At 41.4% G+C, this 487,418-nt stretch overlaps 4 protein-coding genes, 1 long non-coding RNA gene, 1 other non-coding gene and 8 pseudogenes across 40 annotated transcripts; 7 read left to right on the top strand and 7 right to left on the bottom strand.

The window, feature by feature from the left end:
* Window positions 1–10,229: 10,229 nt before the first annotated feature.
* LOC118650827 lies at window positions 10,230–11,458 on the top strand (annotated as a pseudogene).
* A 40,684-nt stretch (window positions 11,459–52,142) lies between these two features.
* LOC118651753 lies at window positions 52,143–53,251 on the top strand (annotated as a pseudogene).
* A 26,266-nt stretch (window positions 53,252–79,517) lies between these two features.
* On the bottom strand, window positions 79,518–81,123 carry LOC118651194 (annotated as a pseudogene).
* Window positions 81,124–83,035: 1,912 nt separating this feature from the next.
* ZMYM5 (zinc finger MYM-type containing 5) lies at window positions 83,036–143,405 on the top strand. 10 transcript variants are annotated; one of them, XM_036298731.1, is made up of 10 exons: window positions 83,041–83,146; window positions 83,988–84,282; window positions 88,987–89,485; window positions 89,726–89,819; window positions 116,943–117,228; window positions 117,996–118,161; window positions 119,818–120,030; window positions 141,239–141,616; window positions 142,693–142,731; window positions 143,273–143,405. In XM_036298731.1, the coding sequence occupies exons 3-9, from the start codon at window positions 89,078–89,080 to the stop codon at window positions 142,726–142,728; spliced, it is 1,581 nt and encodes a 526-aa protein (XP_036154624.1). In that variant the 5' UTR covers window positions 83,041–83,146; window positions 83,988–84,282; window positions 88,987–89,077; the 3' UTR covers window positions 142,729–142,731; window positions 143,273–143,405. The 10 variants fall into 10 exon arrangements, with proteins under 10 accessions (XP_036154622.1, XP_036154620.1, XP_036154618.1 ...); XM_036298727.1 differs by lacking the exons at window positions 142,693–142,731; window positions 143,273–143,405 and having other exon boundaries at window positions 83,037–83,146; window positions 83,988–84,060; window positions 84,148–84,282; window positions 141,239–142,455; XM_036298734.1 differs by lacking the exon at window positions 142,693–142,731 and having other exon boundaries at window positions 141,239–141,397.
* On the bottom strand, window positions 98,992–100,426 carry LOC118649679 (annotated as a pseudogene).
* LOC118652210 lies at window positions 121,947–122,053 on the bottom strand. Its single transcript, XR_004966478.1, has one exon. It is a non-coding gene; the product is annotated as a U6 spliceosomal RNA (small nuclear RNA).
* Window positions 132,848–133,587, top strand: LOC118649678 (annotated as a pseudogene).
* A 13,270-nt stretch (window positions 143,406–156,675) lies between the features above and the next one.
* Window positions 156,676–292,229, top strand: PSPC1 (paraspeckle component 1). Of its 13 annotated transcripts, XR_004966386.1 has the most exons (15): window positions 156,677–157,232; window positions 171,540–171,841; window positions 180,652–180,747; window positions 186,376–186,572; window positions 200,101–200,185; window positions 215,009–215,114; window positions 234,561–234,618; window positions 239,033–239,202; window positions 241,515–241,642; window positions 253,260–253,367; window positions 276,115–276,208; window positions 280,517–280,600; window positions 286,804–286,940; window positions 287,577–287,895; window positions 291,486–292,228. XR_004966386.1 is itself a non-coding variant. In XM_036301726.1 (9 exons), the coding sequence occupies exons 1-9, from the start codon at window positions 156,867–156,869 to the stop codon at window positions 241,184–241,186; spliced, it is 1,566 nt and encodes a 521-aa protein (XP_036157619.1). In that variant the 5' UTR covers window positions 156,676–156,866; the 3' UTR covers window positions 241,187–241,485. The 13 variants fall into 13 exon arrangements, 1 of the variants encoding a protein (XP_036157619.1); XR_004966375.1 differs by lacking the exons at window positions 241,515–241,642; window positions 253,260–253,367 and adding an exon at window positions 278,722–278,767; XR_004966378.1 differs by lacking the exons at window positions 241,515–241,642; window positions 253,260–253,367 and adding an exon at window positions 278,722–278,767 and having other exon boundaries at window positions 286,693–286,940.
* LOC118651971 lies at window positions 166,824–168,138 on the bottom strand (annotated as a pseudogene).
* On the bottom strand, window positions 274,496–336,830 carry MPHOSPH8 (M-phase phosphoprotein 8). Of its 6 annotated transcripts, none has more exons than XM_036301720.1 (14): window positions 336,434–336,826; window positions 317,541–317,696; window positions 305,967–306,809; window positions 304,364–304,463; window positions 300,213–300,470; window positions 295,340–295,465; window positions 295,174–295,262; window positions 291,537–291,677; window positions 290,616–290,702; window positions 288,988–289,142; window positions 285,589–285,743; window positions 283,868–283,995; window positions 282,763–282,846; window positions 274,496–275,450 (listed from the first exon to the last, which is right to left on the bottom strand). In XM_036301720.1, exons 1-14 carry the CDS (start codon window positions 336,644–336,646, stop codon window positions 275,442–275,444), a joined length of 2,544 nt encoding a protein of 847 aa, XP_036157613.1. In that variant the 5' UTR covers window positions 336,647–336,826; the 3' UTR covers window positions 274,496–275,441. The 6 variants fall into 6 exon arrangements, with proteins under 6 accessions (XP_036157613.1, XP_036157612.1, XP_036157616.1 ...); XM_036301719.1 differs by lacking the exon at window positions 274,496–275,450 and adding an exon at window positions 280,515–282,060; XM_036301723.1 differs by lacking the exons at window positions 274,496–275,450; window positions 300,213–300,470 and adding an exon at window positions 280,515–282,060 and having other exon boundaries at window positions 336,434–336,825.
* On the top strand, window positions 325,829–326,722 carry LOC118649674 (annotated as a pseudogene).
* Window positions 336,831–343,794: 6,964 nt separating the features above from the next.
* Window positions 343,795–469,897, bottom strand: PARP4 (poly(ADP-ribose) polymerase family member 4). 9 transcript variants are annotated; one of them, XM_036298619.1, is made up of 34 exons: window positions 469,749–469,897; window positions 467,451–467,583; window positions 465,609–465,810; window positions 464,409–464,475; window positions 460,392–460,467; window positions 458,583–458,696; window positions 456,784–456,933; window positions 454,570–454,707; window positions 449,777–449,950; window positions 443,820–443,980; window positions 440,392–440,529; window positions 427,117–427,212; window positions 423,252–423,435; window positions 422,914–423,061; window positions 415,655–415,779; window positions 412,845–412,976; window positions 410,690–410,776; window positions 403,356–403,520; window positions 402,433–402,479; window positions 402,197–402,275; window positions 395,427–395,564; window positions 387,868–388,063; window positions 386,608–386,675; window positions 385,829–386,016; window positions 383,910–384,009; window positions 381,886–382,056; window positions 381,309–381,389; window positions 380,536–380,616; window positions 379,219–379,314; window positions 378,069–378,191; window positions 366,151–367,218; window positions 364,345–364,444; window positions 346,969–347,101; window positions 343,795–344,168 (listed from the first exon to the last, which is right to left on the bottom strand). In XM_036298619.1, the coding sequence occupies exons 2-34, from the start codon at window positions 467,580–467,582 to the stop codon at window positions 343,991–343,993; spliced, it is 5,136 nt and encodes a 1,711-aa protein (XP_036154512.1). In that variant the 5' UTR covers window position 467,583; window positions 469,749–469,897; the 3' UTR covers window positions 343,795–343,990. The 9 variants fall into 9 exon arrangements, with proteins under 9 accessions (XP_036154512.1, XP_036154513.1, XP_036154511.1 ...); XM_036298620.1 differs by having other exon boundaries at window positions 469,777–469,897; XM_036298618.1 differs by lacking the exon at window positions 469,749–469,897 and adding an exon at window positions 469,497–469,718.
* LOC118650301 lies at window positions 411,282–412,405 on the bottom strand (annotated as a pseudogene).
* A 9-nt stretch (window positions 469,898–469,906) lies between the features above and the next one.
* Window positions 469,907–471,987, top strand: LOC118650302. Its single transcript, XR_004965985.1, has 2 exons — window positions 469,907–470,108; window positions 471,792–471,987. It is a non-coding gene; the product is annotated as an uncharacterized LOC118650302 (long non-coding RNA).
* The last annotated feature ends 15,431 nt before the right edge of the window (window positions 471,988–487,418 follow it).

The following is a 487,418-nucleotide window of genomic DNA, read 5'->3' as shown; positions in this document are numbered from 1 at the left end:
CCGGGCGTCCAGTCCGCCGCGGCGGTTCCCAGCATTTTGCCCGGGGAGGGACGCTGCCTCGATGTCCCCTACGCCCTCCTGTCCAAATCCTGGAGGCTGGAGGCCCCGTGCGGGGCAACGGGCAGGAGTAGCCCCGGGCCAACGGGTCGGGCGACGGGCGAAGGCGTCCCCGAGCGATCTGGGGCGGACGCACGTCCACCCGCGCCTCATCCCGTGAGGAGCACCGCCGCCGCCCGTCATGGCTGCGGGAGGAGACGGCGTCCTCCATCTTGTCGGGACCACTCGGAACCGGGTCTGTGGGGCTGGGCGACGTGTCCCCGGGCTGACTCCGCTGCGCCGCGCTGTGCCGTTCGGCCAAGGGACAGCCTGTTCCCAGCGTCCGTGTGGGGCCCAGAGACTGGAGACGGCAAGGAGACCCAGACACCGCTCCCTTCCCTAAGGCCAAGATGGAGGCCCTAGGGGCGCCACTGGAGCCTGGCCCGAGGGTGGACGGGCCGGGGCCGCCGCGGTGTCCTGGGCGCTGGCGCTGTTACCACGCTGCACCGTGGACTTCCCGGGTGACGGACCCACCGCCAGCCCCGTCACCGCAGGTGGCAGCCCGCCGGCCATAGCTCCTCTTTTGTTCCCAGTCCACCCGACGTCTCAGGCGCACGCCAGACCGGTTCCGTTCCAGGACTCAGGTCCCGCCCTAGCGGCGGGTAGCGGGATGACAACGACGGGGACATGGATGCTTGGATGAACTGAGACCTCAATTCCACCATTATCCACCACCGCCTACTAATAGACACGTGCTGTTACCATTGAACGTTCAACAAGATGAAGTTGAACAAGAAGTTTGTAATGAAGTCAATCATCCTCGAAGGTCTCAGTAAAGACTGACAGTGATCATAGATGCCACAGCAACAGAAATTGAGATTCATGAATTATGAATTTTTTTAAAAAGTAATTCTTTCACCTAGAGCAAAATGCAATAAATATAATTCTCCTTATTTAACTTGAAAAATATCCAACATGTATTTCAACCAGCTTTCTCAAAATAGTATCACTGGGGATGAGGGTTTTGCAAAACTGTTATTTCATAATTGTAAATGTTTCAGTTCTCAATAGAATGAAATATCCTTATAAAACTTTATAGTACACAGTTCTGTTTTGCATTGACTTTTTATTGTTGTTAATCCTCACCCTAGGATATTTTTGTCTAACCCAGACCCCCATCCAGGGGCCAGGTATCTACCCTGCAACCCAAGTACCTACCCTTGACCAGAATGGAGCCAGTGACCCTTCCATTCAAGGGGCAGAGGCTCCAACCACTGAACCACACCGCCAGGACATGCAATGACATTCTAGATGGCACTATCTTCATAGCAAATGGTCTATTACCAAATGCAGAGCAACATTGTAATGAGTCCATAAAAACTTATACCACCCCCTTATAAGTTATGTCATAGACTTAAATGATAGATTGTGTTCCCACATGAGTTCAAGGAAGCTTTGTACAACTACAAATTCCCTGGCATTATTGCTGTTTTATAATTAACAGGAATAGTAATTACAATACTCTATATTATTCACATTTGGTATTCCATCATTAAAATTCATTTGTCTATGAAGATATTAACTGGGTTGCCTGTGAAATATCAAGGACAATATTTTTTAAATATATTTTTATTGATTTCAGAGAGGAAGGGAGAGGGGAAGAGATAAAAACATCTATGATGAGATAGAATGATTGATTAGCTGCCTCCTACAAGCCCCAAACTGGGGATCAAGTCTACAAGCTTGGCATGTGCCTTGACCAGGAATTGAACCATGACCCCCTGGTTCACAGGTCAATGCTCAAGCACTGAGCAACCCCAGCTGGGCTCAAGGAGAATTTTAGTTGAGCGTTTAGAACTGGGGGGGGGGGGGGATTTGTATAATAATTTTTTTACACTACACTTCATTTACATTAAAGAACTTTACAAATATATTTTAATTTCCATAATTTCCAAAAGGTAGAAACATCACAAATATTTGTTTACTGATAAATGTATCAACAAGTGTGGTCTATCCATATAATGGAATATTATTTAGCCATACAAGGAATGAAATTCTGATACATGCTACAATATGGATGAACCTTGAAGACATAATGCTACATTAAATAATCCAGACACAAAAGACTACACATTATATGGTTCCATTTATGTGATTGTACAGACTAGGCAAACCTATAGAGACAGAAAGTAGGTTAGTAGTTGCCTAATCCTGAAGTTCCAGAGAGATATCTCAGCTATGGGGGGTTGTCACTGAGAACTCTGGGGTATAACCCCAAGCTGGGCCCCCCTGCAGAGAGCAGCAAAACTGAGAAAGGTGCCCACATAACATATGGCTGTGAAAAGCAACAGGGTGGCTGTCTGCCAGGGAGAGGTGGCTGTAATGCTGGCATCCTCTTAAAGGAACAATGCACAAAATCTTGTGTGTAGCCACTCACCTTGGGTCCTGGCAGAGAGAGGACCAAGTGGACTGAAGCTGTGTGGGCAAAAGCCAGGATTGGGGACACTAGAGTTAGAGCTTAGAAGACAGACACCCCAGTTTCCTGTGCTGAGTTAATTCCCTCACACTGCGGAGGAAATCTTTCTCAAACAGACCTTTGCTAACCAGGTGGTCTTTGCCTGGGGGAAGACAGTTGACCCACCCTATTGGAAAACCCCTTGCCCTATGCTATGGAGTTTCTGAGGCCCATTAGGAGACTGACAATTAGCCTCTAGGCCAAAGCATTTGCCTCACCATGTTGGAAAACCTCTCACCCCACCTGTGGATGATTGCCTGAGGCTACTCAAGACTGAATCAAATCAGTCTGCAGGCAGAGACAGGTCTTTGGAAGCTTTGAGACTCTGCCTGATCTAATTAGTCAGAAACAGCATTTAACACTGGCCTGCACTAGAGACTGGGAGGTGAGCAAATCTACATATTACATACAAACCCAAACAGACAGCCAAAATGGGGAGAAAGAAAAAAAACAAACCCTGAATGAAAGAACAAGACATTTCTCAAGAAGGAAAGATAAATGAAACGGAGATAAGAAATTTATTTGATATAGAGTTAAGAATAATTATGGTGCCCTAACTGGTTTGGCTCAGTGGATAGAGCGTCAAGGGTCCCAGGTTCGATTCCGGTCAGAGGCATGTACCTTGGTTGCGGGCACATCCCAGTGGGGGGTGTGCAGGAGGCAGCTGATCGATGTTTCTCTCTCATCGAGGTTTCTAACTCTCTATCCGTCTCCCTTCCTCTCTGTAAAAAATCAATAAAATATATTTTTTAAAAAAAGAATAATGATGGCAAAGATGCTCAACAGCATGAGAAAAGAGCAGAAACTATGAAAAAATAGTTGGAAATAAAGAATGGCATATCACTAATAAAGAACACATTGGAAGGAATGCAGATTGGATTATGAGAAGCTGAGGATCAGAAAAATCAATTAGAAGACAGAGTAGAAACAAATCACTCAATCAGATAAACAAAAAGAAAAAAAACAATTAAAAAAAAAAACAGGAGGATAGCATAGCTGGTGTGGGTAAAGGGTTGTGCACTGACCTCTGAACCTGAAGGTAACAGTTCAATTCCCTGTCAGGGCATATGCCCAGGTTGTGGGCTCAATCACCAGTGGGGGCATGCAGGAGGCAGCCAATCAATGATTCTCTCTCACGATTGATGTTTCTATCTATCTCTCCCTCTCCCTTCCTCACTGAAATCAATAAAAAGGTATTTTTAAAAAAGAACAGGAGGACTGCTTAAGGGAGCTGTGAGAAAACCTGAAACAACAATATTCGCATAATAGTTGTCTTCGCACTTCCTTTCATGAGGCCAGCATTACCCTAATTCTAATACCAGATCAAGACACTACAAAGAAAGAGAATTACAGGCCAATATCCCCGATGAACATAGATGCTAAAATCCTCAAAAAATATTAGCAAATCAGATCCAGCAACATATTTAAAAGATCATACATCATGACCAAGTAGGATTTATTCCAGGGATGCAAGCTGGTACAATATTCACAAATCAATAATCATGATGCATCACATAAACAAATTGAAAGATAAAAATCACATGATCATATCAATAGACAAAGAAAAAGCACTCAACAAAATACCAATACTATTTTTTAATATAGTTTTATTGATTTCAAAGAGGAAGAGAGAGGGAGAGAGAGATAGAAACATCCAATATAATAAAAGCCTAATATGCTAAGTGTCCAGTCGTCCAGTCAGCCATTCAACCAATCAAAGCATAATATGCTAATGATATGCTAAGGTCACTCAACTGCTTGCTATGATGTGCACTGACCACCAGGGGGCAGTTGACAGGTTGACCATTTGCTATGACATGCACCGTCCACCAGGGGGCAGATGCTCAGTGCTGCTCCATCAGAAGCCCTGAGCCAGGCTCATGGCTGGTGAGCACAGTGGCGGCAGTGGGAGTCTCTCCCACCTCTGTGGCAGCACAAAGGATGTATGACTGCCGGCATAGGGAAGCAGGCCTAAGCCGACAGTCGGACATCCCCCGAGGGCTCTCGGAGTGGAAAAGGACGCAGGCCAGGCTGAGGGAACAACCCCCCCACACACACACTGGAGTGCACGAATTTCATGCACTGGGCCTCTAGTCAATGATAAGAGAGCATCATTGATTGGCTGCCTCCTACACACCCCACACTGGAGATCAAGCCTGCAACCCAGGCTTGTGCCCTGACCAGGAATTGAAACATGACCTCCTGGTTTATAGGTCAATGCTCAACTACTGAGCTGCGCCAGCCAGGCTCACTCCCATTTTGATAAAAAGTCTCAGCAAAGTAGGAATAGAGGGAGCATATCTCAACATAATAAAGGCCATATATGATAAACCTATAACGAACATCATACTCATGGGCAAAAACTGAAATCATTTCACCTAAGAACAGGTACAAGACAGGGAAGTCAGCTTTCATCACTCTTATTCAACATAGTACTGGAAGTCCTAGCACAGCGATCAGACAACAAGAAGATATAAAAGGCATCCACATTGTAAAGGAGGAAGTAAAACCCTCATTATCAGATGGCATAACATTGTACATGAAAACCCTGAAGACTTCATCAAAAACTACTAGATTTAATAAATGAATTTGTCAGTGTAGCAGGATACAAAATCAACACCCAAAAATCAATGGCTTTTTTACAAACCAACTAGAAGCCTGATGCACAAAAATTCATGCAAGAGTAGGATTTCCTTCCCCTGGCTGCTGGCACTGGCTTCCCTCCAGCTGCCTGCAGGCACCCAGAACCCTGGCTGGCTTCGCCCAGGCCACCCACAGGCATCTGGGACCCAGGCTGGCTTCCCTCGGGCTGCCCCCAGGCACCCAGGACCCTGCTGTCTTCCCTCCGGCCCCAGCTTCATCAGGAAGAATGTCCAGAATGACATCCCAAAGACATCTGGTCTAATTAGCATATTATCCTTTTATTATTATAGATAGTTTCTCTTCAGAAAGAGAAACTAAACAAACAATTTCATTTGCCATTGCAACAAAAAAATTACGATACTTAGGGATAAACTTAACCACGGAGGTAAAAAAAAAACTTGTACTTGGAAAATGACATGACGTTGGAAAAAAAGAGATAAAGATATAAATAAGTGGAAAAATATACCATGTTCATGGATTGGTAGAAATAACATCATTAAAATGTCCATACTGCCCAAGGCAATCTACAGATTCAATGCAATTCCTATTAAAATACCAACAGGAAAAAAAAAATACCAACAGCATAGCCCCAGCTGGTTTAGCTCAGTGGATAGAGTGTCTGCCTGCAGACTGAAGGATCCTGGGTTAGATACCAGTTAAGGGCATATGCCCAGGTTGCAGGCTAGATCCCCCAGTAGGGGGTATACAGAAGGCAGCCAATCAATGATTCACTCTGATCACTGATGTTTTTATCTCTTTCTCCCTCTTCTTTCCTCTCTGAAATAAATAAAAATATATTTTTAAGAATACCAACAGCATATTTCACAGATCCAAAAATATATATGAAACCAAAAGAGACCCCAAATAGCCACAGTAATCCTGAGAAAGAAGAATAAAGTTGGTGGAATCATAATACCACATATCAAGTTATACTACAAGACCACCGTAATCAAAGCAGCCTGTTACTGACACAAGAACAGGCATATAGGTCAATCCAACAGAACAGAGACCCCAAAAATTGCCCAAGCCATTATATTATGGTCAATTAATATTTGACACAGGAGGCAAGAACATAAAATGGACAGAGTCTCCTCAATAAATGGTGTTGGGGAAAATTGGACAGATACATGCAAAAAAAATAAAACTAGACCACCAACTTACACCCACATACACAAGAATAAGCTCAAGATGGATAAAAGAGTTAAATGTGAGTTGGGAAACCATAAAAATCCCAGACAAAACCATAGGCAGTAAAATCTCAGACATCTCTCATAGCAATATGATTAGAGATACATCTCTTAGGGCAAAGGAAACTAAGGAGAAAATAAACAACTGGGACTGCATCCAAATAAAAAGCTTCTGCACAGCAAAAGAAACCATCAACAAAACAACAAGGAAGCCCACCGTGTAGGAGAACGTATTGGGCAGTGACACATCTGACAAAGGGTTAACATTGCCGAAACCGGTTTGGCTCAGTGGATAGAGCGTCAGCCTGCGGACTGAAAGGTCCCAGGTTCGATTCCGGTCAAGGGCATGTACCTGGGTTGCGGGCACATCCCCAGCGGGAGATGTGCAGGAGGCGGCTGATCGATGTTTCTCTCTCATCGATGTTTCTAACTCTCTCTCTCTCTCTCTCTCTCTCTCTCTCCCTTCCTCTCTGTAAAAAATCAATAAAATATATTTAAAAAAAAAAAGGGTTAACATCCAAAATATATAAGGTACTCATACAACTTAACAAAAGGAAGACAAACAATCTATTTTTTTTAAAATGGACAAAATACCTAAATAAACACTTCTCCATACTGGGCACATAAATGGCAAAGAGAGATTTGTAAAAATGCTCAAAGTCACTGATCAGAGAGATGCCAATTAAAATGACAGTGAGGTATCATCTCACACCTGTCAGAATGGCAACTATCAACAAATGACAAGTGCTGGTAAGGATGTGGAGAAAAGGGAGCCCTTGTCACTGATGGTGGGAATGCAGACTGGTGCAACCATTATAGAAACAGTATGAAGTTTCCTCAAAAAAATTAAATATGGAACTGACATTTGACCCAGTGATCCCACTTCTAAGAATATATCCTAAGAAACCAGAAACACCAATCAGAAAGAATGTATGCACCCCTATGTTCATAGCAGCACCATTTACAATAGCTAAGATCTGGAAACAGCTCAAGTGCCCATCTGTAGACTAGTGGATAAAAAAGCTGCGGTACATTTCTACCATGGAATACTACGCAGCTATAAAAAAAAATGATGGATCTCTTACCCTTTGATACAGCATGGAGGGGCCTGGAGAGTATTATGCTAAACGATATAAGTCAGCCAGAGAAAGACAGGTATTACATGATCTCACACATATGTGGAATCTAATTAACAAAATAAACTGATGAACAAAATTGATCCAGAGAAAAAGAAGCATAGAACAGACTGGGGAATCTCAGAGTGAAGGTGGCAGAGGGTGAGTAGAAAGTGATCAACCAAAGAATTTATGTGCATATATGCATAACCCATGGACACAGACAATAGGGTGGTAAAGGTCTGGGGCAAGCATGTCAAACTCCAAGGTTGACTCCCAGGTCCAAGTTGACTCCCAGGTCCCGAGGGCATACAACTCCCAGCCAGGTCAGAATGTCCTTTCTTTAACCAACACAAGGCAATCATGGTTAACAGAGCATGATCAATACTTCTCACAATGATAGCAAGTTCCCAATATTCCTTTCTTGCCCCTAACACTAGGAGACTAGAAGTCCAGATAAAAGAATTGTTGCCTCAACTGGTTTGGCTCAGTGGATAGAGCGTTGACTGAAGGGTCCCTGGTCTGATTTCGGTCAAGGGCACATGCGCAGGTTGTGGGCTCTATCCCAATAGGGGCATGCAGGAGGTAGCCAATTAATGATTCTCTCTCAAGATTGATGTTTCTCTCTCTCTCTCTCTCTCTCTCTCTCTCTCTCTCTCTCTCTCTCTCTCTCTCTCCCTTCCTCTCTGAAATCAATACAAATATATTTTTTAAACAAAAAATTATTTAGTCCTGGCCTGTGTTTGTCAGTGGTTAGAGCAGCGGTTCTCAACCTGTGGGTCGCGACCCCTTTGGGGGTCAAACGACCCTTTCACAGGGGTCGCCTAAGACCATCGGAAAACACATATATAATTACATATTTTTTGTGATTAATCACTATGCTTTAATTATGTTCAATTTGTAACAATGGAATTGGGGGTCACACAACATGAGGAACTGTATTAAAGGGTCGCGGCACTAGGAAGGTTGAGGACCACTGGGTTAGAGTGTCATCAATTGCACCACAGGATCTCGGTTCAATTCCGAGTTGAGGGCAGTTACCCTGGGTTGCAGATTCCATCCTCATTCCATTAGGGGCATGTATGGGAGGCAACCAATCAATGTGACACTCTCACAACCTCTCTCTCTCTCTCTCTCTCTCTCTCTCTCTCTCTCTCTCTCTCTCCTGCTACCTCCCTCACTTCCATTCTAAAAAGCAATAGAAAAAATATCCTTGGGTGAGGATATTAAAAAAATAAAGAATTGTTTGGGGCAGGAAATTGGAGAGCTAAGGTAGACTAACATGTTAACTTTTACCATTAAAGAGAAAAAAAGACAAACCCCGGGCAGGGAGTTCAGTTCATTAGAGCATCATCCCAGTACGCCAAGGGTTTTATCCAGGGTCAGGGCACATACAAGAATCAGCCAATGAATGCATAAATAAGTGGAACAACAAGTCAATGTTTCTCTCTATCTCTATCTCTATCTCTATCTCTTTCTCCCTTTCTCTCTCTCTCTAAAAATCAATTTTAAAAATTTACTAAATAAAGAAAAGAAAAAGGCAATATTTTAATAATTGAAGCACTGAAGAAATTTTTATGTGGAAGAAGGAAGTTGTTCTTTGTTTGATGTGAATAATAACTCCTTATCCTCTTACCAACATGTAAAGTAGTTAATATGACTGTAACACTTTTATAGATGAGGAACTGAGGCAAAGAAAGGATAAGAAACTTATCCAAGATTACATAGCCAGCAAGAGGGACTCAGGGCCCTAGAATTCTTGGCTCCAGAGTCCATATTCTAAACCACCTCACCAAGCTGCCTTTCCAAGATATGCTTCTCCTAATCCTATATAATAAAAGCCTAATATGCTAAGTGTCTGGTCATCCGTTCGTTCATTCAACCAATCAAAGCATAATATGCTAATGATATGCTAAGGCCGCTCAACTGCTCCCTATGACGTGCACTGACCACTAGGGGGCACATAGTCAAACAGTCGCCCAGTTGCTATGATGTGCACTGACCACCAGGGGGCAGACACTCCGACCGGTAGGTTAGCTTGCTGCTTGGGTCCAGCCGATTGGGACTGAGCAAGAAGGGCTGGACACGCCCTAGAGCCCTCCCGTGGTCCCTCCCCAGCTGGCCAACTTCCCGAGTCCCTCCCTGGCCCAATCATGCACCAGTGGGGTCCTTCGGCCTGGCTTGCGCCCTCTCGCAACCTGGGACCCCTAGGGGGAGTCAGAGAGCTGGTTTCGGCCCAATACCACAGGCCAAGCCGAGGGGCCCCACTGGTGCATAAATTCATGCACTGGACTTCTAGTTTATAATATTTAAGTCTAAATATATCATTTTTTAAAAAATAAATCTTTATTGTTGAAAGTATTACATATGTCCCTTTTTTTCCCATTTCCCTCTCCTCACCTCCTCTCCCCCCAAGCCTTCACCACTGTATTGTCTGTGTTTCTGGGTTGTGCATATGAACACATATGAGTTCATTGGTTGATCTCTCTGACCTTCCATCCTCCTCTGCCTTCCCTCTGAGGTTTTACAGTCTGTAAACATATCATTCTTATATACTTTAAAACACTGTATAAAGGAATACATTATAGAGAATTGTCTTATAAACTTTTTTGACCATGACAATCACTAGGATACATATTATACACAAAGACCCAGTACAGGCTCTCTGCTCCTCCTGTTGGTCAGACAGCCTTTCCTCCTGTGCTGTGCCAGCAGCCACAACCCTGAGACACGATGGTGAAGGCTGGAGTGAACGGATTTGGCCGCATTGGGTGCCTGGTCACCAGGGCTGCTTTTAACTCTGGCCAAGTGGATACTGTTGCCATCAATGACCCCTTCATTGACCTCAACTACATGGTCTACATGTTCCAGTAGGATTCTACTCATGGCAAGTTCAAAGGCACAGTCAAGGCCGAGAACGGGAAGCTTGTCATCAATGGAAAGTCCATCTCCATCTTCCAGGAGCGAGATCCCGCCAACATCAAATGGGATGATGCTGGTGCCGAGTATGTTGTGGAGTCCACCGGTGTCTTCACTACCATGGAGAAGGCTGGGGCTCACTTGAAGGGCGGAGCCAAGAGGGTCATCATCTCTTCCCCTTCTGCGGATGCCCCCATGTTTGTGATGGGTGTGAACCATGACAAGTGTGACAACTCCCTCAAGATTGTCAGCAATGCCTCCTGCACCACCAACTGCTTGGCTCCCCTTGGCCAAGGTCATCCAAACAACTTTGGCATCGTGGAGGGACTCATGACCACAGCCCATGCCATCACTGCCACCCAGAAGACCATGGATGGCCCCTCTGGGAAGCTGTGGTGTGATGGCCGAGGGGCTGCCCAGAACATCATGTCTACTTCTACTGGCACTGCCAAGGCTGTGGGCAAGGTCATCCCTGAGCTGAATGGGAAGCTCACGGGCATAGCCTTCCGTGTCCCCACCCCCAATGTGTCGGTTGTGGATCTGACCTGCTGCCCAGAAAAAGCTGCCAAATACGATGATATCAAGAAGGTAGTGAAGCCCTAGCCAGTTTGGCTCAGTGGATAGAGCATCAGCCTGTGAACTGGAGGGTCCTGGGATCAATTCTGGTCAAGGGCACATGCCCGGGTTGTGGGCTCAATCCCTGGTGGGGGACTTGCAGGAGGCAGCCAATCCATGATTCTCTCTCATCATGGATGTTTCTATTTCTCTCTCCCACTTCCTTCCTTCTGAAATGAATAAAAATATATTTTTTTTAAAAGAAGGTAGTGAAGCAGGCATCAGAGGGCCCCCTCAAGGGCATCCTGGACTATACTGAAGACCAGGTTGTCTCCTGTGACTTTAACAGTGATACCCACTCCTCCACCTTTGATGCCAGGGCTGGCATTGCCCTCAATGACCACTTTGTCAAGCTCATTTCCTGGTATGACAATGAATTTGGCTACAGCAACAGGGTGGTGGTGGTCCACATGGGCTCCAAGGAGTAAGAGTCCCCTGGACCACCAGTCCCAACAAGAGGAAGAGAGGCCCTCAGCTGCTGGGGAGTCCTTGACCTAGATTGGTCCCCCAACACACTAAGAATCTCCTCACCACCATTTCCATCCCAGACCCCCTGGAGAAAGGGAGGGGCATAGGGAGCCCTACTTTGTTGTGCACCATCAATAAAGTTCACTGTACCCAACCAAAAAAAAAAAAAAAGACCCAGTACAAACCTAACTATATACATAACTACATAATTGAAATAAAAGTTACATTAGAAAATTATTGCCTTTACTACCTTAGGTGGATTTTGTATTTTATAATATTCTACTCTATTTAAATATACTCTGTACTGTTTTCTTCCATTTTGTTGTTGCTATTGGTTTTGAGGGGGGTTGTGTGTGTGTGTGTGTGTGTGTGTGTGTGTGTGTTTATTGAATTTCAGAGAGAGAGAAGACGGGAGAGGGAGAGAGTGAAAGAAGCATCAACATGAGAGCAACACATTGATGGCTACCTCCTGCATGTTCCCGACTGGGGATCAAGCCCACAACCTGGGCACGTCCACTGACCCAGAATCAAACCAGCAATCCTTCAGTGCACAGGATGACACCCAACCAACTGAGCCACACCAGCCAGGGCTGTTGTTGTTTTTAATAAACAGTGTTTCCAAACCACCAAATTGATTTCTTAGCTTACAAACTGTGATTTGAAAAACATAATTCTAGAGAAAGTAAATTATGGATAAATTCAAGTTCTAAAACAAATAAAGACACAGAATGACATCAGAAGCTGAGAGTAACCCGGAATGAACTATAGATAGGAAAACTCAATTTAAAAAAATAGAGATTTAAGTTACCATCCTTCCTAAAATACATTAAATACTTATTCCTTCTTAATAATATGTGTTACAAGTTATGAAACTGAACTGCAGCTGATTAACAATCCCTGGAAAAGCAATGCGAGGATTGGAGGAGAAAGCAGATTTGACTTTGATCCTGATTCCAACATTTGTTAGCTTTGTGACCCTAGACTTTGTTGAGCCTCAGGTTCTTCTTCACTGAAATGAGGGAATTATACATAATACTAGTGGCCTGGTGCACAAAATTTGTGCACATTAAAAAGGGATTAATTAGAGGAAATATTTTATTATTGCTATTTGCCCTTTCTCTATAATAGAAGTGTCAAAGATGAAAGAAAATTAGTAAAATGTATATGAATATCTTCCTCCTTTCAGAGTCTGGGGCGCACCATGGGACCCAAAGTCAAGTCCCCACCCACCCATGTGTGCCTCAAAATCACGCAAGACCCAGACCTGGCTGCCCCCCCCCCCAATTGGGCTAGATCCAGACCTAGCTGGTCCCACCCTTGTCAAGCCCCGATGGGCAGGGAGCACAGCCGCAGGTCCCCTGGCCCAGTGCCAGGGTGGAGGACACGGCCTGAGGTCTCTCAGCCCTGGCTGGGGCAGGGGGTGCACCTTGAGGTCCCCTGTCAAGCCCCGCTGGTCCAGAATCATGGCATGAAGCCCCCTGGCCCGGGGCGAGGGGAGCAGCCTGAGGTCCCCTGGCCCAGCACTGGGGCAGGGGGATGCAGGTGGCAGGCAGGTGGGGGACATGGTCTGTGGTCCCTTATCAAGCCCAGTCAGGAGGGAGGAATGGCCTCAGGTCCCCTGGACTGGTGCTGGGGTGGGGGGAGCAGCCTGAGGTCCCCCAGCCCAGCACCGGGGTGGAGGGCACATCTTGAGGTCCCCCGTCAAGCCCCACCAGGCAGGGGGCACAGCCTGAGGTTCCCCGGCCTGGCGCTGGGGTTGGGGGTACAGCCTAAGGTCCCCTGTCAAGCCTTGCCGGGCAGGGGGTGTAGCCTGAGGTCCCCTGTCAAGCCCTGCAGGGAGGGGGGCACCGCCTGAGATCCCCTGTCAAGCCCTGCCAGGAGGGGGGCACAGCCTAAGGTCCCCCTGCCTGGCACCAGGGTGAGAGGCACTGCTTGAGGTCCCCTGTCAAGCCCCATCGGGTGGAGGGGTGCAGCCTCATGTCCCTGCTGATTTCTTGTTAAGGCTCATTACGAAAACTCGGCTTCTGCTGTAGGTGTTGCCATATTTGTGGTGGAGTGATGGTCAATTTGCATATTCACTCTTTATTATATAGCATGCACTTCATAGAAAATCCTTCTCTGTCCTATTGTCTTCTCATCTCTGGGATTCCAATACCTCCAAATAACCCCTTCTCACTTTTCCAGCTAATTATGAACATTCCCTTCCTCTCATTTCCTGTAAGAAATCAAAGCCCAAGGAGTTATTAAGCTGGATAAATGAAAAAGTTTTGCTTTGTTTTGTTTTCTTTTGTAAGAGAAAGTTTATTTAGAAAGTTACAGAGGTAGTAAAAGTGAACCAGCTTGGCTACATAGGCTCAGGAAACAAGTTACAGAAGCAAGAGAAGGGCCCTTGGAGCTTACGAGAGAGAAAGACAAAGGTAACGGGCCTGGGGAAAAGTTGTGTTTTGGTGTATGCTTTTTAAAATATGTTTTTATTGATTTCAGAGAGGAGAGGAGATGGACAGAGAGATAGAAACATCAATGATGAGAGAGAATCAATGATTGGCTGCCTCCTGCATGCCTTCTGCTGGGGATTGAACGCATAACCTGGGCATGTACCCTGTCTGGGAATTGAACCGTAATTTCCTGGTTTATGGATTGACACTCAACTACTGAGTCACACCAGCCAGTTTTGTTGTTTTCTGTCTGTTTGTATCTTTTTTAATCTTCACCTAAGGATATGTTTACTGATTTTAGAGAGAGAGAAAGGGAAAGAGAAAGACAGGGAGAGAGACAGAGATAGATAAATAGATAGATAGATAGATAGATAGATAGATAGAACAGAAGAGAAAGAAAGAGAAACATCAATGTGTGAGGGAAACATGGGTCAGTTGCCTCCCAGAGATCCAACCCAAAACCTAGGTATGAGCACAACATTTTTGGTACACAGGACAACACATCAACCAACTGAAACACCCGGCTGGGGAAAGATGGAAAAGTTTTACCAACTAACGCTTCATGGTGATACAAAATTAGTCATTGTTATTAGAGAGTGTGGAATTTTTATTAAGATCTTTGCTCCATCATTCCAAAGATATTTGGAATGCCAGATACTACAATGAGTGCTAGGGATATAACAGTGAAAAGGACAGATATGATCCCTACCATCATGGAAGGTGTAGTCTAGACTAGACCAGAAAGAGCCAACAAACAGGGAATCAACAAAATGCATGAAATGATTACAGTTGAGTGCAAGGAAGGAAATAAATAGATCTTCCTTATAGAAAATAATAATGTAGACCTATACTACAGATCATGGAAGACCTTTCTGAGGAAGTAACATTTAAAATGAGACCTAAGTAGAGCCCATTAGAGTAATGGACAGCAGAAAAGACAAGAATTCAACTTGTCCTGGGAATTGGAAGATGAATAAGGTAGAGCACACTACTCAAGGAAAGAGTGACACCAGATGGAGATGAAGAGCTAGGCAAGAGTAGGTTCAAGTGGGGCCTTGTAGGCCATGCTAAAGAACTTGAGTTTTATTCTAGTGCATAGAGAAACCATAAATAGGGTTTTAAGTGAAATAGTCATAAAATACGATGTAAATTTGAAACAGATAAGGCTGGCCACTTGTGGAGAATGGCTGGAAGGTAGCAAGTGTTGATCTCAAACTGCAAGCCAGGTATTTCTTCAATAAAAAAGACTTATGGAGAACCAAGATGGCGGCATAGGTAAACACCGGAGATTGCTGCCTCACACAACCACTTCAAAAATACAACTAAAAGATGGAGCGGACATCACCCAGAACCACAGGAAAGCTGGCTGAGGGGAAATTCTTCAACTAGAAGGAAAGAGCAAAGCATACCGACACTCAGAGGAGGCGCAGTGTGGAAAATACAAAGGTGCGGAGGTGCCCGCGGAGCGGGCTGGTGGCTGAGGGCGCGGTTGTCGTTTTAAATATGGAGGGAGGCTCAGGCCCTGAGTTCCAGTTCTGGGAGAGTCTCTAGGGACCCAGACTCAAACAGGAGTAGCGGGACTGTCTGCTATCGGTCGGAACGCGAGGGCAGCTTTCTCTCCGAGGTTTGCAGTGGTTGCTGGGACTCAGAGAGGCAGAGCCTCTGGGGACGGGACTGAGAGCAGCCATAACTGCTCCCTCCTCCCGCCCTGTTTGATCCCATGCGACCTGCCCCGACCAAGCCATGAACAGAGCCATTTGCCAGATAGCCTCAGGCAAAGGCTAGATTAGTACCTCCCCAGAGGACAGAAGTTTTCCCACTGCAGACACAGCTGACTCTCACAGCAGTTGGCCTGGAAGTCAAATCCCCCCAGTATTAACTATAACAATCAAGGCTTAACTACAACAAGACTGCACACAAAGGCCACTAGGGGGTGCACCAAGAAAGCATAAAAAAAAATGCGGAGACAAAGAAATAGGACAAAATTGTCAATGGAAGATATAGAGTTCAGAACCACACTTTTAAGGTCTCTCAAGAACTGTCCATAAGCCGCCGATAAGCTTAATGAGATCTACAAGAAATCTAATGAGACCCTCGATGTTATGATAAAGAACCAACTAGAAATTAAGCATACACTGACTGAAATAAAGAATACTATACAGACTCCCAACAGCAGACCAGAGGAGCGCAAGAATCAAGTCAAAGATTTGAAATGCGAAGAAGCAAAAAACACCCAACCAGAAAAGCAAAATGAAAAAAGAATTCGAAAATACAAAGATAGTGTAAGGAGCCTCTGGGACAGCTTCAAGCGTACCAACATCAGAATTATAGGGGTGCCAGAAGATGAGAGAGAGCAAGATATTGAAAACCTATTTGAAGAAATAATGACAGAAAACTTCCCCTACCTGGTGAAAAAAATAGACTTACAAGTCCAGGAAGCGCAGAGAACCCCAAACAAAAGGAATCCAAAGAGGACCACACCAAGACACATCATAATTAAAATGCCAAGAGCAAAAGACAAAGAGAGAATCTTAAAAGCAGCAAGAGAAAGAAACTCAGTTACCTACAAGGGAATACCCATATGACTGTCAGCTGATTTCTCAACAGAAACTTTGCAGGCCAGAAGGGAGTGGCAAGAAATATTCAAAGTGATGAATACCAAGAACCTACAACCAAGATTACTTTATCCAGCAAAGCTATCATTCAGAATTGAAGGTCAGATAAAGAGCTTCACAGATAAGGAAAAGCTAAAGGAGTTCATCACCACTAAACCAGTATTATATGAAATGCTGAAAGGTATCCTTTAAGAAGAGGAAGAAGAAGAAAAAGGTAAAGATACAAATTATGAACAACAAATATGCATCTATCAACAAGTGAATCTAAGAATCAAGTGAATAAATAGTCTGATGAACAGAATGAACTGTTGATTATAACAGAATCAGGGACATAGAAAGGGAATGGACTGACTATTCTTGAGGGGGAAAGGGGTGTGGGGGGTGCAGGAAGAGACTGGACAAAAATCGTGCACCTATGGATGAGGACAGTGGGTGGGGAGTGAGGGCGGAGGGTGGGATGGGAACTGGAAGGAGGGGAGTTATTGGGGGGGGAGGAACAAATAAAGATTAATTAAAAAAAAAAGATTTATTTGGGTGCTCAGCATGGCTCAGTGGGTGCGCGTCAACCTATGAACCAGGAGGTTAAGACTCAATTCCTGGTCAGGGCACATGTCCGGGTTCCAGGCTCAGTCCCCAGTGGGGGTTATGCAGGAGGCAGCTAATCAATGATAGTCTCTTATCATTGATGTTTCCCCTTCCCTCTCTCTCTCCCTTCTTCTGTGAAATCAATAAATACCTATTTTTTAAAAAAGGAGAAGTTCTTTTATACAGGAGATGAGGAAGTTGGGGGTGAGGTGGGGGAACTTCTATAAAACAGTGTTTTTCAAGTAGGGCTTTCATGACCCATAGAAGGCCAAGAGCTCCTTATGCAGGCCCTCCTAAATTACCTTGGTTAAATTCTCTGTCATTAATTTTGACACAAGAGTAGAATTAGGGAAGCTGTTGAGTAGTCTAAGACAGAATTGATGTTGGTAAACTCAGCAATGGATGTGGGAGAAGTAAATATATTGGATTTGACAATGAAAGGATGATGGTCACAAAATGCATAAGGAAAGTCTTGTCTAAGATTTAGAAGCTAGCTTAAAATTTAGACAAAAAACTTTCTGATATTAAAGTTATTGCCCTAATCGGTTTGGCTCAGTGGATAGAGCGTCTGCCTGGAGACTGAAGGGTCCCAGGTTCGATTACGGCCAAGGGCATGTACCTTGGTTACGGGCACATCCCCAGTGGGAGGCGTGCAGGAGGCAGCTGATGGATGTTTCTCTCTCATCGATGTTTCTAACTCTCTATCCCTCTCCCTTCCTCTCTGTAAAAAATCAATAAAATATGTTTAAAAAAACAAAACAAAACAAAATAAAGTAATTAACAAATCTGATGAGATTTGTTCAATAATAAATTAGAAGATTCACAGAAAATAGAGGCTATCTATCAAGAAGGCAAGCTAATAGGCAACATCCTGAATAGAACAACAAATTAATCCTAATGTGAATGGACTAGATTATTGACACACATGCAGTCTAAAAATTGGTAAGTAGCCCGGCCAGCATGGTTCAGTGGTTGAGAGTTTATCTATGAACCAGGAGGTCACAATTCGATTCCTGGCCAGGGCACATGCCTGGGTTGCAGGGCTTTATCCCCCGTGTGGGGCATGCAGGAGGCAACCAATCAATGATTTGCCGGGGTCCAACCCCAGCAGGTCCAGGGGTCCCCAAATGTGTGGATGGAGTCGGCGAAGAAGGAATGACACAGAGACAGCGTTCAGTTGATCAGCAGGCTAGCCAGGATCTCTAGCCAGGATCTCCAGCCAAGTTCTGGTCTGGATCTCCAGCGAAGTTCTGCTGTTTATTGTTTTGTTACATCCGTATTTATACCAGTTGATTTTAATCCTGTCAATTTCTATTACAAAGGTTAGGGCGTTTCTTATCTCCATTCCAGGGAGTAAAGATTATGTAGCTTAAGCATGATTGTTTGTAGTGATTAACTACCCGCCACTTAGTTAAGGAGTGGGGCACTTAGTTAAGGAGTTTCATCCCCTCCCTGACTTCAGGGAAAAATTCCTACCTGGGGAAACAACCTTTCTAGGAGAGGCATCCCCTCCCTGACTTCAGGGAAAAATTCCTACCTGGGGAAACAACCTTTCTCAGAGAAGTGACCTTGGTTAAAACACACAGCGATAAGGGGAGCAAACATATTAAGAACAGTATGCTATATATGCCAGGTCCCTTGAAACATATGCTGTGCAGATGTTTCTTTCCTGCAGCGACTGTGTCAAGCAGCAAGGATGGACCGGCTTCCGGCAATGATTCTCTCTCATCATTGCTGTTTCTATCTCTCTCTCCCTCTCCCTTCCTCTCTGAAATCAATAAAAATATTTTTTAAAAGATTAAAATTGTTAAGTAAAACATTATTTTTAATTAAATCTTTATTGTTCAGATTATTACATTTGTTCCTCTTTTTCCCCCCCATAACTCCCTCCACCCAGTTCCCACCCCATCCTCCGCCCTCACTCCCCACCCACTGTCCTCTTTCATAGGTGCAGGATTTTTGTCCAGTCTCTTCCCGCATCCCCCACACCCCTTTCCCCCCCAAGAATAGTCAGTCCATTCCCTTTCTATGCCCCTGATTCTATTATAATCAACAGTTCATTCTGTTCATCAGATTATTTATTCACTTGATTTTTAGATTTACTTGTTGATAGATGCGTATTTGTTGTTCATAATTTGTATCTTTACCTTTTTCTTCTTCTTCCCCTTCTTAAAGGATACCTTTCAGCATTTCATATAATACTGGTTTGGTGGTGATGAACTCCTTTAGCTTTTCCTTATCTGTGAAGCTCTTTATCTGACCTTCAATTCTGAATGATAGCTTTGCTGGATAAAGTAATCTTGGTTGTAGGTTCTTGGTATTCATCACTTTGAATATTTCTTGCCACTCCCTTCTGGCCTGCAAAGTTTCTGTTGAGAAATCAGCTGACAGTCACATGGGTATTCCCTTATAGGTAACTGAGTTTCTTTCTCTTGCTGCTTTTAAGATTCTCTCTTTGTCTTTTGCTCTTGGCATTTTAATTATGATGTGTCTTGGTGTGGTCCACTTTGGATTCCTTTTGTTTGGGGTTCTCTGCGCTTCCTGGACTTGTAAGTCTATTTCTTTCACCAGGTAGGGGAAGTTTCCTGTCATTATTTCTTCAAATAGGTTTTCAATATCTTGCTCTCTCTCTTCTTCTGGCACCCCTATAATTCTGATGTTGGTACGCTTGAAGCTGTCCCAGAGGCTCCTTACACTATCTTCGAATTTTTGGATTCTTTTTTCATTTTGCTTTTCCAGTTGGGTGTTTTTTGCTTCTTTGTATTTCAAACCTTTGACTTGATTCTTGTGATCCTCTGGTCTGCTGTTGGAAGTCTGTATAGTATTCTTTATTTCAGTCAGTGTATGCTTAATTTCTATTTGTTCCTTTATCACAACATCGAGGGTCTCACTAGATTTCTTGAGGATCTCACTACACTTATTGGCGGTTTCTAGAAAATTCTTGAAAAACCTTAAAAGTGTGGTTTTGAACTCTATATCCAGCAGTTTGCTTTCTTCCATTTCTGTCATTTGTGTCCTGTTTCTTTGTCTCCACATTTTTTTATGCTTCCTTGTGTTGATAAAGTGGTTTTCTGTGCTAAGTGTCCTCTGGGGCCCAGTGGTTCAACCTCCCCAATTACCTGAGGTGGACAGTCTTGGTGCTCCCCCTTATGGTCTTTGTACACAGTCTTGTTGTAGTTAAGCCTTGATTGTTGTAAGTAACACTGGGAGGGATTGGCCTCCAGGCCAATTGGCTGTGAGAATCAGCTGTATCTGCAGTGGGAGAACTTCTGTCCTGGAGCTCTAGGGAGGTGCTAATCTAGCGTCTGCCTGAGGCTATCCAGCAAACGCCTCTGTGCAAGGCTTGGGTGGGGCGGGTTCCAGGGATCAACAGGGCGGGCGGAGCGAGCAGTTATGGCTGCTCTCAGTCCTGCCTTCATAGGCCCTGCTTCTCAGTGTCCCAACAATTGCTGCAAGAGAAAGCAGCCCTCGAGTTCCGACCGATGCCAGACAGTCCCGTTTCTCCTGTATGAGTCTAGGTCCCCAGAGACTCTCCCGGAACTGGAGCTCAGAACCTGAGACTCCCTCCGGATTGAAAAAGACAACCACACCCTCAGCCACCAGCCTGCTCCGCGAGCGCCTCTGTGCCTTAGTATTTTACTTCCGCACCGCACCTCCTCTGAGTCTCGGTATGCTTTTCTCTTTCCTTCTAGTTGTAGAATTTCCACTCAGCCAAACTTCCTGTGCTTCTGGGTGATGTCCATTCCATCTTTTAGTTGTATTTTTGAAGTGGTTGTGCGAGGCAGCAAACTCCAGTGTTTACCTATGCCTCCATCTTGGTTTCTCCCAGTAAAACATTATTAAGCACTTTACTTATTAATGCTTTTTACTCCCCCGCCGCCCCCCCCCCCCCACACACACACACAAACTTAGAAAAACAGCTGGTAGGAAGACGTTAATTTTAATGTTCTAAGTACAACATAAATAATTGTTGATTGTTTGCAACAAATTTCAAAGCTAAATTCTGTTTTTTAATTTAATTATTTTCATATAATTCCATAGTAGTTTTTTATAACATTGAAAAGGAAAATGGGGGCAGGGGCTTGCAACCTAGCTCAGTATCTGGTTAAAACTGGAGTCTTACTTCTCCACTCTGACTGACAGGCAGAGCTGCAGAGCCTACCAGGGGTGGGCAAACTTTTTGACTCGAGGGCCACAATGGGTTCTTAAACTGGACTGGAGGGCCGGAACAAAAGCATGGATGGAGTATTTGTGTGAACTAATATAAATTCAAAGTAAAGGTCATTACATAAAAGGGTACAGTCTTTTTTTTTCAATAGTTTTATTCATTTCAAACGGGCCGGATCCGGCCCGCAGGCGGTAGTTTGCCCACGGCTGGTAACCCCTAGGCCCCACTAAGACTGACTTGGGCGGAGCTGCGGGGACCCTCAGGGGCCCATCACAGGAGGAGATGCATAGGTCAGAGCCTCCCCACAAGTTGAGTTCAGGCTTTGGATCTGGAATTCTCCTGGACTAGCAGATCTGCGAAATAAAGGTTAAACTTTCCCCCCTCAGAGTGCTGGCTGATGGTTCTCACGTGCATTCTGCCACAACAACATTAGTGAATAACCTCTGTGATTCTTTTATTTTGTTCTTTTTTTATGTGTTTTTCAGTTAATTTTTTTTTCAAATTGCAAGATATGTACTTGGAAGGAGAAGTGATTGCCTTGAAAAAGGAGAAAAGAGAATGACAATTCACTGTGAAAGTAAGTCTTCCTCACCACATTCCTCCAGCCTTCCAGTCAGCCTCCCAGAGGCAACCAGTTACCAGTTTCTTGTAACTCTTTACAGAAACATTATTTCATGTACAAGTATATATTTTCCTGCAACTTGATTTTGTTTTCATTCAACAGTATGTCTTAAAGCTGAGTCCACATCAATAAGCAGAGATATACCCCATTCTTTTTCAAGACTACATAATATCAACTGTACTGTGGATAAAAAAGGGGGCTACATACTAAACAAGCTTAGTTACCACAGACCAAAAGTTACCACACAAGGGTGGACTGAATGTAAACATTCCTAACTAAAAGTGAGCCATGGTGGGAAGACATGTCCTAAACCTGTAGCTTCCTTGTCAAAAGTCAGTCTTTAACTTTGAAATTATCTATTGTCTTTGTGCATCTAAGACAGTGATGGCGAACCTTTTGAGCTCGGCGTGTCAGCATTTTGAAAAATCCAAACTTAACTCTGGTGCCGTGTCACATATAGAAATTTTTTGATATTTGCAACCATAGTAAAACAAAGACATATTTTTGATATTTATTTTATATATTTAAATGCCATTTAACAAAGAAAAATCAACCAAAAAAATGAGTTCACGTGTCACCTCTGACACACGTGTCATAGGTTCGCCATCAATGATCTAAGATAACACACCTTTGAAATATCAGAGTAATTTATTTTCCAGACCCCTCCAAAAGCCAATCACGGGCACCAGAGCACAAAACCACATTGTTATGTTGTTCCCTGCATACCATCTCTATGTGCTATAAATGTTAACTATCAATGTAACCAAACTACATGTCTCTTTGTTTACTTTTTATCCAATCTCTGGGATTTCCCCACTTTGCTTTCTCCTGCCTCCCTAATCTACCAGCATTGAATTTCATGTAATCCTTCTTACATCTCCTCCTTAGGTTCTAATGCAGTGATGGCGAACCTATGACACGCGTGTCAGAGGTGACACGCGAACTCATTTTTTTGGTTGATTTTTCTTTGTTAAATGGCATTTAAATATATAAAATAAATATCAAAAATATAAGTCTTTGTTTTACTATGGTTGCAAATATCAAAAAATTTCTATATGTGACACGGCACCAGAATTAAGTTAGGGTTTTTCAAAATGCTGACACACCGAGCTCAAAAGGTTTGCCATCACTGTTCTAATGTTTAAAATAAGCTGCATCCCTGACTGGGTTTGGCTTAGTGGATAGAGCAGTTGTCAGCAAACTCATTAGTCAACAGAGCCAAATATCAACAGTACAACGATTGAAATTTCTTTTGAGGGCCAAATTTTTTAAGCTTAAACTATATAGGTAGGTTCATTGTTATTAACTTAATTAGGGTACTCCTAAGCTGGCCTTTGCTAAAAACGTCCTCAATCTGATTGAGGTACATTCGCTGAGGTCGACCCCTTCCAACTCTGCCATCCACACTCGTCTTGTATACTTGTTTCAGATAGATGAGTGTGGATGGGAGAGTTGGAAGCGGTCGACCTCAGAGAATGTACTTCAAAGCAATGTACCTCCCCCGCGCTATGTATCCCACGGGCCACCTGCGCCTCGTCTCCAGTCTCCCGACCTACCGACACCCCCCACTTCTTCTAAAGCCACTTCTTCGAAATAGACTCGCCCAGGCTGAAAACCAGCTTCTGCACATGGGCCACGAAGTTTCAATCGCACTGTACACACGCACCCGCACGTGGTATTTTGTGGAAGAGCCACACTCAAGGGACCAAAGAGCTGCATGTGGCTTGCGAGCCATGGTTTGCCAACCACTGGGATAGAGCATCAGCCTGCAGACTGAGGGGTCCTGGGTTCAATTCCAGCCAAGGGCATGTACCTTTATTGTGGGCTCGGTCCCCCACTGAGGATGTGCAGGAGGCAGCTGATTGGTATTTCTAACTCTCTATCCCTCTCTCTTCCCCTCTATCAAAATCAATAAAATCAATAAAATAAAATAAGCTGTAAAACTGACATTCTTGGAAGCATTTCTTTCAATTTGTTGAGATTTTGCTTCCCAGCAATTTTCATAAATTTGGCTCAAATAAACGCTTTTAAGACTTTTTCTTAGGCTGGATGTTCTTTCATCAAAAGTACCACAAATTATTTCAATTATGTCAATCATGGACAATATCATATTACAATCACCATCAAAGTCATTCTGTTATCTTGTCCTTAATATCTAATTCTAATAATAAGAAGTCATTTGCACATTATTACTTTTTAACCCAAAACACTTTTTTAAAAAAATATATTTTATTGATTTTTTTACAGAGAGGAAGGGAGAGGGATAGAGAGCCAGAAACATCGATGAGAGAGAAACATCGATCAGCTGCCTCCTGCACACCTCCTACCGGGGATGTGCCCGCAACCAAGGTACATGCCCTTGACCGGAATCGAACCTGGGACCCTTCAGTCCGCAGGTTGATGCTCTATCCACTGAGCCAAACCGGTCAGGGCCCCAAAACACTTTTTTTTTTTTTTTTTTTTTTATTTTATTTTTTTTTTTTAAATATATTTTATTGATTTTCTACAGAGAGGAAGGGAGAGAGATAGAGAGCCAGAAACATCGATGAGAGAGAAACATCGATCAGCTGCCTCCTGCACATCTCCCACTGGGGATGTGCCCGCAACCCAGGTACATGCCCTTGACCGGAATCGAACCCGGGACCCCTCAGTCCGCAGGCTGACGCTCCATCCACTGAGCCAAACCGGTCAGGGCCCCAAAACACTTTTTAAAAAATATTTTATTCCAAGAAAGGAGTAATGCTTTAATTGCAAAGCTACTGTTTGTGTAGTCATGAGCCACATAATGACTTTTCTTTTTCAGTAGTTGCATAAGATTATAATGAAGTTGAAAAATTCATTATCACTGGGACAATGCCTAGGCGTGCAGCAGGCTGTACCATCTAGGTTTGTGTAAGTGCACTCTGTGATGTTCCTACAAAACCCAAATTGCCTAACAGGGCATCTCTCAGAAGGTATCCATGGTTAAGTGGTGCAACACTGTAATCAATTTCCAGATCCTCAGTTGTGCTTTTGTGGTAAACTTGCCCCCCACCCCCACCCCCAGCTTTTTTTTTTTTTAGAGTGAAAGAGAGCAAGGGGGAGATAGAGAGAAAGACACATCAATGTGAGAGAAACACCGATTGGTTGCCTTGTCTATGGTGCCCCAACCAAGGATCAAACCCGCATGTGCCTGACTGGGATCAAACCGGACGCTCCAACTGAGCCATCTGGCCTGGACAAAGCTGCCCTTTTCACATGGACACTTCTCTTACTGTAAAAACAAAGTAGGCATGATGCCTATCAAAATGACAATCTGAAATACTGGTGTCAGTTTAACGTAAATGAATGACTCTATGACTGGATAGTGCTAACTTAAAAGGCCTTTCAAAGTGAGAGGCACCAAGCATTTATTTCACATCACTAACTGAGATGCACTAATTCAGGCAGAAGCCCAAATAGTGTTCCAATTAGGAGACAAAGGCAAGGTGTATTTATGAGAAGGGAAGGGGAACAATTACTTTTATAGAGCAAGGCACTTCTATTGATGAAGATATGCTAACATAGTGATGCTAATTCTTTGTATGTGAAGGAACCGCTGAGCTAAAGCCAGCCCGTGATGCTAATTCTAAAAAATGGTTTTCATTTCAATCAGATATTCTCAGTCGAGTTGTAATAACTGTCTTCTTATTATCTTTGCAAACAGTTCTTTTCAATATGATGTTGCTTTAGGCCAACTCCAAAATTTATTTTGTACTGATTATCTGTTTTAACATTCCAAACTTTGAGTCATAAAACGTGTGTGGCAGTTCCTCTGGGATGGCAGCTCCGTCTCCATTTTAAAGTGGCTCCATTTAGCCCTAGCTGGTGTGGCCCAGTTGGTTGGAGCATCGTTCTGTGCAACAAAAGGTTGCGTTTTCAATTCCCTGTCTGGGCACATACCAAGATTGTGAGTTCGATGCCCCAGGCTTGTGTACAAGAGGCAACCAAATGATGTCTCTCTCTCTCTCTCTCTCTCTCTCTCTCTCTCTCTCTCTCTCTCTCTCTTCTTTACTACCTCTCTAAAATCAATAAAAAAATAAAGTGGCTCCATTTATATTATTGCTTACAATAGCAACTTTCTTCAATCCTTTATTTTCAACAAAAACTAAAGGAAGACCCAACTAGGATGTCAACTGATAGGTCCTTAAAATAATTTTTTTTTTCAATGACAGAGAGAACGTCTTTTTTTTTTCTTTTCTTTTTCAACTTGATTTAGGACAAAAAAATGTGTGTTGTTTTAGGTCACCCAGTTTACATTACTTTCTAACAGTAGGCCTAGGAAATGAATACAGATTTCTACATAATTTTTAGCATGAAATTCCCAGAGTTCAAAATAATGGAGAGACAGCATTAAAGAAAACTTCTATTTTTATCTCAGTTTTGATGTTAACCAGTTTTCTGCCAGAAGCCGGTCCATCCTTGCTGCTTGACACAGTTGCTGCAGGGAAGAAACATCTGCACAGCATATGTTTCAAGGGACCTGGCGTATATGGCATACTGTTCTTAATATGTTTGCTCCCCCTCTTAGCGCTATGTGTTTTAAACAAGACCACCTCCCCAAGTAAGGTTGTTTCCCCAGGTGAGGATTTTTTCCCTGGAGTTAGGGATTAACAGGACTAAGGAAGAGAATAAATCAGTGAAACCCCCTAGTGTTACAAAAATACCATGTACTACTTATGAAGAACTTGGACTAAGACTGTTGGCAATAAATTTGGGACTTGTTGGGCCCACATCCCCAGGGGTCTGCCCACCAGGGAAAGCACCAAAGCCTATACCCCTAGAGACTCACCGACACAGGGCAGTCCCCGGGAAGGCAAGCAGCGAGGCTGGGAGGACATAACATTTACTGGGTACGATAATCTACTTCAGTCACTTCCTTGTATCTTATCAGTAGACCAGGGACCTTGGAATAGCTCTTATAATGGAACACAGAGATTAACCTAGACAGGATTAAACTCAACAGAACTAGATTAACAAACGCCCTAACATTTGGAATAGAATGGATAGGATTAAAATCAACTGGTATAAATACAGATGTAACAGGACAAAAAAGACTGAACCTGGCTGGAGAACCTGGCTAGAACCTGGCTAGAGAAACTGGCTAGGCTGCTGATCAACTGAAAATGTCTCAGTGTCATTCCTTCTTCGCCAACTCCGTCCACACCTTTGGGAACCCCTGGACCTGCTGGGGTTGGACCCAACCGTTTTCTCAACATTTACATCAATAAAATTGAAAAAGGAAGAAACAAAAACTGGCCTATTCTAGCCAAAAGTAATATTCATCTTGAGATTCATGAGCTGTTTTTAAAATTACTTTCTATAACATTAAATGAGATAGTTCTATAAAATTCTACTTTTCACATATTATTAATTAAAATGTGTAATACATTGTGATAATTTAATCAAAGACTTAATGATTTAATTCATTTTTCATTGATAAAAAAATATTAATACTTAGGTTTATAAGCCTAGAGATTTCAATTTAAAATTTTAATATATGTACCTATTTTTTGTTGCACAGCAATATCATTGGATGATGGCTAAAAGACTTTTAAGATAACTATAGGGAGAAACCAAGATGGCGGCATAGGTAAACACTGGTAAATGCTGCCTTGCACAACCACTTCAAAAATACAACTAAAAGACAAAACAGACATTATCCAGAACCACAGGAAAGCTGGCTGAGTGGAAATTCTACAACTAGAAGGAAAGAAAAAAGCACACTGAGACTCAGAGGAGGTGCGGAAGTAAAGTGCAGAGGTACGGATGGCCTCACAGAAAGGGCTGGCAACTGAGGACTCGGTTGTCTTTTTCAATCGGGAGGGAGTCTCAAGCTCCTGACTGCTCTGAACACCAGTTCCAGGCGAGTCTGTGGGGACCCAGACTCATATGGGGAGAAACTGAACTGTCTGGCATTGGGCAGAACTCGAGGGCGACTTTCTCTCAGAGGTGCTTACAGCGATTACTGAGGAACACTGAGAACCAGGGCCTTGTAGGGCAGGGCTGAGGATCAGCCATTGCTGTTTGCTCCACCCTGTTGATCCCCTGAGACCCCACCGCACCCAAGCTGTGCACAGAGGCTTTTGCATATGAATGACCGGCCCTTTGCAATCTAAAATTACCTAACAAACTGCAGCTGGGTCAGAGAGACCCAGAACATCCAAAAGAAGGCCAAAAGCCCCACAGCAGATTGCATTGCTTCACAGCTGGGTCTCATCTGGGCACCTCAAAACCCCAAACAAAGAAGAGGAATCTGCAGATCTCTCCATAGCTCCTGCTGGGTAGCCTCAGGCAGAGTCCAAATTAGCACCTCCTTAGGGATCCAAGAGCCAGTGTGCCCAGATGTCAGAGTGGGACCATCCAGGTTACAACTCCACAGATCCATAAGGGACACACTCAGGGAGCAGACTCAGTTAGCACCAAAGCCCCACTGAAGCAAGTCTTGCCCCAGAAGGGTGTCTCCAGCACAGAAGTTCTCCCACAGTAGACACAGCTGATTCTCACAGCCAATTGGCCTGGAGGTCAATTCCTCCCAGTGATTACAACAACAAGGCTTAACTACAACAAGACTGTGCACACAGCCCACAAAGGGGTGAACCAAGAGTGTCCACCCCAGGTAACGGGGGAGGCTGAGCCACTGGGCCCTATAGGACACCTAGCACAGAAAGCCACTCTATCAACACAGGGAAGCAGCCAAAATGAGGAGACAAAAAAAAAGGTCACAAATGACAGAAATGGAGGAAAGCAAACTACTGGATATAGAGTTCAAAGCCACGGTTACAAGGTTACTCATGAATTTTCTAGAAACCGCTGATAAATTTAGTGAGACCATCAAGAAATCTAGTGAGACCCTCGAGGATATGAACAAGGACCAACTAGAAATTAAGCATACACTGATTGAAATAAAGAATATTATACAGAGTTCCAACAGCAGACTAGAGGATCACAAGAATCAGGTCAAAGATTTGAAATACGAAGAAGCAAAAAACACCCAACCTGAAAAGCAAAAACAAAAAGAAAAAAGAATCCAAAAATATGAAGATAGTGTAAGGAGCCTCTGGGACAACTTCAAGTGTACCAACATCAGAATTATGGGCATGCCAGAAGAAGAGAGAGAGCAAGATATTGAAAACCTATTTGAAGAAATAATGACAGAAATCTTCCCCTACCTGGTGAAAGAAATAGACTTACAAGTCCAGGAAGCACAGAGAAGCCCAAACAAAAGGAATCCAAAGAGGACCACACCAAGACAGATCATAATTGAAATGCCAAGAGCAAAAGACAAAGAGAGAGTCTTGAAAGCATCACGAGAAAAAAAGTCAGTTATCTACAAGGGAATACCCATAGGACTGTCAGCTGATTTCTCAACAGAAACTATGCAGGCCATAAGGGAGTGGCAAGAAATATTCAAAGTGATGAATAGCAAGAACCTACAACCAAGATTACTTTACCCAGCAAAGCTATCATTCAGAATTGAAGGTCAGATAAAGAGCTTCACAGATAAGAAAAAGCTAAAGGAGTTCATCACCACCAAACCAGGATTAAATGAAATGCTGAAAGGTATCCTTTAAGAAGAGGAAGAAGAAGAAAAAGGTAAAGATACAAATTATGAACAACAAAAACACATATATCATTGAATCTAAAAATCAAGTGAATAAAAAATCTGATGAACAGAATAAATTGGTGAGTATAATGGAATCAGGGGCATAGAAAGGGTGTGGACTGACAATTCTCGGGGGGAAAGGTGTGTGTGGGGTACGAGGAGAGATTGGACAAAAATTGTACACCTATGGATGAGGACAGTGGGGAGGGTGTAAGGGCAGAGGGTGGGGTGGGAACTGGGTGGAGGGGAGCTATGGGGGAAAAAAGAGGAACAACTGTAAGAATCTGAACAATAAAGATTTAATTGTTTTAAAAAAAGATAACTATAGCCTGGCTGGTGTGGTTCAGTTGGTGGGGCATGAAGTCTGTGAGTTATAACAGTTCTAATAAATAGAAACAAACAAAAACTGAAAACTAAAGTGGCAGACAAAGAAGCCTCCAAAAGAAAGAAAAGGAGGAAACTCCAGGAAAAAAAAGAGGTAAATTAACTGGAGGTAATCAATTTATTACATAGAGTTCAGAGTAATGGTTATAAGGATGTTGAAGGAACTTAGTGGGAACTACACCCTCATTAAAAAGTATATTAAAACCATGAATAAGAATCAGTTGTAAATGAAGAATACTAAATCTGACATCAATTATACATTGGAAGGATTAAAGTAGGCTGGATGAAGCACAGGATCAAATCAGCAATATGGAAGATAAAGTAGAAAAAACACTCAATTACAGTAGTAAAAATAAAAAAACACTTTAAAAGCATGAAGATAGTTTAAGATAATTTTAGGACAATGTGAAAGAGAAAAACATCTGCATCATAGGGGTGCCAGAGGGTGAAGAAAGTGAGAAAGGCATAGTGGGTCAGTGGATGGAGCATTGGCCTGTGCACCGAAGGGTCGCAGTTTCCATTCACGGTCAAGGGTACATACCTGAGGTGAAGGTTCATTCTCCAGCCTCAATCAGGATGTATGTGGGGGCAATTGCTGTGTCACTCTTACATTAATGTTTCTCTCTCTCTCTCTCTCTCTCTCTCTCTCTTCCCTCCCCTCAATTTCCCCCCTCTCTCCCATTCGCTCCTTTCCATTCTATCTAAAAATCAATGCAAAACATGTCCTATGGTGAAGATTAAAAAAAAAGAAGGAGCAATGGATACAGAAACTATCCATTTGAAGAAATAAGGACAGAAATCTACCCTAATCTAATGAAGAAAAAAGTCACACCAGTTCATGAAGCACAGAGATTCCCAATCAAGTTGACCATAAAGAGACGTGTATTAAGACACGTTAACATTAAAAACAAAGAGAGAATCTTAAGGGCAGTAAGAGACAGTCAGATACCCATAAGGGAGCTCCCATAACACTGTCAGCTAATTTCTCAACAGAAACTATTCAGGCCAGAAGGGATGGTATGAACTATTCAAAGTAATTGAAAGAAAGGATCTAAACCAAGACTACTTTATCCAGCAAGGCTATCACTGAATTTGAAATAAAGAGCTTCCCAGAAAAAAAGACTAAAGGAGTGTATTACCAACAAACCAGCATTGCAAGAAATGCTAAAGAGACTGTTGTAAGAAGAAGGATAAATAGAGAGAAAGAGAGGAACATAAGCATAAAGAATAAAAAATAGCTTCATTGATACTGGATTCTTGGGGAACTCTAACTCCTGGCGCACGCTAGGGGGCGCTAATTTTCAACACGCTCCAGGGGGGTATCTGTTTCAGCACGGTGCAGGCAGGGTCCCTGATTCTAAGGCAGGGGTGGGCAAACTTTTTGACTTGAGGGCCACAATGGGTTCTTAAACTGGACCGGAGGGCCGGAACAAAAGCATGGATGGAGAGAAACCAAGATGGCAGCATAGGTTAACGCCGGAGATTGCTGCCTCGAACAACCACTTCAAAAAACAACTAAAAGACGGAACGGACATCATCCAGAACCACAGGAAGGCTGGCTGAGTAGAAACTCTACAACTAGGAGGAAAGAGAATATCATACCCAGACTCAGAGGAGGCGCAGTGCTGAAGTGAAATACTCAGGTGCGGAGTGCACGCAGAGCGGGCTGGCGGCGGAGGGCGCGGTTGTTGTTTTCAATCGGGAGGGAGTCGCAGACTCTGAGCTCCAGATCCCGGCGAGTCTCTAGGGACCCAGACTCAAACGAGAGAAGCGGGACTGTCTGGCTTCGGTCGGAAATCGAAGGCAGCTTTCTCTCCGAGGTTTGCAGTGATTGCTGGGACTCTGTGAGGCAGAGCCCCTAGGGACGGAACTGAGAGCAGCCATAACTGCTTGCTCCACCCACCCTGTAGATCCCCAGGGACCTGCCCCGCCCAAGCCATGCGCAGAGCCATTTGCCAGATAGCCTCAGGCAAACGCTAGATTAGCACTGCCCTAGAGATCCAGCACAGAAGCTCTCCCACTGCAGACACAGCTGACTCTCATAGCCAGTTAGCCTGGAGGTCAAACTACCCCTGGTATTGCCGACAACAATCAAGGCTTAACTACAACAAGACTGCCCACAAAGACCACTAGGGGGTTCACCAAGAAAGCATAAAAAATGCGGAGACAAAGAAACAGGACAAAACTGTCAATGGAGGATATTGAGTTCAGAACCACACTTTTAAGGTCTCTTAAGAACTGTCTAGAAGCCGCCGATAAATGTAGTGAGATCCTCAAGAAATCTAATGAGACCCTCGATGTTATGATAAAGAACCAACTAGAAATTAAGCATACACTGACTGAAATAAAGAATACTATACAGACTCCCAACAGCAGACCAGAGGAGCGCAATAATCAAGGCAAAGATTTGAAATGCGAAGAAGCTAAAAACACCCAACCATAAAAGCAAAATGAAAAAAGAATCTGAAAATACGAAGATAGTGTAAGGAGCCTCTGCGACAGCTTCAAGCGTACCAACATCAGAATTATAGGGGTGCCAGAAGATGAGAGAGAGCAAGATATTGAAAACTTATTTGAAGAAATAATGACAGAAAACTTCCCCCACCTGGTGAGAGAAATAGACTTACAGGTCCAGGAAGCGCAGAGAACCCCAAACAAAATGAATCCAAAGAGGACCACACCAAGACACATCATAATTAAAATGCCAAGAGCAAAAGACAAAGAGAGAATCTTAAAAGCAGCAAGAGAAAGAAACTCAGTTACCTACAAGGGAATACCCATATGACTGTCAGCTGATTTCTCAACAGAAACTTTGCAGGCCAGAAGGGAGTGGCAAGAAATATTCAAAGTGATGAATACCAAGAACCTACAACCAAGATTACTTTATCCAGCAAAGCTATCATTCAGAATTGAAGGTCAGATAAAGAGCTTCACAGATAAGGAAAAGCTAAAGGAGTTCATCACCACCAAACCAGTATTATATGAAATGCTGAAAGGCATCCTTTAAGAAGAGGAAGAAGAAGAAAAAGGTAAAGATACAAATTATGAACAACAAACATGCATCTATCAACAAGTGAATCTAAGAATCAAGTGAATAAATAATCTGGTGATCATAATAGAATCAGGGACATAGAAAGGGAATGGACTGACTATTCTTGGGGGGGAAAGGGGTGTGGGAGATGTGGGAAGAGACTGGACAAAAATCATGTACCTATGGATGAGGACAGTGGGTGGGGAGTGAGGGCGGAGGGTGGGGCGGGAACTGGGAGGAGGGGAGTTATGGGGGGAAAAAAGAGGAACAAAAGCAATAATCTGAACCTTAAGATTTAATTTAAAAAAATAAAAGAAAAAAATAAATAAAAAGAAAAAAAAAAGCATGGATGGAGTGTTTGTGTGAACTAATATAAATTCAAAGTAAACATCATTACATAAAAGGGTACGGTCTTTTTTTCTTTTAGTTTTATTCATTTCAAACGGGCCAGATCCAGCCTGCGGGCCGTAGTTTGCCCACAGCTGTTCTAAGGGCACGCACAAGGCCACATTGAGCTCTGGTAACACTGACTCTGAGCAAGCCTGGTTCCCACCAACCCACAACAACCACACATCTTAGTGTCAGAGCTCTTCAGTGACACTAGGGTGGTGTGAGGCTCCTACTGCACAGGGCCCAGGCCTACACAAGTCGACGTTTGAACCATCGGGAGATAATCAGAATGAAGAGACGACACAACACCCAGAGGAAAGACAATGAGGAGTCGCCAAGAAAGGAAATTAATGAAGTTGAAGCATGCAACATGACAGAAAAAGAATTCAGAACAATGGTTGTACAGTTCATTCACCGGATGGATGAGAAATTCAACAACCTATGCAAGAATCAGGAAGAAATGAAAAGTGATATAGCTACAATCAAAAACACCATGGAAAGTTTCAACAGCAGACTAGAAGAAGCAGAGGACCGAATTAGTGAGTTAGAAGATAAGACAGAGAAACAAGCTCAATCTGAACAGCAACTGGAGAAAAAAATTAAAAAGCAGGAGGAGAGCCTAAGGGAGCTTTGGGACAACATGAAACGAAGTAACATACGCATAATAGAGCTAAAAGAAGGACGAGAAGAGCAGCAAGGATTAGAAAATCTATTTGAAGAAATAATGACAGAAAACTTCCCAGATATGGGGAAGAAAAAAGTTACACAACTACAGAGAGTCCCAAGCAAGATGAACCCCAAAAGACCCACACCAAGACACGTCATAATAACGATGGTAAATGTACAAGACAAAGAGAGGATATTAAAGGCTGCAAGAGAGAAACAGAGAGTTACCTACAAAGGATCCCCCATCAGATTATCAAATGATTTCTCAACAGAAACACATCAAGCTAGAAGGGAATGGAAGAAGGTATACAAAGTGTTGCAAAACAAAGGACTGAATCCAAGAATACTATAGCCAGCAAGACTATTAATCAAAATTGAAGGGGAAATCAGGAGCTTTGCAGACAAAAAAAGGCTAAGGGAGTTTATCACTACCAAGCCAGCAATGCAAGAAATGTTAAAAGGAATGCTGTAAAAAGAAGAAATATAAAGGTAAGAAAGAACACAGGCACGAAAATAGAAATGAATCCAAGCACGTACCTTTCAATAATAACGTTAAATGTAAACGGACTAAACGCTCCAATCAAAAGACATCGTGTGGCTGAATGGATAAAAAAGACACGACCCAGCCGAAACTGGTTTGGCTCAGTGGATAGAGCATCGGCCTGCAGACTGAAAGGTCCCAGGTTCGATTCCGGTCAAGGGCATGTACCTGGGTTGTGGGCACATCCCCAGTAGGAGGTGTCCAGGAGGCAGCTGATCGATGTTTCTCTCTCATCGATGTTTCTAACTCTCTATCTCTCTCCCTTCCTCTCTGTAAAAAAATCAATAAAATATATTTAAAAAAAAAAAAAAGACACGACCCATATATATGCTGTCTACAAGAGACCCACCTCAGAAAAAGGGACTCACACAGACTGAAAGTGAAGGGATGGAAAAATATCTTGCAGGCAAATGGAAATGAAAAAAAAAGCTGGGGTAGCAAAGTTATATCGGACAAAATAGACCTCAAAGTGAAGGCCATAACAAGAGATAAGGAAGGCCACTTCATAATATTAAAGGGATCAATACAAGAGGATATAACCCTTATAAACATATATACACCCAATGCAGGAGCACCCAAATACATAAAAAACCTCCTGGAGAGAGGAGAACCAAGATGGCGGCATAGGTTAACGCTGGAGTTTGCTGCCTTGAACAACTACTTCAAAAGTGAAACTAAAAGACGGAACGGATATCACCCAGAACCACAGGAATGCTGGCTGAGTGGAAGTCCTACAACTAGGAGGAAAGAGAAACGCATACGGACACTCAGAGGAGGCGCAGTGCTGAAGTCAAATTCTGAGGTGCGGAGTGCGTGGAGCGGGCTGGCGGCGGAGGGCGCGGTTGGCGTTTTCAATCGGGAGGGAGTCGCAGACTCTGAGCTCCAGATACGGGCGAGTCTTTAGGGACCCAGACTCAAACGGGAGAAGCGGGACTGTCTGGCTTCAGTCAGAGCGAGTGCAGCTTTCTTTCCGAGCTTTGCAGCGGGTGCTAGGACTCAGAGAGGCAGAGCCCCTGGGGACAGGACTGAGAGCCGCCATAACTGCTCTCTCCAGCCCACCCTGATGATCCTGTGCGCCCCGCCCTGCCCAAGCCCTGCCCCGAGGCATTTGCCGGATAGCCTCAGGCAAAGGCTAGATTAGCACCTCCCTAGAGGACAGAAGTTCTCTCACTGCAGACACAGCTGATTCTCATAGCCACTTGGCCTGGAGGTCAAACCCTCCCTGGTATTAGCTACAACAATCAAGGTTTAACTATAAGACTGCGCACAAAGACCACTAGGGGGTGCACCAAGGAAGCATAACAAAATGCGGAGACAAAGAAACAGGACAAAATTGTCAATGGAAGATATAGAGTTCAGAACCACACTTTTAAGGTCTCTCAAGAACTGTTTAGAAGCCGCCGATAAACTTAATGAGATCTACAAGAAAACTAATAAGACCCTCGATCTTATATTGGGGAACCAACTAGAAATTAAGCATACACGGACTGAAATAACGAATATTATACAGACTCCCGACAGCAGACCAGAGGAGCGCAAGAATCAAGTCAATGATTTGAAATGCGAGGAAGCAAAAAACACCTATCCAGAGGGGTGGAATGAAAAAAGAATCCAAAAATGCGAGGATAGTGTAAGGAGCCTCTGGGACAGCTTCAAGCGTACCAACATCAGAATTATAGGGGTGCCAGAAGATGAGAGAGAGCAAGATATTGAAAACCTATTTGAAGAAATAATGACAGAAAACTTCCCCCACCTGGTGAAAGAAATGGACTTACAGGTCCAAGAAGCACAGAGAACCCCAAACAAAAGGAATCCAAAGAGGACCACACCAAGACACATCATAATTAAAATGCCAAGAACAAAAGATAAGGAGAGAATCTTAAAAATAGCAAGAGAAATAAACTCAGTTACCTACAAGGGAATACCCATACAACTGTCAGCTGATTTCTCAACAGAAACTTTGCAGGCCAGAAGGGAGTGGCAAGAAATATTCAAAGTGATGAATACCAAGAACCTACAACCAAGATTATTTTATCCAGCAAAGCTATCATTCAGAATTGAAGGTCAGATAAAGAGCTTCACAGATAAGGAAAAGCTAAAGGAGTTCATCACCACCAAACCAGGATTATATGAAATGCTGAAAGGTATCCTTTAAGAAGAGGAAGAGGAAGAAAAAGATAAAGATACAAATTATGAACAACAAATATGCATCTATCAACAAGTGAATCTAAGAATCAAGTGAATAAATAATCTGATGAACAGAATGAACTGGTGATTATAATAGAATCAGGGACATAGAAAGGGAATGTACTGACTATTCTTGGGGGGGGGGAAGGGGTGTGGGAGATGCGGGAAGAGACTGGACAAAAATCGTGCACCTATGGATGAGGACAGTGGGTGGGGAGTGAGGGCGGAGGGTGGGGCGGGAACTGGGAGGAGGGGAGTTATGGGGGGGAAAAAAGAGGAACAAATGTAATAATCTGAACAATAAAGATTTAATTAAAAAAAAAACATTAAAAAAAACCTCCTGGAAAATAACAAGGGAGAGATCAACAACAACACAATCATAGTAGGGGACTTAAACACACCACTGACATCACTGGATAAATCCTCTAGACAAACGATCAGCAAAGAAACAGCAATCCTAAATGACTCACTAGATCAGATGGACTTAATTGACATCTTCAGAACATTTCACCCCAAAGCCATGGAATATACGTTCGTCTAAAGTGCAAATGGGACATCTTCAAAAATAGACCACATATTGGGTCACAAGCAAAGTCTCCCCAAATACAAGAAGATTGAAATCATACCAAGCATCTACTCAGATCACAAGGGCATAATATGAGAAATAAACCACAATAAAAAACAATCCAAAATACTCAAACACTTGGAAGATGAATAGCATGTTACTAAATAATGATTGGGTTACCAGTGAGATCTAAGTAGATATTAAAAACACCCTGGAAACTAATGACAATAACAGTACAACAATCCAAAATCTATGGGACACAATGAAAGCAGTCCTGAGAGGGAAGTTTATAGCTCTACAGGCCTACCTCAAAAAACAAGAAAAAATGATAGTAAATCATTTAACTCTACTACTCAAAGAATTAGAAAGAGAACAACAATAAAAGCCCAGAGTGAGCAGAAGAAAGGAGATAATAAAGATTAGAGCAGAAATGAATGACATAGAAACCAAAAAAAACAAAAAACAAAAAAAAAAAACCCAATACAAAAGATCAATGAAAGCAAGAGCGGGTTCTTTGAAAGGATAAACAAGATTGATGAGCCTCTAGCCAGGCTCACCAAGAAGCCAAGAGAGAGGACTCAAATAAACAAAATCAGAAATGAAAGAGGCGAAATAACAGACCCCTCAGAAATTCAAAGAATTGTTAAAAAATACTATGAACAACTCTAACAAACTAGACAACCTGGAGGAAATGGACATATTCCTAGAAAAATACAATCTTCCAAAACTCAATCCAGAGGATTCTAAAAATCTCAACAGGCCAATAATGATGGAAGAAATTGAAGCAGTCATCAAAAAGCTCCCAGCAAACAGAAGCCTGGGGCCAGACAGCTTCACAGGGGAGTTTTACCAAACATTCAAGGAAGAACTAAAACATATACTCCTCAGACTATTCCAAAAAGTTCAGAAGAAGGAACACTTCCCAGCTCATTCTATGAAGCCAGCATCACCCTAATACCAAAACCAGATAGAGACAACACAATGAATGAGAATTATAGGCCAATATTCCTCATGAACATAGATGCCAAAATACTCAACAAAATTCTAGCAAATCGGATCCAGCAGTACATCAGAAAGATCATACACTATGACCAAGTAGGATGCATCCCAGGGATTCAAGGATGGTACAATATTCGCAAATCAATAAATGTGATTCATCACATAAACAAATTGAGAGATAAAAACCACATAGTCATATCAATTGATGCAGAAAAAGCTTTCGACAAAATTCAACACCCTTTCTCGATAAAAACTCTCAGCAAGGTAGGAATAGAAGGATCATACCTCAACATAATAAAAGCCATATATGACAAACCCACAGCCAACATCATAATCAATGGGCAAAAACTAAAACCATTTCCCCTGAGAACAGGAACAAGACAGAGATGCCCCCTCTCACCACTCCTGTTCAACATAGTACTGGAAGCACTAGCCATTGCGATCAGATTTCTTTACACCAATAGTGAACTTACAGAAAGGGAGACTAAAAAAGCAATCCCATTTACCATTGCACCAAAAAAATTAAGATACCTAGGAATAAACTTAACTAAGGAGGTAAAAGACTTATATGCGAAAAACTACAGGACACTGAAAAAAGAGATAGAGGAAGACATAAACAGATGGAAGAATATACCGTGTTCATGGATTGGTAGAATCAACATCATCAAAATGTCCATACTACCCAAAGCAATCTATAGATTCAATGCAATCCCCATTAAATTACCAACGGCATATTTCACAGATCTAGAATGAACATTCCAAAAATTCATCTGGAATAAAAAAAGACCTTGAATAGCTGCAGCAATCCTGAGAAAGAAGAACAAAGTAGGTGGGATCTCAATACCAGATATCAAACTGTATTACAAAGCCACTGTTCTTAAAATAGCTTGGTACTGGCACAAGAACAGACATATAGATCAATGGAATAGAATAGAGAACCCAGAAATTGACCCAAAGCACTATGCCCAATTAATATTCGACAAAGGAGGCAAGAGCATACAATGGAGTCAAGACAGTCTCTTCAATAAATGGTGTTGGGAAAATTGGACAGATACATGCAAAAAGATGAAACTAGACCACCAACTCACACCATACACAAAAATAAACTCAAAATGGATAAAAGACTTAAACGTAAGATGGGAAACCATAAAAATACTAGAGGAATCCATAGGCAGCGAAATAGCAAACATATGTCAAAGGAATTTCTTCTCTGATAATCCTCCTAGGGCAATGGAAACTAAAGAGAAAATAAACAAATGGGACTACATTAAAATAAAAAGCTTTTGCGCAGAAAGGAAACCATCAGCAAAACAACAAGAAGACCCACAGCATGGGAGAACATATTCGCCAATGATACCACCGATAAGGGTTTAATCTCCAACATTTACAAGGAACTCATGAAACTTAATAGGAAGATAAACAATCCAATCAAAAAATGGGCAATGGACCTAGATAGACACTTTTCGAAAGAGAACATACAGAGGGCCAAAAGACATATGAAAACATGCTCAAAGTCACTCATTATATGAGAGATTCAAATCAAAATGACAATGCGATATCACCTCACAACTGTCAGACTGGCTATCATCTACAAATCAACAAACAACAAGTGTTGAAGAGGATGTGGAGAAAAAGGAGCCCTTCTGCACTGCTGGTGGGAATGCAGACTGGTGTAGCCACTATGGAGAACAGTATGGAGCATCCTCAGAAAACTAAAAATGGAACTCCCATTTAACCCAGTGATCCCACTTCTAGGAATATATCCCAAGAAACCAGAAACACCAATCAGAAAGGATATATGCACCCCTATGTTCATAGCAGCACAATTCACCATCGCTAAGATTTGGAAACAGCCTAAGTGCCCATCAGCAGATGAGTGGATTAGAAAACTGTGGTACATCTACACAATGAAATACTACACTGCAGTAAAAAAAGAAGGAACTCTTGCCTTTTGCAGCAGCATGGATGGAACTGGAGAGCATTATGCTAAGTGAAATAAGCCAGTCAGAGAAAGATAAATACCACATGATCTCACTCATTTGTGGAATATAGAGAACAACATAGACTGATGGACAGGGACAGATCCAAAGACAGAAACAGCAATCAGACTATTAATCCCCAGAGGTAAAGAGGGAAAGTAGGGGAGGGTGGGGGTAAGGGGAAGAGATCAACCAAGGACTTGTATGCATGCATATAAGCCAAACCAATGGACATGGCCAACAGGGGGATGAGAGCATGAGTGGGGGGGGGGGGGGGTTAATGGGGAAGAATGTGGACACATTTGTAATTCCTTAACTAATAAAGAATTTAAAGATTAAAAAAAAGGTTTAAAAAAAAGAATAAAAGTATTTAAAGGTGAAATGTCAAAAAAAATTATTATAGTCTCAGGATTGTGATGTATTTTCCATTGTCTACTATTTTTCAACAATTTAATAATTTTTGAAAATGTAACTTTTTAATCCATTAATATATACTGTATACTATAAAAAAATAGCTTCGTGAAGAGAGAGAAGATAGTGGGTGAATAGGCAGATCTTTCTAGCACCTCCTCCCAGGGCCAGACTGGAAATAAAACTAAATTGGGGAACATTCATCCAGAATTACTGACTGAGCTCCAGCTGAGGAGGAGACATATTAAGGAAGGACAGCAAACATCTGGAGACTGGTAGGAAGGGTGAGGTTGAGACGGGGGCTGACCCAGCTTTCATGGGTGTAAAGCTGAGAGTGAGAAGGGATCTTTCAATTACAGGAGGGTTACTTCTCTAAGAAGATTGAGGGCCAGAACTCAGGCTGGTATCCACGGCCCAAGAGCAGTGGAGCCGAGACCAGCCACCGCGTAATGTCCAGCTGTGAAAGTCTGCAGGGCTTCTGGCTGCCTGTGAGACTGGAGTCAGTCAGAAAGAAAGAAACCCTCAGTTTCTGTTTTTGTTTTTAAATATATTTTTATTGATTTCAGAGAGAAAGAGGGAGGGAGAGAGATAGAAACATCAATGATGAGAGAGAATCATTATCAGCTGCCTCCTGCATGCCCCCTATGGGGACTGAATCCACAACCCAGGCATGCACCTCTGACCTGAATCAAACCCAGGACCCTCCAGTCTGGAGGCAGAGGCTCTATCCACTGAGGCAAACCAGTCAAGGCTTGTTTTGTTTTTAAATCCAGAGCACAAGAATTTTGTTAGCAGCTACTACCCCAAAGATTTGGTGTAAAGAGGTCAGTGAGGGCTTAAGGTGCCTAAGGAGAGGCTGGGGTGGAAAGCATTGGCGGGAGTGTGTGTGGGGGGGGGGGGAGGGGGGGGCGCGCAAAACAGCAGCCAGGAGTCCTACATTATGTCATACCCCCCAAATGGAAACGGCATTTTTTTTCTGAGAGGCACTAGGCCCTCCCAGAGTCACAACACAGGAAAAATAATAAAACCCTGCCCTAGGTGATACAGCCCACCACACCCTGCCTGCTACACACCTGGCATCTCCACCTTTGCAGAAGAGACAGCAGCAAAAGCCAAACTTACGGGTTTGAACAGTTTCAGGACTTGTCTTTGACTGAATTGGGGGTGGAGCCATCCACCCCACTATTCCAGGAACCAAACTGGTGCTTTCTGTGAATGGGAGAGTTGAAAGAAACTCCTAGTGTCCAGCAGATTCCTTGCATACAAGGATCTCCACCCCCTTCACCCCTCAAAAAAGGATCTCCAGCTTAGACGGTTTGGCTCAGTGGGTAGAGCGTCGGCCTGCGGACTGAAAGGTCCCTGGTTCGATTCCGGACAAAGGCATGTACCTTGGTTGCGGGCACATCCCCAGTAGGGGGTGTGCAAGAGGCAGCTGATCAATGTTTCTCTTCGATGTTTCTAACTCTCTATTCCTCTCCCTTCCTCTCTGTAAAAAAATCAATAAATATATATATTTTTAAAAGGATCTCCACCCAGCTAAGGGCAGAATAATTCTGGGACATTCTCAGAGGAGTAGCTCTGGAGTGGGTAAAGATACCCACCACTTCCTGAAATAATCTAGAACAGCATTATCTCCACATGGGAGATCCAGAGGTCTATACTCCCAATTCAGCCTAAAGCCCTTTCAAAAACAGATATTTGAATGATTAAACTTGACAGCTGGCTGGCAGGTGAAAGCAGGCAGAGGTGTGGCCCACGGAAACTGAGAAAGTTGGCTGACCCATCCCTAGGCCCCCTGCCACTAACAAACCAGCCTTAGAGTGCAACTTGCCCCCTCCGGCTCAAAGCGAAGTCGTGTGGAGAAAGACACAAACTGTAGATCACTGGAGCTTCAAACAGATTGCTGAACCCCAAAGGAGGACAATTTCTGATATTAGACAGCACCTAAGAACCTCTTAGGGAGCCCAATGTTGTCAGACAGAACAGTCAGCTGCAGTCCTTAGAAGATCAGGAGGTCAGGATCCAAATGCAGCTCCGAGGTACTCAACTCAGCTGAGAGAAATGCACCTTCATTTTTTTTTCTTCCCTTATTTTTCTTTTTAAAAATTCTTCAATTTGATCTTGTTTTTGTTTTTGTTTTTAAGTATATTTCCATTGTTTTCAGAGAGGAATGGAGAGGGAGAGAGATAGAACCATCAATGGTGAGAGAGAATCATTGATCTGCTGCCCCCTGCAGGCCCCCTACTTGGGGGTGGAGCCTGCAAGGCAGGCATGTGCCCTGACCAGGGATCAAACCTTGACCTCCTGGTACATAGGTCCCATCTCAACCACGGAGCCATGATGGCTGGGCTCTTTTTAAATTTATATTCTTTCTCTATCTGCATTATTGATTAGTTATTATTTTAGTTTCTACTGTTTCTTTCATATATCTAATTTTTCTCTCCCCTTCTATTCTATTTTTTTCTTTTTCTCCTGTTTTCTCATCTTTTTTCCTTTTCTAATTTGTGTCTACCTACTTTCTCCTCTATTTTTCTTTTCAAATTGTTTCTTCCTCTTTTCTTTTCTTTTTTTGACATTTTCAGCTACCATTATTTATATTTATTTTTTAATTTTAATTATTGTTTTAATAATCCTTTATTGCTGAAAGTATTACATATGTCCCCCTCTTTCCCCCATTGACCCTTCCAGCCCCACCCCAGACCCCTGCCCCAGGCCTTCAGCACCCTATTGTCTGTGTCCATGGGTTATGCATTTATGCCTACAAGGTCTTTGATTTATTACTTTCCACTCATGCACCCACCTCCACCTCCCCTCTGTGATTGCACACTCTGTTCCATGCTTCTTAGGGGAAATGGTTTTAGCTTTTGCCCATTGAGTATGATGTTTGCTGTAGATTTTTCATATATAGCCTTCCCTCATCATGTTGAGATATGCTCCCTCTATTCCTACTTTGCTGAGAGTTTTTATCAAAAATTTAGGTTTGAAATAGTAAGAAAAAAAAAAAAAAAAAAGCCCTAACTGGTTTGGCTCAGCGGATAGGGCGTCGGCCTGTGGACTCAAGGGTCCCAGGTTCGATTCTGGTCAAGGGCATGTACCTTGGTTGCGGGCACATCCCCAGTAGGGAGTGTGCAGGAGGCAGCTGATCGATGTTTCTCTCTCATCAATGTTTCTAACTCTCTATCCCTCTCCCTTCCTCTCTGTAAAAAATCAGTAAAATATATATTTAAAAAAAAATTTAGGTTTGATTTTGTCAAATACTTTTTCCGCATCTATTGATATGATCATGTGATTTTTGTCTTTCAATTTGTTTATGTAATGCATCATGTTTTTTGATTTGCCAATATTGTACAAGCCTTGCAATCCTGGAATAAACCCCACTTGGTCATGGTGTATGATCTTTTAAATATATTCCTGGATCTGATTTGCTAATATTTTGTTGAGAATTTTAGCATCTATGTTCATCAGGGATATTGGCCTGAAATTCTCTTTCTTTGTAGTGTCTTTATCTGGTTTTAGAGTTAGGGTAATTTTGGCCTCATAAGAAAAGCTTGGAAGTGTTCTTTCCTCATGGATTTTTTGGAATAGTTTGAGGAGGATAGGTTTTAGTTCCCGTTGAAGGTTTTGTAAAACTCCCTTGTGAAGCCATCTAGGCTTTTGTTTGTTGGGAGTTTTTTGATTACTGCTTCTTTTTCACCAGTTGTTATTGGCCTATTCAGGTTTTCTATTTCTTCTTCATTCAGTTTTGGGAGATTTTATTTTTCTAGGAATTTGTCCATTTCATCCACATTGTCCAGCTTGTTGGCATATAGCTGTTCATAGTATGTCCTTATAATCAATCCTTTGAATTTCTGCTGTGTCAGTGGTTACTTCTCTGCTTTCATTTCTGATTTTATTTATTTGTTTCCTCTCTCTTTGTTTCTTGATGAGTCTGGCTAATGGTTCATTAATTTTGTTAATCCTTTCAAAGTACCAGCTCTTGGTTTCATTGATTTTTTTTGTATATATATTTTTTAGTTTCTATGTCATTTATTTCTGCTCTAATCTTTCAGTCTGCAGGCCAATGCTCTATCCACTGAGCCAAACCAGTTAGGGCTTCTGCTCAAATCTTTATTATTTCCTTATTTCTACTTACTCTGGCCTTTTCTTATTGTTCTCTTTCTAGTTCTTTAAGTTGTAGGGTTAGTTTATTGTTGATATTTCTTATTTTTTGAGGAAGGCCTATGGAACTGTGACCTTACCTCTCAGGACTGCTTTTGTTGTGTCCCAGAGATTTGGGGTTGTTGTGTGTTCACTTTCATTGGGTTGCAGGAAATTTTTGATTTCTTTCTTGATCTCATTGGTAACCTACTCATCCTATATAATAAAGAGGTATTATGCAAATTAACCCTCATGCCCTCACAAGATGGCGGCCTACAACCAGGCCAGCAGGGGGGTTAGTGAGGGACAGCCAAATGATTGAACAAGCAGACTGCATGGGTCAACCAGGCCGGCAAGGAGGTTAGTGAGGGACGACCAAATAACTGAACAGCAGGCTATGTGGGGCGACCAGGCTGGCGGGGGGCGGGGGGCAGTTAGGGGCAATCAGGCTCGCATGCAGAGGCAGTGAGGGGTGGTCAGGCTGGCACAGGGAGCAGTTAGGGGTGACCAGGCAGGCAGGCAGGTGAGCAATTAGGAGCCAGTGGTCCAGGATTGTGAGAGGGATGTCCCAGATTGGAGAGGGTGCAGGCTGGCCTGAGGGGGACCACCCCCCCCCCACATGAATTTCATGCACTGGACCTCTAGTTGTTTAATAACATGCTATTTAGCCTTCATATACTTGAATGTTTTTGAGTGTTTTTACTGTAGTTGATTTCTAATTTCATTCCACTGTGATCTGAGAAGATGCTTGATATGATTTCAATATTCTTGAACTTGTCGAGACTTGTTTTGTGTCCTAACATGTGGTGTATCTTTGTGAATGATCCATGTGCACTTGAGAAGAATATGTATTCTGTAGCTTTGAGGTGTAATGTTCCATAAATGGCTATTAAACCCATCTGATACAGTGTGTCCTTTATAATCACTGTTTCCTTGTTAACTTTTTTGTCTGGAAGATCTATCCAGTAAAGTTAGTTGGGTGTTACAGTCCCCTACTATGGCTGTGTTGTTGTCAATCTCTCCCTTAAAATCCTCTGGAAGTTTTTTTTATATATTTAGGTGCTCATATATTGGGTGCATGTGTTTACCAGGGTTATATCCTCTTGTTGGATTAATCCCTTTTGTATTATGTAGTGAACTTTGTTGTCTCTTGTGATGGCCTTTATTTTAAAGTCTATTTTGTCAAATATGAGTATTGCTATGCCAGCTTTTTTTTTCTTTTCCATTTGCATGCAACATTTTTTTTTCTATCCCATCACTCTCATGTGAGTCTTTTGTTCTGAGGTGGGTCTCTTGTACACAGAATATAGTTTTGTCATGTCTTTATATCCACTCAGCTACTCTATGTTTTTTTATTGGAGCATTTAATCCATTTACATTTAAGGTTATTATTGATAGTTACTTATTTATTGCCATTTTAATTATATATACCTAGGTTTCTCTCTCTACTTCTTTTTCTCATTACAGCAGTCCCTTTAGCATTTCTTGTAATGCTGGCTTGGTGGTGATGTACTCCTTTAGCCTTTTTTAGTCTGGGAAGCTCTTTATTTCCAGATCACCCTCGTATCCTATTTACCATGTATATTGAATGATAGCCTTGCTGGATATAGTAATCTTGGTTTCAGATTCTTGCTTTTCATTACTTTGAGTATTTCATGCCATTCCTTTCTGGCCTGTAAGTTTCTGATCAGAAAGCAGCCGTCAGCCTATGGGAGCTCCATTGTACATAACAGTTCACATTTCTCACTGCCTTTAATATTCTCTTGTCTTTAATTTTTGGCATTTTAATTTTGATGTGTCTGGGTGTAAGCCTGTTTGGGTTCTTCTTGTTTGGGGTTCTCTGTGCCTCCTGAACTTGTGTGACATTTTCTGTTACAAAGTTAGGAAAGTTTTCTGCCATTATTTCTTCAAACATATTCTCTATCCCTTTATCACTTTCTGCCTCTTCTGGAACATCTTGTATTTAAATATTGTTGTTTCCCCATTGTCTCACAGCCCTCTAAAGCTGTTATCCTATTTTTTAATTGTTTTTTCTCTTTGGTTCTCTGATTGAATGGTTTTTTTTCAACCCTGTATTCCACTTCACTGATTCGATCCTCAGCTTCCCCTAATCTGCTGTGTATTGCTTCGAATGTGTTCTTTATTTGTGTTATGTCATTCCTTATTTCTGTTTTCATAGTTACTACATCTTTTCTGATGCATTTAGCATCTTTACCATCATTATTCTGAACTGGAGATCAGATAAATTTCTTTTCTCCATTTTATTTATCTCTTCTTCAGAGGTATTCTCTTGTTCTTGTTGAGGGGGTTGTTTCTTTGTCTCTTCATCTTCCTCTTTTTTTGTACCATTTTCCTTCCCCTATTATTAATTCTTGTTTTCTTTATTAGATCTCTTCCCCTTCATTTTCCCTTTTCTTCTCCTTTTTTTCCTCCTCATATTGTTTCTTTTCTTCTTTTATCACTTTTGCCCTCTTTTATCTTTCCCAATTCTTCCTTATTTTTGGTTGCTTTTGATAATTTGTTGGGGTCTTGTGCATGTTTTTGTTTTATTTATTTTGTTTCATATATTGTTTTGTTCTATTTTGGTCCGTTCAGTCAGCACCTCCACAATGGCTCACACAACATGGTTGTGGGTGAGCCTCACAACCTGAGAAGAGTTTCCATCCACAAAAGGGACAACAACATTCAAGAACCAATTACAACAGGAGAACCCAAATAACTCAAACAAGGGGCATTCCTAGAGCACCCAGTTTAGAAGATCTAAGAGAATGCACCACTGGGTCCCACAAAACACCTACTACATAAGACCACCCATGAAGACTGGGAGGCATAGCAGTTTGATCTAATACATAGAAATAAATACAAAGGGACAGCAAAAATAGGGAGAAAAAGAAGCAACCCCAAAATAAAAGAAAATAAGGAATCACCTGAAAAGGAACTAAATGAATTAGAGGCAAGCCATTTGTCAGATTAAGAATTCCAAGTAGTGGGTATAAGGGTGTTCAAACAACTTAGTGAGAACTACAAGTAACTTAATGAGAACTTTATGGAAGTTAATGAGAACCACACCAACATAAAAAAAAGAGGCAGAGAAGAACCAAGATGGCGGCTTAGGGTACAGACCTGTGCATGCTGTCTCCCAACAACATCGAGACTACCAACTATAAAAGAAACAGCTGTCATTCAGAACCATGTGAAAGCTGGCCCAGTGGAAGCTCTATAACTGGAAGGAAAGAAAGAAGAGCATTGAGACTGAGTAGGTTGTGCAGAGGCTCTAAGAACGGAGGTACGGAATCGCATGCCAGGCTGGCTGCAACTGGATGCACGGTTTTTTTCAACCAGAGGGGGATGCGGACTATCAAATCCACTGAGCGTGGTTGGGGCAGGATACTAAGCTCCCAAACCCCTATGGGGAGAAGCAGGACGGCCTTGCAACAACCCGGAGACCAAGAGTGGCTGTCTCGTGGAACTGCTCGCCAGCACTCAGGGAGGCGAGTTGCTGAGTTGCGAAGAGGCAAATAGACGGGGAGACGCCATTGCCCTTAGCCCCGTCCTGGTGATTCCTGGGGACCCCGCCCTACTCAAATTACATCCTCAACCAAGCTGTGTTAGTGACACAAAGAGAACCACCGACGCTTTTGCAGCCCAGCCCAGCAGAATGCAGATTTCAACTCCTCGCATACATAAGGGACACAATAAAGAAGCAGAATCAGATTCGGAGGAAGCCGGAGCTGGACAAGGCTGGGCCGGCGACATGGAACCACTGTACCAGCAAACGCACAGGCAGGCCCACCAGATCCAGTATCACATGGAACGCTGGGTGACGGCAGACAGGCAGTCTGTGCACTTGGTAGAAAACGAAATCCAAGCAAGCATACCAGATATTCAGCCACCAGGAACGCCTGGAGATATTGTCCAGAAAGGAGCCGCCCAACAAAGGACAGAATGCCAAACTTCATGTCGCTGAGACGGTCCCCGTGAGGCCGAGGTGACCACCGTAAGGCTGAGGTGGCCCCCGAGAGGCTGAGACAACCCTGGTGAGGCTGAGGCGGCACCGACGAGGCTGGGATGGCCCCGGTGGGGGACAGCCCCAGTGGGGTTGAGATGCCCCACTGTGGTTGAAACAGCTCCCATGAGGTTGAAACGGGCCCAGTGAGGCTGAAATGGCCCCAGTGAGGCAGAAATGGCCCCGGTGAGGTTGAGACAGCTCCAGTGAGGGTGAGACGGCCCCGGTGAGGTTGGATCGGCCCTGGGGAGGTTGCAGTGGCCCCGGTGAGGTTGAAACGGCCCCAGTGAGGTTGCAGCAGCCCCGGTGAGGTCGAGATGGCCCCTGTGAGGTCGAGACGGCCCCAGTGAGGTCGAGACAGCACTGGTGAGGTTGAGACGGCCCTGGTGAGGCCGAGATGGCCCCGGTGAGGTTGAATCAGCCCCAGTGAGGTTGAAACGGCCCCGGTGAGGCTGAAACGGCCCCGGTGAGGCTGAAATGGCCCCAGTGAGGCTGGGACGGCCCCAGTGAGGCTGAGACGACCCCGGTGAGGTTGAAACGTCCCCAGTGAGTTTGAAACAGCCCCTGTGAGGTCGAGATGGCCCTGATGAGGTCAAGACGGCCCCAGTGAGGCCGAGATGGCCCCGGTGAGGTTGAATCGGCCCCAGTGAGGTTGAAACGGCCCCGGTGAGGCTGAAATGACCCCAGTGAGGTTGAGACGGCCCATGTGAGGCTGAGACGGCCCATGTGAGGCTGGGACAGCCCCAGTGAGGCTGGGACGGCCCTGTTGGGGTTGAGATGGCCCGGTGGGGTCAAGACGGTCCTGGTGGGGTTGAAAATGCCCCAATGAACTACATCAAAATAAAAAGCTTCTGCACAGCAAAAGAAACCATCAACAAAACAACGAGAAAACCCACTGTGTGGGAAAACATATTTGCCAATGTCATATCTGATAAGGGCCTAATCTCCAAAATTTATAGGGAACTCATACAACTTAACAAAAGGAAGATAAACAATCCAATAAAAAAATGGGCAAAGGACCTAAATAGACACCTTTCAAAAGAGGACATTCAGAAAGCCAAGAGACATATGAAAACATGCTCAAAGTCACTAATCATCCGAGAGATGCAAATCAAAACAACAATGAGGTACCATCTCACACCTGTCAGACTGGCTATCATCAACAAATCAACAAACGACAAGTGCTGGAGAGGATGTGGAGAAAAAGGAACACTTGTGCACTGCTGGTGGGAATGCAGACTGGTGCAGCCACTATGGAAGACAGTATGGAGTTTCCTTAAGAAACTGAAAATGGAACTCCCATTTGACCCTGTGATCCCACTTCTAGGAATATATCCCAAGAAACCAGAAACACCAATCAGAAAGGATATATGCACCCCTATGTTCATAGCAGCACAATTCACCATAGCTAAGATCTGGAAACAGCCTAAGTGCCCATCAGTCGATGAATGGATTAGAAAACGGTGGTACATCTACATGATGGAATACTATGCTGCTCTAAAAAGGAAGGAACTCTTACCATTTGCAACGTCATGGATGGAACTGGAGAGCATTATGCTAAGTGAAATAAGCCAGTCAATGAAGGAAAAATACCACATGATCTCACTCATTCATGGATAATAGAGACCATTATAAACTTTTGAACAATAATAGATACAGAGGCAGAGCTGCCTCAAACAGATTGTCAAACTGCAGCAGGAAGGCCGGGGAGGGTTGGGGGGCAGTAGGTAGGGGGGTAAGAGATCAACTAAAGGACTTGTATGCATGCATATAAGCATAACCAGTGGACATAAGACATTGGGGGATAGGGGAGGCTAGGGGACTGTCTAGGGCGGGGGGATAAAATGGACACATATGTAATACCCTTTGTAATACTTTAAGCAATAAAAAATAAAATAAAATAAAAAAAAAATAAAAAATTTGGCTCTCAAAAAAAAAAAAAAAAGAAAATGCCCCAATGAGGTTGAAACAGCCCCCATGAGGCTGGGACGGCCCCTGTGAGGCGGGACGGCCCCTGTGAGGCTGAGATGGCCCCTGTGAGACTGAGACGGCCCCTGGGAAGCTGAGAAAAATACCACATGAACTCACTCATTTATGGATAATAAGAAACATTATAGACTGATGAACAAAAATGGATACAGAGGCAGAGCAGCATTAAGCAGAATGTCAGACTATAGAGGGAACCCTGGGGAGGGTTGGGGGGAGTAGGAGATCAACCGAAAGACTTATATGCTTGCATATGAGAATAACTAATGGACACAAGACACTGGGGGGAGGGGGATGCGGGGGGAATGTCAAGGGGGACAAAAAAGGAGACATGTGTAATACTCTTTGTAATACTTTAAGAAATAAAATAAAATAAATAAATAAAAGTGTTCCTACAAATCAATAAGAAAAAAAAAGGCAGAAGCCATGAATAAGGATAAAGCACAAATAAAGAATGACATAGCTGAAATAAAAAATAACTTGGAAGGAATCAACAGTAGACTAGAAGAAACTGAGGACCAAATCTGTGAATGAGAAGACAAGGTCAGAAAAAACACCCATTCAGAGCAGGAATTGAGGGAAAAAATTAAAAAGCAAGAGGAGAGTTTAAGAAAGCTTTGGTACAACATGAAAGAACAATAACTGCATAATAGGGATTCCAATATGATAAGAATCAAAGCAAGGAATAGAGAACCTGTTTGAATAAATAATGACAGAAAGTTTCCCTACCCTGGTGAAGAAAAATGTCACTCAAGTTCAGGAAACACAGAGAATCCCAATCAAGATGACCCCTAAAATACCTACATTATAATTAAAATGGAAAACATTAAAGACAAAGAAAGAATCTTAAAGATTGCAAGAGAGAGACAGAAAGTTACCTACAAGGGAGCTCCCATTAGACTGTCAACTGATTTCTCAATAGAAACACTTCAGTCTAGAAGGCAGTGGCATGAACTGTTCAATGTAATTAAATTAAGCGACTGAATCCAAGACTACTCTATCCAGCAAGGCTATCATTTAAAATTAAAGATGAAATAAAGAGCTTCACAGGGGAAAAAAAAGGCTAAAAGAGTTTATCACCACCAAACCAGCACTGTAAGAACTGCTAAAGGGACTGTTGTAAGAAGAAATATAGAAAGAGGGACACAGGTATAAAGAATTAAAATGCTGGAGTCAGGATCTTGGACAGCTGGAGGCAGCGGTGGCGACTGATATGGATGGTTTCTGCCTGCGGTAGCCCTCCAAATTCGTCGGTTTTTAGGCCACAGCTCTCGAAGTAACTTTAAGGAAGGGAAGATATTTTGTGTCTGCTCTCTCCGCCAGAAATGGCCAATGTGCTCTGTAACAGAGCCAGACTGGTTTCCTATCTCCCAGGATTTTTCTCTTTAATTAAAAGGGCTGTCAATCCCAAAGCCTTTTCAACTGCAGGATCTTCAGGTTCTGATGAGTCTCATGTGGCCACTGCACGTCTTGAACAATATGGCTGGATGAAATAATGGGACCATTTGGGCCTTAGGACCAGAGATTCCAGCTTCCTGGGAACATAGGTTTTGATTGTCATCTCAATGAGACCATGTCACAGAAGAAAAGTCAGGTTCATAAAACTTCACCTGATGTTTCAGCAGAACCTTTATCAAATGAAAGACATGAATTTGTGATGGCACAATATGTGAATGAATTTCAGGGTAATGATGCACCTGTTGAGCAAGAAATTAACAATGCAGAAACAAAGTGGAGTGTGCAATCCAAATATGCCCAGAATTGCTACAACGAGATTTTCTTTTTTTTTTTAATATATTTTATTGATTTTTACAGAGAGGAAGGGAGAGAGATAGAGAGTTAGAAACATCGATGAGAGAGAAACATCGATCAGCCGCCTCCTGCACACCTCCTACTGGGGATGTGCCCGCAACCCAGGTACATGCCCTTGACCGGAATCGAACCTGGGACCTTTCAGTCCGCAGGCCGACGCTCTATCCACTGAGCCAAACAGGTTTCGGCTACAAAGAGATTTTCAATCACTGTTTCCAGAAATGGCCACCAATAAACTGATGATTCTGACCATAACACAGAAAATTAAGAATGATGTAACTATGTGGAGTGAGGAGGAAGAAAATGAAAGAGAAATGCTCTTAGAAAAGTTTATCAGTGGTGCTAAGGAAATATGCTATGCTCTTCAAGCTGAAGGCTACCGGGCTGCCTTTACTGACCCATTATCTGGTTTCGTGTTTTTTGGACCACATACAAATAACACTCTTTTTGAAACAGATGAACACTATCGTCATTTAGGATTCTTGTTGATGACCTTGGCTGCTGCAAAGTGATTCATCATAATCTCTGGGGTACCCATGTGGTTGTAGGAAGTATCTTCGCAAATGCAACATCAGATAGCCATATTATAAAGAAATTAAGTGGAAGTTAGTAGTAATATCAATGTATTTACTGTACTATTTCTACTTAACATTTGAGTTGATCTATAAACACTGTCAAAGGCTTCAGTTTTTAAAATTTACTTATTTCTAGGTATTTATATTAACATTTATAAATTTACAGCATTGACAGGGATTTGTGATTTTTAAATCTCAAAAGTTCATATTGTCTATGAATACTGGTACATGTTAAGCACATCCACATTGTACAGAATGTGGTAAATAACATGTAACTATGGTATGATCTATTGTTACTGCTCCCCTTTAGTAGAAAAACCTTAGTTTTATTTTTTTTAATATATTTTATTGATTTTTTACAGAGAAGAAGGGAGAGGGATAGAGAGTTAGAAACATCGATGAGAGAGAAACACCGATCAGCTGCCTCCTGCACACTCCCTACTGGTATGTGCCCGCAACTAAGGTACATGCCCTCGACTGGAATCGAACCTGGGACCCTTGAGTCCGCAGACCGATGCTCTCTGTCCACTGAGCCAAACCGGCTAGGGCGAAAAACCTTAGTTTTAATTATTTTCTCTAAAAATAAATTATACATTTGCTATGGTATTTTTTTTCATTGCAATATTTTTTAAATATGGCTCTTAAGAATCCTAAGAAATTGTATTAATCTTTACAAAGTACTTTTTTTTAATGAATGTGATTGAAAAGTCTAGATTTAACTTTTCCTAATTTTCTTTTTTCTTATACCAGTCTTGAGTATTGCTTTGAAATAATGTACATATAGGAAAAGAAGAGTAAGAATAATACTACATGTTTAAAGGCATATGAATCTCATCCTTATACATACTAAAGGAATAATTCTTAACTTCTTGGTTGTAATAAATAAATGTGGATTATTTTGAGACAAAAGAAAAAGAATTAAAATGCCAATAAATAAGTACCTATCAATAATAACCTTAAGAGTAAATGGATTAAATGCTCGAATCAAAAGACATAAGGTAGCTGAATGGATAAGATAACATGGTCTATGTATATACTGTCTATTAGAGACCAACCTCAGAATAAGAGCTCACACAGTATAAAAGTAAAGATATTGAAGAAACTTTTCCATGTATAAATGGAAATGAATTTTTTAAAAAAGCAGGGGTAGAAATACTCATATCTGACAATATAGACTCCAAAATGAATCCCATTAGAAGAGACAATAAAGGCCACTTCATAATACTAAAGGGATTGATACAAAAAGTGGATATAACCATGGTAAACATATATAGACCCAATACAGGAGCATCCAAATATATAAAAAAATTTAAGGGTGAGATCAACAGCAATACAATCACAGTAGGGGACTTTGTAACCCTACTGACATCACTAGACAAGAAAATCAACAAGGAAACAGCGACCCTATACAACACACTAGATCAAATGGATATAATTGACATTTACAGAACATTGCACTCCAAAGCTGCAGAATTATATATTCTTCTCAAGTGCACATGGGTCATTCTCAAAGATAGACTACATGTTAGGACACAAAGTAAGCCTCTACAGTTCAAGAAGATTGAAATCATATCAAGCATGTTCTCAGATCACAATGGGATGAAACTAGAAATCAACTACAATAAAAACACCGAAAACATTTAAACACATGCAGCTAAATAGCATGTTATTAAACAATGAATGGGTTACCAATGAGATAAAGGAAGAAATAATGAACTTCCTGAACCAAATGAAAATGAACACACAGCAATCAAAAATCGATGTGACACAGCAGAAGCAGTCCTGAGAGGGAAATTCATTGTGTTACAGGCTTACCTCAAAAATCAAGAAAACTTTCTAATAAACTGTCTAGCTAGCCCTACACCTTAAAGAACTAGAAAGAGAAGAACAAGAAAAGCCCCGAGTAAGTGAAGGAAGGAAATAATAAAGATCAGAGCAGAATGACACAGAGACTAAAAAACACTACAAAAGATCAATGAGTCCAAGAGCTGGTTCCTTGAAAAGATAAAGACTGAAAGAAGACTGATGGCCTGGTCGGGTGTGGCTTAGCATTTGAGCATCAGCCTAGGAACCAAGAAGTCAACGGTTCAATTCCCAGTCAAGGCATATGCCCTGGTTTCGGGCTTGATCCCCAGAGTGGGGCCTGCAGGCGATAGCAAATCAATGATTCTCTCTCATCATTGATGTTTCTATCCCTCCCTCCCCCTTTCTCTCTTAAATCAATAAAAATATATGTTTAAAAAAAAGAAATGAAAGAGGCAAACTAACAATTTACACCACAGAAATACAAAGGATTGTAAAAATATACTATGAACAACTATATGCCAAGAAACTAGACAACCTGGGCAAAATGGACACATTCTAAATGAGCGGTTCTCAACCTGTGGGTTGCGATCCCTTTGGGGGTCAAACGACCTTTTCACAGGGGTCGCCTAAGACCATCGGAAAACACATATATATAATTACATATTGTTTTTGTGATTAATCACTATGCTTTAATTTGTAACAATGAAATTGGGGGTCACCACAACATGAGGAACTGTATTAAAGGGTCGCGGCATTAGGAAGGTTGAGAACCACTGTTCTAGATACATACAATCTTCCAAAACTCAATCAGAAAGAATCGGGAAACCTGAATAAACCAATAACAATTAATGAAATTGAAGCAGTACTAAAAAAAAAAGAAAAAAAAAACCTCCCAGTACACAAAAGCCCTGGACCGAATGACTTCACAGGTGAGTTTTACCAAATATTCAAAGAAGTAGTATCCATCCTTTTCAAACTACTCCAAAAAATTCAAGAGGAGAGAAGCTTTCCAAGCTTATTTTATGAGGCCAGCATTATCCTAATTCTAAAACCAGATAAAGACACTACAAATAAAGAAAGTTACAGGCTAATATCCCTGATGAACATAGATGCTAAAATCCTCAATAAAATCTTAGTAAATCAGATTCAGCAATATATTAAAAAGATCATACACAATTATCAAGTGGGATTTATTCTAAGGATGTAAGGTTGGTACAATAATTGCAATTCAATAAATGTGATACAATTTGGCCGCTGTTGCTCAGCGGTAGAGCATCCACCCATGAACCAGGAGGGAGCAGTTCAATTTCCAATCAGGGCACATGCTGGGGTTGCAGGCTCAATCCCCAGTGGCAAGTGTGCAGGAGGCAGTTTATCAATGATTCTCTCTCATCATTGATGTTTCTACCTCTCCCTCCTCCCTTCCTCTCTGAAATAAATAAAAATATATTTTAAAATAAAAATAAAAAATAAATGTGGTACATCATATAAACAAAATAAAGGATAAAAATTACATGATCATATGAATACAGACACCAAAAAGCATTGGACATAATCTAGCATCCATTTTTGATAAAAATTTTAGCACAATGGGAATAGATGGAACATACCACTTATAATAAAGGCCATATATGACAAACCTACAGCTAACATCATACTCAATGGGCAAAAATTAAAAGCATTTCCCTAAGAACAGGAAAAGCACAAGGATATCCACTTTCACCACTCTTTTTAAAGTATATATATATTTCTCCATTGATTTCAGAAAAGAAGGGAGAAGGAGAGAGAGATAGAAACATCAATGATGAGAGAGAATCATTGATCGGCTGCCTCCTGCATGCCCTCCACTGGGGATGGAGCCCGCAACCCAGGCATGTGCCCTTCCTTGGCTGGAATCAAACCTGGGACCCTTAAGTCCACAGGCTGACGCTCTATCCACTGAGCGAAGCCAGCTAGGGCTCACCACTCTTTTTGTTTGTTTGTTTTTAAACCTCACCCGAGGATATTTTTTTCTATTGATTTTTAGAGAGTGGAAGGGAGGTTGGGAGGGGATGAGAGACAGAGGAGAGAGGAAGAGGGAGACATCGCTGTGAGAGAGACACATGGATTAGCTGCCTCCAGCGCGCAGCTAGACCAGGACTGGGGATCAACCCACAACCCAGGTATGACTCCTTGACAGGAAATCAAACCCATGATTCTTTGGTGCATGGGCGGTGTGTGGGCTGAATCTCTAACCACTGAAAAACACCAGCCAGGGCAATAAAAAGTATATTTTTTAATGTTCTCACTGATTTTATTTATTTATTTTATTTTTAAGTCTTTCTTGTTGAAAGTATATGTCCCTCTTTTCCCCCCATTGACTCCTACTGCCCCTTCACCTAGCTCCCCCCCACACCCAGTCCTTCACCACCTTATTGTCTGAGTCCATGGGTTATGTGTATATTTATATATGCACACAAGTTCTTTGGTTGATCACTTCCCACCCACCCACCCTCCCGGCCTTCCCTCTGAGATTCCACACTCTGTTCCATGCTTCCATGTCTCTGGATCTAGTTTGTTCATCAGCTTATTTTGTTCATTAGATTCCACATATGAGTGAGATCATGTGATACATGTCTTTCTCTGAATGGCTTATTTTGCTTAGCATAATACTCTCCAGGTTCCTCCATGTTGCCTCAAAGTGTAAGAGGTTCTTCTTTTTTACTGCTGCATAGTATTCCATGGTATAAATGTACCACAGCTTTTTTTATCGACTCATCTACTGATGAGCACTTAAGCTGTTTCTAAATCTTAGCTATTATAAATTGTGCTATTATGAACATAGGGGTACATACATTCTTTCTGATTGGTGTTTCTGGTTTCTTAGGATATATTCCTAGAAGTGAGATCACTGGGTCAAATGTCAGTTTCATATTTAATGTCTTGAGGAAACTCCATACTGTTTTCTATAATGGCTGCACCAGTCTGTTTTCCCACCAGCAGTGTACTAGGGTTCCCTTTTTCTCCACATCCTCGGCAGCACTTGTCATTTGTTGATTTGTTTGTTTTCTTTTGTTTTGTTTTGTTTTTATTTATTTTTTTATTGCTTAAAGTATTACAAAGGGTATTACATATGTGTCCTTTTTTTCCCCCTCGCCCTTAAGAATCCCCTGGCCTCCCCTACCCCCCAGTGTCTTATGTCCATTGCTTATGCTTATATGCATGCATACAAGTCCTTCGGTTGATCTCTTACCCCCCTCCCTCCTGCCCCCCAACCCTCCCCGGCCTTCCCACTGCAGGTTGACAATCGGTTTGAGGCAGCTCTGCCTCTGTATCTATTTTTGTTCAAAAGCTTATAATGGTCTCTATTATCCAAGAAGGAGTGAGATCATGTGGTATTTTTCCTTCATTGACTGGCTTATTTCACTTAGCATAATGCTCTCCAGTTCCATCCATGCTGTTGCAAATGGTAAGAGTTCCTTCTTTTTTAGAGCAGCATAGTATTCCATCGTGTAGATGTACCACCGTTTTCTAATCCATTCATCGACTGATGGGCACTTAGGCTGTTTCCAGATCTTAGCTATGGTGAATTGTGCTGCTATGAACATATGGGTGCATATATCCTTTCTGATTGGTGTTTCTGGTTTCTTGGGATATATTCCTAGAAGTGGGATCACAGGGTCAAATAGGAGTTCCATTTTCAGTTTTTTGAGGAAACATCATACTGTCTTCCATAGTGGCTGCACCAGTCTGCATTCCCACCAGCAGTGCACGAGTGTTCCTTTTTCTCCACATCCTCTCCAGCACTTGTCGTTTGTTGATTTGTTGATGATAGCCAGTCTGACAGGTGTGGATGGTACCTCATTGTTGTTTTGATTTGCATCTCTCCGATGATTAGTGACTTTGAGCATGTTTTCATATGTCTCTTGGCTTTCTGAATGTCCTCTTTTGAAAGGTGTCTATTTAGGTCCTTTGCCCATTTTTTGATTGGATTGTTTATCGTCCTTTTGTTAAGTTGTATGAGTTCCCTATAAATTTTGGAGATTAGGCCCTTATCAGATATGACATTGGCAAATATGTTTTCCCAAGCAGTGGGTTTTCTTGTTGTTTTGTTGATGGTTTCTTTTTTTTAATTAAATCCTTATTGTTCAGATCATTATATTTGTTCCTCATTTTTCCCCCCATAACTCCCCTCCTCCCAGTTCCCACCCCACACTCCGCCCTCACTCCCCACCCACTGTCCTCATCCATAGGTGCACGATTTTTGTCCAGTCTCTTCCCGCATCTCCAACACCCCTTTCCCCCCAAGAATAGTCAGTCCATTCCCTTTCTATGTCCCTGATTCTATTATGATCACCAGATTATTTGTTCACTTGATTCTTAGATTCACTTGTTGATAGATGCATGTTTGTTGTTCATAATTTGTATCTTTACCTTTTTCTTCTTCTTCCTCTTCTTAAAGGATACCTTTCAGCATTTCATATAATACTGGTTTGGTGGTGATGAACTCCTTTAGCTTTTCCTTATCTGTGAAGCTCTTTATCTGACCTTCAGTTCTGAATGAAAGCTTTGCTGGATAAAGTAATCTTGGTTGTAGGTTCTTGGCATTCATCACTTTGAATATTTCTTGCCACTCCCTTCTGGCCTGCAAAGTTTCTGTTGAGAAATCAGCTGACAGTCATATGGGTATTCCCTTGTAGGTAACTAAGTTTCTTTCTCTTGCTGCTTTTAAGATTCTCTCTTTATCTTTTGCTCTTGGCATTTTAATTATGATGTGTCTTGGTGTAGTCCTCTTTGGATTCCTTTTGTTTGGGGTTCTCTGCGCTTCCTGGACCTGTAAGTCTATTTCTCTCACCAGGTGGGGGAAGTTTTCTGTCATTATTTCTTCAAATAGGTTTTCAATATCTTGGTCTCTCTCATCTTCTGGCACCCCTATAATTCTGATGTTGGTATGCTTGAAGCTGTCGCAGAGGCTCCTTACACTATCTTCGTATTTTCAGATTCTTTTTTCATTTTGCTTTTCCAGTTGGGTGTTTTTTGCTTCTTCGCATTTCGAATCTTTGACTTGATTATTGCGCTCCTCTGGTCTGCTGTTGGGTGTCTGTATAATAGTCTTTATTTCAGTCAGTGTATGCTTAATTTCTAGTTGGTTCTTTATCACAACATCGAGGGTCTCATTAGATTTCTTGAGGATCTCACTACATTTATCGGCGGCTTCTAGACAGTTCTTGAGAGACCTTAAAAGTGTGGTTCTGAACTCTATATCCTCCATGGACAATTTTGTCCTGTTTCTTTGTCTCCGCATTTTTTATGCTTTCTTGGTGAACCCCCTAGTGGTCTCTGTGGGCAGTCTTGTAGTTAAGCCTTGATTGTTGTCAGCAATACCGGGGGTGATTTGACCTCCAGGCTAACTGGCTATGAGAGTCAGCTGTGTCTGCAGTGGGAGAGCTTCTGTGCTGGATCTCTAGGGCGGTGCTAATCTAGCATTTGCCTGAGGCTATCCGGCAAATGGCTCTGCGCAGGGCTTGGGCGGGCCAGGTCCCTGGGGATCTACAGGGCGGGTGGAGCAAGCAGTTATGGCTGCTCTCAGTTCTGTCCCTAGGGGCTCTGCCTCACAGAGTCCCAGCAATCACTGCAAACCTCGGAGAGAAAGCTGCCTTCAATTTCCAACCGAAGCCAGACAGTCCAACTTCTCCCGTTTGAGTCTGGGTCCCTAGAGACTCGCCCGGCTCTGGAGCTCAGAGTCTGAAACTCCCTCCTGATTGAAAATAACAACCGCGCCCTCCGCCGCCAGCCCACTCCGCGCACACTACGCACCTGAGTATTTCACTTCAGCACTGCGCCTCCTCTGAGTCTGGGTATGATATTCTCTTTCCTCCTAGTTGTAGAATTTCCACTCAGCCAGCCTTCCTGTGGTTCTGGATGATGTCCGTTCCGTCTTTAGTTGTTTTTTGAAGTGGTTGTTCGAGGCAGCAATCTCCGGTGTTAACCTATGCTGCCATCTTGATTTTTCTCCCCCTGTTTTGTTGATGGTTTCTTTTGCTGTGCAGAAACTTTTTATTTTGATGTAGTCCCATTTGTTCATTTTCTCTTTAGTTTCAAGTGCCCTAGGAGCTGTATCAGTGAAGAAATTTCTTTGGCATATGTCTGAGATTTTGTTGCCTTTGGATTCTTCTAGAATTTTTATGGTTTCCCGTAGTACATTTAAGTCCTTTATCCATTTTGAGTTTATTCTTGTGTATGGTGTAAGTTGGTGGTCTAGTTTCATTTTCTTGCATATATCTGTCCAATTTTCCCAACACCATTAATTGAAGAGACTATCTTGGCTCCATTGTATGTTCTTGCCTCCTTTGTCAAATATTAATTGAGCATATTGGTTCGGGCCGATTTCTGGGCTCTCTATTCTATCCTATTGATCTACATGTCTGTTCTTGTGCCAGTACCAGGCAGTTTTGAGAACAGTGGCATTGTAATACAGCTTGATATCTGGTATTGAGGTCCCACCTACTTTGAAATTTCTCAGGATTGCTGCAGCTATTCGGGGTCTTTTTTTATTCCAGATGAATTTTTGGAAGGTTAGTTCTAGATCTGTGAAGTATGCCGTTGGGATTTTAATGGGAAGTGCATTGAATTTATAGATTGCTTCGGGTAGTATGGACATTTTAATGATGTTGATTCTACCAATCCATGAACACGGTATGTTTTTCCATCTGTTTATGTCTTCCTCTATCTCTTTTTTCAATGTCCTGTAGTTTTCTGAGTAGAGGTCTTTTACCTCTTTAGTTAAGTTTATTCCTAGGTAGCTTAATTTTTTTAGTATGATGGTAAATGGGATGGTAAATTATAATCTCTCTTCCTGAAAGTTCACTGTTGGTGTATGGAAATGCCTCAGATTTCTTGGGGTTAATTTTGTATCCTGCTACATTGCCAAATTCATGTATTAAGTCTAGTAGTTTTTTGATGGCGTCTCTACGGTTTTGTATGTATAATATCATGTTGTCTGCAAATAAGGACAGTTTTACTTCCTCTTTTCCAATTTGGATGCCTTTTATTTCTTCTTCTTGTCTAATTGCAATGGCTAATACTTCCAGTACTATGTTGAACAAGAGTGGTGAGAGTGGGCATCCCTGTCTTGTTCCTGTTCTTAGGGGAAATGGTGTTAGTTTTTGTCCATTGAGTATGATGTTGGCTGTGGGCCTGTCATATATGGCTTTATTATGTTGAGGTATGATCCTTCTACTCCCACCTTGCTGAGAGTTTTTATCAAAAATGGGTGTTGGATTTTGTCAAATGCTTTTTCTGCATCAATTGATATGACCATGTGGTTTTTTTTCTTTCAATTTGTTTATGTGATGTATCAGGTTTATTGATTTGCGGATATTGTACCCTCCTTGCATCCCTGGGATAAATCCTACTTGGTCATGGTGTATGATCTTTCTGATGTACTGCTGGATCCGATTTGCTAAGATTTTGTTGAGGATTTTGGCATCTATGTTCATGAGGGATATTGGCCTGTAATTCTCTTTCATTGTGTTGTCTTTACCTGGTTTTGGTATTAGGGTGATGCTGGCTTCATAGAATGAGCTGGGAAGTGTTCCTTCCTCTTGAATTTTTTGTAGTAGTCTGAGGAGGATAGGTTTTAGTTCTTCCTTGAATGTTTGGTAAAACTCCCCTGTGAAGCTGTCTGGCCCCAGGCTTTTGATTGCTGGGAGCTTTTTGATGACTGCTTCAATTTCTTCCATCGTTATTGGCCTGTTGAGATTTTTAGAATCCTCTGGATTGAGTTTTGGAAGATTGTATTTTTCTAGGAATATGTCCATTTCCTCCGGGTTGTCTAGTTTGTTGGAGTAGAGCTGTCCATAGTATTTTTTAACAATCATTTGTATTTCTGTGGGGTCTCTTCTTATTTCGCCTCTATCGTTTCTGATTTTGTTCATTTGGGTCCTCTCTCTTTGCTTCTTGGTGAGCCTGGCTAGAGGTTTGTCAATCTTGTTTATCCTTTCAAAGAACCAGCTCATAGTTTCATTGATTTTCTGTATTTTTTTTTTTTTTTTTTGGTCTCTACGTCATTCATTTCTGCTCTAATCTTTATTATCTCCTTCCTTCTGCTCACTCTGGGGTTTTCTTGTTGCTCTCTTTCTAATTCTTTGAGTTGTAGAGTTAGATGATTTACTACCATTTTTTCTTGTTTTTTTTTTTTGAGATAGGCCTGTAGAGCTATAAACTTCCCTCTCAGGACTGCTTTCATTGCGTCCCATAGGATTTGGGTTGTTGTGTTTTCATTGTCATTAGTTTCCAGGATGTTTTTAATTTCTTCTTTGATCTCCTTGGTAACCCAATCAATACTTAATAACATGCTATTCATCTTCCAAGTGTTTGAGTATTTTGGGTTGTTTTTATTGTAGTTTATTTCTAATATTATCCCATCGTGGTCTGAGAAGATGCTTGGTATGATTTCAGTCTTCTTGAATTTGGGGAGACTTTGTTTGTGACCCAATATGTGGTCTATTTTTGAATCTGTCCCATGAGCCTTTGAGTAGAATGTGTATTCCGTGGCATTGGGGTGAAGTGTTCTGAAGATGTCAATTAAGTCCATCTGATCTAGTGAGTCATTTAGGTTTGCTGTTTCTTTGCTGATTGTTTGTCTAGAGCAGCTGTGGGCAAACTACAGCCCACGGGCCAGATCGGGCCTGTTTCAAATGAATAAAACTAAAAAAAGCTGAGACCGGTTTGGCTCAGTGGATGGAGCGTCGGCCTGCGGACTGAAGGGTCCCAGGTTCGATTCCGGTCAGGGGCATGTACCTGGGTTGCGGGCATATCTCCAGTAGGAGATGTGCAGGAGGCGGCTGATCGATGTTTCTCTCTCATCAATGTTTCTGACTCTCTATCTCTCTCACCTTCCTCTCTGTAAAAAATCAATAAAATATATTAAAAAAAAAAAACTAAAAAAAAAAAAAGACTGTACCCTTTTATGTAATGTTGTTTACTTTGAATTTATATTAGTCCACACAAACACTCCATCCATGCTTTTGTTCCAGCCCTCTGGTCCAGTTTAAGAACCCATTGTGGCCCTCGAGTCAAAAAGTTTGCCCACCCGGTCTGGAGGATTTATCCAGTGATGTCAGTGGTGTATTAAAGTCCCCTACTATGATTGTATTGTTGTCAATCTCTCCTTTGATATCTTCCAGGAGTTTTTTTATATATTTGGGTGCTCCTGCATTGGGTGCATATATGTTTACCAGGGTTATATCTTCTTGTTGTATTGATCCCTTTAGTATTATGAAGTGGCCTTCCTTATCTCTTGTTATGGCCTTCACTTTGAGGTCTATTTTGTCCGATATAAGTATTGCTACCCCAGCTTTCTTTTCCTTTCCATTTGCCTGAAAGATATTTTTCCATCTCTTCACTTTCAGTCTGTGTGAGTCCCTTCTAATGAGGTGGGTTCCTTGTAGATAGCAAATGTATGGGTCATGGTTTTTTATCCATTCAGCCACTCGATGTCTTTTGGTTGGAGCATTTAGTCCGTTTACATTTAAAGTTATTAGTGCAAGGTACTTGTTTGTAGCCATTTCTTTTTTGTGTGTGGCTGTTTTCTTTCTGAGCTTTTCATTTCTTCTTTTTATACCAGTCCCTTTAGCATTTCTTGCATTGCTGGCTTGGTGGTGATAAACTCCCTTAACTTTTTTTGTCTGTGAAGCTTCTTATTTCCCCTTTAATTTTAAATGTTAGCTTTGCTGGATAGAGTATTCTTGGATTCAGTCCTTTGCTTTGCATCACTTTGTAAATTTCCGTCCATTCTTTCCTGGCCTGATGTGTTTCTGTTGAGAAATCATTTGATAATGTAATGGGAGATCCCTTGTATGTAACTTTCTGTCTCTCTCTTGCAGCCTGTAAGATTCTCTCTTTGTCCTGAACATTTGCCATGGTAATTATGATGTGTCTTGGTGTGGGTCTTTTCGGGTTCACCTTGTTTGGGACTCTCTGGGCTTGTGTGACTTTTTTCTTCCCCACCTCAGGGAAGTTTTCTGATATTATTTCTTCTAATAGGTTTTCTAATCCTTGTTCATCTTTCTGTTGTTCTGGCTCCCCTATTATTCGTATGCTGTTTTGTTTCATGTTGTCCCAAAGCTCCCTTAGGCTCTCCTCCTGTCTTTTAATTTTTTTCTCCAATTGCAGTACAGTTTGGGTGTGTTTTGCTTCCTTGTCTTCTAATTCACTAATTCAGTCCTCCGCTTCTCCAAGCCTACTGTTGATACTTTCAATGGTGTTTTTTATTGCAGCTATATTGCTCTTCATTTCTTCTTGGTTCTTGCATAAGTTATTGATTTTTTCATCTGTTTCTTCTTGCTTCTTGCATAGGTAGTTTATTTTTTCATCTGTTTCTTCTTGCTTCTTGCATAAGTTGTTGATTTTTTTCCTCCATCCGGTTTATGCACTCTAGGATCCTTAGTCTGAATTCTCTTTCTGTCATGTTGCATGCCTCTGTATCACTTAGCTGCTTTTCTGGCGCGTCCTCCTTTTCTTTCCTTTGGGGGTTTCTTTGTCTACCCATTTTTGATCTCACTGACATATCTAGAGGTTGAGTCGTTCAGTGGCTGCTCCCTGGATGGCAGTGGCTCCTTGGGCTGTGGTTGCTCCTTGGGCAGTTGCAGTAGCAGCTGCTCCTCAGTTGGCAGCAGCTCCTCTGGTGGGTGCAATTCACAGCTGTGGTGGCTCTTCTGGCTGGTGGGGGGAGGCTTCACGTACAGCTACTGTTCCTCAGACAGAGGGTGTGGTGCTCACGAGGCTGCTGTTGCTTGGATCTGCCCCAGAACCCCGAAGCAATCGGCCAGGCTCCATCCGCAGAGAACGTCAATCTCAAACTTGTGGTTCACAACCACAATGGCGTTTTCCTTCCCGAACGTGGGGTAGGCCCGGGGGTCCGTGTAGATGATGCACTCTGTGCCCGACCACCACTCCAACAGCATCACCAGCTCTTCCCCCAAGTGTCAGCTCCTCACAGCGAACAGGACTGCGGACCCCTCTCCCTCTGGGCCCTTCAGGCAGGAGCGCCCACGAGGAGAACCTGTTGATTTGTTGATGGTAGCCATTCTGACATGTGTGAGGTAATACCTCATTGTCGTTTTAATTGACATCTCTCGGATGATCAATGACTTCAAGCATTTTTTCATATGTCTCTTAGCCATCTGTATGTGTCTATTTAGGTCCTTTAGCCATTTTTTAATTGGGTTGTTTGTCCTCCTTTTGTTAAGTTGTATGAGTTCCTGATATACTAGTTTATTGGATATTATCCCTTTATCGGATGTATCATTGCCCAACATATTCTCCCATACAGTGGGCTCCCTTTTCATTTTTATGATTGTTTCTTTTGCTGTGCAGAAACTTTTTATTTTGATGTAATCCATTTGTTTATTTTCTCCTTAGTTTCCTTTGCCCTAGTAATTGTATCCATAAACACTGCTATGAGGATGTCTGAAATTTTATTGCCTACTAGAAGCCCGATGCATGAAATCCATGCAAGAGTAGGCCTTCTTTCCCCCGGCTACTGTCACCGGCTTCCCTTTGGCACCCGGGGCCCGGGCTCCCCTTGCAGCCCCGGCTTCCTCCAGAAGGTCATTTGAAAGGATGTCCAGTCTAATTAGCATATTATGCTTTTATTATTATAGACTAGAGGCCCAGTGCACAAAAATTTGTGCTCTCGGGGGGGAGAAGAGGTCCCTCAGCCCGGCCTGTTCCCTCTCACAGTCTGGTACCCCTCGGGAGATAAAGACCTGTTGGCTTAGGCCTGCTCCTGGGTGGCAGAGGGCAGGCCCAATCCCTAGGTGCAGCCCCTGGTCGGGCTCACAGAAGGGCCGATTGGGGAGTTGGGGCGCCGCCCCCTGTCATGCACAGAGCAGGGTGGATTGGGAGGTTGCGATGCCACCCTCAGTCATGCTCAGGGTAGGGCCAATTTGGGGGTTGGGGTACCGCCCCCTGTCACACTCAAGGCAGGGTCGATGGGGAGGTTGCGGCACCACCCCCTGTTACGCACAGAGCAGGGCCAATCAGGGGGTTGGGGAGCTCCCCCCTGTCATGCACAGAGTAGGGCCGATAGGGGAGTTGGGGCACCGCCTCCTGTCACACATAGAGCAGGGCCGATCAGGGGGTTGGGATGCTGCACCCTGTCACACTCAGGGCAGGGCCCATGGGGAGGTTATGGCTCTACCCCATCACACACAGAGCAGGGCCCGTGGCAGGGGGGTTGGGGCGCCGCACCCTGTCACACACAGAGCCTCAGGGCGATCAGGGGGTTGGGGAGCTCCCCCCTATCAAGCACAGAGCAGGGATGATCAGGGGGTTGAGGTGCCTTCCCCTGTCACAAACAGAACAGGGTGGATAGGGAGGTTGTGGCCCCATCCCCTGTCACACACAGAGCCGCAGGGCGATCAGGGGGTTTGGGCGCTGCCCCCTGTCACACTGATCCCGGTGCCGGGAGGCCTCGCAGCTCCGCTGATCCCAGTGCTGGGAGGCCTCGCGGCTCCACTGATCCCCGTGCTGGGAGGCATATTATCCTTTTACTATATAGGATAGAGGCCTGGTGCATGGGTGGGGCCGGCTGGTTTGCCCTGAAGAGTGTCCTGGATCAGGGTGGGGGTCCCCACTGGGGTGCCTGGCCAGCCTGGGTGAGGGGATGATGGCTGTTTGCAGCTGGTCACACACCCTTCAGGGTGGGGGTCCCCACTGGGATGCCTGGCCAGTCGGGGTGAGGGGCTGAGGGCTGTTTTCAGGCCTGCGGATGACTGAAGCTCCCAACTGCTCCTTTTTTTCTTTTATTCTTTTTATTCTGGGCCAGCTTTACCTCTGGCTCCAGCTCTGAGGCCTCTGCTGCTGAAAGCAGGTATCTGGTTTGTTTGGGTTCTATAATCAAAACACTGTATCAACTCCAGCTCTGAGATCCCGGCAGGCTGAAAGCAGGTTTGTGGGGTTTTGTTTAGCTTCTATATTTGTAACAATGTTTCAAACTGCAAGCTCAGAGGCCAACAAGGCAGGCGGGGAACATTGGTTTCCTCCGTCACTGGAGCAAGCAAGCCTCATGTTAACTTCAAGCTGCCTGGCTGCTTGCCGCCATCTTGGCTGGCAGTTAATTTGCATGTCTCCCTGATTAGCCAATGGGAAGGGTAGCGGATGTACGGCTAATTACCATGTTTCTCTTTTATTAGACAGGACTAGAGGCCTGGTGCACAAATTTGTGCACAGGTAGGGTCCCTGGGCCTGGCCAGCGATCAGGGCCGATCAGGGCCTGCTGGCTGGAAGGAATGGGGGGAAGGACTGCGGGAGGTTGACTGGCCAGGGGGAGGGACCACAGGAAGTTAGCCCTGGTCCCCTCTCTTCCAGCAGTTTCATTCCCACTGCCGCCGCTCCCATGTGCTGACAGTGCCAGCCCCACTTGCACCCGCTGATGGCGCGGAACGATTGGGGCCGGCACCAGTAGTGGGTGTGAGTGGGGCCAGTGCTGTCTGTGGGTTCAAGCAGCAGCTGCTGCCCCAATAACCCCTCAGGAGCAGGGGAAGGTGGAGAAGCCCTCAGGGTGGATGGCAGCGGGCGATTGGGACCAGCAGCGGGTGCAAGTGTCTGCTCCAGCACTGGCTATGTGTGTGAGCCGGACTGGCGCTGGCAGCTGGTGCGAGCTGGGCCGTCACTGGCAGCTGGTACGCAGGAGCCAAGAATTTTCAGTAACCACCAGAGTCTAGCCCAGCCGTGGGCAAACTACGGCCCGCGGGCCAGATCCGGCCCGTTTGAAATGAATAAAACTATTGAAGAAAAAGACCGTACCCTTTTATGTAATGATGTTTACTTTGAATTTATATTAGTTCACACAAACATTCCATCCATGCTTTTGTTCCGGCCCTCCGGTCCAGTTTAAGAACCCATTGTGGCCCTCAAGTCAAAAAGTTTTCCCACCCCTGGTCTAGCCCCAATGACAGTGACTGGCACCCCACCTTGGTTTGGCACCCCCCACTCACCTGCTCCACCATCCCGCTGTGGTTGACACCCACCATGCTCTACGCACGCTCCCTGGTGGTCAGCGTACGTCATAGCAACTGTTTGTTTGGTTGTTCTGATTGTTCCACCGTTTGGTCTATTTGCATATTATCCTTTTATTATATAGGATGGTTTCTTCTAGGATCTTTATGGTTTTACAACTTCCATTTAAGTCTTTTATCCATTTTGAGTTTATTCTTCTTTATGGTGTAAATTGGTGGTCTAGTTTTATTTTTTGCATGTATCTGTCCAATTTTTCCCAACACCATTTATTGAAGAGACTGTCTTGACTCCATTGTATCAACTTGCCTCCTTTGTCAAATATTAACTGAGCATAATATAATGGCTTCGGTAGATTTTTGGGGTCTCTGTTAGGTTGCATTGATCAATATGCCTGTTCTTGTGCCACTACCAGGCTGTTTTGATTATGGTGGCTTTGTAGTATAACTTGATATCTGAGATTGTGCTTTCTCTAACTTTGTTCTTCTTTCTGAAGATTATTGTGGCTATTTGGGGTCTTTTTTGGTTCCATATATGTTTTTAGAGTATTTGTTCTTAATCTGTGATAAATGCTGTTGTATTTTAATAGGGATTGCATTGTATCTGTAGATTGCCTTGGGTAGTATGGACATTTTAATTATATTAATTCTACCAAACCATGAATATGAGAGGGTGCAGGCTGACTTGAGGGATACCGCCCCCTGTGCACTATTTCTTGCACCAGGCCTCTAGTTAGTGTATAACAAATTACCCCAAAACTTGGTAGCATAAAAGAGCAAATATTTATTATCTCAGTTTCTTTGGGTCAGCAATTCAGAATCCTAGCTGGATGGAATGAACTCAGGGTCTTCCATGAGGTTTCAGTCCACAGGTCAGCCAGTGCTGTAATCTGTTTAAAGGCTTGACCAGGGTTGCTGGATCTGCTCTGAGGCCCAATCATGTGGCTGCTAGCATGTTCTTCCATAGCTGTCCGTAAAGCTGCAGTGTGCTTTCCACATAATTCAATTAAGCAGAAGCAAGTACAGTAGCTAAATGCAGGCCCTGCTCAAGGAGAGAATTAGGGATCACAAATTAAGTGGAAGAGTAGCAAGAATGTGTAGATATATGTTAACACCATCACAGGAAGGAGGAAAATACATAAGCAAAGAAAAAACTTAGTAATTAGGAAACACAAAATAACATAAAAAAAAATGAATACTGCCATGGCCAGTGTAGGTCAGTTGGTTGGAGTGTCCTCCTAGACAGGTTCAATTCCAGTTCAGGGCACACACCCAGGTTGTGGGTTCCATCTCCAGTTGGGGCCCATGCAGGAGACAGCTGATAGATGTTTCTTTCTCTCTCTGTTTCTCATTTTCTCTCCCTTTCTCTCCTTCTCCCTTCCTCCCTTCCACTCTAAAAATCAATAAAAAAAAAAATCCTTGGGTGAGGTTAAGAAATAAATAAATAAATAAATACACAGCAACAAATGAGATACTACTCATGAGATACTCCAAATATTATATCTACACTAATAAAAGACAAACATCCAAATTGACCATACCTTTGCTATGCCTTAAGCCATGCCCATCAGCCAATCAGAACAACTATATGCAAATTAACCTGACCAAGATAGTGGCCGGCATCCACGGTGCTGGAGAAAGCAGGAGGCTTGGTTGCCCAGTGATGGAGGAAGCCAAGCTTCCTGCCTGTCACGGCCAGCTCTAAGCTCTACTCAAGGCAACAAAGTTTCAATTATAGAAGATATATAAACCCCAGATACCTGCTTTCAGCTGGCTGTGGCCACAGAGGTGGAGAAAGCAGGAGGCTTGGGTTGCACCTGGCAATGGAGGAAGCCAAGCTTCCTGCCCGCCCTAGCCAGCTCTGAGCTCCACTCAAGGCTACAAAGTTTCAATTATAGAAGGTAAATAAATCCCAGAATAAGAAATAAAAATAAAAAAAGAGAGGCTGGGAGCTTCTGTCACCGGGGGGCTTGGCCATCCTGAAAATGGCCCTCAGCCCCTCACCCAGACTGGCCAGGCACCCCAGTGGGGACTCCCCACCCTAAAGGAGGTGTGGCAAGCCTGAAAACAGCCATCAGCCCCTCATCCAGGATGGCCAAAACTCCATGGAGTGAGGGTCCCCACTGGGGGCTGGGGGGCTTGACCAGCCTGCAAACAGCCATCAGCCCATCACCCAGGCTGGCCAGGCACCCTAGTGGAGACCCCCACCCTGAAGGGGGTGTGACCAGCCTACAAACACCCATCAGCCCCTCACCCAGGCTGGCCAGGCACCCCAGCGGGACCCCCACCCTGATCCGCGACACCCTTCAGGGCAAACCAGCCAGCCCCCACTTGTGCACCAGGCCTCTATCCTATATAATAAAAGGATAATATGCAAATTGACCCTAACAGCAGAATGACTGGGAATGACTGGTCACTATGACACACACTGACCACCAGGGGGCAGATGCTCAATTTAGGGACTGCCCCCTGGTGATCAGTGTGCTCCCACAGGGGGAGCTCTGCTCAGCCACAAGCCAGGCTGATGGCTGCCAGCACAGCGGTGGTGGCCAGAGCCTCTCCCACCTCCTCAGCAGCACTAAGGATATCCAACTGCAGCTTAGGTCTGCTCCCTGTTGGTAAGTGGACATACACCGAGGGCTACCGGGCTGCCAGAGGGATGTCTGACTGCCAGATTGGGTCCGATCCCCCAGGAAGCAGGCCTACACCAGCAGGTGGACATCCTCCAAGGGGTCCCAGAATGCAAGAGAGCATAGGCCAGGCTGAGGGACCCCCCAAGTGCACAAATTTTTGTGCACCAGGCCTCTATTTATAGAAGATAAAGAGATTTTAAAAAGAATACTTGACAAATAGAGGGGTGGGCAAAACTAAGTTTACAGTTGTGAGTACATGAAACCATTTATTCTTGTATTATTATTTATTAATTATTGCATCTTTTATTCGTATTAGAACAGCAAACCTACTTTTGCCAGTGCCTGTATTAAGCAAAAGAAAGTGATGAAACAGTATCTTATAGAATAGGCATCATTGCAAGAGGCATAATAGGCAAAAGTAGAATAATTTACTGATTAAAGAAACAACTAACCAGGAAAGTCTAACAGTTCTGATATTGTATGCACCTTATATGCAAAATTGAAAATTATCAGGAGAAATTTGAAAATCTACAATCATGCCACATCTTCATAAAAATCAAGCAGAAAACATATTTTAACTTATAGATCTTTTTTCAATTATAGCCTTTAAAAGCTGCTCCAGAGTCACAACAATGTGGAAAATTTCACTCACTCACATAGAGGAGCATGAAAGGAAAACGTGGAACCTTTGAAATTGCAGATTAAATAACATGTGACTTTTGTTTTCCATTTCCAGAAGAAAAGGACTGAAGGCTCCCGATGACAATCACACCCACCTGCAGGACACCCAAGTGCCACAGTTTTAGACCTACATGATATTGGGACACACACACCTTCCACTGTGATCTTCAAAGTTGCCTCAAAAGGTTTTATCCTGCCGGGAGCCGGTCCATCCTTGCTGTTTCAAGGGACCTGGCATATATGGCATACTGTTCTTAATATGTTTGCTCACCTTCTTGGAACTATGTGTTTTAACCAAGGTCACCTCTCTGAGAAAGGTTGTTTCACCAGGTAGGGATTTTCCCCTGAAGTTAGGGAGGGAATAAAACCCCTTAACTAAGTGCCAAGTGGGTAATTAATCACTTTAACTATGAACAATAATGCTTAAGCTACATAATCTTTACTCCCTGGAATGGAGATAAGAAACGCCCTAACCTTTGGAATAGAGATTGATAGGATTGGAATCAACTGGTATAAATACAGATGTAACAAGACAACAGGACACAGAACCTACACACAGAACCTACACACAGAACCTACACACAGAACCTACACAGAACCTAGAGACAGAAGAACTTCGCTGGAGAGAACATGGCAAAAGATCCTGGACAGAAACTGGAGACAGAACCTAGAGACAGAACCTAGCGAGAGAACATGGCAAATGATCCTGGACAGAAACTGGCCATAAACCTAGAGACAGAACCTAGCGAGAGAACCTGGCTGAAGAACCTAGAGACAGAACCTGGCTACAGAACCTGGATAGAACATGGCAAGAGAACCTGACTAGAACCTGGTGACTGAACCTGGCTGGAGAACCTGGACAGAACCTGGCTGGAGAACCTAGCGAGGAAACATGGCTACAGAACCTGGCTGGAGAACCTGGAGAACCTGGCTGGAGAACCTAGCAATAGAACATGGACACAGAACCTGGCTGGAGATCCTAACCAGAACTTCGCTGGAGATCCAGACCAGAACTTGGCTGGAGATCCTGGCTAGAGATCCTGGCTAGGCTGCTGATCAACTGAACGCTGTCTCCGTGTCATTCCTTCTTCGCCGACTCCGTCCACACCTTTGGGGACCCCTGGACCTGCTGGGGTTGGACCCCAGCATTATCCTTTTATTTTTTCCATGTGAAAATTAAATATAGCTTATCAAGTTCCCCCAAAATCTGAGACATGATTTGGATTGAAATTGCATTCAGTTTATAGGTGAACCAAATTGACTGACCTCCTTAAAATTAATTTTCCCCACCAATAAGCACCACTGGTCCCCTGATGCACAGCTTCTGTTCTGCCTGCAGTGGTCCTTTAGGACACTGTCCTGCAGGTCTCACACACCTTTCCTTAGATTTATTACTTATACTTTTAAAAATATGTTTCAATTACAATTGATATTCAATATTACTTTATATTAGTTTCAGGTGTACAGCATAGTGGTTAGACATTTATGTAATTTACGAAATGATTACCTTTCCCCCCTTGATAATGCAGGTACCCACCTGCCACCATACAAAGTTATTACAATATTTTCACTATATTCTCTATGATGAACTTTATATCCCCGACACTACCAATTTGTACTTCTTAATCCCTTCACCTTTGTCACCCAGTCCCCGAACTCCCCTCCCCTCTGGCAACCATCAGTTTGTTCTCTGTATCTGTTTTGTTTCTTCATTTATTTTGTTTTTTAGATTTCACATATAAGTGAAATCATATGGCAATTGTCTTTCTCTGAGTTATTTCACATAGAATAATATCTCCTAGGTTTGCCCATCCTATTGCAAATGGTAAGATTTCATTCTTTTTATGGCCAAGTAATATTCCATTGTATATATACACAATCCTTTTGTTTTTTAATCCTCATCCGAGGATATTTTTTCCATTGATCTTTAGAGAGCGGAAGGGAGGGAAGTGGGGTGGGGGAGAAAGAGAGAAAGAGAGAGAGAGAGAGAGGAGAAATATCAATGAGAGAGAGACACATGAATTGGTTGCCTCCCCCGTGTGCCCTGCCTGGTGCCGAGGACTGAACCTGCAACCAAGGTATGTGCCCTTGACCAGAATCAAACCTGGTGGTCCTCAGGCTGATGCTCTATCCACTAAGCAAAACTGGCCAGGGCTACACCCTGTATTTTTAGTGTAAAAACTGTCTATTTGCTAATTGTGTGATTCTGCATGTACATATATATCTCCTAATTTATTTTTAATCTCCTTGATCAATCAATTTCTGAGAGTGGGTATATTAAAATCTTCAACTAAAACTGTTTATTGATTTATTTAATTCTCACTTAATTTTTTTGTTTGGCTTTATGGTTATATTATAGTGGGATATTAGTTTCTTAAGGCAGCCATAACAAGTTACCAAAAACTTGATGGCTTAAAACAACAGAATTACACAGGCTATCATGAACATAAATCACAACATTTGTGGGCGTGAAGGATTAGAGAGGAAAGAAACTAAGTGAATTAATACCTTAGATAAACCAACAACAAAACAAAAAAGTGTTTTAAGAAAGAAAATCAGGAAAACTTGTTAGGGCTTGAAAAACTTAAAATGGCTGGTTGATTTTTCAAACTTCCCTCTCTTCTAGTAATGTTTAAGATGAATACAATGATTTCCTATACTACTCTCTGAGACGGTGGAAATATTAGGGATCTGCATGTCCGAGGCAGCCACTAGGAGTAAGAGTTTAAGTAACTTGCTAACTGGTGACAAAGATTCAAAAGCAGGCAATCTTCGTTCCAATGTTCCTGCTTTTCCACCAGTGGTGAGTTCTTAATTATTAAAAGATCCAGAATAAATAACATTGTTTTTTTCTTATCATTTTCACAATTTTTTTATTTGGCTCTTATAACATCCTATATTATATTACAAACTAGAGACTCAGTGCAAAAAATTCATGCACAGGTAGGGTTCCTAGTCCTGGCCAGCGATCAGGACTGGTCGGGGCCTTCTGGCTGCCAGCCGGGGCCTTCCTTCTGGCTGCTGGCTGGGGCCTTCCTTCCCCTGCTGCCTGCTGCCGGCCGGCCGGGGCCTTCCTTCATTCTGTGCCGCCCTCTTGTGGTCAGTGCACGTCATACTGAATTATCAAACTCCTGGTCAAACTCTCAAAGCAAAGGGACACTTTGCATATTAGCCTTTTATATAGAGAGACTAGAGGCCTGGTGCACAAATTCGTACATCAGTGGGGTCCCTTCGCCTGGCTGGTGATCGGGGCCAATCAGGGCCATCTTGCCCAGTCCTGATTGGGGCTGATTGGAGCCAGTGGCCGGGGAGGGACCGTGGGTCAGCTCCAGGACATGTCCGGCCCCATCTCGGCCAGTCCCGATCAGCTGGACCCCAGCAGTAAGCTAACCTACCAGTTGGAGCATCTGCCCCCTGGTGGTCAGTGCACATAATAGCAACAAGTTGGTCAACCACTTGGTTGGACATTAACATATTAAGCTTTTATATATATTGATCGTTACTCACTGCGCGGAGTTACGCACTTTCCCTCCAGCCCCTGGTCTTGGAGAGCTCATGTCCTTCCAAGGCTCTGTTCACCTCCTTCAGCTGCCACACAGAGTAAATTGCATCATGTCCATGGAAATCCTTTGCAGGCTCCACTGGTGTGTCTTTTTTTTTTTTTTAATATATTTTATTGATTTTTTTTACAGAGAGGAAGGGAGAGGGATAGAGAGTTAGAAACATCGATGAGAGAGAAACATCAATCAGCTGCCCTGCACACTCCCCACTGGGGATATGCCCACAATCAAGGTACATGCCCTTTACCCGAATCGAACCTGGGACCCTTGAGTCTTCAGGCTGATGCTCTATCCACTGAGCCAAACTGGTTAGGGCCATGGGTGTCTTTACTTCACTGCAGTTCCGATTATCCCAACATAAGGAGAGACACCCTCATTATCAGGTAACACCATCATGGTAAGACCCCTGCTTAGCCTACTATAGCGGTTTTAAATAGGCTATGGGTTGCCCTTTGGCTCAGTGGATAGAGCCATGGCCTGTGGTCCTGGGTTCGATTCTGTTCAAGGGCACATTCCTGGGTTGCAGGCTTAATCCCCAGTAGGGGTCATGCAGGAGGCAGCAGATCAATTCTCTCTCATCATTGATGTTTCTATCTCTCTCTGCCTCTGCCTTCCTCTCTGAAATCAATAAAAAATATATTAATAAAAATAAAAGTAAATAGATCATGAAACAAACGTTGATGTTCTCCATCCATCCAGTCCCCTCACACTCTCTTCACCCTCTGCCTCCACACACACTCTGCTGGGGTCTGTAAAATGGGGTCAGGATTTCTACTTCAACCAAGGCCGATGCTTCTGCAGGGCCCTCCTTCCCCGCCCATCTGTGTCCCCAGTCCTGTGGGGTCTCTCCTTCCCTCCCCTCCATCTAACTTGGTGGGCCCTGCTCCGCCTGCTCCTTCTGCGACTTCCTGTCTGCAGCCTCCTCCTTTCTCCTCCCCTCTGGTGGTGGAGCTCCCCAAAGGCTGTGTGGGGCTGTGGGGAAGGGACTGTGTGAGGCCATGCAGAGCTGTGCCAGGGCAGGCTAGCCCAGGCGGGGCCTCAGTAGAGAGCTGGGGTGACAAGTCATGGGGAGGAGGAGGGAGGGACATGGAACCTGTCCTGTGGGAGAGGCACCAGGCTCCTCAGCTGCCCCCACCCAGCAGCTTTTCTAGGCCCCTGCGCAGCTGTTGCCCTCTGCCCCTTGCTGCTTCCCACTTCCTTTCAAGTTTTGGAATCAGTTTCTCCCACCCAGCCCTGCCCCCCTCTCTGCTGAGTCCTGGGAGCCCGATGCCTGGCCGATCACCCCATAATGGTGCTACCCATTCTCCTGGAGTAGTTAGTGAAACTTAACAAAAAGAAGCAGCTCTGAAGATTATAAATTGCGCACTGAGAATGCCACAGACTGCGGAGGGCTGCGCAGTCCACAGCTCTCGGACCACGTGTAGCAACCTCCAGGGCCAACCTGTCCCTCCTGGCTCCTGCCCCTGCCTGCCTCCACCCAGGCTGGGGCCAAACCCTGGGAGCTTCCTAAGGGCTCTCACCTCACACCTCACTTTCCAGTCCAGCCCACCAGCGCCCGCAGCAAGCTAACCTACTGGTGGTCAGTGTGCATCATAGTGGCTGGTCCAGCAGCTGAACTCCCAGTCAGGGGACAATTTGCATATTAGGCTTTTATTATATAGGATTAGCAAGTGAAGCTGAGGAAGAGTAAGAGATGGTCAAGGGGCCTTGGATGGCTAGCTCAGTTGGTTAGCAAGATGTCCTGATATGTAAGAAGAAAAAAAAGATGTCCTCATATGCCAAGGTTTTGGGTTTGAGTCCCATTCAGGGCACATAGAAGAAACAACCAACCAATGCAGAAATAAGTGGAACAACAAAGCCTTGGCTGATTTTTCTCAGTGGTTAGAGCATTTGCCTATGAGCCGAAGGGTCTCAGGTACTATTCTGGTCAAGGGCACATACCTTGTACCTTAGTAGCAGGCTGGATTCCAGGCTCCAGTTGGTTGGGGTGAATGTAGGAGGCAAACAGTTGATGTTTCTCTCTCTCTCTCCCTTCCATTCTCTCTCTATAAAAATCAATGGGAAAATATCTTCGGATGAGGATTAACAACAACAACAATTTTAAAAATCGGATCAATGAAAAAAAAGCCATTGTTTATCTTTTTTTTCTTATGTACAGATTATTTTATTGTAAAAATGTAATAATTATAAATCGGTCTGTTGTAAAATCAATACTGTTAGCATAAATGTAATTCCAAGTTGTTTTTATAAATCAGATCAGTTCCAAGCAGAAATAAGCATTAATCCATGATGGTGTTGAGGTTATCTTCAAAAGACACTAAGGCATTAAAAATGTGTTTTTCCTATAAGGAACTCAGAAAAATTAAAAATTCTGAGTGGATTATCTTTTCTTCATATATAGCAACCATATTTTTATATAATAGGCCATGAGTTGATATGTAAACATACTAATTTCACCAAGATTTTTTTTCTTACCAAACGAAATTATATTTCTGCTAGAAACTTTCATTCTGATCATTTCAAGTGAAGAATCCAACCAATTGTCAAAAGCAAACACATTTCTTTTAAATGATTCTTAAGCCCTAACCTTCATTGTCCCTTTCATTTTCATTAAAAGCCATTATTATATAACTAGGGGCCCAGTGCACAAATTTGTGCACCTTGAAAGGACCTGTGGGCCATGAGGCTGTGGTGGGCACAGGCACAGGTCTTGGCCCACCCTCTGCGCCCCCGCCCGGCCCCTCCTGCTGCAGTCCCTGGTCCCCTGTCTGCTGGGAGCCCCGCTCTCATCGCTGCCACTCCCTCACACTGACTGACAGCACAGAGCGACTGGGGCCAGCGCCATCAGCAGGTGCAAGCAGTGGCTGCTGCCCCCATCGTCCCTCAGGAGCAGGGGGAGGCAGAGAAGCCCTCAGGGGTAATAGGGACCAGCAGCCACTGTTCACACCCACTGATGGCGCCCAGCCATCGGGAACAGTGCTGGGTGCTGGCAGCGGGTGTGAGCGCTGGGCGGGACCTTGGCATGTGGGAGCAAAGAATTTTTAGTAATCACCAGAGGCTCGCCCTGATGACAGCAACTGGTGCCTCGCCTTGGTCTGGCGCCCTTGCTCACCTGCTCCACCATCCTGTTGCAGCCAACACTCGCCATGTTCCACGCACGCCCCCAGGTGGTCAGCGCATGTCATAGAGACAAGTTGTTCGGTTGTTCCACTGTTCGGTCTACAGTGGGGCCTTGACTTACGAGTTTAATTCATCCCGTGACGGAGCTCATAACTCAAATTACTCATATGTCAAATCAATTATGAACGAGTGAGACACGTGATGCTGGGCTGATGTTGTGGCATTCACTGTGACGTTCGCTGCGCCAACTAACAGTGGGGTATCTGAAGCTTGCTCGTAACCCGAATTTTAGCTCGCCACTAAAAGCAAAAAGTCGACTGAGAGACGGCTCGTATCTCAAAAAACTCGTTAGTCGGGACACTCGTAAGTCAAGGCCCCACTATATTTGCATATTAGGGTTTTATATATATAGATTTGCTATGGAAACTGGATTATCATCTGAAAGACTTGCATTTGCACATCTAGCACAGCAGAATCTTCTATCCAGTGGTGAGTGCGTCAGTGGATTACGGGTATGAATTCCATGCTTTGCTTCATAGGCAGAGAGCAACTCGGCACCAGACCAGGGCTCCGACCCTCACAAGTTAGCTTTCTCCCTTGCAGCCAGGTGAGACCCATGCTGCATAAAGGTGTAAATCGCGACCTTAGGCTTCTGGGCGTTGTACTAGTCCAACAGAGCCTGGATGCGGGCCCCATAGTCAGGATGGACATCGCTTAAGTTCCTGACCGCTTTCCTCTGGATGAACAGCTGGGCATCCTTCAGGTGGCCGGCGATGTTCTCACACAGGCGTTTTCTCTGCTCCTCGTTCAGTATACTCGTATAGAACGTCTGCACCTGAGAGACGCTATCACCATTGGCAGTGTTGTAGCGCCACACGTCCCTGAGACGCAGGTGCTGCTCTCCAGGGCGAACTTCGGCTGTTGTTCTGGGGCACTGAGCTGTTGGGGTAGTAGTTGGGAGCACCACCCTGGTGGTCGACCATGCACATGGAGCCGTCATGCTGGTAGTTGGCCACTCGAGCACGGTAGGGACAGTTCACAGGGATCTGAAGGTACTTGGGTCCCAGGCGGTGGCAGTATCAGGATAGGAAAAAAAGCAGCCTGAAGCATCTTGTCAGGGCTGGGTTCAATGTCAATGCCATGCGGCATGTTGCTCGGGTCGAACCAACTGCTCAACCTCAGCAAAGTAATTGACTGGGTTCCGATTTAAGACCAGTTTACCAACTGGGATAAGAGGGTAGTCCTTGTGAGGCCAAATCTTGGTAACATTGAATGGAGTAAATGGAGAACTTTCTGCCTGACTGAAGGTCATGACCTGGATGTAAAAAGTCCAGGAGGGGTAGTTGCCTGTGGCGATGGCATTAAAGAGACCCTGGAGCCCATAGTCAGGATCTTCATGGGAGAGTCTTGCTGCATCTTCAACCAAAAGGTTTTTGATGCCCTGGTCAGTCTTATAATGGAATTTGCAATAAACGTCCTCTCCTTTCGCATTAACCAGCTTGAAAGTATGCGACCCATATCCATTCATGTGCCTGTGTCCATCTGGAATCCCCCGATCACTGAACAAGAAGAAGACAATGCAGAGGCTCGGGCCGCAGGCTCCAGAAGTCCCAGGCCATGTCTGGGTCCTTCAGGTGCGTTTGAGGGTTTCTCTTTTGGCTGTGGGTGAAGGAACAATATGGCATCCCTGATGAAGAAAATGGGGGTGTTGTTCCCAACAAGATCCCAATTACCAAGCTCTGTGTAAAATTTCACTGCAAACCCACAAGGGTCAGCTGAGCCCGATTCTCCAGCAACAGTGGAGAATTGAACTGCAATCAAACTCTTTCCAATATGCTCGAACACCTTCGCCTTGGAGTATTTGGTAATGTTGTACGTGATCTCAAAGTAGCCAAAAGCCCCTGCTCCTTTAGTATGCATGACTCTCTCAGGAATCCTCTCCCGGTCAAAGTGAGCCATTTCATCGGTGAAAACCACAGCTTGAACCAGGAGGGGCCCCTGTTGTCATAATATTAAGTTTGTCCCCTATTGGAATACCGGCCCCAGAGGTGAGGACATCAGGTTTCTGCGTGTTCCACTGCTCCTTCCAATGCTTCATCTGGTCGCTGGCTGGTCCCAGGAGTCCCTCATGACGTCAGGCTTGGGTTGCAGAACATTGCAGGAGGCCTCAGCTCATGCCACCTTCTGCAGCCAACGTGGCTACTGCCCCTGTTTATCTTAATATAAGAAAATGTATTTAGGAAATGAATTTTGTGTGACATTCAATTTATTGAAGTATATATTACCACAGATGAACACTTTCTTTTTTAAAAATCTTTATTGTTGAAAGTATTACAGATGTCCCCCTTGTTTTCCCCACTGACCCCCTCCACCTCCAACCAACCCTCCTAGGTCTTCACCACACTGTTGTCATGTCCGTGGGTTATGTATATACGCATATAGATTCTTTGGTTAATCTCTCCTCACCCACCCGCCCAGCCCTGCCTTCCCTCTGAGATTTGTCAGTCTGTTCCATGCTTCTGTCTCTGGATCTATTTTGTTCAACTGTTGTCTTAAAATTTCAACATTCTCTGATAATCACCATTATCAGGGAAAAGAAATGTTATCAATTTTTCATCTTTGAAGAGTATCAAATTCCAGAGAACAGTGAGCAAGGCAGTACTTCAGAAAATACATGACATGTGGCTACTTAACCTAACAATTTAAAGTTTCTGACAGCCCTTACTTTAAATTATCTCTACAGAGCTTTTCTCTACCAACTTAACTTACCTCTGGCTTTGCATTTACACGTGCTTAACACAAGAAGGATGACTAGAATTTAAAACAGTTATGAAAATGTTGGAATTACGTTTTGTTGCTTATTTCCAACCAATAATTGAGGGCTGGTAATAAAATATTGGTGACATTAGCAATGTCCATGAAATAAAGCACTGTGTATACAAGAAACCTAGGACTCTCATCAACCTATGAACATGCTTTTGTCTTAGATGATTTGCGTCTGTTAACTCAATAAACCTGTCTTTATCCTAAGTACTCAGAAGTAATCAACTGTGGCTCAATCTGTTTTTTACTTAAATGGTGTTATCTGTGTTTCAAGACATGATCAAATGGTGTTTGACCAACTTCCATTAAATCCCACTCCGCCGCTAGGGGGAGACGCAGGCGGGCGGCGGCGGCACCCAGAGACCCGCAGAGGGACCGGCTCCAGTGGCGCCCCCAGGGCCTCCATCTTGGCCTTAGGGAAGGGAGCGGTGTCTGGGTCTCCTTGCCGGCTCCAGTCTCTGGGCCCCACACGGACGCTGGGAGCAGGCTGTCCCTTGGCCGAACGGCACAGCGCGGCGCAGCGGAGTCAGCCCGGGGACACGTCGCCCAGCCCCACAGACCCGGTTCCGAGTGGTCCCGACAAGATGGAGGACGCCGTCTCCTCCCGCAGCCATGACGGGCGGCGGCGGTGCTCCTCACGGGATGAGGCGCGGGTGGACGTGCGTCCGCCCCAGATCGCTCGGGGACGCCTTCGCCCGTCGCCCGACCCGTTGGCCCGGGGCTACTCCTGCCCGTTGCCCCGCACGGGGCCTCCAGCCTCCAGGATTTGGACAGGAGGGCGTAGGGGACATCGAGGCAGCGTCCCTCCCCGGGCAAAATGCTGGGAACAGCCGCGGCGGACTGGACGCCCGGGCCCGAGCGAGGGCAAGCGGTCCGGCCTCTGTCTCGGAATCTCCGGACACAGCAACTTCCTGCCCATAGTCCAGGGATCGAGCTCTTGACCAGGAGGCGGCAAAACAGGGTCAGGGGACAGGCACGACCGACTAGGTTGGGGCGGGGTAGGAGGAAGGAGGTAGCCGGGCGGGCTGGCGAGGAAGCGAAGCCGAGGGTGGGACCGATGCATGATGGACAGCCTCACGGGCCATCCCTTCTAGGGATTCCTGAAGGAAGGCAGATGTAGCCAATGGACGCGCCCCGGGCCGGACCTCCACTGCAGCCATTGGGAGCCTGGGAGGCAGGGCCTGCCCCGGCCTGGCCGCGCTGTCGCCGCCTCCCGCTCACACAGCGGTAACCCCGCGACTGCCTGGAGTGGCTGGTGCGTTCGCCCTGGGGAGTGGGTCGGGGAAGGGGAGCCACAGCCAGAACCGGTGAGCCTCATCTCCGCGGTCTTTGCATTCCTGGCCCGCCGACAGCCTCCAGAGGCTGAGATGGGCGAGGAAGGCCTCCGGAGCCTCTCACCGGCCCGGGACTAACCGCTGCGGCGCGGCTGCTGTCGCCACTGGGCGTCGGGCCCAGGGGACTAGTCGGGTTCCCGTGCGGCCTAAGGGCTGCGGGCTCGCGGGCTAGGCCAGGTGGGCCGGGTGAGAACGCCGGGCAGTGACGCCTCTGGCATTTTCCTTTCTGTCGGGGGAGCGTTTGGGGAGGGGCGCCCGGTCCTCCCTCTCTCCCTGGGCTGCGCCAGAGCTTGGGGTCCCCAGTTTTGTGGGCGACGTTCCGCGTCCGCTCCAGGGCCTGCTCTGCGCTCCCCTTCAGTTCTTAATGGGGCGCATTCTCGTGGCGGACGGGACGGGGATGGGTCACAAGTCTCGGACCCAGGGCAAACGCTCGGGACTAACGTGGGAGATTTCAGCTCTGTGGCGACGTCTGCAGCCCCTACCCGGGCGCCCGGAGTGATGCGGGTGGGTCCATTGGGAGGTAATGCCATTATTCCATTTCCCTTGCTGGCGTCAAAGCAGCGTTTGCCCCGCTCGCGTCCTTTGAGCTGGCCGGGTGCCTCCGCCCCCCATTCTGTACTTTGAGGGAACAGACGCAGCTCTGTCTGGTGGTGCGATACCAGTTTTTAAATTCTGGTTTCCCTGCTTCACTGGGGGATGGGGAAGGCAAAAGAGCCCTGAACGCCTTTCTTCTATGTCCCCCTGCAGGGTAGGAATTGTACAGCGTCCAGGTTGGCTGTAACTAAACCGTTTTTCATCTTTTCTCTCCTTCTAGGACCAGGAATTACTTTCTGGCCAGTCTGGTGACGCTTTGGCAGAAATTAAGAAGGAAAATATCCCCCTTAAGAGTAATTTAACCCTGCTTTTCTGTTTCATACATTGAGTGCAATAGTACAATGTTGTTTTGTGTGATTTATCTTTCTGTTATCTTGAAGGCAAAAAGCTAATTGCTTGGATGGACCCTGTCACCAGAGCCCTGCCAGGCAAACACCTGGGCAAGTGCTGGGAGTGGGTGCCATTGATGCTTAATACCACTGATATTCTCTAAAGTTCCAAAATAGGACTTAAAGGTAGTTCTATTTTACAAGTTTTGTATTTCCTATTATTTTCTTTCCAATGAATACAAACATTTCTTTTTGTTTACTGTTGGATTAACAAAATCTGGCTCTCCTATTTTGTTTTAAAGTTCATGTAAAGACTATTTTTTGTATGTGTCTGTCTTTCATTTGAGGAAAATTTATTTTTATGTACCCTTCTGGTTCCCAATCAGCATTACATCAGGAGGTAGATAGTCTAGTTGTCACAATACATAGTTCCGAGCTTGACCACTGAATTGATAGTGACGACCAGATCCTTCCATTATGAAATGAACGTTTTTTCCTTGTTACCAGAAAGTAATCTACTTGGTGTTCATTTTTAAAAAAAATACTTTTATTGATTTCAGAAAGGAAGGGAGAGGGAGAGTGGGAAAGGAAGGGAATGGAAAGGCACAGGTGTACTCCAAGGAGGTAGAATGCCTTTTTTCAACTTTTAAAAAGCACATTTTAAAAAACTATAACACCAAGATATACATTTAAAAATGATTAAAATGGCAAGTTTTATGTTTTACATAGACATTTATATATAATTGTTATGTACATTTTTTAGACATAATGCTGTTGCATACTTAATAGACTACTATACAGTGAAAGCATAACTTTTATTTGCACTGGGAAGCCAAAAATATTGTGATATTTGCTTTATTGCAGTGGTGTGGAACTGAACCCTCAATATCTCCAAGGCATGCCTATAAAAACAACTATGAGATGAGATGTTACTATAAGTAACTAAGTATAATTGGGCAAAGTACATTATATATATATATGCTTGTGTTAGTTTTTATCTTTACCCCTAAGTAGACATCCTGTTAACTTTGCAAGGGGTTTATTCATTACTAGAGATTTGTATTTGAGTCCTGCTTCAGTTTCTTCCTTTTTGTATAGTGGTAGTAAAATTTTGTATCAACCTTCTCTGTGTAGATTTTTCTTTGATTTTACATTATTTGATTTTACATTAATTTTCATTGTATCATACAAAACTAAATTCAATTAAACATTAATTTGTAGATGAATGAGATACCACAGTTATGAAAATGTTTAAGATTAATTAGACAATTGTTGAAATCCTAGGATATAGGCCAAAGATTTGTCTAAATACTGTTTCATGCACAATGATTTAACATTGTTTGCAGTCTTTCATATGGTCCAGGCATGTTCAATTATTTCAATAAAAACCTTGGAGTCAGCCCTGACTGGTTTGGCTCAGTGGATAGAGCGTCGGCCTACGGACTGAAGGGTCCCAGGTTCGATTCCAGTCAGGGGCATGTGCCTTGTTTGCGGGCGCGTCCCCAGTAGGGGGGTTGGGGGGGGGGTGCAGGAGACAGCTGATTGATGTTTCTAGCTCTCTATCCCTCTCCCTTCCTCTCTGTAAAAAATCAATAAAACATATTAAAAAACAAACAAACAAAAAACCCTTGGAGTCATATTATCCCCATTTAGTTTACAGTTTAGAAAACCAAAACTCACTGTCACCGCTAATTATTAAATCCATAATGTTTTCTCTGTTTTTGAATAATATTTTAGAAATAGTAGAAACTTTTCTGTAGTCTTATGTTTATGGAATTAAGAAACTGTTAGATGGTTAAATTAAATACACAATGGCTTTTAGTAGTGGTTAACTTTTTTTATTATCTGGGATTTTGAAAATAGGTGAATACTTAAACTTTTTTCCTTTTTTGAAATATATTTTTATTGATTTCAGAGAGGAAAAGAGAGGGGAGAGGGAGATAGAAACATTAATGATGAAATAGAATCATTGATCGGCTGCCTCCTGCACGCCCCCTACTGGGGATCGAGCTGGCAAACCCCCCCCCCCCCACCCCCGCATGTCCCCTTGACCGGAATTGAACACAGGCTGATGCTCTATCCACTGAGCCAAACCAGCTAGGGCTTAAACTTTTTTCAGAGGTAGGTGACTGCAGTGAGCTGAACATAAAGAAAGAATGTCCTTTGTATTTTCATTGAGAAGATTGAGGTAGGTCCTAGGACATAGCAGCCACAAGAGTCTACTGTACAATTGACTATAGCTCTTTTCCAGAAATTGTTCTTTTCTGTTTTACATTTATTCAAATGAAGAAAGGACTGAGAGTTCGTATATAACAGTTCTTATATTTCATAACTCAGTTGAGGCTAAATTATTGCCTCTTGCCTTTGAAAATTAACCACATACTAAGTTTACTGAAGAAGTGTTGACCATGATCCCAATTTTTGTGTTTATTTTGTAACCCTTCTATACTGGTCTCTTAGATTCATTATTTCTGCATCTTTGAAATAGACTTATTTGAATGTTAACTTTTTTTTAAATGAACTAGTTCATTGTAATAAAAGAAATGATTTTAAAAAATTGTTTTATATATTAATTGCATATAACATAATGGTTGTGAGATAGATTCTGGAGTCAGATTTCTTGGATTTGAATCCTGACTCTATCCTTCTCAGCATTGGAGACTTGGACAGGCCATGTGGATTCCTTATCTTCTGAGTCTTAAGTTTCCTAATGGGTAAAGTGGGAAAAAAAGAATAGTTCCTACCTTATGTAAACATTAACTAAATATATTATTGACATAGCACCTATTACATAACTATAACTATTATCAACTAAATTACTTGGGAGAATTTTAGAATAGAAATGTTACTTAGCATTTCAATATGAGATGTTTAAACACCCATACAGTTCCCACCTCCTTCACTCTCGAGTTTCTAGCTAAGAAAATTGAAGCCAGCATGGATAAACTTACCTAAGTTTTCCACCTATCATTTCTACACTAATATATATTCCAGTTATGCCTACTTTTTTCTCTCTGGCCTTTGAAATAGAGGTGATTTCTATTCAAGATCAATGTCACTGCCACCTGTGCACATATCCACATCTAACTTGCAAGAGCCTCGCTTTATTGATTATTCACTTCTCCAGATTCTTTGTTTAATCCTCACCCGAGAATTGAGGGTATTTTTTATTTTCTTTTTGTTTCTAAGAGTATTTTTTCCATTGACTTTTGGAGTGAGTAGAAGGGTGGGGAGTGGAGGAGAAAGAGAGAACCATCGAGGTAAAAGAGACACATTGATTATTTGCCATCCATAGCGCCCAGACAGGACCTGGGATCGAACCTGGGACTTTTTGGTCCTCTGGTCCACTGAGCAAAACCAGCTAAGGCCAGATTCTTTCCTTTGTCATACCCAAGTGCGTAGTAGGTACAAAGAAGTGTTTGTTGAATATAACAGAGTGGTTAAGAATTTGGAGTCTGGAATTAAAGTCCTATTTGAGCTTATCAATAACAATTTAATTAGCTTATCTTTCCTGATCTGTAAAATTGATTAAATTATGTCTATACAGTGGGGCCTTGACTTACGAGTTTAATTCGTTGGAGACCGAGCTCGTTAAGGAGCTCGTTAACTCAAATTACTCTATCAACTCAATGCAAAAAATCGGCTGAGAGACAGCTGGTATCTCAAAAAACTCGTTAGTCGGGACACTCGTAAGTCAAGGCCCCACTGTATCATGGGGTTTATAGAATTATACATAGAAAACACAGCATGATGTTTGAAGATTACTGCACAAAAGGGCAAAAGTGATTCAGAAAGATTCAATCATATAGTTATATTGGAAGTAGAGAATTTGAAAAAATGACAAAAGACTAGGGAAATAGGGATTGGACAATGACAGTCATTTTAGCAGATAGTATACATAGTAGATTGATTATATTTGGAGTGTGGATTATTAGTACTTGATAAATTATTTTACTGCTGTTTTCTGTTCTTTTTTAAAAAATATATATTTTTATTGATTTCAGAGAGGAACGGAGAGGGAGAGAGAGAAACATCAATGATGAGAGAGAATCATTGATCAGCTGCCTCCTGCATGCCCTACACTGGGGATCAAGCCTGTAACCCGGTCATATGCCCTGAACAGTAATTGAACTGTGACCTCATGGTTCATAGAGCAACGCTCAATCATTGAGTCACGCTGGACAGGCGTTACTGTTTTTTATTTCAAAGGAAGACAGGTATTTTTTTCCCTATAAAGGGTGAGTAGGTAATTGAGTACAGTAGGTCCTCAAAAATGTTTCATTATGAGGTCAACAGGGGGTGAGGTGAGGGCAAGACTGGGGGGATGAGGGGATAATGGGGGGATAAAGATACACTTGTAATAGCTTAATAAAACATTTTAAAAAATGTTTCATTATAAGATTGATGAGATGCTGTAGGAACCAGCTGTTGTTTATATCCTATGGTTATATCAATCAGCCTATGGTAAAATTGGTTTCCTTACATGTTTTGCTTCAGGTAACAGAACCTATTGATGCTAAAGAAGGATTACTCTTAGTTGAGTAGATGTTCTTTTAAGATTTGACTTTGGTTGGTGGTCACACAGTACAATATACAGATCTTGTAGCATAAAACCCCACACCTGAAACCTATATGATCATGTTTACCAATGTCACCCCAGTAAATTAATTAAAAACAGCATTTTTTAGGGACTACCAAAAATTGTATAAATTTTATCGAACTGTGAAGAAGTAAGCATTAATGGAAGAGGATAAACAGAATGGTGACCAATTTTTTCCCTAAATGTTAGATTAAAATCACATAAAGAATAGAATTAAAAATTTCATTTGTGCTAGTTCTTGCAATAATAATATACTATAACTTTTTTTTTTCTTTTTCTGTCTCTTACAGGTTGTTGTTGTTGTTTTTTGTCATAGACACATGTTCAGTGGGAGAATTCGACTTGACTGAACAGACTTCTGTGTTATTAGGGAGTAAAGCCATGGCAACTAGTCTCACGGACGTAGGAAATTCATTTGGTCATCCAACTAGTACTTTAGTTAATAGATCGAGAAACTCATCGGTGCAAGACAATGATGATGATGTTGTGTTTATTGAATCTATACATCCTCCTTCAACTTCTTCAGCAATAGTTGATCAAAAAAATTTTATATTTGCTTCATCAAGAAATGAAAAACTACAAGGAAATGATTCCCTAATTCCTTCCTCAAGAGATTTGGCTTCTCAAAAGGGATATATAAGTGAGACTATTATTATTGATGATGAAGAGGACATAGAAACAAATGGAGGGGAAAAAAATTCTTTCAGTTTTATTGAATGGGGACTTCCAGGAACTAAAAACAGAACCAAAGATGTGGACTTCTCCACTTCCAGTCTTTCAAGAAGAAAGGTAAATGTAGGAATGGGTAATAGTGTTATCACTACAGAATTGACTCTGAAATTCAGATTGCTAGTGTTAACAGCCTTAGAAACAGGTATAAGCTCTCTGAATGATGGGCAAGATATGAACTTAATTATTACACTTTTAGCATCACTATAGAATACCAACTTGGGAGATGTCACTAAAGGACTTCAGCCAAGTAATTTTGGTGTTAATATACAAACATACACCCCATCTTTAACTTCACAGACCAAGACTGCAGTAGGACCTTTTAATCCTGGTAGGATGAATGTGGCAGGAAATGAATTTCAGAAAGGAGGATTTGCGACTCATCACAGTCCTGGTAAGCCATGAGTGATCTACCCCAAGTGAAAAAACTGTTGGTTGTTATTTTTACAACCCATTTCATTTATGTTCTATATGTGAAATATTTTCTTTCTCTCGACTTTCAGGTTATGATAGCGTATTTTACTTAATAAAACTGTGCAGTCTACTTGGTCTGTGAATTTTCAGAAATTTAATCTATTATACCTATTGTAGTTTACATCTAAAGTGGTTTAATTGAAAACCTCCATAACCATTACCATTGACCTTGTTTACTAGTGTCTATTTTAATGTAAAAATCATAGAATAAAAAGGTGTGTTGGCCCTAGCCAGCTTGGCTTAGTGGATAGAGCGTCAGCCCACAGACTGAAAGGTTTTGGGTTTGATTCTGGTCAAGGACATGTACATAGATTGCAGACTCCATCCCTGGCCTGTAGGCAAACAAATGATGAGTCCCTCTCACATTGATGTTTCTCTCTCCCTCCCTCCCTCGCCCTCCCTTTTACTCTCTCTAAAAATCAATGGGAAAATATCCTTGGGTGAAGATTAACCACAACAAAAAGATGTATTGAACTGAAGGGGAATATAATGTAATATAATGTAGTAATTGACTTTTATTTAAGTTATAATTATGTAACTTGAAATTTCAATTTTTGCTTAATGTGTTTATTTTGAGACTGCTTGTCTCTGATTTTTATTTTTAAATCATCATTTTATTGCTTAATTTTAAAGGTTTCTTGCTTTAATTCAGAGATCTATACTTTTGAAAGTCTTGTTCTGAAAAAATTAAGATATAATGATAGTTATTTAAAACTTAGCAAATCCTTTTTGTGGCTTTTTCATGACACGTGGGGTTTTTCTTTTTCAAATATATTTTTATTGATGTCAGAGAGGAAGTGAGAGAGAGAGACAGACACCAGTAATGAGAGAGAATCATTGATCAGCTGCCTCCTGCACTGGGAATTGAGCCCGCAATCTGGGCATGTGCACTGACCAGGAATCAAAGCATAACCTCCTTGTTCATAGGTTGAAGCTCACGCACTGATATTTGAGTGTTGATTTTGTTATCTGCTCATTGCTGAATTCATTTATTAAATCTAGTAGTTTTTTTGGTGGAGTCTTTAGGGTTTTCTATGTACAATATCCTGTAATCTGCAAATAATAATAGTTTTACTTTTCCTTTCCAATATGGATGCCTTTTATTTCTTCTTATCTGATCACTTTGGCTAGAATTTCCAGTACTATCTTGTAAAGGAGTTGTGAAAACTGACATCCCTGTTTTTAGGGGAAATGGTTTTAGTTTTTGCCCATTGAGGATGATGTTTGCTGTAGGTTTGTTATATATGGGCTTTATCATGTTGAGATATGCTCCCTCTATTTCTGCTTTGCTGAGAGATTTTATTTAAAAAGGGTGTTTGATTTTGTCAAAAGCTTTTCCTGCATCTATTGATATGATCGTGTGATTTTTTTTATTTTTATTTTTTAAAAATATATTTTTGATTTTAGAGAGGAAGAGAGAGAGAGAGAGAGAGAGAGAGAGAGAGAGACATCAATGATGAGAGAGAATCACTGATCAGTTGCCTCCTGCACTACTGGGGATCGAGCCCGCAACCCAGGCATGTGTCCTTGGCTGGAATCGAACCTGGGACCCTTCTGTCCGCAGGTCGATGCTCTATCCACTGAGCCAAACCAGCTAGGGCTGATCATGTGATTTTTGTCTTTCAATTTGTTTATGTGATGTATCACATTTATTGATTTGCGAATATTGTACCAGCCTTGCAGACCTGGAAGAAATCCCATTTGGTCATGGTTTATGATCTTTTTAATATATTACTGGATCTGTTTTGCTAATATTTTGTTGAGGATTTTAGCATCTATGTTCATTAGGGATATTGGCCTGTAAATCTCTTTATAGTCTCTTTATCTGGTTTTGGAATTAGGATAATGCTGGCCTCATAAAAAGAGCTTAGAAGTTTTCCTTCCTCATGGATTTTTTTGAATAGTTTGAGGAGGATAGGTTTTAGTTCCCTTTGAAGGTTTGGTAAAACTCCCCTGTGAAGCAATCCGGACCAGGACTTTTGTTGACTGGAATTCGTGCACCAGTGGAGTCCCTTGTCCTGGCATGCAGGATTGGGCTGAAACCCGCTCTCTGACATCCCCTGAGGGGTCACGGGTTGTGAGAGGGCATAGGCCAGGCCAAGGAACCCCACCAATGCACAGTCGGGGCTGGACGGACCACAGGAGGGCTCCAGGGTGTGTCCAGCCTGTCTCGCTCAGTCCTGATTGGCTGGCTGGACCCCAGCAGCAAGCTAACCTACTGGTCGAAGCGTCTGCCCCCTGGTGGTCAGTGCACATCATAGCGACTGGTGACAGGTTGACTGTCCCCGGTGGTCAGTGCACGTCCTAGCAAGCGGTTGAGTGGCCTTAGTGTTGTGGCGAATGACCTAGAACCATGTTCGGCAAACCGCGGCTTGCGAGCCACATGCGGCTCTTTGGCCCCTTGAGTGTGGCTCTTCCACAAAATACCACGTGCAGGCGCGCACATACAGTGCGATTGAAACTTCGTGGCCCATACGCAGAAGTCGGTATTTTGTGGAAGAGCCGGTGTTTTGTGGAAGAGCCACACTCAAGGGGCCAAAGAGCCGCATGTGGCTCACGAGCTGCGGTTTGCCGACCACTGACCTAGGAGAATGACAGCCGGCACTCAGAGGAATTAGGAAAGTAAAACCTTTCTTACACAGCACTGCTAGTCCAGGGGACTTTGATCCAAAGCCTGAACTGCCAATGTGGGGAGGTTTTTTGTTTTTTTGTTTTGTGTTTTTAAATACTTCTATTGATTTCAGAGAGGAAGGGAGAGGGAGAGAGAGATAGAAGCATTCATGATGAGAGAGAATCAGTTGATCGGCTTCCTCTTGCATGCCCCCTCCTGGGGTTCAAGCCCAAAACCTGGGCATGTGCCTTTGACCGGGATGGAACCTGGGACTCTTCAGTCTGCAGGCTGATGCTCTATCCCAGCCATGGGCAAACTACGGCCCACGGGCCAGATCCGGCCTGTTTGAAATGAATAAAACTATTGAAAAAAAAGACCGTACCCTTTTATGTAATGATGTTTACTTTGAATTTATATTAGTTCACACAAACACTCCATCCATGCTTTTGTTCCGGCCCTCCGGTCCAGTTTAAGAACCCATTGTGGCCCTCGAGTCAAAAAGTTTGCCCACCCCTGCTCTATCCACTGAGCCAAACTGGCTGGGCAAATGTGGGGAGGTTTTGATATATATCTTCTTGTGGTCCCCTCAGGGTGGGCTTTGTAGCTCCACCCAAGTCAGTTAGAATGGGGTTTGTGGCGGGCCCCTCAGGATGGGCTAAGGTCTCGAACTGCTCTAGCTATTTCCTGCTGAAGGAGGGGCGATGAAAAGGAGGGTGTAGCATGCCGAGTCTTCATCATCTTCCCCAAGGGGGTCATAATAGTAGTTCGGAGTAACAAGGGCAGAGAAGTTCTCCTCCCGGTATTAGTCTGGGGATCCGGCAACACTCGTATTCAGAAATACCAAAGTTAGGTCAGTCAGCCGGATCCTCCGCTGTCTTGAAGATGATCCGCAGGGGCTTGTTCAGGTCAGAGGTCACCTTCCACTCTGGATGCTTGATTGTCCAGCTGGTGGGCTGCTTTCACACGGGAATGGTGGATCCAGGTATTCAGTCCTGCAACTTTAAGAGCTGAGAGGGTGATTAGTACAACTAGATAAGGTTCCTTCCAGGTTGGCGTATGGGTTCCTTTTTCCAATATTTTACCCAAACCTCGTCCCCAGGCTTGTGAGGGTACACAGCTGTTCCTAGAGAGATGGGCAATCATTCAGTAACCCATCTGTGGACTTCAAGGATAGTTTTCCCAAGTCTTTGTAGCTGTTTCTGAATTTCTACGTTCCCTACTTCCCCAACTCTCCCTTTGGCTGAATTAAGGGAGGGGGTCTGCCATATAGAATTTCAAATGGAGAGAACCCTCCCTGTGCTGCCATTTTTAATCTCCTTATCTTATTTTTTTTGAGGTAAGTTTTTTTAATGGAATTGCTAAGTCAAAATGTCAGCATATTTTATAAAGCTTTAGATGGTTAATACAAAATTGCTCCCACAGGAAACTATTACTTTTCTTATAACTCTTGTTTTCATATTGTAAGCTTCCCGCAGGGGTAGGAATATTATTTAATGTTTTCTAAACTGTGCTGTCTTTTTTTTTTTTCCAAATATATTTTATTGATTTTTTACAGAGAGGAAGGGAGAGGAATAGAGAGTTAGAAACATCGATGAGAGAGAAACATCCATCGATCAGCTGCCTCCTGCATATCCCGTACTGGGGATGTGCCTGCAACCAAGGTACATGCCCTTGACCGGAATCGAACTGTAGGGACCCTTCAGTCTGTAGGCTAATGCTCTACCAACTGAGCCAAACCAGTTAGGGCTGTGCTGTCTTTGTTTTTTTTTTTCTTTTGTTTTTTTAAATTAAATCTTTATTGTTCAGATTATTACATTTGTTCCTCTTTTTTTCCCCCCCATAACTCCCCTCCTCCCAGTTTCCGCCCCACCCTCCGCCCTCACTCCCCACCCACTGTCCTCATCCATAGGTGCACGATTTTTGTCCAGTCTCTTCCCGCATCTCCCACACCCCTTTCCCCCCCAGGAATAGTCAGTCCATTCCCTTTCTATGTCCCTGATTCTATTATAATCACCAGTTCATTCTGTTCATCAGATTATTTATTCACTTGATTCTTAGATTCACTTGTTGATAGATGCATGTTTGTTGTTCATAATTTGTATCTTTACCTTTTTCTTCCTCTTCCTCTTCTTAAAGGATACCTTTCAGCATTTCATATAATCCTGGTTTGGTGGTGATGAACTCCTTTAGCTTTTCCTTATCTGTGAAGCTCTTTATCTGACCTTCAATTCTGAATGATAGCTTTGCTGGATAAAGTAATCTTGGTTGTAGGTTCTTGGTATTCATCACTTTGAATATTTCTTGCCACTCCCTTCTGGCCTGCAAAGTTTCTGTTGAGAAATCAGCTGACAGTCGTATGGGTATTCCCTTGTAGGTAACTGAGTTTCTTTCTCTTGCTGTTTTTAAGATTCTCTCTTTATCTTTTGCTCTTGGCATTTTAATTATGATGTGTCTTGGTGTGGTCCTCTTTGGATTCCTTTTGTTTGGGGTTCTCCGTGCTTCTTGGACCTGTAAGTCCATTTCTTTCACCAGGTGGGGGAAGTTTTCTGTCATTATTTCTTCAAATAGGTTTTCAATATCTTGCTCTCTCTCATCTTCTGGCACCCCTATAATTCTGATGTTGGTACGCTTGAAGCTGTCCCAGAGGCTCCTTACACTATCCTCGCATTTTTGGATTCTTTTTTCATTTTGCTTTTCCGGTTGGGTGTTTTTTGCTTCCTCGCATTTCAAATCATTGACTTGATTCTTGCGCTCCTCTGGTCTGCTGTCGGGAGTCTGTATAATATTCGTTATTTCAGTCCGTGTATGCTTAATTTCTAGTTGGTTCCCCAATATAAGATCGAGGGTCTTATTAGTTTTCTTGTAGATCTCATTAAGTTTATCGGCGGCTTCTAAATAGTTCTTGAGAGACCTTAAAAGTGTGGTTCTGAACTCTATATCTTCCATTGACAATTTTGTCCTGTTTCTTTGTCTCCGCATTTTGTTATGCTTCCTTGGTGCACCCCCTAGTGGTCTTTGTTCGCAGTCTTATAGTTAAATCTTGATTGTTGTAGCTAATTCCAGGGAGGGTTTGACCTCCAGGCCAAGTGGCTATGAGAATCAGCTGTGTCAGCAGTGAGAGAACTTCTGTCCTCTAGGGAGGTGCTAATCTGGCGTTTGCCTGAGGCTATCCGGCAAATGCCTGTGTGCAGGGCTTGGGCGAGGCGGGTCGCACAGGATCAACAGGGTGGGCTGGAGAGAGCAGTTATGGCGGCTCTCAGTCCTGTCCCCAGGGGCTCTGTCTCTCTGAGTCCCAGCACCCACTGCAAAGCTCAGAGAGAAAGCTGCACTCGCTCTGACCGAAGCCAGACAGTCCCGCTTCTCCTGTTTGAGTCTGGGTCCCTAAAGACTCGCCCGGATCTGGAGCTCAGAGTCTGCGACTCCCTCCCGATTGAAAACGCCAACCGCGCCCTCCGCCGCCAGCCGGCTCCACGCACTCCGCACCTCAGAATTTGACTTCAGCACTGCGCCTCCTCTGAGTGTCCCTATGCGTTTCTCTTTCCTCCTAGTTGTAGGACTTCCACTCAGCCAGCGTTCCTGTGGTTCTGGGTGATGTCCCTTCCGTTTTTTGGTTTCACTTTTGAAGTAGTTGTTCAAAGCAGCAAACTCCGGCGTTAACCTATGCCGCCATCTTGGTTCTCCTCTGTGCTGTCTTTTTTATTTAAATATGTTTTCATTGATTTCAGAGAAGAAGGGAGAGGGAGAGAGAGAGATAGAAACATCGATGATGAGAGAGAATCATAGATCAGCTGCCTCTTGCACATTCCACACAGGATAGAGCCTGCAATTCGGATATGTGCCCTGAACAGGAATTGAACTGTGACCTCCTGGTTCTAGGTTGATGCTCAATTATTGAGCCATGCCAGCTGGGCTAAAAATGTGGTATCTTGATTTAACTTAAATATCACTGAACTTTTGTGAAAGTATATTTGCAAACATTTTTATGAATTGTTCACTCATGTTTGTTATCCATTTACTACCATGTACACCTTTTGTTTTTTGTTTGATAGTTAAGCCTGTCAAATAATTTTATAAAAATTTGGGATTGCTATATTGAAAGATGTGTTAGCCCTAACCGGTTTGGCTCAGTGGCTAGAGCGTCGGCCTGTGAACTGAAGGGTCCCAGGTTCAATTTTGGTCAAGGGCATGTACCTTGGTTGCAGGCGCATCCCCAGTAGGGGGTGTGCAGGAGGCAGCTGATCGATGTTTCTCTCTCATTGATGTTTCTGACTCTCTATCCCTTCCTCTCTGTAAAATCAATAAAATATATTTTTTTAAAAAAGAAAGAAAGATGTGTTAAACTTGCAAGTAATTGCAGAAGATGTTGAAGATTGGAAATAATATCCAGACGTGGCCGGTGTGGCTCAGTTGGTTGAGTGTCATCCATGCACCAAAATGCCAATGGTTTGATTTCTGGTCAGGTGCAAATCTAGGTTGTGGCTTGGTTCCCATTGGGGTTTGTACGGGAGGCAAACAATTGATGTTTTTCTCTCACATTGATGTTTCTCTCCCCCTCTCTTCCTCTCTCTCTTGAAAATTAATAAAAACATTTTAAGAAACCAAAGTAGGGAAGAAATTTTATAATAAGAAAAGAAATAATATCCATTGAAAATTATTCTTTTGGTTCTGCTTATTTCTTTCATTGTTTAAAATATTTTTTGTTTTGTAATTATTCCCTAAATTTTAGATGTGTATTTATGTAAGCAAGAATTCCATCTTATGTACATACAAGCACTTATGTGGAGTTAAAACCACAAGACTTGCCATGTATTTCTTTGATATTTCAGTGTCCCCATTTTTCACCTTCTGGACTAACTTGTAGTTTTTTGTTTAATATTGAGGTGGATGAATAAGGTGCTTTTCAATGTAAAAGCATAGCATAATGGGATAATTAGCTATAAAAAAAGCAGCCTATAGTTAAATACTGTACTATCATTTCACTCAAATTGTGAGCATAATTGAGAATTGGAAACATTGTTTGAATGTAGTTCTTTGTTTTTTAAAAATATTTATTGTTGAGAGTACTACAGATGTCCCTCTTTTCACCCTCTTCGCCCATTATGCCTCTCCACCCAGTTCCTGCCCCACCCCATGTCTTCGCCACTCTGTTGTCTGTGTCTATAGTGAATGCATATAAGCATATCAGATCTTGTTTAATCTCTTCTCGTCCCTCCTGTTCCCCTTCCCTCTGAGAATCATGAGTCTGTTCCATTTCCATGCCTCTGATTCTCTTTTATTCACCAGTTTATTGTGTTCATTATGTTTCTTGTTCGTATATTCTGAATTTTAGATTCAGTTGTTGATAGATATGTATTTATTGCCTTTTATTGTTCATATTTTTGTTCATTTTCTTTTTCTTTTTCTCTTAAAGAATACCCTTCAACATTTCATGTAATACTAGTTTGATGGTGATGAAATTTGTTAGCTTTTTCTTTTCTGTGAAGCTCTTTATCTGCCCTTCAATTCTAAATGATAGCTTTGCTGGGTAGAATAATCTTGGTTGTAGGTCCTTGCTAGTATTCATTTTGAATATTTCCTGCCACTCCCTTCTGGCCTGCATAGTTTCTGTTGAGAAATCAGCTGACAGTCTTATGAGCGCTCCCTTGTAAGTAACTAATTGCTTTTCTCTTGCTGCTTTTAAGATTCTCTCTTTGTTTTTAATCCTTGGCATTGTAATTATGATATGTCTTGGTGTGGTCCTCTTTGGATTCCTCTTATTTGGTTCTCTCTGTGCTCCCCTGACTTGTAAGTAGGGGAAGTCTCCTGTCATTATTTCTTTTGTTTTTGTTAGAATTTTTTTTAAATATATTTTTTATTGATTTCAGAGAAGAAGGGAGTGGCAGAGAGAGTTAGAAACATTAATGATGAGAAAGAATCATTGATGGGCTGCCTCTTGCATGCCCCACAATGGAGATCGAGCCTGCACCCTAGGCATGTGCCCTTTACTGGAATTGAACCTGGGACCCATCAGTCCACAGGCCAACACTCTGTCCACTGAGTCCAACCAGCTAGGTCTGTCATTATTTCTTCAAATAGGTTTTGAATATCTTGCTCTCTTGCTTCTCCTTCTGTAACCTCCATAATACAAATGTTGGTATGCTTGAAATTGTCCCTCAGGCTCCTTACACTATCTTCATATTTTTGGATTCTTCCTCCTTTTTTAAGCTTTCATCTGATTTTTCACCAAGAGGTATCTTTAGTTTAAAAATAGGTTGAACACGATTATTCTTTGTGAATAATACAGATAGCCATGGGAGGGCAAAGTGTACATTGTATTACTTATATTAAGAGTGAACCAGTATCAGTATTCCTAAACTGTAAACAATGGGGAAGTGAAGTATCAAAGGAAATACATCAGGGACCATATTTAATAAAATCCCTTAAGTTTTCTTATTGCCTTTATACATCAATGTGTAATATTTTAGCTTAATTGAATTCCTTATTAAGCAAACATTTTTGCATACACTGCTTTCTCTTTATCTTCCTGTGCCTGTATCTTTTTTTGACTTTCAGCAATTCTGTCTCCATAACTTTATCTTCTAGCGCTATCTCCTGACCTTTCTTAAGATCAACCAATGGTTGGTCATATTCTTTCAATTCTTGCCATCCTTGAGCTCTGCGATACACTGCTTTGATATTTGATGGATCTATTTCAAGAGCCTCCAAACAACTGTCAGTTGCTCCTTGCTAATTTGACATCGTCAGTTTACAATCACCAATATTCGACATGCAACTTAAAGCTATGGGTTGCAGCTTCAATCTGTCTGCTTTCTCAATAACAGCTTTTGAAACCCTTGAGTGTTTCAATAATATCTTAAAAACTTTTTGTATATATATGTGTGTGTGTGTGTGTGTGTGTGTGTGTGTGTGTGTGTGTACATATATATACTTAAATATATTTTTGTCCAGAGAGGAAGGGAGAGGGAGAAAGAGAGAAACATCAGTGATGAGAGAGAATCATTGATCAGCTGTCTCCTGCACACCCTCTACTGAGGATCGAGCCCACAACTCGGGCATGTGCCCTTGACCAGAATAGAACCTAGAACCCTTCAATCTGCAGGCTGAAGCTCTATCCACTGAGCCAGATCAGCTAGGGCAAAACCTGTGTATGTTTTTTAATGGCCATCTCCCAGTTCTGGGATTTGAAAAAAGTATTTCCAGTGTTTTTTTAAGTCTTCTGTTATTAATAATTCTTTATCTATGTCTTTTAAGTCTATATCTGCATCCTCGGGGAAATCTGGATGACTGTCACCAGAACCGTCTTTTGGGAATATTCCCTAGTCATCCCCTTCCTTCAGTTCTCCACATTCTGCAGTAACATACAATTTGGCAGGTTTTTCACCATTCACTTCTACATTTTCCAGAATTCTTGCCGTACCCATTCCTTTAATTACCTAGCCAAATATTACGTTTCCCATTCAAATGAGGATTGGAACTGTTGTGATGAAGAACAGAACCATTTGTATTGCAGCTTGTATTTGCCATGCTTACCAAACCCTCTTGGTTATGCTTATGAAGAAATTTTCATCTTCAAACTTTTCACCATAAATACTTTCTCCACCTGTCCCCTTCTGATTTGAGAAGTCTCCATCCTGAATCATAAATTTCTTAATAATTCACTGGGGAGGTTTCTCAGTGGTGGATCCAATGACTTTTTCTCCTGTACACAGCGCATGCAAATTTTCTGCGGTTTTGTAAACAATTCTAAGACAATTCGACCAATGGTAGCCTCCGATGTCCCAGTCAAAGAAGACTCAGGGGTTACTGGAGTTGGAGGGCTTAGCCTGGGGGGAATGGGTTACTGGGGTTGGAGGGCTTAGCCTGGGGGGATGGGTTACTGGGGGTGGAGGTTTAGCCTGGGGGGATGGGTGGGACATTTTGACTTGCAGACACATTTGAAAGCAGATTGGAGGCACCTTGTAGCTGCAGGGTCACTGAAACCTTTGAGTGTCTCTCAATAGAGACCTGGAGGCCCTTTTTGCTCTTCTGATTGGATGTTTTTTGCTTCCTCATATTTCAAATTGTTTATTTGATTCTCGGAATCCTCTACTTACTGTTGAATCCCTGTAAATTATTCTTTATTTCAGTTAGTGTATGCCTAATTTCTGACTGGTCCTTTTCCTTGTCTTTGGCATTCTCACTAAGATTCTTGAAAGTATCACTAAGTTTCTTAAAGATCACATGAAGATCCTTGAGTAACCGTAACCATGGTTTAGAACTATGTATTCAGTAATTTGCTTTCTTCCATTTCTTTCATTTGTGACATGTTTCTTTGTCTCTGCATTTTGACTGCTTCCCTGTGTTTGTTTCTATGTATTGGGTAGAGCTGCTATGTCTCCTGGAGTTGGTAGAGTCACCTTGTGTAGTAGGTATCCTTTTGGGTCCAGTGCCTCAGCCACTCCAGTCACCTGAGCTGGGCACTCTAGGTGCATCCCTGTGTGGGCTGTGTGCACAGTCTTGTTGTAGTTAAGACTTGATTGCTGTTGGCCTCATTGAGAGGAACTGACCTCCAGGCTAATTGACTGGAGGACCAGCTTCGACCACAGTGAGAGGGCTGCTGTGCAGGAAATACTGCTATGGAGCAGGACTTGCTTTAGTAGCACTGTGGTGCTCACTGAGTCTACTACCCCTTGAGTGTTTCGCTTGTGGAAGTGTTCCTTATCAGTGATTTAAAAATGTAACACAAGATCCTTAGCCAGTTTGGCTCTATCCAAGGTTCAGTGGATAGAGTGTCAGCCTGCATACTGAAGGGTCCTGGGTTTGAGTCTGTTCAAGGGCACATGCCTGGGTTGCAGGCTCAATCCCCATTGGGGGGTGTGCAAGAGGCAGCTGATCAATGATTCTCTCTCATCATTGATGTTTCTGTCTCTCTCTACCTCTCTCTTCCTCTCTGAAATCAATAAAAATATATTTCTTAAAAAAGATTCTCTCTTTAAAAAAATGTAACAGAATAAAAAGCACTAAATGACTCAGTTGACATTCATTTTCATTAATGAAAAAGTTTTAGACTACATTTAAACTATTTTATTTATCATATGTGATACAAATTTCTATTATTGATGAAGTATGGATGAATTTACAGCGTTCCTGAGTCCATCCGAAACTCAAGTTTTATTTTGGGGGACAAAAGTTACAGAACCAGATCCTTTGAATAATAACATTTAGTTTAGAAATATAAAAAGAATGTTCACCAAGTCCTCAGGTAAAGACTGATGGCGAAGATATGTTTACAACTTTCTTAAAGATTAGGTCACTTGTCGAAAGGACTGTTGCATTTGTCATTTTTGTTGCTATTTTTCATTCTTTGTTTAACTAAAAAGCTGTCTCATTTTAGTATTATGTAGATTTTGTTTTGCTTGCTGTCAGCATTAGGAAAATGAACCAATTTTGCCAGAACACTTATAGAATAAGATGGCAGCAATTACATTATTACTATTATTATTATTATTGTTATTGTTTAGAGTCAAAGCTCCCCCACAGGGTCTTACTGTAGTTGTTATGTGCTTCCTGCTTCTATTAATTGAAAGTTTTCTAGCACAGGAAAGAAAAATAGCCCTAGCTGGTTTAGCTCAGTAGCTAGGGTATTGTCCTGTGTACTGAAGTGTCTCAGGTTGTAGGCTCAATCCCTGGCCCTGTTTAGGGCATGTGTGGGATGCATCCAATCAATTTGTCTCCTCATATTGATGTTTCTCTCTCTGTTCCCATCTATTTCTTCCACTCTCTTAAAAAAAAAAAAAAAAATCAATGGTAAAATATCCTCTGGTGAGGATTTTTAAAAAAGAGCGAGAGAAAGAAATATAATAGCAAGATATGGATCTTTGGAGTTCAATCATATTTATAGGCTGAAATTTCATATAAAATTGTGGTGATGAATAAAGTACACATAACACTAGGTGTCCATCTTATAAATATAGGCTTATGTACATTAGTGTCAACCTGTGAGTCATTTAATCCTTTCATTAGCCTTTTCTATCTTTTTAAAACATATTTTTCTTTTTTTACATTTTTTAATTAAAGATTACATTTAATATTCTCTTGTATTAGTTTCAGGTTGACAGCATAGTGGTTAGACATTTATATAATTTACAAAGTATTATCTTTCCCCCTCACCTCCCAATAATTCAGGTGTCCACCTGGCACCATACAAAATTATTACAATGTTGTAGACTATATTCCTTACACTCTACTTTATATCCCCATGACTGTTTTGTAACTACAGATTTTTACTTGTTAATCCCTTTACCTTTTCATCAGTCCCCGTCTCCCCTCCCCTCTGACAACCATCAGTCTGTTCTCTGTATTTATGAGTCTATTTCTATCTTGTTTGTTCATCTATTTTATATTTTGTTCCTTAGAGTCTACATATAAGTGAAATCATATTTGTCTTTATCAGACTTTTTTCAATTAGCATAACACCCTATAGGTTCATCTGTGCTTTCACAAATGTGTAGGTTTCATTCTTTTTTATGGCTGAATAATATTCCAGTATATATATATATATATATATATATATATATATATATATATATATATATATACCATCACTTTTTTATCTACTTGTCTATTGAATGGCACTTGGGTTGCTTCCATATCTTGGCTATTTGTAAATAATGCTACAACGAACATAGGGTGCATATATTCTTTCGAATTAGTTTTTGGGTTTTTTCCCCCGGATATATACCCAGAAATGGAATTGCTGGATATAAGGCAGTTCCATTTTTAATATTTTGAGCACCCTCCATACTATTTTCCATGGTGGGTGCACCAATCTGCATTCCTACCAACAGTGCACAAGGTTCCCTTTTCTCCACATTTGCATCTACCCTTGCTGTTTGTCAATTTATTGATGTGTTGTTTGTTGATTTATTGATGGTAGACATTTGACAGGTGTGAAGTGATATCTCATATTGGTTTCTTTGTTCTTTTTTTTAAAGGATATTTTTATTTATGTCAGAGAGGAAGGGAGAGGGAAAGAGAGATAGAAACATTAATGATGAGAGAATCGTTGATTGGCTGCCTCCTACACTCCCCCTACTTGGCAGTGAGCCCACCACCCAGGCATGTGTCCTTGACTGAAATTGAACCTGGGACCCTTCAGTTCATAGGCTGACGCTCTATCTACTGAGCCAAACCTGCTAGGGCTGTTTGTTCTTACTTTTATTAGAATTAGTTTTGTGCAGAATTAACTCCCAGACTTTAAATTTATATTTCTTCAGTTTCTTTTTTTAAAATCATTTTTTAATTTTTCAATTACAGTTCACACATAATATTATGTTAATTTCAGGTGTACACCCAGTGATTAGACATTACAAAACTTATTAGGTTATCATCCCCCAAAAATCTCATACCCACCTGACACCATGCATAGCTCTTAGAATATTATTCCCTATGCTATAATTTCCATCCCCATTACTACTAGTATACTATAACTACTAATTTCTACTTCTAAATCCCTTCACCTTTTTACACATTCCCCAACCCACCCTCCCTTCTGGCAACCATTAAAATATTCTCTGTATCTTTGAGTCTGTTTCTGTTCTGCTTGTTAGTTTATTTTGATTTTTAGATTCAGTTGATGATACGTATTTATTGCCATTTTATTCATATTTTTTAATCTTTTTTCATATATATATATATATATATATATATATATATATATATAATTGATTTCAGAGAGGAAGGGATAGGTAAAGAGAGATAGAAACATCAATGATGAGAGAGAATCATTAATTGGTTGCCTCCTGCACGCCGCTTCTGGGAATCCAGGCCGTAACCTGGGCATGTGCCCTTAACCGGAATTGAACCTAGGACACTTCACTCCACAGGCCGACATTCTATCCACTGAGCCAGACCAGCCAGTGATCGTTTTCTTAAGGAAGACCCTTTAACATGTTATGTAATTCTGGTTTGGTGGTGATAAAGTTCTTTAATTTTTTTTTTTGTCTGGAAGCTTTTTATCTGACCTTCAATTCTAAATGATAGCTTTGCTGGGTAAAGTAATCTTGGTTGTAGGTCCTTGCTTTGAATATTTCTTGCCACTCCCTCTGGCATGCAAAGTTTCTGTTGCGAAATAGACAGTCTTATAAGAGTTCCCGTGTAAGTAAGTAACTGCTTTTTTCTTGCTGCTTTTTTTAAAAAATATATATATTTTTATTGATTTCAGAGAGGAAGGCAGAGGGAGAGAGAGATATAGAAACATCAATGATGAGAGAGTATCATTGATTGGCTGCCTCCTGCACACCCTCTACTGGGGATATGCCTGCAACCAAGGTACATGCCCTTGACCGGAATCGAACCTGGGACCCTTCAGTCCGCAGGCTGACGCTCTATCCACTGAGCCAAACCGGTTAGGGCTCTTCTTCATTCTTAAAATTGCTGTGGCTATTTGGGATCTCTTGTGGTTCCATATAAATTTTTGGATTATTCTAGTTCTGGGAAATACAACATTGGTATTTTTATACAAATTGCATTGAATCTGTAGATTGCTTTGGGTAGTATAGACATTTTATTTTTATTTTTTAAGTATATTTTTATTGGTTTCAGAGAGGAAGAAAGAGGGGGAGAGAGAAACATTAATGATCGGCTGCCTCCTGCATGCCCCCTACTGGGGATTGAGTCTGCAACCCGGCCATGTGCCCTTGACAGGAATTGAACCTAGGACCCTTCTGTCCACTGAGCCAAACCAACTAGGGGAGTATAGACATTTTAATGATGTTAGATTTTCCTATCCATGAGCATTTTTAAAAAATATGTTTGTTTGTTTGTTTCTTTGTTTGTTTTTAAGAGAGAGGGAGGGAGAGGGGGAGAGACAGAGAAACATCAATGCAAGATCATCTGCCTCCTTAGTGTCCCCGACTGGGCATGTGCCTGGATGGGAATCGAACCCCAACCTCTTAGTACATGGCTCAGCCAACTGAGCCATACCAGCCAGGGTTCTAGAAGCATTTTATATGCTTCCATTTATTTGTATCTTCAGTTTCTTCAATGTTTTACAATTTTCTGAGTACAGGTCTTTTACCTCCTTGGTTAAAGTTATTTCTAGGCATTTTATTTTGTTTTGATGTAGTTATAAATGGGATTGTTTTCTGCGTTCTGCTTTCTGACTATTAATTATTGATGTATAAAAATGCAACCAATTTCTCAACATTTGTTTTGTATCCCACTTTACTGAATTCATTTATTAGTTCTAGTAGTTTTTTGGTGAAATCTTTATTTAATTAATTTATTTATTTACTTTTATTTATTTATTTATTGTTAATCTTCACCTGAAATCTTTATTTAATTAATTTATTTATTTACTTTTATTTATTTATTTATTGTTACTCTTCACCTGAAGATATTTTTCCATTGATTTTAGGGAGAGTGGAGGAGAGAGGGAAAGACAGAGAGAAACATCAATGTGAGAGAAGCACATTGATTGGTTGCCTCTTGCACATGCTCAACCAGGGGCCGGGCTGGGGAGGAGCCTGCAACCAAAGTATGTGCCCTTGTCCAGAATCGAACCCGGGACCCTTTGGTCTGCAGGCTGATGTTCTATACACTGAGCCAAATCAGCTAAGACTTGGTAGAATCTTTAGGTTCTTTTTTTTTTTTTAGGTTCTTTATATACAGTATCTTGTCATCTACAAATAATAACAGTTTTACTTCTTTCCAATTTGGATTCCTTTTATTTCGTCTTTTTTTCTAATTGCTGTAGCTTAGATATCCAATAATATATTGAATATGAGTGATGAAAGTAGTGGACATTCCTGTCTTGTTTCTGATCTTACGGAAAACTATTTTAGTTTTTTCCTGTTGAATATGATGTTAACTGTGGGTTTGTCATAAATGGCCTTTATTATGTTAAGGTATGTTTCTTCCGTTGCCACTTTGCTGAGAGTTTTTATCATAAATGGGTGCTGGATTTTGTCAAGTGCTTTTTCTGCATCTATTGATATGATCATATGATTTTTATCTTTTATTGTGTTTATAGACTATATCACATTAATTGATTTGCAGATATTGTACTAACCCTTGCATCCCAGGAATAAATCCTACTTGATGGTGGTATATGATCTTTGTAATATACTGCTGAATTCAGTTTGCTAATATTTTGTTAAAGGACTTCGGTGCAGGTCAACGTCAGGCATGCTCATGACAGGCCTTGGACTACCTGTTTGTTACAAGCTACAAAGCAATCCACCATTTGTGGCTGCCTCTGCTGGGCCTGGGTGTTGTGGGAGGGACCAAGCTTGTACCAAGGCTGGCTTCCACTGATACCTAGCCTGTGGCAAGTCAGTAAAAGGCCCAAGGCACCTGGAGATTTTCCTCCGCCTATTGGCTGCCTGCTAGGTTCAGTCATTGAAAGAAGTTCTGGGGGTACACAAATTGAATGCAGTTGGTTCTCAGTGAGTCACCAGGTGGGGTGAGTATTGTTCACCAGGCTGATGAGTTTCAAACTCAATGCTCTTGCAGGGTCTGAGGCCACTCAGCAAAAGTCTTAGTGTAGCCCTGGCCACTAAGGTTAGAGTGTCTGCCCATGGACGGAAGGGTCACAGGTTCAATTCCTGGTCAAGGACATGTACCTCGGTTGCAGGTTCCTCAGCTCCAGTTGGGGTGCGTGTGGGTGGCAAACAATTGCTGTCTCTCTCTTACATGGATGTTTCTCTCTCTCCCCCCTCCTCCCTTCTTTTCACTCTCTCTAGAAATTAATGGAAAAATATCCTGTGGTGAGGATTTAAATTAAAAAAGTTTTAGTGTATACTGAGGTCAGCTGCCCTGGGTCCTGGGGATCTTTGTGGTGGGGCAGGCAGGAAATTGTTAGGGTGAGGCCAGTAGAGTTCATCAGCTAAAAAATTAAAATTTGGCCATGTGGAGGAAGTGCTCTGCACAGGAATGGTAGCACCAAATGGAGGATTGCAGGGAGGTGGGGTGTTGGGGAGGGGTGTTGGTGGAGGGAATGACCTCCTTCAGAACCTTCCATGAAAGTCTGTTCTTCAGGGCTTCAGCTTAACAGAACAGAGCTACAGGGAGTAGGGAGGGTAGAGCGGTAGGGATAGTGCATCTTTCCAAGCTGAATCAGCATGGTGGGGTGTGATCCACCCAAGAAAGATTGTCTGTATGTATGTCTGTCATGCGTGCAAGCCCACACAGTGTGGGAGAGGGACTCAGTACAGGGACATTGGCAGCTGTCCCTCTTACTTTTTCTTAGAGGCCACACAACTCAATCCCTCCCTCTATGACTCTGGTCCACTCTGTGCCATTCTTCCTCTCCTAGAGCCCAGGGTGAGTGACCATTAACAAGATTTTGTGCATTGGCCCTTTAAGAGAGTACCTGGGTTTCTCTCAGACTCCTGTCTTCTGGCTGAGGGAATCCCCACTGATTTTCTCAGCAAATATGCAGGCTTCTGTTTCTGGTACTGGTGTTCTGGGTCAGGGAATCTGCAATGGTGTTGAGACCCCTAGCTCCTGAGGGGGTCCTTTGCAGCAGAGATATCCCTCTGGATTCTCAACTGTCTCACATGGGTATAGAGACAGTCCTTTTTGCATCTCCAACCTTCCTGCCAGCCTCAAGGTGACTGTTTCTGTAAATCCTTGGATATAAAATTTCTGTTCAGTTAGTCTTCAGTTGGTTATTCTGGTTGATTATTCTATAATTTAGTTGTAATTCAGATTTTTTTCTGGTGAGGAGGTGAGTGTGATTTTCATCTACTCTGCTACCATCTTGGATCCTTCCCTTCCCTCATCAACCTTTAGGGCAGACTATTTTTCAGTGAAAATTTTCTGCTCATCACATTTTCATATCAACCGTAAAAAACTCAACATAGAAAATACTTAACCTTAGAAATTGTTCTTGTATCTAGGTTGTATTTTTATTGCATTCTAAAAATTTCTATGGTGCTGATGCTAGCGAGTTCTTCTGATAATAATAGACTAGATAATTCCTATCCCTCCTGCAGAGAATAATCAGGGGAAAGAAAAGACAAACTATATCTATTGAAAGCATTGTAGAACTAAAAATAAAATGAAAAAAAAATAGGGTTTTAGGATCTGAGAGAAGGATTCTTAGAGAAGTAATCTGCTACTTGGGCCTGCTTTTCTCTTATGGGCATGTGTTCATTCCCAGTAAAGGCTGCTGAGACAGCTGAGAATCTAAAAGGAGCTTTTAGCAGAATCAAAGGGGCACACAAAGAAAGATACTGGTAAAAACAACAACAACAACAAAAACTTTAGATTGGGATGCTAACTAATATAAGCCAGAGTTGTTGTTGTTTTTAATCTTTATTGTTCAGATTATTACAGATGTTCCTCTTCCCCCCATAGCTCCACTCCACCCTGTCCTCCCCCCCCACCAGGCCCTCACCACCACCACCCCCCCACTATCCTCATCCATAGGTGTAAGCTCTTTGTCCAGTCTCTTCCCACATCCTTCCCCCCAAGAATTGTCAGTCCACTCCCTTTCCATTCCCCTGATTCTATTACATGTCGCAGTTTGTTCTGTTCATCAGATTTTTTATTCATTTGATTTTTAGATTCACTTGATGATAGGTATGTATTTGTTGTCACTTTGTTGTCCATAATTTTTAATCTTTACCTTTTTCTTCTTCTTCCTCTTCTTTTTTTAAAAAATATATTTTTATTGATTTTAGAGAGGAAGGGAGAGGGATGGAGAGATAGAAACATCAATGATGAGAGAGAATCATTGATGGCTGCCTCTTGCACGCCCCCTAATGGGGATCGAGCCTGCAACCCAGGCATGTGCCCTTGGCTGGAATCGAACCTGGGACCCTTCAGTCCTCAGGCTGATGCTCTATCCACTGAGCCAAACCAGCTAGGGCTTCTTCCTCTTCTTAAAGAATATCCTTCAGCATTTCATATAATACTGGTTTGGTAGTGATGAACTCCTTTAGCTTTTTCTTGTCTGTGAAGCTCTTTATCTGATCTTAATTCTAAATGATAGCTTTGCTGGGTAGAGTAATCTTGGTTGTAGGTTCTTGCTATTCATCACTTTGAATATTTCTTGCCACTCCCTTCTGGCCTGCATAGTTTCTGTTGAGAAATCAGCTGACAGTCATATGGGTACTCCCTTGTAGGTAACTGTTTTTCTCTTGCTGCTTTCAAGACTCTCTCTTTGTCTTTTGCTCTTGGCATTTTAATTATGATGTGTCTTGGTGTGGTCCTCTTTGGATTCCTTTTGTTTGGGATTCTCTGTGCTTCCTGGACTTGTAAGTCTATTTCTTTTATCAGGTAGGGGAAGTTTTCTGTCATTATTTCTTCAAATAGGTTTTCAATATCTTGCTCTCTCTTTTCTTCTGGCACCCCCATAATTCGGATGTTGGTGCGCTTGAAGTTTTCCCACAGGCTCCTTACACTGTCTTCATATTTTTGGATTCTTTTTTTTTCTTTACTGGTTGGGTGTTTTTTGCTTCCTCGTACTTCAAATCTTTGACTTGATTCTTGGGACCCTCTAGTCTACTGTTGAATCTCTGTATATTATTTTTTATTTCAGTCAGTGTATGCTTAATTTCTGACTGGTCCTTTTCCACTTTTTTGGCATTCTCACTAAGATCCTGAAGGTCTCACTAAGTTCCTTGGAGGTTTCTAGAAGATACTTGAGTAACCTTATAATTGTGGTTTTGAACTCTTTATCCAGTATTTTGCTTTAATTCATTTCTTTCATTTGTGACTTGTTTCTTTGTCTCCACATTTTGGCTGCTTCCCTGTGTTTGTTTCTATGTACTGGCTAGCTACTAAGTCTCCTTGAGTTGATATAGTGGCCTTGTGTGGTAGGTGTCCTATAGGGCCCAGTGGCTCAGCCTCCCCAGTTACCTGAGGTGGACACTCTTGGTGCACCTCTTCGTGGGCTGTGTGCACAGTCTTGTAGTTAAGCCTTGATTGCTATTGGTATCACTGGGAGGAATTGACCTCTAGACCAATTGGCTGTGGGGACCAGCTATATCTACAATGGAATAGCTGCTGTGCAGGAAACACCTTATGGGGCAGGACTTGCTTCATTGGGGCTTTGGTGCTCACTGAGTCTGCTCCTTGAATGTGTTGCTTATGGATGTGAAGAATTGTAATCTGGTATGGTCTCACACTGACCACTGGGTACACTGCCTCTTGGAATTCCAAGGAGGTGCAAGGTTAGCCACTGCCTGGGGCCACCCAGCAGGATCTGCGGAGACATCTGCAGATTCCTCCTCTTTGTACCGGGTTTGGAAGTGCCCAGATGAGGCCCAGCTGTGTAGCAAGGCAAGCTGCTGCTGCTGTTGCCTGTTTGACAGGTTTTAGGTTGAGAAAGGATAGGCCATTCATATGCAAAAGCCACTGCACACAGCTTGGGTGGGGATGTAAATTGGGGGGGCGGGGTCTCGGGGAATCTCCTGGGTGGAGCAAACAGCAATGGCTGCCAGTCAGCCCTGCACTGGAGAGGTCCCAGCGCAGGAAAAATTACAGCTGTTAGCACCACCGTCTGAAAGAAAGCCGCCCTCCCATTCCTGTCACAATGCCAGGTAGTGCAGTTTCTCCCCGTATGTTTCTGGGTCCCCCAGAGTCTTATCCAGAACTGGAGTTCAGAGCAAACAGGAGCTTGTATCTCCCACCCAATTAAAAAAGCAGTGCACCCGGGTGCCAGCCCGTTCCACGTCTCCGCACCTCCTACCAGTCTCAATGCACCTTCTTCTTTACCTCTTGTTGTAGAACTTCCATTCAGCCAGCTTTCCCATGGTTCTGGATGACAGTTGTTTTGTCTTTTAGTTGTAATTTTGATATGGTTGTGAGAGACAGAAAGTACAGGTGTTTACCTATGCCGCCATCTTGATTCCTTGGGAGTCATAAGCCAAAGTCTTGATTTTTTTTTTCCTTTACAGTTTTTCATACAAAGCTATGATAACCAATCAGGGATATCAGAAGATAAGACCAAATTACAGAATAACAAGATAAAAAAAGCAGACAATAGAGGTGAGCCCATAAGGGATCCAGATAATTTGATTATCAGGCACAGATTTTAAGAAACTGTGTTTGAACTTTATGATTGGGCACAGCTGAAGAGAGCATTAATGAACTAGAAGTCATGTCACATTATTATCCAAAATGAATCATAAAGAGCAAAAAGCTAGAAAAAATCAGAAAAGAATGTGAAAGAATGACACTTGATGAAAAGGACATGTAATTGATGTCCCAGAAAGAAGAGGAAGGAAATGAGGCAGAAGTAAAACTGAGAATTTTCTAAAATGAAGAAGAAATCTCAAGTAGGATAAATACCTAAGAAACCATTAAATGACAAGTACAGAAATCAGACAAAAATTGGAGGCATTCCAAATGTCTGTCAACAGTGGTATTAGCTACACATTGGATTACTCCAAACAATGAAAAAGAATGAACTACTCTGTGCAATTATTAGAATAAACCTAAGGGACAAGATGTTGACTTATGGAAACTAGACACAGAAGAGTACATATTATATGATTTCAAATGTGAAGATCAAAATAAGACAAAACGAATTTGTGAAGTCAGTATAGAGATGGCTTATGGAAAATTAGGGAAGTTATTGAGTGGGAAAATACATAAGGAAAGCTACTGGGGTATTGGAAATTTTCTGTATGTTTATCTGGGTGGTAGTCATACAAGTATAGTCACTGTGAAAAAAAATTTATTGAGCTCTGCAAATTTATAGGATTTATAAACTTTATATGATATTCCTTTTTTTAAATTTTTTGAAATTGATTTCAGAGAGGAAGGGAGTGGTAGAGAGATAGAAACATCAATGAGAGAATCATTGATTCTCTGCCTGCTGCATGCCCCACACTGGGGATCCAGCCTGCAACCTGGGCATGTGCCCTGACTGGAAATCAAATCATGACCTCCTGATTCAAAGGTCAACGTGCAACCACTGAGCCACGCTGGCCAGGCATACATGTTACTCTTCAACAACCAAAAAACAAACAAATAAACAAAAAACACCTAAACATTGAATGAACTTGACCAACAGCCCCAGCACTAAAGAAATATGAAAAGGTTGTTTAGGCAGAAGAATTTAGGTGCAGTAAGAAATGAAGAATACCTAAAAGTCAAATAGTGGACCTAGTACTTCCTGTACTTTTGGGAAAATCACATAACTTCTAGGTCTTACTTTTCCTTTCATGTAATGAGGGATTTGGATTAAATAATATATTAGGCCTCCTCTCTTAAAATGTATTCTGGAGATAGGACATGGAAGAATTTGAGAGTTTAAGTTTAACCCGAACATACTAATATCAAAAGTAAAACAAAGTATTTGATGAATCAAGAAATTTGAAATTAGGAGGAATTAAATAATACAGTATAAACAGAAGAAAGTTTGCTTTATTTATGTATGCACCAAAGCTAAAGTAAAAATAATTTCAGGACTGACTTACTGTCTTAAAGAGCAGTATAGTTGATGTCTCACTTTCTATCGTTATATACAAATATGCCCCTTTTAAGTATAAGTCCACAAAATTAAAAAGCCCAATGTTTTTGTGTTAAAGATTCTTATTTCTCCCATTTAAAAAACATTTTTTAAATTGATTTCAGAGAGGCCGGAAGAGGTGGGAGTAAGATAGAAACATCAATGTGAGAGAATATTATTGATTGGCTGCCTCCCTCATGCCCTCCACTGAGGATCCAGCCCCCAGCCTGGTTCAAAGCCATGCGGGTTGGGCTTTTTCTCCCATATTAATTGTGATAAAGCACGTAATGGTTGGATATCCTTTCTTTTATGGTTGGATATCTTTATTTCTGTTTATTAAATCTAGTTTGTTATTGAGATAATATTCAAGGAAGTTTGATTCTAGGATGCAACCTATGTTTATTTATTTATTATTTATTGATTTGAGAAGGAGAGAGAGAGAAACATTGATTTGTTGTTGCACTTATTTTGGACAAAAAATTTGTTTTGTCCATTCATTGGTTGCTTCTTGTATGTGCCGTGACTGGAGATCGAACCTGCAACCTTGGCGTATTAGGATAACATTCTATCCAACTAGCTACCTGGCCAGGGCAACCTATGTTTATTTTATAGATGAATATGTAATTTCTGTTTTCTTTGGAGTGGTTGAGAATAATTTGGTTTTCTAAAGGAATGACTTAGAAGTAGAAAACTTCAGCAGTAAAGAAACTTCCTTTCTGAGTACTTGGCGATAAAAACTTTATTGGCATATTCTTCATATTAACCAGATTTCAACATGTGGAATGAAATAATTCCTTTGTTACTTGTTCTATTTTGGTTTTGCCTGTGAAATAAAAGACATCTGGAAATAGGACAAAGAAAGTTAGAAGCAGCAGGTAGGAATTCAGAAATGAAAATAGAATTATTAATGTTGGTAGTATTATATGAGGCCTTTAGAGCTGTGATAGGTGGAGGGGGCAATAGGCCTTGTGCTGATCACACAAGCTATTTTATTTATTTCGTTTTACTTTATTTTATTTTTATTTTTTGTTAATCTTCACCCAGGGATATTTTTCCATTGATTTTTAGGAAGTGTGGAAGAGAGAGGGAAAGCCAGAGAGAAACATCGATGTGAGAGACATCGATTGGTTGCCTCCTGCATAAGCCCTTATCAGGGCCGGGGGAGGAACCTGCACATACCATGATATGTGCTCTTGACTGGAATCGAATCCAGGACCTTTTGGTCCGCAGGCTGACGCTCTATCCACTGAGTCAAACTGGCTAGGGTCTAACAAGCCACTTTTGAATAGAGTCTCATTTCTCAAAGTTTCACATCCAATAAATGCAGGATCTCAGGCCCCTCCTAGGACCTAATGATTTAGAATTTATGTTTGATTCAAAGATTCCCAAATAATCTCACACATGTTAAAATTTGAGAAGCACTGTTACCTGTACATCACATTGTACAATTTTGAAGCAACAATAATATATTATTGGAGTCGGGCATATATAAAGGCTTTTTATGTTAATGCATATGAAATAATATTTTAGAAGGCTCGGAAGTAATTGTGGAAGGACTTGCTTTAAAATGTTCTGCCTAGCCGAAACCGGTTTGGCTCGGTGGATAGAGCGTCAGCCTGCGGACTGGAGGGTCCCAGGTTCGATTCCGGTCAAGGGCATGTGCCTGGGTTGCGGGCATATCCCCAGTGGGGTATGTGCAGGAGGCAGCTGATCGATGTTTCTCTCTCATCGATGTTTCTAACTCTCTATCTCTCTCCCTTCCTCTCTGTAAAAAATCAATAAAATATATTAAAAAAATAAATAAATAAAAAAAAAATAAAATGTTCTGTCTAGCCTGGCTTGTGTAGCTCTGTTGGTTGAGTGATGTCGCGAGCACCTAAAGGTTGCTGATTTTATTCTCAGTCAGGGTACATGCCCTGATTTCAGGTTTGATCCCCGGCAGCTGATCAATGTTTTGCTCTCGCATTGATGTTTCTCTGTTCTCCCTTCTCTCTCTAAAAATTAATTTTTAAATGTTAAAAAATAAATGTTATTCCCAGCATGGCCAGAATGGCTCAGTTGGTTGAATGTCACCCTGTGCATCAAAAGGTTGCTGGTTCAATTCCCAGTCAGGGTACATACCTGGTTTGTGGGTTTGATTCCCAGTCAGAGCACATATGGAAGGCAACCAACCGATGTTTCTCTGTCACATTGATGTTTCTCTCTCTCTCTCTCTCTCTCTCTCTCTCTCTCTCTCTCTCTCTCTCTCTCTCAGCATGTCCTCCGAGGAGGATTAAAAAAAAAAAAAAAAAGGCCCTAGCTGGTTTGGCTCAGTGGATAGGAGCTGTGGGCCAAAGGGTCCTAGGTTCGATTCCTATCAAGGGCATGTACCTTGGCTGCAAGCTCCTCCCCAGCCTAGGCCCTGTTGGGACGCATGCAAGAAGCAACCAATCAATGTGTTTCTCTCACATTGATGTTTCTCTCTGTCTTTCCCTCTCTCTTCCACTTTCTCTAAAAATCAATAGAGAAATACCCTCAGGTGAGGATTAAAAAAAGGGGGAGTGGCCTGATTGGTGTGCCTCAGTGGTTGAGCATCGACCTGTGAACCAGGAGGTCTAGGTTTGATTCCTGGTCAGGGCACATGACTGGGTTGTGGGCTCCATCTCCATTGGGGGGCATGTTGGAGGCAGCAATCAATGATTCTCTCTCATCATTGATATTTCTATCTCTCTCTCCTTGCCTCTCTGAAATCAATAGAAGTATTTAAAAAATAAAAATAAACTATATTAAAATGTTACATCTCAATTACATGTATTTCAAAGTATTTTGAAAGGAAATGTATTGATGTCTACATATTACTTGAAATATATAATATATTTCTAAGGATGTATAGATAGAAAGACGTGTTGAAGCAAAAGTAGTAAAGTAGTAATAGTAAAGTAGTGTGGAGGGAGGACAAAGAGGGTAAAGGGGGTCAAATATGTGGTGATGAAAAGAGACTAGACTTTAGGTGATGAGCACCCAATGTAATATACATATGTATTTTAGAATTGTATACCTGAAATGTATATAATGTTATTAAACAATGTTACCCCAAAAAATTTAATTTTAAAAAATTATAAAATGCTGTGGAATCTATTTGGTGTGCATATAAGAGTTAACTGTACAATTCCTTCAACTTCTCTATATGCTTTCAATTTTTTCATAGTAAAATGTTAATGGGGAAACTGTTATGAAAATGGAAATCATATACCACACTCTGTAGTTATCTTTGTATTTTCATATTTGCTTTATTTTATTTTATTTTATTTTTTTTTTTTTTTTTAAATATTTTATTGATTTTTTACAGAGAGGAAGGGAGAGAGATAGAGAGTTAGAAACATCGATGAGAGAGAAACACCGATCAGCTGCCTCCTGCACATCTCCCAGTGGGGATGTGCCCGCAACCCAGGTACATGCCCTTGACCGGAATCGAACCTGGGACCTTTCAGTCCGCAAGCCAACGCTCCATCCACTGAGCCAAACCGGTTTCGGCCATATTTGCTTTATTTTATAATTAATTGGTATTTTGTTCCTAGGGAAGAAAAAATGGCTAATATTTTTTGCAAGTGCCTTGTACCAAACATAAGGCTTTACTATTACACGTACTATAACACTTTCATGAGTTAAATAAGATTGTCAGTTTGTCGTTGAGAAAACCAAGACATAGTTTTATATACTTGCACAATTTAGTAAGCTCAGAGCATACCTTTTGAACCTGGGGAGTCTGACTTAAGAGTTGATGGCTACCAAATTGCACAATTCCAGGGCCAGTTTTCATCATTAGCACAATAGAGTATCATTCACTTAGAATACAAAGTGGGTAGTTCCCCTGGGATTGTGTAACAAGACTGCCTGGCCTTAACCACTTGCTTATATGGCTACCTCACTATTCTTAGACTTTTAAATATTTTTCTGATGTGAATTTTGAATTGTTCCATGACTTTTTCTTGTTTTTTATTTTTAAGATTCTTGGATCTCCCAGTCAGCATCATTTCCGCGTAATCAGAAAGAGCCAGGGATGGATTCTTTATCACCAGTGGGCTCACTTCCTAAACAGATTTGCCAGTCTTCAGCCAAACAGCAACTTACTAAACCAGCTAAAATCACTTGTGCACACTGCAAAAAACCTTTACAGAAGGGACAAACAGCTTATCAACGAAAAGGATCTGCTCACCTCTTTTGTTCTACCACCTGCCTTTCCTCCTTCTCTCATAAGCATACTCCAAAGAAACACAATGTAATGTGTAAAAAGTAAGCAGTACTTTTTCCATATGGTTGATGCTGACATTGTAAATGTATGTTCTGAATGTAATTGGAGAACTGCATAAATTCATGGGTAGAACTGTTGCAGAGGTGTCCTCAAGTTTATTGAGCTTGAGTTATCTTAGAGTTTGTCAGAGTTCAGAGTTGTCAGTGGGCTTATTTGAACTGCCCTTACTCTCAGCAGGAAAATGGAGTGTGGGTATGGAAATAAATTGACCCTCTCCCTGCCACCAACTCTGCCTCATCAGCCCAACCCCCATCTTCTTCAGTTCTACCAAGTTGCTAACACCTGTTGTTGTTTTTAAATCCTCACCTGAGGATATGTTTTTATTAATTTTAAAGAGAGAGGAAGGGAAAGAAAGAAACATCAATGTGAGAGGGAAACATCGATTGCTGAGCTTTTGTAGGCACCCCTGCCAGGGATGGAATCCACAACCTTTTCGGTGTATGGGATTATGCTCCAACTAACTGGGCCTTCCAGACAGGGTTTGCTACCACCTTTTTGATTGCTTCTAAAAGTCATCAGAATCTATGGCAAGGATCTTGTGATGCAAAATATTTTTATTTATAAGTCTTTTCTTTCTATTTTGTTTAGGAACTCTTGGTGATGAAACAAAAAAGTGGATTTTTCTAGATCCCCAAGTTATAGTTGATTTGTAGTATTAAATTATGAGAAAATGAAACTGTCCATTATTTTTCATATATTTAAAAATAAAATACAGTGTTGTTAAATTGTGTTTCTCCCTGTGTTTCAGAGATGTACCTGCAAAAAGGGCTACTGTTGTTCCTCAAGTGCAGTCAAGCCAGCCCTTCCAGGAATTCTGCAGTACATACTGTGTGTCTCCCTACGAAGACAACCAGAGTCTCAGAAAAAGAATTTCAAATAAATCAAGATGTACAATCTGTAGTAAACTAACAGAGGTCTGAGTTTTTCTATCATAAGTTATTATCTATGATAACTTTAATATGTTTTTTTAAAAATTGATTTGAGAGAGAGAGAAAGGGAGAGAGAGAGGGAAAAAAACTTGAAAATGAGAGAGAAACATCAATTGACTGACTCTTGCATGCTCCCCTACTGGGGATCGTGCCTGAAACCCAGACATGTGCCCTGACTGGGACTTGAACCAGTCACTTTTTGGTGCATGGGACAACTCTCAACCAACTGAGCCACACTGGCCAGGGTTCTAGGATAATTTTAACTGTTAAGTGCTATTCTGTGCTCTGCCATCTACATAATGCACATGTCCTGAATCTGCACAGTGAAGTTACAGGAAGGACTAAGGATATGCCAGAACTATTTTATAAACAAATGTCTTATTTGCACAGTATGAAAAATATACATCTGTTTCTATAGAATTGGATGTATTCATCCATAGAGTAACAGTTGTATAGTGGATTTTGTTCTTACCAGACACGGTAAATTAAAATGTAGGTTCAGGACACAAAGGAAGCAACCAGTCCTGGTGCAAGAACATATAGAACATGTGGACTGAAAGTATGTTGATAACTTCACATTTCTTTTTTTTTTTTTTAAATATATTTTATTGATTTTTTACAGAGAGGAAGGGAGAGAGATAGAGAGTCAGAAACATCGATGAGAGAGAATCATCGATCAGCTGCCTCCTGCACATCCCCTACTGGGGATATGCCCGCAACCCAGGTACATGCCCTTGACCGGAATCGAACCTGGGACCTCTCAGTCCGTAGGCCGATGCTCTATCCACTGAGCCAAACCGGTTTCGGCCACATTTCTTAATTGGTATTGCCATCCTTCCAGTTCCTGAAAGAAGAAACATGCATGTAGGCAGTCCTGACTTAACACAGTGCTTGGTAACAGTTTGGTGTTGGTTTCTGCAGAGCCATGCAAATGCAGGACACAATTTTATCGCAGTTACCACAGAGCTGAGCAAAGCAAGAACCCCTTAGTCTTGTATATCCAGACAACATCCAAATATGGAATACTGATTCACTTAGTCCCTCCTACAAATTATCTAGATCAATGAAGCTTATATGACTAAGAATTCTCAATCCATTTCTTTTAAGTGGGTGATATCAAAATCTTTTAAATCCATTCATTTTCTGGAATGCTTAAGTTTCTCTGGGGAAGTTATTACTGATTTTATTGTTTTTTGTTCTGTGTATCTTATTTTTATAAAAATCAAAGAATGATTTTACAAAGAAATCAAAGATAAAAATGAAAGAATAATGAAATGGGCTTTTTAGTCTTTTTCCTGAATATTTTTTCCACTGAGAAGTTACAAGAGTGTCTTTGTTTCTGTTGAAATTAGTTATCTCTTGCCGTAAGTGGTTTGGCTCAGTGGATAGAGCATCGGCCTGCGGACTGAAGGGTCCCAGGTTCGATGCCGGTCAAGAGCCTGTGCCTTGGTTGCGGACACGTCCCCAGTGGGGGGTGTGCAGGAGGCAGCTGATAGATGTTTCTAACTCTCTATCCCTCTCCCTCCCTCTCTGTAAAAAATCAATAAAAACATATTTAAAAAAGAAAAAGAAACTAGTTATCTCATTGCTTACTGTGCTAATCTGGCTTATTTATGTAGTAAATCCTCATTTTTCTTTTAGATTCGCCATGAAGTCAGCGTTAATAATGTGACACACAAACTGTGCAGTAACCACTGCTTTAACAAGTACAGGTTGACTAATGGTCTGATAATGAATTGCTGTGAACATTGTGGAGAGTACCTGCCTAGCAAAGGTTCTGGAAACATTGTCCTGGTGATTGATGGCCAAGAGGTGACATTCTGCTGCCAAAGTTGTGCTAATGAATATAAACAGGTAATTCTTTTAATTAATTTTAGATGATCAGGTATAACAAAACCTGTTAGCTTATGTTAATCAGATTGATCTTAGAATTTCATTTAGTTCCACTTTTGTCAATCTGTCATTGAGGTGTTACATCTGAAGTGAGTATTGAAATCAATTGTTGTAAGTTTGTTTAAAATTTTTACTTTTTGCAGTCATTACAAGTAGTTCTTTTCTCTACTGTTTTACACTCCCACTGATAACTCGATAGTTCCAATTACTTCACATTCTCCACAAAACTTGGTGTTGTCTGTTTTTTTGTGTTGTTTTTTAAAATATTGAGAGATAAAGATAGAAACATCAGTGAGAGAGAAACATGAACTGGCTGCCTCCTACATGCTCCCTACTGAGGACTGAGCCCGAAACCTGGGCATGTGCCCTGACCATAGCATGTGCTATGACCTCTTGGTACATGGGATGATGCTCAATCACTGAGCAACACTGGCTGGGTGGTGTTATCTGGTTTGATTTAAGGTATTCTAGTGGACATAAAATTTGCATTTCCTCAATAACTAATGTCCCCCTTTCATCATTCATATATCGTCTTTTGTAAAATTTCTATTCAAGTCATGTGCTCATTTTTAAAATTAGGTTTTTGTATTATTGAGTTACAGGAATTCTTTATATATTCTGGATGCATATCTTTTATAAAATAATATATTGAGAAGATGTTCTTCTGGGCAGTGTTTTGTTTTTTCATTTTCTTAGTGTTAAAGAAAAGTCTAAGTGTTTAATTTTGTTGAAGTCCAATTTACTATTTGCATTTCTGATTAATACTTTTTGCATTTTGGTTTTTTGTTTTGTTTTGTTTTAAATATATTTTATTGATTTTTTTTACAGAGAGGAAGGGAGAGGGATAGACAGTTAGAAACATCGATGGGAGAGAAACACCGATCAGCTGCCTCCTGCACACCCCCTCCTGGGGATGTGCCCGCAACCAAGGTACATGCCCTTGACTGGAATTGAACCTGGGACCCTTCAGTCCACAGGCTGATGCTCTACCCACTGAGCCAAACTGGTTAGAGCTGCATTTTGTTTTAAGGCATCTTTGCCTACCAAAGTTATGAAGATATTTACCTTTATTTTCATCGTGGTCAAGGCACATCCCCAGGTTGTAGGTTCAATTCCCAGTTGGGGGTACATACCGAAGACAACTGATTGATGTTTCTCCTCCCTCTCCCTTCCTCTCTCTTTCTAAAATCAAAAATTAAGTCAAGATGGATGATAAATATAAAACCAGGAACATTCTTCATCCTCATTGAATAAAGGTTTAAGTGGATAGTTTTTAAAGAAAAGTAACTCAAGTGCAAGGCTATTAAATAATAGAGGAAACAATAGATACCCATAGTTGACTGTCAGTTTTTGCAAAGAAAGCTAGTTTATGTAAACTTCATTCTTAATATATACTGCACCTTGCATATAGCTAAGCTGTTGGATGTGGTTTCTAGAAAAGCACAATGAACAATTAAAAAATAGCAAAAAGACAGTATAGATTAACTTTTCAAAAGAGTACATGGCAAAAATAACCTAATGAACCTCAGATTGGTAATAAACAACTATTTTAGATCTTAATATTTTTACAAGTCTTTTTTTAGTGGATGATTTACCTGTATCTGCGTACATTATGAGTTTGTTTTTTTTAATTAAATCTTTATTGTTCAGATTATTACATTTGTTCCTCTTTTTCCCCCCATAGCTCCCCTCCACCCGGTTCCCAACCCACCCTCCACCCTCACCCCCTACTGTCCTCATCCATAGGTGCACAATTTTTGATCAGTCTCTTCCCGCATCCCCCACACCCCTTTCCCCCCCCCAAGAATAGTCAGTCCACTCCCTTTCTATGCCCCTGATTCTATTATAATCACCAGTTCATTCTGTTTATCGGAGTATTTATTCACTTGATTTTTACGAATTTGCGTGTCATCCTTGCGCAGGGGCCATGCTAATCTTCTCTGTATCGTTCCAATTTTAGTATATGTGCTGCCGAAGCGAGCACTATTCACTTGATTTTTAGATTCACTTGTTGATAGATGTGTATTTGTTGTTCATAATTTGTATCTTTACCTTCGTCTTCTTCCTCTTCTTAAAGGATACCTTTCAACATCCTATCTAATAAAAGAGAAACATGGTAATTGGCATACGACTTCTACCCTTCCCATTGGCTAATCAGGGTGATATGCAAATTAACTGCCAGCCAAGATGGCAGCCGGCAGCCAGGCAGCTTGAAACTAACATGAGGCTTGCTTGCTTCAGTGAGGGAGGACTTCAACGTTCCCCACCTGCCGCTGCAGGCCTCTGAGCTGCAACTCTAAGCAACTATGTAACAAATATAGAAGCTAAACAAAACCCCAGAAACCTGCCGGGCTTCAGCCAGCAGGATCGCAACATTGTAAGCAAAGGCCAGAAACCTACTTTCAGCAGTGGAGGCCTAAGAGCTGGAGCCAAGCCTCAAAGCTAAAGCTGGCCCAGAATAAAAAAAAAAAGAAAGAAAAAAAGGAGCGGTTGGGAGCTTCAATCACCCCCAGCCTGAAACAGCCCTCAGCCCCTCACCCAGACTAGCCAGGAACCCCAGTGGGGACCCCCACTCTGAAGGATGTGTGATCAGCTGCAAACAGCCATCAACCCCTCACCCAGGCTGGCCAGGCACCCCAGTGGGGACCCCCACCCTGATCCAGAACACCCTTCAGGGCAAACCAGCCGGCACCCACCCGTGCACCAGGCCTCTACTCTATATAGTAGTAAAAGGGTAATATGCCTCCCAGCACCAGGATCAGCGGAGCCGCGAGGCCTCCCAGCACCGGGATCAGCGTGACGGGGCAGCGCCCAAACCCCCGATCGCCATGTGCTGGGGTCCTGTCCCAGCAGGTCCAGGGGTCCCCAAAGGTGTGGACGGAGTCAGCGAAGAAGGAATGACGCGGAGACAGCGTTCAGTTGATCAGCAGCCTAGCCAGGATCTCTAGCCAGGATCTCCAGCCAAGTTCTGGTCTGGCTCTCCAGCAAAGTTCTGGTTCGGATCTTCAGCCAGGTTCTGTGTCCATGTTGTCTTGCTAGGTTCTCCAGGTTCTCCAGCCAGGTTCAGTTACCAGGTTCTAGTCAGGTTCTCTTGCCAATTTCTGTAGTCAGGTTCAGTCCAGGATCTTTTGTCATGTTCTCTCGCTAGGTTCTGTCTCTAGGTTCTGAGGCCAGTTTCTGTCCAGGATCTTTTGCCATGTTCTCTCCAGCGAAGTTCTTCTGTCTCTAGAGAACGTTCTGTGTAGGTTCTGTGCCTAGGTTCTGTCTCTCTTCGTTCTGTCTTCTTACATCTGCATTTATACCAGTTGATTCCAATCCTATCAATCTCTATTTCAAAGGTTAGGGCGTTTCTTATCTCCATTCCAGGGAGTAAAGATTATGTAGCTTAAGCATGATTGTTCGTAGTTAAAGTGATTAATTACCCACCTGGCACTTAGTTAAGAGGTTTTATTCCCTCCCTAACTTCAGGGGAAAATCCCTGCCTGGGGAAACAACCTTTCTCAGAGACCTTGGTTAAAACACATAGTGCCAAGAAGGTGAGCAAACATATTAAGAACAGTATGCCATATATGCCAGGTCCCTTGAAACAGCAAGCATGGACCGGCTCCCGGCAGCCATGCGACTCTGTGTGTAACAGGGGGCGGGGCCACAACCTCCCTATCCACCCTGCTCTGTTCGTGACAGGGGAAGGCGCCCCAACCCCCTGATCAGCCCTGCTCTGTGCCTGATAGGTGGGAGCTCCCCAACCCCCTAATCGCCCTGCAGCTCTGTGTGTGACAGGGTGCGGCACCCCAACCCCCTGATTGGCCCTGTTCTGTGTTTGACGGGGGCAGCGCTCCAACCCTCTCCCCCCCCACACGGGCCCTGCTCTGTGTGTGACGGCGTAGAGCCATAACCTCCCCATCAGCCCTGCCCTGAGTGTGACAGTGGCGGCGCCCCAACCCCCTGATCAGCCCTTCTCTGTGGGTGATAGAGGGCGGCGCCCCAACCGCCTGATGGGCCCTGCTCTGTGCGTGAGAGGGGGCAGCGCCCCAAACCCCTGATTGGCCCTGCTCTGTGCGTGACAGGGGGGAGCTCCCCAACCCCCTGATTGGCCCTGCTCTGTGTGTGACAGGGGGTGGCGCCGCAACCTCCCCTTCAACCCTGCCTCGAGTGTGACAGGGGGCGGTGCCCCAACCCCCAAATCAGCCCTACCCTGAGGGTGGCATCACAACCTCCCGATCGCCCTGCTCTGTGTATGACGGGACGACGCCCCAACTCCCCAATCGGCCCTGCTCTGAGTCCGACCAGGGGCTGCACCTAGGGATTGGGCCTGCCCTCTGCCACCCGGGAGCAGGCCTAAGCCAGCAGGTCGTTATCTCCCTAGGGGTCCCAGACTGCGAGAGGGCACAGGCCTGGCTGAGGGGACCCCCCCCCCCCCCCGAGTGCACAAATTTTTGTCCACCGGGCCTCTAGTTTCATATAATACTGGTTTGGTGATGATGAACTCCTTTAGCTTTTGCTTATCTGTGAAGCTCTTTATCTGACTTCAATTCTGAATGATAGCTTTGCTGGATAAAGTAATCGTGGTTGTAGGTTCTTGGCATTCATCACTTTGAATATTTCTTGCCACTCCCTTCTGGCCTGCAAAGTTTCTGTTGAGAAATCAGCTGACAGTCGTATGGGTATTCCCTTGTAGGTAACTGAGTTTCTTTCTCTTGCTGCTTTTAAGATTCTCTCTTTGTCTTTTGCTCTTGGCATTTTAATTATGATGTGCCTTTGTGTGGTCCTCTTTGGATTCCTTTTGTTTGGGGTTCTTTGCGCTTCCTGGACTTGTAAGTCTATTTCTTTCACCAGGTTGGGGAAGTTTTCTGTCATTATTTCTTTAAATAGGTTTTCAATATCTTGCTCTCTCTCATCTTCTGGCACCCCTATAATTCGGATGTTGGTACGCTTGAAGCTGTCGCAGAGGCTCCTTACACTATCTTCGTATTTTTGGATTCTTTTTTCATTTTGCTTTTCCAGTTGGGTGTTTTTTCCTTCTTCGTATTTCAAATCTTTGACTTGATTCTTCCAATCCTCTAGTCTGCTGTTGGCACTCTGCATAATATCCTTTATTTCAGTCAGTGTATGCTTACTTTCTAGTTGGTCCTTTTTCATAACCTCGAGGGTCTCACTAGATTTCTTGAGGATCTCACTACATTTATCGGCTGTTTCACCAGTCTTTTGAGGGTCTTATTAAATTCATCGGTGGTTTCTAGAAAGTTCTTGAAAAACCTTAAAAGTGTGGTTTTGAACTCTATATCTAGTAGTTTGCTTTCCTCCATTTCTGTCATTTGTGACCTGTTTCTTTGTCTCCGCATTTTTTATGCTTCCCTGTGTTGGTAGAGTGACTTTGTGTGCTAGGTGTCCTATAGGGCCCAGTGGCTCAGCCTCCCCAATTACCTGAGGTGGACACTCTTGGTGCACCCCTTTGTGGGCTGTGTGCACAGTCTTGTTGTAGTTAAGCCTTGATTGTTGTAGGTATCCCTGGGAGGAATTGGCCTCCAGGCCAATTGACTATGAGAGTCAGCTGTGTCTACTGTGGGAGAACTTCTGTGCTGAAGACACCCTTATGCCCCCTGAGTGTGTCCCTTATAGATCTGAGGAGTTGTAATTGGATGGTCCCACTCTGACCACTGGGTACACGGGCCCTTGGATCTAAGGAGGTGCTAATTTAGTCTCCCTGAGGCTACCCAGCAAGAGCTACGAAGAGATCTGCAGATTCCCCTTCCTTGTTTGGGGTTTGGAGGTGCCCAAATGAGGCCCAGCTGTGAAGCAATGCAAGCTGCTGTGGGGCCTTGGGCCTTTTCTTGGAAGTTCTGGGTCTGTCTGGCACAGCTGCAGTTTGTTAGGTAATTTTCAGATTGCAAAGGGCCAGGGCATTCATCTGCAAAAGGCTCTGCTGCAGCTTGGGTGGGGCGGGGTCTCAGGGAATCAACAGGGCGGAGCAAGCAACTATGGCTGATCCTCAGCCCTGCCCTAAGGGACCCCGTGTCTCAGTGTCCCGGTAATTGCTGCAAGCACCTTTGAGAGAAAAGCCGCCCTCGAGTTCCGAGTTCTGCCCGCTGCCAGACAGTCCAGTTTCTCCCTGTATGAGTCTGGGTCCCCAGAGACTCACCCGGAACTAGAGTTCAGAGCAGTCGGGGGCTTGTGACTCCCTCCTGATTCAAAAAGATAGCCATGTCCTCAGTTGCCAGCCCTTGCCGCGTGCGCCTCCGTTCCTCTGCACTTCTGCACCTCCTCTGAGTCTCAGTGTGCTTTTCTCTTTCCTTCTAGTTGTAGAATTTCCACTCAGCCGGCCTTCCTGTGGTTCTGAATGATGTCCGTTTTGTCTTTTAGTTGTATTGTTTTTGTTTTTATTATTAGTTAAGGTATTACAGATGTGTCCTCATCCCCCCCATTAACCCCCAACCTTCCTCCCCCCGTCCCCCCCTCCCCCGCTGTATTCTTGAATTTGTTGTGGGAGGCAGAAATTTCTGGTGTTTATGCCGCCATCTTGGTTTCTCTCCATTATGAGTTTTTGCAATGAGGTCATAATTTTTTTTTTTTTTTTTTTTTAGGACAAATCTATTTATCGTAATGTATGTTTTAGAAACAATGTGCCAAAGTCTTGGGGATTGATTACAGAAATCACAGTTTATACAATTATATATAATTTCTAAATAATACTTAATCACTAAAAAGTATGTTATAGAATACTTCCTGACATGAGAATATTTTATTTAGGGAAATTAGCAGGTTACAAAGCAGGATGTTTAACATGATTATATTTTAGTTTGGAGAAAAAAATAGTTTGAAAAATTATAGTTAATTTTTAAATTAAAACAGATTTGGGAGGACACAAAACAATAACTCCTTCTCAGTACTGTGATAGTGGGTGTATTTTCCTTCTTCTCCTCCTCGCCTTCCTCTTCCTCCTCCTCCCTTCCCCCTCCTCCTCCTCCTTCTCCTCCTTCTCTTCCTCCTCCCTCCTCCTTCTTCTTTTTCCCTGTTTTATAGTTTTTAAAAAATGTTCTACTATACACAGTAAATTTTAAACAGTCTCTATGCTGTCTCCACTTTTGTTTCTCGGGTGTCAGGGTTCTCTCCTGCGAGTTTTCTGTTGATTATTCAGGAAGTTTTTCTATATTTTAGTTGTAATACCAGTTTGTTCCTGGGAGCATGTCTGTGCAGCATCCACTCACTCTGCCGGCATTTTTAATCTCTGAGCTCATAATCTTCACACAGATATAAAGTTTATCCTGTGAATAGCATAAGGCTTACTTGTACACATAGATTATAAATTTTTTACTCCTGAACAAACACCAGACATGAAAGCGGGAAAACAGAGAGAGTAAAAATAAGCAGCAACTATATACCTAGACTTTCTTGAATAACTGTATTGCCAGGCACTCTGATCCTACTATGGGTGTATTAGTAGTGCACAATAGCTCATTAACAGTTTACAAATGCAGGAATGTCATTTCTATAGAATGCAGAAGTTTTATAAATGTGCTCTCACCACCACATTGGGGGTGTTTTTGTTTTTGTTAATCCTCACCCAAGGGTATGTTTTTATCGATTTTAGAGAGAGAAAGAGAGACAGAGAAACATCAGTCGGCTGCCTCCCTTACATACCCCTACCAGGGATGGAACTGGCAATCTAGGTATGTTATGTGTCCTGAATGGGAATTGAACACTCCAACTGAGCAACCCAGGCAGGGCCACTTTGGTAATTTTTGTTTGTTTGTTTTTTAATATTTTTTATTGCTTTTTTTAGAGAAAAGTAGAAGGAGAGGAGAAGCATTGTTTGGTTGCCTCCTGTATGTACCCCACCTGGGGATGGAATCTCCATCTTGGGCATGTACCCTGACAGAAATTGAATTGGCGATCTTTTGGTGCATGGGACTTCCCTCAATGAACTAAGCCACACCTGCCAGGGCTGGCCACATTGTTTTTGTTTGTTTGTTTGTTTTTTAAATATTTTTTATTGATTTCAGTGAGGAAGAGGGAGGGAAAGAGATAAAAACATCAATGATGAGAGAGAATCATTGATCAGCTGCCTCCTACATGTCCCCTACTGGGGATTGAACCCAAAACCCTGACCAGGAATCAAATCCTGACCTCCTGGTTCATGGGTTGATACTCAACCATTGAGCCACACTGGCCAGGCCCACATTGGTGTTTTTAAGTGATTAGTGGCAGGCCTTATCACATTAGAAAGCCTTTATGATCTATGAAGATCTTAAGAAAAAACTGAAGTTTTGCTGTTATAAAATGGATAATCCTAATCTTGATCTTACCCAGTGACCTAATTGGGATTGATTTTGTCTGCTTGGGGACAATTGGCAGTGTTTTAAGCAATGTTGATTACCACAACTGGATTGTTGCTGTTGGCATCTAGTGGGTAGGGGCCAGGGATGTTGTTAAATATCCTGCAGTGCACAGTACAGTCCCTACAACAGAGTGATCTGGCCTAAGACATAGTGCCAAAGTTGAGGAAATCCTGTAACCAAAGGATAAGTAGGTGCTAGAACGTGTGTGTGTGGTAAGTATAGTGAAAGGAAGATCTAAATTCCCATCCTCCTCATTGAGAATTCAATTGATGATGCCTAAAACTAGGAAGAAAAATCAATAGTCATGCAGACATGTTACTTTGATATTTCAAAATAAACACCAAAAGAAACAGCTGAATGTGTTCAAAATAACTAACTTTTGGGAACGTGGACTACAGGGTGTCCCCCAAAAATTGTATACACACTTCAAATGATTTTAAAGTCATTGTTTTTTAACATACAGTTCATTTTCAAAATTTAAAAGAATCTACAGAAATGAGTAATTATTGTTGTCATAATAATTACTGGTACAGGCACTGCTGATAACTCGGAGCAATGGAATCACAAACATCAAGAATAATTTCAATTGAGCCCTAGCCAATTTGGCCCAGTGGATACAGTGTCGGCCCTCAGACTGAAGGGTCACAGGTTCGATTCCGGTCAAGGCAACCAATCCATGTGTTTCTCTCACATTGATGTTTCTCTTTCTGTATCTCTCCCCTTCTCCACTCTAAAAATCAATGAAAAATATCCTTGGATAAGGATTAACAACAACAAAAAAGAAAATCATTTTGTTCGGTATTTATGCGCCCTCAATTCGTCAACTGTTGCCGTTTTTGTACCGTAAATTTTACCTTTTATATATCCTCATAAAAAAGTCTAGTGGCACTTTAAGATAAGTTTTATTAGTTCAAAGCTTAGTCTGGCTTTACCCATTATTTCAAATCAATTAAATCGGAAAAAGTGACAATTAAGTGAGTTATCAGCTGTTAAAGTGTGTATATATTATTGGGTACACCCTATATTTGTTGTAATTAACCAGGTTTAACTATTTGATGCTTTATACTAAATGTATATTCAGTTTTGATTAAGTAAAACCCTATAATACGTTAAAGATAATAAAGTTCAGAGAAAACAACTTAGCCAGAATCACAGCTAGATTTGACTTCACATTGGAAACCTTAATTAGTGCATGAAACAAACATTTGATTATACGTGTGCCTCATTTTCCCAAATAAGCCATAAGTTCCCTGAGGCCAGGATCTATATCTGATTCAATTCAGAAACCTCCAGAATAACTAGCATTATATGTGCGGTGACCAAGCCACTGGGACACTTCTAAGAGTGAAATGATCTATATTAATAAGCATAGTGCTCTCCATCTTGGTACCTTCCCCCCGACCCCCTCCTCTTTTTAGATGCTTTAGTTAATTGGTGTCTATTGCCTACCTTTTATTTGGCTTTAGTTTTCATCCATGTCATCAGTAAAAATATTTATGTGACAGAAGAATGTAGTATTGCACTGAAGTATTTTTATTTTTTTAATTTTTTTAATATATTTTAATTGATTTCAGAGAGGAAGGGAGAGGGAGAGAGAGATAGAAACATCAATGATGAAAGAGAATCATTGATTGGCTGCCTCTTGCACACCCCACACTGGGGATCGAGCCGGCATCCCGGGTATATGCCCTTACCGGGAATCGAACTGGTGACCTCTTGGTTCCTGGGTCAATGCTCAAACGCTGAGCCACACCCGGATGGGCACACTGAAGTATTTTTAAACGTGATTTTCAAGGAATTTCAGATGTGTTTCCCTGGAGAGAGAGCCTGAGTATCGTGGATGAGGAGAGATATTTTAACCTTCAGCGTAGCATATACAGCAGAAAATTTACTAGCCTTTACAAGGAGTGGCTGACTCAGTTACCTTTATCTTTTTTTTTTAGTTTTTTAAAATATATTTTATTGATTTTTTTACAGAGAGGAAAGGAGAGGGATAGAGAGTTAGAAACATCAATGAGAGAGAAACACCGATCAGCTGCCTCCTGCACACCCCCTACTGGGGATGTGCCCGCAACCAAGGTACATGCCCTTGACCAGAATCGAACCTGGGATCTTTCAGTCCGCAGGCTGATGCTCTATCCACTGAGCCAAATCGGTTAGGGCTGGCCTTTATCTTTATCATTAGTTCTTTGCTATCAGACCCTATTCAGTAATTGTCACATAATTATGAGTCTCCTTGTATGTGTGTATGCCAATAAGGTCAACTAACATGAGTTTACTCTGATGCCAGATACAGCTTTTCATGCATTTTCACATTTAATCATCTTAAGTCTCCCCAGTTAAGTACAATTGAGATCCTCATTTTATTGGGAGGAAACTGAAGCTTGGGTGATTAAGTGACTTGCCCAAAGTCATATGCCTTTGAAGTGTCCCACCCATTGAGAATTATAACAAGTTGACTACCTATTCATTACCAAGAACCTTAGGAAGATAAAAGATAAGATCAGAGTTTGGATTGGGTTGTGTAAAAATTAATATTGCAATCCTTGGCTTTCTGTTTTATTCTTTTTAAAAATATATTTTTACTGATTTCAGCAAGGAAGGGAAAAGGAGGGAGAGAGAGAAACATCAATGGTGAGAGAGAATCATTGATCAGTGCCTTCTGCACGCCTCCCAGTGGGAATTGAACTTGCAACCCAGGCATGTACCCTGACTGAGAATCAAAACCTGACTTTCTGGTTCATAGGTCGACGCTCAACCACTGAGCCATGCCTGCTGGGCTGTTTATTTTTCTATGTGCTCTTTTAGTATAGCCTTCTCCACTCCCATAGTTTTAATTAGTATATATTTTGGTGACTTCCAAAATATCTGAAGATCATAATACTTCAGTTTCAGACCACCTGTAATCTCCATTTAACTGTTTTATATCTCAAACTCTATCGAAAACTGAAACTCCAAACTGTTTTTTTTTTTTTATTTGTTTCCCTTGTTAGTAAATTATCCCATAATCTAGTCAGACGCCTGAGCGGAGAGGGAGTCATTATTTATGACAAATATTACACATTCATGATCCTCTCTGGCCAGAAGTTCTTTGAAACCATGTCATGGGGTCATGTTACTAACCCATCTTAGGGCCATTCTCTACACCTCCCTCTTCTCTGTCTCCAGAATCACTCAGTTACCAACTAATACAGATTTTGCTTCCTAAATCTCTCTCCACTCTATTCTACCTCTACGCCTATCATCCTAGACATAGCCTCCATCCTCTTGCCAGCATTACCACAGCTTTTTGTCTCTTTATGCTTGGCGTTCCTTACAGTTGCAAATCCATATTATAATCAGAGTGATCTCTCTAAAGTACAGATTTGATCATGATGCACTTCTGCTTTTTTTACTTTAGTGTTGTCACATTGCTTTCAGGATTATATGAGAACAAAGCTCTTCCCGTTTTTTGTTTGTTTTAACTTTTTAAAAAGATTTTAAAATTAATTTTTAGAGAAAGAGTAAGAGAGAGGGAGAGAGAAATATTGATGTGAGAGCAAAACATCTGTTAGGGAAGGGGTGTTGAGCCCACAACCCTGGCTTGTGACTTGACTTGGAATTGAACTGGCAACCTTTGGTACATGGGATGTTGCCCAACCAACTAAGCCACTCTGGCCAGGATTTGTTTTTTGAGCGAGTATGTTTATTAAAGCTGGGGATATTGGCCTGGCCTGTGTGGCCTGTTAGTGCCAACCTCTGGACCAAGTGGTCATGGATCGATTCCTGGTCAGGCACATGCCTGCGTTAGGGGCTCGATCCTCAGTGCGGGGGTTGGAGGGGTGGGGGTGAAGGAGGCAGCCAATCAATGATTCTCTCATCATTGATGTTTCTGCCTCTCACTCTCCCTTTCTCTCTCAAATCAACATAAATATATTTTAAAAAAAACAACTGGGGATGCTGGGGTCCAGCCCCAGCAGGTCCAGGGGTCCCCAAAGGTGTGGACGGAGTCGGCAAAGAAGGAATGACACGGAGACAGCGTTCAGTTGATCAGCAGCCTAGCCAGGATCTCTAGCCAGGATCTCCAGCCAAGTTCTGGTCTGGATCTCCAGCGAAGTTCTGGTGTTTATTGTCTTGTTACATCCGTATTTATACCAGTTGATTTTAATCCTGTCAATTTCTATTGCAAAGGTTAGGGCGTTTCTTACCTCCATTCCAGGGAGTAAAGATTATGTAGCTTAAGCGTGATTGTTTGTAGTTAAAGTGATTAACTACCCGCCTGGCACTTAGTTAAGGAGTTTTATCCCCTCCCTGACTTCAGGGAAAAATCCCTACCTGGGGAAACAACCTTTCTCAGAGAGGTGACCTTGGTTAAAACACACAGCGCTAAGGGGAGCAAACATATTAAGAACAGTATGCTATATACGCCAGGTCCCTTGAAACATATGCTGTGCAGATGTTTCTTTCCTGCAGCAACTGTGTCAAGCAGCAAGGATGGACCGGCTTCCGGCATGGGGACAGTGAAATAACAAAGGGCTTAGGACTGAAGAAGCAAGAGGAGAGATCCTGGCTTAAATGCGCGAGGTCCCTGAGGGAGGGCTCCCGGCTGTGAGGATGACAGTGAGAGGGTGGAGTGGTGATGCCCTGTTCCCTCGGAGGCCTTTGCGGACGAGATCGCCTCCGTGGGGCTAATGCAGGTGCTGAGACGGAAGCAGGTGATTGCCCGCAGTCAGTATCAGAAGTCCAAGAGAATTTCCATCTTCGTGAGCATGCTAGGTGAAATCAAGACAGACGAGATCATCAAGGACATTTTCCACCGTGGCAAAACCTGCTTTATCCCACAGTACGAGTTCCAGAGCAATCACATGGACATGATGAAGTTAGCATCACCCGAGGAAATTGCTTCACTTCCCAAAACATCCTGGAATATTCATCAGCCCGGTGAGGATGAGGTTCGGGAGGAGGCCTTGTCAACAGGCAACCTGGACCTCATCTTCATGCCAGGTCTCGGGTTCCATGAGCAAGGCAACCGGCTGGGGCAGGCCAGGGCTACTATGACGCCTACCTGAGGCGCTGTGAACAGCACCAGCAGGCGAAGCTCTACAACATGGCCTTAGCGTTCAAGGAGCAGATTTGCGTCCAGGTCCCAGTGGACGAACATGACGTGAAGGGAGATGAAGTCCTCTAGAAAGACAACTTCTAAGTCCCGCTGCCGCAGCCAGATGCTTGGGGTCCGTGCCTGAGAGAGATGCACACAAATGATGTGCATGTCCCTTCAGGGCTTAGTCAAAATTGCACACCAGGGGGAACATGGGCTACATTGTTATAATAATTATAAGATACATAACCAAAAACCACCATTAAAAATTAATAAAGCTGCCCTTGCCAGTTTGCCCTAGTGCAGTGGTCGGCAAACTGAGGCTCAGCAAACCGCGGCTCTCGAGCCACATGCGGCTTTTTGGCCCCTTGAGTGTGGCTCTTCCACAAAATACTGATTTCTGTGCACGGGCCACGAAGTTTCAATCGCACTGTACATGCACGCCTGCACGTGGTATTTTGTGAAAGAGCCACACTGAAGGGGCCAAAGAGCCGCACGTGGCGCGTGAGCTGCGGTTTGCCAGCCACACCCTAGTGTATAGGGCATCCGCCTGTGGACTGAAGGGTCCCAGGATCGATTCCTGCTCAGGGCACATGCCTGAGTTGCAGGCTTGATCCTCAGTGTGGGGCCTGCAGGAGGCAGCCGATCCATGATTCTCATCATTGATGTTTTTATCTCTCTCGCCCTCTCCCTTCCTCTCTGAAATCAATAAAAAATATTTTTTTAAAAATTATAAAACAAAAAATGAGAGGCTGAGAGGGGGCTGCTTTGTCCTCTAGAAATGTTATAGTAAAGAAGTGAGGGAAAACTCACATGAGAGAACCCTGATAGCCAAGGACCCAAGGTGGAGACCACATAAAGATTCGTAGGAGGGGCAGAGGCATGAAAGGGTTAGCTGGGCACCCAGATACAGCAACTGAAGTCCTGGAGAGATATCTCAGGTGGGGGTGGCGGGGGAAGGGGGAGTCACTGAGAACTCTGGGATCTAATCCCGAAGCTGGGCTCCCCAGCAGAGAGCACCAAACTGAGGATGGTACCCACATAACATCTAACTGAAGAGCAGTGGGGTGCTGTCTGCCAGGGAATGGCAGCTGAAAGTTTCGGCACCCTCGTAAAGGGCCAACCCACAAAAATTCCCAGTGGAGCCACCCACCTTGTCCTCTGGCAGAGGGAGGGTGAAGCGGACTGGAGCTGTGAGAGCAGAATCCTGGACTGGGGTTTCGGGGGATAGAACTGAGAAGGCAGACACCCCAGGTTTCCTGGGCTGAGTCATCCCCTCACACAGTGAAAGACATTTTTCCCACACAGACACTTGCCTTGCCTGGAGGGGAAAACAGTGGACATACTCTATTGAAAAATACCTTGCCCTGAGGACTCTTAAGAGATTAAAAGTAACAGTTAGCCCAAACTTCTCTGGCTCAGTGGATAGAGCATCGGCCTGCGGACTGAAGGGTACCCGGTTAGATTCCAGTCAAGGGCATGTACTTTGGTTATGGGCACATCCCCAGTAGGGAGTGTGCAGGAGGCAGCTGATCAATGTTTCTCTCTCGTCGATGTTTCTAACTCTCCCTCTCCCTTCTTCTCTGTAAAAAAAACAATAAAATATATGTATATTTTTAAAAAGTAACAGTTAGCCTCCAGGCAGAAGCAACTGCCCCACCCTGTTGAAAAAACTCTCGCCACACCTGAGGACAATTAACTGGGGACATTTCAAGTCAGAATCCTATTAGTCTGTAGACAGAGGCAGTCTCTGGAGGCTTTGAGTCTTTGCCTGATCCAATTAGTCAGAAACAGCCTTTAACACTGTCCTGCACTAGAGATTGAGAGGTGTAGAGGATCTACCTAAAACATAGTCACAAAAACAAACAGACAACCAAATGAGGAGACAAAGAAACAACCCTCATATGAAAGAACTAGGGAATTCTCCCAAAGAGAGAAATGAAGCAGAGATAAGAAATTTATCTGAAACAGAGTTCAGAGTAATGATGTTAAAAATGCTCAACAGTATAAAAAAAAGATATAACAACTATGAAAAAAGAACTGTCTGAGATAATGACATAACACAAATAAAGAACACATTGGAAGGAATACACAGCATTAGGGGCAGCTGAGGATCGAATCAGTAAATTAGAAGAAAGAGTTGAAAATATCACTCAGTTACAGAACCCTTTAGAAAAAACAATTAAAAAACAGGAGGACAGTTTCAGGGAGCTGTGGGACAATGTGAAATTTAACAATATTAGAATAGTAGGTTTGCCCGAAGAGGAAGAAAGGGAGAAAGGAATAGAGAAGGTGTTTGAAGAAATAATGGTAGAAAATTTCCCTAACCTGGTAAAGGAAAAAGTCACACAAGTTCAGGAGGCACAGAGAACACCAAACAAGAAGAACCTAAACAGACCCATGCCCAGACACATCATAATTAAAATGCCAGAAATTAAAGGAAGAATCTTAAAGGCAGCAAGAGAAAAGAAAACTGTTAACTACGAAGGAGTTCCCATAAGGCTGACACCTGATTTCTCATCAGAAACTCTATAGATCAGAAGGAAATGGCATGAACTACTCAAGGTAATGGAAAGCAAGGATCTGGGACCAAGGTTACCGTATCCAGCAAGGCTATCATTCAAAATAGACAGTCAGATAAAGAGCTTCCCAGACAAAAAAAAAAGCTAATGGAGTTCATCACCACCAAACCAGCATTACAAGAAATGCTAAAGGGACTACTGTAAGGGATTGCTGAGAAGAAGAAACAGAGAGAGAAACCTAGCCATATAGAATTAAAATGGCTACAAATAAGTACCTCTCAATAATAACCCTAAATGTAAATAGATTAAATGCTCCAATGAATGGATACAAAAACAAGGCCCAACTATATGCTGTCTACAAGAGACCCACCTCAAAACAAAAGACACACACAGGATGCAAGTGAAAGGATGGAAAAAATTTTCCATGCAAATGGAAAAGAAAAAAAACTGGAGTAGCAATACTCATATCCAAAAAAATAGACTTTAAAAGCATCATGCTAAGTGAAATAAGCCAGTCGGAGAAAGATAAATATGTGCTCTCACTCATTTGTGGAATATAATGAACAACATAAACTGATGAACAAAAATAGAGCCAGAGGGGGAAAAAATATCCTAGAATATAATAGAAGTAATCCTGTTATTTGCAGATTTTTAATATTTCCTACAACTTTTGTGATTTCATACTATGTTAGTACAGTTCTGATAATATTATTATACTTAAAATCCTTTTATTTTTGAAATATTAATGTTTATTGCATGTAATATGATATGTAAAATCATTTTTATTGAATAATTGGTGTTTATTGCAGGTAACATTGTCATATTTCAAATTGTTTTTCTTTTTTTTTTAATTGAATCTTTATTGTTCAGATTATTACATTTGTTCCTCTTTTTTCCCCCATAACTCCCCTCCCAGTTCCCACGCCACCCTCCGCCCTCACTCCCCACCCACTGTCCTCATCCATAGGTGTACGATTTTTGTCCAGTCTCTTCCTGCATCCCCCACACCCCTTTCCCCCCCAAGAATAGTCAGTCCATTCCCTTTCTATGTCCCTGATTCTATTATAATCACCAGTTCATTCTGTTCATCAGATTATTTATTCACTTGATTCTTAGATTCACTTGTTGATAGATGCATATTTGTTGTTCATAATTTGTATCTTTACCTTTTTCTTCTTCCTCTTCTTAAAGGATACCTTTCAGCATTTCATATAATACTGGTTTGATGGTGAACTCCTTTAGCTTTTTCTTTTTCTTATCTGTGAAGCTCTTTATCTGACCTTCAATTCTAAATGATAGCTTTGCTGGATAAAGTAATTTTGGTTGTAGGTTCTTGGTATTCATGACTTTGAATATTTCTTGCCGCTCTCTTCTGGCCTGCAAAGTTTCTGTTGAGAAATCACCTGACAGTCGTATGGGTAATCCCTTGTAGATTACTGACTTTTTTTCTCTTGCTGCTTTCAAGACTCTCTCTTTGTCTTTTGCTCTTGGCATTTTAATTATGATATGTCTTGGTGTGGTCCTCTTTGGATTCCTTTTGTTTGGGGTTCTCTGTGCTTCCTGGACTTGTAAGTCTATTTCTTTCACCAGGTAGGGGAAGTTTTCTGTCATTATTTCTTCAAATAGCTTTTCAATATCTTGCTCTCTCTCATCTTCTGGCACCCCTATAATTCTGATGTTGGTACGCTTAAAGCTGTCCCAGAGGCTTCTTACACTATCTTCATATTTTCAGATTCTTTTTCCATTTTGCTTTTCCGGTTGGGTATTTTTTGCTTCTTTGCATTTCAAATCTTTGACTTGATTCTTGCGCTCCTCTGGTCTGCTGTTGGGAGTCTGTATAATATTCTTTATTTCAGTCAGTGTATGCTTAATTTCTAGTTGGTCCTTTATCACAACATCGAGGGTCCCATTAGATTTCTTGTACATCTCATTAAGTTTATCGGCAGTCTCTAGAAGACTCTTGAAAGACATCAAAAGTGTGGTTTTGAATTCTATATCCAGCAGCCTGCTTTCCAGTTCTGTCATTTGTGTCCTGTTTCTTTGTTTTGGCATTTTTTATGCTTCGCTGTGTCGATAGAGTGGCTTTCTGTGCTAAGTGTCCCAATTACCTGAGGTAGACACTCTTGGTGCACCCCCTTGTGGTCTTTGTGCGCAGTCTTGTTGGAGCTAAGCCTTGATTGTTGTAGGTAACACTGGGAGGGATTTGACCTCCAGGCCAGCTGGCTGTGAGAATCAGCTGTGTCTGCAGTGGGAGAATTTCTGTCCTCTAGGGAGGTGCTAATCTAGCCTTCACCTGAGGCTATCCCGCAAATGCCTCTGTGCAAGCCTTGGGCAGGGCAGGTCCCAGGGGATCAACAGGTCAGGCGGAGCGAGCAGTTGTGGCTGCTCTCAGTCCCGTCCCCAGAGGCTCTGCCTCTCAGTGTCCCAGCAACCCCTGCAAACCTCGGAGAGAAAGCTGCCCTGGAGTTCCGACTGATGCCAGACAGTCCCGCTTCTACCGTATGAGTCTGGGTCCCTAGAGACTCTCCCGGAACTGGAGCTCAGAGCCTGAGACTCCCTCCCGATTGAAACCACACCCTCAGCCGCCAGCCTGCTCCGAGGGCACCTCCACACCTTAGTATTTCACTTCCGCACTGCGCCTCCTCTGAGTCTTGCTATGCTTTTCTCTTTCCTTGTAGTTGTGGAATTCACACTCAACCAGCCTTCCTGTGGTTCTGGGTGATGTCCGTTCCGTCTTTTAGTTGTATTTTTGAAGTGGTTGTGCGAGGCAGCAATCTCCGGTGTTTACCTATGTCGTCATGTTGGTTCCTCCTAAAATCGTATTTCTTGAGATATTAATGTTTCTTGCATGTAACATTTAAGATCATTTTCTTGAAATATTAAGGTTTATTGCATGTAACATTATTATATTTAAAATCATTTTACTGGAAATTAAAAAAAAGAACTTCATCAGCAAGCTGAAAGAAAAGGCATGTTAATATAGCAACAGGTTTAATGTCTTTTAAGTACATAAAATTAATTTTAAATAAATGGAGAGATATACCATATTCATGGCTTGGAAAATGTCAATACTGTGAAGATGTCAGTTTTCCCTAAATGAGCAGTAGACTCAATGTAATTACAATCAAAAGCCCAGGAGAGCCCAGGCCAGCCAGTTCAGTGGTTAGTGTCAGCCTGCACATGGGAGGATTGTAGGTCCAATCCCCACCCCCCCACACACACCCTCCGGAGTGCTTGTGGGAAGCAACCAATAGATGTCATATGAATGTTTCTTTCTCTCTCTCTCTCTCTCCTCCCTTCCTTTCATTCTGTCTAAAAGCAATGGAAAAAATATCCTCACCTCTTGGGTGAAGATTTTTTTTAAAAGCCCAGTCCTAACCGGTTTTCTCAGTGGATAGAGCATCGGCCTGTGGACTGAAGGGTCCCAGGTTCGATTTCCGTCAAGGACAGGTACCTTGGTTGTGGGCACATGCCCAGTAGGGGGTGTACAGGAAGCAACTGATTGATGTTTCTCTCTCATCGATGTTTCTAACTCTCTATCCGTTTCCCTTCCTGTAAAAAAAAAATCAATAAATATATTTTTTTAAAAAGTCCAGTAGGATGTTTAATTGAGAAACTGATTTTTTTTACATATATATTTTTTATTTCAAAGAGGAAGGGAGAGGGAGATAGAAATGTCAATGATAAGAGAGAATCATTGATCGGCTGCCTCCCGCTCGCCTCCGCACTGGGGATCGAGCTTGCCACCAGAGCATGTGCCCTTCACCGGAATCGAACCTGGGATGCTTCAGTCTGCAGGCTATTGCTCTATCCACTGAGAAAAACCAGTTAGAGTGATAAATTGATTTTAAAACACAGTAAGGTTATAACAAGAAAAATGATAACAAGAAAAAAATTGAAAAAGAAGAAAGTTGGGTGAAACTACCCGATTTCAAAGCTTAGGGTAAGAAAGTACAGTACAGTTCAAGGAAAGAGAAAAGAGTGCAGGTTTTCTTTTCCAGACTTTTGATAAAGGCAGAAGGTAACAAAGAAGTAGTACTCTCTCCAATTAATGATGTTGGAACAAATACATATCTTCTATATGAAAAAAAAAAAAGAAGTGAGCCAAGGTGGGGCTAATGTCAGCTCACTCGAAAAGTCAGGGAAAAGGGAGCCTTGGGGACAGGTTTAAGGGTTTAGCCCAGGACAAACTGCCACTTCCCATTGCTCCTCTTGTTGTCAGTCTCATCAGATTTCTTAAGAGTTTAGGAGATACATGCCTGTGGGGGAATAAGAGACAGAAGGGGCAGGTTTTTGGCCTGCTCTGGGGAGGGAGAACACACCAACTCTTAATTTCTTAAGCTCTATTGTATAAATTGTTCAAGTTATGACATATATAAACTATTATAGCTATCAAGCCTTTAATTCCCATTGTATACATCTTTGTTCTTTTCTTCTTTATTTTGCATTTTTATTTTATTGACTCCAAAGTAGGTAATGTGTCTTTTTATTAAATGGAATCATACAATATGTGGTACTTTGTGACTGGCTTTAACATACTTATCATCTGTTTTCAAGGTTCAGCTATGTTGTAGTACGTATCTTGGCTTCACTTTTTATTGTCAAACCAGAGGCCCGGTGCACAAATTCATGCATGGGTGGGATCCGGCTGGCCCCAATCGGCCCCATTTGGGCTGGGCTGGCCTCGAGGTTGGCTGGCTGGCCCCACCCTCTGGTCGAATTCCCAGTCAAACTCCCGGTGAAAGGGACAATTTGCATATTAGCTTTTTATTATATAGGATAATGTTCCATTGTATGGATAATACCACATTTTAATTTATCCATCAGTAATGGACATTTGAATTATTTCTACTTTTTGGCTATTATGAATAATATTGCTATGAACATTTTGTGTAAGTCTTTGTGTGGGCATATATTTTCTTTTTGGCATTGCTGGGTTATATGATAACTCTAACTTTTGAGTAATTTCCAGACTGTTTTTCCAAGCAGATACACCATTTTACATTCCCTCCATCACTATAGGAAGATTCCAGTTTTTCAACATCTTGCCAGCACCTGTCTTTTCATTGTAGTCATCCTAGTTGGTGTGAAGTAGAATGTAGTGGTTTTTATTTGTATTTCTTCTTCAATGACTAATGATGAACATCTTTTGGTTGCTTACTGGGCATTTGTATATACATTTTTTTTTTAGTGTTAATAATTCTAAGATAAAAATATAATCTGTTTCTCCTTAGATGTTGGAAGCAAAATCAAAGAAAATATCCATATCAGAAAACAGAAAAAGAAATGCTATTAGAGAAGAAAATGAAGGGAAATTATATGGATCATTGAATACACTTTTGAAAAAAATAGAGGGAATACCAAGAAAAAAGGAAAAGACTTCAGAGCCACAGGTATCAGCAGAGTGCAAGATAGATGCATCACTAACCAAACCGGATATGAATTTACCTGCTTCTGTGTCCATCATAGATGATACATTTCAAGAGCAACTGGAAGATAAAAAACCTGAAGAGTCCACTCAAGCAGTTGTGCTTTCTGCAGATCCAGGCACATGGCCCCGATTTTTAAATATTAAACAACGGGACTTTCTTATAGAAAATGATCTCCCTCAAGTAAGAAATTTTAACTTTCCAAAAGACAATACAGGGAGGAAGTTTTCAGAAACTTATTATACACGAATTCTTCCAAATGGTGAAAAAACCCCTAGATCCTGGTTGCTTTATTCAACCTCAAAAGATTCTGTGTTTTGTCTACATTGCAAAGTCTTTGAGGGAGGAAAAAATCAATTGAAGAATGAGAATGGGTGCAAAGATTGGCAGCACTTATCACACATTCTTAGTAAACACGAAGAAAGTGAAACGCACATCAACAATAGTTTTAAGTATTCAAAATTAAAATCTGATGTGAAAAAAAACAAAACTATTGAAACTGTAGAACACAGAGAACATGAGAATGAGACCAATGAGAGTGCGCTGTTGCTGTACACATGATATACCTGATAGGATCTTATGTTCACTCACAGGAGATCTGTACCTCACAGTCAATACCATTGTGTTCTAAGGCTCCTACAGAGAGTAACTCAATAGTCCATTTGCAATAAGCATAATGGCAAAGAAATAGTAAAGAATGTTTGTTTTCCAAATTCTAAAGGTATTTTGATTAAATAGGAATTAATGCAGGTTTCAGTAAACGCAGTTGTTAATTTTTTCAATCTATCCACACGTTTTTAAAATGGCATTTGATAGGTTTGGTTAATTTTCTATTCTAAGTAGAAAGCACAGAAAGAGGTAGAAAAAGGCTTATCTTTATCAATACCAGTTTGAACAAGATACTTATGTGAACAGGTGTTCTCATCATTATTATTAAAGTAAAAACATTCAGCAGCAGTCTAAAAATAGAGTCGGATTTGAAACTACAGAGTTTTGCTATTAAACCAAATACTTGTGATTTATTTCTTTTGTGTCAAACATCCTTTTATTTTAGGAAAATAGCATTATTTGTTAAATGTTTAAGGTGGTTAATTTCCTTTTTTTTGGTTTTTAAATTTGTAAATATTTTAGCTTTTATTGTTTGGTGAGAACTATAAGCATTAAATTCCTATTTTTATGTTGGTATACATATAAGAAATATGAAAATAAAAATATATTAAGTTAACCTTTAGGTAATGTGGAATTTTTTTCCTCTGAAGGTGATTTTCTGCTTGAAATCTGAGAAGTACTCATGAAAAGTAAGGATCTCATTTTCCCAGATGGTCAATCAGTGTTCCCATCACTGTATATTTAGTAATTCTCTATTGTTTCTGATACCAATTTTTATCTGATATTAAATTCTTTTTAAAAAATACATATTTTTATTGATTTCAGAGAGGAAGGAAGAGGGAGAGAGAAATAGAAACATCAAGGATGAGAGAGAATCATTGATCGGCTTCCTCCTGCACACCCCACACTGGGGATAGAGCCCACAACCCATGCATATGCCCTGACCAGGAATCGAACCGTGACCTCCTGGTTCATAGGTTGACGCTCAACCACTGAGCCATGCCAGCTGGGCTAAATTCTTATGTATACTTCAGCTTCTCTCAAGGTTTTTCCTAGGAAACAAAATGATATATGAGCAGAACAAGGTATGTTCTTATTGGCGGGGCTGACACTCAGAGTACTTGACAATAAGTGAGGCCTGTGTTGGATCTTCCAGGGAAATCATTCTCATTAATTTATAACCCTTTTTTTGCTTGTTTTTTTTGTTTGTTTCTTTGGTTTTTTTTGCAGTGATCATTTCAATCTCTTAGACTTGGATCTGAATGAGCCTTTGGGATATTTCCAAAAATCCAGTTTGCTCTCAGAGGCCTATGAGGATATTCTAGAAAATATAGCAGGTTGTTCTGAAGTTCCTTTGCAAAAGGTTAATGGCCTTGTTATTTCATTAAAGCTTAGAGTTAATTGAATGACACATTTGTTACATGATTATATTAGACTAGGGGTCCAGTGCACAAATTCATGCACTTTAAAAGGAACTGTGGGCCACAGGCTGCAGTGGGCACATGGGCAGGTCTCGGCCCATCCTCCATGCCCCTGCCCGGCCCCTTCCACCGCGTCCCCCGGTCCCCTGTCTGCCGGCAGTCCTGCTTCCACTGCCACTGCTCCCACCCACTGAAGGTGCTGGCACCCACTGACGGAGTGGAGCGATTGGGGCCAGCACCAGCAGCAGGTGCAAGCGGGGCTGGCGCTGTCAGTGGGTGCGAGCGAAGGCTGCTGGCCCGATCGCCCCTTAGGAGTAGGGGGAGGTGGAGAAGCCCTCATGGGCGATCGGGGCCGGGAGCTGCCACTTGTACCTGCTGATGGCGCTGAGCAGTCGGGACCCTCGTTGGGTGTTGGAAGTGGGTGTGAACGGCAGCTCTAGCGCCAGCTGCGGGTGCGAGCAGCACCGGCGCTGGCAGCAGGTGCAACCGCTGGGCAGGACTGTGGCGTGCAGGAGCAAAGAATTTTCAGTAACCACAGAGGCTTGCCTCGATGACAGCGACCAGTACCCCGCATTGGTCTGGCGCCCCTGCTCACCTCTACCATCCCGCTGTGGCCAACGCCCACCATGTTCTGTACTCTGCCCGACTGCTGCCAATGCCTGCCATTTTCCACGCGCATGTGTCAGCACATATCACAGTGACTGGTTGTTCGGTTGTTCCACATTTTGGTCTATTTGCATATTAGCCCTTTATTATATAGGATAGACTGTTGAGTGTCTGAGCAAAGTAATGAAGTCAACCAGTGACTACTTAAATAATTTGGTAAGACCATCAAAAATAAAATTAGATCCTCAAATTCTTTCATTTCTTCAGCATAACGCACATCTATCAGGCACCATAAACCCTTCATATAGTAATGAGTTAAATGTGGAAAATTCAAAATTTAGGTGCTTGGTTTATCGGTGTTCACTGTAAATTTCAACTTTTGGTATGTCTGAAGTTTTTGATAATGAAATGTTGAGGGGAAAAACCAACTGTAAATTCAGGAGATGATAAAAGTAAATATTTCTTGGCAGGGGAGTAACTTAGGTGTTTGTTTTTTTCTTAACTAGATCTTTTCTTTACATTGTAAAATTAGAATGTACTCGCTATAAAGAAGGAAGGCAGTACACAGAATGAGAAAGGCAAGTCCTATTTTCTGTCCCCCACTCTCCTGCTATGGGATTGGTCATTAATGATGTGAACTATACTCAGTGTTTGTTTCCCATCCTTTTAATTTCACTGAGTAAAGGCATTAGGAAAAATGAGAAAGGACAATTCAAACTAACAGTCCTCAAGAAATGGCAATTTATTGTTTTCCTCATTGAGAACAAGTGAAATTTTTTTCATAAACCTCACAATTTCAAATATTACATCTTTAAAATTCTTACATTGAGACATTTTTTTTTTTCCTTTGATCCCCTGGCTCACCTCTGCTCAGTGCTGGAAGCCAGTAAGAGTTGCTATTAGCCACTTTACATGTACAATGTACAATTTGCTACATAAGATATAAAAGTGAATAAGAGGTTGAAATAAAGAGCTCAGTCAAGTTTGGTAGAATAGTGCTATATTACTTCAGGTCTTATCTATTCTGTTTCAAAGCTTTGAAGTTCCCCACTGCTTCTAGTTTAGAACTCCCAATTTCTTAGCATAATGTAAGTTAGATAGCTATCAGTGTAAGATAATAGGGGAACCCTGTAGACAGAACACGAAATACAAAATTTTGGAAATGGAATAGTCTTCTATAGTGTTGAATTATATAGTGTGTTTATATTAGGATGAAATTAGGAATTTGAGAATTTAACTGAAGCTGAAAGGAAAATCTGAATCATGTGCCTACATCTGTTTTTAAGACAGTAAGAAGTTTGAGGAGATAGTAGCATAATATTGAGGACTAGAGATGATTTTCAAAAGCTTATAGTTATCATTACTGTGAAAATTTGCCAATGAGGCCCTGGTCAGGTGACTCTGTTGGTTGTGTTACCAGACTGCCTCCTGAATCTGGGGACAATGGGCTCTCCCCTCCTCAGCTCTTGCTAATCTTGTGAGAAGGAATACAGACAAGAAGCAGAAGCAAAGCAAGCCCATTTATTAAGAATTCACTTGGCGCTCTAGCCGACTTGGCTCAGTGAATCAGTGGATAGAGTGTCGGCCTGTGGACTGAAGGGTCATGGGTTTGATTCCGGTCAGGGGCATATGCCTGGGTTTCGGGCTCTATCTCCAGTAGGGGGCATGCAGGAGGCAGCCAATCAATGATTCTTTCTCATCATTGATGTTTCTATTTCTCTCCCTGTCTCCCTCTCTGAAATAAAAAAATATATATATTTTTTAATTAAATCTTTATTGTTCAGATTATTACATTTGTTCCTCTTTTTTCACCCCCATAACTCCCCTCCACCCAGTTCCCACCCCACCTTCCAGCCTCACTCCCCACCCACTGTCCTCATCCATAGGTGCACGATTTTTGTCCAGTCTCTTCCTGCATCCCCCTAACCCCTTCCCCCCCAAGAATAATCAGTCCACTTCCTTTCTATGCCCCTGATTCTATTATAATCACCAGTTCATTCTGTTCATCAGATTATTCACTTTGATTTTTAGATTCACTTGTTGATAGTGTTCATAATTTGTTGTTCATAATTTGTATCTTTACCTTCTTCTTCTTCCTCTTCTTAAAGGATACCTTTCAGCATTTCATATAATACTGGTTTGGTGGTGATGAACTCCTTTAGCTTTTTCTTATCTGTGAAGCTCTTTATCTGACCTTCAATTCTAAATGATAGCTTTGCTGGATAAAGTAATCTTGGTTGTAGGTTCTTGGCATTCATCACTTTGAATATTTCTTGCCACTCCCTTCTGGCCTGCATAGTTTCTGTTGAGAAATCAGCTGACAGTCGTATGGGTATTCCCTTGTAGATAACTGACTTTTTCTCTCTTGCTGCTTTCAAGACTCTCTCTTTGTCTTTTGCTCTTGGCATTTTAATTATGATGTGTCTTGGTGTGGTCCTCTTTGGATTCCTTTTGTTTGGGGTTCCCTGCGCTTCCTGGACTTGTAAGTCTATTTCTTTCACCAGGTAGGGGAAGTTTTCTGTCATTATTTCTTCAAATAGCTTTTCAATATCTTGCTCTCTCTCATCTTCTGGCACCCCTATAATTCTGATGTTGGTACGCTTAAAGTTGTCCCAGAGGCTCCTTACACTATCTTCGTATTTTCAGATTCTTTTTCCATTTTGCTTTTCCGGTTGGGTATTTTTTGCTTCTTCGTATTTCAAATCGTTGACTTGATTCTTGCGATCCTCTGGTCTGCTGTTGGGAGTCTGTATAATATCCTCCATTTCAGTCAGTGTATGCTTAATTTCCAGTTGGTCCTTTATCATAACATTGAGGGTCTGACTAGATTTCTTGAGGATCTCACTACATTTATCGGCAGTCTCACCAGTCTTTTCGAGGGTCTCACTAAATTTATCGGCGGCTTCTAGAAAGTTCTTGAAAAACCTTAAAAGTGTGGTTTTGAACTCTATATCCAGTAGTTTGCTTTCCTCCATTTCTGTCATTTGTGTCCTATTTCTTTGTCTCCGCATTTTTTATGCTTCCCTGTGTTGATGGAGTGGCTTTCTGTGCTAGGTGTCTTATAGGGCCCAGTGGTTCAGCCTCCCCAATTACCTGAGGTGGACACTCTTGGTGCACCCCTTTGTGGGCTTTGTGCACAGTCTTGTTGTAGTTAAACCTTGATTGTTGTAGGTATCACTGGGAGGAATTGACCTCCAGGCCAACTGGCTATGAGAATCAGTTGTGTCTGCAGTGGGAGAACTTCTGTGCTGGAGACACCCCTCTGGTGCAAGACTTGCTTCAGTGGGGCTTTGGTGCTCACTGAGTCTGCCCCCTGAGTGTGTCCCTTATGGGTTCGAGGGGTTGCAATCTGGATGGTCCCACTCTGACCACCGAGTATACTGTCTCCTGGATCTTTCAGGAGGTGCTAATCTAGCCTTTGCATGAGGCTACTCAGCAGGAGCTCAGCTGTGAAGGAATGCAAGTTGCCTTGGGGCCTTGGGCCAGCTGCAGGTTTGTTAGCTAATTTTCAGATTGCAAAAGCCTCTGTGCGCAGCTTGGGCGGTGCGGGGTCCCAGGGGATCAATAGGGCAGAGCAAACAGCTATGGCTGATCATCAGTCCAGCCCTAAGAGGCCCCGAGTCTCAGTGTCCGGGTAATCGCTGCAAGCACCTCTGAGAGAAAGCCGCCCTCAAGATGCGAACGATGCCAGACAGTCTGGCCTCTCCCCGTATCAGTCAGGGTTCCCAGAGACTCGCCCAGAACTGGAGTTCAGCACAGTCGGGAGTTTGAGACTCCCTCCCGATTGAAAAAGCCAACTGTGTCCTCAGCTGCCAGCCCTTTCCACGTCCGACTCCGTACCTGTGCACTTAACTCCGCACCGCAGTTCCTCTGAGTCCCAGTATGCTTTTCTCTTTCATTCTAGTTGTAGTATTTCCACTCAGCCAGCCTTCCTGTGGTTCTGGATGATGCCCGTTCTGTCTTTTAGTTGTATTCTTTTTTTTTTTTTTTAATATATTTTATTGATTTTTTACAGAGAGGAAGGGAGAGAGATAGAGAGTTAGAAACATCGATGAGAGAGAAACATCGATCAGCTGCCTCCTGCACATCTCCCACTGGGGATGTGCCCGCAACCCAGGTACATGCCCTTGACCGGAATCGAACCTGGGACCCTTCAGTCCACAGACCGACACTCTATCCACTGAGCCAAACCGGTTTTGGCATAGTTGTATTCTTTTTTTTTTTTTTTAAATATATTTTATTGATTTTGTACAGAGAGGAAGGGAGAGAGATAGAGCGTTAGAAACATCGATGAGAGAGAAACATCGATCAGCTGCCTCCTGCACATCTCCCACTGGGGATGTGCCCGCAACCCAGGCACATGCCCTTGACCGGAATCGAACCTGGGACCTTCCAGTCCGCAGGCCGACGCTCCATCCACTGAGCCAAACCGGTTTCGGCCATAGTTGTATTCTTGAAGTGGTTGTGCGAGGCAGCAATCTCCGGTGTTTACCTATGCCGCCATCTTGGTTTCTGAAATATATAAAAATATATTTTAAAAAAATACACTTGGCATAAAGCACAAGTGGGCAACTCAGCTAGTCTGAGCGTACTACCCCCTGGAGATTCAGAGGGTTTTATACCATTCCCCCTATAGGTTTCAAAGCTCCCCTGACAGATATCTTGGGTAGCAGACTAGGTTTTAAAGTCCCCTTGTTGTGGCTAATCTTGGAATGTTTGTACATACATCTGTTCATCTTGTTGGGCAAGTCCTAAAGTGGCTGATTTCTTTTTAAATATATTTTATTGATTTTTTACAGAGAGGAATGGAGAGGGATAGAGAGTTAGAAACATCGATCAGCTGCCTCCTGCACACCCCCTACTGGGGATGTGCCCACAATCAAGGTACATGCCCTTGACTGGAATTGAACCTGGGACCTTTTCAGTCCGCAGACGGACGCTCTGTCCACTGAGCCAAACTGGTTAGGGCTGATTTATTTTTTAATAGGTTGAGTTTTAAAAACTCCCCCTTTTATCCCCCTTCCCTTCCTCCTGCCCTAGCAGCTATCTTTCCTGCATAACATCCCCCAAACGGTATCAGTTCTTGGGTATAGCTGGCAGAAATTGCATTAATTTGATCTTCTCTATTTTCCCAGGCCAGGGGGATTTAAGCTATATGTTCTCTGGTTAGGGTGGAGAGGTAAATATCATTTACTCTCAATATCCTTGGTTGGGGAAGATAAGGTCTTGCAATTCACAAGCTGAGTACTTGCTGCCCAAACTGTTTCACCTTGTTTAATTTTCTCGTCTCAGTTTCCCCATTCCATTTGCCCAGGAATTTTCCTAGCTTCTTACTGTCCTACCATAGTTGGTACGTCATCCAGTATATCAAAAGGTTACAGGTTTGATTCTGGGTCAGGGTACATACTTAGGTTGCAGGTTCCATCCGTTGTTGGGGTGCATACCAGAGGCAACATCTATGTTTGTCTCTCTCTCCCTCTCTCTCTCCCTTCCCCCCTCTCTAAATTCAATAAGAACATTTTCTTTAGTGAGGATTTAAAAAAAAGAAAAAAAGAGAGAGCCTTCCATTTTATGAAAAGTTTAAGGACAAACACTCTATCATCCAGTGTAAAGAATGGTCGAGGTGGCCCTGGCCTGATAGCTCAGTTGGTTAGTGTCATCCTTATACACCAAGGTTACAGGTTTGATTCTGGTCTGGGCACATACAAGAATCAACCAATTAATGCATAAATAAGTGGAACAACAAATCAGTGTTTTTCTCTCTTCCCTCTCCCTTCTATCCCTAGAAAATCTATAATAATAAAAGGGTAATGCTAATTAGACCGGATGGCCTTCCGGAGGTCCTTCCTTCTGGACAAAGCTCTAGTGGGCAGGGTCTGCCACGGAGGCGGCAGAGGCCCCCAGCTGCATTGGCAGGCAGGTCAGGGCCAAGGACCTTTCACGAATTTCCTGCATCAGGCCTCTAGTGAGAGAGAGAGAGAGAGAGAGAGAGAGAGAGAGAGAGAGAGAGAGAGAGAGAGAGAGAAAGAAGAAGGAGAAGAAGGAGGAGGAGGAGGGAGGAGGAGGAGGGAGGAGAAGAAGAAGAGGAGGGGAGGGGGAGGGGATGAGGAGGGGAGGGAGGGAGGAAAGAAAAGGAGGGAGGGAGGGAAGGGAAGGGAGGGAGGAAGGAAGGAAGGAAGGAAGGAAGAAGGAAGGAAGGAAGGAGGAAGGAAGGAAGGAAGGAAAGGAAGGAAGAAAGGAAATGAAGGAAGGAAGGAAAGAAAGAAAGAGAAGAGGAAAGAAAGAAGAAGGAAGAGAGGAGAGGAAGGAAGAGGAAGAAGGAGGCAAGGAAGGAAGGAAATGAGGAAGGAGGGAGAAAAGCAAAGAGAAGAGAAAGAAAAAGAGAAAGAAAAAAGAAAGAAAAGAAAGAAAAAAAAAGAAAAGAAAGAAAAGGAAAGAAAAAAAAAAGAAAAGAAGAGAAAGAAATGTCGAGGTGTCTTGGAATACCCAAGTGATCAGTCGACACTGTAGTGTAAGGACCTAGCAGCATCAACCAGTCAAAATAAATGAATAAATAAACAGAGCCACTTTAAAATGGAGCTGGAGCTGCCAAGACGGAGGAACTGCCTTGCATTTCTTATGCCTCAAACCTTGGAAAGTTAAAACAGCAAAATAACTTTTGAACTGGGCCTAAAGCAACACTGTTCCAAAAAAAATGTTTGCAAAGATAACAAGAAAGCAAATTTTATTACTACTGAACTGATGGCTATAGTACTAAAACTTAAAAACATTCTTTAGAATTAACATCACTGTATTAGCTTATCTGCACCAATAGAAATGCCTTCCTTCTAGTAATACAATTGTTCCCCTTTCCCTTCTCATAAACACCCCTTACCTTCTTCCCCTACCATAAATAACATCCTGCATTTATCAGTGGGTCTTGAATAGCTATCTGCCTGAAGCAGTGGATCCTGAATAGCTATTCTTTGATCTCAAGTAAATGCATGTTGTGCTCTCTTTGGAAGGCTTTTTTATTTTTATGTTAGACATCTATGGGAGCCTGTAAGACATAGGCCATATTTGGAGGGCTGAGAACATGAAAAATACAGACATTAAGAAGCAACAGTGTGATAAGTGTTCATTATTCCCACCTTTATTCCACAATTTAGAATGGTCCTGTGAAGAAATTTACTCGATTTAGAAGAAGAATACTAGAATGAGAAATAAATTTGTTATATTTTTGGCCTCTTACATGTTTTGGTGAGAAGAAATATTTCATTCCAGGAAAGACATTTTCTTTGCTATTTAGTAACTGAATTTAAATATTTAATATTCCTTCCTTAAAGCTACAAACATTAAACTCAAAAAGGTTGCCCTGGCCAGGTGGTTCAGTTGGTTTGAGCATTATCCCATACACCAAAAGGTTGTGGGTATGATTCTTGGTCGGGTCGCATATGGGAGGCAACTGATTGATGTTCCTCACATTGATGTTTTCTTTCTTCTAAATACACACACACACACACACACACACACACACACACACACACACACACATATATTCTCAGGTGAGGATTGGAAAAAAAGGCAATTACTTTCTTAGACTCTATCATCTCAACATTCAAATACCAGTATAAATTCCTTGTGGATTTTGATCCTTATTTGCTGCTCTTACAGACAAAAATATTTCCTGTGGCTTTCTCAGAAAGTTAAATGCTGTTTTCAGAGATTTGGAGAAGTGTTCTTCTATTTAGAGAACGTAAGACAAACCTGAAAATCTTCTTTAAACTATGGATTTCTGATGTATGGCCCTGGAATCTGTACTTCTCACATACTGGAGAGGATTCTGATGCTATTACCAGGTCACACTTCGAGAAACACTGGCCCAGAGGAATGGATTCCTTACAACTGAATTCTGCATATGTGTTGGTCCTCTTTTCTATGACTACACACATATTAGAATGGCCAAAATCCAGAACACCGACAACACCAAAGTCTAGCAGGGATGTGGAGCAACAGGAATCCTCATTCATTACTGGTGGGAATACAAAATGGTGCAGCCACTTGGGAGTATATTTTGGGACTTTATCAAACACTAAACACACTCTACGATGTTATCCATCAATCTTGCTGGTAGATATTTCACCCAAACAAGTTGAAAACTTGGGTCCACCCAAAAATCTGTACCCAGATGTTTATAGCAGCTTCATTTATAATTGCCAAACTTGGAAACAACCAAGATGTCCTCCAGGTGAATGGTTAGATAAACTGTGGTCATCCAGACAATGAAAAAAAATGAACACTAAAAAGCGATGAGCCCTGGCCAGTGTTGCTCAGTGTCTTGCACGGAAGGGTTGCAGGTTCGATCCCCGGCCCTGGGCACATGTGGGAGGCAATCAATCCATCTGTCTCACATAGATAGTTTCTCTCTCTCTCTCTCTCTCTCTCTCTCTCTCTCTCTCTCTCTCTCTCTCCCTCCCTCCCTCCCTCCCTCCCTCCCTCCCTCCCTCTTCTCTTTTTCTCTAAAATAAAATATTTTTTAAAAAGGGGTGAACCAATATTTTTCAAATGACTAGTACATGATGTTACAAAATCATACATGGGTAAAAGAATCATTCAAAGTGAAGACCAATGGATTTTAATGTAACAGCATGAAAAGTACATTGATATGGATCCAAAATCCACATTGCAACTAATGTTGTTTCTTAAAAAAATATTTTTATTGCCGAAACCGGTTTGGCTCAGTGGATAGAGCGTCGGCCTGCGGACTGAAAGGTCCCAGGTTCGATTCCGGTCAAGGGCATGTACCTGGGTTGCAGGCATATCCCCAGTAGGAGATGTGCAGGAGGCAGCTGATCGATGTTTCTCTCTCATCGATGTTTCTAACTCTCTGTCTCTCTCCCTTCCTCTCTGTAAAAAATCAATAAAATATATTTTAAAAAAATAAAAATAAATATTTTTATTGATTTCAGAGAGGAAGGGAGAGGGAGAGATAGAAACATCAATGATGAGATAGAATCATTGATTGGCAGCCTCGTGCACGCCCTACACTGGGGATCAAGCCCACAATCTGGGCATGTGCCCTCTACCGGAATTGAACCTGGAACCCTTCGGTCCGCAGACCGACGCTCTATCCACTGAACCAAACCAGCTAGGGTACAACTAATCTTTTTTTTTTTTTTTAATATATTTTATTGATTTTTTACAGAGAGGAAGGGAGAGGGATAGGGAGTTAGAAACATCGATGAGAGAGAAACACCGGTCAGCTGCCTCCTGCACACTCCCCACTGGGGATGTGCCCGCAACCAAGGTACATGCCCTTGACCGGAATCGAACCTGGGACCCTTGAGTCTGCAGGCCGACGCTCTATCCACTGAGCCAAACTGGTTAGGGCTACAACTAATCTTTAAGAAACTACCACTTGTTGAATTTTGGTGACCAACCAAGAAGACTGTCCACAATTATCTGAAAAGGTTAGAATAATCCTCCCTTTTCCAACTACATATGTATATGAGCCTGCATTTTTTTTTTAACACATTTGCGGGAATGTGAAGCAATACTAGTCTTCTCACTAAATTATGTTTTGCTATAGTTCCCTTTCATAGATATTATGAGACTTATTTAAACATGTAATGAGTTTCTTATTGCAACTTTAAATAAATTATTAGGTACATTTAAATGTGTGTGTTTGGGGGGGGGCTGACCATGTAGCTCAGTTAGTTAGAACATCATCCCAATCCACCAAGGTTGTGGGTTCAATCTCTAGTCAGGGCACATACAAGAATTAACCAATTAATGCATAAATAATTGGAACAACAAATCAATCTCTCCCTCCCCACTTCCTTCATCCAAAATTCAGTAAAATTAAAAATAAATTGTAATGAGCTATTCAGCCCAGCTGGCATTGCTCAGTGATTGAGCATTGACATATGAACCAGGAGGTTATGTTCGATTCCTGGTGAGAGCACATCCTGGGTTGTGGGCTCCATCCCCAGTGTGGGGCATGCAGGAGGCAGCTGATCAATGATTCATCATTGGTGTTTCTATCCCTTTCCCTTCCTCTCTGAAATCAATAAAAATGTATTTTAAAAAAATAAGGTAGAAGGAAAATGATCAATAATAATAATTTTATGGTGCCAGAATATTTTCCAAAGACTAATGAACTCATTTAACATGCACAATAAGTTTACAAAGTAGGTATTATTCCCATATTATACATGATGAAACTCAGGTACAAATCTACCATGTAAAATGCTGTTGAATGATTTGAGGTTTGACTGTTGTATCTGGTAAAGTGGAGGCTGTTGCCCACTGTAATGAGAGAGGTTTCAAAGAAATGGAATGTGGGGATAGATATCTAATTAGTGGGGCTTAAGGAGAAATCTAGAGATGAGCAATTTGAGACAGAAAATATTGATAACTCTTTTCTTTTGTAAAGAAATAGTAGATAAAGTGCCGAAACCGGTTTGGCTCAGTGGATGTAGTGTCGGCCTGCGGACTGGAGGGTCCCGGGTTCGATTCCGGTCAGGGGCGTGTGCCTGGGTTGCGGGCACATCCCCAGTAGGAGATGTGCAGGAGGCGGCTGATCGATGTTTCTCTCTCATCGATGTTTCTAACTCTCTGTCTCTCTCCCTTCCTCTCTGTAAAAAATCAATAAAATATATTTAAAAAAAAAAAAGAAATAGTAGATAAAGTACATGTGGTCTAGGAAGGTTCCCCCCCCTTTTTTTTAAAAATATATTTTATTGATTTTTTACAGAGAGGAAGGGAGAGAGACAGAGAGTTAGAAACATCGATGAGAGAGAAACATCGATCAGCTACCTCCTGCACATCTCCCACTGGGGATGTGCCCGCAACCCAGGCACATGCCCTTGACCGGAATCGAACCTGGGACCCTTCAGTCCGCAGGCCGACGCTCCATCCACTGAGCCAAACCAGTTTAGGCGTAAACCTATAGAGAATTTTTGTGAGTTTATCTTAGCCAAACTGTCAATAATTGCCGGGCAGCAAAATCTCAACAGATTGAGATAATGTTCTGGAGCAGCAGTCACCAACCTTTCGGACCTCATGGACCACCAGTTGGTGACTGCTGCTCTGGAGAATGGCAGTTTTGTATCTTATTTTATACATTACAATCAAAAGAGGAGATCCATTTGGGTTACATGAAATCCATTGGCGATAGATTAGAGAGGTGGGAAAAAGCAAAATAGGGCAACTTCTGGGATTGGATCAAAAGTAAAACGAAGACACATACTTCTTTTTTATAGGTGGGTATAGGATAGTTAACAGTCAATGATTAACTCAATAACAATGAGAGGATTTGTGATTTTCGCAAAGTGGTGCCTGTGCTTTGAGGGGTCAGAACAAGGATAATTACTTTGACCTTCCAAAGATGCAAAAAGACAGCCCTAGCTCGTTTGGCTCAGTGGATAGAGTGTCAGACTGTAGGCTGAAGGGTCCCGGGTTTGATTCCAGTCAAGGGCACATGCCTGGTTGCGGGCTTGAACCCTGGTAGGGGGCATGCAGGAGGCAGCCCATTGATAATTCTCTCTCATCATTGATGTTTCTCTCTCTCTCTTCCTTCCTCTCTGAAATCAATAAAAATATGTATTTTTTTAAAAAGTAAAATCTACCATGATTTTACAAAAAACCCAAAGATGCAAAAAGACAATAGACAGGCTCAGTTAGGTAAGGATTGAGCTTTGTCATGGAGCTGCCAGCCTAGGACATGACCAACTATCATAAACTGCTTTTAGTTAAAAATTTTTAATTTTAGGCTATCTTTTGTGGTTATTTTTGGTCTTTAAGTTTGTAAGGGTGCCATGCAACTCTTGACATGAGCTTGTCAGGTTTAATATGTGGCCCTTTTAGTCCACAATATTTACCATTGACGTGTACAACCAAGAATCCCTGTTGCAGGGGTCCTCAAACTACAGCCCGCGGGCCACATGCAAATACAAATATTGTATTTGTTCCTGTTTTGTTTTTTTACTTCAAAATAAGATATGTGCAGTGTGCATAGGAATTTGTTCATAGTATTTTTTTAAAACTATAGTCCAGCCCTGCAACGGTCTGAGGGACAGTGAACTGGCCCCGTTTAAAAAGTTTGAGGACCCCTGCTTCAGTGGTTCTCAACCTTCCTAATGCTGCGACCCTTTAATACAGTTCCTCATGTTGTGGTGACCCCAACCATAAAATTATTTTCGTTGCTACTTCATAACTGTAATTTTGCTACTGTTATGAATCATAATGTAAATATCTATTATGCAGGATGTATTTTCATTGTTACAAATTGAACATAATTAAAGCATAGTGATTAATCACAAAAACAACAGGTAATTATATATATATTTTCCGATGGTCTTAGGCGACCCCTGTGAAAGGGTCATTCGACCCCCAAACAGTCGCGACCCACAGGTTGGCGACCCACAGGTTGAGAACCGCTGCTTTAGCGGTTTGGGCAGCTGCATTTGTCAGCCCTATCAGGAACCCTGGAACCGAGCCCTGCTGATGCCATGCGCAGGCCTATGCTAGCTCAGGTGCATTGACGCCGACCGCACAGGCGCGTTGCCTCCGTTCCGGTGATTACGTAGGGGCGGGGCTTGTGGTCGGCGTCACTTCCAACTGCGGCTGGAGGCAGCGCCATTTTGAACGTGCAGCGGTCGCGGGCATTAGGTGGGTGGGAAAGGCCTGCTGGTTGCCGGAGTGGCGACCTCCTCGTCTTCTCTGGCTTTCTCCTTCACAGTACAGTCTCCGTGGGGAGGCACGGAGCCATAGACACATCTCTAAGGTTGCTTCCCGGCCCGAGGTGAAGCCCTCTGATGATGTTAAGGGGAAATCTGAAGCAAGTTCGCATTGAGAAAAACCCGGCCCGCCTGCGTGCTCTCGAATCGGCGACGGGCGAGAGCGAGCCTGCGGCCGCCATGGCCCTCTCACTGGCTGGGGAGCCGGCGCCCCCCGCTTCCGTACCCGCGGAGGAGCGCCCGGAGGAGGAGGTGGGCTTCACCATCGACATCAAGAGCTTCCTCAAGCCGGGCGAGAAGACGTACACGCAGCGCTGCCGCCTCTTTGTGGGCAACCTGCCCACGGACATCACGGAGGAGGACTTCAAGCGGCTCTTCGAGCGCTACGGCGAGCCCAGCGAGGTCTTCATCAACCGCGACCGCGGTTTCGGCTTCATCCGCCTGGTGAGTGTCGGGCGGGCGCGGGCCGTGGTTTTCTTCCCGCCGGCGGGTCGCCCGCGGTTTGAGCCGCCAGCCTCGCTGACGGTTAGCCGAGCCCGGCTGCAGGTTGGTCACTAGTCCCGGGCACCAGGGGGCGGGAACTCGGAGTCCAGGCAGAAGGGGACGAACGCGACAGGCCTTGGGGGGGGGGGAGGCCGTTTCTCACCAGAAGTCTCCTTGGGCCCGAAGGCCCTCCCAGCGAAATTGCTCCCTATAGTTGTACCCACCTCGTTCCTTTGGCTTCCAAAGACCCGCACGCGCGGAGCGGAAAGCCTCGTGTTTCTCACGCCGCCGCCTCCCCAGTCGGCGGAGCCCGCATTGATCTTACACTCCGCAGTATTGGAACGGTGTTGAATTATTGTATCTAATAAAATGTGTCTTCCCCTCCAACACTCGGGAGGTTTCCACGTTTTGGAATTGTATTGTTTTACTTACACATTTTAATACTAGAATACTATATATCTTTACTACTTTTAAGTCTAAACCTTAGGAATTTATCCCATAGTCTGCACAATTTGTGCCTCCCTTGTATTTTTTTAAAAATATATTTTTATTTCAGAGAGGAAGGGAGAGATAGAAACATCAATGATGAGAATCATTGATTGGCAGCCTTCTGCACGACCCCCACCGGAGATGGAGCCCGCAACCCCAGGCTTGTGCCCCGGAGTAATTGAGCCCAGGACCCTTGAGTCCACAGGCCAAAGTGGCTAAGGCTCCCTTGTATTTTTTGAAAAGAATATGATTGGTGAGGATTTACATTAACAGGACATAATATCAGCTACTTGGTTTTTCTATGTGCTTTCTAGTGAATTCCATCAGTGTCAGTTATGCAGCACTGTTGTAATTCATATTTAGATGCTAGATTTTTGCTAATAAAATATCTTTCTTGGATGGAGGCTTTTTTACACAAAGTAATGTTTGCATAAAGAAGTGTGTGTTTACTTTGACTCTCAAATTTTATGTTCATGGTAATTTGTGGAAGCTTTCTTTTGGAACTTTAGCTTTTATTTTATTGAGTTTTTACAGAGAGGAAAGGAGAGAGATAGAGAGTTAGAAACATCGATGAGAGAGAAACATCGACCAGCTGCCTCCTGCATACTCCCCACTGGGGATGTGCCCGCAACCAAGGTACATGCCCTTGACCGGAATCGAACCTGGGACCTTTCAGTCCGCAGGCCGACGCTCTATCCACTGAGCCAAACCGGTTTCGGCTGGAACTTTAGCTTTTAATATTGGGTTCTCTCAGTGAGTGGTCAAGGCAGAATAGAAAATTGTAATTAAATGACAGTACCTTTTAGGGAGGACATTTGAACATCTAAATGGCCTCAAAAATCTTCATAGGGTATTAATGAGACATGGAAGTTTCCTTAAAATTCAAGTTAAATAATGCATTTCAACATAAAATCATAAATGCTCTTAATTATATTTTGGACATTAGAGAAAAAGCTTATCACTTGGTAAATTTGTTTTTAATATATCCAAAGTTTTCTTAAAGGAAGGTAGGAATACTATAATAAAGCATTATAGACAACTTTTAGTAAACTTCCCAAAAGGATGCTGCTTAACATTTTCTTGGTCTTTTCTGAAGTTGACATTCTGGAAGAATGGTAGGGCTGCATTTCCCTCTCTTTTGGAAGTCTTATGCTTACACATAAGCCAATAAACAATTTATTCACTTGGGAAAATATTTTTCCTTCCTATCTTTAAAGCTAATAATCCTTCCTTCTTTAGTGTATTAGTGCTGTGCAATAGAATTTTCTGCAGTGATGGAAATGCTATGTTTCTGTGCTGTCTAACATAATGGCCACCATATGTGATTGTTGACTAATTAAAATGTGGCTATTGTGGCTGAGGAGTTGAATTTTACGTTTTATTCTTTTTTTTTTTTAAATATACTTTATTGATTTTTTACAGAGAGGAAGGGAGAGAGATAGTCAGAAACATCGATGAGAGAGAAACATCGATCAGCCGCCTCCTGCACACCCCCCACTGGGGATGTGCCCGCATCCAAGGTACATGCCCTTTACCGGAATCGAACCTGGGACCCTTCAGTCCGCAGGCTGACGCTCTATCCACCGAGCCAAACCGGCTAGGGCACATTTTATTTATTCTTGAATAGTGGCTACTACATTGGACAGCACAGCTCATTGCTTTTCTTGCTTTAAAAAAAAATCTGTGAGATTATGAAATGGGGAACTAAGAAGGACTGCTATTACCTTGTTCCTTTGGGATATGCTCCTCCAGGCCTATCACCATAAATTTTTATGTAAGCATGTTAAAAATTTGTCAGTTGTAAATTAGAATTTGGCTTACAAAATTTGACTTCATGGATAACTTTACTATTTAATCTGGGCTCTGGGATTAATAGGTAAGTTTTAAAGCTTGAAATATTTCTGAGCTATTATGTATTTATTTCTACTTAGGGAAATCATAGAATGTATGTCTGATTTGAATGTAAGTTATGGTATAGTGGCTATAGTGTATATACAGGGATGGTGTAGTGGCTCTAAAATACTGCTGGTTTTATCTGGTTTGTGTTTTTACAAATACTGTTGTGTGGGGTTTTTTTTTGTAAATACAGTGGGGCCTTGACTTACGAGTTTAATTCGTTCCAAGACCGATCTCGTTAAGGAGCTCGTTAACTCAAATTACTCTATCAACTCAATGCAAAAAATCGGCTGAGAGACAGCTGGTATCTCAAAGAACTTGTTAGTCGGGACACTCGTAAGTCAAGGCCCCACTGTATGTTTTTATTGACTTTTTTTTAAAAGAGAGGAAGGGAGAGAGAGATTGAAACATCCTAAAGAGAAACCTCTATTGGCTGTCTCCTGCACACTCCCAACTGGGGATTGAGCCCTCAACCTTGGCATGTTCCCTGACCTGGAATCCGACAGTGACTTCCTGTTTCATAAGTCAATGCTCAACCACTGAGCGCTGGCTGGGCTATGTTTGTTAATCTTTATCCGAGAATATTTTTTCCCCCAGAGAGTGTGGAAGGAAAGTGGAGAGAATAAGAGAGAAACATGGATGTGAGACACATGGATGTGAGACACATGGATGTGTTTCTCATGTGAGAAACATGGATGTGACTCACATCCATTGGTTGCCTCTTGCACACGCTCCGACTGGGGCCTCAGGTTGAACCCCCAACCTTTTGATTCAAGGGCGTTTACTAACCACTGAAGCACACATGCCGGGCAGCAATTAATTTTTAAAATGCAAATACATTTTCTTAGACTGGTAGTTAGTTGTAGTTTTGCAGTTAATTGATGAGGTCAAACAAAATTTTTTTTAAAAAGAATCTCTTTAAAAAAATTAATTTTAGAAAGAGAAAGAGTGAACATTGATGTGAGAGAGAAACATCTGCTGCTCCTGTACTTGCCCCGACTAAGGATTGAATCCTAATCTGCCAACCTTTGATAGCTGATGCTCCAACCAAGCCACACTGACCAGGGTGAGGTAACATTTTTGAGATGGTATAGCATCAGCATTACTAATATATAATGGTAGGGAAAAGAATTAAAAAAGTTTTTATTCATTGATTTGAGAGAGATAAACATCGGTTTGTTGTTCTGCTTACTTGTGCATTCATTGGTTGCTTCTTGGGTGTGCCCTGACCAGAGATCAGTATCAGGAGGATGCTCTAACCTAGTGAGCTACCTGGCCAGGGCAGGGGAAAGAATTTTTGTGTGTGTGTGTTTTTAATTGCAGTTTTAATTTTATTTATTTTATTTTATTTTATTTTATTTTTTAAATATATTTTATTGATTTTTTACAGAGAGGAAGGGAGAGAGATAGAGAGTCAGAAACATCGATGAGAGAGAAACATCGACCAGCCGCCTCCTGCACATCCCCCACTGGGGATGTGCCCGCAACCCAGGTACATGCCCTTGACCGGAATCGAACCTGGGACCCTTCAGTCCGCAGGCTCTATCCACTGAGCCAAACCGGTTTCGGCTAATTTTATTTTTTAAAAATATATTTTAATTGATTTCAGAGAGGAAGGGAGAAGGAAAGAGATACAAACATCAATGATGAGAGAAACATTGATCTACTGCCTCCTGCACGCCCTACACTGGTGATGAAGCCCACAACTCGGGCATGTGCCCTGAAGGGGAAATCTGTGACCTCTTGGTTCTAGGATGTTCAACCACTGATCTACGCTGGCTGGGCGAAGAGAAAGATTTTAAGTAGCACTTCCTTGTAAGATCCTAGTCCATAGTGTGAGCCCCTACTACATTAGAGATGAAATAGACTGTGTATATTTTGGATACATTTTGTGGGATTTTGGACCCAAAAGCTTAGGTTTTTACTAGTTACTGCAAATTTAGATTGGATAAATTAACTCAAAAGTTGTAGTGCATTTTAAAGCTAGTTTAATGTAGTTAAAGGTCTTTATTACTTTCACCTGAACTCCGTTTTGGCTTTTTTTTTTTTAACCCCTGCCCCTACTTTTAGCTTTAGTAAACCAGATTTCTGGAGCAGTATTTCACAAAAGTGTGGTCCCTGTCCAACAGCTCCCATTCTCTTTGTAGTGTAAGATGAAGGCCACTTATTTTCCCCTACCATTCATGCTAGCAATGCTGACCTTATACCATCTCGAAAATTGTCTCACCTCAACAGTCAGTTAACTGGGTATTTGTTAGAAATAGAAATGCAAATTCTAAGGCTCCTTTATAGATCTAAGTCAGAAATTTAGGGTTTGGGGTCCAACAATCATGGGTGGTGATCTTTTTTTTTTTTCTTAAACAATATGTTTTGTTTGTTTGTTTGTTTGTTTGTTTGTTTTGAGAGAGGGAGAAAGGGAGATGGAGAGAGAGAAACATCCATCAGCTGCCTTCTGCATGGCCCCTACTGGGGATTGAACCCTGACCAGGAATTGAACCTGCCACTTCTCAGGGAATGGGACTATACTCAACTGAGCCACACCAGCCCAGGGCATCCTCACCAGAGGGATATGTTTGTTTATTTTTAGATGACAGGGGTGGGGGCAGGTTTGGGGGGTGGGAAGAGAGAAGAGGATTGAGCAAGTAGAAAGGAGAAAAGGGAAAGGATCATTGATTGGTTGCTTCTTGTACACACCCCAATCGGGACAGAATTAGGAACCTAGGTATGTGCCCTGAATGGGAATTGAATCTGCAAACTTTTGGTGTATGGGATGACACTCTAACCAACTGAGCAAACACCAGCCAGGGCTTGGGTATTATTCTGAAGCTAAAGTTTGAGAACCATTGTTCTAATTAAAGAATTAGAAATTAACTGAATTTACTTATATTTAATTATGGGGGACTAAACCCCCTTCCCTCATGCTTTTTATTTTATTTTATTATTTTAAAAATATATCTTTATTGATTTCAGAGAGGAAGGAAGAGGGAAAGAGAGAGAGAAACATCAGTGATGAGTGAAAATCATTGATTTGCTATCTTCTGCACACCCCACACTGGGGATTGAACTCGCAATCAGGGCATATGGCCTGACTAGGAATCGAACCATGACTTCTTGGTTCATAGGTTGATGCTCAACGACTGAGCCACTGCAGCTGGGCTAATGTATGATTCTTATAGAATGTTCAAATATTAATTAGACTGCAAAATGTACTTAGTGGGCCTGTTCATCATTATTTCAAGTCATCTTTTATTTCAAGGAAGTTCTCTTAATTATCATTTTACACTAGTGAAAGATCTTCCCTCCCCTAGTACACTTACTAAACATGATCACTGTTAACTTTTGTATATTTTTCCATAAAAATCAAACTATACTATACATTGTATTGTGATTTGAGTTTTCATTATATCTTTGACATCTTTTTGTGTCATTAGATTACTATTTTTTAATCCTCACCTGAGGACATGCTCAGAGAGAGGAGGAAGGATGAGAGAGAGAGGGAAACATTGATGTGAGAGAGAAACATTGATACGTTGCCTTCCATACGTGTCCCAACTGGGGATTGAACCTGCAACCCAGGTATGTGCCTGCTGGGCAATCAACCAGGAATCTTTCAGTGCAATGGACCTGCTTAACCAACTGAGTGACTCAGGCCAGGCTAGATTTTTTTTAATGACAGTATTTCACAGTATGAATGTATACTGAAAGTTTTTTATTCAACCTTCTATTGATTAGACTTGAAGGCTATTTTCATTTTCCATCAGTGGGTTTCCTTATACTTGTTAACATAGTATTCTTGCAGTGGGGGATTTTAACCACTAATAAATAATGAGAGAAAAGATCATGTGCTTCGGAAATGATTCCCTGGTAATCATTAGATTCCAGTTCAAGCAGTCTCTATCTTGGGTAGTCACTTAGTTTATTGTTATTTTTATTTATTTTTTGTAATCCTTTCAGTTAAGAACCTGTAATTTTACCTTTTGTGCAGACTGATGTAGGGACACAAGCTGGAAGGTGGTATTTGTATTGGTGGAGATTGTGAATTGTGCGTAGATTCAAATTAGCATTTGCAGTGTGTGATCTTGGGCAGGTAAATTCAATATCTTTAGGCCTGTTTCCACATATGTGAAGTGGGGATAGTAACAGAACTTACTTCATAAGACTTGGCAAGGATAATGAAAGAGAATGTGCGTGCAACACGCGTGTGTTATAATGAATGGCTAGAATATAGTAACTACTTGGTAAAGATTTTCTGATTCTGGAAGTAAAAAAAAATCTCTGGTTTCATTTCAAATATGTATTTTTAACTTATTACTAATACTTCAATACACATTTAGAGAAGTGGTTCTCAAATAGGGTAGTTTTGCTTTCCAGGGGACATTTGACAGTGTCTGGAGACATTCTGGTTTGTCAAAACTGTGGGTTGGTTCTACTGACATAAACATTCTACAATGCACTGGACAGCGCCCCGCTCCCCAAGAATTATCTTGGCCATAATGTCAATGGTGCTGAGGTTAAAAACCTCTGAAGTAGCTCTGGCCAGTGTGGGTCAGTGCATAGAGTGTTTGTCAGCCGTGGACTGAAGGGTCCCAGGTTTGATTTCGATCAAGGGCATGCACCTGGGTTGCAGGCTCAATCCCTGGCCCTGGTCAGGGTGTGTGCGGGAGTCAACCAATGGATGTGTCTTTCTCACATCAGTGTTTCTCTCTGTCTCTTCCCCCTCCCTTCCACTCTCCTTGGAAAATCAATGAAAAAATACCATTGGGTGAGTATTCATAACAATAACAAAAAAAGTTATTATTTTGCCCTGACCTGTTTGGCTCAGTGGATAGAGCGTCGGCCTGCGGACTGAAGGGTCCCGGGTTCGATTCCGGTCAAGGGCATGTACCTTGGTTGCGGGCACGCCCCCAGTGGGGGGTGTGCAGGAGGCAGCTGGTCGATGTTTCTCTCTCATCGATGTTTCTAACTCTCTGTCCCTCTCCCTTCCTCTCGGTGAAAAATCAATAAAATATATTTTTATTTTATTTTTTAATATATTTTATTGATTTTCCACAGAGAGGAGGGGAGAGGGACAGAGAGCTAGAAACATCGATGAGAGAGAAACATCTATCAGCTGCCTCCTGCACACTCCCCACTGAGGATGTGCCCGCAACCAAGGCACATGCCCCCGACTGGAATCGAACTCGGGACCCTTCAGTCCGCAGGCCGACGCTCCATCCACCGAGCCAAACCGGCCAGGGCATATTTTAAAAAAAGTTATTATTTTGAGGCAAGAAGTAAAGAAATCATTAGTTTCATTTCAGATACATATTTTTAATTGAACAACATAAACGTTTAAAAAGAGTGATGCCATTGAAAATTCTGACTGCATAAACATTTTCTTTGGGCCAAGAAGTATAAAAAATTGAACTCATTGCCAACAGTGAAGAATTACTTGATTTTTTTTTTTAAAATATATTTTATTGATTTTTTACAGAGAGGAAGGGAGAGAGATAGAGAGTTAGAAACATCGATGAGAGAGAAACATCGATCAGCTGCCTCCTGCACATCTCCTACTGGGGATATGCCCGCAACCCAGGTACATGCCTTTGACCGGAATCGAACCTGGGACCTTTCAGTCCACAGGCCGACGCTCTATCCACTGAGCCAAACCGGTTTCAGAAAGAATTACTTGATTTAACAAAAATAGAGATTCCTCACTTCCCTTAAAACAAAAACAAAAACACCCACACCAAGCCATGGCTCGACTCAGTGGTTAGAGCTTTGGCCCGAACACTGAAGGGTCTTTGGATCAATTAACAGTCAAGTGCATGAATCTGGGTTGCAGATTCGATCCCCAGCTCTAGTCAGGGTGCTTGTGAGAGGCACCCAATTGATGTGTCTCTCTCACATCCATGTTTCTCCCCCCACCTTTAAAAATCAATGGGAAAAATATCCTCAGGGAATGATTAACAGCAACAAAAGAAAGACATTATGAAATTTATCTGACTGAATCTGAAGAGGTGAGAAACACTCTTTAATTTTACAAAGGCCTCACCATGTTGTTATCCTCCTGCCCCCAAACATCTATACAGGCAGTTCTTGGGTTATTCGAACAGTGCGATGTAACTCGATTTTTGCTGTAAGTTGGAACCCACCTACATAAGCACCTACGTCACTCACATGGAGCACACACAAGGTAGTAATGAAGTGAAACAGTAAAAAAAAAAAATTTAGAGAAAGATAACAATTCCTGACCTTTACTTGTGGTAAATAAATAATAAAAAGCATAAAGCACATATGTACATACGTTGAAATGATGGAACTTTTTTTTTTTTTTATAAATACTGTAAATGGGAGATGGCGATGTAACCATGAAATGACGTCTGTTGAGTCCGAGGTAACCCGAGGACTGCCTGTATATATAAAAGCCAAGCGACCGGAACAGCAGAACGACCAGAACGACTGGTTGCTATGATTTGCACTGTGACGGCCAACCAGCTTTATGGGGGCCCTGATCAGCCTCCCCCCCCCCCATCTGCCTGCTGCCCCTCTCCCCTGGCCGGTCCAGCCCCAATCAGCACCCCCTACTCCAATTGGGGGCGGGGCTAACTGGCCAACCTTCCATCCCTCCCCACACACCCACACCCAGCCCCGATCAGCCCCCGTCGCGGTGCTGGCCAGCTGGACTCCACTCGTGCATGAATTCGTGCTCTAGTTTTATTATGAAAGATTTGAGACAGAAATGATTATGCATGCACCCATCACCTAGATCCCATACTTTAATTTAAAAATACTTTATTGCTTAAAAAAAGAAAATGCTATTGAAAAAATGGCAAACAGTTAAATGTTTTGGTATATGTTATGTTTATGTTAAATATTTTTATTTATTTTTCTACTATTGTATTTTTTTTAAATTTTAATATATTTTATTGATTTTTTACAGAGAGGGACAGAGAGCTAGAAACATTGATGAGAGAGAACCATCTATCAGCTGCCTCCTGCACACCCCCTACTGGGGATATGCCCGCAACCAAGGCACATGCCCTTAACCAGAATCGAATATGGGACCCTTGAGTCCACAGGCTGACGCTCTATCCTCTGAGCCAATCCGGTCAGGGATCTACTATTGTATTTTTATTACCTCCATGTTTTGAAGCAGTTCATGACTAGCAGAGTGCTTTGGGGACCTTTTTTTTTTTTTTTTACAATAAATGAAAGTATTTGTTTAAGAAAAAGGCATGTGTTCCTTCAAATAGGTAAGAAAAGCTTCCAACCCCCTCCCCCCCCTTTCCCCTGTGGTTGCTCTAGAAATACTCAGCAAAGCGAGCCTTAGCTTCCCTGACCCCTCCCCCAGCAGCTGGGGTGAGGCAAACATTCTCCTCACAGGTCATTTGATTTTGAGGTCCTTCAAGGCTGATTCCAAGCTCTTCACATCCCAGATGCTCATGCCACCGTCCATGCCAGTAGTGCAGAACTGCGAGCACTTGGCCTTACCCCCGCTGAGCACGGAGATCTGGCTGACGCGGTTCTTGTGCAGCGAGTCTAGACCCGCCCCGCCAGCCACTCCGCTCTCGGAGCTCGCCTTCTTGTTGAGGTTCTGGAAGCGCTCGCGGGCTGTCAAGCCGCGCTGAGAGCTTTGTTTGGGCACGTCCAGCCGCCCACCGAAGCTCAGCGCTGTCATAGGTAAAAAGCACCGGAAAGCAGTCGGCCCGCAGCCACCAGACTGTTTTCTGTGATGAAGGTCACGGCCAGCAGTGGCAGCGTTTCAGAGGCCAGAGTTGTGACTGCCATCTTCTTATCAGCATCAGCCATGCTGTCATGGCTGACCCAGCCGCAGCTACTGCTGGACTCGAACATTAGCTCCCCGAAGGGCATCTTGGAGCACCATGGGGTGGGTGCTGGTTGCTCCTCCACTTCCTTTATGTAGGCTGAGAACATCCAGCACTTGAAGTTGCAGGAGCCTGCGGCCAGGAGCACGTTGTTGGGGTGCCAGTCCATGCTGAGGATGGTGGAGCGAATGGGCTTCTTGATGTGCTTGCACACCCACCAGTCATTTTCCTGTTTGAAATAGCAGATGGAGATGACATGGGAGCCGCTGCCAACAGCGAACTTGTTCTCATTGGGGGCCCAGCGCACACAGCGAGCAGCCCGGTTGATCCGCAGGATGACAAGGGTGGGCTTCCACGTGCGGCCCTTCAGTGTCCACACATACGCATTGCGGTCTGTGCCGCAGGTCACAATGCGGTTACTCTCAGGGGCCCAGTCAGTGCCTGTCACCTGCCCGTTGTGCTCCTTGAGCTCATGCACCTTGACCCACTTGGCTCCACTCTTCTCATAGATATGCACCTCATGGTTGTTGGGGCAGATGGCAATCTGTGTGCGGTCCTTGTTCCAGGCGTGGCAGCTGATGGGCTCCATCAGGAAGCTGTGATAGGCCATGGCTTCTCAGCTCCTCTGGGCTCCCGGCTGCGGACTCTGGGCAGTCGACGTGCTGAACCAGCTCTGGGACCTGCAGCCACTTACTTCCTCGTGGGCGGCGGCTAAATATTTTTATTGATTCATTGATAGAAAGGGAGAGGAAGAAAGAGAAACATCTATGGGAGAGACACATCAGTCTGCTGCCTCCTGCATGCCCTCTACTGGGGATTGAGCTCTTAACCTGGGCATGTGCCCTGTCTGGGAATTGAACCTGGGACCTCTTGGTCCATGGGACGATGCTGAATCCACTGAGCCACACTAGTCAGGCTGTATATGTTATTTCACATACCTGGTTCATTTCTTTTTATTCATCAGTCCATGACTCTGAAATGCTAAAGTCCAGTTTTTTGTTTTAAAATATATCTTTATTGATTTCAGAGAGGAAGGGAAAAGGAGAGGGAGAGAGTGTGTCATTGATCAGCTGCCTCCTGCATCCCTCACATTGGGTATCTAGCTGCAGCCCGTACATGTGCCCTGACCGGGAATTGAACCGTGGCCTCCTAGTTCATAGGTAGACACTCAACCACTGAGCCACCATGTCTGGGCCAGTATTATTTTTTAAGGTATTGGAAATCTACATACAGTAAAATGCACAACTCTTAAGTGTATGGTTTGGTGATTTTTAAAAAATCCTTATCTGAGGATATTTTTCCATTGATTTTTAGAGAGTGTAAGAGAGAGGGAAAGACAGAAATATTGATGTGAGAAAAACACATCAGTTGGTTGCCTCTTGCAATGGAGGTACATGCTCTTGACCGGAAGTGAACCTGGGACCCCTTCATTCTGCCCCAACGCTCTATCCACTGAGACAAACGGGCTAGGGCTGATTTGGGGATTTTAGGTAATTACATTCATCTGTTTAATTCAAACTCCTATCAAAATATAGAACATTATCACCATCCTGTGACATTTCCTTATGTTCCTTCCCATTCCCAATTATACCGGACAGCATTTAAATTCAAGACTCCATTCCTAAAATGTACTTCACAGCATTGTTAGGTTATATGATATATTAAATACATAGTAACTATCCCTAGTTAGATACTCATTAAATATTTGCTAGTACTACTTCTATTAAGAGTACAAAAGAAAGTGTCCATTTTGAATATCTGTAAAAATGTTGGATTCATTTGTCTTTGTAATATTAGCTTTGTAGATAGACTTTTGCATAAGTGTAGTACTTTGAAGCTGTCAACATTTTAGGGATTGAATAAAGAGCTCTTATGACCTTCAAACTTTTTTTATAAGATAGTATATTTGTACTCTTACAAATGCATATACAGACTCTTTTACATCTCTCTGGAGAGTTCTCACAACACAAAGAAAAAGAACATACAGTGGGGCCTTGACTTACGAGTTTAATTCGTTCTGCGACGGAGCTCGTAACTCGAATTACTCGTATGTCAAATCAACAGTGAACGAGTGAGACACATGATGCTGGGCTGATGTGTTCACTGTGACGTTTGCTGCGCCAACTAGCAGTGGGGTATCTGATGCTGGCTCGTAACCCAAATTTTAGCTTGCAACTCAAAGCAAAAAATCGGCCGAGAGACGGCTTGTATCTTGAAAAACTCGTTAGTTGGGACACTCGTAAGTCAAGGCCCCACTGTACTTGCATTATTAAGTTTACCAGGTTGTTGTTTATTGTTTTATATGCCTACATTCTATACTTTCTTTTCAAGAATTATCTTTTGTGGTTTCTAGTTTATAAGTGCATGTGCACTTGCTTTTCTATGAAATGGAGAGAACTCTTATAACCCATGAATGTGTATGTGTGTGTGCTTCTTTCAGTATAATGCTGAGAAATATGTAGCCCATGAAAGTATTTCTGCAGAAGTGATTAACAATACCTGATAGTTTTCACAGATAATCTATAATAATAAAAATGTAGTATGTTAATTAGACCTGACAGCCAAATGACCTTCCGACATCATTCTGGATGAAGCTGAGGCAGCGGGGGCCGAGGCAGAGGTAGTTAGGGGTGATCAGGCAGACAGGCAGAGTTGTTAGGGGCGATCAGGCAGGCAGGGAGAGGGGTTAGGGGTGATCAGGTAGGCAGGCGAGTGATTAGGGGCGATCAGGCAGGCAGGTGAGTGGTTGGCCTCTTAGTCTATAATAATAAAAGCATAATATGCTAATTAGACCGGATGTCCTTCCAGACGAAGCCGGGGGTGCGAGGGAAGCCCAGATCCCGGGGTGCCAGAGGGAAGCCAGTGCCAGCAGTCAGGGGAAGGAAGGCCTACTCTTGCATGAATTTTGTGCATCAGGCCTCTAGTATAACAGAAAAATGGAAATAGAAAGGAAAGGCAATTTGTCTGACATTGGAGAGGTAGATGTTTTATTAAGATATTGATAAATATTGCCCTGACTGGTGTGGCTCAGTTGATTGGGCTTCGTCCTATGCATGGAAAGTTTTCCGGTTTGATTCCTGGTCTGGGCACATGACTATGTTGGGGCTGGATACCTATCTGGTAGGGGACATGCAGGAGGCAGCCCATCAGTGTGTCTCTCTCACACTGATGTTTCTCTCCTTTCCTTGCTCTCTAAAATATCAATGCAAAAAAAGATAAATATCAAAAATGCATAGACACTTCGTTGTTTTTTAAAAAAATATATATTTTATTGATTTTTTACAGAGAGGAAGGGAGAGGGATAGAGAGTTAGAAACATCGATGAGAGAGAAACATCGATCAGTTGCCTCCTGCACACTCCCCACTGGGGATGTGCCCGCAACCAAGGTACATGCCCTTGACCAGGATCGAACTTGGGACCCTTGAGTCTGCAGGCCGATGCTCTATCCACTGAGCCAAACCGATTAGGGCTGAACACTTTGTTTTTACAGTAGTTTGTAGTAAAAGTAACTGGTACTTGGTCTCGAATAGTAATTATGTACAGTATTTCTTTTAACATGTAGGAGATTTTAAAATATATTGCTTGGAATAATTAGTAGTGTGTAATTTTTTGTGAGCAGATAACCTTTAAGTGATGGCTTTTAATAGGACATTGGGCTTGGGGTTTTCTAGAACATTTAAAATTACTCACTTTTTATATGTTTTTATTGATTTCAGAGAGGAAAGGAGAGAGAGAGAGAGAGAGAGAGATAGAAACATCATGAGAATCATTGATCGACTCCCTCCTGCATGCCCCCTACAGGGGATCGAGCCAGCAACCTGGGCATGTGCCCTGAATGGGAATTGAAATGTGACCTCTTGGTTCTTAGGTCTGACACTCAGTGGTCGGGCTAAAATTAATTAACTTTGAAAATTAACTTTAATTAATTTTGTGCTACCAAAATTGAAAGACAGAAATAAAGTGGTTCTATCAGTCATTTCCTAAAGCTACCGAGCGAGCCTCCCTAGAAACAAACCACTATTTTAAATTTTTTTGTGTTGATATCATTAAAAAGTGATTTTTCCTCCTAAAAAGGAATCCAGAACACTGGCTGAAATTGCAAAAGCAGAGCTGGATGGCACCATTTTGAAGAGCAGACCTCTCCGAATTCGTTTTGCTACACATGGAGCAGCCCTGACTGTCAAGAACCTTTCTCCAGTTGTTTCCAATGAGCTTCTAGAGCAAGCATTTTCCCAGTTTGGTCCAGTAGAGAAAGCGGTTGTGGTTGTGGATGATCGCGGTAGAGCTACTGGAAAAGGTTTTGTAGAATTTGCAGCGAAACCTCCTGCACGAAAGGCTCTGGAAAGATGTGGTGATGGGGCATTCTTGCTAACAACGTAAGTTTTAAGTATCTTGTTTTACATATGGGTTTCTTTCTGTCCTGGATTTCTGTTTCCTTGTAGTTCATACTGCCTTGGCATATGGTCAGTAGGTATTGAGTAAATACTCAGTGAAGATTAATAAGAATTTTTGTGTACCTCTAGGAATTGGGGTCATATTTTCATCTAACTTAAGTATATGGATTCATACTTGAATCTTAGGAATGTTTCAGATTATGATTTTCATTTAACTTTCTGAACATCTATTATATGCACAGCAAAATTTTAGAGAAGATAATTTGGGTTGTTTCAAACCAATACAATAAAGCAGATATGGTGATAAAGCAAGTCACATGAATTTTTTGGTTTCCCAGTGCATGTAAAAGTTATGTTTATATTATATTGTAGTCTATTAAGTGTGCAATAGCATTATGTCTAAAGTACATACTTTAATTTAAAAATACTTTATTGCTTAAAAAAAGAAAATGCTATTGAAAAAATGGCAATGATGGTAGACTGCTGGACACAGGGTTGCCCCCAAACTTCAAATTATAAAAACACACAATATCTGTGAAGTGCAATAAAACAAGGTATGTCTCTATATTTAAATAATGAATGAAAGAATGACATAATCATCAACTTTATTGGGGTGTAATTTACTTACATCAAAATGCACTCAATTTTAAATCAACAAGTTTTAACAAATCATATATATTTACACAACGTACCATCACAAGATAAAAGAATACTTCCATCATCCAACAAAAGTTCCTTTGTGTCCTTTTGCATTTATTCCCCACTCCTTATTCCTGTCCTACACAACTATTGATCTTTCTGTTACTATAAATCAGTTTTGCCTTTTCTAATATTTCATAAAAATGAAGTCATATAGCATGTACTCTTTTGTGTCTGATTTATTTTTTTATTTTATTTTATTTTATTTTAATATATTTTATTTATTTTTTACAGAGAGGAAGGGAGAGAGATAGAGAGTTAGAAACATCGATGAGAGAGAAACATCGATCAGCTGCCTCCTGCACACCTCCCACTGGGGATGTGCCCGCAACCCAGGCACATGCCCCTGACCGGAATCGAACCTGGGACCCTTCAGTCCGCAGGCCGATGCTCTATCCACTGAGCCAAACCGGTTTCGGCGTGTCTGATTTATTTTGCTTAGCATAATGTTTACGAGATTGCATTCTTTTTTTTTTTTAACGAGATTGCATTCTTGTAATTGTATTCGGATTTTGTTCATTTTCATGGCTGAGTTGTATTCCATCGTATGGTTATAACCACCGTTTGTCCAGTGACCTAAGGGTGGACATTCAAATTTCTTCCAAATTTTGACTATTATCAATAAAGCTGTGATGAGCATTTGTGTATAAGACTTGTGAACATTATGTTTTCATGTGGCTTGGGTAATATTTAAGAGTTAATGGCTGTATATTCACCTTTGTAAGAAATTGCCAAACCCTTCCAAAATGGTTATACCATTTAACTCTCCCACCAGCATTGAATGGGAAAGTTCTAGTTGCTCCATATCTGTATCAACACTTCATAGTATCTCTGTTTTTTAGATATTCTGAGTGTAGGTGTGTCTCATTGTGGTTTAAATTTTATATTCCTAATGATTAATGATGAGTATCTTTCATGTCCTCTTACTCTTTTCATATCTTTGGTGAAGCTTTTTTTTTAATTGGGTGGTTTGTCTTATCACATTAACCAGTTTGGATACAGGTGTGTATCATGACTATTTCTCCCAGTCTGTGGGTTTTTAATTTTCTTCATGGTGTTCTACAAAGAGCAGAAATTTTTATATTTTTTGAAGTCTAATTTATCAAATATATTCTTTTATGGTTTGTTTGTGCTTTTTGTAATGTTGTATGAAATCATTGCCTTTCCTAAGGTAGGTAATAAAGCATCTCTCATGTTTTCTTGAGACATTTTATAGCTTTTTTAACTTATACCTGTGATCCATTTGGAGTATGATATAAGGTAACAATTCATTTTTTTTCATATAGATACCCATTTGTTCCAACACCATTAATTGTAAAGAGTATTTCTTCTTTTTTACCTTTTACCTCTATCAAAAGTCTGGAAAAGAAAACCTGCACTCTTTCTCTTTCCTTGACCTGTACTGTACTTTCTTTAGCCTAAGCTTTGAAATCGGGTAGTATCATCCAACTTTATTGTTTTTCAAATTTTTTCTGGTTATCATTTTTTCTTTTTATAACCTTACTGTGTTTTAAAATCAGTTTGTCAATTAAACATCCTACTGGGCCTTTTTTTTTTTTTTTTTTTTTATCCTTACCCAAAGAGTGAGGATATTTTTTCCATTGCTTTTAGACAGAGTGAAAGGGAATGAGGAGAGAGAAAGAGAGAGACAGAGACATTCATATGACATCTATTGGTTGCCTCACACAAGCACTCCAAAGGGTGGGGGGTGGTGGGGATTGGACCTCCAATACTCCCATATGCAGACTGACACTAACCACTGAACTGGCTGGCCTGGGCTCTCCTGGGCTTTTGATTATAATTACATTGAGTCTACAGCTCATTTGGGCAAAACTGACATTTTCACAGTATTGACATTTTCTAATCCATGAATATGGTATAACTCTCCATTTACTTAAAATTAATTTTATGTAATTAAGAAGGTCATTATACCTGTTGCTAAATTAACATGCCTTTCAGTTTGCCATTGAAGTTCTTTTTTTTTTAATTTTAGAAAAATGATCTTATATATAATAATATTACATGCAATAAACATTAATATTTCAAGAATAAAAGGATTTTAAGTATAATATCAGAACTGTACTAACATAGTATGATATCACAAAAATTGTAGGAAATATTAAAAATCTGCAAATAACAGGATTACTTCTATTATATTTTAGGATATTTTTCCCCCCTCTGGCTCTATTTTTGTTCATCAGTTTATTTGTTCATTATATTCCACAAATGAGTGAGATCATATGATATTTATCTTTCTCCAACTGGCTTATTTCACTTAGCATGATGCCTTTAAAGTCTCTTTTTTTGGATATGAGTATTGCTACTCCAGTTTGTTGTTTTTTTATATATTTTACTGATTTTTTACAGAGAGGAAGGGAGAAGGATAGAGAGTTAGAAACATCGATCAGCTGCCTCCTGCACACCCCCTACTGGGGATGTGCCCACAACCAAGGTAGATGCCCTTGACCAGAATCGAACCTGGGACCCTTGAGTTCCCAGGCTGATGCTCTATCCACTGAGCCAAACTGGTTAGGGCCCCAGTTTTTTTTTCTTTTCCATTTGCATGGAAAATTTTTCCCATCCCTTTACTTGCATCCTGTGTGTGCCTTTTGTTTTGAGGTGGGTCTCTTGTAGACAGCATATATAGTTGGGCCTTGTTTTTGTATCCATTCAGCTACTCTACATCTTTTGATTGGAGCATTTAATCCATTTACATTTAGGGTTATTATTGAGAGGTACTTTTTTGTAGCCATTTTAATTTTGTATGGCTAGGTAAATATATAGGTATATATTTATACCTATTTTAATGTATTTTATTGGTTTCAAAGAGGAAGGGGGAGAGAGAAACATCAATGATGAGAGAGAATCATTGATCTATTGTCTCCTGCACACCCCGTACTGGGGATCCAGCCCTCAACCCAGGCATGTACCCTTGACCAGAATCAAACCTGGGACCCTTCAGTCAGCAGGTTGACACTCTATCCACTGAGCCAGACAAGCTAGGGTGTAGGAATTGGTAAATATTTAACAAGTTCTTACAGGTAGCTTTTAGAATAATTGAAAAATACTTTTAATGGAATGGGCAAGGTATTGAATATTTTATTATCTGTTAGATACTTCATAATCGTGACCTCTTAGATTTCCATAACAACACTGGCTATTAATTGTCCCATGTTTCCGGTGAGAAAATTAGGCCAGAGATGTTAAGTAATTTGCTTAAGAAGATTGCTCAGCTAATAAGTGGTGAAGTTTAGTCTGATGCTATTTTTTTTTTTTTTTTTTTTTTTTTTAGTAAATTGAAAAAAATGTTTTTATTGATTTCAGAGGAGGAAGGAAGAGGGAGAGATAGAAACATCTATGAGAGAACCATTGATTGGCTGCCTCCTGCATGTCCTCTAATGTGGATTGAGCTTGCAACCCAAGCATATGTCCTCACTGGGAATCTAACCTTGACCCTCTGGTTCATAGGTCAACCACTGGGCTCAACTGGTGCAAATTCTTGCCTTTAAAAAAATTTGTTTTTATTGATTTCAGAGAGGAAGGGAGATAGAGAGATAGAAACAAAACCGATGAGAGAGAATCACTGATTGGCTGCCTCCTGCATGCCCCCCACTGTGGGGGATCGAGCCTGCAACCTGGGCACCTGCCCCTGGCCGCAATGGAACTTGGGACCCTTTAGTCCTCAGGCGGATGCTTATCCACTGAGCCAAACCGGCGAGGGCACATTCTTGCTTTTTATATTGTGCTACAAGTGGAGTTGTTTATTCTTCCTGTGACTCCATGCTCACGAACTTTGTTGTTAGTTAAACCTTCTCATGGAATTCAGGATGCTGTTTTCTCGGCTGCTAGATTAGTGGGTCTCAGTTAAAATGTCACTTCGTGGAGAGGATTTCCTGACTGCCTTATCTAAAGTGTGTTCCCTCTGTTACTCTTTCTAATAGCTCTTAAAATGATTATTTTGTTTACAATCTTTTATCTCTTAGAAGACTTTCGGGATTATTTTGTTTACCCTTATATTTCTGGCCCCAAGTACAGTCTTGGAATTTACTAGGTAATGAATTATTTATTGATGAACTGACTGAATCTCAGACATCTGAATTAAATCAAGTGATTTGGTTATTAAATGTAGACATATTGTGTAATCAAAATTTCTCTTAAATTTCTTTAAATTGTCTTAAAATGCTGTATATTACAAATGGTTTATGTATTTATACAGTATATATAATTAACATATGCAAAAGTATGTACTTAAGCTCTTTTGAAATTACAAGAGGCAGAAAAATGGGGAGGGGGAGGAAGGAAAATTAAACACCTTTATTTCTGATAATAAGGGTGTATCCACATTGTTAAACATTAGAATCGCACCTAGACCATTAGAGATGCTCATGCCTAGAATTGCACAGGGAATGATAGGTGCTCAATAGTTAAATTTTTCTCTTTCTAGCTTTTTAATTTTTTTTTCCTTTTTTTTTTTAAATATATTTTATTGATTTTTTACAGAGAGGAAGGGAGAGGGATAGAGAGTTAGAAACATCGATGATAAAGAAACATCGATCAGCTGCCTCCTGCACAACCCCTACTGGGGATGTGCCCACAATCAGGGTACATGCCCTTGACCGGAATCGAACCTGGGACCCTTGAATCCGCAGGCTGACGCTCTATCCACTGAGCCAAACCGGTTGCTTTTTAAATTTTTGAAATGATTATTGCAGGTTAAATTCAATGAAAATTCCAGAGAGGGAAACAAAAATAGGTTTACAGTTGATTGTATAGAAAATAATTAAATAATAATGCAATTGTAGACTTAATTTTGCCCCACCCTGTATAATGGTCTATTTTTACCATTTTCCAGCTGATACTTAAAAATAATGTTTGGCTCAGAGTATAGAGCATTGTTGGACTGCAGATTGAAGGGTTTCAGGTTTGATTCAGGTGAAGGGCACATGCCTGTGTAGCAGGCTTGATCCCCCGTAGGAGGCGTGCAGGAGGCGGTCGATTAATGATTCTCATCATTGATGTTTCTATCTCTCCCTCTCCTTTCCTCTCTGAAATTAATTAAAAAAAAATATATATAAAAATATAAATGATAATGTTGGTGTTGCTTCCCTAAAAAGCAGAAAAATGTGACTCTGCCCTGGTGGCTTAGCTGATTAGAGTGTCGTCTTGTATACCAAAGGGTTTTGGGTTTGATTCCCGGTCAAGGGCACAGATCTAGATTTTGGGTTCCATCACTGGTTAGAGGCATTCAATAGATGCTTCTTCCCTGCTTTCTCTCTCTTTCTCTCAAAATCAATAAAAACATACCCTTAGGTGAGGACTAAAAAGAAAAAATGCAAAAAAAATGTGTCCATTTCAGTTTTGGTTAGGAGAAGAAATTTTCTCTTTAAAACAACCCTTTAATGGTATTGGCATTGACTAATTGTTAGCATCTGCCACATTCCCCCCACCCACCCCCACACTATATATACACTCAAATCTTGCTTGCAAATTCATTTGTTAATCAGCTACAGATTTTATACTATACCCCTGAATACAGTACTTGGCATGTGTCTCCTGAGAATATTCTCTCATAAAGCTACAATATCATTATCACACTGAGGTAATTTAACATTTATTCAGTATTGTTATCTAACATATAGTCTATATTTGAAATTTCCCCACTGCATAGTAATATTCTTTGTAACTTTTTTCAGTCTAGTAATCAAATTGAATTTAGTTGTCATTTTTCTTTATCTGTAATAGTTCTCCAAATGACAAAGTGTCAGTGCCACATTGGCACTTTAAAAGAAATTTTTTTTTCTAATTTTTATTTTTATTTTTTTTTTAATTAGGCTTTTTTTTTTTTTATTGCTTAAAGTATTACAAAGGGTATTACATATGTGTCCTTTTTTCCCCCCCGCCCTTGATAATTTTTATTTCTTAAAGTGGGGCAAAAGAGAGTTTACATCAAGCTTCTTAAGGTATTCCTTTCTCTTTTTAAAATTTATTTCAGAGCAGAAGAAAGAGGGAGAGAGAGATAGAAACATCAATGATGAGAGAGAATCATTGATCAGCTGCCTTCTGCATGCCCCCACTGGGGATTGAGCCCAAAACCCAGGCATGTTCCCTGACCAGGAACCGTGACCTCTTGGTTCATAGGTCGATGGTCAACCACTGAGCCACATCAGCGGGGTACGACATTGGCATTTTTGAAGAGTTCAGGACAGTTTTTTTCAGAATGTGCTTCAGTTTGTTGTTTTCTTTTACGCTTTAAGAGTTTATACTTATTCTTTTTTTGTTTTGTTCGTTTTATAGGAAGATTTCAAGACATTTTTAGACTTTCTCCTTTATATCACTACTTATTTTATTACCTTTGGGATTTATTTATTTATTTATTTATGGTAAATCCAAGAACAGCTTTTTTAAAAACTTGCTTTTTTAAAGATTTTTAAAAATTGATTTTCAGAGGGAGAGGCGGGAGAGAGAGAAACATTAATATGAGAGAGAACCATCTATCGGCTGTCTTTGTATGCCCCCTATCAGGTATCAAGCCCATATTGATGTAGCTCAAATCCTTGTTATGTGTCTTATTAATCTATTTGCTATATATTTGTCCCTTTCATTTTTTAAATTTTTTTTGAGAAAGAATTTATTACCTCTTCCTAACATACCAGTTCTCCTTCAACCTCTAGGGCTTTCTTTTAACTCAGGAGAGACATTTATGGCTAAGTATTTTTTTTTTTTTTTTTTGTTAGTCCTCACCCGAGGATATTTTTTTCATTGTTTTTTTAGAGAGAGAAGGAGGCAGGGAGCGGGGAGAGAGAAAGAGAAACAATGTGAGAAAGACACATCTATTGGTTGCCTCCCTCAGGAGCCCCGACTGGGAACAGGGATTAAACCTGCAACCCAGGTATGTGCCCCTGACTGGGAATTGAACCCTAGACCCTTTGGTGCTGACGCTGTAACCATAGAGTCACACTGGCCAGGCAGGGTGTGCTGGATATTTAAATCACTTTTAATTAGTAATTAAAGAAAGACAAACTTAAAAAAAAATCTGTTATGTTGGTAAATATTTAAAAATACGCAGTGAATTAAAGTGATGTCACATGAGCGTTTTTATAACTCCTGGTGCTAATGGAAATTGGTTATTTTGTTCTTTGGAAGGCATTTTGCTACTGGGTATAAAAACCAGGGCCTGGGCTGGGGAGAAGACTGCAACTGAGATTGTGCCCTTGATGGAAATCAAACCTGGGACCCTTTGGTCCACAGGCTGATGCTCTATCCACTGAGTCAAACCCGCTAGGAGTCTTTTTTTTTTTTTTTTAATCACTTGAGATATGCTTCCATTGATTTTAGAGATAGAGAAAGGGAGAGGGAGAGAGAGAAACATCATTTAGTTTTCTTCTGTATGCATACCTGACCAGGGATTGAACCCACAATTTGGGTATGTGCCCTGACTGGGAATTGAACCTGTTACCCTCCATTGCATGGGACAACATTCCAACCAATTGAGTCTCACCAGCCAAGGCAAAAAATTTTTCAATTAGAGTTTACATTACTTTCTACTGTTTTTGATTTCCTCTTCCCCTTATCTGGCTCCTTGAATATGTTATATCTTCTGACTCCTCCTTCCCCTATGCCTGGCTGATACCTTTTAGGTCTCATTTTATGTTTTAGAAAGACTTTTGTGAAGACGACTGGTTAAACACAGACAGAGGCTATGAGAGGTAGGCAGAGATGGGAGTTTGAGGTTGTGGGAAATGGGAACATGATACCATATACATAAAACATGAATTTGGTACTCATTACTATTCTTATCCTTCATACTTTCTAAAGGTTAACTATATGTTCATAAAGGTTCATAGTGGGTTTACTTCTCTGTCATCTTAAATAGACTCTGTGCTCTAGAAACAAGCATTCATCTTTGACTCTGTTGTTCATCTGTGTCTGGTGCAGCAAATGGTAATTGATTTTTGAGTATATATGCTAAGTTCTGAGAAATTTATCTTGAGAGACAGTTTCCAAGTATGTATCTTGGAATTATAAAACATTGCTAAGCGAATGTTAATTTTAGACACTGTATTAATCCTTGTTAATGCTCTTTACCTGTCCAGGACCCCACGTCCTGTCATTGTGGAGCCAATGGAGCAGTTTGATGATGAAGATGGCTTGCCAGAGAAGCTAATGCAGAAAACTCAACAATATCATAAGTAAGATTGTGTAATAAAGATATTTTACATATGTGCCATCTAGGCTATTTATTACATCACATTTGTTTTCAAATATTGTTGGATTAGAAGCTATTCTCTTTAGTCATATAATCTGGTTTTTAGAGTGGCCTAATAATTCCAGGTTTACATGGAATGCTAGTTTTCTTTGTATATGGGTAAAACATTAAGTTAATACTTAGAAAAGTCCCTACTTTTATAATGGTCTGTGATGGGTCGGTAAGGATATTGGCAGTGTTTATGTTAGAGAAACAATGAATTCTAGATTAATGAGAATATTTATTTAATTAGTATACTTCTGGTATGTTATTAGTTAAAAAGGAGATTTTTTTGGGAGGTAGAGTTGGGGGCGGACCCAGATAAATAACTTGGCACATTTGATCTCTTGTTAGAGATTTAAAAGAAAATTAGCTTATTGTTAAAATATTGTATATTATTTTATCAGTTGCTTTTCACTCAGTATGAAGCAACTTTTTAAAAAAATTTAAATATATTTTTATTGACTTCAGAGAAGAAGGGAGAGGGAGAGAGAGATAGAAACATCAGTGATGAGAGAGAATCATTGATTGGCTGCTTCTTGCACTCCCCACACTGGGGATCAAGCCTGTAACCCGTGCATGTACCCTCACTGGGAACCAAATGGTGATCTCCTGATTCATAGGTCAACACTCAACCACGGAGCCACAATGGCTGGGCTGATGCATATGTAAGTTGCTGTATAAATACATTTAAAAAAAAAATATATTCTGCCGAAACCGGTTTGGCTCAGTGGATAGAGCGTCGGCCTGCGGACTGAAGGGTCCCGGGTTCGATTCCGGTCAAGGGCATGTACCTGGGTTGCGGGCACATCCCCAGTGGGGGGTGTGCAGGAGGCAGCTGATCGATGTTTCTCTCTCATCGATGTTTCTAGCTCTCTATCTCTCTCCCTTCCTCTCTATAAAAAAATCAATAAAATATATTTAAAAAAAAAATATTCTATTGATTTTTTACAGAGAGGAAAGGAGACGGATAGAGAGTTGGAAACATTCATGAGAGAGAAACATTAATCAGCTGCCTCCTGCACACCTCCCACTGGGGATGTGCCTGCAACCAAGGTACATGCCCTTGACGGGAATTGAACCCAGGACCCTTCAGTCCACAGGCCGATGCTCTATCCACTGAGCCAAACCGGTCAGGGCTGTATAAATACATTTTAACCAGTCAGTTGTTTATTATAATAAATAAAGCTGTAGTGAATTGAACAAATATTGGAATATCTTGATGCCAGGCACTGTTCTAGGTGTTACCATTGCAACTTTGCACTGTTACTGCTCTCATGCTGCTTACATTTCAGGTGGTGGAGATACATGATAAGTAATGAAGCGAAGAATAGAAAATAAGAACATGAAAACACATATAAAAACACCCTGGCCAGTGTGGCTCAGTTGGTTGAGCTTCATCCTGTGCACCGAAAGATTGCCAGTTCCATTCCCAATTAGGTGCCTATGAGAGGCAACCGATCGATGTTTCTCACATCGATATTTCTCTCTCCCTCTTTCTCTAAAATCAATTTTAAAAAACACACCAAAAAACCTGTAAAACCAAATAATGAACTGAAGATTATAAAACATCTATTAAGTAGTGAGAGATACTATTTAATTTACTTTTTTAAAGAAATCAGTATTATTATTTTAATAATTTTTTAATTTATTTTTAGACAAAGAGGAAGTGAGAGGGATAGAGACATAGAAACATCATTGATCAGCTCCCTACTGCATGCCCCCTACATGGCATTGAGCTTGCAACCATGCATGTGTCCTGACAGGAAATTGAACCATGACCTCCTGGTTTATGGGTTGATGCTCAACTATTGAGCAGCACCAGCTGGGCAGAAGTACTATTTAAAGAACTACTTAGAGCCTTGCCAGTGTGGCAGCTGATCAATGATTCTCTCTCATCACTGATGTTTCTATCTCTCTCTTCCTCTCCCTTTTTAAAATAAGTTGATTGATACTGCCAAATGGTTCACCAATAATTTTATACCAATTTATACTTATTGATGTATATTTAAAAGTATTTTTCTTCATGATAATTGGGTGTTAGGATTTTAAGATTTAATAGTCTGTTCAAAATACTATTTTTTGCCTCTTATTTTAATTGGCATTTTTTGATTTTAGTGTAGTTGAATGTTTTTCATTTCACTTGATTCAAATGATACATAGTGCTTGCTATATGCCTAGTGATGAAGATGTATCAGAGAACAAAATAGACTAGAGAGGAGAACCAAGATGGCGGCATAGGTTAACGCCGGAGTTTGCTGCTTTGAACAACTACTTCAAAAGTGAAACCAAAAAACAGAAGGGACATCACCCAGAACCACAGGAACGCTGGCTGAGTGGAAGTCCTACAACTAGGAGGAAAGAGAAACGCATAGGGACACTCAGAGGAGGCGCAGTGCTGAAGTCAAATTCTGAGGTGCGGAGTGCACTGAGCGGGCTGGCGGCGGAGGGCGTGGTTGGCGTTTTCAATCGGGAGGGAGTCGCAGACTCTGAGCTCCAGATCCGGGCGAGTCTTTAGGGACCCAGACTCAAACGGGAGAAGCGGGACTGTCTGGCTTCGGTCAGAGCGAGTGCAGCTTTCTCTCTGAGCTTTGCAGCGGGTGCTGGGACTCAGAGAGGCAGAGCCCCTGGGGACAGGACTGAGAGCCGCCATAACTGCTCTCTCCGGCCCACCCTGTTGATCCTGTTCGGCCCACCCCGCCCAAGCCCTGCACACAGGCATTTGCCGGATAGCCTCAGGCAAAGGCTAGATTAGCACCTCCCTAGAGGACAGAAGTTCTCTCACTGCTGACACAGCTGATTCTCATAGCCACTTGGCCTGGAGGTCAAACCCTCCCTGGTATTAGCTACAACAATCAAGATTTAACTATAAGACTGCGAACAAAGACCACTAGGGGGTGCACCGAGGAAGCATAACAAAATGCGGAGACAAAGAAACAGGACAAAATTGTCAATGGAAGATATAGAGTTCAGAACCACACTTTTAAGGTCTCTCAAGAACTGTTTAGAAGCCGCCGATAAACTTAATGAGATCTACAAGAAATCTAATGAGACCCTCGATGTTATATTGGGGAACCAACTAGAAATTAAGCATACACGGACTGAAATAACGAATATTATACAGACTCCCGACAGCAGACCAGAGGAGCGCAAGAATCAAGTCAATGATTTGAAATGCAAGGAAGCAAAAAACACCCAACCGGAAAAGCAAAATGAAAAAAGAATCCAAAAATGCGAGGATAGTGTAAGGAGCCTCTGGGACAGCTTCAAGTGTACCAACATCAGAATTATAGGGGTGCCAGAAGATGAGAGAGAGCAAGATATTGAAAACCTATTTGAAGAAATAATGACAGAAAACTTCCCCCACCTGGTGAAAGAAATGGACTTACAGGTCCAAGAAGCGCGGAGAACCCCAAACAAAAGGAATCCAAAGAGGACCACACCAAGACACATCATAATTAAAATGCCAAGAGCAAAAGATAAAGAGAGAATCTTAAAAACAGCAAGAGAAAGAAACTCAGTTACCTACAAGGGAATACCCATACGACTGTCAGCTGATTTCTCAACAGAAACTTTGCAGGCCAGAAGGGAGTGGCAAGAAATATTCAAAGTGATGAATGCCAAGAACCTACAACCAAGATTACTTTATCCAGCAAAGCTATCATTCAGAATTGAAGGTCAGATAAAGAGCTTCACAGATAAGGAAAAGCTAAAGGAGTTCATCACCACCAAACCAGGATTATATGAAATGCTGAAAGGTATCCTTTAAGAAGAGGAAGAGGAAGAAAAAGGTAAAGATACAAATTATGAACAACAAATATGCATCTATCAACAAGTGAATCTAAGAATCAAGTGAATAAATAATCTGATGAACAGAATGAACTGGTGATTATAATAGAATCAGGGACATAGAAAGGGAATGGACTGACTATTCCTGGGGGGGAAAGGGGTGTGGGAGATGCGGGAAGAGACTGGACAAAAATCGTGCACCTATAGATGAGGACAGTGGGTGGGGAGTGAGGGCGGAGGGTGGGGCGGGAACTGGGAGGAGGGGAGTTATGGGGGGGAAAAAAGAGGAACAAATGTAATAATCTGAACAATAAAGATTTAATTAAAAAAAAAAATAGACTAGAAATTCATGCTGTGTGGGGTGGTAAAATGGGTAACCAATAATATAAGTAAAACAAATATGGTGACAAAGACTGGGAAAAGTGGGTGCTAGGGAGCAGAGGAGTGTGGCTTTCTTTTGTTTGTTTGTTTGTTAATCCTCACCAGAGGATACTTTTTCCATTGATTTTTAGAGAGCGTGAAGTGGGGGGGGTGGGGGGGGGAGATTGAAGTGAAAGAGACACATCTTTTGGTTGCCTCCCATACGTGCCCTGTAGATTGAACCTGCAACCCACGTTTGTGCCTGGGAATCAAACCTGGGACCCTTTGATGGAATGACCAGTCGCCATGATGCACACTGACCATCAGGGGGCAGACACTCAACGTAGGAGCTGCCCCCAGCCCTCAGGCCCCAGGCCAGCCAAGGCGGATGCCAGCGGGGGTTCCCCAATCACCCCGCTGGTCGCCCTGCCTGTTGCCTCCCACAGAGGGGCGAGTGGGCGGTGCCTGGCTGGCCAAGGTGGGTGCCAGTGGGGTCCCCCGATCGCTCCGCTGGTCACTCCACAGGTTGGCCCCGATCGCTGGCCAGGCCAGGCCTAGGGACCGTACCCATGCACGAATTTCGTGCACTGGGCCTGTAGTAAATAATAAATGTATGCATTGTGGTACAGCTGTTAACAGACATTTCATGTCTTTATTGAGTTCACAGAATAGCAAGGAAAACGAGTACTGAACAAATAACTACAATTGAAGTATGTTAGGTATTTATATTTTGGCCTAGCCAATTAGCCTGGTACATAAAATTTAGTAAGCTTGCCCTGACTGGTTTGGCTCAGTGGATACAGTATGGGCCTGAGGACTGAGGGGTTCCAGGTTCGATTCCGGTCAAGAGCATGTATCTTGGTTACAGGCATGTCCCCAGTGGGGCGTGTGCAGGAGGCAGCTGATTGATGTTTCTCCCTCATCGATGTTTCTAACTCTATCCCTCTCCCTTCGTCTCTGTGAAAAATCAATAAAATATATTTTTAAAAAAATTTAGTAATCTCTTACATGCTTTTACTACTATCCCTAAAAGTTACTACTTAAAAGGGGAAAATAAATTGATTCCAGACAATTAACTTAGGACACATTGGATTCATATGTTGCAGATTCATTATGTAAAATTATTTGTTCAATGAATACTAGAAAGGCCTTAATGTAGGTGATTATTAGGGGAGTACAGGTTTAGTATCCTATTGCATAGCTTTGAATTCTGATTTCATTACTGTTGTGGCATTCTTGGGCAGTTTCTCAAAATCAGGCTTTTTAAAATTTGCATCACAGTATTGCCACGAGGCAATTCAGGTAGAATATTTTCCTGACAGTGCTGTGAATATTGTGAGTGCTCAGTAAACGATGCTCTTTTATTTTTAGCTGTTTTACCTTTTAAACATACACTTCTGTATGTTTTTAACTGTAAACGTAGGGAAAGAGAACAGCCACCACGTTTTGCTCAGCCTGGGACATTTGAATTTGAGTATGCATCTAGATGGAAGGCTCTTGACGAAATGGAGAAGCAGCAGCGTGAGCAGGTCGACAGAAACATTAGAGAAGCCAAAGAGAAGCTGGAGGCAGAAATGGAAGCAGCCAGGCATGAGCACCAGTTGATGTTGATGAGACAAGGTAAGGTGGGTTCATGTAGATGGGTTTTTGTTTTTTTTCTTAAGGCTTATTTATGGTTCCCAGTAACATCTATTACTATTTAAATTGCTACTTAGTTTAGAGACAGTTGGAACTCAACATATTAGAAGCAACATTCTCCCTTTTCTGAGAGAATGTCCTTATAAAAAAAATATATTTTTCCTACACAAGTAGTGTTGTTGGAGGTAATTAAGGCTGCTGTTAAATTTTGCTCGTAGAAAGTACATGATTCTGCTGACAAAAATCAGGAAAGTAGATAATTTTTGGTATATAGATAATGTTATAAAGATTGGGTTTTTTTTGTTTTATTTTTGTGTTAGGAATTATGCCAAATGTTGGCTATTTAAGATTATTACCACATGTGAAAAGATTACAAATGAATATTCTTTGACAGAGATAAAACAAAGATTCATGCCCTAGACATTTGGCTCAGTGGATACAGCGTCGGCCTGTGGACTGAAGGGTCCCAGGTTCAATTCTGGTCAAGAGCACATGCCCGGGTTGTGGGCTCTATTCCCAGTAGGGGTTGTGCAGGAGGTAGATGATCAGTGATATTCTCTCCTTGATGTTTCTCTGCGCCCTCAATAAAATTATTTTTTTAAAATTGAAAAGAAAAACTTCATGTGTACTGGTGGATATGATTTAGGAAGACTATTAAACACTAGAGACAGAGCTAACTAACTGAATTTCTAAGAACAGTCATAATTTACTGGTCAAATTACTGGACATTCATACACTTGCTGGGGTGGGGGGGGACACCATCCTCAGCCCGCCCTGCGCCCTCTTACAGTCCAGGACCCCTCGGGGTCCTTAGCACTGCCACAGAGGCAGGAGAGGCTTCCACTGCGCTCACCAGCTGTGAGCCCGGCTTCTGGCTGAGTGGTGCTCCTCCTGTGGGAGCGCACTGAACACTAGGGGGCAGCTCCTATATTGAGCGTCTGCCCCCTGGTGGTCATTGTGCATCATGGTGACCGGTTGTTCAGCCGTTCGGTTTATTTGCATATTAACCTTTTATTATATAGAAAGCCTAATATGCAAAATGTCCCCTCGGGAGTTCGACTCACTGGGAGTTCGATCACTCGCTATGATGTGTGCTGACCACCTGGGGGCAGTGCGGGATGAAGGAAGGCCCCGGGTGGCAGCTGGCAGCCTGGGAAGCAAGGCCACAGCCGTCAGCCGTTAGGGACCCTACCCTGCATGAATTTCGTGCACAACCTCTAGTGTAATTATATAACTCTCAGTGGAGAGAGTTAACCCTGCCATGCATTTTGCTATTACTCTCCACTCTTGTACCACTGGACTTTTTTGACTATGTTAATACTATTTTTGTATGCATTTGTACTGATAAATCAAGTAATAAAAGTACATTTCTTTCCTTTAAACGATATCTTTTTGGTTCCTGGTTACCGAAGCAAAAAGAACAGCAAAATAGGCATATTTAGCTCCTCCTCCTCTCTCTTTTCCCCTTTACTTCTATTAATTTTGTTTCCAATTTATGTAGATTTATTACATTGACTTAATTTTTAAAAATTTTAAAGGTGACTTTTTTTTATGTGAGAACCTTTAAGTTCTAATCTCTTTAATCAGTTTTTAATTATATGATACAGTGTTACCATCTCTAGTCACCATGTTATAGATTAAATCCGCAGACCTTACTCATCTTTTAGCTGAAAGTTTGTACCCTTTTACCAACTTCTCCCAACGTCCCCTTTGCCCAGTCCCTGGCAACCACTTTCGTACTCTATTGACTTATTTTAGATTCCAGACATGTTATGCCATGTAGTGTTTTTCTCTGGCTTATTTCATTGAGCATAATGCCCTCAGGTTCATCCTTATTGTTTCAAATGGCAGGATATCAGCATTTACAAAAATTTGCTAAGATTCCTCTTACCTGTCTGGCTCAGTTGAGCATCATCCCCTGCACCAGAACGTCACCTGTTCTTTTCCTGGTCAGTGTAAATGCCCAGGTTGCAGGCATGATCCCCAGTAGGGGTCATGCAGGAGGCAGCCAGTTGCTCTTTCTTTCTCCTTCTCTCTCTCAGATCAATAAAAACATATTAAAAAACATTTGTTAAGATACATGTATTTCTAGTGGCTGAATAATACTCCATTATGTGTATGTATATGCATACCTATTTTTTTATATTGTGTATATAGGTGTGTATGTGTTTGTCTATATATACAGTGGGGCCTTGACTTACGAGTGTCCCGACTAACGAGTTTTTCAAGATATGAGCCATCTCTCGGCCTATCTTTTGCTTTGAGTTGTGAGCTAAAATTCGGGTTACGAGCCAGCTTCAGATACCCCACCGCTAGTTGGCGCAGCGAACGAACATCACAGTGAACGCTACAACATCAGCCCAGTATCACATGTCTCACTCGTTCACTTTAAGTGGTTAGCCCTTAGTTGAAGCATCAGTGTTGTGCTCGCATTTGTGCTTGCAGATATTTTTCAAAACTTCGTTTTTTCAACCATGGATATGAAGAAAGTAAGTGCGAAGGACAGTGCTGAGAAGAAGAAGCGGCTGATGTACATTGAATTAAAGAAAGAAATTATCGAAAAACATGACCAAGGTGTGTGTGTGTAATTGACTTGGCAAAGCAGTATGAGCATAGCACTTCTACGATCTGCACCATACTGAAGCAGAAGGAGTTGATACAGGCTACAACTCCAGCCAAGGGCGTTAAAATAATTTCTAAACAGCGGACATCTATCCATGAAAATATGGAGAAGCTGCTAATGGTGTGGTTAACGGAGAAGCAGCTCGCAGGAGATACTGTGACGAAGGCTATAATCTGCGAGAAGGCACGAGCTTATTTATGCTGATTTGCTGCAGCAGACCCCAGGCACTTCAATGGACGAGGCATCGGGCGAGCTGTTTAAAGCCAGTTGGGGCTGGTTCGAAAATTTTAAAAAGAGGACCGGCATTCACTCCGTTGTCAGACATGATGAGGCAGCGAGCGCAGATATAAAGGAAGGTGACATCAATGAGCTCATCGAGGAGCACTCCGAGGAACTGACAACGCAGGAGCTAAAGGAGCTACAGACGCAGCAGCACATGGAGGTTTTGCAGGAAATAGATGACATGGAGGAGGAGGAGGTTATCTCTATAAGTGAGATAAAGGACATGTTGGGAATGTGGGAGAAACTTTCAGACTTTATTCAAAAGAAACACCCAGAAAAAATTGCAACTGGGCGTGCGATGGAGCTATTTAATGACACTTGCCTAACTCATTTCAGAAATATTTTGAAAGGGAGGATGAAACAGATCTCATTGGACAGGTTTTTATCGAAAACTCCTGTAGATGGAAGTGATGAAAGCGTGGCGAAAAGGGCAAAAATCAGCAAATTAGATTCAGTTATTCAGTTATTCAGTTCAGCCTTTCTCTTCCAACTCCATCAGCATCTTTAAGTTGTTTGATCTCCAAGGTAAATGCTGTACATTAAACTTAATAAAACAAGTTTATTGCACTACATTCTATTGTTTAGTATTGTGTTTTTATACAATATTCATTATTTTTAAATACATTTTCTTATTTAAAAACATTTAACAAAACAATTGCGGTGTTTTTTGGGTGTCCGGAACAGATTAATGGCATTTCAACTCATTGTAATGGTGAAAATTGATTTGACATACGAGTAATTTGAGTTACGAGTTCTATCACGGAATGAATTAAACTCGTAAGTCAAGGCCCCACTGTATATGGATCACATTGTGTCATATACACCACATCTTTTATATATATACTAGAGGCCCAGTGCACGAAATTCATGCATGGGGGTGGGAGTGTGTCCCTCAGCCCAGCCTGAATCCTCTCCAATTTGAAACCCCTCGAGGGATGTCCAGCTGCCCCTTTAGGCCCAGTGGGATCGGGCCTAAATGGGCAATCGGACATCCCTATCACAATCCAGGACTGCTGGCTCCCAACCACTCGCTTGCCTGCCTGCCTGTCTGATTGCCCCTAACCGCTTCTGCTTGCCAGTCTGATCACCCCCTAACCACTCCCCTGCCAGCACCTAACTGCCCTTCCCTGCCGGCTCGATTGCCCCCAACTGCCCTTCCCTGCAGGCCTGGTTCCCCCCAACTGCCCTCCCCTGCAGGCCTGGTCACCGCTAACTGTCCTCCCCTGCAGGCCTGGTTCCCCCCAACTGCCCTCCCCTGCAGGCCTGGTCACCACTAACTGCCCTTCCCTGCAGGCCTGGTTCCCCCCAACTGCCCTCCCCTGCAGGCCTGGTCACCGCTAACTGCCCTCCCCTGCAGGTCTGGTCACCACTAACTGCCCTTCCCTGCAGGCCTGGTTCCCCCCCAACTGCCCTCCCCTGCAGGCCTGGTCACCCTAACTGCCCTCTCATGCAGGCCATCTTGTGGCGGCCATCTTGTGTGGTCAATTTGCATATTACCTCTTTATTATATAGGATGTATTTTATTGAATTTGTTGATGTGACGGTTAATAAAATTATATAGGTTTTAGGGTATAATTCTATGATACATCAGTTCTATAATATATTGTATTGTGTGTTCACTCCAAGTTCACCACTTCATTAGCATTTATGCCCCTTATACCATGTCTTCCTGATCCAGTCATCTGATGACAGATCTTAGTTTTTTTCCATATATTGGCTAGTGTGAATAATGCTGCGATGCTAGCTCTTTAGCATTCTGTTTTAATGATCTTTAACAGTAATCCTTATATGTGTTTAAATCTTAACCTTATTTTAAGTAGGTTGAGGCATGATGTTTCTGTTCATCACTTAATTGTCTGATGTTTACCCTCAAAATTTTTTAAAGAAGGGTTTACAGAAACAGTCTTTCTGAAGTACTCTGTGTACTTTAAACTGGCACTTGAATGGTAAAAATTCATGTTTTTTCTCGCCTCCATTTCTTAAGTACTTGATAGCATGTCTCATTGTCTTCTAGTATTGAATGTTTCTGTGAGGAAGTCTGAAATAAGCCTGGATTCCCCGCTCCCCCCCATCCCCCCCCCCCATAAGTGACTTGATCCTTTCACCAGGCTTTCATGTGAATTTTTTCTTTTTAAAGTCTAGTAATTTACCCAGTACATGTTTACCCAAAATTTTTATTATGAGGAATCTTAAATGAAATACTTGAAAGAACATTAAGGTGCTCAATACTTAGATTCTGTTGTTAATATTTTACCATTATTGCTTTATTACATCTTTTCATCTATCAGTTTTTAAAAACTTTTTAAAGATATTTTCATTGACTTCAGAGAGGAAGGGAGAGGGAGAAATAGATAAAAATTTGATGACAGAGAAACATTAATCGGTTGCCTTCTGCATACCCGCCACTAGGGATGGAGCCTGCAATCTGGGCATGTGCCCTGACTGGGACTTGAATCATGACCTCCTGGTTCCTAGGTCAGTGATGGCGAACCTATGACACGCGTGTCAGAGGTGACACGTGAATTCATTTTTTTGGTTGATTTTTCTTTGTTAAATGGCATTCAAATGTATCAAATAAATATCAAAAATATAAATCTTTGTTTTACTATGGTTGCAAATATCAAAAATTTCTTTTTTTTTTTTAAATATATTTTATTGATTTTTTTTTTTTTACAGAGAGGAAAGGAGAGAGATAGAGAGTTAGAAACATCGATGAGAGAGATACATCGATCAGCTACCTCCTGCACATCTCCCACTGGGGATGTGCCCACAAGCCAGGTACATGCCCTAGACCGGAATTGAACCTGGGACCCTTCAGTCCGCAGGCCGACGCTCTATCCACTGAGCCAAACCGGTTTTGGCTATCAAAAAATTTCTATATGTGACACAGTACCAGAGTTAAGTTAGGGTTTTTCAAAATGCTGACACGCCGAGCTCAAAAGTTTTGCCATCATTGTCCTAGGTCAACCACTGAGCCACGCTAGCCAGGCAAAAGTATTTTTATTTTTATTTTTTTACTGCTCTTGACTGGGAATCAGAGCTGAGATTTTCTGGTTCATGGGCCAATGCTTTACTCAGTGAGCCAAACTGGCCAGGGAACTTTGGGTTATTTTTTTTTAAGAAAGATTCCTATAAGGGTATGATTTACTGGATCAAAGGATAAAAACATATCTAGTTATATATATTTTTGGTAATTTACCCCGAGAAGGATGTTATTGCAGTGTACAGATATATACAATTTAGTGCAACTTTAGCAACTTTGGATATATATATTTTTTTAATTAAATCTTTATTGTTCAGATTATTACATTTGTTCCTCTTTTTTCCCCCCATAACTCCCCTCCTCCCAGTTCCCGCCCCGCCCTCCGCCCTCACTCCCCACCCACTGTCCTCATCTATAGATGCACGATTTTTGTCCAGTCTCTTCCCGCATCTCCCACACCCCTTTCCCCCCCAAGAATAGTCAGTCCATTCCCTTTCTATGTCCCTGATTCTATTTAGATCACCAGATTATTTATTCACTTGATTCTTAGATTCACTTGTTGATAGATGCATGTTTGTTGTTCATAATTTGTATCTTTACCTTTTTCTTCTTCCTCTTCTTAAAGGATGCCTTTCAGCATTTCATATAATACTGGTTTGTTGGTGATGAACTCCTTTAGCTTTTCCTTATCTGTGAAGCTCTTTATCTGACCTTCAGTTCTGAATGAAAGCTTTGCTGGATAATGTAATCTTGGTTGTAGGTTCTTGGTATTCATCACTTTGAATATTTCTTGCCACTCCCTTCTGGCCTGCAAAGTTTCTGTTGAGAAATCAGCTGACAGTCGTATGGGTATTCCCTTGTAGGTAACTGAGTTTCTTTCTCTTGCTGTTTTTAAGATTCTCTCTTTGTCTTTTGCTCTTGGCATTTTAATTATGATGTGTCTTGGTGTGGTCCTCTTTGGATTCCTTTTGTTTGGGGTTCTCTGCACTTCCTGGACCTGTAAGTCTATTTCTTTCACCAGGTGGGGGAAGTTTTCTGTCATTATTTCTTCAAATAGGTTTTCAATATCTTGCTCTCTCTCATCTTCTGGCACCCTTATAATTCTGATGTTGGTACACTTGAAGCTGTCGCAGAGGCTCCTTACACTATCTTCGTATTTTCGGATTCTTTTTTCATTTTGCTTTTCTGGTTGGGTGTTTTTTGCTTCTTCGCATTTCGAATCTTTGACTTGATTCTTGCGCTCCTCTGGTCTGCTATTGGGAGTCTGTATAATATTCTTTATTTCAGTCAGTGTATGCTTAATTTCTAGTTGGTTCTTTATCACAACATCGAGGGTCTCATTAGATTTCTTGTAGATCTCATTAAGTTTATCGGCAGTTTCTAGAAACTTATTGAAAGACCTTAAAAGTGTGGTTTTGAGCTCTGTATCCTCCATTTCTGTCATGTTTCTTTGTCTCCGCATTTTTCATGCTTTCTTGGTGCACCCCCTAGTGGTCTTTGTGCGCAGTCTTGTTGTTAAGCCTTGGTTGTAGGTAATACTGGCGGGGATTTGACCTCCAGGCCAACTGCTATGAGAATCAGCTGTGTCTGCAGTGGGAGAACTTCTTTTTTTTTTTTTTTTTTTTAAATATATTTTATTGATTTTTTTACAGAGAAGAAGGGAGAGGGATAGAAAGTCAGAAACATCAATGAGAGAGATCGATCAGCTGCCTCCTGCATGCCCCCCAGTGGGGACGTGCCCGCAACCACGGTACATGCCCTTGACCGGAATCGAACCCGGGACCCTTGAGTCCGCAGGCCGATGCTCTATCCACTGAGCCAAACCGGTTCGGCAGTGGGAGAACTTCTGTGCTGGATCTCTAGGGCGGTGCTTATCTAGCGTTTGCCTGAGGCTATCCGGCAATGCCTCTGTGCAGGGCTTGGGCGGGGTAGGTCCCAGGGGATCTACAGGGCGGGCCGGAGCAAGCAGTTATGGCTGCTCTCAGTTCCGTCCCTAGGTGCTCTGCCTCACCGAGTCCCAGCAACCGCTGCAAACCTTGGAGAGAAAGCTGCCTTCGAGTTCCGACCGAAGCCAGACAGTCCCGCTTCTCCCGTTTGAGTCTGGGTCCCTAAAGACTCGCCCGGCTCTGGAACTCAGAGTCTGAAGCTCCCTCCCGATTGAAAACAACAACCGCGCCCTCCACCGCCAGCCCGCTCCACGTGTACCTCCGCACCTGAGTATTTCTTTTTTTTTTTTTTTTAAAATATATTTTATTGATTTTTTACAGAGAGGAAGGGAGAGAGACAGAGAGTTAGAAACATCGATGAGAGAGAAACATCGATCAGCTGCCTCCTGCACATCTCCCACTGGGGATGTGCCCGCAACCCAGGTACATGCCCTTGACCGGAATCGAACCTGGGACCCTTCAGTCCGCAGGCCGACGCTCTATCCACTGAGTCAAACCGGTTTTGGCCGCACCTGAGTATTTCACTTCAGCACTGCGCCCCCTCTGAGTCTGGGTATGATATTCTCTTTCCTCCTAGTCGTAGAATTTCCACTCAGCCAGCCTTCCTGTGGTTCTGGATGATGTCCGTTCCGTCTTTTAGGTGTAATTTGAATTGGTTGTTCTAGGCAGCAATCTCTGGCGTTAACCTATGCTGCCATCTTGGTTTCTCAGGAGCAATGCTGCAACTTTGGATATTAACAAAACTTAAATAATTTAGGTCCTGGACGGGTTATTTAGTTGGTTAGAATATGGTCCCAGTATGCCAGGAAGTTTGTGGGTACAATCCCTGGTCAGGCCACATAGTACAAGAATCAACCCAATGAAGGCATAAATAAGTGAAACAACAAATCAGTTTTTTTTTTTCTCTTTTTCTCTCTCTTCCTCTCTCTCTCGCTCTCTCTCCTTCTCTCTCTCTCTCTCAAATAAATTAAAGCAATTCAGTAAATGTAAAATGGTAATTTTAAGTTGATATTGTGCCTACTTAGTATCAGATAATACGCTTATCTGATAATTGCATTGTCCAGTCCTTTGAACTGATTATTATACCAAAGTTACAGGTAAGAAAATGTGAACCGAGAGGTTAAAGCAGCTTTATCAACTGGCACATCTTAAAAGGAGAAGATCCAGTTGTCAGAAAACAAACATTCATGGTCTTTTCTTATTCCTTTTCATGGACAAAAATGTAATGCATATACATATAGTCAGTGGTTCTCAACCTTCCTAATGCTGCGACCCTTTAATACAGTTCCTTATATTGTGGTGACCCCCAATGTCATTGTTACAAATTGAACATAATTAAAGCATAGTGATTTATCACAAAAACAATAATGTAATTATATATGTGTTTTCCAGTGGTCTTAGGCGACCCCTGTGAAAGGGTCGTTCGACCCCCAAAGGGGTCGCGACCCACAGGTTGAGAACCAGTGCATATAGTTAAACTTCACAAAGGATATTTTTTCCCATTGATATTTTTTAGAGAGAGTGTTACTTTTTTTTTTTTTTTTTTTAAAGAGATAGTGGAGCCCTAACGGGTTTGGCTCAGTGGATAGAGCAAAGGCCTGCGGACTCCAGGGTCCCAGGTCAATTCCAGTCAAGGGCATGTACCATGGTTGCGGGCACATCTCCAGTAGGGAGTGTGCAGGAGGCAGCTGATCGATGTTTCTAACTCTATCCCTCTCCCTTCCTCTTTGTAAAAAAAAAAAAAAGAGAGAGAGATGGTGGAAGGGAGGGAGTAGGGGAAGAGGAGGAGAAAAACACCTATGTGAGAGAGACACATCTATTGGTTGCTTCCTGTTGTCACCCCGACTGGGGTCTGGCATTTGATCCTTTGTCTGGGAATCAAACCGACGACCCTTTGGTGCTTGGACTGACGCTCTAACCATTGAGAACATGGACCAGGGTTGTAATGCATATTTTTACATTTATAATCATAATAGAGGCCCGATGCATGAAATTTGTGCAAGAGTAGGCCTTTCTTCCTTGGCTACCAGCACCTGCTTCCCTCTGGCACCCAGGACCCGGGTTTCCCTCACAGCCGTGGCTTCTTCTGGAAAGTCGTCTGCAAGGTTGTCCAGTCTAATTAGCATATTATGTTTTTACTAGAGGCCCGGTACACAAAAATTTGTGCATTCGGTGGGGAGGGAGGGATCCCTCAGCCCGGCCTGTGCTCTCTCAGTCTGGGACCCCTCGGGAGATAACGACCTGCTGGCTTAGGCCTGCTCCCAGGTGGCAGAGGGCAGGCCTAATCCCTAGGTGCAGCCCCTAGTTGGGCTCAGAGCAGGGCCGATTGGGGAATTGGGGCGCCGCCCCCTGTCATGCACAGAGCAGGGCGGATCGGGAGGTTGCGATGCCACCCTCAGTCACGCTCAGGGTAGGGCCGATTGGAGGGTTGGGGCACCGCCCCCTGTCACACTCAAGGCAGGGTCGATGGGGAGGTTGTGGCACCACCCCCTGTCACGCAAAGAGCAGGGCCAATCGGGGTTGGGGCGCTGCCCCCTGTCATGCACAGAGCAGGGCCCATCAGGGGGTTGGGGAGCTCCCCCCTGTCACACACAGAGCAGGGCGGATCAGGGGGTTGAGGTGCCGCCCTCTATCACCCACAGAGCAGGGCCGATCAGGGGGTTGGGGCACTGCCACTGTCACACTCAGGGCAGTGCCGATGGGGAGGTTATGGCCCTATCCCATCACACACAGAGCAGGGCCCGTGGAGGGGAGATTGGGGCGCTGCCTTCTATCACCCACAGAGCAGGGCCGATCAGGGGGTTGGGGCGCTGCCACTCTCACACTCGGCAGGGCCCATGGGGAGGTTATGGCTTTACGCCGTCACACACAGAGCAGGACCCGTGGTGTTGGGGGGTTGGGGCGCCGCACCCTGTCACACACCGACCCGCAGGGCAATCAGGAGGTTGGGGAGCTCCCCCCTATCAGGCACAGAGCAGGGCCGATCAGGGGGTTGGGGCCCCTTCTCCTGTCAGGAACAGAGCAGAGCCGATAGAGAGGTTGTGGCCTCGCCTCCTGTCACACACAGAGCCACAGGGCGATCAGGGGGTTTGGGCGCTGCCCCCTGTCATGCTGATCCCGGTGACGGGAGACCTCGCGGCTCCGCTGATCCCGGTGCTGGGAGGCATATTACCCTTTTACTATATAGAATAGAGGCCTGGTGCATGGGTGGGGGCTGGCTGGTTTGCCCTGAAGGGTGTCCCGGATCAAGGTGGGGGTCCCCACTGGGGTGCCTGGCCAGCCTGGATGAGGGGCTGAGGGCTGTTTTCAGGCTGGGACTGAAGCTCCCAACTGTTCCTTTTTTTCTTTTCTTTTTTTTGTTTTGTTCTGAGCCAGCTTTAGCTCTGAGGCTCCAGCTCTGAGGCCTCAGCTCCTAAAAGCAGGTATCTGGTTTGTTTAGATTCTACGATCGAAACTCTGTATCAACTCCAGGTCTGAGATCCTGGCCAGCTGAAAGCTGGTTTCTGGGGTTTTGTTTAGCTTCTATTTTTGTAACTGTTTCAAACTGCCAGCTCAGAGGCCTGCAGTGGCAGGCGGGGAACGTTCGAGTCCTCCGTCACTGAAGCAAGCAAGCTTCATGTTAGTTTCAAGCTGCCTCGCTGCCGGCCGCCATCTTGGCTGGCATTTAATTTGCATATCGCCCTGATTAGCCAATGGGAAGGGTAGCGATCGTATGCTAATTACCATGTTTCTCTTTTATTAGATAGGATTATAGAAATGGTAGGTAGTCTTAAAAAACTACAAAAATTACCAAGGTATGATAAATTTTACAGGCTATATTGGATTGACTTTCTTGGATACTTAATGATAGTAGGACTTTTTTCTTGGCTTGGAGTATTGAAGAACTAGAGGCCCGGTGCACAAGATTCATGCACGGGTAGGGTCCCCAGGCCCAGCTAGCGATTAGGTGGGATCAGGGCCTGCTTTCATTCTGCGCCACTCCCTGGTGGTCAGTGCATGGGGAAAATTTGCATATTAGGCTTTTATTATATAGGCTTTCCTCTTAGGAATATAAGTTGATTATATATTTTAGATTTTTCCCACTAAAGTAATTATGTGATAGTTGCGTAGCTCTCAATGTTTGTTGCACAATGGAGTCATCTAAAGAGGTTAAAAAAAAATACTGATGTCTGGTCCACTTGCCAAGACATTTTCATTTAATTGGTCTGTGGTTAAAAGGTATTTAAGTAATTCTAATTAGCAGTTAGTTATGGTTGACAACTAATTGTGTAACTGTTTGAAATCATTTTAGTCATATTTGATATTCTTTAAGATAACTAAGTGTTATCTCATTGGGCATGTTATTAAAATTACCTGGTCCCTATTCCTTATGCCAAAACTGACTTTTCTGAAAGAGTCCTAAAATCTATTTTTTAATGTATATTTTTTAAGTTTCCCATTGTTTCTGATTATCCAGGTTTGGGGCACTGGCATTTTGGAAAGAGCTTTGTAATTAGGATAGATTTGGCTGTGTATTCCTGCTGAACTGAGCAGTAGCTGAATGGCTAGAATACATTTATAATCTATTTGAATTATTTTTGGGGAGAGAGGGCATAATACACAATATGTTTCTAATCTATAAGATGACATGATAATATTTACCTTGTTAGGGCTGTGATTCCAGTCCTGTTATGGTTATGATGATAGGGTTATTGTCACATAGAAAGTTAACTGGAACTGTTAATATTATGTAAGTTCTGAATGTAGTGATTTATTACGAAATGTTAAAATTGAAATAATTTATGTTTATTTTAGAAATCCCGGTATCATGATGAGAGACAAGGAAAATAAAAGCAACCAATAATTGTGCCATTCAGAGTATTTCATTATTTTGATGTTTTTTAGTCTTTGCTTGTATGCACATATAATTTGGTAAGATATTACAAAGATTTTTACATTTGGAAAGTTAATCCACCACTTCTCAACACAAATACACTTTTTGTTATCTTACATTATTGTGGAACTCCTGTTCTTGACATAGCAAGTATAGTGACAGTGGGATTGGAGTGATTTGTTTATCTTGTTTAAAATGATCTTGTTCATTCAGCCTTTTTCCTCTTTCAGGAATTCTTTCCTCATTGCCCTTTTTTATAAGACACTGACTTAGTGTAGGAGGAATTTCACACTAATTGTGTTGGGAGAGATGCTTTTTGGGCTTTATGTAGTGTATAACCACTATACCTACGGTTTGTCTGTTGTGGTTCTTACATGCCCTCTGCTGATGTCTCTCAAAGCATCTTTTTGGGTTTTGCACTTGCAACGGAAAATTCTGATTTGTTTAAAAGGCGTAAGTGATATACAGCTATCATTTATTCTGTTTTTAGTATTTTTTAGTCCCTATGTTAAAAATATCTTACCTATTTTAATTTCTGAAGAAAGGATGAATTTTATGATTGTCTTAATACACATGAAGAAACAGGCCCAGGAAGTTTATTAATTTTATTAATTACACAGCTTATAATCTTTAATTATAAGGTTATATAATAAAGACATGAATGAGAATAAATTACTATGAATTTTGCATGAATATGAATAAATTATTATGTATATTGCCCATAATAGAGAGTCTATATGCTCATTGATAAAAAAAGTACAGAAGGCAAGCTAAAATATTAATGGATAATCAATATTTTATAGATTTAATGAGGCGTCAAGAAGAACTCAGACGCCTGGAAGAACTCAGAAACCAAGAGCTGCAAAAACGGAAGCAGATACAACTGAGGTAAAAAAAATACATTGTAACATAGATGTGAATACACATAGTTCTTGTGTGTTACTAATAAAACATCACCCTCCCAGTGTAAACAAATTGTACAAGTTGGAAAATACAAACAAAATTGTCCATTTTTGACTATACTTAGGGATTTATTCCACGAAGTCGCGTATTTTTTTTTGTTATTCTTAGGATTTTTTAGCTGGTTATTGACACTTTGATGGCATACACTGTGACTTTTCATATGGGGGCCTAGGCATTATTGCATACAATTTATTGTAAGAATGCACTATGATTTACTGCATTTTCTTAGTTTTAATTTTTTGCCTGTGTATGACAATGATATGAATTCCTTTATGCATCTTTGTGCTTCTGAAACACCTTTCCATGTACCTGTAATATTTAATTGTGAAATATGAGGTAAATGTTACTCTTAAAAGTTAAAAATCATAATAATTAGGAAATGTTATGAACAAAGTTATGATAGGTTAAAGCAAACTTAAAATTTGTTTCTGAAAGTACTATAAAAGTGTAGTAAGTTCTTATATAGGAAGTAAGGTGCTCATGGGAAATAAAAAATAAAGAAGAAAGTAAAAAGTCTTGAATGAGTGTAAAGTGTCTTCATAGTCTGGGAATAGGTAGTATTCAGTATATTTTAGTTTATTTTTTCCAACTTTGTACCTGGTTTGTATATATGCTTATATCTTGGAACTACTATGATTTTACTTTAACCTACTTATTCTCAAATTGTAGTACTTGACCAGGCCACACCAGTGTTCTAACTGGGGGAATCGTTAGAAAGTCTGAAACCTCTCCTCATAAACTATAGGGACAGAGCTTTAATAAATTCTGTAAGTCAGCGGTTCTCAACCTGTGGGTCGCGACCCCTTTTGGGGGTTGAACGACCCTTTCACAGGGGTCGCCTAAGACCATTGGAAAACACATATATAATTACATATTGTTTTTGTGATTAATCACTATGCTTTAATTATGTTCAATTTGTAACAATGAAATTGGGGGTCACCACAACATGAGGAACTGTATTAAAGGGTCGCGGCATTAGGAAGGTTGAGAACCACTGCTCTAAGTGATTCTGGGATTCCCTAAAGCTTCAGAGTCCTTATTGTATACAACTCACCACATGAACTCCTTACATGAGAGACCTTTTTTCTGGCTCGCTCTTGTATCTTCTTTTCTTTTTTATGTGAATGTGTTAAAGTCTCTTATACTTTTACAAAGAAAAAGAATACTCTTCTTTAACAAAAAACCTTGTCTGAATTCAGCTTTCACTTACAGTGATACAGTGGAACCTTTATTCCAGCAGGTTGTTCGAGAAGGGATATTTTCGAAAACTAAAATCATTTTTTCCCATTAGAAATAATATAAATTGTATTAACTCGTTTCATATCCCAAATTATTCTGTTTAAATGTTTCTATGTACAGTATGTCTAAAGTACTGTTTAATCTTTAAGCAAACACTTATTTTCTTAAATTTATTGAACTACCCCTTTACTAGCCTTAAATAATTTTCAACACTGGTTCCAGGGGTGTCTTTCAGGAGGTCAGTATGAGGCATCTTCACTTTTTCACATATCATTATTTCTGAAATGCTGTCACTTATTCCCAGTCAACAGTTTTTTTTACCTCTTTAATTGCTTGTGATCATTGTTTCTTTCACACCCTTAGCAACATTAGCACTCTTTTTTTTTTTTTTTTAAGATTTTTTTATTGATTTTTAGAGAGCGACACATCGATGTGATGGGAGAGTAAATCATTGATCAGTTGTCTCCTGCAAGCCCCGAGTCTACAACCTGGGCATGTGCCCTGACTGGGAATGAAACTAGCAACCTGTTGGTGCACTGGCCAGGGCAACATTAACACTTTTTTTTTTTTTTGGCTAATATTCACTGGAGGATTTTTTTTTTCATTGATTTATTAGAGAGGGAAGGGAGGAAGGAGAGAGAGACATCTATTGGTTGCCCCCCTGAATTGGGCTGGGGATTGAACCTGCAACCCAGATAAGTGCCCTTGATTTGGAATTGAACTGATGACCCTCCTCTGGTCAGGCTGATGCTCTAACCCAGGAGTGGGCAAACTTTTTGACTCGAGGGCCACAATGGGTTCTTAAACTGGACCGGAGGGCCGGAACAAAAGCATGGATGGAGTGTTTGTGTGAACTAATATAAATTCAAAGTAAACATCATTACATAAAAGGGTACGGTCTTTTTTTTTTTTTAGTTTTATTCATTTCAAGCGGGCTGTAGTTTGCTGTAGAGTGGCTGCTCTAACCACTAATCAACACTGGTCAGGGCAATATAAGCATTCTTGATAACCTCCTTATATTTTAAAATTGTGTTAATCTGTCCATTTGGCCAGTAAGAAAAGCAAAAAACAACAATACAAAACAAAAACCCCAAAAGAACAAATATAAAACCCCCCAAAATATTTATAGCACAATTTCCTGAGATGTTAACAAGGAGAGGTTTAGCTGTATATTGACTCACCTGGGCACATGCTCCTTTGTTTTTACTTTTTCATGCTGATGAATCAGCATGAAAGGGGTGTCAGTATACCAAAGTTAACAAAAGACATTTTAACAGGTCCCGTCCCCCACCCAAACAACTTGGTCTAGAACCAAATTGTTTGAGATGGGAGATGTTCAAGAACCACGGTATGTATGATTGTTTGACAGCTAGGATTTTTATTTTTTAAAAACAATTTAAACTCATTTAATATGACCATAGTAGTGGTTTTTTAAAAAAAAATTTTATTTTTCAATTACTGTTTACATTCAATATTATTAGATTAGTTTCAGGTGAACAGCAGTAGTGGTTAGACCTAACAATCATGCTTTACAAAGAGTTCCTCCTATATTTCAGTACCTACCTGGTACTATATAGTTATTGCAGTACTATTGATTATATTTATTATGCTGTATTATACATCCCTATGACTCTTTTTATTTTATTATTTTTTAATCCTCCCCCAAGTATATGCTTTTCATTGATTTTTACAGGGAGAAGGGAGAGAGAGGAACAGATTGGTTACCTCCTATATGTGCCCCAACTGGAGTTTGAACCCGAAACCTGGGTATGTGCTATGACTTGGAATCAAACCTGTGACCCTTTGGTGCATGGATGATGCTCCAACCAACTGAGCAACACTGGCCAGGGCCCCATGACTATTTTGTAACTACCAATTTGTACTTATTAACCCATTCACCTTTTTCACCCAGTCCCCCACCATCCCTCCCTTCTGGCAATTATTAGTGTTTTCTCTGAATCTATGAATCTGTTTCAATTTTGTTTGTTTGTTTTGTTCTTTAGCTTCCACATATAAGTGAACTCATATTGTGTTTGTTTTTCTCTGACTCACTTATTCACTTAGCGTAATACCCTCCAGGGCTCACCATGCTTGACAGCTAGGCTTTTAAAATTAGTACCCTACCCTTCATGTGCTGAAAAAATAAAAAATTAAAACCAAAGAGAATTTTGGAGAACCCAAAATAAAGTACAAACCTAACAAATGGCCTAACTAGTGTTGCTCAGTGGTTGAGCATTGACCTATGAAGGCCAGGGCACATGCCTGCATTTTGGATTCAATCCCCATTAGGGGGTGTGCAGGAAGCAGCCAGTCAATGATTCTCATCATTGATTTTCTATCTCTCTCACCCTTTCCCTTTCCCTCTGAAATCACAACAAAAAAGAAGACAAACATAACAAATGTACCTAACTATATTTCCACTGGAAAATATCACACTGAAAGCAGGTGGGAAAGAAAATAAGGAATCTAAATAACTTTGGAAAACAGTATCTTGATTGGATACTATAGGCCAATGACAAAAAGAACAATATAATGTAGTTGGTGTTTTTCACTGAGATGATGTGTTAGCAATTCTGAAACTGCTTTATTTGTATGTTTGTTTTATCTTTATTTAGGTCTTTAATGAGAATAAATGTATATTTATAAATTGAACACATGAGTAAATATAGATAATGAGACCCAGGTTTCTCAGTGTTGGAGAACAAAAAGAGCAGGGCTAAAATTAAAATGATCTTCTGTCATATTAGGATCAGAGGTGTCAGTTTGAATTTTGTAGTATTTAATTTAGACAAATACAGAAATATAGATGTGTGTATATGTGGGTGTCAAGGTGCATTCATTATTTTATGGTTCTATCTTGAAGCAGTGATGCCTCAGAAACGGTGGGCCCATCTAGTGCCCAGATTTTTGTTTCAAAACACCTTTCTCTATCTGTAGCCGTTTTGGCTCAGTGGATAGAGCATCAGCCCATGGACTGAAGGGTCCTGGTTTTGATTCCGGTCTAGGGCATGTACCTTGGTTGCATGTACCTCGGCTGGACATGCACTGAAGGCAACCAATTGATATTTCTCTCTCACAATGATGTTTCTCTCTTAGTATCTCCCCCTCCCTTTCACTCTCTCTGAAAATCAATGGAAAAATTACCTCAGTGAGGATTAACTTTCTTTCTTTACTTTTTTTTTTTATCTTCACCTGAGGACATATTGAGAGAAAGAGAGAGAGAAACATCGTTGTTGTGAGAAACATTGATTGGTTGCCTTCTGCACCTTCAACCCAGGTATGTTTCTTGGCTGGGAAGCAAAGGCAACCTTTCAGTATGAAGGACGAAGCTAAACCAACTGAGCCACTCTTGAGGGCTGGCTAGGACTGAAAAGCTTAAGATGAGCCTGGAACCTTTTTGCCAACTAGCAAGAATATAATAAAAAAAGGATGGGATGTGCCCCGGCTCGTGCCTCAGTTGGTTGGGCATCGTACCAAGCACCAAAAGTTTGCTGATTCCATTCCTGGTCAGGGCACATGCTCTGGTTGTGGGCTCAGTCCCTGGTAGGGGGCATATAGGAGGCAGCCAATTGATGCTCTTTCACATAAATATCTCTCCCTCCCTCCCTCCCTCCCTCCCTCCCTCCCTCCCTCCCTCCCTCCCTCCCTCCCTCCCTCCCTTTCTCTCTAAAAATCAATAAAAAGCCTTTTCTTTAAAAGAATAAAAAGGTTAGGACATGTTGAAAAGAACACGAGCCAAATTGAAGGAGACCCAAATGGCCAAAGTTAGCACAGTTTCAACAACAAAGTAAAAAATGGTAATGTTATATTAAAAAAATTTTTTTTTTTAATTTACTGATTTGAGGGAGAGTCAGGGAGGGAGGGAAAGAGAGAGAGAGAGAGAGAAAGCATCGATTTGTTTTTCTACTTATTTATGCATTCATTGGTTGATTCGTGTATGTGCCCTGACCAGAAATAGAACCTTGGCATATCCGTATGATGCTCTAAACAAATGAGGTACCCTGCCAGGTCTGATAATGTTAGATTTTTTTTTTAAAATATATTTTTATTGATTTTTCACAGAGAGGAAGGGAGAGAAATAGAGAGTTAGAAACATCGATGAGAGAGAAACATCGATCAGCTGCCTTCTGCACATCTCCCACTGGGGATGTGCCCGCAACCCAGGTACATGCCCTTGACCGGAATCGAACCTGGGACCTTTCAGTCCACAGGCCGACGCTCTATCCACTGAGCCAAACCGGTTTCGGCAATGTTAGATTTTAAGCTGTAGAATAAATACCTGTGAATTCATATGATAGGAGTAAATGAATGAATGAATGAATGAATACATGGAGGAGAATGGGTGGCACCTTTTTTCAGTAAAATTCCAATTAATAAACGCAGAAGGAATGAGAAAATCACCAGTGGACAAATACTGCTGTGATGATTGTTACTCATAAAGTCTAATGATGGGTGCTAAAGCTGTTGTGCAAAACTTGAGAAACAAGATTTGCATCATCTGAAATTTGTATTATGTACATATCGAAAAATATTAAACTTAAAGTGGAGAAACCTAGCAGAACCACCATTACCAAGTGTTAAAGTTTAAGTCATCTGTAATAAGACATTGGCACCAAGACCCCTTGATATCATGCACTTAGAAGAATAGTGTCATTTCGAGGAAAAAAGGGGACATATGTGATACTTTCAACAATAAAGAATTATTTAAAAGAAAAAAGAATAGTGTCATTTCTGTGGTTTTCTTAACAAAAATGTATAACCTCATGCTAGTCATGAGAAAACATAAGACAAACTCAAATTGAAGAACATTATACAAAATAATCAGTTTTCTTTAAAAATGCCATGTTTATGAAAGATAAAAAGTGAACTGTTTTACAGACTGGCTGAGACTAATGAGAGGAAATAATTTGCAATGTGGGCTTCTCGATAGGGTCTTGGAACAGAAGAAGGGGACATTAATGGAGAAACAGGTGAAATTTGAATAAGATCTGTAGTATAACTGTAGTAGTATACCAATGTTAATTCCTGGTTTTCACAATTGTATCATGGTTATGTAAAATATTAGCATTAGGGAATACTGTATCAGGGATATGTAGGAATTCTGTACTATTTTTGCAGCTTTTCTGTAAGTTTAAAATTAGAAATAAGAGGAGGGGGGAAGTACCCTAGGTATTGGGGGTTCTGTGGGGAACAAAAGACAAATTCTGCTACTTTGGAACTTAGATAGGAGGGAGGCACATATAAATTGGAATTATCAGATCATTAAAAAGCAAGTCAAGTACACAGATCTAGTATGGAGTACTTATTGAAATTTGTAATAGGTTACTTATTTCATAATAGGTGAAATATTGGTTGCTTGACATGAGTTTTCTATGTATATGGTTATTTTTCATTGAATGGTTTTTTCATTAATCTTATTTAATATGCAAAGATTTATCATATTCAACCTGAAATTCAGATAACTGTATACTAATAGTAAAATTATATCAGCCCTGGCCAGTTTTTGTTCAGTGGTTAGAGTGTGGTCTGTGGACTGAGGGGTCTTGGGTTAGATTCCGGTTAAGGGTACCTACTTTGGTTGCACAGCCCCTTCCACTCTCTCTAAAAAATCAATGGATCAATGAAAAAAATATCCTCAGGTGAGGGTTAACCAAAAAAAAAAAAAAAAAAAAAAATCTTTATACTGAGATGATAATTTGATGGATAATCTTGGTGCTTGGTTACATTCTACTTAGATAAGTGCAGTGACAAATGTATTAACATGCTTACCCTGTGCCTGGTGGTGGGGAGTTTCTTTTGTAATTACTGTGATAATACTGATTTAAGAATCTGAACAACTTTTCTTAAAATCATTAGTTTTGAAGCATGTGTCAAGGGAAGGGAAAAAATTACTGTGTTTGGGAAGTTAATTTCATGCTAATAATACTTGTAAGACAAAGCAAATCTAATTAATAGCAGTAAAACTGCAGAAATTTATCTGACCAGACTGCTACCATATAAGCAGTGTTATTTAGGACCTAGCTGGGTAGCTATCTGGTTAGTGTCACCCCTATATACCAAGATTGAGGGTTCAATCCCTGGTCAGGGTACATACAAGAATCAACCAGTGAATGCATAAATAAATAAGTGGAACAACAAAAATTGATGTTTCTGGGGGGGCAATGGAGGGATAAGGACACATATGTAACACCTTAATAAAAAAAAAAAAATATTGGTGTTTCTTTTTCTGTCTCTCTTTTCCCTGTTGTATATATGTTTGCTTATTTAAAAAAAATTTTTTTTTATTGCTATTTAGAAAGAGAGGAAGGGAGTGGGGAGAGAGAGAAACATTGATCTGCTGCCTCCTACATGCCTCCTACCAGAGTTAGAGCCCGCAACCCTGGCATGTGCCCTGACTGGGAATTAAACTGGCAACCTTTCAGTGCATGGGAGGATGCCCAACCAATTGAGCCACACTGACCAGAGGATATAAACTTTCTCATACCCTCTTTTCTGCTCATACAAAATGATTTTTAAAGTAGCAATAGACCCAACTGGTGTGCCTCAGTGGTTGAGCATCAACCTATGAAACGGAGGTCATGGTTTGAATCCTGGTCAGGGCATGTGTCCGGGTTGTGGGCTTCATCCCCAGTCGGGGGGAGTGCAGGAGGCAGCTAATTTTCTTTCATTGATGTTTCTGTCTTTTCCTATGCCTCCCTCTCTGAAATCAATAAAAATATATTAAAAAGAAAAAAACAGCAATAGGAGTACTATTCTAGTCCTAGCCGGTTTTCCTCAATGGATAGAGCATCAATCAACCCGAGGACTAAAGGGTCCCAGGTTTGATTCTGGTCAAGGGCACATACCTCGGTTGCAGGCTTGATCCCTGGCCCTGGTTAAGACACGTGCCAGAGGCAACCAATCGATATATCTAACTTGGATGTTTCTCTCTCTCTCTCTCTCTCTCTCTCTCTCTCTCTCTCTCTCTCTCTCTCTCTTTCCTCCCACCCCCTCCTTCCCACTGTCTCTACAAATCAATTGAAAAATATCTCAGGTGAAGATTAACAACAACAATAAATAGGAGTGTTGTTCTTGTACTTGCTCATTTTTCTGAAAATACCTTAGACATTCACTCATGTCTATAAATGCAAATTTACCTCTTTTAACAGTTGTGTTCTTGGCATTGGGGAACCATAGTTGTCCCCCATTTATAATTGACTAGTGGCCCGGTGCACAAATTCATGCACATCGAAAGGAAATTACTTAGAAGAAATATTTTAATATCACTATTCGCCCTTTCTCTATAATAGAAGTGTCAACCAAATTTCATGATAGACAATGACATTTGGAAACACACATGTGCGATTGGCGCCTGCAAGAGCTTTATCTGTATCATGCATGTGCTAGTCAACTTAGCCTTTTATAGATATAGAACAAACTTGCTAATTAATTAGGCCTGCTTTCTGATTTAGCTAAACATTTTCCAGCCAAGTGAAGCCCCTCAATTTCTCTTTCAGGTAATTGTCAGCAACACAGCAGTAAATATCAACACGAAGCAGATTATTATTGTAGATCATGCAGGGAGAACAAAGGGTGAAATATTTAATTGCAGCAGTGTTTGACTATATTCTGAAGTCATTTTCAAGGGCCACCATTTCTTACTTCTTTTCAGTTGGGTCAAGTTTCTGAGCTTTCTAAATCTCCGTTTTCCGGCTAATGAAAAGAAAATAGGATTCCATCGAGTCCCTTATCTACCTACTCCAAGTCTTCTGTGAGGATCAAATGAGATGAGGCACAGGAAAATGCTTCACAGACATTTGGTTACAGTATGAAGTGTTTTCCACCTGGCTATAAAGCAAATCGTATTCCTGGGCTGCAGAAACTGCAAGGAGGCTAGTTTCGCTAAGGAGAGGAAGCCGTTCGTTGCTATGTGACGTCATTACCCGGACAGAGGGAAGGATACTTAGCATATTGGCATTTTATGTATATAGATTGTGTTTGCAACCTTTGCCACAGTGTGTGTGTGTGTGTATATATGCATATAGACACCCTTGCATACTTGTGCAGTTATTTCTGTTTAGTTTACTGGGAATGGACTTGCACATTTAAAATTATCTTATGTATGTAATACAAACTGACCCTCAACAAGGTCATTGTTATAATTCCAAAGACCAAAAAAACTGAAAACCCAAAGCCTTTTCATCTGACATCATGTGATAGGATCTGAGTCTATTGTATGGAAAAAACCAGACCTGCACTTACGATTTTAGTAATGTCCAAGCTTTTCTTTTTTTAAATCCTCACCCAAGGATATTTTTCCATTGATTTTTTTTTTTTTTTTTTTGAGAGAATGTAAGAGAGAGGGAAAGACAGAAATACTGATGTGAGAAAAAAACATCGATTGGTTGCCTTCTGTACCAGCCCCAACCAGGTCCCACTTACATGCCCTTGACCTGAATCGAGCTGGGACCCTTTGCTCTGCAGGCCAATGCTCTGTCCACTGAGACAAGCCGGCTAGGGCCTGTCCAACCTTTTCTATGTCCACAGAATGAATTTTCATTTTCCTGCAGAAATAATGATGTGGTTGATTATTAGGTCTTGTCTCAGATTCCACTGGGGATATAATAATATTATATTAATCCTTTTCAAAATCGGAAAAACTCAGTTTAAAACACATGTGGCCTTAAGAATTTTTGAATAGGGGAAATTTTATCTGTACTTATGTACATTGTCAGCAGTATATGAATACAAAGCTATTTTCTTTTTTTAAATTTTATTTTTCAATTATAGTTTACTTTCAACAATGTTTTATATTTCTGTTGTACAGCATAATGGTTAGACAGTCATACTTTACATAATGATCTCAATATTTTTAGTACCCACCTGGCACTATACATAGTTATTACAGTATTATTTACTATATTTTCTACCTGTATTTCACATCTCCGTCACTGTTTTGTAACTACCAATTTGTAGTTCTTAATTCCTTCACTTTTTTTTACCCAGCCCTCCACCCCACTTCCCCTTTGTCTGTTGTTGTTTGTATTTATGAACCTGTTTCAATTTTGTTCTTTTTTTTTTTTAATATATTTTATTGATTTTTTACAGAGAGGGAGGGAGAGAGATAGAGAGTTAGAAACATCGATGAGAGAGAAACATCGATCAGCCGCCTCCTGCTCATCTCCCACTGGGGATGTGCCCCCAACCCAGGCACATGCCCCTGACCGGAATCAAACCCGGGACCTTTCAGTCCGCAGGCCGACGCTCTATCCACTGAGCCAAACCGGTTTCGGCTCAATTTTGTTCTTTAGATTCCACATATGAGCAAGATCATGTGGTATTTGAAAGTATTTTCTTAACAGTAAATTTTTTTTTAAATACATTTTATTTATTTTTTACAGAGAGGAAGGGAGAGGGATAGAGAGTTAGAAACATCGAAGAGAGAGAAACATCGATCAGCTGCCTCCTGCACACTCCCTAATGGGGATGTGCCCACAACCAAGGTACATGCCCTTGACCGGAATCGAACCTGGGACCGTTGAGTCCGCAGGCTGCTGCTCTATCCACTGAGCCAAACCAGTTAGGGCTTAACAGTAAAATTTATGAGTGTGTTAATGTCCAAGAAATGGATTAGCCAATTTACTTGAGTATTTAATTTACTTCAGTAGAGTTTTATATAGGGAACATTATTCTCAAAATAATTCAGATTTTGCTTGAAATCCCTTATGAACATTGTCTTGTTACTTGCATGTGGTCTGACATGAAGTCCTAACAGCCATTTTTTTCTGCCGATTATGGAAGGTTTCACCATTTCTTTTAGATCTTTGACTTGTACAACAAACAACAACTAAATTTCTTGCATTTTGAGCCGAAACCGGTTTGGCTCAGTGGATAGAGTGTCGGCCTGCGGACTGAAAGGTCCCAGGTTCGATTCCGGTAAAGGGCATGTACCTGGGTAAAATAAAATCAATTTCTTGCATTTTGAATATTACAGTCAGTGTAGAAAGATGCTTATAAGAGTAACCTCGAGCCCTGGTTGGTGTGGCTCACTTGGTTGAGTGTTGTCTAGTGCACTGAGAGGTTGCGATGTTAATTCCCGGTCAGGATGCGTGCCCAAGTTGGGGGCTCTATCCCCAGTAGGGGGTTTGCAGGATGCAGGTAGTTGATGTTTCTATTTCTCCCCATCTGTCTAAAATCAATAAAAACATTTAAAAAATAAAAGAGTAACCTGGAAAGTGAGACCTACTTAGGGGACATCAGTGTTAATATAGTCTTTACTATTTTTTTAAAAAAAGTGTTTTTTAATTATTTTTTATAGAGAGAGGAAGGGAGAGGAAGGAAGAGAGAGATATAAAAATTGATGGGCTACTTCCTGCACAACTCCCACCAGGGATCAAGCCCGCAACCCAGGCATGTGTTATGACTGGCAATCTGGTGGTGCATGGGATGACCCTCAACCTACTGACCCATACCAGCTAGACTAGTCTTTACTATTTAAATTACTTTTTTAGCTTGGCCACTGTTGCTCAGTGGTTTAGTGTCGATCTAGGAACCAGGAGATCACATTTCGATTCCCAGTGAGGGCAGATACCTGGGTTGCAGCCTATGCAGGAGGCAGTCGATCAATGATTCTCTCTCATCATTGATGTTTCTATTTCTCCTTCTTTCTTTCTCTCTGAAATTAAAAATATATATGTATTTTTTGTTTTTAGGTGGAGGGTATCTGTATTTGAGTTTGATGTAAATGTCAGTGTAATATTAGTCTATTACTTTACTGTTACTTTGTAGGATTTTATTTTAATTCTGTATAATAAAAGGCTAATGGGCTAATCAACCGAATGGCAGAACGACCGGTTGCTATGACTTGCACTGACCACCAGGGGGCAGATACTTAACGCAGGAGCTGCCCTGTGGTGGTCAGTGTGCTCCCACAGGGGCAGCGTAGTGGCGTGGCAGAAGTGCTAAGGATGTCCAGTGGGAGTGGGCCTAAGCCATCAGATATCCCCCCAAGGGCTCCCGGTCTGCGAGAGGGCCCAGGAGGGCTAAGGGGACCCCCACACCCCCCCAGTGCATAAATTTTGTGCCCTGGGCCTCTAGTCATATTATAACTAACTAGAGGCCCTGCGCACAGATTCGTGCATCAGGGGGGTCCCTCAGCCTGGCATGAAGCTACACGCGGCTGGGGAGGAGCCCAGGCTGGGCACCACACTGATCCTGCTCATCTCAGCCACACTCTACCTGCCTCCACTGCCACTTAGTAGCTCATTGCTGCAGAGACGGGAAAGGGTCGTGCCGCCGCAGCTGCACTCACAAGCCGTGAGCCCGGCATCTGGCATCCGGTAGTCAGCTGAGCAGTGATCCTGTTGTGGGAGCACACTGACCACCAGGGGGCAGCTCCTGCATTGAGCATCTTCCCCCTGGTGGTCGGTGAACGTCATAGCGACTTATTGTTCCGTTGCTTAGGCATACACACACACACACACACACACACACACACACACACACACACGAGGCCGGGTGCATGAAATTCCTGCACTGGGGTGGGGGTTCGTCCCTCAGCCTGGCCTGCGCCCTCTTGCAGTCTGGGACCCCTTGTTCCTTACTGCTTGCTGCTCCTTACTGCTCGGCTCGCTGCTCCTTAGTACTGCCGCGGAGGCAGGAGAGGCTCCCACCGCCGCCACTGCACTCACCAGCCGTGAACCCGGCTTCTGGCTGAGCAGCCCTCCCCCCTTGGGAGCACACTGACCACCAGGGGGCAGCTTCTGCATTGAGGGTCTGCCCCCTGGTGGCCAGTGCGCATCATAGCGACCAGTCGTTCTGGTCATTATGCCGTAAAGGTCGCTTAGGCTTTTATTTTGTGTGTGTGTGTGTGTGTGTGTGTGTGTGTATGTTAGGGGCACAAATTAGTGCACCTTGAAAAAACTGGGCTGCGAGGCTGCCATGGTCACAGGGGCGGGTCTTGGCCCATCTTCCGCACCCCAACCCAACCCCTCCTGCAGCGGCCCCTGTCTGCCGACAGCCCTGCTCCTGTCATTGTCGCTCCCACGAGCTGTTGGCACTAGCCCTGGTTGCAGCTGCTGATGGTGTGGAGCAATTCGGGCCTGCGCCAGCAGTGGGTGCAAGTGGGGCCGGCAGCGTCAGTGGGTGCTAGTGGCAGCTGCTTCCTCGATTGCCCCTGAGGAGCAGGGGGGAGGTGGAGAAGCCCTCGGTCATTTGGGACCGGCACCGGGCACCGGCAGCGGGTGCGAGCGGTGGCTCTGGCACTGGCAGTAGGTGCCAGCGGGACTGGTGCTGGTGGGAGTGTGGCGTATGGGAGCAAATAATTTTCAGTAACCACCAGAGAGAGGCTCACCCTGATGACAGCAAATGGCATCTTTTTTTTAAAAAATATATTTTATTGGTTTTTTACAGAGAGGAAGGGAGAGAGATAAGAGTTAGAAACATTGATGAGAGAGAAACATCGATCAGCTGCCTCCTGCACATCTCCTACTGGGGATGTGCCTGCAACCAAGGTACATGCCCTTGACCGGAATCAAACCTGGGACCTTTCAGTCCGCTGGCCGTCGCTCTATCCACTGAGCCAAACCGGTTTCAGCAGCAACTGGCATCTTGCCTTGTTCACCCACTCCACCATCCCGCCGTGGCCAATGCCTGCCATATTCCGCGCTCTGCTGCCCACGCCTGCCATGTTCCGCGTGTGCCCCCCGGTGGTCAGTGCACATCATAGGGACCAGTTTGCTCGCTCTGCCTTTTGGTCTATTTGCATAGTTGCCTTTTATTATATAGGATAGGATTACTAATTTAATAGTAATCCTGCACATATATGTGGTTTTATTTTTACTTTCCCCTTAATGCTTCATTATACTTGTAGGACAGAGGCTGACAAACATTTTTGGGAAAAGGGATAGATAGCAAGTACAGTTTTAGGCCTTGCAGGTCATATGGTCTGTCTTGCTATTTATCCTGAGGTAGCCATAGACAGTAAATTCTTGTTCTATGAAACTTAATTTACAAAACTGGTGTGGGCTGTCCCTTGCTACACTAGAATTTCTCAGTGGTTTGTTGAAATGGGGATGGGAGAGTTTAAGACCTCCTTCTATATGTAATAGAAATTTTGTCTAGGCAGTACAGTTCTTTGCACTGGCTTACATAGGGGGGATAGATTCTGAGTGTCTGTGGGAACTTTGCTATGGCAGTAATTGATCCCAGGCTTTTCTTTTTAAACAGCAATATAGTACGTATTTGAGTATTTGGGCTCTGAATTTTTTTTTTACTGTAAGCATTTAACGTTACTGGTTATATGTTGTTACCTTTTGGAATTAATCTAATTAAGTTACTTTATATTTTTGGTTTATTTGATTTATTAAAGATTTAGAGCAAAATAGAGGGAAGGTAAATCTGCTAAACCATTCATTGTTGACAAATTTGACAGTGTATTTTGCATAAATGATTTTTTTAAACCTGAAATAAAATACCTGATTATGACTTACAAAGCAAACATGCTGAAGTTTTTATTTAAATATCTTTTAGACATGAAGAAGAGCATCGTCGTCGTGAGGAAGAAATGATTCGACACAGAGAACAGGAGGAACTGAGGCGACAGCAAGAGGGCTTTAAGCCAAATTATATGGAAAATGTAAGTAAAATACTAGTTAATTAAAATTATTTTTTGTTGTCAGGTGGATTATGTATGTTGAGAATTCTTTAGGCATTGCTTTATATATTAATATATTTTCTAATTTTTCTAAATTTGTCATGCTTTTGTGTGTTAAATGATTTTTTTAAACCTCTTTCAGGTAGGAAATTAAAATTAGTTTCTGAAGGTATTCATTTTTTATGAAATATGTTAATTTTTTTTCAGTTTTACCTTATTTTTTAAAAATATATGTTACTAAATTAGAAGTCTTTATAAATCCATCTCCACTTGACTGATTTTCATTATTTAATGATAATAAAAATTCTTTACTTTGGAAGATTTTAGATATTGTAAAAGTAGATTCGCATGTGTTCATCACCCAAACATAATAGTTACCAACAGCTGGCTGATCTTTTTCTTCATCTTCAAGTATACCCACTTTCCCCCATTATTTTATATAAAATTCCCAACTTCAAATGATTTTACTCATCCGTATTTTAATATGTATTTTGAAATGATAAGGACTTGAAGGTATATTTTCATTAATTTTTAGAAAGAGAGAAAAATAAATTGGTTGTCTCCAGTATGGGCCCTGGCCGGGCATCGAACCTCGCAGATGACCACTGAGCCACACCTGGCCAGGGCAGGACTCTGTTTGAAAATATCCTTATGTCTTAATAATTGTTGATTCTTTTTTTTAATGTATGTTTTTATTGAATTTTGAGAGAGAGAGGAAGAGAGAGAGAGAGAGAGAGAGAGAGAGAGAGAGAGAGAGAGAGAAACATTGATGAAAGAGAAACATCATTGATCCGGCTGTCTCATGCACGCTCCATACTGGGGATCGAGCCCTCAAACTTGGCATGTGCCCTGACCAGGAATCAAGCCTGTGACCTCTTGTTTTATGGGTCTACTATGCTCAATCGCTGAACCACACTGGCAGGGCAAAAAATTGTCAATTCTTTAATATTAACTAATAAATGCCTAAATTTGCCCAGGCCTTTAAGGTTTTGGTTTTTTTTTTTTTAGACAATTGGTTTTTTAAATTGTCTGATAAATCACATCATTTTAGTTCATATGTTTTTCTCTTATTTTTATGTTTTTCCTTTTTATTTTTTTTAGTCCTCACTGGAGGATATATTTATTGATTTGAGAGAGAGAGAAACATTAGTCGCCTCTCTTATGTACCCCTGCGGGGGATTGAACTTGAGTTCTAGGTATGTGCCCTGTTCGAAATGAAGTCTGCGACCTTTTGGGTGTATGGGACTATGCCCCAACCAACAGAGCCATCCGGCCGAAGCATTTTTTTCCGAGTCTTATTGTATACATTATCTCCCATCGTGAATTTTGTTGAATGTTTTATTGCAGTGTGTTTAACAAGTTTCTTTTTTTCTGAATTTCTCATAAAGTGGAGTTAATTCCAAAGAGATGATCTGACTAGAGTGGTTATTTTGGGGAGGCAAAATGCTAGGGCAAACAAGGATACTTCAACTGCGTTAAAATTCACAAGTTCTTAATGATAAATAACAGAATCTCATTGTTTACATTATTTGAATGCCAGCTTACTTCATTCTGAAAAATATTTACTATTTTTTTTCTCTCTAGCTGTTTAAAAGCCATGGTTCTTTAATAAGTTTTTGAAGCTAAACGTATTCAAGTCATTGTTGCCTTTTTTTCTGACCTTTTTGTTCCTGTTTTTCTGACCCCAGAACATTTTTATTTTTTTAATGTTTTCATTTTATTTTATTGACTTGAGTGAGAGAGAGAGAATCATTGATTTGAGAAAGAATCATTGATTGCTTGCCTCCCATATTCATCCCTCCTGGCGATCAAACCAGCAGCTACCTGTGTGTGTGTGCCCTAACTGGGAATCGAACCAGTGACCTGATGCATAGGATGATGCTCAACTGAGCCATACCTGCCAGGTCTATCCCTAGAACATTTTTCAATTTTCTTATTTGAAAGAATGTTCACACTGTAAAATAAGTTCTGGCTTGTATAACATTAAGAAATGTTTATCTTCACTCCCACCAAGTCAATATTATTTGAAAATTATGCGTCATTTAAATTCAATTTAAAAAGTTTTTATAAGTTATATAAGCTCAGCTGGAGTGACTCAGTTGTTTGAGCATCATCCTGTTCACCAAATGTTTGCTGGTTCGATTCCTGCTCAGGGCACATAATTGGATTGGGAAGTTCGATCCCCAGTCACGGAATGTATGGGAAGCAACTGATCGATGTTTCTCTCTCCCTCTCCCTTCCTCTCTCTCAAACCAGTAAAATAATATCTATCCAAGGATAAAAAAAAATCTCTAAGATGTATCAAAGATTTATTTTTAAATTCATCACGAAATTAGAAGAGTAAGTTTTTTTAAGCATTGTAAATAGTTTTTGAGTAATTTCTAACACTTTGCAATTCTATTTTTCTCTTTGAGTGCATATTTTAAATTGTTTCAGATTTTTTTGATTGTTATATTTGATTATAAACCTGTTGGATTTATCAAGGTGAGGATATTTTCTGATGTTATAAAAGAATGTAGAATTTAAATTTTCAGGCCCATATTTTGAAAAGTAGTTGCTAGTGTTTTTCTTTTCAAATAGAGTCAGTGTATTAGGAATATTTTATTTCATTCCACTGAGGATTAGGAAATTCTTCCTAGTCTTTTTATGTATCTGAACATTTACTAAAGTGCTTGGTGGAATTAACATTCTTAATATTTTTCTGGCATAAATTTTACATCCTTGGAGAAAACATGTAGCTATCCTATCTAATAAAGAGGGACTATGCTATTTGACCCTCAGCTATAGCAAAGATGGCGGCATCCACAGCCAGTAAGGAGGGAATATGCTAATTGACTGCCCTGCCCTCAAAGATGGCAGCGCCCGCAGCCACAAGATGGCGACGCCCAGTCCTGCTCTTGGCGCCTGCCTCCAGAGTCCCGCCTCCAGAGTCCCCCAGTCCCCTCAGTCCCCCAGTCGCCCAGGGCCGCCCGAGGCTTGCACTGCCAGCAATGGCAGCAGCAGAGGTGTGTGGGGGTGTCGCCTTCCCCTGATTGCCAGGTCACCTCCCGCCCCTGAGGGTTCCCAGACTGTGAGAGGGGGCAGGCCAGGGATTCCCCCACCTCCTGTGCATGAATTTTCATGGACTGGGTTCTAGTTTGTGATAATGTGATATACATAAATCATTTAGGTTTGTAAAAGGAAATGATTAAAACATACTAGTATCCTGCTGTTAAACTTGATTAAGTTCACCATTACAAACCTCATTGCTGACTATTTGAACTCTTTTCACAGTTTATAAAACACCAGTGTTTTAATATGCTTATTGTCATTTACTATAAGTATGTTTAATGGACAGATCATTTTAATTTTATTTTTCTATTAAAAAACTACTTGGAAATGTTGCTAAAAATTTAACACAGAGTTATTACGTAGCCTTATTTTTAATTTAAAAACATTTTTATGTTTACTATGCATTTTATTTTATTTTTTTATTATATTTTTTAAAAAATTGGTTTTAGAGAGGGGGGAAAGGAGAGACATCATTTTGTTATACTAATTTGTTGCACTCATTGGTTGTTTCTTATATGTTCTGTGGCCAGGGATCGAACCCACAACCTAGGTATATCTGGATGATGCTTTAACCAACTGAGCTAGCTGGCCAGGGCCTAAAATGCATTTTAGTGGTGGGCAAAAGTTTATAAATATTTAATGAATTTTGTGAATAAATAAGTTAAATATAAATCCACCTCATGTAAATAATCTATTTTTCAAATGTTGGCATTTTATAAATAGATTATTTACTGATCCACCCTACTGCAGAGCTAAGAATAGTGTTTACATTTTTAAGGGATTAATGAATGGTGGGAAAAAGGAATATTAGGGAGTATGTGTGACCACAAAACCCAAAATACTTTTACTCTTTAACCCCTTAACTCCCTGGGCAGGAGTGTTGTGTTGTTGTTGTTTTTAATTAGTACTCATGTTAGGCCTCAAAGTTTACTAAGTTGTTAATTTTTTTGAAGAGGAACCATATTTAAAATAGTATGTAACAATGAATTAAATCTTTGGGTGAAGATAATCTTTGTTCTATTTTTAGATCTCTGATATTAGAAATTATGAGCAGACACAATTGTTGTCAATTTTGTTTAATTCCTAGCTTCCTGATACTTGTTAATGTACACTAATCAAGCACTAAATAAATATTAGCAAAAGCTCTATAGGTCTTGACTATTTATGTTAATGGAGAAAACATTGAGGCAATTGTTTCAGTTATTTTACATTTACTTTGAAAACTGTCTTTGGAAAAATTGTTAAATAATTTTAATGTTTGTTTTTGTTCTTAAAAGCCTTGAAAATTAGGCCTTCTTATGTCCTTTCTCTTTTTCACTGTTCAGTTTAAAGGAATGAAATGGTAAGTGTTCAGCTTGCCCACATAATAAGAGTAAAGAGTAAAGTAGATTTACTTGTTTTAAGATGCCACCTCTGATTTCTTTCTAATTTTTCTCTTAGAAGTATTCCGGAACAACTAATAGTATGGGCTTTGAAGTATAAAATAAATACTTTCGTATTTTGTGTCTTTTTAATAATACTTTTTAAAAATGGAACAAAAGATGAGAGAAAACATCTATCATGCTTGGTCATGCTTTTTTTTTGTTAGCCTTTAACTTTTTCATGATTTTATAGTGTAAATGTGAATATATTTTTCAAAGTTTTAAGGCTATGTCAGTACTTCTCACTTAGATGTTGTCATTTTTATTTCATATCTTATTTCTCCTTAAAGATAGTCAAGCTCTATGATAAAAGCTCTAGTAATTATAAATTAAACATGTTATTTTTCACTCCTGTAGCATAATGTATTTTGACTACCATAACAATGCATATATTTTTATGCTATGCCTTCATTACATTTACTTTTTATCGTTATTGTAGGGTAGAATGTATTTGAACCATATTTTAGATACTATTTATGAGGTTCCAATTTTCTACTTAGCACAGTTTTATAGCTTTTGGACACATCACAAGAGGTTATTCTATTAACAATAAGAATTTATGAGATTGTCTTATGATCGTGTTTGTGTTAGTTTGCTTCACTTACTGTTGATTAAATTAGTGTAAACATTGATATACTGCATTATCCCAGCCTTTATTTGTGGATTTAATCTGGGTTGGAGTAAAGGGGACATTTTCATTATATTTTTAAAGAATGCAGTTTCTAGAGTAAACTTTGTTTTCTTGGGAAAATGGTAATCTTATAAAAATTTCTAAATGTCATTCTAGCTATAGTAGTTTTAAAATACTTTTTTAAGGAAAATTGGGTGCTAATTTGTTAAAAGTGTCCTCTGATGAGATATTTATGTTTGGTTTTTATTGAAGAATAGGTCTTCATATTTGTTTCAAAATGTATATGTGAATTGATATTGAAGAGTTTTTATTCCTATTTGAATAAGTGGGAATATGTGCATAATATCTGAACAAATGTGCACAATAAACCTGAAAATGAATGTATATTAAATGCTATGGCAATAATTTGACCCAATCATGTTCCTTTGTCAGTGGCTATTCCATTATAGCTCCAGGGATTATTAAATAGATCCAAAGCATTGAGGAGATGTGACCAAGAGGCTAAAGGTATAACGTCTCTTCCATGGCAGTGTTTTTCAAATAATACATACACAGGGAGCTTTTTAAAAATATGGGTTCTTAGGTCTCCAACCCATAAATTTATTTTTGTTTTGGGTTCAGGCCAAATTTGAACACTGTCTGTTTATGGAACAGTTTTATTGGAACACAGCCTTGTTTATATTTTGTTTATGGCTGCTTTGCCTCAATGTGGCAGAGAATTGTCTAGTTGAGACAACCGTATGAAACTATATCAAGACTCTGACCTGCAAATCCTGAAATATTTACTATCTGGACCTTAACCAGAAAAGTTTGTGAATTGAAATGGAAATTTATTAATTTATATGTTCTTTTCCAGTGTATTTAGAAGGCTTATTGAGCAGAGCACCTTATATCTTAGACCCAAAGTTCCCGAAGAATCCAAATTAGTACCAGAAGGTTCATTGATAGTCATGGTTATATAAGTCAGAGTAAATTTATGGGAAGAACTGATAAAGCATTGCTGCACTACAGCTGATGGGGTTTTTATCCTTTTTTTTTTTTTTTTTTTTTTTTTTTTCAGTTAGTAGAGGCATAATACATTGTTTTTGTTTGTGGTGTGTTTTTTTTAATCCTCACCTGAGGATGTTTTTATTGCATAGAAAGAAACATTGATGTGAAAAGATAAACATCAATTGGTTGCCTCCTGTGCAAGCCGGACCCGGGATCTAACCTGCAATCTAGGTATGTGCCCTGACTGGGACTCAAGCCCTGCATGGGACAGCGCTCTAACAGACTGAGCAACCTGCCCAGGGTGCATTGTTCTTGATCAGATGTTATTTCCTCTTGATCAATATTGCCATATTTAACCTGTTGTTTATTCAGCCACTACTTTATGTCAGTCTCTTTTTTCTGCTTCTTGAGTGGGTATTCTGTCTCTTATTAACCCTTGATTTAATTATAACTGAAATTCCCCTGATGTGCCATGTACAAAACTCAAAACAGACATGTCAGCCAATAATAAAATTGTATTACTAAGTGCTAGCAGAGAGAGCTGATCCCTATTGAGTAGGTACAAATGAGTAGGTGCAAATACATTTTCTGAAAAGGTTTGTGAATTTTTGAGGGCGGGAGAAGAAGTTGCCATTTTGTGGTTTCCACATGGCTATCACTCCTCTTTTTTTAATGTTTAGCCCCTCAAGAGATTTGATTGTATTGCAGTAGAATATTGGTTTTTTGGAAGTCTAAACATCTTAAGCTTTCGAGTAATTGAATGTTTCACAAGAATTTTTATAGGCTCTCCATTATTCTATGGAAATCACTGAAGAACTATTTCCTGTAAGGTTTGGTATTACATTTAGATGTGACCTGCTTTGGTATAATGGCAGCCTATTTTCGATGGTTTGGACATGATGGTGAAAAGCAAATTGGATAGTAATAGTTATATTGCAGTGGTCTAAAATATAATACTCTACTTATGATCAATTTTTAAACAGTTATTCATTAAAAAATTGAATTCATTTCCTACAGTGAACTAAGAACTGCATATTTGGGATGCTACATTATTGGAACTTGACTTAAACTTTTATAGTCACAAAAACAAAGATAGATGTTTATAATGGTTACATATACTCTTGAAAGTGATCTCTAGGATTTTTACAATTTGGGGTATTTGGGTTGAAGATATATATTAATTTAAGTAAACTTGAAATCTTTGATTACTTTTCAAAAGGATTATTTAATAATTTTAATAATATTCCATCATATGTAGGAGCAACAAAAAATTTCAAACTGGGAGAAGTGAATATGGGTATTGTTATGGTTATAGTGGTGTGTGTTTTTAATATCTTTTTAAAGGTTTTCTAAATAAGTCCAGATGAAAATGATTGCTGAGTCCTTTACACCCTGCATATACACTATCAGAGGACACTTTATTGAATTAAATTATTTCTGTGTCATATTAGATGATTCAGATACTCCTTTTTGTCTTACTTTCCATTAGAGTTTCAGAGAGGCTTATGATCAGGAAAAAATTTCATGTATCTTTTTTACTCCTGGAGGAAAAGTATATACTCGGTGCATACATAACCTCCTCTGACTACTCAACCCAGCTGTGGTCCTTTATCATTTTTAATATGGTTTCTATTACCTGTCACCTTGCTTTCTAACTATTTTCTGACTTTGCTGTCCACTAATTGAACTCTAAATTTTTTCAGGTCAGGAGACTTTTTCATATTGTTGTCACATAGATGTGAGCTGGGAGAATTAAGTAGTTGTTTGATGTCTGATTTTTAAAAAATATCCTTACCCAAGGATATGTTTATTGGTTTTAGAGAGATAGGAAGGGAGAGAGACAAAGAGAAACATCAATTGGTTGCCTCTGGTACGTGCTATGATTGGGAATTGAACCTGTAACTTTATTGTTGTATGGGATGATACTCCAACCAACTGATCCACCAGCTGGGGTTGGTGTCTTGATATCAGTGTGTGATGTTTCAAATGCCAGTGCAGCTCAATCACATGGTTTTCAGTGTTTTTTATGGGCTACCATACTCACTCACTGATGTTTACATCAGTATTTTCGAAAAATAGGTGGCATTGAGCCACCACTATTTTTCTAGACTTCATAATGGAATAACATAATGAAGAGTGAATTTTAAACAGTTAAATGACCACAGTTTTTGTATACTTGGTTTTCAGCACACCTAATATTTCAATATGCTGTTTCCAATTGATTATCCCTTCAGAGCATTAGACTTACAGGAAGACTTGGAGGTTTCCATTTAGAACAGTAGAGGATACAGAGGGGATTTCAGAGTATTTTAGGTGTGGATACCTCTGTAGAGAGATATATAGTTAAGAAGTTTGGAGAATTTACAGGTTCTCTATTAGGAAATGTCTGGTGTGTTGAGCATTCTCACCACTGTTGTCAAAATTATTTTGGGTTTATTTTTTGTTTGTAAATGGCGTGATTGGTTTATTATTCCACTGTGTTGTAGGTATAGCCGATATCTTTTCATTTGAAATGGTAAGTTCTAATCTTACTTGGTTCAAAATGATAAGATCTTTTAGTGACATTACCTTTTTTGAGGGTTAGAGGAGAGTCAAGATTGTCAAATAGTAGTTTTCAACTGAATAAAACACATTTTTATAATATCTAGTATATGTAATATGAATAAGAATGTTAATTATTAAATAGTTTGAATTAATAACAAAACATTTAATTTAACCTGTTACTTCTGCTTTGTGACTTCTTGATATAATATTTAGAGCCTCTTTACATTTTTTATATAAATTTCACAAGGTGATTATATAAACAAAAATTTTGTAGGCCAATCAGTATCTAGTACTCATCTTCTGTACTTCATATAGAAGCAGTAAGCTCTGGTAGTATCACTTGAAATGGCAGAAATTTATACTGGATCTAACAAGAAAATATGAATGTCAGTGTCCATGTGTAGTTATTAACTAAATTACTAGTGATGCAGGGAGTAGGAATTTGGGTTTGTAAGCATGCTCTGCTGATGAAATGTATTTGTTTCTGCTTAAGATTTCAATTAATTAAAAGTACATGGGTAAGTTTGCCTCTTCTTCTTATGATATCCTGCATATATTGTATACTATGTTTTAAATTCTTCTTCTGGTTTTAAGTATCTCTAAAGTAACTTAACTACTGCTTAAATAATTAAAAATTACTGTACAGTAGGTCAGTGATGGCGAACCTTTTGAGTTCGGCGTGTCAGCATTTTGAAAAACCCTAACTTAACTCTGGTGCCGTGTCACATATAGAAATTTTTTTATATTTGCAACCATAGTAAAACAGATTTATATTTCTGATATTTATTTTACATATTTAAATGCCATTTAACAAAGAAAAATCAACCAAAAAAAAATGAGTTTGCGTGTCACCTCTGACACGCGTGTCACAGGTTCGCCATCACTGCAGTAGGTCCTTGGGTTACGCCGGAGATCCGTTCCTATGGCACGACATAACGCGATTTTCGCCGTAAATCGGAACCCACCTACTTAAGCACCTACGTCACTCACATGGAGCACACACACAGCAGTAATGAAGTGAAACAGTAAAAAAAATTTAAAAGGAAAGATAACAATTCCTGACCTTTACTTGTGGTAAATAAATAATAAAAAACATAAAGCACATATGTACATACGTCGAAATGACGGAACTTTTTTTTTAATAAATGGGAGATGGCGACATAACCATGAAACGATGTACATCGAGTCCGATGTAACCCGAGGACTGTCTGTATATTGAATCTGTTGCTTTGACTTACCTACTTAGGAAAAATATATATTTTGACAGAATTTCAAAGCTTCAGTAGACCAAGATAATTTGCTTACTTTCTAATATTACAAACAGAAAAAGATATTATCTGATAAGTGTGTATTTAATTTTTCACACATTGGAACACATAGGCTTTGTGTGCTTCTGCTTTCTTCTGTTTGTGGGACCAAGTTGGAATAGCTTCTCGTGCAGTTTATATTTGTTCTTTGGCTTAATCTTTCATACTTTAATCTGGTTAATCATGGTATAGTTTTGAATTTGATAAGGAAGTGTACTGGGTAAGGGGTTATGGTTAAAAAATGTAAACCAGTCTCATGTGAACTTTATGATACTATATTAAAAGTAATGTGTTTTTATAGTAGCTGTGAGATCGTTATTGCTGATTTCTTTAAGAATTTGAGATAAAATAAATTTGAAGAGTAATTAAATTCTAAAATTTCAGTTTTTAAAAGCACCCCTTCAAAGAGTTTGCCATGACAATTGAAAATTATAATCTTAAAAATATTCGTGAGTTATATAGATTAAAAATAAAATTCTCAGCTGAATATAAATTTAATTGTTTTGATGCATTCTGGATTATATGTTATATTTAATTCATGTTTAGTTATAATTCATGTTTAGTATTATAAAAAGTGGCATTTAATTTTGCTACATAGTCAGTTGAACTTGACAGTGACATCAGAATAATCCTATCTAAGAAAAGAGAAACATGGTAATTAGCGTACAACCGCTGCCCTTCCCATTGGCTAATCAGGGCGATATGCAAATTAACTGCCAGGCAAGATGGTGGCCGGCAGCCAGGAAGTTGGAAGCGAACATGAGGCTTGCTTGCTTCAGTGACGGAGGACTCCAACGTTCCCCGCCTGCCGCTGCCGGCCTCTGAGCTGCAACTCTAAGCAACTATGTTACAAATATAGAAGCTAAACAAAACCCCAGAAACCTGCTTTAGTCGGCCGTGCTTCAGCCAGCAGGATCGCAACATTGTTTCAAACACAGAAGGTAAACAAAGGCCAGAAACCTGCTTTCAGCAGCGGAGGCCTAAGAGCTGGAGCCTCAGAGCTAAAGCTGGCCCAGAATAAAAAAAGAAAAGAAAAAAAGGAGCGGTTGGGAGCTTCAGTCACCCGCCAGCCTGAAAACAGCCCTCAGCCCCTCACCCAGACTGGCCAGGCACCCCAGTGGGGACCCCCACCCTGATCCAGGACACCCTTCAGGGCAAACCAGCCAGCCCCACCCATGCACCAGGCCTCTATCCTGTATAGTAAAAGGGTAATATGCCTCCCAGCACCGAGATCAGCGTGACGGGGCAGCGCCCAAACCCCCTGATCACGCTGTGGCTCTGTGTGGGCCACAACCTCCCTATCCGCCCTGCTCTGTTCATGACGGGAAGGTGCCCCAACCCCCTGATCAGCCCTGCTCTGTGCCTGATGGGGGGGAGCTCCCCAACACCCTGATTGCCCTGCGGCTCTGTGTGTGACAGGCTGCGGTGCCCCAACCCCTTGATTGGCCCTGCTCTGTGTGACAGGGTGCAGGCCCCCCCCCCCCCCCATGGGCCCTGCTCTGTGTGTGATGGGGTAGAGCCATAACCTCCCCATCAGCCCTGCTCTGTGTGTGACAGGGGGCGGTGCCCCAACTCCCCTATCGGCCCTACTCTGAGTGACGGAGGGAGCTCCCCAACCCCCTGATCGACCCTGCTCTGTGAGTGACAGGGGGCAGCGCCCCAACCCCCTGATTGGCCCTGCTCTGTGCGTGACAGGGTGGCGCCGCAACCTCCCCCATTGACCCTGCCTTGAGTGTGACGGGGCGGTGCCCCAACCCCCCAAACAGCCCTACCCTGAGCATGACTGAGGGTGGCATCACAACCTCCCAATCCGCCCTGCTCTGTGCATGACGGGCGGCGCCCCAACTCCCCAATCGGCCCTGCTCTGAGCCCGACCAGGGGCTGCACCTAGGGATTGGGCCTGCCCTCTGCCACCGGGGAGCAGGCCTAAGCCAGCAGGCCGTTATCTCCCGAGGGGTCCCAGATTGTGAGAGGGCACAGGCCCGGCTGAGGGACCCCCCCTTACCCCCGAGTGCACAAATTTTTGTGCACCGGGCCTCTAGTCTATACTAATAAAAGCCTAGGTAGTCCTCGCGCCCTCGCGTGTGATGTCACAATATGGCCACCACAAAGATGGCTGCTACAAGATGGCAGCACGCACAGTGAAGGCGGGGCCCGGCTGCCGCTCCACGCAGTGAGGCCTGGGGGTCCCACAGCTCCGCATGGCATGGAGGAGGCCGATCCTGGTGTCTCCACTGCCTTGCTTGGAGTAGGTGGGTCCTGGAGAAGGAGGAGGTGGGTCCCGGCAGGGGAGGGCAGTTGTAGGTGATCAGGCTGGCAGGGGAGGGCAGTTGGGGGCGATTGGGCAGGTAGAGGAGGGCAATTGTGGGCGATTGGGCTGGCAGGGGTGCGGTTAGTTGTCTATCAGGCTGGCGCCAGAGGGGTTAGGGGGTGATCAGGCTGGCATCCAGAAGCGGTTAGGGGCAATCAGGCAGGCAGGCAGGTGATCGGTTAGGAGGCAGTGGTCCCGGATTGTGAGAGGGATGTCCGGCAGTCAGACATCCCCTGAGGGGTCCCATATTGGAGAGGTTTCAGTCCAGGCTAAGGGGACCCTGCGCGCCGCCCCCCGCCCCCCCTGTGCACGAATTTCGTGCACCGGGCCTCTAGACTGTTTACTAAGTTACTTGAACCAGAAAAAATACATTTTCGAGTAAAGCTAGTTTAAGAGGAGGTATGTATCTTTTGATTAATAAATACAGTGAGCTAAGAGTAGGTCCCCCTCCTTACATTTGTTGTTCCCTCTGTTTCTGGTATGAAATTTAACAAATATTATTTTGTGACTAATACTTGTGATATAAAGTAGGATAATTGTGCAAAAACATTTTTAAAGTTTTTTTTTAGATAGACTTTTTAAAAGTAGTTTTAAGTTCAAAGCAAAATTGAGCAAAAGGTATAGAACATTTTCATGTGATTCCTTTTCCCACATACAGATTCCATTATCAAATTTCCACAGTACAGAAGTGGTACATTTGTTGTAATTGACACATCCTCATCATCCAAAGTTTATCGTTTACATTAGGGTTCATGGTTGGTGTTGCACAGTCTCTGGGTTCGGATAAATGTATGATGTTATGGATACACCATTATAGTATCACACAGAGTAAGTAGTTTCACTGTCCTAAAGTTTTTGATGTTCCACCTGTTCATCTGTCCTCCTTCCCCCATCTCCCTAACCTCCGGCAACCAGTTTCTCCATAGTTTTGCCTTTTCCAGAATATCATATAGTTGGAATCATAGTAGCCTTTTGATACTGGCTTCTTAGTATTATTCATTAAAGTTCCTCTGTGTGTTTTCACGACTTAATGCCTCATTTATTTTTAGTGCTAAATAATATTCCTTTGTCTGGATGCACCACAATGTGTTTATCCATTCACCTACTGCAGGCCATTTTAGTTGCTTCCAAGTTTTGACCATTATAAATAAGGCTGCTATAAACATCTGTGCAGGTTTTTGCGTAGATACAAATTTTCAACTCCTTTGAGTAAATACCAAGGAGCATGATTGTTGGATTCTGTGGTAAGAGTACTAGTATGTTTACTTTTCTAAGAAACTGTTAAACTGTCTTCTAATGTGGATATACCATTTTGAATTTCTACTAGCAATAAATGAGAGATCCAATTGCTCCACGTCATTGCCAGCATTTTATGTTGACAGTGTTTAAGATTTTGGCCATTCTAATGGTTGTATTTTGGTGTCTCATTACTTTAATTTGCAATTCCATGATGATATATGATGTAAAGTTTCATTTTAACAGTAACAGAACTGAAAAACATTTCCCCAGTATTGATGGGTGCAGATATTTTGTCATGCATGTATTCAATTTGAGAGGAGCAAACCACCATGGATTGTATATATTACAAGATCATCTTATGTCACAGAAAGTATTTTCCCCTTTTCTGTCTAGCAAGTTTTCCAAACATTATCTTTTGGTTATGTTGGAAAGTTTGTGTGATATTATTTGAGTTGTATCAATGAGAACGTGTCTTTACCTTTTTAGTTTAAAATTTATTTACTTTTTAAAGGAAAAGATACTTTGTTGATGCACACCTTTTAATATCTTAACACCTATTAAATGAGTGAATAATTTATTGGCAAAGGGGCCTACTTTTCAGATTTTTTTCTTCATACCTATTTTAATATGTCACGTACTTGATTGCTGTCCATTCTTCAGAATATATTGTTTATTACCTAATACTTCTGGGTAGTAACGTTGTCTAATTTCTCCCATGACAATTTGACTGGCTATCTAACCGTCTTATTATTCCTTTACTTATCTAATGAAATAAAATATAAATTTTCAAGTGGTAAGTGTAATTTCTTTTTAGGAAAAAGTTTTGGAATATTTGATGATGAAAAGTTGAGTCTTGTTAACTGCCAGAACTAATACATTTCTCTGTAATCATATTTCTTTTAATAGATTTAAATGCTCTATATCAGTATTTTTATAACAGGATTTTTAGCATTTTCCTTATTAAGACAGGGAATCTAGCCCTGGCTGGTTTGGCTCAGTGGATAGAGCGTTGGCCTGTGGACCGAAGGATCCTGGATTTGATTCCGGTCAGAGGCACATGCCTGGGTCGTGGTCTCGATCCCTACTGGGGGACGTGCAGGAGGCAGCTGATCCATGATTCTCTCTCATCAATGATGTTTCTATCTCTCTCCCTTCCTCTCTGAAATCAATAAAAATATATCTTTTTAAAAAAAGACATGGAATCTAAATGGCTCATGATGATCCCTAGACAATCCATAGAATCTTTTTAGGGACATATAGAGATGTCTTTATAAATTAAAGTAGAGAAATGATTGTGGCTTATTGAATCCAAATAAGAATTTAGGTTGATCACTGTGTTAGATAAACTTTTAAAAAAAATATTCACTCTTGTTTTACAGTTCCTTTTCCTTATTATTGGTTTTTTAGAGAGAGGAATGGAGGGAGGGAGGGAGGGAAAGAGGGAGAGAGAGAGAGAGAGAGAGAGAGAGAGAGAGAGAGAGAGAGAGAGAGAGAAAGAGAGAGAGAGAAAGAAATCTCAATGTGAGAGAGTCCCCAACCTGGGTATATGCCCTGACTAGTATTCGACTGGTTGCCTCCTGTACATGCACATGCCCCAACCAGGGGACAGGTTGCAAACCCACAACACAGGCACGTGCCCTTGACCTGGAATCGAACTGCCAATGCTCCAACCACTGTGCACACCGTCAAGGGTTATACATAATTTTAGCTTTATTTTTGTACCATGTAAAACCTTTAAGTTAGGTTACCTAGAAAAATAAATATAATATGTTTAAAACCACAGATTGATATTTTTAGTATTAAAGGAAAACCTTATATTACACAAAATAACGTCAGATGCTGCACTTTTAGGGTATATTGCTTTAATTAATTTACATTAGTGCAAATTTTCTGCTATTTTTATGGTTTTCAAAGTTTTTGGTTTTGAAATCCTATTTATAGACTATTAAAAATTAGGACCCCAAAGAGCTGTTGTTTAGGTTATATCAGTGTTTACCATATTAGAAATTTAGAAGGAGAAATTTGTGTGGGGGGCAGGGGAGGGGAGGGAAGGGTTTTAGTGGGGAGAATGGCCTTATTTTATATATATATATATATATATTTTTTTTTTTTCTTCAAACTTCTTTAATGCTCAACTGTAATGTAGTAGGAAGAGCGGTATTGTTTTACTGTGTTGTAATTTATTTAATGTTTGCCTTTATGGAAAATGGCTGGCTCCCCATATTTTCTTCTGCATTCCATCGATTGCAAAATGCTCTTGGTTAAAGTACATGAAAAATATCTGACTTCACACTGGAGATGTGTTTTAACCTTTTCTGGTAATTGTGGATATGCTTGTTTGATAGTATAGTAAAACTTGATAGGCATTAATTTCCATTACAATCATATTGGTCTACTTTGAACTTTGAATGGCTCTCTTACCCAGGCACGTTTTGTAATGTCATGTACCCAACATTGGAAAAATACTGGTTTATCAAGTTACACAAATATTTCAGATTTTAATGTATTTTATTATACAAAATTAAAAACCACATCTTAATACAAAAACTGATGTCATCTTAAAATGTCTGCAAAAATTTGCCTGTCTAATGCTGTCTCAGGAAAAATTCTTGTTACAAGCCAAAAGGGTTTCATTCAGCTTCTAACTCAATCACAGTAATTGTTTTTCTTGAAACAATCACCATACTTCATAATGCAGCAGACATGCTTTAATGTATATATCCTGTGTTGTTGGATAGAATATTAAAAAGATATGTATCCAAGGATAGTGATTTAATAAACAACAATTTTTATTGCTTCATCCAGGTATCATAATTAAAAATTTAAGCTGCTATTGTATGCATGTGAAGAATACAATGATTTCTAGTAAAAATTGAATACAAATGCTTCGATTTTTGCTCAGAAAAACTGGATTTTTGCCCACAATTGCTTTTGCACTATCCACAAATGTCGATAGAGTGAAAAGCCCGAATAGATCATAACATTATAACTATGTTCTAGTGTTAATAAGTCATGAAACAGTTTTGAATCTGTGCACTTCATGAAATGGTGTGGGGACTCTGAGTACTTCAAGAATTGCTATTTGAATGAAATGTTGCTTTGATATATACTTCTGAAAATCAGTCATACTTTGCTTGATTTGTTGGTAATATGTTAATTTAAGCTTTCTTCAGTGACAAGCTTTCAGGGATACCTATGCATAACTCTTAATAGACAGCATACCTTCTTATAAACATTGTAAGAATAAACTAAGAAAATTGTGTCTTTTGTTAGTTTTTGTTGGAATTCTTTAAAAATGAAGGTGTCTTATGAAAGTGAAAAATTTCATGAACTCTGTTTTGGCAAAATTTTATAGGTCAGCTCAACCACTTACTATATGTATGTATGATCTTGATAAGTTATTTAAAGGTTCTGTGCCTCAGTTTTAAAGATCTCTAAAATAGGATAACAATAAACGTACTTACAGGGTTGCTATGAGTTTAATTGAATTAATTAAAAACAATTTTCATAGCTTTATTGCACTGTAGTAGTCGTTTGAGGTTTTCTTTACATATTGGTTGTCTCCTGTTAAACCACAACTCTTAATTTATGCTAAAGTAATGAAGCATTATTAAAATTTATATTATAAAAATGTCACACATACTGTGAGCCAGTTCTAATTTGAAATATATAAGAATAATTTATAGAAGTGAATTGCTTCTATATGTATTGCTTCTTGAGTGGATACACAGTTATAGTGAACTAATTCAAGTGATTCTCCTTATTGATATATTAAGTTATAATGAGATTTACTGTCTTAATTTCCTTTGATTACATCTCTGCCTCTTTCATTTTACTACAAGTATATAGCAGTGGATTTATAGAAAGAAACAGTAACCTTACGACATTACTAGGAACCTGAAAACTGCTCATTCTAAAATAGTTTAAAAAATGATCTGTCATCTAATTATACTGTCTCATTTATTTATTTATTTATTTATTTATTTATTTTTATTTATTTATTTTTTAAGGGAGAGGGATAGAGAGTTAGAAACATCACATCGATCAGCTGCCTCCTGCACACTCCCTACTGGGGATGTGCTCGCAACCAAGGTACATGCCCTTGACCGGAATTGAACCTGGGACCCTTGAGTCCGCAGGCTGACACTCTATCCACTGAGCCAAACCAGTTAAGGCCATACTATCTTTTTTAAAGTTATGAGTGAAGCTATATAAAAACACTAAATTATACTCTTTAAGGAAATCTCAACACTAATAAATTGAATGTATGTGTGTTTAGTGAAACATGCTATACTATACAATATAAATTGGTATTTTACCAGTGATATTGCTACGTTAACATGGATTATTGTAAGGTTTTTATTATATTATTTATAGAAATATATTTTAGAATTGGAGCATCAGGAAGGGAATGTTAATTCCACTGTTGCATAATTGACTTAAAACCATAGATCTCTTCACTGTTAATATGATTTTCACAAAATTGTGTTAACTAAGAAAATGGAATAATAGAACAATTTAAGAATATTTTTTTAAAAGTACTTTGTGAATAATAAAGCTAAACATGTTATTTCAGAAAGTGATAGCTATAGGTAAAGCTGAAGTTACAAAAAGATAATAGAAATGGTAGTCTCTACACCTTAACCCCACCAGTGAATCATAGGCATCGAATTAGGGTGTTAGGGTATATAAGGGGGATTTGAAAATTGAAGCTTCAAGCAGTGAGACTATAATAATTACCTTCTCTAAAGTGCATTTCTAATCTTCGTAGTTAAGTCAAATATAAAAGTAAAAATACAAATTGAACCCCTGTTTTTAATCCTCACCCAAGGATATATTTCCATTGATTTTTAGGGAGAGTGGAAGAGAGAGGGAAAGATAGAAACATTGATGTGAGAGACACATTGATCGGCAGCCTCCTGCATGCCCTGTACTGGGGATCGAGCCCACAACCTGGGCATATATCCTGACTGGGAATAGAACTATGATCTCCTGGTTCATAGGTTGATGCACAGGGCTAAAATTAATTTTAAAAGTAGAAAAATTATGCTTTCTTTAGATTCAGACATTGTTACTTTTGTCTGAGCATGTTTTTTAGGATCACTACATTTAACACATTTGTCTAATATTGGAAAAGATGATCAAATAATAGTGCAAATTGCAATTATATGTTGAGTTATTTCGCCAAATGTATGTTTTACATATTTTATACATTTATATGACCTTTTGTGTTCACCTCAAGAGCATTTTGTTTCATAACTTGCCAACTGTGCAATACCACTTTTATTTAGGTTTCCCAGTAAAAACACTGTTCTAATGAAGGAAGGGAGTGTTACATTGAGTATTCAATAATTGCTTGTGTTTTGTGGAGACTTTTATGGTAACCCTGTATTATATTGGTCTTGGGTAAAATAATGCTTGAATACTTGAATAAAAAGGCAAGGATGAATCCCAGTATTTCAGAAGTGAAAATAATCTATAACTGTTTTTAGCTTAGTGTCCCACAGCTGTTTGTATTGTATGTATGAATGTGTTTGAATATAAAAGTGGTAACAGCCATTTCTGTTTGAAGACTTTAGTGATCTGGGAGGAAAAAATAATTGGCCCTGGGGGTTATTATTACGAGATTTAAAAAAAAATCTAGGCATGTGTCTTTGATCTATGGAATAAAAACATTAAAAATATTCTCTGCTAAATTTCATGTAATCTGACTTATTTATAATCTAGCATTATAAACTGGGTGCTTTAAACATTGTAGTATGTTAAGCCTGGGAGACTGAAGTTTCTTTTCAGTGCTCTTATTAAGTAAGAGGTGTTGGAAAATTAACATTCTTTAATGGAAAGTGCTGTCCCAATTTATTCTTTTCTTTTTGATTTAGATGGGAAATGTGATAAGATCGATAGGTTGACTGTGATAACTATGTTTACTTACAGAGAGAACAGGAAATGAGAATGGGTGATATGGGTCCCCGTGGAGCAATAAACATGGGAGGTAGGGATTGGAAGCAAAGGCTTCTATAACTTATTTGTAATTCTTTGGGCAACGGTATATGCTATTTGTGGTATCTACATGTCAGTAACAAACTGAAGTTTGGAATCAACATTTTAATGATGAAATCTCTTAGATTTATGAAATTAAAAGCTATAAGTATATTTAAAAATATATGCCTAGGGAGAATTTTTTCATTTTGTTTATTTGAAAGCTAAAATAGGCAGTATCTTTTGTTTGTTTATTAAATATGTTTTTATATTTTTTTTAGAGAGGAAGGGAGAGGGATAGAAAGATGGAAACATTGAAAAGAGAGAAACATCAATTGGCTGCCTCCTACACACCCCTTAGTGGGGATCAAGCTGCAACTTGGGCACGTGCCCTGACCTGGAATCGAACCAGTGACCTACCTACCTCTTGGTTCATGGGTCGACGCTTAACCAGTGCGGCACACCAGTTGGGCTGTATTATCTTTTAATAGACTTAATGAAAAATACCTGTAACCAGGTTTTGATACAATATGAAACTTGTTCAGTTAATTGAATGGTATAATATTTCAAAAATCAAATTTCACGTCTTTAACCTTTTTACTTTGGAAATTTGGTAGTTTTTGAGTTGTAGAGTATCTAAACTTTTGGGGAGTATTTAAGAAATTTCTATTTTAAGGTAACCTTTTGTGTAACTTTTGTGTTGTGTAGCTATTTTTATTTATTTTACTAAGTGTTTAATATTTTGCCGTAACCTACAGTATTGTGCACAGAAACATGCTCTGTGGAGACATTTATGACTGTGAAGGAAATGAGATGTCTTACACATTTAGGTTAATAAATAACTTTAGAGTTGATATAGTTGTGTGTGTGTGTGTGTTTTAAATTATGTTTTTATTGATGTTAGAGAGAGAGGAAAAGAGAGAAACATCCATGTGAGAAACATTTACTGGCTGCCTCTTGTATGCAACCTACTGGGGATCAAGCCCTTAGCCCTGGCATGTGCCCTGACGGGAACCAAACCGGTGACCATTTGGTGCATGGGTCAACATTCAACCAACTGAGCCACACCGGCCAGGGCAAGAGTTGATGTAAAGTTTTTAAGAAAATGCCTATGTTAGTATCTTTAATATTTGTTGGCTTATAACTATGTTTTTAGGGAAATAGCACTGAGTACATAAGCTAGGGGAAAGTAAGTGTGGAAGTTTTTCATGTTAACTTGGAAGTGTTACGCATTTAAAAGTTATATAAATCTTTACATAACACGCAGGTACATATTGTTGTAAAAATTATATTACCTTAACATTTCAATATGCATAACATGCACACCCACTGAACAAATCCAAATTGTACTTAGATTACGTAGTATATGGAATAAAATCTTAAAGCCTCTAATGTGTGATATAAGTATTTTCCATTATCGGCTTCCTTTCTCCCTCTCATGGCAGTTTCTCTGCCACTGCCAATTAGATGATCTAAAATCATTTATTGCTGTTCACTTTGTTACTTTTTTTACTTACTAAAGTAGTAACTGAGAATCTCTGGCATGCAAAGTAAGCATGAAACATTGCCCTTACCCATAATGAACTTCATTGTGAGTTAATACAATCGATACACAAAATAATCAGAGTAAATTAATTGTAAATTATGAAACACAGTTATATATATATATAATAAGTACAAGTAGTTCAGTATTTATGTCTATTTCAAAGTAAATTGTGGGTTGGTCCAGGTGGTTTTAAGAATATAAGTGTGATTTTATGGATTGTAGGCAGTTTGAAATGCCATTTTAATTATTAGATTGTCAATATCATAACCAAACTTGAAGTATATCTGATGTTGCCAAGGACACAAAATCATTCTGACTGTTCGGTTAGCAACTTTATCAGAAGAAATATGAAACCGTGCCTTTAGATTCCTTATTTAGTTAGGAATTTAAGAGAATCACAAATTTTATGGCATTTTATTTACCAGAGAACCATATTTACATTTGAGCATTTACTCAACTTCCTGAAGTCTAATCCATGTAATTTTCTCCTCTTTACATTTTATTTAACATGACACTTTATCCTAATGATTTACTGGGTTATGTATCATTATATAGTTTTGTTGCTGGTGTCAATTCACATCCTGTCAAGTTACATTGATGGAATGTGTCAATAGATTTTTCTGGTGTGTTTACCAGTGTACATACTAAGTGGAAAATAGGTTATAAAACTGGTTTTCATGGGATCAGATAATTCTAACATTTCTTAGATCTTTAAATTTTTTTTAATTTTATTTTTTTGAAAGTTGAGAGAGAGAGAGAGAGAGAGAGGAAGGATGAGGAAGAGAAAGCGAGAAAGAGAAAGAGAAAGAAACTGGTTTGTTGTTCCACTTAGTTATGCATTCATTCATTCATTAATTCTTGTATGTGCCCCGACTGGGGATTGAACCCATAGCCTTGGCATATTGGGCTGATGCTCTAACCAACTGAGCTAACTGGCCAGAGTCTTAGATTTTTTATTTTTTGAATATGTACTCTATGTAGTTTTTACAAAACTGATTTGAGAGAGAGAGAGACATTTATGTTGGAAAGAAACATCCATAGGCTGCTCCCAGCATGTGCCCTGATCAGGGATCAAACCTGCAACCTGGATGTGTGCCCTGATCCGGAATCGAGCCCAAGACCCTTAAGTGCACGGGACGATACTCCAACAGAGTTTCTAGTACACTGGCCAGGGCTTAGATTTTGTTAAATTCAGTTTAATTACAGATGTGTGGTAGAAGATGTGATTGCTAAAAATAAGACAATTCAACTATTGATAGTTGGAAATATTATTTTTTAGTTATTTTACTATACCTATAGTAGCATAGTTATATTTGAATCTCATAAATTAGATGTAACAATTCTGTTCTATTAAAAAAAACCCACCCTAATCTATGACCTGTTGTTTTTGCAAAAGTTGAGGTCAGATTGATTCCTCCCAGATTCATGTCTTCACTCTTTTTCATTTCCATTGTGAGTGATGTATTGGAAGTCTAGTAAAATTTTTTGTTTATAATTGTGCTAAGGAATGTAAATTTCTTAGTTAGTTATCGATTTATCAGGAAGACCATTTATGGATTAAGGAAATAATTCCTTCCCTTTGAAGTTGGTAGATTCCTGAAGATTGGGTTCAGAAAGAGCAATAGTGTGTTGTCAGGGACAGATAAAGGAATAAGACTTTTCTCTCGCAGCTGTTCCTTGTGCTTAGCCATTTAGAGTTGTTGGTTTTAATGAAAACTTCAACTCATGTTATAATGTGTTTTTGAGAAACTGAATTCAGGATGTTATAAAATTGACCTACATAATGAAATAGTAGAAGAAAACTCAAAGTTAAAGTCAATTTTTTAAAATTAAAAAAATATATTTTTATTGATTTCAAGAGAGGGAGAGAGAGATAAATATATATAAACATCAATGAGAGAGAGACTCATTGATTGGCTGCCTCCTGGATGCCCCCTACTGGGCATTGAACCCTCCAGGACATGTGCCCTGACTGGGAAGCGAACCCTGGATTTCTTGGTCCTTGAGACGACACTTAATCCATCACAGCCAGGCTGAGACAATCTTTATTATGAATTTTTAGTGATAAACAAATATATCAGTACTTTAAAAATTTAAAAAAAATTGTGGAAGGTACCTAAAAATGCTGTGTTTGAGGCCCTTATAAATGTGGTATTATAGCTCAAACACTATTGTAGTTTTCGACTTTCTTATGAAAGAGTTTGTTCCCATTTGCAGAATTTCAGCGTGTTAAAAAATTTAAAAAGCTAATGTAATAATATTATATCTGTATTTGGTTGCAGTGGCTTTTAAAAGTAAGCTTTGTCATGTTGAGAATCATTTCAGTTTGTTTGTTTAGATCACATATTTCTACATAAAGTTAAAAAACAGTACCTCATACTTTTTGGAGATGTTCATTAACTAGTTAGTTAGTTATAGTGAACATAATATATTGAAGGGAATGAATTCTCTTACAACTTAATGCAATTTACATAACATTTTTAGTCATGACTAAAAATATTAAATGGTTTTCAAAGTGCTAATCTACTTTTCATTTGAACTGGTAGATTTTAGCTACGATGTAAAGGGAGTATTTGGTTAAAAAGCAAACCATAGAAATCATACTGACTTCATTTTAAAATTCTTAAGCTTTTACAGTTTCAAATGTCCTTAAGTAATTGATAGTTGTCTCATATGTTTTATATACTTTTGTTTTTAGAATGAAAAAATTCTATTAGTGTAGGTAACACTCTGTTACAGAGTAGTTAGCTGAGTGTCCCATTCTCAGAGAAGGAAAATGATTTTGATGATGTCATCTATATACATTGCCTAAGTGTTGTTACATTTTTAATGTTTATTGAACTAAGATAGGACAGCTCTAAGTATAGATTGTTTTGCGTAGATGGGTTTAGCCCAGCACCTGCTGGTAACCAAGGTCCTCCTCCAATGATGGGTATGAATATGAACAACAGAGGAACTATACCTGGCCCACCAATGGGTCCTGGTCCTGCCATGGGACCAGAAGGAGCTGCAAATATGGGAACTCCAATGATGCCAGATAATGGAGCAGTGGTAATGTATCAGAAACATTATTTTGATTATATTCAATAATATATACTTATGCTCCAAAGGTAACTTCACACTTAAGATAATTTAGCATTTGTTTTGGCAGTAAATATTAATATGCAATGAAGAAAAAGCAATCTTGTGAAGTTATATGTTGATTATGAGGCAATTTTTAAGTATCTTGAGAGAGTTTTGATTACCACCCATGGCATGCTTTGTACTTAGGTATGTAGCAAACACATATGTTACATTTGCTTTTACAGTGCTTTCAATTTGTATCCACCTCTTACCAGCATTCAAGTACTTTATGATTGTGTTCTTTTCCTGTGTGGACTCCTTACCTTTGGTGGGGGACAAAACTCCAATACGTGTGAAAACAGTTTTTTGTAAACATAAGTTTAAAATTTTAAACTTACATTGTAGAATTACTAATTACATGTGTTACTAAGTTAAAAATAGACAGTTTTATGTCTTGGTTTGAGAGTGTGAAGATATCTTTGTGTGCATTATTATAAAAATGTTTTTCAGTAGTAATTCTTACATTTGAATATCAGTAGCAAGACTTAATATCTGTTTCATTTCCCTCAAAGGCTATCACTGTTTAAATGAGGCTTTATATTAAACATTTTCTCATTTTTTGTTCATGGTTGTTCTAAGTACCATTTAGAAATGGAAAATTGGTTGACCGTATATTTTGAAAAGGAAATTTAGTTTTAAAACCACTACAAAAATCTTAAGTCGCCATTGCTGCTAAGAAAGAAAAAGCACTGCAAATTAAACTCAGACATGCCATCAGCTGTAACTCCTTCCTGGTCTCAGAGGTGTTAAAAGTGGTTGTGTGTCTTAGAATTGGTGGATGCAGTATTTTACCATTTTAAAATTTATTTACTTTAAATGCTATCTTTTATGAATTTGGAGAAATTAGACATGCTAACAGTGTTTTTTAAAATGAGTGTAAAGGGAGATAAAGAGGCAGTGCTGTCATATCTTCTATGAATGGATGGCGTTTAATGTAATTAGTGTATTTGTTAACTTTAGTGGAAGGCTTTATTTTAGAGTAAAATGTTTGAAAGCTAGTAAAAACTTGCAACACCTTGTTTAAATTTTTGTGTAGCAACATAATCATTAGTAGTAATTTTGAAGCACTATAAGTGGCCAATTTTTCCACCCCTTCCTCTGAAATTGCATACTTTATTTAAATATTGTCTTTGGTCTTTTTCACACTGGAGTTTTGAGTCTGTTCAACTTTTGAAATTAATATATGTGGTTATTACTGTGAAATTTTTCTAGCTATAATGATTCAGATGTCCAATAAATTGTTGATTTTAAAAAACTTTATTTTCTCAATAATAGTCTTTGCAAAAAACATCTCAAAAGATTTCATAACTTTTTACTTTCTGAATATGATGCTACTCCTCAGTTTTATCTCTGCTGGTTTTTTTTTTAAAAGTATTTTTTATGCACCACAGTTACATGCAATATAAACTTTTTTTTAAAAAATGTACCAGAATAGTACTGTAATATTGATAAGAGATTTTTAGGATGGCATTTGCTCCATTAAAATCAGTTTGTTCTTCATGAAATTGGGGCATTATATAGCAGTATGTAACTCTTCAGATGTTTTGTTTTTTTAAACATAGTAACTAATTAAATTGCTCCTTTCTTCCTTCTATGTGTGATCCTGATTCTGCTGGACTTTCTGCTGAACTTCATGACACCACTACTTGGGATTTTGCCAATTTTTCTTGTCACTTATATTTGGCGTGTTCCAAATGGACTTCATATTTATTGTGTTGTATTCTAGCACAATGATAGATTTCCCCAAGGACCACCATCACAGATGGGATCACCTATGGGTAGTAGAACAGGTTCTGAAACCTCTCAAGCACCCATGAGTGGTGTAGGTCCTGTTAGTGGTGGTCCTGGTGGTTTTGGTAGAGGAAGCCAAGCAGGCAACTTTGAAGGCCCTAATAAGCGTCGTAGATATTAAACATTCTTTCATTCCTATTTAGAGAAAAAAAAAATTCAGTGGTATGCCTTTACACTTAACCTGTTACCTTGGAAGAATGGTTTTATTGTTAATGTATGCAGATGTTGAAGTATTTCTTTGTAAAACGAGGTTTTTGTATTTTTCTTTATTCATGAGCTTTGTAGATTAGAATGGTAATGCTGATGCTCATCATTGTGAATGTTAAAATGTGTTTGTGACTTTAGCTAAATATAAATATACCATAGTACTGTTGAAATCTATGTAGTTACTTCAATAAAGAAATCATTTTGGATAATTTACAAATGTTATTACTGGTATTCTCTTACAGTTTTGCTAAACTTGGCTGTAACAGTAATACTTTGGTTGCTTTAACTAATCCCAGCCATTTAAAAATGAAAATGGATTTCCTGCTTTTTAGTTTGTGCAAGTAGCACTGAAGATAGCAGCTAGTGAAAGGTAATGTTAATAAGGGGTCTGGCCTGGGAGTTTACATTTGTGTAAACCATTCATGTTCTGTGAAACTAGAGTTGCTGTCAGATTTCATATAGAATCTGAATATTTAGATATTCCAAGAGGAATCTTAAGGATACCTTTGTCCTGTGCTGATTTTTTCAAATAAATCTTTTCAATCTTGGAAAAAAACCTGTTTGAAGGCAAATCTCTTTTGCTTATGATATAATGTTTGTGTATTTTTCATTTTTTATCTTTCCTCCCATTTGACGTCATTATCTAGATCTTACCCTTTAAATTTTCTTTAAAATTAAACAATACTGTTAGATTGTATACTAAATGAGGATTTACTGTGTGATTTATAAGAAATAAGACATTTCTTGAGAAGGTTAGTTTCTAAAAGTATTAAAGATGGTTGACTCTGCAGTGTTGTAAATATTTTCCTAGAGTTGGTAAGTCTCCATTAAAATTTGTCTGACGGGCTAGGTGTGTTTGTCTCCAAGGAATACAAGTTTAATTTTAAAAAACAGAATTAACGAGAATGGCTGGAGTCATTGGAATCATAATACATCTCTCTATTATTGGATATGTAATTTGAATTTTGATTTTCAATACTAGGGGAAAACATTTTATGACATTATAATTTTTATTCCAAAAGAAAGCCTTTGCTGTGTTTAAAATTTTGTGTTTTCGCCATGCTTGTTTTAAAATTGCATGTAAGGAACATATCTTTAAATTAAACTGCAAATCTGACACATTAGCCATTGATCACAGCATATTTTTTCCTCATAACTTTTCAGTGTTACTATATCATGCTTTAGCATTTCTTTTGGAAGAATAATGCACTAGTATAAAATGAACAGCATGTAAAGACCTTTTATTTTTGCATAGTTTCTGTTTTTGCTGGAGGGCATACTTTGGAAAGAAATAAATTTGGTTAATTTAAAATCTTGCATAAACACAGTTGGGTATGAAGTGTAACTGAGATAACTTCTTTTGTGCCAGTTAAAATGTTCTTATGTACTATTTTTTAGATACAACAGTGTGGGTGGAATTGTTTTCTAAAATTTGCACCAATACAGGCTTTTGTTTTTGGCAGTCATGGAGATTGTAAAATAATAAAGATTATTCTCATTGCTGTTTTCCATGAATATATATTAGCAGGGAGTGGGATTTGTTTTAATTTGTATATTAATTGTAGTGTGAGGAGTTTAAACATTAGCTATAATTTTAAAGTAATATATATTGCACCTCATACCTTTCCCAACATGTTTGTTTTTTTTTTTTTTATAATTCTTAAGTAATTTTTAGCTTTGTATTTTGTTTCAAAGCAGAATTGATATTGGGGAAAACTTTATCCTTTGATGTTAATACCAAGCTATCTTTGGCCAAGGCTGTGGAATTCTATAAGATTCATTCAAGAACATTTGAAAGCCAGTGCACAAAGACGTGCAAATCTGCTGAACATTCTAGTGTCCGGCTCAGCTCTGGCTCCAAGAAAAGAGTTCTGCACAGCTTTTTCCCTGCATCAAGAAAATCCTTGTTCCAGTATTTAACCAAGTTTACCCTGGGAAACAGACAGTCAAGTGGAGCATCTGTGAACTCCTAGCTATTCAGTTTTTAGTGTTCCCGTAGAGTTAACCTATGGATGGATCAGTCAATATTTTTCTTGTGAATTAGTATACCAGTGAATATATTTCAATGGTATTTGCTTAAAAGTGGTAGATATAAAAATAAATGTAAGTTTGTTCATATATGCTACCATAATTATTTCCGTAAAATGGTAATATGAAACAATTTTAGTATTATAATATCACAGTATTATGTTTTGTGCCATGATTTGAAACACTGGGTTTAAAGTCTGCAGGATTTAGATTTCATATACTGTTAATGTGTAATTAATATGCACAAAATAAAGGAACACTCATTTTTCTAATTGCTTTATTTCAGCAATGTATTTTCTCAGGATTTCCCTGTTTTTGTTTATTATGAAAATAAATGCATTAATTTTCTTGAGAGATACAGTTTTTATTTGAAGGACTCTGTTTACTTATATTTCATAAAGCTTAATTGGTTATTCTTCCTTGAGTTTTTGGATTTTTCTATTTAAATAAGTGCTGAGTGTTCAGTGGAACAGATTAAATATTTGTTTTTTTAAACTCTACAATATCAGTAATATTAGGGAAGAAATTATTGTTTAGTTGGAATTGTGATTTAATAGAAATTATCAATAAGGACAGTAGCTTAAATCTTGTTTCTCAAATACTAATTGAAACACCTTCATGTTTTAATCAGAAGCATACTTGAATATTTCAGTAACTTGGTGTTTATGTTTAAAGTCTATAATTGCTAAATGTTACTGTGAATAATCAGTAGTTAACTAATTGAAAATGAGGGTTAGGTTGATAATTACAACTTAGATTCTGAATGAGAAAAAGAACATAAATGTGTGATTGAAAGGAAATATTTTATGAAATAATGTGATCAAATGTACGCTTAAACCTTTAAAAGGTTTGAAATTTAGTGACAAATGGGACTAGTCCAAAATAAAAGGTACTAAACTTTTTTGTTTTTTTTTTAAATAACGGGAAATTTCTTGGGGAGTACTTGTGGTATTTATGTTTTTTGTGTGTGAAGAGTTTTGTTACAATAGCTAATAATATGTTAAAATACATTCCTGAAATTTGAGAGGGTAATGATGATGTAAAAAGTCACAATTTCAAGAATAAGCTAGTAAACACCCACATACCTAACTCCTAGATGTAAATGTTTTCCTGTGATTATTTCATAGACAGATATTCTTAGACGGTGGCCTTACTATTTCAAAGTAAGTTTCAAGCTTATCTCATGGTAAAGAAATAATGATTAAGTAAAATAAACAGCACTTTTATACATAACAAGAACAGTATTTTCTTTACACTATCTTTTATTGCTAAATTTAAAAAATAATTTTAATGTGCTCATTTTACATATTGTTTTTCCAGTTGTGTAAAATGAAGTATGCATACAGTTTCCCAATTGAATGTGGTCATACAATTTATGGAATGTCACTTTGGGGAAATAGTAAAGAATTCCATGATTTTTATAATATCTGATCTTTAAAATATGCATTTTATGTATTATATACTTTACTAGCCCTTTTTTTGTCAAAAGCACTGTCTTCTAAATGTGGGGAAAATACTTAATTTTTTATTTGTTTCTTTGATTACTTATAACAGTATTAATTGTTGACATTTGAATCTTAAAAGAGTAAATATTTAAAGGCCCAATCAGAGTGCTATGTTATTTTGGGAGTATTTTTTGACCACCTGTCTTTCTCTATAAAAGCATGTTTAGATTATAAATATCTAGGGCTTCCTTTTGGTTGAAACTTCTTATTCAATTATATATATATATATATTTAAAATATATTTTTATTTCAGAGAGGAAGGGAGAGAGAGAGAGATAAAAGCATCAATGATTAGAGAGAGTCATTGATCCACTGCTTCTTGCATGCCCCACACTGGGGATTGAGCCTGCAACCTTGGCCTATGCCCTGACTGGGAATTGAACCGTGATGTTCTGGTTCATAGGTCCACGCTCAGCCTCTGTGCCAAGCTGGCCGGGCATTATTCAATTATATTTTTATTCACCTGGTAGAATTAGCAGTCTCTACTTTCTTTGTTTTATGATATTTAATTTTCCTTGTCAATAAGACAAGCCTATATATTCTAGGTGGAGGATACTTCATCCCTTAAAGTAATTTAGCTGAAGATCATAATTCCCATTAAAAAAAATTTTTTTTCAAGTATATTGTTTTATTGCTCCAATTACTATATACCAGCACCTCTTTCCTCTGCAACAGATACTATATTTTGTTGACTATGTTCATTTAAAAATCTTAAGTTAACATTACTGTTTAATTTGTCTCTGAGTTAAAGCATTGAATTTTAGAAGAGATGGTATTCTGCTTATGCATGTAAATAAAATCTCAGTTCTTTTTCATAAAATACAGTCACCTAAATTTCATATAAGGCACTTCTCTCTCAAAATTAAGACTCAAAATAGTAGGCTTAGGTAAAAAAAGAAGTGTAATTAGTTTGAATATATGGCGTTTTTCTATTCAATTTTCCTTATTTTTAAAAAAATATAGTTAAATGTTTTTGTATTAAGTACAAAGGTCAATAGTAATGTAAGTGGACCATATACTTCTTAAATGCTCTGTATAAGTAAGTGTGTCATCTGTAGTGTTGAAGATTTTGAATTGATATTTATACTAAAATTAGTTTCTAGCTCTGAAGTTGTCAGTATAGATTCAAACTACACATTTTTATTATACATCTCAATTTAAGGTAGAAAATATATGTATTTAAGGTAATATCAGACTCTTAAATGAATAGCCACAGTGGTTTACTATGTTTTATGTTATATCTATGACTGGATCTCTAAGACATAGTCTTCCTTGTTTTATCTTTTATGTAAATTGTCACTCAGATGGACTTTTGTAAATCTGAGATTTTTAAGTATGTTTTTGGGTTTTAAAAGAACTGTGTAAACAGTCCTTATCACGATGAGTAACATTTTCTGTGCTTAATTAGGTTTATTTTTTTAAAAATTATCCATATTATCATATGTGAAAATAGAGAACATTTTATTTCATTGTATATTTTGCCAGAATAATTTCCACCCAGGACATATGCAGATTATTAGATAATGTCAATTGGTATATGTGAGACATTGGTTAGATTTACATATCTTTTTAAAAATATATATATTTCTTTATTGATTTCAGAGAGGAAGGCAGAAGGAGAGAGAGAGAGAAACATCAATTATGAGAGAGAATCATTGATTGGCTGCCTCCTGCACGCCCTCACTGGGGATCAAGCCCACAACCCAGGCTTGTGCCCTTGGCCAGAATTGAACCTGGGACCCTTCAATCTGCAGGCTGACGCTCTATCCACTGAGCCAAGCCGGCTAGGGCTACATATCTTTTTTAATGTAATGAGAAAAAGTACATCTCACACGAAGTGATTCTTTTAATAGTTTCTGACCTTTTTAGTTTTGGAGGCAGTAGTGACTTCCTGAGTGATTATAATGTTAATGCTTTAATTTGGTTAGAATATTTACATGTTCTTGGACTTGGTTAGAATATTTTAAACATTAGGATCACTGTGGAGCCAACAGTTGAGCAAATTGAACATAATAGTTGGAGTAATTATGTACAAAGTGATACTTTCTCAGCCATGTAGAGTTTTTTGGGGAGCCATGCCACTCAGAACGCCACTTCATGCATTTATGGATTGTACTAGCATTTACCAAGGGGTCCTATTGTGTGAATGGATCCTTTCCTAGAGCTGATATAAAAGCAGTGGGAGAACAAAATCCCTGTTCTCTAACTTGTTTGTTCTCTCAGAATTCTCTGGAGGGCTCATTACAAAATAGACTTCTGGGCTCTACCCAGGAGTTTCTCATTCAGCAGGTCCCAAAGGGGGCTAAATAATGTACATTTTTAACAAGTTCCCAGGTGATACTGATATTAGGTTTAGGGACATTACTTTGAGAACCTCTGTTCTGGTGTTACTCAAAATAGGCAGTGTTTTTGTTGGTTGATTTTTGTTGTTGCATAATGACTATCCTGATATATTGTCTGTCGTGGACAAAATGGAGCCACATGCTAATCTGAGAAGTTCAGGGAGTGCTTGCATAACGGCCTTGCAGACTCAGAGACCTAAAGAAAGCATGTCAAACTCAAAGGCTAACACGGGCCAAATGGGGTTTAAGTTTATGTAGGCTGAAAAATAAGCAAAAGCTTCAATTTTCATAGAAACGTAGGTTTATTTCGATAGAGACATGTTGAATACAAAGGACTTAAATAAATGAGTAATCATTAAAATAATAGAACATTTTAATAAAAACTAATATTTTTTCTTATACACTAACTTAGCGGACACTGAACAACTGCACAAAATAATAAGCGTAATACAAATAAACCTATTTTTCTTGTTCTCCGAAAGCGAAATATTTCCTGTTGCAAAGACCAAACAAGTCAGTCCAAGACTAATGACGTGGCATTTGGCTGCTAAAAGATTCACTGCTGGTATTAGTGGAGAGAAATGGTGCGCCTGCACATAAGGCGCGTAAGGGAAATGAATGCAAACAATTACAGTAATCAGTCATTAGCGAACGTTGTAGTTTGTTATTAATAATTAATGTATAATAGGATATTGTAAAAATTAAGTTACAAAATTTTTATTAAAACGTTTCTTACATACCATTATATTGGTTGGGCCGCAAAAATTCTCGTGGGCTGCATGCGGCCTGTGGGCCGTGAGTTTGACATGCTTGACCTAAGGTAACCACAAAAGATGGTCTGAATTTAAAACTTTTAAACTAAAAGCAGTTTATGGCAGGTTGTCATGTCCTAGGCAAAATCTTCCCAGACAAAGGTCTATCTTTACCTTAACAAAACCTGTCTATTTTGCATCCAGGATAACATTCCTTTGGAATGTCAAGGTAACTCCCCCTTTTCCAGACTCCTCAGGATACAACCAGTTCACCAGGCCAGAGACCATAAATCCTCTCATTGTTATTGTTAATTGTTGACTATTAACTATCCTGTACCTATCTGTGTAAAAGATGTGTCTATCATTTTACCTTTCATCCAATCCCCTGCTTTTTTTCTCCCACCTCCCCAATCTATCATCAGTGGATTTCATGTATTGCACTTGCATCTTTATTGTCATGTATAAAATAAGGTGCAAAACTGCCATTCTCTGGAGCATTACCCTAATCTGTTGAGATTTAGCTTCCTGGCAATTGTCGACAGTATCTCAAATAACTCGAAAAAATTCTCTAGGTTTGAATGTTCTTCCTTTGACATTGTCTAGGATTCCTGGCAAATCATAGACAGCCCCCCCACCACCCCAACTCTTCCAGCTACTGCCACCTAACAAGTATTGCACAAACTCCATGACTTTTGACTAGGTAGTATCATTGCCTTTGTGGAAATAGGATTTTCTTGTGTTCACAAGCCTAGATAATTCAAGTCAAGAGGTAATAAAAAAGTGCACTTTGAAAATTTTATAAAGGGTTTATAACTTACCATCCTGGAAAATATGATACCACTTTGATAGATTAAATGATGGCCTGACCCATTTTATCTTTGTTAATCACTTTAGAAAGGAATGCCTTCTGAGGAGTTCAATAAATGGGAATTAAGTGTGTTTTATGGCAAAAAGTTACAGGCTGCTTGTCAGACCTTATAAGGATTGTATTACATACAGATGTGAGTCAATGTCTGTTTTAAATTATGCAATATATTAAAGTACTTAGCTGCTACATTGAAAGTAGTTTCTTCCAAATTTTTTTTATATTATAGTTTTTAAGAAAGTCACCTGGTTTACAGCCTGCTAAATTATCTCAGTAGGTATTTTCTAGAACATTGTGGTAGATGTTTCTAAGAATATCTCTACATAAGAAGCAAGTATAGATACTTATTTCTAACTAGAGGCCTGGTGCACAAGATTTGTGCACTGGACGGGGGAGGGGAGGAGGAGTCCCTCAGCTCGTCCTGCGCCCTCTCATAGTCTGGGACCCCTCAGGGGATGTCTGCCTGCTGGCTTAGGCATGACCGTGCCTAAGCTGGCAGGCAGACATCCTTCTCACAGTCCGGGGCTCTTGTAGTCCAGGACCCCTTGCTCCTTACCATCCACCTGCAGCAGAGGTGGGAGAGGCTCCTGCCACCGCTGCTGTGCTCACCAGCTGTGAGCCCGGCTTCTGGCTGAGCATTGCTCCCCCTGTGGGGGCTAACTGACCAACAGGGAGCAGCTCCTGCATTGAGCGTCTGCCCCCTTGTGGTCAGTGCGCATCATAGCGACTGGTCATTCTGCCGTTCAGCCGATTTTCATATTAGCCTTTTATTATATAGGATTTTAATCCAGATGTCATCTGTGTGCCTATCCCGCTTCCCAAAGCCTACCATAGCTTAGTGTGCTTTCAATTTCCCAGAAAGTTCACTTGTCCAAGCTTTTTGTATTTTTTTTGTGTGAGGTAGAAATGTGTTTGGCTTCGGGAGGGTATATCTGTGATCAAGGAAGGCATTTTATCAATCCTTTTATCTTTTAACTTTGCACCAACTCACCTCCCTCATTTTTGAAATTAAGGAATCAATATTCCTTGCTGCTTCTAGCCCAGGACTTTGAGTTGGCTTTACCCTAAGGGGCTTCTTAACCTATTTTCCAACTGAGCAATTCTCATGAAGGCTAATCAGAGTAAAGAAGTTTTATCTACTAAAAAAATTTATGAGGCTAGGTTCTTGGTAGATTTATTTTTCTGTTCAGTTATTCCAATCAAGAAATTATTTTAACACATTGTTTGCGGGTAGTTTCTATCGCGCGCTAACAGGTGGCGCGGGCCATTTTTGCTAATTTTTTGCGCAAATGGCAACGTTCAGTAAAATTACGATAACTTTACTTTTACATATTTCTTTTCAATGAAACTTTCTGTGATTTACTATAAAATGTATACTGAATTACTTTTCTTAAATTTTAAACAAATACTGGAATTGTGTGAAGGGATGACTCTACGCAGTTGAATAGATTACTGTTATACCTGGAAGTACATACATAATTCACCATTGTATATGTTAGAGACCCACATTTTGTCCTTTGGAATTCGTATATCTGCATGTTAGCATCCCTTTAGAGCAATAAAAAAGTATAAAAATAAACGTATTTATACGTTACCTGCATTCTACCGCTAGTCTATAAAAAACGTATTAATACGTGTCCCGCGCTCTACTACCAGTCAGCGTAAGACGTATAAATACACTTCCCGCATACAATGTGTTAACTACTATTACTACAATGAGTTTGTTATATCTCTACAGAAGTTAGTGCTTAACTTTATTTTTAGGCACATGAATGCAGAAAAATATGAGTTTTGAGTTTCTCATTTTGACTGGTTTCCCTATACTCTTTGCTTTTCCTCCTCCCATACATTTTTATGTGATAATAGCCCAACTTATATCCTACTGGACATTAAAATTTTAAATTTATATGTGAACTATTGCCACTATTTATGCATGATGATTAGGAAAATTTAAAAATACCTTTTTTTTTGTTTCTTATCTGTATATATGCCTGGAGCCATTAATTCTTTTAAGAGATTAGTAAGAGGAAGATCAGAACTTTTTGGAAAATTATATACCCCAAATTTGGGGATGGGTGAGAAGTATAATATAAAAAATATGTATTCAGATGCTTCTGCCTTGAAATAAATAAATAAAATAAATAAATAAAATGTGCTTTTATTTTAGGAAGATTAAGTTTAATCTACATCCTAGTATTTTTGCTACAAGTGTTAGAGGTAAGGTAAAATTAAAGTATAGTGTGTCATATTATGATCTTTTAGACCTATGAAGTATTCCATAGGTTGATTAAAAATACAGATCTCAATCTGGATTTTTTCCCAATTGATCAATATGGAAGAAAGCTATTTGTCACAATCAGTTTCTAATCATGCTTTTTTTTTTTTTAAATCATCACTGGAGGATATTTTTTCCCATTGATTTTTAGAGAATGGAAGGGAGAAGGAAGGAGAGAGAGAGAGAGGGAATGAAAAGAGGAGAGGAAACGAGAGAAGAGAGAGAGAGGAGAGGGAAACATGAATGTGCAAGTGACACTAGCGGCGGGGAAGGAACCCAAAACCCTGGTATTTGCCCTTGACTGGGAATCCATCTGGAGACCCTTATGTGTGTGGGCTAATGCTCTAACCACTGAACTGCTGGTCAAGGCTAGTCATTCTTTTTAATAGTCCATATAAGAATCATGTATATCAAAAAAAAAAAAGAATCATGTATATCAAATACAGGGGTGGGCAAAAGTAGTTTTAGCAACATTTGAAGTGCTCAATACTGGTTTTCTACAATTGCTATATAGACAATTTCTTGCAGTCTGGACACTTGGGATATAGCTATGCATAAAGTAGACCAACCCTCAGCTCCCTGTGGCACATGTGTTCTAGATCTACAGGGACAAAGAGCGACAAACAGTTGAAATAACTTAATGTCAAAAGGGTAGAGAAAAGGAGCAGCTATTTTAGATAAGGGGACTAGAAATTGCTTTCTCAGGAGATAAATGGGCAGCATTCTCTGTTTACTTTAGTCTGCTGGCAAAACAAAGCTGTGGTGATATAAGTGGATGCAGTAAGTGCACTGTGGGAGCATTGTTATCCCGTGTGGTGGCCATGTATGGCTATTGAATCTTAGGAATAGGACCAGTGCAACTGTAATTAACTTAAATTCAGCTATCAAATGTAAGCATACTTGGAACGATGTGGGTGTGTGCATCTAAAGTTAATGAACTCTACAAGCATCGAAGAAATTTTATCACTTGAATTAGAGGTGTAAAATATACACAGTTACAAATGTTTTGGTATGAAGAAATGAATGTGAAATATCTTTTAATTTTAACATGGTTACATATTGAAGCAATACTTTGACTATATTGGTTAAATAAAATATGTATATTTAATAGAATATATATACTAATTTTATATGTTGCTTTTTACTCCCTTTAACTTAGCTTCTAAGAAATTTAAAATTTCTTTTTTTTGGTCTATCTTCTATTAAAAAATAATATCTTGAAACAATTATTAAAAATGTATATAGAGAGAACCCAGTTACATTTTTCTCACCGTTATAAAAATAACTTTATTTTCTTTAATTCATTGGAATATGCTAAGAATTTATCAGATTACAAAGAGGTACAAAACATCTTATTTAACTTGTTTCTAAGGCAATGTGTAATTATGGCCAATGTCTTTCTGGTGAAAAAAACTGTATTAAGTGTAACTTTACTGTCATGTACTAAATGTCTGGTCTTGGGATATTTACTAAATCCCTTAAACCTTGATTTCCTCATCAGTAAAATTCAGGGTTGAAGAAGGATAAAAGGAGACAAAGCAAAAGAAAAGAAAGTAAAGAAAACATCTATATCCAATTAAGTTAATTTGCTTCTTATAATTATATTAAATATTGTAATGACACTGTCACTTCTGTTTCCTTCCTTTTTAGTTGTTTGCAATAATGTCTTGTAACTTTCATTCTTAATTTAGCAAACTGACCAATGAAAACATCTTTTGGTAATAGTTATTCTTAGGACATTTTTTTCTTTGTGTTGCTTAGCGATTATCAACCTTTTTCATTTCATGGCACACATAAACTAATTACTAAAATTCTGCAGCACACCAAAAAATATATACTTTGCCAATCTGACAAAAAATAGGTATAATTTTGATTCATCCACACAAGATGGCTATTGTTGTGTTTGCTGTTGCCATTTTTTTTATTTGACAATCTAAGGAAAAAGAGGTGAGTGCCCCTGACTAAATAGTCAGGCATTACACGTTTTAAAAATTCTTGTGGCACACCAGTTGAAAATCATTGATCTAGCTTAAAAGAGCAAATAGATTCTCAACCTTCCTAATGCTGCAACCTAATACAGTTCCTCATCTTGTGGTGACCTCCAACCATAAAATTATTTTTGTTGCTACTTCATAACTGTAATTTTGCTACTGTTATGAATCGTAATGTATGTAAATATCTGATATGCTGTATGTGTTTTCCGATGGTCGCAACCCACAGGTTGAGAACCGCTGAAATAGAAAATGCGAATAGAAAATAAAGATAACTGTAAACATTTGATTGCTGCCATATAGCCACTAGGGGGAGCCTAAACTCCACAGGACCAAGGTGACTATTTTGAACAAAGGTTAATCCTTCATATAAGAAGTTATTGATTGATCATTAGATTTGTGCTAATTATTTTTTTGCTACACTGAGGATGGATCTGTCCCAGTCCATTCGTGTAATCTTACCCAAATCTGCTAGAGTTGTGTTGTAGTTTGGCCATAAATATACCTTCTTTAAAAATTATATATTAATGCATTCAAGTCTAAGGTAATATTCTTAGCAAATCTTAGAATAGTTAATAGGTAAAATTTCTTATGTTTGCACTTTTCTTTGGGTTAGTGCTGGTTTAAAATAACAATTTTTTTATCTTTTCTTTACAAGATTGTAATCCCAGAATCTCATTACGTGGTCTGTAGTGATATAATTCATTTATTTTTAATCTATATCTATTTTAAAAATATATCTAAATATTTTTTATTTCAGAGAGGACTGAAGAGGGGGAGAGAGAGAAACATCAGTGATGAGAGAGAATCATTGATCAGCTTGCCTCCTGCACGCCCCACCCTGGGGATTGAGCTCACAATCTGGGCATGTGCCCTGACCGGGAATTGAACTGTGACTCCTGGTTCATAAGTTGATGCTCAGTCATTGAGCCATGTTGGCCGGGCTATTTTTATCATTTTAAATAAATAATTTGAGGTTGAACTTTAAAGTTTGTTAAGTACATACCATTAGGTGTCAGGATGAGACCAGTTTACTTGGTGATTGTGCAGAAGTGCAAGAGAGTTATTGGAACATCCAGTTCTCAGGAGATAAATTGCTCATATTAAGCTTACATTTTCTTTCACTTTTATTTTCCTTTGTATTTATATCTACTTAGTACTGTCTTCATAAAATATTTAAGCAAATATGGTAAGTCCTGAAACATTTTTGTCATCAAGATTCTCTTAAAACCTTTGTTTAAAGTTTCCATATTTATTTATTTGTTTACTTCATTCCAGGATGTCGGCTCTAAGAGAGTAGGGATCTTATTTATCATTGAATGATTTATCCTCATTTTCTAGCAAGTCTTTATTAAACGTTTGTTCAGTGAATGAATGACACCAACTGTAGGACAGATGATGTTTACTAATGAGAAGACAAAAATAAACAAAATGTGTTCCCTGCACTCTTGGGATTTGGAGTTTATTGGGTATCTGTAGAGCTGTAAGCAAACTGACCATTTTGTTGTAATGAAGGGAATTGCAAATGCTCTGAAAACATAGACACAAATATACACCTATGTTGGGAAGACTTCACTTAGATAACTTTTGAGCATATCTTAAAGGTGAGTATGTACTTGCCAGTTACTGACTTAAAAAATAATTTTTTTTTTTTTTCTGAGGGAGAGGGTAGGGAGGGTGTAGTTAAGGGCTAATAAGAACGTGTTGGGGAGAAGACAAAAAGTTTAGATAAACTGTGATTGATCTAAGTTAAGGAGTTTTGCTGTTTATCTTTTAGGTAACTAGGAGTCAGGTCAGTTATTTTAAATACAAGAGTAACTGGAGGAAATGGAAAGCAGAGGGACCAGATAGAACATTGATCCACTGCCCCACCCCCAATGTGATATTTGAAAGAATCTTTAGTGTCAGGTTTGCTCAAATTCCAGACAGGAGTAATTCAGTAGTAAAATGAATTTAACATTCTTGTTGGTGTGTAGATGGGGGAGAGGGAAATGTAATGGTCTGGGAGTTTCTGGTTTGGTGGAGTGATGGTGATACTACTAACAGACATGAAAGGTAAGTGTATTCAAGATTGTGGCTGGGGTGTGGGTGACTGCCTGAGGGTGAGGAAAATGGATGTTGGAATCTGTTGGATTTTATATATTTTGGTTTGGAATACCTATGGTTGTTGGGATTTTAAAAACTACACAACCTGTTTACCTGGTAAAAGCGTTCTCTCAGGGCACTACCATGTATTGCTGAAGGTGACTGGTGCCCTGACTGGTCCTGCTTTTACTTCTGCTCTTGCAGTTTATTCTCCGAGTAATATCTGCTGCTTCCTTTAGAAATGTCAGTTAGATCATCATTCCTGTCCTTCAGATGCAGCCACTTTCTGTCTGTATCAAAATCCAACTACATCGTAGGGCACAGGGCTTTATTTGATCTGCTCTCAGTGGAACTTTCCAGCCTCATACACCTTTCATTCCTTGCTTCCTAAATACTCAGGTGGTTCCTCTGTCTCCCCAGGTATTTTGGTAGGTTTCCAAAGAAAGAGCTCCCTAGTAGAAGGACACATCATCTCTTCTCATTCTTGTCACTTTTTCAGTAGGTGATATTTACTTTTTGTGCCCACATTTTATTAATCTTTTATTAATGTTCTCAGTATCATAGCACAATGTTTGGCATGCAGTATTTGTTGACCCATCTGAGGGAAAATCCAGGAGAAAAATAGAGAGTAATGGCACAGATTTATAGTTTTCACTACCAGTTCGAAGTGTGTGGATAAGAATTGCAGATGGCTTATTTAGTCAATAGTTATCGAGCATTTTTATCTCAACTCTTTAGAATTGCTCCCCATCTTTGAGCTTGTACTCTGGTGGGTGGCAGTAGAAATTACGGGAAGCAGTAACGAATTCTCAGGCAACTGGATGTTTGTGACAAAGCAAGAAGAGTCAGCAGAGAATATGAGTCCAGTTTTTAGTAAAATTGGGATGTGTACTCCTACATAAGTATAAATAGAGATATGTCTAAAAAGAAAGTACCAAGAGAAGTGGAGAGAGTGAATATATAAAGGGAGTAATTTGGGATGATGGATGGAAGTCCAGATCTCTTTATCTGTGGCTGGAGAGGGGATAGGTAGAAGACAAGTTCTTATCAATTGGAACAATAATCTCAGGGTTTGTTTAAATTTTTAAACTTTAAAATCACAGTATATCTTTTGTGTATTGGCTATACCCGTGGTTGGCAAACTGCGGCTCGCGAGCCATATGTGGCTCTTTGGCCCCTTGAGTGTGGCTCTTCCTAAGCCTTAGGAGTACCCTAATTAAGTTAATAACAATGTACCTACCTATATAGTTCAAGTTTTGGCTCTCAAAAGAAATTTCAATCATTGTACTGTTGATATTTGGCTCTGTTGACTAATGAGTTAGTTTGCCAACCACTGGGCTATACTGATATAATGCTTGGTGTTGGTGGAACACCAAGCAAGGAGAAGAACAGAGGAACTGTAGTAAGTTTAAATGCTTGCTTGAAATGTCCAAATTTTACTCAGTTCTCTTTAGGAAAGTAATTTTTTTCTAATTGAGTGTAAAATGAAGACTGCTGGTTTTAAAAGTTTACATATTTATTTTCCTCTTTTATCTTACATGGCTGTACATTGAAGAGACAATTAGAAGCAGCAAAAGTGTGGGGTAGGTTAGCAGTTAAGAGCAACTCATCAGGAAATGTTCAAAACTGTCTCTTATTAAAATGCAACAATTTCTCATTGATGTGGCTATCCATATATACTTCTATGTGATCATCATATGCACTTCTACAGACATGGAAGGTCTATTGATGGTAACCCACCTAGTAATTGAACTTTAAAATGACAAAGTGGTTAAGGTATCAAAGAAATAATTCAGTAGACCTTGTGTGTTGTTATAAAGGGTACACCTAATCCTCTCAGAGGCTTTGATAAATAAGTTGAGTATTGCACCAAAAAACACTGAAAAAATCATTTGCACAAATATTGGGAGGATGAAAAGCATGTAATGCTTCGTTTGAAGAAACATTTCTCTGTTTTTTTGTGTGTGTTAATAGTTCCATTTTGAGAGTGGATAATTCCGATATTCTAATGGGTTCTTAAATGTGACTATTCCCTTCCACCTTTCCTGTTTTTTCTTGCTGCTTTTATTATGGTCTTGAAGTTTAAATTTTTCACTGTTCAATCGGATGGATTGTAGAGATTTTTAAAATTACCTATAAAATAAGCATAGTTAGTTTCTCAGGATTGCCTTTAAAATGATTTGAAATTTTTCTAAGAGGACAGGTTAAATTAAGATTTTCTTAGTGATAGGGTAGACATTACTGAAGTTCCTGTGTTTTAGTTTTTCTTTTATTATGTACTAGAGGCCTGGTGCATGAAATCATGCACCAGTGGGGTCCCTCAGCCTGGCCTGTGGGATTGGGCCAAAATAGGCTCTCTGACATCCCCCAAGGGGTCCCAGATTGTGAGACAGCTCAGGCCAGGCCGAGGGACCTCAACGGTGCATGGTCGGTGCCAGGGAGGGAATCGGGAGGTTGGTCAGCTGGGGAGGGACCGTGGGAGGGCTCCAGGGCGTGTCCGGCCCACCTCGCTCAGTCCCAATCTGCCGGAGCCCAGCAGCAAACTAACCTACCAGTCGGAGCATCTGCCCCCTGGTGGTCAGTGCACACAATAGCGACTGGTTGAACAGTTGACTCTCTGCCCTCTGGTGGTCAGTGCACATCATAGTGAGCAGTTTAGCGGCCTTAGCATATCATTAACATATTACACTTTTGACTGAACGGACCACTGGACACTTAGCATATTAGGCTTTTATTATATACGATATTTAGTATGTTTGCATAAGTATCCTGAGCTATATATGTTATAGTGAATGCAAATGAATATGAGCAGGTCAGGAAGAATGGGAGTGCCACCACGTTTTGGCTAATAACTTGTTACAGTGGTATCTAACTTCTTTTGGGGGACAAATGAAATCAAGTCAAGTTTGCCAAAGTTCTAATATAACTTGTTTCTATATAGCTAATATATAGTACATGAAATATAAATATATTTTAATACATTTATTTACTCAAGTCATGCTAAAATTTCTATCTTTATACTCAATAGGGTGGAAAGAGGATTGTTTTTTCTTTTTTAACTAGAGGCCTGGTGCACAAAATTTGTGCACTGAGGCGGGGGTGTCCCCCTCAGCTGGCCTGTGCCCTATCACAGTCCAGGGGCCCTCGGGGGTTTTCCAACTGATGGCTTAGGCCCGTTCCCTGTCTCCACCACTGCCGCTGTGCTTGCCAGCCATGAGTCCGGCTTCTGGCTGAGCAGCGGTCCCCCTGTGGGAGTGCACTGACCGCTAGGGGGAAGCTCCTGTGTTGAGTGTCTGCCCCCTGGTGGTCAGTGCATGTCATAACTGGTCATTCTGCCGTTGGGCCGAAACCAGCTCTCTGACATCCCCCGATGGGTCCCAGATTGTGAGAGGGCACAGACCAGGCTGAGGGACCTCACCGGTGCACAATCGGGGCCAGGGAGGGATGTGGGAGGTTGGCCAGCGTGGGAGGGTTCCAGGGCATGTCCGGCCTATTTTGCTCAGTCTCTATCATCGGACCCCAGCAGCAAGCTAACCTACTGGGCAGAGTATCTGCCCCCTGGTGGTCAGTGCACATCATAGTGAGCAATTCAGTAGCCTTATATCATTAGCATATTATGCTTTGATTGGTTGAATGGCCAACTGGACAACCTGACACTTAGCATATTAGGCTTTTATTACATAGGCTATTCCCCCAATGGATACTTTTCTATTGATTTTTTTAGGGAGAGTAGAAGGATTGGTTTATAAGACCATTAATTAGATGGCTGAACCCATTTGTGTAAGTTTGTCATAAAAATTTTTTTTTTTAATCTTTATTCAGATTATTACAGTTGTAATAATAAACACCTTATGGGGTGTTTTTTTCTCCCCCATAGCTCCCCTCCATCCGGTCCCCACCCCACCCTATGCCCTTTCCCCCACCGTCCTCATCCATAGGTGTACGATTTTTGTCCAGTCTCTTCCCGCATCCCCCACACTCCCTTCCCCCCAAGAATTGTCAGTCCACTCCCTTTTTATGCCCCTGATACTATTATATTCCCCAGTTTATTCTGTTCATCAGATTTTTTATTCACTTAATTTTTAGATTCACTTGTTGATAGATATGTATTTGTTGTCACTTTGTTGTTCATAATTTTTTATCTTTACCTTCTTCTTTCTCTTCTTAAAGAATACCCTTCAGCATTTCATATAATACTGGTTTGCTGGTGATGAACTCCTTTATCTTTTTCTTGTCTGTGAAGCTCTTTATCTAACCTTCAATTCAAATTATAGCTTTGCTGGGTAGAGTAATCTTGGTTGTAGGTTCTTGCTATTCATCACTTTGAATATTTCTTGCCACTCCCTTCTGGCTTTGATAGTTTCTGTTGAGAAATCCTCTGACAGTCGTATGGGTACTCATATGACTTGAAGGGAACAGTTAGTTACCTTCAAGGCCTTGAAGGTAACTAACTGTTTTTCTCTTGCTGCTTTTAAGATTCTCTCTTTGTCTTTTGCTCTTGGCATTTTAATTATGATGTGTCTTGGTGTGGTCCTCTTTGGATTCCTTTTGTTTGGGTTTCTCTGCGCTTCCTGGACTTGTAAGTCTATTTCTTTCACCAGGTAGGGGAAGTTTTCTGTCATTATTTCTTCAAATAGGTTTTCAGTATCTTGCTCGCTCTCTTCTTCTGGTTCCCCCATAATTTGGATGTTGGTTTGCTTGAGTTGTCCCAGAGACTCCTTACACTATCTTCATATTTTTGGATTCTTTTTTCTTTTTTCTTTTCTGGTTGGGTGTTTTTTGCTTCTTTGTATTTCAAATCTTTGCCTTGATTCTTGGGATCCTGTAGTCTGCTGTTGGATCTTTGTATATTATTCTTTATTTCAGTCAGTGTATGCTTAATTTCTAATTGGTCCTTTTTCATATCCTTGAGGGTGTCACTAAATTTCTCGGAGGTTTCTAGAAGATTCTTGAGTAACCTTATAACCGTGGTTTTTAACTTTATATCCAGTAGTTTGCTTTCCTCCTTTTCTTTTGTTTGTGACATGTTTTTTGTCTCCGCATTTTGGCTGCTTTCCTGTGTTGATAGAGTGGCTTTGTGTGCTAGGTGTCCTATAGGGCCCAATGGCTCAGCCTTACTAATTACCTGAGGTAAACACTCTTGGTGCACCCCTTTGTGGGCTATGTGCACAGTCTTGTTGTAGTTAAGCCTTGATTGCTATTGGTATCACTGGGAGAAATTGACCACCAGGCCAGTTGGCTGTGAGGACCAGCTGTGTCTACAAAGGAAGAACTGCTGTACTGGAGACACCCTTATGGGGCAGGACTTGCTTCAGTGGGGCTTTGGTGTTCACTGAGTCTGCCCCTTGAGTGTGTCACTTATGGATGTGAAGAGTTTTAATCTTTTATGATCTCACTCTGACCCCTGGGTACACTGCCTCTTGGGTCTTCAAGGAGGTGCAAAGTCAGCCACTGCCTGAGGCCACCCAGAAGGAGCTACAGAGAGATCTGCAGATTCCTCCTCTTTGTTTGGGGTTTAAAGGTGCCCAGATGAGGCCCAGCTGTGTAGCAATGTAGGCTGCTGTCAAGCCTCATGCCTTCTTTTGGAAGATCTGGGGTTCTTTGACCCAGCTGCAGTTTGTTAGGTTTTAAGCAGTGAGAGCACAGGCCATTCATATGCAAAAGCTGCTGAGCACACCTTTGGTGGGGTTGTAAATTGGGTTGGGCAGGGTCTCTGGGAATCACCAGCAAGGAGCAAACAGTAGTGGCTGCCAGTCAGCCTTGCACGGGAGAGGTTCCTGTGTTTCTGCGTTCTGCCCCTTGTGCGGGAACAATGATCACTGCAAACACCTCTGAGATAAAGCTGCCCTCGTGTTCGTGCCTGATGCCAGACAGTCCAGTTTCTCCCTGTACACGTCTGGGTCCCCAGAGTTCAGAGCAATCGGGAGCCTGTATCTCCCTCCGGATTGTAAAAGAGAACAGTGCACCCAGTTGCCAGCCCGATTCGCGCGCGCCCCGTACCTCCGCACTTCCACACCTCCGTACCTCCTACCAGTCTCAAATGCGCTTTTCTCTTTCCTTCTTGTTGTAGATCTTCCACTCAGCCAGCCTTCCCATGGTTCTGGATGATACCCATTTTGTCCTTTAATTGTAGTTTTGATGTGGTTGTGTGTAGCAGCAAGTACAGGTGTGTACCTTTGCCGCCATCTTGGTTCCTCCTGTCATAAAATTTTTTACCCAGCATCAGTACCTCTACCACTTCCTTAATTTTCCTTGCTCTTCATCATCCTGTCTTTATTTAGCTCCTCTCTGCATCACACACTTCCCTCTGGAGGCCTGCCTTTCTCTGCTCTAATCTGAGCTGTTGCTGTGTAGAATAACAGCAGCAAAAACAAATCCCTTAGGATTCCATTGCTCTTATAGACTCCATGTGCTCTTGTCTGGATTATCTTTAAAGACTTGGATTCATTTTGACAGTTAACTATAATTCTTTCCTGTTTATCCTTTAATAGTTATTTTGCATAGTACATAAGTATGCACACATACAGTAGCAAGGGTACCAGTACTACAATGAGTTCTGCTTTAAAAACTTTTATTACATTGTTAAAAGTAACTAAGGTGTTAAAGTGTTAATGCACATGGTTTCCTGCTGTCATGACACTTGGCTATATACTAACACTGTATTTGGTCAATAAAACAGTTTAAAAACAAAATGTAAAGGGCACATGATTTAATCGTAAAGGATTATAGCATTGTCATATTTGGAAATAGTGTAGGTTAGTGTACACCAGAAGTCGTCATCAGTTAGTTATAAATGACTAGTTCTATAGTACGTATGGGTGACCTGGAATATGAGCTCCATTCAGTAAGTATTTTCTTCATTTACAACTAAGGCAGCCAATATGAGTTGGGTACAAGTTGCTTTTCTTCTTGAGCAATTCCACACTCAGAGATAGAGGTTAGAATACAACACAGCAGTTACAGTCGAATGCAGCAAAAGCCCAAAGGGAAAACCAAAGGATACACCTTTTAATAATTTATCTTGCATCACATTTGCATGGATTAGGAAGCAAACAGAAAGGAAGGGAAAATTCAAGAAAGTACAGGGAACACAGAAGAAATCTTGGATTCCTGTTACAAAGAATGCACATTGTGTGGTTGCCTTATTAGAGCAGCATGCAATTGGCTATCTAGTACCCATGACCCATTTGAAAAAAATCATTGGCTCTGTGTACAGATCAGTAGCAGTGCCTGGTAACCTTGGTGACTTGACAAATGAAACCTGTTGTCCAAAATTGAGTGTTATAAGGAGTTCAGAGAAAAGTGGGTATAAGATAAACCAATTGGGGAGAATTTGCATAGCATGTGTAAAAATGTTCTTGGGTGGGGAGAGTTAGAAGGCTCTTTAGAACAATAGGGGTGAGTACCTTAATGTGCAAATCAACTTTAAGATGTATCTTTTTTTGTAAAATGTTTTTATTGATTTCTAGAGAGGAAGGGAAAGAGATGAAGAGGTAGAAACACCGATGAGAGAGAAACATCATCAGTTGGTTGCCTCCTGCATATCCCCTACTGGGAATCAACCCCACAACTTGGGCATGTGTCAGTAACTTCTATATTCATGGGTTGATGTTCAACCTCTGAGCCACAATGGCTGGTAGAGTTATAACTTGTTTTGGAGCCATCATGAATGACGGCTAGATGCTGATAAATGTGCATGAAGCTGTATTTTCCTGAAATGAGACTGGAAAAAGGGATCAGATCTTTTTCCATGATGAGCTACCAGGAATTTTTTTTGAAGGAGAGCAATACATTTGCGGGAAGGATGCATTTATAATAAGCCAGAACATAGAATGGGAAGCAGTTGATATGTGGTGATAGGATTGGAGAGGAAAAGTAGAAATCAAAATATGTTGATCATGAAAGTGTTAGGACATGGTGGTTAGTTGGATGTGGGAGGGTTATGTGGAGGGAATAAGGCAGGGATGATTGGTGTTAAGGAAATGGCAGGTACTTTTGGTTCCACTACCTTTTAGGAATAATTAGGGCAGCAAGATCAGGATGAAAGGCATGAATCAGGCCCTTGAGCACAGAAAGTGGTGCTTAGGAAAAGGTCTTGGCTCAAGAATTTAGAATGTCATCAACAAAGGAAGCAATAATGGATAAATGAAAGTATGACACATAAGTAGTTCACCAATACAAAATTTATATAGATTAGGGGGCTGAGATGTCCCCTAAACATCTAAAGACAAGGCTGTTTATGTAGATCTTGAAGGACTGGTTAATGGACTCAGTCTCATACTGGAATACAACTAAGCCTTTAATGCTATGTAGAGCACTGCGGTCACGTTCATTGGTTACGGAAGCAAGCATTTTAAACAGTGGCATTTATTGGAGGTTATTTTATTCATATTTGGTCAAAGAGAGCATGAGGAAATGTGGATAACAGAGATGGATTTACCGCTATTCTTATTTCTTAAACTTAAAATTACCTAAATAGGTCCTATTTTACAGCCATCATTCAAATCCTTGAGATATAGAAATAATCTTTATCACAGCATTGGACATTAACTAGACTTCAAATACTTTTGATGCATAAAATAAATATAGTTTTGAATTCTTTGAATAATATGTATCTGGTACACAAACATAGAAATACAAAATGGTACGTAATGAAAGTAAATTTCTCCATGTGTTCAACAGTTCCCCCCACACAGCTTCTCTATCCTGGGCCAACCTTTGTAATTTCTTAAAAGTTTTTAAGATGCTGCCTATTCTAACCATGGACAATGAAAACTTAACTTTGTTTGTTGCATTTCCCAACCAAATGTATAAAGTAAATAAGGTCAGATATTGATTAAAAACAGGTTGTTTCAGGTAATAGTAAAAATTAGGTATAGAAATTATATGATTTTAGTAAATAAACATTAATATCTCAGAAAGTTACGTTTGGTATACACACACAAGGCTGGCTGGCCAGGGCCTTCCTTCATTCCGCGCCGCCCCCTGGTGGTCAGCTTACATCATAGCAAGTGATCGAACTCCTGAGGGACGCTGTGCACATTAGCCTTTTATATATTAGTATATGGCTACATATAAATTGTGTGTGTGTCTGTGTGTGTGTGTATGTATGTATGTGTATATCTACATATATATTAAAGGGTAAGTGTCCGTCCCAACTGGTAGCTATGATGTGCACTGACCACCAGTGGGCAGACGCTCAATGCAGGAGCTGCCATGATGCACACTGGCCATTTAAAAATAAATGGCACCACAAACCTGGCACCAACAAACCAACACTCGGCTTCCCCCAAGTGGGACACATGCCCCACCACCATCCCGGAGTGACACCCTACCAAATCAAAGCCAATGCTGCCGAGATCCCATGGCACAAAATGCGGTTCACAGCCCACCCAGCGGTCGCTGTGGGCGCCGGGTAATGACGTCACGTAGCAACACCTGGCTTCCTCTCCCTAGCGACTAGCCTCCTTGGAGTTTCTTCTGCCCAGGAATATGACTTGCTTTATAGCCAGGTGCAAACATTTCACAGTTTAACCAAATGTTTTTGAAGCGTTTTCACGTGCCTCATCTCTTTTGATCCTCACAGAAGTCCTGGAGTAGGTAGGTAGGAGACTCAGTAGAATCCTATTTTATTTTCATCAGCCGGAAAACGGAGATTTAGAAGTCTTAGAAACTTGACCCGACTGAAAAGAAGTAAGAAATGGTGGACCTTGAAAATGACTTCAGGTTTCCTCACTGCACAGAACATAGTCAAACATTGCTGCAGTTAAATATTTCACCCTTTTTTCTCCTTGCGTGATCTGCAATAATGTGCTTCGTGTTGATATTTACTGCTGTGTTGCTGACAATTACCTGAAAGAGAATTTGGGGTGCTTCACTGGGCTGGAAAAAGTGTAGCTAAATTAGAAAGGTCTAATTAAGCAAGTTTACTTTATCTATAAAAGGCTAAGTTGACTCACACATGCGCAATACATATTAAGGTCTTGATGGTGCCAGTCGCACGTGTGTGTTAAGACCTGTCATTGTCAATTATGAATTTGGTTGACACTTCTATTATAGAGAAAGGGCGAATAGCAATATTAAAATATTCTAATTTCCTTTCAATGTGCATGAATCTGTGCACCGGACACGTTGTGTGTGTGTGTGTGTGTGTGTGTGTGTGTATTTATTTATATTTGTATATATTTATACGTCCTCAGAGAGGAAGGGAATGAGAAACATCAATGAGAGAATCATGGATCAGCTGCCTCTTGCATGTCCCCTACTGGTCATGGAGTCTGCAATCTGGGCATGTGCCCTTGACCGGAATAAAACCTAGGACCCTTCAGTCTGCAGGCCGATGCTCCATCCACTGAGCCAAACTGGCCAGGCCTATGTTTGTGTTTTTAAATAGCATGATGAACATTAACATTTTGCTTTATCAGGTATTACTAAGTTCAATAATGGCTTAATTTACTTTTGTTATTCAAAAGGAGGGCATTAGACTCAAATTTAGAAATCTTAAATTTTTTTTAAAAAAATTCTGCAATTCTCTAGTAATGGGAAATGGGAATTATTAACATTCCTGTGCCCAAATGGCCCCCAGTGGATGCTTGAAATTGTGGATAGTACTGAACCCTATATATACTATGTTTTTTCCTAAAGATATATACCTATGATAAAGTTTAATTTCTAAATTAGGCACAGTAAGAGATTAATCAAAGTCATGTGAATATGGTCTCAAAGTAATCTTATTGTACCACACTCATCTTTCACTTAAAGGAAGCACTTTATGGCTTCTCTGTGGCCTTTCTGAATTGCCAGCATCACTGATTTTGTGCCTTGGGGCCATTATTAAGTAAAATAAGGGTTACTTGAACACATGTACGAGTGTTCCTGGGATTCCTCAACAGGTGAATTGATAACCTAGGCAGCTCCCAGTGGGCGGGGAGCATATGCAACCAGGTATATGTGGGACAAAGATGAATCACGTTCCAGAGGAATGGAGTGGGATGGCATGAGATTTCATCATGCTACTTAAGAACAGTGCATTGCCCTAGCTGGTGTTGCTAAATGATTAGAGCACTGGCTGCACACCGCAGGGTCATAGTCTCGATCCCTGGTCAAGGGCACATACCGTGGTTGCAGGGTTTATTTTGTAAAATATATTTTTATTAATTTCAGAGAAGAATGGAGATGGAGAGAGATAGAAACATCAATGATGTGAGGGAATCCTTGATCGGCTGCCTCCTCCACACCCTCCACTGGAGATTGAGCCCACAGCCCATGCATGTGTTTATTTCCAAAACTTTCCATTTAGTATTTCTGGACCACTAAACACTTGTGTTCATGCCCAATGAATTGTGGTTTGTTATTTTAGTGAATTATGACATAAATTTGAAGTCTTCATAGCAAAATGAAATGATTTTTAATTTAAAAATTTGTATCTTAAGATAGTAACTTATAACAATAATGAATACATTTATACGTAAGGACTTGAAAGAGTGCAGTTGGCTATTTGAAAAACAAATCTCCATCTTGTACTTTAATGTTCGTTGTAATTGTGAAAGTTATCTCCAAGTTATGACGGAGAGTAAACATTTTTCTTCATCATATATTGTACTTACTAGTACTATGTTTACCAACAAATATTTATTGAGCATATACTGTAATAGTGCTAGGGACTGTTCTAGGCACTGGGAATATCTATTACTATGGTTTGGGAAAACAAATACATCCATTTAGGTAGGATGGTCTGGGAGGCCCCTCTGAGGAAACTTTTGAGTTGATATCTGAATGATCAAAAGGAAGGACTTGCAAAGTTGGAGGTGTTGAATTTAACCCAGTTCAATGTGAGGGGATTACCATGTAATACAAGAAAGTGGGAAATGTCTAAAGTGTCTGGAATTGAGTGAACATGGCAAGTGTTCCTCAAATCTTGTTTTCTTTCTGATTGGCCCAACTCTCATGAAATTTTAACGCCACAGACAGCTGTTTCAGTATCGTAGTTGTATCTTTTATCTATGCTTTAAACATAAGGGATTAAAGTTTAAGATTTTGCCCTCCCCTTCTCCTACCTCCAACTAATTTTCTCTTTACTGGGGGCGATGTAGAGAAACAACTTATGCCCTGACAAATAGTTGTGACTTTTCTTGATGAAATAAAAAATGGAAAGCCTTGGGCCACATAGTGATGTCATCTAATTTATGTTTTAGAAGAGAATTTTAACTACTCATGGAGACTTGGCTGAAGGAGTGCCAGAATAAAAGCTGGCAAACAAATTGGGCCAATAAAGTGAGGTATACGTGGGACAAAGATGAATCACGCTCCAGAGGGATGGAGTGGGATGGCATGAGAAAGTAATGGTGAGATGGTCTATAACAGTGATGGCGAACCTTTTGAATTCGGCGTGTCAGCATTTTGAAAAAGCCTAACTTAACTCTGGTGCTGTGTCACATATAGAAATTTTTTTTACATTTGCAACCATAGTAAAACAAAGACTTCTATTTTTGATATTTATTTTATATATTTAAATGCCATTTCACAAAGAAAAATCAACCAAAAAAAGGAGTTCATGTGTCACTTCTGACACGCGTGTCATAGGTTCGCCATCAGTGGTCTATAAAGACTATTGATAATGTAGATACAGAAGAGGAGAAAGGAAGAGAGAATCCTATATAATGAAAGGCTAATATGCAAATCCAATGAACGGTGGGATGACTGGTTGCTATGGCGTGCTCTAACCACCAGGGGGCAGATGCTCAACGCAGGAGGAGTTGAGCTCCCACAGGGGGAGTGCCGCTCAGCCAGAAGCCCTGAGCCGGGCTCACAGCTGGCTAGCGCAGTGGTGGTGGCGGGAGCCTCTCCTGCCTCTGTGGCAGCACTAAGGATGCCCAACTGCTGGCTCCCGGACTGCGAGAGGGCACAGGCCAGGCTGAGGGGACCCCTCCCCCCCTCCAGTGCACAAATTTCATTCACCGGGTCTCTAGTAATTAGATAAAGCATTAACGGTCATAAATAAGGTATGTATGCACAATATTGATGAAAGCTTAGGGAAAATGCCCTTGGAGACACAGAGTTTGCCCTATGCAACACACTTTATTGTAGGAAAGAAACATCCCTTGGGTAATGAGACTCTTGTCTGATTTTTAACCTTGTTATAATTTTCCTATTTTTCAGTCATTTGTATGTAATTAGATGATTACACACAATCCTCTCCCCCACGTCCCCCCAATAATTTAGAATGTCAAAACTCTAGGTTCATTTAAGTTTTATTTTGTCTCAGTAGGAACATGCCCTCACCCCATATTTTGTGCCTTCTATTCACTCCATGCCTTTTACTGGAGAATCTGTTTAAAAGCGTCTACTCTCTTTTTCTGCTACAGTAGTAGTGATTATAATTGTTTCTGTTAGAATTAAATAATCTTATAGTTCTTGGGCCCTCTGAAATATTGTGAATTCCACAGGGCATAGGGACTCTGTTGTACATGTTTACTACATTTTTGTTGAATCGGGAGAGTTTTTCCAAGGTCACTCTGGAGTAGAGTCCAAATGAGCCCGACTGGTGTTGCTCAGTGGTTGACCCAGGAACTAAGAGATCACAGTTCAATTCCTGGGCATGTCCCGAATTGTGGATTTGATTCCCAGAAGGGGGTGTGCAGTAGGCAGCCGACTGATGATGTTTCTCTCTCATGGGTGTTTTTATCTCTCCCTCTCTTCTCTCTAAAAATCAATAAACATTTTTAATTGGTTTTAAAATCAGATGAGATTTATTTATACTACACAGTTTGTCTCAGTTCTGTGTAATCAATTCCATGTTATTGGGAATATTTTAATAAGCCCTGATGGTGACTGAAAATGTGAAAAGTATATATGGTCTGCAGGGAGTTCAAAGGTTCACACACCGTTTAGGAGATAGTAATATGCATTGTCACGGGACACATGTCATCCTATTGGGTTTTGATGAGACATAGTGCAGGTGTCGTGTTTGGAGTTTTTCATGATGGAAGTTTCTTGAATTTACTGATGAAGTGGAGGCACAGAAGTTTGAGAAGTGAGATTTATGATTGTAGTACTTGTGTCTTGTTTTTCTTTTCTTTTTAAAAATCTTTATTATTGCAAGTATTACAAATGTCTCCCTTTTCTCCCCGTTGACCCCCTCTAACCTGCCCCGTCCCCCCACCCCAGACCTCCACCACTCTATGGTCTGTGTCTAAGGACTATACATATATGCATACAAGTTCTTTGGTTGATCTCTTCCCACCCACCCACCCCTGCCTCCCTTCTGAGATTCGACAGTCTGTTCCATGCTTCTATATTTTTGATTCTGTTTTGCTCATTAGATCCCACATTTTTTTCATTAGATCCCCCCCCCCTTCTCATCCAAGGATATGTTTTTATTGATTTGAGAGAGAGAGGAAGGGAAAGAAAGAGAGAAACATTGCATGGATAACAGTGTGGTGATTGCTGGGGGGCGAGGGGGGGGGAAGGAGGGCAAAGCGGGGATAAATGGTGATGGATGTAGACTTGACTTGAGATTGTGAACACACAATACAGTATACAGATAATGTGTTTTGAAATTGGGCAGTTGGAACACATAATTTTATTAACTAGTGTCGCTCCAGCAAATTAAATAAAAAATAAAAAGAAAGTATATTGGGGGGGAAAATAAATAGAAATGTGTTTTTTAATTCTCCCCATTAAAAAAAATATATATGTTGGCAACTTGTTCAGGATAAAGCATTAACACATTTAACAAAGTGCTCTGGTTGGTGTTGTTCAGTGGTGAGAGCATACATCTGCCTTTACACCAAAGGGTTGTGGGTTCAATTATCAATCAAGAGGATGTACCTGGATTGGAGGTTCGATCCCTGGCCCCAGTCCATGCTTGTGTGGAGGCAACCAATGGTTGTGTCTTTCTCACACTGATGTTTCTTCTCCCCCCCAACCCCACCTTCCCCTTCCACTCTAAAAATCAATGGAAAAAAAATCCTCATGAGGATTAACAAGAAAAAAACATTTAATGTTAATGTATTTTTGTATTTTCATGTAAATATAGTTTGGTGACACATTTCTAATTAGAAATAGGGTACCTCCACAAATTGAGTACCCCAGTGAGGACTTGCTAAATGAAGCACTAGATAAAGGAGGGTTATGATTGATGTTCACCATCTTGCCTCAACACTGATTTTGTTTACCACCTGCTTCTACCCTATTATTTTTATTTTTATTTTTTGCTTTTGTTAATCTTCACCCAATTACTTTGGTACAAGGGTGAACACTAACCATTTAGCACACCTATCAGAGCATGCCATCCTGTTTTTATTTTTAAAAATATTTTTGTTGATTTCAGAGAGGAAGGGAGAGGGAGAGAGAGATGGAAACATCAACGATGAGAGAGAATCATTGATAGACTGGCTCCTGCTAGCCCGATACAACCTGATTATACCCTGACTGGGAATTGAACCGTGACCTTATGGTTCATAGGTCACGGTTCAATTGAGCCATGCCGGCTGGGCCACCGTACTTTTAAATAGATTTTAATAGCCAAAACCGGTTTGGCTCAGTGGATGGAGCGTCGGCCTGCGGACTGAAGGGTCCCGGGTTCGATTCCGGTCAGGGGCATGTACCTGGGTTGCGGGCATATCCCCAGTGGGAGATGTGCAGGAGGCAGCTGATCGATGTTTCTCTCTCATCGATGTTTCTGACTCTCTATCTCTCTCCCTTCCTCTCTGTAAAAAATCAATAAAATATATTAAAAAAAAAAAGATAAATAGATTTTAATAGGTGGTCAACACTGAACAGTTCAGATTGTACTTGTTGGATATCTGAGTAATTTTTCCCACATACAAAACAACATTGATATTATTTTGTGCATACCAGTAAGTCCATTTCATGGATTCTGCAAAAAATATTTTTTCTAGTAAGTTGAGTTACATGGGATCTTCAAAATAAGTAACAGTGGATGCTATTTTTAAGTGGTTTTAAGTATATGATCAAAAATAAGCCGTTGACTGTCATTTGATAATTGTCTTCAGCGCTGCTTCATTAGATATGAACATGGTTTTACATTAAGTAACAGGGATTCTTTGATGTGGCAATAATTTTCCATAGACATACTGAACTTTTAAAGAAAATAGTGAAGGCTACATAGGTAAGTTCATAATCATCTGTTATCTTGAATTAGAAAAGTAATTTATTCTTGTAGTTCAAATTTTAAAACTTATTTTTTGTTAATCTTCACCTGAGGGTATCCTTCCCATTGAGTTTTTGGAGCTGGTGAAAGGGAGGAAGAGTGGAGAGAGAGAATGAGAGAGAGAAAATGGAGAAAGAGAAAGATTCATGAGAGAGAGACACATTGATTGGCTGCCTCCAGTAAGCACTCAAAGGATCGAAACTGCAACCCAGGCTTGCGCCCTTGATCTGGAATCAAACCTGAGATCCTTCTGTGTGTGGGCTGATGCTCCAACCACTGAACCACTGGCCAAGGCCCAACTTGTTTTTAAAACTTAACCTTGATTATGCAGTGATCAGGGATTTTTTTTTACTTTAACCTTTTGGGGAGGGGTGCTTGATAAAGTTTATCACAAGACCATGGTGCAGATTTTTAAAAATTGCAATGGCTTTAAAAGAATTTTGGGACAAAATTAAGTTTGAAAAATTTCAGTGTTACCTTTCATTCCCAAGTCTTGGTTTACCATCTCAATTGCTTTGCAAATATAGCACATAGAGGTCTGGACCCTTGACTCTGAGGTAATACTAACTTTTCTAAGAAGTTATTAGTTGAATATGTTTGATCAAGTTATCAATTTGTACTTTCCTGGATTTCATTTGAGTCTTTGCTGAACTTTACATTTCTTTGATAACCACAGTAAATGTTACTTATGACCTTTGGAGGAAAAGATTGTATGTGTGTTTGTGTGCCTGTGTGTATAATCAATAAATTATTTTCCTGAAAAATACTTGCCATCAATAAAACTGAAAAAATGTGCCTTGTGGCTTAAATAGTTACAATCTTTTTTCCTTCAATATTTTCTAGGTTTCAATGTTGATATTTACAAATGCTAATTCTTATTTCTTAAATAGAACCATATTTTATGTACTTATTTCTTACTTTTGAGTTGCTTCATGAATTTAAAATAACCTTTTCTGATTCATTAGTTTAAAACGTAAAATCCTGCTTTTCAAAAATTTAGACTTCCTTGTCACTCAGAATTTGTGAGCTTGCTTGATTTGACAGTGACCGTTTTCATACATTTCAGATTTTATGAGCTCCTTCTAAGTCAGTCCATCTCCCATATCAGAGGTAACCATTCTTCTATTCTGATCACCATAGGTCAGTGTTTCCTGTTTTTGAATATCATATGAACGGAATCTTTTTTGCCTGTGGCTTCTTTCACTCAACATAGTGTTTTTGAGATTCATTTGTATTATTTCATATGTCAGTAGTTTTTTCTATTTTAATTGCTGCCTAGTGTAACCATTAAATATACATGCCATGTTTTGTTTGTCTAGTCTGTTATTGATACATCCTTGGAGTAGCTTCCAGTTTGGGGTTATCCTATATAATAAAAGACTAATATACTAAGTGTCTGGTCGTCCAGTCGGCCGTTCAACCAATCAAAGCATAATATGGTAATGATACGCTAAGGCCACTCAACCACTCGCTATGACGTGCACTGACCACCAGGGGGCAGTCAGTTGACTGGTCAACCAGTCGCTATGATGTGCACTGACCACCAGGGGGCAGATGCTCCAACCGGCAGGTTAGCTTGCTGCTGGGGTCTAGCCAATTAGGACTGGGTGAGATGGGCCGGACACGCCCTGGAGCCCTCCTGCGGTCCCTCCCTGGCTGGCCATCCCTGGCCCCAGTCATGCATTGGTGGGGTCCCTCGGCCTGGCCTGCACCCTCTCACTATTTGGGACCCCTCAGGGGATGTCAGAGAGCCAGTTTCAGCCTGATCCCGCAGGCAAGGCCAAGGGACCCCACTAGTGCACAAATTTATGCACTGCCCTGTAGTGAGTAAAGCTGCTACAAACGTTACTGTACAAGTCATTTACACGTTTCATTTTTCTTTGGAAAAAAAGTCTAGGAGTGGAATTATTGAGTATAGGGTATAGGTATGTTTCTTATATTGTCAAACAATTTTCCAAAGTTTCCTGCTTTATACTCCCATGAGCAGTGTATGTGGATTCTGTTGCCCTGCACACTTGTCTACACTCAGCATTGTCAGTCTTGTTAGTTTTAGACATTATAGGGAGTGTGTAGAGGTATGTCATTGTGGTTTTAGTTTACATTGCTCTAGTGACTTCTCATGTGAATACCATTTCATATGCCTTTGGGCCACTCAGATACCCTTTTTTTGTGTGAAGTACTTTTGCCTTTCCCTACTCATCATACCCCCATTGCTATTTATAGTTAGGCTGTGTGGTTTCATTGTTATCTGATGCAAAACATTGGTGTATGTATAACCTATGATGTAAAAATAAAAGTGGCTTTGTTAAAATCCTGGAAAACCAGATGCTGTTGGGAATCCAGAGTTAAATGTTCATATTATGGATTTTTATTCATTTGTGGAAGTTATTCATTATATAATTGAATTTTCAATTCAGCAGTCTTGAAAATTAAAGTTTACAATTTTTTCTTTTTCATTTCTAATGATATTGTTACGTAATTTGTTCACCAGTTAAAACTATTGCTTCAAAAAGCAGAATAAACTTCGTATGTTGTCTCCTATTTTACAAATTTCTTCTTTCATGGGCATTTTCTCAAGTTCAGTACGAAATGATGGCCTTTGAGTTTTTTGCCTTAATCTTTTTGATATTATTCTCCACATACAATTTCTCTGTATTGTTGGACATTCTTTGCTGCTTAAATAGAATCTATTAGTTAACACTGTAATAAGATTACTTCACTGGAGAGTATCCTGCATATTTTTCCTGTTATGAATTGCTTGTAATAATAGCATTTGGCTTATTGATTGCCTTAATCTGAGTCTTTGTCATGAAGGCAAAGGATCATCAGGTGTGAATACTGTTACGTAGATCTTCCTGGACATGTTTGATAATGTGGAGCCCCGGCCCTGTGTTGAGCATGTAGATAACGATTCCTTCATGTTTCTCTACCATGGGGTTCCGCTTGAGAGGAAGCCTGCCTTTGAGGTTGACTTCTGGCAAGGAGTCTTTCAACAGGAGTCCTTATTGAAGTCCTGTTTCTTGGGTTCTTAAAACTTGTACGTTGTAAATTGAACAGCTTTGCAGAGCACTGTTCTTGCCTCTATGCTTGTTGAATTCTGTTATGTATATTTGAAACATTTCTTAGAATGTTTCTATTATTTATGTAATTCACATATTACAAATATAAACTATATGTAATTTATGAATAATTGTAGACTCCTGTTCTCAGTAGAAAAGGATACCGTTTGTAATTTAAAAGAGAGGGGAGAATATTAGGTGCATTATTACTATTAAGAATGGGACTTTGTGTCTTCAATGCTTATTCTTTATGAAAAGTCTTCAGAAAAGTATATGTGGTATTTGGCTTGTATACATTTCTGACTATATGAAAAACCTTAGGGTGTGGTTAGAGATGCTTTTTCACTATTAACAATTCAAATGTTTTGGCATAGGAGGGTAAAATGCAACATTAACTTGCACATGGTTCTCATTGACCCAGTTTTATCCTAAAATTAATTAAAAACACTATTTTTGTCCAAAGTGGTGTCACATAGTCTTGTTACAGTTAAGCTTTAAGATTTTAATTAAAGGAGACTTTTTCTTTTAATGCTTTCATTTTTTTCCATATTTGACAGTATCATTTTGATGAACAGCTATTCCTTAAAGTGCCTTTATCTTTGTGTATGTATTCTCACAGATTTCAAAACCAAATTACCAGTATCACTAAAAAGATGCACATGTAAAGGAACTCCACGTGATGTTTCATTAGTGTTGATTATATTGCAGTGTACAGGAAAATTGGCCACAGAACTTGACTGGCTTTGAACATTATGTTCAAATAGTAAGATAAGTCTCCTTTTTAAAGCCTAAATATTGGCAACTAGAATTTGGCTAAATTCTAGAGATTAGAGTTGTGGACTACTGTACTGTCAGTGTCAGGTACCTTATAAGACACACATTTTCTAAGGATATGAAACATAAAACTGCCCTAATTAAAAATCTGGGGCCCACACTCTTGTAGAACATTGTTCCAAGGTTTTTTAGTAGTGTAAGTAAGAGTCTTTCTGATGGATTGCAGCAGACATTTATGTGCCCTCCCTCGCTACAAGAATAAAATTTTGTAAATAGAGTAGGAATCAGGATTCTGTGTAGGATTTTGGATAATACGCCTTCAAGAGATCTATGGAAATAAAAAAAAGGGGGGGGGATTTAGCGAGAGTCAATATTTTACAATCATTAGCAGACTTGAAAATTTAGTGTTTAGAATTTAATAGTTTTTAATGCCAAAACATAAAAGTGAACTGAATTTTAAGTTAGTTGATCTTTTTTTTTTAAAAAAAATTTTTTTTTTTTTTAATATATTTTATTGATTTCTTACAGAGAGGAAGGGGGAGAGAGAGAGAGAGCTAGAAACATCGACGAGAGAGAAACATCGATCAACTGCCTCCTGCACATCCCCCACTGGGGATATGCCCGCAACCCAGGTACATGCCCCTGACCGGAACCGAACCCGGGACCCTTCAGTCCGCAGGCCGACGCTCTATCCACTGAGCCAAACCGGTTTCGGCAAGTTAGTTGATCTTTGAGGAAATGAATTAAAGAAACATTGTACTGAATGGAAATAATCAAATGTGGTATAGACTTTAAATAGCATCCTAATGAAAACATTACTCTTAAGACCTCTAAGGAATGAGGTAACATTTCTGTCTTTTAAATCAGTGGTCACTAACTGGTGTCCGTGGACCACTGATGGTCCGTGAGGTCCGAAAGGTTGGCGACTGCTGTTTTAAATGATTACTGAAACTGGCTTATAAAAGGCTAAATCTGATTTTATTGTATCCTAGGAGAATGAAATAACACATGGATGAAGCTACCTGAAATCCTACTTCCAGCATGAATCAAGTTTAGAGATGATATCCTGAAGTCATTTATTTTCAGGTGGGTCTCTTGTTATAATTGTTTATTCGTTCCTTCCTAGTTTTGTTCTTTTTATTTCCTTTATTGATTAAGGTATTACATATGTGTCCTTATTACTCCACTGCCCACACCCCCTACTCATGCCCTCACCCCCCTGGTGTCTGTGTCCGTTGGTTATGCTTATATGCATGCATACAAGTCCTTTGGTTGATCTCTCCCCCTTCCTAGTTTCTTTAGTGATTTTCCCTGGTGCTGTTGACTTGGTGAACAGTCCATTTTCTCTGAGCAGTGATGGAGGTTATTTTTTTAAGTTGTCTTTTTTTTTTTTTTAAATACTTACCCAAGGATATGTTTATTGACTTTAGAGAGGAAGGGGGTGGGAGTGAGGAGAGGGAGAGAAAGAAACATCAATTGCTTGTCTCCTGTACATGCCTGGACTAAGGATTGAACCCTCCACTTAGGTACGTGCCCTGACCAGGAATGAAACCCATAACCTTTTGGTGTAAGGAAAGACATTCCAACCAGGTGGGCCACCTGGCCACCGCTGGAGGTTATTTTTAGCTCCAAATTGCCCTTGTATTTCCTCAATAGTAGTAAGGTGCCTTGATTTGTCTTTAGGTAGAACTGGACTGAGAATAGAAATTACATATTGTCTTACTAAAGGGAAAAAAATCCCTCTTGGTATTCAGCCTAAAATTTTAGTCTTCTGCTCCCTTGGAGAGACTGTAATCTTAAAATGGTTTAATATCATAATATCCGATCAATGGTAGGGGGATAGAAGGTCCCTTTCTCCCTTGTTGCTTTCTAACCTTTGTAGAGGGGTAATACTTTTTCTATTGTTTTGTTAAGTCAGACACAAAATTTTATGTTAACATTTACAATTCTGTGATCTTTATGACAGAATTTGGATGATGTTGTAGTCATCCTGACAGATCCAGGAAGTATTAAGTGTATTATTCCTTATCTGCTGATGACAAATTCCATTCTCTTGGGACCAGAAACGCAAGCATTACCTGAGCCTCTTGAAAGTGCAGGATCTCAGGACACACAGTGGAACTACCGCCATTTCAACAAAACTCAGAAATTGTCATGCACACTGAGGAACACTGATGTAGCATACTTGACTTTTGAGAAGTTTAACCATTTAAAAATATCTGACAACTCATGCAGCCCTGAAATGTGACAGCCATTTTGCTACTATTGTATAGCTCTAGAAAATTAATGTTGGGCAGTGATTTTCAAAGCTAGTCCCTAATAGCATTATCATCTGGGAACTTAAGAATGAACATTCTCAGATCCACCCTTGCTCCACTAAAGAAAATCTTGGGGTGGGATCCAGCAACGTTTTTTGTTTTGTTTTGAAAAGCCCTACAAATAGCCCAGCTGTTGTGACTGAGTGGTTGAGTGTGGACCTATGAAGCAAGAGGTCACTGGTTCAGTACCCAGTCAGGGCACATGCCCGGGTTGCAGGTTTGATCTTCAGTATGGGCATGCAGGAGGCAGCTGACCAATGATTCTCTCTCATCATTGATGTTTCTCTCTCTCTCCTCCCCCCCCCCCCTAAAAATCAATAAATGTATTTTTTTTAAAAAGCCCTACAAATAAATCTGGTTTCTACTAGAGAACCCCTTACCTATGGGTCAAGAAAAAAATCTAATATGTGTAGGCTAAATGCACCACACACCAAAGCATTTGTTATTGGAACTTTAGGATTTTGAAGTTAATTTTGGTTAAAAAAAAAAGTGCCCGGCCAACATTGCTTAGTGGTTGAGCATTGACCTTTGAACCAGGAGGTCATGGTTCAATTCCCAGTCAGGGCACATGCCCAGGTTGTGGGCCCGATCCCCAGGGTGGGACAGCTAAAAAATGACCTCTCATCACTGATGTTTTTCTCCTCCCTCCCTCTCTGAAATATATAAATTTTACAGTAACTACTTTCCATTACAGAATTTTATTTTCTAGTCAGTGTAAAGATACTGGTTCGTTGAAGATAATTTTATTAACTTTCTGAACATTAAGTTAATAAAATATAAAATACAAATTTAATACTCATAGAAGGAAGTGACATGGCAATTTCCTCTTTCAAAAATCTTTTTTTTTTTTTTAAATATATTTTATTGATTTCTTACAGAGAGAAAGGGAGAGAGAGAGAGAGAGCTAGAAACATCGATGAGAGAGAAACATCGATCAGCTGCCTCCTGCACACCCCCCACTGGGGATGTGCGCAACCCAGGTACATGCCCTTGACCGGAATCGAACCCGGGACCCTTCAGTCCGCAGGCTGACGCTCTATCCACTGAGCCAAACCGGTTTCGGCCTCTTTCAAAAATCTTTAAAAACATTGACGTCTTCAGGTTATCCTTTCAGTGGTTCTCATGCTTGGAGGTGCAGCAGAATCCCCCGAGGACCGGTGAAAGTGACTGCTGGCCTCGCCTGCATGTGATTTGGGCCTGAGGTTCTCATTTCTACAGAGGTGGGGGACTCTGCTCTGGGAACCACGGCTTTTTAGTATTAACATATTTATATCCCCTCAGGTCCTTAATCTCTATATGACCTCACAACAAAATGCCAGTCCTAGAAGTAAGTGAATTATTGAATAATATTTTATAGTTCAAACAGACTATTTCGATGCTTGAATATTTTTAGGTCTGCTGCTCAGTGACTCAGCAAATTATTTTCTTTGTAACAGAATGCTTGTAAAGACATGGGAGGAAAAAAGCCATAAACCGATTGTATTTCACTTGTGAGTTTATTACTCCATATTAGCAATGTATACATATAGGAGCAATAACACAACATTTAAAAAATTAGGCCTCGTGGACAAATTTTCTATGATTTAAATATCGGAATAGAGCAAACTTTACATTTTTGTTCAGTTTTTGGTTTTATTTTATTTTAAAGATGTGTACCTACTCCTTGTGTGGTCTTTCTGGTTAATGTTGTAAAGTATTATGGTAGCAGCCCACAAATACAGAACAACGGACAAACCTACTTTTCAACTCTTTGTGAATGGGAACCACTGGAGGGATCTTTACCCCCGGCAATTTTGGGTCAGTCTCTAGGATAAGGAGCCATTCAAGAAGTCTGTCATTGTTGTGAGAAAAATCATGTTTTTACTAAAGCATATATCTTGGCCCAAGGAAAGTAAATGGGCGATATGAGTAAGGCAGAGATAATATGTTGTAGAATAATGGAAATTATATTCTTACAAGTTAAACTGATTAGATTCCAACTGGGAGTCCCTCTGGGAACTCGGATGACAGATAACTATTTTCCAGTTTTGTAACTGATTTAATTGTGAGCCCTCTTTCCAGCTTATTATTAGGGGTCCTGTGTACACGGAGGTAGCATCCAGGCCTAGAGATCCCAGACTGGGTTGGAAAGAAGTATTATATGTTAGCACAGGATGGAGGAAGTAAGGTGTATTCTATCAGCCATCCTCTGAACTGAGCAACATTTAGTTTGAGATGTTTATACAGTATTAACTGTATTAACTATATGAAAAATTTCAAAGTTCTCATTTTCAAAGTCAATTTTGGCTATTGTGATATATAAAGGTTTGGCAAAAGTAGATTTATACTTTTCAGTTTCTCCCAGTTTTTACTCAAAGTCTAGACTTTCACGGTAAATGGTTTGTGAGGCCCTTTCGCCGTTTATATTCTGTTAGCACTATTAAGTTATCCTGTGATTTTTATTGCTAACAGTGTAGCTAGTCTATGTGGTTCAGTGGTTAAGCCTCATCCTATGAAGCAGGAGGTCATGGTTCAATTACCAATCAGGGCACATGCCCAGATCCCTAGTGGGGGGAGTGCAGGAAGCAGCAGATCAACGATTCTCTCACATCAATGTTTTCATCTCTCCCTCTCCCTTCTCTGAAATCAATAAAAATATATTTTTAAAAATAATAAAGCTAACAGTGTAATGCTGAGGATTTAAAAAGCAGCACCTGAGTTCCAAATTGCAACCTCCTGACATCCCACTGAGTAAATCCCACAAATTTAAGAATTCAGATGGAATGACTTGAAGATACTGTATGAAATTAAATAATTTCAAATTCCTGGACTGAAACCAAACTATTTAGTGAGTGTTACTAGGTACTTTTCTTTGGTACTAAGTATTGCAGATAAAAGAATGTGTAATGTGCTGTCTATAAGCCATACTCAGAGCAGATCTGAATGGTGTAGTAAGGAAGTTAAGTTGACTGAATAACCCAATTATGTGTCCTTATGTCATTATACATTGGAAAGGAGGAATGGCTGAGGAGTGATTTTTCTTTTCTTTTTTTTAAGATAAAATTCGAGCAAAAAGCTATTACTAATTGCTTTTCAGGGAGTCTGGCCAAAGAGGAATGCATCCCATTTGTGATGACCTGCTTAGTCATGAGATCACCTGTGGTTGAAATAATAAGCTCAGGTATGTGTTCTGTGTTATTTATACACATTTTATACAAGGAGATTGATTTGTTTTGACCTGTGGTACTAAGCCTATCTGTATACGTTTTGGTAAGTTAATACTTAGAAATTGATTTGTTTCCCAGAGAAATCACTGTTCATACCATTTACATATATGAAACCAGAACTTTCAGCATTTTCCACTCAGGGACAAGTATGTTTTTAGAGAAGCTATACTTCTGAGCAACTGTATTAAATTATGTGCCTCTACATGTATTCCAGTTAGCACATCTGGCACCGACTCAAACTTTCATGTTCTCTGATCCTGGTTCAGTTGAAATAACTCACTCATTTTCCCCTTGATGACTTTTCATAGCTCATTCTTATTTCTCAGCCTAAACTCCTAAAGGAACTGTCTTATTTTCTACTCACTAGTAGTTATGACCTAATAGAAATTTTCTTAAAAAGCCCATTCCTCTTATATGTACTGGACCAAGGTACTATTGACCCCCTCCCCCTTAATGATCTTATGCACTGTTGCTAACTCAAATCTCAATTTTTTTTCAAAAGCTATGAAATCAGATACAGTACTAGTACAAAATTTAGCTAAAAACTACACATTTGGTATCCACATTTATATGGGATACAAAGAAATAAGAAAGACCAACATTGTGGTACTTTAATGAGAAAGGCAGTTTCAGTATGTAAAATAAAAATGGCTGTCTGAATTGTAAACACAATGTATAGGGGCTAATATGTGACATTCTGAAAATTTTATTAAAATTATAACTCACAATTATAAAACTAATCAGGAACTACATTTTAAACATTTCTATAATCCAGACTGAGCTTGATTTATTAGTTCGCCAAATAAGAGTTTTACCTATGGAAAAGTTCAGTAACCCCACGGTCTAGCCTCCCAGGATTCAAAGTAAGGGCACGTGTAATATTTCTTTTTAGGCCTCACAACGTTCTGGTTGATTTCTTAGGGTCTGATCTTTTCAAATAAAGGAAACATATCAGAAATAGATCAGACCTTTTTGCTCCAATTTCAAGGGGGGAAAATTCATACTTTATTTACAGAAATTCACCTGGGGTAGTAGAAAATGTCAAATTAAAAAGAAAATTTCAAGTTAACAAAAAAAGTAATTTTCTTAAATAACCCTGTACCATTCCACATTGTGGAAAACTAAGTATGCAGTTCAGACACAACATCAACTTCAAAGCACTGGCACAAATACTTACATTTCTGTATTTTATAATATATTACATAGAACACATCATGTCCCACATATAACAGATGATAGGCCTTAAACTGCATGAGGTTTGCAGATCAAACTTTAAATTTGAAAGTGTTAGCTGTGCCAGAATTCCAAACTGCTTGGAAGGGAGTATTTAAAAATAGGTCTGAAAGCCATTCCATCCCAAGTCTCTGTTTGATCATTGCAGCTGCACTCTGTACGCACCTATTAGCAATTTCACCTATAGGAAGCAAAAAAAAAAAAAAAAATGCATATGGATCAGCACAGAGGTAGTTCTCTTTTCTTAGAAGAGGGGAGAAATATACATGCCCAAGACTTGTTTCCCAAATTGGTTATCAATGTAAGTGGTTAGATTATCACTATTATAATAAAAAATCCAAGTGCTGCCCTAGCCGGTTTGGTTCAGTGGATAGAGCGTCGGCCTGTGGACTCAAGGGTCCCAGGTTCGATTCTGGTCAAGGGCATGTACCTTGGTTGTGAGCACATCCCCAGTAGGGAGTGTGCAGGAGGCAGCTGATCGATGTTTCTCTCTCATCGATGTTTCTAACTCTCTATCCCTCTCCCTTCCTCTCTGTAAAAAACCAATAAAAAAATATATATATACAAAAAATCCAAGTGCTTATTATTTGATTTTGTTATTATATTTAATACTTGTACTATTATACAGACACCAGCTTCATTTTACAGAGAGTTTAGTGACTAGCCTAGCGACATAACATATGGCAATTAAATACCAAAGCCAAGACTGCTATAGAGACACAATATATTGTATATCTGCCATGGTTTACATTCATATTGCACTGACTTCTACCCAAGGGAGCACAGGTCTCTAGGACAGGCATACCAAGAAGCCACAACGTGATAAAGTTACCTAGCATAACAATTTGAGTAGGAACAATAAATATGAGGAAAGAATTCTCACCTTAGCAGAGGGTGCTTCTGTCAACCTTATAAAGAGTTTATTGAGGCCTGCAACAGGGCTGAATGAGTAAACAAAATGACTATCCTAGGGAAAGAGACCAAAAAGGGTCAGTATTTCTTTCAACATCTACATCTAGAAACAGCTAGGCCAAATCTGAAAAGACCAGAAACCTTTAAGACTCTAAGTTTTGTATTTGAATTCATGAGGTAGTAAGCTGTGATTTCTTTAATTTCCCTTGACTTATTAAAAAGTTACAAATGAAAAAACAATATCCAGGTAAATCTTTATGATTAGAATGCATCCAGTAATATACAGCATGAGTGTTAGGAAAGAGTTCTAAATGTGACCAAGGAATCATGCATTAAGGTTCTTCAAGGGCATTTCTTATATTAATACGTTAAGCGCCCTGTCAGTCACCAGTGACTGACACTATACTTTCTGTCCAGAAGACAAAACAGGCTGGGCACTTAAACGCGTTAAAAAGGAAGGTTTACAACCACTATGTATTTTTATTTTAAAATATTTGTAATAAAAATACAAATTTTAGCATAATGAAAGCTAAAATTAAGCATAAACTAAGCCAGTGATGGCGAACCTTTTGAGCTCGGCGTGTCAGCATTTTGAAAAACCCTAACTTAACTCTGGTGCCGTGGCACATATAGAAATTTTTTGGTATTTGCAACCATAGTAAAACAAAGATTTACATTTTTGATATTTATTTTATATATTTAAATGCCATTTAACAAAGAAAAATAACCAAGAAAATGAGTTCGCGTGTCACCTCTGACACGCGTCTCATAGGTTTGCCATCACTGAACTAAGCACAAATACAACAGTAGGACATTGGTTGTATTTGATTATTTGAAGCATGAACAGGTATACTTTTCTTCTTTGTTGAATTTCCTGTAAGTGAATGTTTATAATTATAATGGTGGGAAAAGGCATAATATTTAAATTCTTATACCTGATGATTACAGGTTATTGCCTCATTTCCAACAACAGGTTTACTGAATTATAATTAACATTTTATTAAAACATAGCCATTTAAGTCATCTTTTGATTAGAAAAATGTACTTTTCAGTAATGAACTATAGAAAAATCTTACCAGAAAAACAGGAAGTTGAAATTTATCATTTAAAATTACAGCTTGTACACTACATGGTCCACAGAGTCGAGCAATAACATCTTTACCCAAAAAATTTGCGTGGAAAATGAATAGCAGGATGCCAGAGCCTGAGCAGGAGAGATGCACACACAGATTTTTAACCCAATCCTTGAACCTCCACCCTCCAGTACCTAAGGGAGGAGCTGAGGTGGGGATGGGTAGGGTAGAAGAACAGACACAACTTGTGTGTCATGCCCACTCTCTCCTCCCTAGTGAAGGACTCCTCCAATTTTCTAAACCACAACTCCTGTCATTTTTTGTCTATGTATTTCCTACTGATAGCTCATAGAATAGACTTTTTAAAATGTGCTTTTAAAATAAAATAATTTTACCGCAGAAAAGAACTGGCATTTGCTGAATGCAAATGCATAGATATCCCTGGAAGTAAACCACTGGGCATTCTATGGTAGTTGTGTTTGGGTGTGGGTTTGAGTGATTTTCTGTTTTCTTCCACATACTGTTTTGCCTTTTCTAAATTTTGTGATTAATAGAAAAAAAAATCTCATTTTGGAAAAAAAAGTTAGCATGAGATTTGAAAAAACTCAAGAACAGACAACAGTGTGGGATTGTGGAGGGTGAGGCGGTAGGAGGTGGAGGAAGATATAGATAAATGGTGATGGATGTAGACTTGGGGTGGTGAATACACAATACAGTGTACAGATGATGTGTTGTTGAATTGTGCACTTCAAACCTGTATAACCCAATAAATTCAATAAAAAGAAAAAGTTAAAAATAAAAATATTCTACAAGGTTAATTTTGAAGAAAAGCTATTCTTTTTAAAGGAACAGTTTATTTTTAGACAGAGGGGGAAGGAGAGGGAAATTGTGAGAGTGAATTATCAATGATGAGCTGCCTCCTGCACACCCCCAATGGGGATCAAGCCCACAAATAGGGCATGTGCTCTGACTGGGAATCAAACCTGCAACCTTTAGGGCATGAGACTATGGCCAACCAACAGAGCCACATTTGCCAGGGCCCCTTTGCTTTCTTTATTCTGGTCTGGGAAGGAAGGGCACACCTTGTCAAACTATTTACGGTTTGACAGTGATTTTGCTTTCCAGCTTTATAATGCAAACTGACATGAACAGTCAATGCCAAGTTCACCAAATTGTGAGTAGTTATGAATGGCTATCAATTATTGATAGGGCTATATATTCATTTTACTTAAACAAAACAGAAAAAGCCAGAACCCAGCTTGCTACGTTTAGGAAGAGACTCAGCTTTCTGTATGTATGGCATCTGTGTCCTAGAGAAGGCATGGTGGCCAGGAAGCAGAACTGAAGTTTCTATTTTCTGCTTTTAAACTTTATTAAAGGGCAGACATACATTTTTTTCTTTTTAAAAAGCCAAGACTATTACCAATAATAAAATCCAGAAGAAAAAAGAAATTGATTCTGGGCTCAGAATGTAAAAATTCAAATAAAAAGACCAAACTGCCATACTTTTTAAACAAGTTCTACAACATGCTCTGTGGACCCCTCAAAGTCACCTGGGATGGTAGATATCAGTTGGTTTCTTTTTTTCTGCCAGAGCAACTCTGTTGATAACTGTTTTACATAATTATTATACTAACAGAATTTTAAGATTTGTTTAAAGAATGAGTTCTAAATCAGTTAACAGCTATAGTGTCACATTTCAAACAGAGAAAATGTAGGCTTACCTTCTGTTATGTTCTGTGGAGGTTTATAATTGAAATCCATTGAAAAATCTGGCCCCTCACAGAGACGATGACATGCTATTGGAAAAATTGGTTCTAGAAGAGCAAGGCGTGCTTCAAAGTAATCCTTTATCGTTTCTTCTGCTACTCTTGAAAGTCTAATAATAAAGTATGTAGTAAGAGTTACTATTAATGTAAAAAAGAATCATGAGCCATATAATTATAAAACTGTTAAATCCAGATCAACCTTAAAAATAATATGCAATTCCCTCATCCCTCTACTCTGCACTGGGCACCTGACATGCCATTTGTCTTTCTTACTGTCTGTCCTCTCCCAAGGATTCCGGTTCCATGAGGGCAGTCCTTACCCCCACTGCTCTCTCCATCTCCCCAGCAGTCTGAAAAGTGCCTGGCACATAGTGTTCAATAAATATCTGTCTAATAAATGAATGATCAATTTGGAGAATCAGAAATGAGAATTCTGTTAAAAAATAAATCCAAGAATTGGCACACACACAAGCAGTCAAGTAAAATTCAGAAAACTTTTTTTCATTTAAACAGTTTTTAATGAAAGCTGTATATAAGATTACTTTATTCCTGCATTTTCTCAATTGTTTCTTATGTTTGCCCTTTTCTTTTTTTTACTTGGTGAGATTTGGCTTTACACTCAAGGATTTTTTTGTGATATTTGTTCAGATTTAGTCTAGTGCAGGGGTGGGCAAACTTTTTGACTCGAGGGCCACAATGGGTTCTTAAACTGGACCGGAGGGCCGGAACAAAAGCATGGATGGAGTGTTTGTGTGAACTAATATAAATTCAAAGTAAACATCGTTACATAAAAGGGTACGGTCTCTCTTTTTTTATTCATTTCAAAAGCGCTGGCCGTAGTTTGCCCACGGCTGGTCTAGTGATAACCACCTTGCTGGGGTGAATGACTAAGATTTCTACAGATGGCAGAAATCAAAGTATTTTCCCAATTTGCTGCCCTTTGTCATCCTTTTGGATGGGCATGAATTGAACATTGTACGTCTGCCTCAACTCTTTGAAAACAGGAGAATATGTGGAAAAATGCATTGAAATGATTTTTATGGTTTTTGCTCTGGTCAGAAGTCACAAAGGAATTAAACTTCATTTCTGGATGCTGCTGCTTCAATGATGGCTGCAAAAGGGCAGCAACTATCTCACTAAGAAGGTAACCAACTCATTTGGTTTGCCCAGCATCCCAGGAATCGCTCCATGTATCATGCAAACCAGGAAGGCTGGTCGACCTACTTGCAGGCTATCTGGATCTGTTATCCATGTGAACAAACTGAGATGAGCTGGCTTCCCAGGATTCCGTGTAGCCATAAATGCTGGTCAGTCACACGCAAATTATTGGTTGGGCCCTGGCTGGTATTGCTCGGTGGGTAGCGTGTTGGCCCACACATGGAAGGGTCTTGGGTTTAATTCCTGGTCAAGGGCGCTTACCTGGGTTGCAGGTTCAATCCCCAGGCCCGGTTGGGGTGCGTGTGGGAGGCAACCAGTCCATGTGTCACATGGACGTTTCTCTCTGTCTCTCCCCCTCCCTTCCACTCTCTCCAAAAGTCAATGGAAAAATATCCTCGCCCTAGCTGGTTTGGCTCACTGGATGGAGCGTCGGCCGGCGGACTGAAGGGTCCCAGGTTTGATTCCGGTCAAGGGCATGTACCTTGGTTGCGGGCACATACCCAGTAGGGGGTGTGCAGGAGGCAGCTGATTGATGTTTCTCTCTCATCGATGTTTCTAACTCTCTATCCTTCTCCCTTCCTCTCTGTAAAAAATCAATAAAATATAAAAAGAAAAGAAAAATATCCTCGGGTGAGGATTAACAAAAAAATAATGGGTTGGGCGAGGCTCTCATCAAAGGCTGTTAAAGGGGGCACACTCACTAAGCACATATTCCTTTATTTTGACCTTTGCCACCTTTTTTGTCTCCTGTCCAAAACTGACCTTACTTTCTGCTTAAAATATAGATCTCCTACACCTGGAAATGGAGTTACCATCTTGCAGACATGAAGACCCAAGTCAGATTCTAACTATGGTGGATGAGAGAGGCTATTCCTGCCTAAACTGCCTACCTCTATACTTGGTTATATGAATAATAAACACCTTACTTGTGTTAGCTACTGTCTGTGACGTTCCTGTTACGTGTTGCCAAAGTAAATGTCTTAGAATTCTTCTGAAAAAGAATGGGTAAACTGTGAAGCATCTATACAATGGAATGATCCAGCATTAAAAAGAAATGAGCTATAAAGCCAGGAAAAGACATGAAGGACATTTAAATGCATATCAGTAAGTAAAAGACGACCATCTGAAACGGCTACATACTAGATGATTCCAACTATGTGAAATCCTGGAAAGGCAAACATATGGAGACAAAAAGGTTTTCAGGGTTTAGTGGGGGGAGAGGGATGAATAAGTGGAGCCTGGGGGGCAGTGAAACTATTCTGTGTGATCCTATGATGGTGGGTATGTCTCATACATTTATCAAAACCCACAAAATGTCCAACACCAAGGTGAACTAACGAACATGGACGATAGGTTCATTAACTACCACGTTGGTGGAAGAGGTGGGGGAGGCTGTGCATGTGTGGGGGCAGGGGTTATATGGAAGAACTCTTGTACTTTCTGCTCAATGTCACAGTGAGCCTGAAAGTGCTCTAAAAATTGTGTCCATTAAAAAACAAGAATGAACTAAAATTTAAGAAAATGTGAGCGAAATTAAGAGCCTAGTCAAGATTTTAAGGAGATGCTTCTAGATTAAGTCTAAAAGTTTCTAAGTCCTCAATACCTGTAGAAAAGTAATTCATATGCCACTTAAATCTGTGATCTTTTTTGTCTTTAAAAAAAAAAAATCTGTGATCTTTTGAGAAGAGAAGCCCATTGGGACCTCTACTTGACAGTCTTTTCTGAGCAGTTACATATACAGACCATTCCAGTTTTTGTCTTGTGTGTGTGTGTGTGTGTGTGTATGTGTGTGCGTGCGTGAAAATAATTTAGATAGAGGGCCTGCTACCAGAGGGAGATAAAATTATAGTTTAATTTAAATTAATGTTTGACAGACGGAGGAACCTAGCAAGGCCTTTCTTTCTTAATCCTCATGAGGATATGGTTTTTTATTTTGGGGGAGGAAAATGGGGGAGGGAGAGAGAAATATCAGTGTGAGAGAGAAACATCTATTGTTTGACTCCTGTACACACCCCAATTGGAGATCAGACTCATAACCTAGGCATATGTCCTGACTGGGAATCAAACCTGCAACCTTCTGGTGTATGGGATGAATGATTCTTTAACCAACTGAGCCACGTTGCTAGAGCTAGGCCATTCCTGTTTTGATGTGTCCAGCCCTGTAACTTAACTATGGCACAGTCACAGCGCACTTACGTGTCTAAATGATTCTTCAGCAAGTCGTACACCAACACATTGTTACACTGCTTTGCAAAATACATTGCGCTAGTTTGGTGCTTTGACAGAATATTGCAGTCGGCTCCACATTCAATTACAAGTCGTACAATATCCAAATTTCCTCTTTTACAGGCCTAAGTCCCAAAAAAAAAGGAGCAATAATTAACTAAAGTTAACTACCAGTCAGTGTTTGTCCTTTTCTTCACACATGAGACAGCCTGGGAGCTCTTTGTGAAGAGAGGGAAAGAAGGTTGGAAAAAACCTGGAGTTGGGTCTCCCTAGGTATTAGAAACGTTTACATAAACAAGAGGGGTCCCGTACAGAAATCTGTGCTACATTCAAAACGATACCTCTATCCCAACCCAGAAGAAACACCAGGCCTTCTTAAGCTCCACTCTCCATCCATGTCCTGTTGTCTTATTAGGAAAGCCCTGGGAATCTAAAGTGCCTCTTAGCATCACAAAATCTCAGAATTTTCCTAGTATCTGCTCTGAGGAGAGTAACAAGCATGGATACATGTCTGAATTTAAATCCAGAATGGCCCTGAGACACACTTTAAAGACCACTCTAGAGTGTCTGTTTAGAACCCACTTGGTGATTTCTCAGTAAGATAGTTTTAATTCATTCTTTGAATGCTACCTCTGCTCTAAACATTGGACAATTTACAAACATAATGGAAAACAAATTCAAAAGTAGGGGTCCTGAACAAAATATTTCCACGAGCCACCAATGAAATGGAAACACAAACAGTGAGCCGGGTTTAAACCCTAAGTGTAAAACCCTAAGGCTGAAGCAGCAGGCGGGCCAGGCCTTTAGAATAACGAATTAGAAAGCAGATTCAGGCAGCCCACTGTGAACCTGGCTGTGGCCATGCTTGTTTACTGACTCATGAAAGAAGGCTGAAAACAGACTGCAGACAAACGCCAATAGCTCATAAACTGTGTCTAAGGACAGGGCAGCAGCACAGCCTCCACTTGGGGAACTAAAACATTACTAGGTGTTAAAAACTACTGTATCCTAATAGCATTTTACGCCAGGAACCCAGAACTGCCCTAGGAAAAGACTAGAACATGCAGAACTTGCCCCCATAGATGCAAATGCAAAACCACTAACCATGGAGGGGTAGTACAGGAGTGCACGGGGGCAGCTTTAACAACCTTCCACTTAAAACTACCTGCAAACCACAATTCCTAATACACAATGGATGAAGTGATTAATTCACCTATAAAAACTAGATTATAGCCTCCACTTCTCCACTCCTTGGGCTCTGTGCATAGCCCACTCCACAGTTCCCATTTGCACAGTTCATCCCTGTTCACAGCCACAGTGAGGCCACCTGTCACAGTAACCCTAAGGCTGCCTGGGAGCCACAGGACTGAACCTTGTCTGGACTCTGATGTAATCCCTTAGCTCCACGCTTACTCCTCTCGCATTACTCATCACACTACATGTTAAGTGCTTCTCTGATGCTACTTTTCCCATTCATCTATCATGTGCAATCCAGAGATTATCTTGTTCCCCATCAAATCCCCAGGCCCTAGCTGTCGGAGACCCCAACATACACATCTGAGGCATGGAGGGGATGAGCAATCATGTGAGGCATTTACCTTCATTAAAGCGGTCTCACCACTGCTCTGCTGGACATTTACAAAAGCTCCTGCTTCCAAAAGAATAGCCACTGTAGTTAAAAAGTTCTATTAAAGAAAAGAAAACAAATTTAATTCTTCAAATTCTTATATTCAAAAGTAAGATATTTTTGGATGTTTTGAAACTTTTAACGACCAGGAAAAAGAGAATCTATCCCAAGAAGGTAGGTGAAATTTCCTGGTTCTTTACTATGCAGGGTCTTGTGAGAACCAGAGGTGCTGGGTGGGTTAAGTCCCCTGCCCAGCCACACTCTGTTTTGCCAGCGAGTTCAATCTGAGGGTTAACCATTGCCTTCTACATAAGACCCTCTGCATAGCAATCCTTTAGATCAGTGGTTCTCAACCTTCTGGCCCTTTAAATACAGTTCCTCATGTTGTGACCCAACCATAAAATTATTTTCATTGCTACTTCAAAACTGTAATGTTGCTACTGTTTTGAATCGTAATGTAAATATCTGATATGCAAGATGGTCTTAGGCGACCCCTGTGAAAGGGTCATTCGACCGCGAAAGGGATCGCGACCCACAGGTTGAGAACTGCTGCTTTAGATAGATAATATATGGGAACATTTTAATTATTTTCAATTGGAAATGATTTTTCAATCAAGACCCTATTGATTGAAACTAATTTTAGTACCTTAATCGGAGGTCCTGTTGAATATAAATCCCTTCCAACTAGATAATCATTTTGAAAATTCAACTGCAAAGTATTATTGTTGATTTAAAAGAAAGCATCCATTCATGATAAGTCATAGATAAACTGAAATATAAAATTAAGTTGACTGTATGACTGTTATATTTCACTACAGAAACAGATTTTGTCTTATTCCAGGAGCAGGAATTCCTGTACGACTATGAAATGGCTGCACTGTGAGTGACCAACCTTTTCAGCTGCATGAATGAGTGCGGTGGTCCCATTCTTCTGTCTGCCATTCACTTTGGCTCCCTTTCTGATGAGAAGCCTCAGTAGATCGTCCTGACCTCCAGCTGCAGCAAGCATCACCAGTGTCATCCCACTTGAATCCTTCATTAGTTTTGTGTAAGGAAAAATGTCAATGTTTAATCATAAAAATTGTATAACTAAGTTCTTTTCATCTAGACTGTTTCAACGTGAAATTATTAAAGTACATTGATTTAAGCATCTACTTAATTTTTTTCACTAAAATATCTTAATAAAAAATAAAAAACTAATAACCTTTGGAATTTTATATATATAAATGTTACTATGGGAACCTTAATCAGAGTACACTGGATGTTCAAGGCCAATCTAAGCCAGGACATAGCAATCTTACTGTATGCAGTGAGCAGGTGTACCTTTCTGAGGCCCAAATATTGATGTCACTATTTGGCAAGAAGCCTCTTTTGTCTAAGTTGGTATAAAAATGTATTACTAACCAGGTGGTACAAGGCTGTTTTTATGTAAAGGCTGCTTTTATGTAGAGCTGGGCTGCTGTGTGTGCAATGGCTCCTATGTTTGCTTAGGTTGCTTTGTGCAGCTACTGCTTAGTAAGCTACTTTGAAGAACTGCTTTGTCTAATGGCTACTTGGTCTGCAATAAAGACTCTCTCTTATACGCCTTCGACTTCTCATGTCTTTTCTGTCTAATACTCGGCGTCCATGAAGGTCCAGTTCTTGGCAGAGAAGGACCTGTGCTCCCACAGTTAGCATAGTCAAGCAGGATCAAAGAGTAAGTATTCCAACAGTTATAAAATTTTACAACTTCGATGTATTATGTTCTAAAGGCACATCAATACTTTGCACAAATCTTGAAGCTATCTAGATGGCAAAGGTATTTATCTCAAATTTCAGGTCTAAAAGTTTCCTTGTGTTCTAGGCAAAACTCATACATTGATTATATTCATTTAGTTGGCCCAAAGATGTAAGGCTAGAAATGACCACTGGTCACCTAAGCCCAGTGTATTGAGGACACAATGAAATGAATGTTATCTGGGTTAAAAAACCATTGCTAACTGCTGGGAAGTAAGAGTTTAACTGCTCTAAGGATAAAAAAGATTCATAAGTAAGGAACAACACTGATATGAAAAAAGTGAGTAAAACAACTGCTTTGGATAAGATAAAATTACGTAAAGTTGGTGAATAATAAAAAGGTAAGTATTAGCTAAAATTATTTCCAATTGCTAGTTAAAACGAACACCAGATGAGAAAACCAAACCATTAATTACCATCTGATACAACCAAATTCCAAGAGTATGAATTAATTTGGTTATAATCTGAAAATTTTAGCAGAATTTGCCAGTATGAGTAATTTGAGGAAACACTAATGTAAGAAAAATTATTTCTAGCAATAGCACTTTCTCTAGATTTATAAAAATCTAACTTTAGAAAGTTCCCTGCATGCATCTCACAAAGACTGGGTGAGTTGGAGAGTAGGGGCCATAGCCAGGGTGGTGGGAGGAGGAGGAGAGGAGGAGGCAGTGGCAGCAAATAAATGGCTCTGAAGCAGGACCAGAGTCTGAATTTCAGGAGGGTTAGTGAGTGATGTGCTTTCATAGGCCTCCCTTTTTTTTTTTTTAAATCCTCACCCAAGGATATATTTAGGGAGGGAGGGAGGGAGAAAGAGGGGTGGAGGGAGAGAGCGAGAGAATGCTCGGAGTGAGGACTGAACCCACAACCTAGGTATGTGCTGTGACCAGGAATCGAACACTCCACTTTTTGGTGCAACCAACTGAACCACCCAGCCAGGGCAACAAAGCTGTTTTTGAATGCTGGCGGTTCTATTCCTTTGACACTACTCACTTTTATAATACGTTTCTGTTATATGACAAAGTGCTCTAATTCCTAATGCAAAAGGTTGAATTTAGTACCTATAACTGAAGATACTCATCCACTTATGGTTTTTTTTAAACTGGTGCTTAAAGAATCCAACCTTTGCAAATCTATATTGTTCCTTAGGCATTTTATCTTTGCTCAGATTGTTGAAAAGTGGTGGCTTGTTTTGTGACTAATGCATGTTTTACCTTGACAGATGCAATGCACTGTGTAGCTACAATTTTCTGGAAAAGTAAATCTTTTAGGAATTGTTATTCAAATCTTCAAAGAAAACATCTGCTAAAACCCAACATGCATCCCCGATACTTAAGCAGCTTAAAAAAAAAAAAAAGAGTATAGGAGGTAAACCACCAACAAGACAGAAATCAAACCTGATGCCATGACCCTGAGGGAAAATCCTACTCAGACCAAAAACAGAACAGATCACTTCTATCACCACTGTTGTTCAGATATCACCAATTTCACAAGACCAAAGAAAGAAATATTGAAAATAAGGGAAACAAAATAGTTATTTTTAGCAAGTGGTCAAACTATCTAGAAAGTAACTTTAAAATTACCACAGTAAGAGAATTTTCTAAAGTGGCTGGAGACACAAACACAAACAGAAATCAATAGCTTTATCACAGTTAGAAAACAAAATGTAGGAGAAAAAAGATCTCATAATCATAGCAAGATAATTACAAAACTATAACATATTTAGAAATTGATCTGAAATAAATAATAACTATGAAGAAAAAAATTGTTTTGCTTAAGGAATTAAAATAAAGAGCTGAATGTAGTTATGTTCCTAAATGGAAGACTGAAAATGTAATCATGTTAATTCTCAGCCAAATTGATCTATATATTTCATGCAATTTTAATCAAAACAATTTTTTGAAGTGTAACCTCAAATGATTAAAGATCCACAACTATAAGCAAGAAAATGAAAGAAGAAAATATATAAATCTTTTCTAAGCAAGACAAGACACCCAAAAGCCATAAAGGAAAAGATCAACAGATGTAACTACCTAAAAATATAAGCCCTCTACCCTGGCCTGGTGGCTAGGTTGGACCTTCGTCTTGGACACCATAAGCTGGTGGGTTCAATTCCTGATCAGGGCACATACCCAGGATGCCAGTTCAATTCCCATTCTGGGTGCGTGCTGGAGGCAACTGACCAATGTTTCTCTCTGTCTCGAAGAAAGACATTCTCAGGTGAGAAAATAAAAATAAACAGAAACCCTCCAAGCAATAAAAGATTAAAAAAACAAAAACAAAAAACCAACAAAGCTAAAAACCAGGAAAAAAGGGGTTAATATGCTTCCATATTTAAAAAAACACACAAAATATTCTCCCATTTTTTGGGGGGGGAGGCAACCAAATTTTTGGTGGCCTTGTTTCAACAAGGCTGAAAAAAAAAATTCATAAATCAGTATAAAACCCACGGCAACAATAGGAAGTCAGGCAGTTGCTGTTAATAGACAGCTCTCAATGAAACACAGTGACTTGAAACACCACCCCTAATAGCAGCAGAGGTTAAACCATTGACAAAATCAGAAGGATCATAGCTGAACCAAATGGTCACTTTAGGGGTGGGAATACAGGGACTAAAATTTTCTACATTCTGCTATTTTTGAATTTTATAAAATGAAAATGCAATACTTTTGTAGCTAAATAAAAAAGAAAACAATTATTTTAAAAGCTAATTTACATATTCCTTTCATGAGATTTTACAAAGATGTATTTACTACCTCTTGGTCCAGGTTATATTCTTCATTTGAATTAAGTGCAACCTTCACAGTAATATAATCCCCATTTTTCACAGCATCTCTCAATAAATCTAAAATGAAAGAAATGATATTAGGTTTCTGTATCTAGATTTATGAAAAGGATCCTCATAACTCCCACACTACTCACTGCTTGGAATGGCATCTGTTACAGAAAAGTTCTCATCTTCCCCATCAAGATGCTTTTGAAAATCTTCTAGTTTCATCCATTCCAGCTGCAGGTCCATGCCTAGACTCAAAATCTGCTGTCTGCCATCTGGAACACAGAAGGGCTTTAAAATACTTTTTTCTGTACTGACTTAACCAAAACTTTATATACACCTTTAACATATGTCATTATGTAACTGAGTCTTCAATGAAATTTCTGATTTTCTTTGGTGAGTAAACATAAACTACCCATATTTAGAAGTTACAGTGCTTCAAAAGCTTAAAGATAAATTGGTAAACTATTAATTATAAAATAGTAAAATATGAATTGTAAGTATAAGATTAAGTAGTTCAAAGGAAGAGAGAAACTAGAGTCAGTAAGAGGAACTGCTAACATTTCTTTCTTTGGCCATTCTTCTTGTACATTGCTTTCAATCATTGGAAATGTGTAAATCAGACATGTGTGTAAATAACAGTAAATGCCCTTTGATCCTTCCAGACTCGGATCACACTTTTCCTCCTGAAAGCCCTCTCTACTGAGTGTACTCCAGGCCCCACCACCACCATTAAGCAAATGCTGGTCTCAGTTGTCTGATCCCTGGACTCAGTGAGTCTTTTTTTTTTTTTTTTTTTTTTTTAATATATTTTATTGATTTTTTACAGAGAGGAAGGGAGAGAGATAGAGAGTTAGAAACATCGATCAGCTGCCTCCTGCACATCTCCTACTGGGGATGTGCCCACAACCCAGGTACATGCCCTAGACCGGAATCAAACCTGGGACCTTTCAGTCCGCAGGCCGACGCTCTATCCACTGAGCCAAACCGGTTTTGGTGTGAGTCTTAAGCATAACTCATTTGGGAGAAATTAAAAATGACTGAAAAGCACAAATAGTTAAAGGCTTTTACCTAAAACCAATTCCTCAAATGACACAGATATTATGCAGTTAACCTTACAAATAGTTAAAGGCTTTTACCTAAAACCAATTCCTCAAATGACACAGATATTATGCAGTTAACCTTGCCATAGAAATGGAATTTGTAAAAGCAATGCAAATACACTTCTCCCAAAGCTCTCAACTGGAACCAGCACTGAGCATGGAGACATGACAGCACAGCCTCGAGTGACACACTTAGATCTGTACACTAGCTCCCTGTTAGCTGTGTGACTTTAAGTTACAGAACTCACTATACCTCCCTCTCTGAATAGAAAAAGCAGCTAACACTCCATAAGGATTGTATAATTATTTCTGTGAATTAATGCATTTAGACTATAATGACCTGTGAGATCACCGTCGAGGAAAGCGAGCCACCTCCTCCCAAAACTCAGGGAAACCACAAACCACAGGAAGCACTGAGGAGGCCATACAAATGAAAGGCCATATAAATGGAGACAAGGCCATCTAATTTACAGGATTGTTAAGTAACAGAACACAGAGCTCCAAATCAAGAGCTCTCTTCCCCATGAATCTATCTGGTTTTTAAATCTGCAAGGACCTGATTCTGAGGTGTCTGAACATGCCCAGGTAAGTGCTGTTATCTCCTGCTATAGTTTTATACAGCGGCCTCAACAGAACATGGGGCGATTACTGCTGATGCCCGATACATGGTCTAGTTGGGCAACCTGTCCAGTGGGGTTACAGCTGTTATTCAACCCAACACAACACTGTCTGTATGGAAACAAAGAGGGCCTGCAGCAGCCAGTGGGCTGAACTCAGTAGCTTGGCTGATGATCAGTCAAGAGCCCTGGCCATTAATACTTTGCACTAATAGGTGGGCTACTCTAAAGGGGTTGACCCTACGGCTCAGGCAGTGTGAAGCCACAGGTGGATGATCATGAGTGAGCTTTTGTGGGGTCAGGACATGTGGAAAGACATTTGAGTCCACCTGCAAGAACCTAAGGCTCCTCACTTTTCCACATCCCAACACATGAGGCACTAACACCCGCTGGCAATCAGGAAAGTGAGGCCCTAACAGCTGACCCTTCAGTGGATGCAGCAGATAGGTACACAGGAGTGGCCACCACAACGCCTGGGTCGGATGGGAGTATCGCTCCAGAAATAGTGACTTGTTAATGCAGTGACAGTATTAAACAATTTATAGGGCAACTGCCACAGGAGTTGGGGGCCACACATTCATTGTATCAGCCCCTCCCTCCAAGTGGGGCAAACCAAAGCTATTCCCTGTTGCTATGCAAACCAGGCTGCCACTACTAGAGGATTAAAGAAGTTGAGAAGACAGTGATGGGGTCACGTTTTAGAGATCACAATGTGCTAGACTGGGCAGAAGAACATGACACTGACTGGAGGCCCATCCCCCTTATGACCTGCAGGCAATAGGGCTGGTAGAAAGGAATGAGTAGTAAAGCCACAGATTATGTTACTACCAGGTAAACCGCTATACCAAGGTGAGCTAAAGTACTATCCCAGGCTTTCATACAGTTGAATGATCAGCCAGTAGGGCCCATTGTCCATATGACAGACTAGAGACCCCTGTTGAGGTACCTAATGCCATAAAGCAGGGGTGGGGAACGCCTGCCTGGCCCCGGCCCACAAAATCATTTGGTCTGGCCCTGCCAAGGCATTAGGGGTGAGTTAATTAAATGTTTGACCAAATACAGCAGGCTAATTTTTCTAAGTTAATAATTTTGTATGGCTGGCAAATGATGTTATAAATATCCCAATAGCCCTTGACAGAAAAAAGGTTCCCCACTCATGCCATAAAGGAACATAAGTCACAAGAGACAGTCATTGCCCTGACTCGAATTGTGGACCAAAGTGCTGTGCTGCTAAGAACATGAAGCCCCCCTCACACCTGGGAGAAGCATCCATCATCTATAGGAATTTGCAATGAGATGTCCCACCGGGATGAGGGTGACTTGGCATCCCAGGTGAGGGGAACTACACTGGCACCCTGCTGTCCTGCCAGATGACCTGTGGAAAAGCACCTGGAAAGAAACATGCACCACAGAGAGGAGAGGAGCTGGGGGTCCCCAGTCTGGCATGTTCTACTCCCAGCAGTCCATTTCCTCACCCTGTGTGCTCCAGCTGACATGGATGGTACACATGTCCTGGTCAAGTTCCTAAAGTTGCTAACCCCCCTCTCCTCAAGGCCAGATTTGGTTTCCCATGGATGCCATCATTCAGCCACCATCTCTGTTCCCTCCATTGCCCTGGATGATGTTATGACACACAAGAAAGCCCCTACACTAAGCTCACCCAAGCCAACAAAGCCCATCTTCATTGAATACTGAAAAGTCCCTAAGAGAGAGCTGTCCTCTGAAGCAGGATGGCTTGGACATTACTACTGCGTCACAAGGAGGCAGACCTGTGCCACTGTCCAAACACATTGTGTTCACACCATTAGTCTGCTAATGTATCACATTGAGGACACAAGTGAATGCACTGAGTGATCTGACCCCTAGCCTAGCAGACTTAATAAATCAGTGGTTCTGATCTTGGGGCTTAAAGGAAAAATTATTACTTGCTTTGGGAATCATTGTCTTAACCTGTTATTGCTTGCATATGCCTGTACTGTGGCTGTGGTGTCTGTCTCCAATGCAACCAGAGAGAGGCCAAATGAGCCACTTCCATGCTGTGAAAACCCATGCTGACCCCTCAAGGGCACATTGCGGAAGAGGAGGCATGTGACATTGTAAGAGCCAGTCACAAGGGGTGGAGCGTTGGAAGAGGTCATTCAAAGGACATGACCATCGATTGAACATCATAGGCAACTGGAGGTTCCCTCAACCCTCCCATACCTAGAATGTATGTCCTCACCGCCGTTCTCCCACAGTGGGAGCCACTTCAGGGATGCAGCCTTGATAGCAGAAGGTATTGTGAGACCACCCGAACATCATTTAGGCCTCTCTATAAACTTTAAGACTTGGCAGGCAGTTTGGAGATCTACTTGCCTCACAGTCTCCCAAGATGAGCCTCGTATGTAAGTTCCCTTGCTTATTCTACTTGCCAACTACCAATATGGGGTGGCTGCCTTCCAGTTTCTCCCTGCCCTTTCTGTAAAGGGTGGTTCAGATGTCATCTGGGGATGTCCAAGGGTACAAACCAACATCTACTGTGTGTGTTCACTGCCTGGTATCCTAAATAGCAGAGCTGCTATTTGGCATCTGGCCTTGGGGCAAGCCATTTCCTCCTCTCCCTTGTCTATATATAGGTCCTAGCAATTGTCCCAATTTCCTATAAGCTAATGCATCTAAAAGCATGATTTACCTGATACCCAGGGCCTAACTGTTTTGTAGTACCAAGGCAACCCAGACTATCCACTCTGCCATATATTCTGTAACATTAATTCTCTTCAACTTTTTCAAGATTCAAATGATAGTTTTATCAGATTTATTCTGTCCTAGTTATAAGTACATATATATTGCACTCTTTCTGTTACCCTCACAGCCATGTGCCCAATATTCCACACATTGACCTCCCTCCTCAGCCAATCCCAACATCATCAGGAGAGCATTTACAAACATGCCATTTAGGAAGTGTCATTTGCTGCAGTTAAAAGGATAGAATATAAGTAAGTCTGCATTTGATAATTTTCTGAAAGAAATCTATTAGGTATACAATCAAGCTACTTAGCAAGAGTGATAAAGGCAGAATACCTGAAATTTGTACAATTTCAAAATGTGCTGGTCACATCATAGGGACGTATAAAATATTTGTGTGGTCAATTTAAAAACCACAGAATGGCCTAAGTTTTCAATATAAAAAGCTGTTTATTCAGGAAATTGAAACAAAATCGTCTATGCCTTTATTCTCTGATCTTGAGTTACAATGGGAAAAAATGAGGTGAGTGAAATCATACAGCCCTGAGAAAATATGCAAACTGACTGCAAACACTCACCAGAATTCTCGTCGGCTGGGCACATACCATCTAGAACATCCTGATCACCTTCTGCAGCTATACATGCCCATGTGTCAGTCTCATCTCTTGTATTTCTCCTTTCTTTAAGTACCTGATTGTTTTCCTTGGTTTTATGATCTTCTGCAAAATTACAATCCAGTGGTGTTTCTTCTCTTTTCTGATTATTCTCAGGAAAATCATTTTTTCCTTCTGGAGTTAATTTAAATAAATCAAATGCATTTCTGATTTCCTTAAATGCTAGTGAAAAAAATAAAAATGGTAATGAATAGGAACCACAATTTCTGTTGTAATCAAAAGAAAATCTGGGTTTGTGTTAAAGAAACAGGTATTTCCTTAATTTTTACTAATATCTACCTTGGTTCTAAAGCATCATTAGGTTTGTACTATCAAACCCATGAAGCTGTTTCAATTGGTCTTTCTATTGGCTGCTCAATGCTTAGAAAGGGTTTACATAGAAAGTGAATGGCTGTTTTCCACTGTTATGAACCATTCCCAGTTTTGACAAGACAGTCAGCCTCAAAATAACCCCAGTCATACCAGCAACTGTCCTGCTTACACATCTGCCTACAACTGTAACCTGAAGCTAACATTGTACACAATGATCTCTGGGGTGAGTGGGGAAATGGGAGGGTACCATGCCAGCACACTGACTGTGCATCTGGTAGAAATTCGCAGATGCATGTGAAACTTCCACACAACTTTTTTTAAAAACATATATTTTTATTAATTCCAGAGAGGAAGAGAGAGGGAGAGAGAGACAGAAATATCAATGATGAGAGTCATTGATCGGCTGCCTCCTGCATGCTCCACCCTGGGGATCAAGCCTGCAACCTGGGCATGTGCCTCGACTAGGAATCGAACCCTGACCTCCTGGTTCATAGGTCAATGCTCAACTATTGAGACACACCAGCTGGTTCAACTTTTAACAAAAAATAAAAGTGAAAAGAAGATTGGCAAAGCACTAGATCTGACATAATAACCAGAAAAGGGGCAGATACACGGAATAGGCTGGTCCAACACCCACCTGTGGCGGTTTAAAATCGGGAGGCATGGCCAGGGGAGGTATGGCCAGGGGAGGTATGGCCTTGACCTAGTAACTCAGTTGGTTAGAGCATTATCCCAATATGCCAAGGATGCAGGTTTGATTCCTGGTCAGGGCACATATAAGAATCAACCAATGACTGCATAAATAAGTGGGACAATAAAGCAATGTTTCTCTCTCTCTGAAAATAAATTAATAAAATAAAATTGGGCCCTGGCCAGTGTTGCTTGATGGTTAGAGTGTCAGCCTGCACATCGAAGGGTCACGGGTTTGATCCCCAGCCCTGGTCAGAACATGTGTGGGAGGCAGCCAATTTATTTGTCTCTCTCACATTGATATATGTCTCTCCCCCCACCCCCCCATCTCTGTCTCTCTCCCTTCCACTCTAAAAATCAATGGGGGGAAAAAAATCTAGGTGAGGATTAACAAAAAAATAAAAAAATAAATATAAGACAAGTCCCCATAACTTCTGGCTGGAAAAACCACCAGGGACTGTGGCTGAGGGAGATGAAGGGCTGCTAGAATCCCAGGCAATTCCTCTTAAAGGATCCATGCATGGACTTAGTCCAACTCACTCCCTTTAAGCTTCAGTGATGGGGTAGCAGCTTGAAAGGAAACAGGGACTTACGAGAAGGAACTGAATTTTCTGTCATGAGGGCAAGAGCAGGGGAGGGGGCAGCTTACTGCCCAAATGAAAAGTGCAGGCAGAAGCCTTATCTGAGTCTCCATTAACCTGGCTCACACTCTTTACCACACCCAGTTTGTGGACCCACCCAAGCCATTTCCAGTGGCTTTTCCTTACAAATGGCCTCTCTTGCCTTATGCTTCGAACTTACTGAAAACCTCTCAAACATGCAGCATCTGGCCCCTGCATATCCCACACCTCTTGCTAAGTGGCCTCAGGCCCAGCACTACCAACAGCCAACCTTGGTTCACAGCTTTGCCTCTCCTGGGTACCTCCAAGCCCAACATAAGTAGCAGCCATCTGCAGATCACTCTATAACTCCTTACCAGGCGGCTGACCTTGCACTTCCTGGGAGGTTCCACAGCCAGGGCATCCAGGGGACAGCTGCAAACCATACCAGATTGCAACCCTACCAACCCCAAAAGTGATACACTCAAGGGGCAGACTCATGGACATCAAAGCCCCACTGAAGCATGTATTGCTCCACAGGATCCACTCCTGCACAGCAGCTCCTCTGCTGTAGCTGCAGAAGGGTCTCACAGCTGATTGGCCTGGGAGTCCATCCCTCTCAGTGAGGCCAAAAGCAATCAACACTTAATACAACAGGACAGTGCACACAGCTCAGACAGGAGCACACCTGGAGTGCCCAGCTCTAGTGACTCAGGAAGGTGCGCCACAGGGCCCTACAGGACACCTACGACAAAAGGCTATTCTACCAAGTCCAGGAGACATAGCAGCTCTAATACATAGAAACAAACATATGCAGACACGAAAAAAATAAGTTCCAAATGAAAGAACAAGAGCAATCTCCAGATAAAGAACTAAATGAAATGGAAGCAAACAAACAACCAAATACAGAGTTCAAAACAATGGAACTTAGTGAGAACTTCAACAGCATGAAAAAGGACAAAGAAACCATAATAAAGAATCAGTCAGAAATGAATAGTACATTTACTAAAATGAAAAATAATTTACAAGGAATCAACAGTAGTGTAGATGATGATGAGAATCAAAGCAGCAATTTGGAATACAAGAAAGCAAACAACAACAAAACACTCAATCAGAACAGCAAAAAGAAAAAAGAATCCAAAAATATGAAGATAGTGTAAGGAGCTTCTGAGAAAACTTGGAAGCATGCAAACATTTGCATCACGGGAGTACCAGTAGGAAAAAAGAGAGAATAAGGAATTGAAAACCTATTTGAAAAAAGGACAGCCCTGGCTTGTGTGGCTAAGTGTTTAGAACTTCAGCCTATGCACCGAAGGGTTGCGGATTTGATTCCCAGTCAAGGGTAGGGGAATTAAGTTGCAGATTCAATCCCCAGCCCTGGTCAGGGCATGTGGAGGAGGCAACCAATTGATGTGTCTCTCTTGCACCAATGTTTCTCTCTCTCTCCCTCCTTCCCTGCCTCTCTCTCTCTTGCCCCCTCCCCACTTCCCTCCCTTCCACTCTCTGAATATCCTCTGGTGAGGATTAACAACAACAACAACAAAAAGATAGAAAATATCCCTAACCTGGTGAAGGAAATAGACACACAAGTTCAGGAAGTGCTGAGTCCCAAACAAGATGACCCAAGGAGGTCTAAACCAAGACACATCATAATTAAAATGTTAAAGACAAAGAAAGTGTCTTAAAAGCAGCAAGAGAAAAACTGTTGGTTATCTACAAGAGAGCTCCCATAAGACTGTCAGCTGATTTCTCAACAGAAACTTTGCAGGTCAGAAAGGAGGTTGCAAAAAATATTCAAAGGGATGAATAGCAAGGACTTACAACTAAGATTACCCAGTAAACCTCCCAGTTAGAATCGAAGGACATATAAAGAGCTTTCCAGACAAGAAAAAGTAAAAGGAGCCCACCACCAAACCAGCATTACATGACATGTTAAAGGGTTTTAAGAAGAAAAAAGATTAAAAAAATGAACAATAAAACGGCAATAAATATGTACCTATCAACAGTTGAATCCAAGAAACAAAATAAGCAAACAAGCAGAACAAAACAGACTCACAGATACAGAGAAAATTTTGAAGGTTGCCAAGATGGGAGTGGGGGGTGGAGGAATGGGTGAAAAACGTGAAGGGATTAAAAGTACAAACTGGCTTTTATGAAACAATCTTGGGGATGGAAAGTATAGCATAAGGAATATAGTCAACAGCATTCTAATAACTATGTATGGTGTCAGATGGCTATGAGATTTACTGAGATGACCACTTAGTAAGTTATATAATGTCTAATCACTGGGGTGTACACCTGAAACTAATATAATAATGTGTGTCAACTGTAACTGAAAAATAAACAAATGATTTTTTTTAGTTCTGTGACATGGAAGATTAGGAGAGTGTCTCACAGTAAATTTAATTCCTTGTATAAAATATGGAAATGGTAAATGGTAGTATTAACACTCACTGTTTAATCCCTTTGGCTCTTTGCGGCCTTTTTCTTCTTTGTCCAAATCATACCTTTTTTGATATTTTTCTTTGGATTCATTTTTTTTGGTCTCTTTCTCCTGAAAGAGAAACATGTAAGACCCAGAAGAGGAACATAGAAGAGCTCATACCACTTGACACTGACACCTCTGTGTGCCATAGAACCTGACCCTGATGATTAAATCTTGTTCATATAAACTGCTTCCCCAAGCGAGATTATCCCTCAACAATAATTCACAAAACGTCAAATTCAAAACCCAACACCAATGTCAAGTCTATGTTGAGTTTTTTTTACTATCAAAAATAAAGAAAATTAAAAAAAAATGGTACCCGCCCTAACCGGTTTGGCTCAGTGGATAGAGCATCGGCCTACAGACTCAAGGCTCCCAGGTTCAATTCCTGTCAAGGGCATGTACCTTGGTTGTGGGCACATCCCCAGTGGGGAGTTTGCAGGAGGCAGCTGATCGATGTTTCTCACTCTCTATCCCTCTCCCTTCCTCTCTGTAAAAAATCAATAAAATATATTTAAAAAAATGGTACCCTACAATCCTACTAACCAAACATGACTTTTTATTTCTGCCCATTCTTACCTTCTGGATGTTCTAATTTTGCAGATAACTTCGTTGTTTAAAATTCATTTTAAAAATTTACATTGCACAGATATTTTTACATCACTATGTTCATATGTATGTATGGTTTTCTTCACCATAAAATGTTGTACTTTTGATCTCATGATTAATATTTCTGTGGATATATAATAGCTCTCAAATTAATACAACATTTTCTTAACCATTTCTTCATAGACAGACAGACTGGTATTAGTTTTTGTGAAAATAACACTACTATATATTTGTCTACAAAACTCTTTCTCCCTTAAAAATAATTTCCTTAAGTCTACAAAACTGGGAATAATGAATGAAAAAAAATTCACCATTTTTATAGCCCTTGATATGTGAATACCTTCATAATGTGTAAAATAGTTTCATTTTGAAAACCCATAGGAAAATAACTTTTTAAATAAGGGGGCAAATTATTTAATATATTTTTGTAAGAAAAGACTTTTAATTGTTAGTGTACTCAGGGCACTATTAGGTGAGTAAAAAGTGGTATATTCTTAAGACAACAGGGGGAAATATGAAGTAGCATGCAAAAAGCTATAATGCTACTAGGCACACTAAACGCCCTAACAGGAGAAAAACTGTTCCTATAGTTCAGTGATGGCGAACCTATGACACGTGTGTCAGAGGTGACACGTGAACTCATTTTTTTTGGTTGATTTTTCTTTGTTAAATGGCATTTAAATATATAAAATAAATATCAAAAATATAAGTCTTTGTTTTACTATGGTTGCAAATATCAAAAACTTTCTATATGTGACACGGCACCAGAGTTAAGTTAGGGTTTTTCAAAATGCTGACACGCCGAGCTCAAAAGGTTCGTCATCACTGCTATAGTTCCACTGTTTCCTCATTATTAGTGAAACTTCCTGACCACTCAAAAGAGCGCTAGCTAGATGGCAATATTGCTTATCCTGTAAGATTTTAACACATAGTCCTTCAACCAAACCCTCCGGGAGTACTCACTTCTCCAGAGTCAGTGGACCGGAGGCCCCTCTCTTCCCCACCCACCCTTGAGCTCTTTTGTGTCTGGGCCAGTGAAGATGTCAGATTATCTGACTCAGTAGTACTTCTACTTTTGTCTTGATTCCTCTGCTTTTTATGTGCATTTTTCTTCTCTAAAGAAAGGTTCTTGTTTTCTAGCTTTTTGTTCTCTTTAAGTTCCTCAGCCTTTCTGGGTTTCTTTTTGTTTCTCCTTCCTCTGACATCAGCATCTTCATCAGCACTTCCGGGGCTGTCCAGGTGTTTATCTAGAACAGCATCTTGAGCTGCATCTAGCCCTGCTTTGTCTTTTCCGCTTTTAATCTTTAGTTTCTCTTCTCTGTTGTCAGACTGTAAATCTTCACTGTCCCCCTCCTGAAAGGGGAGATCATTAAGTAGATCTGATTCAGAGTCCAACTGAGATTCAACACATTTCTCTTTTCTCGTTTTTCTGTTTTCTTTGGAATCTTCTTTTATTTTAGTCTTTAAATCTCTTATTTCACCCTTTTTAACTTTCTTTAGTTCCTTAGTTTCTTTTATATCATCTTTTTTGGGCTTTTTGGATTCCTTTAATTCTTCTTTGGCTTCTGAAATTCTTTTCTTTGTCCTTAAATCAAAAAGTGAAATTTCAGAGTTCTCCAAGTCTGGTTTGGATTTCTCTTTTAGTTTCCCAGGCTTTGCTTTTTTCTTCTTCAGATCATCTGGACTTTTCTCTTCTCTCTGCTTTAATTTTTTCTTTTTCTTTTTTGGAGAAGTATCTTCTTTTGTCTCACTTTGCTGATCGCTATCAGAGTTTGCCTCAAATATGTCATTATTTAAAGATAGTCTCTATAAAATAGAAAATATTTAAATACTCATTAACATAGTAATTCAAAAGTTTTTGGAAAGTAGTACTAATTATATATGGTAGAAATGTCTTTTTTCTCCCCAGCAATTTCTCGACTCCTTATAATTATTTACCTAAACAGAAGTTGCTTAGTATTACTTATATCTCTGATTTAGCAAATAAGACTTGGTAGTGATGATGACCCTCAATTTAAGAAAATAGATAAACACAGAGGAACAAAACTGTTAGCACTGCTGAAGATCTGAAACTAAAGGTCAACCCTATGAACCAAGAGTTCAAGGTTCGATTCCCGGTCAGGCACATGCCCAGGTTGCAGGCTCGATACCCAGTGTGTGGTGTGCAGGAGGCAGCTGATCAATGATTCTCTCTCATCACTGATGTTTCTATCTCTCCCTCTCCCTTCTTCTCTGAAATCAATAAAGAAAAAATAATAATAAAACAACTTCAAAACAAAACAAAAAGTCTTATGTATGGTGATGGTACTGGTGGTGGTGGTGGTAGGGAATGGGGTTGTACATGATTTGAACCTCCAAATACTCCAAAAACACCAAGTAATTTGTACAGACTTTCTTGGTTGCTGAAAAAGTATTTACCAATCCAAACAAAATTTCGTTTTATTTTTTTAAGATTTTAGGTCCCAGAATAGTCATAAACTTGCTGTTAAACTTCACTGTTGCATATGGAATGAGCTAAGATGGCATCCAAATCTCACCTCCACAACTGATATGCTATACAGTTGATCCTTAAACAACACAGGAGTTGGGGGGGGGTGGTGGGGGGGAACAGACTCCTGCACACTCAAAAATTAGAATATAACTTTGAACCCACTAAAACTTTACAGTCATGCTTCAGTATCCATGGGACCCCCACCTCTACAGATAAAAGATATATGGATGCCTGTCCATTATATAAAACTAGGAGCCCAGTGCAAGAATTCATGCACCTTGAAAGGAACTGTGGGCCGCCAAGCTGCGGTGGGCACAAGGGCGGGTCTCGGCCCATCCTCTGTGCCCCCGCCCGGCCCCTCCCACCGCGGACGCCGGAGCCCTCTCTGCTGGCAGCCCTGCTGCCACTGCCACTGCTCCTACATGCTGATGGTGCTGATTCTGCTTGCACCTGCTGACAGCTTGGAGCAATTGGGGCTGGCACCAGCAGTGGGTGCAAGCAGGACCGGCGCTATCAGCGGCTGCTGCCCTAATCACCCCTCAGGAGCAGGGGGAGGTGGAGAAGCCTTCAGGGGCAATCAAGGTCGGCAGCTGCCGCTCACACCCATTGATGGTGCTGAGCCATTGGGGCTGGCGCCAGGCGCCGGCAGCGGGTGTGAGTGCCGGGTGGGACCGTGGTGCGCAGGAGCAAAGAATTTTCAGTAACCACCAGAGGCTCACCCCGATGACAGCAACTGGTGCCCCTGCCTTGGTCTGGCGCCCCTGCACACCTGCTCCACCATCTGGCCGCAGCCAATGCCCGCCATGTTCCACACTCTGCAGCCTGTTGCCGATGCCCACCATGTTCTGTGCGCGCCCCCTGGTGGTCAGCGCACAACATAGCAACCGGTTGTTCAGTTGTTTTGCCGTTTGGTCTATTTGCATATTAGGATTTTACACACACACACACACACACACATACACACACACACACACACACACACGTATATATGGCACATATCAATGTATACACAGTGGGACCTCACATCCACAGTTGAATCCGTAAATGAGAAAACTAAGAATAGGGAGGGTTGGGCTAAAGGTATATTTATTGAGAAAATCCGCACATAAATGGACCTGTGCAGTCAAACCCATATTGTTCAAGTATCAACTGTACTTCAAATTAGGTATGGACTGGAGACAGGGAGAAAAAGGTACTAATTAACAAATAAATGAACTTGTTTATCAAATTGATAATATAACCAAACACAATAATTAACCCAAATAACTTTAACAGTAAACACCCTCAGTGAATTTTGTATGTACAAAAAAAACCCCTGCAACTAAATTTGGAATTTTACAGTAAGATGGGTGTAACAAATCTGAAGCTAATTCCTAATCATTGTTGTACTCAGTGCAGATAATGTTGATGGGAACCAGTATTCTCAGAGTATAAAAAGGGAGCTAGACAATGACCAATGTGAATGAGAGGAGGACATTGTAGTGATGGACTGAAATTACATATATCAATACTAATTTATGATTTAAAACAAAAATGTACGTTTTCCTTAAAGGGCTTAGAAATGATGGTACCCTAGTAGCAGTGAATACATCTTGGCTTCTAAACCCTATTCCCCTCTAGAGAATTAGTGCTGAAGCAGAAAAGTTCATGGCAAAGCAAGGATTTGGTCAAAACTGACAAGGGAATATCAAAAGGACACAGGAACTGGCTTGAAGGGGCTCCCACTAGATAAATTAGGAACCATTTTAGCATTAAGATGAATAACAACAGGAATGGACATAACACACTGACTAAAAAGATTCCATGAGTGTACTGACACTGAGAGGGAAGGGCTTCCCTTTATAAGACACAGACTGAAAAACACAGAATAACAAATAGAAAAATCAATATTTTGCAACCAACACAGTAAAAGCTAATTGAGGCAAGAATCATCCAAGTATTTTAAAATCATGGGGTGATAGGTTGTTGGGGAATAAGAGATTCTCACAGTTTCAAAGATTACAGTCAAGCTTGGTTCTTGAACATCTCCCATCTTGAACAATTCAGTTCTCTACCAAATTGTTCACGGGTAAAAATGTCTCTGTTGTTGAACAAGCTTCAGTTTTTTACCTGACAACCCTTTCCTACTGTATATCAGCATGACAAAAAGCATCTCTCAGGTCACAAAGGAGAAAATGCTCTAATATGAGTCAGTTTATAGCTAACATCTCAAGATATTGTGCTGTGAATATTTTTTAAAAATATATTTTTATTGACCTCAGAGAAAGGGAGAGGGAGAGATAGAAACATCGATGATGAGAGAGAACCATTGGTCGGCTGCCTCCTGCACATCCCCCCACTGAAGATTGAGCCCACAAACTGGGCATGTGCCCCTGACCAGAATCGAACCTGGGACCCTTCAGTCCACAGGCCGGTGCCCTATCCACTGAGCCAATCCGGCTAGGGCATGCTGTGAATATTTTTGTGGGTTGTTTTTTTTTTTGCTTTTGTTGCTGGCAAATGGACAATTAGCACAATTTTAAAACAGAACGAGGCCATCAAGAGTGCTAATGTTACTAATAGTGTGAAAGAAATAATGTTCTTGCACATTATTCACGGTAGCCAAGACACGGAAACAACCAAGGTGTCCTGTGATAGAAGATTGGATAAAGAGGATGTGGTACATCTACACAATGGAATATTTTTCAGCCATAAGAAAGGATGAAATACTGCCATTTGCAACAACATGGATAGACCCTGAGAATATTATGCTAAGTGAAATAAGTAGAAAAAGCTAAGAACCATATGATTTCACTCATATGTGGGATATAAAACAAACTCATGAACACAAACAGCAGTGTGGTAGTTGTCAGAGGGAAAGGGGTGGGAGAAAAGGGGGACCTAATATATGGTCACAGATTTGACTTCTAAATTTAATTTAAAAAAAAAAAGAAAAGAAAGAAACAATGATCAATCACAGGCAATTGAAGAGGCAGAAAAACTATTGATTTGGATAAATGAAAACCACTTGGCCGGTGACAGCATTTCGGAGGCAATGACATGTGAAAAAGCTAAGACGCTGCATACTGACCTCCTGAAAGACAACCTGGAAAGGAGTGTTGACACTGACTCGTTTAAGGCTAGTAGGGAGTGGTTCGATAAATTTAAGAAAAGTGTTTATTTATAGGTTCAACAGTACTGTATTAAACATGTACTGTATTTAAGAAAGGTTTTTAGCCAAAGCCGGTTTGGCTCAGCGGATAGAGCGTCGGCCTGCGGACTGAAGGGTCCCGGGTTCGATTCCGGTCAAGGGCATGTACCTTGGTTGCGGGCATATCCCCAGTGGGAGATGTGCAGGAGGCAGCTGATCAATGTTTCTCTCTCATCGATGTTTCTGGCTCTCTATTTCTCTCCCTTCCTCTCTGTAAAAAATCAATAAAACATATTTTTTTTTAAAAAAGAAAGGTTTTTAAAACAGAATAATTTGGGGGTCTGGGACGAATTAATTCAATTTACATGATTTCTAATGGGAAAAAATGATTTGGTTTTGGAACAAACTGCTTCTCCAACAGCCTTACGGAATGAATTAAGTTCGAAAACCGAGGTTCTACTGTACTTATTAAATTATTTATTATCAGGTTACTTAATATTTTAAAAGTAAAAATGTATTTTTAAAAAGGGTGAAAAAAATAATGGGCCTGATTATCATTTAACTATAATTTATAATCAGCAATAAATTAGAAAACTGACATAATCCTTTTTTAAAAAATCCTCACCTGAGGACATTATCCTAGAGAGAAGAAGGGAGAGAGAGAGAAATATCAATGTGAAAGAGAAACATCAATTGGATGCCTTTCGTAGGTGCTCCAACTGGAGATCAAACCTGCAACCCAGGCAGCACATGCCCCGATGGGGAATCAAACCGGCAACCTTTCTGTGCAGTGGACAATGCTCAACCAATTGAGCCACTCCTGCCAGGCTGACATCCTATCTTGATGTAATTAATGTACACCACACTGAATCTAATCAAGAGAAAGCAAATCGTCTTATTCCAATTTTAGAAAATACTGTTTATTTGTGATTTAACATTAATTTTCATTTAATTCCAATTTAAATGATCTTCTATGAAACAACTGGCCTAAACTCATAAAAAACTGTCCACATCATGAAAGACAAAAGGCTATGGATGTGTTCTAGACTAGGACAGGAAACTAGGAAGACATGAAACGAAATGCCCTGCATAACAGGAAGCAATAAAGGACCTTCAACAAGGACAATGGGGAACACAATGATGTGTCAGCTAGACATCAGACAACAGTGTTACTGATGTAATGCTACTGAGAGGTACAGTAAGGAACCTGAATTTTCCTGAGGTCGTCTCTGTTGTTATGAGACACATGCTGAGGAATTAAAGATATAGGTTATCATGCCCTCATACTACAACTACCTGTTTTGTTCTTTTAAAGGATGTGTTTTTTATTTTATGTATTTTTTTATTGATCTTAGAAGGGGGGTGGGGGGCGATAGAGGAATAAACAATCAACTGAGCCACCACAGCCAGGGTAACAAATACCATTTTCTGCATCATGTGTATTTTATGGTAAACAGCATTAACAACGATTTCTGGATTATTTTAAGAAACCATTTCTAACTTCTTGTTATACTTACTAAGTCCTAAGTAGGCAGTCCTCCCAGAATTAATGAGAGAAAGTGACAAATCAAATATTCTTACAGATGCTACTTTGGTAAAACCTCTCCTTAAGACAAAAACCTTGGTGATTGGGAATATCACGACATTCATAGGCAACACATATGCTGCTTATATGAATGCACGCAAAGAGATGACTGAAGGCACTGGCCAGGCAGCGCACTTGGTTGGAGCATAGTCCTATACAACAAAAGGTTGGGGGTTTGATCCCGGTCAAACGAGTACAGGAGGCAACTGATCAGTGTCTCTCTCTCTCAAAATCAATTAAAAAAACATTCCCTTGGGTGAAGATGATAAAAAATTAATAAAAATATATTATAAAAAAAGAAAATACAACTCTTAAAAAAAAAAAAGCCCTAGCCGGTTTGGCTCAGTGGATTGAGCATCAGCCTGGGGACTGAAGGGTCCTGGGTTTGATTCCGGACAAGGGCACATGCCTTGGTTACAAGCTTGATCCCAGCCCTGGTTGGGGTGTGTGCGGGAGGCAACCAATTGATATATCACTCTCACATCGAAGTTTCTCTGTCTCTGTCTCTCCCCCGCCATTGCACTCTAAAAAATCAATGGAAAAATATCCTCAGGTGAGAATTAACAACAAAATAGAAGTCTTTTTTTAAAAAATGTTTTTACTGCTTTTTAGACAGAGAGGAAGGGAGAGGGTAAGAGAGGTAGAAACACTGATGAGAGAGAAACATCATAGATCAGCTGCCTCCTGTGTGGCCCTGATGGGGAATCAAACCACAACCCTGTGTTTGGTTAACAGGTGGAGGAAGCTCAATCACTGAGCCCACACCCATAGGCCATGAAAAAGAAGGAAATCTTACTCTTTGTGACAGCATAAATGGACCTGGAGATCATCATGCTAAGTGAAATAAGCAAGTGAGAAAAAGGCAAGTACCATATGATTTCACTCATATGTGAAATCTAATGAATAACAGATTAACAAGCAAAATAGACACTCACAGGTAGAGAGAACAAGCTGATTGCTCACTATGTGGGGTGGGAAGGGGGCTGGGTGAGGAGGGGGTGGTGGAGGGTTTGAGCCAAGAAGAGAAAAAACTCATGGACATGGACAACGGTGTGGTAATTGCTGTGGGGAGGGGAGGTGGGGGAGGGAATAAAGGGGATAAATGGTGTTGAACGGAAACTTGACTTGTGGTGGTGAACACACAATACAGTATACAAATGATGTGCTGTAGAATTATGCGCCTGAAACCTGTATAATTTTGTTAAATAATGTCACCCCAATAAATTCAATAAAGGGGGAGGAGAGTATGCCTCAAACACTGTACCAGTCATCATCAATCATTTTTAAAAAAATATATTTTACTGCCCTAGCCGGTTTGGCTCACTGGATAGAGCATCGGCCTGGGGAATGAAGAGTCCCGGGTTCGATTCCAGTCAAGGGCATGTACCTTGGTTGCAGGCACATCCCCAGTAGGGGGTATGCAGGAGGCAGCTGATTGATGCTTCTCTCTCATCGATGTTTCTAACTCTCTATCCCTCTCCCTTCCTCTCTCTGTAAAAAATCAATAAAATATATTAAAATAAAAGAGGATATATAAAATACTGTCAACAATAAAAAAATTTTTAAAAAATACATATTTTACTGATTTTTTACAGAGAGGAAGGGAGAGGGATAGAGAGTCAGAAACATCGATGAGAGAGAAACATCAATCAGCTGCCTCCTGCACACTCCCCACTCGGAATGTGCCTGCAACCAAGGTACATGCCCTTGACTGGAATTGAACCCGGGACCTTTCAGTCCTCAGGCCAACGCTCTATCCACTGAGGCAAACCTGTCAGGACACATCAATCATTTTAAATCAAAAAAGTTGCTGTTGGGTTACACTGGAAGCTTAGTAAAATGAAATAAAGGGATGAGAAAGCCAAAGTTGTATAATACAAGATTTCATGGGAGAAGTGTGAGCAAATATCTTACTAATAAAGCAGGAAGAGAAACTGAGAAATATACTTTAGGGTGACTTCAATCACAGTATCTAAATTTTGGGAGTAATATGAACCAAATCACTTATTAAAACATGTGCATTGCCCTAGCCCAGTGGTCAGCAAACTGCGGCTCGCGAGCCACATGCGGCTCTTTGGCCCCTTGAGTGTGGCTCTTCCACAAAATATCACGTGCGGGCGCGCACGTCCAGTGCAATTGAAACTTCATGGCCCATGCGCATAAGTCGGTATTTTGTGGAAGAGCCACACTCAAGGGGCCAAAGAGCCGCATGTGGCTCGCAAGCCGCAGTTTGCCGACCACTACCCTAGCTGGTTTGGCTCAGTGGACAGAGCCTCTGCCTGTGGACTGAAGGGTCCCAGGTTTGATTCCAGCCAAGGGCACATGCCTGGGTTGCAGGCTCAATCCCCAGTGGGGGTCGTGCAGGAGGCAGTTGATCAATGATTCTGATCATTGATGTTTCTATCTTTCTCTCCCTCTCCCTTCCTCTCTGAAATCAATAATATATATATTTATATATTTTAAATGCGCTTTTGTGTTTGTATGAATTTTTTTTAGGGAAAGAATTTCGAATGGAGGGAGTAGACACCCATTCTAAAAAAGTGAAATATAACTAGAGCAAAAAAGTTGGGAGGAAAAAATGTCTCTCCTTTAACCTGAACTAGTTTTGGAAATGGTTTCATTTATAAAAAATTTTAAAGTACTAAGCATTCTGCTTAGTAATTTAAAAACCATATTTATTAAAGGCCTTGCCACAGTAACATAATTTTAAAACACAGGATACTCCACTCCTCTAAGTGGATTTCAAGCTATAGCCCAAACCAAAAGGCAACCTACAGTGGTTAAGAGTGCAGTAGCCTGGCTCTGTCATTACTAATGGGTGAATTTGGGCTACTTACCTTATCAAAGCCTGAGGTTCTCATCTTAATCCACTGTTCAGTAAATAAAAGCTGCCTCTGTTGTTGCTGTTATTATTATTAACAACACTACACACAGTCAAAACTGGGTCATAATACTGTTTTGGTAATTTTAAAAAATACTAAGTATTTTTAAAAATGTGCTGAAAACTCAAATAGTAGGGAGAGAAGGGATCAATATTCAGTCCTTACACAAAGACCTCAATAAGAATCAGTTTCTTGTGAAAATTTTCTCTATATAGTTCTAAGTTTAAGAACCTTTGCCAGTATTTAAAAAAAAATTATTCCTGATGAAAATGAAACCTCAAAAGCAAGTGAGTTAAATTGGTTCAATATATAAATAGAAGCTATAAATGAAATTTTCATTATAAAGAAAAACGGGAAATTTTTCCAAGACTCATAAAAAAGCCAACTGAATTATTTGTGAAAGAAGAGAATCAAGGCTAAAACAGTGGACACATCATAAACCAAATTTATGTGTTAGGTTTTCTGTGTGTATTTTTTTAATCCTCACCAGAGGATATTTTTTCCATTGATTTTTTTAAAGGGAGTGAAAGAGAGAGGGAAAGACAGAAAGAAACATTGATGTAAAACACATCGACTAGTTGCCTCCTGCACGTGCCCTGGTCAGGGCCCGGGCCGGGGAGGAGCCTGCAACCAAGGTACGCGCCCTTGATGGGAATTGAACCCAGGACCCATTGGTCTGCAGGCTGATGCTCTATCCACTGAACCAAACTGGGCTGTGTGTTAGTTTTAACATTATTCCTCTCTAGCCCACAATCAAACATTTTTCCAAATTGCTGATGAGAAAATTTAACTTCAGTGAGTTCCTTCCATCTTTTTATTCTTCCTTACCATCAGGAAGAGCTACAAAAAGCAATAAAGTAACTAAAATTAAAGTGGGAACAGAAGAGAAAAACAAAGGACCTGGATAACCAGACCTGTGAATAATCTGAAATGGATTAAAATTGATAGTTTTATAGAAAGATCTAAAAATTATATTTTAATTAGCAGTAAAATCAGATATAAAAAATATGTTAATAATGCATATTAGCTCTGGCCTGGTGGTTTAGTTGGTTGGAGCCTCATCCTGTGCACCACAAGGCTGTGGGCTCTATTCCCAGTCAAAGGTGAATATGGGAGGCAACCAATCAATGTTTCTCTTTCACATCTATGTTTCTCTCTCTGTCTCTCTCTTTTTCAAATCAATACAGAAATATATCCTCGGGTAAGGATTCTTTAAAAATACAAATGTATGCACTATATCTGTAGTAGTAATGTGAACAGCACACAAAATATTCCTTAGGTATTCAAAAACAAGATGCTCATCTCATGGATAGTTTTGACATGTCTTTTCCCTACTCTCATCTTATTCTTAACTTAAAGGAAAATATTAACATGTCCAAACTATACCTGTTTGTCAACTGCAATTACAGGTTGGCTACAGAAAGAAGAGTTGGCAGAACTCAATCAAAGCATTCTGTGAGAACTAACTGGCTACAGAGTCTGCAATAGGAATATTATCTATTTTACTAGAGGGCAGGTGCACGAAATTCATACATGGGTGGGAGGGGGGATCCGCTCAGCCAGGCCTGTACCCTCTCTAATTCGGGACCACTCAGGGGATGTCCAACTGCCTTTTGTAATCTAGGACCACTGGCTCCTAACCGCTCACCTCCCTGCCTGCCTGATCACCCCTAACTGCTCCCCTACTGACCTAATCACCCCTAACTGCTCCCCTGCTGGCCTGATTGCCCCTAACCGCCTCTGCCTCGCCCCACACCCGGGACCTAGAATTCCCTTCTCTGGCCGGTTGCAGACACCCAGAACCCGGGCTTCCCTCCCTCTGACCTGCCGCAGGCACCCAGGACCTGGGCCGGCTTTGCCCAGGCCGGCTGCAGCCACAGGAAACCATGGGTGGGTGGCTTTGCCCGGGCAGCGGCCGCAGGCACCCAGGACCGTGGGGCGGGCAGCTTGTCCTTCTCCCGGGCCACAGGCACAGACGCTGGCACCTGGGACAGCGGGGCATGCGGCTTGTCCCTCTCCCAGGCCGCAGGCGCAGACGCAGCCGCTGGTGCCCGCAACCGCAGGGCGGGTGGCTTGTCCCTCTCCCGGGCCACAGTCCCAGCCGCTGGCGCCCGGGACCACGGGGCATGCGGCTTGTCCCTCTCCTGGGCCGCAGGCACTGGCGCCTAGGAGCGCAGGGCAGGCGGCTTGTCCCTCTCCTGGGCTGTAGCCTGGCTGGTCCCCATTCCTCTCTGGAGAGCTCATTTGTGCCTGGGTGGTCCCCATTCTTCTCTCCCCAGTGTTGAGTGTTTGAGCCTTTACGGTGTGATGGCTGATGACCATTTGCATATTAGCTCTTTATTATATAGAATTATTACTTGTAAGTTCTTTACTGCATTATCTATATCAGTAAAATTTATAAATTTATTGTACAAAAAAAAAGAGAAAGAAATGAGATAAAACATGATACCTGAATATCTTTCTTGACTGCTTTAGCTTTGTTATCCAGAACTTTCTTCCTAAATTCAAGAAGAACTTCTTTACAATCTTCAAGATGAACCTCAGGCTCCCAGGTATCATCATCTGAGGTGTATCCTTTCCACCGAACTTTGTAAAGGATTTTACCCTGTTACATAAATTAAAAATAGGCAAATAAAAGATATTACTGACTTGATTAAATTTCCAAAACAATACAATTACTGAGAATATGGAAGCAAACTTGAAATGGAGGTTAATATAATTATAAAGTATGTTCATCTCCTGAAGTGGCTTAAGAAAAAAATAGGAGCACACCAAAAGCAAAAACAAAGCTTCTGCACAGCAGAGGAAATAACAAACAAGATGAAAAGGCAGCCCACTGAATGGAAGAAAGTATTTCCAAATCATTTAAGGGGCTAATATACAAAATATATAAAGAACTCATGTAACTCAACAGCAAAAAACAAAACCCATCTGATTTAAAAATGGGCAGATCTAAACAGACATTTTTTCAAAGAAGATATACAAATGGCCAACAGCAAAATGAAAAGATGTTCAAAATCATTAATCATCAGGGAAATGCAAATAAAAACCATACAGGTATCACCTCACACGTTAGAATGGCTGTTTTCAGTAAGATAAAAAATAACTAGTATTGGTGAGGATGTGCAGAAAAGAAAACCCTATGCACCATTGGTGGGAATGTCAATTGGCGGGAATGGCAACCACTGTAAAAAATAGCATGGAGGTTCCTGAAAATATTAAAAATAGAACACGATCCAGCAATTCCACTTCTGGGTATGTAGCTTAAGAAAATGAAAACATTAACTCAAAAAGACATATGAACCCCCATGTTTACTCAGCATTATTCACAATAGCCAGATATGGAAGCAACCTTGGTGTCCATCAACAGATAAAGAAAACGTACACGTACACACACACACACACACACACACACGGCGTGGCAAAAGTAGGTTTACAGTTGTTCATATGGAAAACTAGTGGCCCAGTGCATGAATTCATGCACACTGAAAGGAAATTAGAAGAAATATTTTAATATCGCTATTCGCCCTTTCTCTAAATAGAAGGGTCAACAAAATTCACGATCATTAATGACAGATCGAAATGTGTACGATTGGTGCCAGCAAGAGCTTTATATGTATCGTGCATGCACGAGTCAACTTAACCTTTTATAGATATAGAATAAACTTGCTTAATTAGGCCTTCTTTCTGATTTAGCTAAACATTTTCCAGCCCAGTGAAGCGTCCCAACTTTTCAGGTAATTATCAGCAATACAGCAGTAAATATCAACATGAAGCACATTATTATTGTAGATCACAAAGGGAGAACAAAGGGTGAAATATTTAACTGCAGCAGTGTTTTGACTATATTCTGTGCAGAGAAAACCTGAAGTCATTTTCAAGGTTTACCATTTCTTTCTTCTTTTCAGTCAGGTCAAGTTTCTAAGCTTTCTAAATGGCCGTTTTCCGGTTAATGAAAAGAAAATAGGATTCCACCGAGTCTCCTATCTACCTACTCCAGGATTTCTGTGAGGATCAAATGAGATGAGGCACAAGAAAATGCTTCACAAACATTTGGTTAAAGTGTAAAATGTCTGCACCTGGTTATAAAGCAAGTCGTGTTCCTGGGCTGAAGAAACTCCAAGGAGGCTAGTAATTGCTAGGGAGAGGAAGCCGAGCGTTCCTACGTGACGTCATTAACCGGTGCCCACAGCAACTGTTTCCTGGCTGGGCTGGGTTGTGGGCCACATTTTGCGCCATTGGGTCTCTGCAGCATTGGCTGCGATTTGGTGGGTGTCGCTCTGGGGTGGTGCTGTGGCCTGTGTCCCACTTGGGGGAAGCCAAGTGTTGCTTTGTAGGCAACAGGTCTGCGGTGCCATTTCTCTGTAAATGGCCACTGTGCGTCACAACAGCTCCTGCGTTGAACATGTCCCCTGGTGGTAGGTGTGCATCACAGTGACCTGTCAGATGGTCAGACACTTAGCATATTAGCCTTTTATATATATAGACTAGGGGCCCGGTGCATGAAATTCGTGCGCTGGGTGTGTGTGTGGGGGGGGTGTCCCTCAGCCCAGCCTGCCCCCTCTCACATACTGGGAGCCCTCAGGGGATGTCCTAGTGACAGCTTAGGCCCGCTCCCTTGGAGATAGGGCCTAAGCCGTAGTCTGGCCTCCCTTTGTGGGAGGCGACCGGGCTGATCAGGGGAAGGCACCAGCCCCATCACCCCGCTGCTGCAGCCACTGCCAGTCACCGCAGCCAGCAAGGATTTTTCATCAACACGGACTCCAGTCCCTTCACCATGAAAAAATGACAACTTTCTTTAGGCATTTTCAAGATGTGTCTTTCATATAAAAAGAATTTCTTTCTTTATTTATTTTTTATCCTCACCTGAGGATATGTTTCCATTGATTTTTAGAGAATGTGGAAGAGAAAGGGAAAGACAGAGAGAAACATCAAAGTGAGAGGAACACTTTGATTGGTTGCCTCCTGCATGAGCCCTGACCTGGGCCCCGGCCAGGGAGGAGCCTGCAACCTAGGTACATGCCCTTGGTCAGAATTGAACTCAGACCCTGCCATCGGCAGGCCAAGGCATTATCCACTGAGCCAAACCAGCTAGGGCAGGATATGACACTTCTTAGCCCTCCAGCAGCGGACCTTCGTTTTTTTCGCCAGGAGTGTGGTGAAAAACCCTAGATCACCTTTTTGGATTCTTATTACCCAAGTTACTAAGACTATTACCAGTGGCATACAGGGAGCTTAACCAATGAGCGGTCAGAAAAGGTGTTTCCTCTGTAGTTCACACCAATCGCTGGCTTAGCCACCACCCGGCCCTACCCCCGGCGCGCCCCCCCCCCCCCCCCCCCCCCGCCGCCCCAGGCCTGACGCCTCTGGCCCAGGCTTTAGGCCTGGGCAGGGAACCCCCATCTTCTCCCCGATCACCGGCTCCTCCCACGCCCAGGCCTGACACCTTCGCCAGAGGTGTCGACCCCCATCACCCTCCGATCGCCAGATCAGCCCCTTGCCCAGGCCTGATGCCTCCGCCAGAGGCGTCAGGCCTGGGCAGGGGACCCCCCCACATCCCCAATCACCGGTTGTGCCCCCCACCCAGGCCTGATGCCTCTGGCCCAGGCGTCAGGCCTGGGCAGGGATGCCCAACCCCTCCAATTGCCAGCTCCGCCCCCCGCCCAGCCTGATGCCTCGGCCAGAGGCGTCGACCTCCATCACCCTGCGATTGTCAGATCGGCCCCTTGCCCAGGCCTGACGCCTCCTCCAGAGGTGTCAGGCCTGGGAAGGGGACCCCCATCTCCCCCCAATCACCAGCTTCTGGGGCTGGCCTGCGGCCCGGGATGGCAGCTTGCACTGGCGGCTGCGCTGTTCTGCCCTGCCTGCAGTATGCAAATTAGCCGCCATCTTTGTTGACGTTTAATTTGCATATCGTGCTGATTAACCAATGGGATGCATAACGAAGGTATGGTTAATTACCATGTTTGTCTATCAGATAGGGTAATACAATAATTAATGCCTAATAATACAAGAATAAACTGTTTTGCATACTCCCAACTATAAACCGAATTTTGCCCCACCCTATATATTATTCAGCCATAAAAGCATATGAAAATTGCCTTTTGCAACAACATGGATGGATCTAAAGCAGTGGTTCTCAACCTTTTTTTGGCCATGCCCCACCTAAGCATCTCCAAAATCCTAATGCCCACCCCTGTGCCGTGCCAGCACAGCCACAAGTTCGGTGAGCCGGGGGGGGGGGGGGGGGGGGGGCGGCAGCGAAGGATGTAGAAAAGACAAAGAGAATAAGCTGGGTCTAGGTGGATCTTCCTGTGCCTTCCTGAGGCCACAGAGAGAGACCCAGACAACAAGCTGAGCCTTTATTTTATAGCCAGAGGTAAACAAGGTAGTGGTCACCATGGTTACAATTTTCTTGTGAGTTTCACTTGTTTTAGCAGCACTTGCTGCACCTCCCACAGTCCATTAGCTACCCAGGTAAGATCTATGGAACATCATAAGATCAAGCTTAATTATGTTAAGAGGGCTGTGCCCTCTAAGCTGGCACCTGTTTGTGGCTTTGCCAACAGGTCAATCTGAGGCTTAACCCTATAGCCGCTCCCTACATACCGAGTGACATATAATTCTTATTATTCAAAAAGTGAACTCTTACTCATGTGGAGGAAGACTAAAAGGCCATTAACACATTGTATGCGGGAAACGTATTTATACGTTTTATGTATTTATACGTTCTACCAATGTAGTAGAGCGCGGGACACGTATTAATACATTTTTTAAAGACTAGCAGTAGAATGCGGGTAACGTATAAATACGTAAACTAAAGTTATCGTAATTTTTCTGAACGTTGCCATTTGTGCAAAAAATTAGCAAAAATGGCCCACGCCACCTGTTAGCGCGTGATAAAAACTACCTGCAAACATTGTGTTAAATGGGTCTAAACAAGCTTCCGAAGAACATGGCATCCATTACAAATAAAAGAACGACAGTCGAAGAACTGAGGAAGAAATCACTAAGAAACTGTTTAAAAAATAATAATATGAAGTGATATGAAAAAATAGCAAATAAAGTTCAAAAACATATAATAGAGAACAGAAATACGTCAGAATATATATTTATAGAGTGTATATGAGGCCCCTAGAATCATAAGAAATACAAAAAATTTACTATTAATAACTCATTCTCTAATTGCCCTCTTGAACCCTTTTTGGTCCAACGTGGAGGCTGACTCGACAGACCAGGCACTAGGAGCAGGTCCAACGTCGAGGCTGAGGTCGACACTGCAAACCGGTTCAACATTCAATTCCGTCAATTAATTTGGACCAGACTGTTTGAATTCCAAAAAAAAATTGGACCGCAAAGGGTTAAAAATCAAATAACCCCCACTGTGGGGCGAGTGCCCCACATTGGGAACCACTGATCTAAAGAGTATTATACTAGAGAAACCAAGATGGCGGCAGGTAAACACCTGAAATTAATGCCTCGCACAACCACTTCAAAACTACAAATTAAAGACAAAACGGACATCATCCAGAACCACAAGAAGGCTGGCTGAGTGGAAATTCTACAACTAGAAGGAAAGAGAAAAGCACACTGAGACTCAGAGGACTGAGACTCAGAGGAGGAGCGGAAGTAAAGTGCAGAGGCACGGAGGTACACGCGGAAAGGGCTGGCAACTGAGGACACGGTTGTCTTTTTCAATAGGGAGAGAAACACACACTCCTGCTCTGAACTCCAGTTCCGGGCGAGTCTCTGGGGACCCAGATTCATACAGGGAGAAACTGGACTGTCTGACAGTGGGCGGAACTCGAGGGCGGCTTTCTCTCAGAGTTGCTTCCAGCGATTACCCTGGGACACTGAGAACCGGGGCCTATTAGGGCAGGGCTAAGGATCAGCCATAGCTGTTTGCTCTGCCCTGTTGATTCCCTGAGACCCCGCCCCACCCAAGCTGCTAGCAGAGGCTTTGCATATAAATGACCTGGTCCTTTGCAATCGAAAATTACCTAACAAATTGCAGCTGGATCAGAGAGACCCAGATCATCCAAAAGAAGGCCCAAGACCCCACAGCAGCTTGCACTGCTTCACAGCTGGGCCTCATCTGGGCACCTCCAAATCCCAAAGAAGAGGAATCTGCAGATCTCCCTGTGGCTCCTGCTGAGCAGCCTCAGGCAAAGGCTAAATTAGCACTTCCTTAGAGATCCAAATGCCAGTGTACCCAGTGGTCAGAGTGGGACCATCCAGATTACAACTCCTCAGATCCATAAGGGACACTCAGGGGGCAGACTCAGTGAGCACCAAAGCCCTACTGAAGCAAGTCTTGCCCCATAAGGGTGTCTCCAGCACAGAAGTTCTCCCACCGTAGAGAAAGCTGATTCTCACAGCCAATTGGCCTGGAGGTCAATTCCACCCAGTGATACCAACTACAATCAAGGCTTAACTACAACAAGACTGTGCACACAGCCCACAAAGGGGTGCACCAAGAGTGTCCACGTCAGGTAATTGGGGAGGTTGAGCCACTGGGGCTCTATAGGACACCTAGCACGGAAAGCCACTCTATCAACACAGGGAAGCAGCCAAAATGCGGAGACAAAAAACATGTCACAAACAAAAGAAATGGAGGAAAGCAAACTACTGGATATAGAGTTCAAAACCACGGTTATAAGGTTTTTCAAGAATTTTCTAGAAACCACCGATAGATTTAGTGAGACCCTCAAGAAATCTAGTGAGACCCTCGAGGATATGAAAAAGGACCAAATGAAAATTAAGCATACACTGACTAAAATAAAGAATATTATACAGAGATCCAACAGCAGACTAGAGGATCCCAAGAATCAAGGCAAAGATTTGAAATACGAAGAAGTAAAAAATACCCAACTGGAAAAGAAAAAAGAAAAAAGAATCCAAAAATATGAAGATAGTGTAAGGAGTCTCTGGGACAACTTCAAGCGAACCAACATCCGAATTATGGGGATGCCAGAAGACGAGAGAGCAAGATATTGAAAACCTACTTGAAGAAATAATGACAGAAAACTTCCCCTACCTGGTGAAGGAAATAGACTTACAAGTCCAAGAAGCACAGAGAACCCCACACAAAAGGAATCCAAAGAGGACCACACCAAGACACATCATAATTAAAATGCCAAGGGCAAAAGACAAAGAGACAATCTTAAAAGCAGCAAGAGAAAAACAGTTAGTTACCTACAAGGGAGTACCCATACGGCTGTCAGCTGATTTCTCAACAGAAACTATGCAGGCCAGAAGGGAGTGGCAAGAAATATTCAAAGTGATGAATACAAAGAACCTACAACCAAGATTACTTTATCCAGCAAAGCTATCATTCAGAATTGAAGGTCAGATAAAGAGCTTCACAGATAACAAAAAGCTAAAGAAGTTCATCACCACCAAACCAGTATTATATGAAATGCTGAAAGGTATCCTTTAAGAAGAGGAAGAGGAAGAAAAAGGTAAAGATAAAAATTATGAACAACAAGTACATATCTATCAACAAGTGAACCTAAGAATCAAGTGAATAAAAAGCTGATGAACAGAATAAACTGGTGAATATAATAGAATCAGGGGCATAGAAAGGGAGTGGACTGGCAATTCTCGGGGCGAAAGGGGTGTGGGGGGTGCAGGAAGAGACTGTACAAGAATTGTACACCTATGGATGAGGACAGTGGGGGTGGGGGGTAAGGGTAGAGGATGGGGTAGGAACCTGGTCGAGGGGAGCTATGGGGGAACAAAAGAGGAACAACTGTAATAATCTGAACGATAAAGATTTAATTAAAAAAAACGAATTGTAATTATTTTGTGATGGTGGCTTTATAATTATAAAATGAAACATTTTTTTAGGTATGTTGAGATGGTTTGGACATAAAGAGAGGATGAACGAAAGAAGATAGATGAAACAAGTATACGAGTATGGATGGGAGAGTTGGAAGGGGTCAACCTTATCGAACCTACCTCAATCAGATTGAGGACGTTTTTAGCAAAGGCCAGCTCAGGAGTACCCTAATTAAGTTAATAACAATGTACCTACCTATATAGTTTAAGTTTAAAAAATTTGGCTCTCAAAATAAATTTCAATCATTGTACTGTTGATATTTGGCTCTGTTGACTAATGAGTTTGCTGACCACTGATCTAGACCCTGTCACATTGGAATTCCTTTGTGCCTTCTCTCACTCTTCCTGAGATCTTATCTTAAATGGCTAAGTTTCAAAATTATCCAGTCAGACCCTCCCAAATCAGAATTTATGACTATATATAGGTTGTCTCCCCAAAATGTATACACACTTTAACAGCTGATAACTCATTTAATTTTGAAAATGAACTGTATGTTAATAAACACTGACTTTATAATTATTCAAAGTATATATACAATTTTTGGGAAGATCTTGTATAACCTCTACTTACCTTTTAAAACTTGTCTCTTGCCCTGACAGATGTGGCTCAATGGTTGCAGTGTCTGCCCACGCATCAAAGGGCCTTGGGTTTGATTCTAGTCAAGGGCACATACGTGGGTTGCAGGTTCTATCAGGGTGTGGGTCTCTCTCTCCCTCCTTCCCTCTCATCCCCTCTCACTCTCCCGGCCCTCATCCCCCCCCCCCCCTAAATATCAATAGGAAAAATATCCTTGTGTGAAGACTAACAACAACAACAACAAAAAAAGGGCAAAGGAGGACAACATGAAGAGGGGAAAGTCAGGTAGCTGCTTCTGCCAGTTAGTAGCCAGAAGGAAAATGGCAGATCTGGGGGAGCAGTTGCTTGATGAGGATAAGTGGTATAGTAGCAAAACTCATCATTCATGCCCCTCCTGGGGAATTCAATGAGGTGTTTAATGATGCTTGGTTACTGCTTAATAATTAGATAATCTTCTCAGGGAAGGAGCAGCCCATGCATTTGCATATAACTTGGACCAGTTTATTCCAGCAAAAATTGAAGGTTATAATAAATAGCATTAGGTACTGATAACAAAACATGGTGACATGGGAAATGGCAAGTTTTTGGATCCAAAAAACAGAATCTGTTTCAAATTTGAAGCAACTGATCCAAGACTGTATGAAGGAGAGAAAGTAACTGAATCATGGAGAACTTCAGTAGAAACTGCTTTGGGAGCTTATGTAAAAGAACATTATCCAAATGGGGTCTACACTGTATATGGTAAAATAAATAAATAAATAAACAAACAAACAAACAAATAGCAAACCATTATTGCATGCACAGAAAGCCATTAGTTCCAAGAAAAAAAAACTTTGAAATGGTGACTGGCAGTCAGGATGGAAGTTTACAATCATTCCTTTAACCACTTTGACAAGTGGTTGGCATCTTGAAAATTCGGTTCATTATTATGAAGATGGTAATGTTCAGCTAGTGAGTTATAAAGATATACAAGATTCCCTGTCTAATGAAGTGCAAACAACAAAATAATTTATAAAGATTGTAGAAAATACAGAAAATGAATACCAGACTGCCATCAGTGAGAATTAACAAAGACAATGTCAGACACTACTTTCAAGCCTTATGTTGGCAGTTGCCGGTTACACGCACTAAGATTAATTGGAACAAGATTCTACAAGATTGGCAAAAAGATGCAGAATGCAGAAGATAAATATTGCATGATCAAATCATTTTAGTGTCTTTGCATTTAAAAACAAATTATTGCAAAATTATTAAGAACTGTCAAGCTACCTAGTCAGATGGTTGTTGCCATTTAAAGATCACTGTAATTAGTTTGGTTAGAGCACAAAGCTTAGCTAATCAACCATTATTTTTCATTTCTTTTGTTCAAAGAGGATTGAAAATCAATTTAGTTTAAATATCTTTCACTTTCGGTTATGCCTTTCTTACAAAGAGATGACTCCTCTGGTTTAATATCAAGTTTTTGAGTATTTCAAAACTTTTACTTACCATAATCCTAAAATTGTTTTCTTTTGGTTTATGAAGTAACTTTTGATATTTATCCAGTTCTTTTTTGTTGTTGCAAATCCTCACTCGAGGATATTTTTCCATTGATTTTTAGAGAGAGTAGAAGGGAGGGGGAGAGACAGAGAGAAATATCAATGTGAGAGAAACACATCAATTGGTTGCTTCCTGCACACGACCCGACCAGGGCCAGGGATAGAACCTAAAACCAAGGTACATGCCCTTAACTGGAATTGTACCCACGACTCTTCAGTCTGAGGGTTGACACTCTATCCACTAAGCCAAGCAAGCTAAGCCTCCCCAGTTCTTTTTAACGGAGTCAATAATGGACATTCTAGTTTAAAGTGATTGATGGATTTAGCCATATATGCTGCTAAAGAAACTGTCCTTCTCACCTCTTCCATTTATGTAAGATTGAGATTAGAAGAAAAGCATTTTCTATATCAATTTGTTTAAAGCTGTCAAGGTTATTTAGCTAGCTGAGTGTTTAAATAAACATTTTAAAAACAAGGGCAAGGTCTAATGCTGTTTTGAGATTCTAGAATTAAATGAAAAAACTTATTTCAGAAATGTATTTAATGTTTTCGTGTGACAGTTACACAAATTAGCTTGAATTCCATATGTTCCTGAGTTGTTTTTAATCATAATACTCTAAACTTATAACAAAGCAAATTTATAATATATATAATCCTGAACCCCTAAAAAAATGGGTAAAGGACTTTACTAGACATTTAGAAGACATACAAATGGCCGAGAAGCACATGAAACAATGTTCAACATCACTAGTCCTTAGGATAATGCACATCAAAACCATAAAATACTACCTCACACCACACCTACTAGATGACTAACAAAACAAACAAAAGCATGAAAAATAACTTGTATTGGTGAGGATGTGGAGAAATTAGAACCTTTTAACATTGCTGGTGGGAATGAAAAATGCTGCAGTTTCTGTGGAAAACAGTTTGGCAATTCCTCAAAAAGTTCAACTGAATTACCTATGACCCAGCTAATTCCACCCCTAAGTATTAAAAACAGGGACTCGCCCTGACTAGTTTGACTCAGTGGATAAGAGTGTCGGCCTGGGAAAAATACATGATCTCACTCATTTATGGATAATAAGGACCATTATAAACTTATGAACAAAAATAGATACAAAGGCAGAGCAGCCTCGAACAGACTGTCAAACTACAGCGGGAAGGCCGGGGAGGGTTGGGGGGCAGGAGGGGAGGGTAAGAGATCTACCGAAGGACTTGTATGCATGCATACCAAAGGACGTAAGACAATGGGGGGTAGGGGAGGCCAGGGGATTGTCAAGGGCGGGGGAAAAAAAGGAGACATATGTAATACTCTTTGTAATACTTTAAGCAATAAAACAATTAAAAAAAAAGTGACCTAAAAAAAAAAAAAGTGTCAGCCTGCAGACTGAAGGGTCCCAGGTTCAATTCCGGTGAGGGGCACATGCCCGATTGTGGGCTCTATCCCCAGTAGGGGGCGTGCAGGAGGCAGCTGATCAATGATTCTCTCTCATCATTGATGTTTCCATCTCTCTCTCCCTCTCCCTTCCTCTCTGAAATCAATCTATACTAATAAAAGGGTAATATGCTAATTACACTGATGTCTTCCAGAGGCCCATCCAGACAAAGCCACACCAGCTGCTAAGGTGGAGGCGGTGCCACAGGAGCAGAGCCGGCAGCGCTGCCCTTTGTGTAGAGGCGGTGCGGGAGAGGCTGTGGCGCCGGCCAGTCCAGTGCTGGGGCCCCTTCCGCAGAGGTAGTGAGTGAGGGGGCTGCACGGTCCCTTCTGCAGAGGCAGTGGCGCAGGCCCGGTCCTGGTGCCACGCCTCCACAGAGGCTGGACGGGGTGCGACCTGCTATGCCTCAACCTCCCACAGTCCCTCCCCCAGCCAGTCTAGCCCCAGATTGCCCCCACCCACCAGTGGGCGGGTGTCGGGGCCCAGCAGTGGCAGCAGCAGCAGGATGATGGGGGCAGAGCCTTCCCATGATCAGCCCCGTTGCCTCCCGCAAAGGGAGGCCAGACTGTGGCTTAGGCCCGCTGTCAGTAGGGCATCCCCTGGGGGCTCCCGGACTGTAAGAGGGGGCAGGCCAGGCTGAGGGACACCCCACCCAGTGCACGAATTTTCGTGCACCAGGCCTCTAGTAAAAGTATTTAAAAAAAACACACACACACAAAAACAAACAAACATGGACTCAAACAGATACCTGTACACTCATGCTCAGTGCAGCACTGTTCACAATGGCCAAAACGTAGAAAAAGCCAAGTGTCCACTGATGGATGATAAATGGATAAAACATGGTCTATCGATACAATGAAATATTCAGCTTTAAAAGGGGAGGAAATCCTGACATGTGCTACAACATGGATGAACCTTAATAACATTAAGCTAGAGGCCTTGCCGGTGTGGCCTAGTTGGTTGGTGCGTCGTCCTACACTGAAAGGTCATGGGTTTGATTACTGGTCAGTGCACATACCCAGGTTGTGGGTTCAATCCCCAGTCAGGGTGAGTATGGGAGGCAACTGATGGATGTTTCTCACACTGATGTTTCTCTCTCTCTCCCACTCTCCTTTCCTTTCTTTCTAAAATCAATAAAAACAGCCCTAGCCAGTGTTTCTCAATAGTTAGAGCACTGGCCTTCACACAGAGGGGTCACCAGTTTGATAACAGTCAAGGGCACATACCTGGGTTGCAGGTTCAATCCTTGACCCGGGTTGAGACATGTGTGGGAGACAACCAATGGTAGTGTCTCTTTCACATCGATGTTTCTGTCTCTTCCCCTCCCTTCCACTCTCCAAAAATCAATGGAAAAAATATCCTCGGGTGAGGATGAACAATAACAAAAAGGTTTCTGACACAGTATTTGTTGAATGAATGAATGAAACAAAACTATAAAGACTGACAACAATGATCAGTAAATTAAATCTGGAGCTAGAATTGAAATGTGATCTTTAATATTTGAAAATGGTAATACCTTCACTCATTAACTAGATCAAATTTAATTGATAACTAGCATTAAATTTATAGCTGTTCAATGTTTTGACTGCCATTTTTTACCAATGAGTCAAGTTGTAAGAATACATTGAATTCCCATTAGATCTTCATCCATATCCCCAGTTTTTAATACTGGCTTTATCTTTTTTCTATATATCCATTTTTGTTCTGACCTATTTGAAAGTAAGTAGCGTGGCTCTGGCCAGGTAGCTCAGTTGGTTAGAACTGATACACCACAGTTGTGGGTTTAACATTAAGAAGCATTCAAACCGGTGAAGAATTTGTGTGAGGTTATTTGAACCAAACTGATGACAAATGCCGGGAAAAAGAATCTCAATGGATTGCAATAATGCTCCAGAGAATGGCAGTTTTGCACTTTGTTTTACACATTACAATCAAAAGAGGAGATGTAAGTGGTTTACATGAAATCCATTGGTAATAAGTCAGGAAGGCGGAAGCAAAGGGGGGGTGGGATAATCTCTGGGATTGGATAAAAACTAAAATGAAGACAAACGTACTTCTTTTACTTAGGAGGGTCCAGGATAGTTTACAGTCAACAATTAACTCAATAACACTGAGGGGATTTGTGGGCTCTGCAGAGTGGTGCCTGTGTTTTGAGGGGTCCGGAAAAAGGAAAATTACTTTGACATTCCAAAGATATGTTAGCATACATGCAAAAAGATAATAGGCTCAGTTAAGGTAAAGATTGACCTTTGTCAGATACCAGCCTAGGACATGACTACCCACCATAAACTGCTTTCTGGTTAAAAAGTTTAATTTCAGACCATCCTTTGTGGTTACTTTAGGTCTCTGAGTTTGCAAGGCAACCTCGAAAGCCTTCCCTGAGCTAGTCAGGTTAGCATGTGGCCCCTTTTTGTTCACAGGCTCAATCTCTAGTCAGTGCACATACAGTATAAGAAGCAACCAATGAAAGCATAAATAAGTGGAACAACAAATTGATGTTTCTCTCTCTCTCCCCCCATCCCTCTCTCTAAAATTAATAAATAAACATTTAAATAAATATGTAAGTAGTGTTTTTGAAAAGCTACATTGAGTAACATTTACCGCTATTATTATGCATACACAATATGGCGGATCATTAGTTTGCATGCCGTTATTGAATAAATTAGCATATTCCAGCATTCCATCTTATAATGATGTAACTCTTCTTACGATGTTTCTATCAAGACCAAGCATACTGCTTTCAGGTGGTACTGCATACTGCTAAGATTTCTTTTTGTTTCCCTCATTCATACAAGCTTCTTAAATCTTGTTTATCTCACCTTTGTTTATCTTTGGTTTTACCTTCATCTTCATAGAAGCTCCTACAAAGTTGTATATAATAGTAGGTTTTCTTTTTCATAGTTATACTAAAAAGAATGTACATACATTCTGGGCTGACAAAATCACTGTCCCCCGCACCCAGTTATGTATCTGAACCATCAAACTGTATTGATAGAGACTCTTATTATTTTAAAATTATAAGGATTTTCGAGATTATCTTTAAAAATTAAGAGTCTAAGTCTACTCTTTTTCCATTATATCGTAGTTTCTGATCCTAGAATTTAATGCTTGGTCTTTTACCACTGGCAGAATGATTGAAGGCTATAATGGGAGGAAGTAGTGCTTGGCACTCAGCCTGAAAGTTTACTGCCTTGGTGATTGTAAGAATAAAGTCAGATAAGTGTTGAATGTGTTGATATAAGAAATGTCCAAACCTGTAAGAATCTTTATGAGTTTCAGCCAAACTAATGACAAAATCTCAGCAGTTTTGCATCTTATTTTATACATTAGAAACAAAGAGGAAGACATAAGGGGGTTACATGAAATCCACTGGTGATAGGTTAGGGAGGGGGGAGAAAGCAAAATGGGGAAATCTGTGGGACTGGATAAAAAGTAAAATTAAGAGGCACATACTTCTTTTACATTGGTGGGGATAGAATAGTTAACAGTTAATAATTAATAGATAACAATAATGAGGGGCTCTGTGGACTCCTGCTCTGATGGGAGATTGTGCTCTCAGGGGTCTGGAAAAAGAAAATTACCCTGACATTCCAAAGGTATATTATCAGTAGACTAGGGGCCCGGTGCACGAAATTCGTGCACTGGGTGGGTGGGGGGTGTGTGTCCCTCAGCCCAACCTGCCCCCTCTCACATACTGGGAGCCCTCAGGCGTTGACCCCCATCACCCTCCAATCGCAGGATCGGCCCCTTGCCCAGGCCTGATGCCTCCGCCAGAGGTGTCAGGCTTGGACAGGGGACCCTCATCTCCCCCCATCACTGGCTCTGACCCCCGCCCAGGCCTGATGCCTCTGGCCCAGGAATCATGCCTGGGCAGGGGACCCCCATCTCCCTTTGATCGCTTGCTCCACCCCCCCGCACAAGCCTGATGCCTGACCCAGGCTTCAGGCCTGGGCAAGGGGACCATCATATCCCCCCAGTCCCTGGCTCCGCCCCCCACCCAGGCCTGATGCCTCTGGCCCAGGCATCAGGCCTGGGCAGGAGACCCCCAGCCCCCTCCGATTGCTGGCTCTGCCCCCCGCCCAGGCCTGATGCCTCGGCCAGAGGAGTTGACCCTCATCACCCTCCGATCACCGATCCCCAGATCGGCCCCTTGCCCAGGCCTGAGGCCTCCGGCAGAGGTGTCAGGCTTGGGCAGGGGACCCCTAGCTCCCCGCGGTTGCAGGCTCCGCCCCTGCCCAGGCCTAATGCCTCTGGCTGAGGCATTAGGCCTGGGCAGCGGGGACCATCAGCTCCCCGCGATCTCCCGCTCTGCCCCTGCCCAGGCCTACCGCCTCTGGCCGAGGCATTAGGCCTGGGCAGGGGTCCGCCAGCTCCCCGCAGTTGCAGGCTCTGCCCCTGCCCAGGCCTAAGGCCTCTGGCCAAGGCATTAGGCCTGGGCAGGGGACCCCCAGCTCCCCGCGATCTCAAGCTCTGCCCCTGCCCAGGCCTAACGCCTCTGGCCGAGGCGTCCGGACTGGGCAGAGGGGACCCGCAGCTGCAGCGGCCCCGCAATCGCGGGCTCCGCTTTAGGCCCAGGCAAGGGACCCCTAGCTCCCGGGACTGCCAGCTTCGACCGTGCCCAGCTCCCATCGCTGGCTCCACCCCTACTTCCTGCTATCACTGGCCAGGGTGGCAAAGGCGCCCGATTCTCCAATCATGGCTGGGGGGCAGGGCCGCCTTTGCCCTGCCCCCCCGGCTCTTAGCTCCCCCCTGGGTTTCCGATCACTGTCAGTGGCAGGGGGCTTCTTCCTGCTTTCCCTTTCGCCTCCCTGCATTGTGCCTACATATGCAAATTAACCACCATCTTTGTTGGTGGTTAACTGCCATCTTAGTTGGCAGTTAATTTGCATATCGCCCTGATTAGCCAATGAAAAGGGTAGCGGTCGTACGCCAATTACCATGTTTCTCTTTTATTAGTGTAGATACAAAAAGACAATAGCCAGGCTCAGTTAAGTAAAGATTGACCTTTGTCAAGGAAGATACTAGCCTAGGACATGCCTCCCTGGCATGACTCGCTTTTAGTTAAGAAGTTTTAATTTCAGATTATCCTATGTAGTTACTTTACTAGAAGGTGTCTTGAGTTTTGTAAGGCTCACCATGCAGGCCTCCCCTGAGCTTGTCAGGTTTAGTGTGTGTATCCTTTTTTGTCCACAAGCGTATAGCCAGAATGGTTCTCCGTAGTTCATGTGGGAAACTATTTCCTGAGTTTGTTCTTGCTCCTCAGTAAGACTGGATGTTGAGCAGAAAAAGTAAACCAGAAATCTTGAGAAGCAAAACTTTGGAATACATATGACAAAGATTGAATAGCCATAAAGATTAAAAAAAAAAAAATTCTTATACAGTGGAACCTTGGTTCTTGAGCTTAATTCATTCCGGAAGGCTGTTTGAGAAGCAATTTGTTCGAAAATGGAATCATTTTTCCCCATTAGAAATTATGTAAATTTAAATATATTTTTATTAATTTCAGAGAGGAAGGAAGAGGGAGAGACAGATAGAAACATCAATGATGAGAGAGAATCATTAATTGACTGCCTCCTGCACGCTTGCCACTGGGGATTGAGCCCGAAACCCAGGCATGTGCCCTTGACCGGAATTGAACCTGGGACCCTTTAGTCTGCAGGCTGACGCTCTATCCATTGAGCCAAACCGGGTAGGGCTGAAATAATGTAAATTTAATTAATCCGTTCCAGACCCACAAATGACTCTGTTTTAACCTTTCTTATATACAGTACATTAATCTATAAACACTTCTTTTCTTAAAATTATCGAACCACCATCTACTAGGCTTAAACAAATCACTTTCAGCACTCATTCCAGGGTTGTCTTTCAGGTCACCATCTTTGCTTGTTCATATATCACTGCCTCCGAAATGCTGTCACTGGCTAACTGCTTTTCATATATCAAAATCTACAATAGTTTTTCTATCTTTTAAATTGTCCATGATAATTGTTTCTTTCACACCCTTAGCAATATTAGCACTCCATGCCGTTTTTATGTCTTAAAATTGATTTCCCCAACAACAAAAGCATTCTCTCATTTGTTTGTGGCCTGAGAGCTTTTTGTCATGCTGAGCTATCAGCACGGAAGGGTTGTCAGTTCAAAAACCAAAGTTGGAGGGAGACATTTTTTATGTTAACAACTTGGTTGAGAACTGAATTATTTGAGATGGGAGACATTCAAGAAAAAGAGGTTTGACTGTAAATGAACAAGAAAATGGGCAAAGGATACAACAGGTAACTAAAAAATTTTTACAGTTTTATATTTTTTACATATGTATCTTAAATTTGCCATTTAGCCATATTCAAGTGTACAGTTCAATGGCATTAAATACATTCACCTGATGTGCAACCATTACTACTGTCCATCTCCAGTACTGTTTTCATCTTCCTCTTGCCAGTGGAAATCGTGTTCTTTCAGAGTCCCAAGGAAAGAATTTCAAGAGACCTGCACGTGGGAGGTTTTGGTGTGGTAAGAATAGAAGGCTGCCTCTGGGTTCCCAATGTCCAGAAATTTTGCACCATTAGTTCAGTTCATGTCCTGTCCCAATCCAGCTAGTCTGTTTCTGGCTGTGCTCCAGCGGGCTGGTACTGCTACATCCAGTACCAAGTCCACGCAGTTGTTGGCCAGGGAAACTAACCAGGTGAGTGTGTGTTACTAAAGTGGGTGAGCGGGAGGGGGTCTTTAGGTATACTGCCTACAATTCTTTGGGACTGACAAAATTAGGAGTGCATAAATAGATGAATCCTCTTAATTCTAAAGATACTACCCTCCTAGCCAAATATTTTCTAAGTATTTGCTATGTGCCAAGTACTGTGTTAATTGCAGGTGATACAAAATAGTGAGATTGGCTCCATCTCTCACCTCAAGGCATTTACAATATATTTGGGAAAATTATGCCTAAAAATGTTCCTATCTTTACTGTATTGTGCAACTAACAATAGTATTAATGGCACTGGACTTCAATTATTTACTGGACAGAATTGTTCAATGTCAGCAAATGCGTAGCTATAGTTCCATCTCTATATCCGCAGGAGGCATCACAGCCCCTAGCACACAGGAACTGATTAAAAAGTTTGTTGAATGACTGAACAAAATAATTAAATCAAGGTAGTACAAGACGAATGGGAAGTTAATAGACAATGAAAAGAATCCACTATATGTGTGGGGCCTTTGGTTATCTCTCCCCTTCACCCCAGCCTCCAGCCTACAATTCTTTTCCTCATTTAATAACGGGATACACACTAAGCGCTAACTGCATGCTGGGCACTGGATTACGTAACAGTGATACCAAGATTAACAAAATCACATTCCCTGTATTCAAGGAGCAGGAGAACAATACGGAACGCTGATGCTTTAAGCGCTGAAACGGAGCCCCGAGATGGCCGCGTCTCGCTCCCGCGGAGGTCAGGATGGAACAGGCACAAAGAGGTGGACTAGGAGGGGGAGCGGGAGCGCCAGCGGTCGGACGGCCCCGGCGGCCATCAAATGATGCCCGGGAGACAGGGTGGCAGTGGGCAGTTTCGGTAGACCTTGAAATGCACCCTCTAGGGTCGAGGATGCCCAAGGCGAATGGACGTTAAAATTCTTGTTTACTTTTCAACTACAGTAGATAATCCTGAAGATTTCACACCAGAAAGTTGACTACAGGTTCGGGGAAAAAAACCTGAAACGACGGCGTGGACACGGACTCTGAGCAGCAGACTAATTTCAACGTCATGTCACCCTTTCCCAGTAACGGCCCCAACCAGGTACGTCAACACCCAGCACTGTGTGAACGGTCACCGACCCTCACACGCCGCCGCCGAGACGCTGCCGGAGACCCAACTTTCACCATTCCCCGAGACGCCCCCTTCGCTGCCGCCCCGCCCCCGCCCGGCCCGGCTGACCCGTGCCCCGCCCGCTCACGTACCCCCTCAGTCTTCATGTCCAGGATTCTCTCCACCTCGAACACATCCTCCCCGTCCTCCTCGCTGTCCCCCACGGCCTCCGCTCCTTTCTTCCCAGCGTTCTTCTCCTCGCCCGCTGCTCCCTCGCCTTCGCCGACGGGCGGCTTGCTGGGGCTGTGGGCGCCCGACACGGGAACCGCAGCCATGCTTGCGCCCTCCGCAACCGCCGCCGCCATAGCAGGAGCTGGAAACCCCCGCGCGAGCGGTCGCGACGCACGCCCAACGTCCTCCGCGTCCCGCGCTCGACCTGAGCCCGTTGGGCCCACGTGACGCCACTGGAGCGGATACGCTCACCAACCAATCACGTCAAGGCGGACGCGCCGGAGCCCAGTGCTGTCCACGGGAAGTGGTTGGGCGGGCCGAAGGGAGTGCTGGGCGGAAGATGAACCAGAAGGGCGCCGGAGCGCCCGGAGGGGAGGGGCGGGGACTACCGCGGCGGGCGGGGATAGGGGCGGGACTATGGGCTGACTGAGTCCCGGGAGGGATCGCAGGCCCTGCCAAGCCTCACTGGTGGGCGGGCCAAAGCGTTCTCCCGGAGCGGCCCGGCCACCCAGACTATCCTGAGCGACACCCAGCCTGAGTTTAGCGCCTAGGAATTCACGTGTAAGATTAGGATGTGGCTAACCCCTGTCAACAATTCAGAGTGCTGTACACTCCAGCCGTGGGCAAACTACGGCCCGTGGGCCGGACCCGGCCCGTTTGAAATGAATAAAACTATTGAAAAAAAAAGACCGTACCCTTTTATGTAATGATGTTTACTTTGAATTTATATTAGTTCACACAAACACTCCATCCATGCTTTTGTTCCGGCCCTCCGGTCCCATTTAAGAACCCATTGTGGCCCTCGAGTCAAAAAGTTTGCCCACCCCTGCGTCTAGCCAGTGTACACAATTTTTATTATCAGGCTGAAAATCATGTTTTCCAGATTCTACTTGGGTGTTTTCTATTGGACTATCTGATGGGGGTGGGGTGAGGTGGGAGCTGGGTGAAAAGATGGAAGGATTGAGTACAAATTGGTAGTTACAGAATAGTCACAGGGATGTAAAGTACAGCATAGGGTAAAGAGATTTAAAATGGTGGCAGAGTAAGTGGATGCTGCACAGACATGCTCCCAGGAACAAACTGGAATTACAACTAAAATATAGAAAAACTTCCTAAATAATCAACAGAAGACTGGCAGGAGAGAACCCTGATACCCAAGGACAGAAAGTGGAGACCCCATAGAGACTGGTAGGAGGGGCAGAGGCCTGAAAGGGCTGGCCAGGTGCCCAGAGACAGCAACTGAAGTTCCAGAAAGATATCTCAGCTGTAGGGGGTTGCCACTGAGCACTCTGGGATCTAATACCCAAGCTGGAACCCCCCAGCAGAGAGCACCACAACTGAGAAAGGTACACACATAACATCTGACTGTGAAAAGCAGTGGAGTTGCTGTCTGCCAGAAAGAGATGGCTGGAAATTCAGGCACCCTCTTAAAGGGCCAATGCACAAAATTCCCTGTGGAGCCACTCACTTTGTGCTCCGGCAGAGGGAGGGCAGAGTGGACTGGAGCTGTATGTGCAGAAGCCAGGATTGGGGACTTGGGGGTAGAGCTCAGAAGGCAGACACCCCCAGTTTCCTGGGCTGAGTCATTCCCTCACACAGCAGAGGACATCTTTCGAACACAGACATTTGCCTCTATGGGGGGGAAGACAGTTGACCCACCCTATTGGAAAACACCTTGCCCTGAGGCCACTAAGAGAGTAAAAATAACAATTAGCCTCCAGGCAGAAGCAACTGCCCCACCCTGTTGAAAAAAAACTCTCACCACACCTGAGGATGATGCCTGGGGCCATTCAAATCCGAATCCTATCAGTCTGTAGGCAGAGGTGGTCTCTTGCCGGGAGCCAGTCCATCCTCGCTGTTTCAAAGGACCTGGCATATATGGCATACTGTGCTTAATATGTTTGCTCACCTTCTTGGCACTATGTGTTTTAACCAAGGTCTCTGAGAAAGGTTGTTTCCCCAGGTAGGGATTTTCCCCTGAAGTTAGGGAGGGAATAAAACCCCTCAACTAAGTGCCAGGTGGGTAATTAATCACTTTAACAATCATGCTTAAGCTACATAATCTTTACTCCCTGGAATGGAGATAAGAAACGCCCTAACCTTTGTAATAGAGATTGATAGGATTGAATCAACTGGTATAAATACAGATGTAACAAGACAGGAAGACTCAGAACTTAGAATACAGAGCTTAGAACACAGAACTGAGAAGACAGAACCTACACAGAACCTAGAGACAGAAGAACTTCGCTGGAGAGAACATGGCAAAAGATCCTGGACTGAACCTGATTACAGAAATTGGCAAGAGAACCTGACTAGAACCTGGTGACTGAACCTGGCTGGAGAACCTGGACAGAACCTGGCTGGAGAACCTAGTGAGGGAACATGGCTACAGAACCTGGCTGGAGAACCTGGAGAACCTAGCAAGAGAACATGGACACACAACCTGGCTAGAGGTCCTAAGCAGAACCTCTCTGGAGATCCAGACCAGAACTTGGCTGAAGATCCTGGCTAGAGATCCTGGATAGGCTGCTGATCAACTGAATGCTGTCTTCGTGTCATTCCTTCTTCGCCGACTCCATCCACACCTTTGGGGACCCCTGGACCTGCTGGGGTTGGACCCCGGCAGTCTCTGGAGGTTGTGAGTCTTTGCCTGATCTAATTAGTCAGAAACAGCATTTGACACTGTCTACACTAGAGACTGAGAGATGTAGAGGATCTACTTAACAAATAGTCACAAACTCAAACAGACAGCCAAAATGAGACAAAGAAACAACCCTCAAATGAAAGAATAAGAGAATTCTCCAGAAGAAGAGATAAATGAAGCAGAGATAAGAAATTTATCTGAAACAGAGTTCAGAGTAATGATGTAAAGATGCTCAACAGTATGAAAAAAAGATATAGTAAGTAGGAAAAAAGAATAGTCGGAAATAAAGAATGGCATAACAAAGAACACATTGGAAGGAATACACAGCAGATTTGGGGAAGCTGAGGATCGAATCAGTAAATTTGAAGACAGGGTTGAAAAAATCACCTAATCAGAGAAGCAAAAAGGAAAAAACAATTAAAAAACAGGACAACTTAAGGGAACTGTGGGACAACGTGAAAAGTAACAATATTCAAATAGCAGGTGTGCCAGAAGAGGCAGAAAGAAAGAAAGGGATAGAGAACGTGTTTGAAGAAATAATGGCAGAAAACCTCCCTACCCTGGTAAAGGAAAAAGTCACACAAGGAGGCACAGAGAACCCCAAGCAAGAGAAACCAAACAGGCCCATGCCCAGACACATCATAATTAAAATGCCAAAAATTAAAGACCAACAGAGAAACTTAAAGGCAGCAAGAGAAAAGCAAACCGTTACCTACAAAGGAGTTCCCATAAGGCTGACACCTGATTTCTTATCAGAAACTCTACAGACCAGAAGGGAATGGCATGAAGTACTACTCAGGTAATGGAAAGCAAGGATCTGAAAACAGATTACTATATCAAGCAAGGCTATCATCATTCAAAATAGATGGTCAAATAAAGAGCTTCCCAGACCAAAAAAAAAAAAAAAAAAAAAAGCTAAAGGAGTACATCACCATCAAGCTAGCATTACAAGAAATGTTAAAGGGACTGCTGTAATGAGAAGAAGAAACAGAGAGAGAAACCTAGGCATACAGAATTAAAATGGCAATAAATAAGTACCTATCAAGAATAACCCTAAATGTAAATGGATTGTGTAAATATTCCAATCAAAAGGCATAGGATTGCTGAATGGATACAAAAACATCACCCAACTATATGCTGTCTACAAGAGACCCACACAGAAAGAAGAAAAGACACACACACAGGATGAGAGTGAAGGGATAGAAATTTTTTTTCCATGCAAATGAAAAAGAAAAAAAAAGCTGGAGTAGCAATACTCATATCTGACAAAATAGACTTTAAAATGAAGGCCATTACAAGAGACAACAAAGGTCACTACATAATACTAAAGGGATTGATTCAACAAGAGGCTATAACCCTGGTAAACATATATGCACCCAACATAGGAGCACCTAAATATATAAAGTACAGCACAGGGAATATAATCAATCATATTGTAATAATCATGTACGTGCCAGGTAGGTACTTGAAATATCAGGGGATCACTTTGTAAAGTATGTGATTGTCTAACCACACTAAGCTGTACACAAGTAACTAATGCAACATAATATTGAATGTAAACTATAATTAAAAATAAAATTTAAGAAAACACATCAGAGGATGTGTTAAAAGTATCTTCTCTGGGTTATAAATGACTGACAAAAGGTAGTCACCCAAAGTTGCTGGAAAAGTCCACTGAAGGGTAAGTGTTTTTCTCACTTTGAATCACAAATAGTCTTTATGACTTAATTTACAGGATTAACTTTTTAAATTTAACTCTGAGGTTAATTAAAGAGTACTCTATGATCAGCACATCCCTATGGAGAGGATCACCAGCTTTGAGTTGGTGCATTATTTGAGTTGGTGTCATTTGTTGAGCTTACTAAATGTACTATGATGTTACTAGGCATTAGGAATACAACAAGCATAGTCTGCCTTCCAGGGACTCAGTCTATAAAAGACAGACACACAACAATTCTAATAATTAGATATATTTTAAAAAGTATTAAAAAAAAATAGCCTGGCTGATATGGCTCAGTGGTTGAACATGGACCGATGAACCAGGGGGTCACAGTTCAATTCTCAGTCAGGACATGTGCACCCAAGCTTGACCCCCAGGGTAGAGCGAGCAGGAGGCAGCCAATCAATGATTCTCTCTCATCATTGATGTTTCTACTTCTCCCTCTCCTTTCCTCTCTGAAATCAATAAAAAATATTTAAAAAAATAAGTTTAAAAAAATATAACCAAATAACATTAGTTGAAGGGGGAAAGCTCATTATTTCAGAAGAATTCCAGCTAATATGTATAGAAGAAAGAATCACAATATTTCCTAAAAATGATTCAGGCAACAAAACTATTAGGTGAAAGATGGATGAGGAAATGGATGCCAAATATCTCTCCACAGATTCAGAGGAAACACACCACCACTGTGGAAACCCACTGATCAATGTAAACATTATTAAAAGTAGAACAATAACCAGACTCAATGGCTTTTGTGGGCAAAAATGTTGAACCTTAATCTACTCAGGCCTTTAGACCTAATTTCCAGTCTACAAGAAACATGGAGAAAGAGAAAAGGAAGTAATTGGAAAAGTCCAGAATGTGCAACATTTTATAGGACAACTAACCCTGTTTCTTCAACAAGTCAACAACAGAAGAAGAAACAAAAGAAGGTTCTAAATTTATAAAAACTTGGCAAAATATTTTAAATCTTGAAATATTTTTTTTTTAGAGAAAGAGAGAGAAAGGGAGAAAAAGAGCAAAACGTCTATTTGTTGTTCCACTTATTTATGCATTCATTGGCTGATTCTTGTATGTGCCCTAACCTGGGATTGAACCTGCAACCTTGATATATCAGGACAATGCTCTAACCAACTGAGCTACCTGGCCAGAGCTAAAAAATTTAAGTATATATATTCATTGAAAAAATTTTCAATTAACCCAAAATATATAAGATAGAAATAAAGTTCCTACTTCTTAAAGGTAACCAGTTTGTAATATGGCATGACAGATTTTTATGTAATACATACATAGGCACCCATTTATATCACTTTTAAAGTGAGTTTTATTGCACTTTGTTCTGTATATGTCCATATTTCTGTAAGATGAATTTCTAAAAGTTGAATTCCTTTTAGTGAAATTTATATTTCAAGGAGGGTATGATTTAAATTTTGATAAACATCTATGTTGCAAAATTTTGTTTTACTAGAATGTTTCCAGTAAATATGTAAGGAAGTCTTTGTTTACTCACATATTTTGTGTTACTGGGTATTACCAATCATTTAAATCCCTTAATCTAATAAACCATGAAAAGACTGTTTATCTTCTGTGATTATGTCATGCAGACAAGCAGGCAAAGATATGTGATATGTCAAGCCACTGTAGATTTAGGTGATTTATATAGGCAAGAAGAATGCCTAGCTGGTTTAACTCAGTGGATAGAGAGTCAGCCTGTGGACCAAAAGGTCCCAGGTTTAATTCCAGTCAAGGGTACGAACCTTGGTTGCAACCTCTTCCCTGGCCTGAGCCCTGGCCATGCAGAAGGCAACCAATCGATGTGTTTCTCTCACATCGATGTTTCTCTCTGTCTTTCCCTCTCTCTTCCACTCTCCCTAAGAATCAATGGAAAAATATCCTTGGGTGAGGATTAACAAAAAAAAATTAATAAATAAATAGCAAGAGGAAGAGTAGTCAAAGACATCACCTCTCCTTGTCCCACACTTCCAAAGGAGCTAGGTAATTGCGACATGCGTTGTGGTACACGTCATTGTTGAGGAGCCGATTCTAGATGCAGCTAAAAGGGCGGGGTTAGAGGGTAGTCTGCAGCTGTATCCTGAGCTTCATACCTCATCAGAAATAGGAGGTGATGAGAAACTATCTCATGACAGCCTCCCATGGAGACATGAAGGCAGGTGGGAGCTCCTTACAAGCCTCTCATCCTTCTGGTTACCAACCTGACCACAAGGCATTCTACCAAGATTCAATAAGCTGCAGATCAAGCCCAGGGAATTAGGATGGGTCATACAGCAGGATGTTGGAAGTTACTCAAGATAAAGGCAGGACTAGCAGTAGAAAGGGAAGTCCTGAACCATGTGAACAAGGGGAGGTATTGGGCAGTTGGTGAATGGCAGCAATGAGGACAGGTAGGAAGTAGCCAAAAGACTGTATACCAGAGAAACCAAGGTTTTATGAAAAGGTAGAGAGGAAATGGCCTAGGAGGGGTAGTGAACCTTATACCTTTCACACACACACAAATAACTGAAACTGGCATAGACCTAAATGTAAAGTGCAAAACTATAAAACTTCTAGAACATAGATGAAAATCTAGATGACCTTGGGTTTAGTGTTGAGATTTGAGATGCAACAACAAAAGCAAGAGCCATGAAAGCATTGCTTGGGATACCCAGTTTCTCTAAGTAAAATAAATGTATCAGGGGATCTGCAGACCAGGACCCACACCAAGGAGAATGCATACTGGGGGATACCTAGGACCCTGGAAATGGAATTGTGGACATTGGCCAAAGACCTTGTTTCATCCCAGCTTGCTTAGTCCAGCTGGACCAGTCTGTACCAGACTCCTGAAGGGGAGAAAGCAATGAGCTTCCAGGACCATCCAGATGTGTATTTTACCACCTTAAAATATTTGAACACAAGAAATCTTAACACTGTAATTTTTATTTTACTATTGCTTGTTCATTAAAATAATTCTGCTTCCATTTATTTTTAAGGGACATTGCTACATTTGATAAAATCATAATTAAATTTCATTATAGGTATCTATTAATATTATTTTATTGATAGAAGCATGAAAAAAAGTTTAAAATACAGCTTCATCTGATTAAGCCTTGACCATAATTAAGAAACCTGAAGAGGAAAGGTGGTATTCATGGGTTGGATTCCCAATAGTTGTTTAGTGGCACAGTCCCAGTCTTTACCCAATTCAAGCCGTTGGCAGATAGATGGATATTGTCCTTCAGTTCTTCTAACCCACTCACTTGCTTTCTTTATTTTCTCAAAAGCCCAGGGAATATTCCTAGATTTAAAAAACAATGTTTCCATCAGTTTCAGAATATAATTAAATATGAAATGTAATGTGGTATCAAATCTAGCACATTAGCTCAGACAAAATAATTCTGTCAAAAATTAAGATATTTAAGAAAAACAGTTCTCTTTAATACTTGATTAAAGTTCTTCTACCAGCCTGACATGCTTTAACTTATTAAGTATATTTTTAAGTATATTATACCCATCACTTCCCAGTTTCCACTGTGCACCACAGACTTCCTCACTGCCTCCAGAATAACTCAAGCATCTTCTAGCCTTTATACATCTGTTTATTGTCATTCTTTCCCATTCTTCTCCATTTAAATCCTATCCATTCTTCACATACAAACACAATTCTATTTTACAAACTAGGCTTCCAATTCTCTCTCCTTTCACTGAACCAGGAATTCTCAACTTGGCTAGTTATTTTTGCAAAATGACTGAGAGTCACACATGAAACTGAAACTGGCATATATTTAATCCTATCACATAAACTAACTAGTAAAATGTGCATATCAAAAGCTTCAAGTTTGTGACTATTAAATGCTATTGAATATTTAAGACTGTCAAATATTCAGGTCTATTTAAACCCAGAAAAATTCTGAATTTTTAAATTAATATTAGCTGCTTCCTCTTTTGTCATCTTCTCAAACTTATTAGTAAACAAGTGGTAATATATATTAAAGTTTTAAAGAAAATTCTGTGGGGGGGAAACTAAAAATTTGAAAGATTCTCTTCAATGATTTTTCCCCCTATAAACTGGGAAAGGGCCATCAGAATAGTGTGGTGGTTAAGACCTGGGTTCAAATCCTAATTCTGTACTTATACAGTGGTGTCTGTGTGATATTGGGCGCCTTTCATTCCACACTGGCAGTCTCAGTTTCCTCAGTTATGATAATGATATGAGATTCTGTGGGTGTGTTGTGGGGATTAACAAAATGCATGTTTAACAGTCCCTGGCACAGAGTAGGTAGTCAATAAATATTTGCTGAATATCATGATGCCATGAACATACCAAATAGCAACAGGCCTGAAGTGGTTAAAAGATCTGTTTCTCAATAATTATTAGTCTACTTATAGTTACTAACTATAGAAAGCAACAAAACTGACTTTAAATGTTCTCACTAATCAACTGGCCTTCCTTTAATCCAGATCGCCTTGAGACTTCTGACTGACCCTCCTGATAAGTGTGAAAATTTTGTTCATACACCTCCATGCAATGCTACTACATTAACATTATGTACATCATGAAGTAGGAAAAAGAGAAATAAGTTTTAAATAGGCAATAAATAGGAAATAAAAATTATTTATAAGTTTTATTTATTACAGTTCCAACAAACCATTTTGCTCTCACAGTAACAGTAATATAGTAAGAGCCATATTTTACTTTTTAAAAATCTTGCTTTAATACTTTGTGACATGCAATTCAAAAGTAGGTTCAAAGTTGTTAATACTTGATCTAGAGGCTGTCATAGCTGCAGAAGATCAAAACAGAAGTGTCTCTTTGTAAGAGGGTAAAAATAGGTCTATTCATTTATTTTAATTTCATCTGTAAATATGTACCTCTAAGGGACAAGAACTTTTTCTTAAACATGACTCTTAAAATAGTTATAAATTATTCTTAAATATCACAAAATATCCAGGTAATGTTTAAGTTTCCCTAATTGTGTCTTTTTAATACAATGGATTTTGTTCAAATCAGGATCCAAACAAGGTCTACACATTGCCTTTGAGTCATATGACCATTAATTTATAGGTTCTAATTCTCTCCTCTTTTTTGTCTTACCATTTATTTCCCGACATCCCAGACACTGCTGAGCACATTCCCATGTATAATTTAACATGTTTAAGCTCTATTCTCTGATATTTAATCTTTATTATGTAAAATATTTACAGTTTCTAAATCAAAACAATAAAACAACGTATATTAGGAGAAACTTAGCTTTCATCCTTGTGTCCTTCCTCCTCCTAGATAATATTTTTATTAGTTTCATTAGTTTTCCCTTTATCTTGCCTTTAAAAAAGATATACGCAAATTTCATACGTGTGTGTGTGTATGTATATGCACACGCGCGTGCACAAGGGTAGCCATTTGCATGGGGTATGATGGAGTTCTGATGGGTAAGGGATATTCATATGTGCGCTTGAGGCCTCTTGTGATAACAGGGGTCAGCTGAGGGCTAGCAGCCAGGGACCGAAAACTGGATCTCTTCACACTGCAACATTTTGGCATAAAACTTCAAGTCATCCCATCATTCTAAATTTGAATCTGGCCTTCTAGATGGTTTTGAGGTTAGATTTGTCAAGGTAAAACTTTAGAACATATTTTATTTAACAATTTCCTAGTTTAATTTATAACTTTTAAAGACTTAGACTTATAGCATATGGGTTTACATTTGTATTTTTGACCTAAGCCTGGTTCCAATAATCATATTATGGATTTTCCAAAAACATATAGAATCCATATACTATAGTGAAAAGAGTTCTAAGCCAGGTGCCAATGATATGGACTCCAGTGTAAGCTATACTTAAACTCTCTGCGTTTTCCTGTGCAACCAAAGAGACAAATATACTGTGTCGACCCTGCCAACAGAAGAGTGCAGGCGAGACATAACCTATGAACAAATTCTCTTTGTACTTACTACAATTCTGTGTGGCTTCATATTAGGTTTAGTTAAGAAATGGTTGAAAATATAAGTCATTTGCTTAGTAATATAGTTAAATGGAAAATACTAGTATAGTTAAATGTTAAATAATATTTAAAAATATATAGTTAAGTGGAAAAAAACCTGTAAATTGAGGCGTCATCCAATTTCATCAGGGATTTGAAGACTATTCCAGCTTGTTCCAACCTGGTACGAAGAAACTGCAATACCAGAAATGTGGCAATCAGGTCCAGAAGTCGTTCTCTTCCTTTTATACCTAAAAGTGGAAAACTCTGTTATGTTTATTGGAAACTACACCTCAAACTATGCCCATTTATAAAAGTTCTATGAAAGAATTATAATATTATAAAACCATACCATAATAGCAAATCATAAAACTCACTGTTACTTTTCAAGGTCCTTAATTTGTCTGCTATTTAAATAAAAAATGAGGATGATTTGGAACATGTGCCTGTCATATTATCCTGAAGGTTGTCAGGAAACTGAATAAGATTCAGTCCTCCCCTCTCTTGCCATCTATACATTTAAAAGCCTAAGCAACCGAGTGTTTGACTGGTAGCTATGATGTACAATGACCACCAGGAGGGCAGATGCTCTGACCAGTAGCGATGATGTGCACTGACTACCAGGGGGTAGACACTCAATGCAGGAGCTGCTGAGCTGCAAGTAACTTGGCAGCTGTGGTTCTTGGGTGATGCACCCGGAACCAGAGAGGACGGAGCCCGATTCCGGGGTGTGTCACCCGAGAACTGCCCTCTCACAATTCAGGACCCCTTGGGGGATGTTGGAGAGCCGGTTTTGGCCTGATCCCCGCAGGCCAGGCCGAGGGATCCCACCAGTGCACAAATTCGTGCACTGGGCCTCTAGTCTTTAATACCAAAGAAGCATGAACTAAGCGGAGAAAAATTCAGTTTCTAGACTTCAGCTACAAAAAGCTCAAGAGAAAACCTAAATACACAACAAATAAACAATCAATATGGCAGACCAGTGTATCAGATTATTTCAAGTTCTGACTCTATACTTTGATCTTTCTAAATAAGGTCAGATATACACCTCCAGCCAAACCAAGTACTTCTTTCTTGTGTCCTGCTTGCCTCTTTCTATAAAACCTTGCACCCTTACTTTTTTTTTTTTTTTTTTTTTTTTGCTGAAGAGCCAGTTTTATTTCACACTTGGCAGGGGTGTGGTAGCATCAGTACTTACAGTGCATAAGATCACAGAAAACATGTAAAATAAAATCAATCCCAAGCAAGGCCAAGCCCACACCTTCCCAGGGTCCCTCATGGACATAATATATATATTACTGGAGGTAAAAACAACAACACATCAGTATAAACAAAATACTCTCAGATCAAATACACATCAGGTACTTAATACTGTCCAACATAACATTTTAAAGTTATTTATTGAGTTTAGATTATTTCAGTAGTAAATAAGCATTAAAAGTAAACAAACCATTAAACATAACACTGATATTTACACCATCAAGTAATGTGAACATTCCCCAAGTTTCCTAACCCTTGGGAATAACAATAATTTTATTTGCATTACTTGTGCACATTTGTCAACTAGAATAAATAAATGAAAGGAGCTCCGTGATATCATAGGTTATGGGTCATGCTGATTATGTGAAGATATGTTGTCAAGTCCTCCCTATAATGCTGGTTAGCACAATTCAATGGCTCTCCATCCCCTAAACCCTACAAACACTTTCAACTCACCCTAAAGACCCAAAAGCCCACAGAATTTTTGACATGAACCTTTCCCCTTACTTTGTAGGTCTCTGGAGTTGAGAGGGGAGGCTGCTCTCTTCATGAAGTATGAATTAAACATTTTAATTTTTTATTTATTGATCGATTTTAGAGGAAGAGGGAGAGAGAGAGAGAGAGAGAGAGAGAGAGAGAGAGAGAGAGAGGAGAGAGAGAAGGAGGGAGAGACATGTAGGAAGCCACTCATTGTCTTTACTATCAGAGAAGTGTAAACAAGGAGCCCGGAACCCTGGTGAACCTTGAGCCCTGGCAAGGGCCAGAGCTATGCACCAATTGTTCAGCCGAGACAATGGTGGCTCAAGCAATTTCCTGACCAAATATTCTCAGAGTAAATCTTTACTAATATTTACTGACCTTTAAGATAGTCTGTCTGTTACCGGAATTGCCTGCCTAAGGGCTATATGTGTATCCAAAATTGAATAAAAGGTTGGCAAGGCCTTGGCACCAGTGGAAGTCCTTCCCCTTGTGTTGGGCTTCCCACCTGACCCCCAATATTTCCAAATTATTATTTCTTGTCTCGTCTCTGTCATTTGCATGCAGCCCTTCTCCAGATTCCGAACCCTGAACCACGCAGGACACGGCTCGCACATGACAGAGGAACATTGATTTGTTGTTCCACTTAGTTATGCGTTCATTGGTTGATTCTTATATATGCCCTGACCAGGGATCAAACCTGAAAAAAATAATGTATTGGATGATGTTCTAACCAACTGAGCTACCCAGCCAGGGCACTGAAATAAAAAATTATTATATCAACTTAATTGTTCTCTTTGATTATTTTAATAGTACCTACAGATAACCAGCGTTATCCAAATCAAGATATATTATGAAATACCAAAATTGAAAATGGAAGTTAACATATACTGGACCCAGAAATCAAACCTTTTATATATTTTTAAATGCAAGTAATGTATTTGAAATGACTTTATATAATGGGTTAGATTTTAAATGATGTTATTTTTCCAATCTTATATTTTATAAAACCAAAATTTTCACAGCTACCTTGAGGGGGTTCAGAACAAAGCCACTCCAGAATGTGCCACTTGGGCATGTGGATAATTTTGAACTGAAGGTAAGCAAGACTCAACAGACTCAGGAAAAGCTTTATATGTCCCCCTAACTGCCTAAAAGAAATTGGAAAGGGGCCTGTACCAGGAAGAGAGTTACTACCAGCGCTAACTATTTCATCTAAGACACTTGTCTGCATGTCTGGGCAAACATCTGTTTATCAGACATTGCCTCTTCTCACCTACAGATGAATTGCCTCTTCCACTTTGAAGACCCAGACCACTATTCCTTTCCTTAGTTCAGTTGCCTGGCTGCCTTTTATCTGATATCTTTGCTGGGTTTTCATTCCTATAGGTGCATATGTATGTACATAATTAAATTGTTTTTCTTTTGTTAATCTTTTATTATGGGGGTCTTAGCTAAGAACCTAGAATGGTAGAGGGCAAGTTATATTTCCTCCTCCACAATCTTCATTAATAGAATATAGTAAGTCATCTGATAATTTCCCTGGTAAATTATCTTTATTTCCATCTAAGATATTTGATATGTAGTAGCATTGTTTGCATCATTATAACACAGCCACTGAATGTTTTTTTAAAATATATTTTTATTGATTTCAGAGAGGAAAGGAGAGGGAGAGATAGATAGAAACATCAATGATGAGAAAGAATCATTGATGGGCTGCCTCCTCATGCCCCCCACTGGGAATCCAGCCTGCATGTGCCCTTGACCAGAATCGAACCTGGGACCCTTCAGTCCGCAGGCCAATGCTCTTTCCACTAAGCCAAACTGGCTAGGGCCTGAATGTTTTTTTATTACTAAATATTTTAATTATAAAGAAAAGTAAAGAGAATAATACTATTATAAATATCCCTATCACTGCATAAGAGATCAACTTAAAAAAAAAATCCTCACCCAAGGATATGTTTTTATTTATTTTTAGAGAGAAATGAAGAGGGAGAAAAAAAGATCAGTGTGAGAGAGAAACATCAATTGGTTGCCTCCCATATGCGGCCCGACCCAGGGATGGAACCTGCAACTTAGGGATGTGCCCCGACTGGGAATCAAACCCATGACCTCTTGGTATACGGGACAATGCTCCTACCAACTGATCCACACCAGCCAGGACAGCAGGTCAACTTTTAATAGTTTCCCACATTTGCTTCAAATTTCTCTCTTTTCTTTTAAGAAACAAGGTATTATCTTTGTCCTTGAACCCATGCCCCAGCTCCCCAAAGGTAAACACTATTCTGACTTGGGATTAGACATTGCTTTTCAAAGTTATCTTCAATAGGCTCCTTAAACAGTATTCAGTGCCTGCAACTTTCAATTCATTTTCCAAGATGTACTTCCCTTTTTAGGACTGTCAGATAATCTCCCTAAGAATCCAAAATCAATACTAATTAAGGCCATTTCAGGCTGAGTGCTCTCATCAATTGACACCTTGTTATTCAAAATTAAATAACTGAGAGAACATTTTACAATACAAAATATCTGTAAAGACTCATTGTTATTGTCATAATTAGCTAGTTATTAATATTAATAATAGAAAAAGAGCAAAGGGGAGGCCAGACATTACAAGCATGGTCATCTGGGCAGCTTCACCAAGAAGCTGCAACTCCACACTCCCTGGGGAACCACTGGTCCATTCCCTGCAAATCTCTGGGGGAAGGAATCAAAGGAAAAATTGGAAGCATGCACAGTGAAGTGGGTGTGACCTAGGAGCTAGCCTGTCAGTCTAACCTGGGGAACAAAGATAATTGACTGCAAGCACAAAATCCTGAAGGCTTAATTGGTTAAGCTCCTAGTTATAACTCAGACAAAAAGTCCTCATTCTCCTTATTTCTCTTGCTTCTTTGTACTAGCTTGATCCTTGACCCATGCTAGCCACTGGCCATGTGGACCCTACACACAATGGACTGAAGCTCGGAACACAAACTAAGCCAGCCAGATCCTGGACTGGACTGTGTGCTTTAATATGGAACGAAGACTCTAGACCAGTGGTTCTCAACCTGTGGGTCGCGACCCCTTTGGAGGTCAAATGACCTTTTCATAGGGGTCGTCTAAGACCATCGGAAAACACATATATAATTACATATTATTTTTGTGATTAATCACTATGCTTTAATTATGTTCAATTTGTAACAATGAAAATACATCCTGCATATCAGATATTTACATTACGATTCATAACAGTAGCAAAATTAAAGTTATGAAGTAGCAACGAAAATAATTTTATGGTTGGGGGTCACCACAACATGAGGAACTGTATTAAAGGGTCGTGGCATTAGGAAGGTTGAGAACCACTGCTCTAGACAGTGTCTTTGACTTTAGTTCTACTAAAGAAAAAATGGGACTTTTTCCATGGCAAGATGAGGGAGATGGGACCTTGGAGGGGAACTCCATTAATGTTACATCATCAATAAAGCTTTCCATGATACCTCATCCTCCTGTGGGGGTTTCAGAAAATTCTTGTTCCCATAGCACCCCAAGAATCCCACTTCCACAGCAACAGGTGGGGGCAGAGAGGGCACCCCACTAATAGCAAAATTTGTCTCCTTTTCTGGGTGATAGGTTTTAACAAAACTCTGTCTTATCCTACCTAATAATAGAGAAACATGGTAATTAACCATAACTTCGCTACCCTTCCCATTGGCTAATCAGCAAGATATGCAAATTAACTGCCAACCAAGATGGCGGCTGGCAGCCAGGCAGCTGAAGCAAACAGGAGGCTTGCTTGCTCCAGTGAAGGAGGAAGCCAAGGTTCCCTGCCTGCCGCTGCCGGCCTCTGAGCTTGCACTCTAAGCAACTATGTTGCAATTATAGAACCTAAACAAACCTCAGAAACCTGCTTTCAGCCATCAGAGCTGGAGCCAGGACTGCAACAGTGTTACAATTATAGAACCCAAACAAACCCAGATACCTGCTTTCAGCAGCCGAGGTCTCAGAGCTGGAGCCGAGCCTCAGAGCTAAAGCCGGCTCTCAGCTCCAGTGACAGCCATAGAAGGTAAATAAATCCCAGAATAAAAAAAAAAGAAAAAAAGGAGAGGCTGGGAGCTTCAGTCACCCACCAGCCTGAAAACGGCCCTCAGCCCTTCACCCAGACTGGCCAGGCACCCCAGCGGGACCCCCACCCTGAAGAGGGTGTGACCAGCTGCAAACAGCCATCATCCCCTCATCCAGGCTGGCCAGGCACCCAAGCGGGACCCCCACCCTGATCCGGGACACCCACCAGTGCACCAAGCCTCTATCCTATATAGTAACAGGGTAATATGCCTCCTGGCACTGGGATCAGCGGAGCCGCAGACCTCCAGGCCTGGGATCAGCGGAGCCTCCCAGCACCGGGATCAGTGGAGCAGGGAGGCCTCACTGCCCCAGTGTCAAGCAGAACCGCAAGGCCTCCCAGCACCAGGATCAGCTGAGCAGCGAGGCCTCACTGCCCCGGTGTCAAGTGGAGCCGCAAGGCCTCCTGGCCCCTGGAGCAGCGTGACAGGGGGCAACGCCCAAACCCCCTGATGGCCCTGCGGCTCTGTGACAGGAGGCAGGGCCACAACCTCCCTATCTGCCCTGCTCTGTTCGTGACAGGGGAAGGCGCCCCAACCCCCTGATCGGCCCTGCTCTGTGCATGACGGGGCAGCACCACAACCCCCTGATCCACCCTGCTCTGTGCATGATAGGGGGCGGCGCCCCAACTCCCCAGTTGGCCCTGCTCTGAGCCCGACCAGGGGCTGCACCTAGGGATTGGGCCTGCCCTCTGCCACCTGGGAGCGGGCCTAAGCCAGTAGGTCGTTATCTCCTGAGGGGTCCCAGGCTGTGAGAGGGCACAAGTGGGGCTGAGGGACCCTCCCTCCCCCCTAAGTGCACCGGGCCTCTAGTAATTAAGAATATGTAATTTTGGGGGTAAAGACAAATGCATAATATGTACATAACTGCACATACACCATTAATTTAAATCATTGAGAGAGCCAAAACTACTTACAAAATGATATCATTTTCTTAATACAGGAAACGGGAACTGAATACATTTTTAAAAACAACACAAAGAAAGCAATCCATTATCCCCAAAAAAGACAATCAATGGAGACCAAAGAAAAAAATAGAGACAGTTTAACTTATAGGGTCTTTTTTTTTAAGTTTTTTTTTTTTTTTATATTTCATATAAAATTTTAGACTAATTTTTATTTATTTATTTTAAATCTTCACCCGAGGATATTTTTCCATTGATTTTTAGAGAGAGTGGAAGAGAGAGGGAAAGACAGAAATATCGATGTGAGAGAAACACATCGATTGGTTGCCTCCTGCCCGGGCTCTGACCAGGGCCCAGGCAAGGGAGGAGCCTGCAACTAAGGTTCATACCCTTGACCGGAATTGAACCCGGAACTCTTTGGTCCTCAGGCTGATGCTCTATCCACTGAGGTAGGGCTTAGACTAATTTTTAAAATTGATTTTAGAGAGAGGAAGGAAGAGAGAGAGAGAGAGAGAGAGAGAGAGAGAGAGAGAGAGAGAGAGAGAGAAACATCCTTCTGTACACACCTGACTGGAGATTGAACCTATAACCTTTCAGTGTACGGGATGACACACCAGTCAATTGAGCCACACCAGCCAGGCTTAGATTAATATTTAAATGATATTAATAATAAGCAGCATATAATTCAGGAATATCATACATATGATATTCAAGAATATCATGAATAATACAATTATAAAATATCTAAATAGTATATCAGAGTCATTTAAAAATAAATTCAGAAGGAGAAGGAAAGACAAAAGAGAAGCAAGGAAGAGGATAAAAGAGAAAGGAAGTTGGATGGAGAGGTATAAAAGACAAATCAGAGAAAAAAATCAGACATCTTGAGACTACAAATAGAGGAAAAAATTCAGAAAAGCCTATACATACAGGAAAATAACACGGATAATCTAGAGCTATACAGAGCAGCACAGGGAAAACCCACATGAAAGTATATCCATAAAGAAATGTCACCTCTCTAGCTTTCTTCTTATTTCTCTGCCATTCCTTCTCAGTCTATTGTGATTGCTGTTCTGTCTGACCACTAAATAGTGGTATGCCCAAGGATGGCCTAATGTCCTCTTCTCTGTCCTAGGCTACCCTCTTTCTTTTCTTTTTTACTTTGAGGGTATGTTTATTAAAACTGTGAAACAAGGAAGAAGCAATAGGAGAGACACAGGTGGGGCTGCCCTGGCTGTGCTGTTATAAAAAAAAAAATGAGCTGAGGAGGAACTGTTTTAGCTCACTGGGAAGTCAGAGAAAAGGGGGCCTTGGAGACAGGTTCAGGGGTTAGCCCGGGATGAATACATTTTTAAAAACAACACAATGAAAGCAATCCATTATCCCAAAAAAGACAATCAATGGAGACCAAATTAAAAATAGAGACAGAAAAAATAGGCTTGTTTGTAAGTCTGGTGGGGAACCTTAGCATTTAAGAGATGTACATCTGTGGAGGGGTGGGGGTCGGGGGAGTGGGGAGGGAAAGGCTTGGACATGCTCCCAGGAGGGAGAGCATGCACTATCCTCTTTAGGTGGTCTCATACAAGCCCATGATCCATGGCTTCTAATACCATTCTGACCTCTTCCTGAGCTCTAGCCTTATATCACAACTATGTATTTCTTTCCAATATCTAGGCATCTCAAAAATTAAATGTCCCAAACCTAACTCTATTAGTGTTTTTCCAGGCTCAGTTTCCAGTGGATGTTTTGCCCTTCCCACGCTCAACACTCCTTCCTCTTCAACTCCCACATCCAAACAATCACCAAAGCTTGATGTTTCTTTCTCAAATCTACCCAAGTATACACTTAAATTTAAAAAATTAAAATATTGAGTAGATACAACTGAAAATGATATATTTGTAGGGTATCCTATCTAATAAAAGAGAAACATGGTAATTAGCGTACGACCGCTACCCTTCCCATTGGCTAATCAGGGAAATATGCAAATTAACTGCCAGCCAAGATGGCGGCCGGCAGCCAGGCAGCTTAAAGAGAACATGAGGCTTGCTTGCTTCAGTGACGGAGGACTCCAACGTTCCCTGCCTGCCGCTGCAGGCCTCTGAGCTGCAACTCTAAGCAACTATGTTACAAATATAGAAGCTAAACAAAACCCCAGAAACCTGCTTTAGTCCGTCGGGTTTCAGCCAGCAGGATCGCAACATTGTTTCAAATACAGAAGGTAAACAAAGGCCAGAAACCTGCTTTCAGCAGCGGAGGCCTAAGAGCTGGAGCCAAGCCTCAAAGCTAAAGCTGGCCCAGAATAAAAAAAAAAAGAAAAAAAGGAGAGGCTGGGAGCTTCAGTCACTCGCCAGCCTGAAAACAGCCCTCAGCCCCTCACCCAGACTGGCCAGGCACCCCAGTGGGGACCCCCACCCTGATCCAGGACACCCTTCAGGGCAAACCAGCCGGCCCCAACCCGTGCACCAGGCCTCTATCCTATATAGTAAAAGGGTAATATGCCTCCCAGCACTGGGATCAGTGGAGCCTAGAGGCCTCCCGGCACCGGGATCAGCATGACAGGGGGCAGCGCCCAAACCCCCTGATCGCCCTGCGGCTCTGTGTGTGACAGGGGGCGGGGCCACAACCTCCCTATCCGCCCTGCTCTGTTCGTGACAGGGGAAGGCGCCCCAACCCCCTGATCAGCCCTGCTCTGTGCCTGACAGGGGGAGCTCCCCAACCCCATGATCACCCTGTGGCTGTGTGACAGGGTGCGGCACCCCAACCCCCTGATCAGCCCTGCTCTGTGTGTGACGGGGTAGAGCCATAACCTCCCCATCGGCCCTGCCCTGAGTGTGAGAGTGGCAGCGCCCCAACCCCTTGATCGGCCCTGCTCTGTGGGTGATAGAAGGCGGTGCCCCAACCCCCATCCCACGGGCCCTGCTCTGTGTGTGATGGGGTAGAGCCATAACCGCCCCATCGGCCCTGCCCTGAGTGTGACAGTGGCGGCGCCCCAACCCGCTGATTGGTCCTGCTCTGTGGGTGATAGAGGGCGGTGCCCCAACCCCCTGATCCGCCCTGCTCTGTGTGTGACAGGGGGCAGTGCCCCAACTCCCCTATCGGCCCTACTCTGTGCATGACAGGGGGGAGCTCCCCAAACCCCCTAATTGGCCCTCTCCCTCTTCTGTGCGTGACAGGGGGTGATGCCGCAACCTCCCCATCGACCCTGCCTTGAGTGTGACAGGGGGCGGCGGCCCAACTCCCCAATCGGCCCTGCTCTGAGCCCGACCAGGGGCTGCACTTAGGGATTGGGCCTGCCCTCTGCCACCCGGGAGCAGGCCTAAGCCAGCAGGTCATTATCTCCCGAGGGGTCCCAGACTGCGAGAGGGCACAGGCCAGGCTGAGGGACCCCTCCCCCCCCCCCCGAGTGCACAAATTTTTGTGCACCGGGCCTCTAGTAAATAATATAACAGTGAATTATGAAATCTGTGCCCATTGAACACTAACCTCTCATCCCCTACTCTCCACATCCCATGGCAACCACCATTTTACTTTCTGTTCCTATGAATTTAACCCTTCTTGGTACTTCATATAAATGGAATCATACAGTATTTGTCCTTTTGTTACTGGCCTATTTCACTTAGCATAATGTTTCCTTCCCTTTTTAAGGCTGAATGATACTCCACTATATGTATATGTCACATTTTCTTTATCCTTTCATCAACCAATGGATACATGGGTCACTTCTACTTTTTAAATATTATGAATAATGCTGCTATGAACATATGTGTACAAATATCTCTTTGAGTCCCTGGCTTCAGTTGTTTTGGGTATAGTCCTAGAAATGGAACTGCCAAATTATATGGTAATTCCATTTTTAATTTTTTGGTGAACCGCCATATTGTTTTCTATAGTGACTGCACCATTTTACATTCCCACACAGGGAACAAGGGTTTCGATTTCTCCACATCCTCAAAAACACTTGTTATTTTCTGTTTGTTTTTTATAGTAGCCATTCTAATGGGTGTGAAGTGGTATCCTTCTACCCTTTTTAAGAAACAGAACATAATGAGTACCTTGGAAGTGTCTATGAGCTGTGTTTCTGCTCCCTCTTAGAAACAAACACTGTGCTGATATTTGTGCTTATCACTCAGTTCTACCATAGGTTTGTACATTGTTTATCTCTGTTGCAAATATTTTATCCCAGTTTGTGGCATGTCTTTTTCACATTTTAAACATTATTTATTTGTTTTTAATGAAAAGGCATTGCTGATGTTAATGCAGTCTACTTTATTAATCTTTTCCTTTGTGGCTTGTGCTTTGTTTTTGCATTATAAAATTCCTCTCTAATTGATAAATTAAGTGTTTCCAAATGTTAACATCTGAGAAATTTGGGTGAAGGATATATGGGAATTCTTTGTACTATATTTGCAACTTTTTGTCAAGATTAAAAATTATTTCAAAATAAAACCTTTTCAAAAATGTTTCCTATGTTAAATTCATAAAGATACTTCCCCAAAGTTTTATGTTTTGCCCTAGCCAGTTTGGCTCAGTGGATAGAACATTGGCCTGCGGACTGAAGGGTCCCAGGTTCGATTCCAATCAAGGGCATATGCCCAGGTTGCGGGCTTGATCCCCAGTATTGGGTGTGCAGGAGACAGCCGATCAATGATTCTCTCACCATTGATGCTTCTTTCTTTTTTTAAAAAAATTTATTATTTAGTTTTAATTATTTTTTTAAAATTTCACTTAGGTTTTTGTTTTCTTTTGTTCTACTTTTTTAAATTTCAAGAAAAACAATTTTAAATATACTAATGTTACATGCAGTAAACTAATTTTTTAAGAAAAACAATCTTTAATATAATAATGTTACATGCAATAAACATGCAATATATATTCTCAAGAATAAAAGGATTTTAAGTATAATAATATTAACAAAACTGTACTAACATAGTATGATATCACAAAAGTTGTAGGAAATACTAACAATCTGCAAATAACAGGACTACTTCTATTATATTCTAGAATATTTTTTCCCCTCTGGCTCTATTTTTGTTCATCAGTTTATATTCTACAAATGAGTGAGATCATATGATATTTAGCTTTCTCCAACTGGCTTATATCACTTAGCATAATGCTCTCCAGATCCTGTTGCAAATGGTAAGAATTCCTTCTTTTTTACAGTAGCATAGTATTCCATTGTGTAGATGTACAACAGTTTTCTAATTCACTCATCTGCTGATGGGCATTTAGGATGTTTCCAAAACTTAGCTATTGTAAATTGTGCTGCTATGAACATAGGGGTGCATATATCCTTTCTGATTAGTGCTTCTGATTTCTTGGGATATATTCCTAGAAGTGGGATTATTGGGTCAAATGGGAGTTCCGTTTTTAATTTTTTGAGGAAATTCCATTCCATACTGTTTTTCACAGTGGCTGCACCAGTCTGCATTCCCATCAGCAGTGCATGAGGGTTCCTTTTTCTCCGAGTCCTCCCAGCACTTGTTGATTTGTTGATGATAGCCATTCTGACAGGTGTGAGATGGTACCTCTTTGTCATTTTGATTTGCATCTCTCAGATGATTAGTGACTTTGAGCATGTTTTCATATATCTCTTGGCCTTCTTTATGTCCTCTTTTAAAAAGTGTCTATTTAGGTCCTTTGCCCATTTTTTGATTGGGGGTTGTTTATCTTCTTTTTGTTAAGTAGTATGAGTTCCCTGTAAATGTTGGAGATTAAACCCTTATTGGAGATAACATTGGCAAATATGTTCTCCCATGCAGTGGACTTTCTTGTTGTTTTGTGGATGGTTTCTTTTGCTGTGGAGAAGCTTTTTATTTTGATGTAGTCCCATTTGCTTATTTTCTCTTTAATTTCCATTGCCCTAAGAGCTGTATCAGTAAAGATATTGCTATGACATGTCTGCTATTTTGCTGCCTGTAGATTCTTCTGAGATTTTTATGGTTTCCTATCTTATGTTTAAGTCTTTTATCCATTTTGAGTTTATTTTTGTGTATGGTGTAAGTTGCTGGTCTAGTTCATTTTTTTGCATGTATCTGTCTAATTTTCCCAACACCTTTTATTGAAGAGACTGTCCTGACTCCATTGTATGTTCTTGCCTCCTTTTTCAAATATTAATTGAGCATAATGGCTTGGGTCAATTTTTGGGGTCTCTTTTCTATTGCAAAAAGGGAGCCCACTGCATGGGAAAACATATTTGGCAATGATACATCTGATAAAGGGTTAATATCCAAAATATATAAGGAACTGATACAACTTAATAAGAGGAAGACAAAAAATTCAATTAAAAAATGGGCACCTGTCAGAATGGCCATCATCAACAAATCAACAAATGACAAGTGCTGACAAGGATGTGAGCAAAGGGAACCCCTTTCACTGCTGGTGGGAATGCAGACTGGTGCAGCCATTATGGAAAACAGTATGGAGTTTCCTCAAGGAATATATCCTAAGATTCCCAAAACACCAAACAACGTCAGAAAGAACATATGCACCCCTATGTTTATAGCATCACAATTTACAATAGCTAAGACCTGGAAACAGCCCAAGTGGCCATCAGTAGATGAGTGGATAAAAAGGTTGTGGTATATTTATTCCATAGAACATTATACAGCAGTATCTCTTACCCTTTGAGACAGCATGGAAGGACCTGGAGAGTATCATGATAAGTGAAATAAGTCAGTGAGAGAAATCAAGTATCGCATGATCTCACTCATATGTGGAACCTAATTAACAAAATAAACTGATGAAGGGAGTGTATTCAGAGACATGGAAGCATGGAACAGAATGCAGAATCTCGAAGGGATTGTGGGGGAGGGTGGGTGGGTGGGAGGTTATCAACCAAAGACCTTATATATATACGCATTACCCATGAACACAGACAATAGGGTGGTGAAGGCCTGGGGCTGAGGGCGGGGATAGGGTCAATGGGGAAAAAAAGGAAACATGTGTAATACTTTCAACAATAAAATTTAAAATACATGAAGAAAGAAATAAAACAGAAAAACAAAAACAAAATTGCAACTAAAATACAGAACAGTCATCATTTAGAACCACCTGAAAGCTCAATGAATGGAAGTCCTACAACTAGAGAAGTAAAGAAGAAGGCACATTGAGACTGGTAGAAGGGGCGGAGGGCCAGGCGGTGTTGGACTAGCACCTACATGTGCTGCTTTTTAAATCAGGAGGGAAATCATCTTTGTGGAGGCTGCCTGTGAAGAGCAAGGGGTCCCAGCCCTACACCAGACCCCCAGCCCAGGCTCTGAGAGCTTGGGAAGAGAAGTCCCTATAACTACAGGTTGTAAAAACCAATAGGGATTGGAGCTCAGTGGCACGTAGGCTGACGGAGACCCAAATGTTCCTTTTAAAGGGCCAGCACACGAACTGAATTTACAAAGTCCCACTTCCTCTGAGCTCCAGCACCAGGGCGAGGCTCTGGGGGACCCAGACACGTATGAGAAGGAACTGCACTGCATGGCACTGGAGCAGTAACTGGGGGGCAGTTTTCTCCCAGATGGAGGTGCTCATTAAAGGTCATTGTTCCTGTGCTGGGACCTCCCTGGTTGCAGGGCTGACTAACAGCCGTATCTGTTTGCTCTGCCCTGGTGATTCCCTGAGACCCCTCCCCATCCAATTTGAAGCCCCACCTAACCTGTTTGCAGTGACTTTTGCATATGAATGGCCTGTCCTAGCTCAAGCTTCAGACTTCCCTAAAATCTCTCAAACAAGCTACAGCTGGGTCAGCACGTGCCAAACCTATCAATAAAGGGTCCAAGACCCTGCACTAACACAAGCCTGCCTTGCTTCACAGCTGGGCCTTGCCTGGTCACCTCTAATCCCAATACAAATAGCCCCTGAAGAGTGAACCCAGTCAGTGGCTGACTTTGCACCTCCCTGGAGGCCCCAGAGCCAGCACACCCAGTGGACAGCTTCTGACCAAAGCAGATTACAACTTTACACATCCATAAGCAACACACTCAAGGAGCAGACTCAGAGAGTTCCAAAGCCCCACTGAAGCAAGTCCAGCTCCATAGGGGTGTTTCCTGCACAGCAGCTCTCCCACTTTAGCCACAGCTGGTCCTCACAGCCAGTTGGCCTGGAGATTAACTCCTCCTAGAGGCACCAACAGCAACTAAGGATCAACTACAAGACTGTGTACACAGCCCACACATGGATGTACCTAGAGTATCCAGCTCAGGTGACTGGGGAGGCTGAGCCACTGGGCCCTACAGGACACCTACTACACAAGGCCACTTCACCAATTCCAGGAGACACTGCAGCTCTACCTAAAACATAGAAACAAACACAAGGAAAACACAAGGAAACAGACAAAACAGACAAGGAATCATGTCACAAATGAAAGAAATGGAAGGAAGCAAACTTTTGGATAGAGTTCAAAACCATGGTTATAAGGTTACTCAGGATCTTCATGGGACTTTCAAGGATCTTAGTGAGAAAGTCAAAGACATGAAAAAGGACTAGTCCAGTGGTTCTCAACCTTCTGGTCCTTTAAATACAGTTCCTCATGTTGTGACCCAACCATAAAATTATTTTTGTTGCTACTTCATAACTATAATGTTGCTACTGTTATGAATCGTAATGTAAAAATCTGATATGCAGGATGGTCTTAGGCAACCCTTGTGAAAGGGTCATTCGACCGCTGAAGGGGTTGCGACCCATAGGTTGAGAATTGCTGGACTAATCAGAAATTAAGCATACACTAACTGAAATAAAAAAAATTTACAGAGATTCAACAGTAGAGTAGAGGAGTCCAAAAATCAAATCAACAATGTAGAATATGAGGAACCAAAAAAACACCCAATTAGAAGAGAAAAAAGAAAAAAGAATCCAAAAATATGAAGATAGTGTAAACAGCCTCTGAGATAACTTCAAGTGTACCAACATTCGCATTATGGGGGTGCCAGAAGAAGATGATAAAGAGCAAGATTGAAAACATATTTGAAGAAATAATGACAGAAAACTTCCCCTACCTGGTGAAGGAAATAGACTTACATGCCCAGAAAGAACAGAGCGTTTCAAACAAGAGGAACCCGAAGAGGCCTACAGCAAGACACATCATAATTAAAATGCCAAGGGCTAAAGACAAAGAGAGAATCTTAAAAGCAGCAAGAGAAAAGCAGTTAGTTATGACTGTCAGATGATTTCTCAACAGAAACTTTGTAGGCCAAAAGGGAGTGGCAAGAAATATTCAAAGTGATGAATAGCAAGGACCTACAACCAAGATTACTCTACCCAGCAAAGCTCTCATTAGGGTCAGATAAAGAGCTTCACAAAGAAGAAAAAGCTAAAAGAGTTCATCACTACCAAATCAGTATTATGAACTTTTAAAGGGTATTGAAGAAGAAGAAAAGAAGAAGGAAGAGAAGGAGGAGGAGGAGGAGGAGGAGGAGGAGGAGGAGGAGGAGGAGGAGGAGGAGGAGGAGGAGGAGGAGGAGGAGAAGGAGGAGAAGGAGGAGGAGGAGGAGGAGGAGGAGGAGGAGGAGGAGGAGGAGGAGAACAACAAGAAGAAAATATAAACAATAAAATGGCAACAAGTATATAACTATCAACAATTGAATCTAAAAATCAAAATAAAGAAACAAGAAATCTAATGAACAAAATAAACTGGTCAAATAAAATAGAATCAGAGGTATGGAAGCATGGCACAGACTGATGAATCTCAGAGGGAGGAGGGGAGGGAGAGCTGGAAGAGATTAACCAAAGATCTTACCTATGGACACAGACAGGAGGGTGGTGAGGGCCTGGGGCCCATTGGGAATCAGGTGGAAAGGGACAATGGGGGGGGGGGGGAGAAGGGGACATCTGTAATATTCTCAACAATAAAGATTAAAAATCATAATAATAAATCTCTTAGCCCAGCTGGTGTGGTTGAGTGTTGATCCATGAACCAGGAGGTTACGGTTCAATTCCTGGTCAGGGCATTTGCTGGAGTTGTGGGCTCGATCCCCAGTAGGGGTCATGCAGGAAGCAGGCAATTGATGATTCTCTCTCATCATTAATGTTTCTACCAACCTCTCCCTTCCTCTCTCTGAAATCAATTATAACATAGAAAAAATTAATTAAAAAATCTCTTAACCTAGGGCTAGCATTTGGCCTTCAAACTACTTTTGGGTTTGAGGATGTCTCTAGGATCTTTTCATCCATCCAATTCATTTTCATAAAAAGAATCAGGTCCAGCTGAACAACCTGCTCTGGCAGAAACTGACAGGCTGCTTACTAAAACTGTCTTCTCTTCCCGGGCACAAAGCCATGTATCTGGGTGGGGCTCTGTGACTAGTTCTTGCCACATTTTCACTCTCTCCCTGATGTCTACCTGGTAAATGATGCCAGAGTCATCTTTTTTCTTCTTTTCTTCCACCAGAGTAATTTTTAAAGACACATGTAATAGAGCCACAATATGGAAAGGGCCTGGGACTCTGAATGACTATGTGGAGTGAAACTTCCCTGCTTACTGATATTTGACTGTGATATGGGCAAGAAAGTAATCTTTGTGTTAAGCGACTTAAGATTTGAATTTTTTAAAATAGCAGTTATTGCTACTTATGCTAATAAACTTGCATAGGTGATATCCTAATTGGTGGTAAAGATATTACTAGAAACTAATCCCCTATTTCCTTTGATGATTAACAAATATAATTCCATTCATATGTAACTTACATAATTATTATATTAATACACTAGCTTACAAAAGTTATAACAATTAGAGCATGTGATTTAATGAATAGAAAAATAGTGACTTACCTAGAGATCGAATGCCTTTTTGTACAAGAAAACTGTTCAAAATAGTTGTATTCAGATTTAATATAAGTCCCAGTGCTGGTGTAAGTTTCCAGAAGCCATCCTATGAAGTCAGAAAACAAATTTAACTAACATTCTTGAAATTTCATCACATAAGAAGTTATGGGATGAGTAAGTTTCCAATTATTTCAATTCAGTTTATTAAGACATGTCTAAAATTTTTATTACTGTAAAATCAAAGTTCTTCATATACTAGAGACACAGTACATACTATAGACACTAAATATCTAGTGGCATTTATAAAACGTCTGAAAAAAGGCACATGTGTAGAGATATTTTAAAAATGGTACTATATATTTTTTCTTCTAACAATGCATTGTTTCTCAAAGCAATGTTCCTCAAACTTTTAAATAGCATGATTCCTTTGTTAAACATTAAAAATGTGCCCTTATGATGTCTGAATCATGAACCTGACAAATTTTTACTAAATATAAAATTTTTATGTTGAATATGCTCTTTCAAGTTACTTCCTTGTGTTCACTGTCCCCCACCCACCCCAGCAAAGAACCACTGCTTTTCAGGCTAACCTTTGTCACATGCTTGTGGGAGTGAGGTAAGCTTCCATGTGAGGATTAGACAGACTCTAGGTCTCAGGGGAACCCATACAGGGAGCAGAAAGGAGGGTGATATCACAGGCAGATGCACATGTTAAAGAATCTATGGCCATAATTTGAAAAATACCAGCAGTGATAATATGTCCCAACCAGTATTGAACAGGTGCTAGGTGGTATTTTATCTTTTCAGCCATTCTTTGTGGAGGTATTATTATTATAGCTACTTTGCAGATTGAGGACACTGGAGTACAGAAAGGTTAAGGTACTTGTTCAAAGTTACACAGCTAAGAAGTGGCACAGCCAGGATTTAAGCCCTAACAGTTTGGCTCCAGGGTCCACAGATAGCAGTGGCTGCTATACTGCTACCTATACTGCGTTTATGTACATCTTTCCAGGTTAGGGCAGCTGGGCAACTGTTATTATCTTGTTTAAACCTGAAACCACAATACAATGTAGATACTATTATTATTCCCATTATATGGGTAAGGAAACTGAGGCTGAAAAAGGTTATCTGACTTGCCCCAAATCGCCAAGTAGCAGCATTGGGACTCAAACTTAGTCTTATACAAAATCCAGTTGTTTCTGTTACTCAACAACATCAAAAGAAAAACTACAGATGTGAGAGAGGGCCTTAGTACCTGTGCAGGAGGTAAATTTATTTAATCATTCTGTTTGAGAAGCTAATAAGCACAATCCTAGATCCTGACACATGCTCTAACACAATCTTACATACTGAGTAACATTCCCAGGACCTTCTGCAGAAATATTTAGAGTATGCTTACTAGTATAGTGTTTGTGCTTAACATCACAATGGGAAATTCATGTGACTTGTAGATCATCAGTCCTAGAACCTAGGAAATTAAGGTCTTACCCTTGGCCCATTCAGGGATGCTCATTTTCAGCTGAGAAATATTATCATTCATTAGCATGATATTCTGGCTGAAGGGTTATAAGTAGAGAGACAAACAACAGTCATCATAGAGTACACTGTTTTGTGCAATTGCCTTTTTTAAAAAAATTTCTCAGCAAGATTTTCTCAATGAAGGAAGCAGTGTGTTGATATACTCTGTCACAAGATCCTTCTTAACTCACTGTGGATTGGTCATATACAGTTCAATGACCAGCTACTTTGAGCAGTACTGTTCTCAACTATGAAGCAAATCAACAATAGATGTAGGTGAAATAAGACTAATACCTCGGTTTGCAGACTGAAGAGTTCAGTCCCAGGCACAAAATTCATCCAGCTTTCTTTGCAGTCTATGTCATCCCCGTCGTTTAGTACCGGAAAGCTTGCAGGAAAGTCTCTTCTTGTTATATCAGATTTTTCTACCTTTTTAAAAAGCCTACTTGCAAAAAATCCTGGTGTTTCATCACTTTCTGTTTCAAAAGAACTTAAGCCAGTCAAATATGTATGTGGGAGAGAATCTGATGATGCAGTTCTTGCAGAAATATTTAATGGAGAAGCCCAACATGTTGGAGGAGCCCCATAGGGAGCAAAGCCAATTTGATGCATTGGCTGCTTGTAACTGGTGCTCAAGGGAGCTGAGGAATTTGGAAAATAAAGAGGAGAGGAACCAGGAAGATGATGAAAGCTAGACCCTCCGGTAGGACCAGGGGGAGGAAGTCTAGGAAAAGAGAACAAAGGATTCTGCTGAGGGGGAGAGTCCAACTCAAGGGAACTGTCAGTAAAAGGACAGAGCTTAGGGCCTTCATTCAGTGTAGGGAGATCAGACTGTCTGCAGCTAAATAGGACACCTGAGAAAGCAGAACCAGTAAAAGATCCGAAAGGCGGGTTGTGGGAAGGCAGGCTGGGAGGAGAACCCCACTCAAGGGAAACGCCAGGGCAGCAGTCTGTCTTAAGGCCTTGTTCATTATTAGGTGGATCAAACTGTTTGGGACTAGCAAGAGAACCAAAAAGAGAGCTCCGAGGATAGAGGAAAGCAGAATCAACAGAGGAAGCAGCTAGGGAACTGGTTGAACCAGGGGCAGCAAAGGATTTGGAAAGAGCCACTTTAGGTGAACTGGCGTTTGTAAAATGTGGTTTAATTTCTGTGTGTTTAAATGAATCTACCTGACTTAAGTCCAATGGCCTTTCTACATCTCTACATTCAAAATTCTGTGTTAAAGGTTTTTCTGGTATGTGGAAACCTAAGCTACACTCTCCAAAACCTTTAAAAACTTCCAGCTTAGATGATCTACATTTTATTTTAGTCAAACATTCAAGTTGCAGTTCTTCGTCCCATCCAGAGGATGCTAAAAGAGTCTGCCCAGAAGAAAAAATTATGATGTCAGGGAAAACAGAATAAAATGACCAATCAAGCAAATGCCATTCTTAGTAGCTGACTTCCCTGTAGTCAAGCAATTGCTTATCCCAGAGCATTGAAAAAAAAAAAAAAAAAAAAAAAAGCTATTCAAGATCATTTAAATGAAACACCCTCATTTTATAGGTATGGAATATGAGATTTGGAGAGGATACCAGCAATAAATATATTACAGACCTTAATCTCTCTTAGTTCTCAGAATCACAGAATTTTGAACACCCCTTATTTTACACCAGAGAAAACTAAAGACCATAGAAGTGATTTACCCAAGATTTTACAATTAGCAGTGTCATAGTGTGTAAACTAGCCCTAAAATAAGCTGGTAATTTGAAATAAAATTTTCTAGGCCTTTATACTGTTTTACAGCAATATTTAGAAAATGAGAAAACTGGAAAAAAATTCAAAAGCTTTAAAGTAACTAAGGGAATATACCTTTATACCAGAATATAAACAAAATATATAACAAAAGGGATTGAAAGGTGCTATGTTACTATTATTGTTTGAATACAATTTAAAGAGAATTCCTTAAAAAGTTCATGTAAATAAAATGCAGTTTTATATGAATTACAAGCCCTTGAGGCATTTTGGAATTGGGTAGCCTCTAATTTTACCAATGTAAATGAGCTATTTAGAATTTTCAAGAATCAAGATGGTGGTGCCTCCCACAACCACATCAAAATTACAACTAATATACAGAACAACCATCATTCAGAATCACCTGAAAGGCGGCTGAATGGAAGTCCTACAACTAGAGAAGTAAAGAAGAAAGCACATTGAAATTGGTAGAAGACACATAACGGGCTGGTCCCACACTCATGTGTGCCGTTTTTTTAATTGGGAATTTAAAAAGAGTAGTTCTTTCCCAGCTCAATCAAGTTTTAAGTATAAATTTAAGTAATTAATATTGAAGAACATATTATAAGACATACATTCCAAAATAATAGTTAAAAATAGAAGAAAAGAACCAAGACGGCAGCATAGGTAAACAACTGAACTTGCTACCGCGCACAATCACATTAAAACTACAACTAAAAGACAAAACGAATATCATCCAGAACCATGGGAAGGCTGGCTGAGTGAAAATTCGTAAACCTATGGACAAGGACAGTGGGGGGGGCTAAGGGCAGAGGGTGGGGTGGGAACTGGGTGGAGGGGAGCTATGAGGGGAAAAAGAGAAACTACTGTAATAATATGAACAATAAAGATTTATTTTAAAAAATCATGTTTATCTGTTAAAAAAATGTTCTTAATGAGATAACTGAAAAAGAACAATTACATTAGTGATGGGCTTGACTTATTAAAGTATTTTGTTAAATTACAATAATTAGACAAATCAATAGGACAGAACACCTGGTCCAGAAACAGATCTTAAAACATGTGGGAATCTAGTAGATGATAAAGATGGCATTTCAAGTCAAATAGGAGGAAAAGAAGAATTATGCAATAGATAGTGTTAGAAAAAGTTGGCAGCTACCTGAAAAAGAATAATGTTGGTTGTAGACTTCCTATCTTATACCAGAATAGATTCCAATTGGGTGAAAAATTCAAACATGAAACCATAAAATGACTTAAAGATATAATTAAGGGGAAATTTTTTAAAAAAGCATAATCTCTGAACAGGAAAGGTATTTCTAAGCATGACAAAAAACAAAAATGATACAAGACAAAACCACCAAAAGTGAATTTTAAAATTTACATATAAACTGTTTGCTCTACATAAAACCACAGCACATTTACTAGTAAATAGCTATCCATTTTGCCTGGCTGGTGTGGCTCAATTGGTTGGGCTTCGTCCTGTGCACTGAAAGGATTTGGTTCAATTCCAAAAATAGCTAACTGGTTTGGTTTTTTTTTAATGTTTGAAAAGCTTCCTTTGGAACAGTGGTTCTCAACCTTCCTAATGCCTCGACCCTTTAATACAGTTCTTCATGTTGTGGTGACCCCCAATTTCACTGTTACAAATTGAACATAATTAAAGCATAGTGATTAATCACAAAACAATATGTAATTATATATGTGTTTTCCGATGGTCTTAGGCGACCCCTGTGAAAGGGTCGTTCAACCCTCAAAGGGGTCGCGACCCACAGGTTGAGAACCGCTGCTTTGGAATCTGAAAGGAATGATTCAAAACCTGGCAAAGATAACACACACACACACACACACACAAACTACAGACCAATGTTTCTGATGAATACATATGCAAAAATCCTAAAGAAAATACTACCAAATCAAATTCAACAATACATTTAAAAAAAATGATACTTCACAATCAAGTGGCATTCATTCCAGGGTCATAAGGATGGTTCAGCATACACAAATCAATCAATGTAATACACCACATTAACAAAACAACAGATAAAATTCCTCTGATCTTATCAATAGATGGAGAAAAAAACATTTAATAAATACAACATTCACTTATTATTAAAACACTCAATAAAATAGGAATAAAGGAAAGTACTTCAACATAATAAAGGCCATGTATTACAAACCCTCAGCCAATATTATACTCAATGGCGAAAAACTGTAAGTTTTTCCTCTAAAATCAGGAACAAGACAAGGGTACTCACTCTCACCACTCTTAGTCAACATAGTTCTGGAAGTCCTAGGCAGAGTAATAAGCAAGAGAAAGAAATAAAATGCATCCAAATCAGGAAGGAAGAAGTAAAAGTGTCACTTTTTGCAGATGACATGATTCTGTATATAGAATATCCTAAAGACTCCACCAAAAAACTATTAGAAATAGACAAATACAGTAAAGTTGCAGGATACAAAATCAATGTACAAAAATCCAATGCCTTCATGAATACTAACAACAAAACGTCAGAAAAAGAAATGAAAAAAACCAATACCTTTTGCAATTGCAACCAAAAGAATAAAATATCCAGGAATAAACAAAGGATGTGAAAGACCTATATACCGAACACTACAAAGCATTATTAAAAGAGATAAAAAAGACACAATAAAATGGAAAGATATTCTGTGTTCATGGATTGAAAGAATCAACATAGTTGAAATGGCCATATTACCCAAAGCAAGATACAGATTTAATGCAATCCCCATCAAAATCCCAGTGTCATTCTTTAAAGGAATAGAACAAAAACTCATCAGATTTGTATGGAACACAAAAGACCTTGAATAGCCAAAGCAACGAAGCCAGAGGTATCACACTACCTGACTTCAAATTATACTGTAGAGCTATGATAATTAAAAACAGCATGATATTGGCAGAAAAACAGACACACAGATCAATGAAACAGAATTGAGAGCCCAGATATAAAATCACATATATATGAGCAGGTAATTTTCAACAAAGGAGACAGAAACATATAATGGAGTAAAGAAAGCCTCTTTAATAAATGGTGCTGGGAAAGCCACATGCAAAATAATGAAACTAGATTACAGTTTGTCCCCATATAAAAAAATTAATTCAAAATCTATCAAAGACCTAAATATAAGATCTGAAACAATAAATTACATAGAAAAAAACATAGGTACTAAACTTATGGACCATGGTCGTAAAGAACATTTTATGAACTTGACCCCAAAGCAAGGAAAGTAAAGGTAAAAATAAATGAATGGTACTATATGAAACTAAAAAGCTTCTGCACAGCAAAAGAAACCGACAACAAAACAAAGAGGCAGCTGACAGAATGGAAGATGGTATTTGCAAACAAAAGCTCCGATAAAGGTTTAATATCCAGAATATGTAAAGAACTCATAAAATTCAACATTAAAGAATCCAATTAAAAGATGGGCAGAGAACCTGAATGGACACCTCTCCCAAGAAGACATGCAGATGGCCAATAGACATATGAAAAGATGTTCAACCTCACTAGCAATTAGGGAAATGCAAATCAAAACTACAATGAGATACCACCTCATACCTATTAGAATGGCTATTATCAACAAGAAAAGTAATAGCAAGTGTTGGAGAGGTGGTACAGAATGTAGACTGCTGGTGGGAATGTAGACTTGTACAGCCACTATGGAAAACAGTGTGGCAGTTCCTCAAAAAAATTAAGAACAAAATTACAATATGACCCAGCAATCTCTCTCCTGGGTATATACCCAAAAAACTTGAAAACTTGTATTCACAAAGATATATGCACCTTTATGTTCATTGCAGCATTATTCATGGTGCCAAGACATGGAGACAACCAAAGTGTCCTTCAATAAAGGACTGGGTAAAGAAGATGTGGTACATATATTACTTAGCCATAAGAGAGAATGAAATACTGCCATTTGCAACAACATGGATGGACCTTGAGAATATTATGCTCAGTTACATCAGTCAGTCAGAAAAAACTAAGAACAATATGATTTTACTCACATGTGGGATACAAAACTGATACTTGTGGAAACAAACAGCAGTGTGATGATTGTCAGAGAGAAAGGGGTGAAGGGATTGGGAGTGAAGAAGCCCTAATATATGGTGACAGAAGATTATTTGACTTTGGGTGGTGGGCACATAGTGAATGTACACAACTTGCATAATAGAAGTGTACACTTGAAACCTATCTCATTAACCAATGTCACCCCAATAAATTTAAAAATTAATTAAAAATTTAAAAATAATATGTTTATAATAGCTAATTTAATATCTTTGTTTACTACCTTTATTATACCTTAATTTCTGGTTTTGTTTTTATTGATTGACTAGAGGCCCAGTGCACAAAATTTGTGCACTGGGGGGTGGTGTCCCACAGCCCAGCCTGAACCCTCTCCAATCTGGGACCCCTGGGGGAATGTTCAACTGCTGGTTTAGGCCCAGAGGTCGGACATCCCTCTCACAATCCGGGACTGCTGGCTCCCAACCACTCGCCTGCCTGCCTGCCTGATTGCCCTAACTGCTTCTGCCTGCCAGCCTGATCACCCCTAACCACTCCCCTGCCAGCTGGATCACCCCTAACCACTCCCCTGCCAGCCAGATCACCTCTAACCACTTCCCTGCCAGCCTGATCACCCCTAACCACTCCCCTGCCAGCCTGATCAATGCCTAACTGCTCCCCTGCAGGCCCAGTACTCCCCAACTGCCCTCCCCTGCTGGCCTGGTCGCCCACAACTGCTCTCCCCTGTCGGCTATCTTCTGGTGGCCATCTTGTGACCACATGGGTGCGGCAATCGTGTGTGAGGGTGTGACAGTCAATTTGCATATTACCTCTTTATTATATAGGCTTTTAAAAAATATATTTTATTGATTTCTTACAGAGAGGAAGGGAGAGGGATAGAGAGTTAGAAATATCGATGAGAGAGAAACATCGATCAGCTGCCTCTTGCACACTCCCTACTGGGTATGTGCCTGCAACCAAGGTACATGCCCTTGACCGGAATCGAACCTGGGACCCTTGAGTCCGCAGGCCGACGCTCTATCCATTGAGCCAAACCAGTTAGGGCTATTATATAGGGTTTTGCTCCTCATTATAGGTCATCTTTTCACTTCTCCGACTGCGTGGTAATTTTTAAATGGACAATAGACATGTGAATTTCTCACTGTTGAGGTACTGAAAAAGTTTTAAAATCCCTTTACATTGTTTTAGGCTTGGTTATGGTACATAGTTCAGTTATTTGGAAATAATTTTATTCTTTTGAGTCTAAAGGTGGGATGAGAATAGCTTTAGTCTAGATCAGCCGTGGGCAAACTACGGCCTGCAGGCCGGATCCGGCCCGTTTGAAATGAATAAAACTAAAAAAAAGACCGTACCCTTTTATGTAATGATGTTTACTTTGAATTTATATTAGTTCACACAAACACTCCATCCATGCTTTTGTTCCGGCCCTCCGGTCCAGTTTAAGAACCCATTGTGGCCCTCGAGTCAAAAAGTTTGCCCACCCCTGGTCTAGATCCTTTGGTAAAGCACTTTGACTAGGTCAATAGCCTTCTGGGAGCTCTGTATGGAAATCTTTCCACATAGGCTGTGGGAATGCAAGCCATTTCTGACCCTGTGTGAGCTTCATAATGATTGCTCTACCAGCTTCTCCTTTCTTATGGTTCTTTCTCTAGCCTCGATTTTTACTTCCCACATACTCTAATCAGGCCTCAGCCAAGGACTAGAAAGGAACCCTCCACAGGTCCCTGGAGCCCATTCTATGCCAGTAATTTACCTCTTAACCTTAGCCACTTTGGTCTCCCTGATCCCCACTTACTCTGTCCCCCTCACTCAGAGGCACTATCAGGCTGTTTTGGGATCTAACATCCTTGGGCTATTGGCTGGGGACTCTTTCCAGGTAGTGAGCTAACAATATAGGACTCAATTCATTTGTTTTCTTCTCTAAGGGATCACTGTTCTGCTCTATCCAAAAGCCACCAGTTCATATATTTTGTCCAATCAAATATATATATGTTGTTTAAGGTGGGAGAATACATCCACTTCCTAACTGCATCCTGTTACTCCTTCATGGTCAGTTGCAGAGTTTTCCTCACTATTTAAAATTTAAAATGCACATATTCTCTGTCCTTTGAAGTCTGCTTTTAGAAATATCTCCTACAAATACACTACAACACATGGGAAATAACACACATAAAGGTTATTCCTGTAGCACAGTTTGTTACAGGCATGAAATAAACTTAAAGTCCATTGACAAAGGACTTGGCTAAATAAATTCTAGCACATCCATATGATATAATGCTATTCAGCCATAAAAATAAGGAAGTTGTTCTTCAATATATTTCCAAGGCATAGAGCAATGTGCATAGTATATACACTGTATATAGTACACACATATGGGAAAATTCACATTTAGCTCATATATGTATGTGCTATCCTGGAGAGATTTCACAAGGATCCAGTAACCATGGGTACTCTGGGGAGGGGAACTGGGAGAATGAGGACGTTTAGAAGGATTCACTTTCTCCCCTTCTATACAGTTTGGATTTGAACCATGTGATTATGAGAGAAACAATTTTACTAAATTAACAAAAATAAGGTCATACTTTCCAGCATGATTCTCGATTGACCAAAATTAGTCACTTTGCTCCTCTCTCCCTTCAAGTTCCCAATCTTTAATTATGTTTAATCACCTTCATCTACAAGGGACAAGGAAGGCCCTCAAGAGAGAGAATGCTGAAATATAGGACTGGAAGGGCTCTAATTTTATTTGTAATACTCTATTTGTTGCTAACAACAGTTGAAGTATTGAATTTTAAAAATAACTTACTTTATGTGCTATCATGTGATCTCACTCAGTTGTGGAATATAATGAACAACATGAACTGATGAACAAAAATAGACCCAGAGATAGAGAAGCATGGGACAGACCATCAAACTTCAGAGGGAAGGAAGGGGAGGGTAGTGGGTAAGAGATCAACCAAAGGACTTGTATGCATGCATATAAGCATAACCAATGGACACAGACACTAGGGGGGGTGAGGGCATGTGCTGGGGGGGAGGGGTAGCTGGGAAGAGGTCAATGGAGGAAAATGGAGAGATATGTAATACTTTTAAACAAAGAATTTTTTTTTTTTAAAAAAACTTACTTTAAAACTTAGATCAGAAGTTATTTTTATAAAACCTCTATCTTTCACTTTGCCAGGAATATTCCAGGGCCTGTTCTCTGACTGCCTGTTATTGATCTAACTTGAAATCATTCGAAATGGAATTCTTTTCGTGTCACATTTTGGTAAGTAAAATAAACCATGAGGGACAGTCACAAAGGCTTGAATATTTTTGCTAAATTTGATGGTTCATTCAGAAAAAATTATTGTAGCTAAAATAAACTATCAAGTCATCAATTTAATTTGTAACATAAATTTTCATCCTAAAGGTTTGGATCTGGAAGTATTAATATCCAAAGCATTTAGCACAGAGAATACTGTCAATAATATTGTAATAACTATGTATGGTGTCAAATGGGTACTGGACTTATGGGGTGATCACTTTGTAAATTATATAAATGACTAATCACTATTTGTACACATAATATTGTATGTCAATTGTAGTTGAAAAATTTTTTCACTGTCTTAAAAAATCCAAAACATTTGCAAAATTAGTATGGAATAATTCATTATCACACTATAGTAAAACCCAAATAAAGTTAGAACCAATTTCGAAAATAAATTAAAAAATTTTAAAAATAACACGCACTATGAGAAAACAGGTAGACACAAAGAAGGAAATAAACATCACAGATACTCTCATATCCAATGTCCATTTGGCATATATCTCTCCAGACTGATTTTGTGTGTTTGACCCATATTTAAAATAAATATACACTTTCAATGTCCCATTTTGACAATAGGCTGTCTTGTTCAAGAAATGCAGTTGATTATGAGTTGTGCATCATGAGTTTTGCAAAACATGGCACTCAAATGGCTCCTTGTGGGAGTAACAAAGAGAGTACAGGATCAGAGTCCCTCAGCATGGTCCCTTTCCTGTTCTTTGACAATCCCTGAGCTACATTCCCTGAAATGGAATATGGAAGTTCCAGAATGACCATTGCAGCCTCATGCTGATGCTGTCAACACATATAGTGCCTATGGGTGAGGCTGTGTCTGGCTCAACTTACCATTGTGATCAGCATAAACACACCTCCTTCCTTACTACACTCTCCCAACAATTTGTGTGCTGTTTTTAAATTTATTTATCTTTTGAGTTGGCAATCCATGCCTATGGTATAAGATTCAAAATATCCAAAAGGGTGCATTGGAGCAATCAAGTCCCTGCAAAACTTCCTGGTCACCCCGTGATCTGCTCTAGAAATGAGTTCTGTCACCAGCTCTGAGTGTCTCTCCCCAGAGGGGGTAAATGTTCAAAAAATTTAAAATAAGGACATGAACAAATAAGCAAAAAAATGTCCATTCTTTAATTTTTGTTTTTCCATATGGAGTAATATGTTATTCATACTGTTTTCCACCTTGCTTTTCCTACTTAATGTATCTTAGGGAATTTTCCCATAACAGCACATGAGGACACCTCACTTTTTTAATGTGTATTGATTTAATTTTTTAAAATATGTTTTTATTGATTTCAGAGAGAGGAAGGGAGGGAGAGAGAGATAGAAACATCAATTTTGAAAGAGAATCGTCGATCAGCTGCCTCCTGCACACCCTGTACTGGGGCTGGATGGAGCCCGCAACCCAGGCATGTTTCCTGTCCAGGAATTCAACTGTGACCTCCTAGTTCATAGGTCGATGCTCAACCACTGAGCCACACCAGCTGGGCAACACCTCACTCTTTTTATGGGCTGTGTAGACATTGTACTACACTGCACAGAGTTTGTACTGATCTCCTGTGCCCTCAGCTTGTGGTTGGGTGCCTGTTTTAACACCCTTTCTAATGATGACGACAGCTCACGTTTACTGAATACCAACCAAGAGATAGGCCTGCTCTACTGGCCTATGTGCATTAATTCCTGCACCCTGCATAACAACCCTGTGTGGCAGGTTTTCTACTTTCAATAATCTCCCTTTTTTTTTATCTTGTAAACCCAACGGATAAAAGACTAGATCTCATTACAGTTTTAATTTGCATTTCTCTTAGCCACAGTGAGGCTGAGCATCTTCTCTTATGTTTAAGAACCACATTATTTTCTTATTCATGATCAAACCCTTTGCCTGTTTTTCCCTGGAATGATTGATCTTGTTCTTAATTCATAGTTCTTTATATATTAAGGAAATCAATCTGTCTTTGGTGAAAATGTTTTTTCTCAGTTTATCACTGTCTTAGGATTTTTGTCAATTTTATTTCTCTAACCTGGATACCTGAAAGCACTGTCTTGTTCCTTTGCTTTTGAATATGCCTTTCAATTTTTAGTTAAGTCACATTTGTCAATTTCTATTATATCTCTGGCTGTAAAAGCCACAGTATAAAGCACTATAAACTTTAAGACACATTGGTGGTGAACAGTTTATTTCTGTGTGACAGTTTATTTGTCTGTGAATGAAGCAGAACCATATTTGTTCCCTTTTTTGTACTTTATAGCTTTATTTATATACTAGAGGCCCAGTGCACGAATTCATGCATGGGTGGGGTCCCTCTGGGTGGCCTGAAGGGATTGGGCCAAAACCTGAAGTCCAACGCTGCCTGCAGCTCCTACCTGCTGCTCCCGCTCATCCCAGCCCCACTGTGCCTGCTATGGGCTCGTGCCCAATCAGTCCTGATCAGGAGAGGCTCACACTGCAGCAGCAGCACTCGCCAGCCATGAGCCCTGCGTCTGGCGCCCTCCCAAGGGGTGGGGCCTATGGGATTGGGCTGAAACCGGCTCTCTGACATCTCCTGAGAGGTCCCAGATTGTGAGAGGGCACAGGCCAAGCTGAAGGACCCCACCGGTGCATGATTGGGCTGGGGAGGGACCACAGGAGGGCTCCAGGGCATGTCCGGCCCATCTCACTCAGTCCCAATTGGCCAGACCCCAGCAGCAAGCTAAACTATCAGTCAGAGCATCTGCCTCCTGGTGGTCAGTGCACATCATAGCAACTGATCAACTGGTCGACTGTCTTCCCCTTGGTGGTCAGTGCATGTCATAACGACTGGTTGACCATTTGACTGTCTGCCCCCTGGTGGTCAGTGCACGTCATAGTGAGCAGTTGAGCAGGCTTAGCATATCATTAGCATATTATGCTTTGATTGGTTGTTCAGTCGTTCTGCTGTTTGGTCTATTTGCATATTACCCTTTTACTTTATAGGATGGTGACTTCCTCAGTTATTAACAGCATTTTTATAAATGTACAAATGTTTGTATATATATATTCTGCACATACAAGTAATAAAATTACTATTTTAGCAAAGGGCTCCCCTCACTACCATAAAAATATGAAAACATAATACCAATCTATGTGGTAATTAATATTTACCTGTGATATGCTGGCGTTTGGGTGCTCTTCCTGCCAACTCATGTACGGCAGAAAATCTACATCTTCTTTGGCAATAAGTTCCAAAATATTTGGGGTATTAGGAAAAGGTGACTCATTACCATCCTATATTGAATCACAATTAGATAAAATAAAACAGCTATTATCAAATGAAATGATTATTATACATCCTAAAGTCCTGTGAATGTTTGGTTTGGAATATGTGTGGTTGTCAGATTGGATCCTGTGTCCTGGGCCACAAGTGAGAGAGAAAGAGGCAGAGAAGACAGACGTTTTTAGTTGAATGGCTTTCCTCTTTTATTTATTTATTTATTTTTTTGTAATTCTTGCCCAAGGATATTTTTCCATTGGTTGCTATTTTTTATTTCTTTAGAGAGAGTGGAAGGGAGGGGGAGAGACACAGAGAGAGAAACATCGATGTGAGAGAAACACATCGATTGGTCGTTGGGGATTGAGCCCGTAACCGAGGTATGTGCCCTTGACCAGAATCGAACCTGGGACTGTTCAGTCCACAGGTCGATGCTCTATCCACTGAGCCAAACCGGCCAGGGTGAGTGGCTTTCCCCTTACTAAACCCTTCCTAGGCTCAGGTGCTGCACTAAGTGCCTTATATTTATGGAGGAGAAAGGGCTTTTCAGAGAGAGGGTAGGGGAAGCCTAGGCCTTTTCTATTTTTTGAAGGTCTTGAATTAATAAAATATGAGAAATGCCAAAAAAGTAACAAAATTGTAGTAAATCTTAAAAGTACATGTGTAACTAATTAATAATTATATCATCTATAATAATAACAGTGTAACATGCTAATTAGACCGGACAGCCAAACGACCCTCTGGACATCCTTCTGGACGAAGCCAGGGTTGTGAGGGCCAAGGCAAGCTGCCATGCTGTCAGGGTCGAGCCCCTTGCACAAATTTCGTGCATCAGACCTCTAGTTAAAAATAATAAAATATGTATCTCGTTTAGAGAGGTCACCATGTGCCCTCACACTGAGGTCCTGGCTTGATGACCCTCGACCCCTCTTCTCCCTGTTTGTCACAGGCCCAGGACATGGATATTGTCAGTGACAGACTAAGAGTAATTTTGTTAATATGTAAACACAAAGAAAATAACCATGAATTAACAACAATACATACCCTTTTCTCAATTGCCACAAAGCTTGTAAACTCTGTTATGATAGAGTTTTCTTTACTGAGTTGAATAATTAGAGATTTTAAGATTTGCTTCTTCATCTAGGATAGAATAAATGCAAACATGTCCTGTTTTATTTTTCATTAAATGAATATTAATTAATCTAAAAGACTTTTTCTATAAAAAGCAAATCATCCCCTAACTAGAATTTCAAACTAAATATTGAGTCAATACCCTATCTAAATATCTCAAGTTGGTAACAATGTTCTCTACTCCACTGAGCAGCCAAGTCATAGAAGGAATAATTCTATTTATAGAGCCCTTTGTAGATTACAAAGAACTCTCACTCTGGAGTGTGCTGAGCTTCTGAAATCTTTTATAGACTGTCTGTGTCTCCCGTTTTCCAGATGAGACTCTCCAGCGTGGACTGGTGGAGTGACTTGCTCAGGACTGTCTGTGGCAGAGCTGGTCAGTCACCCCGGAGATAAGAGGGATGTAAGCAAAACAAAACTCAAGGCTGCTAATGGAAGGGCAATAAAGGAGAGCAATGAAGGCACAGGCCACTTATCACAAGCTGTAATTGCTTGCAAGGGAATCTGGGCCATGTGTGGCATACTGGTACTTTCTTTTGGGGATGGCACTGAGCCCTAATGCTCCTAACCTCATTTAAGATCAGAGCTTAGAGCAGTGGTTCTCAACCTGTGGGTCGCGACCCCTTTGGCAGTCTAATGACCCTTTCACAGGGGTCACCTAAGACCATCCTGCATATCAGATATTTACATTATGATTCATAACAGTAACAACATTTACAGTTATGAAGTAGCAACGAAAATAATTTTATGGTTGGGTCACAACATGAGAAACTGTATTTAAAGGGCCAGAAGGTTGAGAACCACTGGCTTAGAGGGACCAGCAGGGCCATGATGGTAGGCTGGCTGAGAGGGATCCCCAACCAGGGGCTTCATCAGCTCAGCCAGGAGGGAGCAAGGTGGCTTTGTCTTTGCTGTGTGTCCTTAGGCAGGTCGCCCACCTATCCTGCACCTGGCTTTTCATCAGGAAGAGAGGAATACGACCATCACACTTGAGAGTTCTGGTGATAGACGCCCTTGAAGCCCTCCTCTGGCTTCTCTGATGGGTACAATTACCACAGAGTTCTCAGGAAGTTACAGAGCACCCTGCACCCGAGACCTGACAATACATGCCCTCGATACTGTATGCACCTCCATCCAGCTAGCCTCACTCTCCACGTCCATGGATCAGTCAATTTCTAAAGAGCCAGCCATGAACAAAACATAATGGTTTTTGCTATGAAAAGAGCAAACCTCATGATTCGTTTCATTTTCGTGGAGAATGCCATCTTCATAATCTCTGATCAGAGCTCGTGCTGTCAGCTTGTGAATCATCTGTTTAAGCAGCAAAGGAAAAAAGAATTCAAATGTCATATATATATTTTTTAAATCCTCACTCAAGGATATGTTCACCAACTTGGGAGAAAGAGAAAGAAAGAGGGAGAGTGGCATCGATGTAAGAGAGAAACATCGATTGGTTTCCTCCCGTACATATCCCAACCAGGGATAGAACCCAAAACCAAGGTATGTGCCCTGACCCACAACTGAACCACACACAACCTTTTTGATGTACGGACTAACACTCCAACCAACCAACCAATGAGCACCTGGCCATGGCTCATTTGCTTTTAATCCAAAAGTAGAAAAAACAAACATAGCCTCAATAAATATGTTTTATTTAGGCTACTACTGTTATTTACTATTTTAAAATAACATAGGTAGTCCAGTGGTACTTAACTTTTTTTGAGTCATGGACATCTATGAGAAGCTCCCTAAAAAATTTTCATGCATAAAATACTAAATTTAATTGTAGTTATTCATGTCCATATGGACACATCTAAAATCAAGAACCCCAGATGAAGAACTGCTACATTAGAAACTGACAGGAAGTGTGTCCTCTTTGTACTGAAATGTCAACATAGAAAAACAGCAACAACAAAGGAAACACACTGAGCATTCTATATGAAAATGTAAAATTATTATTAGCTTTCAAGCACTGGGTCTACAGTTTAAGTTTGGAATCTTACAGTTCCAGTTGTCTTCTGTAGTTCAGTGGTTGATACCATTGCAGAAAATTCTTTCTCTTGAATTAATGCACATAGAGTTGCCTGAAACAGAAAAAGAAAATTCCTTATTAGCTTTTTTGGAGTTTTGTTTTATTAATCCTCACCAGGGATATTTTTTCCATTGATTTTTAGAGAGATTGGAAGGGAGGGAGAGAGAGAGAAACATGGATGTGAGAGACATGTGGATTGGTTGCCTCCCACACGTGCCCCGACCAGGGCCAAGGATAGAGCCTGCAACCCAGGTACATGCCCTTGACCAAAATCAACCCAAGACCCTTCAGTCTGCAGGCTGACACTCTAACCACTGAGAAAACTGGCTTGGGCTCTACTGCACAGTATTTTGGTCAGTGATTTCCTCTCTTTTCAACGGAAATTAAAAGGCTCTCCAGGGCCCTGGTTAACCACCTGTTTTATTCCTGGAAAGAGAAAATTTGTCAGCATATTATGATTTAGGGAAGAAAGAGAGGGGTAAAACAGAAAAATTACTAGCAAAATACATTGCTCTTCCCACAGTAAAACAAATTGTGTGCCTCTTTACCTGAGTACAATGAGGAATAAAGCTATAGACCAGGAGCCGGTCATTGTGGAACAAGGCTTGCACCTGGGCCGGACCCTGCAGGGGCTCAGGTGCATCTGGACTGAGCTGCTGCCACTTCACGGAGATCGAGTGGCAGCTCGGGGATCGTGACCGAGTCATTTGGTCTTCTATCTATTTGTAAAAGAAGAATTATTTCTCTTTCAATGCTGTATCCAGAAAACAGTTACTGAACACTTAAACTTTACATTCTATCCTTTGAGACCTATAGCTCTTTCTTCCTTCCTCCTTCCTGCTAGAGGATACTTTCCAAAAAGATTTTAAGTAGAATTTTTAATAACAGCACTAACACATAATTTAAATCTACATAACATCCTAAAATTATTGCATTAGTTAATTACTAATATACAGCTCTGGCATGGAGTAGATTCCAGTTATAAAAATTAATCTTACAAAGACTTGAGCAGACAATCCTCCAAAGAAGAGACATGAATGGCTAATAAGCACATGAAAAGATATTCAACATCATGAGTCATAGGGAAATACATGTCAAAACCCCAGTGAGATACAACTGCACACCCATTAGCATGGTTATTATAAAAACAAAAAATGGAAAAAAAGCATTGACCAGAATATAGAAAAATTGGAACCCTGGTACATTGCTGAGGATGTAAAATGGTGTAGCCACTGTGTGCAAATGGTGTGGCAATTCCTTAAAAAACGAAATATAAAATTACCATATGATTCAGCAATTCCACTTCTGGGTATATACCTAAAAAATTGAAATCAAGGTCTCAAACCATACTTGTATACCAATACTCATAGCAGCATGGTTCACAATAGCCAAAGGTGAAAATAATCCAAATGTTTACTGACAAACAAATAGATAAACAGAATGTGGTAGATATAGGCAATGAATGTTATTCAGGCATTAAAAAGGAAGAAAATTTTGACACATCCTAGAACATGGATGAATATTGAGGACATTATGCCCAATGAAATAAGCCAGGCATGAAAGGCCAAATACAGTATGATTTCAAATATATGAAGTATCTAAAATAGTCAACTTTGTAGAGACAGATAGTATAAGGGTAGCTGTCAGGGGCTGGGGGAGGAAGAATCAGAATTTATTGTTTTTTGTTTGTTTGTTTGTTTTTTAATGTTTTTATTGATTTGAGAGAGAGAAGAAGGAAGAGAGGTGGAGAGATAGAAACATCGATCGGTTGCCTCCTGCACACCCACTGTTGGGGATTGAGCCCACAACCCAGGCATGTGCCCTGACTGGGAAGCCAACTGGTGACCTCTTGATTCATGGATCGATGCACAACCACTGAGCCACACCGACTGGGCAGCAGCTGTTTTATGGGGACAGAGTTCTATTTGGGAAGATGAAAAAGTTCTGGAGATGGATAGTGGTGACGGTTGCATAACATTGTGAATATACTTAACGTCACAGAGCTGTATACTTAAATATGGTTAAAATGGTAAATTTTATGTATCTTTTACCACAATAAAAATTAATTTTAGGTACTCTCCCTTCCGGGAGCATGCCCACACCTCTCCCCTCTGTTCCACTTCTCCCCTAAAGGCAAGTTTCCTTGACTCTTTCTCCTAAGCTCCGTGGGCCCTTCTTTTGCCTCTGTGGCTTGTTTCCTAAGCCCAGTTCTCCTGCCACTCACTTCTACCTCTGTGACTTTCTAAATAAACATTCTCTTACAGTTTGAAAAAATTTTAACTTTATCAAAACATATTTAATGCTTCACTTTTAAAAATTAATCCATGACACTTTGTAGAGCAGAAATCAAACTATTAGCTAGGGGAATAACCCAATTTTGCTCCCACTGTGCTCCTGCCAGGTGGAAGATCAGTGGTCACCAAGGGTGGGATGCACACCTTGATGTCTTTGCCTCTTTCTAGCTCCCATTTCCATTAATGAAAACACAGAGTTTACTGTCAATAGGTCTGTACAAAGATAACATTTCCACAAGTAAACATAAGACTAGAAATAAGATGTTTGAGAAACGTACCTGTTTTTTCCAACTATGTTTGGATTTTGAGTTAAAATATTCAAACAGTCCAGCACCACACTGGGACAGAGTCCTTAAGATATGACGATTTGCTGTGGAACTGATCACATTTCACAGGTATTATTTTAAAAGAAATTGTAGAAACATTTTAGAAGTCCATGTAGTTAAAAAGGTTGACACAGTTCAAAACTCAAAAGAAGACATTACATGCAGAAGAATTTACTCTTCTTTAGCTAAGGTTCAGGAGATAAAATAGATGGCAGACAGTATGAAGTATCACAAGATTTGGGAAACTTAAGCTCCCACACATCAGAGGGCTTATTTCTCTCTCACAACAGAATAAAATCAGAAATTCTTAACTTTGATTTACCAAAGGGAGGGAGCAGATGATTTTGAAAACCCCCCAAAAGGTACCAGAATACGGACAAAGATCAACCTCCTTTCAAGGAGTGTCAAAGCTACCTGAATTGGTTCCAAAGGCCAAGAACTGGCAAAAGTATTAAAAAAGTCTAATCTTGAAATCTGATCAACATCTAGATAGCAAAAGTTATAAAGAAGTGACTCTCATTCTAGCAAAGATAATCTGACATTTACATGACAATGTCCTATTAAATTTCTCTCAATAATTCTACACCTATGAAGAATGACTTTAAATAGTTTCCTCTTGAAATATTAAAGAAATGATCAATAACTTTTCAGAAAAAGAGCTTAAGAAAGTTATCTCTGAAACATTTTTTAGCCTATCAACAGACCCTCAACAAAGACACAGTGCTTTCTGCACTGCGGCGTCTGAACCCGATCACAGCACAGGGGGCCCAGCATAGTGCGGGGAGCAGGCAGGTATTGCTGGGACCAGGAAGATGAAATAGAGTGCTGACTAAGGCAGGAAGAAGACCCCTCCCTGTGACAGGCTTATGGCTGGCCACCCAGTGTCCACAGGTGCAAGTTATTCAGGTAAAGTCCTGTTAGGAAGAATTCCTAGAGGAGTTCGTTATGGGTTGCACACATTTCCTAGTTGGAATGTGATGCCCTGTTAGGCCTCAGATGACAGAGAACAGGACTAGGAGCTGGGACTGAGGAGGGGCAGAGAGAAGAGCCCTCTGTGCAGGTAAGAAGGGCCATCCAGGGGCATTGAGGACCCCAGATCACTGCAGAAGCCCAGGGGCCTAGGACAGCACAGTGTGGGAAAGGATAGACCTGGTGACCACTTGCCAGGATGGTGACGATAGGGGGAGACCACAGGGAGGTGCAGGACAGGCATGTTCCGTGCAAACACCAGTCCAGCTCCTTTAGTTTGGTGTTTTCCTTATATTTACACCATATACCTCAGTTCAACCAGGAAAGGTAACTGTAATTGGGAGGGGGTTAATTCCAACAATCAGGTTAGCCTCCCCAGAGAAAGATTCTCTGTACATCTCAGGGTTTTACAATGCAAAACCTCACAGAAAGGTGTTGTGAGGAGCAGGGCAGCTAGATGGGGCCTCTGAGGCAGCAGACTCTCTCAGCCCCCCCATCAGAAACTACCGTGGGCTTCTCAATATGTTGGAAATTTGGATCTTAATGCAAAATAACACTAACATTGATTTGGGACTTGCGATGAGCCAGTGTAGTCTAAGTGCTTTCTATACGTGAGTTCATTTACCTTAATCAATAAAGAAAAAAAAGTAGTGTTTGCATCAACACCTTCATTGTATAGAGATTAAACAAGTTGTACAAGGTCACAGCTGATAAGTGGCCAGCTTGGGGGGGTGAGACCTAGGCAGTCTGGCTCACAGCCCAGAGCTCCACAGCTGTACCCTAAACACCTCTATACACAAATGTCAACGTCACACCTGCCAAGAACCTTGTGCGGGCCAACAAGATGCCTGTTCACAGGCTGCCTCTCACTGTGGCCTTCACGGTGACAACCTCCCACTCACCCGACACCGCAGGAGAACAGCCGGGTGTGCTGCACATGCCTCTTCACAAGCCGCAGAGTCAGGCTCGCCTCCTGGAGGTGGCCATCAGAAATGAGGAGGATGTTCCGTACCCCTCGAGAAGGGGGCAGTAAACTTAAATATCGGAGTGTTTTCCAGAAGTCAGTGTTTCCCATGGTAGGTGAGGCAGACTGCAAGAAATGAGAAACATTATTTACCCCTTTTGGGGGATATTCACTATTTACTCTAGTCATTTACAGAACAAGTCTTTCAATGAGAGTTTAGAAGTATCGTCAGTGAAAAGGTATTTTTCCCTAATTACACATTTGTAGAACAACTACATTTACATCTTTTGAGTTTATTTCATGTCACACAGTAACTACAATATTATTAATTGGCAATTATCTGCTTTTTTAATGGTTTTCAAAGAACTATTACATCAAACACCCGTGGGCCTGTCATCCTAGACTAAAGTGGTGACTGGTTATTCTGAGCTTGCTCCACTTAAAACAAAGAAAAAAAGGGACAGAAGAAAACACTGCAAAACTGTTAATGCTGGTTGTACCTGGGTGGTGGGGCTATGAGTGATTTTTTTCTTTTTACCCTTTTTAATTTCCAAATTTTCTTCAATGACTTCATATTGATTTTACCAGTCAAATAAAAGAGCCCACCAACATACAAAATGGAAGGACTGGGGGTGTTCTGACAGTGACCTCCAGGGCAATACCACTAGAACTGGATAGAAACAGGATCAGGAGACAAAGGAAAATGCCTTTACTCACCATAATGAACTCAGCTGGCATACTATTGCTTGTGATGTACTTTGGAAATGAAAATAACTCCTTGTAACCTGTATAATAAGATCGGTGTGAGGTGCTACCATTAAATATTCACTTTATTGACCACTAACAAAGAATAATATTTGATAATTTTTAACATATAAAAACTCACTACAATATTTCTTTAAATAATAAATTCTAGTGCGAACTATGCACTTTACTGTGCAAAAGGTTCTGAGTCAAATTATGTGTGCAGACTGTCTTGTAGAAATTGCTTATGTAAAGTCTGATGCAGGTATCATTATAGCACTGGCAGTGTGGCCACCAGAGGTACACATTCTCCTTCCATGACCTATGCCTCCAGCAGTGGCAAACCCTGGCTCCTTCATGTAGCAGGGGCTGGGCCTTCAGCTACATAACAGAGAAGAACCAATAGGACATGATATCATCTCACTCCACTCTGTGGTCCTTCTCTCATCTCTAAAGTGCTTTCTTCTGGCGGTTAAGATGGCCCTGGACACCCCCCACCTGCAAATGGCATTACCTGTCTTCTAATAGGCTGATCTGCTGCTTGCCGAGATTATTCCTTATAAATTTTCTACTACTCTGCTAATTTCAAATGTTCTGTCCATATCCTTGGGACCCTCATACTCATCACAACAACGGTGTTGTGTTTGGTTCAGCTGATAATGACTGTTATGTTTATATAGCACTGACTATGAATGAGGCCCTGTTTCAAATCCTTTACATACATTAGTTTACTCCTTATAACAACACTGTGAGGTAGAGACTATTACCCTCAAAATACAGATGAGGAAACAGAGGCATGAAAAGTTCAAGTAACTTGCCCAAAGTGACACCTAGAGCTAGTAAGTGGCAGAACTGGGATATGAACCCAGGGGCCTGGGTCAGAGTTCTTAAAATATATATATTTTATTGATTTTTTACAGAGAGGAAGGGAGAGGGATAGAGAGTTAGAAACATCAATCAGCTGCCTCCTGCACACCCCCTACTGGGGATGTGCCCGAAACCAAGGTACATGCCCTTGACCAGAATCGAACCTGGGACCCTTCAGTCCGCAGGCCGACGCTCTATCCACTGAGCCAAACCGGTTAGGGCCAGGTCGGAGTTCTTGAACACTGTGTTATGCTATGTGTGAACACTCCAAAGGTGAAGTCAGGGATGCTGACAGATGTCACTTCTACCCGTGAATATGCTGATATTGAGGAAACATACTGTGGACTCCAGTCAAAGGGCACTCACCTGAGCCAAACTTGACAACATTTATCTTCTGTTTCTCACCCACCAAGGACAGTGCATATAAGGCAATTTGCTTGGCTTGCAAGAATGTCACACCCTCCATGGAACTGGAGCAGTCGAGACAAATAATCACTTCATTCTCCTCAGCTATGTCGGGGTGGGCGATGCCAAGATCTGGATGGAAAACAAGCATGCAGGCCTAAAAGGAGAAAAAGGTACTGGATTGACACTTCTCATAACTTAAACTGGTCTGGCTTGTTAAAATTGGGAAGCATTTTTGAGTCAAAAGACCACAACATTTTGATCCAAAAACCCACCCACACAATCTCTCTAAATAATGGGCATGTGACTGGGATATAGTAACAGAGGGTAAAGAATGGCCCCCTATAAACCAGTGAAGACCCCCTGGGCTAAGGCACAGTGCTTCTCCCCAGATCTCTGACTCTAGTGGGAAGGTGCCACTTGCCATGGAACAGCTGGCACAGAAATCTTACAAGCCTCATAGGGTGAGACATAAACACACTAATGTAGACGTGTGTGTGTGTGTGTTTAATTTAAAACCCATGTACAAAAACCCATGTTTACAGAAAAGATGAATTAAATTGTGCTTATTTCTGTGACTAACGGGGTTATTGGTTTACCATGCTCAGCTGTGACATTTGGAAGAGAATTTAGTTATGTGCTACCAATATTTCAGGCACCTCTCTAACGTACAAAGCAAGATATACATAAAGCTAGGGTTTGCAGAATTTGGCATAAACATGTGTCATTTTTATTGGAAAAGTTCTTCTTGTAAAATTTGAAAACATTTTTAGTCAGGTAAGATGATACTATACAAACAAAAAGAGTAAGATTTATTCAACAATAGGAGTTCAAATAAAAAGTAGAATGTGAGAACTGGAGTTTCTAACATAAAGTCCATAAACCCCTGAGAGGTAAAAAATAAATATATAATTAATATCTAGAAATTTATATGGTATGAACACTGTCTGCAGAATGAATAAGAAATACATGTTTTCTCACATATATAATGTACTATTCTAAAAGGAATATAGATACTACTGTGATTACTAAAATATACATAATTATATTTTATTTTATTAATCAACCAATACTTAAAGTACAACCACTATCATGGAAATTTCAATTTTTAAAAATTTTCTCTTAGCCCTGGCCGGGTTTCCCAGTTGATTAAAGTGTCGTGACAATAAGCCAAGGTTGCAGGTTCCATCCCCGGTCAGGTGGGGCACATACAAGAATCAACCAATGAATGAATAAATAAGTGGGACAACAAATCAATATTTCTCTCGCTCTCTCTTTCTCTCTCTTCTCCACCTCTCTTTCTCTCTCAAATCAATTTTAAAAATTAAAATAAATTTCCCTTAGCTTTATTGAGATACAATTGATATATATAATACTGTGCAAAATGAAGATGTATAATGTGATGATTTCATACATATATATATATTGTGAAATGATCACCAAAATAAGGTAAGTTAGCATGTCCATTACCTCATATAACTATATATATTTTTTGTAATGAAAACATTTAAGATCTATTCTCTTGGCAACTTTCAAGTATATAATTCAGTATTGTTAACTATAGTTATCATGCTGTATATTAGATGCCCAGAACTTATCCTATATAATAAAAGGGTAATATGCAAATTGACCCCAACAGCAGAACAACTGGGAATCACTGGTCACTATGACACACACTGACCACCAGGGTTGCAGACGCTCAATGCAGGAGCTGCCCCCTGGTGGTCAGTGCGCTCCCACAGGGGGAGCTCTGCTCAGCCACAAGCCAGGCTGACAGCTGCCAGCACAGCAGTGGTGGCGGGAGCCTCTCCTGCCTCCTCAGCAGCACTAAGGATGTCCGACTGCAGCTTAGGCCTGCTCCCCACTGGCAAGTAGACATCCCCCGAGGACTCCTGGGCTGCCAGAGGGATGTCTGACTGCCAGCTTAGGCCCGATCCTCTGGGGACCGAGCCTAAGCCAGCAGGTGGACAGCCCCTGAGGGATCCCAGACTGTGAGAGGGCACAGGCTGGGCTGAGGGACCCCCAAATTTTTGTGCACTAGGCCTCTAGTTCATCTTATAACTAGAAGTTAGTACCGTTTGGCTAACATCTCCCCATTTCTACCCCCAGCCCCTGGCAACCACCATTCAACTGTTTCCATGAGCTCAACTTTTTTTAAATTCCATATATAAGTGAGATCATATAGTATTTGTCTTTCTCTATTTGACTTATTTCATTTAGCATAATACCCCCAAGGTCCATCCATGTTTTTGCAAATGGCAGGATTTCCTTCTCTTTAATGGTTGAATAATTCCTATCTAACTATCTACCTCATTTTTTTCTTTATCCATTCATCTGTCAAGGGACACTTAGACTGTTTTCATGTCTTGGTTATTGTGAATAATGCTGCATGAATACTGAGGTGCAGATATCTCCTTGAGGTAGTGATTTTATTTTCTCTGGATCTATGTCCCGAAGTGTGATTGCTTCATACAGTAGTACTATTTTAAAATTTTTTAGGAACCTCTCAACTGTTTTTCATAGTAGCTGCACCAATTTGCCTTCCCACCAATAATGCACAAGAATTCCCTTTTCTTCCACTTGTCTTTCCAACACTTGTTGTCTTTTGTCTCTTTGATGATAGCCATTCAAACAGGTGTGAGGTGATATCTCTTTGTGGTTTTGATTTGCATTTCCCTTTTGAATGGTAATATTGTACATTTTTTTTTCACGTACCTATTAGCGATCTGTATGTCCTCTTTGGGAAAATGTCTATTCAAGTCCTTCGCCTATTTTTTTAAAAAACATATTTTATTGAAGACAGAGGGCTAGAGAGTCAGAAACATCGATGAGGGAGAAACATCACTCAGCCGACTCCTGCACAACCCCCACTGGGAATGTGCTCGCAACCAAGGTACATGCCCCTGACTGGAATCGAACCTGGGACCTTTCAGTCCGCAGGCCGACGCTCTATCCACTGAGCCAAACTGGTCAGGGACCTTTGCCTATTTTTAAATCAGATTATTAGTGTTTTTGCTGTTGAGTTGTATGAGTTTCTTACATATTTTAGATATTAACCCCTCATATGATATATATAGAGTGAAACCTTGGCTCTTTTTTTTTTTTTTTTTTTGAAACCTCGGTTCTTGAACTTAATTCATTCTGGAAATCTGTTCAAGAAGCGGATTCATTCAAAAACCAAATCATTGTCCCCCATTAGAAATAATGTAAATGGAATTAATCTGTTCCAGGACCCAAAGTGATTCTTTGTTTTAATCTTTCTTGTTTTTTTCACACATCACTGCTTCTGAAATGCTGTCACCAGCTAACTGCTTTCCATTTATCCAAATCAACAACAGTTTTTCTACCTCTTCAATTGCTTGTGATTGTTGTTTTGTGAGCACTTTCACACCCTTAGCTACATTAGCGCACTTGATGGCCGCTTTCTGTTTTAAAATTGTGCTAATGAGTTCACCAGCAACAAAAGCATTCTCTCCTTTGTTTGTTGCCTGAGAGATACTTTTTGCCATCCTGAGGTATCAGGCATGAAAGGGTTGTCAGGTCCAAAACTGAAATTTTGGTCAACAACTGAGACATTTTTTTCCATGAAACAGAATTGTTTGAGATGAGAGACATTGGAGAACTGAGGTTTGACTGTAGTTTGCCAATATTTTATTCCATTGCATAGGCTGCCTCTTCATTTTGATGATGGTTTCTTTTGTTGTGTAGAAGAAACTTTTTTGTAGTTCCACTTGTTTATTTTTGCTTTTGTTGCTTGTGTTTTTGGTGTCATCCAAAAACTTGTTAGTAAGACCAATGTCAAGGAGCTTCCCCCTATGTTTCCTTCTAGAAGTTACACAGTTTCAGAACTTATATTTAAGCCTTCAATCCATTTTGAGTTACTTCTATGAATGGTGTGATAGGGGTCCAATTTCAAAAGGTATGTAGATACCTAGTTTTCCCAAAAGCCATTTATTGAAAAGACTATCCTTTCTTCATTGAGTATTCTTGACTCCCTTGTCAAATATTCATTGACTGTATATGCATGGGTTTACTTCTGGGCTCTCAATTCTGTTCCAATGGTCTATGTGTCTTTATAATTATTGTAGCTTTGTAGTATAATGTGAAATCAGAAAGTGTGATAGTTCCAGCTTTGTTCTTCTTTCTCATGATTTCTCTGGCTATTCATGGTGTTTTGTGGTTCCATCATGGGATATCTTTTTATTTATCTGTGTCTTCTTCAATTTATTTTATCAATGTCTATAGTTCTTAGTGTACGGATCTTCCATCTCCTTGATTAAATTTATTTCTAAGTATTTTATTGTTTTTGATGCTGCTATAGATTGTTTTATTTCTTTTTCAGAAAGTTCAATGTTAGTGTACAGAAGTATGACTAATTTTTATATGTTGACCAATTATATGAATGATTTTTATATGTTTGGCGGGCCTTATCTTCAGGGGGTCCCATAGCTGATAGTGCTTAGAGCCAGTTCATTGGCCACATTAGGGTCCACAGCTGGGACCAAGTCTTATATGCCTATTACCTGATGCACAGATGGACCTGACTTCCCCTGGGTCCCATGGCAGAGGGTGCTGATGACAGGTCCAAGCCAAACCAGGCCATAGCTAGTTTCTCAGGGATATGGAGCTTCTTCTATTTCATCAACTAGGACCAAGGTCAGTGAGTCAGCTGCCTGGGTGGGGCCATCTGGGTGCATAATGACTCTTCTCAGGTCTGGGACAGCACTGGGATTTCACAATCTCCTACCTGGATCTCAAGCCTTTCACACAGGCAGGATGGGTGGGTGGATAGATGCCAAATTATTTTTGATGGGGAAATACATGCAAGGGACGTCTTATTCAACCATCTTGCTGACGTCACTTTCAAATTTTATTTTAATAAGGAGAGATCCTTCATCTCAGCCATACAAAATGATTGTATGACCATAAATAATTTTGTATTTGTTTTTACAGTATCAATGTTTAAAAGCTATAAAAACTATACAGGCAAGAGCAACTAAGATGGCGGCATAGGTAAACACCGGGAAATTGTCGCCTCACACAACAATTGAAAATTACCGCAAAGGACTGAGCAAACATCATCCAGAACAACAGGAAGGCTGGCTGAGTGTAAATTCTACAACTAGAAGGAAAGAAAAGCACGCTGAGAGCCAGAGGCGCTGCGGAGGTGAAGTGCAGAGGTACGGCGGCGCGCGCGCGAGGAAAGGGGGTAGCACCTGAGGACGCGGCTGACTTTTTGAGTCACAAGCTCCTGACTGCTCTGAACTCCGGTTCCGGGAAGTCTCTGGGGACCCAGGACTCATACGGGGAGAGGCTGGTCTGTCCGGCAGCGAGCGAACTTGAGGGCGGCTTTCCCTCAGAGGTGCTTGCAGCCGTTACCGAGACACTGAGACGCGCGACTCCGGGCGGAGAATCGGCCATGGCTGCTTTCTCCGCCCTTTGACTCCCTGAGACCCCGCCCCACCCAGGCTGCGGCAGAGGCTTTTGCATGTGAATGTACCTAACTGCAGCCGAACCAGGCAGACCCTGAACTTCCAAGAGAAGGCCCAAGTCCCCACAGTGGCTTGCATTGCTTCACAGCTGAGCCTCTTCGTGGCTCCTGCTGTGTGGCCTCAGGCAGAGGCTGAATTAGCACCTCCTTAGATCCAGGAGCCACTGTACCCAGTGGTCAGAGGGGGTCCATCCAGACTGCAACTCCTCAGATCCATAAGGGACACACTCAGGGAGCAGACTCAGTGAGCACCAAAGCCCCACTGAAGCAAGTCTTGCCCCAGAAGGGTGTCTTCAGCACAGAAGTTCTCCCACCTTAGACACAGCTGATTCTCACAGCCAATTGGCCTGGAGGTCAATTCCTCCCAGTGATTCTACAACAACCAAGGCACCAAGAGTGCACCAAGAGTGTCCACCCCAGGTAACTGGGGAGGCTGAGCTACTGGGCCCTACAGGACACCTGGCGCACAGGGCCACTCTATCAACACAGGGAAGCTGCCAAAATGCGGAGACAAAGAAACAGGTCACAAATGGCAGAAATGGAGGAAAGCAAACGATTGGATATAGAGTTCAAGGCCACGTTTATAAGGTTTTTCAAGAATTTTATGGAAACCGCCGATAAATTTAATGAATCCCTCAATAAGTATAGTGAGACCATGGAGGACATGAAAAAGGAGCAACTAGAAATTAAGCATACACTGACTGAAATAAAGAATAATTTACAGAGATCCAGCAGCAGAAAAGAGGATCCCAAGAATCAAGTCAAAGATTTGAAATACAAAGAAACAAAAAATACCCAACCGAAAAAGAAAAAAGAAAAGAGATTCCAAAAATATGAAGATAGTGTAAGGAACCTCTGGGACAACTTCAAGCGAACCAACATCAGAATTATAGGGGTACCAGAAGGAGAGAGAGGGCAAGATATTGAAAACCTTTTTGAAGAAATAATGACAGAAAACTTCCCCTACCTGGTGAAAGAAATGGACTTACAAGTCCAGGAAGCGCAGAGAACCCCAAACAAAAGGAATCCAAGGAGGACCACACCAAGACACATCATAATTAAAATGCCAAGAGCAAAAGATAAAGAGAGAATCTTAAAAGCAGCAAGAGAAAGACAGTCAGTTACCTACAAGGGAGTACCCATACGACTGTCAGCTGATTTCTCAACAGAAACCATGCAGGCCAGAAGAGACTGGCAAGAAATATTCAAAGTGATGAATAGCAAGAACCTGCAACCAAGATTACTTTATCCAGCAAAGCTATCATTCAGAATAGAAGGTCAGATAAAGAGCTTCACGGATAAGAAAAAGCTAAAGGAGTTCATCACCACCAAACCAGCATTATATGAAATGCTGAAAGGTATTCTTTAAGAAGAGGAAGAAGAAAAAGGAACTCTTACCATTTGCCACAGCATGGATGGAACTGGAGAGCGGATAAATACCACATGATCTCACTCATTTGTGGAATATAATGAACAACATAAGCTGATGAACAAGGACTGATCCAGAGATGGAGAGGCATTGATTGGACTGTCGGGACTTGGAGGGAAGGTAGGGGAGGGTGGGGGTAAGGGGGAAAGATCAACCAAAGGACTTATATGCAAGCATATAGGCCTAATCAATGGACATGGACAACGGGGGGGGTGAGGGCATGAGCGGGGGTGGGGGGGGGTAGAGGGTAACGTGGGGACAGGACACATATGTAATATCTTAATCAATAAAAAATATATTAAAAAAAAAAACTATACAGGCAAATCAGTGTAATGTGTGAAGGCAGATTTTCCTTTTGTTGGGGACTAAGGTAAAAATTACAATCTGTACAAGGAACTAAGCCCCATGGGGGTTTTGGTCGAAACCTCAGATGTTTGTCATGCTTGATATCATCAGGGTTTTTAGTTGCAGAATCTTGGGGTAGGGAGAGCTCATTTAGTAATGCTAGTTTTCAAGACTAGCAATGATTTACAAGTTTAAATAATTTATTCTGAAATATTTTTTCAATAATTTCCTAGTTTTAAGTAAAAAGGACTATACCTCGCTTTCTTTTTCTGGATGTTTTTCAACCCACATTCTTGGGAGATATGCATCAGACAAACCGACGTGGAGAGAAAATCCACTGCTGTCTAAGGAGCTCCCGTCCACAGTGCTAATCACAGCTTTGCAGTCTGTAACCTGCAAACAGCCATGACAACAAAGTGAGTAATGGAATAATACTATAGTATCAATATGCACTTATCTGTCAAGTAGCAAAGCCTTGCACAAAGTTATACAACTCCACTAAGAATCAACAATATAATAACAAATTCTAAAATTATGAACTGTAGGTTTTAGAAGTGTGACCATTATTTTATCATTTATCCTCCTGATATTCTAAGGTTTATATAGTCAAATTTAGGTAAGCTTGAAACAATCTCAAACCCTGGATCCAAAGATGATAGATTTGTGAATTCAGTTAGACTTCTCTGGAGAGAACAGAAAGTATATCAGACGGTCATAACTTAGAATAGCAAAATGGAAAATTCAACAGAAATCTTAGAATTATATCTTCTTTTAAAAATATATTTTTATAAATAAAATCCCTTTAAACTTTTAAAAATATTTTTATTGATTGATTTGAGAGAGAGGGAAATGGGGGCAGTAAGAGAGAGAGAGGAAGAGAGAGAGAGAGAGAGAGAGAGAGAGAGAGAGAGAGAGAGAGAGAGAGAGAGAGAGAAAGAGAGAGAGAGAGAGAGAGAGAGAGAGAGAGAGAGAGAGAGAAACATCTATTTGTTGTTCCACTTATTTATGCATTCATTAGTTGCTTCTTATACTGTATGTGCCCTGAACGGAGATCAAATCCACAACCTTAGCATATCAGGATGATGCTCTAACCAACTGAGCTACCCAGCCAGGGCCAATATAAAATTACTTTAAGCCTTGGCCAGTGTGGCTCAGTTGATTGGGTGTCATCCTATGCACCAGGAGGTTGCAGGCTTGATTCCTGGTCAAGGGTACATGCCCAGGTTTCAGACTTGATCCCTTGTAGGGAGTGTGCAGGAGGCAAACAATTGATATTGTGTCCTCACATCAATGTTTCTCTTTCTCTTTCCTTTCCTCTCTTCCTAAACATTAATAAACAATTTTAAAAATCACTTTAAAAATGTAGATGTTAAGATTTAAAGTCATAAAAACAATGTGGTAACTTATAAAATGGTCACAAAGTCTTTCCATTGTGGTGTGCTTGCCCCTTTGCAATGTGATTTGCAGCTCCTCCTGTCAGAAGCTCTTCCTCTGCCCTAGAGTCTAGAGCTTGCCATGTGACTTGCTTTGGCCAGTGGGATATCAGCATACATGAGGCAGACAGAGGCTTGAAAAGTGTTGTTTGTGCTACGGAGCCTGCCCTCTTTTGTTGCTACTGTGAAATCTTCTGTTACTATATAAACGAACCTGAGCTCACCTGCTGGATGACAAGAGACACATGGCTATCACGCCAGCTGACATCAGGCCAGGTATGTGTGTGTGAGACCATTCTAGACCATCTTGTTCCAGGGAAGCCAGCCCAGCAGAGAACTGCCCAGCCATCCCACAAACTATGAGAAATAACACATGCTTGTGGTGTTAAAACACAAAGTTTATTTGTGTGTGTTGTACAGCAAAAGCTATCTGATGCCAAGGACTTCTTCAGGATGGATTATATCTATGTGGTTACCTCCATTCCTAATGCAAAATCCTAAAATTCCCTACAATAAAAGGGATATTGAGAACAAGAGCAAAGATAATAGCAGACAAGCGATGTCAATACATTTAAGAGGATGGAAAATCGATAGTGGCATAGTAAGTGACCTAGCCAAAGTGGAGGAAGCGACCACTGCGTAAGAGTGATGGGCAGCAATATCTGAAAATATACTTATTCTACATGCTGCTCTTGATCCCTTGGTGAGGTACTTAATCCTGGGTTGGAAATCATCTTCATGACATGGAAGGGCATGGCCTCAGCAGTGGACTCAGTGGTCCTGCAGCAACCTGGGGCAGCTTACACACAGGTGAGGGACTGCAGGAACCAGCGGTCATGAACACACTATGTACTAAACTGTTGAACCTACAGGCCCTCTCCCTACCATAAGAAATCGAGTAGCTGGCATCAAGAAGTAGCACCCTATTCTCTCACTAAAGAAAATTAGAGATTTATTACTCAGAGAAATTCAACCAAATGGAATCCAGACTTGGGTATCCTAGACATAATGGAGCATAGGAATACAGGGCTGCAAATGGCACTGAAGTGAGAGGCAGCATCCCAAAACATAGGACCCTTAGTTGCCCTCCCTGTCATACTTTATAAACATCCTAGAGGTGTTCTGAATAACCACAGAAATGGCTAAAACACCATCACAAATACTCACCACTAAACACCTGCCAGTGGCCTTTGGTGCAGGCCTTTGGTACACTCACCCCACTCACCTCAGAGCATCTAACTGGCTTTCTCATGTCTCAATTAAAGATGAAGTCAGACAAGTCATCCAGACATTTGAGGAAAAGCCTCTAACCCAGGGGTGGAGAATGTCCAGCCCTTGGGCCATATGAGGCCTGAGAACTCATTTGGTCTGGCCCTGCCAAGGCATCAGGAGTGAGTTAATTAAATATTTGACCAAATATAGCAGGCTAATTTTTAAGTGGATAATTTTGTACGGTCTGCGAATGATGTTGTAAACATCCAAATGGCCCTTGGCAGAAAAAAGGTTCCCCACCCCTGCTCTAACCTGACATATGTAGACCAAACAAACAAAAAGCCAGAAGGAACTAAAAGCAAGGAGACACAACACAGAAAATAGAAGGGGAAAAAAGTTATAAATGCTTTCAGAGAGATGAAAGAGATGATAATGCATCTGTGAAACACAAAAAAATTCTATAAAAGAGAAATAAATACAGAGGAGCTCCTACAAACAAAAATTTTTGAGAACTAAAATAAACATTTCATCTAGAAGAATCCAAAGGCAACAAAATCTCAGACATATGCCGAAGCAAATTCTTCACTGATACAGCTCCTAGGGCACTTGAAACTAAAGAGAAAATGAACAAATGGGACTACATCAAAATAAAAAGCTTCTGCACAGCAAAAGAAACCATCAACAAAACAACGAGAAAACCCACTGTGTGGGAAAACATATTTGCCAATGTCATATCCGATAAGGGCCTAATCTCCAAAATTTATAGGGAACTCATACAACTTAACAAAAGGAAGATAAACAATCCAATCAAAAAATGGGCAAAGGGCCTAAATAGACACCTTTCAAAAGAGGACATTCAGAAAGCCAAGAGACATATGAAAACATGCTCAAAGTCACTAATCATCCGAGAGATGCAAATCAAAACAACAATGAGGTACCATCTCACACCTGTCAGACTGGCTATCATCAACAAATCAACAAACGACAAGTGCTGGAGAGGATGTGGAGAAAAAGGAACACTTGTGCACTGCTGGTGGGAATGCAGACTGGTGCAGCCACTATGGAAGACAGTATGGAGTTTCCTTAAAAAACTGAAAATGGAACTCCCATTTGACCCTGTGATCCCACTTCTAGGAATATATCCCAAGAAACCAGAAACACCAATCAGAAAGGATATATGCACCCCTATGTTCATAGCAGCACAATTCACCATAGCTAAGATCTGGAAACAGCCTAAGTGCCCATCAGTAGATGAATGGATTAGAAAACTGTGGTACATCTACACGATGGAATACTATGCTGCTCTAAAAAGGAAGGAACTCTTACCATTTGCAACGTCATGGATGGAACTGGAGAGCATTATGCTAAGTGAAATAAGCCAGTCAATGAAGGAAAAATACCACATGATCTCACTCATTCATGGATAATAGAGACCATTATAAACTTTTGAACAATAATAGATACAGAGGCAGAGCTGCCTCAAACAGATTGTCAAACTGCAGCAGGAAGGCCGGGGAGGGTTGCGGGGCAGGAGGTAGGGGGGTAAGAGATCAACTAAAGGACTTGTATGCATGCATAGAAGCATAACCAGTGGACATAAGACATTGGGGGATAGGGGAGGCTAGGGGACTATCTAGGGCGGGGGGATAAAATGGACACATATGTAATACCCTTTGTAATACTTTAAGCAATAAAAAAAAAATAAAATAAAATAAAATAAACATTTCAGTTGAATTTAGAAAAATCATCCAGAAAAAAACCCAAAAAGACAATAAAATGGGCAATAGGAGATAAAACATAAGAAAATAAGGGTCTCAATCCAGGGGACATCTGACTGAATGGTGAAAGAGAGAGGACCAACTTACTTTTTAAAACTATAAAAAAATTCCCAGAACTCAAGTCCATGAGTTACATACAATGAATGAATATCACATTATTGTGGAATTTCAGAATACCAGAGATAAAAAGATCGGAAATTCTTGCAGAATTAAAAACAAAAACAAAACCCAACGTAACAGACTACAGGCAAAGAATGGGAGATAAAAATATAATTTAACTTCTCAAAAGTAACATTAGAAGCTAGAAGACAATGTTTTCAATATTCTAAGAGAAGATGATTTCCAACCAGGATTAAGCACCTCACCAAGAGCAGCACATGGAGTAAGGATATCTTCTGACATTGCTGCCCATCCTTCTCTCTCTCTCTCTCTCTCTCTCTCTCTCTCTCTCTCTCTCTCTCTCTCTCTTTTATAGCAAAGGTGAAGATTTATTAAAGAACAAGTACCTCCTCCCCACGTGGGGAGGGGGAAAGGGTCCCCCATTCTTCTCTTTTAAAAAAAAATATTTTTATTGATTTCAGAGAGGAAGGGAGAAGGAGAGAAAGATAGTAACTGCTGCCCATCCCTCTTACTCAGGAAGGAAATGAGGTTGCGCTCTGCCAAATAGAGAGAACAGAACAAGAAAGGGGATAAAGATAAAACCCCTACAAAAATGAAGAGTCAAGGGAGGCCCTCTGATAACAGCTGCCCCACAGTAGCCAAGCTGGGTGGAGTGAAGAGAAGAGGCAGGATGTCTGTTAGAGGAGACATAAATTAATGGTTTCTCTGAAGCATTCAAGAGGAGTTTTAATCTATGTGTTAGCATATGTGAAGAATTGTTTTCCCCAGGAAAACACTACATAAAAAGGTAAAAACAGCCGAACCGGTTTGGCTCAATGGATAGAGTGTTGGCCTGCGGACTGAAGGGTCCCAGGTTTGATTCTGGTCAAGGGCATGTACCTTGGTTGTGGGCACATCCCCAGTAGGGGGCGTGCAGGAGGCAGCTGATCGGTGTTTCTCTCTCATCGATGTTTCTAACTCTCTATCCCTTTCCCTTCTTCTCTGTAAAAAATCAATAAAATATATATATTTTTTAAAAAGGTAAAAACAAAAGAATATATAATCATAATACATTTCTTGGTTCAATAGTAAACATCATTTAACAGTCATAATAATGTAACATTGATTTGATTTCACCAAACATTGTAATATAACTTTAGGAATGAAGGGGAGAGAAAAAGTGGGGTGTGAGGGGAGTGCAGAGGTAAGGGACTTAAATTTTCATATACCATAACAAGAAGTCAAAAAAAAAATTTCTGAAACAGATGAATCAAGAACAAGCAGCAAAAACATTTTATTTAAAACTTTGGAGGCCACCAGGAAAGAGCTAAAATATGAAAGTAGTTCACTGTCTTAGGACTGCTGCTGCTTTTAAGAAGCTGTCTTTAGTATCATTTCACTTTTTAGACCTTGTGCATGTCTTCTTTTATAACATAAAATTAATCCTATCTAATAAAAGACAAAAAGGGTAATTAACTGTACCTCTGCTACGCTTCCCATTGGCTAATCAGGGTGATATGCAAATTAACCACCAACAAAGATGGCAGTTAATTTGCATATGCAGGCTCCAAGCGGTGGAGCGAAGCCAAACAGCCCCGAAGCTGCTGAGCTGCGAGGCCTCACTGCCCGGGATCAGCAGAGCCGCAAGACCTCCCGGCACTGGATTCAGCGGAGCCGCAAGGCCTCCTGGCCCCTGGAGCAGTGTGACAGGGGGCGGCTCCACAACCCATAGATCGGCCCTGCCCTGAGTGTGTCAGGGGGCAGTGCCCCAACTCCCGGATCGGCTCTACTCTGTGCGTGACAGGGGGGAGCTCCCCAACCCCCAGATCGGCCCTGCTCTGTGCATGACAGGAGGCGGCACCCCAACCCCCCCAACCCCCATCGGCCCTGCTCTGTTCCTGACAGGGGGAAGCGCCCCAACCCCCTGATCTGCAGCTCTGTGTGTGACAGGGGGCGGCGCCACAACCCCCTCCCCTCATCAGCCCTGCCCTGAGCGTGACAGGGGGCGGCACCGCAACCTCCCAATCCGCCCTGCTCTGTTTGTGACAGGGGAAGGCGCCCCAACCCCCTGATCCGCCCTGCTCTGTGTGTGACAGGGGGTGGTGCCACAACCTCCCCATCAGCCCTGCCTTGAGTGTGACAGGGGGCAGTGCCCCAACCCCCCAATCGGCCCGACCCTGAGCGTGACTGGGGGTGGCATCACAACCTCCCAATCCGCCCTGCTCTGTGCATGACAGGGGGCGGCGCCCCAACTCCCCAATCGGCCCTGCTTTGAGCCTGACCAGGGGCTGCGGGGCAGGCACCCAGGGATTGGGCCTGCCCTCTGCCACCTGGAAGTGGGCCTAAGCCAGCAGGTCGTTATCCCCCGAGGGGTCCCAGACTGTGAGAGGGCACAAGTGGGGCTGAGGGACATCCCCCACCCTGCCAGTGCACAAATTTTTGTGCACCGGGCCTCTAGTGTTAAAATAAGAGCCCTTAAGAAATAAAGCAAAGATTTACTAACCTTTTTTTTCAGTTCATGTGTATCACTAGAAATGAATTCAATCACATATGGCATCTCAATAGACATACTCAGAGAGAAGCTACCAAAAACAAAGAGAAAGTTGTCTTAGTCTAATATCTTAATATTAAACAGCTACTTGTGCTTGTTTTACATAATTTTAAATGAAAATTTAAGCCATAAAAAAACTAATGCCCATTGTATGATTAATTGTCAGGTTTTATATTTTAGGTACTAACCTTTGCTGTGTTCCTATTTCCTTTATACAAATCTTCTCCACTGTATCCTGTTAAAAACACACACACACACACACACACACACATATGTATAAGTATCAAGTTTTACAGTAAGACTCAACTGAATGTAATGTCACCAAGGCCACAACCTACAGCAGCAATGAGACCTGGTCTCACTTTGCAGTAGGGAGACATTGACCATTTGTTCATGGAATGACAGTGAGCTCTAAAAGGTAACTGATAATCAGGAAAATTTATGACCTTTCCAACTATATACACACACAAATAGGCATGTACATATACACACAATTTATAAATACACACAGAGTAGGAAGTCTGAATAGATATAAACCAAAGTGTTAACCAGTAGCTTTGGGCTACTATGTCTGGCGATGGAATTAAGGATGGTTTGAATTTTCCTCTTTGCGAACCAAGGGGTCCCAGGTTCAATTCCAGTCAAGGGCACATACTTGGTTGCAGGCTCCTCCCTGGCCCGGGTCCTGGTCAGGGCTCCTACAGGAGGCAACCAATCAATGTGTTTTTCTCACCATCGATGTTTCTGTCTGTCTTTCCCTCTCCTACACTCTCTAAAAATCAATGGAAAAATATCCTTGGGTGAGGATTAACCAAAAAAATAAAAACACTTTTCCTCTTTGGCTTATTTGTATACTGTGGGCTTCTCTGAATTCTTAACGATGAACATATAACATAGACACAAACTTTTTAAAGTGACTAAACAATAAAAATATGCCCATTACACATATTTGTCTTTATTCTTTTTGTTTTACAAACATTATATGGATACTTTGCATTATATGCATGTTTTTTATTCCTTATGCATAAATCACACACACACACACACACACACACACACACACACACACACACACAAAGGGTTCTTTAAATCTTATCTTAAGCACACGAACCTGGGTGTTTTCGTTCAAAGCTTTGTCCTGTTGCCAGGGTGCGACGGTGGCGGGCATGAAGAAGACGGCCACAGTACCTTGGATGCTGAGTTCCGTGATGTAGGTTATTTTGATAAGAACCTTAGCCTTGGGGGGTAAGTTTCCAACACTTACAGTAAAGACATCCTGAGACAGAAATACATTACTTAGCTTGTGACTCAAATGCATATCCACTCTATGCTAGTTAACCCTATTACACGAACTACTAGAATTTCAACCTGCCAGGGTCTTCCACAGAAAACAAGAATAGAGCCTACAAGCCAAGCACTGGTGATGTAAAGGGGGACTCTTTTTTTAAAATATATATTTATTGATTTCAGAGAGGAAGGGAGAGGGAGAGAGAGATAGAAACATCAGTGATGAGAGAGAGTCATTGATCGGCTGCCTCCTGCATGCCCCCAACCAGGGATCGAGCCACAAGACAGACACGTGCCCTTGACTGAAATCAAACCCAGGACCTTTCAGTCCACAGGCTGATGCTCTATCCACTGAGCCAAACCATCCAGGGCTAAATGGGGACTCTTAAAGCCACTGCCCAGGGGTGGGACAGGGTGACGTCTAAAAGGAGCCTTGGGAGAGGAGGCCCCTTGGCAGCAGGACCTGTCTGGACTAAGGAACATCACCCAGTGGCCTCTCCACCCCAGAGGCCCCACATGCAGGGCTCTGAGCAGGGACCCCCTCCATGCTGCCCTTCCTGAAAGAACTATGGATGTCTCTCTGACCTCCACAGTCTCCAATACCAGTTCCACCAGTGGCTGTAGAACCAGAGCAGTTTTCACTGAGTTTGGCCTTCACATAATTCTTTTCCCCTATAGTAAATTTATCACTTTATTTTTTAGAGAGAGGTATTTCACTTTCTTTCAATGGAATATCGATAATCACTGCATGAAGACAACCTCATGACTATTTATGGCTAGATGTATTTTTTCTGATACACAGAGAACCTCTTAACCTCCCAACTATATCCTCCATTCTACTTGACCATGTTGCCATGAAAATGTAACATGTTTAGATGAGGAGTGTATAACATTAATAATTAGACAGATTTAAGGGATGGATTATTAATTTTGGCATCAAGGATACCTACTATACCTACTTGCAGGATGGGGATAAACAATGAAGAGATGATTATTATTCAATAGTGCTCATTTTTTAAAAATTTTACTAAATTCATTGGGGTGACACAGGTTAATAGAGTACATAGGTTTCAGGTGTACAATTCTGTAATGCATCATCTGAATACTGCATTGTATGTTCATCACACAAACTCAAGTCTCCTTCCATCACCATATATTTGACCTCTTTTACCTTTTTCTACCCACACTCATTCCCTTCCCTCTATTAATCACCATACTGTTTGCTTTTTTTTTAAAAAAAAATCTCTATTGTTGAAAGTATTCATACTATTTGCTCTTAAAGGAAGTGTATAAAAGCCTGAGTTTCATTTGAGAGACTGACACTTAATCATGTGGGGTTGCAATGCTGCTTCTGCGCAGGATATAAAAGGATGAAAGATGTCACTTCTATTATAACAAGTTAGATAGTCTATAAAATCATATAGACACATAAAATAATATCCTTCTGATACTTGGAAACACTGTATATATAATATATAATGTGTATTTCTATATTATATTGTCCATATAATATTATATACAATATTCCATATAATATTATATATTTATAACAAGTATACATTATATATTTGTTATTGTACTTATTATATTCTAACAAATAAATAATATATACAGAGTGGGGCAGAAGTAGATTTACAGTTGTTTATATAAAAATTAAAGCAATAAATAATACAAGAATAAACTGTTTCATGTACTCACAACTGTAAACCTACTTTTTCCCCACCCTGTATTTATATAACATACTAGAGGCCTGATGCACGAAAATTTGTGCAAGAGTAGGCCTTCCTTCCCTCCGGATGCTGGCACCAGCTTCCCTCCAGCACCCGGGACTGGGTTTCCCTCCTCTGGCGGCTGGCAGGCACCCAGGACCAAGGCTGGCTTGCATTGGGCTGCCTGCAGGCACCTGGGACCCGGGCTGGCTTCTCTCTGGCCCGGCTTTGTCAGGAAGGACATCCAGAATGATGTCTAGAAGACATCGGTCTAATTAGCATATTACCGCCGAACCGGTTTGGCTCAGTGGATAGAGCGTCGGCTTGCCGACTGAAAGGTCCCAGGTTCGATTCCGGTCAAGGGCATGTACCTGGGTTGCGGGCACATCCCCAGTAGGAGATGTGCAGGAGGCAGCTGATCGATGTTTCTCTCTCATCAATGTTTCTAACTCTCTATCTCTCTCCCTTCCTCTCTGTAAAAAAAATCAATAAAATATATATTTAAAAAAAAATAAAATAAAAAATAATTAGCATATTACCCTTTTATTATTATAGATTTAACACATAATAATACACATACAGTTGACCCTTAAACAATGTTGAGATTAGAGGCACTGAACTCACATGCAGTAAAATAAATCCATATATAACTTTTGACTCCCACAAAACTTAACTACTGTTCTAATAATCTATATAAATAAAACCCTAATATGCAAATAGACTGAGCAGCAAAACAACTGAACAACCGGTTGCTATGATGTGTGCTGACCACCAGGGGGCACGCACAGAACATGGCAGGCATTGGCCACGGCGGGATGGTGGAGCAGGTGAGCAGGGGTGCCAGACCAAGGTGGGGCGCCAGTCGCTGTCATCAGGCGAGCCTCTAGTGGTTACTGAAAATACTTTGCTCCCAGGGGCGCTGTGGGAGCGGCCCCCCTGCTGCTGGCACCGGACCCACTTGCACCTGCTGCTGGTGCCGGAGCTGCTGCTCACACCTGCTGCTGGCACTGGTCCTGCTTGCACCCACAACTGGCACTGGAGCTGCCATTCGCACCCGCTGCCATTGCCCGGTGCCTGTCCCGATCGCTTGGCGCCATCAGCTGGTGTGAGCAGCACTGCCAGTCCCGATCGTCCCTGAGGGCTTCTCCACCTACCCCTGCTCCTGAGGGGTGATTGGGGCAGCAGCTGCCACTCTCACCCACTGATAGCACTGGCCCTGCTCGCGCCTGCTGCTGGTGCCGGCCCCAATCGCTCCGCACCATCACCGGGTGCAAGTGGGGCCGGCGCCTTCAGCATGTGGGAGAAGCGGCGGGAGCGAGGCTGTCAGCAGACAGGGGACTGGGGGCCTTGGCAGGAGGGGCCAGGTGAGGGTGCAGAGGATGGGCTGAGACCCATACCTGTGCCCACCACAGCCTGGCAGCCCACAGTTCCTTTCAAGTTGCACGAATTCGTGCACTGGGCCCCTAGTGATAACATAAGCAGTTATTTTGCATGTTATACCTATTCTTACAATAAAGTAAGCTATAGAAAAGAAAATGTTAAGAAAATCATAAGAAGAAATTATATAATATAGTACTATATAGTATTTATTGATATTGTAAGTTTATGTCATCTGTTTTTTTTTTTTATTTCACTAAAATTGTTTCCATAGAGTACCAATCCTTCTACTGTTGCTTTAGTTTCAGTGCCTGTATCATAGAAGGATCTATGTCATAAAAGAAGTCAAAAGCACTCATGATGTCCTATGTCCTAACCGGTTTGGCTCAGTGGATAGAGTGTCAGCCTGCGGACTGAAGGGTCCCAGGTCCGATTCCCGTCGAGGGCATGTATCTTGGTTACAGGCATATCCCCAGCAGGGGGTGTGCAGGAGTCAGCTGATTGATGTTTCTCTCTCATTGATGTTTCTAACTCTCTATCCTTTTCCCTTCCTCGCTGTAAAAAATCAATAAAACATATTAAAAAAAAAAAAAGCACTCATGAATAATTGGAACCCTTCTGCCAGACTGTCTAATTTCACTTTGTTTTTTGGCAATGCTTCTTCTACGTCTTCTTCCTCATCATCTGGCTCTGGTTCCGAAGCACTCATCTCCATCAAGTCATCTGTTAATTCCTCTGGTGTGGTGTCTATTAGCTATTCAACTCTTCCAGATCCATATCTTGAGACCCTTCACCACCCACTTTTTTTGATAATCCTTCTTCTACTGTGGCTTTAGTTTCAGTGCCTGTATCATAGAAGGATCCATGTCATAAAGAAGTAAAAAATACTCAACGAATAACTGGAACCCTACTTAGAGAGAGGAAGTGGAAGAGAGAAACATCGATATGAGAGAGAAACATCTATCGGCTGCCTTCCGTACACTCCCTAACTGGGGATCAAACCGGCAACCTTTCGGTGCATAGGACAACACTCAACCAACTGAGTCCATCTGGCTGGGCACCACCCACCTTATTTTGCCATGCCCACAATCTTCCATGATTTCCTTGAATGGCTCTGTTGTACATCCTGTGAAGTCCCACACAGCATATGGACACAGTTTTCTCCAGCAGGAATTTATTGTTTCTGGCTTGATGGCTTTCACTGCATTTTCCATAACAATGATGCATTTTCAGTGGTGTAATCCTTCCAGATTTCTGTGATGTTGTGGTTATTAGGGTTCTCTTCCATAACATTGGCAATCCTTTCCATAGAGACCATGTGTAATGAGCCTTAAAGGTACTGTGTCTCCTGATGACTTAGAGACTTGTGTTTGGGGAAAGTAGACCACTTTGACACCTGTTGAACACATGGGGTTCTGGGTGGCCAAGGGCAATATCCAATGTCAAAAGGACTTTAAAAGGTAGCCCCTTTGTCACTGAAGCAAGGTACTTCCCCGACTTCAGGGACAAAGTGATGAAACTAATCCAGAAAAAGCATCCTCATTATCCAGGCTTTTTTTTCCTGTTGTAAAACCAAAAACTGGCAGTTGGTTTTTATCTTTTCCCTTCAAGGTTCAGGGGTAAGCAACTTTATAGCTAAGGGCAGTCCTCATCATAAACCCGAAGGCATTTGCACAAAACAGTAGAGTTAGCCTGCTGTCACTTCTTCCGTAAGTCCTGGTGTTCACGCACTTCTCTTCCTTACCTACATATATTTTATACATTCACTAGAGGCCTGGTGCACGAATTCATGCATGGGTGGGGTCCCTCTGGGTGTCCTGCAGGGATTGGGCCAAAACCCGCAGTCCAATGCCATCTGCACCTCCTAACTGCCGCTCCCGCTCATCCCGGCCCCCCTGTGCCTGCCACGGGCTCGCAGCCAATCAGTCCCAATCGGGAGAGGCTCACGCTGTTGCAGCAACACTCGCCAGCCATAAGCCCTGCATCTGGTGCCCTCCCAAGGGGAGTTGCCTGTGGGACTGGGCTGAAACCAGCTCTCTGGCATCCTCCAAAGGGTCCTGGATTGTGAGAGGACACAGGCCAGGCTGAGGGACCCCACCAGTGCACGATCAGGCTGGGGAGGGACAGCAGGAGAGGGCTCCAGAGTGTGTCCAGCCCATCTTGCTCAGTCCCAATCAGCCAGACCCCAGCAGCAAGCTAACCTACCGGTCAGAGCATCTGCCCCCTGGTGGTCAGTGCATGTCATGGCGACTGGTCGACCAGTTTACTATCTGCCCCCTGGTGGTCAGTGCACATCATAGCAAGCGGCTGAGCAGCCTTAGCATATCATTAGCATATTACGCTTTGATTGGTTGTTGGGTTTTTCTGCCATTTGGTCTATTTGCATATTACCCCTTTATTATATAGGATGATATACCTAACTTTTTCTTTTCTTTTTTCTATGATTCTAGGCTACATGGTTCACCTGTGAGTTTTTTCAAATTGTCACAAGCCTCCCAAATTTTTTCGATATATTTACTAAAAAAATCCATGTATAAGTGGACCTGTGCAGTTCAAACCCATGTTGTTGAAGGGTAAACTGTATAATAACTTATAATATTTATATGTTATATATTATTATGTTATTAATGTAATATAGTATGAGAACATTATAGTCACTGGATGGCAAAATACATTCTAGGGTACCCAAAGGCTTGGGTTAGCAATGGTTCTCTCTAGACTTTACCCATAAGTAATATCCTTTGTGAAAACTTTTTGTTTTGTGGGTCATATTCCTGGGGAAATGTCAAGGAGGAAACATGCAGACCAATCCATTTGTGACAATAACCCCACACTGTTCAGTGGCAGTCTGTCAAAAGAAGCCAGGCTTTTTTTTTATACATGCATTTCAGCAAGGGGACTGTAACTGGTTAACAATTACCTCTTCCTTGCTTACTCCCCATTCTGCAAATGGAAATCTTAGATGTCAAAAGTAATCATTTATTCCTTAAATCTATTTTAATCTTAATAACTAAACATCAAATTTTCACAATACTATGGCAATCTGCAATACTCAGAAGTGATACCTGAAACCTATGGCCTATCTTTAAAAACAACTAAATATCTACTCAAGAGACACTAGTTAGAAGCTGACTGCTTGAAATCTAGTATCTACAGAGACACGTAGAAAACATTTTATATATAGGAAAAGAAACCCAGTGGACATGATAGCTGTTCCTTCTTCCAGATTCTCCATATTTAATTCCTATGAAAGCAAATAATCAGAAAGAACAGAACCTGGACATATCTCAGGATCCTGCAGAAATGCCTCCCTGGGTTATGATTTGATGAAAATAGAATAAATTGCTAGGTGAGCTTAGTTCTAGGAAACACGTAAACATATTACACACTTTTAAAATTATTATTTTTAAAAATATATATTTAATTGATTTCAGAGAGGAAGGGAGAGGGAGAGACAGAAACATCATTGATGAGAGAGAATCATCAACTGGCTGCCCCCTACAAGCCCCTCCTGGGGATCAAAACCCCAACCTGGGCATGTGCCCTCCTGGCCAACCACTGAGCTATGCCAACCAGGATTTATTATTAATTTTAGAAAGAGAGGAAGGGAGAGAGATAAAGAGAGAGAGAAACATCGATTTGTTGTTCCACTTATTTATGCATTCATTAGCTGATTTGTGAATGTGCCCTCACTAGGGATCAAACCCACAACCTTACAGTACACAGGATGCCACCCAACCAACTGACCTGCACTGGCCAGAGCTATATTACACTCTTTTATCAGAAGGTGAAAATTATGTATCTCACAAATGTTTTCTTTTTGTTGTCATTTCTGGGAAACTCAGTTCCCAATGACAGAGGTGGCTCTTATTTGTTTGGTTACATTATTTAGATAAGCCCAATGGGTATGATCAGCTTGACCTCCCCTTGCTAATAGTATCTGAAAGTGTAGAGCCAAAATAATTTAAGTTATCCTAGTTTCTAGTATGAATTTTATATTTCAAATAATTTTTCAACTCCTTTTCCCTTTCTAGTAAATGTGCTAGACTAATGGATGAATGTCCAGCCTTACAGGTGCATCCTGGTCCATCAGGTAAGCGCCATGGCCTTGACTGATGGCTTCTCGGTATTCTCGGTGGGCAGCCTCCTTCTCTTTGATCTGGAAAAGATTATTTTTATACCAGTCATAATATGAACAGTGATTTCAGACTTTACTAAGGAAAACTTCATCATTAAAACCTATGCAAAAAGAGAAAACTAAGTGTCTAAGATTAAGGGAAATATATAAAATGATCATCAATGATCATTCTTTTTTGTTTGTTTTGTTAATCCTCACCCAAGGATATTTTTCATTGATTTTTAGAGAGAGTAGAAGGGAGGGAGAGAGGGAGAAAAGAAGAAAGGGAAAGAGGAGGGAGGAGGAGGAAGGGGAGGAGGAGAAGGAGGAGGAGGAGGAGGAGGAGGAGGAGGAGGAGGAGGAGGAGGTGGTGGAGGAGGAGGAGGAGGAGAGAGAGAGAGAAAAATATAGACGTGAGGGAGACACATCAATTGGTTGCATCCCACATGTGCCCTGACTGGGGCCAGGGATCGAACATGCAACCCAGGCAAGTGCCTTTGACTGGGAACCAAACCTCTGACCCTTCGGTGGATGGACCAATGCTCGAACCACTGACCAGGGCAATGATCATCTTTATCTAATAAGAGTTTGAATCAGAAAAGGCCAACTAATGAGAATTCTCTTTAAGTTGAGATAAAAATATGTAAGTCAATGGTGAAAAAAAAGAGTTTAGGACTTAATTTTGAACAAAAAGATAATAATTGAACTTATCTTAAATTTAATGAAATGTTTGTTACTACTGCAACTGTGAGCTAATCCTTACAATAAAAAAAGAATGAATCAACTGTTACTTCTTTTGTTACAATTTTTCTTTACAGTTAGAATAGCCTTCACTTGAGTTTGACTTTTTTTTTCCTGCAAAAAACTTTATTATTTCCATTTAGTCCAAGGCATGGGAGAGGGCTCCAGGGTGGTTATAGGGATTTTAGTGGTTTCATGGAGACACTCAGGCAGAAGCCAGACACCAGGAAGATGCAGAGTGGCCCCTCAAAGTTCTCTGGGCTGCAAGGGCTCCTAATCATGTTTGAGGGTGAGCCTTTAGAAGAGATATATGTCCAGCCCAGCCTGGGGGTCAGCCAGCCTACAGAGATTGGTCAGATGGTTGCCCATCTTTTTGATGAGTTTCACCTCCTCATCCAGGTTCTCCAGGATGAGGGTCTGTGCAGACAGAACCTAGAACCCAGGGCATGGCAAAGGGCCTGGTTCTGGTTCTTCTCCATGGCCATGCTTTCACGGCATCCTGAATTTTATTCCCCTCATCTTGGGAAGGCGGCTGCATGTCCTGGAAGAGGCGAAGTAGAGGCACTGGTTACGGATCTTAAAGAGACGCTTGGTGTGCTCAGGTTTCTCCTCAGCCAACTCCTGGAGGAAGTGGCCCATGCCCTCCAGAGCCACATCGTTGGAGTCGAACTAGAAGCCCAGAGACAGGTAGGTGTAAGAGACCCACAAATGCAGGTTGACCAGGCAGTTGACAGCAGCTTCCACCTCAGTAGACTAATTCTGATGAATTTGGGAGCTCATGGTTGCTTGGCAATAAGAAGTTAAATTCAAAACATGGTGTAGGCTGGTTTCAGAGGCCGAGAATGGCTGAAATGTTTCCAAAGGTGGTGACTGGAAAAGAGGTTGGAGGGTGCTTGGAGGCTGGAAGAAGGGTGTCCCTGGGTCTGTCCTGTCCAAACACTAATGGAGCAAGAGACACTGCCCAGTTTGACTCTTTATTTATTTGTTTGTTTGTTTTCCCAATTTGAGTTTTATAGCAGGATGCAGAGGATCGGTTTTTGCAAAAATCTATAAGGCCTTCGCCAATTTTCTAATGTGCTTCTCTCAAATTTTTGATAATAAAATCACACTTTTTAAAAAGTGCCCAAGCAAACAATTTGCAAGGCACTGACCAATAAAGAGTGGACAGGTAGGAGCGAAATGAGGTAATCAAGGAGGGATTTGTGAGTGGAGGCTAACTGCATAAGTACTTAATTCTTCAAAGAATACTTTTGTTTTATAAGACTGCTACTCAGCCCCACACTATAGGGATGCAAATAAAGAAGATTTGGGTAAATGGAAAACTGATGTTAGAACCAAAGAGCAGCCACAATGCATTTTCTCCCCTTACCTCTCCCACTATGTGCTTCTCATTGATGAACGCTTGGAAACCACATACGGCTGCCTTATCATCCAAAGGAAAAATATACTTTGCCTCAATGGATACAGGGCTCTGATTTGTGTACGTCTGAAAAACAATGACCTAAAGAAGAAAAAACATCCATAAACTTGATGAAACCATATGGAACCATTTGCAGAACAACTATCATGAAATCTATTATGCATATCTTCTTTGTATGATCAGGCATTCAAAAAGTAATTTTAGATAACATTGACAAAAGTATTTTTACTAAGACTGTGAACTAGTATACTGTACAAATTTTTGACATCTTAATTTTTCTCCTTCAGATGAAACCATTACATAACTAAACCAAAAACACTGAACTCATTCCAAAAAGAGTCAAATATGTGAGCCATTGAGTACACAAGGTCTGGGCTGCTAGGCTTCTGCCTGGAGATTCAAGGTCATCCTATAGCCCAGCTGTCTCATCACAAACTAGTGAAAAAGCCACTACTACATAATGAGTTTATGTTTGGGCAAACTTCCCTAAGAAAAAAGCCTTATGAGGTTGAAATGTCAGATGGTACAAGTTGTCTAATCCACAGTAACAAATGGAGGACACACACCTCTCCTTGTAAAATAGCCACTGTTTGTTTTGCTTCTACTACATATGGAAAAAAATGCCCTGGGTACCTGTATCTAATAGTCACTGACAGATATTATTATTTCCATTTTATATATGAGGAAACTGAGGCACAAAGAAGTTAAGTAACTTCCCCCAGGTTACAGTGCTAGAAAGGAATGAGCAAGGATTCACAGCTAAGCCTTTCAAACTCCAAATTCTTTGCTTTTTACAGTCCATACCAAGCTGCATTACAGCACAGTGGTTAAGAACCTGGACTCCACAAGGAATTCAGGTTGGTGACAGGGTTCTATCTTAGGGAAGGGATGGGGCACCAGGTTTCTACCATCTCAAATTCACCATTAACATCTTTTCACTCTTTCCCACCCAATCTCTTTCAAACAACTGCCCAAAGTTAGAAGTCAATCTTTCCATGTAAAGCTTTGACTCTTGTTAAAATGTAAAATACTTGCACCAAAGTCTAAACAATGATCAGTTGTTTACATCTTAGGAAAAAATATAACCCTAGGATCAGTTCAAATTTGTGCTTTATCATATCATGAGCATCAGCATCCTCAGTATGGATCAGAGTGGGGCCAGTGTAGAGGTCAGATAGATGCAAACTGGTATACATATGGGTAGCATGCTCTGCCTACCCCACTACATCCCATTTTCACAGGTTAAAGCAATCATTAAATTTAACTTGATTCCCTTCTGAAATGACAGCAATACCACAACACTGGACTTAGATGTTCTTATTCTCCTAAGAGGTCTTTAGTGTTATTCAATGTAATCTTCTGTGTTAGGAGCCAATGGTTAGATCAACTCTTAGAAAATAAATTATTTTAGAAAATTAAGCACTTTCAGAGCTTCACCATGACATCTGGCCAAACTATGTCCATGTAATGTCATGTTCAACTTCTGTCTTTCTCTCATGTTCCATATCCATCAGCAAATCTTATTGGTTCTACCTTTAATCCTTTGCCAGACCCAATCATTTCTTACCAACCCCACTACTAACATTTTGACCCAAATCACCATCATCCTTGACTGAATTACTCAATAGTCACCTACATTTGACACTGTGATATGCCCCCAGACGTCCCCTTCAGGACCAATGCTGCAGGGAGTGTTACTTGCTGTGTCCCTCCCCAGTCAATGTCCTGTTCCAAAGATGAACTGCCTCACTCAAGAGAATGACCCCTCCACAAGGGGCAGCCACATCCAATGACTGGTCCCTGTAGGCCGGTATAAGGCCTGAGTCCCTTGCCTCATTTCAGAACATCTCAGAGCTCCCCCTGAAACTGTCTGAGGACTCTGGTATGCCTGTGTCACAGTCCACATCTCCTTCTGCCAGGTTCTGCCTCCCATGTTCTCTTACAGATGTCACTCCAGAGAGCACTTCCCAACAAGCTTCCTGAAAACAAATCTCCATCAAGCGTCTGTTTTCCAGAGAATCTGACCTAAGATGTCTCTAACTGGTCCTCTTCAGACAATTGTCAACAAGGTGGCCAGTGTGATCTCAATCATATCCTCTGCCAAACATCTTTGAAAGGTTTCCATTTTACTCAGAGTTGAAGATAGTATGTCCTGTGTCCTGATGTGAGCTGCCTTCCCCCAACTCAACTCTCTGACCCAATTTCCTACCATGCTTCCTACTATGCTCCAGCCACAGTGGAAATCTTTGGTGTCCCTTGATTACATTAGATCCACTCCTACCTCAGGACCTTTGCACGTGCTGCTTCCTCTGCCTGGAATGAGCACCCCTCAGAAGTCCATAGGCTTTAGTCCCTCATTTCCTACAGATCTGTGCTTAGATGTCATCTCAGTGAGGCCTTCCTTGGCCATGCAACTTCTAAGTTGAAATCCTTCTAACCTCTACAGCTCCCATCCCTACCTGCTTTGATTTTTGTCTCTAGCACTTAACACCATCTAACATGGCATGCATTTTATTTATTGATCACATTTGTTGCCTGGTCCCCCAATGCAATGTATGCTCTGTGAGGGCAGAGTTTTCATACTGTTTATTGCTGTATGCACAGAGCCTAGAACAGTCCCCGGCATGTAGTAGGTGCTCAGTAAATAAACGAATTTGAAAAATGTACATGTTTTGTTGAGTTCATGCAACTGTAATCCAATGCTCATTTATGATTGACATCCATTTGGCTTAAGTATCGTAAAACCACGAAGCGCTTACCTGGGCTACAAAGTCTATTATTTTCCCCTTGATGTGCAGGTCCTCAAGAGGAACTGAATTCCCAGAGGTGTCCTGGAGACCAGCCTTGATGCTGCTGAAAGGTTTGGTGTCTGGTAACTGGTAATCTACACATTAAAAATATTAATGTTACCTTTTAAAACCATTCTTGAACTCTCTATTTTTATTATCTTGATTTTTAATCCTTCTCATCCCCTTCATACATAATACTTCAGGAGAAATGGACAAACAGCATTTTATGATTTTCAGTAGCCAATGAAAAGAATGAGTGTCAACAGACACTCTGTCTTTTAAATCTACAGATGTTGAGAGGTCGTCTTGAAAACCTAGTCATGCCGCTACTTGAAAGGCATATGTTTAAGCATACACACAAGTACATCAAGGTCTTAAGAAACTCTGAATAAGAGTAGCTTAGGCTAACTCTAGACAGCTGCACTCCCTGGCTTGTACTTTAGAACTAGTCACTCACTACTACTTTTGTTCTATAACAGTGTGAGAAATATGAGATTCCCTAGACTTTTGATACAAGGAAGACTAAATCAAACTCCTAATACAGTATATTGAAAAAATGTTCATGTACTATATCAGGTAGTACAAAAATACAAATATGGTTAGAGGTATATACTCTTCCCAGACTCATTATTTTTTCTGTTTGTTTTTAACCCTCACCCAAGGATATTTTTCCATTGATTTTTAGAGAGAGTGAAAGGGAGGGGGAGAGACACACAGAGAGAAACATCTATGTGAGAGAGACACAATCGATAGGTTGCCTCCTGCATGCACCCCGACCATGCTGGGGATTAAGCCTGCAATCAAGGTAAGTGCCCCTGACTGGGAATCAAACCCACAACCCTTCAGTTGGCGGGCCAACACTCTAACCACTGAGCAAACTGGCCAGGGCATTAAAATGCATTTTAAGTGGCTAATTCTGAATCATTCACAAGCACATTCTATTCTGGTCCTTTTTAGTAAACTGTTTCCTATAATGCACTTTTTTTCTATTTCCAAACAAAAGACATTTTCCTTAACCTACAATATGCATCAGCTGTTAACTTTCCAAAAGGAGGGAGAACATTATTCACCTTCCATTTTTGCTATCATTTATACCATCCCTAGTAACCCATCATTCTAACATGAAAAACTCGTTCTTTCAGTGTCCTGGCCTACTCTATTTCCTAATAACCTGGTAGAGTAATCCTTTCCTATGATCATCAATGGAGACCCTCAGTCATATCAACAAATTTAGAGAAGAGGCTGTGAACACAAAATGCACTATAATTTAGATAACAGTTTTACATTTATGCTTTGCCAATCCCCAGACTCTCAAATTTATATCATATTGTATCTTAACATTAGTGTTATAATTTTACCCAGTTATGTGGATCTAAATAACCCCACCTGATGAAGTAGGTTCTTTCATACCTAACCCTGAGGCCATCCTAGTGAAAATTGAAAAGCATGTAATAAAAGCATAACATCAACAGATTTTAAACTTCATGCTGTAAGTCATCAATAACAATGTAACCCTTCCAAGAAACCTCAAATAATTGAATAAAAACATTGTGTAAACTCAAAATAATTATACCTTTCCACAAATTTTCTTGCTCTATTGACAGACAACATTCTAATGAGTTTGAGTTTTAAATAATTTTAACTTTTAATTCTCTCAGGAATTTAACATCTGATATTGGTTAATCTTCAATAGTAATAGAATATGAATTTTCTTATGTAATTCATTGAGAAAACGGATTTAAATGTATCACTTTCGTTATATTTGTAATGTTTCTGTCCAGTAGGAATTCTTTGGTGTATCCAGTTCATTGCTAAAGGTCTTGAAATATTTGTATAGTTTCAAACTTATGTGAATTCTGTCCTGACCACAGGCTGTACATTTTTTATAAAGCTGATCACACTCAATACATTTGTAAGTTTTCTCCCAAGTAAGAATTCTGTTATATTCTATGAGGCTTAAAGTTTGATAAACATTGTCATAGATTTATGTGCTTTCTCTCAAAGATGTATATTCATCAAGTGAGGTTATAGGCTTTGATTATAGCCCTGGTTATAGGCTTTGTCTCATACATGAGTTTTACATGTTTTCTCTCCACAATGGAGTCTCTGGCTTTCAATAAGGCTTGAACACTTGCATATGTTTTACCTCAATAATATGTATAAAGGTTTCCTTTTACTTTTTTAAAATATATTTTTATTGATTTCAGAGAGGAAGGGAGAGGGAGACAGATATAAATATCAATGATGAGAGAGAATTATCGATCAGCTGCCTCCTGCACACCTCAAGCCCACAACCCAGGCATGTGTCCTGACCAGGAGTCAAACCATGACCTCCTGGTTCATAGGTCGATACTCAACCACTGAGCCATGCAGGCTGGGCTCCTTTTACTTTTATTCAAAGCTTGAGCTTTGAATAAAAGCACTGTCACATAAATTAGGCCTATAATGTTACTATTTAGTATGTATTTTCTGGTGCTCAGTAAGGCTTGCAAATCATGAAAAAGCCCTGACACATACACTACATTTGTGAGGTATCTCTCCAGTATGGCTTTTCTTATGTTGAGTAAGATTTGACCTCTGTGTAAAGGTTTTACTACTCTCACCACATTTTTAAGTTTTCTGTCCTATATAGATTCTCTTATGACTCCAAAGTTGTGAATGTCTGGAAAAACCCTTATTACATTTTTTACATTTATGAGAAATAAATGTATGAGTTCTCCGATGATCTGTAAGGCCTTAAGTTCAACAAAAGTCTCACCACACAATTACATTTATGTGGTTTCTCTCCGGTATGTATTTTCTGATGCCTAGTAAGGCTTACAAATTGAGTAAAGGTTTCTCTCCAGCATGGAATTCTCTTATGTCTAGTAAGGATGGAACTAACAGCAAAGGCTTTTATGCATTCATTACTATGTAAGGATTCTCACCAGTATGGATCTCTCACAAGTCTAAATTAAAAAAAAACAAAAACACCTTACAACACTCATTACATTTGTAAGGTTTCACTCCATCATGAATTCTCTGGTGAATTGCAAGACTTAAATGTCGATTACACAATTTGCCACATGCTACATTTATATGGTATCTCTCCAATGTGGATTTTCTGATGTGTAAAACGTGAGCACTGATTAAAATCTTTGCCACTCATGATGTTTGTAAGGTCTCTGTCCAGAATGAACTGTCTCATGATTCCTGATGTTTGAGCTTTGCTGAAAGTCTTCCTACAGTCCTTATATTGATAAGACTTTCCCCTAATGTGTATTCTCCTGTGCCATTTTAAAATCCTCCTACATTAATTGGACATTTTTTTGATACTGAGAAAACCTTTTGTGGTGAAGCTGAGGAACATTGTTGATAGATTTCTCAACTTTATTGCAGTCACAAATTTTCTCCTCATTTTGAAACATCTGCAATTCAGCGAGGTGTACCTGCATACGTAACCCGATTCTATTTTCCAAATACTTTATATACTTGTTTCCTGCATCACTGATGTTATTTTTCAGTTTTAACCAATTCCTTGTAAATGGCTCGTCATGCATAGAATATTGGTATGTATTATTTCTTACAAAAAACACTGTGCTTTTGAGGAAAATTAATTGAGAGTTTATTATATTCATCTTTTGTACAACTGAAATTTTTGCTATAGGTAAAAGGCACCCCTTTTGCAATTTCCTGCATCACATTGCCACTAACTCTCAAACTCATGTATATTTTCCCAGTTTTTCTTGAGGTCAAAACCTTGGTGCCATGGCTTTCATTTTTTTCTAATATCAATGGATTGTATAATTCTCCTTTATTAATTTCCAATCTGGGTAATAGTTACTTTACTTCAAATCCAGCAGGAAGTCTCTAGTAAGAGTCATTCCTTCCGCTTCTTTCCTCTTCTTCTGGGATTTTTTTTCAGGTAAGATTATTCTCACTAGGCCCACTCTGAAGTTTCTCCCCACTCTGAAGTCATACATTTCTGATTTAAAAAATACTTTGATCACAGTTAAAAATGTTTGTGTGTTTTTACAATGCTACTAATTAATGTTATAGTAGTTTGGGCTTATGATTTCCTAAGAAGCTTTCATCCCCTCTATTATTTGTACTACTAATAGGTAAGCTGGATGTTACAATTTTGGGGGGTGCCTTCACTTATCCCATGCAATCCTCACAGCAGCACTGTGGTGTGGATATTGGTCTCATTCCCCTTAGAGAGAAGCTGATGCCTGGAAATGTTATATGGTTTGTCGCAGATCACACAGTCTAGTACAGCTGTGGGCAAACTACGGCCCGCGGGCCGGATTCGGCCTGTTTGAAATGAATAAAACTAAAAAAAAAAAAAAAAAAGACCGTACCCTTTTATGTAATGATGTTTACTTTGAATTTATATTAGTTCACACAAACACTCCATCCATGCTTTTGTTCTGGCCCTCCGGTCCAGTTTAAGAACCCATTGTGGCCCTCGAGTCAAAAAGTTTGCCCACCCCTGGTCTAGTACGTGACACTTGAACCCAAGCTTCCTGATTTTAAAGTTGAACCTTCTGTCTATCCTATCAGCCTCCATTACACTTTTTGCACATTGACATCTTAAATGTATCAGTGGGTTTGCGGCTATCTGGAGGTGGATGAGCTCAGCTTTGGTGTGTCAGTAAGTAGCATAATTTTGAGATCACTTTAAACTCTCTCAAGCATCCTGGTTTTCATTTTTAAAAATAGAAAAGGAAATGAACATTAATGTCTGAGGTTATAAGTAGTTACCAAACATGAATATTAATTCCATTGAAAATATAATATTGAGTTCTATAATATTACATGAAACAGCATTCAAGAACAGTGTCTTGGACAAAAACCAAGATGGCGGCATAGGTATAAACACCTGAAATTGCTGCCTTGCACAACCACTTCAAAACAACAAATAAAAGACAAAACGGATATCATCCAGAACCACAGGAAGGCTGGCTGAGTGGAAATTCTACAACTAGAAGGGAAGAGAAAAGCATAGAGACTCAGAGGAGGTGCGGAAGTAAAGTGCAGAGGTACGGAGGTGCATGTGGAAAGGGCTGGCAACTGAGGACACGGTTGTCTTTTTCAATCGGGAGGGAGTCTCAAGCTCCTGACTGCTCTGAACTCCAGTTCCCAGGGAGTCTCTGGGGACCCAGACTCATACGGGGAGAAACTGGACTGTCTGGCAGCGGACGGAACTCGAGGGCAGCTTTCTCTCAGAGGTGCTTGCAGGGATTACCGGGACACTGAGACACGGGACCTCTTAGGGTAGGACTGAGGATCTGCCATAGCTGTTTGCTCCGCCCTGCTGATTCCCTGAGACCCCACCCCACCCAAGCTGTGCATAGAGGCTTTTGCATATGAATTACCTGGCCCTTTGCAATCTACAATTACCTAACAAACTGCAGCTGGGTCAGAGAGACCCAGAACATCCAAAAGAAGGCCCAAGGCCCCACAGCAGCTTTCATTGCTTCACAGCTGGGCCTCATCTGGGCACCTCCAAATCCCAAACAAAGAAGAGGAATCTGCAGATGTCTCCATAGCTCCTGCTGGGTAGCCTCAGGCAGAGGCTAAATTAGCACCTCCTTAGAGATTCAAGTGCCATTGTACCCAGTGGTCAGAGTGGGACCATCCAGATTACAACTCCTCAGATCCATAAGGGACACTCAGGGGGCAGACTCAGGGAGCACCAAAGCCCCACTGAAGCAAGTCTTGTCCCATAAGGGTGTCTTCAACACAGAAGTTCTCCCACTGTAGACACAGCTGATTCTCACAGCCAATTGGTCTGGAGGTCAATTCCTCCCAGTGATACCAACTAAATCAAGGCTTAACTACAACAAGACTGTGCACACAGCCCACAAAAGGGTGCACCAAGAGTGTCCACCTCAGGTAATTGGGGAGGCTCTGCCACTGGGCCCTATAGGACACCTAGCACAGAAAGCCACTCTATCAACACAGGGGAGCAGCCAAAATGCGGAGACAAAGAAACAGGTCACAAATGACAGAAATGGAGGAAAGCAAACTACTGGATATAGAGTTCAAAACCACACTTTTAAGGTTTTTCAAGAATTTTCTAGAAACCGCCGATAAATTTAGTGAGACCCTTAATAAATCTAGTGAGACCCTCGAGGATATGAAAAAGGACCAAATGGAAATTAAGCATACACTGACTGAAATAAAGAATATTATACAGAGATCCAACAGCAGACTAGAGGATTGCAAGAATTAAGTCAAAGATTTGAAATACGAAGAAGTAAAAAATACCCAACCAGAAAAGCAAAAAGAAAAAAGAATCCAAAAATATGAAGATAGTGTAAGGAGCCTCTGGGACAAATTCAAGTGAACCAACATCCGAATTATGGGGGTGCCAGAAGAAGAGAGAGAGAGCAAGATATTGAAAACCTATTTGAAGAAATAATGACAGAAAACTTCCCCTACCTGGTGAAAGTAATAGACTTACAAGTCCAGGAAGCTCAGAGAACCCCAAACAAAAGGAATCCAAAGAGGACCACACCAAGACACATCATAATTAAAATGCCAAGAGCAAAAGACAAAGAGAGAATCTTAAAAGCAGCAAGAGAAAAACAGTTAGTTATCTACAAGGGAGTACCCATACGGCTGTCAGCTGGTTTCTCAACAGAAACTATGCAGGCCAGAAGGGAGTGGCAAGAATATTCAAAGTGATGAATAGCAAGAACCTACAACCAAGATTACTCTAACCAGCAAAGCTATCATTTAGAATTTGAAGGTCAGAAAAAGAGTTTCACAGGTAACAAAAAGCTAAAAGAAGTTCATCACCATCAAACCCGTATTATATGAAATGCTGAAAGGTATTCTTTAAGAAGAGGAAGAAGAAGAAAAAGGTAAAGATAAAAATTATGAACAACAAGTACATATCTATCAACAAGTGAACCTAAAAATCAAGTGAATAAAAAGCTGATGAACAGAATAAACTGGTGAATATAATAGAATCAGGGGCATAGAAAGGGAGTGGACTGACAATTCTCGGGGGGAAAGGGGTGTGGGGGGTGCAGGAAGAGACTGGACAAAAATCGTACACCTATGGATGAGGACAGTGGGGGAGGTAAGGGCAAAGGGTGGGGTGGGAACAGGGTGGAGGGGAGCTATGGGGGGAAAAAAGAGGAACAACTGTAATAATCTGAACAATAAAGATTTAATTAAAAAAAATAAAAATAAAATGTGATCGTCACACACACACAAAAAAAAGAACAGTGTCTTACCTTCAACCTTTGAAACCTCAGGTGTGTGTTCCTCTAATTCAATATTATTACAAGGATGAAAGTCCTTTACTTCATCTCCAGGTATGCAAAATTTAATAATATATTTCATTTTAACCTGACTGGTTTTATATACAACAAATTCATCATCCTAGAGCAAACATAAATAGGTGGGGAAATAACTTTTATTGGTACATGTTTTCATAAAAGCAGAGTTTCATGTTTGCTAATTACTGAATATGAAAATATTGAAGCCAGACACTAGATATACAATAATTATTTAAACTTAAGCATATTTAGTAAATACAGGAGCCGCTCTGCTTGTTTCTTGATACAAATACCTCGAAGTCTGTGGGGACAGTGGCTGTTTCAGGAACCCCATGGACACTGTCATAACCTGGTGGTGCTTCTGTTAAGGAGAAATCTTTCTTGTGTAAGTCCATGCACTTCCCGAGGGCGACATCACAAATGACCAGGAGCCTAGTGCCATCCGTCTCTCCTGGGCGTGAGTACTTAATGCTTGTACTGCAGGTGAGAGGAAGTAAGTACAAATTTACAGTTTGTAGTAACATCGCTACAACATTTTATTACATATGTAGGAGATTTTTCAGAAAGACTTTGCTGGTAGAACGTTCCAAATTTTACTGTTATTGAAATATCTCTGAAAGTTCATTTAGAATTGTATTATTCATTTATTTATTTAAAAATTGGATGCAAAGTCAACTACATGTGGTTAGAGCGTCAACCCGCACACCAAAGGGTCGCAGGTTCGATTCCCAGTCAAGACCACATACCTGGGTTGCAGGTTCAATCCCCGGCCCCAGTTGGGATGCGTGTGGGAGGCAACCAATCGATGTGTCTCACATCGATATTTCTCTCTCTGTCTCTCCCCCTCCCTTCCACTCTCTCTAGAAATCAATGGAAAAAATATCCTCGGGTGAGGATTAACAAAAAAATAGACTATTAAAAAAATAAAAAATAGGTTCTCTGCACTAAAGCTCAGAAAGGACATTAAATACCAAGTATTACTAAGAACTGATCAAAAGGAAAGACAGGTGCTATATTCTCACGAGCCTTCTGAATCCAAAAGGAAAAGCAAAAATTTCCAATGACACCCAAATGAGGGATTTTGTAACTTTCTTTAGGAATCGGCAGCTTTAATAAAGCAATTTTTGCTATGAGGAACATAGGTTGGGACATTTGGGGACATAACTCTATTTTTTCAAAGATCAAGACCAAAATGTAAAAGCATTGCTTAATGACCATTTGTTCTCTCCTCTCTAAGCCTTGCACTTAAAAAAAAAATTTCCCCCATTCCTCTTACACACCTCTCCTTTCTGTGGGCTCTTTTCTTGTAACCACAAACATGCTAGCTCCTTCCCATGGAACCTGGACTTAGACTTTGTCTTCTAGACCCTCTCCACATCTGCCCCCTCTCTCTCTCCTCCCTTTCTCTCCATCCTATAGTCAGTGACCATCTCTACTGGCTTGTTTGCTGACCATTTCTCAGTCCAATGTAGTTTGGCTCTGTTCATACGTCTACACCAAAACCACTCTGTCAAAAGTCATGAAAGACTTCATTAAATTCAACTGAATGTCAATTAATTTTTGAATCAAATTTATTTTATTATTTTTTTAATTTTTAAAACTCAATTTAAAAATGGGCAGAGGAGCCCTAGCTGGTGTGGCTCCATTGGTTGAGCGCTGTCCCGTGCACTGAGAGGCTGCTGGTTAGCTTTGGGCTCAATCCCCAGAAGGGGGTGTGCAGGAGGCAATTGATCAATAGTTTCTCTCTCTCTCTCTCTAAAAATCAATTAAAAAACATCTTTTAAAAATGGGCAGAGGACCTGAATAACACTTCTCCAAAGAGGACATAAGGGAATTACATTTTTAATTTTTTTTTTAATCTTTAAATTCTTTATTAGTTAAGGAATTACTGGGTTGTTTATCTTTTTCTTATTGATTTGTAGAAACTCTTTACATATCCTAGATAATTAAATATCCTGGATAATTATTCTTTATCCCAGCTTCCATCTTTAACTAGCACTGTGACCTTAGACAAGTTACTCAATCTCCATGAATCTGTTTCCTTTCCATAAAATGATATGATAATACCAATTGTGAGGTTTATAACAATATATATGAAGCACTTAGCCTGGTGCCTCACACAGGGCAGGCACAAAACACATTGTGGCTATTATGAGGACAGATTTAACTATTAACAGGGATATTCAAGATGAAATGTTATTCCAGGTATATAGAGCTCATATAAAATAAATTTTTTAGGAGAGAGATCATGTACTGTAGAAGTTAAGATTCCTGGCTCTGGAGACAGACAAAATGCTGTGTGACCCTGGGCAAGATGTTCTCACTGGCCCTGAGTGTTCTCACCTGTGATAAGATGATAACAATGGGACAATCAAGAGGCTTTTTAAGGATTAAGTGGGTACATATACCTTAGGGTAGTAAAATCACTAAGATGATTTCAAATGTAATTTTCCTGCCTATCCACCGCAAAAGACATGCTTCTACAGTATACTGAGAAAACTGGTTGCTTTTAGTGACCTGCTTCTTTCTTATTTTTTTAAGTTTTCATGAATTTTTAAAATTGAATTTAGCAGTTAATAAAATTATACAGGTTTCAGGTGTGCAATTCTATGATACATCATCTGTATAGTGTGTTTACCACCCCAAGTCAAGTCTCCTTCCACCACCATTTATCCTCCCTTTACCCTCTCCTACTTCCTCCCATCCCACCCTGCTTTCCCTCTGGTAACCACTATACTATTGTCTGAGTCTATGAGTTTTTGTTGTTTGTCATGTTTGTTCATTTGTTGTTTTCAGTTTTATAGCCCACATATGAGTGAAGTCATATGGTTCTTGACTTTTTCTATCTGACCAATTTCACTTACTATGATATTCTCAAGATCACCCATGTTGTTGCAAATGGGACATGTTGCAACAGGATCACCCATGTTGTTCATCCCTTATAATGGCTGAGTAGTATTCAATTGTATATATGTACCACATCTTCTTTATCCAATCATCTATCTAAGGCAGCGGTCATCAACCAGTGGTCCATGAGGTCCCAAAGGTTGGCAACCACTGATCTAAGGACACTTCAGTTGTTTCCACATCTTGGCCACCATGAATAATGCTGCCATGGTGGTGCATATATGTTTGCGAATAAATGTTTTCAAATTTTTCAGGTAGATACCCAGAAGAGTGGTGAGGGTCATATGGTAACTATTCTTAATTTGTTGAAGAACCTCCATACTGTTTTCCATAGTGGCTGTACCAGTTTACATTCCCACCAGCAGTGAATAAGGGTGCCCTTTTATCCACAACCTCTCCAACACTTGTTATTAATTGTCTTGCTAATAATAGTTATTTTAACAGGTGTGAGGTGGTATCTCATTGTAGTTTTGATTTGCATTTCCCTAATATCTAGTGAGATTGAGCATCTTTTCATATACTTTTTGGCTATCTGTATGTCTTTTTGGGAGAAATGTCTGTTCGGGTCCTCTGCCCAATTTCTAATTGGACTGTTTTGTTTTTTGGGGGGGTTGTTGAGTTGTATGTGTTCTTTCTATATATTAAATACTAGAGGCCCAGTGCACGAGATTTGTGCACTCAGGGGGTCCCTCAGCCCAGCCTGTGCCCTTTCACAGGCCGGGAGCCCTCAGGGGATGTCCAACTGATGGCTTAGGCCCGCTCCCCGCAGCAGTTGGACATCCTTAGTGCTGCCGTAGAGGTGGGAAAGGCTTCCACTGCCGCCGCTGTGCTCGCCAGCCATGAGCCCTGCTTCTGGGCTTCTGGCTGAGCAGTGCTCCCCCTGTGGGAGTGCACTGACCACCAGGGGGCAGCTCCTGCATTAAGCGTCTGCCCACTGGTGGTCAGTGTGCGTCATTGCGACTGGTCGTTCCACCGTTTGGTTGATTTGTATGTTACTCTTATTATATAGGATTAACCTCTTGTCAGAACTGTTTGCAAATATCTTCTACCATTTGGTTGGTTGACTTTTTGTTTTGTTGGCAGTTTCTCTTGCTAGACAGAAGCTTTTTAGTTTGATAAATAAATGAGTTACCCATTTCTGGGTGAGAAATCCCTCACTAGGGAAAGACAGAGGAAAACAGAGCAAGCATTCAGCAATGATTCCTTAGTAATGGGTATGAGTAACATGATTAAGGATACAATAATACTAACCTGAGTGAACTGCTGAAATATATTCCACTCCCAAGATTTCCAATGTCTGTTCTTTTCACACCACGATCTTCAACTACTTTGGGCAAAAGCAACCCCCTAAAAACAAAAGGGCACTATAATGTTTACTAGAAAAAAGGAACTTTTTTATAGATATATATATATTTTTTTTTTGTTGTTGATTTTTTACAGAGAGGAAGGGAGAGGGATAGAGAGTTAGAAACATCGATGAGAGAGAAACATCGATCAGCTGCCTCCTGCACACTCCCCACTGGGTATTTGCCTGCAACCAAGGTACATGCCCTTGACCGGAATCGAACCTGGGACCCTTGAGTCTGCAGGCCGACGCTCTATCCACTGAGCCAAACCAGTCAGGGCAAAAGGAACTTTTTATTATAGCCTCATAATTCTAGCAGAAACAGGTACTATTTAAAGGGTATTATGCTGAGTGAAGCAATCTAGACACAGAAAAACAGTATATCCTCCTTACTAGTATATGTGGAATCTTAAAAAGTCTTATTCATAGAACCAACAACTAGAATGGCTGGGAGAAATGGGAAGATTTCGGTCAAAGGGTACAAACTGCTCTGGCAAATGTTCTCAGTGGTTAGAGCATCAGCTCCAGCACTGAAGGGTCATGGGTTCAATTCCTGGGTTGCAGATTCCATCCTCAGCCAGGTTGGAGTGTGTGCAAAGGCAACCAAGTGATGTGTCTCTCTCACATGGATGTTCTCTCTCTCTCCCCTCCTGCCCTCCCTTCCACACTCTCTAAAAAATAAAAAACAATGCAAAGGATACAAACTTTCAGTTATAAGATGAATAAATTTTATATTTGTAATGTACAGTATGGTATTATCTATATATATGAAAGGCTAATATGATAAGTGTCCCTCTCACCATCCTACTGGTCACTATGACACGCACTGACCACCCAGGGGCAGACGCTCAATGTAGAAGCTGCCATGATGCACACTGGCCATTTACAGAGAAACGGCAGTGTGGACCTGGCACCGACAAAGCAATATTCGGCTTCCCCCAAGTGGGACACAGGCCCCGCCATCACCTCAGAGTGACACCCCACCAAATTGCAGCTGACGTTGCAATGGCACAAAATGCAGCCCACAGCCAAGCCCAGCCCAGCCCAGTCAGGAAACGGTCTCTGTGGGCACCTGGTAATGACGTCATGTAGCAACACCTGGCTTCCTCTCCCTAACAACGACTAGCCTCCTTGGAGTTTCTTCAGCCCAGGAACATGACTTGCTTTATAGTCAAGTGCAAACATTTTACACTTTAACCAAATGTTTGTGAAGCGTTTTCACATGCCTCATCTCATTTGATCCTCATAGAAATCCTTGAGTAGGTAGATAGGGAACTCGATGGAATCCTATTTTCTTTTCACTACCCAGAAAATGAAGATTTAGAAAGTTTAGAAACTTGACCCAACTGAAAAGAAGAAAGAAATGGTGGACCTTGAAAATGACTTCAGGTTTTCTCACTGCGCAGAATATAGTCAAACACTGCTGCAGTTAAATATTTCACCCTCTGTTCTCCCTGTGAGATTTACAATAATAATCTGCTTCGTGTTGATATTTACTGCTGTGTTGCTAACAATTACCTGAAAGAGAAGTTGGGGCTCTTCACTGGGCTGGAAAAAGTTTAGCTAAATCAGAAAGCAGGTTTAATTAAGCAAGTTTATTCTATATCTATAAAAGGCTAAGTTGACTCGCACATGCACAATACATATAAAGCTCTCGCTGGCACCAATCGCAAGCATGTGTTTCGTTCTGTCATTGTCAATCGTGAATTTGGCTGACACTTCTATTATAGAGAAAGGGTGAATAGCAATATTAACACATTGTAGGCGGGAAACGTATTTATACGTTTTATGTATTTATACGTTCTACCAGTGTAGTAGAGCGCGGGACACGTATTAATACGTTTTTTATAGACTAGCGGTAGAATGCAGGTAATGTATAAATATGTAAACTAAAGTTATCGTAATTTTACTGAACGTTGCCATTTGCACAAAAAATTAGCAAAAATGGCCCACGCCACCTGTTAGCGCGTGATAAAAACTACCCGCAAACAATGTGTTAAAATATTTCTTCTAATTAATTTCCTTTCAATGTGCACAAATCCATGCACTGGGCCACTAGTAATTAATAATATGGTACTGTATACTTGAATTGGCTAAGATGGTAGATCTTGTGTTCTCAACATAAGAAAAGAAAAGGTAAGCTATGGAAGTTTTTTTTAAAAAAATATATTTCCTTATTGATTTCTGAGAGGAAGGGAGAAGGAGAGAGATAGAAACATCAATGGTGAGAATCATTGATCGTCTGCCTCCTGTACACCTCCTTCTGGGGATCGTGCCCACAACCCGGGCATGTGTCCTTGGCTGGACTCGAACCTGAGACCCTTCAGTCCGCAGGCTTTATCCACTGAGCCAAGCTGGCTAGGGCAAGCTATGGAAGTTTTAACTAAGTTGATTGTGGTAATCATTTTATACTGCATACCTATATTATATAATCATGATTTATACCTTTAAAAAATCATATTGTAGCCCTGGCTGGTTTGGCTCAGTGAAAAGAGCATCGGCCTGCCGAATGAACAGTCCCAAGTTTGATTCCAGCCATGGGCATATGCCTGGGTTACAGGCTCGATCCCCAGTAGGGGGTGTGCAGGAAGCAGCCAGTCAATGATTCTCTCTCATCATTCATGTTTCTATCTCTCTCTCCCTCTCCCTTCTTCTGTGAAATTAATAAAAAAAAAAAATGTTTTAAAAGCACATTGTACAACCTAAATACATACAGTGTTTGTTAATCATACCTCAATAAAGCTGGAAAATAATAAAAACATCGAGGAATTCATCAGCACCACCACCCAGATTGGCTTTGGAAACTGCCGATGACCTTACAGCCACTCCAGCCCAAATCCTGCTGCCCCGCCCGCAGACCTGCAGACCCTAGGACATCCACCTCTAAGGCTGCATGGCTCCTGCAGCAGTAAGTGCGACTTCCCCTTCCCTGGCTGCTGAACTCCGGACACCTCAATTGCACCTTCCCAGCATGCAGCTTCCTGAGCTTACCACCCCACAAGGTACTCTTGGGTGCCGCTGTGAGCCCCCCCCCCCCCCCCCCCCCGCTGGGTGCGCTCTTATCAGTGCGTGAGTGTGCTGCCCTGGCAAAGGGCCCCCAGTGCCTCTGTGGGCCACCACTGGGCACGCGCGAATCCAACCAAGGATGCAAGGCCCCAGCAGCAAAAACTGAGTCTGCTCAATCCACAGCTGCTGACCTCCAGACACAGCGTGCAGGCCTCCTGAGCCCATTGCCCCAAAGGTGGCTCCTGAGTGCCTCTGTGAGCCCCTGCTGGGTGCGCTCATATCCAAACAAGAGTGCACGGCCCCAGCAGTAGAAATTCAGACTTCCCACCCTCCCAACTGCCTGCCTACAGACACCTCAGTCATGTGGCTTCAGCACAAGGGACCCTCTAAGTGCACCGCCCTGGCAAATGGCCCCTGGATGCCTCTGTGAGCCGCAGCTGGGTGTGTGCGAATCCAACCAAAGATGCAAGGCCCCGGCAGCAAAAACTGAGTCTTCCTATATAACAGCCACTGACCTCCGGACACCACAGTTGTGCCTTTCCAGTGTGCAAGCCTCCAGAGCCCACCACCCCAATGGCAGCTCTTGGGTGCCTCTCTGAGCCCCCACTGGGCGTGCTCGTATCCAAGGGTGCACAGGCCCAGCAACATAAATTTGGTCTTCCACTTTCCTGCCTGCCTGTACACAGACACCGCAGTCATGCGGCTTCAGCGCAAGGGCCCCTCTGAGTATGCCACCCTGGCAAATGGCTCCCGGGTGCCTCTGTGACCAACTGCTGGGCATGCAAAAATCCAACCAAGGGCGCAAGGCCCCGGCAGCAAAAACTGAGTCTTCCTTCTCCACAGCTGCCAACTGCTGGACACCGCAGTCACACCTTTCCAGTACGCAGGCCTCCTGAGCCCCACCACCCCAACAGGCGGCTCCTGGGTGCCTTGTGAGCCCCCGCTGGGCACACACAATTTCAACCAAGGATATAAGGCAGCAAAAATTGGGACTTCCCTGGCTGCTGACCTCCAGACACCACAGTTGTGCCTTTCCAGCACACAAGCCTACTGAGCCTAATGCCCCTATAGGCGGCTCCTGAGTGCCTCCTTGAGTCCTCGCTGGGCGCGCTTGTATCCAAACAAGAGCACACGGACCCGGCAGTAGAAATTCGGGTTTCCCCCTTCCTGGCTGCCTACCCAAAGACACCGCGATCATGTGGTTTCAGCACGCAGGCCCCCTGAGGCAACTGCCCCAGCAGGCGACTCCCGGGTGCCTCTGTGAGCTTCTGCTAGGTGCACTCATATCCAACCAAGGGCGCAAGGCTCCAGGAGCAGAAACACAGACTTCCCCCTCCCCAGCTGCTGACCTCCAGTCACTGCAGTTGCAATGATCCACTGCACAAGCCCCCTGAGTCCGCTGCCCCAGCAGGCGGCCCCTAGGTGCTTCTCTGAACCACTGCAAGGCACAACCCTGGCCACTGGCATCCAGTCCCCACTGTAGCGCCGCTCCAGCACATGAACCCCCTGAACCCACTGCTCCAGCAGACAGCTCCTGGGCGCCTTTGTAAGCAGCAGCTGGACATGTGTATTCAACCAAAGGCGCACATTCCCCAAAGCAGAACCTGGGACTTCTCCCTCCATGGGGCCGGTGGCACACCACAATGGCTCCAATCCAGTGTGTGGCCCCACGAGCATACATCCCTTGCAGATGGCTCCTGGACCCTCTATGAGATGCCCATAGGTGTGTGCCTCTCCAACCAAGGGCACACAGCTCCCTCAGCAGGATCCACGACATCCCCCTCCCAGCTACCTACCTCTGAACATCTTGGTGAGTTACTGAGGACTTGCCTCCCTGGACAAGGTCACATTGTTTCAATCATAGTCTCCGAGATCCCCACATCCTCAGCTGCTGGATCCTGAACCCCCTCATGATTCAGAGAGGGAAATCACTATGGCCAGAGTCTCACTACCTCAACCACAGACTATAAGAAACCCACCCCCCCACACCCCCAATATCATGGGCTCCAGGACCCTCATAGTGAGTTGCAGAGTGACACTAATCCAGCAAGAGTCACACCACACCAGCCAAAGTCACAGTACCTGAGTCTCAGGCCCCGAGACTCCTTCCCGGGCCATGGACTCTGGGAACCCACAGTGAGCACATACCAGTGAGACCTCAACAACCTTTTCCACAAGAGCCAGAACCACAATCACATCCAAAACAGCTTGCACAACAAAGCCAGGGTGAGTCACATTGCCAATCCATGATGAGATTTCATCCACGAATAAGAAAGTAACATTCAAGATCCAACTACATCAAGAGAACCCAAATAGCTCAAGTAGGGACCTCCACTAGATCACCAAGCCCAGGAGTCCTGAGGGACCGCACCAGTAGCACCACTCCCAAAAGCAGTTGGATCTAAGACATAGAAACAATTAAAACATTAGAGCAAAAAATGGGGAGACAAAAAAAACAATCCCCAAAGGAAAGAAAAAGAAATCACCAGAAAGGGAGTTAAATGAGATGGAGGCAAGTAACATGTCAGAGAAAGGATTCAGAGTAATGGTTATAAGGATGCTCAAAGGCTGGATGAAAAATACACACAACTCAATGAGAATTACAAGAAGCTGAATGAGAATGTCACCAACATGAAAAGGAACCAAGAGAAAATGAAGAATAACATAGCTGCAATAAAGAACACAATGGAATGGTTAAACAGCAGACTAGAAGAGGCTGAGGACCGCATCAATGAATTAGAAGACAAGGTAGGAAAAAATACACAAACACAGCAGCAATTGGAAAGAAAACTTAAAAAGCAAGAGGAGGAGAGCCTAAGGGAGCTTTGGGATACCATGAAACAAAACAACATCCACATAATAGGAGTGCCAAAAGGAGAGGAAGTGGAGCAAGGAATAGAAAACCTGTTTGAAGAAATAATGACAGAAAACTTCCCTGATTTTGGCAAGAAAAATCCATGCAAATCCAAAAAGCACATAGAGTTCCAAAGAAGATGAACCCAAAAAGACCAACACCAAGAACCATCATAATTAAATTGGCAAACATCAACAACAAAGTAAGAATCTTAAAGGCTGCCAGAGAGAGACAGAAAGTTACCTATAATGGATCTCCCATTAGAATATCAACTGATTTCTCACCAGAAACACAACAAGCCAGAAGGGAATGGAATGAAACAAAGTGATGCAAAGCAAAGGACTGAAACCAAGAATACTATACCCAGCAAGGCTATCATTCCAAATTGAAGGTGGAATCAGGAGCTTCACAGACAAAAAAGAGCTAAGAGAGTTTATTACCACTAAGCCAGCAATGCAAGAAATGCTAAAGGGACTGCTGTAAAAAGAAGAAACAGAAGGCAAGAAGGAACACAAACATAACAAATAAAAATGGTGACAAACAGGTACTTATCAATAATAACATTAAATGTAAATGGATTAAATGCTCCAATCGAAAGACATAGGGTAAGAACCAAGATGGCATAGGTAAAAACATGTACTTGCTGCCTCCCACAACCTCATCAAAACTACAAGTAAAAGACAAAACATCGATCATCCAAAACCACAGGAAAGCTGGCTGAGTGGAAGTTCCACAATTAGAAGGAAAGAAAAAAGCACATTGAGACAGGTAAGAGGTGTGGAGGTGCAAAGTTGAAGAGGTGCGGTGTTGAGGAGGTGTGGAAGTGTGGAGGCACACGTGAAACAGGCTGGCAACTGAGTGCGCTGTTGTTTATTTTCAATCGTGAGGGAGATACAAGCTCCCGATTGCTCTGAACTCCAGTACCGGGCAACACTCTGGGGACCCAGACTCATACAGGGAGAAACTGGACTGTCTGGTAATGGGCTGGAACATGAGGGCAGCTTTCTCTCAGAGGTGCTTGCAGCGGTCATTGTTCCTGTGCGGGGGCACAGATCGTGGAGATGTGGGGACCTCTCCAATGCAGGGCTGACTGGCAGCCACTGAGGTTTGCTCCGCCCTGGTGATTCCCAGAGACCCAGCCCCACCCAATTTACAACCCCATCCAAGCTGTGCACAGTGGCTTTTGCATATGAATGGCCCGTCCTTTCACAGCATAAAACCTAACAAACTGCAGCTGGTCAGAGAGCTCCAAAACTTCCAAAAGAAGACCCAAGGCTGAGCAGCAGCAACTGGCATTGCTTCCTCTTAAATTTTTTGGAATAGTCTGAGAAGGATTGGTTTTAGTTCTTCTTTGAATGTTTGGTAAAACTCCCCTGTGAAGCCATCCGGTCCAAGGCTTTTGTTTGCTAGAAGCTTTTTGATTACTGTTTTAATTTCATCAGTAGTTATCGGCCTATTCAGGTTTTTTGATTCTTCCTGATTGAGTTTTGGAAGAACAAAGTAGGAGGGACCTCAATACCAGATATCAAGCTGTATTACGAAGCCACTGTTCTCAAAACTGCCTGGTACTGGCAAAAGAACAAACATATAGACCAATGGAATAGAATAGAGAACACAGAAATCGATCCAAACCACTATGCTCAATTAATATTTGACAAAGGAGGCAAGATCATACAATGGAGTCAAGACAGTCTCTTCAAAAATTGGACAGATACATTCAAAAAAATGAAACTAGACCACCAACTTACACCATACACAAAAATAAACTCAAAATGGATAAAGGAGTTAAACGGAAAACGGAAAACCATAAAGATATTAGAGGAATCCACAGGCAGCAAAATCTCAGACATATGCCAAAGCAATATCTTCACCAATACCACTCCTAGGGCAATGGAAACTAACGAGAAAATAAACAAATAGAACTACATCAAAATAAAAAGCTTCTGCACAGCAAAAGAAACCATTAACAAAACAACAGAAAACCCACTGAATGGGAGAACATATTTGCCAATGTTATCTCCGATAAGAGTTTAATCTCCAACATTTACAGGGAACTCATACAACTTAACAAAAGGAAGGTAAACAAACCCAATTGAAAAATGGACAATGGTCCTATATTGATACTTTTTGAAAGAAGACAGAAGGAAGGCCAAGAGACATATGAAAACAGGCTCAAAGTCACTAATCATCAGAGAGATGAAAATCAAAACAACAATGAGGTACCATCTCACACCTGTCAGAATGGCTATCATCAACAAATCAGCGAATGACAAGTACTGGTGAGGATTTGAAGAAAAAGGAACCCTCATGCATGGCTGATGGGAATGCAGATTGGTGCAGCCACTGTGGAGAACAGTATGGAGTTTCCTCAAAAAACTAAAAATGGCACTCCCATTTGACCTAGTAATACCACTTCTAGGAATATATTCAAAGAAACCAGAAACACCAATCAGAAAGGATATATGCATCCCTATGTTCATAGCAGCACAATTTACTATAGCTAAGATTTGAAAACAGCCTAAGTGCCCATCAGGAGATGAGTGGATTAAAAAACTGTGGTACATCTACACAATGGAATACTACACTACTATAAAAAGGAAGGAACTCCTACCATTTGCAACAGCATGGATGGAGCTGGAGAGCATCATGCTAAGTGAAATAAGCCAGTCAGAGAAAGACAAGTACCACATGATCTCACTCATATGGGGAATCCTATCTAATAAAAGAGAAACATGGTAATTAGCATACGTCCGCTACCCTTCCCATTGGCTAATCAGCGAGATATGCAAATTAACTGCCAGCCAAGATGGCGGCAGGCAGCCTGGCAGCTTGAAGCGAACATGAGGCTTGCTTGCTTCAGTGACAGAGGAAACCAACGTTCCCTGCCTGCTTTGCCGGCCTCTGAGCTTGCAGTTTGAAACATAGTTACAAATATAGAAGCTAAACAAAACCCCAGAAACCTGCTTTCAGCCCGCTGGGATCTCAGAGCTGGAGTTGATACAGTGTTTCAACTATAGAACCCAAACAAACCAGATACCTGCTTTCAGCAGCAGAGGCCTCAGAGCTGGAGCCAGAGCTAAAGCTGGCCCAGAATAAAAGAAAAAAAGGAGCAGTTGGGAGCTTCAGTCACCCGCCAGCCTGAAAACAGCCCTCAGCCCCTCACCCAGACTGGCCAGGCACCCCAGTGGGGACCCCCACCCTGAAGGGTGTGTGACCAGCTGCAACAGCCATCATCCCCTCACCCAGGCTGGCCAGGCACCCCAGTGGGGACCCCTACCCTGATCCAGGACACCCTTCAGGGCAAACCAGCTGGCCCCCACCCGTGCACCAAGCCTCTATCCTATATAGTAAAAGGGTAATATGCCTCCCAGCACTGGGATCAGTGTGACAGCGAGCAGCGCCCAAACCCCCTGATTGCCCTGCAGCTCTGTGTGTGACAGGGGGCGGGACCACAACCTCCCTATCCGCCCTGCTCTGTTCGTGACAGGGGAAGGCGCCCCAACCACCTGATCAGCTCTGCTCTGTGCCTGATAGGGGGGACCTCCCCAACCCCCTGATCGGCCCTGCTCTGTGTGTGACAGGGTGCGGCACCCCAACCCCTCCCCACGGGCCCTGCTCTGTGTGTGACAGGGTAGAGCCAAAACCTCCCCATCGGCCCTGCCCTGAGTGTGAGAGTGGCAGCGCCCCAACCCCCTGATCGGCCCTGCTCTGTGGATGATAGAGGATGGCGTCCCAACCCCCTGATCCGCCCTGCTCTGTGCGTGACAGGGGGGAGCTCCCCAACCCCCTGATGGGCCCTGCTCTGTGCGTGACAGGGTACGGAGCCCCAACCCCTCTGATGGGCCCTGCTCTGTGAGTGACAGGGGGCAGAGCCCCAACCCCCTGATTGGCCCTGCTCTGTGCATGACAGGGGGCGGCGCCCCAACTCCCCAATCGGCCCTGCTCTGAGCCCGACCAGGGGCTGCACTTAGGGATTGGGCCTGCCCTCTGCCAGCAGGTCGTTATCTCCCGAGGGGTCCCAGACTGCGAGAGGGCACAGGCCGGGCTGAGGGACCCCCCCCTCCCCCCCAGTGCACAAATTTTTGTGCACCAGGCCTCTAGTCTAAGGAATAAAATCAATGGAGAAACAAAATAGATCCAGAGACATAGAAGCATGAAACAGACTGTGGAATCTCAGAGGGAAGGTGGGGGAGGGAGGGTGGGTTGGAAGAGATCAACTAAAGACCTTGTATGCATATATGCATAACCCATGGACACAGACAATAGAGGGGTGAAGGCCTGGGGGGGGGGTTGGGGGTGGATGTGGGCTAGAAGAGGTCAATTGGGGGGGTGGGGACATGTGTAATACTTTCAAAAATAAAGATTAAAAAAAATAAAATACAAAAAAATTTCAAAAAAACATTTCATAACTTAATTTTTACAATATCCTGTTATACATAATTATTAATAACAAACTACAACGTTTGCTAATGATTGATTACTATAATTGTGTTGCATTCATTTCCCTTACATGTCTTATGGGCAGGTACACCATTTCTCTCCACTAATACTAGCAGTGAATATTTTAGCAGCCGGTTGCCACATCATTAGTCTTGGACTGACTTGTTTGGTGTGCGCAATAGGAAATATTTCACTTTCGGAGAACAAGAAAAATAGGTTTATTTGCATTACGCTTATTAATTTGTGCAGTTATTCAGTGTCTGGTAAGTTAATGTTCAAGAAAAAATATTAATTTTTATTAAAATATTATTTTTTTAAATAAAAAATACAATAAAAATAAAAAACACCAATTAAAAGACAACAAATAAATAGCATGAAATGAAAAAAATACATTTTCAAAGTAACCCCATAGAAGGAGTTCCAGGTGCCATGAAAATGACCCAGGCGATGGCCTGTTCACTGGTGAATAGTTCTCATCACTGTCTTGAGCAGCCCTGATTTGCTGGCCATTTTCCCTATCCCTAGGCTCAGCATCCTTCAGGCCCAACCCCCTCAGTGCTCAGCCAGACAATGTTTAAGCCCAACACCAACTGCACTTTTCCCCTGCTCAAGATCATTGTAGTTACTATTGGACATGTGGGCATTCAGATTGTTCACGTTTATCTCTGGGAACGTGGGAAAAGGAGATGTCTGCTTTTTAGTATACAAATACCTTCTGTTTGAATTTTGTATTATGAGGGGGAATTAATTTTGTAAAATGGCTTTGGGTTTTAGTCCTCCTTAGAAAAGCCATTCCCACTCTAAGATTATTATTTTTTTTATATTCTCCTGTTTTTCATTTAGTACCTTTACAGTTTTATTTTTAATATTTAAATCTTTACTCTATGTGGAGTTTATTTAAGTGAGAAATGAGATAAGGGTCCAATTTTCTATTTTTTTCTAGGTGGTTATCCATTTATCCCAATATATAGCATTGAAGAAATGATTTTCTTCCACACAAATAAAACCTACTTTTATCATACACTAAATACTCTGCTTTTGTGTATTTGTGGACTCTTTATTCTGTTCATTCATCTATTTAGGCACCACCTCACATTTTAATTAATATAGCTTTATAATGTATTTTTAATGTGTAGACTAGTTAATCCTCCCTCATTACTTGTTTTCAACCCTGGCAATGTCAAATTTTTAGAAAAATGTGTGCTGTAGAATCAGCTTTTTATTTCTTTTAAGAAAATCTTGTTAGTACTTTTACTGTGATACCATTAATTTTACAGGTTAATTCAAGAAAAATTGGCATCCTTCTGATAAGTGCAAGTGTCTTCTGGATCCCTCAACAGTTGTGGAAAGTTTTTTCCTCATGGATCTTGTATGTTTCTTTTTAAGTTTCTTATTACGTATTTAATTAAGGATCCAGATTAAATTATATTTTCCTCTGCTTCCTATGACTTCATTTAAGCTTCAATATTAAGTATTTATTCAAACAAACAGAAAACCATAGTGGTGTTAAATAGTATCTGGACACTCTAATTAAATCTTTCTCTTTAAATTTTGGACCATCATTAGATACACATGGAAAACTCATAAAATAGATAATCACCTTTATCTTTTAAATTTTTATTTATTGAACTTTAGAGAGAGAGGGGGAAAGGGAGAGGGGAGGGGAGGGGAGGGGAGGGGAGGGGAGGGGAGGGGAGGGGAGGGGAGGAGAGGAGAGGAGAGGAGAGGAGAGGAGAGGAGAGGAGAGGAGAGGAGAGGAGAGGAGAGGAGAGGAGAGGAGAGGAGAGGAGAGGAGAAGAGAAGGATTTGTTGTTCCAGTTATTCATGGGTTGATTCTAGTATGTGCCCTATGGGGATCAAACCCACAACATGGGCATATATTAGGACGACACTGTAACCAACTGAGCTACCCAGCCAGGGCTGATAATCACCTTTCTTTAATGATACTGTCTTCAAGAAGCAATTCATATCCATACATTGCACTTAAAGTATATATAATAATAAACACATTATTTAAATTATATGCCAGGTACTTATAACTTAAAGTGTTCAGTTTCCTCTGGAATAGTTAGCTGGCTGATATTAACTGACAAGACCCATGTCATATATAAAAAAATTGAGACCGACCACTGTGGCTTAGTTCATCGACCTATGAACCAGGAGATCACAGTTCCATTCTTGGTCAGGGCACATGCAGGGGTTCAATCCACAGTAGGGGGCATGTAGGAGGCAACCGATCAATAATTCTCTCTTGCCCTGACTGGTTTGGCTCAGTGGATAGAGTATCAGCTTGCGAACTCAAGGGTCCCAGGTTCGATTCCAGCCAAGGGCATGTACCTTGGTTGCGGGCACATCCCCAGTAGGGAGTGTGCAGGAGGAAGCTGATCGATGTTTCTCTCTCATCGATGTTTCTAACTCTCTATCCCTCTCCCTTCCTCTCTGTAAAAAATCAATAAAATATATTTTTTAAAAAATTCTCTCTTATTATTAACTAGAGGCCGATGCACAAATCTGTGCATGGTTGGGGTCCGGCCAACCCGCTACGATTGGAGCAAATTGGGCCGGGCCGGCCAGGGGGAGGGTATATGGGAGGTTGGCCCACCGGCCCTGTCCCTGATTGGGGGGGAGGCGATTGGGGGCGGAGCCAGTCAGAGGGAGGGGCCACAGGTGGTTGGCGGGCTGGCCCCACCCCCTGGTCAAACTTCCAGTTTAGGGGCAATTTGCATATTAGGCTTTTATTATATAGGATGTTTCTACCTCTCTCTCCCTCTCTAAAATCAATAAAAATATATTTTAAAAAATTTTGCTTGTAAAAAAAATGTAAGACACTTCACATTTGTGAGGCTGAAAAGCTTGGTAAGTGAAGATGGTGTACTCTTACCGGGACAGGATTCCCACAAAACTTCTCACAGGAGAGCCATGCAACAAGGGCTTCACATTGCCAAGCTGGCTCAAAAACTCTGTGGTTTCATTCACTCTGCCAACTCTAAATATCTGCAGGATGTCCACTGGGCTTTTACTGTAAGAATTAGAAGAAAAACAAAGTGAAAAATCATTATCAGCAGAAACCACAAAACAGCCCCAATGTCGGATGCAATGAATCATAACACATTTTATTTTCAAAATATTATGGAGCCATTCCAGCCATTAAAAAAAAAAATCACACTCAAAAATAAATAAAGCTATGAAGTAAAACTTATAGTAAAATATAAATTTTAATAGATTATAAAACTATATGCATAGTATGATCCAAAATATTATCATATATATGCTCATTCATTCACTCATGCATTCAATGATTAGACTCTGTGCCAAGTATCCTGCCAGGCACTGGAAATAAGATAACATGGTCTCTAGGGCTTCATGGAGATTACATTCTAATGAAAGATAAAAATCAACAAGTTAACAAATGCCTGATTTTAAGTGCTACTAAAGAAATAACCAGGGCCCTAGCCGGTTTGGCTCAGTGGATAGAGCGTCAGCCCGCGAACCGAAAGGTCCCAGGTTCGATTCTGGTCAAGGGCACATGCCCTGGTTGCGGGCTGGATCCCCTGTGGGAGGCGTGCAGGAGGCAGCCGATCGATGATGCTCTCTCATCATTGATGTTTCTAACTCTCTCTCTCCCTTCCTCTCTGAAATCAATAAAAATATATTAAAAAAAAAAAAGAAATAACCAGGCCCTGGCCAGTTGTTCACTGGTTAGAGTGTCGGTCTGAGGACAGAAGGGTTGAGGGTTCAATTCCCAGTCAAGGGCACCAACCTTGGTTGCATGTTCATCTCCGCCCCAGTTGGGGCAAGTGTGGGAGGCAATCAATCGATGTGTCTCTCTCACATTGATATTTCTCTCTCTCTCCCCCCTCCTACTCTCTCTAAAAGAAAATCAATGGAATAAATATCTCCAGATGAGGATTAAAAAACAACAAACCAACCAGGTTCAGAGAGAGGTGGTCAAGAAAGGCCTCTCTTTGGAAGTGACATGTATTGGAAGATGGTGTAGTACAGCGTTTCTCAACCTGTGGGTCGCGACCCCTTTGGGGATCGAACGACCCTTTCACAGGGGTCGCCTAAGACCATCGGAAAACACATATATAATTACATATTGTTTACAGTAGCAAAATTACAGCTATGAAGTAGCAGCAAAAATAATTTTATGGTTGGGGGTCACCACAACATGAGGAACTATATTAAAGGGTCGCGGCATTAGGAAGGTTGAGAACCACTGGTGTAGTACATATTTTAAAGATCTAACTGCTCATTGTAGGAAAACATATTGGATAGAGCAGGAGTGGCAAGAACATCAGGAAGGGTGTTGGTATAAACGAGATAACAGTGTTCTGCACTAAAGATGGCAGCATTGTAAAAGAAAACCAGTGGATTTTAACCAGATATTTGGAAGCAGAACAGACAGAACATGTGATGTGGGGATGAGCCAGAGAGAATCATCAGTGGCTCAGGGTGGGTGGCTAAAGTGGGGAAACAAGAGGAAAGACTGGGGGTACTACTGAGGGAAAGAGTTGTAGGTACCAAGGGGTTATGAAAGCTTATTGAGCACGTCTTCCCAGCTCCACACTCAGTGGTGTCAGGTCAGTAGCTTGATATGCGCTATGGTAGGAGTATTTACACCACAGAAATCAGCAAATATTATAAATCAGGACTTTTATTCGGAGAGCTGGCCTACTAGTACACTACTGGGTGAAGAGAAGAATCAATAATTCAACTTGGAATATGTTCTACAACACCAAAGTATTTACAGTGGTTATATAATCTCTGGGTTATCTCTGGGTGGGAAGATTTGGAGTGATCTTTCATTCTCTTCATGTTTATTGTTGTTAATCCTCATCCGATGACATTTTTTTCATTGATTTTTAGAGAATGAAAGGGAGGGAAGGAGAGAGAGAGAGAGAGAGAGAGAGAGAGAGAGAGAGAGAGAGAGAGAGAGAGAGATCAGTTTGAGAGAGACACATCAATTGGTTATCTCCAGCACATGCCCTGACTGGGGTGGGGATAACCTGCAACCCAGGTAGGTGCCCTTGACTGGGAATGGAACCTGCGACCCTTTGGTGTGCAGGCAACACTCTACCACTGAGCCACACCAGCCAGAGCTCTTCATATTTTTATATAGTCTCTAAATTTTCAACAAAGAATATAAATTTTAGAACAAAAATTTATTTAAAAAATCATTATTAGTGAAATGAAATGGAGAAATCTAATTTTTCCCAGCAGCAAAATCTTTCCCTAGGAAGAGGCTCACCTTTGTTGTATAAATACTTGGGGGCAGCAGGTGAGATCTCTAAGGGCTTGTTTGACTCACATTAGATGACTGAACTACACCCCCCTCCTCAGCTCCTAAGAACGTAGCTCTTCCTTCCCTTTGACTCCATGTTTGGCTTCTTTCACTCAACAAAATGTTTTCAAGGTCCGTCTGTGTTGCAGCATGTGCAAGCGCTTCATTCCTTTTCATGGCTGAATAATATTCCATTATATGTATATACCATAATTTTGAAAATAACCTTTGGACTTTTGAATAGTGCTGCTATGAACATTCATGCACAGTATCTGTTTGAGTACTTGTTTTCAGTTCTTTTGGGTCTATAAGGAGGAGTGAACTTACTGAGGCAAACGATCATTCTGTGTTTAATTTTTTGAGAATCACCAAATTGCAGCTGCACCACTTTACATTCCACAAGCAATGTGTGAGGGCTCCGATTTCTCCACATCCTCACCAACACGTATAATTTTCCACTTTTAAAAATATAACCATCTTAGTGGGTGGGAAGTGGTCTTGGGAATGGAATTTGAAGATGATCACCCAAGGAAGACAGAACATATTTTGAGATAGGTTTGAATCCATCCACAGGGAGGCATGGCTAGGTCTGGTTCTAGTGGAGTGCTGGAAAACCAACTCCTAACAACAGCAAAACCTACACGAGATCTAATTTGTAGCATTTATGATTCATGTGCTGCTATGAACATACACATATTTTTTTGTATTTTAAAATCTTAATTTAGGTGCATTTTCTTATGTAACACCCTTCAAACACAAACTTAAATACCCTTTTGATTTAAATTTTTAAAATTTAATTCTCATCAAGATTGGGTAACTTTGAAATCCGAGCAGAATAGTAGGGAGTGTTTCCAAGCATAGCATACTGCCTATTATAAACACATACAAAAGCAATTGGTCATCACAACACAGTTATCTTATTACTGAGAATTAATGTATCTAGGTAATTGTGGCAATCGGCTTTGTATCCATATCTGAAAAAGCATTACAGAAGAACAGATCTACACACGTTTCCTTATGCTTACCTGCAATTATTTTGCAATACCTCTTCTCTAACTCTTAAAAATTCCTCCGAGTTCTGTTCCACATGTTCAATCTTGCATCTCAAAGCTCGGTATTTGGCCAGAAATGGCGGGTTGGGTTTGGACAGATTAGTTTCACAGACATTAACCATGTCTCTTATTAGCTGTGGATAAAAATGATACACAGATGTTAGAATTACCACATATACAAATATTTATATCACATTACATTTTCTCAAAAAGATTGGAAAATAACCTTTATTCTCCAAACCTTTTTGTTTGTTAATCCTCACCTGAAGATATTTTTTTCCATTTATTTATTTATTTATTTATTTATTTATTTATTTATTTATTATTTTTTAGAGAGAGTGGAAGGAAAGGAGAGGAGAGAGAGGATGAGGGAGGGAGGGGGGGAGAGAGAGAGGATGGGGGGAGAGAGAGAGAGAGAGAGAGAGAGAGAGAGAGAGAGAGAGAGAGAGAAACATCAATGTGAGAGAGACACATCAATTGGTTGCCGCCCACACATGCCCTGACTGGGGCAGGGATGAACATACAACCAAGGTATGTGTCCTCGATTGGGAATCGAACCTGAGACCCTTTAGTGTGTGAGCCAATGCTCTTACCACTGAGCCACAGCAGCCAGGACTATTATCCAAAGCTATTTATTTATTTATTTTTGTTAATCCTCACCGAGACCCAAGGATATTTTTCCATTGATTTTCAGAGAGTGGAAGGGACGGGGAGAGACAGAGAGAAACATCTATGTGAGAGAGACATATTGATCGGTTGCCTCCTGCAAATGCCCCAACTAGGGCCGGGAGCGAGCTTGCAACAGAGGTAATGTGCCATTGACCAGAACTGAACCCAAGACCCTTTAGTCTGCAGGCCAATGCTCTATCTATTGAGCCAAACCGATTAGGACCAAAGCTCTTGATTAAAATCTGCCTGTACAATAGGTGGCATATTTTTTTAAGGGTTTTTTTTCTTTATTGATTAAAGTATTACATATGTGTTCTTATTCCCCCATTGCCTCCCCACCCCAGTCCCGTTCATGCCCTCACCCTCACTCCCTGGTGTCTGTGTGCATTGATTATGCTTATATGCATGCATACAGGTCCTTTGGGTGATCTCTCTCCTTTACCTCCACCCTCCCCTACCTTCCCTCTGAGGTTTGAGCATCTGATCAATGCTTCACTGTCTCTGGATCTGTTTTTGTTCATCAGTTTATGTTGTTCATTATAATCCCCAAATGAGTGAGATCATGTGATATTTATCTTTCTCTGACTGGCTTATTTCACTTAGCATGATGCTCTCCAGCTCCATCCATGCTGTTGCAAATGGTAGGAGTTCCTTCCTTTTTATAGTAGTGTAGTATTCCATTGTGTAGATGTACCACAGTTTTTTAATCCACTCATCTGCTGATGGGCACTTAGGCTGTTTCCAAATCTTAGCTATGGTAAATTGTGCTGCTATAAACATAGGGGTGCATATATCCTTTCTGATTGCTGTTTCTAGTTTCTTGGGATATATTCCTGGAAGTGGCATCACTGGGTCAAATGGGAGTTCCATTTTTATTTTTTTGAGGAAACTCGATACTGTTCTCCACAGTGGCTGCATCAGTCTGCATTCCCACCAGCAATGCATGAGGGTTCCCTTTTCTCTGCATCCTCTCCAGCACTTGTCATTTCTTGATTTGTTGATGATAGCCATTCTGACAGGTGTTAGATGGTACCTCATTGCCGTTTTGATTTGCATCTCTCGGATGATTAGTGACTTTGAGCCTGTTTTCATGTCTCTTGGCTTTCCTTCTGTCTTCTTTCGAAAAGTATCTATTTAGGTCCATTGCCCTTTTGATTGGGTTGTTTAATCTTCCTTTCGTTAAGTTGTGTGAGTTCCCTGTAAATGTTGGAGATTAAGCCCCTATTGGAGATAACATTTGCAAATATGTTCTCCCCTGCAGTGGGCTTTCTTGTTGCTTTGTGGATGGTTTCTTTTGCTTTTTATTTTAATGTAGTCCCATTTGTTTATTTTCTCTTTAGTTTCCATTGCCCTAGGAGCTATATCAGTGAAGATATTGCTTTGGCATATGTCTGAGATTTTGCTGCCTGTGGATTCCTCTAATCTGTATATATAAAAGGCTAATTTGCAAAGTGTCCCCTCGAGAGTTCGACCGGGAGTTCCATCGCTTGCTATGATGTGCGCTGACCACCAGGGGGCAGTGTGGAATAAAGGAAGGCCCTGGCGGGCAGCCAAAAGGCTCTGATCGGCCCTGATCGCCAGCCAGGCCTAGAAACCCTATCCATGCACAAATTTCATGCACCAGGCCTCTAGTATTTTTATTGTTTCCCATCTTTCATTTAAGTCCTTTATCCACTTTGAGTTTATTTTTGCGTATGGTGTAACTTTGAAGTGAACTGGACCAGCAGCCTCCCTACATCTGGACCCCTTGTTATACGGGATGATAAATGTCCTCATTTTTTCAAGTCAGTTTCAACTTTGTTTTTTTGCAGAAAGAATCCTAACTCATCTCCTTATGTGAAAAACTATTTTACAGGGTAGCAATTCTAAACATATTTACAACTGTACTACTATTCCAATACATTACAGTTTGGAAATGTGGTTCACAAAAACTCCCCCAAGGACCCAATGCATTCTAAAATGGCTCAGCAATTTATTTTTGAGCAAACTCTATAGATAACTTCTATGATTCAGTGTTAACTTATTCATCAGATTTGAAAACACCTATCCCAATGTATTTTATTTTTTTATTCATTTTTATTTTATTATTATTTTTTAAATCTTTATTGTTCAGTTCAGATTATTACAGATTTCCTCTTTTCCCCCCCATAGCTCCCCTCCACCTGGTTCCCACTTCACCCCAGGCCCTCGTCCGCTCTCCAATGTCCTCGTCCATAGGTGTAAGATCTTTGTCCAATCTCTTCCCGCACCCCCATATGCCTTTCCCCCCAAAAATTTGCAGTCCGCTCCCTTTTCATGCCCCTGATTCTATTACAGTCACCAGTTTATTCTATTCATCAGATTTTTTATTCATTTGATATTTAGATTCACTTGTTGATAGACATGTATTTGTTGTCATTTTGTTGTTCATAACTTTTTATCTTTACCTTTTTCTTCTTCCTATTCTTAAAGAATACCCTTCAGCATCCTATCTAATAAAGAGGGAATATGAAAATTGACCGTCATGCCATCACAAAGATGGAGGCACCCACAGCCACAAGATGGCAACGCCTAGTCCCCTCAGCCCTGCCGGAGTCCCACAGTCCTTTCAGCCCAGCCAGGTGGGCAGCAGGTGCACAGTGCAGCCAGACCTTCCCTTAGCCCCCCAGCCACCCAGGGCCAGCCTGAGGCAAAGGAAAGCCTCAATGTCGGTTGCCCAGCTGCCTAGGGCTGGCCCGAGGCCCCAGCAAGTCTTGGATGTTGGTTGCCCAGCAACCCAGGATGGGCCCAAGGTGCAGGCAAGCCTCAGATGGCAGCTGTCCAGCTGCCCAAGGCCACCCGAGGCTCAGGTAACCAGGTCGGCTGAGGCTTGCGCTGCTGGCAATGGCAGCAGCAGAGGTGTGATGGGGGCATCGCCTTCTCCTGATTGCCGGGTTGCCTCCCGCCCCTGAGGGCTTGTGGACTGTGAGACGGGGCAGGCTGGGCTGAGGGACCCACCATCCAGTGCATGAATTTTCATGCACTGGGCCTCTAGTTTCATATAATACTGGTTTGGTGGTGATGAACTCCTTTAGCTTTTTCTTGTCTGTGAAGCTCTTTATCTGACCTTCAATTCTAAATGATAGCTTAGCTGGGTAGTGTAATCTTGGTTGTAGGTTCTTGCTATTCATCACTTTGAATATTTCTTGCCACTCCATTCTGGCCTGCATAGTTTCTGTTGAGAAATCCTCTGACAGTCATATGGGTATTCCCTTGTATGTAACTGTTTTTCTCTTGCTGCTCTTAAGATTCTCTCTTTGTCTATTGCCCTTGGCATTTTAATTATGATGTGTCTTGGTGTGGTCCTCTTTGGATTCCTCTTGTTTGGCGTTCTCTGTACTTCCTGGACTTGTAAGTCTATTGCTTTCACCAGGTAGGGGAAGTTTTCTGTCATTATTTCTTCAAATAGGTTTTAAGTATCTTGCTCTCTCTCTTCTTCTGGCACCCCCATAATTTGGATGTTGGTACGCTTGAAGTTGTCCCAGAGGCTCCTTACACTGTCTTCATGTTTTTGGATTATTTTTTCTTTTTGCTTTTCTGGTGGGTGTTTTTTGCTTCTTCATATTTCAAATCTTTGACTTGATTCTTGGGATCCACTAGTCTATTGTTGAATCTCTGTATATTATTCTTTATTTCAGTCAGTGTATACTTAATTTCTGACTGGTCCTTTTCCATTTTTTTGGTATACTCACTAAGATCCTTGAAGGTCTCACTAAGTTCCTCAGAAGTTTCTAGAAGATTCTTGAATAACCTTACAACTGTGGTTTTGAATTCTATATCCAGTATTTTGTTTTCTTCCATTTCTTTCCTTTGTGACATCTTTCTTTGTCTCTGCATTTTGGCTGCTTCCCTGTGTTTGTTTCTATGTATTGGGTAGCTGCTAAGTCTCCTTGAGTTGATAGAGTGGCCTTGTGTGGTAGGTGTCCTATAGAGCCCAGTGGCTCAACCTCCCCAATCACCTGAGGTGGACACTCTTATTGCACACCTTTGTGGACTGTGTGCACAGACTTGTTGTAGTTGAGCCTTGATTGCTATTGGTATCACTGGGAGGAATTGACCTCCAGACCAATTGGCTGTGAGGACCAGCTGTGTCTACAATGGAAGAGCTGCTGTGCAGGAGACCCCTTATGGGACAGGACTTGCTTCAGTGGGGCTTTGGTGCTCACTGAGTCTGCCCCTTGAGTGTGTCTCTTATGGATGTGAAGAGTTGTAATCTGGTATGGTCTCACACTGACCACTGGGTACACTGCCTCTTGGATCTCCAAGGAGGTGCAAAGTCATCTATTTCCTGGGACCACCCAGCAGGAGCTACAGAGCTGAAGATTCCTCCTCTTTGTATCAGGTTTGGAAGTGCCAGATGAGGCACAGCTATGAAGCAAGGCAGGCTGCTTCCTGTTTGACAGGTTTTAGGCTGAGAAAGGACAGGCCATTCATATGCAAAAGCCACTGCACACAGCTTGGTTGGGGTTGTAAATTGGGTGGGGAGGGGTCTCAGGGAATCACCAGGGCAGAGCAAACAGCAATGGCTGCCAGTCAGCCTTGCACTGGAGAGGTCCCAACGCAGGAACAATGACCACTGTGAGCACCTCTGAGAGAAAGCCGCCCTTGCGTTCCTTCCCCAATGCCAGACAGTCCAGTTTCTCCCTGTATGTGTCTGTGTCCCCCACAGTCTCACCCAGAACTGAAGTTCAGAGCAAGCTGGAGCCTGTATCTCCCTCCCGATAAAAAAAGCAGTGTACCAGGGTGCCAGCCCATTCTGGGCCTCTACACCTCCTACCAGTCTCAATGCACTTTCTTCTTTACTTCTCTAGTTGTAGAACTTCCACTCAGCCAGCTTTCCTGTGGTTCTGGATGATAGTTGTTCTGTCTTTTAGTTGTAATTTTGATGTGGTTGTGGGAGGCAGCAAGTACAGGTATTTACCTATGCCGCCATCTTGGTTCTCTCTATTTATTTTTTTAATCCTCACCCGAGGACATGTTCAGAGACATTAAGAGAGAGAGAGAGAGAGAGAGAGAGAGAGAGAGAGAGAGAGAGAGAGAGAGAGAACACATTGATGTGAGAGAGAAACATCAATCAGTTGCCTTCTCTATGTGCCCCAACCGGGGATTGACCTTGCAACCCAGGTGCATGTCCTGACCCAGAATTGAACCGGCAACACTTCAGTGCCCTCCAATCAACTGAGCTGCTCCACCTGAGCTCCCCCAATATATTTTAAATGGAATTCTATATTCCAGAGATTTACCTGGCAGAGGTCCTCTTTCTTGGCTAATAGTCTCAGGCTAACTTTTTCAGTAGCTATACCTCTGTGAGGTATTAATCTGTAGAAGTCACTCATCATCTTTTGCAATTGTTCTTCAGTCTCTCCACTTTTCAGTGCTGCCTTTATTAGGAGGAGAATTCCCTCTGCCTTGCTTACCTTTAAAAGGAAGATGACATATGCTTATTAAAATTAGATCTTGATAATCACAGAGAAAGTGAAGAAATGTATAAAAATAGCTAAAACCATTGTTAGATATGTTGCAATGGTTAGTTTTCTGGGCATGGGTCATAAAACAAATGAAAAGTTTACTAGAGATGTATCTTGGTTACGATGATAATGCCACAAGGAGTTTTCCAAAACTGGGCTCAGCTTAACTAAAGGAAAGAACCAGAGTCTTCAATATCTAATATATATATATATATATATATATATATATATATATATCCTATCTAATAAAAGAGAAACATGGTAATTGGCGTACGACTGCTACCCTTCCCATTGGCTAATCAGGGCGATATGCAAATTAACTGCCAGCCAAGATGGCGGCCGGCAGCCAGGCAGCTTGAAACTAACATGAGGCTTGCTTGCTTCAGTGACGGAGGACTCCAACGTTCCCCGCCTGCCACTGCAGGCCTCTGAGCTGGCAGTTTGAAACATAGTTACAAAAATAGAAGCTAAACAAAACCCCAGAAACCATCTTTCAGCGAGCCGGATCTCACACCTGGAGTTGATACAGAGTTTCGATTGTAGAACCTAAACAAACCAGATACCTGCTTTCAGGAGCGGAGGCCTAAAAGCTGGAGCCTCAAAGCTAAAGCTGGCTCAGAATAAAAAAAAAGAAAAAGAAAAAAAGGAGCAGTTGGGAGCTTCAGTCCCAGCCTGAAAACAGCCCTCAGCCCCTCACCCAGACTGGCCAGGCACCCCAGTGGGGACCCCTACCGTGAAGAGTGTGTGACCAGCTGCAAACAGCCATCATCCCCTCATCCAGGCTGGCCAGGCACCCCAATGGGGACCCCCACCCTGATCCGGGACACCCTTCAGGGCAAACCAGCCAGCCTCCACCCATGCACCAGGCCTCTATTCTATATAGTAAAAGGGTAATATGCCTCCCAGCACCGGGATCAGCGGAGCCGCGAGGGCTCCCGGCACTGGGATCAGCATGACAGGGGGAAGCGCCCAAACCCCCTGATCGCCCTGTGGCTCTGTGTGTGACAGGGGGCGGGGCCACATCCCTATCGGCCCTGCTCTGTTCCTGACAGGGGAAGTGGCCCAACCCCCTGATTGGCCCTGCTCTGTGCCTGATAGGGGGGAGCTCCCCAACCTCCTGATCACCCTGAGGCTCTGTGTGTGACAGGGTGCAGCGCCCCAACCCCCCACCCCACGGGCCCTGCTCTGTGTGTGACGGGGTAGAGCCATAACCTCCCCATTGGCCCTGCCCTGAGTGTGAGAGTGGCGGCGCCCCAACCCCCTGATAGGCCCTGCTCTGTGGGTGATAGAGGGCGGTGCCCCAACCCCCCCACCCCACGGGCCCAGCTCTGTGTGTGATGGGGTAGAGCCATAACCTCCCCATCGGCCCTGCCCTGAGTGTGAGAGTGGCAGCGCCCCAACCCCCTGATCAGCCCTGCTCTATGGGTGATAGAGGGCGGCGCCCCAACCCCCTGATCCGCTCTGCTCTGTGTGTGACAGGGGGGAGCTCCCCAACCCCCTGATGGGCCCTGCTCTGTACATGACAGGGGGGAGCTCCCCAACCCTCTGATGGGCCCTGCTCTGTGCGTGACAGGGGGGAGCTCCTCAACCCCCTGATGGGCCTTGCTCTGTGCATGACAGGGGGGAGCTCCCCAACCCCCTGATTGACCCTTCTCTGTGCGTGACAGGGGGGAGCTCCCCTACCCCCTGATCGGCCCTGCTCTGTGCGTGACAGGGGGCAGCGCCCCAACCCCCTGATTGGTCCTGCTCTGTGCGTGACAGGGGGCGGCGCCCCAACTCCCCAATCGGCCCTGCTCTGAGCCCGACCAGGGGCTGCACCTAGGGATTGGGCCTGCCCTCTGCCACCCGGGAGCAGGCCTAAGCCAGCAGGTCGTTATCTCCCGAGGGGTCCCAGACTGCGAGAGGGCACAGGCCGGGCTAAGGAACCCCCCATCCCCTCTGAGTGCACAAATTTTTGTGCACCTGGCCTCTAGTCCTATTTAATAAAAGAGAAACATGGTAACTAGTGGCCCGGTGCACAAAAGTTTGTGCACTCGGGGGGAAGGGGGCGTCCCTCAGCCTGGCCTGTGCCCTCTCGCAGTCTGGGACCCCTCGGGAGATAATGCCCTGCTGGCTTAGGCCTGCTCCCGGGTGGCAGAGGGCAGGCCCAATCCCTAGGTGCAGCCCCTGGTCGGGCTCAGAGCAGGGCCGATTGGGGAGTTGGGGTGCCGCCCCTGTCAAGCACAGAGCAGGGCCGATCGGGAGGTTGCAATGCCACCCTCAGTCACACTCAGGGTAGGGCCGATTGGGGGGTTGGGGAACTGCCCCCTGTCACACTCAAGGCAGGGTCGATGGGGAGGTTGCGGCGCTACCCTGTCACGCACAGAGCAGGGTCAATCAGGGGGTTGAGGAGCTCCCCCCTGACTCACAGAGTAGGGCCGATAGGGGAGTTGGGGCACCGCCCCCTGTCACACTCAGGGCAGGGCGGATCAGGGGGTTGGGGCGCCGCCCTCTATCACCCACAGAGCAGGGCCAATCAGGGGGTTGGGGCGCCTTCCCCTGTCACGAACAGAGCAGGGCGGATAGGGAAGTTGTGGCCCTGCCCCCTGTCACACACAGAGCCGCAGGGCGATCAGGGGGTTTGGGCGCTGCGCGCTGCCCCCTGTCACGCTGATTCCGGTGCCGGGAGGCTTCTCGGCTCCACTGATCCCGGTGCTGGGAGGCATATTATCCTTTTACTATATAGGATAGAGGCCTGGTGCATGGGTGGGGCTTGCTGGTTTGCCCTGATGGGTGTCCTGGATCAGGGTGGGGGTCCCCACTGGGGTGCCTGGCCAGCCTGGATGAGGGGATGATGGCTGTTTGCAGCTGGTCACACACCCTTCAGGGTTGGGGTCCCCACTGGGGTGCCTGGCCAGTCTGGGTGAGGGACTGAGGGCTGTTTTCAGGCCGACTGAAGCTCCCAACTGCTCCTTTTTTTCTTTTCTTTTTAATTCTGGGCCAGCTTTAGCTCTGGCTCCTGCTATGAGGCCTCTGCTGCTGAAAGAAGGTATCTGGTTTGTTTTGGTCCTATAATCGAAACAATGTATAACTCCAGCTCTGAGATCCCGGGCCTGCTGAAAGCAGGTTTCTGGGGTTTTGTTTAGCTTCTATATTTGTCACAATGTTTTTTAAACTGGAAGCTCAGAGGCCGGCAAGGCAGGTGGGGAACGTTGGAGTCCTCCGTCACTGAGGCAAGCAAGCCTCATGTTAGTTTCAAGCTGCCTGGCTGCCGGCCGCCATCTTGGCTGGCAGTTAATTTGCATATCTCGCTGATTAGCCAATGGGAAGGGTAGCAGTCATACGCCAATTACCATGTTTCTCTTTTATTAGATAGGAGATATATATATATCTATGTCCACAGAGAGAAGAATACTCATGTAATAGTAGGAAACTTGCTTTTAACATAAGACATTTAGAAAGATGTCAGAATCAAACCAGGAGCAAAACCCACCAAAACATGTGTCAAATTACACAAGTACTTTTTGGAATTTATCCCAAGAGACCTTTTTATTGTTTTTTTGCCCTCAAATAAATCCATTTAATTCCACAGAGGAATTGTCTGTATTATTTAAATATGACAATGTAGTTGCACAAGTTGGACCATTGGGAACATTTTCTTTCATTTGCTTTTCAATAGCATATAATTAAGAAGAGCAAGTTCTGAAGGGCTAGGAACCTGCCTGCCTTTCCCTCGGATGGTCAGAGGCACAAGGTTCTGAAGCAGGTACTACAGAGGATATTAGAGACTGAGTATCTAAGGAAGGACCACGAGCACCACGTCTCTCAGGCCTGCTCTAAGTCTCTTGACCCAGAGGAACAGGCTTCCTAATGAGCCAATCTTTGATCAGCTCTCATGTCTGACATTTTACATGTGGAAATGCCTGGTTTTCCTTTCTTTTTTCTTTTTTTTTTTTTTTTTTAAGATATATTTTATTCATTTTTTACAGAGAGGAAGGGAGAGGGATAGAGAGTTAGAAACATCCATGAGAGAGAAACATCCATCAGCTGCCTCCTGCACACCCCCTACTGGGGATGTGCCTGCAACCAAGGTACATGCCCTTGACTGGAAACAAACCTGTGACTCTTCAGTCCACAGGCCGACGCTCTAGCCACTGAGCAAAACTGGTTAGGACTCCTTTATTTTTTAAATATTTTTTTATTGATTTCAGAGATGAAAGGAGAGGGAAAAACAGAAACATTAATGATGAGAAAGAATCATTGATTGGCTGCCTCCTACATGCCCCCACTGGGGATAGAGCCTGCAACCCGGGCGTGTGCCCTGACGGGGAATCGAACCATGACCTCCTGGTTCATAGGTCGACGCTCAACCACTGAGTCACATCGGTGGGGCTGTTTGGTTTTCTTAAAAGCTCATCTCCCCTCAGTATTCTCCTTGTCCTCTACTCCAGCATAAGAAAAAAGAAGAGGAATGCATCAAAAAACAACTGAACCAGTGCTCAAACAGAAGTGGTACCATTAAAGCAAAGAAACCAGGAAAGCAGGTTTGTCAGGTTAGAGGCTCTGTTTCAAGGATATGCATGACTTACATCGTTAAGACTGATCCTGCTCATGGACTCCAGGAGTGTGTGCTCCAGGTGGCCGAGAGCCTCTGCCCAAATCATCTCCACTAAATCGCTCACCTCTTGGCTCAGAGTGCTTGAATGTATTACCTCCTCCAAAAGCAACTGCAACAAACAGCAAAACAATACCAACAGAAAGTTTTCATGGGTAGGTTTATTTTTAATGGAGATGATTAGAGTCATGAGAAGAAATAATTATAGCCAAGAAGAGCCACCTGCACTCAAGTAACTGTTAATACTCAGGCCTCATTTTTCTGCTCAGCTCTCCCTCCATCTCCTCTCTATACCCTTTCTCTGTCCCCCTTCTCTCTTTTAGTCCCATATTATTTTTCCTTTTGCCTTTTTCTTCACCCTACCAACTATAGGCCTGCCAGTGGAATTAGAAGTTAAGTGGTATTAAGGGTTAAGGCCCCTGACTCTTGGCCTAGGTCAGTGGTTGGCACACCGCGGCTCGCGAGCCACATGCGGCTCTTTGGCCCCTTCGGTGTGGCTCTTCCACAAAATACCACATGCGGGCTCGCACGTACAGTGTGATTGAAACTTCGTGGCCCATGTTCCAAGCCTGTTGAAACATCGCCAAGAAAATAATTCTGATATTGACATTTGCTATTTCAAAATAGCACTTTTAAATATGAGGGAAGCTTTTCTCAACAGGTTTCAGGAATTCAGAAACAGCAAAGCGACGTTAGCCTTTGTTAAAAAACCTCTCAATGCTACTGTAACAGAATTAAATTTTTCTCCCTTTAATATTGACATTGGCAACTTTGAAATGCAATTGCTGGATTTAAAAAACAAAGAACTGTGGAGCTCGAAATTTGAACGTCTTTGTGCTGATATAGAAATATTGGAGAAAAACAAATGTGAACTTAGTTCATAGCACAAGTGGTCTGCTTTGAAAGACCTGGAGAAGGAAGATATGTTGATTTTTAACACCTGGAATAGTATTCCTGACTCACATAATCAACTGAAACAACTAGCGTTTGCTGTTCTTTCCTTATTTGGGTCTACATATTTATGTGAACAATCATTTTCAAGCATGAACCTTATCAAGAGTAAATTGAGAAGTCGTCTTATTGATGAGAACCTGGAATCGTGACTAAAATTAAAAACAACATACAAACCTGACTTTCCCAAACTTTTCAAGGAGATGCAAGGCCATTGTTCACATTAGTGTTTGTCAGTCATTGTCATGATTTAATTTTATGGATATTGTAAGGAATTTAATTTTATCAATAAATAATATCGTTATTAAGTATGATATCAAGTTTTATTCAACGTACCTATAGTTTAACTAAGACTTAAAACTTTAAGTAAAGTTTATTAAGTTACTTTAAGTAAAGTTTATTAAGTTAATTTTAGGGAATGTTGTGGAGTGAAAGAAGAAGTAGTGTTGAGGATTGAGAAAGGTACGTTGAGATGGTCTGGACATACAGAGGATGAACGAAAGGAGATAGACCAGCGATGGCGAACCTTTTGAGCTCGGCGTGTCAGCATTTTGAAAAACCCTAACTTAACTCTGGTGCCGTGTCACATATAGAAATTTTTTGATATTTGCAACCATAGTAAAACAAAGACTTATATTTTTTATATTTATTTTACATATTTAAATGCCATTTAACAAAGAAAAATCAACCAAAAAAATGAGTCCGCATGTCATCTCTGACACGCGTGTCATAGGTTCACCATCACTGAGATAGACGAAACAAGTATACAAGACGAGTGTGGATGGGAGAGTTGGAAGGGGTTGACCTCAGCGAACGTACCTCAATCAGATTGAGGACGTTTTTAGCAAAGGCCAGCTTAGGAGTACCCTAATTAAGTTAATAACAATGTACCTACCTATATAGTTTAAGTTTAAAAAATTTGGCTCTCAAAAGAAATTTCAATCGTTGTACTGTTGATATTTGGCTCTGTTGACTAAAGAGTTTGCCGACCACTGGCCTAGGTTATAATGAAATCTTTTGAAATCTGTGATGATTTATTGCTGAAATAAGCCATAAGTTTTGGGGCTTATCCTGGAACTCACTTCTATCTCAGCTTCCATGCCTTTCTGTGGGTTCACTGTTCCTTTTCCTAACTCTCACTCTTCTCTCCTGCCAGTTTTTTATTTGCCATAAAGAAACATTTTTCTTAAAAATTATTAATCAATAACACAAAATAACATGGATAAACCAATCTTACTGCTTGTAGTTTTTCAGATGCTAATTGGGTGGCTTCAGGGGTAAACAATTCCCTTAGTAGGAATCCTTGTTTCTTCAGTTCTTCAAGGTAATTTTCATAGTACTCACTTGCATCTTCAGAGGTTTGCTTTACAGAGAACTGCTTTCTAGGCTGTGAATAGAGTATGTGGCAAAGTGTTAGGATATGAGGATACAGTAACTCAGTATCAATCTTTATTGGATACAGACTATGCACCAGGAACATAAACAAGGCATTAGATCCCTGCTACTGTCAAGGGAGTCATGGCATGTATAAACCTCCTCTTGGACTGGTGGCTATAGGACGCCTCTCAAACATGGCAAAAAGAAGCATGTCATGTTTAAGCTACTTCATTTAAGAAGGTAGAGGTTAAGTTATTTTCCATCAAAAGGGTTTGATAAAGGAAAAGAGTGAGCTACAAGAGTCTCTTCTGGAACAGCTCCTTCTCTGCTGGTTAAGTGAGGCTCATTTCTGTCAAGGTGAACAGACTTGCCAAGTAGACTCAGAAGGGAGGAAGGCACCCAGCAACAGCTCTCCGTATAGAGAGCAGGAAGGGCAGGCTGGCCTAGGCAGCAGCCTCATTTGCTTTCTCAGTAAAAAAAAAAAAAAGTAACATATCTATCATGGTTTTCAAACTTGATTTTTACTTAGTTTTTACCCACACAACTAAATCCTCCACCAAATATAGTCCACATTTTGGGGTAAAAGGTTAACGAAAACTTTTCCTCTTCTTGAACACATCTGCCCTTGGATTAAAGTTTCTAGCTATTCCCATGGAAACCTGAAAAGGGTGGTGTGTAATATTAGGCAAAATTGCTTTGGGTAATAGTAGCCTGTCATTAATCAATTGCATTGGAACTGGGAGGTCAATGAATGAACCATAAACAGAAGGTGGGAAACCTGCACCTTGGGCTTCCCTGGGAGCAGGGACTCCAACAACAGTCACCTCCCTTAAGGGCATCTTGACCCCAGCCCCTTATAAGAGGTCTGGACTCCTGTGGGTGGGCTTCTAAGTTCTGTGGACCTGCACCCACCTGATGTGAGCCTCCTTCCTTGCCTAGAACTGACCCTGGCATGGGAACAAAGTGAGTGTGTCCATAGCCTGAGTGAACTGCTCCTGGGACCACTCCCCTACTGAGCCGCACCTGTGCACCCTGCTGTTTCTTGTCTATAAGCAGAATGTCTAGATAGAAGATGGCTTGATGGTTTTATAGCACTTTCTTTGAACTTTAGGTATTAGTTCTGATTTCATTTTTGTTTCATACTGTTTTGGGTTGGTCTCTGCAAAGCCTTCCTTGCCCCTCAGAGCCCACAACAGTTCATAGACATTTCACCATCACAGTGGATTAAAGTCATGAATGTGATATTTCCTCCCAGGTGGTGATTTCTGAGGACAGGTATGAGTATTTTTTATCTTTGGGTTCCAGCCTCTAGCAGACTGCTTGGTACAAAGTAGGCGCATAATGAGGTGTGTGAATGAGTTGCTTTGAGAGGTATATACACTAGTGAAGTTTCTGTAAGTGACTCAGAACAGGAGCAAGAACCCCACACAGGGTCTTCCTCTGATGAGCCCCCTGTGCTGCTCTGGTCAAGGGGCACTGGGTTCATCTTGCTCTCCTCACCTGACACTTTCCAAAAGGGAACACGTTTCCACTTTTCAAACCTATTTATAGGCAAAATGAAAAATATGAACAGGTCGGCTGGCTCAATGGCCAATGTTAAGGGAGCTAGTTATGAACAAGGGTGGATAAACACATGGGAATCAATATAAAGATCATTACCTCAGTGCCACCGTCTGGGAGGAAGTGTGCGACTATGAGGAAGGCTGGGTATCCGGGGTCCTGGGAGCACTGCAATTCCACCACTGCAATTTCTCGACCTCCCTCTGTCCCCATCTGGAAAAAGAGCTTGGTCTTTCATAAGTTGTATTCATTAAACAACAAACTGCACACGCTGTTTTAAAAGGTTGATTAGCCCTGGCTGGCTGGTTCAGTTGGTTGGAGCATCCCTTCCCACCCCCCCATCCCCACCCCCTCGTGCACCAAAAGATTGCAGGTTTGATTCCTGGTCAAGGCACATGCCTGAGTTGCAGGCTAGATACCCGGTTGGGGTGTGTATGATGGACAACCCATAGATGTTTCTCTCTCTCTTTATCTCATTTTCTTTCTCTCTCTAAAATCAATAAAATGTATCCTCAGATGAGGATTTTTTAAAAAATAGGTTGATTATAAAAGTAATATATGCTCATTTGGAAATGTAATGTAGAAAATACAGAAAGTACTAAGTAAAAACAAAAATCACCTGACATCATACTACAGATATATAATCACTATTAATATTTCAGTATTTTTCCCTCTCATATTTTTACTATAGATATATCTGTATATGTTTAAATGGTACCACTTTTCAGATCATCTTTATTACAGAGGGAATGTTATTTTCAACTTATGTTGTATTATAATACCTAAAAATACAAATGGAGCATCATTTTGAATGCCAAAGTTAATTTGCATTTGTGTGATGTTGGAAAAAAGTATTTTGTTTTTCTTTTATTTACTTATATTTTTTAATCCTCATCCAAGGATATTTTTCCATTGATTTTTGAGAGACAGTGGAAGGGTGGGGGAGAAAGAGAGAAACATTGATGTGAGAGAGACACATCGGTTGCTTGCCTCCTGCATGCACCTGAACCAGGCCGGGGTTTAAGCCTTCAACCGAGGTATGTGCCCTTGATCAGAAACAAACCCAGGGCCCTTCAGTTCAAGGGCCGACCCTGCAGTCTATCCACTGAGCCAAACTGGCCAGGGTATGTTTTTCTTTTAAATGAAAAGTAATGGAAATTCAAGATGGTGTAAATACTTGTATCAAATCTACTCTTAAAATATAAGAAACTATTAAAAACAAGAAGGACTTTTATTTCTTTTAATTGATCTTAAAAAGAGGAAGGGAGGGAGGGAGAGTGAGAGAGAGAAGGAAAAAAAAACATTGATGTAAGAGAGAAACATGATCGGTTGCCTCCTATACACACCCTGGGTATGTGCCCTGATCAGGAATTGAAGCTACCACCACTTGGTGTACAGGACGACACTCCAACTGAGCCATATCAGCCTGGGCAGGACCTTTATTTTTAATATCATATTAACATTTCATACTGTTTACATTTTTATTATGAGCATGAGTTACTTAATCAGTAATTATGAGCAATTACTTTTACACTAAAAATTAAACATTACATTTTTTAAATTAATTTTTAGAGAGAGTGGAAGGGAGAGAGAGTGAGAGCAAGTGTGAAACATCGATTTGTTGTTCCATCCGTTTATGCATTCACTGGTTGTTTCTTGCATGACCAGGAGGGATCAAACTCCCAAAGCTGGCATACAGAGATGACATTCTAACCCACTGAGATACTCAGCCAGGGCCATTACACTTTAAATGTAAAAATTTTCTTGATTATTAAAAAGCAACTCATATATTAAGAAATATTATTCAGGATATGCACAATTTTTCAAAACAAGAAAATTATCAAACAGAAAGAATAATCACATGACATTCAGATAGCTTTTTTTCCAAAACAGAAATCAAACTCTTACTTTTTCCAAGATATTATATTTTGCAACTTCAAAATCTTGAGGAAAATGAGGAATTTCAACATTCTTTGTATAAAACCTGAAATGTGTATAAGTAAAATTTTAATATTAAAATCTACTTTTAGACTACATAGGATTTTCCTAGAATTTTTCTTGTACCTCCCCTAACTACATTCAAAATGCATTATAAGTAAGTCCCTAATGCCTCCTTACAAATTCTAAAAATGGTCAAAAGGTCTTGTGGAATCAAAAGGTCCTTTACATAATTCTAGAGCTCTGATGCCAAAATTGTGTGTCTATATTGGATAGCAGGGAGTGGTATAAAGCATAGGTATAAAAGAAACAGGCCAACGTGTTGGAGAAAGCACATCCCCTCACAGACAGGCAGCCTGCGTTCACTCTGCAATGTACCCTGAGACACCATATCACTGCAGACAGGCACTCACCTTCTGCACTACAGTCAAGTCCCCTTTCTTTTATTAATCTGTACTTTTTATTTTGATACTTGTTCTCTCTTTTAGACCTACTATTAATAAGTAAAATAAGGTAAAATGTGATGCTTAATTGATACGGTAGTCTTGGGTACGCTTTAAGAAGCCATGTAGAGCTTCAGACTCACATACTCCATTTGGGAAGGTTGTTATTATATTTTAAATGAACAAATGGGACTACATCAAAATAAAAAGCTTCTGCACAGCAAAAGAAACCATCAACAAAACAACGAGAAAACCCACTGTGTGGGAAAACATATTTGCCAATGTCATATCTGATAAGGGCCTAATCTCCAAAATTTATAGGGAACTCATACAACTTAACAAAAGGAAGATAAACAATCCAATCAAAAAATGGGCAAAGGACCTAAATAGACACCTTTCAAAAGAGGACATTCAGAAAGCCAAGAGACATATGAAAACATGCTCAAAGTCACTAATCATCCGAGAGATGCAAATCAAAACAACAATGAGGTACCATCTCACACCTGTCAGACTGGCTATCATCAACAAATCAACAAACAACAAGTGCTGGAGAGGATGTGGAGAAAAAGGAACACTTGTGCACTGCTGGTGGGAATGCAGACTGGCGCAGCCACTATGGAAGACAGTATGGAGTTCCCTTAAAAAACTGAAAATGGAACTCCCATTTGACCCTGTGATCCCACTTCTAGGAATATATCCCAAGAAACCAGAAACACCAATCAGAAAGGATATATGCACCCCTATGTTCATAGCAGCACAATTCACCATAGCTAAGATCTGGAAACAGCCTAAGTGCCCATCAGTAGATGAATGGATTAGAAAACTGTGGTACATCTACACGATGGAATACTATGCTGCTCTAAAAAGGAAGGAACTCTTACCATTTGCAACGTCATGGATGGAACTGGAGAGCATTATGCTAAGTGAAATAAGCCAGTCAATGAAGGAAAAATACCACATGATCTCACTCATTCATGGATAATAGAGACCATTATAAACTTTTGAACAATAATAGATACAGAGGCAGAGCTGCCTCAAACAGATTGTCAAACTGCAGCTGGAAGGCCGGGGAGGGTTGGGGGGCAGGAGGTAGGGGGGTAAGAGATCAACTAAAGGACTTGTATGCATGCATATAAGCATAACCAATGGACATAAGACACTGGGGGATAGGGGAGGCTAGGGGACTGTCTAGGGCGGGGGGATAAAATGGACACATATGTAATACCCTTTGTAATACTTTAAGCAATAAATTAAAAAAAAAATAACTAAGACAAAAAAAAAATATCAGGTAGAGATTAACAAAGTGTTTCTAGAGAGGGAAACCAAGATGGCGGCATAGGTAAACACTGGAGTTAGCTGCCTCGAACAACCACTTCAAAAATACAACTAAAAGATGGAACGGACATCACCCAGAACCACAGGAAGACTGGCTGAGGGGAAATTTTTCAGCTAGAAGGAAAGAGAACAGCATACGAGACTCAGAGGAGGCGCAGTGCAGAAAATACAAAGGTGTGGAGGTGCATGCGGAGCGGGCTGGTAGCTGAGGGCGCGGTTGTCGTTTTCAATCGGGAGGGAGTCTCAGATTCTGAGCTCCAGTTCTAGGCGAGTCTCTAGGGACCCAGACTCAAATGGGAGAAGCGGGACTGTCTGGCTTTGGTCGGAACGCGAGGGCAGCTTTCTCTCCGAGGTTTGCAGCGGTTGCTGGGACTCTGAGAGGCAGAGCCTCTGGGGACAGGACTGAGAGCAGCCATAACTGCTCCCCCCACCCGCTCTGTTGATCCTGTGCGACCCACCCCGCCCAAGCCCTGCACAGAGCCATTTGCCAGATAGCCTCAGGGAAAGGCTAGATTAGCACCTCCCTAGAGGACATAAGTTTTCCCACTGCAGACACAGCTGATTCTCACAGCCAGTTGGCCTGGAGGTCAAATCCCCCTAGTATCAACTACAACAATCAAGGCTTAACTACAACAAGACTGCGCACAAAGACCACTAGGGGGTGCACCAAGAAAGCATAAAAATGCGGAGACAAAGAAACAGGACAAAACTGTCAAAGGAGGATATTGAGTTCAGAACCACACTTTTAAGGTCTCTCAAGAACTGTCTAGAAGCCGCCGATAAAGTTATTGAGATCTACAAGAAATCTAATGAGACCCTCAATGTTATGATAAAGAACCAACTAGAAATTAAGCATACACGGACTGAAATAACGAATATTATACAGCCTCCCAACAGCAGACCAGAGGAGCGCAAGAATCAAGGCAAAGATTTGAAATGCGAAGAAGCAAAAAACACCCAACCGGAAAAGCAAAATGAAAAAAGAATCCGAAAATACAAAGATAGTGTAAGGAGCCTCTGGGACAGCTTCAAGCGTACCAACATCAGAATTATAGGGGTTCCAGAAGATGAGAGAGAGCAAGATATTGAAAACCTATTTGAAGAAATAATGACAGAAAACTTCCCCTACCTGGTGAAAGAAATAGACTTACAAGAACCCCAAACAAAAGGAATCCAAAGAGGACCACACCAAGACACATCATAATTAAAATGCCAAGAGCAAAAGACAAAGAGAGAATCTTAAAAGCAGCAAGAGAAAGACAGCCAGTTACCTACAAGGGAATACCCATACGACTGTCAGCTGATTTCTCAACAGAAATTTTGCAGGCCAGAAGGGAGTGGCAAGAAATATTCAAAGTGATGAATACCAGGAACCTACAACCAAGATTACTTTATCCAGCAAAGCTATCATTCAGAATTGAAGGTCAGATAAAGAGCTTCACAGATAAGAAAAAGAAAAAGCTAAAGGAGTTCATCACCACCAAACCAGTATTATATGAAATGCTGAAAGGTATCCTTTAAGAAGAGGAAGAAGAAGAAAAAGGTAAAGATACTAATTATGAACAACAAATATGCATCTATCAACAAGTGAATCTAAGAATCAAGTGAATAAATAATCTGATGAACAGAATGAACTGGTGATTATAATAGAATCAGGGACATAGAAAGGGAATGGACTCACTATTCTTGGGGGGGGAAGGCGTGTGGGAGATGCAGGAAGAGACTGGACAAAAATTGTGCACCTATGGATGAGGACAGTGGGGGGGGGGGTAAGGGCAGAGGATGGGGTGGGAACTGGGTGGAGGGGAGCTATGGGGGAAAAAAAGAGGAGCAAATGTAATAATCTGAACAATAAAGATTTAATAAAATAAAATTTAAAAAAACAAACAAACAAAAAAACCCACAAAGTGTTTCTAAAGGCTATTCAGTAAGGTAACAGAGTGAGCAGACTGCCCAAATCTTATCTCTAGTGATTTTTCTTTTTACAAATCAATGTCACAATTACATCCAATCTCATATAATACTGAGAAGATAAAATAATTATCACTATACCAACTGAAGTAAAAAATATTAAATAAAAACTTAATAGAGAGTTAAATAAGCAACATAAATTAAAATACTACCAAAAATACTGATATAATAGCATTTTAATACCGTGCTTGAGGTTTATAAAAACTCTGTCTAGTCTTAATGACCAAAAGTAGATTACTTAGTAAGTTTCACGATGTTTTCTGTCTCTGTGGCATTGTCCAGGCTTAGCTTGTCTGCTTTCACTTCTAGAATTAAAACAAACAAAACACTTGTTAACTACTCAAAGACTTATTAAAATGAGCTAATAAGCCCACAGCGTGGCTCAGTGGTTGAGTGTCGACCTGTGAACCTGAAGGTCATAGTTCAATTCTTGGTCAAGGCACATGCCCCAATTGCAGGCTCAATCCCCAGTGTGAGGCATACAGGAGGCAGCTGATCAATGATTCTCTCTCATCATTGATGTATCTCTCTCTCTTTCTCTGAAATCAATAAAAATATTTTTAAAACAATAAAGGAGATATGCTACTTTTGTTTTTTGGGTTTTTTTAAAGGGGATAATGATGATTTTTTTAAAATTTTTTAAAAATATATTTTATTGATTTTTTACAGAGAGGAAGGGAGAGGGATAGAGAGTTAGAAACATCGATGAGAGAGAAACATCCATCAGCTGCCTCCTGCACACTCCCTTCTGGGGATGTGCCCGCAACCAAGGTACATGCTCTTGACCAGAATCAAACCTGGGACCCATGAGTCCGCAGGCTGACGCTCTATCCACTGAGCCAAACCGGTTAGGGCAGAGATATGCTACTTTTGGAGAAATTACCTTTTGAAAAAATCTTCTTTAGCCAAATGCTGGTCATAAAATGTCCAGTCGTTAAGCTGTGATGATAACTTTTTAACACAAAGATTCCTCCTCCTCCCAGTTAAAATTACACATCAAGTTTTCTTAGACTATCTGTGTGTTTTTTAAATTTTTTATTTTATTAATTTCTATAGAAAGAGAGGAGGGGAAATGGTGGGAGGAGTCAAGGGAGAGAGAGAGATTTGTTGCTCCACTTAGTTATGCATTCATTAGTTGATTCTTGTATGCGTCCTGACTGGAATCAAACCCACAACCTTGGCATATCAGGATGACACTCTAACCAACTGAGCTACCCGGCCAGGGTGAAACTACCAGTGTTTTTTGTAGTCATTCTGATTCTGACAACACCAGACTGAATATTGACAAATCTACTTTGCTAAAGTAATCTTTGTCCTTTGCTATGTTGCTGCCCATTTTCTGAGATAACAACAAGCCTAATTTTTAGGTAGTATTTCTGGACCATACTTTGTCTGTAATATCTTTGACAAACCAAAATGTTTGATATGAAATACTTACCAGAACTGCTTGTCTCTTGATAAGGAGGTAGTGTGGTGTCCAGTGACTTGTTAGGATTGTAATTCTTTACGTCCAAGAGTCTCCCTTCTTTGATAGATTCCCATATAAAATCCAGGTTTGCAATCTGGATATGGTTCTTTTGGATAGACTTCAGTTGGTACTGACTGAGAACATCAGCATTGTCTAAGATTATATGTGTACACTAAGAAAAAATAATCAATACATTATGCATTAGTAGAAACAAAACTTAAATTATTTTGTATCTGTAATTTTCACCCTTGCAAAGTCTTGTTTGAAGGTAATTTGCAACAATTTTCCTCAGATTTCTAAAACTCTTATAAGTAATAAAATTTCTTGTTACATTAAAATTTTTTTACATCAACAATTATTAAAGATTATGGATATGGATATACCATAATTGATTAACCAATCCCAGCGTTTTTTCCAAATTTTCACTCCTCTAAAAAAATGCTGTGCTGAATATCTTCATGTACACTTCTTGTACAACTTTGTTTTTTCCTTAAGGGTGGAATAAGAGGTTTAAAGGGTTTTCATTATTATTTTGTTAATTTGTAATTTTATTCACTTATTTTAAAATAAGTAGTATATGCACATTGTAGAATATCTAAAAAGTAAAATTATAATATTAAGTTAATTTATTCCTCACCATTTCTCCAGGTTCCTGTCCAGAGGAACCTGAGCTAATCTATGTAGACAACATGCATACAAGTACACAGCCCTCTTTGTAGCCACAGATGGCACTATACTAAACATACTGCTTTTCCACTTGACAATTTATTTTGGAGATCATTCCTCGTCATTACATATTGTGCGATCTCCTTCATTATAATAGCTGGTATGCACATTTCAAATGTTTATAGACACTGGCAAAACAACTGCTGAAAAGGTTGCAGTCCTGTATGTGAGAAATTCTAAAAGTGAGAACCTGTGTTGGTATTCTCTGAACTGAAAGAATATAAAAGGCATGCATTAATTCATCATCCACAGAAATCCTAAGACAGGTCAGTGGCTAACCTGGAGGAAAAGAGGGCCATTCTGTATCTGACATTCACAGATAAACTACCAAATGCCAGAGAAGTACCCAGCATCCAGCTAGAGTTGCCTGTGCTTCACAAAACAAACCCAGCTCCTTCCACTGGCAAGCCCAGGGCTGTGGTCCAGGAAGCGGCAGTCCCATCAGCCCACCGAGAGGGAAGAGCCTGCACCGGGCAGGGCCTGTACTTGTAGGCCTGGCACCTAACAACTTTGAATTTCAATGTTTAGTTCTTATGATGAGGTGGTTAAAACAGAGCAGGGTAACCTTAGTTATTTTCAAGATTTCATCTAGCTGTGAAATTCTGTATCTAAACTGTCAGTCCAACAGTTCATTTCAAGAGAAAAGGTAGCTTCCTTCCACCTTTAAATAAGCAGTACAAAGATGGGTTTTTTTCTGTCCTATAAGAACCACCCTTACAGGTGTCACTCCAGTGCTGACATACTGGTGAGTGACTAGAGTGCTTTTGGCAAATGCTGCACATTCTCCTTTGAGAACAGATTTGGCTGGTCTGATGTTACTTTTTTGGTGTCCTCAGCTGTGCTCTAATGATATTAGATTCACATGGCATAGAGGATTGTCCTATACAGCTCACAGGAGTAGGAGAAGATGGAATGGGGTGGTCTTCCCTCCTCTGCCTCTCTCCAGCCCATTCCCTGTGGGAGCTGTCACTTCCCCTGCCTCCACTGACTTCCCTGGTGCCAGTTTCTCTACCTACTTTTCTCACCATGACCTGCACCCCCTCAGGCACAATGGTCTATCACAGAAGAATTCTTAGGATATTTTACCTGCGGATTTAATAAGAAGGAAACATTTCCACCATTCTCCTTAATGTCAGTTTGTAGCTTTTTCTTCTGTTGACCAGGTAAGTGTTTTACTTTCAAACAGAAAGTACAATTTGCAAAGACTCCCACAGTCATCCTGTAGGGAAAAGAAGTTTCAAGTCATAACTTTTAAGGATTTGCTTTTCAGTGAATATGATAGTGACTTTAGAATTGTTCTACATGCAAACTGTGGGAAAGTGGGCATTATTTTTTTTAAAAAAGATATTGCAATCATATTATAATCACAAAAGTTGGATATTACTTCAGTTTTCAGTATGTATATTGGTTTTAGAATAATTTCTAGCCTTTATGGCTGATATTATGACACCCCAAAATCCTTTGGTATAGATTCGTAATATACATTTTTTTAAGACATGTGATTTTTAAAAATATATATTTTTATTGATTTCAGAGAGGAAGGGAGAGGGAGAGAGAACATCAATGATGAGAGAGAATTATTGATCCATCATGAACCCCCCCTCCCCTTTATCCCCCCTTCCCGCCCCCCTTACAGGATCAAGCCCTCAACCCCGGCATGTGACCTGACCGGGAACTGAACTACGACTCCCTGGTTCATAGGTCGATGCTCAACCACTGAGCCACACGGGCCAGGCATAATATACATTTTAAGGAAAACATGACAGATTTTAGTCACAGATCAAATATAGAAGCATTGCCCTGGCTGGGTAGCTCAGCTGGTTACAGCATCTTCCTGGTCCACCTAGGTTACAGGTTTGATCCCAGGTCAAGGCACATACAAGAATCAACCCGTGAATACATGAATAGGTGAAACAACAAATTGATATCTCTCTCTCTCTCCCTTAAATCAATCAATAAATAAAGAATATATAGAAGTGCCCTGGCCAGTGTGGTTTGGCTCAGTGGCTGGAGAGTCAGCCCACGCATGGAAGGATTGAGGGTTCAGTTCCCAGTCAAGAGCACATACCTGGGTTGCAGGTTCAATCCCCGCCCCAGTTGGGGCTCCTGTGGGAGGCAACCAGTTGATGTGTCTCTCTCACATTGATGTTTCTCTCTCTCCCTCTCTTCCTCCCTCCCTCCCTTCCACTCTTTCTAAAACAAAACAAAACAAAAATCAATAGAAAGAATACCTTCGGGTGAGGATTAATATCCTTGGTTGAGGATATATATATATATGTGTGTATATATATATATATATATGCATTAATTTCTAATTAAAAATTAACATTATGTGATAGTGAAACCATGGACTTTTATATTTAAGTCCTGGGAAACTTTCAGCCTCTCTCTCACAAATTCTGGCCACTTTATCCAGAAACTGTGGGTGCAGTTGGGAGCCTCCCTGGAACCCTTAGCTCTGATCCAGGACAGGCTGTAGCCTCCCCATGGCCCCCGGGAGCAGCTGTAGTCACACACATCCTCATAACCACTCTTAACACTTTTAGTTTCTCCAGTAGAACAGATCCCATGCGAGGGCTGTGCTTTGTTGATTTTTACCTAGACTCTAGGGCACACAGTAGGCATTCAATAAACGCTTGCTTACTAAAAACTCCCTCATCCATTAAAACCAAGGATTACGAATATCCTCTGACACTATTTGCATATTTGGACTCAAATGGCATCAACTCTGCACCTTCCTAATGGGACTATTGAGGCCCTGAGAAGAGAGGCCCCCCACTCTGGTGCTGCTCCACCTCCAGAAGCCTGTCACAGCTCTGAGCACATAGACCCGAACTAACGGGTGCTCACTGAATACAAGATCAAGTCAGCGCACGGAAAGGATCTGCAACACGCACACATTCGGAGTGAACTTCTCCTTTATTCTAGCGCCACATTTTACAGATCTTCATGTTTACTGTCATTTTGCAACCCAGAGCGTAAGGCTGAACACTGGGCCGCGCCCCGCTTTTCTAGAGACAGATTTAACATTCAGCCCCGGAAGGAATCATTAAACTCAATTCCAGGTTTTCGACTTTGAACTTCAACTGACAGTAAATGTTCCTATCACGCACGGTTTTCCCAATTACTCACGGTGTTCCTTGATTATCCATCAAAATCCTGGACTTTTTGCAAAAGCTTGCTTTGTAACCCAACTTTCAGAAGACAGACAAGCCCTTTGGCACGTCGGAAACAAGAAACGCAGGGCCCCGGCGCGACCGGCTCCTTCCGGGAGACCCGGGCCTGAGCGCCCGGGCGGCCCCCGCGTCCTGTCCCCGCCGGCGGCCCCCGCGAGCGCACCGGGCTGACGCCCAGGACTAAGACTACCCCGCGGCGCCCACGCACCTGCCAGAGGACCCGGCCGCCCCTGTACCTCCGGATTCTGGGCTTTCTGACTCCGGGCGATTCCGAGCTCCAGACTCCCCTGGGCGTTGACGAGGGCGGACGGGGCCGCCGGAGCCCCGCCCGCGCCGCCACCGGCCGCGCCCGCACCCGGACCGTGGGCTCCGCGGCCAGGTCGCGCCTGCGCAGGCGGGCTTTCCTTCCCGAACCAGCCCAGGGTTAGGATTTTTTGTTTCTGGCGGGATTTAGCAAATAAGTGGTGACTCCAAGTTGGATTTTGGCGAAAGTGTGTGGATGATGCTGCCATTTAACTGAGAAGTGAGGGTGATTTCCGGGAGCTTGGAACAAGCAAATTTTGGAAAGGTTTGGAATTGGGGAAACAGGAGGGTAAGATAATGAATTTAGTTTAAGACTTCCTGAGTTTGAAGTTCCTGGCAGTGTTCCTAAGTGGTTAGAAATACAAATCTGCTCTTCCAGAGAAGTAAGGGCTGGAGATTCATTGAGTAGCGGGTGAAGTGATGGGAAAGAATAAAATTTCCAGATATGAAGAAAATGAGAAAAGATGTAGAAAGGTTATGAATCTATACCCGACTACTGGCATACGTCAGTGATATTGCAGGGTGGGTTCTGGACCACCACATTAACACCAGTATCACAGTGTTACCAGAAAGGGAACCTGGCCTTTGGTGGGTGCGCCTAGGGCCAGTGGTAGTGTGTGGGATCTTGATATTGTGCAGTAAAAATTTCACAGCACGAGTCTAGGTGATTACAAGTGGAACATTTATTAAAGCTGGGGACAGTAAAACAAGAAAGGGCTTAGCATAGAAGAAGGAACAGAAGGGCCTAGGCTGAGCTGCCCTAGTTCTCTGGAAAGAGAGAGAAAAAGGAGCCTTGGGATCAGGTTCAGAGGTTAGTTAGCCAGAAGGGGCCACTGCCCATTGCTTCCCTGGTTGCAAGCCTGGTGAGGTCCTTGCATCTCTCTGATAATCAATGACTTTGAGCATTTTTTCATATGTCTCTTGGCCATCTATATGTCCTCTTAGGAGAAGTGTCTATATAGGTCCTTTGACCATTTTTTAAATTGGATTGTTTGTCTTCCTTTTGTTATGTTTTATAAATTCATTATATATTTTGGATATTAAACCTTTATCAGATGTATTTTCTCCCATACAGTGGGCTCCTTTTTCATTTTGTTGGATTTTTTTGCTGTGCAGAAACTTTTTATTTTGATTTAGTCCCATTTACTTATTTTCTCCTTAGTTTCCTTTTCCCTAGGACAGTGGCCGGCAAACTGCGGCTTGCGAGCCACATGCGGCTCTTTGGCCCCTTGAGTGTGGCTCTTCCACAAAATACCACGTGTGGGCGCGCACGTACAGTGCGATTGAAACTTCGTGGCCCATGTGCAGAAGTTGGTATTTTGTGGAAGAGCCACACTCAAGGGGCCAAAGAGCCGCATGTGGCTCGCAAGCCGCAGTTTGCCGACCGCTGGCGTTAGGAGATGCCTGCCTGTCGGGAAGAAAAGGGAAAAGGAATGGGGGGAGGGCGCTGCTTCCCAAAGGGAGATCACAGGCTGGGTCCTTTGTCTTGAGGCTTAATCTCTTTCTCTAAGGTAGGAATCATAGGGGAGGTCTCAGGGGAGGTTTTCAGCAGAATGTTAATCAGTTTTCTAGGTGTGCTCCTTCAGGGCTGTGGTCTTCACTAGTTGGTCAGTCATCAAAGCTGATCCTGGTGTCACCCACCTGATTTTGCTGCTTTTTTGAGCCAAAATACAACTGAGGCCTAGATGTTATTTCTAGGGAGGTGACCGTCTGTATCTGCTGTAAATTGCTCTGTCAGTTTGTTTAACTATCTCAGTTTCCTCATTCCACGTGTCCTGGTTTACTGGCCTGTCGCAACAGTAGAGCCAGTCACATGAATTTTTTGGTTTCCCAGTGCATATAAAAGTTGTGTTACACTATATTATTAGATAGGACAAGGGTCTCAGATCTGGGTGGTTCTGACAGTGCTATTCTTGCTAATGTTAACATGTAGCACAATATTTTGCAGATGCAGCTGTAAAGGGATGATCTTGACGAGGAGCCCAACAATAAGTTTAACCAACTGCCAAGGAGAAAATGTGTAATTAACTGAATATTGTATATAAGCAACAACTAAGCCTCCTTTCTGTAAGACAGAGGTTTGGGTATGAATTCCCTGTCTCCTTTACTTGCTGCAAGTAAATAAAACTACCTCAGGACGATCACACCTCATCCTAGCTCATTTGGTTCAATGGTTAGAGTGTGGGCCTGCATACCAGAGGGTCTCAGTTCAGTGTCACAGATTCAGTTCCTGCTCAAGGGCAGGTACCTGGGTTGTAGGCCCGAAGTTTCTTTCTCCATGTCTCCTTTCTCCTCTAAAAAAATTAATGGATGCCTGGCCAGTGTAGCTCAGAGGTTGAGTGTCAACCTATGACCCAGGAGGTTGAGGTTCAATTCTGGGGTGGAGCACATACCCGGTTTGTGGGCTCAATCCCCAGTGGGGGGGCTTGTAGGGGGCAGTGGATTGATGATTCTCTCTCATCATTGATGTTTCTACATCTCCCTCTCCCTTCCTCTGAAATCAATAAAAATATATTTTAAAAAATCAATAGAAAAAAATATTTTTGGGTGAGGATTATCAACAACAAAAAGATGACCACTTCTCGTTCTTGACTAGAACACCCCAAGCGGTGACCCCCTGGATTTCATTATAATATTCTAAACTATTAAGTGTGCAATAGCATTATGTCTTTTTTTTAAAGTACATAACTTAATTAAAAACCACTTTCGCTAAAAAATGTAAATTTATTTTAAAAATTTAAAATTTTTAAAATTTTTAACTTTTGCTAAAAAATGTTTGTAAATTTGTAAAAAAATATATATTATTAAAAAAATGCTTACTGTCATCTGAGCCCTAGGTGAGTGTAATCTGGTTGTGAAGGGTCTTGTCTCAATACTTATGGCTGCTGATTGCTCAGAGTGGTAGCTGCTGAAAGTTGGGGTGGCTATGTCAATATCTTAAAACTAGAGGCCCAGTGCACAAATTCGTGCACGGGTCGGGTCCTGCCGGTCCTCCCCAATCGGGGCCAGCTAGCTGGGGGAAGGGCTGCAGCCATCGGGCGGGTTGGCTTGCCCCAGTGCACATCATAGCGACCAGTCATTCTGGTCGCTTCGCTTTTATATATATACTAGAGGCCTGGTGCACAAAAATTTATGCACTCGGGAGGGAGGGGGGGTCCCTCAGCCCGGCCTGTGCCCTCTCGCAGTCTGGGACCCCTTGGGAGATAACAACCTGCTGGCTTAGGCCTGCTCCCGGGTGGCAGAGGGCAGACCCAGTCCCTAGGTGCAGCCCCTGGTCGGGCTCAGAGCAGGGCTGATTGGGGAGTTGGGGCGCCGCCCCCTGTCATGCACAGAGCAGGGCGGATTGGGAGGTTGCGATGCCACCCCCATCACGCACAGAGCAGGGCCAATCAGGGGGTTGGGGCACTGCCCCCTGTCACGCACAGAGCAGGGCCCATCAGGGGGTTGGGGAGCTCCCCCCGTCACACACAGAACAGGGCCGATCAGGTGGTTGAGGAGCTCTCCCCTGTCACTCACAGAGTAGGGCCGATAGGGAGTTGGGGCACTGCCCCCTGTCACACACAGAGCAGGGTGGATCAGGGGGTTGGGGCACCGTCACTGTCACACTCAGGGCAGGGCCGATGGGGAGGTTATGGCTCTACCCCATCACACACAGAGCAGGGCCCGTGGGGTGGGGGTTGGGGCGCCGCCCTCTATCACCCACAGAGCAGGGCCAATCAGGGGGTTGGGGCGCCGCCACTCTCACACTCAGGGCAGGGCCGATGGGGAGGTTATTGCTCTACCCCGTCACACACAGAGCAGGGCTGATCAGGGGGTTGGGGTGCTGCCCCCTGTCACACACAGAGCAGGGCCAATCAGGGGGTTGGGGTGCCGCACCCTGTCACACACAGAGCCGCAGGGCGATCGGGTTGGGGAGCTCCCACCTATCAGGCACAGAGCAGGGCTGATCAGGGGGTTGGGGCGCCTTCCCCTGTCACGAACAGAGCAGGGCGGATAGGGAGGTTGTGGCCCCACCCCCTGTCACACACAGAGCTGCAGGGCAATCAGGGGGTTTGGGCGCTATCCCCTGTCACACTGATCCCGGTGCCGGGAGGCCTCGCGGCTCTGCTGCTCCTGGTGCTGGGAGGCATATTACCCTTTTTACTATATAGGATAGAGGCCTGGTGCACAGGTGGGTGCAGGCTGGTTTGCCCTGAAGGGTGTCCTGGATCAGGGTGGGGGTCCCCACTGGGGTGCCTGGCCAGTCTGGGTGAGGGGCTGAGGACTGTTTTCAGGCTGGCGAGTGACTGAAGCTCCCAACCACTCCTTTTTTTCTTTTTTTCTTTTTTTATTCTGGGCCAGCTTTAGCTTTGAGGCTTGGCTTCAGCTCTTAGGCCTCCGCTGCTGAAAGCAGGTTTCTGGCCTTTGTTTACCTTCTGTATTTGAAACAATGTTGCAATCCTGCTGGCTGAAGCCCAGCGGACTAAAGTAGGCTTCTGGGGTTTTGTTTAGCTTCTATATTTGTAACATAGTTGCTTAGAGTTGCAGCTCAGAGGCCTGCAGCAGCAGGTGGGGCACGTTGGAGTCCTCCGTCACTGAAGCAAGCAAGCCTCATGTTTGCTTCAAGCTGCCTGGCTGCTGGCCGCCATCTTGGCTGGCAGTTAATTTGCATATTGCCCTGATTAGCCAATGGGAAGGGTAGCGGTCGTATGCTAATTACCATGTTTCTCTTTTATTAGATAGGACTAGAGGCCTAGCGTGCAATTGAAATCATGTGAGGAGGCGCCCTGCCTCCCGCTGTGCGAGAGGGGGCCGGGACCCATGCCTGACCCTCATAGCGCTGGCTGGCCGCAGTGTTGTGTCCGCTGGGGTGCGGCAGGTGCTCCTGTGTATTGTGTCTCCACTCCAGCCCGCCCCCAGCCCCAGCCTCCCCGCGGCCACTGGGGTGCGGACGGCATGCAGTCCCCTCCTGCTCATCTGCGCTCGCAGCTCCTCCTGAGCAGTCGTGATGCTCAGCTAATTAGCATATTCCCTGTTTATATATATATATAGATAGAAGCCTGGTGCATGAAATTTATGCATGGGGGAGGGGGTCCCTCAACCCAGCCTGCACCCTCTCCTATCCGGGACCCCTTGGGGGATGTTCGACTGCCTCTCGCAATCTTGGACCGCTGGCTCCTAACAGCTTGCCTGCCTGCCTGCCTGATTGCCCCTAACCACCTCTGCCTGCCTGATTGCCCCTAACTGCTCCCCTACCAGCCTGATCACCCCTAACTGCTCCCCTGCTGGCCTCATCGCCCCTAACCGCCTCTGCCTCACCCCGCACCCAGGACCCAAGATTCCCTCCTCTGGCCGGTTGCAGGCACCTAGGACCCGGGCTTTCCTCCCTCTGGCTGGCTGCAGGCACCCAGAACCCGGGCCAGCTTTGCCTGGGCTGGCTGCAGCAGCAGGCGCCCAGGATCATGGGGCTGGAGGCTTGTCCCTCTCCCAGGCTACAGGCACAGGTGCAGCCGCTGGCGCCTGGGACTGCAGGGCAGGTGACTTGTTCCTCTCCCGTGCTGCAGCCTGGCTGGTCCCCATTCCTCTCTCCCCAGTGTTGAGTGTCTGAGCTGTTACAGGGTGATGGCATGAAGGTGTGACAACCATTTGCATATTAGCTCTTTATTATATAAGACACCAATGAAGTTTGCTGCATGGATTGATTCTTCCTTTCATGAACAATTTCTCTGTAGCATGTGATGCTAATTGATAGAATTTTACCAACAGTAGAACTTCTTTCAATGTTGTAGCTACTTTGAACTTCTATCCAGACCACTAAAACTTTCTCCTTATCAGCAATAAGGCTATTTTGCTTATCATTTGTATGTTCACAGGAGTAGCACTTTTAATATCCTTCAACAACTTTTCCTTTGCATTCACAACTTGGCTAACTGTTTGGCATAAAAGACCTAGCTTTTAGCCTATCTCAACTTTTGACATGTCTTCCTTGCTCAGCTTAATTAAATTTCTAGCTTTTTATTTAAAGTGAGAGAATGTTACTCTTCCTTTCATTTAAAAATACCATGATCCATCTATATATTATCTAGAAGAAATTCACCTTTGGTCCAAATACACATTTAGGTTGAATGTGAAAGGATGGAAAAAAGACATTCCATGCAAATAACAACCAAAAGACAGCAGAGAAGACTATTCTAATATCAGACAAAATACATTTTTAAATAAAAAATTGTTACAAAGATTCTGCCTGTGTGGTTCAGTGGTTTAGCATCGACCCATGAAACAAGAGGTCACTGATTCAATTCCTAGTCAGGGCACATGGGCTTGATCCCCAGTAGGAGTGTGCAGGAGGCAGCCAATTAATCTCATTAATGTTTTTTTTTTTTAAATTTCTTTATTGGTTAAGGTATTACAAATGTGTCCTCATTTCCCATTAACCCCCAACCTCCCCGCCCCCTCCCCCCACTCATGCTCTCATCCCCCTGTTGTCCGTGTCCATTGCATGCATACAAGTCCTTTGGTTGATCTCTCCCCCTTACCCCCTTCTTCCCCTACTTTCCCTCTGGGGATTGATAGTCTGATCGCTATTTCTCTGTCTTCATTGATGTTTTTATCTCTCTGTCCCTCACCCTTCATCTCTCTCTAAGTTCAATAAAAACAAATTTTAAAAATTGTTACAAAAGAGCCCCAAAATATATGAAGCAAAAATTGATAAAAATGAACGGAGAAATATATTGTTCTACAATAATAGTTGGAGACTTCAGAACCCACTTTCAATAGTTGATTGAAAAACTAGGAAGAATAATAAGGAAATAGGTCATGTAAACCAATGAGACATAAAACACATATGTAGAACATTTCACACAATAACAATAGAATACATATTTTTTAAATGCACATGGAACATACTCCAACATACTTCATATGTTAGGTCACAAAGCAATTTGCAGTAAATTTAAGATAACTGAAATCAGCCCAGCCAGTTTTGTTCAGTGGATAGAGGGTTGGCCTGCCGACCAAAGGGTTCCAGGTTTGATCCCAGTCAAGGGCACGTACCTTATTTGCAGGCTTCTCGGGCCCTGGCCCTGGTCAGAGGCAACCAATCAATGTGTTTCTCTCACCTCGTTGTTTCTCTCTGTCTTTCCCTCTCTCTTCCACTCTCCCTAAAAATCAATGGAAAAATATCCTCGGGTGAAGATTAACCAAAAAAAAAAAAGGAAAAAAAAGGAATGAAACGATAAAAAAAAAAAAAAGATAATTGAAATCATACAAAGTATCTCCTCTGACCTCAATGGAATAAAGCTAGAAATCAGTTAACAGAAGAAAAACTGGAAAAATAGCAATATGTGAAAATTAAAACACACTTAAAAATCTTATGGGTCAAAGAAGAATTCACAAGTGTAATTAGAAAATACTTTGAAATGAATGAAAACAAAAACTTATAGGATGCAGTGAAAGTGTTCAGAGGGAAATTTATAGCTCTAAATGCCTTTGTTTAAAAAAAGGAAGATTCCCAAATCACAACTTAACTTTACACTTTAAGAACTAAAAAAAAAGGCTGGTTGGTGTTGCTCAGTGATTAGAACATTGGCCTATGCACCAAAGGGCCAAGGGCACATATGTGAGTTGCAGGTTTGATCACTGGCCCCGTAGGGGTACTTGCAGGAGGCAACCAATCGATGTGTCTCTCTCACATTGATCTCTCTCTCTCTATTTTCTCTCTCTCTCCTCCCTTCCCCCTCCCTCCCCTTCTACTCCCTAAAAAAAATCAATAGAAAAAATATGCTTGGGTGAGGATTAACAACAACAAAACTAAAATAGAAGAGCAAACTAAATCCAAAGACAGCAAAAAGAACAAATAATTATTAGAGCAGAGATATATGAAACAGAGAACAGAAAAACAATCAACTAAATCAAAAGTTGGTTTGTAGAAAACATCAACAGGTCCTAGCTGGGTGTCTCAGGTGGTTAGAACATTGTCCTGATAAACCAAGGTTTTGGGTTAAATCCCCAATCAGGGCATATACAAGAAACAACTAACTAATGCATAAATAAGTGGAACAACAAATCCATGTTTCTCTATCTATCTATCTATCTATCTATCTCCCTCCTCCCTCTTTCAAATCAATGAATAAAAATTTTTAATTTAATTTTAAAAAAGAAGTAGTGTGGCCTAAGACAATGTACAGCTGCTGTGTTGTGGAATTGTGCACCTGAAATCTGTTACCCAGTGTCATCCCAATAAATTCAATAAAAAAAAAAAAATAGTGTGGCCACTTAGCAAGAGGTTTGAGGTACTTGGAGGCCAGATGCTGAATGTTTCAGATATTTTAGAAAAGTCTGAAGCATTGTGGGAAACTAATATAGGGTTAAGCCTCGGACTGGCCTGTTGGCAAAGTCACAAGCAAGTCCCAGCTTAGAGGGCACAGTCCTCTTAGCATAATTAGGCTTGACTTTATAATACTCCCTAGATCTTATCTGGGAAGCTAATGGGCTGAGGAAGTGCAGGAAGTGTAACTATGGTCAAAACAAGTGAAACTCACAAGAACTGTGTAACTATGGTAACCACTACCTTGTTTACCTCTCACTGTAAAAAGCTTGGTGAGGCCTGAGCACAGTGGAAGTCCTTCTCCTTGAGTTGGACTTGCTCACCTGGTCCCCCAATATTCCCAAATTATCTCGTGTCTTTTCTTTTTCATTTGTGTGCGGCTCGACTTCCAGACCCGAACCCTGAACCACGCGGGACGTGGAGGGAAAACTTATGACAAGCATGAGGCAAGAGAGGCCATTTGTGTATATGAAAAAGCCACTTGAAACGGCTTGAGTAGGCCTGAAAGTTGGGTGCAGTGGGGTTTCAGGGCAGGGTGAACAGTGTGAGCAGGTTAATGAAGACTCAGATATGGCCTGTCTGCTGGCTCTGGGAGGAGGCAGGTCTCAGAAAAGGAATAATGGCCTCTGCCAGCACTTTTATCCGGCAGAGTTACCCCCAAGCTCCTGCCCTTCAGCCAGACCAGCAGTTCCTCTCCATATGATTCTGGTTCCTTTCAAGTTGCTGCCCCACCACTAAAGAATATCTACTTCACAAGCTCAGAGGGAGTGAGCCTGAGTAGTTACTAGTGGTAGCCAGCCTTGGTTCGCAGCTTGGCCTTTCCTGGACACCTCTGACCCCAGCCATCTGCAGATCACTCTGTAGCTTGTGCCGAGTGACTGACTTAGCTCTTCCTGGGAGTCAGGGTACCCAGTGGACAGCTGCAGACGCCAGATTACAACCCTACCACCTCCACAAGCGACAAACTTAGGGGGCAGACTTGGTGAGCACCAAAGCCTCACCGAAGCAAGTGGTGCTCCAGAGGGGTGTCTCTTGCACAGCAGCGTCTCTGCTATAGTTGCAGCTGGTCCTCACAGCCAACTGGCATGGGGTTTGAAGGGAACTGATAGCTGTGTCCCTAATGAAAGGACAGAACGGAACTGATAGTGAAAGGACAGAACGGAACTGATAGCTGTGTCCCTAACTCCTCTCCCAGGAAAGCCACAGAATATATCAGTTAATCAGCCTGCCCTTATCTCAGCCAATGGGAAAGCAAGGGAAACTAGCCCCCGGCCCTCACTCAACCAACCGGAATCGACCAAGTGCCTCCACCCCGCTCCCCAAGCCCTATAAATTCTTTGTTCTCTTGGGACTCGGGGCTCTCTCGCATCCTGCCGCTGCACCGGTGGAGGCAGAGGGACCAAGCTAGCTTGAATAGACTCTTTGCTTTTGCATCGGACTTGGCTCCCTAGTGGTCTGTCTTAGGGGATTTTGAAATCTGGGCATAACAGGTTCAATCCCCCAAGTGATGCCAACAGCAATCAAGGCTCAACTACAAGAGGACAGTGCACACAGCCCACACAGGAGCACACCTGGAGCACCCAGCTCGAGTGACTGGGGAGCCTGTGCCACTGGGCTCTATAGGACACCTACTACACAAGGTCATCCTACCAAGTCCAAGAGATGTTGCAGCTCTACCTAATACATAGAAACAAACATAGGGAAGCAGTCAAATGCACAAAGGAACATGTCCCAAATGACAGAACAGGAAAAATTTCCAGGAAAAGAACTAAATGAAATGGAGACAAACTACCAGATACAGAGTTCAAAATAACAGTTTTAAGGATGCTCAAAAAACTTAGTGACAACTTCAACAACATGAAAAAGAACATAAAAACCATAAAAAGGAACCAGTCAGAAATGAAGGATATAATAACTGGAATGAAGAATATTTATAAGGAATCAGCAGTAGAGTAGATGATGCCAAGAATCAAATCAGCAATCCTATACAATAAAAGTGTAATATGCAAATTGACTGAATGGTCTAACAACCAGTTGCTATGATGTTCACTGACCACCAGGGGGCAGATGCTCAATGCAGGAGCTGCTCCCTGGTGGTCAGTGTGCTTCCCCAGGGGGAGCGCCGCTCAGCCAGAGCCGGGTTCATGGCTGGCACCAGCGGCGGCGGTGGCGGGAGCCTCTCTCACCTCCACTGTAGGTGGGTGGTAAGGAGCAAGGGGTCCTGGACTGCAAGAGCACCGTCTGCAAATGGATGTCTGACTGCCAGCAGGTGGACATACCCTCAGGGGTCCCAGACTGCAAGAGGGCACAGGCTGGGTTGAGGGGCCCCCCCACCCCAAGTTCATGAGTTTTCATTCACTGGGCCTCTAGTTTTTTATAACTATAGCTAGTCTCTACTATTCTATGTCTCCCTTCAGTCCCTAACAGAGCTAACAATATTGGGGTTTAATTACCAGGTGCTTCTCATAAATTGTGGAAGGCCACAATGAAGAAAAGGAGAGGCCTTCCTCTGTTCTTACAATACAGACTAATAGATACAGAGAATTTTGCTAGATGGGAGTGGGGTTGAGGGGATGGGTTAAAAAGGTGAAGGTGGCCATAACCGGTTTGGCTCAGTGGATAGAGTGTCAGCCTGTGGACTGAAGGGTCCCAGGTTCGATTCTAGTCAAGGGCATGTACCTTGGTTGCGGGCACATCCCCAGTGGGGGGTGTGCAGAAGGCAGCTGATCGGTGTTTCTCTCTCATCGATGTTTCTAACTCTCTATCCCTCTTCCTTCCTCTCTGTAAAAAAATCAATAAAATATATATATATATATATTTTTAAAAAGGTGAAGGTTTTGGTGGTGAAATGGCACCAGGTGTTAGACTGGTTGAGGCAGACCAGACCTTGGTTTAGCAACCTCTATACTTGAATTCTGGTTAAGAAATAAATCAGAGTCAGGATTCAAACTATAAGAGTAAGTTTATTTAGAAAGTCATAGAGGTAGAAGAAATGGGTTCAGGAAACATGTTACAGAGGCAAAAGAGGGGTCCTTGGAGGTTAGGAGAGAGAAAGGTAAAAGTAATTGGCCTAGGGAAAGAAGAGGCAGAGAGGAAAGGCACCTGCTTGTTCCAGGAGGGAGAGAGCACTGAGTCCTCTTTCCTAAAGGCTTTAAAGGGTGGGATTATAGGGGAGGCCCCAGGAGAGGATCTCAATAGAATATTCATCTGCTTTCCTTGTGTTCTTTCAGGGTTGTGGTCTCCACTTATTGGTCAGCACCTAGGAAGGGGATCATTAGTCAATGTAGCTGATCCTGATGTCAGCCATGGGGTAGCTTGTCTGGTTTTGCTGCTTTTCTGGACCTGGAGCTGAAACACAACTGAGATGTAGATGTATTTGATGGGGGTCAGAACCTCATGGTCCTGGGGCTTTATGCTTAAGGGCTATTATCTGGCTACTTTGTTTGTTCTTCCTTTATGGGGGTCTAACTTACATTGTTTTAGGTAGGTTTCCAATGTATCATCTCTCTCTGCCTCGCCATGGAAAAAGTCCAACTGTGTCTTCAGCAGGGTCAAAATAAAAGCCACTGTCCAGAGCCTTTGCTTCATATTGTTTTGGAGCCCACACAATCTTTCTTGGGCCCCAGGTGGCCACTAGACCCCAATGGTCGCAATTTCCCAGGTAGGTGAGAATACGGGGCCCATGAGGGAGAAAGAGCAACAGAGCGAGTGAGAGTGAGAGCGAGAGTGCTCTTTGTTCCCCTGGGTTTTAATCAGGAGCTTTTTCAAAATAACCAATTAGCTTCTCAAGTTTTCACAGGCTTGCACTCCCTAGCCAACAGTCTTTCCTAGGTTAGACTGACAATCCTCTGTGAATGGGAAAAAAAAAAGGCAGCATGCTATCCTGACAAACTCAGGGAAGGCCTGCATGGCAGTCTTACAAACTTAAAGACCTGAAGGATGGTCTGAAATTAAAACTTCAACTAAAAGTGAAGTATAGGCAATTCATCTTGTCCCCGTAACCTCTATGCTGGGAAAAACTTCTGTTTGAAATTTTCCAAGAGAAACCAAGATGGCGGCATAGGTAAACACCGGAAATTGCTGCCTGGCACAACCAATTCAAAAATACAACTAAAAGACAAAACGGACATCATCCAGAACCACAGGAAGGCTGGCTGAGTGGAAATTCTACAACTAGAAGGAAAGAGAAAAGCACACTGAGACTCAGAGGAGGTGAGGAAGTAAAGTGCAGAGGTACGGAGGCGCACGCGGAAAGGGCTGGCAGCGGAGGACGCGGTGCACGTGGAAGGGGCTGGCAGCTGAGGAAGCGGCGCATGTGGAAGAGGCTGGCAACTGGGGACATGGTTGTCTTTTTCAGCCGGGAGGGAGTCTCAAGCTCCCGATGCTCTGAACTCCGGTTCCGGGCAAGTCTCTGGGGACCCAGACTCATACAGGAGAAACTGGACTGTCTGGCATTGGTCGGAACTCGAGGGCGGCTTTCTCTCAGAGGTGCTTGCAGTGATTACTGGGACACTGAGAAGTGGAGCCTCTTAGGGCAGGACTGAGAAGCAGCCATAGCTGTTTGCTCTGCCCTGTTGATCCTCTGAGACCCTGCCCCACCAATGCTGTGTGCAGAGGCTTTTGCATATGAAAGGCCTGGCCCTTTGCAATCTAAAATTACCTAACAAACTGCAGCTGGATCAGAGAAACCCAGAACTTCCAAAAGAAGGCCCAAGGCCCCACAGCAGCTTTCATTGCTACACAGCTGGCCTCCTGCTGGGTAGCCTCAGGAAGAGCTAAATTAGCACCTCCAAGAGATCCAAGAGCCAGTGTACCCAGTGGTGAGAGTGCGACCATCCAGATTACAACTCCTCAGATCCATAAGGGACACACTCAGGGGCAGACTCAGTGAACACCAAAGCCCCACTGAAGCAAGTCTTGCCCCATAAGGGTGTCTCCAGCACAGAAGTTCTCCCACTGCAGACACAGCTGATTCTCACAGCCAACTGGCCTGGAGGTCAATTCCTCCCAGTGATACCTACAAGAATTAAGGCTTAATTACAACAAGACTGTGCACAAAGCCCATAAAGGGGTGCACCAAGAGTTTCCACCTCAGGTAATTGGGGAGGCTTAGCCACTGGGCCCTATAGGACACCTAGCTCAGAAAGCCACTCTATCAACACAGGGAAGCATAAAAAATGTGGAGACAAAGAAACAGGTCACAAATGACAGAAATGGAGGAAAGCAAACTACTGGATATAGAGTTCAAAACCACACTTTTAAGGTTTTTCAAGAATTTTCTAGAAACCGCTGATAAATGTAGTGAAACCCTCAAGAAATCTAGTGAGACCTTTGAGGTTATGAAAAAGGACCAACTAGAAATTAAGCATACACTGACTGAAATAAAGAATATTATACAGAGATCCAACAGCAGACTAGAGGATTGCAAGAATCAAGTCAAAGTTTTAAAATACGAAGAAACAAAAAACACCCAAACGGAAAAGCAAAAAGAAAAAAGAATTCAAAAATATGAAGATAATGTAAGGAGCCTCTGGGACAACTTCAAGCGTACCAACATCCAAATTATAGGGGTGCCAGAAGTTTAGAGAGAGCAAGATATTGAAAACCTATTTGAAGAAATAATGACAGAAAACTTCCTCTACCTGGTGAAAGAAATAGACTTACAAGTCCAGGAAGCGCAGAGAACCCCAAACAAAAGGAATCCAAAGAGGACCACACCAAGACACATCATAATTAAAATGCCAAGAGCAAAAGACAAAGAGAGAATCTTAAGAGCAGCAAGAGAAAAACAGCCAGTTACCCACAAGGGAGTACCCATACGACTGTCAGCTGATTTCTCAACAGAAACTTTGCAGGCCAGAAGGGAATGGCAAGAAATATTCAAAGTGATGAATAGCAGGAACCTACAACCAAGATTACTTTATCCAGCAAAGCTATCATTCAGAATTAAAGGTCAGATAAAGAGCTTCACAGATAAGAAAAAGAAAAAGCTAAAGGAGTTCATCACCACCAAACCAGTATTATATGAAATGCTGAAAGTTATCCTTTAAGAGGAGGAAGAAGAAGAAAAAGGTAAAGATAAAAATTATGAACAACAAATACACATCTATCAACAAGTGAATCTAAAACTCAAGTGAATAAATAATCTGATGAACAGAATAAACTGGTGAATATAATAGAATCAGGGGCATAGAAAGGAATGGACTGACTATTCTCGGGGGGGAAAGGGGTGTGGGGGTGCGGGAAGAGATTGGACAAATATCGTATACCTATGGATGAGGACAGTGGGGGGGGGGGGTAAGGGCAGAGGGTGGGGTGGGAACAGGGTTGAGGGGGCTATGGGGGGAAAAAGAGGAACAACTGTAATAATCTGAACAATAAAGATTTAATTTAAAAACATAGAAAAAAAAAAAGAGAAAATTTCCACTAAACACAGATAGTCCTTTGTTCTGTGAACTAACCCTGCTATTCTTGGCTTCTGTAAACACACTTGCTTGCTTGAATAATAGGGAAAATAAGCTCAACTTTCTGACCTTACAAGCCGCTCCGCTGCCGGCCCTAGCTACTGCCATGCCTGGTGCCCTCCAGTTATCTGAAATGCTCAAGGCTACTGAGTTGTGCTGTGCTCAAGGTTACATGCTTCTTGCAACAAACATCTACATAGAGCTCTTTGAAAAGCCTACAAAGGATCCGGAAGCTCCATATTTGGGAGACAAAGGAGAGGGTATAAAGGGAAAGTTTCCTCCATGTTGCTTTGCTCAGACTTTGAGAGACAACTCCTATGAGACTGCTAGTGTAATAAAAGACTCCAAATTAATTCAGTTTACTGATTGATTAAGGCATCCTCTGTTTAGCTCGCTGATTTACAATATAACAAAAGCAGTTATGATGGGTAGCCATGTCCTAGGCCAGTATTTTCCCTGAGGAGGTCAACTTTTACCTTAACTGAGCCTATTGTCTTTTTGCATCATAACATATCTATGAAATATACCTTCCCTTCAACCCCCACCCCCACCCCTGGAGCACAACCACATGCACCTGGGCACCAGGACAGGAAACCATAAATTGCTTCATTGCTATTGTTATCATGTTAATTGTTGACTGTTAACTATCCTGTACCCACCTAAGTAATTGTCTATTATTTTACTTTTTATCCAGTCCCAGATATTCCCCCCTTCCCTTTCTCCTGCCTCCCTAATCTATCACCAATGGATTTCAAGTAACCCACTCCTCCTTTGATGTAAGGTATAAAACAAGCTGAAAAAACACCATTCTCTGGAGCAGCGGTTGTCAACCTTTTGGACCTCACAGACCACTAGTGGTCCGTGGACCACTGGTTGGCAACCGCTACTCTGGAGCATTTTCCTAATCCTTTGAGATTCTGCTTCCCAGAAATTGTCCACAGTTTGGCTCAAATAAACTCACAAAAAATCTTTACAGGTTTGAATGTTTTCATATTAACACCTCTATGGTTAAATACCTTCCCCTGCACCAGTTTGACTTTATTGAGCATGATCTTATCTCTCCCTGCTCCCCTGCCCCCCCCCCCAATCCTGTACTGGGGGGTGGGAGGGTGGGGTGTTAACCCCTTGGAGGGACAATACTGTGATTCCTTGGGGTGTCAAGATGTAGATTCCTGGTGAAGCAAACAGGCCTCTGTTTCCCAGCTGAATATGCTTAACATATCTGACTCTTCTTTTGCATTCTTTCCCATCAGTAATTAGCTAACTATGGTAACAGTATGACTAGCAACATGCCAGGGGAGGAAAGGTCAGGGGAGGGTCCAAACCACAGGATCAGTGATATACTGTACTGGGGGAGGAAAGGTCACCCTGGGGGCAAGGTCCCAGGTTTCCCAGTTTTGCCCATTGCTAGGGCTTTCTACCCTGGTGACCTTCTGTTTGGCCCATCGTCCTTCCACTGCTCATGTCTGTCTAACTGCCTACCACAAAGGGATTGAGAAGTACAAATTGGTTGTTACAGAATAGCCATGGGGATAATAATGTACAACATAGGAAATATAGTCAATTATCCTATCTAATAAAAGAGAAACATGGTAATTGGCATATGACCGCTACCCTTCCCATTGGCTAATCAGCGAGATATGCAAATTAACTGCCAGCCAAGATGGCGGCCGGCATCCAGGCAGCTTGAAACTAACATGAGGCTTGCTTGCTTCAGTGACGGAGGAAACCAACGTTCCCCGCCGGCTTTGCCTGCCTCTGAGCCTGCAGTTTAAGAAACATTGTAACAAATACAGAAGCTAAACAAAACCCCAGAAACCTGCTTTCAGCGAGCCCGGGATCTCAGAGCTGGAGTTATACAATGTTTCAATTATAGAACCTAAACAAACCAGATACCTTCTTTCAGCAGCAGAAGCCTCAGAGCTGGAGCCAGAGCTAAAGCTGGCCCAGAATAAAAAAAAAAGAAAAAAAGGAGCAGTTGGGAGCTTCAGTCCCAGCCTGAAAACAGCCCTCAGCCCCTCACCCAGACTGGCCAGGCACCCCAGTGGGGACCCCCACCGTGAAGGGTGTGTGACCAGCTGCAAACAGCCATCATCCCCTCATCCAGGCTGGCCAGGCACCCCAGTGGGGACCCCCACCCTGATCCAGGACACCCTTCAGGGCAAACCAGCCGGCCCCACCCATGCACCAGGCCTCTATCCTATATAGTAAAAGGGTAATATGCCTCCCAGCACCGGGATCAGCAGAGCCGAGAGGCCTCCCCGGCACCGGGATCAGCGTGACAGGGGGCAGCGCCCAAACCCCCCAATCGGCCCTACCCTGAGCGTGACTGAGGGTGGCATCGCAACCTCCCAATCTGCCCTGCTTTGTGCATGACAGGGGAAGGCGCCCCAACTCTCCAGTCGGCCCTGCTCTGAGCCCGACCAGGGGCTGCACCTAGGGATTGGGTCTGCCCTCTGCCACCCGGGAGCAGGCCTAAGCCAGCAGGTCGTTATCTCCCGAGGGGTCCCAGACTGCGAGAGGGCACAGGCCGGGCTGAGGAACCCCCCCTCCCCACCAAGTGCACAAATTTTTGTGCACCGGGCCTCTAGTCTACACTAATAAAAGACAAACATGCAAATTGACCTACCTTCGCTATGCCTTAAGCCATGCCCACCAGCCAATCAGAGCGACTATATGCAAATTAACCGAACCAAGATGGCAGCCGGCAGCCACGGAGCAGGAGCAAGCAGGAGGCTTGGTTGCTCCAGTGATGGAGGAAGCCAAGCTTCCCGCCTGCCACGGCGGCTCTGAACTCCACTCAAAG

This window comes from Myotis myotis, unplaced genomic scaffold, assembly GCF_014108235.1.
Source record: "Myotis myotis isolate mMyoMyo1 unplaced genomic scaffold, mMyoMyo1.p scaffold_m19_p_3, whole genome shotgun sequence".
Lineage (NCBI taxonomy): Eukaryota > Metazoa > Chordata > Mammalia > Chiroptera > Vespertilionidae > Myotis > Myotis myotis.
This window is presented reverse-complemented; position numbering and strand designations above follow the sequence as displayed.

Bases quoted from the DNA above. Each gene is read 5' to 3' on its own strand.
- ZMYM5 (XM_036298729.1), top strand. From the start codon at position 89,078: ATGGCAACTAGTCTCACGGACGTAGGAAATTCATTTGGTCATCCAACT. The intron at 89,820-116,942 runs GTAAGCCATGAG...TTTATTTTTAAG, and splicing joins TGCGACTCATCACAGTCCTG to ATTCTTGGATCTCCCAGTCA. The intron at 120,031-141,238 runs GTAATTCTTTTA...GTTTCTCCTTAG, and splicing joins GTGCTAATGAATATAAACAG to ATGTTGGAAGCAAAATCAAA.
- PSPC1 (XM_036301726.1), top strand. From the start codon at position 156,867: ATGATGTTAAGGGGAAATCTGAAGCAAGTTCGCATTGAGAAAAACCCG. The intron at 157,233-171,539 runs GTGAGTGTCGGG...CCTCCTAAAAAG, and splicing joins GTTTCGGCTTCATCCGCCTG to GAATCCAGAACACTGGCTGA. The intron at 234,619-239,032 runs GTAGGGATTGGA...TGTTTTGCGTAG, and splicing joins TGGAGCAATAAACATGGGAG to ATGGGTTTAGCCCAGCACCT.
- MPHOSPH8 (XM_036301719.1), bottom strand. From the start codon at position 336,646: ATGGCGGCGGCGGTTGCGGAGGGCGCAAGCATGGCTGCGGTTCCCGTG. The intron at 300,471-304,363 runs GTGAGTGTTAAT...TTTTTTCACTAG, and splicing joins AGAGCCAAAGGGATTAAACA to CATTTAAGGAAATCAGAAAT. The intron at 282,847-283,867 runs GTAAGATTTTTC...CTCTTTCCCTAG, and splicing joins TTCAACTTCCTGTTTTTCTG to GATAGTCATTTTGTTTACTC.
- PARP4 (XM_036298618.1), bottom strand. From the start codon at position 469,516: ATGGATAATCAAGGAACACC. The intron at 423,062-423,251 runs GTATTTGTATCA...TGTTTGCTCTAG, and splicing joins CTGTCCCCACAGACTTCGAG to GATGATGAATTTGTTGTATA. The intron at 378,192-379,218 runs GTATGTATTGTT...GATTCAATATAG, and splicing joins TTGTGGCAATTGAGAAAAGG to GATGGTAATGAGTCACCTTT.